General features: G+C 38.8%; 14 protein-coding genes and 1 long non-coding RNA gene across 40 annotated transcripts in view; 10 read left to right on the plus strand and 5 right to left on the minus strand.

Moving 5' to 3' along the window:
• Nucleotides 1–2,430: 2,430 nt before the first annotated feature.
• On the plus strand, nucleotides 2,431–11,617 carry LOC104043238 (retinol dehydrogenase 7). Its single transcript, XM_064453240.1, has 5 exons — nucleotides 2,431–2,553; nucleotides 4,554–4,884; nucleotides 6,556–6,814; nucleotides 8,060–8,223; nucleotides 9,067–11,617. The coding sequence occupies exons 1-5, from the start codon at nucleotides 2,431–2,433 to the stop codon at nucleotides 9,315–9,317; spliced, it is 1,128 nt and encodes a 375-aa protein (XP_064309310.1). The 3' UTR covers nucleotides 9,318–11,617.
• Nucleotides 11,618–11,658: 41 nt separating this feature from the next.
• Nucleotides 11,659–150,289, minus strand: LRP2 (LDL receptor related protein 2). Of its 3 annotated transcripts, XM_064451537.1 has the most exons (80): nucleotides 150,023–150,289; nucleotides 130,601–130,708; nucleotides 128,303–128,425; nucleotides 125,653–125,769; nucleotides 117,896–118,006; nucleotides 117,661–117,774; nucleotides 116,289–116,405; nucleotides 115,347–115,490; nucleotides 113,833–113,952; nucleotides 111,343–111,471; nucleotides 109,470–109,639; nucleotides 107,018–107,241; nucleotides 106,003–106,209; nucleotides 104,085–104,287; nucleotides 103,308–103,448; nucleotides 102,145–102,348; nucleotides 101,097–101,289; nucleotides 99,796–99,921; nucleotides 99,369–99,499; nucleotides 98,501–98,638; nucleotides 97,316–97,597; nucleotides 95,854–96,093; nucleotides 95,114–95,233; nucleotides 94,613–94,729; nucleotides 93,537–93,914; nucleotides 93,004–93,018; nucleotides 92,389–92,637; nucleotides 91,088–91,299; nucleotides 90,439–90,623; nucleotides 89,282–89,510; nucleotides 87,986–88,163; nucleotides 85,825–85,953; nucleotides 80,604–80,770; nucleotides 76,959–77,102; nucleotides 75,903–76,012; nucleotides 74,565–74,742; nucleotides 74,004–74,217; nucleotides 73,280–73,519; nucleotides 72,933–73,121; nucleotides 70,644–71,564; nucleotides 69,932–70,097; nucleotides 68,935–69,093; nucleotides 65,181–65,470; nucleotides 63,695–63,898; nucleotides 63,061–63,303; nucleotides 61,872–61,997; nucleotides 56,769–56,888; nucleotides 55,810–55,941; nucleotides 54,669–54,870; nucleotides 53,909–54,204; nucleotides 52,884–53,400; nucleotides 50,783–50,935; nucleotides 50,125–50,295; nucleotides 48,640–48,863; nucleotides 48,063–48,240; nucleotides 46,981–47,177; nucleotides 45,191–45,436; nucleotides 44,146–44,274; nucleotides 43,317–43,436; nucleotides 41,505–41,621; nucleotides 41,117–41,233; nucleotides 39,575–39,712; nucleotides 38,667–38,789; nucleotides 37,609–37,737; nucleotides 35,698–35,829; nucleotides 34,582–34,713; nucleotides 32,290–32,433; nucleotides 31,337–31,502; nucleotides 28,955–29,083; nucleotides 27,411–27,631; nucleotides 26,793–26,972; nucleotides 25,956–26,075; nucleotides 24,219–24,309; nucleotides 23,562–23,629; nucleotides 23,287–23,407; nucleotides 20,136–20,265; nucleotides 15,751–15,870; nucleotides 15,548–15,655; nucleotides 14,259–14,330; nucleotides 11,659–13,167 (listed from the first exon to the last, which is right to left on the minus strand). In XM_064451537.1, exons 1-80 carry the CDS (start codon nucleotides 150,114–150,116, stop codon nucleotides 13,006–13,008), a joined length of 14,004 nt encoding a protein of 4,667 aa, XP_064307607.1. In that variant the 5' UTR covers nucleotides 150,117–150,289; the 3' UTR covers nucleotides 11,659–13,005. The 3 variants fall into 3 exon arrangements, with proteins under 3 accessions (XP_064307607.1, XP_064307609.1, XP_064307608.1); XM_064451539.1 differs by lacking the exon at nucleotides 93,004–93,018 and having other exon boundaries at nucleotides 26,793–26,969; XM_064451538.1 differs by lacking the exon at nucleotides 93,004–93,018.
• A 25,788-nt stretch (nucleotides 150,290–176,077) lies between these two features.
• LOC104044612 (collagen alpha-1(XXVIII) chain-like) lies at nucleotides 176,078–213,698 on the plus strand. The gene is made up of 36 exons (XM_064453316.1): nucleotides 176,078–176,161; nucleotides 177,103–177,280; nucleotides 178,074–178,642; nucleotides 180,313–180,333; nucleotides 181,782–181,841; nucleotides 183,034–183,087; nucleotides 183,369–183,413; nucleotides 184,239–184,265; nucleotides 184,564–184,608; nucleotides 185,236–185,280; nucleotides 185,960–186,013; nucleotides 187,281–187,349; nucleotides 188,031–188,099; nucleotides 189,984–190,052; nucleotides 192,194–192,262; nucleotides 192,703–192,771; nucleotides 192,858–192,926; nucleotides 194,092–194,160; nucleotides 195,366–195,437; nucleotides 196,031–196,099; nucleotides 197,384–197,455; nucleotides 198,321–198,389; nucleotides 198,797–198,865; nucleotides 200,859–200,927; nucleotides 202,093–202,161; nucleotides 202,847–202,915; nucleotides 205,196–205,264; nucleotides 205,966–206,034; nucleotides 206,870–206,950; nucleotides 207,763–207,798; nucleotides 209,523–209,559; nucleotides 209,668–210,225; nucleotides 210,900–211,093; nucleotides 211,734–211,824; nucleotides 211,906–211,986; nucleotides 213,382–213,698. The coding sequence occupies exons 2-36, from the start codon at nucleotides 177,121–177,123 to the stop codon at nucleotides 213,591–213,593; spliced, it is 3,549 nt and encodes a 1,182-aa protein (XP_064309386.1). The 5' UTR covers nucleotides 176,078–176,161; nucleotides 177,103–177,120; the 3' UTR covers nucleotides 213,594–213,698.
• Nucleotides 213,699–215,633: 1,935 nt separating this feature from the next.
• Nucleotides 215,634–228,063, plus strand: BBS5 (Bardet-Biedl syndrome 5). Of its 4 annotated transcripts, none has more exons than XM_064451549.1 (13): nucleotides 215,657–215,766; nucleotides 217,371–217,453; nucleotides 218,097–218,193; nucleotides 218,297–218,362; nucleotides 220,197–220,246; nucleotides 220,953–221,080; nucleotides 221,979–222,114; nucleotides 223,102–223,197; nucleotides 223,715–223,777; nucleotides 224,612–224,746; nucleotides 224,857–224,940; nucleotides 226,307–226,330; nucleotides 226,441–228,063. In XM_064451549.1, exons 2-13 carry the CDS (start codon nucleotides 217,442–217,444, stop codon nucleotides 226,540–226,542), a joined length of 993 nt encoding a protein of 330 aa, XP_064307619.1. In that variant the 5' UTR covers nucleotides 215,657–215,766; nucleotides 217,371–217,441; the 3' UTR covers nucleotides 226,543–228,063. The 4 variants fall into 4 exon arrangements, with proteins under 4 accessions (XP_064307621.1, XP_064307618.1, XP_064307619.1 ...); XM_064451550.1 differs by lacking the exon at nucleotides 215,657–215,766 and adding an exon at nucleotides 216,013–216,127; XM_064451548.1 differs by lacking the exon at nucleotides 218,097–218,193 and having other exon boundaries at nucleotides 215,636–215,766.
• Nucleotides 228,064–228,193: 130 nt separating this feature from the next.
• On the plus strand, nucleotides 228,194–238,817 carry KLHL41 (kelch like family member 41). Its single transcript, XM_009508395.2, has 6 exons — nucleotides 228,194–230,386; nucleotides 233,635–233,792; nucleotides 233,884–233,991; nucleotides 234,869–235,054; nucleotides 236,846–236,992; nucleotides 237,810–238,817. The coding sequence occupies exons 1-6, from the start codon at nucleotides 229,277–229,279 to the stop codon at nucleotides 237,919–237,921; spliced, it is 1,821 nt and encodes a 606-aa protein (XP_009506690.1). The 5' UTR covers nucleotides 228,194–229,276; the 3' UTR covers nucleotides 237,922–238,817.
• A 2,125-nt stretch (nucleotides 238,818–240,942) lies between these two features.
• FASTKD1 (FAST kinase domains 1) lies at nucleotides 240,943–258,805 on the minus strand. Of its 5 annotated transcripts, XM_064451544.1 has the most exons (17): nucleotides 258,478–258,794; nucleotides 255,894–256,064; nucleotides 255,297–255,452; nucleotides 254,948–255,011; nucleotides 254,507–254,575; nucleotides 253,407–253,532; nucleotides 251,838–252,236; nucleotides 250,554–250,664; nucleotides 249,266–249,397; nucleotides 247,778–248,264; nucleotides 246,889–247,003; nucleotides 246,066–246,194; nucleotides 245,197–245,328; nucleotides 244,034–244,147; nucleotides 243,621–243,762; nucleotides 242,554–242,668; nucleotides 240,943–241,489 (listed from the first exon to the last, which is right to left on the minus strand). In XM_064451544.1, exons 4-17 carry the CDS (start codon nucleotides 254,989–254,991, stop codon nucleotides 241,400–241,402), a joined length of 2,205 nt encoding a protein of 734 aa, XP_064307614.1. In that variant the 5' UTR covers nucleotides 254,992–255,011; nucleotides 255,297–255,452; nucleotides 255,894–256,064; nucleotides 258,478–258,794; the 3' UTR covers nucleotides 240,943–241,399. The 5 variants fall into 5 exon arrangements, with proteins under 5 accessions (XP_064307614.1, XP_064307612.1, XP_064307611.1 ...); XM_064451542.1 differs by having other exon boundaries at nucleotides 243,621–243,714; nucleotides 254,948–255,452; nucleotides 258,478–258,805; XM_064451541.1 differs by having other exon boundaries at nucleotides 254,948–255,452; nucleotides 255,894–256,012; nucleotides 258,478–258,804.
• Nucleotides 258,806–261,332: 2,527 nt separating this feature from the next.
• On the plus strand, nucleotides 261,333–288,573 carry PPIG (peptidylprolyl isomerase G). 2 transcript variants are annotated; one of them, XM_064451546.1, is made up of 13 exons: nucleotides 261,333–261,469; nucleotides 269,873–269,952; nucleotides 270,063–270,137; nucleotides 272,351–272,458; nucleotides 272,967–273,011; nucleotides 274,979–275,066; nucleotides 276,198–276,227; nucleotides 276,317–276,456; nucleotides 283,501–283,705; nucleotides 284,775–284,942; nucleotides 285,885–285,969; nucleotides 286,865–287,001; nucleotides 287,299–288,573. In XM_064451546.1, the coding sequence occupies exons 2-13, from the start codon at nucleotides 269,892–269,894 to the stop codon at nucleotides 288,416–288,418; spliced, it is 2,262 nt and encodes a 753-aa protein (XP_064307616.1). In that variant the 5' UTR covers nucleotides 261,333–261,469; nucleotides 269,873–269,891; the 3' UTR covers nucleotides 288,419–288,573. The 2 variants fall into 2 exon arrangements, with proteins under 2 accessions (XP_064307616.1, XP_064307617.1); XM_064451547.1 differs by lacking the exon at nucleotides 261,333–261,469 and adding an exon at nucleotides 261,744–261,864.
• Nucleotides 288,574–293,520: 4,947 nt separating this feature from the next.
• Nucleotides 293,521–302,116, minus strand: LOC135313373 (uncharacterized). 4 transcript variants are annotated; one of them, XR_010373007.1, is made up of 7 exons: nucleotides 301,986–302,116; nucleotides 300,966–301,122; nucleotides 299,421–299,637; nucleotides 298,682–298,846; nucleotides 298,130–298,204; nucleotides 295,848–296,014; nucleotides 293,521–294,627 (listed from the first exon to the last, which is right to left on the minus strand). It is a non-coding gene; the product is annotated as an uncharacterized LOC135313373 (long non-coding RNA). The 4 variants fall into 4 exon arrangements; XR_010373005.1 differs by having other exon boundaries at nucleotides 293,527–294,627; nucleotides 295,848–296,032; nucleotides 299,421–299,620; XR_010373004.1 differs by having other exon boundaries at nucleotides 293,531–294,627; nucleotides 299,421–299,620.
• A 45-nt stretch (nucleotides 302,117–302,161) lies between these two features.
• Nucleotides 302,162–314,185, plus strand: PHOSPHO2 (phosphatase, orphan 2). The gene is made up of 3 exons (XM_064451564.1): nucleotides 302,162–302,262; nucleotides 311,434–311,631; nucleotides 312,337–314,185. Exon 3 carries the CDS (start codon nucleotides 312,861–312,863, stop codon nucleotides 313,584–313,586), a length of 726 nt encoding a protein of 241 aa, XP_064307634.1. The 5' UTR covers nucleotides 302,162–302,262; nucleotides 311,434–311,631; nucleotides 312,337–312,860; the 3' UTR covers nucleotides 313,587–314,185.
• CFAP210 (cilia and flagella associated protein 210) lies at nucleotides 302,889–312,299 on the minus strand. Its single transcript, XM_064451560.1, has 9 exons — nucleotides 311,827–312,299; nucleotides 310,477–310,703; nucleotides 310,008–310,181; nucleotides 309,719–309,912; nucleotides 307,463–307,619; nucleotides 306,315–306,454; nucleotides 305,275–305,467; nucleotides 304,788–304,952; nucleotides 302,889–304,269 (listed from the first exon to the last, which is right to left on the minus strand). The coding sequence occupies exons 1-9, from the start codon at nucleotides 311,882–311,884 to the stop codon at nucleotides 303,955–303,957; spliced, it is 1,623 nt and encodes a 540-aa protein (XP_064307630.1). The 5' UTR covers nucleotides 311,885–312,299; the 3' UTR covers nucleotides 302,889–303,954.
• A 3,553-nt stretch (nucleotides 314,186–317,738) lies between the features above and the next one.
• On the plus strand, nucleotides 317,739–325,663 carry KLHL23 (kelch like family member 23). The gene is made up of 3 exons (XM_009501701.2): nucleotides 317,739–319,005; nucleotides 320,383–320,535; nucleotides 321,939–325,663. The coding sequence occupies exons 1-3, from the start codon at nucleotides 317,793–317,795 to the stop codon at nucleotides 322,247–322,249; spliced, it is 1,677 nt and encodes a 558-aa protein (XP_009499996.1). The 5' UTR covers nucleotides 317,739–317,792; the 3' UTR covers nucleotides 322,250–325,663.
• Nucleotides 325,664–325,999: 336 nt separating this feature from the next.
• SSB (small RNA binding exonuclease protection factor La) lies at nucleotides 326,000–336,488 on the plus strand. Of its 2 annotated transcripts, none has more exons than XM_064451561.1 (12): nucleotides 326,000–326,102; nucleotides 330,756–330,830; nucleotides 332,290–332,393; nucleotides 332,561–332,735; nucleotides 332,888–332,995; nucleotides 333,087–333,187; nucleotides 333,433–333,504; nucleotides 333,589–333,631; nucleotides 334,357–334,497; nucleotides 334,873–335,056; nucleotides 335,221–335,352; nucleotides 336,042–336,488. In XM_064451561.1, exons 2-12 carry the CDS (start codon nucleotides 330,765–330,767, stop codon nucleotides 336,137–336,139), a joined length of 1,224 nt encoding a protein of 407 aa, XP_064307631.1. In that variant the 5' UTR covers nucleotides 326,000–326,102; nucleotides 330,756–330,764; the 3' UTR covers nucleotides 336,140–336,488. The 2 variants fall into 2 exon arrangements, with proteins under 2 accessions (XP_064307631.1, XP_064307633.1); XM_064451563.1 differs by lacking the exon at nucleotides 326,000–326,102 and adding an exon at nucleotides 327,478–327,499.
• Nucleotides 326,703–341,844, minus strand: METTL5 (methyltransferase 5, N6-adenosine). 6 transcript variants are annotated; one of them, XM_064451566.1, is made up of 10 exons: nucleotides 340,741–340,878; nucleotides 340,241–340,362; nucleotides 339,462–339,576; nucleotides 338,830–339,011; nucleotides 338,347–338,429; nucleotides 337,994–338,045; nucleotides 337,270–337,319; nucleotides 330,117–330,154; nucleotides 326,895–326,968; nucleotides 326,703–326,780 (listed from the first exon to the last, which is right to left on the minus strand). In XM_064451566.1, the coding sequence occupies exons 2-9, from the start codon at nucleotides 340,347–340,349 to the stop codon at nucleotides 326,932–326,934; spliced, it is 666 nt and encodes a 221-aa protein (XP_064307636.1). In that variant the 5' UTR covers nucleotides 340,350–340,362; nucleotides 340,741–340,878; the 3' UTR covers nucleotides 326,703–326,780; nucleotides 326,895–326,931. The 6 variants fall into 6 exon arrangements, with proteins under 6 accessions (XP_064307636.1, XP_064307637.1, XP_064307638.1 ...); XM_064451567.1 differs by lacking the exon at nucleotides 340,741–340,878 and adding an exon at nucleotides 341,504–341,844 and having other exon boundaries at nucleotides 326,740–326,968; XM_064451568.1 differs by lacking the exon at nucleotides 340,741–340,878 and adding an exon at nucleotides 340,968–341,457 and having other exon boundaries at nucleotides 326,740–326,968.
• Nucleotides 341,845–341,848: 4 nt separating this feature from the next.
• UBR3 (ubiquitin protein ligase E3 component n-recognin 3) lies at nucleotides 341,849–459,689 on the plus strand. Of its 7 annotated transcripts, none has more exons than XM_064451553.1 (40): nucleotides 341,849–342,639; nucleotides 356,743–356,882; nucleotides 357,287–357,445; nucleotides 359,139–359,282; nucleotides 359,885–359,934; nucleotides 365,073–365,139; nucleotides 368,994–369,124; nucleotides 374,327–374,555; nucleotides 378,266–378,445; nucleotides 379,210–379,343; nucleotides 381,291–381,377; nucleotides 382,000–382,065; nucleotides 382,154–382,243; nucleotides 383,090–383,218; nucleotides 383,304–383,356; nucleotides 384,035–384,168; nucleotides 384,648–384,732; nucleotides 386,155–386,297; nucleotides 389,591–389,687; nucleotides 390,981–391,122; nucleotides 394,947–395,051; nucleotides 395,969–396,142; nucleotides 396,356–396,385; nucleotides 397,813–398,273; nucleotides 402,192–402,280; nucleotides 409,778–409,927; nucleotides 410,442–410,575; nucleotides 413,988–414,098; nucleotides 416,166–416,378; nucleotides 417,178–417,314; nucleotides 422,969–423,054; nucleotides 433,243–433,348; nucleotides 440,645–440,745; nucleotides 447,429–447,553; nucleotides 451,098–451,205; nucleotides 451,694–451,804; nucleotides 452,596–452,772; nucleotides 454,446–454,655; nucleotides 456,254–456,393; nucleotides 457,002–459,689. In XM_064451553.1, the coding sequence occupies exons 1-40, from the start codon at nucleotides 341,864–341,866 to the stop codon at nucleotides 457,117–457,119; spliced, it is 5,922 nt and encodes a 1,973-aa protein (XP_064307623.1). In that variant the 5' UTR covers nucleotides 341,849–341,863; the 3' UTR covers nucleotides 457,120–459,689. The 7 variants fall into 7 exon arrangements, with proteins under 7 accessions (XP_064307623.1, XP_064307624.1, XP_064307625.1 ...); XM_064451554.1 differs by having other exon boundaries at nucleotides 451,098–451,202; XM_064451555.1 differs by having other exon boundaries at nucleotides 416,166–416,366.
• Nucleotides 459,690–487,939: 28,250 nt separating this feature from the next.
• MYO3B (myosin IIIB) overlaps nucleotides 487,940–535,610 on the plus strand; it is a 201,752-nt gene continuing 154,081 nt past the window's right edge. The window contains exons 1-7 of the mRNA XM_064453241.1: nucleotides 487,940–488,157; nucleotides 501,132–501,315; nucleotides 502,817–502,951; nucleotides 506,378–506,482; nucleotides 506,745–506,844; nucleotides 510,394–510,470; nucleotides 522,143–522,288. Coding sequence (XP_064309311.1) covers nucleotides 487,940–488,157; nucleotides 501,132–501,315; nucleotides 502,817–502,951; nucleotides 506,378–506,482; nucleotides 506,745–506,844; nucleotides 510,394–510,470; nucleotides 522,143–522,288 — 965 coding nt within the window. The remainder of the gene's footprint in view (nucleotides 488,158–501,131; nucleotides 501,316–502,816; nucleotides 502,952–506,377; nucleotides 506,483–506,744; nucleotides 506,845–510,393; nucleotides 510,471–522,142; nucleotides 522,289–535,610) is intronic.

The following is a 535,610-nucleotide window of genomic DNA, read 5'->3' on the forward strand; positions in this document are numbered from 1 at the left end:
CTAAGGTAGAATCATCACAGCACAAGTCATTATCAACAGCAGGGAGAGGGGCTGTGCTTGTCAGCTGATGTACAGCGATCAGAAAGCACCACTAGACACAGAATTTACAGAGATTTTTATGGAAACTATCACTATGTGGGTCTTGGTACACAAGCTTCTGAGTTTGACCTGGGCAGTTTCTATGTTCTGACACTGGAAATACCTGGTGAAGGCAACTTGTGAGCAGCTGGAGGCACAGACTGAGCTTGCAGATGTCTCCCCAGAATGTGAGTACCCGGCACAAAACCAGAACTCATGTCTACTGTTATACTGAGCAGTACCCATTACATGCATTTGCGGAATAGTTAAGAGAACAAATTAAGCACTTGTTTTTGAGTGCGCAGACAGGAGAACATGCGGTCCCTTCCCTTCTAGAATGACTTTAACAATTGTTGCTTACCTAAGCACCTACAGGGTCTGAATAAAACACTAACTCAGAAATGTTCTTCCCAACAGCTGGAATCTTTCTCTACTCCTTTCTTTTCGGCCACCTAGAAGTTTACAGGGTTTTGTTTTCCTTTTTACCTTTTACATTTGTTACCGATGCTGTAGTAAAAATCTGAAGTGCAAGCTGTACAAGGAAAGATGCAATCATGCCAAGAAATCAGCCCCCATTGTACCAGACTACATTCATCTCCCTGCAAAATGCTGAGTAGGAAAGTTTGGAGATGTATTTCTTTTAAGGTGACGTATTAATGAAGGTCTTAAATTATCTGTTGACCACCAAACTGTATAATCACACTGACATTTTTACACAGCATACAAAAAAGCACTCCTTTTCCATGAAAAAAAAGTACAAAGCCCTGCCTGTGCAGGAATAGCTCACCTAAGGGTGGGAGATGTGATGTGTTTGTTCCTGCGTATTTGTTCAACTTGTTAACTGAAGACCGGGGGCTTTGTAGCTCTGGCAGGGTAACCAATTATTAAAGTTTTTACTTCCTAGACTCTGAAGAACTGTTGGGTGATCTGTCAGAGAGCTGTCTGATACATATAAAACTTCTACTGAGTGCTACATGAGTGCTGTTTCTGAAGAACCCCAGTCCATAAATTTCCCCTTGGCAGTTCTTCCTTAGCATGCCTGGCAGGTCACTCTAACCCACTGCAGAGCACTGACTTCCGGAAGTTTGCACTCCCAGCACAGTGGCAGATGAAGAAATCCAAAGCACACCCAGACCCAAACCTCACCCAACCTGAGGTTCTTTGGCACAACTACCAAAGCAAACTTGCTGTGGGAATAAAACAGTAACACCCCCATTCAATACGGTCTATGTGCTTCAGCTTCCTTTAGTGCAGAGAAGCAGAGGGGTGCTGTATTTTGCAGTCATCTGAGGATCTTAAAGGGCTTTTGGTGTAGTCATGCTGCTTTTCTCTAAAATCAATTGCTTTTGTAATGGCGCTTGTCTAGGCGTAAAAGCCAAGCTCTATCCCAAGAGTTCTCAATTTGCCAGGCAAATATCAAGGTTTTAATGGAAAGTAGAATTTGCCTTTAGCTATTTACTGGCTACAGTAGTAATCAGAATTCAATATTTATGAAGATATATCAATACTCCTCAAATATCATGCTGACATTTTCTCTGGAAACACACTCTTTGCCACTCTAGGCAGCTATTTCAAAATCAATATGCCCTGGAAGACAAGCGGGTTTTTTTGGTTCTCCACAATTATCAAACAAGAAATATTTTGCATAACATTGTACTTTCACAGAACTAGCCAATTTTCTTGGAAAAAAGCTTTAACTGAGACTATTTCCTTTGATTCTGACCCTAGACTCCTTCTAGCAGCAATAACATCATCTAGCAGAATAAATACTGGCAGAAGGTTCCAGCAGACCAAAACCAGCCATGGTGCTCAGCACCGAATGTCCATGTGTTATTGGAGAAGGAGCACTGGTACCCCAGGAGAACTAGATGGTTAGGGATTACAGTCTTAGGAACACTGGCTCAGAGCTGATAGGGGAGAGAGGAACAGCAGGGGCTCCACACAGTACTGCCCTCTCAGCTGTTGCCCCGAGAGCCCCTTGTCTTACAGTGCTTCTGTGCCAATTATTGCTACCTAAACACAGGGACTAACACTAACCAGAGAAGTCCCAGGTGTTGCTTTTACAGGAGCCAAGTAGGCATCCTGGCCAGATATTCCAAGACTTCTCCACAGAGCCGAGTTTCAAATTTAACCTCCTTTCCAGTAATGCAAGCTCACTGCCTGCTGCTTCCTCCCTACAGCACAGCCAAAGGAGGAAGGTGTGATTTACAGCTCCTTTTTTCAGTTAGGTTAATCTTTTCCCCAAATCTCTAATTATTTAATTTAATTTTGTGTTGGGGAAAAGGTGAATCGAGTCCAAAATGATATATCACAGCACTAGCTTGCTGAGTAGATTGCTGAGATTTATTGGCAATGGGGTTACAAGAGCCTGCTGGTAGCAGCTCCTCTCTCTCTGTGTCTAGCCCAGCTCCAAATTCTAAACCAGCAGCCAAAGGAAATGTCATTGCCTGGCACGTCATTGCAAATGGACTAGGTGTATCTATGTTTGGCTGCTGCTGCAACATCCTGTTTTTAGACTTTATTTTACAGCACAGAGACTGAATTAGCCTGAGCCCTTTCACACAGTTTTAATGGCACTTTGTCAGACAACACTCTGTGAGTCCTCTTGGAAAATAAATGTCACCAACTCAATGAAACATTACAAAGATTATTCCAAAGTGCACACATTCAGGAATACTGCAATCCTTGTCAGACTTAACAGGGACATTCACAGCAAAAAAAGCCAAATATCTAAGTGAAGTACCTGAAATAAAGGGCCAACTACATCAGCCTCAAAACAACAGTGAGATGGGCTGCTAAAATAGCCGCTGCAGCCCAGGGATCCACCTAACAGCCCAAAAATTCAGTAGGAGCCTCCCTGTAGATTGCAATGGAAGGAGAAGCAAAATCTTATCTGTATATATTTGCTTAACATTTTAAAATCAGAGAGCATTAACCAGTAGCTCAGAAGTCCCTATTGATGGCTACTGAGGCAACCAACTATGTAAAGTAAGATCATTAAGTGGCAATGAATGTTGTCCCTTGTTATCATTTATCAGCTATGTGACTCATTTAATTATTTAGTGAGAGTCCAACATTCATTCACTAATAGATTCCGAGATACCTTCCGTTCCTACTTGGTGAGGTGACACCAAAATTTAGAATCAGAATAAATCCAAATCACTCCACGAACTCAGCAGGAACAAGAACACCAGACAGGATCAAGCAACCAGGCATAATACATTGGGCTTCCTTTAATATTCATGTCTCAAGGCAGCAAGGCTGTTATACAAAAATCAGCCAAATGAATGCTTAACTTCAGATAGCTATGAGTTAGAGAAGACAGACCCCTTCCCTCTTCGAGTACTTTTGGGACATGAAAAGAATCACAAATTCCTTTGTTTTGAAGTATCACTCCATTCTTTGAATTCAATCACATTTTAAAGGCCAGATACCCACACCTCTACACATACATAGGTAACTAGAGCCTACATGACTGCTTAGTACCTGTAAAAAAGCTTTGCTTTAACAGGATGTCTGGAAAATGCTTACTAGCCTCCCCAACAACATTGGTTTTAAGTATTATTTTGGTTTAATTCCTAAACAAGCCAAAAATACAATTAGAAAACCAGTAATCAATCATGAAGATTTTAGATGGCAAGCACTGTATTCTACACTTATTAAAAATATTTGTAATAAGCAAACAGTAACCTCCCCACCAGAATTAGGAAACCTTGTGATCCCTCAGTGCTCTTTTTCTTTTTTTGAGGGTAACATCTCCATGCATTTCCCCATTTCTTTACACAAACACACTTCCTATATAATACATTCTACTGTGCTGTGTATCAGTAATGAACAGGCAATGAGGAAGGGAACAGAAGATTCAGGCACTGCCCCGAAGTCTACCTTGTCTGCAGGACAGAATGCAGACCACTCACCATCACACAACACAAGTCACACAACAAATGAGCCACCAGACCCATCACTACAGCTTATGCTTTTCTGGTTGTTCTTGGGGTGACTCTGCTTCCATGCTACAGATCAGAAGAGCAGCCTGGGTGGCATCATAAAGGTGGCCAAAAAGAATCATCCTTCTTCCCAGAAGAATTCCTCTCTCCAATGTTAGCACAAATAATCACCAGCGTCCACAAAAACCCCCAGATGCTACTGTGAGAACTGACACAGTCATTCCTTTCAGTCTGAAACATCCTGAAAGGACACGGCTTCCTAAAAAGATTGGTCAGCAAAGCTTGAAAACAGTGGAAATCTATTGAAAAAGAGGGTAGGGAAGGTTTTGCCAAGGCACATATTATTCAAGGATCCCAATTACACTGTGCCAAAGCTTCCACCCCTGCTCACCCCTAACTTACAGTGAGCTGGAAGGTCTGCAACCAGAAACAAAGCCCCTTACAAGAATTGTGTCTGAGAAAGTTGGGAGGTTGGCTGAGCATATTTGCTTCATTGTACTTCTAGATCATTAACTTATTTGCTTGTAGCTCTCACTTGCAGATTCACTGCACATAGCAATTTTGGCTTCTGTACTTTCTCTTATCATTTACTGGCTCATCAGAGACAGCCACAGAGTGAGAAACCTGAGTGGAAAGCATGTCTTCATAACAGCCTGTGACACCGGACTTGGAAACTCACTGGCTAAATGGCTTGACAAAAGGGGATTTTGTGTCATTGCCGCATGTGCCACAGAAAAAGGATGTGAAGAGCTACGGTCCTGCTCCTCACTCTCACTGAAGACAGTGAACCTGAACTTAGCTGACTCCAACAGCATTGCCAGGGCTGTGGTACTTGTGACTGAAGAGATGGCTGGCAAGGGTAAGTGGCAAGGTAATTTCCCAGAAAAATTATTCAGTATAAGCAAATATGGTCCAGCTAGAAGTTCTAGTGCCTTTCCACTCTCCACAGAGGCTTGTTTCATCTTACTGATGAAATGCATTCACTCTTCAGTCCTGTCATTTCTCAGTTCAAAGAGATTCTCTCAGCAATGTTTTTGGGCTTCCCCTCACTCTCACCACAGGGTGCCTAAAAATCTGGTTGCTCAGTCTATTAAAATCAGATCACTCCCAGGTGTGTTTTTCAGACTCTTTGGTGCAGTTGAAGAAATTCAGGAGGCGGGGAAGGCACTAACTGGTACCAGAAAGAACTTTCTTGAAAATAAAACTAGCCCACCCAATTAAAAATGGATGGTGCAGGGCTTCTTCCGTCCTCCTCTAGTAAGCAGAACAGTGTATGTTTTTGCAAGGCTGAGTAAGTCCAACTTTTGCAATGCACACAAGAATTGCACTGACTGTAACAGTTAAACACTTGCTGCTTCAGCCAGTTTTCTTAAGGGTTGTTACATAAGCAGCCCTCACTGCTGCTCTCATACACCTCTGAGCACTTGCCTAAAGAGGAAGAGTTTGTCCTGGGATACCTATGACCGGAGTTAAAAAATTAGACTTAAGCATTGGTTTTGGCAAAGGATGATATAAAGATCTGTGTAGTAAATGTATTCAACCATGATTGGTGACCATAACTATGACCAAAAAATACACGTGTCTTTCTCAGCACTGACAGCTCAGACTAGACATTGTTAAGGGCCACCAAAGAGGATCACAACACTGTAACTACAAGCTGTAACACACAGTTATACCAAATATTCAATAGGCTTGTTAATTAATTAACTAGCTAAAACAGCAAAACATGTATCTTGTACCAATGGGACTTTCTCCTCAAAGCTTGTAAAACACTGTTGGCCTCATCGTGACAGTTCCAGACCACTCTTGAATGTAGCGACTGAGGACAAGGACAACATAATTATTAGTGCTTACCTCCTCCGACAGGCCCCTGATTCCAGCTTGTGGAAAGCCGCACGTTCTTGGTTGGGATAATCACTGCTAATGCTGCCACATCAGCCTGAGAAACTCTTTATGAAGGCTGAGTGCTGGACTTTCAGCCCCTCCATTCAGGCACAGGCTGTCCTCAGCAAACTCTTGGAAGTGTCATTATTTATCTAAAGTTCCTGAAGTAATTTATAAGGTAGTAAAGCAGTATTATCAATACACAGGGTTAAGTTAATATTTTTAGAAGCTTTGACTAATTCCACACATCTGGTTCAGACCTTTAGACTGCAACCCAGAAAAATGTGAAAATCCGTCTCTCCACTTTCATGTAGACTATTTCATTTTCACAAGAACATGAGTGTATATTAGGAGTCCACATATTTGAGCGCATCTGGATAATAAAGCCCAGTATGGTCATCTATATCTCCAACCAAAATAGTTATCCTTTAATACTTTACCCATGCTCTTCTAAAGTCATTGCCTAAGGGCTTCAGCAAATTTTGCCAGCTGTACAGAGTAGATCTTAAAAGCAAACCCCAGACAACTCTATTCATCTCACTGAAGTTTTTGCAGACTGTGCTTGGTTCCCAACACTACATATTAAACTCTAAATAGGGTAAAATATTGCCAAATACCGAAATAAATGGTTTTGTAATCCTCTTAGGGCTTTTTGGCTTGGTGATCAATGCTGAAGGAACAGCACCTGTAGCACCCACTGACTGGCTGAGGATTGAAGACTTCCACTCAGTGCTGGATGTTAGTCTGCTGGGATCGATTGAAATCACGCTCAAGCTTCTGCCACTTCTGAAAAAAGCTGAGGGAAGAGTAGTCAATCTAATTAATGCCAAAGGCCTCGCGGCTGTTGTAGGAGGTGGCTACAGCCTGTCCAAATGGGGCATGGAAGCTTTCTCTGACACCTTACGGTGAGTAGCTAGGAATACACGTCTGAATCCAAGAACAGATTCTGGATGTGCTGGGGAAGGGTGACTGTATGTTTGCTCCTCTCATTTTCTCTCTGGAAATCTTGCCTAAAGGGGGAAAGGAAAATAAGAGGATGGTGGTCACTTGTTTGGGATTTCAATGTCCAGTATTATGAACAGACCCACCAGGAAACTGCACTGGGAAAAATTTTCATGTCCTGGACAAATGGCTAGCATGCAGCTTTCAGGCATGTGGATTCCTGTGTACACGAAAGTAAATCAACAGTATAGCCTGGTCAGAAACCCATGGTTTCCTGGGCACGTTGTACTTAGTTGTACTTGCCCACCTACAACCCATTTTATTTTGCTCTAATGCGCCACAGCAATCTGAGCTGGGCAATTCCAGGCAGAAATGACATTACCAAAGGGACTCATAACTTCAGAAAATTAAGCTGAGCACCTTTCACTGAAGTCAGTTGTGTTGTACTGCCTTGAGAAGGCTATGGCCTAGCCCAGCAAGTCAAGTCTTCATAAGGACTAGGAAAGTTGACTGCAAACCATTATGAATGCTTGTGTTAAGAAAGTATATGCCCCAAGGAAATATCATATAAACTAGTGGCTAATGTACACATGGTCCATTCCTTTGCACACTGCCTGGGTCTTTTGAGCCGCCCAGTAAGGCAAAGAGGCCATTTTCATCCCAAAGGAATTGCATTGCAATTCAAAGTAGATGGAACCACACTACCAGAAAACACACTTACCTTTCTTGCACTAACATTTAATCACTTAACCATAGCCATTTAACTATACAATAGAGAATAAAGTTCTGATCTAATTGAAAATATTTACTCACTTATACTTTTTCCCAGGCACTTTAATAATCTGTTCCTGCTGGAAGCTGAAATGATGCAACAGTATTTGAAATAGTCAGAAGTTTAATTTGATTATACATGGCTAGGATGCAGCTGGCAGTTGCAACCTTTGCATCAGCTCAACATAAATCACACAGAAAGCTGTGAATCTACCTGACACTGCTTTTTTTCCTCAGAGATAATTGCCTGCTGCACTTTTACAGGAGAGGTACACTACTATGAAGCTAATTTGAACATCTCAAAGTTTTTCTGACATTTGAAGATAAGAATCAAAGTCTCAAATATTAATTTATGTGTCAGACTTTCAAAATATTTATGTTTAATGGTTATGTCATTACTGGGTGACCCAGGTCGGTTATTGGGTTTTTTCTTCTAGGATAGAGATGCAGCATTTTGGAGTGAAAGTAAGCATTGTTGAGCATGGTTTCTTTAAGGCAGGAGTAGTTAATTCAGATGTCATCGAGAAATACCTCTTAAGACTTTGGAACAGACTGACTCCAGAGATCAGGGACTCCTATGGAGAAAAATACTTTGTTGAATGTAAGTAGAAAAAGGACTATGTGAAAGCTCAGGGGGGGATATTATCAACATATATAAATACCTGAACGGAGGCTGTAAAGACAACAGAGCCGGGCTCTTTTCAGTGGTGCCCAGGGACAGGTCCCAAGGCATTAGACACACACTGAAACACAGGATGTTCCTGCTGAACATCAGGAAACACATTTTCACTGTGAGGGTGACTGAGCACTGGCACAGGTTACCCAGGGAGGTTGTGGAGTCCCCATCCTTGGAGATATTCAAAAGCTGTATGGATATGGTCCCAGGCAACCTGATCTAGGTGACCCAGCTGAGCAGCAGTGGCTTGCACCAGAGGTCCCTTCCAACCCCAACCAATCTGTGATTCTGTGAATGTTTGCTGGACTTCATTAACATTTGTTAAGAACCCATTACTGACTGTTCTGGACTATGTGTACGTTAGACGAGGCCTGTGTCATTAGTTCCCATATGAGTTTGGTGCGATGTGATGTCATCCTTAGTCCCTCCATACTTAGAAGTAGGATGCCCAGGGGGAATGAATTGCTATGACTATATGCTAAGTTTGTGGCTTACTGATATCTGAAAAGTCAAGCTGTGTCATGCTGCACTTACTGTAGTGAACGTCTGGCTCACAATGTAGGCCAGGGAGGTTTCTGTTTACCAGACTCTTGGGTGTCCTGCAGCCTTTCTGGTCCCTGCTCTGCTGTAGCTATACTGCTCTCAGTACTTGAGCCAGTGTTTTAAAGCAAGCCTGAAGTTGTAAGCCAAACCTCTGAATATAAAGAATCCTCTTGCAGGGAATGTTGCATATAAATGCTTTCAGTTTTGTTTTTTTTTTCTTTGCAGATATAAAAGCTCAAAGATCATCAGTGAAAAGACTGTATGACTCTGATATTTCTAAGATCATAAAATGCGTGGAACATGCCCTGATAGCAAAGTACCCCAGGACACGATATGGAGCGGGATGGGATGCAAAGTTCTTTTGGCTGTTTCTCTCCTATGCCCCAAGCTGTTTATCTGACATGCTGTTGTGTATGACGTTTCCAGCTCCAGCAGCTCGTGGGAGATCAGTTCCTGGAGTTCTAATTAACATTTAGTGTTAGACCAGCATCTGCTGTGGGGAAGTAAATATTAATCCTGTCAAAATCAGACATCCTCTTCTTTACCAGTTACTAGACTGCTTAGATTCCTTTCAGAAGACACTTTCTCCAGCCCCCACCCCTCCTTACCTGGAATTTCTGAGTTTGCAGATAGGCTTGTAAATCCAGCACATTTCTGAAGGTCAGTTTTTTTATGGTCAGAAATTATATCTCTAGAGGATCTGCATTCATAAAATATTCAGCTGCAAAGATGGTTAATACTACTCACCCAGTTTAAAAAAATTAAATAAGAAAAAATCACTAAAAGAGTCAGTTTTTCAAGTAGACTTCATCAACATATAGGCTGCTAGTGAACTTGAAATAAAACGATGGCCTTTCAGAACACATATCTTACACATGTACCTTACAGAATGCATTTAGTCAGATTTAGTAATCTATTTCATGCGGGGTTTGCTCATGGTCATATTCAGGAGCTGCTAAACTTCACCATCTTCTGAACACAAGACATGAAATCAAATAATAACAAAGATCAGCTACTGCAACATATTCCAAAAATTACAATTGCAGTATTTGACCACATCTAATCACCTGACTATTCAACTGTGTAGAGTTAAAACACAAGCTATTTTACAGATATGCAGTTACAGGGAAAATTAAAACTACATTGTACTCTGTTACTATGCAAAGAGAGTATCCAAACTTATATTTTAACTTTCTTCCTAATATTAGTATGGTTTATGAGGAAAATATTAAAAACAATATGCACTCATATTTCTTTCATCCTCAGTGTGCTTTGCAAGTTAAAAGGATAGTTATTTCGCTCATTAGGTGAAACACGTCATTAGCATATGCTATGGCAAATTATTTCACCTGTATAAAGAGCGTGTTCAGAATGGCAAAACCTTAGTTCAGGTTACTGTGCCTCTTGTACAGTATTTCTATCTGTTAAGCTGCTGGCCAGAGGCTCACAAACTGGTGTTCCTACAGATATTAAAACTGAAGGGGTAAAGGTTTTATTTGCTGAAGGGCCGTGCTGTTGATTAATCATTAATGTGCAATTCAACTAAGCTTACAAAAACACTATCTGCAGGTCAGAACTCCAAATGTAAGAAAAGGAGTTTCATCATGCCGTGTGTGTAAGAGAGGGCATGTGTGTGGTGTGTTTGTACATGCTCAAGAAAGGGACAGAATGTAAAAAGTGTTTAGTAACCTTTCGGTGTTTCATTGAGGTTCTGTTCTCTGGCAAATGGCTTCAAGAATAAATTAAATTTTACTTCATTTCATGATAAATACCTGCAGATAGTTCTCTCTATCTGGCCTGACAGCTGTAAAGAGAATGTGCATGAAAACACTTAATGGTATAGTTTATCAGCCCTTTAGTGACAGATTACAGAGAGGTGCTGAAGTCTCTAAAAATCAGCTGCCTTTGAAACAGAATGAGTCCAGAATTCAAGAATCCAAGCAGGGATTGTCCTCATAAGGGAAAAAGAATACACATGAAAAAAACAAAGTTAGGACTAGAATCTAAAGCTTCTGTTGAACAAAGTACCAAAAATTAAATTGTACATCATCAGAAGGATACATTGTGGTATCACACTGAGAGGAAGAGGCCCAGTTGAAGCTGAGAAATCCTTCACCGTCAGGTATGTTAAACAATCAAATCTACATACTACCTATCCATACAGCATCCTAGGGATGGTTTTATTCCACATCTGAAAAGTTACAATTCTTATAGGGGAAAAAGAAGTATTACATGGCTGACATATTAGCAGTTTTCTCCAAAACAGGTTCCAAATCTTTCTGTTGAGAAAGACTATTCACAAAACTGATGCTACTTTTTCCTGTAGTATGCAACTGGAGGTGAGTCTTGTGCAAATGTTAGCCCTGCCTTCTCCCTTCAAAAAACATTGTGAACTCTTTCCTTAAGAACAGCAATCTGCCTTTCAAAGAAATCCTTTCTAATAGCCTTCCAGATATGTATATGCTGTGTCCCAGATTCTAAGGGATTTTCTACATTAAAGCACTCAGATATGAAAGTTAATTAAACTAAGGTTTTAATTGCTTGTGTTCATACTACCTTTATAGTCAGTCTCTTAAAATCAAGAGTTTTCTGTTAAAAGGGCCAGTTTATTTAATGTCTGTAATGGGGTAGCTTTCACACTTATGGTGGTACAACGTCAGTGATGTTACATCAAGAACTTTAGAAAGTTGTGTGAAGCAGTAAGCACTATTCTTATTTGACTGTATCTAAAGCACTGTTGTTTTCATCTCAGAGTGCCCTGAAGTCTCCACAATTGAAAAAGTACATAAAGCTTTGACACAAATAATGGAATAAGAATGTGATAGAACAATACATTTATTAGATTTATTCAGCAGCATCATTTTCCAGTTGTCTTTTCTAATCAAAGTACATTACAAAGTAATTATAAGCATTCTAATGAGAAATAGTATATATTTTGAGAACTTGGATATAAAACAATCAAATAGCAGAAGTCTCAATGATTATAACTTTAGGAATCTTCAAATTACATGAGTAGCTAGCCAGGAAAGCTGAATAACATGTTCCTGCAGTGGTACTCAGTTTCCTCAAATGGTTTATGTTGTGGAAACTACCTTGGCTAATTAATAGATAAGCTAGTAAAATGTACAGTATATTCTGATGAAAGGTTATAGAAAGAACCAGATAACTACAAGGACTACATTAGTAGAAATTGTTTCCCTTTCTATTAATGTCCACCTCAGGAAATAAATAGTCAATAAAATTAAATTTTCACATTAAAAAACCTGAATAATTTCTTAAATGAACCGGTATCTTCCACAGTTTGCTGTTTGGAAATAAGCTGTTATAGAAATCTAGCTACTTCATTTAATAGTACAAATTACTTCCAGACATTCCAGCCAAGAACACAGATATTCCATTGACGAGCAGAAGAAAATCTCATTAAATGAAGTACTTGTGGCACTAAAATCTAAATATATCAGATCTTTTTAAGAACACTATTAATGGAATGGTGTTAATTGGAACCTAGAGGAAAAGTATGTGTCTTATGGATTTAGAGGAAATTATTTTTTCTCAAGCAGTTAAAATATTGTACGAACAATATTTTGTACAGGTAACTATTCAGGATCATTGTGCTGCATTGACTCTTCCATCTTTTGTTTAACACTAGATAAACAGAGACACCCATTTTTACATACAGTAGTAACAATGCCCAGAGCACGAGTAGAACTTTTAAAAGGTGCTTTTAGAAATATATAGCCTAAAGATCCTGTAAATCAGTAATGTTCCTATATTCGCCTTGTTTGGTTTGTTTTTTTTTAATTTAAGCGTTTATGTAATGAATTTATCCCTAAAGATATGACCAGTTCCACACAGGCTTCTACTAGCAACATCACCGAACAAGATAATCTTTCAAAAATTTACAAATGTACAATATATTTATAACATTACTTTCAGACAGCTTCAGTGCAAAGATATACATATAGTACATCATGATAATTGTTCATAAAAATAGAAATTGGCATTTATCAAAAAACAAGGCATACTTTCAACATATATCTTCAGCTGTTGGCCGAGAGATGTATATATTTTTATAAAGCATTTGAATGTGAACCATACTCTTCTGTTTATAAAAAATATATGTGCAAATGGATGTGCCTAATTTTCCCTAAATCAGTTACCTAGTTATACCACAGAGTCCTCTTTAACAAGATTGGCGGTGTCTTTAAATGTATCCTCTGTTGCTGTATAACCTAATGGTTGGTCTCTCTTCAGAGTAATCTTGGGAGGCAGTGAAGGAGAAGGAGTAGGGACATTTTCTGTGCCCTGTTGCTGTTCCTTTTCCATCTGAAATAATAATCATAAAATCCAAGTTTACATTCTAATGTACAAAACATCCAACCTCGACTTTCAGAAATGTTAAATAAATATCCAAGTATTTTGCTAAAGTCAAGTGTCATGGTAAAAGTTATTTCTGCAAATTACAGACTGTAAAAAATTAAATGCTAATTTCACTTCAGATGGTACAGTTGAGTAAATACACTACTACAAACTTACTCCACACACTGGGACTTCTATTTTAATGCTTAATGTGAGGAGTAGCTTGAAACATCTATATGCACATACATGAATGGAAATTACATTGGCACTACTACTGTTTGCATTCATTAGTGTTGGGGAAATGAACCCCTGGCTTCCTGAACTCTCTCTCTCTCACCTTGTTCGAGCATTAGAACCTAAATTCTTCACAAAAGGCAGGTAGTTTTAGTCACATGACTGTGGCACTGAGGTTCTTAAGTCACTTAGGCTAACTAGAAATTTTGAACTGTGAGATGAAAAGGGCTGGAATTACTGGCTCAGGTCAGTAGAACTCCAAACCTTCATTTCCAAGCCAGGGGAGAATTCCTCCAGCACAGGTACCACCCCTTGGCACACCATCTTAAAAGAACTGTCTCATCCAACTGTATGGATGAAAAAAATAGGGCTGGTATAGAAACAGGGCTGCAGTATGCAGAGCAATTGAATTTTTGTGCAGTGCTGAAGCCAGGACTGAAAGAGCAGAAATAGACACTTCTAGTGCAGTACAATAGCTTCCCACTTGCACTGGGTCCCTGAGCTGTACCAGAATGTACCAGCAAGCTGAAACCAGCACCTGAGATCTTGGAGCAGGAGAGGGCCACAGTGCTTGGGCTGAGAAAGCAGAGATGTGGGCAATGCAGCTGTGCTGCCTGAGCTGGATGCCTGCTGAACACCTCATTCTCCATGAAACTTTATCACTTTTGACAAAACCACTTCAGTCCTACCTTGACCTGGGCTGGAATTTCTGTGCTGCTTCACTTAGCAGCAGAATCTACACATAATCTTTATCCTACGAAAGCAAGAACAAAGTCCAGCAGTACATTAGGTGAAAAACGGAATTATACAATATTAAGCAATACCTCCGCATATATTGGGTTTTCAAAATTAGTGTTTTGTTTCATTTTTCTCTTGAAGAAACTCCACTTTGATTCCTGAAACACAAAAATTATTAGAACTTTACTCATTTTTCTCACAACCTCTCTGGACACTGACATCACTATTGTTGGACCTCACTTGCACTGACTGCTAACTCAGTGATTTCAGCTGGATATTCTTACATTACCATGTTTTAATTCTAAGCATGGGACCAAACTTTCTCTTCTCCTAGCTAACCAGTTATGGTTATTTTACCTAAAGCAGTCAGTGTTCACGAGGCTAGGCCAGAAGGCAATAAAAGTGATTACATTAATTCAAGGAACCCTATCATTCCAGACAAATAGGTCAAAGAGGAAAAAAAAAAGGTCTTGAAAGCAACACAAGAGAAATTGAGGGACATGAAACTTCAACAACGGGTTGACACAGCTGTCATTTTAAAGCTCATCCAGAGGTGATTTTTAGCTCATTCAGATGGATTTTAAGACACAAAAATGTATCTTCCATAAATCAGAAATAATCTAGATGAGGCAATACTTTAATATTGATTGTTAAAATGTCCTGCAAGAACACAAAGAACAAGTGTCTTAAATGTCCTTGCTAGCATTTTTAAATATGGATAATATGAAAAATAAATATGAAAAAAATGACAGTACACTGACTAAATGTCTTATTTCAATTTTCTGTACCAACAGACCCTGGGTTTTCATTGTTTTAAACCAAAATGTACTTTTTTCTCAGTTTTCTTATCATATTTTAGGGTGGGGGGAAGAGGGAATCCCCACACACACACTCTGCTGCTTCTATCAAGGTATAATTCATTAGGGGTTTACAAATAATTGTTAGAAGTCTGAAGCCTTAGTTATAATAATTTCTGCTGGGGAGCAATGACAGTTTACAGCACTTACATTACAATTTTCAGACCAGTATCTGCCCTCAAAATGAAGCACAAACAGTGAAAGGAAACTTTCTGTTTCAATCTGTTCACTTCAAAATAACCGGGTGGGCCAAGGAAAAGAGGGCGTTTATTCCAAATAGATCCTTACTGTGTGCCCTGGGCAATTCTGTGCTTGCTGCTTTTCTCGTATCAAACTGTTCCTACCAGCTCTTGTAAATCTTGTAAATATGGTCTGGTTAGTTGGATTTGACGCAGACTGTGCCAACTACATGGCATTAAAGAGAACCGAAACTATATTGCAGCTTCCCTAACAATACAATTTCCCTGATTTGGAGCACAAAACAAACAAGCCAGCCTTAGAGCACTTCTATGTCCTACCTGAGGTGCATTTGTGCTCTGAGTGGGTTCCTTCGGACTAGCAGATATCACAGAGGCATAGACAGGATTTTCAACATTTTCATTTTCCTCACTACCAGCTGCTGCTACCTGTAGGAGAAGAAGGAAAATGAATGTTCTTCAAAGAAGTAAAGAAGGTCATAAAGGAAAATGAAAGATGAAAGTAAAATCTAAGTTTCTTTTACTTGTGTTGGCCGAACAACTGTAACTGCACTGGCTGTACTGGCTCCACTATCTCTGGTTGCATACATTGGATTTTCAAATGTGATCGGCTGTTTCCCTGACTCCACTGCGAAGTTTTCATTCTGTGAAGGAAAAAAAACCAAAACAACAACTGCAGTGCAATAAACACATCCATATTTCTAGGAATTAATTTATAGTCCAATTCTTCATCTCAGGGCACAATGCATGTTTGCTTTCACATAAGCTTAGACAAAATCTAGCATCTGTTAAAATGACAATGTTAATTTACCATCCATTATTTCACTGCCTGACTTATCAGCCTGGACCACTGATTGTTCCAATATTATCCCGTTTCCTAGCTGGACAAAAAAAAAAAACAAACCACTTTTCAATAATTGAATCAAACTATTTTATGATGAGGAAAAATTACCCTAACAAATCACACTTTCAACAGGGAAGGGATATCAAAGGAAGCATAATCCCAAAATAAGTATTTCATTTTAGAGACATCAAAATTACATACAAATTAATAAGCACTATCTGAAATATAAAAGAATGGGATTCATTCATTTTGTCCCAGCCCAGCAGGGAGATCGCTGTATTATTTGAAACAAAGCAGTAAGTGCATCCCTTTAGTCATAACACATGAATTATGTCAGAAATAAAATGTTTCACAGTTTTTAGCATATCTCTTATTATAAATTAATACTTTGCCCATGCATAAAGACCACTGTGTGGATAGCAGCTACCTCACACATATTGTGCCAAACCCTGAGCTGCAGCTACAGTGCTCGCAGCAGATGGGCAAAGGTGCCAAGTAAAGTATTTGGAAAAATATATAGTGCCACAGAAGAAGAGCCACCAAGGGCTAGCCAGCTAAACATCAGCAAGTAGAAGGGTAATGAAAGCAAAACCCTACCAGACTCACTTGTCTTGTTCCTTGTCGCAGCACCTTCACAGGAATAGTGAGGAATAACACAGGAACAGTACATCAGCTAATTCTTTAAACCTGCCTCATTCTACAAACCACAAGCCACAAGGATTCATGCTTTGTGCTATCAGACTAGAGCTCTGTGCCACACAGTGAACTCTTGTCAGCTCTCTCAAATTAGCTTAGCTTGGCTAAGAACAGCCACACTGAAAAACATCCATCAAAGAACTACTCATGTGTATGTGATGTTAAAATTTTAGGAGGCACATCCCACAGCTCTTCACTGCTGTAAACCAAACCCTTTGAATTCTTTCCCAGTGAACTATACAATTTTTTGTTTATACTCTGAATACACAGGGAGAATTAACACCAACTAAACAGAAATAGCCTGTATCTAGACCTGTTATTAGCAATGTAAAAACTACATCAGTTTGATTTCAGTATGGATGAGCAAAGAGCTTCTAGAAAAACTCAAATGGAAAAGAGCCGTTCACAGGATGAGGAAAAAGGGACTGGACACCTGGGAGGAATATAGGAATGTTGTCAGGGTACGCAGAGATGGAACAAGAAAAGCTAAAGCTCACTTGGAACTGAATCTGGCAAGGGATGTCAAAGCTAAAAGATGGGCTACTTCAAATACATCAGTAGTAAAAAGAAGACTGGGGAAACTGTGGGGCCGCTGCTGAACGAGATGGGTACACTGGTGATGCAGGATGCAGAGAAGGCAGTTACTGAATGCCTTCTTTGCTTTGCTCTTCACCGCTGAGGCTGGCTCTCAGACATCCCAAGCCTCCAGAGGTGAGAAAGAATATCTGGAAAAAGGAAGACTTCCCCTTGGTTGAGTTAGATTGGGTTAGAGATTGGGTTAGAGATCGTTTCGGCAAAGTGGGTGCTCACAAATCCATGGACCCCAATGGAAAGAACCCACGAGTGCTGAGGGAGTTTGTGGATGCTGTTGCTAAGCCACTCCCCATCATCTTTGAAAGGTCATGGAGGACAGGAGAGATGCTTAATGTAGTAACCAGTTTGTTGAACTGCTAGAGCACCTTTCCCAAAGCAAACATCATTGCTTTAAAAACCTACTGGGATTCTGCTCATTATCTTTTCTGCGCTGTAACCTCCAGTGAGGTTTGTTTCCTGTTGGACAGGAGAGATGCCCAAGGACTGAAGGGTAGCCAATGTCACTCCAATCTTCAAAAAGGACAAGAAGGAAGACCTGGGAAACTATAGGCCAGTCAGCTTTGCCTCCATGCCTGGAAAGGTGATGGAGCAGTTCATCCTGGAGGTCGTTTCCAGACATGTAGAGGAAAAGAAGGTTATCAGAAGTAGTCAACATGGATTCACCAAGGGAAGATCATGCTTGACCAACCTGATAGCCTTCTGTGATGGCGTGACTGGCTGGGTCAATGAAGGGAGAGCAGTGGATGTTGTCTACCTTGACTTCAGCAAGGCCTTTGATACTGTCTTCCATAGCACCCTCATAGGTAAGCTTAGGAAGTGTGAGTTAGGTGAGTGGACAGTGAGGTGGATTGAGAACTGGCTCAAAAACAGAACTGAGAGGGTCGTGATCAACAGAGCAGAGTCTGGATGGAGTCCTGTCACTAGTGGTGTTCCCCAGGGGTCTGTGCTGGGTCCAGTCCTGTTCAACATATTCATCAATGACCTGGACGATGGAAGAGAGTGTACCCTCAGCAAGTTTGCTGACGATACCAAGCTGGGAGGAGTGGCTGATACACCAGAAGGCTGTGCTGCCATCCAACGAGACCTGGATAGGCTGGAGATCTGGACCCAGGGGAACCTCATGAAATTCAACAAGAGCAAGTGCAAGGTCCTGCACCTGGGGAGGAACAACCCCATGCACCAGTACAGGTTGCGGGCTGATCTGCTAGAAAGTGGCTCTGTTGAGAAGGACCTGGGAGTGCTGGTGGACAACAAGTTGACCATGAGCCAGCACTGTGCCCTTGTGGCCAAGAAGGCCAATGGTATCCTGGGCTGCATTAAAAGGAGTGTGGCCAGCAAGTCAAGGGAGGTTCTCCTCCCCCTCTACTCTGCCCTAATGAGGCCACATCTGGAGTGCTGTGTTCAGTTTTGGGCTCCCCAGTTCCAGGAAGACAGGGAACTGCTTGAGTAAGTCCAGCTGAGAGCTACAAACATGATCAGGGGACTGGAGCTGACACACATGCTCAATGACAGGACAAGGGGCAATGTTCACAAACGGGAGCTCAGGAAGTTCCACCTGAATATGAGGAAAATCTTTTTTACTGTGAGGGTGACAGAGTAGTGGAACAGGCTGTCCAGAGAGGCTGTGGAGTCTCCTTCTCTGGAAATATTCAAGACCCACCTGGACATGGTCCTTTGCACCCTGCTTTAGCTGTACCTGCTCAAGCAGAGGGGTTGGACGAGATCATCTCCAGAGGTCCCTTCTAACCCCTACTATTCTGTGACTCTCTGATTATGTCAACATTGGGCCAGAAACTGGAAAGTTCCGTAGAATTTTTCATGCATGAAAAAGATTTGAGTTAATATTCAAGCCTAAAGCTATTTTCCCAGTATTTATGAAATGTTCATACGGTTGTTTCATTACACCAGCTGCCAAGTATGAACTAAAAGTGTGTTTCCTTATCTAGAAAAAGATTATATACATATATTATGAGCTTATCTTCACTAGCCCTTTTCATTGTATATCCATTTATTGTCAGTTAAGTCTGTACTTCAATTTTAAAAGTTTAGGGAGTTTCCTGCATAGATTTTGCAGCAAGCGCTTATTATTCAAACATATCTGTGATCTGTTTCCTATAAGTAAAAGTCTTTTGTACATTGTACTTTTTGTGGTAAACAAGAGAATATATTTTCCATGGAAAAACTATACAGTATAGGAAACACAAAGATGTGCTGTTCCTCAGATGTGCATGGCAAAGCATGAATGAAGTAGAGCTACACTTTATGATGTCCCCAAAACATGACTTGTTTAAACTTGCTAAAATAAGAACTGCCCAGTTTATAATTAGTTGTGCAAAACAGTGTATTGTGTGGTTGGGCCTGAGTTTTACCTCTGAAGTTTCTAACACACAGTCTGGATTTGAAAAGCACACATTTTAACCTGTTCTATGGAACACAACGGCCCCAAGAAAATCCCGTTACAATATTTTCATTTACCTATTAATTCCCTGTATATTCCATGAATATGCTGAAATAGGAAAGGGATTAAATCAAACTTAATTTCTACCATTTAAATCTTTATAAAAGTCATATTTTTTTGAAGAGCATCCTGCATTTACCCTTGCTTTCAATTTACAAAAATCTTTTTCAGGCAATTACCAATCAATGTTCACTTCTTTTTCTAGAACATATTTGTCATCTCACTATCTTTTCTACATAAAAAAATTTCCCTCCATCAGCTATAAATGACATTAAAAGACCACAATTTAAAAATTTTTTTTCAGAACTAAACCTTACCATTTGCATTGCTCTGTCTATAGCAGAGTCTCCTCCAAAGCCAGACACTCCTATCTCCATACTCACATCTGCTCCAGATCGGAAAGTTACCCCACTGCCATTTTCATTAGATTTTACAAGACTGCTTAAACTACAAAAAAAACAAAACAAAATCAAAAATGAACAGATTATACAGAAAGAGAGCTTATAAAACATATTCCTTTAGTTGTTCTAAGCATAATTGAATTTTGCTGGCTCTAAGCAAGCTAGCGAGGGCACCAGAAGTAGTATTCCTGCAGTAGTTCAACAGTTTTTTTAACCGAAGTTAGACCATTCAAAATGATCTCAACCTTCTTTATATGTGCTCATGTAGACGTCAAATGAATTCAATTAACTAGAATTCCCCCAAATTTACCTACATTTTGACTACGCTTAATTCAGTGTTGATTTACAGACAAATGCATTAATCCACTCAGTTATTCAAATTAATTGAAACTGATTTTTTAAAAATGCAGCTAAAATGGCATACAAATTTGTGGATAAAATTCCAACATCACATATACTAAAGATGTTTATGCATGCAAATCATGAAGATACCTACTGTATACCGTCTTCATATAAGCAAATGTTCAATCTGCTTACGGGTTTACGGTAACCAAAAGCGCACATTAGATTTGCAGGAGAAATATTGGAAATGGGCTGAAAGAACACTGTTAGGCTGAAAATATTAGGAGCAGCGAAAGATAGTAGTGAGTAGCCAAATATCGGACCTTCCACACAGAACTCTGAGCATGCAACTCCCCAAAAACATACAACTACAAATCCACTGCAGAGTTAACTTTTTAGTTCATTTTGTCAAATTTGCCTAACTTGAAGGAAGACAGAAGCACTGAAATAATCTTTCCATTTGTGTGTCTTCACTGGAGTTGGCTTGTGCTAAAACTCTTGCCTACAGCTGGTGTGTTGTGCACACACTTTACCAGTTGGCCCCGTAGGCATCAGCTGATTTCAATTTAAGAAAACTTAAATCTTGGCTATGATTCCTGTACATGGACAAGCCCCATGTTAAGGGTAACAGCTAAGTTATAGCTTGAGCTAACTTTGCAGTAAGGGTGCGAGTTAACAGTTTAAACAGGGATTGTGCAATGGCAGTGCTAAGGCATATTCATGGCAGAAATGAAAACTGTGAACCAAGCCTTATGGCAAAAAACTGACATCCCCATTTCACATGGCCTAACAACTTATATGAGAAGTATTGCTGAACAGTGAAAATTTGAGCCAGTGCATTAAAGTTTCTATTTGTTCACTATCTGACAAAACAGAAAATTTCCATTCAAGAAAGTGTGGAAGAGGGAATTTCAGTGGGCAGCTTGGAGATCTCAAACTCCTGTCCTGCAGGATTGATCTACACAAAAATTTTGCCCCAATTTAACTACATCAAGTCATAAATAAATTTAATTAGTTCAGTGTAATCTCTCCAGTGAGGAAGCAGTTATAGCTACATCCACATTACTGATTACAATGATTCAATTACACTGATTTAAGAGCTACTGTGAAATTGGTGGAAAGACTATGAAGATGAAGCTTTATGCCTTTAAATATACATAATTTGCTTAAAACTAAAAAAATTTTGAAGCATTATCTCCTGACATATTTTTTTTAAAAATTAATTTAAAATAATTACAAATATTTTTTTCTTAATCTTCCTTTGATTTAAAACATCAAATATTTTCAAATGATATTTCACAAAGCTGGTCTTCACTGGGTAGTATGACTGTCAAGAGGGCAGGAACCTACAAAAAGTCCAGATTTCTCAGGCACTGGAAAGAGACAGAAGTTCACTACATGTGCCCCATGTTATTTTTAAACAGATATTGGGCCCAATGTTATTCAACATCTTTATAAGTGATCTGGATAACGGCATCAAGTGTAGCCTGATGAAGTTTGCGGATGACACCAAATTGAGTGGGGAAGTAGACACTCCAAAAGGGAGAGCTGCTCTGCAGGGAGATCTGGATAGGCTGGAAGAGTGAGCCAGCAAGAACCTTATGAAGTTCAGCAAGGACAAGTGTAAGGTCTTGCACATGGGAAAACATAATCCGGGAGTGCAGCACAGAATGGGATCCACCTGGCTGGAGAGCAGCTCTGTGGAAAGGGACCTGGGGGTGCTGGTGGACAGGAAGCTCAACATGAGTAAACAGTGTGCTGCTGCAGCCAAAAAGGCCAACAGGATGCTGGGTTGCATCAAAAAGGGCATCGCCAGCAGAGATAAAGAAGTCATTATCCCACTCTACTCAGCACTTGTCAGGCCACATCTGGAGCACTGTGTACAGTTCTAGTCCCCGCTCTACAAAAATGATGTGGACAGGCTGGAAGGGGTCCAGAGAAGGGCCACCAAGATGATCAGAAGACTGGGAAGCCTGCCATATGAGGATAAGCTGGGAGAGCTGGGTTTGTTCAGCCTTGAGAAAAGGAGGCTTAGAGGGGATCTCATCACCATGTACCAGTACTTAAGGGGTAGCTACAAAGAAGATGAAGACTCCCTTTTTACAAGGAGCCACATGGAGAGGACAAGGGGGAATGGACGCAGTTGCTCTTGGGGAGATTCCGATTGGACACTTTTAAGAGTCGTCTGGACAATGTGCTGGGCCATCTTGTTTAGACTGCGCTCTTTCTAGAAAGGTTGGACTAGATGATCCCTGAGGTCCCTTCCAACATGTGATTCTGTGATTCTGTGAATACAGCATTGCAGACGAGCTCAGCCCTTCAATGTTAAAAAGATCTCTTTGCCAGAATCATCTTCTGAAAAAGTTTTACAAAAACCTAAAGCATATGTAACTGTAGTCTTTTGTATCTTTTTGAACTGAATATCCAGTTCCAGATCTGGTAAACAGTCTTCCATATTGCTCATTATTTAAAAGCTAATTTAGAATTATTTAAAAGCTAATTTAGAATGTAGAAGAGTTTTACAATAGTCCTTTGTAACAAAATAATGAACAGCTATGATATTGCTTGGAATCAAAAAACCACGGGAATTGCTGCAACACTGCGCTTCCCATAGTCCAACAGAATGGGCACACAGCAAACAAACCGGATTTTTCAGAAATATTTAGAAACAAACATACATTTTCAGTGCACAGACTTTCCAGATATGAAAGCCTTCAAATCATACCTTGGTAGTTTGGGAAGCGCCGGTAAAAGGGAGCCTGTTCGTCTGTAGTTAAAAAAGCCTCCAACCACTAACACTCCAATTATTATGATTAGTATGACTGTCAGCAACACTGCTACTGCTGCTGTCAAAGACAGAAGAACAAGCAAACATTCAAGCAAGCATAGTTCAGTGTAAAAAACAGCCCAGAGAATTGTAAGCCTGAGCCTGAACATGTATCATAGTATTACACATTCGTCAGCTCAAAATATCAAGTGTAATATATACTTGAAGCTTACTTGTTCCAGGAGGCACTCCCTTTGACAATCCTATTTCACAATAATTCCCAGTGTAGCCATAAGAACACCTGTAAATATAAGGACAACTGACTGAATGACTTCTATTAAGTCTATGATCTCAGCTTTATTAATATATTCTGTAATGTTTATCTACACTGCATAAATTTTAACTCCATGGTCAGTAATTATACTTCACTGACTATAAATATAGTATGCCCACTATCTTCATAGAGCTAACATAGGAAATAAAAAGTGCTGAGTCAGAAAACTAGTCACTGCAGTCAAAAGGTTCGGTCTCAGCGGAGCATCAGCGGCACCTACTGGCTGTTCCAAACTACACTTACTGAGCATTACTTCATTGTGTCAATTTTTTGGTATAGCCTTTTACTAGAATCTTCAGAGGTTTGAATTTCCTTTTTTTTTTTTTTTGTTTGGTGGGTTTCTTCTCCACCCCCACCCCAATGGATGCATTTACATTGCTTATTTGCTGGTATTTTTATGTGCATATGTATTTTTCTGTGATTGTTGAAAAAATGCTACTGCAGAGGTATGACATCTTCTGAAGCATTTCCAACACATTTCAAAGAGTTTAATCGTTTTGTAACACTGAATCAGCACAATCTGACCCAGGACTACCCTAACAACATACTGACTTACTTGCATTTTGGAAGACCACTTTCATCTATATAGCATGTTCCTCCATACATGCACCTGCATGCCGGTGGCATTGTGGGAGGGGATTCAATAGCTGCAAAATTCAAAAGCCACATATGTGTTATCAAGACACCTTCAATAAAAGAAATGCTGCTATAGAGCATTTTATTTATCTCTACAGAACTTGTGCATGCAAACTCACAGACTACTTTTCAGAAGCTTTGCTTTTAATAGCACATGCGTTTGTTGCTCTTGTATTTATTTTTCTGCTGAATCAGCTTATTTTAATTGACGTAAAACCTGTTCTCAGAAAATGATAACTTATTCAGTAAAAGTAGGCACACACAACTCAAAAGCCATATGTCGCATCACTTTCTTTTGCCTGTGCAAAGGGGGAAGGTAAAACTCCCTTCAAGTAAATGGGATACAAAAAGGGGAAATGCAGAAGTCTTACAGGCTGTGTTTCTCTGTAGCTGCAATATGGGGAAAGGACCAAATAAACCAAATGCATATACAAAAGCTATATTTTTTCAGTACATCAATTACGACAGTCACAGTTCACTGGCCAAAAAGTTTGCTTAAATTCAAGATAAAAACTGAAGTTCAAAAATAGAGACAGTACTGTGTACCCTATTTGCTGTCTCCTCCTTTTCCTCAAAATAAGGTTGAGCAGAGTTTTCTTAACTCATGAACATTTTATGTAAATTGGTTTCAGCAAAGGATAACAAATGCAGTGCCCTCAGAGCAATAAACAACAAATAGCAAACACAATCAACAGTGTTACTGATTCCTAATTTGAACATGTATTGCACACTTCCATTCACTATTACATCTTTCTGCTCCTCTTTCTGCAGCTCATACCATGTGCCAATACGAAAGACCATTAACAATTATTAAGAAAATGTAATTTAGAGCTAAGGCAGTGTAAAAAATTGTGACATTTTCTCTTTTAGTGCAAAAAGAAGATAATTCAGAGAAGATTATGTCTGGCGTCTTTTCTATGTTAATGTTATAAAGTATAATTTATTAGAGATATATTGCAAGGACAAGTACAAGGACATCTGTCTACCACCCACACCACTGTAAGCTAAGAATGCAGACTCTCAGCAAGAGAAATAGAAATCCTGCAGTGGTATGCTCTTTCTTCTCAGGAAAGGCTGAGCAATTCTATTTCATTTGCACTCCTGGAAGCACTGTGGGGGCTCTACTGCAATGCAACAACCAAGCCCTAAATTCTAGTGCTTGAAAGGCTTTCCAGCATATGACAGTTATCTAGAAGTTATCTCTGTTCACACTGTGAGTTCTGGAAGCTTTGTTTAAAGTTTCTATTGTATTCTATTATATTTATTAAACAATACATTGTACAGAATTGTAAACATAATTGTAAACCATAATTTGTAAGAAATTCTCTAGTTCTGAAATCAGTGCATTTGAAAAAAAATAAAATATTTTTGAATTTCGTAACAAAAATCAAACCGTGACCAGTTTTACAGCTGGGTCTTGACTGGTTGGAGTGATATATCTATATCCATTTTACAAATGGCATGCAAAAAGATTAAATGAAATGTACCAGGTGACCACAAATCATTGATGGCTGAGAATAAAAGCCACATGTCCTGACTTACCAACATCTATTGTATCAGCTAGCTCATCCCTCCATATTTCTAAGTCAGTAATGCATTTGCGTTCCTATAGAAAAGCTTCCTTTCATTTATTTTCCAGTTTGACAAATTATTCTACCTGCATCACACTCTGTGCTGCTGCCTTCTATGAATCGAGTCCCTTGAGGACAAGTGCAGGTGTACCCTCCTGGTCTCAGCAAGCAGAGGTGGCTGCAGACATCTTTACAAGGATTAGGCACTGAAAAAAAAAGTTATAAGGCAGTGGAAGCAATGCGGCATATTCCTGAGACAAGGCAGGGCAATTCCATAGTCAGAAGTCTCATCAATATTACACATCAAATATCTAACCAAGACTAGATCCATTTTTTTAAAACAACTGATGCCCAAACACCACAATTATAGCAAAACATTATCTCTGCCTTTTCTTACATTCTTAAGGATCAGATTTATGGCTGTTGGGAGCCAGCGTAGCACCAAGAAGAAACGGAACATCTCCAAACAACATGGAGCTTTCTGATTCTGAAAGCTACAACACCTTTAAAGATGGGTTCCACTGGACATCCTCCTCTGTGATTACTGTGGACATGTCATAGCTGAAATATCCCCCTTGGAGGCCTTACTAAATCACCAGCACTTTGTACACTACCGGAATAAATTCATATTGTGACTGTCACTTCTATGACAACTCCATGACAGAGGGGAAGGAGAGAAAAGACAGGGTCATAACTTAGAACTAAGAGAATCTAAAGAGCAGTGTGTGGTATTCCACTGCTGATTTCACGTTGGGTATGCAGAAAATACTTGCCAGAATCTATTCCATTTTTAGGTTTTCACAAATTAATATTATCACATACTGACAAACTCATTAACAGAAGATTACTAAGCTCTTTGAAGGCACCAATACCAACTTCGATCTCATAGCAAGGAATGGCTCAGCAGGATGATGATTACCTACCAGACTGATTGTATCTGTGCTGGTGATAGATGCGTACTTGAGTAAGCCATGGATTTACAGTCAGCACTTTGACCTTTTCTCCACTTCCAAATTTATCTTTCTTCCAGACTTCTCCTCGTTCTTTAGCTATCCAATATAAATGGCCTTCAAAGACATCAAGGCTGTAGGGACTGCCCACTTCTCAAAAGAATCAAACAGAAGACTCAGCAAGCAAATCTCTAGCAGGAGTGATAAAACTGCTTTTCTTCTTCAGCTTAAATATAATATCTATTCCTTTCATTTTAAGACATTTGCAGCTATGCGTATACATCTTTTTGTGCCTGACCACTTCATGCCACTGAACCTGCAGACTGCTTAATAATATACACAAAAAAGCAAGAATCCAGTTTTCCACGTTGTCCCCTATTTGGGTCACGTAAATTACCCTCAGAGAATCTAGTTACCAGGCAACATGAGCTCTGAACCTGGTGTGCCATTTCTCTCTGTATAAAGGAGGAAAAAACACTACCAAGACTTACTCTTCAAAAAGCTCCCGAATATAGCCCCACTTGTGAAGCCCAAGTGCTTGTTAACATACATCTTGGTTACTGCTATTTTAATTGCATAATAAATTCTTACCTCCATGTAATACTATGGTTCTGTCTGTCCCATCAGGTCTCATGGATTCAATAATATTTTCTTTAGAATCACTCCAATAGATCCTATCATTGTTCAAATAATCAATAGAAAGACCTGTTGGCCAGCCAAGGTCTTCAGAGACCAGAGTTTGTCTTTGTTGTCCATCCATCCAGGCACATTCAATCTTCGGCTGCCTTCCCCAGTCAGTCCAATACATGAGCCTGAAAGGACAGAACCAGAATTTAATATGGTTCAGAATTTGGTCACCATTATTATCCTTTGGAGATTCATGGAAAAGGTCAGCTGTGGAACATAAAGCTGTTCAGCAGCCTGTGTTATGCAGATGTGTTCAGGAAAGTCACAGAGAGTTCACTGAATAAGCTTGTTTCAAGTACAGAAGATAAATACCAGAAGAATCACACAGAATCACAGAATCTCAGGTTGGAAGGGACCTCAGGGATCACCTAATCCAACCTTTCTAGGAAGAGCACAGTCTAGACAAGATGGCCCAGCGCCCTGTCCAGACAACTCTTAAAGGTGTCCAATGTGGTTGAGTCAACCACTTCCCTGGGGAGATTATTCCAATAGTTCACTGTCCTCAATGTGAAAAATGTCCCTCTGGTGTCCAATCAGAATCTCCCCAAGAGCAACTGCGTCCATTCCCCCTTGTCCTCTCCATGTGACTCGTGTAAAAAGGGAGTCTCCATCTTCTTCGTAACTACCCCTTAAGTACTGGTACATGGTGATGAGATCCCCTCTAAGCCTCCTTTTCTCAAGGCTGAACAAACCCAGCTCTCCCAGCTTATCCTCATATGGCAGGCTTCCCAGTCTTCTGATCATCTTGGTGGCCCTTCTCTGGACCCCTTCCAGCCTGTCCACATCCTTTTTGTAGAGCGGGGACTAGAACTGTACACAGTGCTCCAGATGTGGCCTGACAAGTGCTGAGTAGAGTGGGATGATGACTTTCTATTCTAATTTAGAGAGACAGTGGTTTGAATGACAGTTTCTCATTCTCAGTGAAAGAAAAATGACTGTGAACACTGAACATCCTTCAGTCATGATAAAGCTGCAGAGCCCAGGTGACTTCAGGGAACTGTGCTGCTTTACTCCCGCTGAGAGAAGCACGTATTGCGATACCTGGTGATCCATCATATAATACAAGATGTAGCAAGCACAGCTGTTGAATGTACCAGTGCATTTACACTGCTTTCTGCTGTGAAGGAGGCTATGTCTGTATTACTTGAAGCTGGTGAAGAGATATTCCCATTAATTTCCCTATTTCAGTAGTAACAGAGAAATTTGGTGGGCACACAATACTGTGGAAAGGAGATTCTTACTTCACCTACCTCATGTTGTCACCAATATGAAGCACCCATATGAAATCTAATCCTAAAATACTTGCCCATGTACACAAATTTCCTAACATTAGTAAAGGGAAACTCCAGAAAGCATTTCCTTAGTCTTTCCTGTAAAGTTTACCATTGTGGGGTCTTTCGGTATTAAATAGCCTTGAAAATAATTCTGGGAAGTCCTGTAGTACTTACCCACGTTTTGGATTGACAGCAATAGCTGCTGGTTGATCCAGTAGAGAAAAGATAAGCCATTTTCTGTACCGTCCATCTAATTTTGCCACCTCTATGCGATTAGTCCCCGCATCAGTCCAGTAAAGATGTCTGAATTATATAAAACACAAAATATTCCAAAAGTAAATAGTTTATTCTTGGGAGAGGAATTAAAAAAAAATTATTAAGAACTATACCAAACCCAAACAAAATTAATATAATGAAGCTGCATTGATTACATCTGAAATTTTTCACTATGGAACATACAGACCCACATTTAGCAAATGTGATCTATCATCTCACTAGTTTTCTCCTCTGACAAAGTTTCCGCAGCTGCCTCTGTTCCCTGTCCAACAATCTTCATTAAAGCGCTGCTGTGAACTTTCATTGTTACTTTTAAGCACCAGAGATGGCCAATAAGCATCTTTAAAGATTCCGTTTTCCAGGAGACAGAGGTTTATTACAAATAAAAATTTATTTACCATGTAATTATATGGCAACTGTGAAGGTATCCAGCTTAGTACTTCACAACTCCTCTCTAGACTTTTGTCTTCTGACAGAGATATTAATGAATAAATTGTCACCACATGAGACACAAATGCTTTTAGTCCTTACAAACAGGGTACTTACTCTACTCTTCCTTGAATTTTGCTTATCTTCATCATCGTGGCTTTATTTTTTTTAAACTTAGATAATAATACTCATTATTATGCACTCACTAATCACACTGTCTTCTGATGGGATAAGTTACCTCATAACTGGCTTAGGAAAGTGAGAAAATACTGTAATTCCTATTCTGCAGATGGGCAGAAGGACTAAGTGTCTCAAACCATGTATACCAATTTTTATATAATGTGCAGACACTTAAATATGTTTTTTTAAAACACGTTTCAATACTGTTCTGGAATTAGTGTAACACTATGCTTGAATTGCTGAAGATGCTAGCCTCACCAGGGTGCTGGCGATACATGTCCTTTATCCTTGCTCTCGTGATCACATAGATTTGTGAATAGAAATTCAGACACTCCCTTCTGCCCTCATAGACATTTGATTTTCCAGGTGGCCTGCAGTTCACAAAGCAAACAGCAAAATAGCCTGAAGGCTACCCCAGACCTTAATATATCTATCTCATATCTAAAAACTGCTGGAAGGAAAGATAAAATTTTCCACTTCCTTTTTTTCCATCATGACTGTCACAATTTTTCAGGCTAGTGAATCACTTCAGCCAGTCATACCGGCTTCATCCTGGTCTAGAAATCAGGGTGACATACTGCGTGAGCAACTCCATAACTGTTTGACAGGACACAACACCTAACATAGCACACATCACCTAATACAGAGTCTAGATAATGAAAGCTACATATCAGGTAAAGTATTCAAGCACTGAGTTTGATAACCATGTGACAGAGGGTAAGCAGACAGCTACATTCCTTCTTCTATTTTTCAGCTTTCCAGAAACGTCGTGCTTTATTATGATCTTATTACCCTTCTTCTTCATCCTATTGACTGCATTGCCAGGAACATCCAAAATTTGTCAACAGCATTCAGAAGACTGACTCAGCTCTATAACCTCTGTCCACTCAGCTTCAAACAGAATCCTGACTACATTTCATAGTGTCTATCTACAGACATCAGAATCCTCTCAACGTTATACCAAATGAACTACAGCTATGCCTGTCCACAACATGCTTTTAACAGTTACATTGCAAATAAGAAATGACGTTATTGATGTCGAACTCCCAAAAGTCATGCCCAACTTTCTCCAAGCTCTTCTCCAAGGAAAGGAAAATAAATAGTGATTAAGTTGAAAAATTGTCACGATTTAGCCTAAAAAAGTCCATAGCCAACAAGAGGGGGAAAAGCCCTCTAAGACACAACTACAAAAATGTAACTATTTTCTGAGAAAACACATATTCTTCAGACTTCAGAGCTGCTTCTGCTTTGGGATTAGCTCACAAAGCACAAGGCTGGTAAGAAAGGAGCAAAGATAAAAGGCAAATTCCGTTATTGACTGGGGAGGTCTCCATCCAACTGCAGAGAAAGCTTGTTCCCTGGAGCTTACCTGAGTCCTTGAAGGCTGACATGAGGCCAGTGTATTATCACTTTGCTGATGCACAACTGATCTGTCAGTTGTGCGGTAACGCAAGTTTCCTCAGAGAATACATGGTGCAGTAAGTAACATGCATTTGACCTATTAACCCGCTGTCTGGGCAAACAGAGCTTACTATGTCCTTCTGAATTGCCTTAAGACTAGGTATCTTCAGAAACAGTACATAAGGGAATAAAAAGTGGATTTTGCACTGCCTGATCAGACCCTTGACACATTCAATGCATAGCATTTTTCTAGCTTTTCAGCGCACTTACCTTCCAACCCAGTCAACAGCTAACCCGTCAGGATTAACTATGTATTTGAGATTCAAGTCAACTTCCTTTGTAGGATTGTTCCTACTGCTGTCGAATGTTGGCAGATAAGCACGTTTGATGGCTCCAAACTCAGAACCATGTCCCAGAATGCTGAAGTACACAATACCTTCAAAAAAGATGACAAAGAACATTTTTAATGTCTAGTTATTTGATATTTTTTGAAAATTCTAATCTTTCTGATGCTTTTACGTGAAGATCCCAGGCCCATTTATTTATTAATAACACGGAGTTGTCTATTCAATTAAATGTGTTAGTATGTAAATTTTTCAGCCATTTGTCATAGGTAAGATGCACATCTAAAATAATCTTGATTTAGATTATAAAGAAATATGTATCACATTTTTCAAGAGTAGAGGATCTTAGCTCTGAAGCCTTTGCACATGATTTTGAGACTAATTTAGATTCTCAGGACTCTAAGGAGCAAGTATGGCCCAAGACAGCGGCCCTGTGAAAAAGGCAAAAGCAGGGAAGCCGATGAAGAGGCAAAGATAAGCTAATATAGGGATCTACTGGCCATTCCTGCTTAGTATAAGGATTAGTTCTTGCAAGACTTGAGCCAGGTTTGAGGTCTGGCAGAGGCAGAAGAAAAGGAAGGGGTTCATTTACAGCAGTCCTCTACTACTGCATAATCCTGAAGAGCCACAACTTCACAGCTGAACTCACACCAAAACAAATGGAAAAACAGAACAAAACCTAGCTAAACTAAACTGAAGCATTAAAATGAACCACACTGTTGCTGAAGACTGAGTAGAGGGGAGGGACACATTCAACCAGACCTGGCCAGTTAATCTAATTTGATTTTGATTTCCAGTGTAAATTAAATACCTATGCTGCAGAAATGCATCTTTTAAAAACAACCTTTGGTTGAGTATTAATGTCCTAGACATACTCACTCAGGCCTATGCCTTCAGGGTCCCAGTCATAATCCAGAGCTTGGATGCGATCCTGGTTATCAATATAGTCAGAGTACTGTTCTGATGAGATATTGTATCTTCGAATCCGCACATTATCTGGCAGCAGTAACAATGGAGGATTACCTGGGAAACAATAATGAATTTTACTTTCATGTATTTCTCATTTTAGAAGAAACAGATGAAAGTTATTTCTAATCAAAACTAAACTGGAGTTTTCACAAGTTCTGTCTGCATAAAAAGCAGAAGGAACACAGGGCCACTTCTAAAGCTTCAGAGCTATTCAATATTCCTGGCTTTGCAAAATTCATTAAAAACTCTGGAAACCCTTACAGCTAACGACAGTATTATCCTTTCACTATAGATTTGGTTCAGTAGTAATCATTAAGGGATAATTCTTAAAAATTCTTAAACATTACAGCATTGGCATATCACCACCCCACATCTCAAAAATAGAATGCCACTACACACTATGAGGTTCAGCTCCCTCCTCAAAGTACAGGAAACAATTTTGAAAGTACAAATAAATTGCTGGTACCTTGAGCCACAACCTGAGTTCTTCTACCTTAAAGTCTTTAAATCCTAATGTCTCCCTATTCAGACAAATGTCCTCCTACCCACAGGTTCATTTTGAGTTAGCCTCGATACTCCAATGATTTGACTATAGGGAGTATCAGTCCCACCTTGCTGATTTTGCTGGTGAGAAAATTTCCCACCTTTTCCTAAAATTTCAGCCCTTTTGCTAAGGACGAAGTCCAGTTGGGAGTCATGGACTTAAATCCTATGCCTTCTTCCAAAGAAGAAACTCTCCTACATTAATCACACCTTCACAAAGCCAATGACAAATGACACAGCATTCAGCTGGGAAAGGAAGATCTCACCTACCAGTGCCTTTTCCAACTAATAATGCTCAATTTCCTATGAAGTGTTTATTTGAACACAATCCCTTTCCCTCTAAGTCACATCCAACTATGGGAGAATAAGGCAAGTGACTATTCTGTAACAAACATACATATCCAGTGTAGAAATTGATAGCATTTCCAATATATATGCTACTACTGGAAAAAGGGGACCTAATATCCTATGTCTGTTCTGAGAATGCCTACTGATCAGGCCTGCAGTAGACACACACAAAGGAAGTCCTAATTTATGAGTGCTGTGAGCTTACACTACAAAGAGTGTTAGAGTTCTGGGCACATACAGAATTAGTACAACAAATATCTTTATGTTATCAGCTACAATTGTGTTATCTTTTACCACTTAGTCTTGAAAATTTTGGGTGTCTAGATGCTTCCTGAACAAAGCCTATGAAGAAAGGTTTCAAAGAACATTTCTGACACAGGCACATAAAGAGGCAGCCAGGCAGAAACTCAGCTGCAAATGCCCTTTTGAATTTCTCATTTCATGCTCGAGAGTAATTATTTGCTCAGTTAGGCCCCTGGGCTGGAAACCTGGAGACCTGGTTTTCTTGTATCATTTTTCATATTGCAAATAATTTTTAGGTTTCAAAACCTCCAGCAGCATCCAGTTTTGGTCACAGGCATTCTGTTCTGAAGATTTTGCTATTTGACTAGGCACACTGCATTTCTATCATGTATCTCTTAAAGCTGTTGACGTGTAAGTACTTTTCTAAATACAATATTGTTTTTGTCTTTTCTATAATACTTCTGCATTGTCACTTTTTTCCTATTTTCTTCAGCTCTTTATTATTACACTTCTACTACTATTTTCTGAACCAACTCTCTACCTATTAAACAGCTGTCACATACTGTAGTAACTGCAGTGAGGTATGATAAAAAGCTAATGATTATCATTAAACACTGGCCAAAGCCCCTCTGTTCATGTGCATCAGTCCATGAACAATGACGGGAAATCTGTCATCAAACTGCCTTTAATTTGTACTACTTTAATGCAACTTTCTTCTGATGTATTATTTTGTTGAGAAAACCTAAACTTCAGGAATAGGCAACATTAATTTCCTTCTGATGACAACCATGGGATAAGTAGGTTTTTGTTTGCAGAAAATTTCAGGAGAAAGGCACGTAGGCACCCAAATCAAGATACTACTTTTAATGTTTACAATTGGAAGCAGAGAAGAGCACTTCTATTCCTGATTATGGAGTGGGTGGAATACACAGGCAATATTATGTTACAGAATTAAGTTTGGTTTCCATTATCGCCTTACTAAAAAAAAGAGGGGATTATATTCATTAAGTTGCTATACTCCACTTCCTCTTTACAGGTAACAACCAATCTTGCTATCAGTTAACGTACCATTAGCTGCGCACTGTTTCCCTTGCTGATCACCCACAGACCTGAAGCCATCTGCACAGAAACATTCATAGCTTCCTTTGGAATTCTTGCAGTCCTGGGTGCATGTTCCAAAGATCTCACACTCATTGATATCTAGACATAGGTAGAGAAAAGATACCTAGAGCTTAATCTCTTTCTTCCTCATGCTGGTCACCTTTAGTCCATTAAGTGGTAGGTTTGTCCCTTCCCCACACACTCTGAAAGACCAGTGAGCTAATAAGTGATCATTAACATCAGCATCTGTTAACTAACAGAACTCTTCACTCATCTACTGTTCAACATCTTAACTACAGATTGCTAATAACTGCATTTTTCAGAGAGACATTTTTGATCATGTATTTTTCTGTTAAATCACCAAGAAAAGACAAAAGATGAAGCATGACTACAATGCAATGCAAGAGCAAAGCCTTCTTGAAACGCTGGAGCAAAGATACCTAGTCCTGAGAAACAACATCAGCAGGAAGGAAAGGGAGGGGTGGCCTTGGGTCATGTTTAATAAAACTACACAAATTGTCCACAAGAGCTGGGAGCAACAAACAGAAATGTTCTTGTCAAAACATACTGAAATGGTAACTATGAAGGTACTATATTGCATGACCTCAAACAATAGCCTGTGGGTAGACTCCTCACCGTATTTTATCTGCATATAATCATGGCAGAAATATGGCACAATATACCTTTACTGTAGGTCAGTTCTGGAGTAGAACAGAAGGAAAGTATAACCTTCAGTAAGTTTTCTTTCAATAAGGACAAAAACCCCAGCAAATTTCTGTCCCTCAGATTGCAAAGATATGACAAAACCTATCTGCAGTAAAGCAAAAGTAAAGCCGTACAGTAAAGCCGTACATCTACAGCTACCAAAAGCTTAAAACAAGTCTGAGCTGTGGAGCCAGTTCTTTACTGAATGAGGCCTGCATGTTAGAAAACATGATTCAGCAGCAAAAAATTTTAGGAAGCATCTGCTAAGTGTATAAAAGTCCTGTTAGAATGCAAAAAATGGGTAGTCACAGTAGAATGATGAAGTGACAGGTCACTGAACATTTATCAGTGAGAAGATATTTAGAAGATTGAAAATACCATCACAGGAGTTTCGGTTAGTTTCACTGGCCTTGTACCCTGGCCTACAGGAACAGATAAAGCCTCCTTCATTCAGGTTGGTACAGTTATGTTCACAGATATTTTCTGCACAAGTTCGCTCTGTTCCAGGGTCTGAGAGGGAAAAAAAAAAAAACAGTAAATTTTACAATTATAACCAAAAATAAAGTGATAATGGGGAGGGGGGTGTCATAATTTTGATCATTATTATAAATGAAAATTGTTTTCAAGTAAACAATGTTAGTTTTCTTTCCTTTTTTCCTAACTGAAAGTCAAATTAATGTGAACAACTATTCTCTAAGGCATAACTACCTACAAGAGGGTGGTAAACACTGGCCAAGACAGCTGTCAGCTAAGAAGCTTAACCTCTAGAAGTAAGTGAACGAGATCAGGATAAGAGCCATAACCATCCAAGCTCACCTTCCTTAAGAGAAATGGCATTCTACATTACCAGCAATCTGCAGCAACTGCAGAAACTATTTAAGAGACTTGACTAACTCCTACCTTTGGCAACCTACCTCTTTCTTATCCAGCCCTTTCTTATCAGCTAACCAAAAAGTGTTCTCAATTGCTATCATGCACAACACAGGCCCTACATTATTTATATCTGGAAATTAGAGAGAAGACAACAGTTTGTTCATGCCGTACCTAATCTAAAGCCTACTGAAGTCAAAGCAGGTCACTGCACAGAATGCACTGCCCTTTAAAACATGCTTATAATGAAAAAGGCAAGTCAGGGATAATAGATACGCTGTACAGATAATAAGAATTATACTCTTCTCAAATTACACAGAGAATTATAGTGATTCTTACATACTCTACATATACACAAAGTACTTTCAAACTCAAATCTGTTATCAAAGTAGAAAAGACAGATAGTATATATTTATTGAGGGAGCATGAGAAAATGATACAGATGTATGGCAAAGACATTACATTAAGCTGATTATCTGCTTTATACATACACATCCCAGTGCTGATCAAATTAAGTTTAAACAGCTCAATTTCATATACATGTAGAAGCATAAATTCATTGTACACACACACGCATAAATATTCTGTTTTCTCTATAACACAGGTATTTGATGTTGGGCAGGCTACAAATGGTACCATCTGATCTGTATTCATATCTATCCCAAAACAGTAGAGCACTGACTGCACTGTTTTGCACTGTTTCGTATCCTTTTTATACTTTTGTATTTTCATCAAGTCTTTGCATCAGGTTATATTACCTAAAGATCATTGGGATGGTATTTGAAACAGAGAAACTGGCTGCTTCTGAATGGATTGCACTATAGGCTTCTGAGTTGTTTGTGTTTTGCAAGCATGCTGGGTTGTAAATCACCAGTGCATCATTTGGCACACTTTTACTTGAAGCCATCGAAGCCTGACAAATCAGAATTACATGTTCATATTATCACTCCACAGCTGCCTATATATTGCTATAAAAAGTTAGGAGTTATATTTTTTCCCAGATTCAGTGAGAAAACTCTCTCTTGGCTCAAAGTTCAAGTCAAAGTTTTTGCATCTAAATGTCCTAAAAAGTCCTAAAAAGTCCTAAAAAGGACTGTTCAGAGAAATGAATTTCATAGAATCATAGAATCATTCAGGTTGGAATAGACCTTTAAGATCAGCGAGTCCTACCGTAAACCTAACACTGCCAAGTCCCACTAAACGTGTCCCTAAGTGCCACACCTACACATCTTTTAAATACCCTAAAAGAAGGAAAACAGAAGATATTGTCATGGTTAACCGTATAATCCCAGCACAGGCTAATTAAAAAACAATACTACTTAGTGTGCTATTCAAGAAGAAACATGTATCCTTATCATTTTCAGAAATTTTTATTTCACTAGCACTGTAATTTTGTATTCTATTGATATTATTACTTACTGCAGCCCATTTCATCAAAATGGTCTCCACAGTCATCATAATTGTCACAGACGTAATGTAGAGGAATGCAATTTCCATTACTGCACTTGAATTCTTCAGTTGTACAAGGTCTTGGGGTTGGTTCTCTACCTACAGTCAAGAAGAGATACTCCTCTGTCACAGTTTCAGCTACACAGTGCCAACAGACAGCACTATTGCACATTTCTAATAAGGAAGCTGATGCAATCTGGTAAAATAACCACGAGAGTGACTTGGAAGTCTGTAGTAAATCTAAAACTACAACTGGGCCTCCTGACTTCTAGTCACATCCCCATGAACTGAAAGAAGTCCCACCATTTTATAAAGACAGAAGGAAAATTATTCTTGTTAATAGTTGATTGAACTTTCTTTTTAATAGCTCAAATCTATTAATACACTTAAACAATATTCATACATCTACTGAAGACTTCAAGAGATTGAGATATTCGTAAACTATTAACTTTAAGAATATTGTCCAATAAAGCCCGCAAACAGTATCATTAAGCAAACAAAAATATGATTAAACTTGATAATATAAAAATCAACATAGTCAATGAGAACTACATAAGATATCTGAGGGGAAAAACTTATTGAATAGCTTCTGCAAGATTTGGGCCTAAATATCAATACAGTTTCTATGTGCGTAACAGTGCCACAAATCCAGAATACCCATTTCTCTATTTTAAAAGTCCCAGCTATCCATCCCACCCTTATTTTACAATACAGCCAAACTTTTTCTTCTTCCTTATTTTAAGAGGAGCTCATAATAAGTTGACACAATTTAGCTGCTGCTCATAATAAAATATGATATGATTTTGGAAATCAGGCTCTGTACTTTTCAGACAAATGTTTGCCGATTTTTGCTACTTGTAGGGAGAGCTGCAAATACGTAGTACCAATAATCGTTCAAATTATTTTGTACTGAGCTCCAGTTTTCATCATTTATGATTAATTTTAACATTTGCATAGTCCTTTGGTATTATAAAACATTAAGCACATCACAATTACAGAATTTGCTACTCAATTTTGTGTAAACATACAGCGTTCCTCTTTCTCATCACTTCCATCTCCACAGTCATCCTCCTGGTTGCACAGCTCATGACTGTATATACAGCGATTGTTTTCACACCGGAAACGGAATGGAGATTCGCAAGCAATATCCACTGAAATCACAGAGATCAAGTCAGCCACACTTTGATACTTCATGCCATTGAGTCACAAATTATCCCAATCAGTTTTATCTGGTAACATTTATATGTTTCCTATATTTTAAAAGGTGCGGAGGCATTAAGAGCCAAAAGAATATTTTGTCCACATGTTGGTGATTGTATGTTAGGACACTACGCATTTTTTGTCAGAAGACAGTACATCATCTTTGGCCAAAGGCATATCTTATGATTATATATAACACTGAGGTTTCTAGATTTGTTTATGAAGTAAACTGAAAATCCAACATGCTATTTAAGTGGCTATATAGTGCATAACTGACAAAAATCGTTCAAGTAGCACTTCCAACACCTCATTTTAAGAGCTAACGTCAGGACTCCTCAACCATATTTACAAAGGTGTTCCAACTATACTGACAGCTTTAAAACCTCAGCACCTTTGGGAAGATACGTTATCTGAATTAACCTTTAATTGCAAACTGATGCTCTTATTTTAGATAACCAACTTGAAAATGTGAAATAGTGTTCTTATTTCTCTGATATGTTTCTCCCTGCTTTTATAACCATATACACAAACATCTGCAAAGCAGTGAGAAACAACCTGTAGGCAAATGAAATGAACTTGCATATGAAGAAAAATTCTTAGCACTCATCCTGAATTAAGTCTGTGAGAATCTTCAGCAAAAAGAAAATATTCAAAATTTATTTCTAATTGTTGTCTCTATTGTAATTAGAAATTTTTTATGCATACTGTTGATTTGAATATCATTTTTATCTCTTACAGCAAAGGTGAAGTTCTTCATCAGAGTCATCTCCACAGTCATTATCACCATCACATTTCCAGTATGGCTGGATACAGACATGGTTTTTACATTCAAACAGCATGGGCGGACAGTAGGTACCATTAGGATACCGTGTTGCTGAAGAAAAGAAAATTATTATGACATTCACATTTACAACGAGAATTTCAGGTTTTCCTGAAAAATATTCAGCCCAACCCTATATTAATTTTTCAATACGCTTCTCTACATTGTAGGAGATATAATACAAAGCACTGTAAAGATCTACAGCAGCAACAGACTGCAAGGATTGAGGACTTCTTGGTAGCTATAACATAATTAATTCAGGTTTGAATTAATAGTGAAACAACATAAGTTATTCCCAGAAGCTTTTAAAAATAAACTGTCTTTAATTTAACAAATGCTACTTGAATTTATTACTGACAAATCTAGTTCAGTAATAAAGGTAAATAAAATCACTGGCACCAAATGTGAATGACTGAAGAAGATGTCTAGACTGAAGACTAAGATATCTCAATCCAAAAGGACTGACGTTGGTATAGTAAAAAAAAAAAAATCCAGATTCTCTAAAAACTGAAAAAAATTGAACTAGAGCAAAGAGAAACCAAAAATTCGACTCTTCCAACCTACATAAATAAATTATGCCATTACCCTTCCAATGGCTTCTCATACACTTTTTCCTCCCTTTAAGAAGGGCCAAATGTTCTGTAACTCAGGTTCTGAAAGATTAATATTGCAATGTACATTCCAGGATGCAGTTACCATCAGAAAAGTAAAGGTCCTACTGCGCAGATGCCCCTTCTTACTTAAAGCACAAGTGTTAAAATTAGGTACACAGAAAGATGTACAGAACTGCCCTTATACCAGCATAAAGAGAAAGGAATTCTCCTGAGTACTGAAGCCGAAAATCATTTGAATGTGTAAGGCAGAACCAACACTTTGATATCACCTAAAAAGCCAATGTCAGTTATCATAGATAGAGCACAGAGGTGATATTTTCATTCTGACCGGGTACAATGCTTTCTGCGTAAACAGCTAGAGCTGTAGCTCCGTACAAGCTACAGCGTACAGACATTTCTTCACAGTAGATCAATATACAGAAGGAAGACAGAGAAGTATTTTACTTCCTTGGCTTCACTAGCACTTTAAGTAAACTACACACAATTTTAAGCACTATAAAAAACCAATCCCATTACACAACCTTGTTAGGATATGGTACAACTGAAACAGTGGATCTTGCAGTGTCCAAGGGGTAGTTAGAAATTTTAATTTGATCAGATGTGTATCTTCTGCTGGACTTTGTAAACATATTAATTTCCTAGCATTAGGAATGTGCTGTCCTAAGACAGCAACCCATCATTATATTAAAAAGCCGATTCAAAGTATTATCCTGAACTTTTACTGACATCACTGAGTGGTGCAGAATTCTATACCTCTAAGGAGTCATCTCACTTAAAGAGAGAAAACAGTAAATCTTTCTGGAAGTGAGCTCAACAAGCACCAATTGCAAAGCTTGAAACTCACGACAAGCTGCTTCATCAGAGAAATCAAGGCAGTCTGCATTTCCATCACATCTGAACCGCTCTGCAACACAGTGTCCACTATCACACTGGAAATAACCTGGGTGGCAGGTCCTCAGCTCTGAAAAGATTCAGAAGTAACTGTTGAAATGTCTTCCTATTCAAATCCAGATAAAGTGTTTACTTTTTGAGAACAACATCCTAAAAAAGACTGCAAAATCCCAGACCATTAAAACTGTGATATCCTTGACTTTTGGTGGAATGACTGAAGTGATCCTGTCAACATTATGCCATTAAAGATGCTTCCCACAAAAGATCATTTTGCAGAATAGTTTATCACATCAGAAACAGAAGTGTGAACATGTAAGAAGTAGCATCCAGACAATACACACCACAGTCACGTTCATCTGAATTGTCTTCACAGTCATCATCATGATCACAAATCCACCGGGAAGGAATGCAGTGCAAATTGTCACAACGGTATTCACTTTCTGTGCATTCACGAGGACCTTTATTTAAAATTAATGTACAAATATGAAAAGTTACCTAGATGTAGACTTAAACATCCACACCTGTCTCATTAAACCAGACAAAAGTAATATGGACAGATCACATGCTTGTATTGGGTTCACGTGGCAAGGTTTTGATAGCCGGGAGCTACAGGGGTGGATTCTGTGAGAATCTGCTAGAAGCTTCCCCCACGTCTGACCGAGCCAGTGCCAGCTGGCTCCAAGATGGACCCGCCGCCAGCCAAGGTTGAGCTCATCAGTGACAGTGGTAGCACCTCTGGGATAACATATTTAAGAAGGGGAAACAAAAAAATAAAACAGGGGAAAAAAAAAACCTGCACAATTGCAGCTGGAGAGAGGAGTGAGAATATGAGAAGAAAAACCCTGTAGACACCCAGGTCAGTGAAGAAGGAAGGGGAGGAGGTGCTCTGGGTGCCAGAGCAGAGATTCCCCTGCAGTCCATGGTGAAGACCATGGTGAGGCAGGCTGTGCCCCTGCAGCCCATGGAGGTTAACGGTAGAGCAGATATCCACCTGCAGCCCATGGAGGACCCCACACCAGAGCAGGTGGATGCCCGAAGGAAGCTGTGACCCCGTGGGAAGCCCATGCTGGAGCAGGCTCCTGGCAGGACCTGTGGACCCGTGGAGGGAGGAGCCCACACTGGAGCAGGTTTGCTGGCAGGACTTCTGACCCTGTGGGGGACCCACGCTGGAGCAGTCTGCTCCTGAAGGACTGCAGCCCTTGGAAGGGACCCACACCGGAGCAGTTTGTGAAGAACTGTAGCCCTTGGGAAGGACCCACGTTGGAGAAGTGCATGGAGGACTGTCTCCCATGGGAGGGACCCCACACTGGAGCAGGGGAAGAGTGTGAGGACTCCTCCTCCTGAGGAGGAAGGAGCAGCAGAAACAACATGTGATGAACTGGCCGCAACCCCCATTCCCCATTCCCCTGCGCTGCTCAGGGAGAGGAGGTAGAGAAATTGGGAGTAATGTTAAGTTCAGGAAGAAGGCGTTTAAAGATTTAGTGTTTTTTTTCTCATTACCTTACTCTGATATGATTGGTAATAAACTAATTTCCCCAAGTCGAGTCTGTTTTGCCTGTGACAATAATTGGTGAGTGATCCCTCCCTGTCCTTATCTCAACCCCCAAGCCTTTTGTTATATTTTCTCTCCCCTGTCCAGCTCAGGAGCGGGAGCGATAAAGCGGCTTTGGTGGGCATCCAGTCAGGGTTAACCCACCTTAAAACTAAATTATATTAAAACTGCATTCCCCTCAATACTCTTTAATTATGTTAAACATTCTATGTCCCTCGTGACATAGAAAAAAGGAAACTCATTGTGGATTTTGTTTCATCACAGAATTATACAGGAAATTTTCTTCCAAATCAGAAAAAGAGATCCATTTTCATTCTTTAAGGAACTATATAGTACTACGTTTGCACACAGGGCAGAATTCAAATGTAATTTCTTAGTGGAAAAAGGGTATTTGTGTTATTGTGGTGACTGGATTTATCAGCGGTTTTATGTATCCAAAATGCTTCCTTGTGACATCACTGTGGTATTTCAAAGAAAAGACAGGCTATAGAGTAAAACAATGGAATGGTTGCAGTTGAGAGCTCTCTGCCCCATTCTCATAAGAAATAGGATAGTTAAGTCAAAAGCTGGACTATATCATGACAGTCAAAGAAGAACTCACTGCAGTTGTGCTCATCAGAGTTGTCTCCACAGTCATTATCTCCATCACACTTCCAGCGCAGTGGGATACATCGATGATTGTCACAACGGAAATCTCCAAAAGGACTGCAAGTCATCTCCTCTGCAGCGTACACAGTTTGCCAATGAAACAGCACACATTAGGATAGTCTTTCGATAAGATGGAATGCACAGAAGATAATGGAAGTAGAGATGTTCGTGCCACAGACTGGGCCAAGTAACAGAGAAGTGATTACAAAACAGCTGAAATAACTATATAGAACTGAGATGGAAACACAAAGAGATAAACTTAGTACTGTCAAAGGAGAGCATCTTGACCTCATGGTGTGTTACAGTTTTAAGTCTTTTCTGATTCTGATATAGTGGTCCGATGTCCTCTAAGCTTTGCATATAAGTGATGAGAGGCTTCAACACAAATGCGAGGGTCTGGGAAAGCATCATCATACGTCCCATACTGGTTGTTTCATCAGCACAGGAGGTAAGTTAAGTAAATGGAGAAAACACTGACAGTTTTAATTGTCTAAAATAGTTCAGCTCAAGTAAAAGTATTTCCTGTTTCATTTGATGACATATTGGGCAAAATAATAAAATCCGGATCTTCACAGCTCGTAGACATGTGAGCTGCACAATGAACGGCTGCATATAGAATTTTTCCTGAAAACAAGTAACTACCAGGGTAATTAATTGATATCAAACAGAATATGCCCAGGTGCGTTTTTACTGAAGACTTTCAGAAAATCAAAGTGTTTGTAAATTGGAGAAACATTTTAGGTACAAAGTTAGGTTGAAACGACCTCCTTCTCCAAACATACCACAGCCTTGCTCATCACTGTTGTCTCTGCAGTCGTCATTCCCATTGCACACTGCCCACAACGGTATGCAACGGTAGTTGGTTCTACAGCTGAATTGTGTGTGATTGTCACACCGATAAGCAGGCCCCACTGAAAGAGACAGTTGTCAAAATCAGTTGTGTTACTTAGGCATTAAACTGTCCTCCTTGCTATTCTGCTTTTCAAAATCTGTTATGATTTATAGTCCATTATTTCTACTAAAAAGAGCTATCTGCTAACTTCAGTGTTGTAAAAGAGAAAGCGTTAAGTGTATCTGATTTTACTCTTCCAATCTATGCTGCTTGTATTCTGCATATGCTACAAACCCACGACAAGTTTAAACGATAATCAGTGTGTTTTTCCCTGAAGTACTTAGGGCTGGTAACAGTGGTAATAGAAGCCCCAAACCCGGAAGCCAGAGGAGGCAGCTTGTCCTCGGATAGCAAAACTTGGTCACAAGTTCTTCCAGATGGCCAGTGACTCAGAAACATGGTGGAGCACCTCGGAAAATCCTGCTGTTATACATAGGCTAGACTGTGCTCTGCGTTTGTTCTCCTTGTAAGCTTTTGTTTCAAATCATGTGCCTATCATAATGAAGAACTTTAGCTTCAAGAAGTGAAACTTTACTTTGTTTTTGTAAAAAAGTATGACGTGTCATGCTCCAAAGTAGAACAAGGTAAAAATTGTTGAACCGGCATTCACTTCTTCCACACAGGCAATGGATCAGCATATCTCCTTTTTACAAAGTGTTGTTAGGATGCTGCTAGCATCAAGCAGTGAGTGAGACACTGCCAGTTCTTGATTACCTGGCTAGCATAAATAAGCTTTCTCCCCTTCAGGAATAAGGAAGTAGTAAATTGTCACACAGCCTCTATGTTTTCTAACACTCTTTACTACATGACTGCAATTAGCTTGCAGAAAATACTCCTTTCTAATCAATTTTCAACCTCAGGAAAGCAAAGTAAAGCAGTTTGCTCTGCTTTTGGTGAGGTATAATATAGACAGCTTACTACAGCTATGTGCTTACTGCATTCATGGAATGGCTCATCAGAGTTATCGCCACAATCATCATCCACATCACACTTCCAGGACTGTGGGATGCAACGGCCATTGTCACATTTAAATTGGCCCGGGGGACAGGTTCTACTGGCGCAGTGAGTACTATCTTCATCCGAGTTGTCACCACAGTCATCCTCTCTATCACACTGCCAGGCTTCTGGGATACATCGTTTATTGGCGCACTGCCACTGATGACTTTCACACTGGTGATTAGCTGAAAGAACACAAATTTGTTGTTAAGATACTGTAACTTACAGGAATGGTCTGCTGCTGTTATGTCAATTAAGCAGTTATCATGTCTACACCAGAAGTTAAAAAGAAAGCCAGTAAAAATTTAAAACATCAAATTTACTTGACCAGTTAAGGTACAGATTTCTAATGTCACATGGCACATTTCCCACAGGCATCTTCAGACAAGCTCACTAAGGCTCTACATTTTTCTAGGAGCAAGACAGATGCTATCTTCTCCTAAAGCAGAGGGGAACAAACCCAGCATTCAAACATGATTGAGGCAGAGGCTCACAGACACTTCGTAGCAGAGCTCTGGCCAGGCTACCAATTTAGATATACATTGCCTGATGAGCCTGTTCCTCTGACTATGAATGAACATGTCAGAAAACTTAGCAGAAGACCATTCTAATAACAGCTTCATAACCTATAAATGTACTGCCTCTGTTTACAAAGGGCAGAGCACTGGAAGCTGATGTCAGAAGTGTTGGCAAACTATGAAAACAGCGGTCAACCTAGGTCTCCCGTTCCAGAGTTTGTATGACTTACTGGACACCACCCTACTACTTTTTCACATATACTGCCAAACTGTTCAAGAGGAAACAGTATATTATGATTTCCATGCATTTTCTAGACTAAAGGATTCCATTCCCATGCACAAGATGATGAGCAGAAAGAATTATATATACCTAAACTGACTTTTATCGTACCTGGTACCTTAAAACTGGTGACAGATTATGCAGCTGCCACATTTATTTAATATTCCCCTGTGCCACACTTAAGAGCTTAGCTATTTGAAACTCAGGTAAAATTGACATTTCATTTACTTCTGTCATTGTTAGAACCACTTTGCTAATGGAAGGCAATGAAACTATCAATTACAACCATGCTCCTTTCCCTCCCTCCATGTCCCCTTTATGCAAATGCCAGGACTACATTATTTACAAAAAGAGAACTAAGGGTGTGCTTTTTTAAATTAGACGTAAGTATGTAGAACAAAACTGTTTTTTAAGGAAATAACAGTATTCCACAAGCCTAATTGGGCTATATTTCTAAAATACTGCCATAACAAACAGCTCTCGAAAACAAATCTTCCCATATGCACTGGATTTTGTACAATGCAGAGGGTGAAATAATTTTGTCCATCACGCAAAGCTCTAGAATACAGGGAAAATTAGCATACCTGGTGGATTGAACTGGGCATTAGGAAGCCTTATATTCCTCATACTCACCACAGAACAAAATGGGTCCTGCTTCTAGTATTTTATACCTCAGATTGTAATTTACACCAACGCAAGTCTGTCTCAAAGGTATAAAAAATGTTTATGCTTTGATATAGTACATTTTTGCTCTCCTTTACCCTGCTTCTGCACTGAGGTGAACTACTCTAGCAGGTGCAAGACTAGAAATGACTGCATCTGTCTATCTCCCATTTTCATCTGTGAAAAATGAGTAATGGTTCTGAAATGTATATAGAGTTTACACATTTTGTTCTGGCAAAACACTTAAATTTATTTAGTTGTAACATACCACAAAGTACAGGATCTTCATCTGATCTGTCATGGCAATCTGGCTGGGTATTGCACAAGAAATGTGGACTTGTGCAGTTCCCATCACTACACTGGAACTGACCAACAGGACAGTATCGGTGTGGACAGGTAGGGGGCTCATCAGAGCCATCTCGACAGTCCCTCTGTCCATCACATTTCCACCAGATAGGAATACACCTACAAAGAGAAAACAATGTTTTCTTTGTTGAAGATATGTCTCTACAGATATACAACCATCCTTTTACAGCACACAAGACAGTCTTGTCTCAGTGTTATTTCTTGAAACTTCCAGGACATCTTGAATTTCACATCTTCTGTTTCATATGTGAAATGTTAACAAAATATGCCAGAATACTGTCACCAGAAACAGATTATATTGGTAGGCTTCTAGAAGGAAGTTCACAGCAAATTAATATGGATTTAATTTTTATGTATATTTGTGGTAACCATCTCTCATGCTTTTTATATCAATCTTCAACAGGATTTTTAATAAGATAACATTTTAATAATTCACCTGAACTTTGGCACAAGAATTTCACTAGGGATTATCATTGTAACACTGCTTCAGAAGGTCACTCAATAAGCACATCTGCCTCACAGGCTCCAGAGTGATACAATATCAGCACAGCAGCACTTATATCACCATTCCTCTCCCTCCACCTCCACTGACTCAGAAAGAGGGTTAGAAATGTGCCACCACATCAGCTAAACGGATTTCCTGGGCCACTGGCAGACCGCAGAGACAGATACATTGTAAAAGATATGCAAAAAGTAAGAGAAGGTTCCAGGTTTGTGAATTCAACTGGACATGGTTTCTGGAGGTACGTGCTTCTAACAACCCAAATTTTGCTACATTAGCAATGTAATATAACAAGAAAAAAAGAAAAAAAATACTATTTAATCTATGAGCCTAGAAGTACTTTTCCAAAATGGAAGCCTGGTCCTGGCTTTGTCTTTGCAAGCACACCACAAACTCACAGTGAGAGCAGAAGGAATTCCTAATTTCACACCCTTTTGGAGGGACTAAATTTTAAAATATATCCTTAAAAAGCAGTGACTTACCTCTCAGTGTCTGCACAGAGAAACTGGGTGCTAGAGCACATTGGAAGGCAATGGGCTGTATTGCCAAACCGTACTATCATGAAGTTATCGGGACATTCACAGGAATAAGCCTGACCACCAGCTTTTATTAGACAAAGATGGGAACAACCACCATTGTTGGTGCCACAAGGATTATTAACTGGTAAAAGAGAATAATAAGTATTACATACTTTGCAAATCCCAGGACACAAAGGTCTCAATCTACAACAGACTCATCTAATACTGTATTGAAAGCTTAAATGTTATAAGTTGAAAAACAAAACCTAGATAAGTTGGCACTTAGTGAGAGAAATATGTATGATTTCATATACAGGAAATGCATGCTATTGAGCCATGACGTTTTAGAAACTAATTCAAAATTATGCATTTCCAATCATTGCTATTCAAAGAAAATGCAATTTATAAATGCAGATAGAGGCCTACATTTACTTGGTGCATTTTATTCCTCTCAGCAAAAGCAAAAGCTGAGTGCACTCAGGATGCTTTAAAATAAGTTTTTGGATAACAGCTGGCTGTAAATCTAATTCTGTTTTCTCACCAAATGGCTGTCTGTATGGATGGTAAACATGGATGTCAAATGGCCTGTGTGTGGTGTTCACAAGAACAGTCCTGTCTGATCCATCATATTTATTTCCCTTTTCAACAGTTCTTGTGTTCCAGTCAGTCCAATATATCGTGTCTTCAAAAATTGTTATTGCAAACGGATGAGGTAAAGTCCCATCATATACTGTGTGACGATGATGTCCATCCAGGTCAGAGTACCTACACAAAAAAAAATATGTGCAAAACATTCAGATAAATGTTAAAACATCTTCACATCTTTATTACATATGCTTATGGTACTTCATTATTGGTGATCATGATCATGCGATGAGGAACTGCAGATTCTTTAGTCCCTAATGATAGAACACCGTCCTCAGTGAATTAATTTTAAGATATGCAGGAAAGTAGAACACGTTATTTTAGGCAAATAAATGGAATAGAGAAACCTCCACTGAAGTGTCATAGATCCTATGATCTACCCACAGAAGCATATCAGCTAGTCCAATGAAAGTTTGCACATGCACTGCCTTACTTAAGCAAGTTATTTTTGTCACATGGGAGATTAGCTTGCCTGGATCATTCAGACTGCTAATAACAGAACACTTAAGACAATAGTAGGCCTCCTATATTCCTAAATTTTACATGTCTCTCTGTTTTACAGCCTCCTCTGATGAGGTAACTTTAATAAGATCTTATATTTTTACTATCACCTTGCTATAGGGAAAATTATGAGATACAAGAGAGAAAAAGAAAAAGAGAAACATACATATAATTAATATATATTTTTAAAAGACATTAAGACTTCAGCATAGAAAAGGCTGCCCGAAGGATGAATGTAAAGAACAGAAGGAAATATAGTACTTGTAAATATGAATACAAATATAAATACTAATATAAATGCAAAGGATTGTTTTTAAAGTATTTCAATGCCTTGACAGGAATCAGAATGCTAGTTATTAATTTTTACTGATATTTAAGTGGAAGTGTCCTAGAAGCAATTAATAGATTGTTTTTAAAAAAAAAAAACACATACTAACAGGAAATTCCATGTTGTATCAATGTACATACATTCAGACATCTTCTAATTATTTGTACACTATTTTATTAGCACATAACTAGTTTAGTTACAGCTCAAATCTTATCTATAGGCAGAAACAAGAGAATCAGAAAAAACAGTGGGTTTAATTCATTTTACTTTGGTTCAGGCTGTACACCTTGAGAAGTTGCATATTTCAGTACAGACTGTGAATCTTTTCACTATATATGTTTGTACCACTTCCAATGGGACCTAGGAAGCAAATATAGGAACCAAGCTACTGTGTAATCTAGCGATTCATATTGCCTACTACTCCAGACTTTCTGACTCTGGGTTCCTAGAGAGTAAGTAGGTAGAAATACTTAAGATGCTTACAGCATCTATAAAAGCTGCAATCTGACATAAGCAACTATTCAGTTGTTTTATTCTCTTCTGTGTACGTACTCAATGTAATTTAGATGGGCATCTGCCCAGTAGAGCTTGTCATTGGTGTAATCTATGGTGAGTCCATTAGGCCACTCTAACTTTGTAGAGATAATCACCGTCTTCTCCTTGCCATCCATGCCTGCTCGTCCAATATAGGCTCGATCTGCCCAGTCTGTCCAGTAAATCTGTCTGTTCAAATAAATAAATATAATTAGGATTGCAGTAAAAATACGCTGAAGTAAATATTAGAACCCATACCTCAAATATAGTATTTCCTGCAACAAAACTAAAGCAGACACTGAGGAAGATAAGAAAAAGGTTAATATGTTTGTTACTTTAACTGCTACAGCAGACAACTGTGTCATCACAATTGTCTTTAAAGAATGCAACGGCAGCCCTAGCACATACTTCTATCAAACCACACACACGTCTATTAACATTTTTAGCCTTGCAATCAAAACTTCCTTGTCCACATGGAACCAAATTCCCCTTTCAGTGATATCTGACAGCCCTGCATATATACCTATGAAAGGCAAGCTACTATTTTTCCTAAGCTGCAACTAAGATCTAATGCCACACAAATCTAAGTGCAGGCAGCCAAAATTTAATTCAGATTTTCAGAGACAGCGCAAGACTATTTGCAAAAGAAAGGAAAAGCACTCTTGAAATGTCATACCCATATTTTGGATGAACAACAATTGCTCTGGGGTACTGAAAGCAGAAAGTGTTGTTGGCATCCACACACCGATCCACCAGTTTTTTCCGGAATCTTCCATCAAGTTCAGAGACATAGAGACAATCTTTGTAGGCATCCACCCAGTACAATTTCCTGAAATGTTTTAGAGTTAATTTATTTAATCTTATTTACTTTTTTTGGTTTCTTTTGCTTCACACCATCTTAAATTTCACAAGCTTTTTCTCCTAGAAGCAATATATCTACTGTAAGGGAATAATACACATACTGTTCTGACATCTCTTCTATACCATGCTCCAGACTGGCTTTTCACTCCGGCTGTTCCTGCACCCAGAGTCATTGGTGCCAAATTCAAACTTGCAGTTGCCCACTTGAGCAATGAAACGACATTTGCCTATAAATTCCTAAACCTCCCTTATTCTCTTCCCTTCCTCTCCTACCAAAAATGGCCAGCGAAGAGAAGCAGGAAAACAGACATGCAGTGTAATGGACTAACTAGGGCTGTAAAGTACTGGAGAGAATCACCATCTGTTCCATGCTGCCACCTCTGCTCTCATCAAACAATTAGAACAGTTGCCAAGTTCTCCCCTGAAAATTCCTAGGCATTTCCATGGCTTAATTTAAACTTCACCTAGAATTTTCTAGCACTTCTATTGCTTTGCCTAGGAATTATACACAGCTGTAATGAAAGAAATCACGGAAGCTGAAACGATGATTTTAAAACAAAGCATATAATTTAATTGGAATTATAGCAGGCTACTTTGAAATTGCCTGCACAGCTGGTCATTGCTGCACAGCTCCAGCATCCACAGGGTCATTCCGGAAATAGCCTGACAGATACAGTCTCTGTCTACACCACCCTGAGTAGTACCACCCCCACCAGGGAGGAGGATTAGGTAGTCACCCCCAACCTGCACTTCATGGCATCCTCCAGTCCTCTCCCCGTACTGAAAGCGAGCAGAACACACCATCTACCACTGTATTGTCCTTCACCCTTTCTGAAACATCTAAACAAAAAATGACTGACGACATAAGCAATGGTAGCTGAAATAATTCAGCAACTGTATTAGTAATGGAGCAGAAGGACCACTTTGGCTGAAATTAGGCTTTTCCTTCCTCTCCTTTCCATGAATCATGGACCAATGGCAACATTAATTATCATTAGGTTTAGAGACAAAGTGGTTTAAAAATAAAAACTATTATATTGACATATTCTTATAAATGGTCTCATATAAGTTTCAAATGTGACTTTTTGAACAATTTTCATTATTTTGCAGAGTCTGATCCACAATATTTAAACTTTCCACACTGATAGTACTGCACTCAGAAAGCAAAACCTGATGAAACACAGCCAAGAACACTGTCAAAGAGGGTATCACATAAGGACAGAGTTTCTGTGGGATTAAATCAGACTACTTTTTGACATACAGCAGGCAATGAAAAAATTACGACAATGCAAAATTCTTTCCAATTACCTCACCCTTATACTGCCCTCATTACAGCAAATGATGTAGATCATGTTGTCTGAGTGTCAAAGATGCAATTTTCAAGAGCAAAAGAAACATGCTCTTTGCATTGATACAGGAGCTAAATTTCATTAATGTTTATTATTACTTACTTCATTGGAATCTAGGTACCTGTTGTAACATACTGTCTATGCATAAAGCAAAGCCTGCATCCCAACCCCAACAACTGCTAGCAATGGAATGAAGAGCCTAAGCTCAGAATCCCTACCCCATAGCCACATGTAACCTCCCACCTGCTTGCTTGCCTAGCCCATTCATTAATGGTTTCCTAACAAGTTTTTCCCAAGGGTCATACACGCTGATTTATTATCGATGAGAGAGCAACTGATATAACCTCAGTATACTAGATAGGAGAGCAATTAAAGAAAAATGTTATTTGATGTATAAGATGCTGATAAACAATTCCAGAGCAGTTGTAAAACACTGCATCCACAATCCAGAACTATTTCAGCACTCATCAGGAATTTCATGCAAAGTAGAAGAAAAACCCCTAAAATACACTCCCTCACACACAATTTCCTTAGTAGCCCAGAAAGACAGAAGATGTATTTTCTTACCTGCCAACCCAGTCAACAGCGATACCTTCCCCGTTGGGCACATCATCACTTATCACTGCCTCCTTATTTGTTCCATTTAGGAACATTCGTTCAATGACCTTTCTCCCCACATCAATCCAGTACAACCTCTTTTCCACCCTGTCAAAGTCCAGTGCCACCACATTTCTTAGTCCTTGCAAAATGAGAGAGTAAGACTGGCCATCTGCTGTGAGATTTCTCAGATAGTAACGGTTGCTAAAAATAAGGTATGGGGAGATATTACTATTTTGCCGGCAACTTTTTCCGTCAGGCTCCCGGATATAGCCTGGGGCACACTTACAGATGTAGGAGCCAGCTGTGTTCTCACAAATCTGGCTACATACTGATGGAGTTTCATTGCACTCATCAATATCATCACAAGTCCGTTTATCAGACATAAGTTTGTATCCAGGATGACAAGAACAGTAGAAACTTGTCAGTGTGTCTGTACAATCATGGTCACATCCGCTGATTGAAGGATCACTGCATTCATTTATACCTGGGGAAGGAAAGGAGTTCTATTCAAGGAACTGGCTAGCAGAGAAAATAGTGCAGTCACTTTCCAATTTACTCACTCTGTCTCTCTCTCCCCCCTACCCCCTGAAAAAACTGAATATTCATCTGGGCTGCTGTAAAAAAGGAGCACGGAATAGAATCTAACCCAATATAAAATTATTCTAGCACCTTTGAGGTCTGTCACCAAACACACTGAGTGCAAAATTATACACTTATGAATGGTGGATTTTGGAAATGTAAGGGCAATACATTACAAAGTATAAACTATATTTAATTTATAAAATTAGCTAATTTTCACAGTTTGTTAAAACAGTATATAGAAAGTATGATTTAATTTAAAAAAAATCAGATATATACATTTCTTATAATCCTTCCAAGAGAAAACCATGGAATAGATATGATGGTAATTAAGCAACTGTCTTAAGAGTTTTTTTTAAAGCTGCCTAAGCATTTTAAATTAAATAAGACAGTACAGATAAATCTACACATACCACATCCTTTTTCATCACTATTATCTAAGCAATCATCCAACCGATTGCAGACTTTAACCATTTCAATGCAGTTTCCATTGTCACATTTAAAATGATGGGGAGAGCACGTCGCTTCTGGTGTACTACAGAGATGTTCCAGCTCATCAGATTCATCACCACAGTCATTATCCCCATCACAGATGTAGGCCTTTGAAATGCAGCGCCCATTCTGACAAGTAAACTGGTGCTGTTGACATGGTTCATAGATGCATCCCCTTTCATCACTGCTGTCACCACAGTCATTCCGCCTGTCACATCTGAAGAAGAATAAACACTTTTTTCAAATATAAGAAGGCAATCACTATCTCTAGGGCAGATGGATAGATTCTCTATCCATCTCCTGATTTCCAAAGAAGGTCAAATGTTATTGGCTCCATTGAAGAGACTTTCAGAAATCAGGGTCATATTATATAGACTCTGATCCTGTGGCACCTTGTATTCCCCATATGCATTACAAACTGAACAGAATCACCCCAGGAGAGGTTACTAGGCACAATAAAAATTATTAAATACTAATGGTGAGCACTCATGAGGATATTAACAGAGAAAATTCCGGAGTATTTTCAAGTTAAAAATAACACATGAATACAGAGCAGATAAATAGTTTCATTACAATACGCAGATCTACTTATCAACTAAGTAGTGTGAAATAAGGTTGACCTAGCTCCTTCACTTGAAGCAATTTTTGAGAATTTCTGTAGCAGCTCAGGTAGTTACAAACCTATATGCATTTCGGATGCACAAGCCATTGCTACAAGTAAACTCATTTTCTGTGCAAGATCTTCGTGTGCAGTTCTGGTGTTCATCAAATGCATCACTGCAGTCAGCATCACCATCACAAATCCATGCCCGAGGAATGCACCTCCTTAGTGGGGGTCGATTGTTGGTGCATGTGAACTCTGCTGCTGTGCAGTTGCGGCTTGCTGAAAGAAAAGCATGTTTGCTGACACACCAAGTTATACTCCGTGTGTGAAACACCCTCCCCCGTTGAACGCACACACACAGAGCCTAGATATCCACCCAAAATCCACAATACAGCCATGCTCTGCTGCACATGCAGAGATAGATACCACTGCACCCTCTCATATACAAATCTCATACACATCCCCACTGATTTTCACTGGGCATTGCTCTTCATGGAGGCTGACTGGGAGCCAATGCACTTTAGGATTCCTTAGGCAATGCTGGCATGTGCAGAACTCTGGATCTTGTTGGATTCTCAGTATAAGCTTTTCACACATCTGGCCAGTTTTTCTGGGAGCTGAACAGGTGATAGGTCTAGGCTCTCTATCCCCTGCTGTCTTCAAGGTATTCTGTGCTCCAGGGAGAGCACCATTGCAGTTAAAAAGGGCAAGGACTGCAAGTGTATCCAGCTGCTGTTAAAAGAATGAAGGAGCAGGGCCAGAGGCTTGGTGAACCTTCTTCCCTTTGTTCACCCTCTAAACAGCCACACTTATTTTGCTCACTAATTTTTGAAGAAATTATGCCAAAACCATACAGTTATAAATATGCACAAGATGTAGTGCGTGACAATCAGGGAGTATCAATCTCCACTGAAGCTGCAAATGCTGCCCAGATCATACAACAACCCAGGTTAACTACATCTCCATTTGAACTCAACAATTCAAAGAATAGTAATTGCAAACTTAAAACAATTTTTTTTTAAACAGTAAAATATTCAATTTTAATTCAATATAATGAAAATGAAAGTACAGGAAGAGTATACCTCAATCTTAGTGTGCACCTTTATGGATAGAAAAATTGGCAGAGTGTGGGAGTTTGAAGGCTGGTTATTTGTTTTCTAAAAAATCCCCAGAGGACAAACAAACAAAGTGCAGTATCTATTTGCATTAAACACCTACCACAATTATGTCTTTGATCCTCATCACTCATATCCCCACAGTCATTATCACCATCACAGATCCATGTTGCTGGGATACATCTGCCATCATCACATCTGAACTGGTCGCTTGAACAAGTCCGCAGCTGGGGCACTTAAAAATAACACAAACACTCTGCTTGTTAAGCTGACGTGCACTCCCATGAAAATCTACTGAGGAGGGTATTTTAGGGAGAATCTTATTATAGTGAAATATAAAACAGAAGCTTAAGTGTAAGATGGTTAAGGTATAAGCTGCAATACATTTTCTTAAGCTAAAGGTGTAACTCCAGCAATGTGCAAAGTGAGGTATCAGCCCTGCTTAAATCATAGAAGAATCTGTTCTGCCTTGTGTTATGGCAACTTTTACAGTGAGAATGATGACTGTGTTGTAATAGTAATTCTCAGTGACTTCAGTTAGCCCCTCCTCCTCCTCCTGGAGATTACTTCTTTTCACCTTCTTCCCCTCTCCGCTGCTTATTACCATCAGTTTCTATTATACATACAGGATTTGCTTATTGTAACACTATGATACTCTACCTCACACTGTGTCAACAGTGTTCCTCTACATCCCACATGCCTTTTTTCCCCAAATGCAATATTGCACACACACTTACTGTACAGCCAAAAATATCAAAATAGTTGCTACTTTTCATCACTTGATTCACCACCATCACAGTCTTATAAAGAGACAGGAGATTATACATTAAGAGTAATCACATTAAGAGCAATCAATTGTGGCAATTAAAAGCCTTCATATTCCATACACTGCTTTAAGTATCTAAGACCTGAATTACTCAGTGACTCGGATTATTTAGAGTTAGTGAATAAACATCAGAAGAACCTTATTTTCCACCTAGTCTGGATTCAAGTTGCTGTCTACAAGGGAAACTACTGATTTTCAATAACTCATCGTGTTGTATCTTCTGAGTGTAAACTTACCACAAGAGGCAGGTTCATCAGAACCATCAGCACAGTCTATTCCTTGATCACAGTACCAATGAGCAGGAATACAACGCCCCGATGTACAGCGAAACTCACTATTTGTGCAGGTCAGTGAGACTGGAAGAAAAAAATACTATATATGACTTCTTTCTTTCTGTTATCTTGTTTTAAGTTGGTTTTGAGTCCATGTTACACAAAAATATTACAGACCCCAAAAAAAGAAAGAGAAAAAATTATGCTAGGAAGGATGTCTTCTCACAGCGTATCTACAAAGAGTTCATTGTACAAAATAGCTTGATCTTTGTATGCAAAAAATGGGCTTAATTCCCTCCTTGGGTATACATATCAGCTAACAAGTAGACAGAATTTGCCCTGGAAATAGGATTGCACGCAGCAACTGTAAATATGTTCTACGTTTATACTTGAGATTTGTTCACAAGAAAATGACCACAGTCCAATATACTCATTTTTCCAGTGCCCAAACCAGGCAGTAGCAAGACTCCATGCTTTACAATGAATCAAAATGTGCAGTAAGGAAGTAATATCTCATAGCAGATAAAGCTCTCCTTGTTCTCCCACCGATTTTTCTTCACTTGCAGGTAGGAATCTTTTCTTAATGGCAGTGAAGAACAAACTGTAATACTGAATAGTTCCAGCTAAGCATGCTGCAAATATTCCTTCTGCACTTTGGCTGAGCCCCTTGATGCTGGCAAGAGAGGGTTTGACAATTCCTTCAGTAGTTACTGATATTTTCCTGTACCCTCTGATGGTTTCAAGATACCAAAAAGAACCTAGTCTGGCCTTTTAACTTGCTTTTCCATGTGCCTATAATGATGAAAATCAAAGGCAATTAACACATTGCTCATTAATGCCTTGGGGCTTCTTTCATCTCCCATTCTCCCTTTCTCTCCTTCCTTCTTGCCCTTCACCACTTCTCAATTTAAGTAACTCAGCAGTACTGCTGGGACATAAACAGTAGAAGGGTCAAAGCACCTTTCATGAGCAGCACAAGACTCACTATGTCTGTATATAGCACCACATATTTTTGACATGTAGGGGTCCATAGATAAAAGTGGCCACTGGCTAGAAAAAATGAACTCACATTTTAGAAAAATTGTGACATAGGTAATTCAAGGCAAGTACCTTTAGAAAAAGTAGTGAAAGTGAAAAATAATCCACTCAGGCAATATTAAAAATCATTCATTACCTGAAAGTATCTATTACATTTATAAACTAATCCAAAACATTTTGTATGTGAAAAGTTCTGTCTAACTACTACCTAACACAATTGTCTGTACTAGCAAAATAAGCTGTTTTGTAATTAAGGCTGACTGAAAACTAGACAATTTTATGCAATAATTGGAAGCTACAATGAACAATGAATCATATGCTAAGGCATACATAACTAGATGAAAGAGCTAAAAGAAATTATATCTGAGACTGTATTCAATTTCATTTGACTAGAAGGAAAAATATTCTACTGTTAAAGTTCCAGAACAAAAACAACTCACTTTAATACTTAAGTGCCGATTACCTTGTAAAACCATAAAGAATACAGAGCAGAATAACCAAAAGGAATGATCCCTCAAATGCTGTATAAAAATGTTGCAGAAATTATTTCACAGAATATTTTCACAGAACGATAGGGGTTGGAAGGGACCCCTGGAGATCATCTTGTCCAAACCCCCTACTTGAGCAGGCACACCTAGAGCACGGGGCACAGGAACGTATCCAGGTGGGTTTTGAACGTCTCCAAGGAAGGAGACTCCACAACCGCTCTGGGCAGCCTGTGCCACTGCTCTGGCACCCTCACAGGAAAGAAGTTTTTCCTCATATTGAGGTGGAACTTCCTGAGTTTCTGTTTGTGCTCATTGCCCCTTGTCTTGTCATTGGGCACTACTGAAAAGAGTCCAGTCCCATCGTCCTGACACCCACCCTTTAGATATTTATAAGCACTGATAAGATCCCCTCTCAGTCTTCTCTTGTCCAGGCTGAACAAACCCAAGCCTCTCAGCCTTTCCTCATGAGAGAGATGCTCCAGTTCCCTGATCATCTTGGTAGCTCTCCACTGGACTTGCTCAAGCAGTTTGCTGTCCTTAAACTGGGGGGCCCAAAACTGGACACAGTACTCCAAATGTGGTCTCACCAGGGCAGAGTAGAGGGGGAGGAGAACCCTGGCCATGCTCCTTTTAATACATCCCAGGATACCATTGGCCTTCTTGGCCACAAGGGCACAGTGCTGGCTCATGGTCAACTTGTTGTCCACCAGTACTCCCAGGTCCTTCTCAACAGAGCTGCTTTCCAGTAGTTCAGCCCGCAACCTGTACTGGTGCATGGGGTTGTTCCTCCCCAGGTGCAGGACCTTGCACTTGCTCTTGTTGAATTTCATGAGGTTCCCCTGGGTCCAGATCTCCAGCCTATCCAGGTCTCGCTGGATGGCAGCACAGCCTTCTGGTGTATCAGCCACTCCTCCCAGCTTGGTATCGTCAGCAAACTTGCTGAGGGTACACTCTCTTCCATCGGCCAGGTCATTGATGAATATGTTGAACAGGACTCGACCCAGCACAGACCCCTGGGGAACACCACTAGTGACAGGCCTCCATCCAGACTCTGCTCTGTTGATCACAACCCTCTCAGTTCTGTTTCTGAGCCAGTTCTCAATCCACCTCACTGTCCACTCATCCAGCCCACACTTCCTTAGCTTGCCTGTGAGGATGCTATGGGAGTCAGTGCCAAAGGCCTCGCTGAAGTCAAGGCAGACAACATCCACTGCTCTCCCTTCATTGACCCAGCCAGTCACGCCATCACAGAAGGCTATCAGGTTGGTCAAGCATGATCTTCCCTTGGTGAATCCATGCTGACTGTTTCTGATAACCTTCTTTTCCTCTACATGTCTGGAAACGACCTCCAGGATGAACTGCTCCACCACATTTCCAGGGATGGAGGGGAGGCTGACTGGCCTATAGTTCCCCAGGTCCTCCTTCTTGCCCTTTTTGAAGATGGGAGTGACATTTGCTTTCCTCCAGTCCTCAGGCACCTCTCCTGTCCTCCACGACCTTTCAACAATGATGGAGAGTGGCTCAGCAAGAACATCTGCCATCTCCCTCAGCACTCGTGGGTGCATCCCATCAGGGCCCATGGATTTGCAAGGATCCAGTTTGCATAGCTGATCTCTGACCCGATCCTTCTCAATTGATGGTAAGTCTTCCTTTCTCCTGATTTGCCCTCTCTTCTCTGGGGGCTGAGATGCCTGAGGGCCAGCCTTAGCAGTAAAGACCGAGGTAAAGAAGGCATTCAGTAACTCTGCCTTCTCTGCATCCTGCATCGCCAGGGCCCCTTCCTTGTTCAGCAGTGGGCCCACTGTATCCACAGTCTTCCTTTTACTGCTGATGTATTTAAAGAAGCCCTTCTTGTTATCTTTGACATCCCTCGCCAGATTTAATTCCAAGTGGGCCTTGGCCTTCCTCGTCGCATCTCTGCATACCCTGACAACATTCCTATATTCCTCCCAAGTGGCCAGTCCCTTTTTCCGCATACTGTGAACCTCCCTCTTCCATTTGAGTTTCTCTAGAAGCTCTTTGCTCATCCATGCGGGTCTCCTGGCTCCTCTGCCTGACTTCTTCCTCCTGGGGATGCACTGATTTTGAGCTCAGATGAAGCAGTCCTTGAATACTGTCCAGCTCTCTTGGACCCCCTTACCTTCCAGAGCCCATGGGATTCTTCCTAGCAGGTCTTTGAAGAGGCCAAAGTTGGCCCTCCTGATGTCCAAGGTTGTAACCTGACTCATAGCCCTGCTTCTACCTCACAGGATCCTAAACTCGACCATCTCGTGGTCACTGCAGCCAAGGCTACCCCCAACTCTCACATCCCCAACCAGCCCTTCCTTGTTTGTAAGGATAAGGTAGAGCAGCACATCTCGCCTTGTTGTCTCCTCCACCACTTGCATCAAAAAGTTGTCCTTGCTGCTCTGCAGGGGCCTTCTGGATCGTGCATGGCTCACCATGTTGCTTTTCCAGCAAATACCAGGGTGGTTGAAGTCCCCCATGAGGACCAGGGGCTGCAATTGCAAGGCTACTTCCAGCTGTCTGTAGAAGGCCTCCTCATCAGCTTCCTCTTCTTGATCAGGTGGCCTGTAGCAAACACCCACAACAGTGTCACCCATATTTGGCTGTCCCTTAATTTTCACCCTCAAGCTCTCAACTTGTTCTCCTTCCACTCTGTCGTGGTTTAGCCGGCAGCTCAGGCCCACACAGTCGCTCGCTCACTCCCCCACCAGTAGATGGGGGAGAGAATCAGAAGGGTAACGCTCATGGGTTGGGATAAGAACAGTTTAATAATTAAAATTAAAAGAAACAACAATAGAAATGCAATGTAAAGGAGAACAACGAGAGGCGCAAAGCCCCGGGGGAGGGGGGAAGGGAGGGGAGAGGGGGAACCAACTGCTGAAACGAACCACACACGCCGCAGCCGCTCGCCGCCCGCCGACCCGACGCCGCGCTGCCTCCGCGCTACCACCGCCCCCCCTCAATATACTGGTCATGGTGTCACATGGTATGGAATGAACCTGCCATTGACCAGTCAGGGTCAGCCGCCACCACCATGGCCCCGCCCCTCCCAGCCCCCCCTCCCCGCCACGCGGCAGAGCGCGGGAAGCTGGAAAGGTAGCCGACCCCCACAGTGAGGAGAATTAACCCCTTCTCAGCCAAAACCAGCACACACTCCAAGGCAGAGCTCGATGCATTCCAGTTGCTCCCTCACATAAAGAGCAACTCCCCCACCTCACCTTGATGGTCTTTTCCGAAAAGCCTGTAGCCATCCATGACCACATTCCAGTCATGCAAGCTATCCCACCATGTCTCCGTGATTGCAATGAGATCACGGCCCTGCGACCGCACACAGACCTCTAGTTCCTATTATGAGCTCTTTAATTAGATAAAAGGATTATTTAGACTACTGAGAGCTAATAATACAATGCATATACCTTATAATTCTTCAGTATTACAAGAGTAGATGTTTTGAGAAGAGTTATGTCAAAAAGTAAAGAGCAGTGGAATAAATTTCTGAAGTACAAGAAAAGTAACCTAGGCCCTATAAACTTACCACAGTGAGTGGGGCTCTCATCACTCATATCTCCACAGTCGTTATCACCATCACACAAATACGTTCGAGGAATGCAGATATTTGTGCTTTGACATTTTGTAAAACCAGACTGGCAAGTGCGCTCCGCTTTAAGGAGGGAGGAGAAAAAAGCAGAAGTTCTTTAGAGCTTTTTAATACTGTTACGCTGTATCTCGTGGAAAGATCCATAATATTGTTAAAGAGTCCCATGTCACTCACTTGCTGAAGTGCACTCATATTGCTCATGCTATATGGAAACAATTAGACAATTGCTTTTATTGACACAAATTCTGACCAAAAAAAGAAGTTCGAAGAAACATATGCCAATACTTGCAGGTGAGGGAATGTAAATTGGCATGTACTCACACCGTAATGTCTGCATTTGCAGCCAGCTGATACCATATGAATCATCAGATCAACTACAAATGACTAACAGACCAGGAATTTTCATATATTCAGACCTCATGGGAATAAAAAAATCATCACAAATAATATGTTTAAAAACCAAAATCAGTGTGCACACAAAAATGCAAAAAAAGAATTCTCTAACTCCAGATAAAATTTTCCACTAAAGAATGTAACCTTAGTGCAAAGGCATGATTAGGTTGATTAACTGCAATAGTAGTCAATAATGAACTAATCACAGCTTACATCTTAAGGAAAACATAGCTGCTAACTTTTTGAGAGCTATAAGGTATATAATTTTAAACAGAATAAATATAAACTGTGTCTGTATAAGAGTCAAAATATATACTAGATTTAATCATCAGGAGTGTAAGTAATATAGCATGACACAAAGTAAAAACCCACTGTCAAATCTCCAGGCTAATCCTGCAAAACTATAAGACCTGCATCCAATTCATCTGGAAGAATCTTTCTGAAGTCCATGGGATTACTCACAAGACACAACATTAAGCACTGCATGAGCATTTCTTGCATCAGGGTAGACTATTTAAAGCAATAGTTTTATGTAATATCTTAGAGTACTCCAGAATATCTTTTAACAATTCTATTTGCTTCAAATAACACTAAGCAGAATCTGTAATGTAAATGAAGAAATCTTTTATCCTCTTTGCTGATTTTATCATAATTCTTCACACCCAAACACATTTAGGTCTTCGGTCTAAAGAATCAGACTCAAACAGGCATTAGGTAATTAGGATAAACTTACGGCAATTTCTCTCATCTGATGTGCCATTATCGTAACAGTTGTTTACTCCATTGCAGACATACTGAAGAGATATGCACCTTCCATTATTGCAAGTAAATTCTGTGTGGGAGTCACAGGTTCGGAACAAGCAGCCAACCTCATCACTGTTATCTCCACAGTCATTGTAGTGATCACAGCGGTAATGATAGGGTACACATCGCCCATTACCACAGGTAAATGCTGTTGGCTGACAAGTATGGAAAGCTGCAGGAAATTTAAAAAAATAATTTAACAATAGAATATACATGGATAAAATGTAATCTAAGTTCTCTGACAAAGTAACAAGTAAAATCACAATATTTTTACCTGCTAGGGCAATCACAGCTGCAAAATGGACTGCATGAAAAGTAAAATGCATATTTGAATTAAACAAAGTAGAAATTGGCTATACATGATAAAAGTCCAATACTACAGTGCTGCTGGATTCTAGAGCAAATCAGCAGCCATTCAGACCTCAAGTCTGAGCAAGCAAGGGATGGTTTCCAAACTACAGACATAAGATCCATGATCATAAAGCCATAAAAGTGACAAAGAACACAGTACAGGCAAGACAGGGTATGTACCACTTTCTCATGCAGTTATTTTAAATGCTTACCACACACACTTTCCAATTCATCACTGCCATCACCACAATCATTGTCATTGTCACATTTCCATCGCTCAGAGATACACTGCCCGTTAAGACATGTGAAGAAACCAGTATCACACCTGGTGCCATTATCCACAATACAGTGCTTGTTATTATTGGCTAAATACCAACGACCTTCAGAGGGGCACTGACATTCTGCACCAGCTGGACCTAAATTTATGTTTGACAGTTAAATAAAAACAAGGAGACAGAAATTGAAACAAATTTAATATTGATGCTTTAGATAGGATTCTATTAAACTCTTCACAGTTGTAAGACTGGAAAAGGCAACAAAATTCTCACAGATCCTGTAAGATCTATCTAGTTAAATAGAACTGTGGTGACTTAGCCAGATTTTTATCTGGCTAAATATATGCAAACCCATTAAAATCCACAAGAGTTATTTCAGAGTTCGCTAGAAGAACTGAGATCAGAACTTGGAGTATCTTTATATTTGCTTGTTGCCCAAATAGTTTTTGGGAGGCGGCAAGATGGCATCTGATGCTTTCAAATATCTGACCTACACCAGCTGAGGCTCTATCCCTCAAAATTAAACCAGGGTTTTTAAAGCTCCTTGCACTAGACTAACTGCTCTTCTCAAAATCAATGAGACGTTTCAGTTGTTTTCAGGCAAGGCAGGTTTTTAAAGACATTTAAGATGCTATAAATGAAAGCAGGCACTGAATGAGGTTTTCAAAGTCAAGGATTGTAACTTCCAGAAATCCACAACACATGGAACAGCTCTGTAACAGGTATGCTCTTTGCGGTATACTGCCATTCTGCCATCTGGACTGGTGACCTGTTGGAGCACTTTGACTGTCTCCTTACACATACATTAAGGAGGTACACAAGGTGGAATACATAGGTCACTAGGGTCTTGCTCCAGTATGCAGCTGATGATACAGAGTATGTTTCTGGAGTCCATGACTCAGAAGGTCACCTGCCCCACAGTGTAGACAGAAATCTATTTGTGCTGTCTTCTTAGTAATTGTCCAACATTTAAAATGAGGTAGAAGAAACATTTATTTTGGAAATTAATCACTAGAGGGAAAGTCTTCATAACATCACATGATAAACAAGCAGTGACCGTAAAGATTTTTTAAAATATGTGGTAGGGAACATCTGTTCAGTGTACAGCGTATCAGTATGAACTCCTAAGGCAACTGAGTACTGCAGAGCTCACTTCATGTCTCATCCCAGAGGAAAAATAGTTAAAACCCCAGAAAACAACATTTTCATTTAAACTGGAGAAGCCCATAATTTTTATTTGTGTGGATTCTCAGACACAGTCCTCAGGTTGGCAAAATACCAGGGCCTTGAATGGCAATCATTTTGATTGCATTTATAAATAAAATAAATATTAAACATTTAGGAACACTAAGAAATATTTCAGCTGTCTCCATGTGACTAAAACTGTTATACTATGAACTCTAATAAAGGCATAACAGCTTACCTGGCGCACAGATGTGACTGCAGCCACCATTGAACTGGTTGCAAGGGTTGGTACACTGCTGCTGCTTACTTTTTGCCCAGACATGAATATCCATTGGTCTTTGTGGAAGATTCATGATCATTACAATCTGATCTGAACCATCATACTTATTAGCTCGGTAAATGCTTTGTGTGTTCCAGTCTGTCCAATATATGTGCTGATCAAACAATGTCATTGCAAAGGGATGCAGAGCAGTGCTAACAATTACTTCACGATTTGTACCAGTGAGAGTGCATCGCTCAATCTTCTGCCTAAAGTAACAAAATGATTACATCTTAAAAGAAAGAAGTCTTTTAACTTATGTATAAAGCCACACCCTAATTAGTCTGCCAGCTAGTATCCACCATTTCAGTAATGTGCACCAATATGTAGGGTGCTGTTATGAGTTAAAAATCTCAAGTTTGCCAGTCTATGGCTTCAATAGTGATGCATTGTGGCAGCTCTGTAATACTGACAAAATAATGTACTGGAAGTAATCAGGCTGAAGATTGAAATGTTTAAACAACTACGCTACCAAGAGCTAAAATGAATGCAAAACTTCATGACATAACACACTTTTGGAATGGGTATGAAATTAAAGACTTCTTGTATCAGGAGAAAACCAACAGTCCCACGAAATGGGACATGTTTTCATTTCAGTTTTATCTTCTGCAGATCCAAATTTACACCATCAGGAAATACAAGCAAATTCATGAGACTATAAATATGCATTTTCTGCTATTTCTCACGTATGAATACAGGAGGGAAAAAACAGTTCTAATATATAATAACCACCACATATATAACATCTAATAGCCACAAATATATAATGTATGATAAACATTTCTTCCTAGTTGATCTTCCAGTTTTGTATCTACCTTAGGAACAGCGCTTGCAATGATAAACAAAATTCCAACAAACAAGACTTCAAGGAGCCCCAAAAAATCCAGTTCAACTCCAAGTTCTGTGATAGACACGTTCTGCTGCATGTGAACCATTCTTTACTCACACAGAGAGCGCTCTGATCCACAATCACTTTGCTTCTCCCCTTCAGCCATTCCCACCCTTAATGACCACTTCAGCAAAGGTCAGTGAGGAAGCAGGGGAAGACACGCTGATGCCAGGAGACTTGATATGCACTATTCATGCAAGGACATTATTTCTAAGCATTGTTTATAAAGTGATGATAAATGTTAAGGCTTCTTTTACCACACAGATTCCTGTCTGATGGGCAGACCATACAAGAATAAAGCATGAAAGAAGAGAAAATTAAGGATGCTCAAAAGTTATTTGCAACGAGGATAACAAAAGAAAGATTAACAAGTAATAGCTGGGGTTATTCAAAGGGCTCTAGAGAAAGAGCTTGACAGAAAAACATCAAGATATAAGTAAATGATGAAAATTGCATGAAGTACTGACAGCAAGCTGAAGATAGCAGAACAAAAATGAGCATGGACAAGGGCTGTTCCTTGCCTCCAGCTCCCAGCATCTTGCTGTGCACTGTAATGTTCACGTAGCAAGGCTGCCAACCTCTTACTGACAGAAAGAACATAATTTGGGTTGTCTCTGCTCCATCAAGTAGGGCATCATTCAGCTGCACTGCTCTTAATATTCATCTCTAAAGAGCAGATAGAGGTAGGACAGTGTGTATACTTATGTATAAAGGCATAATGCTCAGGAAGTGGATTGGTATTTATGCAACGTCAATAGAACAGGAAAAATTTTCTCAGATGCTGTGGCATCTTTCACGCACAAGCTTCTGAAAAGGAGCTAATAAGAATCCCAGAATGGCTCTATGGAGGGTAAGGATAAGGAAGCTGTGGGACTAAAGACATCATATCAGGAGATTTTCTTCCTGCTAGCAGCTTCTTTCCCTGTTCATCATTGCATGGCCAATACTTCTTGCCTTTGAGGTCAGAAGGACCAAATGTTGGAGACTCCAAGCAGAAGCTCCACCATTCAGTTCAAGCCACCAAAAGAGTTCTCACAGAAACACAGAAATGCTCCAATAACTTAGCATTAGCAGCAGGAAAATCACTTGAACTTCTTTTATCTAACCTCAAAGCAACTGTAGGTTTAAGTCTCTGCTAGAGGCAAAATTTAATTATTACCAGTTGTTTTTAAGGCATTTGCTAGACTACCAGTGTGGGTTGAATAAGAATGGAAACAGCCAATGAGAGACAATGAGCAGATAAGAAATTTCTCAAAATGCTGAACAGCTCGTTTCCTTTGTGATCACTCATAGGAAGGAAAAAGCTGCATTTCATATAAGCAGGAGAAGAAAATCCAGAATTTTAGTATTTATTACAGGAAAATAATAATAGGCAGGCAATATAAGGCAAAAGCTTTAATGTGAAAGAACAGTGGTGGGGAAAGTGGAGGAAGGCACTTTTCTGTGAAATTGCGCTTCTACAAAAGAAAAGAAGCTCAAATGCACTCTCCTGCAATACAGGCTCAGGTAGTTTCCCCCTTTCATGCCACAGTACCCAAGTGTCAGCATGTTGTCTGGTGAGGGATTCTTACTTTGTTTCATGCAGCAACTGTGAAGATATGGGAAAGGAACAGTGTACAACTAGCACATATGTTCTATCTACTTGAGATGTATCTCAGGACGTGTGTGTGCCCAATGGTATCACAGTACTTACAAGGCAACAGGAGGGTTTAGAACAAAAGAATAGAAACACTACTTTAGAGGAAGAGGGGTAGCATCTTTGGGAGACTAACATAAATAAGAGGAGAACAGAATAAGCAAGAGTAAAAATCAAGACTAAAGCTCACCCTTGTGTTCCCTTAGTGTATTCAGAGCTGAGGAGCACTATTATTTTTGAGTGTCTGGTCTTCATATCTTACTCTGTGTGCTGGTATCTGTCCCTCTGCAGGAGTAGAAGCCCTCTCCATGAAAGTCAGAATAAAGAAGACTCCATACTGTTTAAGCATATGCTCCCCTACCTCCCATAACTATAGTTTGAAAGAGAAAAGAGGATGCCTCATTTGACATCCTCCATTTCCCTTAAAACAGAACGTCCCATTACACGTGCCCTGTCTTCCTGCACACAGATGAATCCAAATAAGAGTGCCTTCCTCCCAGAAGAGCCAGTAAAGGCACAGACCGTAAGAGTTATTACATTACAGACCTCATTTTTCTGTCACAGAAAAGGAGAAGTCTGCAAAAGAACTGCTATCCTAAAGGAACCAGAGGGAAATGATCTGATTGCTGCAGTGATTTCTCTGAGACCATGGGTGAATTTGAATGGATACAAACTAGATTAGTTTTAAGAACTTTCCTGCTGACAGAAGAAATTCTGGTGGTGTAAATTGAAAGGTCACATTCTGTCTGGTAGGCAACAGCAAGAACATCATGCCAAATTCCACAGGTGACAGGCACTAACCATGAGCAACTAATGATATAAAATGTCCAGTGGGATTGTATTTGTTAGAGAAAATGCTTATAGAAGTCCTGCGTTGCATGTAAGATGAACAAACTGCCAGTGGGTACAAATGCCGTAAAGCAGTGGACTAAATCCACACTGTGGTATAACAAATATTCTTACTGCACAGTAGTTCCACATCAATATCAAGACATTGCATTGCTATTAATTAACTTTTGACATTCTATAATAAAGTACCTAATTCAATTGAAATGCTGAAAAGCAGTTCAAAAATGAGGAAAAATAAATAATAGATCTATTAAAAAATTAACCAAATATAACCCAAAAAGTGTGTTATCAATACATACAGATTTGCATCAGCCCAGTATAGCTGCTGTTCTTCATAGTCCAGGGTAAGCCCATTTGGCCACACCAAATTGGTGCTCACAATAGGTGTTCTGAAGTTTCCTCCAAGTGTAGCTCGCTCTATCTTTGCATTTGAACTCCAGTCAGTCCAGTACATATACCTGTCAATAACATGGTTACAAGATTATATTTTCAGCAAATAAAGCTCACAAAGCTTTTATCTGCTCCAGGGTATTTCCACCCTGGTGTCCCTCACTGAAGTGAACAGTGCAAAACTAGTGGAAAAGTACTTCTTCCTCTATTTTGGCCCACATTGACAAGGGAATCTTCTAGCAGGGAACACTGAGGTCCTCTGGAGTGAACTCCAGAAAAGTTTTTCTAGCTCCTGTAAGAACCCAGTAAAGTCAATTAATCTCTTTCTTATCTTTCTTCATTTGAAATACAGTATCATTAGTAATGAAATTAGAAATACAGTAATGCCCCCAGTCTCTCAGGAAATGTTTTGATATCAAAGCAAGAATTCTTCTGAGGTACTCATGAAAGACAACAGAAAAAGTGAAAGATCATGTAAGACTCTAAATAGAGAGATCTCTTGGCAGCGCCACCTAATTATCATGATATGATATGCTTGAAGAAATCTTGGTTTCAAGAAATACCCTTTGGTTTTTTCTGCTTTACACAGCAGAGGATGATAAGTTGCTTGACAAACACATGCTTTGAACACCATTCTCATTTACCTCCTGTACCTGGCTCCTGCCCTCACTAAGTGGAACCTCAGGCACTACACGTTCATAAATGTTCTATAAATCTTAGAAGAAAATTCAAATCCCTGAGGCTGAGATCTGCTTAGAAAACTTAAACCCAAAGAGTTAGATCTAGGACTGTTATGCACAGCTGGAATTTAGGGCTCAGAGCAGGAAGTATCAGGCAGTCTCTGTCAAACTCTAAATTGTATAGTTTATGTTGATTGCAGGTGAAACTACAAAGTGCAACACATACCCTCTGCAGGGATCTAATACAACAGCTCTTGGTCGTGGAACCCGGGCAATAACTGTGCGGTTAGATCCATCCACAGCCATTGAGCTGATAGTCTGATTGAGGTAGTCACTGTAGTAAACTCTGTTGTTGATCCAGTCAAAGGCTATGCCGTCTGGAGTCCCCAGGTCTTAGACAAATGCAAGCAAACACACACAAGTTCAGTATGGTTTCCTGAGACATTGCAATATTCTTCACCTATTATAATGTGGAAGCACCAAAGATCTCTTTGAAATGCCTATTGTATCAATACAAATTTATTCATTGAAAATTCTGAAGAACTAATAGTTGAGACTGAAAAAGTCCTGTGTATGTAGTAGGGTTACAAAGATCTTTTCCTCACATAGACCTAAATTCTCGTTGCTATTCTCCAAGTAGCAGGAATCATCCTTCACTGGAAAACAATTTACCACATATAAATTTATTACATAGAATTTTATATATGTAATAATATTTAACCAGTTTTATATTTCCATTTCATTGTGATCAAGGTGAAATAAGAATCTCAGAGAAGAAAAAACTGAGGAAAACAGTCAAAAGGAACATTCACCAGATATCTTAACTTAGTAGTCTACCTTGACCATTAGCATAAAAATACCTGCTGAGGTAGTACTAGGTGCTGCAGTCCAGTATTTTCAATATCCAACTACTTTGTATCACATTTCAGTGCACTCACCAGATGCAACTACTGTTGGAGAGCCAACTCCTGAGTAAATACTAACATAACTGATTCTTCCTGTCCCTGAAGGATAACTTTGTGTAAAATATATTCGGTTGTTTATGCTGTCAAAATCCAGGGCCACTGCAGTTCTTAACACATTGACTGTGCGGAAGGGAGGACTGTGATTTTCAGGATCTAGGTGGATACTTCTGAGGGCATTCTCAAGAGCAAAAATCAGGTAATCATCAGTCGAAATGGAACATCTCTTGCCATCACTGCCTAGTGTTCCAAAGGCACAACCACAACTGGGTGTCTGCATGTCAGGCAGGGCAAAACACAGATGAGAACAGCCTCCGTTGTTGTCCAAACAAGGATTGTTGTTGACATCAAGGGGTGAACGTGACTGGAAATGACTGTCGTAAATGGTAACATCCCTTAGCCAATTAATGTTGTCTCGGATCACTGTTGGCTGATCAGTATTGCCTGGCTCCTTGCTGGCTTGGAATACTTTTTTCAGATTCCGATCCACCCAGATCATAGAATTTCCAAAGACAGTGATACCATACGGAGTTGGATAGCGACTACCATAACGCACGATTTCAACGTCACCACCATCAGGCTGAATTCTTGCAATCATATCTAAGGAATCATCCACCCAGTAAACGTAGCCATTGCTGTGATCTATGGCCAACCCACGAGGTGTGACAACACCCTCAGACACAAGAACTGTTCTGTTGGTGCAGTCAAGAAATGCACGTTCAATCTTCGGATTTTGCCCATAATCTGCCCAGAACAGGTATCTGTTCTTTGGGTCGACTACTATGTGCCTTGGCATGTCTATGGTAGTTTTAAGCAGAACACGGCGATAAGTTGTGTTTAAACGCAAAACTTCTATAAAAGTCTCTGTCAGGAATGCATTTGTAAAATAAAGATTTCCTGTATTTTAAGAAAAAAAAAAAAAAAAGATTAAAACCAAAACAGAATGTTAATATATAGCATCAACACCTGAGAACCATGAGCTGATAAAATACTAAACCATAAAATGAATATCCATAAACATCTTAGTGGTTGGGAGCATAAGGTACTTGTCTACACTTTGAGGAATTAGAAGACACCTAAACTGACTATAGTCAATTCATTTCTAAATCCTCATTGGTTGGCATGGGGAAAAAAATCAGTGGTATAAGATCAAAAGTGCATCAACTACAATTGTTGTTTAGGTATACTTTGGTTTGGTTTTTGTTTTTTTTTTTAATTGAAGCCTTTGGCTTGCCCTTCCATACTATTATCCCTTTACCTTCTACAACACGCAACTATGAAATCCATGTTATGGCACAGCACTTTATGCAGTAACTAAATTAAGTGTATAAAGCACATGATTATTCTAAAACTTATCCCAACAAGCCTATCAATCAACAGAAGAACTTTTGCAAAACATATATAGTACATATACATATAAAATAAAGGTATTAATGGCAATGGTCAGCTACTTAGAGGTGATGAACATTTTCTAAAGAGTTAATATTTGAATTAATCTCTAACATGTTATATAGGAACAGGAAGTGCAAGTGGGGAAATTGAAGTTCAAAGACAAAGTATTCCTTCTGCTTTCTTTACTTTTCATTATAATTTATAGGATTTGTACACAGCAATCTGAGGTTAGATGAAGGGTCCTTTCTTATTGACAACGTCATGAAACAACTTTTTCCACTCTTCTCTGGTACACGTTTTTCACTATGTAGTATATATTTCACTAGGTAGTAGAGTATAGTAGTACACTGGATAACAGCTACTTAAGAATCCACAGGGTAGAAGAGAGACCTAAGACAAATAGAATCATAGAATGTCCTGAGTTGGAAGGGACCCACAAGGATCATCAAGTCTAACTCCTGTCCCTGCACAGGACAACCCCGAATTTACACCATATCTCTGAGGGCGTTGTTCAAGTGCTTCTCGAATATCACCAGGCTTGGTGCCATGACTACCTCTGTGGGGACCCTGTTCCAGTGCTCCACCACACACTGGGTGAAGAACCTTTTCCTAATATCCAACCTAAACCTCCCCTGGCACATCTTCCTGCCATTAAACAAGCAAGCATAATGAAGGAAAAGGTTCTATATATGGTTGTATATATCTGCTCTAATAAAACTTTCATTTTTACACATATATGTAAACATGTTTATAGACAAGTTAGAATCATAGGACTTCCATTCAGAATAGTTCCCTTAGAATACATCTATGGATCCATCTAAAAATTTTACAATCTGTAAAGAATAACATTCTCCTAAATTCAGCTATGCTTACCTGCTACCCAGTCAACTGCAATGCCACGGATCCCATTTCGTCCTATTCCATTTGTCACAACATTTCTAAAATAAGAACCATCGGGTTTAATTTTACGTATTGCATTCTGAGAAGATATAGTGCTACTGAAGTCACACCAGTAAATGAAACCAGAAGGCATGTGAACATCCACATGAAGTGCATTTCGTCCTGAAATATTTGGAAAAGTAATAATTAATTATCTTTTATTATTTGTAATAATTATCTTTGATATAAACAAACTCATTTAGAGTATGTGCTATGCCAGCAAGAAATACCAAAATATTAGGCATTATAAGATTCTTTTTCCTACTATAATATTCACATACCTCTTCCTGCCAGTGGTACCATGGCTTCAGAGTGATCAGATGTCTCTAAACTAAATCCTTTAATTGCAGAAAGCATAGAAACAATTACAAAAGAACTGTATGGGGAACAGGTTCTGTTATCAGGATTTAGCTGAAAGCCAGTAGCACAGGCACAGGAGAATAATCCACCAGGTACAGGCAGGCAAAGCTGCTGGCAAACTCCAATATTATTACTGCAGCCATTTGAGGAACCAGCAGAATCTGACAAAGACACACATGGCAAGACATAAAAATCTGAACTGTATCATCACAAACTCCCGCAGATATATAACCAAATTCATATGCATACATAGTATTAACAACCAACTGACAAAAATAAAGATCTTAATCACCGTATGTTTTTGCACATAAGTGTTAGCAATGGATTTGCTGGTTTCTTGTCATCTAAGATCAATGGGGCCAAGAATCAGGTAAAAGGGATATATTAATTTGAAGCCAAAGTAACAAAATGTATTATTTAGTCGATATTATATTTATAATATTTTAGTAAAACCACATGTGCCAATAGATGCCTTAACTGGATGGTGGAACATCTCTTTACCAAAACCAGGTAAAATGCTTCTGACACTTTTCCTGGAAGCCTAATCAAACCATTTCCTTTGAAAGAGCATGCATTCTGTCTTTGAGGGAAGTCTGAGTTCTCACAAGTTGGATATCCTGAAATACCTCTATAGCAAATACTCACTGTCTCTGTAATACACACGAAGGCATTTCAGTCTTGGGACATTATCTCTCAGTACTACTTTGTTTGCTCCAGTGGACTTGTCAACTCGTTCAATAACTTCATAATCGCGATCAGTATAGTATAGAAAGGTATCATACACAGCAATTCCCCATGGATGAGAAAGATGAACCACCAGAGTCACACGATTTGTACCATCCACATTGCCTTTCTCAATCTAAGAAATCAGTTTAAAGCTTCATATTACATTTCTTATAATAAAAGTTCAATGTTACAGTACAGAATTAAAATTCAACATATGCTATTAAAATCTCTTTATGCGCAAGGTCTTTATGTACAAGGAAGGAAAGGGTCAGCAGGATGTCAATAATTATTTCTGTTTTTTCATTCAAATTCATCATATATTTTTAATGGTAACTAGCAATGACAGTTATTCAGATTTTGCTCAATCCTGCAACTCCCAATTACATGAATAAACTAAATAAATTTAACTACTCATGTGAACTACAGACGCAGAGGTACATGAGCAGGTAAAAAAGCAATTATTTGAAAAGTATCTCCTACCACTCCTGTGCTTGTGACAGCCCAGTACAACTTTTGTTCCTTAATGTCAATGGTAATGAACTCCACATGGTCAAGGTTGCCAGTGAAGAGGGTTTGTATGCCTGATCCATCCATGTTTGCACTGGCAATCTTTGCTGGGACTCCACTGTCAGTTCCCTGGTCTGACCAGTACAGTTTCCTGTAACACACATTGCCACATCTGTTAGCAAAGCTGATAACAGAGATCAATGGACCAGAGTCACAAGTATATGCTTAAATCCACCTCCTTTGTCAGACAAATACTTCCACACGTGCTGAACAGAGATCACTTTGAATCACACCACAATGAAAAAGGGATCTTGTTTGAAAAAAAGAGAAAAATGCTTGTTCTCTTTAAAAAGATAAATGCCTTGAAAAAGAGAAATGTGTTTCTTTTGAAAAAGAGAATAATGCCTGTTAAATCATTTTTAGAAATCCATAACCTCCCCTGTCCTCCCACAATACTGTCAGCAGGTAAACTCAGTAGAGTATTAGGACTATAACAAGAAAGCAGGAGAATAATAATTCTGTTTCACAGATGGCTGCAAATTTTCAGCAGTGAGTTTTGTTCCAATTTGGAATTTCAACTCCAAGTTAAAAATAGCTATACAAAACAGAAATCCATTATCTGGTTCTGAGGAATATGTGCACCACTCTGGCCTCAGTTGCTGAAGAAGACTTAGGGCACACGGCAGTCAGACTCCCAGCTAGGGACAAAATGTCAAGCATCAGTTCATCTGAAAGCCTGAAAGTCACCAGCAGAACTGTCTCATTACTAATTACTCATTACTAATATGGTCCCATGGAACACTGATTCTGGGAGGGGAAGCATTGCAATTTTTGGTACTCTGTTGGAAAAAAACAAATTACAACTCTTTTTGGGAGAAAGCAGTAAAATCATATTTAGTGCTATGCTGTTTAACATGTGACATTCTTTCCAGGTAGTGTGTCTTTCTACTATAGATAGAACTCATGGCAGACATCACAAGATATTATAAAGAAAAACTTTAGAGTTCTCTTTACTTTGGGTTCCCTTTTTTCAGAGACTTCTTCCACAGTCAGAAAATTCTGAGATCCTTTTCAATTTAAAAATGTTACCATATAATTATATGGTAAATTAAGGAGAATGAACATTTATGCAACAATTTATGAAGCCATCCAATTATTTTTCAGGTCTTAAAAACAGTAAATAAATTCTGCACAAATACGAAAAAAACAAAACCATGTCAAATCCAAGATGGGAGCTGAAGACCCTAAAAATTAAGAAAAATATGGAGAACATACTCATGTGCAAAGGCAACAGCAATTTTGGAAATTTACCCTCTTGCTGGATCAACTGTCAAACCAATCGGTGTGCCAGCTCCCAGAGAGGTGCCATCATTGGTAATCAGTGTCTTCCTGTACGTGACATCACCATGCAGCTTCAGGACCTGTGCAAACACTGAACTCATCAGAGCACATAATATAGAACTTATGATAGATTTTCAAATTAAAGCAAGGAAGCCTAAATCCACAGGGAGCTGAAAATGCAGAAGACTTTCTAATACCATGGAGAAAAAGCACATTGGTCTGTGCTCTAACCGTCTCCCTTCTCCAGCATCCACCCCCTGAATGAGCTGCTTGCAGCTTAGAACCTGCCTAAGTTAACAAGTAAGCATCCTAGGTATAGAAACAGTTAATCTTTCAGCTTCCATAATATCTTGAAAGTATTACAGGTAGAATGACTTGATGAAATGCTGATTTAGAAAGTATTCAATTTTATTTAAATTAGCTGCCTTTTAATTTAGTAGTATCTATTTATATTTTGGGACAAGGACGTTAATGACTGGGCTTATTCACAGTCATTACCGTGAATATCCATTACTCTGAATATTGCTTATCCTCTATTTCCCCACACTAGATGACAATTTTATCCTTAACATACCATCAGACTGCTACTCTCCAGAAAGCGACATAATATGATATCAAAGCACTTGGGAGTGGATTTTACTGCATTTGATGGCAACGTTTCTTTACTGTCAGAGGCACTGCATTGCGATCCGTGATTTAAAGTGAGAATAGTAATAATAATAGTAACTCTAGTGATCAGAGAGGTTGTGTGTCAAACACCAGAAGCCTAATGACTTGAAGGGGGGAAGAAATCTATGCACAAATAAAGTTCCCATAATATACTGCTTTCAATGTTTTTGGCTACGCTCAGATTTAGGTTTATCTCTTCAAGTTCATAAAGTATTTTTCTACAGACTGTTTGCATTTTACAAAAAAAAATCTAATTTGTCTTTCACTAAAAAAAAAAAAATTACTAATTTCAGCCTGTATTCATAGCAGTGAAGAATCTAGGCTCTTATTTTCCAATTGTCCTTCTTAAATAATTACCTCAATTGACTGTGTCCCTGGGTTACTGTAATACAGGTTTGCAGATATCCAATCCAATGCCAGACCAATAGGAGCACCAATAACAGCTGCTGGGGCAAAAACTGTCCTGTTGGCTCCATCTGACCTCACTCTGTGAATTTCACCCTTGGAGAAAAGACAACAAAAGTGAAAAAATGGCAAGAGCAGAAAACACTGCTCTATTCCAACTACATGAGCACTTGCTTTATATTACAATCTTTTCTTAGCAAAATGAAAATCCAGTAGAGAGAAATGTATTTGTATATGCTCAATGGTTAAACATGGTAAAAATATTACTGTAAATCATAATTATCCAGTGTGAAGAAGCACTACCATTCACCAACCAAAACCTGATCAACAGGAATAATATGACTATATTTTATAAGGTTGAATGGTATATATTTAAGCTATATACAGTCACAATTCTGTAATTTGTATTTCATTATCAAAAGATTTTTACCAGGATACCTCACTTAACCATCTTGAATATACCTGAAATCTAGTAAAAGAAAACAGTGTTCTCTCCATGCATAAATATTTAAGAACCAAATTTTTAATAAGCTGTAATAGCAAGAATCAAGACTAATATTATCCTTGCAGGTTTCTTCATAACGGTAGGTAGCCCTTGAAATAACTTATGACTTGCAGATTCTATGGTATTAGCTACAGTGTGTGACGCTAAAGCATGATATAAACAAGCACTAAACAGAGACAAGCCAGATAAAGGTCTGAAGAGGTTACTATAGCCACCTTCCTAGGCTTTCTTCAGGTTATATCAGTTTTACAGGAGTTCTGCAGAAGTCCTGCACATCATCAGATGAATCTTTCACAACTAGTATTAATGCAGAATTGAAACACCAGTAGCTATCACACATTATTAAGCCTTTTGGAGAAGAGGTCAGTAGGGTTAGGGGATCTGTGAACGGGTGCTGAAATCTGTTTCTCTCTCCTCACTAATTACTGCCTCCTCCACTGATGCAGACATCCGGCATCTGTCCTGGGAAGATCTCGTTCTGTGGTACAGACTCCCAGCCAAGGTAGCACTGGGACCCACCACCCCAGTTCCTCACTGAAGTAACATGTGCAGTAGGTCTGTTCTGCTCCGGCACTTTGCTGGAAGGACAGAGGTGTACTGCTAACTCGAAGGGACAGAACATACAGCACACCATTAGAGCCTGAACAGAAGCTGTGCAGCTAACACTAGCCCAGTTCAGGAAGGGAAGAGGCAGAGGCAGAGCAGGCCTGGGCAACTAAAAAAAAAAAAAAAAAAAAAGAAAAACAGGAGAACAGATTGCAGTTGCCATCTCAGAGCAAAAACAAGGTAGAATCAGCTTTAGGAAAAGCACCCAGTCATCATTTGGTCCATGCATAAGCTTAATTGCTTTGTTACTGTGACATGAGTATACTGTCTAAGTATCTCAGTGCAGAATTGCAAACAGTGCTTCACAAAGGAATCAAGGTATCAGATCACAAAAATATGAACAAGAACTCCAGGACAAATTCACTGCTGACTTAGGTAGAATTTCTTAGACACCTGTTAGAGTGCTTCTTGCTGAATCCTAACAACATAGTGCTATTTGCAGATTAACCTGTCCTTGAATCCCTAGGCCTACAGAAAAAAGTAGGAAAGTAGGATAACTTTTGGTACTGTATAAATCCTACTTTGAGAGCTTGATGGACACTGAATACTTACAACGGTGTCTAGAATGATAGACACTTTAAAGACAGTTAGGAATTCCCCTGCTTATTATTGGCATTTACAATTAATAACCTATGGAACATGACAGCTGAAGATAAAAATACTTCCGAAGTGTCAAGTAGAATAGGGAGGACTGGTATTTCTCTCTGTTTCCTGAGTTTTCTTCAGACAGGGTGAACAAGGTGATGGATGTCCACTTGAGCTCTAACTACAGCTCCAACACTGGCAGTGAAATTACCACTACAAACTACGCAAATCCCAGGAAAACACAAACATGCAATGAATGGAGGCAAAACATGGTGTTAAGAAGAGGCCTTGTGATTATGGACAAGCGCTACAATTAAGAAAGTAGGCAGATACACTTCTGTCATTAGAAACTAGAAAAACACCTTTTCTCAGAGAGCAAGCTATGACTGACACAGGCGTCCTAGCTCTATTTGGGAGCAACAGCAGGCTGAGGCCTGCAGATCAGGGGTACTGATAGGGGGCACAGCCCTTAGTCACACATTTGTCATGCTGGACCTCTAGACCTAACTAAAATACAGCGTTTACCCGCACCCAGCCTGAAGAGGCACCTGACATTTCACTTGCCAGCTCTGTTAATGGATAAATCAGCCCACAACTTCCTACAGAACTGTTCAACCTCTTGTAAATGTCAGCTGTATCTGCTGGCTGAGATCTTGCAAGAACATTTTTTCAGACTGTATGGAGGATCACATAGATTCCTGAGTATTTATCTCGTTCCTTGGGAAAAGGTTTGCTTAAATAGTTCTATTTAAATACTTCATGGGAACTAAACATTTTAATTTTAAAAGAATAAATATTTAAATAAATTATAATTCCTTTATAAGTGACACACAACAGGCTTTAAAATGAATGATTTCTAAACTTATTTTTACTTCAGACCTGTAAAATATAAGGGAACATTGAGGGGGGGAAATATAAATCTTCTGTGGATGAAAGGTAACAAGTTAGTGTAAAATGTTTCTGTAAAACATAACTACGGAAATCTTTTTATCTACCATTATACTTCTCCAGGACCCAAGCAATGCTTTTCTTGAAAAAACAACTGCTTTAAAGTTTCCAAGAGTGAGCACATATTGCTGAATCAGCAGTTTTCTGCCACATCCATCTCCCAGACTGCCACAGATATTTTGGGGTTTTTTTTAATTTTTAAGTATCCATTTTGCAAAAATTAGGATTTTCTTGTGACAAGTTAGCCTTAGGGAACACAGATAATTTCTTAGCTCAGGACAAGCATTAAAAAAATGCCTGGTCAAATAATTATAAACAACTAATAAAAATTAGTTCAAACTATTTTTTAGATTTATAAGCCATATATGTGCTACCTGGTAATTGTTGTGACTTTGCAACCATTTTTATCTATTTAAAGAAAAAGATACCTCTCTACTCTGTTGCTTCATTAAGTGCTCAGACTAGATGCATGTATTTTCAATCTAATGTTTAGTGCCACTGTGGCAAATGTACTGCTCCCATGGGGAAGTGTTCTGGCTGTGTTTGCAGAATTAAGTCCTAAGCCAAGAGAGAGGAGAAAGAGTGGACTATAGCAAAGGTGGGGCTGAAAGTACAGTTCTGTCAATGCTTTCCATTATTTCCTGGTTTTGCCTCTGCCTGAGCCAGAAATAGCATTTATCAAACATTGCCACTGACAAAGCTGAAAACTAATTTACAAAAGAGATGAAGCTTCTTTATCTTATCCTAAGGGGAAAACCAAAACCAACCAAACAACAAAAAAACACACCCAACCTCACAAAACAAAAATAAAACCACACCAAAATCCCCTTTCATTCCTTTCAATTATATTTCTCAAAATTCTTACCTGCAATCCTAAAATATTTCAGTCAAAAACATTATTTTAAAATAAAGCATAGTATTTTAGCCCATTCTGAACACAAATACCAACTTACCGGATTTTCAACCCAGTAAATCATCTGTTCAGAGTCATCGAAGTCAACATCAACACCGTTTTGAACTCCTGCTATTGGAACCATAGCATCATTTGTCTTCTCCTCAGGGTTCAGAGAAATTCCATAAATTATATTATCCCTTACAGCAATAAGGAAAGGGTGTTCAACTGTGAAAATATATAATTCAGAGTTGTTTCTAATCAAGAAAATGGCATTATGATATGGTTCCCCTCTCCCACCCAGAAGTTCCCTAATGCTGAGAACAGTTGAATGTTACATTACAGTCTCCCATAGCATCCTCACAGGCAAGCTAAGGAAGTGTGGGCTGGATGAGTGGACAGTGAGGTGGATTGAGAGCTGGCTCAGAAACAGAACTGAGAGGGTCGTGATCAACAGAGCAGAGTCTGGATGGAGGCCTGTCACTAGTGGTGTTCCCCAGGGGTCTGTGCTGGGTCGAGTCCTGTTCAACATATTCATCAATGACCTGGCCGATGGAAGAGAGTGTACCCTCAGCAAGTTTGCTGACGATACCAAGCTGGGAGGAGTGGCTGATACGCCAGAAGGCTGTGCTGCCATCCAGCGAGACCTGGATAGGCTGGAGATCTGGACCCAGGGGAACCTCATGAAATTCAACAAGAGCAAGTGCAAGGTCCTGCACCTGGGGAGGAACAACCCCATGCACCAGTACAGGTTGCGGGCTGAACTACTGGAAAGCAGCTCTGTTGAGAAGGACCTGGGAGTACTGGTGGACAACAAGTTGACCATGAGCCAGCACTGTGCCCTTGTGGCCAAGAAGGCCAATGGTATCCTGGGATGTATTAAAAGGAGCATGGCCAGGGTTCTCCTCCCCCTCTACTCTGCCCTGGTGAGACCACATTTGGAGTACTGTGTCCAGTTTTGGGCCCCCCAGTTTAAGGACAGCAAACTGCTTGAGCAAGTCCAGTGGAGAGCTACCAAGATGATCAGGGAACTGGAGCATCTCTCTCATGAGGAAAGGCTGAGAGGCTTGGGTTTGTTCAGCCTGGACAAGAGAAGACTGAGAGGGGATCTTATCAGTGCTTATAAATATCTAAAGGGTGGGTGTCAGGACGATGGGACTGGACTCTTTTCAGTAGTGCCCAATGACAAGACAAGGGGCAATGAGCACAAACAGAAACTCAGGAAGTTCCACCTCAATATGAGGAAAAACTTCTTTCCTGTGAGGGTGCCAGAGCAGTGGCACAGGCTGCCCAGAGCGGTTGTGGAGTCTCCTTCCTTGGAGACGTTCAAAACCCACCTGGATGCGTTCCTGTGCCCCCTGCTCTACATGTGCCTGCTCAAGTAGGGGGTTTGGACAAGATGATCTCCAGAGGTCCCTTCCAACCCCTACCATTCTGTGATTCTGTTACCAGTGATGTTTTGCAACCACTTACCTATAAGTTTGTTCCCTGACTAGGAGTAAGGTTCTCAGTTATAATTGTTTTAACATCTAAAGTTTCAGCACTGTTCAATCACAATGCATGTGCAAGCAATTTCTGAGTATCATAGAATCATTATGGTTGGAAAAGACCTCTAGGATCATCAAGTCCAACTGTCAACCCAACACTACCATGTCTCCTAAACCATGCCCTGAAGTGCCACATCTACATGTTTTTTGAACACCTCCAGGGATGGTGACTCTACCACCTGTTCCAATGTCTGACCACTCTTTCAGTAAATAATTTTTTTCTAATATCCTGTCTAAACATCCCCAATGCATCTTGAGGCCATTCTCTCTCGTCCTATCGCTAGCAACTTGAGAGAAGAGACCAACACCCACCACACTACAACCTCCTTCCAGGTAGTTGTTAGAGAGCAAAAAGGTCTCCCCTCAGTCTCCTCTTCTCCAGACTAAATAACCCCAGCTCCCTCAACCACTCCTTTTAAGACTTGTTCTCAAGACTCTTCATCCACTTTGTTGCCTTCTTCCTTGTGCCTTTGCCTTTGAAGAACAAATTCTAGCCTCTTCTCTCCGTAGGCTCATGCTACTACTTGATAGGGGACTGGGCTACTGCTGCACAGAAAGGAGCAGTAATCCATTTCCCCTTTTGTAATAGATCAAAGACATTTTTTGCTTTGGTTTTTTTTTTTTTTGTTTTGATTTTCTCCACCAGCTGCTTAATACATTCATATAAATTTTGCCGTGGAATTTTTGACATGAAAAGCCACAAACCACAGCATCATTGCATGTCTCAAAAATTATTCTCCATGCTTCTCTCTAGCAGCTGGAACCATTTGTCAAATTTGACATAAGCTTAGAAATCATTTGTCTCAGCACAGTTATCACATTTTGGCAAATAACTGCCTGAAGACATACAGGTAGCTCTGCCTGTGAAATTCTTGGACTTCCTCCTTTTTTTTGGCCTCTAAAAATGTGGCACACCAGTGCTTTTTTGTAAGATGCCTGTAAAGAACAGCTAAATTCATGTGAAATTTTTCCAATACATACAAGACCCATACAAGACCCTAGAGTCATCATTTCCTTTGTAACTGTACACAGTACAACACTACTGAATCCTGCTGAAATATAGATATGTAAATTCTCTAGGCTAGACTGTTTGTACTTTAGAATTTTGATAGTCTCATTTAAACCAGTTACATTCTACAGGAAAAATTTTGCTGATCGCTTCCTTTAAGTTTAACACCTACGCAAATTTGTAGAGTCTGATTATTCCTTAGTTGTACAATGGACAATAGAGCAAATTTGCTGAGCTACGCAGATCTAAAATCTGTGTAGCTTCATCAGATAGACATTAATATAACCTGCAATTCTCAAATTTAATACAGGCTTACATGACAAATGATAATCCATATAAAATTCATGTATTGTTACATTAAATATGCAAATTTACTATATTAATACAAGATTTTAACATACACAAAATCCTTGCTTTGTTTCCAAGCCAGATTGCTATATTACCATCATTAATATCAACCTGAAATGCAGTTTAAAGTAAAATAAGTGCAAAGTTAATCTTAAAATACTAGCATTCTTCATCTTATGTAAAATGTTTCAATCCTAGAATCAATGCCTTTCCATCAACATCAACTTAGCAGTATTTATTATGCAAACTAAGTAGGCAGAGACCAGCAATCTCATTTTTTGTAGAGACTAACCAAATGCACACAGCTCAGTTCAACTTTCCTTCTGAAAGTTTGTGCTGGCCTATTAAAGCCAACGACAGCAAGGATATGGATAATAGGAAATATTAGAAAAGAAATGGCAAATGCCTATTCCTTTGTAATAATTAATTTTTTTACCATGAAAGAAATCAGCATATTTTTGAATAACTTTTCCTGATGTGCCCACCCTCAGAAAACAGTATTTTTAAAAATTCCCAAACTGTAGATGTTTTTACATATTGTTTTAAATCTATAAATTCCATCTAAAAAAAAGCCCACATAGATTAAAATAATTGTGTTTCACAGATGAATATTTCTCTCACACACAATTTACACTGAGCAATTATGAAATTTATAAAAGAGCCACAACTGTACCGAAGTAGACACAGGGAACTTTGCAATATGTGGGAAATAAAGCTAAGAACTGTCAACAGCTCGGTTCAGTTGCAGAACTGGGTCAACCTCTACACATGCATGGGCTTCATCATTGCCATGTTCCATTTCTTTCATTGTGATCCCTCTGTAAGCTTGCACATACTAAAACCAGTACAGATTTCTAAAATAAACCCTTTTTCTAATAGATTAACCAAACTTGACATTCGTTTCAGTTTACATAAATTGGTAATTCTCTTACTGCTGCTAAAAAAACCATTAATGTAATACAGCTCTTTAAAGAACGCACTGCTAAGTATCAAGCAGGAAAACAGCATGATACAGCTTTTAAAATTTAGATAGTTTTAAAAGAAAAGGATCTTTTGGCTGACAGAGATTTCTAGTGTCCCTCTCATCCCCAAGACAATTTCTACTTAAATTTCAGTGATTTAAAGCTTCCTTATTAGGCGAGCACCAAAGCACACTTTATAGCTGTACAACTGATGGAAAAATTAATAACAAATGCTTCATCTGTCAAAATTAATCTGGTCAAATTTCTGGTCAAAAACTGCCTGCCAGTAATTTGAATGTTTGTGACTTTTTTTTTTAAATGAATTGACTAAATGTTTTTTACAAATCATTGAGGTCTGTTGGCTGTTCAAAGAAAGTTAAGTGGGACTTTTTGATATGAAGACTTGTTTGCAAAGGTTATCTCTGTTGCAGCTGCATCACCTGTAGCATCTGTACTTTTAGGCTCTGTTTCTAGGCCTCCTGCATTTGGCATACTGATTTTTTACAGTGGGGAGGGAAAAAGCTCAAGCTGTGAAATTTTTATGTGAATTCCAAAATGCATTAGTTCAGACAGGCTGAAGAGAGTGATGAGGAACAGGAAGAGCATCTCTCCCAGTTAGAGAAAACCAAAAGATTGTGACTTATTCTTAGCAAAATACAGGCTGCGAAAGAATATGATAGCCACTTCAAATATGCACAGCAGAACATATACCAGGGATGAAGGAGAACTACTAATGCTATTTATCCTGAAGGACAAAAATGGCATAAGAAATGGGCATAAACTGGGGAAAGACTGTATCTGAACAGAAAATCAGGTTTCCAAATGCCAAAATTGTGAGTTTCAGTGAGTTTTAGGAGCAAGAAACCAAACTGATCTTAAACTGGAGCTTGACTGGTGAAAGGGGACATATAACATGGTAGTCAAGAATAAGAAGGAAACAGACTTGAGTGACCAAGAAAGTCCCTTCCTGTCCTGCATCCCAACATTCTTACAATTACAACTCTTAAAAACAAGTTTCCAGGCTGAATATTTATAATGAAAAGGACAGCATTCTGACAGAGTACATTTTCATTTTTAACTGATACTAAGCTCCCTCCAGATGTATTCCAACAGAAAAAACATTCACCATGTTGAGAAATTTTAAAATGTGGCTTCTGAAAAGTGCTTAAAATAAAGTTGAGTTAATCCATTTTCCCCAAATGAAGCATCTGAATCTCTTAGTTCTTTCCAGAACCTGGCTCCAAACCTTTAGGCCAAGTACATTCCATGGATTCTAAATGAACCATGCCTGGAATGGCCCAAACTTTGATTTCATAAGCAGCAACCCACAGATCTGAAGTATGCTTTTTGCCTGATAGAGGGATGGATTTGACAGTGTCAGATCTCTTTTTTCATACCTCATTATTACTGCCCTACCTCTCATGCAGTTCCTGTTATCAGGAGAAAGCATCCATCCTGAAGGACAAGCACAGGAAAAAAAAAGTGGTCCAGATGAAGAAAGCAAGCAGAGGTGGCTACAGGGAGATGATGCACAAGAATTGATATCTGAAAAGAAAAGATAGTATATTAGCAACTGTAACAATATGAACATGGAAAGAATATTCAATCTCATTGCTACTGGTAATGTCAACCCAGCACTAAATCAGTTTTGCTATTTCATTAAAATTAAAATATTAAGTTATTTCCAAGAATCACAAGCAATACAATACACTTGTAATAGGATATGATTTTTCATGTAAAACCAGTACCATTATCAAAGTAGTCTTCTCAATACTTTTGCATCATAGAAAGTCTTTCAAATTCCTTTTCAAACTTTTCTTAATTGCACCAGGAGGCCTGCAGGATTTTCAGTCTTTGATCATTATAACCCTTCTAGATGAGGGATTTAAATTATTTACTGAAGCTTCTTGGAGAAAACTAAAGAGGAAAAAATAGTTGCCTACATCTTGTTCAACGGTAGTGGGAGTTCAGTGCATAATTTCTTGGATCACTATGAAACTGTCAGTCTAAGCTTGTAAAATGTGAAAAAGACAGTGAAGAAGGCCTCTGCTGACTGCTGTTATTACTATACACTACAATTTAGTCATTTAGATCACTCCACAAGCTGGCTGCTAAAAAGGATTTTTCAGGATGAGACATCTTCGTAAGAAAATAAAAATCAGATTTTGAGTATATCCTTAGCAATTGCAGCGGGCCTTATTCTAAGCAGCTTGGAAGTTCTAGGAAATGACACAATTGTTCTTAATATAAAACTAAAAAGAACTGCAAACAAATTAACAAGATTGCAATAAAACTATGGCATAAACTCAGAAATCAAACCGTAAGAAAATTATCCCTCTCATCAGCATAACAAATCTAAACTCTAGTTGGTCTAAGATCTAATGATTTACAGAAAAGGGGAGTGGATGACAGTTTTAACACTGCATCTGGAATTTAAATGAGCAAATAATTATTTCTTCATTTGTAAACATATTTTGCTATTTTGCAAGTGCTTTATTCCCTTCTTCTCTGTCTGGGCACATAAAGTACAACATAACAATTCCAAATGAAAACTAATTTAATATAATGAAGAAAAATAAACTATTTTCTCCACCAGTGGTAGAAAGTCTTTTAAACCTTGGGTTGTAAAATAAAACCCCTTAAACCAGAACTATGATGTATAAATTAATGGTACCCTCTGGTGACTGAAAAATTTGCAGTGAGAGTGCTAAGTGGCTTTAGCTCTGAAAATGATTGAGGAAGGTTTTGTTCCAAAACAAATACAGCACTGAAATTACTAGTGCCTTATTCAGATGCAAGTCTCTCCCCTCCCTGGTATGAAAGTTTTCAAGAAAAAAAAAAAAGTCAGTCATAGTAATATTTATTAATCAGAAACATTCTGTACACCAGAAATATAACAGAAAATGAAAGACAGTATTCATGGCAATATGTTGTCCACTCTTCAAGTCATGCCAAGAAATGACGAGAATTCTATTAGGTAGAATTATCTTCCAAATCAGAAAGAGAAAAAAAATATTTTTTTTTTCTTTTACAGTCTTTCAGCTACAAAAGATCACCTGCATATCATCTCAGAGGGAATCCTCAATGCAGTGAAGGAGTTTTATTATTATTATTATTATTTCATTAAGTAAAATAATGTAAAAGTGCTTTCAGAGAAGGATGATGACAATAATCTTGTGTAAAAGAATGATATTATTAACATACAAGGAATGGAGTCTGGTATGCCACAGAGACAAATTTTAAAAATTAAAATCCCTTCCAAAAATGCTGCAACTGTCTTATAAAAATATTCAAAACAAAGTGCAAGAAAATGGCACATACTACTTCCCTATTATTCTTTTTGGCTACTCATCCTGCTTACATGCTGCCTAGGTTACTTTCCCTGAACTGCAGGTTGGACAGGCTGCTTCAGCAGGTTGGATGCTTAATTGACCTTCAGTTGCAAGTCAATAGTATGAATTACTTGCTTGTTTTAACCCAGCCCATTTGCTGACAAGACTGATGCCAGGAGTGCCTATGCATGACATTACTGCATGACTTAATTTTGTAATTACCAAAGTTGCTTTGCTGAACTTACCATTAGGTTGCTTTACAGGATGGACTGCCACAAGCCCCAAAGGCTGGTGAATGTTGTAAATCATAACTGTCTGGTTTCCTCCATGCCATTTATTGGCCCGTATTACTCGATTAGTATAGCGGTCACTCCAGTACACAAAATCTTCAAAGACAGTTAGAGCATGTGGATGCTGCAATATCTAAAAGGCAAGGATGTTTACCATTTTAGTTCAGGAGATTCATATATGTAAAGCTTGCAATGAAGTAACAACAGAGTTAAGCATAATTTAAAAAAATAAGGAAAAAACCAGTTGTGTCTCAAAAGATATTTTTCACCAATAGAAAAGAAAATATCATCTACTGCCTGAAAACAAGGCACTAATTATGGAGGAAATATATTTTTAAAAAAAATGGAAATGCTAAATAGACCCTGTGAGATCTACAGCATGAGGCATTAAAGCCGTCTAACTGAAGGACAGAACACAGTGAACCAACAGATAAAGACCCAGTTGCAGATTTTCAAAGGCACAGGAGAAAATGTCTAGTGAGAGTTATGGACCTGTCAAGACCTTGCATCTCTGATAAGCTCCCCTATAATTTACCACAGGGTCAAAGAAGATGGCTTATCTAAATTTCAGAAAACTAGGAGTGGGACAAGAAAGATTGCACCAGCTCGTATTTCTCAAGAATTGCTTCTCTAGCCAAAAATAAAAGCCCCAAGGTTCAATTCTTCAAAACATACATGTGGTTACTTACACCAGTTTATGTGTACCAACTGAACATCTGAACTATTGTGCTGGTACAGGGACAGTGCTACAAGCTGCCAGCAGCACTTCTTTGGGAGATAGCCTATAAGAGGGATGGTCTTCATGAAGTGCCCTGCACACAGCAAGTCCTGGCAGCACAAAACCCTTCTCTGCTATCAAGAATAGCAGCAATCATCACTCACAGAAGGTGACCAGGGAAAGTTCTTCCAGGTTTTTGGTACTGTATTTGCCTACAGCAAATGAACCAGCTAGTAGCAGCAGTGTCAGATATCACCTTTAGACTTCATGCATGCAGACAGAACAAATAAGAATGATCTAAAGCATTAAGTCTACACTCAGCTCCAGGTTCTGTTGAAGATCTCCTGAAAGACTGTGAATAGGAGATGCAATTCTTCTTTTTCCAGCTGTAGCAAGCAGCTAAAATACTTCACATCTGCTTCACCCATGTATTTTGAAGAAAAATACATCTAAGTCTACGACAGTGTAAATACATTTTTAAGTACTATTGGCAAGGACATGGGAACAAAAATGGCTTCTTATTAATGTCTTACCAGATCGCTTGCAACCACTTGTCGTCTGTTGTTCCCATTGTAATCACAAAAATCTATATAATCAAGATAAGCATCAGCAAAATAGAGAAGTTTATTTGGGTAATCAATGGAGAGTCCATTGGGCCAGTAGATTTTATTGTTAATAATCACTGTTCGCATTCTGCCATCCATGCTGGCTTTTTCAATTCGAGGGTTTTGGCCCCAGTCAGTCCAGAACATTACATGAGCACTGAAAAAAGTAACTTGTGGTTACCAATCTGAAAAAAACCTAGCTGCCTACTGAGAAACATGACATGAAGACTCATTAGCCGAAAAACAGAAACAACCTTTTCTTAAAAAGTTCTACACAGTGATGCTGATAATATTCATTTCAGCAATATGCTTACTTAAGATACTAATATAATTCCTGTTGTAAAAATTCTTTTAGTACTTCTACTGCACTTTTCATTTGTCAATAATAGCAGCACATAGAAGTTACTGTTATCGCTGTTTTTCTACATTGATTACAATCTGATTCTCCAGTTGCTAAGTAATAATTTGATATGGGTTTGTACTTTTACAGGCATGCACTGATAAAGTTAATAGTGCTACAAATGAAGAGCCCCGCATGACTGGCAGTAAACAGAGCTGAAGGCATTGAAGAGCCCAGAAAACAGTAGAAGTTTGTACATGAACAGTTCAAATCATAACATTCCATTTACTCTGTGTCACTTGCTGTCTGAAATGGGAAAGTGCCTTTGTGATAATGCTAATAGGGGATAGATAATTATTTTAGACTTGGGGCTAAGAAGGAACATGATCCTTGCCAGGTAGGTATATCATATTATATTATGTGTAAGTTTATGGTATACCACCAACTGATAATGGTATGTCAGAATTTTGCATTTCCAACTCAGAAACAAATGCAGGAAAATCTGTTTTACAGGGAAAAAAAAAAATCTTGTTACAGTGAAACAGAGCAACAGATTACAAATAATTACCATATGACTTCAAATATTAAATCAACTCTGCAAACACACTATTTCAAAAAATTGTCTGAAGTTTTCTGTTCTGCTTGTCATTTACAATTAAAATACAATTTGGGCATATCTCAAATTTTAATATCGTTACAACATAAAATATGCATCTTTTCAAAACAAAACATAAAAAAATCTTACTCAATTCTGGGATCTAACACTAGTCCCCTTGGGTTTGTTATATTTTCACTAATCAGCACAGTCCTGTGGCTCCCATCCATTCTAGAGACTTCAATTGTTTCCAGAACAAAGTCTGTCCAGTAAAGATTGCGACCTACCCAATCTACCGCTATACTTTCAGTCACGGTGACACCACTGTCGAACACCTGTTTAATAACAAAAATTTAAAAAAAAAGGGGAGGGAGAGAGAGAGAACAAACTAGTTGATATTAAATTTTTACCCTTTCCATTTCTGGAGATATGGAAAATGGGGAACCAAGTCTGCAACATTTTCTAGGTCTCTTATGCAGAATATACATATTCAAAGCCCTAAAAAAGCATATACCCAAACACTCTTACTAACTTCAGTGGGACTGTTGAAGAAGTTAACATCTACTAATAGGAAAATCAACTTATAGCCTGATGTTAAAAAAGGGCTTCTTAAAAGCATTCAGTTTTCCTTTTCAAAAGCTATATGAAATTTTGGCTTAGTATCTACAAAGTTGTTTCCCTTTGTCTACGTTATCTCTCTTACTATGTCGGGATTTCCCTCTTCCCCTTTGCTAACTGGAGATACAGTGTCTTCATTTTCTCTCCACAGCGAAGAAAAGAATAACTCCGTGAAACTTACTATTTTTCGGTCAGTCCCATTTTGATAAGCACTCCAAATTTTATCCTGTGTTGTATCAGACCAAAAGATACGATCTGTGATTGAATCAAAATCAATAGCCACAATATTCCTCCCATCCCGAACCAGAGAATAAATACTGTGTGACTGAGAAGTGATATTGTCCACAACAATTTGGTTACGACTTGCCACCAGCAAAAGAAGACTCCCAGACTCTGTCAAAGAAATTAAAATACATCAGTAAGCTATTCAGCAGTAATTCTGTATCTAGGCATTCATATTGAAAGGACAAATTGAAATCAATTCTCAGGCCAAGATATTTTATCATATCCAGTCTGTCCATCCATCATTTACTCTTTCTACCAGACTCCCCTTCTAGTCTTGTATCTGGACCTTGGGTCCTCTTCCCTGTTGTCCAACTAGTTTGCTGCTGACATACAACCCTCATTCCTCCATAAGCCACTCTGAGCTCCCAGTCCTGATTCAAACTCTAAAGTTCTTTGTACCAGGAGTTACTCTACTCAGCCTGTCTCTTCCTCTTTTCTAGCCAGCCTGCTTTTTTTTCCCCTCCTTTAGACTGCAGGGGGGCCAGACAGGAGTATAAACAGATTACAGGAAAGTCATCGGCAGCTGTGGTTAGGTTACTGTGCAAGCTGCTTACACTGATAAGCTACTGAAAAATAACTGAAAAGTAGCAACCATAAAGACAGCAAACTATAAGAAACTCTCTATTAGTAAGGGCCAAACTTACTTGCAGGTAGATTGCAGGAATTTTCTGCAACCTGAGTATATCCCTAAATCAGGAAACCTGTGGTGACAAATTCCACTGGGTATATATGGCTCCTCCATACTGTCAGTGTATTATGTACGAGATACAGAACAACGGACAGCTAGGCTGTGTCAGTGTTGTTTCCTCTTTAGAAACAAGCTAAGGACGGCATAGGCACTGGGAAAGTCTTGTGAAAGGCTGGGATTTAAACATTCTGTAAGCACTGAACTTTATGAAGAGCAAAGTTTAACCAATGGCTTACAGGTACCTGGTATTGCTTTTCTCCAGAATATTATTTTTGACCATTCCAGCATTAAAATTACAGTGTTAATTTAAATATATTATTTCCTTGAAATAATAGTTTCCAATTAAACCCTCAGCTCTCAGTTTTAAGATACTCAAGGTCGTCTGCCATGAACAACTTTAAGTGGCTGTTTACATCAGCTCTTTTAAAAGAGAACAATATGAAAATGGCAAAGCTGGACATTTTCCAGACACTGTTGTCATTCTTTAGGTTGACGTCAATCTTCCTCACCTGCTGCTTTACAAGTCTTCCCATTGGTTTCTAGAATATATCCTTCATCACAGTAACACCTAAAAGACCCTCTCTCATTGTAACAATGCTGACTACAAAAGCCTGGAGGGTCACATTCATTAATATCTTCACAGGTCTTGGAGTCATTTGCAAGCTGGTATCCAATAGGACAGGTACACTGAGCTCCAAAGGGTCCTTGAATACATTCATGAGTGCAGCCAGCATTATTGTCAGAGCAGCTCTCCTGATCTGAAATCGAGTGGGGGAAGGAAATAAGTAAATAGTTAACAGAAGTTTCTTATACTAGATGTAATACTTTGCAATGGCATTACTAGCCTATGACTGCTGCTAAAACATGACTGCACAATCATCAGTTATGCAATGTGAGACTGGCCCAAGGCCCTTATGCAAAATATAACACACACAATGCACATAAAGGCAGGTAACAACATAGTATGTACTGCTAAATCCCATTAAATGAATGCTAAAGAGAAAGCTGTCGAAGCATTTATAAAATTTTTCAAAACTAGCTAGAAATATAAAAAAAATTACTGCACCACTCCAAACTGAAAATAGTATTAACAAACAATAATTTAATATAATTTGTAATCATACCTGGCTGGGGTTCATCTGAGAATGTGCATTGATTAAAGAGAAGGAGAAGGAAAGAAGGAAAGAAAGAAAAAGGTTATGCTTAAATCAATTCATAATCAACATAAACACAAATTCTGGCTACACATGAGCTTTCAGATTTTTTTCATGATTTTTGAAGTTAGAAATGTAAAAGAAAATATTAAGGACTGAATCACATTTCATCTGAACTTAAAGCATACCATGCTTTAGTGAATGTGTTCAGGAACACAAAGCTCATTGCCATATTGCTATATAAAAACCTATATTGAAGTCAGTGGAAGTCACATTTTAATTCAGAGTGCAAGACTGGACATAACTAATGAATTTATCAGTGATCACCACAATCACCTTTCACTGCAAGGAAGTTCCACTTAGTAATTGGAGCTCTAATTTCAGCATGCTTACAACTTTTGCTAGAAATGTTGCTGCACTAAATACAGCATGCTGAATATGCCATTTCCTTCTGAAGCCATAGCACATAGTAGATTATAGTAGATATTTTAACATTAACTTACTGCACAGTGGGGATTCATCAGCTCCATTAGGACAATCAGCAGAATTATCACATACTTTGCTCAGATTCACACAAATACTATGACCTGGACATTGCCACTGCCAGCTGGGACACCGGAAGGGTTGTGTAGGACAATCTCTCTCATCGCTCATATCCCTACAGTCATTATCGCCATCACAGATCCATGCTCGATAGACACAGTTGCCATTATCACAGCGGAAAAGAGATGGAGGACAGGTCCTGGCAGGACATCTATGATGTTCATCTGAGCCGTCTGCACAGTCAAGATGGCCATCACACTCCCAATTAGCAGGAACACAATTGCCATCTGATTGACATTGGAATTCATTCTGGTGGCACATCCCTGGTGGCCTTGTAGCTAAAAAAGTGACATTCAACAAGTTCAGAAGCTGTTTCAATTTCAGACAGAGAAGCAAAATCACTATGTTCAGTTAATCTCTTGCATAAGTAGTTATAATACTATTAAGAACTGTATTGCTTTTAGATCAGGCCATGGAATCACAGTCAGTCAATCCACATGACATTTCCGAATTTGACCAATTTAACTCCTACTTCATAACATGGTGAACAAGGCAATTCAACTACTGTTATATATGGAGCAAGCACATATTGGTATCTATATAAATTGATACCTATGTATGTGCCCAAAGCAATTTGAAATTGCTTGCTGAAATTAGTTTTCACCACCCTGCATTGCAACATTTTAACTAACTTAAAAAAATTACCCAAGGAAAAGTTTCTATCTAACTCTCACAGATACAAGGTTTTCAGTTTTGTAGATGAGTAGACTTAATTTTACTTTTAAACCCTCAGACTGAGGTGCCAAGCTGAACAAAATGGAATGCCAAAAGGAATGCACACTCCACCCTTTGCCAGAAATATCTACTCTTGATCTGGAACCTACTGCATTTGAAATTTGTGCTCAAAAAAACAATTTATAGACACATTTCCCTAATAAGAATCCTGAGGTTTTAAGGACAGTAGTGCCAGGTAAAGAAAATTTTGAGAAGCATCACCTAATAACTGAAGCCTGTCTTTCAGCATCAGTATACTTACGGCAATCAGTCTCATCTGAGTGATCATTACAGTCAAAAACCCCATCACACTGGTAGTAACTGCTGACACACTGGTCTCCACTTAGACATTTAAACTCTGTGGTACTGCAGTTATATACTACAAAATAAAAAAATATTGATGTTATTTATTTATTTTACAGAGCTAGATTGCACCCAATTTTTCTACAGGTGCTCAAGTCAGATATGATATCAGGAGTCCAAGTTCCACTGAAGGCCATGATTTCCCTGGGACACAGAAAATTCAGCAACCTTGGAATCCACAGAAAACAAAGGAAACAGATTTCAGCTCTCTGGAACCATTCTAGAGATCAAAGAGTTTACTAAAATGCTAAAACAAGCATCACAAACAGGGTTAATTATGGATAGGTTTATTATGCATTCTGCTATCTTGGAGCTGATAATATGAGGTCACCAAAGACTCCTCAGGGGGCAAGAGTGAGGAAACAATAAAGAGGCGTTCAACAAACTAAGTTACACTTACTGCAGTCACGCTCATCAGCACCATCTATACAGTCTTTGTCTCCATCACAGACATAGAATGGGTCAATACAGCGATGGTCCGGACACTGAAATTGCCTGGGTTCACAAGTACCTGTGAAAGCTATTAAGAATGACAATAAAAGCAGATGTGTTTCTTTTCTCTTGTCTGAAATCAGCATAATACTGAGACAGTAGAAAGACACTATCACTAACTTGCAGCATGTAATGCAGCAACAAGTAATCATATAAACTACAAGCACTAATACATTAGTACTGGGTGATTGTTTATTCATACATGGGCTTCGACTCAGGCAAAACAAACAGCAGATTCCACTCAGTGGTAAATAATGCTAAAGAAAGTATATGGAAAAACTACTGTCTTCTGGTAAAAACTTCCAGACTATATTAGTTGACTACACCATTAGTCAGTACTGAGATCACTCATGAAATAAGTGCTTAGAAAATCTAAGCTTTAGCTGCATTTTGCTTTAAATTGCACTGCATGACATTATGCAGCACCATGGTTATAAATATCACAGTTGCCCTCCCTTTTTTTTTTTCTGCATTCTACTTGGCTCTGACAGTTCAAATTAGATGATTTTTCCACATCTCATGGACTGCAATATATTAGTCTTAGATATTAGTTCTTTCTTCTTAATTTCATTTATCATCCTTACACCAACAGACATATCTATGTAGACATATACAGTTTAAAAAACAACAAGCAGTTTTGATACTCACTGCAGTTTTTTTCATCTGAACCATCACCACAGTCATTATCAGTATCACATAGCCATATCCTAGGAATACATCTTCTATTATCACAGGTGAACAGGCTTACAGGGCATGAAGTGGGTCCTTGTGTAGGACAACGCAATTCGTCACTGCCATCAAAACAGTCATTATGTTTATCGCAACGCCAGCGGCCTGGAATACACTGTCCACTGGCACAGGTAAAAGCTGATGAAGCACAAGTATTATCTAAAAAAAAAAACAAAACAGGAGGACACTTTTATTAATATCTCCAAAACTTGCCTTCCCTGCCAAAGTATTCAGCATGATTAGTATACTTACAGAGAGCCTAAAATATGCTAATATTTTTATTAGAATAAAATTAGAATAAATAAAAATAAAATTAGAATAAAAATATTCTAAAATGCCCATTACTTAAAATGAAAATGTCTGTCATGCCAACATGCTGAACTGAATACTTACAAACTTTTTTAAACTGCAAGAATCAATAAAAAACTAAATTGTTAAGCACTGCATAACAACCTAAAGAACAAGAAAAATAACTTATTAACTTCTTCAGGTAGCCATTTGCTTTATACTTTCCTTTTCCCCAAAAGGTATTCTAGTTATTCTAAAATAGGCCACTAATACGAAATAGAGTTTATACCTTAGTCATACTAGTTAGTCCTACGCATTGAGCATGTTGTTAATATGACCTATTTTCTTGTTTATGATTTAAAAGAAAGAATTAACTCGGAAGAAAGAAGCACCAAGTATGTCCTAAAACCTCGCTTCAATATCTTATCAACTATGATTATCCCACTGTTCTCTTAATTTACTTGATCAACAAAATATTTTGTGTAAGACACTTTACAGTAAAACCAGGAGATGAATCAATGTGCTTTTAATCCACTTCACTGTAAAAATCCAGATGTAACAAATAGTTCAGTAGTTCCCTAATAAAATAAAATAAAATAATAAAATCTCTATTCAGATGTTAAATGAAATAAAAAGTGCTGCTTTGATCTTAGAGGAAGATTAGACAATACATATGGTTTTGTTATTTTTCTTGTGGTGTTATTTTTTAGATGTCTTCATCTTTAAGATGGTTTGTCCCTCCCCATGCAAGAAAATAAAACAAGCAAGTGATATTCCAAGACTTTTCAAAATTTAAAAGAATAAATACAACTTTTCTTTAGAAGATAAATTTTTGTTACTCTGTAAATTGAATTTTGAGAACTAGTGAAATATGAATATTTTCATGCATTCTTTAGGTGGCCAGTGTTGAACCCCATATTCCCACGAGTTATCTGAATAATTTCCAAAGTAACTAATCTCCTGGGCAAATTTCAGGATTTATCCACAGATGTAACCCTAAAAAATTGGGGTTTGTTCCAAGGAAATCAGACTGACATATCACACTTTTTGAACTGCAAACAAACACTAACTGTAAACTAGAGGGATTACTTACTTAAAGAACCACAGTTTTGTTCATCACTATTATCATGGCAATCATCAACTCCATCACACTGATAGTATCGAGGCACACATCTTCCATTACCACAGGAAAATGAGTAGGAGCCACACTGCAAAGTGGGTGGCTCATTGGATGGATCTTCAACACATGTCAGCTGATTTGAAGCCAACTTCATGCCATAAGGACAACCACAAACCCTCTGAAAATTTGGTACTGGGAAGCAGAAATGGCTGCAGTCTCCATTTGGGTTTGTTCCTCTATTACAGTAGTTAGAGCCTTAAAAAGTGATAGAGAAGATCAATGTATACGCTACTGATAACAGCTTGGGAACTATTAAAAGTGTACAGTAACAGTAAAAGAATGTTTTTTTAAAAAATGCTGTAGCAACCTCTGGTTTTGCATACACTGCAAAACAGGGTCAAGTTCATTGACAGTAATAGTAGTAATAAGCCATAATAAAAGTCCAACATTCCATATACTCTTCATTGACACAGATGTTTACAGAAGCCAACAACATACTATTAAATTTCATCCATTTTTCTGCCCATTTTCAGCAACTGTCTGAAAACAAGTGTACTACCATAGACGAGGACCTTTGAGCAAGGCTGGGAGAACTGATCCAATCTTTGGACACCAAATAGGTGGTGAGCCTTAGCACACGGTTTGATCATATGTTTGATAAGTGCATTGGGTGTTTTACTAAATTAACTACAATACCAAATCCTTGGTTTAGATCATAGAATTGCATAGAATTCAGCAGTGAAAAGAAGAAAAAAAATAGAGACGTATGCCCAGTGATTACTTTAAAAATAGTAGTTTGATTAATAAATGTTCATCCAATTTCTCAAAATAAATAGTTCAGTTTAACTAAAACTTCTACAAGAAAGAGTGAAATACAAGGTTGTAATTGGTGATACAATTACATAAAATACAATGGAATCATAATTTCATTTTACAAGGTTATTAAATAAAGTAACAGAAGTAATGGATGAAAACTGCAGTCACAAAACAGTGAAATATACAAGGTGTGACTTTAAGTTTGTGTGCGGCCTCCTCTGCATGTCAGTTATGGTCCACAGTAAAGCCATTTCTAAAATTGAGAGTGGAAACCATCTGTCCTGATATTTTGTCTCTTACTCCCTGTTTCATGTCTTTCATCTGTCCAACAAAAGAACTCACCTATTTGGGAATGAGCATCATATGCTTTAACATGCATAATGTTATTAATGCCCCTCCTAATAACAGTCATTTCTCCTCCATCAGACTTCCTCACTCGAACTATTCCACCAAGTCTCCAATCAGTGAAATAGGCATAACCTGTTTTGAAAGACATTTAAGATATAACAATTACAGAGCAATATGACCTAAAAGATCAGGCATCACGAGAAAAAACTGCAAGGCTTTCCATGTAAATTTAATAATTTTTCATAACTGTTTCATGAAAAAGACAAAAGGACTTTTCTAATGCAAAGTGAGTCCTTCAGTCATAGGCAGGCATAACTTAGAAAAACATGCCCTCTCAGATTTCACTTAAATTGAGATACATCAGGCTCAACCGACATTCCAAATTCCAAGGCAATTTTAAAAGTCATTCATTAAGACAACTTTCCAGAAAACTTTAGAATATTTTTGAAGACATTTTTACAGAAAATCAAAAGGGATCAGATGCAACATAAATCCAGTGATAAACTCTACACACAATTAATAAAATCCTGAAAGTGCTGATCATCTCTAGGGAGGTGATTTACCTTGTCTGTCCAGCATAAGTAGCCCACCTTCAAAGCTATAATTAGTACAGCATATCTGTGTTGTTGCACTAAAAGAGTAACCTGACCTACCTCAAGTTATTTAAACACAAATATACATAAAACCAGTCCTAAAACCAAGAAGTACTAAATATATATTTATAATAAAAACTTTCAACAGTGCTTTTTATAGGAAAAGCAGTATTGCAAAGGCCATGTTATGTTATCTCACATACTCATAGATCATCAGAGAAAAAAAATCTGTGATAATGATAGCTAATATTTTTCAATGCCAGACTTACCTCCAAAAATAGTAAGGCCAAATGGGTGAGTCATCTGAGTAATACGTTCAAGAGTCCGTCTGTCCAGCCCATCAAAGTTGCTGTGCTCAATTTTATCAAAAAAGGCATCCACCCAGTACAGCCTTAGAGAACTAGAAATAATGAAAATGTCATATCTCTTCAAATGACATTATGTCCATTAGGAAGCACTAACATTTTTTCAGATTATAATCTTAAAACTGACAAGAAGCAATTGGGGTGTGTGGGGAGGGATTCTGAGAAAATCTTAGATTTTACAGGCTTTTCATGAAAATGAAAAATAAGGTTGTAAATACGAAAGTGCCAGTGCACACAATCTGACACAACTCCTTTATTTTTAATCCCTAACAGTTTAAAGGAAGAAACACACTTGCTCAAAAAGCTTCTCTGTCTTCTGTGTTGTCCCTACCTCCAGTCAATGGCTAGGCCATTAGGCCAGCCTAGTGTTGTATTCACAATTGGCAAGGCATGGGATCCATCACTCCACGCCCTCATGATTTTTGCAGGTCTGAACCAGTCTGTCCAGAAAATATACCTGAAAGGACACATGTTGGAAGACACATAAACCCAATGATATAACATAATTAAACAGAGCAAACTTTCAAACACCATTAACATTCTTCTTTGTACCTCATCTTCACATACCTTAAAAAAATACAATTTATGTTGACCCTCTCCCTCTCTTCTATAGGTAGTGGTACCAACAATTAATATTTATCCTGTGTACAACAACTTCCAAAAATCTTCGGAAGTGGTTTGTCCCTTTAGACATAAAATATCCATAACTTTGTTAAAATTGTTAAGGATTTCATTTAAGCGCTGACAGGGAGGAATAATCAAGCAAAAATGCATCTTTAGGTAATACTTACAAGAAAGCATGAATTTTATAAAGACTTTTTTCCTGATCCTTTTGATTTATGCCTACAGTCAAAGTTAAACTAGTGTTAAATAACTTCACAAAGCAGCAAACAAAAAAGGTTAGGATAACCAAGGATCCAAGTTCAACACTATTCTTAGGAGATTATTTCCAAAATAGTATATTAGATTACTATACATGAAAATTCAGTATCCCAGAATTAAGAAATTCAGTAGTATGGCAGTAGAAAATGGAACTATGTCGTGAAAGAAATGCTGTTTTGGCATGGCCAAATAATAGAGTACTGAATTTTAAACGTTTTCATCAAAGAAAAGCAGGGCTTCATTTTATGTACACAGAATCACATATTGTAAGGTCTATATCAAGTACAGCTAGTACTATCTAATATGTTTCAAATAAATAAATTCAGATAGAAAAAATAAAGGAATGAAGGTTAGTGTTCTGCGAACTGAAAGTATATTAAAAAAATTTAGAAAACTATCTTTCGACTATGAGAAATAGCTTTCTAATCTGACTAACACAGAGAAACATAGTTCTTTTGCCTGTTTATCAACACACCGGAGTATAAGAAAAAAAATGGTGCATTTAAAGATAGTTCTTTAATGCTTCTTTCATGTGGAATCTGTATCATCTTGCCTTTTCCTCTGGGTGCTGAATCCTAAACCAGAATAAAACAAACAAAAAAAAAAGATAAAAGAACCGAAAAAAATGGTATTTTGGAAAAGAATACAAATCCAAACAGAAATCCAGAAGGAGATGTAAATCTAACCTCACCGATTCTGCTTGAGCCATAAATTTGTATAGTTTCAAGTGAGAATCAAAGCTAAACTTACCCAATAACAGGATGAACTACTATTGATCGAGGATTATTTAAATTCTGAACAATAGCTCTCCTAGATTTATCTGCCAACCTCATCACACTAATGCTCCTGTATCGAGGGTCTGTCCAGTACAGATTCTTTGAGATCCAGTCAAAGGCCAAATCTTCAACACTTTCCACTCTATTAGCCGTCAGGATTTCTCTTCCTAGAATTTATAACAGTCATAATGATTGTAAATGTTTAGGAACAGAGGAAATAACACGAATGCAGTATTCTGTTCACAGAACTAGTGGTTTCCCTCAGTAAAAGTGCTGCCTCTGCACTACTTAATATTAAGACCAATAACCAAGGGGAAGGGAGGTGCCTTTTGCTCCAAGTTCAGGAGCACAAACCCAGAAGAGGAGAAATAGAAACTAGCCAAAGATGAGAGTCACTGAGTTTACACTGAGTTTTATGAATGAAGGTCAGTAAGGACATTTGCTCAACAGCCAGACCTTACCTACTCTTTCCATAGTAATGGTAGTAATCGTCAGCAGCAGTCTACCATTACTCTGACCCAAAGCAACAAGCAAGCTCAGACTATATGCTGACTTAATATATAATTGATCAGTATTATAAATTGGAAACATTCTTCACACTATCACGAACAGGACTTCCAAAAGTCTCACAACCATAATGTTCTTTTTCTGTATTACAATATCATCATAAACATCCTGCTCTCCAGATAGGGAAATTAAAAAGAGAAACTCAGCTTTATACTACTACTATGCATAACTAGCACTAGTATGCATAAACAGACTGGTGATGACAAATCCTAGTTCTAAGAGGTGCTACAAATAGGTCATTTGCAAACATATTCAGCAAGTTTGTCAATGAACAGGAGACTTCAATAAGCTGAATACGAGTTGAACAAATATTTTTGACAAATATTTTACACATTACTGGGGTGACACTGAGATTCATCTGTATAGTCTACAATGTGACTTTTTATGCTTTTTAGAAATATATATTCTACTCTCCTTAGCACAATTATTCTACAATTCCTAAGAATGATTCTCACCTGAACCATCGGTTTTCTGTTTATAGATCATGTCTTTACTTGTGTCGGAAAAAAAAATTGTGTCGTCCTGAGCACAGAAGTCAATTCCAACAAAGTATGAAGGGCTTCCTGTTACAGGTATGATCACATCTTCCTGGGTGGAAAGATTGAATGGGATCCCCCGCACTGCCAGCTGAGATGAAAACAGCAGGAACTGCTGCACAGCTGCAAAAAAAAGATCAGATACAGTCTTTACTTATTCACAAGGTGAGACAATTGAGCATTAATTAACTGTAAAGCTTAATTTTCCTTTGGCAACACTAACAGCCTGGAAATAGAAAAAAAAATGAAGAATGAGAAAATAGGAATTTAAATATACACAGACCTAAAAACTGAAGAAAAACAACAAAACCCAACTCTGAATATTAGGTGATGTGGCCAGGTATTCCTCTTGCATTGTTACTGTGGTCCTAATATACCTTTACAGAAAATATTATCCCTATTAAAGCAGAAATCATCTTCTGTGCTGACCCCTTTACAATCACCTATTGTAAAAAAAAAAAAAAACCAAAACCTCACAGGCTTTGTGGAGCCACCATATAACCAGACCATATTTGAGCTAGCAAGATAAATGTATGGTCAAACAGTAAAACTATAGACAACATAACTGGCTTAATTTGCCAATAAATACACATGGTAAACCTCCCCTTAGTGACAATTCTGCACTCAAAACAGAAAGCAGCAGATTGCTGATGGAAGCCTACAGCTCCAAAACTGAATCTCTTGTTCTTGCCATATGTGTTCACAGGGAGAAGACCAATCTAATCTGCACATTACTGCACAGGAAAGCAGGCTTACATGTTCCAAATAATGAAAAATCTGCATATTAGCAAGCATCCTTGCTTGATTTCAGGATTAAGAGCTTAATCATACTGTTGTCTACACATATTCCACATCTAACACCCTTAAAATGCTCATAAGATGTGGTAAGTTTAAGTTGTTGTGGCTTGAAATGGACATCAGCAGAAATCATTACATTTAAAGCTGTCAACAAGAGTTGTGATGGAAAAACATTAAGTCCTTGGCATATTGAACCCACAGATCTATTCAGGAGAGAAAGCATGTTCTAGAAAAAACTCTAGAGCCAATCGAATAGTGCTATTTCCGACAAGGCATTTTCTTACCCACACAATGCCGTCCATCTATGTGTAGATCAAAGCCCAGTATACATCTACAGCGATAGCCTAGTCCATCGTTATCTGTTTTGTGGCTGAGAACACAGATCTGTTCACATCCCCCATTATTACTTCCACAAGGATTTCTTACTGGAAAATAATACAGATAGGATTATAACTTCATCTATTAACCTAATGGCATCATTACCGGGATTTTTCAGGATTTTTCTCAACAGCCACAATAAATCATGTGGACTCTGTGGGAACTACATCACATGGAAATCATACACCACCAGTTTTACCCTGGAATGCACCAAAATCACAACAGAGCTAACCCGCATTCAAGGTATTCAGCTCTGTGCAGAGATACTCAGCACGCAGCATTGAGGACATAATCTGGGCTATAGTTTTCTGCATATAGATCTACTTCAGAATTATATCTCATAGCATTCATTCACACTGTTAGCCTTTTCTACCTCCACCCTCATTGCAGTGCTGAGGAAGTAAGTCCCAAACACCAATACTGCTCATAAGCACATTTGACTGTTCCAAATATCAACATATTTAATAAGCGCCCCTCCTCTTAAATGTTGCATTTGACAGTTCATTAGCTACAGCAGCTGGATAAAACCTCTGTGTGATAAAAACCAGTCCAGTTTTACAATACAAATGTTATATACTGTAATTATTAGTTCTTTACAGCAAAATAACAGTCTCTCATAATTTTTACCAACTTTTGGTATGATAGTTCCTAAACTGCCCTGAACAATCTACTTACTGTCTTACCATATGGCTGCCTGGCAGCATGGTAAACTGTCACTCCGTAAGGTCTCAGTGAAGACTCGTAGATCACTTGAGGGTTAGATTCTGAAAACTTGTTAGCTTTCACCACTGCCATTTTGGTCCAATCAGTGAAATAAACATTGTGTTCAAATAAAGTGATTCCATATGGATGAGGAATCAGTGAGCCTCCATGAGCTACTGTTCTCCTGTTATAAAGATGGTTTTACTATTATTTACAAAATATTATCTAGAAAATAACTTTATTAAGAGAGGAAATGATACAGGATTATTAATTCATTCACTGGCTTTTGCTTGTACATAGAAGCTGCCAAAGTACTAATGGAAAAGACCATATGTACTGAAGAGATGAAGCTAAGCATACAGGGTACATAAACACAAAAGATACAGCAGTGAAAGCAGAGCAATCAAAAGTGTTAGCAATTTCCAAGAAAACACAGTGAGTAAAGACAAATCCTCAAAAATACAGGGAACGATTCATGATTACTGAAAGTAAATTAGAGAAAAGAGACCAAACAGAGGAAATCAAAGGCATCTGTAGCAATTTGAAATATTAAAGAAACCTTGAATGTAAAAAATTTATGGCTGCAACAGCCACTGGCCAAAAATAAAATCCTATGTATGCAGGGGGAAAAAAAAAAAAAAAACCACACAAAAAAAAAACCACACCACCACCCCAAAACAACAACAACAACACAACTTTCTTTGGCTTGAACCAAATCACCCATGATTTGGCTTGAACCAAATCACCCATGCAAAACCAAATAAAACCAAATGCTAATAAATGGTATCCATTCTACACAAGATATTGTGACAGTATTTTTCCGGATAAATATTAGGAGATAAAGAGAAACATTTAAGTCCTCACACAATACATAACAATAACACTACAATATTATTTTCATGGAGTCATGAGGGAAGGTCGACAAAATCAGATTAATTCTACAGCTCTACTCTTAACAATTTCCCAGGTGATTTAGGTTCATGCTGTAGGCATGCAAGATGTGACACAAGTGGACAGTAAGCTGTATTTTAACATCCTTTGTAGACTATGCCATTGCCTTTTGCCCACTTGCACAACATCTGCAAGATTCTTGGTGTTGCTGTGAGTGGTAAATTTTTAATCTCCAAAAGCCAGAGATTTTACTAAACAAATTCTTGTCTTATTAAAGCCTGATAAGGGAGCAAAGATACCAGCATTATTTTTATAATTTTGTAAGTCCAAAAAATACCTCAAGCAATAAACCTGTCAAATGAGAAGAGGACTGTTTTTCAAGTCGTAGGCAGTATGCTGTAGGCTGTATACTAAAGGGGACAATTTTTTCTTGTGCTTGAGTAACAGACTATCATAGATGCAGAGATAAGCAGGCTTCTAAACACAGTCCCATAAAAACTCTAGGACTCCTTTCTTGCATGCTGTGATAGTTTCCCCAGCATCACAATAGGGTGAGTGATGACTTAATTTCTGACAGCAAAGATTTACAACATGTAAGAAGAGCACTTAATACCCATTACACAAAGTGGTGCTTTGGAATGGAATATTTCAAATAAATTCATTCATTAAAAAGACGTAAAGAAATGATGATGGAATATAATGTATATCATTCAAAAATAATAAAAAGCAAATGCCATAAAATGTGTACTGTAGTGGTGGACTATTAAAAAGTACATTATAAAAGAAGCGCAACAGGCATTCAAGGTAGAAAAAGGACAAAGAATGATGGAGGAACTAAGGATTGTCTAGGAGTGGCATGACACCATAGATATCAAGGTGCATCACATTCATTATGTTGTAATTTTCATCCTTTGCGTATCTCATTTTGTTAGACAAATCTTTCTTTGAACTAGATACAAAATAACCAGTGTATCTGCTATAATCTCCAAGGAATAATATTTCTCCTACCTTTGAAGTCCATCATAAGTTACACTCTCAATGTAATCATACCGGCTGTCAACCCAGTAAAGTCTCTTTGACACAATATCCAGAGTTATCCCAGCAGGCCAGCCTAATTTTGTTTTTATCAAATCCTGACGGTTTGTGCCATCCATGAAGGCCCTTTCCACTTTAGGATCACCAGACAGACTATCCCAGTCTGAGAAAAACAAATAACTATAAAGGGAAAAAAAAAAAAAAGAAAAAAAACCACAAACTAAAAAAGTTCCATTTTTCCTTCAGATTTTACAAAAACCCAGCATTTTACATGGAATTTAAAACACGTACCCTTTCATCACAGAGCTTGATTGTCAGATGGCATATTACAAAAACATACTTAACACCTCCTGCCCAAGAAGTAATTTGCATGTTCTTTTATAGAATGAATCTAGAAAGAAACATGCTTTCACCCATAAAATCTCAGAAATACAGAGTTTTCTTAGTCAAATACAGGCTTAAGTGTATAGCCAGAAATAAACCAGTGACAAACAGATGCACCATGAAAGCAGCATCCGTCACTACAAGTTGCATGAAATTCCTCTTCCCGTTCTCTAAGGATCCAAGTTTTCATGGCTCATGTAATTTTTGAAGCCTGTCAGACTGGGAGACACTATTTTCCCTGGCTTCACTCCACCACTTTATTTCAAATAGTAGGAGGTCTGTGGATGGTATCACAACAGAAATCCTTCAGGATAACTTCTACACATCTGCAGGGCAATTCCACAGTCCGCCCATTTTCAGAGGTGCTCATGCACATACAACTCTAGCCATACAAAAGATCCTGCACATTGGCAATAAAAGCAGTGCATAGCCCTCTCATAACAATTTAAGGTGTAGAATAGATTAGGACAGAATGTAAGTGTTTAAAACATTCTATATTTAATTCTAAAATGACGACCCTAGCTATTTCTTAGTTCTACTCCTTTCACATGGGAATAAAGGAATTTCTGACATCTTTTACCATTACCTGACATGTATCACTTACCCAACGGTTGGATCAAGTGCTATTCCTCTAGGATTTCCAAGATTTTCAGCAATAAGAGTCACACGGTTTGTTCCATCCAAGTTAACCATATCTATTCTGTTCACACTGGTCTCAACCACATATAGTTTATTGTTAACCCAATCCACTGCTAGATTTTCAGGTGTGTCAACTGAAACATTTAAAACTTCTTGGAGATCAGAGCCATCAATATTAATAGAAAAAACCTGAAAAAAATATAAATATTGTCAGTGCCCACATGATGTTTTGCTAATCACAAAACAAATGGCACTTGTCCTTTAACATCACACTGAGCCCTGATCCACAATTGGCTATTAGCTGCAACGAAGTTACCCACTAAGCTATTCCTTACCTTAGGGAATTTTTGCAAAAATTTGGAAAACAATGCAAAAACTACAGGAAGCTCGCCTTCTAACAGACTAAACAGCCTTGTGCTTTAGCAAACATAACTAATTGCTGGATTAATAAACTCCTCAAACAGATGAGGAAAGTGCATCTTGCTTTCCTGGAATCTAGCAAAACCAGTATTTTCATGAATTGAAAACAAATGAACATGCTTTAGCAAAGCTCTCATCAGTGACCAGGAACAAGAGGGGGAGCTCTTACTGCAACAACCACTAAGGGGAAACTACAAAGTGAAGAGAGGGAAAGCTCTTCCTGACAGAAAGGAGAAGGTTCAGCATTGCTTCTGGTCTCCTTTAGTTAAGGCTAATTTTATCAGCAACATACTCAAGAAGAAATAGTGTTGTTATCTTGCAAGCAAGCAAGCTCAGAAGCAAACGGTATAGAGACAATAATTTTATATATATAGTAATCATTATTATAACACTGAGCTAGGAATCACTACCTTTTTTGGAACAACAGCATGAGGTTTGGAATGTATTTAAATTAAAATAGAAATTACCAAAACTAAATATATGCAAGAAAAATAAGAGCTGAAATAGTTATATCATTTTAAATATCCTTCAGATCCAGGCAACAATAATGAAGCAAACCACTTAACTGTCTATTCTGTTCTTTGGAAACCTTGTTGAAGGAAGAGCTTTGTTCTTTGGAAACCTTGTTGAAGGAAGAGCTTATGGGCATTAGGTTATCAGGCAGTACACTAAGTGAGATAAAGATGATACAGAACACAACCCACAATTTTCTGGTTTAGTTTACATCTGAATCCTAACAACAAAAATAAAAAGAAAAAAAAAAAAAAACAAGAAAAAAAAGGCAACCAAAACAAATCCCCTAATAACACTTTTATTTTAAGACATCAGGTGGAGATATGCATCGTATAAGAAAATTCTTATTATCATTGTTTTTATCTGGGTATTCTAGCTAGGACTTAATTAGATTAATTAATCCTAATTAATTAATTAGGATTTAACTATTTTGGAGCAGATAAAAAGGCAGTCCTGGGCATCTGGGGTGTGCAGTAAAAAACCCCATATTATCTTTTTAGAGGCATAGCATACATCTCCTGCCTCATGAAAGTTCAGATTTGACTCTGACTTAATTCAGCCATTTTCAATGCAATTCCCAGTAACAGGAACCCACTGCAGTGAAAGTAAAAATGGCAGAATTGCGAACAGGTCAAAAATTGTGCCTATAAATCCTGCCCTACTTGACAGCCACACAGTGTGCTTTCCAACAGAACCAACATGGCCCTGTAGCAGACACTATGGTTTACAGTTTATGTGTACATTCAGAATAACGACAGTGCCACCAAATTAATCCACACTTGGTGTCAGCAGGAGGCACACCATGGTTTCTCCTTCACTCTGCATGTCAATCATCATGAGGATGAAGACTGTGGAGTTTTAACATTTGACCTGGGACTTTCTTTGTTTCAGTACGTTATGCACAGAGAAAAAGAACAAGGGTGAAGTCTGACTTTCACAAGGGCCTCTAGACTGTTTTTTAAAATCACTCGGTTTTACTGTATCTTGAAGCTAAAATATTTCCTCCTAAAAAAAAGTAACAAAATATTGGCTCATTACACAAAATACTGTCAATATTTGTTATCCAAGCCCCATTAGAGTGCCATTTGAAGTATATGAAGAAATCTGATTTTTATCATCTTGGAAGGCAGACAGCTTTTACATTTTAAATGATCATGTTTCAAAAATTACCAAGAAAAATTTGTTCAGTTTTGAAAGAATGTCTACTATTTCTCTTAATTAGTTTTTTGGACTCCATCTTGAGTAAAAAAGTTGCTCAAGACATTCCCATATAATAGGATTCTTTGTTTAATATGTCACATGTAATAGTATAGCTTGAAAAACGCAGTCATTAACATAAAAACATTTCAAGGAGCTTTTTTGTTAGAAAATAAAAATACAGCCAGCTTCTGCTCTCAAAAATGAAGGCCTATCAACACATTCTGCCTTTGCAGTTCTCTACTTCCAAAAACAAAAAATAAATTCTTCTTGAAATTTCTACCCACCTTATCTTGCACTGTATCAGTCCAAAAGATTCTGTGCAGGTAAAAGTGAAAGTCCACTCCAACTGCAACCCCACGATTCTGTGACTGCACCAAAGTACGAAAACTTCTCCCATGAAGATCTCCAATCAGTAAATCACGGCCATTGGAAAAAATAATTGATGCAACACCAGCTGAAAGCAGGGGTGACAAATATATGACTACTCTGCAGGCAAGCTACTTTGCAAAGGGGCATTGAAATATATACATACTGGTTCATACACAATGGGCACAAAGGTTTAAATAGATGCTCAGACTACAATCAACATAAACGTTTCTATGTGAGTATTAACTTGCTTTGATTTGCCTTTGGTTTCTAGACTTGGAGAAAACCAGGCAGGAGTATGTATTTAAAGCCCTACCAGGTAAAACCTTTACAAAAGCCCTGTGCATCAAAACTCCCAAAGCCTATTTCTGCTCTTCTATTTCCTTGCTTTAGCTCCCTTAATCAAACTACAAACTTTCTTAAGTTTTTTCTGCCCCATGAGGTTCAGATATTCCTTGATTCTAGCAGGCAGGCCACATTTCTTATCTTTTTATCTACTGATCTATCCTATCCACCTTCTTCATTCTCTCACCTTGTCAGAAAATTTTTGCTGTACCTTACAACAGAAGGGAGATTCCAGCAAGCCTTTGAAGGAAAGCTTACTTTCAAAGTAGATGCCTATTGAAAGGCTTGGCGTAGGTCTGACAAGAATATATTTCAGTCCAAATCCTATTCACCCTACACAAAAACTCCTCCTCAGTTAAAGCAAAAATTTATCCAGGGAAACTGATTGAGAGCTGGTATGAAATTCCCCCATCAATAAGACAGAAAATCAACACTTTGCAAAACTCACTGGCCCAAGTGTCATGCTAATTTGCATGGAAAGGTTCTTGTGAAAGATACAGAATTTTTCTGGAAACAAAACAATCTTTCCCAGTGCTGGCATATGCATGTCTTAATACAGTCAAGCATATTTCATTAACTCAGAAAAAAATCCCTATTTTTTGAGGACATACTTAGAAAAATGCGAGATGATGACTGCTCTGCAGATGTGGCTGAAGAAAGAAGGAAGGGGGAGGGAACTGGGCAGTTCATGCTTTTCTAAGAAGCAAGACTGCTAATCAGTTATGCCAAGCAGGGACTCCCATTCCCACTAAGTTCCTGCAGGCAGGAACACCTGCCTCAGACAAAAGCCTGTTAGGCTGTTAGATCTCCACAAAGAACAGCTTCCAAGGCCTGCTTTCAGAACAGAGCAGGAGGTGAACAACCAGAAACAGCTGCCTACTGTTGATGGGGAACGACACTCTGTGTGAGGCAAGCATTCTTGCAGAGTTCAGACTCCAGGACACTAGAAGCCAGAAGCATGGTTTCTCTTACAGACAAGTGTTTGAGCTCACCATTCAGCAAAACCATCTTCTCGCATGGCACGGTCCTTCTAGAAAAAGTGGGGTTTCCTGATTTCTTGATCCCACTGAGTTCCACTGAGAGCAGGTCAGGAAACTGCCTCCCACAGGAGTGAGATTTTGTTTATTAAGGAGGGATCTGGCAACAGCCTCCCAACTCTGCGGAAGTCAGGAATGCTGAGAAAGTGCTGGAGCCCAGAAGACATTGTTTTGAGGAGAAGCATCCCTGATGAGGCAGTCAGCTCCACCAGCCTACAGGTGCCAGCAGATGCAGAGTCTCTTGATATTTGCTGATGTTCTGAATGCTGTCCTGACCTTAAGTCCTTAAGGCCAGAATTAAGTTCAAATCAAATGCAGTGGTATGGCACAGCCATGGAAACAGCACCATTTTACCTTACTCTATCTATTAGCCCAACAACACAAGAGACTTGCACTGCTGCACACTAACCTGAAGTGTTGGCCCGACAATGCCGATGATGCTCTAGGAAATAACCTTCCACACAGTGGCACCGGTGATGTCCCACACGATCTTCACACAGCTGGTCACAGACACCCCACATTTTGCAGTCATCAAAATCTGCCCAGTGAATAAGGCATATTTATAAACAATGCTTTGTATAAAAGGGATGTCATTATATTTGGGAAGCTGCAGGTTCGTTCCCTCTGCTTGCCTTTTATCTGTTTGCAAAACTGTGGCATGGGGAAAGAAGTTTTGTATGTTTTCCCACAAATGTTTCAATTTTCTGTTTCTGGATAACAAAACAACTGATGTTTGATGCCCAGGGACCTACATACCCTCGCCCTGCCAAGAAAAAACGACCTCACACCTGTCAGGAGAAGAGGAAAAATCACTGGAAGGGATGTCATTGTCTACGTTCCACAATACAGAATATGTCTATGCAGTATCCTTCCTGCAGCAGATCTGTACACTTTGCACACACATTTGGCTGGATTTAAGCCCACTCTGAAAGAAAGTCCTACCTTTATGTTAGTGCAGTGCTCACACTAATATGTCCTGCTAAAATGCAACATTTACTAGTTCAGACTTCGTTCCATGCTAACAGGTGTCTGATTTCCAATTAAAAGCTGACTGTGCACCAGAACCACTCAGCAAAAAGTACGAAGTAGTTCACTTTGGCATGCAAAATACCATATAGGTAAGGTCTACAGCTAGGAAGAGCCAGCAAGTTCTCACAAACGTGCTCTACAAACAATTTCCAAGGATGCTGCAGAATCTTTTCACTCTAAAATTGTGAAATATTTAACTAGCCATCTTTTAAAAACACGGATTTTTTAAATTCTGATTTTCTTTAAAAAAAAAAAAATCATATCTGAACACTGTCTGGTGTTTCATTCTATCTGGGGTTATCTAAAGCCCAGGAGATTTCTGAGACTACTTAACAGATGGTTTTGACATTAAAAGTCTGACCTCCTTCACTTGAAAACCGAGTAGAACCAAGACATTATATCACTGGAAACTGGTAATTCTACTGTTAAGCCAAAAAAAGGAGAAAATGAGATCTCAAATATTCTTCCTACTGGAACTTCAGGTTTTAAAAATTTATTAACAGATAAGTGAAAATGAAATATTTTCTAGATAGTACATTTTGGTACTGAAAAAAAAGTTGTTCTTAGTGGCTTTCCAGCTTCATATGTGTTAAAAACCTTCAGTACATAGTGAGCCAGAAGTAAATATAGAGAAGACCAATCGAAAAGATTATCATGTCAAAAAGTAATAGACTTTGCTAACACTATAGTTTAATTCTTCTGGCCTCTAAACCAATAACACTGACTTAAACTAAGATGTGGAATTATACACTACTAACTGTGAGCCATTCCCCCATGACATGTCTTGCTCCCACTACAAATATATGCCTAGAAATCAGCAAACCAAAATACATTGACTCAGATTTACAAACCAGAAACAGATAGCTAGGTTTAAAGGAAAGTCAAATGACAGAAGACTCACTGAGACTGCATCAGGTCTGTGAATGTGCCCTTCATGTATTTCCCACATAAGAGTGAAAGAACAGAGCAAATTTTGTGCCTGGAGTCAGTGCATTGATTCCTCCTATTAAGAGCAACCATGCTGTCATTGCAGCCCATACAGCCCTAGGCCAACCAGTATTCTTGAAAATACAGAAATCTCATTAGAGACTCAGCACCTGGAATACTTTTAATAGGACAAACACCATAGCTTAGGCTGAAAACCTGTAACAGATATTTAACCAGTTTCTTTTATTAGGCAGTGCTAAACTTCATGGTTCTGAAGTTACTGTATTTCCAGTTACCAAGATAAAACATTTGTACAATGAAGGGTTTGTCCTACCAAGGTACCACAGATACAGAATAGAAATGCAACACCAAAATACCTCAACTCACCTTTACATTCATGCAAATATTCTTCATTTTCATGTAACTAATGTATATACTAAAATTTCATAGGAGATACAGCCTTCCCACAGTGCAAATACAAAGCACCCTTTTCACTTTGAAGTACAATGTTCTACTGGCTTCGTATACAGTCACTTTCAAAAAGTACCAAACACTTCAATATCATTAACTGTTTTTCCAAGCATAAAATAACACATATCCCTGGAGCAGAAACAAGCTTTTCTCATCTAACCACTAAAAAATCTGTACAAAAATTTGATAATAAAATAGCCATCTAAGAATAAATCTTTTTAAACATAATCATGCTCTCACTATGTCTCTAACAGTCTTATTGAAAGAGATCTTTATGATACATTTCTGGGTTTTTATGTGTCATCATGTTGCTATTGTACTGCTTAGATTTTTATTCTTTTGCTGACACCTGAGATTTTCTATTTGCCAGCACATCCACCCATTTGGAACTTACACGCCTTCCTGGAATCCAAACTTTCCCAATGAGCTCTGAGAAGGTACTAGATACTTGCAGTCACTGTACTTCACTTACCAATACAAGTACGACTGTCATTGCTACTTATTGTATATCCTGCAGGGCAATAACACATCCCTCCTGATGGGGAAGAATGACAGCGATACTGGCAACTCAGAGCAGCACAGTGCGATATATCTAAAAAGGAAATAATATAGTTCAGAAATACGATTACACGTATTACCAGTAGAAGAGCTTTTTGCCTTACTACCAGTTACAAAGCTTTCTATAATGAGTCCACAATTTCAGGAACAGCTTCTTAAAACAAATCTGCACAAGAAATTATGACTAAAGTTTCATAAAATCACATATGCTGACATACATGCAGGCAAGGAAATGGAAGCCAGAAGACAAGCTACTGTTCCTAATAGGTTTTCAGAACAAAGTTAAAGGATAAGCATCAGTCTTATATGAACCACCACTGATAAGTGTCATGTAAAAAGCTGCAAAGAGGAAGCCATCTGCAATGCACTATACCCTTCTCTGTTTCCACAAGACCTACTTGTGAACAACTCATCCTCAAGCTCCATCTATTGGCACGTAACCTCATCATTTACTCTTCTATGCAGAAAAAAACCACTACATTATATTAAGAAGAATATCTATATTACTCCAATACATTAGAATATATCACTTGGGTTGTGTCCGTGGAGAAACTCTTCTTCACCCTTTTCTTCTCCTTTTTCCTTCACCACTTCGCCCTTTCCTTGTACTACTATCTAATAAACAATTCAGTGATAGGTGATCAAATTATGATTGTAAAGCACTTGCTGACTTCCACCTCCTTCCTTTCCATCCTCCTTTTCCTCAGTTTCTTCTGTTAAATGGCTTGCTTTGCAGCCCACATCTGATGTTACTACTAAACCGTTCGGCAAAGCAAGCAACACCTTTTTACAATAAGGTTTGATTTCCTATTATTTTTTCTGCCCTCCTATTCCAAAAGTCATTATTTTATTAATAGGAATTTTCCTCTTCCTAGAAATTAAAAATGTAAAATAGCATGGTCCTGATTCTCAGAGGGAATCAAGGTTCATAAGAGTGAAAGTAACAGGAACTACGCATGCACATTGCCTCCAACAGAGAAAACCTGATATACCACTAACTGGAGAATCAGACATCCCAGGTGAAAAGATATTTTTGAAAACTCTAACCTAGGTGAGTTAGCCAAGGCTCAGGATACACTAATTCAGTCCTGTGTTCCAATCAGTACACAGCATTCCTTCTTACTTATCAAACAGGAAAAACAGATAATAAAACAAAAAAGGCATATAGCAGACCTTTCCCTGCCTTCTTGAACATATTTTAGGATACGGAGAGTGAGTTAAAATCCTTATTTGTGAAACTTCATATACAGATGTACAAAAGGAATGGTCTCGCTGCAGCATATATGCCTCTTTCAAGCCAAAACAGTGCCAACAAAAATAGTGACCTTCCAATATATCACTTTTTTTAGGAGACAAAAGGTGAATGTAACAAGATATCAATGCTGATGTTTCTGCTATTCTGTGTATGCTTTTGATCCTAATACATACTGCAATGTCTGCCCGCAGTGACATTAGTTTCATCTTCTCCTGCCGGGCAGTCTGCAGTCCCATCACACACTTTCCCAATTGGAATGCAATGCCCTGACCCAGGGCAGGCCCACTCTCCTGGGTAGCATTCATGACGACCACTTTCTATGGAAAAGAAAAACAAGAATAATTGATGAGTATGTTTCAAATAATATGTAGAATTTATTTTCTGACAGCTTCCCAAAGTATCTCTGTCCTTCACTATTCAGCTTCTGGTTCCTGCATACACTTGGGAAGGACTATAAAAGAAACATCATCTATACTTCCTTGTCATGTTTTCTTTTGCCTTCAAAGTACAATGCAAACAATACTTGTGCAGACATATAAATCTTTTTCGTTTTCTGTGTTGTTAGAAACAGTAAAACCACTTAGCTTTAGGCTAACTGGTGCACCAGAAACAGGACTATACTTTTGTGGGTTTCATAACATGCAAAGGCTGTCTGGATAAAGAGAAAAATGCTCCTCCTAAAAAAGGCCAATGAAAGAAAAAAAGCCCACACTTTCATTCATTAAAATTTCTGTTTCTCACATGATAAATATTGGCAGGAACTGAGATATTTTCGTTTTCAACCAAATGATTTCGATTAGGATCCTCATGTCTCTTATTAGATGACATGAAAAATCTCCCAAAGGAAAAAAATATATATATATATAAAAAAGAAAAAAAGATGTTGCCATATGCTAAATGCAGTTTGCATCATACTCAGTATCACAACAGTAACTCTCACACACACAATAGAAAGTATTGCATAAGTTAAAAAAGAACAGAACAGGTGAAGATTAAATTCTAAGGTTTTCACGGAATTAAAATGGATTCAGAACAACTTGATTGGTCAAGATTTCATAGAAGCAGCTTAGAAAGGTCTTGTGAAGATGTCAGCGTAAGTTAGCATTAGTATATACCGCATCCTCTTTCGTCTTCATTATCTTCACAATCATCATCTCCATCACATATCCAGCTTTGATGAATGCAACGGCCACTTGGGCAAGTGAAGAAGTTGCCTCTGCAAGTTGCATAAGCTAAGGAAAGAAACATGAGAAAAACCTAACTATTCTAAGTGACTAAAAGGTTAGAAATAGTAATATTGTCTCATAGATGAATAGTCATTTACAATCTCTCCTGAAAAACTAAGCCAGTTCCATATCTTGTATATATTGTAGACACTGCTGGTTTGCCCTGGTTTTAGGTATGAACTTTATTTTATAATACTCTGGCTCTTTACAGAAATGAAAGGGAATGCTAAATTTCTCAATTAATTGTGCAACTAGTTGCAGAGCACCTTACTAACAAGGTTCCTGAAGGCGGACATGACAAAGAGATGATACTCAAGACATCAGAAGGTAAAACATTTATATGCTTTGTACTCAGAGAAACAGATTAAAAAAAAAAAAAAAGAACATTTATGTCAAAGACCTCCATGGTTGGGAAGCATTCCCTGTTAAGAGTTCAGAAATATTTGTGGGTCCTCTAAAGAACGAGCATTGCCAAAGACACAAAAGAAATATTCGGGGGGGGAAATCACATTCGTGTGAGGTCCTTGGTAGGAGAGAGCAACTAAATGGTAACACATGGCCTTCCTGCAATACAGAATATGAAACTAACTTAGATCCTATAATCAGTGGGGGACCTTTTTAAATATATAGCTCACACAACTGATAACTCTACAGCCATGAATCTGCCTTGAGATGCAATACTTTGGGATACTCTGATCATTAAGAAAAGAATGAGCAAGAAATTTCCAGAAATGGAACAGTGTAATTAAATACCTTACTTGAATATCTAAAGGACAGTTATCTGTACAGTTATCTGTCTGTAAAGTTGTACATTAGTCACTGGGAATAATTCTAGAAGATCCATTCCACCTACTGGAAAATAAAAATGCGAAAAAGAGCCAAACAAATTTGGACAAAAAACCAACAGAATGCTGCATCTAACTGAGACTTCAGAGTGAAGGTATTACCTTTGGGTTATGCTCAACTGAAGAAAATGACAACATGAAGAAGTGAAACTATATGTGTTAAGCAGCAAACTGTCACTGAATCCAGCAAATCCAAATAGTAATCACACACCCAGGCACTTACCAGCAAAGACAACCTGAAAAAAGTCTATCAAAGCAACACTGCAATTTCCATTTTTCCATACAAAAAAGTCCATGTAGAACTGTGGCTAGCTTTTGATGGCTGTATGGCCAAGCAATCTACTTCCTGCTATCTGCTTGAACCAGTTCTTACTCAAACAGCTAAAGAAAGTGGGGAAAAAAAACCAAAAACATACTGCAAGAGTTTTCATCACTCCTATCTCCACAGTCATCATCATGGTCACAGATAAAGGCTCGTGGGATACATTCTCCATTAGCACACTGAAACTGCATACTGGTACATCCATGTGCTGAAAGAGATTTTAGCACAGAAAGACATATAGAAAAACTGTTAGAAAACTACAGTCATTACCTTTAAAAGAGGGTCTATAAAGCGTATTTGTTTGGGATCACCCTGCATGTGGTACTTACTGCAATTAGCTTCATCAGAGGAATCTCTGCAATCAACTCTGCCATCACATCGCTGGCTTGCATTAAAACATGCTCCATTTGCACAGGATAACTGTTCACATCTTGGGTAATCTACAAGAAGAAAACTTTCAGTATTAGCATGAATGTTAGACTATAGAGTATAATGAGACATATATATCCAGTGTCAACAGAATATCTTGATTTATAGGAAAACAAAAAAGGAATATAAAACTTCCCATACTACTACTGACGAACAGTCGAGTTATCCAGTATACTGTGTCCTCCAACAGATATTTAAGAATTTTCTCTACATAGATGCTACAAAACCTCACAAGAAACAAGGAAAATTTGGATGTCCTCCCACACCCCAAAAAGATTTACAACCCAAATGGTTTACAATATCATAGAAAACAAAGCAACCCAAAAGGAGATCAAGCAGTGAACACTTATTTTATTTACTTGTACCTCAGTTTTACACTTCATTGATCTTAACAAAAGTGTTTAGGTAGAAAAGGAGTTCCTGAAATTTACAATTCCTAGGTCCTCTTAAAATGTTGTGACTTCTCAAACTCAGAGACTTTAGGTATTATGTTTTTTTCTAATTAAGCCAAGTCCATGATCAACTTTAGGACTTCTGTTGTTTATTACTTGTCTTCCTCTTCCCAAAGCAAAAAAGATTCTGCAGAATTAATGATTTTTCAGTTTCTGGCTGTTCTATTTTTGTAGATGGCCTACAAGCCAACACAAGGGATTATTTCAAACAACTTATAAACAATTCTGAAAATACTTATGCATAAAAGCAGTCAATGAGTTCAGTGGAACTATCCAACAAATTAAGCATATGCACATGCTACAGTTGAGCAAGAGAATATGAGTAGACAAAAGTTACTTATTTCAGGCAAACAGCAAGTATGAAAGCAAATAATTGCTATTTTTAGAAGTGAGATTTATTGAACCTTTCCCTGTGTATGGAAATACAGGTAGATAAATGAACTCAAGAAACAGAATAACCAAATTTCATTTTGCACTTTTCGATTTTCAGTTTTTATTCTTATCCCATTTTACTTCTGAACACGAGTTAATAAAGCAGACAGAGCAGGCTCTCACTTAGGCACATTTTAATTCATACTCTTGGAATTCAAAACGTGGATTATAAAATCACTCAAGCAGAAGTCAGAAAAGCTGCAATTTTTCCAGGCAGTGGCAAACTGTTTTGCTTGCTTCTGCTGTTCTAGATATCATCACATTCCCACTAAACTTCAATCACCTATGGAATAGGCTTACATGATTTTGACTGTTAAGTTCTTAATACGAGAGGATAAACAGCTGTGTTGACATCCACTACAAGTCTAGCCAGACTATCTCCCTGATCGAGATCCATTTACATTTCGTTCATTTCACGCAATTAATTTAAGTCCACAACTGTCAGGTAGGAAGAGTATGTGCCTAATCAGAGAACAGTAGCTGCAGATTACCAAGGTTCCAGCTACAGTGTTCCTACCTGTGGCCTCTGGTGCTAGTTTCCAGACCTTCCATTCCAAAAGCTTGCACTGATAATGCCAACACATGCCCCAAACATGATTAGCATCCTTAAGCCCCACTTGTCAATCGGACAAACTCCTAACAGACATCTCATCCTTTTCTTGCTTGGGTTAGGCTTATGAACAACTCAGAAAGCTTTAGAAACAGCATGGATTCTGAAGTCTTAACTCTGTCTACAGAAAGAAAGGCCTGACCTGGGGCATTTTATGCTCACTGTGGAATCAGTGCTTCTCCCTGTCTGGAAGAAGAGAAGCTGTAACAGGGAGGAACCATCAGGAGTTCCACAGCAGAGCAGGAAATAGCTACAGCAGTACAAGAGTACTGTAAATATTATGGGGCACATGTAAGAAAAAGAACAATAAAAGGCATTTGTTTTGTAACTGCATTGAAATGGGAAAACTTTTAAGGAGATCTATAATGGACAGTTTTGTCATTTTCCTTATCTTCCTTCATATCCCACAGAAACACCTCCAGTGATGTTCCAAACTGTTTCTGATGGACTGAATATCAAACAAATAGGAAGTTGAACCCATTGCCTTGCACTGCCTGTTTCTTCACAAATACCCAGGCAAACTAAGGATCTAATCAGGAGTAAGATTTTCTTAAGCTTATATTAAACTCCTTTAGAAGAAGGGAGACCTTGTCAAAGTTTTTTCTCCTGCAGCAAGCCTGGAAAAATCTTTATTATATATATAATCTAGTGTATAAATTTAAATCATTACAAAAATACCAAGCAGGGCAATAAGTAAAGGTGTTTTGAAGACACTTCAAAATGCACATTCTGACTACATTGGTGGTTTACTAGAATGTGAACAATACTTCTTTTGCCATATTGTCTTTTCAGATCTGTTTGCTGTACATATTATTTATTTTAATTGTAGTTGGAGAGCAAGAATATTCTTTGAAAAGCAAAATGGAGATGAATTTAACTTTTAAACTATGCAGAGGTAATCCCATTCCCAATCCCCTGTCTAAAGACCAAACTTAGAAAATTATAGTTCTGATCACAGTCTTCTCACTGATCTGAAAGATATTTTTCAGTGCATTGTGCATTGTACATTGTATACAGCATATTATTTTAATAAAATGGTTTTAATTATTTGGAGCATTAAGAACTAATCCTCATGAATAATGGCAGGGCTGTGAGTTACACCAAAGACTAGCAAATGCACTGCAGGGTTCAGGAGCATCTATGGCATCAGGGCGGTTCCACAGTAACTGGGATAGCCACCCACACTTTTATGGGAGGGGAAGTGACAAAGATAGATTCAAGCAAGACATGCTGGCTTCTGTGAGGGCTGACCACTGTGCTATGCTTTCCACCAGCTTCTAGCTAGGGCACCTGTGGAAATCACACACAAGATGCAGCTACAGCATTGTGTTTGTGGTGGACTCTGTCGATCTTGAGAGAATGAAGGAAACCAAAACTGAACTTCATAACAATATTAGAATATCTGAAAATGAAGGAGAGCCTGTTCCTGCAGTTTAAAAAACAAAACAAAAAAACCCCCAAACCAACAAAAAACCCACAACCTAATAAAATAGGACTTAAACTCCATTTCTTTCTCTCCAAAATTTAGAAAACATTAGTAATGACTGAGCTGAGCTGAGTTCTTCTACTCCCTATGACCAAATGGAAAGTTCTGAATAGGAAAAGAAGAATCTGGACATCGGCAGTGGGGAGGGTAGGAATGGGATGAGCCCCCTAAATTGGAAGACCTATACAATCTAGCTTAATTCAAAGCTCTCCAGCAAAGAGAGTCTGGAAAGTATCATGACACTTTGAATTTAAGTGGGAAGGTCTTACATTAGTCACTGCATTTGGGGCTTGCACAATAAACATTTCCTAGCTTTTATTTGACTTCTTTTTTAACTCAGATTTCTCTGTATGCACCTGATTCCAGAACAATGTATTTGGGTATAAAATTCCACAGCTAGGGGGCTCATGGACAAAGTGTCAGCACCCTGTGAGTGACTTAGAACTACATAGAAAACCAAAGGAAGGGTTCTTTTTCTAGGATTCAGACATGCTGGGGTTTTCTAGGTCAGTGACAGATGGATTAGAAAGCTATGCCACAGGAATTACTAAACCTACATTATTTTGCTCTCTGCCTGACACTTTTGTTCTGCAAGCTAGAAATAAATCCATACAAAAACAGTAACAGGAAAGAGTTACAACTGGTATTTAATTCAGGAGACACTGATTTCTGTCACACGGTCAGGAAGTATAAACTTCTATAACCCTAACCTATGTTACAAGAGAAGAAGAAAGAAAAAAAAAAAAGCCATTTCCTACTTCTAAGTGTCATTCTTTTACTGCAGCAACCTTTCAAAACATTTTACAAAATAAAATTAATCAAAACTCTTTGACTCACTGCCATGAGTCTCCACCTCACAGTGGGCAAATCACTGCCCACATGGCTCATAGCCTGTCAGAGACACCAGAAAGAGGACCTACCCCAAGCCCAAGAGTCCTATGAGCTACACAATATCAGGTAGTGTTCATAGCAGGGATGCTTTGAGAGCTGGCAGACTGACCAGACCCTCGTTCCTGGTCTTAATTCCTGATTTTAATCCCTGCAACTCTAGTCTTCAGATGCCTTCCCTACCTTGCTCCAGTTTTACTACTTCTCTGTCCCAAGCTCTCCCTGGTGGAGAGATTTTCTTCTGTCTTGTCCTGTAGCTGTTACATGTAATTTGTCTAACATTAAGAACATCAGCCTCTGACCATGGCCCTTTTCTTCCTTCCTGGACTACACCTCTTACGATCTTTTCAGTTCTTGATCTTTGTTCACTTTCACCCTGCTCTCCACAAACTCATCCCAGACCTGGCTGCCCACTTCCTGACCACAACAGCTATTTAGCATAGCAAGCAAAAGGCAGGAATTAACAGGTAGCAGGCTAGGCAGTTGACCCATGGCAGCAACTCAATATCAAAATTAGAATCAAAAATCCAGAGTTTCTGGGCCTGCACTCAGCCCATCAGCCTCAAACAACACATCTTTAAAATACTTCCCCTTTCTCCCTTATGGCCTCAGTGCAGTGCTCAGCTGCCAGAGCTGTATCCAGGAAGGTTATTCTGTCAGTCACAGCAAAGGAAAATGGACATGGCTGGGATTTTCATTTTTCAACTATGAAGCTGAGGCAGGAGAGAGAATTCTACATTTAACTGAAAGAAATAAAGTATGTAACACAGAAAAATGACACCAGTATTGGCTGCTTACTCCCAAAAAGTATTTGCTACCCCGAAGAGTCTTCCATTTCATTTTACATTTCTAAAGTTTTAAAAAGAAAGTATTTGCTAGCTGCCGACTATTTAAGCTAGAAAAACAACCTGATATTTATTTATATTATATACATATATATTAAATTTATATTTAATATTTATATTTATATTATATTATATATAAATATAAATATTACATATATTATATTTATATTTTATATTTATATTATATTATATATAAATATAAATATAGTATATATATTTATATATATATAAATATAGTATATTTATATTATATACATACATATTATATACATATATTTAAAGAAAATTTCTAAAACCACAGTTTTATGAAATTAAAACAGCTTCAATGCACTAATTACATGACCTGTAGCTGAAAAATTGTTCTGATGTTTATCTTAGCCTCTGCATGGGTAGTTTTCCCTTGCTGTTAATCCCATTAGCAGTAAAATGGACTAAGGCTTTGAACTCCTTCGTTCTATTTTTTCATATTTAATTGCTGAGTTACTTCATATTGGTGACATTTTGCATTTGACTAGTTTCTTAAAAAACGTAACTTGTTCAGCAACAAAACTTTCTTCTTTACAATCTAAATCTGCTGCCAGACAGATCAGTGAGTGCAAGGCATAAGTAAACAGACATGATAAGTTTGCATTCTGTTATGCTCCATGAAATAACAGAATAAATTCTAAATAGCTTTTTTCTTTCATTGTTCATGGATGTTTCATTTTTATTAATGAAACCTTTTACAGTAAATTAAATAAGGGAAAAGTAATGACAAAGGAAAAGGAAAAATAGTGATATTCCTCTTACACTTGCTTATATCAGATAGTGTGGAAAAGGAAATGGATGAAACAGTGGGAAAAATAAATATCCAAAGGAAGTATCAGAATCTACTTCAAAACAGTAAAATCTAACACACTAATCCCTAATGTGTAGTTAATCATAAAATCACCAAATTATTAATTTTATCTTATAGCTTCTGTTTAAAGTTGCAGGCCTTGCAAAGACAGAGAGGCAATAAAATTATGCAGTCTGTCTGGAAGGGTCTTGTCATTACATTCTTCCTGTTTCTCCTGTCTTCAGCACCAACACATTCCTTTAAACTAGTCCAACACTCCTGCTTTCAATGTTCCAAGTCACAGTCATTCTTCTGTCTTAGAGGGACTGTCAACACATATTCTAATAAACCAGACTAGAGGCTGTTGAATGATATGAGGCAGTCCCTCTCTCCGGGGCTAAACATGCTGCCTTCGCAACAGTCATGGGGCCTGCTGGCTGATGCAGCAGTGACTGGCTTTCCCACACAGCAGTAGAGCGCTACTGTTAAGGTATCTAGAGGCCCCTTTCCAAGCTGCCTTTTAATTTACTTATTTGAGAATGTTAAACATGAAATAAAATGTGCATTTCAATTTTCAAGCATCACAGAGGCTTCTAGTCTAAAGAAAGAATTGTGAATATTGACTTTAGGACTCCACTCCCAGTCTGCCACAGATTTACTGCATTATAATGATCACACCATTTCATCTGGCTGTTCCACACTGTATTCAATCACTACTCACAGATTTCTCAGAGATGCTGAACCTCTTTTTTAATTTACAGATAAAGCATTTTTTAAACAAGCATAATTTCTTCAGGATTTTTTTTAACGTGTCACAGATCTGCTAAATTAAGTTACCAATCTCTTTTCTTCCTCTAAACTTTAAGAGGAAAAAAATGCCAAGCTACAGAAGATATTTTTCCAGCAAAGATATGTGGTACTTTGGATCTTGGCCTTTAGCCATGTGTGTTGGTGACTTCAGAATTGGTTGTGGGTCTATCACATGGAAAAGTTCCAAGGTGGCTGTCCCAGCAACCTTTTATTCCAGAGTACCATATAGTTCTAAATCACCTTTCATTCTGCAGAGCGTATATTTTATCCGCTTGTGAGTCAGGGATAAAACACACTAACAGTTGGCTGACCATGCAATATGCTCGTTTTCCTTTACATGGCATGTGCATATGTCCTTTTTGCCTCAAAGTGCAGCCATTAACAGCATTCTATTTCTTGCTTCTTTATCTGTTCCTTAGCATCCTAGCCTCTTCCCCCACCTCCCATGCCAGGTCTGGTTCTGAGCAAAGTTTGCAGTTATGTCTCTTTCCCAAAGGCACACTAGGTTCTAACTGGTAGAATAGCAGCTCATATGTTACATGTCACTCATGACATGTGTAAAGCTTTTCCTTAATACTAACAATGAACAGACATGCTGTTACACACTGTTGTGTAGATAATAAGCAACGGTATCTCTGAAAAATGTGGCCTTTGTTCTGTGGTCTGCTGTCATTTCCATCAGTATTCAACCTAGGCCAGGATCTCAGGAGACTGTCACCAGAGAGTCAGGCAGCCTCAACTCTGGGGAAGTTAGAATAAAAAATACTTGTCCACCTGCATTTTGTTGGCACAATATAAACAGCTTATCCAAATACAGTATGACCCAATGCCGCTTCACCTCCACAGGAAACTGCAGTCTAGAATACAAATGTTTTTGAAAGGGTCAAAGTCCCTCAAAGAAGTGATTTGGGGTCAAATTCTGCTTTTCTATACACCTTATAGCTACCACTGATTTCATAAGGAACATACAAAAAGAATATGAGAACATTTGGCAAAGTTAGCCCTGAGTCTCCCAATGTTTTAAGCCATTTAAACATGCTTGCTTTTTTTCCAATGCAATATTAATTATCTTTCAGAAAATGACAAACAAGAAGCCCTGATCTTATGGTAGCAATTTGCATTTGAGTTCTGCAATATAATGGATTTGTATCAGAGTATCAGCTCTAGTACACAAAAGAATCTGAAATGAAACTCTCGTAACAAGAAGCATATTGTGGTCATCCTGTCCATCAACAAGCCCTTTAATCTTGCAAATTTATTAAAATGCCACAGAGAGATGACATGAAACCAGATCTAGTGCTAACAGTTAAGACTTACGGCAGATTCTTTCATCTGTTCCATCAGTGCAGTCCTTTACTCGATCACACCAGTATGCACTCGGGATACACTGTCCATTTGAACACGTGAACTGCTGACTTGAGCATGTCCTTCCCGCTGCAAGAAACAGGCAGTCTTTTCCACCAACCAAGATTTTTTATGCAGAAAAATAATTTCCCTCTTCTTCTTTAACTACTCCATCCTACTCACAAATACTAGCATAAGACTTTCTCCCCCTGTACTTTTGCGTACTCAAGAAGATTAAAGAACACTTGACAAGCACGTGGCAGATAACATAGCTCTATGAGGCCTTCTGTAGCCTGCCAGGTCACTGCCTTTCTCCACTGAAGTAGTTGTCTTCTAGGTTAAAAATTACCTCTCTATGATTGCTCTGCCTAAAAGATTAAATTAAGAGTTCTTACCATTTCAAAGTTTTCTCTATTACTGGGTCAAAATCTGTCAGTAACTATGTTTCTTGGTCAACTAGAATGCCAAAATGTAAACACAGCAGAGCTGGAGGTAAGGCACTGCTTTCTAATTAAGCCAGGGCCTCAACAGTCAGGAATATTTTACATTCATAACTAATAGATTATGTCTCTTCTCGTGACAGCTGCATCAGTGAAAAGCAACCACATTAACATGGGATTCCACTTAGATTTCATTACAGCTAAATTATACTCTCTGTTCTTCTTAGGGAAATTAATTGAATCTGTGAAGATATAGCTGAAGGGCAAAATTACTGCTAACTTTTCCTCCCTTCTGCCACTTGCACATTTGTTTCTTTCAAACTCATGCTATATCTCAACACCATCCCAGTCTATACACTGACATCTGGTCTGCTGCTTTACAGGGGCTCTCTATTCCTTCTTCTGTCTGCAGTGTTCCCAAAGCAAGATCAGCTCCTGGGATAACAGTGTCATGAGGGAAAACAAGAGCAAGACAGTGAAGTAAAACAAATTTGTTTTAGTTCTGTATATTTGACTTGAACAGCTGTTGGCTATTTTTCCTCAGGAAAAAAAATTTAACTTTTCAAGAAGGAAGAGCTCCTCCAGGACTCCCAAGCAGAGATAAAACTCCCTTGTAGAAGAATAAGAACAAATACCAGGACTCTGCTGCTCAAAAACAGCATCAGAGTGCCACTGTATAGTTACTAACACTCATGATTAACCAGTACATGGAGAACAATGCTACAGTGACCCAGTTCAAAAGTCAACTCAGAGCTGTTGCTCATTTCGCATTTTTTATCTACAGATTACTTAGTTAAAACATAATCAGCAGTTGTGCTGACACCTTCTCAGAGGAAGAGGGGAGTAAAAGGCTGTTAACCTTATTTCCAATTTTCTCCATCCTCAGCAGGAACAAGTATCAAGATATAAAAGCATAAACCAAGTCTGTGCGCAAAATTCTTCAAAAACTTAAACCTGTGAACCTCCCCTGAATCAAGGAGGTTAGTGAGTAGCTCCAGAGCTGTTCAGTTTAAAGAAGTTATCCAAAAATTATACATAGAATCAAAAGGAAATTAGATTAATCTTATCCTCATCATTTAGAGAAACTTCTAATACCAGAAGCAGCAAGAAATCAGTTCTTCAGAACACTGTAACATTTGTCCATCCTGTCTTACACAATAATGTGGAGAATCTAATTTGATGCAATAATTATCTCAGTTCACTGTTCATCACTTCAGCACATACTTAACTGTATGTAGCCCTTAAACTGCTTAGTCACAAAATTCCAAAAAATTAGAAACATTTTATTATCAGTATTTATCTTGCTATCAATACTGATATTGCAATACTGATATTGCTATACTTGCTATCAATACTGAAAATATACTGCTATGGCAGTCAGGCTGCTAAATGATTTCTTTGCTCTAAAATATACAGAGAACAGTAAACACTTTAGTTTAAAACAGCAATTTGGACATGATTAATACACTGTTTAGCATATTGAAGTGAAATACTAATAGGAACTATGTCCTAAGTTTAAGCTGTCCAAATAATAATGAAAGACTAGACCTTCACCCCATACCAGGACTTTTGGTATTTCTCCTATCTGAATATAAGAATGGCTCTGGTCATTTCAAACAATAATGCCATTAAATAGCATCACTGAAGACAGTACAAGAATTTTCAGCAATGTTTACTTCAACTGACTGATAATTCCTCCTTTTTTATATTCATATAAACTTCAAAATTTTCTAGAAAGGAATGAACTTTTTAATATATATAATTCTGAGATGCTAGTGTGAATTTTGTTATGCAATGAATAAAGCAGCTTTTTTCTGTGACTGAGACAGTGTTTGAATATCAGAGTATTATGTGTATTTTACAATTTTTGGAACTACTAAATTCTGTATTGACTATAAAACTAATATGCACTGTATATTTTTCTCCTTTTTTTCTCCTTCTAATTAACTGAAACATCAGTAATTTTCAGATTTCAAGACCTGGAGATGTCTTTTTGAACATGTTTTCTGTATTTTATCTATTTCAGATTATTTAATTTCTAGAAACTGCTTTAGAGAGTTTACCAGACTCTTCTGGTAAAAGCTGTACTTACAGCAGGCTTGTTTCTGTATGTTCTCAATATGCCGCTACATGAATTACCTTATTTCACAAAGCTGATGTAACATTAGAACTTAAATACTTACGACATTGTTGATGTTCATCTGAGCCATCCTCACAGTCTTCCTCATCATCACAAACCCATGACTGTGGGATACATTCGCCATCAGTCTGACACTGAAACTGATTTCCCTCACAGGTAGGTTGTGCTAGTGTAAGCAATGAAAAAAAATGGTCATTTCAGAGACACCTACAAAAATGCTTTCAAAGAAAACAATTACATAAGGTGAAAGAAGACTTAAGGTTCAAGTGTCAATTGACCATAACTTCCACGAAACACATGAAGCATTTCACAAAACAGGGAAGGGAAAGTGGGCCAGCAGAAGGATGCTCAGAGGTATAATTCATTTTAGTGAACTTCTGCGTATGAATCTTCAGTTTTGTATCCTCTCCTGGAGGCACAGGCTCCTCTAGAAGGCAGGTCACAGTAAAAGCTTAAGGCTCTGAACTGCCCTCTGAACAAACCTCTTTTTTTTCCACTTATATATGGAGTCATGCTAGTGTTCCTAGTCTCACAGGGGTCTGTTCAATTGCTCTCACTCCACCACAGGTACTCTATCCCTGGTAGGAAGAAGGACTTTAAAAACAAGGTCATGACTCTTCTCTGTGAATTCATGAGGCAAAAGATGAGGGTCAGGTCAGAACAATCCGAATGTTGTCCCAGCTCCATTCTGTGCTTTTCAAATAGCCAAACAGGGAGCCAACAGAGAGAAAGATCAAAATAAATGTTTGAAACTGTGTTACAGCTTACTTCACCCCTAGTTAATACTCCTGGGAAGAATCACTAGCACAACACAATCCAGTAGACAGGGCTCTTGTCTTAACTGTCTTTTTTCTCAGGGTCATGTTTTTGCAGTATTGCAAAGTCAACTAGAAACACTTTATGCTCATGGGATGATATGCAAGCACAACTACCAGTGTAAACAAAGCATCAAGGGAGAAAATCAAATCACTCTGTAGATTTAGAGTCAAGACCTACACAATTACATTAGAAGTGAAGTAATTAGAGGATAAAATCTATCACATACTACAGAAAATGCACTTCATGCATACTTTTTTTAATTCCTGTTTTAAGAACTGAAGAACAATCTTGTAATATAATTTTAACCTTAAGCCAGTTTTAAACAGTTTAAAACTATCTTCCTAGATTCTTAAGTGCCCCACTACCTATACCACATTAACATATTGTTTTTTAAAGCACAATTAACTGAAAAAACTGAAGAGTTTCATTTTCATCTTCCTAATTCATCACATGTATGAAAATGAGAACAACTTAACTTCATGCCTATAACTATGACAAATGTAGTAAGTGTCGGGGGTTATTTTTTCTTATCTTTCACAAAGTCAATGTGAATTTTACCCACTCCTTGTTCAAAGCCCAAGCACTTTTTCCAGTTGCAGCTCAGAACTAAGCTGAAATAGCAAGCTCTAGGACACCACCATTTTGTTTTGCCAGTTTAAGTCATTCTTCATCCAGAACTGCACTGGTTTTTTGGAGCTAAAGAGCTAAGTAACAGGTCAGACTGCCAAGCTGTGTGAATTACCTCCAACTATTATATTGGTCAAGCAGCAAAGAAACAATCCAATGTGAAAAGAACCAACATAAATTAGTCTCGGTCCCCAGTAGCTGAGGGGCAAAAACTGGCCTTACCTATAAGTGGGCTGGTAACTGCACCAGCCCACAAGACCTCAAAGAACACTACAGAACTAAGAAGGTAAAAGGCAGGCAAGTCCCTGACAAGACCGTGGAGGGAACTTCTTCATTTTCACAACTGTTTAACATTCAGCTTGAGAGAATCTTTGTGCATGGTTATTACAGCCCACCTAAATGCAATTATTGTCCCTGAGCTGCTGGCACTGAGGATAACATGACCAACTCTAGACAGCTAACCAAGACTCTACATAAGGTGCAGTAGGTACAGCTTGTTGTCTAAGGCCTGAAAGATCCAAAGATTTGGAGCTCAAGTGATGCTGGTGGTAGCTGTATGTACATCCAATATTCAGGATTATTGCAATAATAGAATACAATACATTTTTACATCTACTTAGAACGTTAGTCATCAAATGAAACTGCATTATTGGACACTCAAATTTAAGAGAAGGCTGGGTCATGTTAGAAATGGAGCACTACCTGATTTTCTGACTACCAAGGCCAATGGACTCAAGAAATCAGACCCTTAAGTAGATCTTGCAGTCATCTCAAGACAGCTAGGAGTTTTCTCCCCCTTCAATATCCATTCTTGTACCACAGGTACAGCTGAGCACATTGGGATCTCAGTATCTCTTATATTACAGAAAAGTTGCTCTATAGTTTTTTTACTTACGACAACCAGCTTCATCTGTATCATCTGAGCAGTCTCTAGCCCCATCACACCTCCAATCTGCAGGAATACAGCGACCATTTCCACAGCGAAACTGCCCCCGCTCGCATCCTGAGGTAAAGCAGAGCAACAAGCAGGTTAGTAGTACCAGCACGTAAAAACAGACAGTAGAGTGCATTCCTGTCAAGCAACTGTAATCTATCCATCACCTTACAGCATGGAAAGGAGAGAAAATAATATTATGATAATACAAAAACATAAATAAGTATACATATAAAAAAGATCTCTGCACACCCAGTCAACCAAAAAAAGGAAAAGAACAAGCTCTAAATCTTACAGGACATTTCCCAACTAAATTGCTAGAAAATTCCCATAATTTTAATATTTGGATATTATAAAAAACCCAAAAATTAAAAATAACCCAAACAAGTGTCAAAGGAGCACCTACACTACAGAAACATATTTAGCAGGAATGTATCAATTTTAAATTCACAAGCAGTATAGACTGAAATAAAGGTAGGGCATCATTTTCCACACTATTTATATGGGCTAAACATGCTAAACATCAGCCCTCCCCAGAGTCTCTGAGGATTTAAAATAATAATAATAAACCCCTTAGCTGATGTGGAAATCTTGTTTCAGCAGTGACTGCTTGAAAGTATAGAAAGACCTCAGTTTTGTTTTGTTTTTTAATAATGCCCTAATATTTAAAATCTTTCCTCTGAAGTTCAGGAAAGCATGTCTTCAGTCAACATTTGAATAGCAAACAATTTTAAAAGAAAATAGGCTTTCATTTATGACTGATCAAAAGCTATCCTGCTGTCATTCCCTACTGCCTGACCTCCTGAAAAAGATGCATTCATTCCCAGGTCTGAATGCAGCTGGATCAGGCCTTTATTAGAGTCGACTAATGAAATCTCCAGTCCCGTAGGAAAGAGAAAATGCACTGTTTATGGCCTTCCCTTTCGACTACAGCCTCATAAAAAGGGAGTGAACAGTTTTATAGGTCCTAAAAACAATGAGCTATAACATAATTAGGTTCAAGAGAGCTCTGTTTCATGTTAATCTGTTGTCAACACCTCAGAGAGGGGAACACTGAAAAAACCTGAGGAAGTAGCAATGCCCAAATCCAAAGAAAAAAAATTTAATTACTAGCCATATAATAAAATTACATCTTTCAATTATTCTGAGTGATTTGTCCAGAGAAGATAACTTTAGTATACATAAAACACAACCACCTACTTTTTGAATTCATGATGACATAAATAACAAGCTACCCTAACTTTCATGTAAAACCAGGGATATCAACACTGTCACATAAACACAGTTAAGTGATGTATTCCTAAGGGATATAGAGGCAAGCTACTTTATGCAAGGAATGTTCAAATCTGATTGTCTGGTAGTGACATCCTGATTTATAATGTATCCTGCAAATGGTCAAAAATTTCACTTGGATAAATGGTGGTACGGAGTGGTACAGGAGTACGTTCACCCAAATACCTTCTATAGACTAATGCATGATGGTGGTTGGTGGTGCAGGTCTGGGGTTGGTGGTGCAGGTCTCTTATCAACTACCTTTAAAACACAACAACCTCCCTTGCAAAAATGCCCTGAAGGAATGTACAAGTTCATTCTGGAATCCCAGGCCCTCTCACTGGATTTTGCCCTACAAAGCAACATTTCCATATGAGATTAGCAGTTAAAGCTCTAATAAACACAACACATAAACCACTATTTATTGATTGAAATTACTATGCAAAGCAAATACTAAATCCGCTTGTATATTTAGTATATTATTGCTATTCAAAACCACTGGAATATTCATAGCCACTTACTTAAAAGGAAGTTACAATACAGAATTAAATCTGCATCCACATGATTAGAATTTCTAATGGAACAGATGCTTATAAATGAGCGATATGAGCAATTTGTATATTATTTTAAATGACAAATAGCCAAAAAAAATTCAAGTACTATGTACAACCCTGCTCATTTATTTTGCCTATCTTGTATTAAGTTACTACAGTTAAACATACCTTTATAGTGATAAAAATTAGGAGATAACACTGATAAACATTTTAGAAAGCATTACAAACATAGCAGTCTCTGTACAAGATGAGAAATGGTAACTAATTGTTAACAGAAAACCTGCAAATCACGCAGTTCTACACTTTGTAATACTTTGCAGAATTACAGTTTAAGTTGCTCACACTTACATACAGTAAGCGCTGTATCAACGTCTGTTTATACAATCCTTCAGCAGACCTGTTATAATTCATTTAATTATGGCATTAGGCTTTTCAAAAGTTATCTTCCATGCTTACTTATAACTGAAGGCAGAGAGCTCTGAAACACCTATAAAAATATGAAAGACTGATACTTCACTTATCACTGGTTTATATTATCTTTAGGACAAAGAAAATTACATAGCAGATAATGATGTTAATTCGTTAAAAAGACAATCTTTGAAAATAAGTCATATGGAAGAAGTAAAAGTGATCTGCAATATCAAGGGCACTTCTCACCAAGGTTCTACAAAGCTTGCGTTTCAACTGCAAACAAAACAATTCTAACTTTGAAAAATGTGTGATTATAAAATTACTGCTACAAATGCCCAGGAGAAATATCCAGAATGAAAGAAAAATAACCATGTCAGCAATAACCAGGTTTGTTACTATAGATAGCTACAGAGACCATTTTCTCAAAACTTAACTGTACACAGTCTGCTAAAAACGAGTACTGGAAACTTATGAGATTTGAAGAATTGTTATTTAGTTACTATGTATTTAGGTATACATTTTAAACAGTATTAAGTAAAAATGTTGCAGGCATTACTCACACTGACTAGTAATGATCCACAGAGGAAGCACATACATCCAAACAGTCTATTTCCATTGGCATATGCTATGCAATGTGAGTGAGCCTGCAGTACCTGGGTTTCAGCAAAAGCGGGGACTGTCAGAAGACAAGGGGTAACTGCTTGATTATTGTCATTATTTGAAGCCCCAATTGACTGAAGGAATAGTCATTAGTAATTTTATGGAAGGTTTTGCTTTCAATAAGAGATTTTTAAAATTTTTTTTAAATGGCAAGGCAGCTCATGAATCAGCCAGACATTGACAACAATTAATACTAATGAGCTAATTTCCATAGAAATTCTGATTTACTCTGACAGATGCTGATAAAACCAGACACCTCTTTCTGGCAAACAGAATCCTGTTAGCAGGATTCCTGGAGAAAATAACCACCAAGTTTAAAAACAAGCAGTAAAACAATTAGTCTTCATTTTCATGCTTAAAATTTGCTAACAGAAAATAATCTAGGTGACTTTTGAAAGTTCAAAATTCAGAAATGATTGAATTTTTGGTGTTGCTCTATTTTTACTGTAATTCAGTTTTAGTCTTCCTACTGTGATCAAAGCACCAGTAAAATGCTAAAAAATGCATAGCAGACCTTATGAATCACATCAGAACATATATAAAGAAGAATCTCTGGGCATTAGCAGAAATAATTTTGAAAAATAAGCTCTGTTTCAACTGCTCAAAATTCAGGAAAGCACCAAGGAAAAAATCAAATATATGATATAATCTTTAATATAAAATGCACTGAAAAATGCAAACCAAAGATCAGAAACACCAGTGGAAAATATAGCCAAAAGCACTATTTCTAAGCTTCTTGCTACACTAACTGTCTCTGGGCTTTAGGTTAAATTTGTCACTAGACTTTCCATGGTTCTCTGTCTGGGATTCTCTTACGAGACTCCTGAGTCAATGTTTAAGATTCACAATTTGCTCAGATAAAACCATAAGAAGGCTAATATTACTGGCTCTGGGTAAGCTACTTGCACAAAGATTACACCAGGTAGTCATTTTCCACTGGAATAAAGCAACACAATAGTGATTTTGTCAGTGAAAAGATTGAACAAAACACTAACCAAGTAAAATACTTTTTTTTTGCTTTTAATTTAATTTAAAAAAATTATTTCTTACCAAAGGAAATAATGCACTACCAAGCACTATTCAATACAACTACTTCACATTCTGCAAGACAAGTTTTGCCCAACAACTGTTGCCTGCATAGGAATGAAGTATCCTAAGCTAAACCACTGCCACAGACAAACCTGGCTGCCACTAGAGGATGGTAGTGAACCTTCACACCACTAATGAATGTTACGCAATGTCACATTAAGCCATATGGAACTCCAGAGGAGAGACAGATTGGTAGCTTTGGGTATTTCACAGCACAACAGTTTAACCCATAGGGCTACAGTCTTCAACACGAAGGCAGTCCATTACATCCTCTCAACCTCTGTGCATTTGCTCCATAAGTTTGTGTAAAAATATTTAGATTGAGAATTAAAGCTTAATTCAATCCTCATGTATTTAAATCAGAACGTTATGTTCATCTTATAATGCAAACCAATACTGCCTTACTCTGTCACTCTTTGCATTACTTGAGACTCCTTTCAGTTCCTCTCTGAACAGTTCTAGTCTTTTCTAATTCTTTTCATTCATTTTCTACCTGCCCATTCAACTGTGATGTCTCTCATACATTTAACTTTTACTCCAAATCTTTTTAATTACATTTGTCATCCACAGATTAAGAGCACCATGACTGTCTATTCTGACTATACAGAATAGGCGAAAAACCCTCATTCATTCTTTCTTCCTTGTGCTCACAATACCTTTGAGAATTACTAACACCTCTTCAACAGTTAAGCTTTAATAAAAGAGTTAAAGTAATGAAGAATGTATTAAGCCCAGGGTAGATTGTACCACACTCAAACTGTCCACTCAAAAATGAAACTTACACTCCCGCAATTACTTTACACTTCAGAAATCATCTCTCTCAACAGATTTTTTGTGTTTAAAAGAGTAACGTTCTTCAAAGCAATAGTTTTTCAACTGAACAGTTCCACCCTTAAAAAACCTGCATTTTTTCAACAAATAAGTGCAAATGAACTGTACATTACAAGCATCTTCCACATTAATTTTACAAAAAGAAAAATAAGTGACAAACTCTCTTTTCTCCCTTTCTGCCTTCCAACAAAGGGTATTCTTTGTTCCCATCCAGCCCCCACTCCAATGGCCTTGCAGGTAGAAGAATCCTGGAGAATCACCTTCCATACACTTTGATGTCAGATTTTTGCCTAGCTTAATTACATGTCAAACAGCCCGAGGTTTTGGAATGCTCAGGGCGGGGAAGCTGACCCTCTGGAAATTCCATCTCTGTTTCCCCACACTAATGAAGAAAGAAGTAAAACCCACAATTCAGGAAAAACCTTTGCTTATAATTGTAAAATGCCCTGTGACACTGAAAAGTAGTACTCTGCTAGCAATTATAATAGGCAAATGAACAAAGATTATTTAAAATATAAAGAAATATAGTGTGATAAAATTATGCTAAATCTTACATACCATGACACAATATTTAACTTTCAGTCTTTCTATGTTATGCAAACTCCATTACATTTAATACAAACTATTCAGATTAAAAAAGACACAGACCACATGAGCATTTATAGGTATTACAGAAAGCAGCACAGTTTTATCTTCCATCTTTAAGACCCTGCAATGCAGAAAATCTTTTGTACCTACCTGTCTCTAAATTAGATTATATTACATAAATAATTTTAACTGACAATACCAAATGGGAGTACAAATGGGAGTCTGCACCCACTTCACATAACTGCAAAATCTCTGTATACAGATTGATAGGTGGACAGGGGGCTAGTTAAGGGACAATTTGAAGCAGAAGAGCTGCAGTGCCAGAGAGACAGTTACAATGTTAATACGGAAGCACAGGCTTTCTATTACTGAATTATCATCCAGTTACATATTATAACATCCATTTAGGATGAGAGGAAATGGCCTCAAGCTGTGCCAGGGGAAGTTTAAGTTGGACTTCACCAAAAGGGTTGTCAGGCATTGGAACAGGCTGCCCAGGGAGGTGGTTGAGTCTCCATCCCTGGAGGTATTTAAAAGAAGGGTAGATGTAGTGCTTGAGGACATGGTTTAATGGTGGACTTCGCGGTGATAGGTTAGTGGTTGGACTCGATGATCTTAAGGGTCTTTTCCAACATTAACGATTCTATGATTCTAAGATTATTGTTAGTAAAATAGCATCTACAGACTCAGTAGCTGATCAAGGACTCTCTGTGCTTTGCAAACACTTAACAAAAAGGGTCATACCTTAGATGGTTTGCAGCTTAAGGATGATGGGTACTTGAACTCACCTGTGTGCCCCAGTATCAACAAGCAAAGGCCAAATGGTGCTGTTCTTCCCTCCACCAATGCATATTCATACTCTACTGTTTCTCCAGTGGCATTCCAAGAAGTCACAGTACATGAAGGGCACACTCAGTTTTGCTGGTATATTTCTTAGACATGGCAAGAAACAAGACACATACACCTTGATCCTTCCTACGGAGGTGCCTCCAATCTTCTACCAATCAGCGTCAGAAGGATTCCTAGCCAGAGACTCCATCTCTGGTGTGCTTTACAGTGATCACTACTCTTCATGAAAGTTGTCTATTTCTGAGTCCATTTATTCTTCTGGATGCCAACAACATCATGTAATGCGTGTGCAGAATTACTTAATTTACTTATTGTTTTATTATGCACTGCCTAACCCCCAAGCAAAGATGCAGACATTTCAGGAAACTTTCTGGTACAGAAATCATACAGGTTATTTCAGATTATTTTACAGGGCAGGGAGGGATGTGGAAATTATAAAGGACTGAACTTGAAGCAACAGATGTGGTTCTCCACTGACACTAACTGGACTAAGAAATTTGGCTCCCAAGTCCCAGTTGCACAGCTGCTTCAAAAATTAGCAGAAACCCATTGATGACAATAATAAAATAGCTTTGCTCCACCAAACAGCGGAAGATGATACTTCTAGCCCTTCTCCCTAAAGATCCACTCACATGTAGAATTTAATATATAATTGGATCATAAATAGAACTGATATCAGGAGGGTGAGAGGAATGAAAACAGAAGAGAAACTTAAGTTTAATGTTTGCTCATTTCTTTCTTTCTGTAAGCCTACCTGGACATGCAGAGTCTATTTCCATCTCAGATGAATGAGCTAGATATTCCATAGTCACAGGAGAGGAAGTTTAGAGTAAACCATGTCCTAAGTTCAATGGACTGATGGGTATCAGCAGCTGTAAATGGATCTTGCCTGTCAGAACCCAATACCTACATTTTAAAATTTTACTCACTGATTTTTAATAAAAAGCACCTTAAAATTCCAGAAGAAAAGTGAAAATTTTCTCTTTCAATATGGACTTAGAAATAACATGTTTCACTGCAACAACAGCAGATTTTTATGGTTTCCCTTTCAAAACCACTTACCAAGTAGTTAAAAAAAAATAAAAAGGAAATCTGGAGACAGCAGAATCTTCATTGTTCTCTGTGCTTTGTGCCTGCATGCTCTTGCACATACAGACACTTGCCAACTAAAACCATTGTTAAAACTAAAGCATCAAATCTCATTTTAGTAATGGTCACATGCAAAATCTTTTTAAAGAACACTTAAAATCAGCATATTCTATGTTAAACTATTTGTTTTCAGTTAATACAATTATAAAAGGACTATAGATTCATTTCTGCTAATGCCTCAACATAAATCCAAGAATTAAAGAAATTCAGGATTTTAATCTACTGAAACTAAGCAGGAAAGCTTTCCTGCAAAGAAAAAAGGGTTCAGGTCTCCTGCAGACATCAAGTTCAAAGGAATGACACTGTAAATGCCTCCTAGCAACATTAAAGATATTCATAATCCTCATCCTCTCTACCTTACTTTAGGTTTATTAATTGAAAAAGCAATGAATGCAAACAGCCTCATGAAAAGAGAAACAGTTTATAAATTCATATTTAACAAAACTATTCAATTTTATTTTTTTCAAGTATAAGCCTGAACTAATAATAAAGCGAACAAGCTCCTGTTTTTCTGATAAACCACATATGCACCTCTTAGAAAAAACTCTAGTTTTATTTTTTCTTAAAGCTCTGGTATTCAGAACAAAATAACTATGATTTCTACATTATCACTTTAAAGCCAGCCATTTGGGGAAATAGTAAAAAAATATTAAGATATACAATATTTTAAAACTATTTACACTGATCCTAAATGTAAAAAAAAAATAAACTTCTTAAGGTCATGACAGTTTATATATCATACATGCTCACAAACAGCACATATCCATACTATGTATCTTTACCATCATACAGTACTATAAGCAAATTAATCAAAAGTAAGTTCCTTTATAATCTTGCTTCAACTCACACACTTTTTAAAAAGCAACAAATAAATTCTTACTATCTTCTTAGTCCTATAACAAGGCAGGAACAAGAAATAATCCTTTTAAGCAAGGGTTAATTCTAATAGACAGGAGGTAATACTCCTTTCTACTGATAAAGTAAACATTCCTTATACTGAATGGACCAGGTTCCTTCTTCCATTTAAGTCACTGGCAAATCTCTCGTGCTTTAGTGACTACTGAGAATCAGCCATTAATTTCTGCTGGACACTTTCTTTAACCCCAACCGTGTATAAAGTATTTTCCAACTGTATATAAAGTGTTTTCCAAGGTGAGACTAATAAAAACTATTTGTACTCCTTTCTCAGAGAATTTCGTGAAGTTCTTATCTGTATGGCCAAATTCAAGAGAACCAATATCTGCAGTACTGAAAGATTAGCCTTCACAATATAATAACGTATCTTAGACACATTACACGTAAAGAACATGTTCTGCACTAAATTGGATAACATCAACCAGTTGTCTTGACATTAGGTGTCTTAATCCACATAAATCAATTGTGATTGTATTAGCTGGGTAAGCGAAGCAAGCACTGTGGATCACTAGGGAAATACATACATCTGAGCTCTCCTAAATCCCAGAAGGTTCTTTTTTATGAATGGCACATTAAATATGCAAAAATCTGTTCTAATTGACCAAATGACATAAAGAGGAAGAAGAACAAGCAAACACAGTAGAAATAAAGACATCCCCAGCTACTCACAGAAGGAAGCATCCCAAGCATTTTCATAAGAATGAACCTTGCTAATGGCCTCGAGGCTGCTGTAGAATCACAATTGGGTCACAGAGTGAGGGGGGCAATATGAGCAAATGAGGAAAATCTTTAAGACTAGGAAGTATTCACAACTACGGGGGGGGGGGGGGGGGGGGGGGGAGAGGAAAAAAAAGCTTACACAACTTACAACTTAAGAGAGAACATGCACAGTACATACCACTGAGAAACTCCAATAAATGTGGTAGCAGATGATAACCTTCTCAGGAAGCTATTCTAATTTTGAGAGCTGAACTGTTTTTTTAAACAGATTTTCCAACCAATGTGCTGTTTGTTCTCAAAATTAGACCCCATGCTGAGATGGTGAGCTGCATTCAATTCCATCATGCTCTCCTGAAAGCTGATGAGTCATTGTAGCACTAGAAATCAGCCTCAGTAAGAGCCTTCCAATCCAGTCTGTGACAGTGAAATTGTGTAAAATTTTATATTTCTTTCATGTACTATTGCTAGATCAAAAATTGCTATGCATCATATAACACTTTGCCAAATCATAAACCCTACTGGAATATTATATCACAAGTTATTAAATCAAAATTTAAACTTGTCATGCAAAAAATAAACCACTTCCCACATAGATAATAAACACGGTAAAAGCACGTAAAGTGAAAGCTATTTCTCTCTTCTCACCACAGAACTCACATCTATAACAAAATTTTTCACTACTTGAGTAGCACCATCAAAAATAGTGTGAATTGAGGTAAAAGAGACAATTTAAGCTGTGTCCCAAAGCTTCACAGGGCACTTAGTCATCAATTTGCACTTCCAAAATAACGACTGCTACTTGTTGCAAACTAAACAGGTGAAAACATTTTCAGAAAAGCAGAAAAACTGAAGTGTCAGTACAAAATAGATAGATCATATGCTACAAGCATCTAGTGTGCCTAGACAGACATTCTAATGCTACTTACTACTGCCCATGTCATTCAGAACTATGTATATTTCTCCAGATTCATTGACACTCATCACGCTTCTCCCTTATTCAGTAGTGACTCAGTTTCAGCTAGCAGCTAATAGCTAAGGAAGGAGTGACCAGCCATACCAACCTTCTTGAATAGGAAATTCTATGTGCTAAGGCAGGCCTGAGTAGAGGAAGGATCACCTGAACTGAAACAACGATGTTGTCCAATGTGCTTATACAAAATGCAACTTTATCTTAATAGACCTGAAAGTGAACAATAAGATTAAATCATACTTTGGCTATTTAATTTTTAAATGTGGTATATTTTCTTTATAGTTTTCAGTTTAAAAAATAATTTTTAAACATCCTTTCATCCAAATAGTAATACTAATGAGTTTGTCAAATTAAAAAGACAAAGTCCTTGAATTTGTCAGAAAAGGATAAACACAAGAAATATTATCTCCCACTGAAACATTACCCTTCCTGTCAGCCCCAATGGAAGCATTTTACTTAGATCTCCCCTACACCAGCCAAACTCTACAACTATCAGATTTACTCACCCATTTGGATTTTTTAAGGATGCTTGATTCTGCTGCTACTTCCCTTTATTGGTGGCTGCTAGGCATAGTATTTTAAGTAATTCTTTAAATCACATTTGCTAGCTACTCTAAGCAGCTAGCTAGTCTAAGCAGCATTCCTGGCACAGAAGTGAACAGCAGGGAAGAAGTGTCTCCTACTCCAGCTTGTGTAGCTCGGTAAGCCCTACACTTGCTGTCTCATTGGAAACACAAGAGCATACAAGTACTGCATACTACGTACTTATATCCAGAAGCAAGTGCACAAAACCACAGGAAAGGCATATGTCTCCCAAGTTCCACAGTGGTAGCACACAACATATGAATAACATTGCTCACAGAACGGCAGGCGTTTGCCTACAGACTTGGAACCTTTAAATTGTAATCCCTTTCTCACAGCAATAGTTTCCACCAGTCTTTCAAAATGCCTGTTAGGAAAAAGATTGCAACTACACCAGGTATACTGCTGGCCACAAAGTCAGTGTCTCCATTCAGAATGTTTAATGATCAAGATTTGCCCTTAACAGGGTGATAATCTGGGTCTCTCTCTCTGCTACCTCATGAAATTTGTGGGATTTAAGTCTCTGAGAATTCTTGACCCCTACTAGAAAAAGTTAAATCAGTTAAAAAGTCCTGCTCATCTAAAGAGACAAAATCAAAAACCAAAACAAAAACAAGCAATCCATTGCTAAAGCATCTTTTTTTTTAGGAAACCAAACAAAAACCAGGGAGGAATTGTTCCTGTTAATAGGTGATGAAGTCTTAGTATGGATAAAGTACTTCTTTTCAAGGTTGGAGTTTTTACCTCACTCTTAGTTTAAATTTTGCTACTCATTATTTTATTGAATTTAACTATTTGTCCTTTAGGTTCTTTTTTCCTCAAGCAAATTCAAGAGATACCCAAATTTCTAAAGGATTTAAAGTTCATCTTTCAAGTTTGATTATTTTTTGTATTTTCACTGGAAGATAACCATTTTATAACGCATTCTGTGTCAGGCTTAGTAAAGTTAAAAACTACAAAACTAAAAAAAGCTAGTAATAACAGCATTTTTGCATTTCCACAGTTAAATCATCATTTTTTTTCAATTGCCTACAGTTAGAATACAAATTCCATGACATGATATCACTTCTGCAAGTGCCAAAGGAGACCAATTGTCTTTGTGGCCCTCCTTACTCAGGAAGAGCTCACAGTGAAGCAGATGGCCAGCCTGCCTGAGCAAAAAGACAGGCCACAACTGAGCTATGTGTGAGGCTCTACTCAGATTTCTTATTGGTTCAGCCAACAGAAATTTGTCAAGACTCAGATTAACAACTGAAGTAGATGCAGTTTAATTACTCCACTAAATACCTTTCATGTACTGCAGAGGTAACAAAAGTAATTTTATTACTTGGATACATTTACAGAATACTAGGAACAAAAATTCATTTTCAGTGAGGCTTTAAAGTGCATTCTGTGGCTGACTTCATAAGGAAAAGCAAAAACTGCAAAGCTAATAAAAACAGCTCATATATTCATATGGAAGACACCACAAACTTTCTCACTCATTTCAGACACAAACTGGAGCTCATTTGTTTCACATGAAATGGTTTAAAAACTTATTAGACCTCACAGTAGTAAAAGTTATTTTTATTAACACAGCTAGAAAGCCAACACAAACTGCAGCAGCATTCCATGTGCTTGGTTATCGTCCAACTCATTTATTACATTGCAGGTTGAGAATAGCCCTACAATCCTGCTCAAAAGTGAACACGTGAGCAGTCCCATTCAAGTCAAGCCATCTGTTTACACTAGACAACTTTACAAAGGGGTTTCCCGCAGTGCTAATACTAGTTCACTATAGCCCTAATGGGACCACTCTTGTAACTAGCATGCTAGCCAAGCATTTCCTGTACGTTCTTAGCAGTAGCATTAAGAGTGGTTGCATGGCCGGCTGAGCCAACCCGCTGACTTACCATAGGAAAAAGGGGTCTCTCCCTCTCTCTCCCTTTTCCCAACTCCTCTCCTTCTCTCACTTGATGCCAAGGTTCACTTTCTTTTCCAAACTCCAGTAACTACTGGACCTTTCTGCATGCTGATCCAAATCATTAAGCCACCAGGAAACCACCTAATTCCCTAGGCCAGGTTTGTAAGTGAAAGCAGCTCACAGTGCCATTCGATGAGCAGTGGTGCTAGCACAAAGCAAGCAGCAAGAATGCAAGGCTGGCAGCAGCATAGGAATGGGACAGTGGAGGAGAGAGGGAAGGAGAGTGGGGCCTCCTGTTACCAGCAGCAGTGAACTGTTTGATTGGGTCATCACTTCTCATGAACCCATACCCTTAGATGACAAGGAATGACAAGGGCTGGATCAGATCTAAATGGGGTCTCCCACTGGTATGGAATAATGTGAACTTTACATAGGAAGCTCCCTTCATCTGGGTAAACCTGGGAAGTATTGTTGATATATATATGTACTCCAGCTCTGCAGGCCCTATACTTCCTCAGACTAAACTAAACTGTGGTATATTTATCTGAGTTGACGATGTGCACAATGGTTTCAGAAGATAAAAACCATTACCTAGATTCTAAATATATCAGTTCCTGGGATACCTTGTGGACGATACCTTTTTTTTTCTTCTTTTTTTTTTTACAGATGCCACAGAACACAACTAAAACCTCCATCCTCCTTGCTCCACAAAAGCATGAGCCCTCAATCCCCATCAAAGGGAGTCCCTATTGGAATGGACCCCCATTCTTCAACTCAGCTCAGCAGGGTATAGTATCATGACCTGCTCGTGCAAGAAAATAATCGGGCAGACACACTGCAGCTGTAAACAGTGCCCTTTTGCTGAAGATCTGGCTTCTTGATTGTAAAAGAAAGGCAATTTACTCATGTTAAAAGCATAAAATAGAACCGGTCATAAAAGCAGAACAATTTCAGTCAACTCTTATATGTCATTTCATTAATCCAAAACAAAACTTCTAACAATGATCCTTAGATCTCTAATCCACTTTAAGCATTGCAAAACAAAGAAAACATTAAAAGCCTTGAAACCAACAGTAAAAGCTTATGGAATCCGCTAAAGGCTGTCCATTCCATTAAATTTTCTACTCTTACTCATTAAACTTCATTTTCTTAAACTGTTCTAAAAGCGTGCTGAGTTAAGGAAGCAAAAAGTAGTAAACAAAATGAACGTTATCATAAGAAAGTGGACTTTAAAATAGATCTCAAACAATAATAAGTGATTGAGAGATATGTGTACTCTTCAATGAATCCTATTTCCTATCTCTTAGATCAGTACAACTCAGGGATAATTTCTCTGAAATTAATGGAGTTGCACTGGGTTGACTCAGAAGAAGCCTTGTTATTCCCTCATCTAGAAACAGCTCAAGGTACCTTTAAGAATAAAGTCTAATTATCAAATTATATAAAGAAGCACTTCAGTTTTAAATAATTTGAAAAACAGCTCTGTCCTTTATTTGCCTTTATTGCCTTTGCTATTAAAAAGAAGCTGACAAATTATCTGATCATCATCGCTAATTAGCCACAATAGAATAAAAACATCAACTTCTCTTTAAATAGATGTCAACTTGTATATTATTAATTAGAAGGGACCTTTAATGTTTTTCAACAATGACAACTTCTGGAAAGTGTCATTTCCTTTGAAACATCCAAAGTGCTATATGGTTCCAGTACTTTTTAAGCAGAGCTCTAAAAGAGGAGAAACAATTATAAACTCCTGCTTTAAAAAGTGATAGTACAATGGGATTCAAAGTTACATATTTGTCCATCTGAAGAGTTTTCACAAGCTCTCAGATCTAAAAATAAGTATTGTAGGAAGACCAAATGACTTGTGATCCAATACTCATAACGACAAAATGAACTACACCTCTACAATGTGCCTGTTTCCTGCCTAATTAAAAATAAGGTATTCAGATTTTTTAAAAAATTAAAATCTTGACAGAATCACCTCCAGGTTTAGTGCTAAATAATGAGAAGTTAAAAAAAACACCACTGGGCTTTGATCTGGCAAAAATCTAACAATGCAAGAAGGCCTATGGAGGGGGAAAGGTTCCAAACAGTGTGATTGATTTCAAGTCAATCCAGGAAGCCCAAAAGGAAAAGAATTAAAAGGCTTTAATGAAATTGCATTCTACCTTTCCCCCAAATGATTCTTTGCTCATTTCCTGCAAAACACATGGAAAGTAAATCCGGATTAAAGTAGGATTTCATTGCTCAAATTTCCAATCAGCTCAAAATATGAAAGAAGGTTTTGGGTTGTCTTACAGTGAAATAGAAGCATCGCATACATCATACATTTATCCTAGTTGAAATCTCCTTAGATGTTCTGTCTCTAGTTGTCTTGACTGCTGTAGTTTAATTATTTACTGTAATTCTAGCATTTGGAATTGAACCTAAATCTAACCAGGTGTCATCCAATTACTGCTTTCAATTTTTAACTAAAATTCTGGGATTTGTCCCATTCTTCACTTTAGCTGATGACTTTGCAAATTCCTGATATGCTTTGCTGAACAGAATACAGAAAAAAGTAGATTATTAAGAAAATTAAAGAGATGTACTAAAAGAGGGCTACTCATTAAAAAGAACCATTAAAAAAAAAAAAAAGACTGTCAGTGCACACAAATACCACTCATTAATTAAAATGTGAGAAGACAACAATGTGTTTCACTGATGAGTACTTTTAAATTGTCAGCCCTTAGGAAATGAACTAGTTCAGAGCCAGGTAGATTGACGCTCAGTAGGATTTTTGCTCTTGATTTTGTGCAAGTACATCTCCAAGAGAAACCCAGAAAATTATACTAGTGCAGGATGATGAACATTGCAGCCCATAGGTCATGCACAATACCTATTAAATTGTACGTCAGGATTTCACTGGTATATTCATTTTCTTTGCGATCCTTTCTCCCTTCTCATTACTCCCAAATTCTTAGTCCCCAAGGAAAGTCTCACTCAAGGTCTTCAAACACTAGGTCTTGGCAGGAGCATAATCTTACAGACAGGCTTCTCTGTCATTTAAACGTGCACAGCGCTGTACACTGGGTATGAATACTGACTCGGACCTGTCGCCTCCGGCAACATCACTATACATCATTCTACAGACAGATTAAACAGATTTGAGTGAAGGCAATGTCAAAAATCCACTGAATTATTAATTTGGAGATTGAACTATTACAATACTTGATGGAAAAGCATGCTTCTCCATGCCGTTCTGGAAAGAGCTGTTGTAGCTCTTCTCTACCTGGTCTTATTGTACCTATTCATTACTGGCCTCACTTCATGCAAAGGCTCATTGTGATTTCTGGGATATGATATCTCATCATATAGATTCATTCTTAGAATAGTGTTCATCCTCAGACTAATAGAGGCTTTGTAATGATAACAAATTTTAGTCATATTGGCCTGGGACACACTTAAGCTGATGATTGATCATTGCTGAGATTTAGGATGTAAATCAAATTTGACGCACTAACTTTTGTGTAACAGCAAAGTTTCTGCACAAATCATGTGTTGTCAAGACACAGAATAGATGAACAACTTTTTTTTAAAAAAAAAAAGTCTTCTGATCTTGAGATCAACAACAGAAACCTTAAAATAGTCAGTAAACTATGAGCTATTGAAAAGAGAAACAAAAAAAAAATACTAGAAGTCAACGTAGCTGTGATCTTCTGGCCCCTTAACTCAATATAGAATCCAAAAATTCAGAAAAATAGCATATATGTAGAGAGAAAGACCATTAATAGAGATGTTTGCATTTCCCAAAATTCAGAAGTTTACACAAATATTATGATTATTGGCAAGAAAAATACACAGCCTGGCTAAGCAATCATTGATCTCTTCTAATTCACAGCAATGTGATTCTGTCATCTTTGATTCCATACATGAAGCTTGCTAAAGACATAAAAAGATCCTCAGAAGTATCCACCAGAAAGATGGGGAGGCAAACAGCAATTTCAACATTGTAAACTATCCTGGCCTTTGCGTAGCAATTTGGTACTTTGCAATAAACTGCAGCAAAGCCAGAATTTCAGTGTAAGTACATGCAAGACTGAAAAAAGATGATACTGGCATTGTTTTGTAACTTGCACTAATTTGACAGAATTGGTGAAAAACTGGTGACAAAAATCAATACTAACACCATTTATTTTCTTGAAGATTTACATCATTTCTGCTGAAAGTAGGTCATCAGGACCTGAGGGACACCAAAAAAAAAAAGAAATTTAAGCAATCTAAAATACATAGGTTACAGAAATATTAACTATAGTAGATTTGTGAAGAACATTTTTAATACTTTGTGTCTAGAAAGAAGGGTTCTTTTTTATACAGAAAATCAGGTTTCTGTGAATGATTTTATAAAGAAATCAAACTAACAGTTCTTCTGTTGCTGAACCATTGAGAACAGAAAAAACATCAAACACTCTCAGGTACTAAATCCTCATCAAAAAAAGTACAGCAGGCCTTCCATGTTATATAAGGTGACCCCGATAACACACACAATGTGGAATATTGCATGAGTACGCAGATCTGACATGCTTTGCAATAACATTAAAGAACTCATTGTTCAAACACAAAGTTGCCCCAGTGCTCCCATTTGCCCTCTGCAAAACTGCGGAGAGTACAACATCCACCCAGCCTCTCTAGTTTATGACTATGAGCATGAAGCACTTTGAGTTTCCTCAAAACAAACATTCACATTAGTTCTGTGGGGATCCTTCTTGAAACTACCTTCACTTAGGTAGTTTTTTAGATTCCAGCTGCAATTTTTTCTGATAACAGTTACCCCACAGGCAACAAGGCTTATAGAGGAAAGGTTGCAGAACCAGGCCCTGTACAACTGGCAATTACAAGAGGCAGTATTTTTACTCAGTTTTTAAGTGGTATGTTTCATTCCAGTAAATCCAGAATTGGATAGATCAAGGAAGAATCATGGTACTATCATTTGAGCAAGTGTTCAGGTTCTACTTCTAGAAACATCCAGATTATACTGGGAACACTCAGGTATGGCCAACAAAAACCTTCAAAAACAACACAGAAGCACCTTTGAAAATACTGAGGATTAGGCAAGGTAATATGATTTTCACCATTTTCCTTCTAAGCCTTGGAACTGCTTTCATGATTCTCTTAATGTTTTTTTGTTTGTTTGTTTTTTAATCAGAGTCTGACATGATCTCCACATTCAAGGAGCTGGAACTTAAGGGTATCAAATATTTTGCAATAATAATCACAGTGTGGCCACAATTGCTATCCAGAGATTTTACTAGTATCGGTTACCTGTTACTAAAACTATACTGTTTCATTTGCACAGTTACTCTACTCTGAAGGGGGGAGGGGGACACACACCATCAAAGTAAAAAATTTTGGTACTTCCACTGGCTATGGATGCTACTTCAAAGCTTCCTTCTGCTTATCCTGTCATGTCATTTACCGGGCACATCCTGAACAGTCGAAAAGTGGCTGTAGAGCAAATGAATAAACTTGTAGATCTGCACTGCGGCTTCCATTCTATCCAATGTAAAATAATAGTGCATAGGATTAACTCTGCCCAGTGTGACCTCCTTGACTAGAGCTTTTGCAGGTCTCCTGCTGCACATTAGCTATCTCCTATTTCCCTGATCCTAAGTGGGAGCTGCTAGCAGCAGTTGCTGTATAATTACTTACTTGATTCTGTCTAAGGAGCTTAAACTAAGAGTTGAGCAAAGAAAGCAGATTAACAATTTGAACGCACACGTAATACACAGACACACACAACCAGCAAGACTGCCAGGCAAATACATGGGGCCAAGGAAATGCACTTCAGCCACTCTTGCTCCAACCAGACAGGCTGCATTTTCACTGCAGGGCAATTAAACTGCACGAAGAAAGGGAGACAGGAAGAGATGGGCTTCAGTCACAGGCTGGGGAGAGGACTGCAGGCTCGGCTACTCCATCCCCAGCAGTCAGATTAGTACCAGAGGAGCAGCCCTCGGCCTGCTCTGCCCGTCACATGCTCCCAGATGTCGCCTAGCAACAGCAAAGCCCAGAGAAAAAGTTCTCCTCTCAACTTCAAATCTGCGTCTGAGACCAACTGAGGGGAGCTTATTGTGCTCCAGACTAAGCATCTGTTTCTTTCTTATAGCGTTCTGTAAACGACTGCATATACCACACATACTCAAGCCTGTCCACGAGTAACCCCCTCCACAGGCATAACCTGTCTACATGGAACTGCCACAGCCTGGGCGCTTCTCCCCCAAACCAACGCTGAAGTACAATTTTAGCAGTCACCAAACCTGCTCTTGGAATGCAGGTGAACTCTGCTCTGCAAAACTACCCACACTCCAGCAGCAAGAAGGGCACAAAGATCTCAAGGAAAAAATGCAAAAACTCTGGGGTGATTTTTTTTTTTTAAACCTTATCCACAGCCAGTAAGCAGTACTCGCTACAGGAAATGTTGCCCACTTGCATCTCTGTAAAACTGTGAGTTTAGACCCTGGAGTAGCAAAGTCTGAGCTGTCCCTCCGAATTTAGCAACATTTGTATGTTGCTATACAACCAGAAAAAAGTTTGTACAAACCAGAAAGACAATCAGAAAAAGTATCCTGGGATAATTTAACACCAAGGTGAAGTGAAGCTAAAGAGCCAGTGGTTGTAGTGTTTTTTAAGGCACTACTTCCTTTTCCATAATAGAAATCTATTCCATCAAATGACTCCTGGAAAGAGCCACTCTCTCCCCTAGCTATTAGAAAGAACTCCTTGAATCGGCTCCCATTAACCCTCTACTTCCAGGCACTTTGGTCTTTTTCTCACAGAAGTCCCCAGGGCACGGATGTGCTCCTTGCGGTGCAAGTCCCATTCCGGAGAGGCTGGAGCAGAGCGCTTACCTTGGCAACTGCCCTGCATTATGCATGCAGAGAATAATATGAGCAGTTTGCAAGCAGTTGCTGCTCTTCCATCCATCCGATGGTGAGGTCCCATCTGGGCTGGGATGCTCCAGCTCCCTCAGAAGCTGTCTCCTCTACTCCGGGGTGCTGATCTGCACAGCAGCAGCACAAGGAGCCTGGTGTCTTTTTCTTATCCCGCTAGTTGCAGAAGAAAGGCGTGTTCGCCTGTTGAGACATCGCGTTTTCTATAAACTCCCACCCTCCAGACATTGCATAAAGCTCTTTATACCCGGCAGCCCCGGAACTAGCATGAGGGAATCAGGCACTGCTCCAGGCCCTGCAGCCACAGGCTGCCGCTGCCCCTCCTTCCACACTTTGCAGGACAGGCAACGATGCTTCCAACTCCCTGCACTTTGCAGACTTCATATCAGAGTCCATTGGTACTACACTGTGTATTTTGAATATACCACGGGAATTTCAGATTGCAAGTGAAATATGTCCCAGGTTTTAGTGTTCCAAAGGCATGCTCCAAACAAGAAGTATTTTTGACAACTTTGAAAAATGTCACAACACCTACTTACCCAGGCAAGGTATAAAGCTTAGAACTTTTTATTATTATTATTCCTCACATATATATTGCAAAAGGAAAACTGTGGGGATGAAACTTACTTCTGCACTTTCTTAGTAGATAAAAATCAGTTTGGTAAAGTGCTTTGGCTGTGAATGCTTAAGCTATCAGCTAGAGACACTCTGGGTCTAACTCTCCAACAGTGTGTACAGCACATGTGAAATGTCTGCCTGTAACACTGTAACATTTGCTGATGCCATTTCAGGAATCATATGCCTACTAATAAGAGGATAACATTGCATAGTATCATGGGGGAAAGATAAAGATACCCTAATACTTCAGGCTGAAACGCAGCCTTGGGAACAGGGCAAACATTTTGGAGGCTTTACTTGCAGGATCAGAAGCATCATACATAAACTGTGTGAAGTTAAGTCATCATTTTGTTTTATGTTAGTCAGATCTTCCATGTAGAAAATTTAGTTCTGCCAAGCTGTTCCTTTCTCTGTATGTGTGCACACGTACATATACCTGCATGTGAACAATGACTACTGTGCATACATACCACAGGAGAAAGATGGGTCTATTTGTCTTGCAAGAGGCTTTGTCAGATTAATTTTAATGACACCACCTCTATAAATTCCATACACTGTTTACGTTAGCTTCATGCCACGTTCATTGTATCGCGATGGGTGCTTGCTGATGCTGCAACAGAACTTAAGCAATATTTCAAAGCATTAACTCTTCTTTTTGCCATAGCCTGCCACGTCAATTAAGGGGTAGAGGTGCCTGCATTATTCTTGCATAAATTGCGGAGGAACATATTGCTGCTTATTAGCAGATTGTGACTTCTCCGGGACCTGGAGGACGTCCTAATCCCCCTAAACCTTTCCGTAAAGGTTTTCTATCTATCAAGATGGGGGGGGGGGGAGGAAGAAGGGTAGGAGGAAGACGGGGAAGAAGATGTGGAGCATAGGCTTTTGCAAGGTTGTGATTTATGCAGGTTCAGGGCTGTTTGGTGTAGTGGTACGACACAGCACCGGGGTCAAGCCACAAGAAACACTGGGGGCAGATCAGAATATTCAATTAGCTTCCTGGCACCTCTGAATCACAAAGAGAGGATAAGATCTCTCCATCACAAGATCCAGAGCTGCCGGGGGAGGAGGGGGGGACCTGCTCTCTTCAAATCTCTCTCCTCCCTCCCACCCTCTCTCCTTTCACTGTAGGAGAACAGTGCTTGAAACATTCCTTTCTGCACGGAAGGACTTTTCCTATTGTTGTTTTCTTTGTCTTTCAGTGTTGCCAACTTACTGGAATTCTTGTCGTGGTTTCACAGCAAGGCTCAGGCTGACCAAACGGAACCAGCTGCGTTTGTGTATGGGGCCGCCGCTGCTTTAATCCCCCAACAACGCCGATGGGGAGGGAAGCAAGGGATCCTCAGAGGCGAGCAAGCATATCCGCTCTGTATAGATGGGTGCCTGAAAAGCCAATGCACAGATTGACCGTACTTAATTAGAAGGGGAATTGTTTAAAGCAGTTCACACCCCAGCAACACGCAGATGGGGTAAACGGTGCTTGGGAGTTTTAATCCCAGATTGGGAGCTATGTGCACTCTCTGTCATGGTATGTCTGAGGTGACCTGGATACAAACTTTGGGAGGCACCTAGCTATGTTTCACTCCCACACAGCTGGCAGCCAGAAGGTGTGCTCCTGCCCCATTCACCATTACCATTTCTACACACCTGTACTTCCCACAGGGTGGTGGGTGACAGGGAATCTCAGACAAGAATGGTGGGGACACTGTTGATAGTGAGGGGAAATCCTGTGCTGAGATGGTCGGTCAAGCCCTCCTCATCCATTATTCTTTGCATGCAGAAGACAAAATTTGCATTCAGAGACAAATGAACTGATCAGCTCAGATGCTTCACTGCTGAAGAACAATAGTCACTAAGGAGCCAGCACAGGGCAATCCTGTTCTCCATTTACTTCATCTAAAATTTTCTCCTCTCATTTTACTGTAGCACCTCATCCTCCAACCAAAGGGACCCTGTCCTGCTGGATACCATCAAATGGGACTTCAGTGAGACTCAAGCTGCAAGATCAGACTCGAAACACCTCAAAGCTTTCCCATAACTACATCCAAAATCACCCATGCGGGTGTAACACAACTCTCCCTTTCAGGTCTTAGTCTCTCCTGTTGACTAAAATCTCAGCTAATTGCTTTCTGACTGAACTAGATCTAGGGGTTTTTTAGTTGATTATTTCAAGGTTTAAGAAAATGCAGACTACATCTGTTAGAAGGTTAGAGGGAGAAAACATAGGCAATGCAGTTGTTCACTGAACTCTGCTTTTAATTGAAAATACAGTTTGGGATGTGTTTGCTTGCCTGGTTTTTCCTGTAAGCAAGCAATCAGAAAAACTGTTAAAACTGTAATTTAGAACGAACAACCACCTTGCTTACACATTAAAGATGCATGCTAAGCACAGAAGTTAAAAATTAAAAGGTTTGATCTTTGACCAGGGTTCAGTTCTAATTTAGTGTCCAAACTCATCCAATTCTTAACAGACAGATAGAAACAGGAGGGTTGATGTATTACTAGATAAAGATACAAAGCTGATGGCTAATTTAAAAAAAAAATAGATTCACTAAAAGAAACAGTGGGTCAGATCTACACCTGTAAATTTGTCTCTTCTGAACTTCTCAGGGCTAGAACAGTTTACAGAGGCTGAGGATCTGCCCAGTGCTTTATCCAATAAAGCTGTAATTGCCACTGGCATTCAGTAATCTTGTGGTCAATCTGTCCTTGGATAAACCCAGGTTTTCCACAAAGAAAACATTTTACATTACCAGCTGTATTTCCAATTTCACATTTAAGTTTCATCATTAAATACTACGTCTTTATCATGAAAAGCTTTTTTGCTATTCTGTTTAATCACACTAAAGCAAGGCTAACTGTTGCTATGCTCACTTTTCGAGAGAACGCTGGTAATGACAAGTCATACAAATCTAAACTAAAGACTCTGTGTCTCTGCCTGGCTAATAAAATAAGTACCCAACAGCAGCAGTTAATTCTTCAGTTTTCATTCATCTTTGCTGTTCTACAATTCAAAGTGTCCTATTTCTTTAACAGAATCTCTGTTTTACAGAAAGCAGCAATATTGGTGTCTGTTCTTAACAGGCTAGTAATGGCAGGAGGGTCTCTTGAGAGTTCCTACTCTTGAGGCATTTACTTCACCTAAGGTCTAATTCAGTTTGCATCAAAGCCATCAGACTTTGGGGACAGCAGACTTAGTTGTTTTCATGGTGGCCCAGTGTAGCAATGTGTATTTGGACTTCACCACTTAACCTTTCCAAGTACATGTAATGTGAGCAGAAGTTTCCATAAATAGGAAGGTCACACTTTAGGGAATTGAGCTGCATCTTGCAGAGAACCAGTATTGGTTTCAGCCCTAAAACATATGCAAGAGAAAAGCAGAAAACAGCCCCGAGTTTCTGATATAAGCCACATCACATTTCACAATATCTAAAACAATGGCAGTTATTTGCCAGGGAGGTATTTTTCCAAGGATTTAAAGAACAAACAAAACCCACCTAATCTCAGAATAAGAAAAAAGAGGGCCTTAGTTGATATGGTTTCCAAACATCTAATGCATATTCATAACTACAGCACAGATTTCCAGAAGACTGGATCAAAGGTGGATCCCTGGCCCACAGGAATGTGAGAAACATTAAACTGAGGAGATGTGAATCGGCCCAGAACAGAAATCACAGAGTCGGGATTGCACAATGCAGCTTGCAGCGTGGCAAGAAGTCTCCTCAGGGTCTCCTGGCTGGTGACACATCACAACATCTCTCTTTCAATCTGGAATGATATCATTGTGCCCTGGAACAAGAAGTGCACAGGAACTGTGCGCTTTTTTGGTAACAGCCACTGAAAAAGTGAGACTAGCAGAGACAGCCACTAAATGAGCTTCCAAACACTCCCTGTGTATTTCACCTGCAAAACTAGCCCTGTGACGGAGTTTAACGATAACAGTATAGATGTGAGAGAGTTTATTTACCTGGAAGGCAGAAGAAAGGAGAAAGATTAAACAGTTTCCAGTTGCCCCCTCCCCCCTTTGGTCAGCACTGTTTGGTCCAGCCTGCAAGTCCCTGTGCCCTGTCCTGGAGACCCAGTCACAAAGTAAGGGCAAGTATGCTTTACTTCAGCTATACCTCTAATTAACTAAGTTCTTGGTACTTTCGTTACTGCAAGCAGACTTCTTTGACACTTTCTCTGTCTCTGAGGAACAGAAGCCCTCATTTTTGCTCCAGTTCACTGGCCCTTCAATGCATGCTCTGCCCTGCAAGGAAGCAACAGATGGAATTCGTACTTGAAAAGGAATGGGAAGTAAAGAGACATTTCCAAATGACTTACATTCTAAAAACTTTTTAGGGTACTAACAACGGAAATAGGGTAGGCTGGAATAACTCTGAACACTGAGCAGATAGAGGCATGCTGAGAAAAAGCAAGACTGGAGTCCTTGTCTCCTTGATGTTTTTCCAGTGACACTTCACTCTACCAGACAACCCTGGCCAGCATTGCAAAACCACAAGTGCACACCCCAAGAGTGCTCATAGGGTAGAAAACAATTACTCTGTGAATATCTAGCCTGGGTTTCACTGCAGTCACATATAAAACAAAACCAGTTAGCATTTCCCACATTTGTTTAGGTGTTCTGCATGACAGTATTCACTTCCAAGGTTATGCATCTCAACACAGTATTCCATAAAGGAGAAAAACACATAGCAAGTCTTTCAAAATAAGAGCCAACAGATCTTCACTTCCAAAGCCAGTAACTCAGGAACAGTTCAATTACACAAGGACCTGCTGTCTTTCAGAGGATGCTAACTCATTCAATACACCAGCAGACTGCTCTCAGGTAATCGATGAGGAAAAAGTAATGAAGGAAAGCCCCTGCCCTGTTTATTGCAGAAATGTAACAGCAAATGAAACAAGAAAGAAGGAAAGAAAGTTTACCACACTAGGGAACACCACTCTAGCTCTGCCTAGGCCACAGCCTTTTTTTTTTTAATGTCATAAGAAGTCACTTAAAACTTCTGAAGTATTATTTTCTGATCTAAGACACCTGGACCTGTTTAGCAAAGCCTGAAGTGCTCATTGCTGTAACCAGAGTTGATGAGAGCTGTGCTTTAAAGGTGTAGTACCAAGTACTGTGAAACTCTGAGCCCTTGATATCTTAATTGAGGTACCAAAAAAAACCCGCAAAACCAAAGGGTATTTTAACCATTGATTCTGTACATCAATTCCCTACGCATAAAACTAGATTAATCTCTCAGGCACTTTACAGATAAGAACTAGAAAAAAAATCTGAGAGGAAATTAGTAATAATATATAAAAGTATAGTATAGTATAAATAATAGTATAAAAGACAGCAGGAGAAAAATGTATACATCTATCTCAGCTATGTTACAAGTAAATACAGATGTGGTAAGAGATAACACTGCATGAACCTAGTATGAGGCAAGATTACTATTCTTTTATGTATAGTTCAAGTTGGAATGTCCTAATTTCTTTTCCTCTCACTTCCCGGAGAGTTTAAAAACTTAATTACCAAATAGGCAATAGTATCTACCATGTGTCATATGTTAAAATATGTCATGTCATATGACCATGTGTCATATGTTAAAATATCTATTTTCATTGGTATACATCCCTATTAATAACACATTTGAGGTCTGTTCAGGATAAACACCTTCGTAAATGGGACTCTCACATATTAAGAACAGTTATGTCTCCTTCTTCCAACAGCTGGGATGAGATGCTTGAGATCACAAAAGCAGTCCATCAAAAGCTCATTAGAAAAGATAAATAATAAGCCTTCAGATGAGTAGCACTCATTTTAGAACTTCAGGCCAAACCCAGAGCAATAACAGTAAGCAAATGAGAAGATAGTTTAGCAGCATTGGGATTGCAGGTGACAGATTCTCACCGTTTTGATGTGTATTTCAGAGCATCAGAGGTTTACCACTGCCTACTTAACACAAAATCTGAAAATATGGTCTTACTCCATGAAATCTGTGAACAAGCTTTTGTGCCTATTGAAAAAGAGGCTAGACAGCAATAGGCCTATGAAACACCGTCTTTCTGAGAACAAAGGTACTCAGTATATGACCAACATATAGCTACCCTGCACCACCCTATGCCTGCCAAATATTGATTTGTATGCTGAGATATAGTCTAAATACATTTTGTTATATTAAATTAAATGGAAAAATATGAAGAAAATGATAGCTCAAGAAAGGTCACATTTTAGCAATTCTTAACTGATTGCTAAGGAACAATACCCAAAATACTTGCTTTGAAAATAGTATCTGATTCAGCCAACCTGCAAAACCACTTTGACAAGAAGGGACCAAATTCATGAATGCATGAGGTCAAAAGGATTACAATAATTAAAAAAAAAACCACCTCTCTCCTCCTTGGGGGACTTGTTCACAGGAATGAGATATAGGACAGTTCAGTGAGCACAGACTTTGGTAAGCAGGGTAACTGGCTTGAGAAGTTCACCCTTCCCCCTTTATCCATCTTCCCTCAGAGCTGCAGCATTACAATTCACACATTCACACTCCCTTTTGTCCCCTCAGTTGTGCAGGTCCTCAAGAGAGGCTGGCCACTGTGCCTGCCTTACAGTACAGTCCCACAAACGCCGAACAGAGGAGTTGCAAAATGGCAGGAGGGAGCACAACACCCTTAAATTGACTTTACCACTCATGCCAACATCTCATCGGACTGTACTTTACAACCCAGTAAGAACAGGATAGCGTGCTTGGAGAAGCTGGATCCACCTGAGCTACCAGCAGAAGAGCATACAATGTTAGTTTTATAGCCACTTCCCAGAATAGAGAATTGTGAGGTGGAGCTTGCCATCAAAAAAAAGCTTAAGAGTGTTCTGTATTTTGCAATATAGCTAACTGAATTCCTCCTTCCTCTCAGCACTCATTCTTGCATACAGAGGTTATTATTGCATAATCCAGTTCCAAAATTTAGGACTTTTCCTGATTAGGATACTTCTAAAGACCTCGGCATAGTAAAGGGTACCTCCTGCTATTTTATTGTTTTCAATACAGAGTGATCAACATTATTGAGGATGAGATCTTAAATTAAAACCAACAGGAAAGTTATTTTTCTGGTGCTTATCTTAAGAAATTTCAGATAAGTAACACTTGAGTTTCTAGTGCAGCTGCAGTGCACCACAAGCTGAAGGGCACATTCAAGAAACTGGGACACATTCTTTATTCAGTTTGCCTAAATTTCCACTGGAACAGTAGTTTGAGAGTTTGAAAAAAATGTGTGAGAAAGAGCTATGCAACATACCCATTGAAATTACTGATGTCTCAGAAGGCTTTGGGGGGCTGTTCATTGCTTCTTTTTCCTCTTTAAGATAAACAATTGTGCTTAAGTGTCATTGTAAGTTAGAGTCACAAGCTATTAAAAGTAAATAGGTTAGACACCACATTCCCCATTATATTAAAACTCCTTTTGTTCCTTAAGAATGACTGTCTAAGGTTTAGCCTTTCTAGAAAAACTGGAGCTATGTCACTTTGTGTCAGGCACTTTCTAAGAGATACTAATGAAAATGCCCTAGGTCCCCATAATCCTTTGTGGCTGATTAGGTACAGTAGAAGAAGCTGTTTCATTAATTTGAAGGCCATGAGTCTGAACCCTCATATTGACCTGAAAGTAATGTTTTATTCATATTGTAGTGTTGTAGTCAAAACTCCAGAAATAATTAAAAAGACAAGCCTTAAACCTTAGACCTTTGAATTATGAAGCTAGATACCCAGTTAATTATTGCACAATGGAAAAAGGGTATGGGGAACCCAGTAGTCCTCATATATTACTATTACCCATCTACCTGTGAAAAGCTGATGGGTGATCAAGTGCATACCAATAAGTATGTCTTCAATTCCCAAAACGTTCAGATGATTTCCACAGGTCACAATTTAAAAGCTTTCTTCTGGATTAAAAAAGAAATTGTAGGCATTAGATTAAATTCTGGCTCCATTAGACTAACAAGGGAAAATTCCAAAGTTCAGTCATTTCAGCTAAGATTCATCAGCAGTCAATGACCAGCTCCCCATAGCCATTATTCAGATGAAACACAAGATGCCTGGATCTACTGCAGGAATAAGGTATTTTTCAAGAAAAGATGACCAAAACTCTTACCTGACTTTAGAAACTAGGTATCTAGTTGTCCTAAATACAAGCAGAAACTCATTTTAGTCAACAGTCAGTTTTCCAAATCAACCTTGCAGATAATCAGTCCCCTGAATTTGTATTAGCTGTTGATTCTAAGTGGTCTTCAAGGCTTGTTACATTTCGAGCATAATAAAATGATTCAATCTGAAGAGCAAGGGCACATACATATGAATGGTGAATTTCTCATTTTAAAAGCTGTCATCATCCAATAGGCAGATGATGATATTAAGAAATGCTGAACTAAAGACTAATCAATAGAACTTCTGCTGATCCATGTTTACCTTTTTCCAGCAGAAGTAGATATCTCTCTCTTTATATCCAGCAATCAAAGAAACCTAGTGAAAATTCAAAACATTTACAACCTTAGTAATCATCACAGGCACCCCACACCATCCTTGTAATATGATTAGCCATATCTGTTCCTTTATACACCTCATTACTAAGTATCTCTGTTGATTCCATCTTGCCTGGGCTTTGACAAGTCTCATGAATGTAGTAATACATTAGCTTTAGACAAGCTTTTTCATATTTTAAATCTTCCATATTTTAAATCTTTTTGATGAACGCGAACATTAAAGCCAAATCTTGCTCTTAGAGCTATAGCACCAAGAACCGTTTACTGTTCTCTTAATGGACATCATGCTCTTCCTTTTGTTTATTTCTGTTGCTAAACCCTCACTAATGCCAGTATGGATCACATATTATTCTAAATTGCCATTTTCTTTTCCTTCCTTCCCAATACATTTTTGTCTTCCTAATATCTCCTTGCAGGCATTAATCTGCTTCTTTAAAGATTAAGTTACAAGAGACAGTAAACAGGGCTGCAAACAAAAAGAATTTAATCACTATGTGCAGTAGTTCTTACTACTCTTCTTATAGCACAACACAATTACTTCTTATGTAAACTGGCATATTGATCAAGTTGCAGTACAAGGTCAGATTCACAGCTATGAAGCTGCTGGTTTGAACTAACTTAACAGTGATAAAAACCTCATACAAAGTGAACATGGTTTAGGGTCACTAGAGCAGATCCTACTCCAGACCACCGCTAGAGTGCATACCAGGAAGAGATGAAGGTACAACACTATAGCCTCTATGTTTTCCTAGATCCCAGTGATCCCTGGAAAACTATGTATGAGATAGAGCAGTTTGTTGACTACTTACTGTGCCTGTGATGTTTAAATCCCCATAAACCAGGATTAGGAAAGGACAGAGAGTACTTTAAAGCCACCTGTCATCATCCCACACTCAACCTGAGTGAAACACAGTGAAAGACTAGGGATTTGTGGGGAGTTTTCCATTTTAGTTTGACCTTTAGGTTTTAACAGTATAATAATCAGGTTAAATTAGAAGAAAGCTATCCAAAATATCATTCTCTCCGGGATTCAGTTAAGGGTTAAAATATAAGAATAAGGGATTGCCCATATTATAGAATATCAGGGGGAACCATTATTATCTTTCAGATTAAAAAACCTGTCACCACTGACCAGTTTCCACAGGGACACAATTGCACTCCATGCCCTCAATCATATGCTGCAGGAGATGCCTTTCCCCTCCCCCCCCACCCCCAGCAAAAGGTAGCTGTCCATGGGTCACATTCCCAAAATCAGGCTAAAGAATCTATCACCCCTGCTCAAGTTTCACTGTTTCTAAATACAGAGGAAAGACATTTCAAGTAATGCTCTTCATTAAAACTTAGTACCTAGGAGCCTAATCATATTTTTACACTGTTCCATCCAATTAACTCTGCACCCTAATTGAACCTTTGGGTGCCACTATCAAATAAGCATGTAAAATTATCCTCATAATTGTTTTATTACTAAAGCCTAAATGATAACTGCTCTGGTTACCAGTATTTCCAGCATTTTTAAGTAATCTAGATATTAATATATACTTTGATTTTTATGTATGGACATGTTCAGATTCTAAATACAAAATCTGAATGCTATCTCCTGCTCTGGAAAACACAGTAATATGTTAACTGACGTTTGCAACCTGCTTACACAGATTTATGATAAAACCATTCTCCTTTCATAGCAACTGCTATCTTGCTAAGTTCCATCTATTGCTTTCAAAATTTCAAAAGCCAGTACTACATTTTAAAGAATAATTAGCAGTGTCTAAAAACCAGATAAGCATTTGTTGGATAGTAAAATCCAGTCCACACACTAAGATTTAATTCTGGTATCAAATCACCACTAGAAAAGTAGTCTCCATGATAAAAAATAGTGGGATGATTTACAGGGGCTATGGGAGTCAGAGACCCTTCTCCCTCTTGCTGCCTCTCTTCTCTGGCATTCCCCCACCCAGCTGTTGGGCAGGGCATAATCGTAAGCAGTCCTTACTATGTGCATTATGACTACAGACACCCCAGGAACACAGCTATATTTCATGTACTTTGATTGAAAATATCTTCATTGGGTTTGATTCATTTTGTATTTGTGAAGAACAAGAGTAGACAAATGTGATGTTGACTCAACGTACAAGTTCAATTATACCAGTACATTTTACAGAAAAGAGCATAGAACTAGTCCAGTGGTATTTTAGATTATTTGGGGAGAGGAGTAAGGAAGAAGGAAAAAATGTGGGCGCACCTTCCAGTGTCTCCACCACAGCCCATTCTTCCAGATACGCTCACTCTGAATATGCTGCATTGCACAGAGACGCTCAGGTCAGATTCCCAAGTAGTGCATTTGTTACGTTGCTGGCTCGCTTGCTTGGTGAAGCACAAAATCAGTTGACAGTGGCCTGTATTGAGCCTTCTGTACAAAACTATTCAATGTTTTTAGGGACTACACACACTATTGCTCTTGTAGCACCTGTGTAACTCATTGCTCAGTTTAGAATCCAGTCACAGAAGGGAGAGGCCAAAAATAAATGCAAATCACTACAAACAATTTGAATACTCTAAATATTGGTTTGGTGGGTTTACCCTAGAAGATAATAAAATATTCCCTTTTAGTTTTAATGTTATTTTGATCTTTAAGTCTGCATTCCCCTATCTGCCAAACAAAGCAGAGAATTTTGCTACTGTCACTTGTTTTCTTAAAAAAAAATACATTGGTGAGGAGGATCAGAGGTAAAGTTTTGTGGGCAACAGTAGTATTTATATTTTCAGGCTACTTACGTTTGCAACTGTAATAGTTTGTTGAATTTAGTTTTGGTTTAATTAAACTATCTGGCAGAATCCTCTCAGATTTTGGTTTGCAGTTCTTTTAGTACTTGGTTTACACAATTTTCCACAGAGAATCAATGACAAAAATGAGTCAAGAGAATCTTTTCTATCAACTCAATTGCAACATCAAAAAAATCTCAGTTTCACATGCACATTTGCAGAAATAAGACCTATTTGATTTTAATTTGAATCTCCGTTGTGACAAGCTAGAAGCTGACTCAAAGTCTGCAGCTAGAGTCTGCTCCTTTTCTCAGCAAATTTCTTCAGGTGAAAAAGTGGGAGATGGTTGGAAGGAAGCCTGGTTCTTTTAATCTTATCTAAGCAGTCCTGAAAGGAGTTACAGCCGAAGATAAGGGATGTTGAGTCACATGCCTTTTCTGCCTTAGAATTCTTATCATATATGGAGAACAATTCCATTTCTACAACACCAATTTTAAGCTACTGCAATTCCAGCATCTTTACAAGCTATGTTCCTGATATGCACAACTGTGAAGAGAACCAGGCACAGTCATAATATTTACCTGTGACAGTAAAATTAGGTCTAGCATCTACTGCCACTGCAATGCCAAGGAAAAAAAAATAAGAGCCATGCTTGGCCTTTGAAGTGATCTTTACTTCAGCTGCCCCTGGTTAAAAGGGTTTAAGGGGAGGAGGAGAAATTTTTCCTGATCTCTGAGGTGACATTTAACAGACCTGGGAAACAGACATGGACTGTGAGGGTCTACTCAGGAAGGCCTATGGCATGAATGACTTCTAAAAGCAAATACAATAGTAATGCATTCAGTACACTTAATGTCTCATTCTTTGACACAGGACTTCTTCCTTCTTGACTTTATCTTCCTCTTGATAGTAACCATTACGAACAATGCTGAGATGAACCAAATACCTCATACAGTGAACACTGTAGGAAAGAAACAATACTCAGAATTTTACATCAAAATCCTTGTAAACTCCACAAATTCCTCCTGCTTGTATTTGGCAGAGTAACTGTCTTAACTACACTACAGCGTGCTTTATAATATACAAAGATCAGACCCAGGAGCATCCACTTCTGGTTCAGGCAACTTAACTTTTTATCACTATTATTATTATTTTTAAATCCTTCCACTAGAACTTTAAATATTTAGAGTGGGTTAAGAAGTTCTACTCCAGACCAGAGTTCTCAAGCCAAGAAGGCATGAAGGTTTAAGATTCACTGCTTTGCACCACACTACAAGCAACAGGCACTGCAGGTATAAGTAGCTGCTGCTGTGTCTAGGTCAGGCTTTGTGAGCATGCAGAAAATACAGGTACCACTGTTTCCTTCAGCCTATCCTTACTGCATCATCCGTCTTCTCCCAGTTCCCAGTACAGCTTAGAAGCATTGTCCCAGAACTCAGCAACTTCTACAGGCATGTGGTAGTTGTCATTATATACTTCATGGAAGTGAGTTTTGAACCGTATTTTTGGCAGTTCTGTCCCACAGCACCCCCAGCATCTCTAATCTCTACAAACCACGATGAAGCAGTGAAAGATGCTCCACAAAAAAGCCACTGATATGTAAGATATGTATCTGCAGCTGACATGTCCACATAAAAAAACCCTACCTAGTTAGAACATAAACAACACAAATAAGATGCTTCAGGATCCTGCTCACAGAAAGTACTTCAACATTCTAATATTCACCTAGCATGATTTGAAGTTGTCTCCGTTCAACATACGGTCTCAAGCATATAAAAAATCCAGCACTAAAGTGTCCTAACTGTGAGGAACATTCCTTCCCAGTTATGTCAGCTTTGTCAGTACTACCACCTCACTCTTGAAAAGCAGTTTCATCAGGGAAAAACCTTCCTGGAAACATAGGAAGTAATTTATGTAATTAAAAGAAGTGAGGGAAAGAGCAGACTGTTAGGCTACCTTTGGATCCCCCAAAAGACAGGAAAGATGGGCTTGTAATTTGCTAACTTTTGAAAGCTTCTGAAATTTATTTTGCTTAACTAGTATTATAACTTTACGCATTCCCTTGAATTTGATTACACTTTTCTGAAAGGCTTCATACTCTGAGACTATTCAAAACAGAAATAATTTTAACCATGGAAGCATTACAGAACATTTTGAATCAGCATTTTCATTTCAGCTGAATCACTAACAGTTTGAGCCCCATTCACAAACAGAGTTTGGCAAAAATGATTTACTATTTGATGTTCCCCAAGTAATTTTTTTGTCTCCCATATCTCAGGTGGACATATGGACAACATAAGGAAATGTATTATAGCCTTAGAAAGTTATTGTATATGCAATATACAAAGCTCAATTAAGAATACCTTTGGTAAAAGAGTGTAGAAATGCTATCTTTAAAAAAAGAAGAAAAAATACTTTGTTTTCTGCAGTGCAGAACAACTGAAGCTTTTCAAGTGGTTTTCAGAAGAGAAGGCTGAAGGTCTGTCACATGAGATTAACTTGAAAAAGGACTACGTTCTTATAGAAAGGAAAAGTGCATGCAAAGGGCAGTAATACACTAAGCAGGCCAGGTTAACTAACAAAGCCTCTATCACAGTCATTCCAGCAGGCAATGCTGTTCATGTAAAGGGGGGCCTTTTTCTCTACATCAGGGACACCTCCGGTAGCCCACACGCCATTACAGGCCAGTACTTGCTCAGCAGTTATTTATGATAGCATAGCATTCCACAGGTCAGAGAGGAGGAAAGATCAGCTATTCCCATCTATATATTTCTGATCCATAGGTAAAGCACAATGCCAAAACATGCCATTCAACAAAACTATAGAACAACCACGTTGCATGTTTTGGTCTCTTTTTGAAGCAAAGTGGCTGTTACTCCTACATGACAGATCAATTTCCTTTTAATTTTAAAAAAAAGTTGAAAATAAAGAAGTATGCTAGTCATAGTACTGATATTAATACCCTTGTTCTATCACTCATCTCCAAGCAAATCTCTGCAGTCAGCAATGCCCACCAGACGTTCATACTTGAGTCAAGACTGACACCCAGTGGTCATATATTTTAACTGATTTATTTTTTACGCCAACCTGATTTTTAAGAACCAAGATTCCACAGTGAGTCTACTCTAGACCTTCAGCCTTCTCTTCTGAAAACCACCTGAAAAGCTTCAGTTTTTCTATAGCATACATGATATAAAATCATGTGAGCTGAAAACTCACACTATATATAAACTTAATTGTTTCCTTAAGAGCCCCTACAAAGTAATATTTTTTAGCACTATGCACATGCATTCAACAAGTTTAGAATACCACAGGCTTTAAAAAAAATGTAGAGAATCTAGTCCCACCTCTCTAATCATGACAGTTAATAGATGATAATAGCAGAAGGAGAGGAGAAAGATGTTTTGAAATTAAAGTACTGTGGCAGCTTAACTACTTCAGAAATGGACATTTCTTTTCTGTATTTCCACATAATCCTTTTTACAAGGATTACAAGCTGTAAATATGGTATTAGAGTCAAGTATTAGTGTTAATTAGTGACTGATTTCACTTGATGAAGTATTAATATACAGGTTCTAGCCATTGAACTTCAATCTAACACCCAGGGAAGGAATTATTTTAGTGGAAATAGAATACAGAACACATGTAAAAAGATCATCACTCACAGAAAAAAAATAGTTTACTTTCTGTACCTCTTGCTTCATTTATTTCAAAAGCTTCAATACCATAACAGACAAGTCCATTTTGATTGGGGAAGTATCATTAAATCTAACAGAGATAGGGAAGTCATGTTCTTGTTTGTGAGATCCTTCAAAATAAAAAGGCTTCTTTATTCTCCCTCAAAGACACCACTTGTTACAATTTTGTCCATGCATGGTGCCTTGACAGGCGTAACTACATAGAGTTAAGGCTTCAGCTTGTCTAGAGATGGTATAGCAGAGTTTTGCGATAATAGCAACAAGTGCCTTCTTTACCATACACTGCATCTCTGGTAAATGCTTAGCAACATGACCCTTCAATATGGTCAACAAAATACAGCAGAATGATGCAAATATCACTAGGCTATCATGATAAGTGGTTACTATTTCACTATCAGCAGTTTAGTGAATGCATTCAAGCCCTAAAACAGTGCATACCAGACCAACAGAATGAGGTTCTCCACTAAAAGGTGGAAGAGTAGCAGCAATCCAGCAGTCGTGTTTTAGCTGGTAAAACACAACTTTGCTGGATTGGTGCTACTGTTTTACCAACTAAACCACCCAAGAATCATTTCTTTCAGAAGCACTAGGTTTTCCATCATAACCAGTGAAAACTTCAATACGCTGAAAAGTCTGAGACAAAAGTCTCCGAGTTTTGAGTCTGAGCAACAGTTAGTCTTCCTCAGACAGAATATCCATTTCAAGAATCACAATATCATCTTGAAATTATTTGTAATCCTATTTGGAGGAGATGATGCAAATTAAATCCTCTCTCAAAAACATTTTAGATGGAATATGAATGCTGCACATGTTGCCAATTATGAAGTGTCAGTTGCTTGAGCGGAAGTATTTCAGCTTCCCATTTGAATTGTAATAGGAGAAAGTAGCAAGGGCACAAACAGGCTACCAGGTAAATTTTCTTCATAGCACAAGCCACATCATAGTATTCTGAGTCTATAGGATTACGATACATGATTTGCAGTGCAGAATCCAGAAGAGCTATTAATAAAAAGATACCCAGTTCAGCAACAGCACAGGATAGTACTGTGGTAGCTTTTATGCATTCAAATAAAATCTGCAGGCAGGTCAATCAGATCACCTGCTGAAACACAAATCACTTTGAAACAGGTCGTTTAGAGTACCAGTAGGTTTTGTCAAATATTTTTCCTACTGCTCCTTAAAAGGCATAGAATAATACTTAGCATGCAGATTTATAAAATACTAACAGTCACAGAAGACTGGAGTGTACAATTTAGTGTCCGTACCATCTGTACTGGGTACAAAGTGTTACATTCACTTTTACTCTATGTAAACTGAGTTAGAAGCTTGTTATTAATACCAGTGAAGATCCCTTTTGTCTAGCAGCTCTTCTTTCCTGCATTGGGTCCACATCTGTAGCCAGCAGCGGCTGACAACCTACAAAAGCGCACATACCTGGAAAACTGTAAGGACACATAACTACGAGCTCAGTAAAACAGAAGGTTTTCACAAAGGTATTCTTTTTGTCTTCCCTGTTCTTGGAGTAATGTACACAGCTGAAAATTTACCACTGTCCCACATTCATTCAGTGATTACACGTAAAGATAAGTCAAACAATTTTGAGCCTCTAGACCATTTTTATTCAGTAGTCAAATATCCTCATCTTCTACAAGCACACAAGCCATTGATATTTTCAAGGCACCATGTAACTGCCCTGGTACTAATCTCTGGACAGCTCTGGAGACTGAGAACAGCCTACTGTCCCCTTTTGGTAGCCAACAAGGCCTCCATAGCCTGAATTGAGGGAGGAAACACTCCTTTAAGAGTGATGCTCCAATCATTTGAACAAAGAACATCTGAGAAAGTACTTGAGTACTTGCAAAAATTACTTCCAAGTTGTTTTTCCTACCTCTACAGTTCAAAGGTAAAGCAGCTGAGTTTCACTACAAGGTAAGGTCTTCGAGCGAAGTAAATATTATTCTGGCTACAGTTGACAATAATATAGTTTGTGTGGCAACTAGAGTACCTAAAGTCATGCTAACCTTCAGACTTCTTGGTAACTTGTATTTTTAAAAATGAAAAAGAAGGTGTAGACAAAACTTCAAGTTGTGCCTGCAAACATTATTTAACATTTGACTTAAGTACTTGTGAAGCCATGTCATCCCATTTTAAATTTCATTTGAACTAACATTTATATGTTTTTATGTATTGTTAAAGAAAGATGACACATCAGTTTATTGTAAGAAAGAGCCTTACCAGTTTTTTTTCTTCTCTGGCATATGGAGCTAACAAGTCCGCAACTAGCTTCACGCATTTCTTTGAATTCAGGAGCTTCAGGATGGATAGTTGCAAACCTAACCAACATATATTTAAAAAATTCTTACTGAAACAAAAATAATGTTGCAACAAACCCCATCGCCATTAATAGCTTCGTTTCTATAGCAATCCTCAGAGCCAGAAAAAAAGGTCTACTTAGATTTTTGCTAGGCTAGATACAAAGGATTACAGCAGAATATATTTCAACTGGTAGATGTTTATAGGGAATTATTAATATCCTTCAATAAGCCTATTCTCACCTAAAGGAACCAATAATTTTCTCACTACAAAAATCCTTGTTATACAAGCATTGAATGTGTTACACCGTTTTTGTTAATATTGTAAGCATTTAGAAACACAGTCTCCTTCCCTCAGCATCACACTGCTGACAGGACTCCTTCACTCCTGCAGAAGATTTTATGGCTGTATCAGATGCTTAAGCAATTTAGTAAATCAACTCCGCAGAAGGAACAAAGTCTCTACTGCAGAAAGCCCCTAGCCATTTTGTCCCTCACACTATTTTTTGTCCCCATTCCTAGGAAAAATATTCCTCTCAGGTTAAATGGACTTCTGCCTCCCAAACTCAGGAGGCCTTTCGAGTAGCTGCTGGGAAGAGCCAAGCCGCTTGCCCTCAGAAGGGGAGTTGTGTGCATGCAGCAGTGCTGCAGCACCTTCGGCTCTGCGTACCAGCTCAACGGCAACATGCAAGGAGACTTTGCTTTGAACATACGTTTCCTCTTGGCCAGCGCTGCAGAGGCGGCTCCAGCACCCACTGCGGCTGCGCTTCCCCCGCTGCCTGTCAGGATGGAGGCGGCGGGAAAAGGGCGGGCCCCGCGCGCCCGCCGGGACGGCAGCCGCGCCTCCCGGCATGCACCGCTCCAGCCGCGGCCGCGGTCCGCCCGCTCCTCGCCATGGCCACTCCCGGCCCGCCTCTCGGGGGCGTTCCGCGGGGCAACGCGTGAACTCCGCCACAGCTACTGGCTTTTCTTGCGGGGTCTAACACGATTTAGCTTTTACCAAGCTTCCTTTTTTCCCCATGCATCTTAACCACCTTCTATAATGCCTCTGCTACTTACTAAAGTCCTGTAACAGCCTGATGCAAAATTAAATAGTGAGCTTAAAGACATTTTTACGGCTAAACAGCAAGATTCAGCTGGCCTGGTGCTCGAAATATTTTGACACAATTAAACACTGCCTGCTGCTGTCAGTTGTACCTGTGCAATACCATTCAATAATAATTGTATTTCATTAAATCCTTAACTCCCCAGGCCGTAATAGATCCTCTTGCAGCTAATGTGTACCTACATGTAAAAACATATCTATGGAGTGTGCTACTGGCACACCTAAAGGAAAGGCCTGTTCAAACATCATACAAAATGGATTAATGCATTGGAGTTCCTTCTAACATTGCTCTATAGATGTGACACTATGCTGTTTGTGTGCTGCAAGTTTTCATTTACAAACATATGATTAAACATACCTGCCTTTTTTAAAATCTCGGAATGAAGTAGTGCTTTGCTAGCTTATGTGAGTGAAGACCTACCCTTGGCTCCAGCAGCGTAGCTGTTAGCCACAAGCAGATGCTGTGTAATAGGGCTGATGTTCCACACAGGGCTCACTGAGGGTTTTGTGAAGAGCTACAGACACCCACCGGGGTTCCGATGCTGACCAGTGTTCCTGGCGAGCTGTCCTAACAGCGCCAGCTCTGCCAGGAGCAGCGACAGCCAGCTGCACCCCCAGGGCAGGGGGCACAGGGGCTCCCCGAGGGGACAGCAGGGCCTCTCAGCCAGAGCCCATTCTGCTGCCCCCAGCAAGGGAGCTGGGCAGGCTGGGGCAGGCTGGGGCAGCCCCACCCCAGGGTATCGGGCACCTCTGTGGGACAGAACAAGATGGGACACCAGGCACCATATCCAGGCGGGGCTGTGACAGAGCCAGCAACCCACATCCCACAGCAATCCAGGACTGACAGCCTCAGGCTGAGCTGAAATAGAGCCCCAGACCCACAGGCAGGAGTGGGGGCATCTGGTGAGGTTGGTCAGGACCATTAAGGCTTACTAGTGCATTAAGAGCTCTGAGAGCTAGTTTACTAGCAATGTCACTATACTCTAACGATACTGTTGTAACTATGTTATGTTACTAGCTAGTTTGCTATGGCCGTGAGCTCGGAGTCTAATGCAGACTTTTATAAACACTTTAAAAAATCTGTAGGTCAGAAGATGCAAATTCTGACATTTATGCAAGCTTAGAGTTATACTGACAATGATGGTTATAAGATAAATGCTCATCTTTTTATAAGACTGTAAATAATCACCTCTCTGAAAGACAAAATCTATCGCCAATATTAAAACAATTACAACTTTAGAACTGTATGGAACTTGACTTTTTCTAACAAATCTCTATCGTTTTCATTTGCAAAATACTGTGTACATACAGCAACATGCTTAAACTTCCTAAATATATTTCCAGCAGAGTAATTCCTTTTCCAGTTATCAGACTATATCTTCTCTAAATGTGCCTGGTGAGATTAAAGCATCTGCCTTTTACTTCAACTCCATCAAAATATATGAGCTTCCACTCCTGAAAAACATAACTACTGTATTTAAAAGGAATAGTGTAAAAGAGTTTTGTATTGCTAATTACAGTTATCATGCTGTTGAAAAGTAGGCAGGTGGGAGAAAACAGTTGTGCAAAGTATACTTTACAATAAGAAGTAACAGAGATGCAAGAGCAAATTCAGAATAATTACTTGTCTAAGTACATTTTCATTGGCACCAATGTAGCAAACCAAATCTTTAAGATTTTTTTTCTTACTAACGTTTAGTTTTCATTTTAGGAGTATTTGTGATCTAGTTAAGTGTTCAATGTCATCAAATGTTCAGTCAAATATTTAGAATGTTAAAAATGTATCTGTACTCTTTTATTTATATGTTTTCATTCCCTTGTTAGGCTCAATGCTACAAATACTTTTGAAAATAACTGTTACTCACACACAGATGTGACTTAGGCTGTAAGGTGGAAAGTATCTCAGTGAGTGAAACTAAAAATGAAAAGAAATAAGCAAATATCTTCAGAACAAAACAAAAGCTAATATATTGATATTACACACAGATTATGAGTATTTACTTACCACCAAAATGCTCAGAGTAAGCTTCTGCCTGTATTGTATAGAGTTAAAATGGGAAAGTACTGAACACAGCCTCCTCCCGTCTATGCCTCATTAGAATTTAAGTTTTGCTGCACCTCCTGACAAATGGTGCAGAAGAACAATATTAAAAAGGGGGGAAATGGAGAGCCAGGTTCATAGCAGCTGCAAAAGAAAAGGCCATATTTACCACTCCAGTCCCAAAGAACCATTGAAATCTGTTGAGAGCTACACAAAGAGTAACTCTTTGCCATCAAAGACCTTGCTTACAGCATTTTCCATGACAGTGAGTTTAGGTGAAAACGCAATAAAGCTGATTTGCTTTGATCAGCTCTTTCAGACTACATGCTCAGGATTTGTACCAAAAAGCAAAGATAAAATCCTGGCCTCACTGGAATCAATAGTTCTACCACTACCTTCGTGTATGCCAAGATTTTATTACAGTTTTTTATATGGCTGTGCCATTAAGAGGTCATTTTTTCATATAGAACAATTAGGTTTTGTCACAGAACATAGGTCCACATTAAAAAAATCTTAAAACTGCAGCCACAACAGTTGGCAAGTAGAAGTCAATTTGTCAAGACTTACCATACTCAGCTGACTATTCAGCCCAAATCTTGAGCTGTCAAATTCACTAAAAGACATTCTGTAGTCAAAAGGTAAAATAGAGGTTTCTGTTTTAGCCTTTTTCAGTTATAATCTTCAGTGAAGTTTTGATTTTTCAAATTTTTCTTGTTTGATTACTTTGAGTATTTGACCTTTTGACCTGTTTTTCCTAAAATTCACACATGTGATAGAACTTACAGGACTGTGAACCACATTCTTTATAACATTATGACATTGCTCTTTAATATCATGATTCAAAATATTGTACATATTGTGATTTCATTATTTTACAAGTTCAAGTCAGGGAGGTTTTTGTTTCTTCTGGGCATTTTGGTCATGTACTGACATGTATAGTAAAATGAAGTAAATGCTCTTGAAATACCATTATGGCATGATGCAGTCAGGTTAAATGGTCAAGACTATCTTGAGGCCATGAAACACTAGAAGAAGATTGTGTGAAATGTGTGTATTTTTAACAGCTCACAGCACACAAGATATTTGCATTATTCACATTGAGGTGGCAAAAAAATAGAAACACATTTCAGAAGCGTTATGTCAAGCTCTTTGGGACAAAAAAATTACCATCAGAGCAGAGGAAAATTGGAAGCATCTTCCATCTGCTTCATGCTGCTCCCAAAAACTGGTCTCCCTGGTGGCTGAGGATTCCTTTAGCATATAGAAATGTTCAGATGGTATTTTGCCAGCTATGCTGGTTCATGATTACTCCATCTCCAGTCCTGTCACAGGCTTGTTGGACAGCTGAAGAAGGACTAGTCAGGGCTCTGTCACATTATAGTGCCATGATATCATGCTAGAAGACGTTAATCCAGCTTAACAGAAATTACCAACACTTCTTGATAATGTACTGAATTTTCATAGAATCATAGAGTCATAGAATCGTTATGGTTGGAAAAGACCTCTAGGGTCATCAAGTCCAACTGTCAACCCAACACTACCATGTCTCCTAAACCATGCCCTGAAGTGCCACATCTACATGTTTTTTGAACACCTCCAGGGATGATGACTCTGCCACCTCTCTGGGCAGCCTGTTCTAATGCCTGACCACTCTTTCAGTAAATAAATTTTTCCTAATATCCGATCTAAACCTCCCCTGACACAGCTTGAAGCCGGTTCCTCTTGTTCTATTGCCAGTAACTTCGGAGAAGAGACCAACACCCAGCACTACAACCTCCTTTCAGGTAGTTGTAGAGAGCGATAAGGTCTCCCCTCAGCCTCCTCTTCTCCAGACTAAACATCCCCAGTTCCCTCAGCTGCTCCTCATAAGACTTGCTCTCTAGACCCTTCACCAGCTTTGCTGCCCTTTGGACATGCTCCAGCAACTCCATGTCCTTCTTGTACTGAGGTGCCCTAAACTGAATACAGTTTTGCTAAACAATGGATGAGGTGGTCACAGCTGAGCCAGACTAGGCTGTAAGAGAGCTACCCACAGACAGAGGGGAGGGTCAGACGAAGAAGAGAGCACCAGGAAAGAAGTTTGGAACAGTCAGGCTTGCTGCTACTTCTGCCCATTGGGAAGTGATAGTGAGGGCTATTGCTAACACAAAAGGTTATGCCACACCACAGCAACTGGCATCTCTAAGTGCTAGTTCTTCATTTAGTGTCCCTTCAAAATGGCCTTGCAACCTCATGTAGCTCTGAAGCCGTCACCAATGGTAATGGCAGCAACAAAGGGGTGTAATATCACCTTGGTTTCCCTTCTTAATAGTGCTTAAACACACTTGCAGAAAGAGTGTATCTTTCTTCATGATATCTCTCCTTATGGTTCTAAAGTGATAAGGAATTTCCTTTGATTGAGTATAGCCTATTTAGCTGTGGTTTTAAATAGCTCTCATATACCCCCTTATTCTTTGAAAAAAATGTTAGGCCTCATTTCTCAGATTGAAATACTGAGATCAGACAGCTGAGAACTCTTGGATTTCAAACAGTGATGGAAAAAATCCAAAGATCTGGATATGCAGCAATATTTGTAACCTCAGGTTCAGTTGGTATAATTGTAACATAGCCTTTATATTAATTTCAGTTTGACTCCTGCAAAGGTTACTGATCTTAGTGCCAGCTAGTGTCATGATGGAAGCCTATGTGTCTGTAGCGTCATCTCCCAGAGATGTCAAAGATCCTTAAGTATGTTTAAATAGTAGGTGAACAGAAATGTAATTAATTGTGTGCTGAAGCATCCAATGTCTAGATTGCTTAAGATAGAATATGAAACTTTTTATTCCTTTAAAAAAAAAAATTGAATTCTAGCAATAAATTCATAACATTTACGTGACAGCATGAATGTTCCTAATCATAGCTTTTAAGACATTTGCCCTATTTAAAAAATATGTGCAGTGTAATGCCATTAAAATGTTAAATAAGCACTTGGTAAAGTTGTAGTAAATGAGGCAAGAAACATTGCTGTTAATTTTTATTTTTAAGAGTTATCTCAGATGCATCAATGCATACATATTTTCCATTGGTATAATTTAGGTTTTGATAAACTGGCACCATAAGAATAGTGCAGATATTGAGAAAATCACAGCTTCAGAAGACTGCAAGTTGAGAAGTGTACTATATGGTATGTCACATACCTGGAATTCTGGACAGAATAATACCATGCATCCCACGCAAACAGGTAGAAAGATGTGGAGGCCCCACTAAGCATTTAAAGTTGCACCTGGCCAAAAAAAAAAAAAAGAAAAAGAAAAATTTATCCTGAGGGTAAACATCATTCATTAATAAAAGGAAATATCATGAAACCAAGAACTTGCTACTAAACATACAAGCAGAATAGTTACTTAATTAAGAAATTATTTGCCAGCTATGTTTTAGGGTAGGAATTAGCAGTGAAAATGAAAGAATGACAATGTTTTGCTTATGCAAGGCACACAATCCCAACCATAGTTAACATGGTTTTTCTTGCTAGAATTAAATTTTTTTCTCAATAAGATTTAGGGGCTATGTGAGATTTATTATATCTATTGCAGCTGAACACCGTATTATTTGTATTCCCTACTGGGCAAAAAATCACCTTTTCGTTCCTTGCCTTCATCAAGATCTAAATATGTTAATGTAAGCACATAAAAATAAAAGTGGCTGAAGAGAAATAAGAATCAACTCTTTCCAACCTTGAAAGAAGATTCTTTCTTAGCTGTAACTGTAGCACAAATGGCTGTATCTGAGCTAGTTTCAGCTTAGGAAAGGATGAGCAGCCATACAATACATAGAGTTGCACTTCAGACATCCTAGTTCACCAGTTTAGCACTAATTACTGGCAAAGATGGAAAATAGAAAACATGGCTAGAACCATAGCAAATGGCTTCAGCATCCAGCTGCATTGTCCTACCAGTCCCTCCTGCCTATTTGGAGCCAAAGCTGCATCCTTTCCCCACAACCCCCTCAGCCTCCTTGGCTGTGACTCTCATAAGTGGGCTGAGCTGATGGACACTTAGGGTAGAAAGGAGGAGAGCAGTTAGCATTGGATCCCCATTGTGCGCATGCGGGTGGAAAATGACGGGTCCACCAAAAAAAACCAAAACCACCACAATATATTTCTGTGGAAAAGAGCTATTTGTTTAATATGTTCATTTGTAATGCAAAAGCTTTCTGAGGATATTTGAAGAATTGTGTGACAAGCTGCAGTCGCTGGTAAGAGATATCCTTCAGGATCCATACCCGCCTAGCTTAGGTTTCAAAGGCATCATACTATGTGTCAGTCCTTGTTCTTGGTTAGTCTTTGAAAGGATAGGTGTGACAAACAAGGCTGGAGAAACTCTACAGCTTTCAGACTGGCCTGCCTTTTTTGACCTCCTCGTGCTGGGCAATCTCATCAGCAACTGAAATTTCACTTGGCCCAGTCCATGGGACAGTAAATATCTTTCTACAACAGTGGCAACAGGAATCCCTCATTATAAGGAGATTCACTTAGGTCTGAAAGAGATCCTACAGACATGGACTGCTATGATGATGTTGAAAACATGATGCCCAGTACCAAAAGCTGCCTTGCCAAAGCATGACAGGTGTGCAGAAGTATGGGGGTGAAAGGTGTGTGGTAGTGATGGGAGAAGAGAGTGAACAAAACTGGGCTGGTGTGTAGGAAAGTGTGTCGGGGTGAGAAGAGTCGTCTTCCATACATGTGCAAGTACAGATGAGGATTTATGTGTGGAAATGGCTGTCGGGGCTAAACCTAGGATGCATGTGCATAGCCTGGGGAGGAGGAGAGGAGTGGGTGGGTGCCAAGAAGGGGGAGCCAGTATTGCCATTCTTCCCCTTTCTGCTTGCCTCTGCCTGCTGGCCCCTCCTGACACATGACACCGATTCTCACAGGAGCTTGCAGCCCCACTTCTCCCTCCTTTCCTCACAGATCATCCAGCAGAGAGAGGACAACGCAGCTGCCTGCAAGCCCAGGACAGCATCCTGCATCTCTGCAGAGCTTTTTGCTTAGGAATCTCAAGGTAAGGACCCCCTGCCCTCTCTGTGTCTGTGGGCACCAGAATTCCTGCCCTAAACTAGCAGGAACTGAGAAACCCTGCAAATATGGCTGTGTTAGGGACTTCTGTGAGATGCTTAGTCCTGGCAGGTTCATTCTTGCCACTGAGCTGCCTTTTTGCTACATGTTGTGCCTTCCTGGGGAGAGCTTGCAGGGACATGGCGATGAAACCCAAGTGGGGCAGGACTGACTTGCCCAGTCCCTGAGCACCCTGTGAGCTCCAGGTGTGTCTGTGAGCTCCAGTCCCTGCAGAAGGAAAAAGTCCTATCAATAAGTAGCTGTCGAGCCTGGGCTCAGTACTCTGGGCTCATGTCCCCAGGGTTGCACAGCAGATATGTTCATGCCTGGACAGCACCCTCAGGCCATGACTGTTCCTCTGTAGGACTGCCGAGGACAGGGGGACTGTGATAGCAAGATGAAGTACGCATGATTCTCAGTTCTTAAGTAAAGAGAACAGGGGAATACTCAGGTCTCCCTCTGTACCTCCTTGTCTCCATGCCAGCTCTGGGAAAAGCAGGTTTAAAAAAAACACCCCTGTGAATTACACTTGGGATTCGCACTGCATCCACATGGGTACAGACAAGGTTAAGGTTTCTGAGAAGTGCTGGTTGTACAAACACTACCAGGCAGTGAGAGAGAACTCAATATGTTTGTAAAATGTCTGTCTCCAGTTTGTCATGTGCTAGAACTACATGCACTATGCTTGAAAACCACTCCAGTATGTCTCTGTTTTGTTACTGATTACATATTTTGGAGAAGATATTACCAAAAGAAAATAAAATCAGCTTGATTTTGGGGACTATATTTTAAAACACAGCCTGCTACGCAACCTGTCAAAGCAATATTGAGTAATGTTTTATTGTCCTCGTACTGCTGTACATCTGTATTATTATTTGTGTTGTTTAGGAAACAGAAACCAAACAAATGATGTTCTTCAGATTCTGGTGGATTTTGTGGATACTTGAACACCATGAGTTTTTAGCAGAAAATCTCAGGGAAGAAAAAAGATATGGATTAAGAAGACCAAAACCTAAACACATTCTGTCAAATACTGTAGAAAAATATCCCAGTCCAAGTGATCAAGGTGAATATTGTCATTTTAAAACAGGTGTGGGTTTTTTCCCTGATTCATTTATTTGGATTCTGGACTACATGATTAACTTGTCCTCTAAGATGTTGCTTATAATCAGCTGGGCTTGCCTCAGTCTACATTTTCACGTGCCTTATTTTTGCACTTTTATCTTTTTACTCCCACCTTTTCCCTCCCTTTTTATGTATTTCAGAAAAGGAGATTGCTTCCAAGCTTTTTATGATATGGCTAATAGCCTGTTATTGCCACAACAAGAATAATAGCCAATATAACTGTATTTCTATAGAATTAATATAATTAGTAGTTCAGAAAATTAATACTCTGCAGATCCTGATTTTGGAAACTTTTATGTCACTGGATATGAGTGTCAGTACCAAAGACAAAATGTAGCTCTGTGAAATCACATTCCAGTGTCTTATCCAGTAAGACTCATTTTACTGCAGATGACTTCCACCTTCCCAGTCCTCATTCTGGTAGGCTATTCAGTGAAATACCAGCCAAGAGGATGGAATGAATGTGTAAAACCACTACAACATTCCTCATTTCATACTACCTGACATCACCTCACCTTCAGTTTCTTATTCCTTAGGGCATCTGTTCTAGAGCAAATTCCTCAGCCTTTATATGCTCTATCTTCATGAGGGTCTTACACTTGTGATCACAGATGTTCTAAGAAATTTTCATAATTGCACTCTCACTTTTGAAGCCTAAAATACATGTAAGGGTAAGTGTAGAACAAGATTTAGTAAGAACTCGCTCCACTTACCTACCTACCTATTTATTCTAGATGAAGACTGCATTCTGGAAATTGCTTTTTTACTGGACAGCTCCGAAAGTGCTAAGTACTATAATCATGAACAGCAGAAAAAATTTGTACTGGAGACAGTAGACAGAATGAAAAGTCTGCAGCTTAATTCTGGACGAACCCTTAGCTGGAGGATGGCCTTACTTCAATACAGCAGCACTGTTTTTATGGAGCAAACTTTCCATGACTGGAAAGGTCCTGAAGCATTCAAATCTCACGTTGCTCCCATCACCTACATAGGTCATGGCACCTACACAACTTACGCTATAACTAACCTCACACAACTCTACATGACTGAAGGGACTCTGGGTAGTGTGAAAGTAGCTGTGCTCTTCACTGATGGAGTGGATCATCCAAGAAACCCAGATATTTTTGCAGCTACAGCTGATGCTAAACACCAAGGAATTGTATTTTTCACAATGGGAATGACCAGAGTGGCTGAGGAGGCTAGCAATGCTGCCAAGCTCCGGCTCCTGGCCAGCATCCCAGCATCTAGGTTTGTTTTCAGCCTCCAGGAGAAAGAAGCTGTGGAGAAGTTTCTCAAAGAAATGGTATGTATGAGAAAGAATTTGAAATAGATACAGGAACATATGTAAAAAAATGGCCTTATTTCCAGTATTTTGAAACACACATGCTATTGAAGAAACCTGTACCTTTTACATGTTGAAGTAGCCCACTTATTAATAAGACCACTGTGCCAAAGTACAGATTTCCTTTCTCTTCACACCATTCAGATCTTGCCAGCCGAAATATTTGAAGTTGGAAACTGAATTAGACTTTAAAAGACCTGTCGTGAAGTTATTTTTATCTCTATTTTTCCTCCTAAGAAAGGTGTTTTAAACTTCCTTTCTTAAAAAAAACCAACCAATTTTTGACATCCTACTGCTTTCTTCTGTAGCAAGTAGGAATGTGGCATTGCTTTTTGTACCAAAAGGGATGCAGCTCTTGCAGAGGTGAAAATAAATTTGTAGACCTTAGTGGAGATATGTCAATTTAGATAAAATCTGAATTTGACCATAGACATCTTTAAATTTCCATGGAAAACTTACCACATAATCAAGAAGAAATGTGTAAATTGAGCTTGGCTGCCTTTTTTCTGCACATGAACTTAATTTATAAAAAACATTCCCTGCCAAGAGTGGAGAATAGAGCCATCTTCTAGCCTATAAATCTGGTGACACAAGCTGTGGATGAAGTCCTGATCTGAGCATGCACAGAGATATAAAATAGAAATATAAATAACAACCAGGAGACTTCTGCAGTGAAACTGACACTTAAGTGATCTCAAACAGGCCTAGAGCATGTACACAAGCTGACCTTCCAGTCTGTCTGCCCTTCACTTTGACAGCCTGCCACTCTGCATTGGTTTCCCTGCATATCACCCTTCCCATCTTCTCTGGTATTAGCATTGCTTTCTGCATCACAACAACCACCTGTCAAGTGAATAAACACACTTTATTTCACCTGCTCCAAACAGGCAGCCATCCTCAGGTGCCTTCTTTTGAGAACATGGCTGCTGGTTTAATTAATGGCTTTGGCATAATTATGTGCATACATGTGAATTTTAGAGATGTGTATTGCATTGCTGCTCATCAACACATTTTGTCCTCTCAGGAGACTACATCAGTTGTGAAATGTGGAAGGAATGCATTGTATGTGGGTGTTTCAGCTGTAGAGATCTTCTAAAAAGTAACAGAACTAATTCGGTGGTGATAACTTTATGTGATCGCTGTCAAAGTCAAATCTTCTCTAAGGTGTTCTTAATGTTCTCATTTAGTCTGTGCCTAACAGTATGCATAAAAGAGCTTCTGATTTTCTCAAGTGTAAAGTATGTATCATTCACTCCTACTAGAGAGCTGTTGGTATCTGGCACTTTGGAAACTGTAGTTTCTGGGTGCATTGTTCCTATATACCTAGATAACTATATTGGTTTAGTCTGTTTACCATTGTAATTTTAGCAAATTATAGCTGGACAAGGAGAGTCAGAGATTTGTGCAGTCAACAATCTATAATAGGAATTTAAATTATTTTTCAGAATAGAGAGATTGCTATAATGTTTCTCAGAAATTAAAGCTTAATTAATTCTAGTTAATATGTTAATTACATAATTTAATTAACTAGCTGCTGAAGCAATTTATTTTAACAGCCTTCAGTGTCTTTCCAGTAGAGCTGGGTTATGGCTTCAAGTTTCTGATGTTGTTTTGAATATCTGTCTTTACAGAAAGATCTGTCTGAAGAAGAGGTAAGTAATTTTTTTTCCTGTACAGAACAACTGCTTAATAGAAACACTTCCAATTATATGGAAACATAATTCAAGAAAACTGATAGCTCAGGAAGTTGGTTAAATATTGATTCTAATGGGATTGCCTTCAAGTAAAACATGCTTTCATATTTGCAGGACAGAGCTTTAGGTTAGCAAATTAATGTCATTTACTTTCCCTCCTTATTTTCAAAATTGAAAAAGAACAATGTGTCCAGGTTAGCAAGAATTTGCTGATATGTCTCGGCACATTATCCAACAGACTCAGTGGATAAGAAAACATGACACAGAGCTGAATGTGGTGCAGTTCTAGCCCTTAATGCTCTTCCTATGTAATAGAGTTTTAAAAAGGGAAGGAACTCAAACAAAGCTCCATTATTGCACTTTTCCAGTTTGTCCACACTGTGTCATCCTGACTGCGGGCATTGGTAGGTCCGGCTGCCATTTTGTGGGGAATAAAGTTAGCTTTCCTTTAAAGATGTTACTGCAACTTAAGGTACAGTTAGCTCAGGCAAAGACTGTTCTGATGTGTAGCTCAAGGAAACTGCTAAACATTATGAGTGTTTGCAAAACTTGAAGCATTTTCTTTTTCACTCATTTCCACTGGCATGTTGATTTTTCTCTGTCAAAATAAATCCTGAAGTAGTAAGACATTCAATGTTATCCTTGGAAAACATTATTGTTACTAATTGGGATATTCAGATAAGAATGATATTTAAACCCTTCACTTCTAGACATCTCCAAGCTGAGTGGAGGTTTAATAAATAACAAATGAAAAAATAAAAACAACATTCCTTACACCTCCTCCAAAAATACCCCTGTATCTGTAATAATTCTGTATTATATAATTGTTTTAAAGTTTCAAAAAGATCTTAAAAATCACGTACCTACATACTGTAATGATATCTGACTGGGATGCATGACGGTAGAGGTGACAGAAGAAAAAGAAAGATTATAAACTATTATAATGAATTGCATTAACTAGATAAAAGTATACTTCCATAACATCTTTTGTTTATACGTCAAGCTAAAGTATGATCTATCCTACATATAGTGGAGTAAAGTGGAAAAAGGATATAAAAAGTTTTCTTATCACATTGTCTTGGCTATCTCTACAGTGACTAGTAATCAAAAGAAATCCACAGTCATAGACACAGCATACCAATAATCCGACCTTGTGAAGAGCTCGGAGGTAAAGCCATTATCAAGGTTATTAAAATTTCAGGATTAGGAATGATACAGATTTTTGGATCATTCCTAAGGAGTGGTAAACTGACAGTGAAAAGATTTCTGTAAAACATGTAAATATAACTGGCTTTTGGTCATTACTGGTGTACTCAGACTAGCCATACAGTAACTTAAAGGCAATGTTTGTGTGTTTACTATCTCTTCTGTTAAAATGTGCTGATTTGAACTATTTTCATTCAAAGTGTCCCCAGGATGCCACATGTAACTGTGAGAAGGGGGAAAGAGGTCTTCCTGGCCCTGCTGTAAGTAGCTGTCATTTCTCAAAAACCTGATACACAGTATAAATTAAGATTCATTTAATTGTTGGAATTCTTTTTAGGAAATTATTTTAACCCAAGTCCTGAGCAACAAAAGTTCAAGGTTCACTACATACTCCTCCATAGTTACATTGCATGGAAGTGTCACACCAGTATGAAATGCACAGAGAGACCTGAGAATGCCATGAGATTCTCCCTCTGACAAAAGAACTGTGATGTGGTGAGGCTCTCCTTTTAGCCACAGCAGTTTAAAAGGCAGGAAGGAGCAACTTTCCTGGGTGGAACAATAATTCATCTGTTACAGTAAGACAACCAGGCCAGGTTGATCTAACTAGCCCCAAATCAAACACTAATATCTAAAAAGCTCTCTGAAAGCAAGAGAGAGAGTAAGAGGCTGAAGCATTAGGAACAATTGAGACAAGAGTCTTGTAAAGAGGATAAAATAGACTAGACTTCTTTCAGAATAGTCTTACAATTCAAATCCCTAAGCAAATCTAGGAGTTTGCTTCATACAAGGTTCGGTGATCTAAACTGCAGGGTTTATGTGTCAAAAAGAACTCTCGGAATTGAACAGTCTGACATTATATCCCTAACATTGAACTAAAGCATCACAGTACCTTATAGCCCTTGCTCAAGTTGTCACAGTTTGAACCAGGACCCTAGAGATCTGCCCATCTGCATCCTTTTGACCTGAACATCCTATACATACATAAATAGAAATACACACTGGTTTTATCCTGCACAGTACAGCACACTTTAATTGAAAATGTAGCCTCTTGTGTGCAAACAGTAGTTTTGTTTGGGTTATTATTCAATGTCTTTACTTTGAGAGTGCAAGTACCTCTTAAACAAAAGCATATACCTCAAAGAGTTCAAAAGAAAACAAAGCACCCACTTAGCCAGCTGGGTAGCTACGAAAACATATGATCACTTCTTTTCTTCAGATAAGACCTGAACAATTTTTGTTTACAACAAAGACAAAAGAGGAAAATGGCTGTCTGTTGAGTTGGTCCTGCTGCTCCCAGAAATTAAATTTCAAGGTTATGGTAAATGCAGAGATCTTTAAAAATAGATCTATAGGAAGCATATACCCTAAACATAAAAAAAAGTGTATATAGTGTAAAATAAAACTACTTGAATAACATATATTATAAGAATTTTATTGTGTTGTTTTCAGGGTAAAAAGGGTCGCACTGGAGATGATGGAGCTCCAGGCCTGAAAGGAACAAAGGTGATGTGATTTTTCAGATTTAGAAGAAAGATTTGGAACTTCATTAATATGCACAGATTATCCTAATATGCCCATATACTTTCCACCTGTGAATTTCTTAAATTTCATCTAGTGCCTTTTGGTGTAAAGACTGAGATTATTTACAAATTAACATAAAATCTTCAGAGTGTAAAAGAGGGAGCTGGTATGCTTCCTGTATTACACTGAGATATCTACTCAGACAATGAGGACAATACTGCCTTATCCTGATTTCACTGATCTTGATGTTGGATTATTCATAGGGGGAGCCAGGTATTAATGGAATCCCAGGACGAGATGGAGTAGAGGTAAAAAAAAGATTTTTCTCCCTTCTCCGATGAGCAGTGTTCCTTCAAGGCAAAGCGCCACCTTTTTTTCTTCTTTTCTTTTCTTTTTTTCAAATTAGAATAGCAAATTTTCGTTCTGGTTTACCACCTAATGATTCATTAATACCAGAAGAACTGAAAACATTATCATTGCTTAAAGAAAGGGAATCATTCCTTCTGATAAGAGTGATCTAGAAAATACTCTCTAATAATACACAGTCCCTCCTAAAAAGTGTGAAAATCTCTGATATAATAATCTAAGAACATTACTGAAATTAACGCTCTGCTTGCATCTTTATGGGTCAGTTTAACTTTTCATGTGGCAAATAAAGGATCCAGTCTGTAACAGCAATGAAAAAGTTGAATGAAGTACATATAGGAAGTAACTGTCGGACCAGCCTCCTAGTGCTTAACTGTGAATTCATTCACATATGAATCACTCTATATTTTCTTATTTTACAGTACAGCCTTTTTAACTAGTGACTATTTTCTTGCTTTCTTATTTTAGCATGTTTCTCACTAAGATGGAAATATGAACTCTAGTTGATCTTTTACACCATCAAAACCCTGGTCTGAAATGACACTTCCATATGATTTGTTCACACATACAACAGCGTCTATCATCACCAGTAGATGCAGTATGTAGAACCATATTGCCATGTTTATCAGAGATTTCTACCTAATTGTTCATTATAACCTGAAATGCTGTTTTTCTAGAGAGACTAGAATGTTAATAGTGCCAATACTCACATTCTTATATTTGGGTTATATACCCTCACAACCTGCTTTGCTTTTTTATTTTCCCAGGGGAAATCTGGATATAAAGGAGAGAAGGTACTTCTTTTAGTCAGAACTTCTGCTTACATATAGATATTTGATGTTATCGTTATTTATTATGTATAGTGCCATATTTCTTACAAATACTTGCTCATTACTATGAACAATAACATCATCTTACCAGCTGCTGCACAAGCTCTAATAGAAGATGTATCCCTTCCCCAGTGAAATTACAGCACAATTGCTATAATATGTCATGAATAGAATAACATTTAGGTTTTCAACTAAAGCACCCAAACAATAAGGATGATATGCTCAATATACCTCATAAATACTTATTGCTGTTCCTTTCCAGGGTGAAAGAGGTGAATGTGGAATCCCAGGGATAAAAGGAGACAGAGTAAGTAGCCACAAAGTTGTTATGCTTTCAAGAAACACAGTTAAAATACAGAAAAACTATAGTTCCCTGAATAACTACCATGGTGATAGATTTAAGGCAAGTATTAATTCTAATGCTGAGGGATATTAACAATTGACAGTTTTAAAAAATGATGTGAGCAAGGATACCATTTTTAGGAACTTTCTCAGCTCCTTCTGTATTTTCATGTGACTCCTCTTAAGGCCCAAGCCTAAGCCTGTTTATAACAATGGTAAAACTCTAGTGGACTTAACAGAGGCAGAAGGTCTGAAGTAGTAAGCAAAGGGAATGAGAGATGAAAATGAAGTCAAGGTTTCTAACACCAATCTTCAGGATTTGCCGTGTAGTTGCTGTGAATATTTTATATGAAACAGAGTTTAATCCTGTATTACTGGTCCTTGATAATTCTTACTCTGTATTCTGATTACCACAGTCCATTTTAAAAATATTTATTAAATACTTGCTGACTGCTGAGCTTCTCTCAATTTTATTTTTTATTTTAATGTAAAGATATCTAAGTATGGTACCTTAGTAAAAAGTTATCTAAAAGTGGTTTTGATTAAATCTAACTACACATAAATATATTCCTTTTTTTCACTTGCCTTCCAGGGTCCTGAAGGTCCAGTAGGCCCCAGAGGAACAAGAGGGCTACAGGTAAAAAAAAAAACAAAACACACACACAAAAAACCACAAAAACAAAAAAACCCCCACAAACTATAAATGCAACAGTACTTGGTCCCCTGGGATTCAAAGCTCTGAAATAATATCATACCACGACCAACATGGAATTTGAGCCACTGAGATTTTAGATGTCTTGAACTATCTTCTTAATTAGCAAAATTAACAAGAATTTGAAGGAGCAGTCTAGACAGATAAATCATCTGATTAATTCATTCAGTTTCAAAGACCACAGCAAATAGATTTCCATATAAAAAAAAAAATCACTCTTTTCCCATTCAGTGTCTTAACTATTTCGTTATCTCACAGAAGTACATGGAAATGGAAATGGAAACACTTTAATCTCTTTTCAACCCATAACTCTTGGACTGAAGGCCAAGAAGCTTAGCCCATCATAGATGTTTCAGTAAATCTTGACTATAGATTACCTTTAATTGTATTCAAATAGAGAGCCAAATTATTTTCCCGGATTACCAGACCCAGCTCCAACTCAGCTGAGTAGCTGAATCTATATACACATCAGAAAGCAAAGCTTCAGTTCTGAAATGTTTATGACCCATATCTTCATGCAGACTGCAGCAAATTAGATTGCTTTCCAGCTGCCATTGTTATGAAAGCTTGAAAAGTCACATTAAAACCATTCCTGTTTTAACAGGGTCCACAAGGACAATCTGGAGATCAAGGGCCTGAAGGCCTGCAAGGATCAAAGGCAAGAACTGCATTATTTCTTCTCTTTCTTTATGTTAAAAGGTATTGATACAGCCTCACAACAATAATGCTTTTATCCTCATACCCCATACCCTTCTTGTAGGGGATGCAGTTTAATGTGACATTGCTAGCAAGTAATATACCCTTTGTATTCTACAAGGTTCCTAAGAAAGGTCTTCATTTGCTCTTTGTATTGGATTCAGGTCCAAATCGCACTCTAATCATTTCTCAGAAACAGTTAAAATACGGTAGCATCACAGAATATTACTTAGCAGCAGTGTAGCATTGCATTTCTTCAATTTTCAATTTAAAACTATTTTTTCCCTAAGTGCCAAGCAGGAATTCTGTTTGGGATCTCAAACAAACTCTTCTCTTGAAACTGTACATTCTCAACAGGAATTCTGTAGCTCAGAATTAGTAGTCCCACTGTTTACTGGAGCTCAGCAGAAGATATCTGAAAGTCATGAGGATGAGTGCAATTCAGGACATAGTCTTGCAATGGGCCTTCTGAAGCTGGGCCACAGAAATCACCCAGTGCTTCACTGCAAGACGCAGTCTTGCATAACTCTGTAAACATAAAATATTTTTTGTTTGCTTGTTTAAAAAATGTATGATTTATATTTATAAAATCCTTAAGTTTTGCTGAGTTTACTTCTCACTTAACTCTCTTGTAAATTCCAGATATACCAATGGAGATTACTTCATTCTGTGGTTCTGTGATGACTTCATATCTTTATCAGAGTAGTTTAATGGAAGATGCAAATATCACTGGGTATTATGGACAATTATGGGAACTATTTTAACTTCATTAAGAGACCACTTTGCTTCTCAGAAAAACTTCAAACAGTAATTCAGCTAAGGCTAATCGGCTCTTCAGCTACTGAAAGTAATACTGTTGTGGAGAAAAACTTGAAAATAAATTTGTAAAGGACACTTTCTCTTTTGACATCTCCTTTGGACCATATCTAGAGCACCTGCTGGCCAACAGTGAGGCACAGAGTAGTCAGGTGACAAAACTCATATCCCACATGAAATGTAACATTTTTCCTTTTGTTTAATCTGGTATCACTTTGTACAGGAAATATCTATGCTCTTAATAAAGGGAATTTTGAAGCATTGAAAGGGTGAACAGATGAACTACTGTGTAAGAAAATTCCAATGGGCTGAAATTCAGGATATACAAAAAATGAACTTACAAACTGTGTTAAACTGATTTCCTTAGTCACCAATTTATAAGCAGAATTGCTTCTTTTTCGTTCTTTGAAAAGGGTGAAAGAGGTCTCCCTGGGCCACCTGGCTTGCCTGGAGAGACTGGAGTAGGACTGCCAGGCCCAAAGGTACAAGCATCTCTCATCTTCTATATTACATGTGTTGTAGGATAAGAATGAAGACTGAGACAGCTGAGATAATATACTTGCTGGTACATGAGAAACTTCAAGCCCCCAGATGCTGTTTTTATGGTACTGGAAAGGTATTTTGTATGTTGATCAAAAGTGTTTAGGAAAAAAAAAAGTACTTTTAAAGTATGTACTTTAAAGGACTTTTTTACAGTAGTTCTTTTGCTTGACATAACTCAGTCCAAGCAGTGTATGGCTGAGTAAAAATGTATACATATCTTTAAAAATTATCCTGTGAAAAACAGGCTTGTTGGTTTGGATGACTGGCACAAAGAAGGCAGAAATACTATGATAGAAATACTGACTTTTTGGAAAAGGACAACAAGTGATACATAATGTACTAGGAATATGACAGGAATAATTAACTGTTTAGATTCAACATTGTCTTTCCTCAAATGCAGAATTGAGGCTGTCCCCTAATGTTGTGAAACTGCACCAATTCAATGTCTGTCAAGCCACTGTGTTACTCTGTGTTACTCTGAGGACACTCAGTTTTTCTCTGCCATTCCTGTATTCTCCGATGTCATGTATTTCAAGTACAGACTGTCTGATGAATTGTTACATGCTGCACACATACAAATACCTACATCAGGCTTTTTCAAAATACATCTTTGTTTGAAGGGTGACACTGGATTGACAGGAAGACCGGGCCCTGTTGGCCCGCCCGGAGTTGGTGAGCCAGGACTTACGGTATGTTTGGTTTTTTTATTTGGTGATAGGGAAGCAGGAGAGAAATGAAAAAGTCTCAGTGCTTCCCTGTAAAAAAGGATATATGTGCGTTAAATGATACCATCTCTTTTCTTTTTTCCACTAGTTCTCACTCTCATACATACTATGTTGTCTGACTTCATTTCCCTCAATAAACTGGAACTGTTTCCAATTCCTTAGCTTTTCTAATTATCTTTGTCTCCAAAACAGCTATGAAAAAGTAAGACCTTATGCAAAGCCACATAAATATTTAAATAATCTGTCTCTGATAGATTCAAATCCACATGTGGTAACTTCAAAGTTGACTGCTTTTCAGTATCATTAGTACGTAAACATCAGCATGGCTTTGAGGGAGAGATTCCATTTCAGCTACTGTAACATTAGAAGCAGTCATACGTACACAACCTCCATAAAGACATTCAGATTTCATAAGTGGCCCCAGGTAAAAATTTCACCAGTATTAACTTTACTGGAGATAACAGAGGGAGAAATTATAAAAAAAAAAAAAAATTGACTTTCAAAATTTATAGTAGGTTTGGCTCTGAAGTCTATTCCTTCTTTTCCTTCCTTTCCTCCTCCTGGTAGTTGTGAACTCAATCTCTTTTTGTTAATTCAGAAAATCAGTACACCAATTTTATGGTCACTTTTTCCAAGTGCCAGGCAGCACCTTTTACTGATCTATTTACAATACAGCAGACTCAAATTCATTTCCCATCACCTGGATGAAAGACCCCAAGGGAAATTTTGTGCAGTTTTTTCACAAGTAGCTTTTCCCCATTGACAAGGAAAGATCTGTAATAATAATTGCAAAACAGTTGCTCCCATAAAAACTGACTGATCTCAAACCTGCTTGAAAATACATTACTGAAGAGGAGTGAGTTCTTGTTGAAAGGCCCAAAGAAAAGAGCATTACTAATAAGGCCAATGGTGAAGGTCAAAGTGGGGCAATAATTCTTCCTGAGTCTCTTCAATAACAACATAGAGAAAAGACTCACTTTGTGGGGGAAGAGGTGCCTATGATGTGTATCTTTGTTAGCCACAACAGCTGTACTGGTAAAATAAGAGAATCTCATTTAAAAATATACACTAAAGGTGTTTTTTAAATTTACTTTAAAGTATATTTGCTCCAGAAGTTTTCTTTTTATGGCTGAATGCAGTGTAATTATCTTTACATAAGAACTAGGCATAATTCTAAAGCTCTGCGCAGAAGAAGCAGAAGCATATTTAGGCTATGCAGAGCCAAATCTACCAGCAATCTGTGATGTGTGTGTAATCTCAAGGAATAAATCAGAGGAAAAAAAACAGTTGTGGGAAAACACTGTGAAGCAGACTCAATATGCACAGCTTTTGGACTTGCATTTAGTGAAAGGTTTTAGTTGGCTTGCCCCTTGTGCTCCTAGCAGCTCTGCTTTCAAAAAGAGAAGGGCATGCCATTATTCTCTTCACCAATTACAGTTAAATCTTTCTACAGCTACATCTTCAGTACTACTCTGCATGGTCTTTAATCTGGTTCTCCCTGTCTCTCATGATTATACTGATACATTAATAAGGATTAGTAACAATTTCTAAACCAAAATGAAGTTTAGGGAGTGAAGATTTCAAAAGTATAAGGAGTAGGAATTTCAGCTACATAACCTGTGATTCATAAGTAACCAGAAAAATAAAACTGTCTGCCTTGTTATTGCTGCAGGCCAGAATGCTCATCATTTATTCACTGTGAATATCATATTACTGTATTATTTTTAACAGGTTATAACTACACAGACATTTAAAGACATGCTTAAAACCGACAATGACATAGAACATGCTGTGGTTGATTTGAGTGATTAATACATATTCTAGGTCATGTAAAACTTATGTTAACAGGGGCCTCAAGGACCACAAGGTGTTCAAGGAGAAAGAGGTTCACCGGGAGAAGGGCTTCCAGGAGCAAAGGTACAACAGTCAAAGGGTTTCAAGACCAGAGCAGCACCATTAAATAAGTGCATGCCAAAACAAGTCCATAGCAGTCACGGGAGTCTGAGAAAGTAGCTTGTAAATTAATATTAAAAATTGGCTTCAATTATCCTGATATATTTTCATAGAATTCAGTTGGTCCAAACATGACTTCTAGGCACAGCTAGCCTTTGGGGCCTGTAAAGCTGATATTTAATTCACCTGACACTTGATTTGTGGGATCTAAGCCTGGAACAAATTCCAGCTATAATTTTAAAACAGCCTTAAGTATCTGACTTTAAATAAAATATTATAAAAGTGATTCACAGATGAAAAATTTAGCTTTTTGTTGCTTTTTTCTAAATGCTTATATAGAGAGATCTTTGCTGTCATCAAAGACAGGCTTCTAAGCTTCTTAAATACCTCAGCCACTGGCTTATGCATTTTAGCAGAAGTCTGAATTCAGTTTGTGTGAAAAGAAAGCTGCTGTTACTAATTTGCTGATCCAGTGGAAGTAATTACAGTAGTAGTTGCACCTGCATGGATGGACTCACTAGACCCACTGCTAGCTCCTTTTGCTGCCTGCTGAAAACCACCTCCCAGGCTGAGTTGTCGCTTTGACCATTGATTACAATAACAAAGTGACACAGATTGTACATGAGCTAAATAAATAACTAAATGCACCAAGGCAATTTTGGTTGGGAAAACAATAAAAAATTGTTTCACAGATGCAGGCCCCAACTCTACCTTTGCTAAAAACCTTAGGGTATTTGCTTAGCACTATACTGTAGTCAGCTAGGTTTAAATTTGACTGCTGCTAGGAACATAATATCTTCAAACATGCAGTATATATTTTATGATTAATTATATAAATTATCTAACCTCATTGTTAATTGCTGGTATTTGCTTAGCAGATCTCATGCATGAAAACAAAAAAATGATTTGAAGAAAATTCATTTAGAAATTACTCCACTGCCAATGAAATACCAATTAATGTGGGAAGAAACACTACAGCTAATAAGTAAAGCACTGCAACAGTGCACAGTGGGAACAAATACAGAAGAATGCATAATCTAACCAAAATTATTGAGCAATTGAGATAGGCAGAATCAAATAATCAAAGTGGAATTCTCACAGCATTATTGGAACTCTTGATTCTATTAAAAAATGTACTACTTTTTACTGCCAAGTCTGACCTGGAGCCAAGCATGTATCAACACTGAGTCTATATGTATCTCTAATCCTATTTATGGCTGCCAAGTATGTCAGTTCTCTGGTTTTAAATACATTTTAAAAAGGTGATTTGTTAATCTAAAGCAAATTTTACAGCTGCTTTCTTCAGAACATTTTTACTACAAGCTCACAGTTCAGTAAAAAGGAAAATGAAGGCAGGTGTTCATCAGGAGTAAAGAATGTTGTTTTAAACAGAAATCTCTATAATGTATTTCAGCCAAAGTTAAAATGATGGAATTGGTTACTAGGGAGAGAAAAGACCTGTCTGGGCCATCACTTGGGTGATTGTCTTGGGTGATTCTGTGACAATTTACACAAACTAAGGATCTGTCTCTACATGTTTTATAAACAGAATTACAAGAAATCACATTATTTATGTCCTTATTAGTAACCTGCATTTTCCCCAAGACCACTGTTTTGTAAATAAACATTTAGAAAGGCAATGACATTTACAAATAGACTTCTACAACAGTACAGTTTGGCCTGGTCTTTACTCTGGCAAAATTCGCAGTGACAGCCAGATCCTCATTTGCCACACTTAATGACATTAACCCATTGGACAAATAAGCAGAATTCAGCTTTCAGTTAGTCTCATTACTCAGCCCTGCTGACATTTAAATCAGTTGTGGTTTTGCCATTGATTTGAACAGGACAGGACCTTAAGCAATTGAGTTGGGCAGAAAAATAAGAACAAGCTTGTTCAGTTCTTTCATCAGCAATTTCAAACTGCAGAGCAAGCTCATTTGAAAAGATGACCTCTTTGGTATCCTGGAAAACAGATCCAGGAGTTGCTTTCTGCTTCTTCTCATTTTGTTTTTCATGATGACAGAGCAAAGAGTGTCTCTAGTTACTTCAGAGAGAACAGCTGTGTGCTTCTACAGTTAACAACATATTCTTTTTTCATATAGGGAGACCGTGGTTTTGATGGACCAAAAGGCCCTCGTGGACTTCCAGGCACCAGCATAAAAGGTGAAAAGGTGAGCAGTAAATACGTGAGGGGATTAACAAAGTGCCAATAAATCTACATAAGATAGGGAATACAGGGTTGATATTCACTACAAAAGGTGTAATGAGGCAAGGAATCCACAATAGGCCCTGGTTGATAAGGTATTTTGTAGAGACATTTATGCCTAATAAATTCTCCCAACCTATTTTAACATCTCTTCATAGTAAAATAGGAAATGTTACAAAAAGCATCTGATTCTGTGGGAAAGTTAAGGTTTAGAAAGGGAAAAAGAGTCTAGCTGTTGTTTGCAACTGAACCAGCAGGGAATAAACGCATATATGAAAGATAAAAAGTCAGATCCCCAGCTTCACTGACTTCAAGAGAGGTTAAGGCAACATGTACTAGCATGGGAGCTGTCCCAGATTATTTCTGTATCTTTACACAGCTAAGAAATTGTACTTTGTTTGCCAGGGTGAGTTTGGTCCTCCTGGTTTACCTGGGCCAATTGGATTACCTGGAATTGGAATTCAAGGAGATAAGGTGCAGTTGTCACTTCCCCCTCACACCACATTTAAATGTGTAGTAACAGAGAATATTTTTAATAATTACTTCACTAATATTTTCAGGGAGCGGAGGGCCCAAAAGGACCACCTGGCTCTAGAGGGCTACCGGGACAGGGACTACCTGGACCAAAGGTTAGGGAATTTTCTGAAGTAAAAGCTACTGTGCTGTTTTTACTGTTATGTTTCCTGATTAAGACATGGTCTTTCTCTATCCTTATGCTTTTTAAAGTGCTGAACACCAATCTAAGGATTGACATAAGTGCAGAAAATTATTTTCTTTATTAATATCATTAAACTCTACAGCAGATCCTACTCCACTGAAAAGCCTTGATAAACCAATGCCATAGCTATCTATTTAGGTTTTGGCTTGGCTCACCACAGAACCTTTGAGGTACTACATACCAGAGAGTGAACTGCACTTCGTCTGATACATTTCCACAGAAAGGCTTGTCTGCCTTGAACTTGCAGTTTCATCATATCAGGTGCAGGTGCAGTGAATCAATTCCAAAAAGTGGTTGCACTTAACACAGGAGAACACCAAAATTTCAGTATCATCTTTTATCCTCATTGTACTGTTTCCATTCCAGAAAAACACATACATACCTTACAGATTGGCTGCCTTCCTTGTTACTTCTGCTGCCTGTTGTCTCACCTGACTTTGTGTATTTACTGTATCTAGCAGTTAAGAATGGTCCAAGATATAGTGAAGATTACCATTGCTGAAGGAAAACTCAGAATAATATAGCCTTGACTGAGTCACAAAATACAGAACTGTTAATGAAAGACATCACCCTTGAAGTGTTTGGAATGGAGATTTAAAGGGATTTTCTGAAAGAGGTTACAGATAAAGTTCTGAATGACTGAAGGCTATTGAAGCATAGCATAAAGGAACTAGAGGTGTAACTGGGTCAAGGGTCCACGCCAGGTAAAGTGTTTTGCAGCGTCAGAGATCACCTCTTACATGTTAAGTGATTGTGCAGGGATATGCTTTACCACTGGTAAAAGAAAGAGAACGGTGAATTGTCTCCAGATGTCAGAAATGCTCCTGAAATCAGCTGCTTTGGTGGGAAACATTCACAGGGACATACAATTATAGATTTACAGCATTAATCATTTCCACCAACAACTTTTTGGTGACAGCTCAAAACATGCTGCAGTTTCCCAATCTTTGTGACCAAGGGTTTAACACATCATACTAAAGACAATATCACACTAATCTTCCTTTAAATACAAACAACCAAGAATATGCTTTTATATTTTTTTATGATAACGCTGTTAAAAATTAATTCTACTTAAGGGTGATCAAGGCTTGCCAGGAGAGACTGGAGTGCCAGGAGAAAGAGGTATTGGAGAACCTGGTTCTAAGGTAACATTGTTAATAGAGGAATTTATTCGTTTGTTTGTTTGTATTCAAAATTTGTGTTTCCTGAGTATCCCTTCTGTAGGCACCTAAAATAGGTTTAGAAATAAAATTTAGGTTCTTGGCCTTTAAAATTTTTAACACAGACTTTCAATATCCTCCAGAAATGCGAACATTTTAAATGCACCATTTCTGTACAAAAATAGTAAGATTTATTGTGACTGAAAATTTCTGCATGCCTGGTCCATGCTCAGGTCAGTGTTGTATACAGCTCACCTGCAGCTCTGTCCAGAAAACCAATCAGAATATTAAACAGTTCTCAGAAATCACAGCCCCCAGTGTCAGCTAAGTTATAGCCAGAGCTGGTGAAAAAAAAAGCACTGAACAGTGGTTATTGTCCTGCTCCTTCCCTTTTCACACAGGTTAGGATGTAAACAGAGCAGCAGCTACGTCCTCACACCTTCTTATGGGAAACAAGCTGTGCTACTAGACAGAAAGCACACTTGCTTAGAGGAGAGGAAGCCATAACCTCTCTGAGCTCAAGTGACCAAGATATTAACCAGTCCCTATGCCATTTACAGCCAGATTAACATAAAACATGGGAATGGATGAAAAAGTACTTTTGTGATAGTGGAAAGGCAGCGGGCAGTCCTGGTTTTGCTCTTGTTTGTTAGGGATTTGGGACAGGGTTTGGAAAGGAAATAATTATTCAATTTCTTTCTTTAATTTCATAAACTATGGTAATACTGAGTGAACTCATTTGACCCCAAATGATCCCATTTCATCTAAAACCAGGTCAGGCTCTTGAACCTTACATAAATAAGCTTGATAACAATTCCACTGCTATTAATAGATTTGCACCGCTATTCTCCAGCAAGTTGTCAATCATCATGTCACAGTCAGCTCTATCTGATATTTACTTCAAATGCTGCCACGTAATGACACGAAGGCATTTTTTAATAAGAATGAGCTGGAACATTAATAGCTAATAATATTAATTGCATAGATAAAATGCACAGATGGTAGGATATTTTCAGATACATGACAGTTGTCTTTATAAAAAAACAGAAAGATTTGGGTTCATATGCATAAATGTTTGCTATGAATATATATACAGTTTAGTAAATTTTTAAAATAGATTTACTTGATTCAGAGAAAGAGTAGTACCAAGTCTGCATTTAATAGAAGGACTTACTTTTTATTGATGTCAGGGTGAGCCAGGCCCTTCAGGACTGGCAGGTCTGCCTGGTCTTCCAGGAGAAGATGGAGCCCCTGGACAAAAGGTTGGTTCATCTCTGTCTGCACTCTACCTGCTTCCCTCCCAGCACTCCTACTGTTCTCCCTGTGCTGATACCCAAGCCTAGAAGAGTGTTCATGGACAAGGGGAAAAGCACATTTTTCAGTGAAAAAAACCTCTCTTTCAAGCATAGTTTTTTAGGGAAAACTCTTCTTTTTCTTTTTTTTGGGGGGTAGGGAATTGTCTAATCTTGTTTACAGGTGTTGGCTTTTTTTAATCCACCAAATGCCCTGCAACTCAGAAGGGAAACCTCTAAAATGGCTACAGGCAACCTTTTGTAGCCTTCCAATCATACTGTTTTCCTAGAATCAGAAACCCCATATATTTAAAGATTATATACTCAGAGTATTCAGCCATCACTAAGGAAACATGCTGCTTCATGCATTCCACCCAGAGTTTTACAATGGTTGCTTCTGAATATGGGAAGAAAATCCTGGGCCCACTGACATCAGTGGGAGTTTTGCCATTGAATCCTGAGACTTCTATAATTTTCATGAGCTTATTCAAGTGAATATAGAGTTGATCTTGCACCATGTCTACACAGTACTCTGAAATGCTGCTTTGATTTTTCTGTTCCAGGGTGAACCAGGGTTACCTGGTCTTAGAGGTCCTGAAGGTGCTCCAGGAATTGGAATACAGGGGGAAAAGGTGATAATTTCTTACTAAAGGTGACATTCAAAATTTAATGTTCCATGAATAGGTTTGTCAAAGCCTTCTCTTTTTTGGTCTATCATAAGTAATGAAAAAATATACCTCAAGGAATAGGTTAATGAGTGCTTCCAGAAGTGGTTAACTGCAGAGTTTACTTCAGTCTCAGCCTAAAACAATGACATTTATATATTGAAGTTAATAAAAGACCACCCAGGACATCTTTTTCAAAAAATCTTTTTGGAAATGAGAGCACAACAGTTTAGTGGCTCACAGTTTCCAGCACATGTGGTAGTATCTAGTCCAAGAAGTTCACAAAGAGCTAACTGGGAATACTACTTCTCTTAGTAGGAATAACTGGGTCGATCTTTAAGGCTATGGCTCTTGTACTGATCTTCTGTACTGATTTACAGATGGAGACATAATTCTGGTTTCTCATAGCAGCACCTGTATCCTGTGAAATAAAGACACTGGAAATTGCTGGAATAGTTGGACAAGACATTGGACAAGACATACAGAGATTAAATGTCACACAGAAGAGAAATAAAGATATTAAGTATCAGGACTGAAAGAAGCTGGAAGAGCTAAAAAACAGTTTAGGGAGGAAAATCAAGGCACCCACCTGTTTTTGGACTACTTTGGTAGGGAATACAGCAGATGACATAATGCAGTAATAAAACTGATTACTGTATTGGAACTTTTTCAGAACGATTCTGGACTCATAGCTGTTCCATTTTTGTCATAATTATTACAGCCTAATAATATGCTTAAATAGTAGTTATCCCTTTACAAACTTTACACTATCTATTCTTAGCTTTTTCTGCCTGGAAGTATAAGCTGATTAATCAGAGAGGGCATCATGGCCAATTGATTAGCCATATTTCCCTTTGAATAAAAAACCAAAAGAACCTTTGAGTGAATTGTTTTCCTGGTTTGATTATTTCTCTTAGACATTATCTTCGTATAATTACTTAGTCTGATTTTTCAGCTGCAAGGCTGCAATCTTTAAGACTCCTTTTGGTTCTTATTTTTTGACAGTATTCACTGGTAAGTTGGTTAATTTAATTTCAGATTAAATCTATGTAGTTTTAACTGTACAAACCCAAAACTGGACAATTACTGAGCAGAATTAACTGACTTGCCAGTGAAGGCAATAGGAGTAGTTCATGCGCACCAGCTATGAGATAGAACTTCACTATCTTTCACTGGTATTTACAATTAATTTCAGTTAACACATTCTTAATATTATTTGGTATGTGTGACATGTCTTCTCCATTTTTGTAGGGAGATCAAGGTCAGAGAGGAATACGTGGATTAACAGGACCAACAGGAGTGCCTGGACCTGCTGGAGCTAAAGTAGGCTTTTTACTACATTATGTGTGTAAGATAGCCCCCCAAAGCTGTGCTTTGCTCTAGATCTCAGAAAAAAACTGTCCCAGAATGAACTTGCTTCTTAAAAATAATAATAAAAAAAAGTTCAGCTAAGGCTTCTCTTAGCAAGACACACCATGATCCCTACAAACATCTAGAGGCATTTTAAAAAATCTTTGCATTTACCATATTGTTTCCCTGTTGGTTTGGAAAGTGAAGGGACATTAATACCAGTATTTTTATGCTGAAATATTTGGGAAGATAGTATAGCATATGGCATATACATATGTGACATGACTTTATTTTCCCTTATGCTGACTCATGGCTGATATTCTTTTATGGATTTGGAGTTTCTATTCAAATACTCAGTACTCACTGAAAGTGAGAGAAGGGCTACTCCAGGTTTCTCCTCCAGTCTCTCTTCTGCTATTTATACAGACAAGAGTGTGTATTTCCACATAAGAAGAAAAATTAAAAGGGGTAAAAAAGTACACTGAAAGGACTATTTTAAAAAATCTACTCTTAACAGAAAAAGATACTTTTTTAGTATACCTACACAGGTGGGTAGAAAGGCCTGAGTGCTGGATGTGCTGGACCAAGTCTCAAATACACTGGGAAAGGGATTTCTAATAGCATATATTTGTTCAGTGACAGCAAAGAATCTCATTTCAATTGAGAAATCAGAACTGTGCTTGTTACCAGTTCTTCAAATATTTAGATTTCACTTCATATAGAATATTAGAAATTCTAATAGAATTTTAATGGAATATTATAAAATGTTTTCTCTGTGAGATGCTCATGCTCACTTTCAGAAAAATGCATTGATTTTGCTCCCCTTCCTTCATTGCAGGGAGAGCCTGGTGCCCCCGGACGTGTCGGAATGCCAGGCCCTCCTGGAAGAACTGTGCCTGGACCAAAGGTAACATCCACACTCCAGCTCCTAGTGCTTATAAACACAGGGTGAAAACTGTGTAGTAGGCCATGAGATTATTCATGTAAATAATTTCAGCCTTAAGAGGTCAACTAAAACATCTTCTTTCCTATGAACAGAGTTATGGATTGTATCCAGTCTAGTTACCACCATGCCCTGGTATAACTGTATGCCAGCTTGAGGCATGGCCTACCTATGTTCATTTCTTTGTTTTGAATAACCTTGGATATCAAAATACTTATTATTTAGGTGTTTAATGCTTGCAATACCAATAAATAAAATTAGCTATTACATTTGATAGATATGAATTTGTATAACAGAAATCCAAAAACACAGTCTGTGATTGGTGTTTAATAAAACATAGATAACTAGAGTATATATTTTCTTCATTGCAGGGTGACATTGGGTTACCTGGTCTTGCTGGACCAATGGGAGAACCAGGTTTTGGGCGTCCTGGGGAAAAGGTAGCTCCTAAATTTGTAAATTAATTTCTGATAGAATGGTAAAATAATGCAGGATTTCAGTTTAGCAACAGCAAGTTCCCTAGGATGGCCAAGAATTCCACAGTTTTTAATGTATATGTTGTACAACACTGGCAGAGTATAAGGATTTGCAGAGCCAGAAAAGCATGGATGGTCAGTCTTCCAGACTGCAGTAACCATAAGCTTTCACATGGCAGAGAACAAGGAGAAAAATGACTGGTTTTAATTCATGAGGAGTGAATACAGAGAGGACACCTGATTTATGTGCTTACAACAGCCTACCTGTCAAGCACAGTCAGTTTTTCTCAGCAGGTTCCTTCTCTTCATTCCTAATTTTGACAGGATAATTCACAGACACCAAGAAGATCTCAGGACATGGGCCAAACTGGCAACATGAGAAGAGGTGCCTTAAGTAGTAGAACAACATGAGAAAGTAGCTAATCTCTATGAACTTCTCTCTAGTGCTTCTGAAGTGTTGCCTCAGTGTTACCTAGATTCAACTTTTGTGAGCTGCTCTTTATTCCAGGGCTCTTTTTGTCTGAACACCAAGAAACTTGGGACTTATAAACCTGTGTTTCTCAAAATAAACTGGATCATGCCCCTCCCTTTTTTTTAACTTAGTGAATTTGACAGTACTTTTGAGTATAGCCCTTATCCATTGTTCTTTGACTGAATTGAACACAATAACAGAAACATGAGAAACATGTAATGATCTTTATCCCTTTTTGATTAGTTAGTGGTTTTCAAGATCCTTACATTTATTTTCATCAGGAGGAGATTATGATGATGGAATCATGTCCTTTTCTGGTACAGTCCAGTTAATTCAGAGAACTGCATGTTGTCCTATTTCTCGGAATCCAACAGGAATCAACCAACGGAAGCAGGTCCTTTGCTTAGAATTGCACGTCTCTGTCCCTCAGCCTTGAGCCCCCAGAGCTCTTTCAATTGGTTGGCACTGCACATTGCTGTGAATATGTTTGTCACTTTTTGCTGCCTTTGTCAGTATCAGGGTTTTGCTGTTGCTTCACTCTCAGATACAGATCTGCACCAAGCTGTACAGCATAAAACCTTTTACAGTCTCCTTTTTTTAAAATTATATTTTGCATGGGACTTTGCTTGCCACTGTTATGCATGCCCATATTTTGGGTAGCTGCAGGGACAAACACAATCTTGATCATCCACCCAGTTGTAACTCTGAGCAACTCACTGCACCATCCAGTATGGCTGGGAAGGTTAAAGTCCTTCTAGTTTCCCTGGTAAATCTGTTCCTCAGATACTCCAGCTATCTGGATCCATGAAAGGAGCTTAATTGTACATCTCCGATAGGAAGCTCCTGTTATACTCAATAGCTTTAATGAGATTCCACAGCATTATAGAAAAATACAATTCCAGAACAACAAAAACAGACAGGAACCTTGTGATAGAAAACATTATTTTTAAGTTGGCCACACAAACCCCTGTTGTCCCCTGCCCTACATCCTTTGTCTCACCACATAAACAAACAGCATGTGCAGAAGATATACAGAGCTTTCCCAATGATCTGCAGCAGGTTATCTATTTTCAGTTATAAGAATTACATAAAGTAGCTACTGAGTAATTCAGTTCCCATGCTAGACTTTTGGCTATCTGTCAATTTGGGCTCAAATAATAATAATCATGACAAAAATATGGGGAATGTGACTGAAGTAATTCCTTCTTACATGTAGACCACAAATGACAACAGACAGAGCTCTTGAAAAAGATTCAAATTAGTGGCTTAGAAGTGAAAGGTCCTGTAAATCCTCAGCACTGTTAAATATTCCAGTTTTAGTCCAGAATTAATAACCTACAATAATCATTCACATAGTAAAATATATTAGCGGACAGATAGAATCAACTTACAGTGTATTTGCCAAAAAAATTTCACTTCCATGGAAAATTTCCTGCTAGCATTTGTATTGACATTCACATCAGCTGTTTTTCCTGCCTTCATCAGGGTGACCGAGGTCTTCCAGGACCACCTGGGCCCTTTGGGCCAAAAGGAGATGGCTATCCCGGCCCACCTGTAAGTTTATAGACAATTTTTTTAATGCGAATTGGGAACAAATAGGTGCTACACCAAAGTGCTTAGCCTCCGTGGCTGACACGCTAGGAAAGATTTGCTGGTCTAAAAGCCTGAAAAGGGTTCTCAACTGTGGAAATGCATTCCAGCATGGAACAAAATAGAAATCTCCCTCTGAAATAGTCCAAAACCTTCCATGTCCTCCACTCCTCCTGATTACACAGTGTAACATATTCTAAGTGGGGCTTCTTTTTGCTATAGTGTCATTGATGTTTCAATCAGTTCCCTCAATATCTTAATGTAGGATACTGTCTTCTGCCCAACCGTACAAAATTTCTTCCCAAACAGGAGAATATAGTCCAGCTAAGCAGATTTGTCCATATACATGGATGTCAACTCAGGGCAACACTATCTTCCAGAATCACTAAAAAAGCAACTACTGCCCAAAGAGCCAGAAGAGCATACTATCCTCAGCTCTGTCCATCACGTTGTTGAAGGTGTGGCAAAGAATTGGTGATCTACTTTACAACCTTTACAGAGGTCTTCACAGCCCTTTACAGAGGTCTTTACTGGTAAATATGACCAATCCCTGCAAAAAGGATACAAAAAGAAAAGGCTCCTTCCTCTACCTTCCTTGCACATACATGTATACAGCACTGGCCTCATGTATCTAGTCTCCTCAACAGTGTGCTCCACCAGCCCTGGCAGTTACATGACATGAAGTTCCAGGAAGATTGCTGGCTAGAGTCAGGGAGTTTGTTGGTATACTAGCATTTATCTGTGCTAGAGACAACAGTAAAAGTGCGTGCAAGTGCCACACTGAGCAATAAAAATTAATGAATGTCAAAATGGAAACTGGAAATTGGAATGCAATTTATAATACTTCGTGATATTTTTGTGCAATCTGATGCAGAACTGCACCTGCCACTCCAGATCAGAATCCGCCGTCTTCAAACACACACAAGCTACCTGCATGACATGCAACACACATGCAAATGCCACTGACACCACTTCTGGCTTATCAGAGTAGAATTTAACCACTTGTAGACCACAGTAATCCCACTAAGAGACAATATCTTCAAGATACTACCATATTAATATTAACAAAAGCATGTAGTCAATATAGCCATAAATTAAATTAACATTCTGTCTGTGTATATCATTTCAGGGCTTGCCAGGCCTTCCTGGGATTCCTGGTGAACAAGGCCCAGATGGATTTGGACTACCAGGACCTAAGGTACGGACCCCAACTTCGAGAAAAGTAAATGCATGTGTGTACTCTACTTCTTGCAGATATAATTTCTACCCATAGGTCACACTCAGAATAACTTTTAACCAGGTTTAACCTACTTGTCAGTATATAAATGGTAGATCTCAAAAAAGATCTTCAAGCTTCACTTCAGAACTCATCCTAAGGGTGACTGCAGAGTTACTGGAATTATACAGGCAACTGAAGGATTGACTACAGCTACTTAAATATGCTTAATGTCTCTTAAAAGGACATATATCTTTTTTCCACTCACCTCAAACCCCTAGCTGTCTGAAGACACTGATAGGAAAAAAGTTAGAACAGTGTGAAGATAGAGCCCGATTCAACTGACAGACAGCAAGCAAAACCTTTTTTTTGTTCGTTTGGGGAACCTAGACTTCATTTTATGATATGGGAATTGTAATTCCTGTGTAACTATTGCATAATTGACTGTACATATCTTGAATATGTTTAGACTACTAGTCACTGTTTACCCTCAATAACTTTCTTGTCCTGCCTGCAGTATTCATGGGTTAGCATTCTTCAGACTTGCACTGTGCTGTTCAGTAATTCTGCTCTCTTTGTCCCATTTGAATACATCAAATGCTGGGAATTCTAGAGATAAATTAAGCTTTGGTATTCACTACTTATTTTTCAAAGTATCAACTTTCAGGGTGATCCCGGCAGTAGAGGACCAATTGGTCTCCCTGGTCCCCCAGGAGAAGGCCTGCCAGGACCAAAAGTAAGCCATTTAAACAATTATGTCTCCCACTGTCTATTTTCTAAAAAAGAAAAAAAAAGTATAGTGTAAAAAGATGTGATCGTGCATACACATCTACATGTTTTCTGTCTTCACTCTTCACTAGAAACAACTAATCTGACAAATAATATAACTAAGGAATACAGTGTCTTTATTTTGTATAAAGTCAAAAATGTTTCTGGTGACCAGACATAAAACATGACCTTCTTCCTCTTGCACATGATAAATTATAAAGTGATAATCTTGCAGTGAAGTTCAGTGACAAAAAATATAGCTCCTGCAGACATTAGCTGCAATTGAGTAGCAAAAATTTCTTCAGACCTAGTACTGGTCAGAATTAATGGCTTGGCAAGCACTTACCATCTCTTGCCTATACTACTGTTACAGCTACAGGCATACTGTTGAGTTCTTCTAGAATTGATTTCTCTTTTTTACTGCATAAAGTAAATCAATAATCATCTAATGACCAATATGATGACCAATCCCTGCAAAAAGGATTATTTGTATAATTATAATATACACCATAACAAAGGCCTGGAAATAATTATAACTATAAAAAGCAATTTTCACTATGAAACCTCCCAAACTGGAAACTCTTATGCTCCTACAGCTCAGCTTTAGAAGTCTATGACTACAGAAGAACTGTTTTAGAACATAAATGTAAACAAACTGAACAAGGTCAAATGCAAAAATTTTGCCACATAATAATGTATTACCTGCACAATGTGGCTTACTGGTCCCAGAGATTCAGTTCATGTTGGCGTGAAGGCTAGGTCCAGAGCTAAGCAGTGGTGAAGCACTTCCCCAGCCAGTGCTAGTCCCAAGGACTGGCACATGCACAGGATGCTTACAAATGAGGAAACTGAGAATTTCATGCAGGGATACTGGAATAGCAATATAGGTATAAAATTAATATTATACTATGTGGGTTTTGATTGCTTCCTATGAGTAACATATGGAACTGAAATATTTTCTCTAAAGTTCTTTAAAAACTCGTTTATAAATTAGCAACAAGTGTTTATATGCAATGCCACATTAGTATGTATGTCTATAGGTCTTACACTGTAAGCTTAATTGTGATGAAAGATAACACAACAATAATAATCCTCTCTGAAATATTAATTCAGTCCCCAATGTCCCACCAATACAATCCATCCTTCAATGCAAAGTGTATCTCTATCAGAAAGGTGATTCATGTTCAATGAGCATTAAGCCTGGAATGACTCCTTTGAAGTATAAACTGGATTTTAATAATCTGATAAAGAATCACAGAATGGTAGGGGATGGAAGGGACCTCTGGAGATCATCTTGTCCAACCCCCCTGCTTGAGCAGGCACACCTAGAGCAGGGGACACAGGAACGCATCCAGGCCGGTTTTTAATGTCTCCAGGGAAGGAGACTCCACAGCCTCCCTGGGCAGCCTGTGCCACTGCTCTGGCACCCTCACAGGAAAGAAGTTTTTCCTCATATTCAGGTGGAACTTCCTGAGTTTCTGTTTGTGCTCATTGCCCCTTGTCCTGGCATTGGGTACTACTGAAAAGAGCCTAGTCCCATTGTCCTGACACCCACCCTTTAGATATTTGTAGACACTGATGAAATTCCCCCTCAGTCTTCTCCAGGCTGAACAAACACAGGTCTCTCAGCCCTTCCTCATAAGGGAAGTCCCCTGATCACCTTGGTAGCTCTCTGCTGGGCTTGCTCAAGGAGTTCCACCTCCTTCTTAAACTGGGAGGCCCAAAACTGGACACAGTACTCCAAATGTGGTCTCACTAGGGCAGAGTAGAGGGGGAGGATAACCTCCCTCAATCTGCTGCCCACACTCCTTTTAATGCACCCCAGGATACCATTGGCCTTCTTGGCCACAAGGGCCCAGTGCTGGCTCGTGGTCAGCTTGCTGTCCACCAGCACTCCAAGGTCCTTCTCAACAGAGCTGCTTTCCAGCAGATCAGCCCCCAGCCTGTACTGGTGCATGGGGTTGTTCCTCCCCAGGTGCAGGACCTTGCACTTGCTCTTGTTGAATTTCATCAGGTTCCCCTGGGTCCAGATCTCCAGCCTATCCAGGTGTTATTGAATAGCAGCACAGCCTTCTGGTGTTATCAGTCACTCCTTTGTCTTTGTCAGCTAAAGCAATCTGATCCTCACTGCTTGTAAAAAGATATCAATTTGGTAGAGGCTGGACAGGAAATTACATGGTGGTATAACAATTTGTCGCGTATTTTTATTATGAATATTGTGTTTAACGTATGCAGGGTTTCTCTCTAGGGAACCATAGGACGCCCAGGGCCACCTGGCTCCCTGGGACCTCCTGGTGAAGGTATTCAAGGAATTAAGGTAAAAAGACTCAGTGTCTTGAATATTTAACATGTGTTGAGAGGTCAATCTGACCGTCACAGTGTTAAGGAGATTTCACATTGTTTCTTGTATGAGGAGAGCCTCAGGCTAAAAAATGAGAAGGATAACATGAGCACCTACAAAATATGTTCTGTCTCTACTGCTGTAAACAAGAAGCCCAAGGGTGCGTGTATTGAGGGAGGAGGAAGCAGGGTCATCTTTTATCAGTGAAAGGTAGCCTTTCAAAATCAAAACCACCATTCCCTCTTCCCCACCTCATGCCCACAGAGACAGTCTGAAATAGTTATATCAACTATCACCTATTGTAGAGAGTCTCAATCCTGAATATATGTGTAATATTAATTTTTCCCTGTAATATGCACTTTTACCCAAAGCATAGATCAGGTGAGACAGACTCAAAAGATGGAAATAAGAAAGTGGCAATGACAAGGAATAAAATAGGATGAGAAGAGGGAACAGGAGAATTAGAACCAATAATGATCATGCAGTTTTTCAATATTATATATCCTTAGAGTAGACATACTGATGAAGTACTTGAGAAATATAAGCTAGCTAACACAATATCTCAAGTGCCTCAAGACATTTGCTAAAATGCAGTTTGAAACACTTTCTCCTTGAACATTTAAAATGAATACATGATGATTACAAAGGGTTAATATCACTACCTGGATTATCATTAGGGGGAGCAAGGAATTCAAGGAATGCCAGGACCACGAGGCCCCCCTGGAGAAGGGCTTTTGGGACAGAAGGTATGATATCTAAATCAGAGATAATGTCCTAGACTGAAGCCAACATACTGAAAATGCTCACTGCAGTCAGCTCTCATTGAAAGCTGGTGAATTCTGTGAAAAGAGAATGGGGATTTGGGAAAGCCCCAGTCATTCACATGATTGTTTTAATATTTTATAGCAGCATCTCTTTCAGTGTTGCTTATTTTATTATCATATGAGGCTTATCTTCTACTGCGATTAGAATACCAGATTTAAATAACTGCCTTTCTTTTTTACCCACACACTATGCAAAATTGGGGACTACATCAATGTTAAGAAAAAGAGAAATGTGGGTTGGAATCGGTTTTCAACATGATCACATCAGCTCAGAAAGGCTATACAAAGGCCCACAGCCTACGAAAAATCAAACCACAAGGCACTAATTCAACTGATTGCTATTCCAAACACGTTTTCTGGGCCTAAAGGTTTCTCAGAGTGACATTCCCGTTATTCATTCCAACTATGTCCTTGCCTTTCTTCTCAAATTCCATACTGTTGTCTTATTTTTCTCAGACACAGGTAATAATTTCCATCATGCAATATCCTATGAAACCCCTCTGTCTGCATGTACTTGTTTGAGATGGTTCACTGTTCAAACTGCTTCAACTACTTTTTCCCATAAAAATGCTTAGACAATACTACAAGTTATTAACGAAATTCACAAATACCAATTGATTTAAATGATCTCTAACAGAGATTTCTAACTTATGTCAGAAGCTGAAGGTGAATTCGACACAGGCAGCTGGAGAGAAATGTGAAAAGTGTAATAAAACTGACTTACACTTTCTGTCTGCTTACCAACACGCTTTTAAAGGGAGATCGAGGAGCTACAGGTGAGAAGGGGAAAAAAGGAGAAAAAGGTGAAGTGGGTGACCCTGGTTTATCTGGAGAACCTGTGAGTAACTCAGGTTTAACATGCCTGTTTTCTTAAACTGCTTAAAAATAAAGTTGGGTTGTGTTGTTGCTATTTAACTACATATAATCTGAAATACTTAAGAAACTGAAACTATGAAAACCTTTAGAAGCATAAAGAAGACATTTTCATGCTGAATACCCCACTTCCCACAGACATGGTTTCTTTCATAAGGCAGTGAAAAATAATTGCCATGTTATAAGACAAAACTATGCAATTCTATTCTATGGCTACCAAGTAACTGTAGCTCAGACTTCCCCTCAAAGCTGATGAACAGATGTAGGGAGGCAAAATGGTAACTTCTGCTGATGGGCAGGTCCCCAAAAGCTGGAAAGCAAAATGTGGTGCCCTTCTACTCTGACATTTGCATACGATTAAGAAGGAATGTATAAACACCACTGACATTCTTGCCCTGACACTGGCCCTATTAGGCTCACATATGATGAAGCAGAATTCTGATCATTCCAGGGTGTCAGGCAGGTATACAGTCCCTTGAGAAAGGAAACAAACACAACATGGTAGATGTGAAAGCTTTGCACAGATTCTCCCTCTCTAATGTAAGCTGACAATCAGTGATACTGTGGGAGACTTGAGGTCATCCAATTCCCATACAAACCTCACCACCTTAGGGGTTGTAGATATTGCATGCACAAGGTAATGTCACAAGAACACTACTTTTGCTAGCCAAAGTACTTATTGGCCAAATATTATTCTAACTGTATTGATGAAGTCATATTCTGAATTACAATGTTACTAACTAATTGCAGTAGCTTAATTAACAATCACTGTTACAGGGCAAAACTGGACCAAAAGGAGAGCAAGGCCTAACAGTAAGCAAATTCTATTTAAATACCATTATGACAAGATATAAACAGTACAACATACCATTGGATTAAATGTATCTTGTGTTAATTATTTTGGGAAGAGCTTTCTGACTAGAAGTGGGCTCAGCAATAATATAGAAAGCAACGATGCAAAGGTTTCTGACTTCTTCTCATCTACTTTATGCTGTAATGGAATTTAAAGTTCACTATGATATTAGGTATTTTCCTGCTATGTGTTCTTTTACAGCTAGTGTTAGATGACCCAGGTGTGTACCTGCTGCAGGAAAGTTTTTTTTAGAAGTATTAAAAAAGCTAAAGGGCAAAGATCTTCAAACCTGTCATGGTCTATCATGCTATAAACTTAATTATATTTCTGCTAAGCCTGAACTGCACTAGACCCAAATTCAGTAAAGCATGTCAGTGAGTATACAAATACTACTGAGATTTACGATGGAAGCAGAGCAGCAGTAGCAAGCAGTTGTATTTGAAATACTGACTCAATGCCAAATGAGTCCTGTCATGCACTCCAAAAAATACAGCAAATGATTGCTCTAATAATGATAAACACTTTGTTTGCATGTCAAAGAAGCTATCACTTCTCTGAAGAGACAGCTCTGAAGGCAGCAGCTTTTTTTTTTTTTTCTGCTGAAAGCTGAGTAATACAGTGGGCCAGGTACACTAGGGTTGACAAATCCCAATCCCATTCTGTGTTGGCGCTCTCTGTCATGCCACTCACATTACAAGCAATACGCTTCCTGAAGTTGGGTCTATTTCTCCACTCCCAACGCATTTAAAAGGGGTATCCATATTATTCAGATGCTAAAATATGAATGGGTTTTGACTTTAAGTTTTCATGAGAACCAAATAATAAAAAAAAACATTGTTTACAATAACAGTAGTTAATTGTTTTAGATAGGGATGTGTTGTCAAGTTAGTGATTCTTATATGCCATTGTCGTGGTTTAGCCCCAGTCAGCAACCAAGCACCATGCAGCCGCTCGCTCACTCCCCCCTCGTGGGACGGGGGAGAGAATCAGAAGAGTAAAAGTGAGGTAATTCATGGTTTGAGATAAAGACAGTTTAATAGGTAAAGCAGAAACTGCGCGCGGAAGCAAAGCAAAACAAGGAATTCATTCACTACTTCCCATGGGCAGGCAGGTGTTCAGCCGTCTCCAGGAAAGCAGGGCTCCATCACGTGTAACGGTTACTTGAGAAGACAAACGCCATCACTCCAAATGTCCCCCCTTCCTTCTTCTTCCCCAGCTTTATCTACTGAGCATGACGTCACATGGTATGGAATATCCCATTGGTCAGTTTGGGTCAGCTGTCCCGCTGTGTCCCCTCCCAGCTTCTCGTGCACCCGGCAGAGCACGGGGAGCTGAAAAAGTCCTTGACCAGTGTAAGCGCTACTTAGCAACAACTAAAACGTCTCCACATTATCACCGCTGTTTCCAGCAAAAATCCAAAACATAGTCCCATACTAGCTACTACGAGGAAATTTAACTCTATCCCAGCTGAAACCAGGACAGTCATATAACATAGTTCATTGTAAAATGTGGGACTCATTCTAAGCTTGGAAGGTCAGGTTTGAAAGTTAAACAGTAAGATTTTTTGTAAGTCCCTGTAGGACACATATTAATTATAAACAAATTCTTTGGTAGCGTCAATATTATACCTCATTTGAAAGAGGCAGCGTGTAAAATATTTTATATTTAATTTTTTTATATCCAGAGAGAAGATATAATTAAATTAATTAAAGAGATATGTGGTAAGTACTCAGATTCTATTTTTTCTTCATGACATTTACATTCTTCTCCTTTCCAAGAGGATGCCAAGTCAAGTCCTCATGATCTGTTTTTTTATTTTTCCTTGGCAGGTTGCGGTATTAAATGTAAGGAAATTCCTATGGAGCTTGTATTTGTGATTGACAGCTCTGAGAGTGTGGGACCAGAAAATTTTGAAATTATCAAAGACTTTGTAACTGCTTTAGTAGACAGAGTAACCGTAGGCAGAAATGCTACCAGAATTGGCCTTGTGTTATACAGTTTAGAAGTTCGGCTAGAATTTGGTCTCAACAAGTACACAACTCAACAGGATGTTAAGCAAGCAATTAGAAAAATGCAGTACATGGGAGAAGGCACTTACACGGGAACTGCTATCCGTAAAGCAACCCAGGAAGGATTTTTTGGTGCTCGAACAGGAGTACGAAAAGTAGCTATTGTGCTAACAGACGGCCAAGCAGACAAGAGAGAAGCTGCAAAACTAGATATTGTCGTTCGAGAGGCTCATGCAGCAAACATCGAAATGTATGCAATAGGAATTGTAAATACTTCAGATCCAACACAGGTTGAGTTTGTGCGTGAACTAAATCTGATTGCTTCAGATCCAGACAGAGAACACATGTATCTCATTGATGACTTTAATACCCTTCCAGGTGCGTTCATTGCAGTTTTATTACGCATTGTATCTGATGCTTCTCAGAACTGGGGAGGGGGGAAATCATTACCTTTGTGGACATGTTATGTTTTGATGCTGATCAGGATTAATTACAAGGTGCAAAGTAATAGGAACCTAGAGATACAGATTCCATTCTTTTAAGGAGTCACGTTTTGGGGCAATGATTCATCATGCCAACAGGGGATGTCACCTACAGCGTACGAAAACAGCTGCTTGAACTAGGTTTCTAAACCAACTAAGTGGTTATGTACTGTAAATCTGCTGGACTGGAAACCAGAATCAAACCCACTGGTGTAAATTCTACTTATTCACTTTCACCGGGAAATAACCCATCTTCACTGGGTTATTCACATGAGCAAGGCAAGCAGTTATTTTCCCACTACAAACTAGTAGTTGTTACTAAGCTCAGATGAACACCTTCAGGTGAGTTCATTGTATTTTGCACCATGTAGAGGACTTATGGGCTGGTGAATTTGTGACAAGTAAAAGCCATAGTCCAGAGAGCCTGGAATGATCTTCTCAGATGCATATGCATAATCCAAAGAAGTACTGGATTATGTGTGTATTATTTACATATATAAATAATCCAAATATTAAAAATACATTGAATTTCTCAGTATGATGAGGTTTTTTTACTTGTTTTTAAAACAGCTCTGGAGTCCAAATTAGTCAACCAATTTTGCGAAGATGAACATGGTACCTTAATATACAACCGTAATGGAAATGGTGCAAGCATAAGTGGAACATCTTTCCATTCAGTATCTTCAAGTTCTTTACATTACATACTTCAGAACAACAATGTTAACAGACAGTCACTTTCAGCACAGACACCTGGAGTATCTACAGTAGAAAGTCCTCTGAGGCTTGACGATCTTCCTCAACCATTGGCTCCGGTAGGAAAATTCAGCAGACTTTAATGAGCAAAAGGGTTTTTTTATATCTATATATCTATCTCCTTCTCTGTTGCCTGATGTAATATGTAACTTACCCCTACTTTGCTCAGGACACATACTGTAACAGCCACTTTGACTTGGTATGCTCAGAGCTGGTTGTTCCAAGACTTATGTTGTACGCAGGCAGTTACCTAATGGCTGTAATTTATTCCCAATACTGTTACAAGGATTATTATTCCTGTGTTTAATACAGTAACATTTGTGCCAGTGTTAAACATAACATTATTAAAATGCAATTACACTGTAATGATTAAGTCTAGGAATAGTAATTAGACTTAACTGTAGTCTATATTTTTAAGTTTATAAATAAAATCCTGTAAAGGTCAACTAAAAAGAAATATGTATCCCAGGTTTAGGATGACAACCCTTCTGGTAAACCAAGCAGGTGAGGTTGAAATCCTGATTCTTAACACTGAAGTCAGGAGAAATGGGAAGGAAAAACATTAGAAAACCTCTAAGTGATGAAGGGCTTGTTCATTTTGAGACACTTCTCAATATCTGAAAAGCAAAGAAAATCAAATGGTTATTTCAGACCAATGTACCTCCTGTGGTAGTATTTGAAGACTATGAAGAGGAAGAAGAGGAGGAACAACAGTCTTCCTTGCTAACAGTAGACACTAGAGGTATTTTTATCATCATTCATTTAATCTTCATTTTTGGCTGATCAAAAATCAATGTCTCATTCTGTTTCTTTTCACCTGCAGCTGTGGCACCATTACTGCCGTCTAAACCATCATCATCAGATAGAGTGATGACATCATCTCTTTCAACTGCACCAAGACCAGGTTATAGATCATAATTAGTTTTTCATTTTGTTCCTTCTTATCCCAATACTAACTTTTCATAAGGCTTTAAATCAGAGTAAGTTAGTTCCACTCTGAAGATTTCGTGGGTCCATGCTGTAGAAGAGTATCCATTTCAGGACACTAGTTTAGATCTAGTTGCAGTTCTTGTCCAGCCTGTTCACCAGTTCATGTCTTCCCAAATTCCAAATCCCACCACTCCACTTACAGCAGAAGCAAGGTCAGCTATAACCTGATACAGAGCTCATAAATGGCATCAAAAAGAGAACATAGTGCTAGCTGAAGTGGGCAAGCAAGCAGGTATTTCATCAGCCAAGAAGGGGCAGTCTGTCGAGATGGGAGGCTTCATTAAAGACAGAGAAGATAATAATTTCAGATTTGGATAGAAAAAATAGATTTCTGCTTCAGAGAAGTAAGAAAAAACCAATGTTTAGTCATCTGAAGGAAAGTATAGTTATTAGGTGACTGCTCAAAGGATTGATTCTTTTCATATGAAATGTCCAAAGGTATTCTGTTGATCATGTGGGGGATTCACACTTCTGAGTTCCAGCAGTAGTGTATTATGATGGGAGCAACATAAGAGAGCAATAGAAACATGTTCCCATGCTTCCTGGGAACATGGGCATGACTATTATTCTGTCTCTGGCAATAACATTGTTTTTTTTAAAGTGACAAGACACCTGTTGCCAAAGACAGAATATTGATGTCACAACATTAAACTTGAAGGAAGAGTTCTTTCTATCTCATGGTATTATTAAAGTGAGTGCGACTAGATTAGTGTGTCACAGTCCTCTGATGCATATCTGTAGGAATCATTCGACCAACAAGCTTTACATTCAACTAGTATGTACATAATTACTACCATTGTATTAGATAAGCAGCACAAACATCTTACAAAAGAAAGACTGAAGTTTTATATTCTCACTATTCTAATGCCTCTTCCCCCACATCACAAAGAGAACTAATGTACTGAAGCAATGTACTGCAGAAGGATGATGGTCGTACTTGTGGTTCAGAAATAGCAGGTGCAACTAGCTTACAGCTCTTTGGCTGACATTTTGGGTTGCTCACAAGACTGGCTGGTTCAAAATTATCAGATTCATATTGTTTGCTCTTCTTGTATGTAGAGCCATAATACTATTATTTCTGGAGTTACTAGAACCATGCCAGTAAAAGAACACTTTATTTGACCTACTAAGTTGCATTTTTAACCTGCCTTCAGTGCTAACATCTTTAGAAGTAAAAGTGAATCTCAAATTGCTGTATAACATTAGCATAAAAATTAAAATAAAATTAGAGTTTAGAAGTTAAAATCTATGCAATACAATTGACTTTTATAAATGGAATTGTTTCTATTCCTTTTTTTCTTTATTTTAGAAAATACCCTAGACCTCAGATGCAAATTAAGGCTGGATCAAGGGCCATGCCGTATTTATATCATAAAATGGTATTATGATAAACAAGCAAATGCTTGTGCTCAGTTTTGGTATGGTGGCTGCAACGGAAATGCAAACCGCTTTGAGAGTGAGGAGGAATGTAGGGAGGCTTGTGTATTTTTTCCTGGAGGTAGGAATTTATCTCTACATTAATAACGAGCAAATTGAAGCTATTGATTGTTTGGGTTTATTAAATATCCAGTATCATATGTAAAATAAACTCCACTAATTTAAAGAATGTTAACATTATGAAGTAATATGCTAATTAAAAACTGTCTACCTATGCAAGCACGCTTTAATTCTTTTTGTATATATTGTATGATGTAGTCCTTATGTAACAAAATAGAAATTTTTCAGCTGTATCAAGAGTACAAAATTTCTTTTTTACTAAGGTATAGTAAGACCAGTATAGCATTTGCCAGAGTAATTGCCCTTCCTTCACCTACATCTTTAAACACTACCATTGTATAATCACGAACTATACCTCATTTTAAATTATATATATGGCTTTGGAAAGCAATCTTTGGTCATTAAATTATGTAAATTGTTTTCTCTCTGTTACAGAAATCTGATCTTTGGCATGGATTCTGCAATGAAGATTTCGCTTCTTTTAAGCGAAAGTGCTCCCGCAAATCCTGTTTTAATATTTCAAGCATAAAATATCAATTTCCAAATTACATGTGGAGTACTACTCAGTACAGATTAATACGTACTCTCTGGGTCACAAGATGGAGGTGGCTCAGCTACCCACCTTTCCCAACCACATCGCAGTTACAATTAGTCCTTTTTTCTGTAAACTTTCCTCAGTTTCCATTAGATAGATGACAAATTAAGTTAAAATACAGCCACAGATTTATGAGTGACTATACCAGTAGCTGGCATCACTAAATTAGGCTAGTTAATGTCTGAAGTGGTCCTTGACATGTTTCTCTTCTGAAAGCCAAGTCTAATTTTTAAATGCATTTTAGTATTTTATTCTCTTTCTTAAAAAAAACTTTTTAAACTTATGTTCAAAACATCAAAAGCAGCATGGAGTTTATTATTTATTGCCCATCACTGCCATATGACTTTTTACATTTTCATCTATCTGTATATGACATATTTCCTATTACTTGACTTACATACTTAAAAGCTTGTTTCCAATAAAACATTTTTGGTTTTACTGCCAGGACAGAGAATGGATAATGGTACCATTTACAGGACTAAAAAGTTACCTCACAGCTAAGTAATGTGCTCCTCATGATGTAACTGGATTTCTGCCACAGCCCTTAACAGGACTGAACATCTCAAATTAGGCACTCCTGCATATGAAACCTGATGATCATTTTTGATTGGGTTTGTGGGAGTTTTTCAGTACAAGAAAAAAATGGAATTTGGCCTCAAGCCAAACACTCACTGGCCTTGCTATTTCAGGAGCCCCAGCTGCAGTCCTGCCCGGGGTCGCAGTAGAGCCCTGCCTGGATGCATCGGCACACTGTTCTTCCTGCCAGTGCGGGAGGAGGCGGGAATGACGTGGGGATGACGTTTTTTGCTTCATCCCATTACATGTCGACTTCGAGGTGGGTCGGAATGGGTTCCTCACCAATTCAGGGACCCACTCCAGGGAAAGAACTGTCAAAGGACAAGTTTCTTCCTTTGAGTCACAATTTAGAGTATTTTTTTTTATTTGAAAGTGGTAGGATACCGCAATTAAAATTTGGCTAGAGACAATTTTCAAGTTGTCCCAAATAAAAAATATTATGATAGTTAAAAAAAAAAACCAGCCAAAAACCCACAACAGAAACAAAAACCACAGGACTGAAAGCTATAATTTACCAAGTGCTTCACAGGTTTCAGGTTTACAGACTGTACAGGGGTTTGGTTTAACAATCAACCATGGCGACACAGATGTTGCCTTGTACTAGACAAAACTAAGACATGAGGAAAAGCCACAAGTCCTACATGTTCCAACGACTCAGAGCACCCTGCAGTCCTTCACAAAACCTTCACAAGCGCCAGGCCGTTGGCGTTGCCGAGGCTGTACGCGCACGCCAGCGGGCCAGCTGCAACGCACGACGGCCAGAGCGCGAAAAGCGGCAGCACCACCCGCCGCGGCCGCCTCAGTCCAGCCGGGGGCGGGGCCAGGGCAGGCGGGAGAGCGGGCGGTCCCCTCACGCGCAGCGCCGCAGCCAATCCGATCGCTGTGGCAGCGCGAGACAACCAGCCCCGTCGCCGCGGCGGCGCCCGGGCTGGCTGGAGGGGGCGGTGTGCGGGGGCTGGCAGCCATGAGTGCGGTGCTGGACGTGCTGTGGGAGGACAGAGATGTCCGCTTCGACATCTCCCCGCAGTGAGTGTTGTTGCTCTGCCCGCCCTTTACAGCAGGGCTTTTCGGACCCTTCCTGCCTCTGTCAGTAGGCTGAGCGCTGTCTGTCAGTAGGATGAGTGCGACCGCCATTAGTAGGCCGCGTTCCCGCTGTGGCGGGGGGCGGGCGTGTTTTCCTGGCAGGGCGGGAAAAAGCTTGAGTGGTCCTTGAGGCTCGGGCGGGCTGGCTGGGGAGGTTTTGGTAGGTGGGGTCTAGTCACCGTTGCCAGTCTATGAAAGAAAAGGGAAAAAAAAAAAGTTGCACGCTGGAGGAGGGAGGGAAGGCTGTTATTTTCCCGGCCGCCTGTAGCGTTACCTGGCGCTGAGAAGTAAAAACAAACTTAAGGTGTGTTTCTGAGGAGGCAGTACCGGCGACCGGTAACAAGGACTTGGTGTGCCTGCCGTGGTGATGGCCGCCGGAGCTCACGGCCACGGGTAGCCGCTGAGCAGCCTCTGAGGGGCCAGAGCTGAAGGATTGTCCCATACCTCATGGCAGAGGCAGTGCTTCCGCGCTCCTGCGGGCCTCGGCCTCTGGCGAGCTGTCAGCCTTATCTGAGACATGAAACTTCTGGTTTCTTTGGCAAAACCCTGCATAGCTTTTGTGATGTGGAGCTACAAATTAGCAGCTTGTTGGTGATGATTTGGGGGGCGGAGGCTGAAAGTGTGCTGTCGGGCTTCATCTCCCTGCTACTCAGTTGAAACACCCCTTGTCCCTCAGACATACTGCCTGCGGTAGTTTTAGAAACATGAAATTGTATCTTGAACGCTTAAGCAGTTCTCTCTTATTTTCTTGTAGAATTGTCATGTAGACAGAGCCTGCTTCCGTATTTTCTTTAATGCTAATGTTACTGTTCTTGCTACCTCCTGTCTAATATCTTTTGCGCTGTTCTGGTGATGTATTGTTGAGTCCATACCTAGTGTCTCGATCCTGATCTCCAGTAGTATCTCATGGGATTCCCCTCCTGAAGAGTTTTGGCTGTTTTACACAATACAATTAAAATACAGCAAAATTTCACACTACATCGACTCTTATGTAATTAAGTGGTCAGACCTGTTAAATCAAGCAAAATAAAATAAAAAAAAAACAAACGAGACCCTCTGTGGAAAATTTAGCAGAGCATTTCACATGTCAGTATACAGCTGATATTTCCTTTGCTGACATCTATTCTGTCCTGAGCCTAGGTCCACTCCTTATGACCTAAAAGTCCAGCAAGAAGCAACAAACTATATCTATTAAAAATTATGTGACTGCAATTTTTTTGCCTTTTCCTCCTGTTCTCACATGCTTTCTCCCTATTTTGGGGAACAGTTTGCTTGGTCACACTTGCTACATAATTATTTATTTACTGCTATAATTTAATAACAAAGGTATGAATATTTTTCATATGCCAGAAATAGAGATAAAAATTTCAGGTATATAATGTTGATTTGTGTGTGCGTGTGCATCTCTGGATTTTTCATCATATGATGCGCTAAGCAAAAAAAAGGAGAAAGGAAAGTGAAGTAGGGAAATAGAAATGGCCTTCTTTGGGGGGATAAATCTAATCTATTTTTCACTAGGTAATTTTTTTCTTCTTTTTTTCTTTTAGACAAATGAAAATGAGACCTGGAGAGGTCCTTATAGACTGCTTAGAGTCTGTTGAAGATACCAAAGGGAACAATGGAGACAGAGGTAACTGCATACTCAGGGAAATCATAAACTTTCTATTATTTAACCTGTGTACATTCATGAAAGCCTTGTCTGGTTTCCATTCTGTCTGTTGCAGAAAATAGATCCTGCCAGTTTCACAGGTCTGTCTCCCCTTGGAGGATTTTCAAGCAGGATCTCTTGTTAAAAGTTATAGGAAAGTGATAATCTTGTCTCAGAATTTGTTTAGAATTGAAAGCGTTGTAAGAATAATCCACTTACAAACATTGTGGTATTCTTTTGCTGTAATCCTGTTTAATGTTTAGTTTTTCTTAAACTGGTTTAAACTGAATCAGTAAGGAATATATATATAGTGTGCAAGGGCATGAAGCTGCCAGCATGCTGAGGTGACCCTTTTAGGGTTGGATGTACTGCTGTACACAGTACAGAATTGAAGAAATTTGCATGTGACATAAAGGGGTGAGGTTATTCATGAAGACAGCTGCGATAGTTAACTCGCTGCCTTCCCCTTCTCCTCCCCAGAGCAGTTCTGCACTGATTGTGTCTCCACATTTTTACCATAGGCAGGTGGATGTGAAATCACTAACTGTTCTTGGTTTGGTTTTGAGGAATGCTTGTATATATTAGAGGTTGTTTCATTTGTTCCTTGCTGGATTTTCTCTCCTAGCATTCAAAAAAAAATTGTTTAGTGATTTGTCTGCTGGGGTGTCCTGTGCTTTTTTCATATCAAGGGGAAGGAATATTCTGGTGTTTCAAAACTAGAGGTAAATATGTATATTTTGTATGTTCTGTGTATTCTCACAGAATGGAACAGTTAATTTAATCGAAGTTACTGAGATAAAAAATATCTACGCTCGTTATTTCCAGGTAGACTGCTTGTGACAAATTTGCGGATTATCTGGCGCTCATTGTCATTGCCCAGAGTCAATCTCTGTAAGTATCATCATCTCCTGTTAAAAAACTGCAAATTTTGTGTTTCCTTTGTGGTGGCATGCTATTCTTTCACAATAGTAATGATTACAGAATATTAAAGTGTAGTTCTGTTGCTCTGTAAAGTCTGAAATAAGCTGTAACTAATTGATCTATTGGTAATATAGGAACTGTTATAATAATTCATAGCAAAATACTAATATTCAGTGTTAATTTCTCAGAACAAAAGCTGAAGAGTACTTCAGGCATATTTTTCATTTGGCCTAAAATGGTGGGTTTAAGTAATTTTTATAGAAAGAAACAAAAGTCTTGCTTCACTTGTACCTCTTATTGCTACCTGTTTATTCACAGTCTGTCTTGCCCTACAGATTTTATTCCCCACAAATACCTGCCTTTCCAAATTTATTATTGTAAGCGCTGAATAAGCTTCTCATTTAAACTGTGTGAGTAGCTAGCAGGTCTACTTGTATTTAATTTGCTGAAACGGGTATGATGCACTTACTTTGTACCCAGATTATTTCCAGTGCTCAGTTCCCAAAAGCCAGTCAATACTGAAAATCTATATTCTCTTCATAAAGTATATAAAGTTATGCCCTCTGCCTCCTTGCTTTTCGTGCTCTCATACATGTACACACATACAAGTCCACGCACACACACTGCTACTTTTATATGTACTTACAAAATTTTTTTAAAAAATTGTTTGCTTGTGTATTTAAGTTTTAGAATAGACCTTTTTAGAGGAGATCAAAAAGAAATATATGGAGTAGTTCAGCCCTATAGAAGCTCAAGGAAGTCTAACTTTAGGGTTAGGCTTTTAGGGTTTAAAATACTCTCTAGCTTTCAAGATAATGCATTATTTCTTACCTTAAGAGAATATGTAGACAAAAAAAATTGTATTGGATGCCATTTTTGACCATTGCTTTTTCTTTTAGTTTTAGAAAATTTCTCATACGCAACTGAGGAAATAGTCTTTTCATGGTATTTTCATAAGTATTAATTCTGTAAAGAGTGAATATTTTTATCTATATAACTGCTGCCACATCTGAGCTTTTGGGGAAGCAGAATATTCCCAAAGCAAATTCTAATTCTCCATTGTGTTTTTTTTTTGACCCTGGCTGTGCTACTGTTGGTATCCGTAGCAGGATTGTCATCAATGTTCAGTTTTAGCCCAGCACCATTTTAGCACATCCCTTTGTTTTAGGAAGAACAGCTGGGACTGTTTCTGTTTTTATTTTGTATCAGTGTGTTACTGCAGAACAGGCAAAATGAAATTTGTAACTGTTTTTTCCTCTTCTTGTTGTTTCTTCTCCACTTGCACTTTCCATTTTGCTACTTTTTTCTTTGTCATCTCCTTAGCTTTTCTTCTACGAAGTATTAGATTGATGTAGAAAGTTTTATTTATAAGGGTAAAGTTTACAGGCAACATCATGATGAAACAGACCTTCCAGAGGCAACAGCCAAATGTTGAAACAAGGGAAATTCTGATCAGATATTAGGAGAAAACCATTCACAGTGGTGGCAGTCAAACAGTGGAACTGGCTCCCAGGGCGGTTTTGGAATCTCCTCCTTTAGAAATATTCAAAACTCAATTGAACAGTACCCTGAGCAGCCAGGTGGGGTTGGTCCTCCTTTGAGAAGAGCATTGGACCATACAACCTCCCAGGGTCTTTTCCAGCTTAAATTAGTCTTTGATTTTATAATGAGGGCCCAGACCATTAACCACAATGTGTAATTCTCACAAATAGCATCCAAAGCTGTGCTACAAAATTGCATTTTGTAATTTTGACTATTATTTTTTCATGTTCTCAAAACTGTTTTTTTCCCCCCTAACTTTTAGCTGTTGGTTACAACTGCATTATAAATATAACTACAAGAACTGCTAACTCAGTAAGTTTCAAAAAATACTTCTTAAAATAAGAAAAGTAGCTGTAATTCATTGTTTATACTTATTGCACTGTATAAACAATAATCTGAAAGTTTACTTGAAATTTGCTTGCAAGAACAGTAATAGAATAGTAATGGAAGTTTAGTTCTAAAAGTTGAGTGTTATATTTCTGTAGCAGTGTAGTTTTAGTCAGTTTCCTAAGGCAGTAAAAATTATGTAATGACACTGTTTGGTTATTTTTCTCCCCTCAAGGTAAGGTAAGCACATGTTGGCTCATTGTGTTTAAATTTAACAAAGGTCTAAAGAGAGGTACTAATTTTGTGCAAGAAGGTTTTCAAATACGTAGCCTGAATTATATGCAACTGTGAAGCCGTTTCTTTGGTTAGCAACAAAGAACTAGCGGGGAGATTATGCAGGTTTCCCAGGCAGCCACGTAGTAACCAAGCCAAAAATACTGTTTCAGTCATTATATTGCAAATGTACAGCAGGCAGGCTTCATTAGTTCTACTGTTGACGGAACTGCTAGTTTCCCCAAAAAAGAAAAACTTGAGTCCAGTTAAGACAGCAGTAGATCAGTAGTAGAATCAGGGTGATACCTTTAGATATACTATTTAGAAACTAATTTAGAAAATATGTCAAGATTACTTATTGCCTTTACAGTCAAGCTACTATATAGTCAAAATGTTAAATTTCATTTTTTCCTTACAGAAATTACGAGGGCAGACAGAAGCTCTGTATATATTGACTAAATGTAACAATACACGGTTTGAGTTCATATTTACCAATGTTGTCCCCGGGAGTCCCAGACTCTTCACTTCGGTTATTGCTGTACACAGGTAGCATACTTAAAATAGTTTTTGTTCATCTACAAAATTCAGTGAATCATATACATGGGATTACTACTGCTGGTGGACTGAGTATATGACTGCCCGTATTTAACATTCAGAAAACCTTCCCAAAAGAGGAGAACACAGTCTCTGGAAGGAAGGGAGAGAATGATAACAAATTCTACTAGATAACTGTGCATAATGAAAAGTAACATGTATTAATACCAATCATCGATCACAGTTTATATACCTCATGTGTATAAACTGTCTACACAAATAAAAGTACAAAAGAGCTCATTTCAGTGTGCATTTTCTATCTATAATTTCTGTCTGTAATAATTTCCTATAATTTTGGACCATGTAATGGAGATGAAGAGTTAAATCCTGGTCAAAACTCTAATGGAGTCCAAAGCAGTGGATGTTTCCCACCTAAAGATAAGTCACCTGAACGAATGAATGTGTGCATAATACATTACCATAGGTTTCTGTTAAAGAGCTATGGAATACCGATGTACGTATATTGGATATTTGTGACCCTACTGGCACTGAAAAATAAAGCATTCTTGATATTCACACTATGTATAACATGGGACCCAGAAGACTTATGCTTTGCAACAGAGGCTGGGAGACGACTATCTTAAGGAAAAGAAAAAACTAGTATACACATGAATAATACAGGAGATCAAAACATATGTCAAAAAAATCCTTTTAAGTTTAAAGATAACTTCGTTAAGGAAAGCTGAAATATAATGGTTTACATTGATGAAGTTTTAACAGTACACTCATTTTTGTGCAGCATGGTGATAAGAAAAGTTGAAAATATACAACATTCATATTTGTGCCAAAACAAACAGTAAAGATAATAGAAGCACTGAAATGGTAACACATATTTTTTTATTTTTTGCAGAGCTTATGAAACTTCTAAAATGTATCGTGATCTGAAGCTGAGAAGTGCACTGATTCAAAACAAGCAACTGAGATTATTACCACAAGAACAAATATATGACAAAATCAATGGAGTTTGGAATTTATCAAGTGACCAGGTATAGTGAGAAATGAGACTATGTTGGCTACAGCAAAGTTAAAATGTTTTGGCTTTCATCTAGCACTTTTACTACTATAGTTTTTTAACCTCAAAGGAATTACCCTTAATTCAGTTCATCAGCTGATGCATGCAGAGAAGCTGATCCCATATATTTGCTACTCAGGACAAACAAGTCTCCTTTTGGCAACCTGAAGTCTAAATGACTCAGCTAATATGCATGGAACTAGATATACTATTCCTGTTAAAACGATACATTTATGAGTCTAAAGCTCTGCCCCATCCTGAACGAATTGTGTTGTTTCCAGAGTGCTCTGCTGAATATTTGTATGTTTACATGCAGCTTTGACTACAGTTTAAGACTATATCTTTTGATTACTGGAAATGGAAAATATTGGAATAGGAGTGTATGTCTTAAAACAGAAAAATAAAGACTTAAGAAGAGAAAACATTTATTTTATAGGGCATTAGTTGCAAGTATTTCGCAGAGCCATGAAACAAAATGGGAGCTGTTATTTCTGTCTGTGCAATTTTAGTCCAGAATGGAAATAGGATCCATCCTGACAAGCTAAAATGTTCTTTCCTCTCCACTCCTTGGCACACATCTCCACAATTGCCTAAGTTTAACCCACATGCCATTATACTTACATTATATGCCAGTTCCAGATCTGTACAGTTAAGAACACTCTCAGATGCTTCATGTACTCCCATGAGGTCTGCTGTGCTGTGATTTGATCCTGCTTTGTGGCAGTAATAGGTAGTCCTGCTATTTTAACCATTTGAGTGCTGTATCCTTTAAAGACTGGATCTTGATTCCTTGCAATCAATGGAAGCATTTTGACTGGTTTTGGTGGGAGAGAGTCAGGCTTTTATTGAATTAAATATGAAGCTGTATCCTGCTTGTGTTTAAATGGATAGCAGTAATCATTGTGTTTGGAAAAAAGGCTCTACACCTCAAAGCAGTTCTAACATACCTTTTCTTTAACAGGGAAATTTGGGAACGTTTTTTATTACTAATGTGAGAATAGTTTGGCATGCAAATATGAATGACAGCTTTAATGTCAGCATACCATATCTACAAATTGTAAGTATATTAAAACACCATTTTCAAAATTAAATGGCAGAAGTTCAAGTCTTCAGTTAAAACTCTCAGCTCACCAAAATTGGTATTTCATGTCCGACAGTCAGGGAGGAATTTAGTCTTACCAGCATCAGTCACAGGGTAGATTTATTTTTTTTTTCTGTCCAGATTAATTGGGGGCTTTCATGGGAAGATGGTGAAAATGGCTTGTATTTCCAATTTTCAAACTATTTACAATGATGCTTCGTGCCACCTACATACACTGGGGTTAATGATCTGTGCACCTGATGTTCAGAAATGAACTGTTACAGGTGTTACTTCTTCTGATAAAAACACTTTTCCCTGAGGTCCACAGGTTCAGGTTTGTAATGGTAAATGGGAGGGAGTGCTGGTAGCCAGGCTTCCAGAACCAGTAACTGTAATTAGAACAGTGTAAAAAATAAAAATTTAAAAATAGAGCAGATTTTAATCAAGTAATTCCAAAATTTTTAACAAACAATTTTTACCTCTTTATCATTAGCGTTCAATAAAAATAAGAGACTCAAAGTTTGGCCTGGCACTTGTGATTGAGAGTTCTCAGCAGGTAAGAAGCTTTAATAACTTTTTTCATTGGTTGCATTTTTACATATAATAGTTCTCTAACTCTAAAATGTTACAGGGCTACTTTGAAGGTTCTGAGAGTGTTCCTTCTGTGTGGCCTTTTGAGCACAACTGAAAAATGCGTCTTTGCACTGATTCAGATGTCTTTATGTTAAGGTCAATATGGCTGTTGTGAGTTATGGTTTCTCTAAGCAAAGCAACGATAAGCCAGCATGACTAGTTAAAATAAAATAGCTGTTAAAAACAGTGATTCTGACAGATTATCTTTGGGATCTAATTACTTCTATACTCACGACCACTATTTTTAATCTTTTTCACTTGTGTACCTGTTTTGCTGTAAGAGACAAAATTTTTTTCTTCAATTTAACCTTAATCAGAAATACTTCTAATGGTGATTTTTTTTTTTTTTTAAGTTCAGCTAACTTTATTTACTGTATCTGAAAGATTCTTTAATAACAACATCAAGATCTAACAGACTAAACATTTGCTGAGTAGCTAGGAATAAATCATTAGTATCACTTCTGAATTTCTCCCACCCTTGTTTGCTTTTGTTTTTCTGTATAAGAAGTTTGTTCCCCATTTATATAATGGGCTACCAGCTAAAGGCTTATTTACCTCATAGAGAAACATTGTCATTGTTTTTTCTTTCACCCATGGTTTAAGTGTCAGAATGAGAATAAGATAATACAGATAAATGTTTTATCAGCAAACTGAAATTTGCTATCATTAAACTGCAAATCCCTATCAAAGGGAGAAAGTTGTTTAAATAACAAGCAACACTAGTAAGTATATGTCTTCTTTTTCCTTTGTTCTATAGAGTGGAGGATATGTGCTTGGTTTTAAAATAGACCCTGTGGAGAAACTACAGGAGGCAGTGAAAGAAATTAATTCACTTCACAGAGTTTATTCAGCTAACCCTATATTTGGAGTGGATTATGAAATGGAAGAGAAGGTACTCCACTCATTTATTTTAAATTAGGTACAATAATGTGTTAACAGCAGTAATACAAATATATGAAACATCTTAGATATGTGGATTTACTTTAGTGTTTGAATTTGCAGCCTCAACCTCTTGAAGACCTAACAGTGGAGCAGGTTCAAGATGATGTGGAAATAGAATCTGATGAACATACAGATGCTTTTGTGGTAAGCTGCTCCACAGAAAACTGAAAAATAAAATAATTCGTGTTTGGTTATTAGAAAACTGTGTTAGTATCTGTCTCCCAGTATTTCAGGAAAATTTACTTCTAAATGCGTTAGGTTGCTTGATGAGCTTCCTTCTAGAAATTTCCAAATTTGCTGTGCAACCCAGTAACACCTGACTGCATGATTGACTGCACAGGTAGGCTGCACATGTTTTCAAGTGCTAGCCTTGACACATTGGCAATTGACATGTTTTTTCAATTAATCTCTGAAATTTGGTGAATTAGCAGAGCTAGCACCGATCTTATTTCCACCTTCTTTTCTTTTAGTAACATTTACCTATGCAGATAAGCTCCTATCTCTTCCTTCCCCACCCTTTTTCTCACTTTTTGCCTTTTTTTCTTTTCATTTTTGCACATTTTCCCTAAAGGTTTGCTCTATTGGTGCCTTTGTCACCTGAAATAAATAACTGTGCTTTGCGTATTCTAAGCCAAAAGCTGGAAGCTCTAAATGATGTCTCTGATACAGGAGACATAGATCGTCCAGGACCCAGGGAGTGGCTCCACACCGATATTCCATGCCACTTGAGAGCTGTGATGCTGTTCTGTAGAGTCTTGGATAGCTTGAGATCCAGCTGAGCAGGAAAACGCTTTCTTTGCTGCCCCTTGCCAGGCCGTAGGGGCAGCTGACACAAGATCAGGCTCTTTTTGGTAAATGTGAAGATCTAGAGCCTGCTCATCCAGAGACTTCTAAAGCTGGATATTTTCAGAGATCTGATTTTCTGAAGAGTTTGAGCCTTAATTTCCACACACACAGAATGGGAAAGATGGTATCTCTTTCCCAGATATCAGTCTGAGGGTGGAAAAATTTTTTTAATTGTTTAGTTACTCTGTGTTTCTTTCTTAGACTGAGTAGGATGTTAACTGAATTTGGATATTACTTACACATTCCAAGTTAGTTTTTGAAATTGAGTAATAAATGCTGCTGCACGTGAGGCAGAAAATGCTAGGATGCTGTCAGTTTGCTTCATATTAACATTTTATTCCCTATATAAAGTATTTGTCAGTGTAACAAATGTAATATGAAAATTTTACCATTTAAAAACAATTCTTTATTATGATGGAAAATCCAAAGGTTGGTATTTAATGAAAAATAGCATCATCACCAACTCCTGTTAGAACCCTTTTGTAAATTATTTCAACATAGAAAAAACTCTGATCTTGTCTACAAAAGAAAAAAAAAAACATACAGACTGTTTTTTTGAAGAAAACTTATCAAATACAGTTTTGACCCCAAGGAATTATTAGCAGATTGGATTTTAGACTACTTTGTTTTCAAGGTTGCAAGTTCTTTTTTCTTTCTTTTGCAGGCTTACTTTGCTGATGAAAACAAGGTAAGAACATCTTTTTTCATACTGTCAAATTCATGCTGTTAAAGTGCGATAATGAAATTAAAAAGTACCTTCTACTTTATTTTCTCTTATATCTTGTGCATTCAAAAAAGCAACATGATCGGGAGCCCGTTTTTTCAGAAGAACTAGGACTTGCAATAGAGAAGCTAAAGGATGGATTCACACTCCAGGGACTCTGGGAAGTAATGACCTGATTTAGATCGGCACGTGTTTGTTTCCTCAGCAAGGAAAGACTCTCAGTTCTTACTGGGCTTGGGAGATCTTTAGGAGGGAACTTAGAAATACCAGCATAGCAGAGAAGGAACATGCCAAAGCTGACGAGCAGGCAAATATTAGATAATATGCCCTCAGGATGTGTCATAAAGGAAAAATTATTCAAAACTCTCCTATGTATAAAAGCTTTGTATTTATTACACGGTTTCTGTAAGCAGTGGGAGGAGAGCCAACAGTGAATATAAGAAGGGGCGGGGCCCCAACTGCTGGAAGCTCCACCCCCTGCAGGTAGTCACGTGCTCCGGAAGCCCTACCCTTCCCCTGGTCACATGAGTGAGGACTCAAAGTCCCTTCCCACTCCATGTGTGGCCACTGCCATTGTATTTCATCTGCCATTATGTAAAATGTCGTACCCTGCAGTTTTACACTGCTTTGTGATTGGCCAACTGTGGGTTTTGACACACTCGTACACCAGGTGTTTTCAGGCCTGTGATTGGCAGGAGCAGCCACCCCATCTTGCTTCCCACAGAAGGTCATCAGAGCCAGAAGCCCCCTCCCCTAACACCACAGGGTCTGCCATGGTGTTTCAGCCACCATTTTGGGGCAGGTAGCCACCTTTTTTTTTTTTTTTTTTTTTTTAAACAACTTAATGACCCTTGTGCCTACATACTGCCCTGTGATTGGCTGCCAGGACCATCCATGGCCTGCCGTTTTCCCTGGAAATATGTCAGAAAAGGAAGGGTCCTCTTCCTACGTACAGGAGACCACCATTTGAGTTAGGACAGTCTGTGGTATATAGTTTGATTTGAAGTATTCATGTATTTCTACACAGTGTTATACTTTCCCATAATGATTATGTCTAAATCAAATTTCCATAACTTGTTTAATGTTGTGCAATGTAGAAGTATCATCGTATGCAGAATGTTTCGTATCTGGGCATATTGGCTGTGTCATTGCAGCAGTGCTGTGTTACTGATAACTGTGACAAAAAGCAATACCGTTCCAAATATTAGTTTTCATGTCTCACAATTTTGTTAAATGTTCAGCACATACCATTCCAGGTAGTTAATTGTAATGGAGATAACCTCATACAGTTTTTTCTCTTTTTCCTCTTGTTTCTTTTCTTTATTTTGGCTAGAGCACCCTTTTTTAAGGAATGATCTAGAAAAAGTTACACACACAGCTTCTGTGTCTGAGTCATTAGACCTTTATGCTGTTATGTGTTAGAAATGAGTCATTTATTGTTTAAAGGAAGATGCAGCTGTTACGTTTTCTAGTGAGATAAGACCTCTGTGCTATTTTCTATAAGTGGAAAAAGTCAAATGAGCTCTCCTCTCAGCTGTTGTTTTAGCAGCTGACTGTTACAGTAACGTAACTGTGGCGTGAATATAATTGTGATGTTTGCAGAAAATCTTTCAAGGTATATATGTTAATGAAATACTACCTATATTGAAAAACAATCATGATTTCAATAAACTTTGATAACGTCGTACCTCGTTAAAGATCTTGCATTCAAATAGTTGTGTTTTGATCCTGTTTCCATTACATTCAAAGAACATTTTACCATACAGGTAAAAAGCATTCTTTATATGGGCAAAATACAGTCCTTCATCAAGGTACATCAAACAACTTAAAATTTCACATTTGTTTTGGATCAGTATTACCACCTTTAACAAAAATCTAAATGTTCCAACATATGCAGAATTGTTCTAAATTCACATTCACTTTTCAAACTACTTGTCTGACTTGGAACTTTTTTTAGTTTAAATTGAGATTTTTAGGGTTTTTTAGTTTTTTTTAATTAGACATCCTTTAAATAATGTTAATATGGTGGACTACTTCTTTTTCATTCTGTGTTCTACCTTTCCAATGTACTGTTTTCGGTTTAGTTTAACAGCAGTTAATACCATTTCTGGTACAGTCAAATTTAAAAGGATTTATTATGTCTACAGATCATCTGAATTGAGGAATGGTTATTATTGGGGGGGTGGAGATTTAATTTCAAATTATTTTTGAAAGCAGAACTTCACCTGAATGATGTTTGTTTTTATGTCTACACAGTAGGATTTTGCTTACAAATACAACCAAATGAGTTTTAAGAAGAAACTCAAAATGAATTTCAAAGTCTTATTATCAATACCTGAAGAAATTGCAGATATTATATGGGTATGTAAAAAAATAATCTGACAGCATGGATAATGGATGCAAAGTTCTGGAGTTTTTTAATATCTTTATGCCTGCAGCAATGTGATGTATTAAGCAAGTCTGAAAAAGTTGTCAGCTTCAAGTACTGCTCACTGGACTAATAATATTTCTACTTCAGAATATTTGGTACATGTATATTTACAATCTTGCTCATAGCTGTCTCACTGAGGGTCAGATTCTCCTGTCCTTACTCATGTCAAATAATTTCTTACATTGCACGTAATCTCATTGATCCAATGTGGAGAATGATGGCAAAACCTGACCGTAGTGGCTAAAAGCAACAGTTGCTTCTTTCAGTCTTCAACAGCTGTGAGAGCAACTCTTTTTTTCCAAACCATCCGACCTACATTCCGACCCATAAGAGTACGTACCTATATTTAGCTAGCAAGATTAAGTTGCAGAGGCTTCAGGCAGAGCAAAGCACATTGGTCTGCCTTTTTTACAGACAGACCTTTGGGCAGACAACAGCTAAAGCTTTCTGCTCCCTCCCCTTTCCCAAGTATTTGCAAAATGGATTCCCAAAGGGAACTCACTGAAGAGCTCAGACTTTACCAATCCACCCTTCTTCAGGATGGCCTCAAGGAACTCCTTGAAGAGAAAAAGTTTATAGATTGCTCTCTAAAAGCTGGTGACAGAAGCCTGCCTTGCCACAGATTGATTCTGTCAGCATGTAGCCCTTATTTTCGTGAGTATTTCTTATCTGAGCAAAATGAAGAGAAAAAGAAGGAGGTAGTTCTAGATAATGTTGACCCCAACATCCTGGATATGATTGTCAAATACCTTTATTCAGCAAGTATTGATCTTAACGATTCTAACGTGCAAGATATTTTTGCTTTGGCCAGTCGCTTTCAGATCCCTTCTGTATTCACTGTGTGCGTTTCCTATCTTCAGAAGAGGCTTGCTGTTGGTAACTGTCTGGCCATCCTTCGATTAGGTGTTCTGCTTGATTGCCCAAGACTTGCATTTTCTGCCCGTGATTTTGTTTCAGATCATTTTGTGCAGATCTGCAAAGAAGAGGACTTCATGCAGCTTGCCCCGCATGAACTTATCTCAGTTATTTCACCTGACAGCTTAAATGTAGAGAAGGAAGAACTGGTATTTGAAGCAGTAATGAGATGGGTCCGAACAGACAAGGAGAACAGAGTAAAGAGCCTGGGGGAAATTTTTGACTGCATACGTTTTCGTCTTATGCCAGAAAAATACTTCAAAGAACATGTTGAGAAGGATGATATAATTAAAAGCAACTCAGACCTTCAGAAAAAAATAAAGATTATTAAGGATGCTTTCGCTGGAAAACTGCCTGACTCTAGCAAAAGTACAGAAAAGTCAACCAAAGGGGAGGTGAATGGCGATGTAGGAGATGAAGATTTACTGCCTGGCTACCTAAATGACCTTCCCAGGCACGGCATGTTTGTCAAAGACCTAATTCTTCTGGTTAATGACACTGCTGCTGTAGCTTATGATCCTCTTGAAAATGAATGCTACCTAGCAGCCCTGGCAGAACAGATTCCCAGAAATCATTCCAGTATAGTCACCAAACAGAATCAGGTCTACGTTGTTGGAGGACTGTATGTGGAAGAGGAGAACAAGGATCAGCCTTTCCAGTCATACTTCTTCCAGGTATAAGCTTTATAATTGTTGGTGCAATAGCAGATGCTTATAGGAGTTACTGAAAAGTACTCTGAGGCTATGCAAGCGAGTTGTCTAGTCTCTCTCTATGGTCGATGAAGTATCTATAGAGAACTATCCCTGTCTCAGACATTAAACCAAGGGACCTGCATCTTCTCTTTCAAGATCAAGCCCCTGGTGAGATCTCAGGAAAGATTAAAAGGATTAGTATATTACATCTAGGCACCGGCTTTCATTGTTAAAGGCCCAGATCTTTCATGGTACAAATGCCTAAATTTAAGCCTAATCATATTTTTGTAAAATACCTTTTGTGAATTTCTCTTCTGTGAAAGTTGAGTACTTAGCTGCTTTAGAGCTAATGAGACATCTTTTTTTTTGCATCTGAAATACTTTTATGACAGCAGGAATGTGCATATTTTAGGTGCCAGTTTTGTCACTAGAATTCCAGAAGTCTTTTTGTCACATCTACATTTGAAAATCTAAGGGCATTCTAAAATAGGTAATTTAGGGTAGACAGTTGTTTTCTTCACAAGCTGTCAATGTCGATACACTAAATCCCAATGTTTCAAACAAGAGTGTAATTTTTTATCTTTGTAGATCTGTATAAATATAAGGCTGATCAATACAAACTGTAACTTCCAGAACATATTTCAGAAAAAACGGCAGAAGTACAGTTTGGCATTCTTACACCATCAACTAATGGTTGGTTTTAGCTACCTGGCTTTGGGGGATATTTAAACTATGTCATGATGAATTATGCAATATGGGGCTGGCCATGTCCTGTCTTCAGGCACATTGGCCTAAAAGAAATAGGAAATAAAGCAGAGTGATGAGCAGTGATAGAATTTTAAAGTGTTCAGATATTAAAAATTGCAAATATTAAGTGTTTATAAGTGTTTATAGGAGTACGGCTCACTGATTTCACACACATTGAAAGAGTCTGTTTCAGGCATTTGTTATAAGAGGGAAGCCAGTGTGCTAGAGAGGGATTAGCACTGCTTCATTTCCTTATGTAGGTGTGAACTACTGATCACTAAAGTGCAAAACTTGTTACAGAAGTATTCTTCTAATAGAAATACTGTGTTGATGTCATAATGTATACAGTCCAGAACTGAATAGTCTAAGTCTCAGGCTACTAGGAGGCCTCTGAAAAACTAGGCTTCAAGGCTGATACTAAAAATTGATGAAGCTTTCAGAATCCTACTTTACACATCTACATCCATTTCCTGAAATCCTGCTCTCTCGCTTGTCATCTTTAGGCTTGCTGCTGCTACTGCCTACAGTTAAAATACTTGTCTGCATTACCTATGTGGCTGTTGTTCCCTCCAAAATGTTAAGGTAGTGCCAAACCGATTTTTCGCTTACTGATCTCCCTTTCCCCACCAGTGAAGCACCTGTTACCATTTTATTTGGTATTTAGCAACCCAGGAGAAACAAGGCTGCCACTGGCTCAAAAATGCACGAGCAATTGATGCCCTATCATCAGCGGATCTGTCATCTTCAAGACTGGTTCACTAAGCATGCTGTGATCTGTGATGAGTACATCACCCCCTCATTATGTCACCCAGATCCAGCTACTGGGGCAATCCATGTCCATGAACTAGATTTCACTCTTGCAATAAAACTTCCTGTTCCGTAGGGATGGTCTATCAAATGTGGGAGATGAGTTTTAGCATGGGGACCTTGACTGTGGAACATACTTCTGGAAAAGAGTGGCACTGTACTAAACCCAGATCTGATTTGAGACCACATTTGGAGTACTGTGTCCAGTTTTGGGCCTCCCAGTTTAAGAAGGAGGTGGAACTCCTTGAGCAAGCCCAGCAGAGAGCTACCAAGGTGATCAGGGAACTGGAGCATCTCCCTTATGAGGAAGGGCTGAGAGACCTGAGTTTGTTCAGCCTGGAGAAGAGAAGACTGAGGGGGAATTTCATCAGTGCCTACAAATATCTAAAGGGTGGGTGTCAGGACAATGGGACTAGGCTCTTTTCAGTAGTGCCCAATGCCAGGACAAGGGGCAATGAGCACAAACAGAAACTCAGGAAGTTCCACCTCAATATGAGGAAAAACTTATTTCCTGTGAGGGTGCCAGAGCAGTGGCACAGGCTGCCCAGGTAGGCTGTGGAGTCTCCTTCCCTGGAGACATTCAAAACCTGCCTGGATGCGTTCCTGTGTCCCCTGCTCTAGGTGTGCCTGCTCAAGCAGGGGGGTTGGACAAGATGATCTCCAGAGGTCCCTTCCAACCCCTACCATTCTGTGATTCTGTGATTACTTTAACTGAACTTTCTCTTGCTTTCTAGCAGAGGCCTCTATAACTCATGGAAACTCAAATTTTAGCTTCCCTTCCTGTACATTGTGAAGCAAATCTATAGGCAACAGAAGAGAGAAAATACTCGTTTTAAACGTTAGAGAGCATTCTGGTTCAGTTTTAAGTTCTCAGATCAAAACAAAAATTAAGCACCACAATTCTGGGCAAATATTGTTTTGGTTTGTTTGTTTTTCCTTCTGTCCTTTCTACTGCTTCTCTTTAGGTGTTTTTAGCATACTGGATGTGAGCTGAGACAGTTGTGGGAGTACTCCAGTCGGGGTGACATCAATGTTGCCGATGGAGCTGCACTGCCTGCCTTTTTTTGCTTAGGAGTGAAATTCTTATTCATTGAGCCTTCAGAAATCTCAGGAGCTTTTGGGGTCATTTGTGATGAAACACCACCTCTTTTGCTTTAGGGATTGCAGAAGAGACATCTATGCCATTTGCCATGTAACATTTCCCAATCATTAAGAGGAATGGTGTGGGGATATCTGGCATCTCTCATGGTAGCAATGCGCACAACCGGCTAAATGAGTAGGTATGGAGTGGCAGGAGCGTCTGCTCCCTTCAGGCAGGAAGAAGAACTTGTTCTTTTCCAACATCCAATGGGGAACCCAGAGAGTGAGACACCTTTAAACAAGGAAGAAGAGTTTAATGAAGAGGCAAAGAAACTGTGCAGATGAGTGAGGGTGAGCAGACAGATGCAAAGAGGGCTGTGTGGCATTGACTCTGCGAGGTCTCAGCACCACGAAACATGAGTGGGTAGGAGTCATCATTTATTAGCTGCACTGAGGGAAGAGTAGGTTGTTCAGGAAAGTGGATAAGCTGTTGAGAGATACTGAGTACAGTTAGATTAATTTTGTGGAACAGTGTTCGTTGTGTGGATTTTTACTATTTGCCTTTCCTAACACTTCCTGTTCTGATGCTTTTTCAGCTGGATAGCATTGCTGGTGAGTGGGTGGCCCTTCCTCCACTGCCGTCAGCCCGGTGTCTCTTCGGGCTGGGAGAATCAGACAACAAGATCTATGTAATCGCAGGCAAGGACCTTCGCACTGAGGAGTCTCTAGATACAGTATTGTGCTATGATCCTGTGTATGTTTAAAATTTAATTATGCCCACTGAGGACATGTAAATAGCCCATTGTTAGTTGAAAGAGCCTAACAGTGATATTTTCTTCTTCCAGGGCAATGAAATGGGGTGAGATCAAAAAATTACCCATCAAAGTATATGGCCATGCTACTATCTCAAACAATGGATTGATATATTGTCTTGGTGGAAAAACTGATGATAAGTGAGTCTCGAAGACTTTTCGTGACAATTTATAAAATTATTTGGTTGGTCCTTTATATGTCCTCACTCTCAGAAATCAGGGTTTCCCTTTATTACATCTTCAGGTTAGGGTTGTTAATGATCAGGCAGAGGGGAACACGTGGTATACAGGATATCTGATATATATACAGATATACAGGATACATGATAAGGTAAAATTGCATATAAATTGTAATCCCAACTAGTTATTTTAATGATTGTACTTATTTGCAAGGCAATTTTTACTTATGTTGCAGACACATGAGCAATACATAGCTATGAGGACCCTCACCGAAAGTAGTATTTCCTTCCAGATAGAGATACATAGGTGCCATGGAATTACTGTGTCAGTTTTTCAAATTTTCTGACCTGTGATGCCTGTTATACCTTAATGGACCCTTTAATGGGTGTAACATCAGGAAAATCAGTGTTTTCGCTCACACTGAATGTGTGGTGGTAATTTTTCAGTGTTTGTATAGGGGACAATTAAGATACAAGCTTGTCAAATCAGCCAAAACAGCAGCATAATCTTTCTTTTATAACCTTTGTCATACATTCCTCCACAAATCCATCTGAATGGAAATGCTGGGAAAGGACGTTGTCTTTCTCCTGTAAGGTACATCAAAATTGCTGCCCTGTGTAAGCAGCATTTAACATTTTATTTAGTTCTATGGATGTGATTAGTGCTTTGTATGCAAATGCAAAAATGCAAAGATTCCCAGATTAGATACAATAAAGGATCTCATGGAGAGAAAAGAGGTGTTATGCATAAACCCACACAATCCATCTCAGCTAGGTCTCACTTGGAACAAACCCAAAGTTCCTTAGAAACAATCACAAGTTTTCTTTTCCCTCCCCAGGAAATGCACTAACAGACTATTTGTATACAATCCTAAGAAAGGAGACTGGAGAGACTTGGCTCCAATGAAAGTGGCTCGCTCAATGTTTGGAACAGCTATCCATAAGGGCAAGATCGTCATTGCAGGTGGCGTCACTGAGGAGGGCCTCACTGCATCTGTTGAAGCTTTTGATCTGACCACCAATAAGTGAGTGCAATATCCAAGCTATTTTAAGCAAGTGTTTTATCATCGAGGCTTTTAGGAGCTCTGAGATAAGAGTCACAAGGATGTTCAGGTGCCTGTACTCCTACTGAGACACGCTTGGTCTACATTCACATCTTTAGCACCACCAGCAGCAGCAGCCTGAAGAGCCCGTATCTGTGGTATTTTTCCTGCCCCCACATGCATTTTCTGTGCTAGCATACCTACATTGCAAACATCATCAAAGAGCTCATGTAGCGAAAATAACTCGCCCTCTAATCTTTTTTAAGTCTGATTACTTTCCTTATTTGGTTGACCACAGCCACCTAAAAAGGTGTGCTGGCATATAATAGGAGAGAAGTGGGAGAGATGGGGAAGGGTCACGCAACCCAGCTGAAACAGCATTGGCTCTGAACATGAAACCCCAGCAGGAGAAATTAGGTGCCTGAACAGGACAAGCTGAATGTCTGTCGGGTACATGGCCTGGTGATGCCTTGCTGTTCACTTACCTTGTCACAGCAAATACCATTTACCACCAGTTAGTGACAGGCAGATAATTCTGCTTATTTATTTAGTATGAAAACTCCAGCAAGACTTTCAATTTTAAGCACATACTCTGCAATACTATAAAGTAATGACAAAACAGAGTAAGTCATACCTGGAATTAGCTCACTTATTTTGTCCAGATACTTTCCAACATTCTTCCTCACAGCCAGAATCTTTTGCAGCCAGCATCCCTCAAATGTTCGTGTTTTCCCAGGAGTTTATACCCTCTGTATCTGACTTTCTACTCTTAATTTTCCTTTTTGTTACTTTTCTTCCCTAGCATCTTATTTACTAACTTTCATTTAAAATAATACCAGTAAAACTTTATTATGATAGCTTAAGCTCGTCAGTCATCCCGGATGCACCTTTATTTTATTAATAAGCACTTCTATTGTATATAAACACATTTGGCTTTGCTGGCTTCACTGACAGGTGGCACTGCAGCCATCAACCTCACAACAAAAGCTTTAACTTCAATGTATGCTATCCCCAAGAGACTTGCTTATAAAATTTAACAAAACAAAATGTGAATTACGCAAGTAATTCTACGAGGGAACTTTGGACTTGACACCTTCTACAGAAAGCAGAGGAAAGTAAAGGTCATTTTGTTACCATGAAGTTTGGCACATTCTCCTCTTCCATTGTTCTGAAACAGGTACAGCTTGTGGTCTGGAAAATCTGTCGGTTCTTGTCTTGGTTTACTCTAGTTTGTTATAGTCAAGTTACACAAGCAAGAGACACTAATTAGCCATTAGTTTTGATGTTGACATTATCCAGAAGTGGGATGTCTGTGTATTTTCTATGTTCATAGGTGTGAATTGGCAGAAAATTTGAAAATATGCTAATGAGCTCCAGTGACTTTTTTAAAACCTCAAATTATTATGTCAATGCCACCTGAAATCAATACGCATTTTGGAAACTACAGGTAAAAAATGAGAGTAGCTGGGGAACAATACATCTGTATAAAGCATGTTATTGATGATGGGACCAGGCGACCTGTAAGAAGTGGTCTCTGGGAAGAGATGTCGTGATAGTGTCATTCCATCACATAAGACTTGCAGGAAGTCCCTGTGGGGGTGGAAACACTGAAACTCGCTGCTGATACATCTCAGAATTTTTTCCTTTTACTAAACCATTCACTCAGGTGGTCCTTGGTACCTGAATTTGTCACTCAGAGATGTATTTTAGTGCATTCAGTTTACAATATTTCTCATGTGTTCATTTAACTTAAGTTTTTCTTTTCATCTTTAGGTGGGAGATTATGCCAGAATTTCCCCAAGAGAGAAGTTCTATTAGTTTAGTCACCTTAAGTGGAGCTTTGTACGCTATCGGAGGCTTTGCAATGATTCAGCTTGAATCTAAAGAATTTGCACCCAGTGAAGTCACTGACATATGGAAGTAAGTGTAATTTTAATCACACTTTCTTGGTGGAAAGCCAGTCTAAAATTGAGGTTGGAGATACTGGAGGGTAAAATTAGTTTTCTGTTTCACTCTGGAAATGAGCTATAGCACAGGTTTTAAAGCACTTGTTGACAGAAATGTTTGTCAAACTAACAAATGAGACTTGGATCTAATAACTACTTCCACCTACTAATAATTTTAACAGTCTGAGGAACGATTTTCAGATTCTTTTACTCTTTTATAAAGAGTAAGTTGCCATATCTCCTGGCAGGTTTAGCCTTGTAAGTGTACTATAAAAACATTCCCTGTTTTGTGACATTTTTATGCAGAAAAGCCTGTATACACAGAGGTTTGCACATACTCATGTGTTAATAGTCAAATAAGTAATTGTTCCAAGAGAATCAGAAACCCCTATCTCCTAGATTATTATTTTTTTAATCTAAATCACAGTAACAGTGATGAAACATCAGATCTCTGCTATGACTCATCAGTTGCTAAGGTAAATTCAAGAGTTTGAACTGGCAGAGGGACAGGAGGAATTCCCAGAAGAAAAACACCTTTATATGTAAGAATCTGAAGGGATACTTAAGACAAGGTGGAAGCTTTTATAGGAGTAATTAAAGTATGACACAGGCCAGAAACAAGCTTTAGGGACCAGGAAAAGGAACACTCGCACAAGACCATCTTTCTGTTCTGTTCTGAGGACAAAAGCAGCCTTTTGTGGCATCCTTCAGCTCATGGTTGCTACAAGCCTTAGCAACATGTGGATTATCTTCCTTTTCATGTCTGTGTGACCTTATTTTGTTAAATGCAGGTATGATGATGAAAAGAAGGAATGGATTGGCATACTGAAAGAGATCCGATATGCTACTGGAGCCTCCTGCCTGGCTACACGTTTAAACCTCTTCAAGTTATCAAAACTGTAAACAAAACACTGGAAAATGTGATACGATGAGGGAGTTTCAATAGGCTCTTCTGGTTTTGTTGCATGAAAATGTCCCCAAATTGTACAGAGTTTTGCAGCAGCATACTAGTTATACTGTTAACTGTTTAAACAGTTCATCTGTCTGTCCAAGTCTTAAGATATGTACTAACTAATCAACAGCAACTGAATTTTTGCCAACGTTTAAAATCCTGAAGAATCCTAATCAACGTTGATTAGAATAAATGAAGATTTCAGAGAGAACTCCAGTTTCCACTCTGAAATTGCCAATAAAACTAGTTAGACTTCCTTATACTCAGACAATCCAGGATACTGGTGGCTTATCCTCCAAACAATGCCTGTGAGTTAATTGTTAGGTTAAATACAACTAGTAGATAGCTAATTTTATTCTAACTGGCTGTTTGTACAGCCTGATTTCTCCCTTTAGTAATGTATGCAAATCCTGCATTCTCCAGTCATATCATGAAAATATTTTCATTAGAGCCTTCTGAAAATAATTTAGCCTGGAACTGAAGTGCATACTGAAATCAAAAGTGGCCTAAGAAATGCCAATCTCTACCAAAGCTCCACAAGTAGCCAGAGGTGACGAAAGATAGAAGTTCACAAGGTTAATAGCTCTGCTGTTTCACCTACTATGTTTACGCTTCTGGTAACAGAGATTTTCCACTTTTTTATGCTTTTATATTTATTTCCAAAGCAAATATTTTGTGGAAGTTTTTCTCAGAAATCTGAGGCCATTAAGCATTCATGAAAATGTCCTGGAAGAATTGATCATCAGCCAATACCTATGGCAGAGAGGACGTTTCCATCTAATAAAGAGTTGATGCATTTTGATGTTGAAACTTTTAACAATTAAACTTTGTTTTTAAAACTATAAAAGTATCACTTGATGGTGTCTCTTTTAGTTGTCAGCTCATCATCACTACCATATCCCCAGGACACAGATTTCTTAGTACAGCTTTTGCCTAAGACAGAGCACTCAGTTTTCTTAAGGTAGAGCATGCCCACCATTTTTATTGAGTATCTCTTCAAAGAATTTCTCCATTGAATAAAGAGGGTGTAATGGATCTAAATCTAATCAATACTGATGTAGCAGGAAAACTGGAAAAGAAACCCACCATACCTGACTGAATAGCAATTCCAACTGTCAGCTCAGCCCCTGCACTGCCTTCCTTGGAGACAGAGGTAAATATATGGCAATGGCACAACCACTGTAGCTCATTTCAGTATGTTACTGTACACAGGTACTTAATCTGTGGGACATCTTTTCTGTTTTCCCCTTTAGTACCCAAATCTTCAGCTGTTCATAGCATCTTTTAATTGGCTCCAGTTAAATCACTGGTTCACACCAGCCCATCTGCTGTAACACTTGCTGATTTAATTTAGAAAGAATGACTGCAAAGGATCAAAAGAAGCACATTTTACTGAAATACTCATGATAAATTTGCTTTTCTTAATAAATTTTCTTAGATGCCCTTTCTGAATCTACTTATAGCAAGTTTTAATCCTCTTTCCATTGTGAATACTCAAAGATACCTGGCTTGGCCTAGAGTGACTGCCAGATTCCTGAAAAGCAGGATTCAGCTCAAACACGTGACCACCCATGACCGATCACTTCAGCTACAGCCACTGCCACCTTTCTTACGCTCCAGGGTTGCTACTTGAAGGCCATCTCTACAGAGGCAAGGTCATGGAAGAGCCCTCTGACTTGGAGCCTACCTTCTGAGATCCTAACCTGTATTTACAATTGTCTTCTCCATTTTATACAAAATATATAATATTCATATGGTCTTTCTGTGTGCTGCACCTTCAGTGACAATTTCTCAAAGCACTCGTCTTCTAGGTCTTGGAGCCCTTGTCCATTTGATACTATAAGCAGACAACTGTCTATTCGCAAACATGAGGGCTGCCTCAGGAGGAAAGTACCTTACAGCATAGATCAGTTACGTCAGTTTTTCCTGGCTTTTCATTAGTGTCCCGATTTGTATTCAGTCAATAAAAACATTTTCTTCTACTACTGCGTAGTAAAAAAAAAGTGACAGCCAGGTGCATAATGGTCAACTGCAGAAATGCAGCTGCTTGCCTCTGCCAGGTTTCAAAGGAAGTAGTAAAAAGACTATCTATTGCTTCTACTAAAAAGGCAAGAAACAAGAAAACATACACATTGTGTGTGTGTGACAGAGATGGGCACAGCTAGCAGTTGTCATGAGGTAATGGCAGCTGTAGTCACAACATGGCTGCCTCTGAAAATGGGCCAATTCACAGAAGTATGAACACTCTACAGTTACTGCTCTACAATGAACATTCTCCTGGCTATATTCCACCTTTTCCTTCTACATCTCAGTATCTTGTGCGTCCTGACACAAACCCTGGCTGAACACAATCACAGGAAACCTGGTAACTGGCAGATGGTTTTGAAACATGATACGCTAGCAATGTTTTTCACCACCAGAAACCAAGGTAGTTGTCACTCTCTGAAGACTTCTTGGTCTTGATTCTTGGTTTCAATTTTCAGACTAATTTTGCTCTTTTGTACGTGTCTTATTTACAGGACAGGCAGGTTAGATGGTTTGTCTAATTTTGTTTTCTTTCTGTTAGCAAGGGCTAGTCCAATGCATAATGCCATAATAATAAATTTCATTAATTATCCAGTTGCTAGTAAGTGCCGATGTCTGACATAAGCATTATTTACTCCTTATCTTGTATAAATCTTTCAGGTATCACTTCCAAGTTGCATTTAACTGGACTACAGGTGTCTCAAGGGTCTGGGTGGCTGCCAGACCTCTAGAACTAGTCTGTCTTTTAAGTATGTGAAGGTGTTCCCAAAGGCTGGAGCCATGCTTCTTCTGCACATGCCACTTCACAGGGTAGAAGCAGCTGGAGTTTCCTCACTGCACAGCACCCTCCCCCAACAGTCACCCACAGTACCTCTGTTCTGGAAGACAGAAACAGAATGGCTTTAATAGCAGTCCTATTCTTAGTAAATCTACATTTCGTTTTCTTGGTTTCACAGTACAGATCCTGTTTGATTGCTGTTGCTCATTCTGTCACATGCTGGAGGACAGACATAGTTTCCAGTAGATCCGCTGCCTCTTCTCTCACAGTCAAGAGTATTTCCAACTTTTTCTTGGGACAGTTTTATGTCTGGCTAAGGCTCTGTACAATTTTTTAGGATATAATAATGTAATTTTATGGCAAAACTGTCACAGATTCATGTACTTGAAGAATATCTTCCAGATAAAGGCAGAATTTAAGCATCCTTATCACATCATGGCCCACTGTGAGCTGCCTTTTGCAATCCCTAACAAATTGAGGATTAAATCTCTTGACACCTGATGCTCCATGGCAAGCCTTGGTCCAGCTGACTCACAAAGAGATTTTTGAAACTGAGATTCCAGGATTACAACAAGTTTAATGGTACATAAAGTGTAAAAAAATGTACTTTTGACTGCAGGTCCGACTCACTGTATTCCATAGAGATGCCTTCTCAGATATTCTAGCCTTTCACCTTTCGTTGACAGAACCATAGAATTCCATTCGAAGTGAGGAATCTGTAGAACAGAATCACACAAACCGAGCGTTAACATTGGTATAAGTCACACACCATCTTACAGCAAAGAAAAGGCTCTCTGATAATATTGTTCTCCACTTGAAGGTATTTTGTCACCTGTGTCCTGCTAAAAGCTAGGCTTATTCTAATACTGAACAGATTAATTTCTCAATGTAAGATTCTTCTTCATCTAAGTACAGTCAGTCTGTTTCCAAAACGCAGCACAGTTGCAGAGATGCAAAGCAGATGCCCACGCAATACAGGCTATGACAACTCCATTACACCACCTCCCACCTTTTGAAACCCAAATAGAGAATAAAATCTGTAATGTTAATGTATCAAATGGGAGTGGTGTATCAGTAGTAGTTATCATTTACTGTCAGGGCAATATGAGAAAGGACAACTTTCCTTTTAAAAACAAACAAACAAACCAAACAACAACAATGCAAACTTAAGCTTAAAAAAGGATTTTAGCTAAAATTAGAGTAGGTGAGTAATTATATATACAGGAGAATCTGCATTCATTAGCCTCCATTACCCAAATGTTTCTATGCTGGTGGCTGTAAATTATCTCTGGCTACTGGTCTTCCCTGTCACAGCACTATCACTGCAGCAGACAGCATCCACATCCCATCTTGGAGCTGCCAAAACTCTATCACTCAAGGAGGGTATGTTCAATCTTTTCCTCGTGTAGAAATCCTTGGTGAATTGAAGTGAAACTCTTGTTTCACTTTTTCTCCTTTATTCAGGCTACAACGAGATTGCTAGTTTGCCTGCAGTAAGGTAAGACTGAGACCTTTTGACTTCAGTTTTGCTGCAGCCGCTTTCAGAGAAGGTGCCAATTCTATGAAGTCCTTACACCATTCTTATGGTTTAGCCCCAGTTAGCAACTAAGCACCACACAGCTGTTCGCTCCAGCCAAACCATGACAACCATCTTGAGAACAGCTTGGAATTTCCCCCCCTCCAAATACCAAAATTGCCCTCACATTATTGCAAGGAAAATGTATCAATGTGCACTATCAATACAACTCAGAAAGGACATAAAGTATTGCTGACTGCTCACCTGAACTACCCGGTACCCCAGCATTTCCAGGTGTCGTTTTTTCACTGCAGGTTCTCCTTTCAGGTGATGTGAATCTTTGCTAAAAGCTTTTGAATCAAGAAATTCCAAAGCAATTCTGCAAACATCAAAAATGTGCATTTACTTTCAGGTCCTACCTGAATAGCGAGAAGTGGTATTTCTAGTTCAGCATTGACAGCTGCAGCGAGACTATTCCTAGATAAACCTGATAATTCACAGAAAAAGAAAATTAAACAATTCCCTGAAACTAGACAGAACATTTGCCTCATATTTATCTAGACAGATATTTGAACTTCACATGATTTAGAAAAAGCACCTCCTCCCTGCATCTGTTTTCATTCAAATGGCAAAACCAGCTAATCAGCATTTTCAAGGCTTACATGTGAAGAGGTGGGAGGAAAACAGTATTCCAATCTCATGAAACACGTTTCAGGAACGTCCCGTCTGCCCTAGTGTACTGGATTTGGCTGTTGCCAGAGAGTGCTTGCACAGCATCAAGGCCTTCTCTGGTTCTCACTCTGCACCCACAGTGTATAGGCTGGTGTCAGCAAGAGACTGGGAGGGGACACAGCTGGAACCTCAGCTGACTGAAGTGATACTCCACTCCATATAACATCATGCTCAGCAATAAAACGGGAGTTTTTCTGAAGTAGCCACTGCTCCAGCATTTGTCTGTTGGTGGTGAGTGACTGCATTTGCATAAATTGCTTTCTTTTCCTCGCCCGCCCCTTCTTTCTTCTCTTCACTTACTAAACTGTCTTAATTGCAACCCAAGAGGTTTTTTCCTCACTTTTGCCCTCCCGATTCTCTCTCCCATCACACTGCAGGGGAGTGAGCGAGCAACTGGGTGGGAGATAGTTGCCAGCTGAAGTTAACCCACCACACCTAGCAAGGCTAAACCTCATAAGGCTTTGGAAAAAGGAGCAGAAAAATAAATAGCCTAGGGGTTGCAACAACTGTTTAGGACACACGCATCAAAAACCTGGTCTAAGCTTGATCTAAACTGGGAAGCTTGGAAGAGCTAATGTCCAAGAATTCCAGGTACTCACCTCTGAGCTCCTGGTGGCAGAGCCTTTCTCCCTTCATCCTTGATATCATATCTCAAGTGTATTCCCTCCACATCATCCCAAGGTATATTCTGAGCTATATAGGAAAGAGGCTTTTTATTTTTGTCCAGAATACACTCAAAATCTGTGAAAAAAGACAAGCCTGTTTACTGACAAAAACATAGGTGAAAGAATTTGATCTGTACAGTGTTTACTTCTAGAAAAACTTTGTGCTAACCATAATTAGAGAGACCCAACATTATTTATATTATGCAGAACTTTTTAGAGACTGTATTTTATACACCAGTTTCTTCTTTCCAGTATCTTGTGGGCACATGCCCAGGGGCTTCCTAATCTTTGTGATAAGAGTGATATCAGAGGTCTCCTTAACGATCCTTAGAGGATTAACTTCTCACCTATTTCATAGTAGTATGGTGTGAGAACAGATATTCTTGCATAATGGCTCCCTCCTAAGATCTCTGTCAGCATTCTGTGAACATGCTGTCGCAGTGGATTTATTCGGCTACTGCCTACAAAGACAAAATAAAGAATTCATACATCAAAACTTCCACAGCCAAAGTTGTGAAAATAGCACTTTGTGACACTGCATTTTTGACAGCCAGCCTACTGAATTAGACCTTTTCCACAGATCCCTGGTATTATTCCATCACAATTCAGAGACCATGTGATCACCTTTTGGGTGGAAAGTGGCAGGTGCCTATTAAGCGTGAATTGCAAATTCAGACTTCCTATCCCAGGATTTTCTCCATTCACATACTACAAACACTTCAGTTTCAGGTTTCACCTGTTGCATTTTGTTTGCTTTTAATCATATGTAGACACTTGAATAAGTATTTACTTATTTTGTATGTATTACAGGCACACCACACTATCTGCCACTTCTCTGTTGCAGATTGTTCAATCCCTTGCTCCATTAAACATTTTCAGTCTGAGATAAAGCAGCTGAGTTTGATGAATAGTAAAGCAGATCTTCCCCATGAGAATTAGTGGAGGAGATACTGAGTTTGGATTAGCTGGATTTTCTGAACTGATCACTATTGTGAAAGATCTGAGCTGCTACACTTGATCATTAGCCTACTTCTCCACCTCTCATCCTTGATGGATCTTGATTTTTCTGAGGAAGGTGACAGCAGTGAGTTCAAAAGGAGGCAACAAAAATGTTCACCTTGAAAATTTTAAGTCAAATGTTCAGCCTTGTAAGTGAAGCAGGGATCAAAGCAACCCAACTCCTCCAGTAGACAATGCTACTGGTCCTCTTTCTGCCTATCTTCTGTGCCATATACAATGTTTCTGTGTATTTAAATTTTATTTCTTATGAAGAAATATCCCATCTCTATGACATTAATTTTCACAGGGAAAACCACTTTGCTATTTGTTGCACTACTAAGTAGTTGCAGTTTTCAAGAACACATCCTCAGCAGATAGAGGGGGGCGCCCTTCTGAGGTTCTATTGTGTGCTAGTGTCAACATGGCAGTTTTAGAAGAAGCGTCTAGCAGACTGTTGAAAATAGACTATTACTAGTAACGAGGGCAGCTTTTCCTCTCCTAAATTACTTACTGTTATGAAAGACACGTTGGCAGTAGCGCTCATGAAACCAAGGAATGTTAAACTCCGGGCATTCCAGACAGACTGCTCTGTTTAATTTCATGAGGCGTGAGCGGACCCTCTGCTTTAGGGTCTCAGGCAGGACTGAGTTAAACAAAATAAAAAGGTGTGAACTGAAATGTGAAAAATCCAACACATTGAACTAAATGGCTACTTCTGAATTCTTTGCTAGAGACACAAATATCTGTATGCTATAGCATTTATAAAATTCATGCTGCAGAATCTTAGAAAGGGTCTCAAAATCCCTGAGGTAAAAATGAAAAATAACAGTTTTGCTCAATATTAAAAACAGCAAGATAGAAGCAATTTAAACTCTCTTCTATCATTTAACTTCTCATGAAGTAGTTGAAGGCAAAATGGCAACAGTACATTGACAGCAAACAACTTACAGGTAGACAGGAAGGAAACGGTCAGTCTCTTATTTAGAGAGATGAGACTGGTAAGACTCATTTCTTGCAGACAAGAATCCCACATTATTTCTTAAGCTTTGTGACTATTTGTAGTAATAAATACCACAGTCAGGTAATCTTATGTCCAATAAATTGGAAGAATAATTAAATACTGAGTGCAATAAATTGACTATAAAATTTGTTTTAAATGAGCTTCTCTCATCTGCAATACAAGTCTGTACTTTAAAATAAAGCACAAATTTTTGCTCATTCCTTCCCTTTTAGCACTCAAATAATGACTAGGTTATATACGGGGGTCTCTCTAGAAAACTGAATTTTTTAAAGATTAATTCTCAATTCATACATAGGTCCACAATTCCATTTTATGCCAAATGCTACATAATCAAATTCGTCAGAGAGCTAGATATCTACCTTCAAGTTGAGCATCCAATTTGCTTAGGAAAGAAACATTAAATATCCTCGTTATCAGAGCTGGAGGAAAATACCCAGCCACTGCCAAAACATGACCAAGCAGCACCAAGTGGTGAGTTTCAAAACAACCTTTAAAAACCAGACAGAAAACCATATTAGTATTAACACATGACATAAAGTTTAAAGGATTTGCAATGCCCTCCCCCTGGCCTCCCATATCATCCAAGTTTCTCTCTTAACATACTAATTGAACACACAGGCAGATAAAGGACTACCTCTGCTAACTGCACCAAGGCATAAGGTAACTCTTGCCAGGTCTTTGCAGGAGGAAACTAGTTAGTCTTAAAAAAAGGTAATTCCACAATATTTCAGTAGACAGCAAATTTTCACAGTTCTGTGAGGCTGTATCATTAATTTTAAAAAGAAGTCTCTACACATTTCCTTTACAACTTGTTATGAATCACAAAGTGTTTCCTGTACCCAAATGATGACTCCTTGGGGAATGCCACAACAATTCTATCCAGTAACAGCATAGTGAATTAATCAGAATTTTCACTTGCTTTTTACTATGCTCAAGACACCTTTGCTAGTCCCTACCAACAGTAATTTTTGAAGAGTGAAATGAAGCTAGAAAACCCAACAAAACCCCACTGAATCTTTGTTGTGGTTTAACCCCAGTAAGCAGAGTATTAGTAGTAACATGACACTTTTTTCTTTGCTTAAAAAAAAAAAGCCATTCTGTTCCCATTTCTTCAGTACAAATAATACCTTCCAATGATACTCATTTACTTGGTGCCAGAATATCTTTGTCTAATGCACTTACTCAAGTCAGAAGTAAGATGTTGGATACAACTCTGAAAGAACTCTTCACTGGCAGGAGGGTCATAATTCAGAGCAGAGAAAAGGAAGAGAATAAAATAGGTTTCAAAAGGGTGGATCTGGAAGAAAAGATCCTAAATTAAGTCACTGCAAAATCTGCTAATATTGCTTTACAATTAAAAAAGGGTTTATAATTCATTGAGAACTGGGAGATTCAAGACTAGATGAGCTATTTTCTAAAATTTTTTGCCAACTTTTTCTGGAGAAAAATATTTTTAAAATGCAGAAATCATTAAAATTGCAGCTATGACTAAAACTTAAAATCTGTTTCATTTAGATGATCCAAGTGTTTCTATATACTTAGAATTTAAGAAGCTTTCAAAAAGGTTTCCCATTAAATGCTCTTAAAGAAACTAATGTGTCATAGAATGAAATCAAAGTTCTATATGAATACCAGGTTGAGACGGAGGGGAAAAAAAAGATAGCAAGGAAACACAGTAATTTTGACCAACAGCACAGGCTACCAGGGGAAATCCCCACAAGAATGAGTGATGTAAAAATATGCATTGTGTGATGTGACTATTTGTAAAGAAGTTAAATAATTTTTTTAAAGATGGTCAGATATAAAGCTGAATGCAAAGGATTACAGTTGATCTAACACTGACTGACTGAATAATAAAATACAAAAGGAAAATTAAAGGGAAGTAAGTGCAAAATAATATAAATGGAAGCAAAACAGCTTTGAGTGAACGTGGAAAAAGATGAGCTCCAAATCAGGTACAATGAAGGAAACTCTTAGAAACACAGTGTGGATTGTGCTCTGAAGCACATTAACCACTAGCCTGTCCTTTCTTCATAACTTACACAGCAGACAGAAAGAAAAACTGTAATACCTTGTCTATGTTTTCAACAGTCACAGAAGCTATTCTGTCAAGTAATGAAGGACAACGGTGGTTTGTTTTTATGAGAAAAAAAGACAACTGAAATACATTTGCCCATGTTATCTGCTCTATCAAGTGTTGAAACATGGCCATAGTTTCCTCGACGAGGACTTCTTGAAACCACTCTCTATTCACATGTGTAAGTTCTTCCAACAGAAGATTTAAGTTGTTGGCTTTCTGAAGCCTCTGAAATCCACAGTCATTTAGTTTTTGCAGAAGCTTTACACATAGCTCGGAACTGTTTTGCGAGTGCAACTGGTCATAATGATTCCATTTGACAAGAGCTGTAGCAATGCAATTCAAATGATGGAACCTGCACTGAGCCAGAACTGCTGCTGCTCTGTTTAGAACAATTTCCTCCACTGGAAAGGAAGGAATCATGGCCAGAACACGAATTATTGCAGCAATATCAGCAGGTATGACACTAGATTTTAAAAAACTGGAAGAGAGACAAATAAAAACAGATCATCAGTACTGACAAAGTGTGAATCTTAAAAAAAAACCAAACTAATAAATTACATGCATGAAAATTGTATTTTATAAGTCAAAAGCTGCACATCAAACACAAAATTAGTAGAATATTAATCACATGGTAGAAATTCAGTTAGTGACTACCATCTTTCTTCATTGAGATTAATGTCTTCCTTCCTTTTTATTGAAAATTGAAAAAGGGAAGAAGATAGGGAGCATCTGTCAGCTGGTGAGGCTTCAAGTGTTACTGATAAACACTGAAGTCCTTAGTAAAGGGAGAAGGTCCATCTTTGTTAACAGAGTCTGTGGGTTTCTGGGCCTGGATAATTTCTGTGATTTCTGTCCTGGGGAGCACCAGGTTCTGAGGTGCCTGAAGAACAAGAAGGTATCATCCACAAAAACCATGTACAGCCAGGGCACTGCATTCCTATAGAGGCTGAGCAATGGAAGCAACAGTGTCAGATCATTTCTTCCGTGACTCCAGAAATCATTTCCCTTTCTACGTTGCAAGTGTACAAGCCTGATAACTAACTAGACACTTCTACAATCAAAAGAAGAGTATTTCTGCTTCACACTTTCATTTGTCCCAACCATGGCATTCTTACTGTGTATTTTCTGTTACTCGTTGCTTCAAACATCAAAGACGACATTAATAGCTATCCCTCCTATAAAGTAACAATCAAAACTTCCTGTTCGATGTCATTATATTGCAGCAGCTAAGGGGCAAAAAAATCTATTTTTAAAATACATCATATCTACTAGCAGATACTATTGGGTCTACAGTCAAGACAATAGCCACTTCCTACCCTCTGATTTACGTGTTCAATAGAATCAAATACTTTTACTGTTTGTAACTTCTTCATAATTTATGGAAGCAAAACAATTTAACATCTTAGCTTGTTATTTAAAATGTTAAGTAGACAAATGTTTAATACTTAAATAGTTTCATTTCCAAGAATACACACTTACCCACATAGTAACATTTTTAGTTTAGCAAACAGCTCCAGATTATGGCAACGCAACACCACCAAGTACTGCGTTAACTTTACCAAGTGTAATACATGATAATTATCCAAGTGTTTGTGCAGAACAAAAGCCATTCTGAATACAAAGACAAAAAGATGACATAGTATTATGCTAATACAGAAGATATTGCAAAATCCAGCATCCCACATGAAGAAGGGGTGTCCCGTGATGCACAGTACCTAGGTTGAGGGTTGTACATGATGCACTCCTCTCCACCCCAGTTTTGACAGTGTTCCAGTAAGACACAGCAACCTCTCTTCACTTAGTAAGTTGCAAAATTAAAGCCCTCATCACAGCAAGACAGCTACTTCACTCTAATAATTTCTGTTGCAGATTTTACAATCAGTTAAATTTAGAGTGGACCTAGAATGGGATAAACTAGAACAGCATCACCAGCTTCAGCACCCACTCACGTAATAGTGGTTTCTTCAGCTATGTTGGTCTAAAGCTGCAAGAGGGGGCTAGATTTGTAGGGAAGGATGATACCTTAAGACCTTCTTTAGACTGTGAGATTCAAGGAGAAAAAGCATTCATTCACTTGGTCTTCTTTTTAATACCACTCTACTCCACAACACTACTCGTCCTTTTTCTTCCAAGGATCTATTTCGTCCATACAACCACATTCAATCCAGTTATTGCTCACAACCTGCATTAAACTCTTCTGCATCTGTGACACATTTGATGTGCCCAAAAACTCAACTGCTTTTCCCTTCATTGCATGAACGTTATTACTTCTCCCTGTAAACAACATTTAGTTTACAACTATAGGAAACCTGGCCCAGGTTCTTGAAGACGCAGGACTTAATAGTTCAAAGTAGGGCACAATGACTTCTGAAGAAGCAATTCACATCAGTAAAAGCATCTCCTAGATAGGACATCTTCTCTGGAATCTACTGTATTCTCATTTGTTGCACCAGTTTACAGTAATTGTTATAGGCCAAGTTTACTCAAATAGGATCAGGTATTTGTAAATAAGCCAAAAGCTATATCGCATTAACTTGGTAGAGTTGAAATGGCCTTCTATGAAACCTCTACATTCCCTCAATTTCTTCTGGGTCAAGCTGTGATATTCTAAAATCTGTAATAGCTAATTATATAGAGTGTATATGCATTGGTGTACAAGTGACATGCTCTCCACTCCCAACTTACTGGATATTATATAGTTGTCTGTACTAAATGGAAGTAGTTTACCTAGAGAACACATCTTCTTATAGTATCAAAAAAAAATTACTTTTTGAGTAGGTGAGAATTTCTGCATTTCATTTTCTGCATCGTCTTCAGTATTACCAATACTTGGTGACTGCTAAATTCTTCTGCCATGTGTGCTGCAGTTGCTATCAACCTAAAGAGTAAAAGATATATTTACCAAAGAAAAACAGTTTAAAACCTCCGGCAGAGACTGCAGCCAATTTTCTTTGTCTAGGAGGGAAAGAACCAATAGACTACTTCAGGAAATACAGGAAAACAAATTCCCCCAAACTACAGCCCTTCTTCTGTGGACCCTTCTTCTAAACAGTTGACCTGTACGGCACAGATAAAGAGATGTGAGTGTGTTAGATCAGTATATATTGCTCTGACACTAGAAACCAGCGAGTCCAACAATTCTGAAAGCAGACAAGAAGCAGAGAAGGTACTCTAAGACACTAAACAATTCATGTTCAATCAGCAAGCTACAGATAACAGGATCAAATGTGAATTGAATTCATTCTGGTGTAAATGCAGCCAGTGATTTTTTTCTACCTCACACTGATTTTTACCAAAAATAAAATCATTTTTTGTTTTTAAAATCTAGGAAAAGCTTTTGGAACTAAGTCAGCTATGGCAAAACCAGCACAGGTTTGCAGTATATCCAGATAGCTGAAGAGAGGCAAATGTTCCTGAAGAAAAGTCTGAAAATATGACTAATTGTAAATAACACAGCAAATTCTGCCTAAAACTGCAGACTTTGAGAGACTCATGACTAATACCACCCCCAAATAGGGCTTTGTAGCACAAGAAAAACAGGCAGAGAAAAATCTGCCACACAATACTATGCTCTAATTGCTAAATAAATGCTGAGGTGTTCCCTGCTGAGACCTTTCCTATAGAATAGGATGTACAGCAAACTGGCATAGGACAAAACTCTGGCTGTTGCAGCTACTGCCAGTCTTAAGAGGAAAACGCAACACATACTACTGCATATATTTCTCAGGGGAAAGACAGAAAGTTTTTTACTACCATCCACTGTGAAATGAAGGCTGTAGTCTAAGAGACAGAGCTACAAGATGGCCTTGATAAACAGCATTCACCTACCCCTTGATTACTGGATCCAGCTTTCTATGCAACCCTTATAAGGCAAACTGCTACGGCAGTGTTTCCATAATTAAATAATACATTGCTACAAAGTTACAGCTAGGAAACCTAGTTCTCAGCTCACACATAGGGTCAGAAATTCCTCCAAACACTGATACATTTTTAATTTCTGTGCAAGACTAGGTGTATATCATAAGTAAGACAAAACTGTTACTAAACTTACCTTTCTCTTACCTTGGATCCTGCCATAGGCCCAAGAATAAAAAATAATTTTGCAAAGGATTCAGGATCATAATAACCATCTATATTTTCAGACAGCAGCTGTTTAGCAACCAAGCAGAATTCAGCATTGTCAAAACCCAGCTGCTCATACAGTCCAAAAATAAGGCTAATACTGTGTATGTCAAGATGGGAGGCACTTTTAAGGAAAATCTTGTTGCATTTTTCTAGCAATGGATGATATCTCAGTTTAACATTTTGAAGAAACTGTAGTATTCTTTTGGCATTGTTGAAGTGGACTTCATCTTTTTCTTCCAAGAGCTGTCCAGCCTTGTGTAGTAATCGATCTCGAAAACTCTGTGAGATAACATCAGATATGCTGATCATCAAAACTGACAAGATCCTAAAAAATTCAAAAGATTTATACTTACACATTGAACATGATAAGTAATAAATGTTAGGTTTCTTAAATAAACTACACAAAGAAAGGAACGTTAGTTGGGTTGTTGCTGGCTGCTGTGTAAAACGGAATTTTAAATCTAAAGCAAAAAAAAAAAGAGATGAGCAAAAACCATTTCTCCTAATGAAGTCAAAATTCTGTTTTCAGTGAATTTCTGAAAAGACTGGGATTTTTCAACCATCCCTTAACAAAGCCATGGGCGATGAAAGCGTTTGCCTAAGGCAAGACTCTGACTTGCCTGATTCAAATACACAGAAAGATCTTTTAATGCTCAGTGGAAACTAAAGAAACCCAAACAATTCTTAAGTGACAGAAGAGTCACTATTACTCCTAAAGAAAGAATCCCTTTCTCGGGGAATAAAACCTACGACCACAGGAAGAGTCAATTCTGTAAAGAAATGCAGTCCTATTCAACGAGCTTCATAAGCATCCTCCTCACATCTGCAAAAATAAGTGTTGGGACTGCTGGTGCTGTATAAAGCAGAAAAAAGGAAGAGCAGCCTTTGTGATAATGGCCCAGGGGAACAGAGGCAAGAAAAAGCTTGGACAACTTTGACAGGAGCCAGATTTTAAGTAATTTTAATATTAGGGTAATGCACTAGACATGCTAACAAGAAAATTTATTAATTCAACTTGATAAAAAAAAAAAAAGCTTGGAAGATAAATAAAAATAACACTGCTGTAAGGCTCCTCATTGCTACTCACAACAGTAAACTAAATCCATGTCATAGTAGAGAAAATATCAACGTCAAGCAAGAAAAACATCTTCTAGTGAGTCAATAGCCTCTAAATTCTCAAAGAAGTCCATGTAAAATTTAGAATCAGGATAAAACAATATCTGGTGTTTTTCCACTGTAAGTAGAACATTAGTTTTAATTAAGTGTTTAAATTGGTTATAAAGAAATTCTTCACAAAATCATTGAGAAAATGCTTTCACCTAAGCAGACCTGTTCATGAAAATCAATGCACGAATACAAATCACCTCGTTCTCACAAACCCCAAACTGAACAAAAGCAACCTCCAGTTGAGAAAAAGGGAAAGTGTTCAACAAAGGCAGCCCAGTAATTGTGACATATTGCTTCTACTGCTACTCAATTTCATTCTGGTACTTACCTTATATCCTGTATAGAATCCAGTTTCATGTCCACAATATGAGCTACTTTGCCAATTACGGGACTGAAATACCTGTGTTGCTTGTATAAACACAGTGCGAATTTAGACAGCGCTGGCAAACTAAGCCTGTCAAGACATCAAAGACAGACAGACAGAACATTTACCTTTTACTTCTAATGAATAAGTAAAGAAAAAAATCTGCTTCAACAATTACATGAAAGACAAGGTTATATTCAAATTACAAAACAAGGAAACAAAATATCTAAGCCTTTTCTGTTCAGTCACCTATAGCGACACCTTGGACATCACCAAAACATCCAGGTATTTCATATTAAAGCATATAGTTCATATGGAGCTCTATAAAAATCAGAAGTTCTTCATTTAACCAAACCAGCGTAAGAAATCTATAACGATTGAATTCTCAAGCAATGATGTGAAATAGTTAAAATGAATGTGAGCAATTTTCTTACCTGAATGTCATTTTGTGTTCAAGCTACACTGAATTTATTTACTTGTAAGATGCCCCAGGTGTTAAGCTGGGAGAGACAATTCTGTATGCTGGTGCCAAAACTGACACTACTTTCTACCATTAACCTGAGATTAAAGAATGAAAATTACAGTACAAAAAAAAATCAAAACAACCCAACAAAAAAACCCACAACACCAAAACCTGCACAAAGGGGAAATGTTGATGTTTCAATACAAAAGGTTTTTACTAAAATTGAGATGAGCAGGGTTCTAACAACCATTTAAGAGAGTTGGACAGCAAGCACTAAGATAAAATTGTTAAAACCTCCAATTTACTTCAAATACATAAATCTACACAGATAATATATTTCAAAATCTTAAGTCTCAGTCCCCTTTATTGGAGTATCTGAATATCTCAAGCATTTGTGTACCAAAGTCCATCAGTAGTCAAAGCCTCCATATGTATAAAAACTAATTTCCAAAACCTTCAAAAATACAACTGACACTTAAAATACTCACATAATGTTTAAAACATCTCATAAATACTCTTTGAGAACTCTGTGTACCCTCATGTGAAGCAAACCATGCTTGCAACTTAAGCCTTTCACAAAGCATAGTACTACAGTACTTGCCTTTCTAATCTTTTCCATGCTTCTGTAACAAGCAGTCCTCCTAGAGAATTGTGGTCTTCAATATTGAGCCTTCAGAGGAAAGACATAATAATTTGAAGGTTGTTTCAAAAGTTATAAAGAAATAAGACATATGTCCTTTCATTATTTATCATGTTTTACTTTTCCATTACTCCCTCCATTCAAACAGATTATAAATATTTGTGCATTCATAATCATAATTCCACTTACTGGGATCAGATCAGTTCTGCCTGCATCAAAAACTGAGGCACAGGACGTTAAGCTGTTTGTGTCACACAGTTGGAGTACAGAAGCTGTGCCAGGGCAGTCTCCCAATCTCCTTATAGCATGGCTTTGTAGTAAAATTTCCATCTCTTTTTACTACCAAATACAAAACGTGTGGAATTCCACAACAGATATGCAATTCAACATAATGCTGCTTACCTCAGAATACTATACAGGGTGTCCACTATGGCCTCATCTTCCATGTGTTCCACCTTGTTTTCTGCTAAAATGCAAAGGGTAAGAAACTGGGAGTGATTTCTTATATAGTCACTAGACCTTAAGAGAAGCGGCCTCTTCTTTTGCAATTGCCACAGCATGTTCAATGCAAGCCCTACATGTTTTTCAGAAAGCCTGGCCTTGTTACTCCCAACAAGGCTGAACACTTCATCTTCATGGGTGCAGCTATTTATTTGGCTCAAAAGCAGATCACTACTCAGAGTCCGAGCTTGGTAATGTCTCAGCGTAAACAAGCAAATCTTCCTCAAAGCAAGCATTTTGCTATGCCTACCAGCTATCTTTAAAGTATGCAGAAAGATTCTTCTTTCACTTTTCACAGTAAACCATGTTGTCACAAAGAACAAACTCAAGTATTTGAAAAACAGAAGATCGGTTTTCCTTCATCCTGTATGGTCACTGTATAGAGAAGCATTCAGTTCTGAGGTACCTGTAATGAGATAGAATTAAAACAGTTAAGTGCACAACGTCTCTACCTTTTCATGTTCTGAGTAAGGTAAGCTTGAGAAGAACGTACAGCCTGAATTCTCCTCAGAGAGGCTCCCTACAATGAACACTGTCATGCTCACAAGTGCTAACTACTTGGTAAGTTTTCAAATTTAGAAACCTGCCTTTAAAAGGCACATGTGCTATCATGCCACTACTGAGAAGGCAAAGCTGAGTTTTTTAACATGCAGGTGCTGCATGACTAAGTCAAGTGAGGCTTGCTTTCACTAGGCCACTCCATAATCCCAAACTGGGGTCCGGAAACTACCAGAAAATACAACTATTTGTGGTAAAAGGAAGTGAGACTGAAAGAGCTCTTGAGCTGGCATCACAGGATTCCTCTGGTTCTATATATGCATCCATCCCACAGCGTTACCTACTGTACCTGGTCTATGAGCCTCTCCCACAGTTTCCTTTCTGCTCTGCTCTCTCTGGTACGTGGTCTGTATCTTGTAAACACATGAAGATTTTGGTATATGGCTTCTAGTCAGGAAGGTTGACCGCCTTTGTAATAGAGGAAACTGATCAGTCACAGTGCATCAGCTGAAATCACCCACTGCACAGAAGAAAAACAACATAATTCCCCGAATTATAGTGGAAGCTACAAACTTATCTATTGAAATCTGGTAAGTATTAATTTGTTTTCTTAATATATCCCCCAGTTTGTACACAGTGCTAACAGCTATGTATTCTACAACCTACAAAATTAGTTCCAAGCTGCAGAACAAAAACCACTGGTGGTAAATGTTGTGATACACCACAAAAGATCCATCAAATTCCCTTAACTCAGAAATCATGGAAAAGCCTAGAAGTCTTGCTTTAGGAGATATAATCGTTAACAATAAAAGTTATCAACATGCCATACTTTCAGCACACTTGAATGCTCTTCAACTGTAGGTGTGATTCCAGCAGTGCAACATTATCAAGGCAATGGCAGCAGCACCCACTAGGTCTACTGAGAAGGAAAAAACACTTTTCTGATTCTCTCCCCTGTCAGGGCAGAGGGGGGAAGGGGGCAGTGAGCAAGCAGCTGCGTGGTGCTTAGTTGCTGGCTGGGGTTAAACCATGACACCTTCTTATTTGAGCAGTCTAGGTAGGGTACTGAAATCATTCCACAAAATTGAATACAGGTGAATTTCTTTTGATGCCTGCACAATCAGCTTCAGAGATTAAAAAGCCATATGACATACTGTACTACACTGCTGTTGCTGACACTGGGGCAGATACAAGGAAAACTAAAATGAAGTTGTTTTAATTTATGATCTGTTATAATACAAAATGTTTTCTTCCCTATTCAAAATGAAAACATACAAAAAGGTACGAATTTTCCAGATATTATGTATTAAGTACCTTTTATAATAACGATTTGCTTTATAGTCTCTTTTCAGAGATTGTTTTTATTGCTTCTACTTGTTCCATATGATAGTTGTCTTTACAAAGAATTTATTCTACTTTACCACTGAAAAAAGTGGTGTGACATTATGTATTCCATGTAATCTCCATAAAAAGTATTTTTGGCTTTTCCTTCTTAGTATGGAGCCACATGCTTTTTGAAGTAGCTGGGACTTTTTATTATGATATGTATTAAATACACTAAAATACAGATCAAAGGTTGGTCAAGCCACTGTTAAATCACAATCTAGTAATCTTCCACAAAGTCTCAAGTAATTAACCACATTTACCAGACCATTTGACAGGTTTTTTTACCCCACAGATTTTCAGTTAATTAAAAATATTTTTTCTGTTCCCTTTTGTCATGTAGATGGAGCAAATCAGATACAGTGAAAATAATCAACTTTATGTCATGTGTTAATACAGTTTTCTGTCTGGTTTTTAAAGGCTGACTGTTTGCACTGACAGCTTCTAAGCAGAAGCCGAAATACAGAGTTATCAGAATTATTGAACTATACAAACTACCTAGTTTAAAGAGAGGAAAAAAGCATTTCCCCCCTGATGGCATGACAGTAAAGTACACCTTTTTGTATGACCATGTCTGGAGTCCTAGCTGCAAACGAACAGGTGTTTTTTTTTCTTAATCCTGTTTTAGAGAACTAAGATAGCATCAGACAAATACCTTTAATACAATACTGATATATTTACACTTGATTTTAAGATTTCATGTACTGTATTATAGAACATTAAGCAAAGGCTTTTGATTAGTGTATTTTTATCTTGCTACTGTTCCTCTTATTTTCATATGTCTATCCAATGGAAAAAATAGTTACAATATCACTTCACTTTTATTCCCCACAGTTCTGGCAAGCTAAGCTGCCAGAAAACAGGATGAAGTAGATACCTGAAGAGACCATAAAAACTTCAGGCTCAAATAACTTTCTTCTAAGCCTGGGTAACACCACCTTTCCCCTTCTCATGCTGCAGTGGACCTTGCATTCCCTATCCTAACGACTCACAGCCAGGATCTCTATCCAAGGCAGTCTGCAGGAAGTTTCCAAATATTTCTTTTTCCGGAAGGTATTCTGCAGACACAAGTGATTTACCACAACCTTGTACGCAATTTTAAATTGTAGTTAATTCCAGTATCTTATAAAAAGGAAATCAATAGGAAACATTGGATGTTTTGTAACTTACATAGATTAAAAATAGGAAATTTGTATCTGCTTAAAGAACTAGTTCTAAGATGTTCTAGTTGCCATGCAAAATATACACTAAAAGGACAATAAATTATTCAAAATCATTTCATATAATTTCCTCTTGAAAAACAATAAGCATTTTCAAGGCTGTATTACAAACTACAGTGAGCCAGGAAGTTTTCCGCAAAGGAGAAAACGTGGACACTCGCCACTCCCCAAGTCAAAAAAATATTAAACATTTAAGTAACCAAGTGTTGAGAGCTGCTTGTGCGGTATACACATGTGTTCTTCACCGGTCTGCCAGAGTCACCTCCGCTCCCGTGAGCCATGCCGCGGGCAGCGCGACACCCACGCCTGACGGGGCCAGCAGCGGCCTACCTCCGGTCCTCCTCTGCTCTGCTCTGCTCCGCGCCGCGCCGCGCCGCCGGGGCTGCCTCCCTGCGGCCGGGCCGCCCGCGGAAGGCCCGCCAGCTCTCCCCTGCCGGCCGCCTCCTCCACCCCGCGGGGAGAGGCCCACCCAGAAGCGCTTCAGAAGGAGCGCGGGAAGGGGCTGAGCCGCCACGCGGGCCTCAAGGCGGCGGCGGGCGGGGATCCAGGGTCCTGCTGCCCCCTCCGGCAGGCAGGGGCTGTCCGCAGCGTTGGGCTCACTTCCCGCTGCCGCCCAACGACGGCTGCCTCCAGCGCGTACGCTCTGGGAAGCAGCGGGCACTTGCCCCGCTCGGCGGGAGGAGCCTCCGCACCTGGCGTCCGGGAACCGCCTGGCTCCGCCGCCGCCGCAGTACAGCGCGGGGGCGGCGCTGCCCGGGCCGTGCCCCAGCCCGCCCTCTCCTCACGCCGGCCGAGAGGCGGCTGCGGCGGCTGCCGCGGCGGGGCGGCCCGCGGGGCTCCCTGCTCGCCTGGCGAGGGGCGGCGGCGGCAGAGCGGGCGGCGCTGCGGGGCGGCCCAGCTGCCGGCAGGCCGAAGCCGCGGCCACGCGTGGTCGCCGTCGGGGCACGGGCGGAGAGGTGCCTGCTAGCGCCGGCTTAAGCAAGGGCTATGGAAATGGCCGAGTCCGGCACCCAGCTAGGCTAGATCAGAAAACAAAGGAATCGGCGTCGTCCTCACAACTTTTGAGGCCTCCCTGCGCCTGCAGAACGCAATCTGAGAAGTCCTTAGCTTGCTTTTTCATGGGACCGTTCCTTCATTCAAGCCACAGATGGATACCGCTCACTCAAAACAAGCACGCGGTTCAGCCCCAGTACTCCGTGTGCCTCTGCAGCCGCTGTGCGTGTGCCCCAGGACAGAGCGACTCTCATGAGCTGAGATGTCAGGAGATGTAGGGAGAAAGGGGAAAGTCCCGCCAGTTAGACCTTCCAAAGGAAATAAAAACGATAATAAAAATGTTTCAAGGTCATCTTGGCTATTGCGGTCATATTAATAAAACCAATATTTATATAACACATTCTGAGGGGAAAAAAGTCTTCCCTGCCTAGAAAAATCACAAAGGGACAGAAGTTCAGGAAGGGTAAAGTTCAAGAGTTTGGCTTTGCTGTACTGGAATTAACGTCACTTTGACTTTATGCTTTGCAAAAAATGTTGAAAATGCATGAGTCCTGGAACACAAATCATGTTGCTTATGTTGTATGCATATAGCTCCAGGTCATCTTTCTGGACCTCTTTTCACCACCATTGATAATAACAAAGACATTTAGATAAAATGGTAAGAATCTCGGATTGTTCTGAAATTCTATCTAAAATCACAACCAGTGCTATTACCTTGACCAGTTTTGACTAGCTGTTTCGCAGCTGTCTGTCAAAGGTCTGCTTTTTTAATTTTTTGTCTGTTGTTGATTGTATGTGTACCTCATGTATTGGATGCTTAGGAATATGGAACTCAAACTAATCAAATAGCCCCTAATTTATTTATTATAGGTCTGTAGTGTTTTAGAAAACAGTCCATGAAACTTTTAACTGGGTTTGTAACAATTTTTCTAACTGTGACATCTGTAACTGGAACAGCTCCTGTATCCTGCTAGCAAATTCAGATTGCCTTAGTTATGGTCTACACAGGCATGCAAGTAATGGAGTGAGACCCAAACCCTGTCAAGTATCTGAGGCCTCATGCAATCTCACATAGGAACTCCAAGGCAACTGATCTCCCACTTTAAACTATTCCATGTTCATATGGAGGAGACTTCTGCAAATCATATGGATTTTTCATTTACAAGATGCTGAACTTCTTACTTTTGACTTGTCAAGTACATTTGGGTGAAATCAATTAATAATGCCTAAAACAAATTAAAAATGCTAGATAAAATTACCTTAAATTTATTTGGACACATAGGGGAAGAAAACAAGCTTCGTCAAAGCATGCTGGGCTGAAGTCAGTGTTGTTATACTGAACACAAGTCCAGTCACCAGGTTCTTCAGGACTTCAGAACTCACAGGGTTCAATTTCTCAATTTTAATTTTTTTTCCAGAAATTAAGATTTGTTTTCCTGCTTTCAATAGACTTCTCAATAGGTCACAGGACTTGCATTACCTCCTGTTAGGTATGATTACTAACCTAATACCCACTGGTCTGAATTAAAACCCTTCAAAGGAGGCATGTACTTCTGTGCAAGTCTCAGGTAATTCTGAAGGTGCTCATAGCCTTGTGCATTGTCATCAACTTTCAGGTCCTTGTTTTTAAGATAAATTCAGTTTGAATGGCAATACAGACATATAGAATGTAATTATCAGGAGCTTTTTTTGCATACAGTTGGTCTAAATCCCCATTTTAGTTGTTTACAACCCCTAACGACCTGTGCCAGGTAGTGCTGGAGTGACCCTAAGCCCTTCCAGTTCTGTGCACCAGTCCTTCGGCCATTTTCCGGCCTCTTCGCTGAGCCGCCCACCGGCGTCCCGCCAACAGGGAAGCCCAGCGCTGGCCCCGCACACGTTTAGTCGGAAGGCACTCACGTACCTGCGGAAGCAAGGCAGAGACCGTCCGCCCTCCCTCCGTGCCCTCCGGCAGCGGCTGGGCCAGGCGGCCGGGGCAGGCGGCCGGGGCGGCCCCAGCGGAGGCCGGGCGGCGGGAGGGGGCGGAGCGCCTCTGACGAGCTCGGGGAGGCGGGCGCCCCCTCCCCCAACGGCTTTGGCTCCGTCCGAGCGGTCCCCGCCGCCTCCACGCCGCCGGGCAGGGCTGTGCCGCGGCCAGCGACCCCTCCGTCACCCTCTCCGGGCCGGGGTGTTGCTTCCCTGGTCTCCGCGCCTGCCCCGCACCGCGCCGCACCGCCCCCGGGGTCGCCCCCTCCCGCCCTTTCCTTCCACTGACGCAGTCTGTGCCGCACCAGCTCTAACATGGCGGCGAGGCGCTGAGGAGCGCGGGGCGACGCGGGCCGCCAGCGGGGTGAGTGCCGGCGCCGCAGCCGGGCGCCGCCGGGGTCCACCACCCTCGCCATGCGGCCGGGCCCGGGCCGCGGCCCGTGCCGTGAGCGCCGGGGACTCGGGGGGGCGGAGGTCGCGGCGCTGCGGGGCCTGAGCCTCGATCACGGATAGGGGTGGGAGTCCCGGCCCCTCCCCGATCCATAGGATAGAGGGGACTGCCCCGGCCCGGCCGCCGTTGCGGGGCAGACGTGGGGCTGTCGCGGCCGCCCGCGCCGGCTCCCCACGCACACACGCCCCCTCGCAAGGCCTGGCGGCCCCTGTGCGTTGGGGCGGGTGGGCCGCGGCCGGGGTGTCCAGCGCTCACCGGAGGGTCGCCCGGGGTATCCCGGGCGCGGGTGGTCCCTGAGAGGAAAAGGGGTGAGTGGGGAGCGGCGAGCGGGGCCCGAAGGCAGGCAGGCGGGAGGAGGAAGGGGGGTGGGTAGGCAGGCGAAGTGGCGGACGGGGCCTGGCGAAAACTGCGCCAGGTGGTGGGGTCCGCGGGGGCGGGTACGGCCGCACGCCGAGCCGCGGGCCGGGCACGCCGCCGGTCTGCCCGGCCGGCTGGTGCGAGAGCCCCGGTCGGCCCTTCGGGTGCCGCTGGGTGCCTGCTAGGGAGTTTGAATGAGTCCTCCCTCCTCCCCTAGAAGGCGAAGTAACTGGGTTGTCTGCCTGCCACATGTTCTCCTCCCCTCTGCAGGCCTCTCCTGGGGAAGCGGAGCCTACGGGACCTACCGTGGCTGGCAGGAGGGTCCTCTCCCTCTCTCTTCTTAGGATTTCCCAAGCCATTTGAGAGATTTTTATGAGTAATGAGTTTCAGGCTCTTTTTGTTTGCAGCCACGACCGAACCATAAGTACTGTGTGTATATGATTGTACTTGGAGTCATTGAGGAGGCTTTGAAGAAGAGAGCCTTAGGAGAAAAAGTAGTTTATTGAAACTGTAGACAAAATATCTATTGTAGTGTTAAACGTTGCCTTACAATTTAGTCATAATTAGGAAAGTATCTTCTGTAATGACGATAAAGAAGTCACTTTTTCTTTAATACATTTGACTAGTTTATTTTAGTAATCATCTGAGACCTGTTTTAAGAGGAACGTGAGACCATTTCTTTTGCATAAAGTCTGTTTTCTATGGTATATCTTTTCTTTGAGACAATATTTTGATTTTCATGTTTTAGTTCTGTATTCCCTGCAGAAGAGGCTGTTCTTTGGACAGGAATAAATGGTTTTAGTTTTTGGCTTTTGGTTGTTGTTTTCCCCACCTCCACCCCCATTTATCTTTTTGCCCCCATTTTGGTTCACTACTCCTATTCATTAATGCATTTTTAATTTTCAGGTGCTACCATGATAAAAATATGGAAATTACATATGATTTATGAAGCATTAGTTTATGGAAAATCAAGCTCTGTGAGTTATCGGGTTTTTTTAAAAATTATAAAGATTTCAGAAAAAGTCTAGTTTCCTGTATATGAAGTAGATCTGAAGGGGAACATATAAAGGATACCAATATCACTAATCCTCTGAGTGCACCCTTTGGGACTTAATTTTGTATTAAGACTTCCCATTTTTCCAGTCCTCCTCTCTGAAACAAACTTTTTTTTTAAGTTAGGTAAGCAGTCATCAAGCTGTTATCAAAAGCAGATTTATTTTTTTTTCCACTTAGGATCACAGAAAATCTGTGGATTATGAGGGAATTTGGAGTGAAGAATATCTACTGCAATGGAGGATTCTACTCCGCTGCAGCATGATGTCTCTCTCCACTACCAGTTCACTCCCCCATGCTATGTGCATTTAGTAGCCAATGTGCATTTGCATTTTAGATCTTCAGTAACAGGGGTAGGAAGGGATTCCACATCTGAAGTTTACTTTGGGGATCCTAATGGATAAATGGCTTGGAGATTATACTAGACCCTTTGAAGGCTTTTTTCCATTTGATACAGTGATAAAACTTGCATTTTCTTAGCATTTTCAAAGTTTTAAAATAGAAATTCATGGTTTCAGACCTAGGCTAGTCCACTTCGTGGTTACAAATAGTAGAATTGAAATGGACGCTTTGCTGCTTTGGGGGGAGCAGTGAACACCAACAAAGGCATTCATTTGTGCACAGACCTGGGAGAAAACACCTGTATTTTTTCCCAAATCTTAACAGAAAAAAAGTACTTTCTGCATAAATTAGATAGTAGAAAATCGTGATTAACTCTTGGCAACAAGGCTTTTTACTTTCTATTGACAAGAGTGTGGTTAGATGTTTAACCATCTTTTTCATTGTAGGGGTGTCTTTCCTAGGAAAAGAAAACAAAGGGCATGGTCTAGTAGGAGCCTGTATTTCTGTTTAAATAGTTTAAGAGAATGTTACTACCTTCTCAGCTGAACGCTTATGTTCTCCCAGTTGAGATGGTATAACTGGGTATGTATTCTTTATACGCTTTAGTACAAGAGGACTAAATTAATCTTAATAATTACAAAAAAAACCCCAAAAACCCCACCATACTGAAAGTGATATAAATGAACTATGCAGTGCAGTAGTGTTAGGAGTATATACTGTATATTTAGTCAGGACCTGTCTGAGGATGGTATTTTTGTAAATCTCCTGAAGGTGATAGCAGGTTCTTGCCTAATGTCCATGGAAGACAATGGCTGATATTGCCAGCTATCTCTTGATTTCTTCTTTTTTTGGGGGGGGGAAATACTATGTCAATAGTCCAAAAAAAAAAAAAAAAAGACTTGTAGCGTTGTTCTAGGGAAGGAGGCCTGATGGTAAGTGGTATCAATCACTTTTTGCCTGCAAAAACATTGGAAGTCTTTTTTTGTGGTTGGCTTTTCCCCTCTAAATACCATTAGGAGGGACAGTCAGGTTGAAAACTTATAATATGTGATTTCTGATGATGCACAGAAAGTCTTCCTGCATAAATTTCATAGGCCTCTGTAGAACACAGTTGTTTTCTCCTTTTCGTATAGATGTGTTAAGTTCATGTGATTGTAAAGACAGCATCCTAAACGTGAAATGTGTTTAAGTGTAGTGCCTTATTTCTAAATCTGCTGACAACAAAAATACTGTGCCGCCAACAAGTAAAATGGAAAAAAAGTTAATTTCCTTAGTTGCCATTGCTGCTAATTCAGAGTTTATTGATGGTGAAACACAGGAAGAAATGATGGTGTTTGGGGAAAACACTGAGGAAATGGAGAATGAAGGTTGGACTTACTGGATTTTTGTTGTTCACACCTTCAGTATCATCCTAACACAGCTGCAAGCTCTGACACAGGAATGGAACTAGGAACAAAATTTCATGTCTCCCATTTTACAACCATAAATTCACTTCCATTTCAGTCCATACCAGAATGACCATATAACATTTTTAGTCTATGGTTCCACTGTCACTTTAAGCTGATAATGTGCTGCTGCCAAATCCTTTCCTGGAGCAGGGAGGAAACGGCAGTTTTCATGCAGCTAGGTGGCCGCCTGTATGAAAGCTAAACACGTGGATGTGTGAGTCCTCTGTTCTGGTATCAGCCCACATTTATATTAACTTCAAGTGACTGGAACCACAGCCTTAGTGAATGTGATATATGTTCAGTATTCACTTTGTGCATTTACATTTTCTGGACTCAAAGTTTTGCTTAAAAAATACATTCCTGATGATGCCAAGTGGTTACCTTTGCAATATAAATCAACATAGTTTTGTCTTCCTGCATTTGTAGATGGCCTGAAACAAAATGCTAGGAATGTGAATTGATTTATAAATAAAAATATTAAATATTTTAAATTATTATAAAAATAATATCTAGAGATTCATATATATACATGAACTTACAAGTGAACTTTATTTTTCACTTCATTTGGACATTGAATGAAGAGCAGTGTAGAAGATAATTGTGAATTGACACAAGGAAACAAATACAAAGGCAAGGTCAAGGAGAACTTAAAAATAGGGAGCGCTGATGACGACAGAAAGATGTGAAAGAATAGGATACAATATATATTTTTCCCACTGAATACATCTTTGTTCCAAATGTGTTCTGTCCTGTGGAGAGACTGAAACAAATAGGTAGTCCCATGATCTTTTCAGCATAGTTACAAATAAAGGGGCATTTTTACCCTCATAAAACTAGGAAAACTGCTATATTGTTGCTTGCCATTGGCTCTTGTGATATGTGTGACATGTTGATACTTCAGTTGCTGTGCATCTGTGAATGCTTCCTAGCCCGTTTCAAGCAAAAGGAACCAGATCCTTGCTATCACAGGTGATTTTGGAAAAAAATTCCGCAGGATGTATTTTTTAAGCATATCAACACATATGATTGATAATCTCTGGCAGAGAGATGCTTGTGAACGGTTTGGGATAGTTATATTTTTCACTTGGCACAGATAATTTTGAAGGAGAACAGCTGTTTGCAGCCTGGCTGTGAATTGGCCAGCTTTATCCTGCAAATATTTGAACAAATTAATGAGGCTGATGGAGGTGTGAAGGGATGTGAACCCTGATGGATGCAGCTGGTGGTGCATTGGTTATGGATGCAGCTGTGCCGACAAGACTAAATATTTTTGGTGTATTTGTCAATAAACTCTTAAATATAAATTATATATGTATAATGTATATAAATATGAGCATATAAAATATGATCTCAACTGAACTGTAATTGCGCCTTCGGAAATAAAACAAACAGGGCTCTCTTGTTAGATACACTGAAGTGCGTTTTTTTTTTATTCGGTTGTTTGGGTTTTTCTCTTTTTTTTTTTTTTTTTTGGTATAGTTTCTACTTAGACTTAGTAAGAGGCTCCTCAAAGAGGAGGTGGTTGGGAACGATAAATAGTTTGAACGTTTCAGGATACTACTTGGGTTGTTACATTGTCCTGCCTTACAGAGTTTTGGAAGGAAGAAGTGAGCTGATGTCTCAAGATTACCCGCCTGTATAGCGCATTTTTGTGTGTATATATAGAGAGCATCTTTTAGATTGACTTTAAAATAATATTCCCTTCACTAGTAAAATTCCATCAAGCTCACAATTTAAAAATTCAAAGTATTGTGAGTTGAGTATCCACATTCTAACTGAAATTAAATTTATCTCTTTAAATACACAAGTCATGCAAGCCCTGTTGTTACCAGACGTATAGTACTGTTGAGCTTTACTTGTCATTTTCTGACTTTATTCTTGGTATTTTCAAATTGTTTTTATTTGTTGCTTCTGTATTTAACATTGATAGCCTTGCTTTTAATACAGGCAAGTTTTAAATGATTAGTATGTGCAAGATTGTGTTTGGTATCAAATACTATGTGAATAGAAATTAATGGTTAAACGATCATTTGTAACAGTAGTTTTCCTTGTAATGCTTTGGGAGAAGGTCTGTCTGAAGTAATAACTGTGCAAAGGATACTTAAATATATTGGAGAGGAAATGCTTGCTTGACTTGTAGGTATGTAGGATAAATGTCGCTGATATTTTAGCCTGGTTTACTACGTAATATCAGCCCGAGAGTTAGGTATATTTACTTGGCCTGGTATTTGCTCAGTCAGAGTGTTCATACTGACCAGTTCACGTAACTGTCATTTAGAACCAAGTGCAGGCAGTATTTAGGGGATGTTATTGGAGGATTTAGGGATAGTGCAGGGGACATTGGAGGTACCATTTAGAACATGGACTAAACTTCATTGGTTCCACTGTTCATGAGACAATGTAGAGGTAGAGAGACATCAAATAGAGCAAAAGTTGGGGAGAACAGGGATTCGGGTAGAATTCTTAATGTCTTCCTTCTCTCTCCCACCCTGTTCTCTACAACACCGAGTTAAAAATTGACTGACATAGGTGTATTGACATTTATTTTACAATTTAGCTTTAGTCATTATCAATGTTTGAAATAAAAATGGTGTCACATATGAAGATAGCTTGCATTTATTTGGGCTAAAATACTGTATATAAATGTTAAGGCATACCTCTGCATTTCTCAAGCAGGTTGCCGGTAAAGCAGGAGTTAAGTCCTGCCTCACTCAAGCACTACAGCTAAATGTTTAAAGTTTGGATACAATTGGTTGATCAGTTGTGGTACTGCCAGTCCTCAGATGTCTCACTTCAGTTAAAACTGTCAGTTCTACCACCAAACAATATTTATTGTAGCATTTATTCTGAGAGGTTTCCTAGGAAAAAAAAATCTTCCTGCCCCTCTGTCCAGCTAGCTGTGTAGTCTGTTCTGCTGCTGACAGTGTGAGTTGATGGCTGTCCTTTGGGCTGGTCTCAGTATCGATGGCAGTCTCTCTCCTCCCACCTGTCTCTCCCCCTTCCCTTGTCCATGCTGCCACCTTCCTTGTGCTGCCCCAGAGTTTGTGCAGTGGCGTGGTGAGCTGGTCAGCCGTCTGCTAACCTGACAATATCAAAATTCTCAGTTACAGGTGTTCTCTCTATTTGTTTCTCTGCTTGGCTACAAAATTTTTTGTACTAACAGAAGAGAAAGCCTGATTCAGGGAGAGGAGCAAGCAGACTGAGGCAAGTGTGCTGCTTTTGATGAGTCTCTGGCTTGTGTGAATTAATGTATTTGTTACACAGCTAAGAGGATATCTATTGAGATTCTGCATGTTTGCAAAGTCTTCTCATGCTAAAAATCCCGTGAATGATAAACTAGTGAGTGGTGTTTAATTTAAATTAGTCCTGCCTTGTTTCTTGTGATTTTCACTGTGTAATCTTGGCAAAATGTTAGGAGTGACTCTGAGCACAAGTTGAAAGAATATAGACTAACATGATTACACTGCTGTCTTTTGATTTCTTGTGGCCTCTTGTTCGTAAGCTGAGAGTGACAGATGGCGACAATTGAATTTTTCAAGGCTGTTCTGTGGCACAGCTATGAGTGAAGCTCTAGGAGAGATGTATGCAGTACATCAGCTAGATTTGGGTAGTGTTTTCTGGCATAAAAAATAATTAGAACTGAAAATTTAAGGATTATATTCCAAATTCTAGAAAAGGTAGTCCAGTCTTACAGATCTTTTTGCCGTCATTTTTCTTTCCCTCTCTGAAGTAATTCAGAGACGATGGGGCTTCAGAGAAGGAAAAGAATAAAATGATTGTGTATAATGTTGGAAGGCTGGAGATGCAAGTGGGATGAAGACATTGTTTGTTACACAAAAATAAAGGGAATTATATACCTGAAGATAAGGGAGGAGTTGCATTAAAATTCTCGATAAAGAATCATAGAATCATTTAGGTTGGAAAAGACCCTTAAGATCATTGAGTCAAACTGTAAAGCTGACGCTACTGAGTCCACCATTAACTGTGTCCCTAAGCACCATATCTACACATCTTTTAAATACCTCCAAGGATGGATGATGACTCAAAAGAGATAAGCAATAACATAAAAGGAAAAGAATTAAAAGCCAAAGTAAGTTTATTTAGCAGTGATTGTGGAAGAGCTACATCTTTGGGTGGGGTTTTTTTCATGTAGAATGGTTTTGATCCTCATTAGAGCAGCTCCTAATAACTGCAGTGACAGGAATCCAGGAAATATATTCCTAAGAAATTGAAAGCTTAAGTTCTAACATCCAGTATGTTGGTGATTTGTCAAGTCATAACCATCATAAGTTATTTTCCACTATTTGACCATTCTCTTTATTCATGGCAAAAGTTCTGGTATTTCTGAAAGTATGCCTGCATGACTTGCACAATTATTACTCACCTAGAGCATTTGAAGAAGTTCACCATCCTGGGCTGCTCACCTTTCTGTGCTTGCAGACAAGCAGTAGGTTCTCTCTTGAGCAGCTGTAGTTCATTGGCCAGGTAATTAATAGTAACTGAGATGAACTGAACTGGGTTGTGGACTGCAGCAGCTGGTGTATTCCTGAGGAGAAAAGGCCCAGTCTGAAGCTGGTAACCCTGACCAGAGGTGTGAGTGGGCAGGTGGAGATGGCAGCCACCAACACTGAGCCTAACAGAGACTGAAACAGTTAAAAGGCAATTGTAAAAGATTGTTTGAGAGCACTATACCAAGTTGTTTAATCTCAAAACTGATTTTTTTCTTTCTTTTTATTTTTTTCTTTCTGATGCTTATTTTGTCAAGGATATAGAATTCTAGGAGCAGATGGTATAGGTAGACTTCAAGCTTTATTATCCCCATATCTTACAGTATCTTTTCCTTGTTTTTTTTTATTTCCTTATCTGAAGTATGGCACTAAAGTTTAATACCGTCACAGAAAACATTAATAAAATCACTCATCTGAGTCTACAAAACGTGAAAATGACCTAAAATACTTTGCATTTTCTGAACCTTTAAAAATACTTAAGTTTGTTCTCTGTTTTTTTTTTGTTTGATTTTCTGCAGTTTTTGTTGTCTTTATAAATCTTCTATGTTGACTTACATGTAGTTTCACTACACAAAAGGAAAAACTAAATTTATTTTTATTACTTTCAGTATTTGAACTTTTGAAGCCATGGGAGTTAAGGTCCAGAGACCTCGTTGCTTTTTTGACATAGCCATCAACAATGTACCTGGTAAGAAAATTAAAATATCCATTCAGTAGTATGATACTCATATAAGATATATAAGAATAATACAAATACCAGTTAGCTTCATAATAATTATGGGGTTTTTTTCTTGCTAGCTGGAAGAGTGGTCTTTGAACTATTTTCAGACGTGTGTCCAAAGACATGTGAGAATTTTCGCTGCCTTTGCACAGGTTCGTATATTTTAAATTTTATTTATAATTTTTAATGTAATGCCATGTTAGCTAGTTTGATGTCTGTTATTTTTCCTGAAATTTTCTTACATATTAAAATAAGTATGTAAAAGATTGGTTCTTGGTGTCTCTAGAGATTTAGCTGATTTCTCTTACACATCTCATGTAAAATCAAAGCAGTTGTAGCTTTGGCTTAGTATGTTGCAGGGAGTATATACTAATGAACTTTAAATATGGACACAGTAAGCTGATCTTCTGCTACTAGCGTAGATATTACTGTTCACATTATATAACATCATCCAGTCTTGAAAGGTAGCCAGGAAGAGGTCAACCATGCAGACTTACTTTTCAGTCTTATGATACTTTGAGGTACTTGAAAGGTATTGCTGGTATTCATTAGGTTTTTTTTTTTTTTTTCATTTTAATCTTTGTTGATGGAGACTGGTGATTCCCACTCCTACTGAAATTGAGATCATTTCTTGAACAAAATACTGAGAATATTCTCTCCTGGAAGCATTTCCAAACAAAATTATTGTCCTGTGGACTGCATGCCTTTGTTAAAAATGCTGACAGTTTAGCAAAAGTTAAATTTATTATCAGAACAGTAATTCTTTGAATACATAAATAGCATACATGCTTTCTATCTTCAGCATTTTCTGCTTCCTTTCCTTCCAGCTCTGTTGTTTTTCAGGTCAAGGCTCTGTAGCTGTTAATACTGAATCACTCAGCAGTGCTAATATGATCTGAATCAGGTGTAGGTACATAATTACATTCATGTCAAGTTAGCTAGAACACTTAGTGCACCATTCATGATGTCTGCAGGAATGTAGGAATCGCCTGATCTGACACTAGGTGTACTGGCACAAAATCAGATTATCAAAATGCATTAGCAAATTTGAACCTTAAAGTGATTCTTTTTAATGGCTGTATGTTATCGTGTGACCATGGCATTCTTAATCTGCTACCAACTGCCCAATAGGCAGATTTATTGCATAAAGGTGTTATTCCCTGCTACTGCTTTAAATTTTTGAGTTGAAGTCTTTCAGCAGCATTTCAGGTCAGGAACAAGTACTACTAAGTTCATACTTAGTTGCCGTCGTTCAAATACAAATTCAGATGCTGAACTACTTCGCTGCTTTAACGTATTTAAGAATAATGAGGAAAATATATGGGCAGAGTGTTTATATATTGATCATCAGCAAATTAATTCAATTTTTTATTTTATTTTATCTCCTTATGCATTTTTTTCAGGCAGTTTTGAAAAGTTTATGCTGTCTTCTTAAAGCAGGGATCAACAGCTTCATGTTTTCCTGGCATGCCTATGTTAGGCATGTGCCAAGTTAGTTGAACAGATGCAGCTTCACATTTATCAAAAGTTATTATCAGAAGTGTTTTTTCTAGCTAGTCAGATGCATATGGAGGCACCAGCCTGTAACAGGTAAGTTCAGAGGCAATGCCCTTGACAAAAACTGCCAGTTTAAAAGCTCAGAATAAGATTATAGGAAGATACAGTCTAATGGTTTGCCAGCACTGAGAGGAAGAGAACCTTTTCCTTCCGACATACTACCACTGATTACCTTACTGTTACCTTGAGGTTGGCTCTGCCATTCACAGGACCCATCATGAGCCATTTATCTTGCCAACTCAGCAGAGGCCTTATCTATTTGAGGGTAGCAGGGAAAGTAGATAGTGTTGTAGCTGAAGCAGAGAGTCTGCTTATGGGTCTAGAGCACCAGAGCTGGTGTAAGGGAGGAAGATGGCGGATGTAATCACGAGCAGGGGAGGGAACAAAATTCCTTGTCCTTCCCCCTGCCTCTTTGTTTTTATTATGAGCTTTTGTGGTACCTTAACCTTGCCATGTTTTAACTGAAGATCTGAGTGTTTCTTTTATGCTTCTGAGTAATGCCAGTTATCTTAAACCTAACCTGGCTTTTTAATTTCAGTTAATCTGCATGGAAGACACCGGAGTTATATACTAATGTCAGTAAGGAGTTCCTTCTAGTATAACTGTAGAGACAGAAGATAGTTTCTGTTTTGCTTTCTTAAATGCATTTTTCTTATTGGTATTACAGGTATGTGTCTGCCTCACAAGCTAATTTTTCAGAGTTCAGCAGATTATTTTGATTAAGCACTTAAATAGCACTTTTTTTGTAGTGGAGATTCTACAGGTACAGAGAGTAATTCTGGTTTTTATTCCTTCTCTTCTCCTTTAGGTGAAAAGGGTACAGGAAAATCCACCCAAAAGCCATTGCATTACAAAAGTTGTCTGTTTCACAGGGTTGTGAAAGATTTTATGATCCAGGGAGGTGACTTCAGTGAAGGTATGATATGAATCTTTGAAGAAAGCTTCAATGCCTATGTAATAGAACAGTTCAGGAGTTGTGTAGCATCATTTACTTAATTATTCTGTGATTCAGCTGCTTTTTTCCCTTTTTTCTGCATAAGAACCTTTTCATGAAAACTTATATAATAAATCTATATAAACTTATACCTGTGCATGCACAAACATGCACTTTTGCTCCGTTATCTCAGTATTCGGAGTACTAAGTACTTTCTATTGAAAGGTTTAAATGTGAGGGTAAAATATCTGCTGCCAGGAAATAAAGAAACAAGGCAGACTATAGCAGAGTACATGGGAAATACTTTTTTGTTTTCCAAGTTTGCTCTGGGACTATGAAGATGCATCTTGATCATCTTTGCATATCTTGAAGAATAATGTTAATGACTTGGATGCAGTTGGATCAGTATTTTGTATTATGAAGCACCTTCCACATAATGTGACTCTTAATCACTACTTTCAGTTGTAACTGTCACTTTTCCTCTTCCAAGGAAATGGCAGGGGAGGAGAATCCATTTATGGTGGCTTTTTTGAAGGTAAGAGTTTTTATCAGTCTGCTCTATTTTGGTGTTACTACAAGCAATTACCTTTACATTCTGTAGTCTCTGTTCTGTAAACCTGAACTCCATTGTTTTTATTTAGATTTTGTCTGGAATTAGAGGCCTTTGACTCTTCAGTTTCGGTTATTTTATTTTACTTTTAAGATATGAACCTTTTTAATTAATGAACAACTAAAACCAAACTCCTTTGTATTTGTTCATTTTACCAGTTTTACATTTTTATAATTGTTTTTAAACACATGCTTTTTGGCTTGAGCAGCTGGCTAAAAGTTGAGGACTGTCTTCTAGGGAAAAGGAGAAAGGCATGATGGAGTCAGGTTTCCTTGCAGATGTTTATTTAAAAGAAAGCGTAAAGTCCTGCTTTCCTGGGCCTAAGAGGAATTAATGATAAAGAGCCCATCAGTTTTCTCAGAGTCCTGGTTCTTTTTCAGTCAGTGTTGCAGAAGCACCACCTCTTCTGCACTGAAATGTGTTTCTTAGCCTGCTTTTGTCCAGAATGTAGTGGAGCATCTCTGTGTTTCTTGGAGCAGTTTTTGTATTACACCTTAACCCATGTCACAGCTAGCTGCCACCAGCAGGAGTGGTTATGCTCCTCCCTCCTCCCTGCCACTTTTCTTTTAACATTGGTTCTTGTCTGAGCTTGCAGCAAACAATCAAAAGAATTACTCACTATTTCAGTAAGGCCAGGCTGCAATTTCATATCAGACTCTAAGTTGAACTGACAGTTTGTAACTGCCAAAAGAGGGAGGAGGTATTGCCTTGCACTGACTCTCATTCAGATCAAACTTTCAGCTGATTCAGCTTGCTAAAATGCCTAGAGGCTGTTGTGGACAAAAAAGGTATGTATTTTCATATTAGTGGGTGGACCCAATTCAATAATTTGGCAAGCATCAGAACCAACACAAATGAGTAGCTGGGTTTGAGGAAATGTATGGCTGGGGGAGATGGAAGGAGGAGTAAAACATCTGCCTACCTGCTGGCAGTTGCAAGCTGGCTGTTCAACTTAGCCACAGTAGGAAACTGAATTTGTGGGAGTTCTTGCTTTTGTGGATCCCCTAACCAACTCACCATAGGATTAGACTGGCACTTGATGTTAACCCAGATAGCGATGGTACAGGTGACTGGTGAATGAGTGGGTCTGTCCCTTTAACTGCCAGTGACACAGTATGATGTGAAACCATAGCCTTACGGTGTACTTTTCTCCCTTGTTAGTGCTTGTTCCTGCCATCTGTATCTAAGCAATATTGAGCAAACTTAATATGTTTGAAGAGTTTGGATCCCCCAACAGCCTTAATGCTGTTTTGGGAAAGGAGGGAGATATGATAATGTCTTGTAGATGTCTTAAATGAAGAATAGTGCTTATCTTTCACAGTTTAATTGGGATTTAATTTGAACCGTCACAATGACATGCTCATCAGAAGTAGGATTCATTCAAGTTGAACTTACTTTCTTAATGGCCAGCTTGACAAGTTCATCTGTATGTTTGACAGACAAACAGAAGTTGTTTGGGATTGCTATCAAATGGATATCCATGTGTATTAAAAAATAATAAAACAACAAAACTGCCTGAGAATGAGGAACTTCTTAATGCACAGCTAAAAAACTTCTGCTGCTGCAAAGAGGCAATGATCAAATTGTGCAGAATAGAAAGAGCAACAACTTAAAATGATTGAGGTCTCTGCTAATGTTGGTAGGAAACAAATCTCTTGAACAAGAATACTCAATTTTTAGATTTTTTCCTCTGGCTATAAAACATTAATATTTCTCCTTATTAAATTGCATTATTTAGAATGGAATGAATAATGTATTAAAAAGCTATTAATTTGAATCTATTTTTAATACAACCTTTGAGTGAAGTGACTAGCAGATTTATTTAATAAGGATGAGTTTACTTATTAATCTAAGCATACGTGGTATAAAGTAACTGCAAACACTTTCTTTAGATGAAAGCTTTGCTGTAAAACACAACAAAGAATTCCTCCTTTCAATGGCCAACCGAGGGAAAGATACAAATGGTTCACAGTTCTTTATGTAAGTATTGTACTGTCCTGAAATGTGTGTGTGGTTTGCCATTTGTAAGCTGTAAAGGCAGTCCTTCTGAATGTTGAAGACTAGCTCCTGTGCAAACCCAAAGGTGATGTTTTTTTACAAAGTTGCATTCAGGTAGCCATTTTCGTCATGAGCTTTTTAGGGAACCTGACTAATGTAATCACTTTCATGTTTAGTGCTTATTGTCTGTGCAAAAGAGCTTTTGGTAGTTTTCAGGAGCTGTGTTCTAACTTGAGCAATAAAGCAAACCTCTTAGGTCCTTGTAGAGCTCTCATCGCTTTCTTCTGAGTGTTGTCTGGAAGGAATCAAAACAGCTCTGGGGTCCTCAAAAGTAGAAGAGGTTTGGTGGGGTGTTTGTTTTTTTTTTTGGTCACAAAATAACTTTCCAATGCAGTCTCATTTAAGTTAAAACTTAAATTCTTAAAATACATTGCAATAGACTTTTCTTAATTATCTAAAGAAAAGATTCTTGAAATACATCACTTTTACCCATATTTCACGACCATAATTGTGAGTTGTGGATATCACTTAGCATTACACACTTACTTTGGGATTTCTGACTGATCACTACTGTAATTATATCCCAGTTTTTTACTTCTGACATGGCTGACATCTGCATGCCTTAGTAATGCTAGTATAGGGGAAAGCTGAGAGAAAGTCAGTCCTACTTCTGTGCAAATGATCTGTACATACAGATATTTTTTTCTTCCTTTGATTTCTGATTATTTTCTAATATATAGAAGGTTATTTGCAGTTTTCCTGCTCTGAGACAGTTGCCTTAATTTTTATATCGGTTCCTGGTAGTATTTATTTAAGTTAACAGATAGAATACTTATTATATCCTAAATGAGGATGCTGCCTAGAAATCTGTGTGTTTTTGTTCAGTAAAATGTGATCATCAAAGTAATGAATTGAATAAGCTGTTTAATTTATAAAACATTGAATACTTTCAACTGCACGCAAACCTAATATATATTAGTTTTGTTCAATTTTATTAGTTTATTCAAAATAACTTTCACTTTCATACATGTATATAACATGCTTCAAATGCTGACTGCTTTCCACTAATACGGATTTTGTTTTTCTCTTGAAATTAAAATCTGGGAACAACAGAACAACTAAACCTACACCTCACTTAGATGGGTAAATATCTCTTATCTTCTTCTTATGTTTGTTTGGGAACTCCCTTGAGAAATCTAAGTACTAAGAATTCTTTTGTTTAAATTCTTCAGACATCATGTTGTTTTTGGACAAGTCATCTCAGGTCAGGAAGTTGTGAGAGAAATAGAAAACCAGAAAACAGATGCATCTAGTAAACCATATGCTGAAGTACGCATACTGAGTTGTGGAGAGTTAATTCCAAAATCCAAAGGTAAAGTTGAATTGTACCTTTACGTAGATGCAAACCATCAGGTAATTTTGCTCATTTTGTTCCTTGTTGGTTGCTTAGAAAATTGTTTAGAAATGTATTTGTGATGGATGGAGGGGCAGTTGGTGAAAAGGTGAATAACATTGCAGTACAGCTCTGTCTTCTAAAAAACTTAAAAGATGTTGATGCAGAAGATGTTAAAGAAACATAATATATGCTTGCTTCAAAGCTTCTCCTGTCCCGGATTTCCTTGTACTAGCTAAATTTTGGTACAAAGCTGGCAAGCACTGTCCCATAGAAAGTAGAGTGCTATGTTAAGAAGAATGATGGCAGTCTGACTTCATTTGATAACTGTTGCTTTTTTTGCAGGTATTTGAACTTATTTCAAGTTTCTTTCAGGTAAACCTTCAGAACAGGCACTTAGAGTAGAAAAGCCTGGAATTGCCCTTTAGCAGATATCCTTTTTAAGTTACTATGGACTGTATTCTTAAACAGGAGTATGATAGAACTTGCCTTTCTTTCTGGAAGGGATGCCCTGCTGAACAGGGTATTGGAGATTGGATTCTGCTTCTCTTACAAAATAAGGCTAAATCTAAGATGTTGCTGTCACTCTGGAGAATCTCATTAGAGGAAACCTAGGATGCATGTTTGGTAGGAACTATGATAGGGATCATCATGCTTTTTCATTTGTAGCACCTTCTGCCGGTACATACTGTGAAGGGTGGCACCAAGGATATTGAAGCACAAGACAAGAAAAATTATTCTTTGGCCTAAGAAAAATACGGGCATTCAAGCTTGAGCTTCTTAGTTTTCCTTCCTCCTTTTTGATGCAGTTCTGTGTTTACCTGTTGTGCTGTCTAGCAGAATGACTTTGGAGTCTGAAGTGATCTCTTCAGTACCTCAAAATTCAAGCAGAATTATCTTACGGCTCCTGACTTCTCTAAGGTTCTAGAACTTCTTAGATTAACTCATAAGTCACCGTGTGTGTTAGGACATAATTTTATTTTTCTGGACAGTACTCAGGAGCATGGTATCTGTTAGAAAATATATGGGTGGTGAAGATTAGAAAATAAAATAATGCAGATGTAGAGTGGGTGAAGCTAGCGGGTGAGGTACCTGGTCTGTATATATGTTGTCCTTGGTTTGCCACACTTCATTTTAAGACCACCCTTGAACACCTGAAATTGAATTAAAGTTTTGGCACTGAGCAGTCTGATATCTTAAAGCCATTAGGCAGGGCTTTAAAGTACGTGTCATCAAAAGAGTGAATAAAATAAATATAAAATTTTTTTTCCTTTAACTTTTCCTAAAAGAGAACAGGCTTCTGGAAAGATCTGGCTGTCTGGTCTTACCCATTTGTCTTGTGTCCTTGCACCTCTTTGCCTCAGTACTGCTGGGATCCAGGAGACACTGCTTCCTGAGCTGGTCTGGTGCGCCATGGAGGAAAATTTGTGCCAGGGCGATGGGATAGCCCACTCAGCTGACTATAAGGCACAGTACTAGATAATGGTGGGCACCAGGAGTGTTTGGAGAATGAAAGGCCTTATGCACCAGGATCAGGCAGGTGAAGGGCAGAGCTGAGTGTGGGGAGAAGTGGGCCCTACTGCAGAGCCATCTTCATGATGGTGCTCCCTGACAGACCATGATGGAGATCCTGGTGGAGTGGAGAATCCTGCTATTGAAAGGGAATGGCTGTACATAGGACCTGCAAAGGGAAATCTGCTGCTACAGTGAGAGATGGTAGTATGGCTGGAACTGTTTGCTAAATGTACAACATGGAGCCACTGATAAGCTGTGCTGACCTGAGGCAGTGGAGATAGGAGGAAGTTTGTCATCACATCAGCAGAAGGAAATTTTCCAAGCTGCAGTCCAAAGCTGACAAATGGAGCAAGAGAGGCCCCTGGACCTGGCAGTATATGGAAGAGGCCAGGGAATCCAGATAGGAGGAGCAGTTTCTGGGAGGTGAGCAGTGTCATGGAAGATCATCAACAGAGAGTCATCTAACAGTGGAACTGTTTGTAGCACGTTACTGTGGGAGGCAAAAGGGCACTGATACTGTGATGTGAGGCAGTTACCAGAGGAGACTGCTGCTAAGAATTTGCTGTTATGGCAAAGGAATAAGCAGGTTGCTAGTGAGGGAAGTATAATGGCAAATTTCTGTGGGAGGTTACATTATGATAGCAAGGGAGGCTTAAACAATATTCATTGTATGAGCTTGTCTGGTATGTGGCATGAAGGAAGGAATTAGACAAATCTTTATGGAATGAAAATAGAACTGATACTTCTTGGGTTTAGCAGGGAAGCCAAGAGGGTAGTAGCAGAAGGAATCACAGTAGAAGGTAGGTGCTTGGTATGAATGTTTTTCTCTTAGGTTAAAGTTGAGGAAAGGCAATTGGTTTTTTGGGTATCATGATGAGTATCCAGATGAAGTACTTTATGAAGGAAGCAAATCTATCTCTTTGTATAGAAGAACTGGATTTATTTAGGGATGAGTGGATGACGACTTGACTGAGCTAACTTACTGGATGCTATGTGAATTGAATGATACAGCGAACACAATTACAGTATTACAGGGGCCTAAATCAGAAGCTTTCACCTTGGATTTGAGAGGATGATCACCTAGAAAAGTGGAATGTTTGTCATCTTTTCCTTTTCTTTTCTTTTTATTCCTTAAAGTCGGAGGAGTTAGTGAAAATGAATGAGAGAAGCTACATTATAAAAGAATAATCTTGGTTAATATTATTTTCAGGAAATCTTGAAGTTCCAGGGAAAATCCTGAAAGCTGGGGGAGGGGAGAAGAAAGCTAAGCGTTAAGCCAGTATTTAGAAAGGTCATTATGGGCTAGCTAAACTAATAAAATTCTCAAGAACAACTGTAGAACAAGTAACATAATATTAATTTTCTTAAAGGCAAATGGGAGTTTGATACCAATTGACAAAGTTTTGCAGAAGGGGGTCTTAGTCAAGCAAGCCTAGCTGCATTGTTTGAGATCATGACTTTGATTAATCAAAGCTATATCTGAGATGTTTTCTGTAAGACACTGACATTCTGACTCAAAAACAATTAAAAAATTAAATGGCTTTGTGCATTGGGCAGTTTTTAACGGGAGCCTCTGATGAAGCTATCTCATGAAAAATTTATTTCTAGGGGACTCTGCACAGACCAGTGCTAGGCTTGATTCATGGTTTTTGTTGATGTTATACATGTCCCTGTAGAATCACTGCTTGTAAAGTGTGCTTTCTGCAGTTAAGGCAGATTATGGCTGCCTTCAAAATTCATCAAAGAACAATATTGTAATTAGGTCTTTCTGTCAGTACAATTTCTTTTAAAAAAAAAAAAGTATCAGTATGAATGATCAAGCACTGATACAAATTTACACACTGAAGAATCATGAAATACGTATGGCATAAGAGGAGTCTTAGCAAATGGTGATTCTGGTAAGTCACATCTTACCTGGACTTCTGATTCATGTATCCTCGCTTTCCTCTTGTCCTACCCATTCAACCCCTAGAGTACTCATTTCTTCTGCAGCCTTGTTACACATTGTTGTTAGCCCACTTTCCACAAGCTCGTTGCTATGAACAGTTGTTTCAGACTTCTGTTCCAGATTATTTTGTTTATTCCCCCCTTGTGAACTGGCCACTCAGCATAAACTGTTTTGGCTTTATCAGAAACTGTTCAAAGTGAAGCTGGAGATGGCTTTTTTCTTTTTTTTTTCTTTCCCCTTTCCTCAGCTGTTGTGTGGTAGGTTCCTTGTCTACAAAAACATATGTCCAGAGGCATTTGTGATACAGAAGTCCTCACAGTAACAGTCTCATCTGATCAACAAAAACCGAGTATGATACTCGGTTCCTAATACATATCTCTGATGTTCCCTAATACATATCTCTGAGGACTTGATTACTATGTATAATTTCTGTTGTAAGAAACAGTGGGTCCTTAATCAAGCAATGAAAGTCATAAGAGGAACACATGCAAATAATTGAAGCAAGATGCATGCAAAATAGAAAAAAAGACCTGATACTCTGGACAGCAGGGTTATTACACACTGGAAAAAATTACTGGGGAGAATGTGTCCAGAGAAGGGCGACAAAGCTGGTGAAGGGTCTGGAGAGCAGGTCTTATGAGGAGAGGTTGAGGGAACTGGGGTGGTTTAGTCTGGAGGAGGCTTGAGGGGAGACCTTATCGCTCTCTACAACTACCTGAAAGGAGGTTGTAGTGCTGGGTGTTGGTCTCTTCTCCGAAGTTACTGGCAATAGAACAAGAGGAACCGGCTTCAAGCTGTGTCAGGGGAGGTTTAGATCGGATATTAGGAAAAATTTATTTACTGAAAGAGTGGTCAGGCATTAGAACAGGCTTCCCAGAGAGGTGGCAGAGTCATCATCCCTGGAGGTGTTCAAAAAACATGTAGACGTGGCACTTCAGGGCATGGTTTAGGAGACATGGTAGTGTTGGGTTGACAGTTGGACTTGATGACCCTAGAGGTCTTTTCCAACCTTAATGATTCTATGATTCTAAATGTCCTGAAGTAAAGGCAAGCTCTCTTTGGAGACTGCTGTAGTCCAGCACAGGTTATTGGACTTGATATGAGGTAACTATTTGAGTGTCACTGCTGTGAATTACAAGCTGAGGTCATCTGTTTTGTGCCTGAGCCTGACTACTTTCTCGCCAGGTCATTTCTTCATTTGAAGTCCAGAAGTCTGGTAATGTAAGACTTGCTACAGTCCATACAAGCTGAGATGCAGAGTGCTTGGCTGTGCCATGCAGCGTGATAATGTAATTCATGAAATCTGGCAAATACTATAGGTCACAGTGAATGGAGTAGGAAATGCTGTATCTGTTTCAGATGTGGTCGTAAGTTGAAATCTGATCCTGAAGTTAATGAGCTGGAACAGTTGGATTGTAAATAGAAGTCTTGTTTCTTTCTGGCTGACCTTCATGCTGCAGGATTGGTTTCATTTGTTGTTGTGAGCTGTAATTGGCCAGCACCAGGTTGTGTCATTATTCAAAATAGCACTTGCTGCTGGACAGAGATAGTTAGATGTCATCAGAAATTACATCCAAAACCTCTTGACAGATATTCTGTCTTTGCAGCATAAACAGTTCTGGGCTTTTTGGTTGGACTTTTTTGGTTGTTTTTTATGGGGGTGGGGTGGGGTGCGTTGGTTTTGTTTATTCCTCTTTATTTCACTCCCTACCTGCCACATCTGGTAATTCCAAAAATTGATAATGTTCCCTTAAATAGCCAATTGTGTTTTCAGAAGAGCAATTACCAGATCTACTCTTCATAGAAGGGTTTCCTCTGCCTCAAGTTCTCTACATCAGCATCACCTTTTTTTTCTGCCTTCATATCTCTAATCCGTTTAGATAGAATTAAAAGAATTAATTTTCCAAATAACTGCACACTAGAAGTTGAATTACTCTTAATAGATACTTCTTAGTATTTGGTACTGCTGCCACACTAACTTTTTTTCTGGGCACTGTAAGTGTGCTATATGATCAGAGATTGCTAGCAGGGAATTCTGAAGTGGAATTTTTCTTCCCATGCATACGTACAAAATCAAGGCTGTTCATAAGTAAAAACCTGGTTAATAACCTGTAATTCTTGAAGTTCTTGAAATCTTTTCTCTTCTGACACTTGAGTAGTTGTAATACCCAAGAGGACTTTCTTTCTGTAGAGCAAGGACAAAGATCATCTAATAGGAAAGTTGTTATAACAGATTTTTAGCTTTTCTTTTTGTTTTACAAGAGTTTCTCTAATTACTTGCTTTTATTATTTTATAACAATGACTGATACACAGTAGCTAAGTACAGATTGCATCATCTTGTTGGGCACAAGTGGAAGCCAATAGAAGAAATGCTTGGCTAGACTAAACAGTTGAATTTCTGTCTTTAATAGAAAAGAAAAATTCAGCCTATCTAGGGAGACATCTTTGTTTTCTGCTATGTGAAAACATTGTGTTCTCTGCATGAAATACTTTTGATATGCAGACAGGCTGTATGGTCATAATCCTGTCTTTGGTGCCTAATGTTTTCCCTTACCTGTTTTGGGCAGAAGAAGAGCAGGGGGTGGAAGGTTGCATTTAAACTGCTTATATGTTGATGTAGGTCAGATAATATCTCTGTAAACCGTTAATTCTTTGGATAGAGAAAGCTATTAAAAGCTTTGCAAAATAGGCTAATACTTTCAGCTGGGATTCATATGCAATTTTAAAATTCATTTCTGTCTCTCATCTGAAGCCTGTTCTAAGGTCTTAACGGGTGTTCTCCTAAAATATGGATTGTTTGCTGTGATGAGGAAACAGGCTGTTAGGACATCAGTATTTGTTTTTGGTATTTTTTTTCTTCTGTTTAATGGTGAAGGTTCAGTTTCTTCTGTCTGTGGCTGTAGTATGTTGTATAGTGAGTGATGGGCTATCTTTGCAATTTGCAATGGCGAAGTAAAATATTTGATGCTAATTAGAAAAGTCAACTACAGCAGTCCAAAGATAACCAATGTGCTCTTCTGGATTTTCTTAATAGAGCTTTTAATTTTCTGGACAATAGCCTGATACATATTTCAAACACATTTGAAGAGTATCCATACTATGTAACTGGTGGACCTGAAGTGTCATAACTCAGAGGGCTAGACTTCCTTTAGTGACCTTTTGTGTTTGGTTTTTTTTTTCAAATTAGCGTGATTCTTAGATAATACTTATATAATTTTTAATAGTCTAAGTAGGTCTCAGATGAGTTAAAGGGCATAAAAAGGTGTGTGTGTTCTTGGATTATTTGCTGTCAGACTAATATCAGATTGCCAGTAAATTGCTGATCTGCAGCTCCAGCAGCCACATGAGAAATGGTTATTTCTAGACATATCCCTTATTGTACTTGGGAGAAAGTGTTTTCTCCAAAATGTCAATTTGTTCTTAAGTATTTTTATGAAGTAGTCTCATGACACAATTATAAGTAGTTCAGGCAGATACTAGATAAGTCAATTTTCTTTTTTCTGAGATTCATTTAGAAGTGTTTGATATTAAAATGTGTCTTTGCTATTCTGACTTAAAGCCAAGAAAGAAGAAAAGAAAAGACACAAGTCGTCTTCCTCATCCAGTGACTCGGAAAGTTCAAGTGATTCAGAATCATCTTCTGATTCATCATCGGATTCTGAGAGTGCTTCAGAAGAGAAATCTAAAAAACGAAAAAAGAAACACAAGAAAAATTCTAAGAAACATAAGAAAGAAAAGAAAAAGAGAAAGAAAAGCAAGAAAAGGTCAATTTTGATATTTTTGTTTTGTGTTGATACATGTGCACCATAAAGTACCATTTTCCTGTCCTATAACCACAGAATAATATTCTGTAGCTAGTGAAGTAGGTATTTTGACATTTCGGAGACAACTGGTTTCCATATGCAAGCTTAAATTCTTCTGATATGATGGCAAAGGACAGTGTCCACGTGCATATGTGTTGCAGCTTGTAAAGGAGCAAAGGAATGGGCTCAGACTTAGGTATATTTGGCTTGAAAATATACTGCTTGGTTTGAAATGAGTGGTGATAGCTTGTTTCCTTAAATTCACTTCTGTACAATTCAATTTAAATTATATGTAGTGGGACTTATGAAAATGTAGTGTAAGGAATAAAAGCAAAACTAAACAAAAACTAAACTAAACAAAAAAATCAATAAATGAACATAATTAACAATGTTATTTCTGTCTGATATGCCAAAAGTCTTGCAGTTTCGCTGGACGGTAATGAAACTCAGAAGGCACTCTTGCTTCTGAAACTCTTACTTTTAATCTAATTGTTTTGCTTATAGTTCAATGTAAGATACAAATTGCATCAGCGCAAGTCACGTTTTTCTAAGCTAGCAGTAAAATATAAGTAATGTTCACTTAGGGCAATGTTGCCTACATGTTGCTTCTGTGGGACTAAGCCCATTTCACATGAGTTTGCTTATACCAACTGCTTGGAATTACAATAGTTTGTAGCCAGTTATATATGGTAGTGTAAAATCTGAACTTGACTCTCCTGATAGTGTTTTTAAAAGAAAATTAATTTTTTAAAAAAGCTGTATCTAAATAGAGAGTAAATGTATGTTCGGTGTTGTCCCATTAGAATTCATAGATAAAAAATGTTGGTCAGAAATCTGCAGTCTTACATGTTGGAGCAAAGATACCACAGCGGGGGAAGGGTTGCTTCTGAAATAGCTGTTTCCTGAGCCTTGTGGTATCATTGTGTATTGAATTAGAAGAATTTCTGAATTATTTAAATAGATTGAAAGGTCTTCCCTCATTCAGATAACTCACTTTAAGTATAAATATTTTTTTAATACAAAAATAAAGCTCATCCAGTGAAAGTGAAGATGAAAACCCTGAAGCACAGCCATTATCTACTGTCCGTCCTGAAGAAATTCCTCCTGTACCTGAAAACCGGTTCCTGATGAGGAAAAGTCCTCCTAAAGTAGATGAGAAAGAAAAAGAGAGGAAAAGCAGAGAGAAGGAAAGAGAAAGGTAGTACACCTGTTTTGGGTCAGTCTATGTGCTGACAGTGGTATGGTCAAATTACTGTTTTAGGACTCTTAATGTTAATAGAGTCCTTTCCATATTAAACAGTTCCATGTTGTGAGCACTGCTGGATATAAAAATGGATTTTTCAGTTTATTGGCAGCTGTTGACTTTGTTCTAGAACAAAAGCTTAGTCTTTGAAAATTGTTTTAGTGAATGAAACATTTAAAATGACCGATTCAAGAGAAAGTAAAATGCATTGCAATTTCATTTAGAATTTATTGGAATTTATTGAAAGGCTGAAAGACTTGGGTTTGTTCAGCCTAGAGAAGAGGAGACTGAGGGGGGATTTCATCAATACCTACAAATATCTAAAGGGTGGGTGTCAGGACAATGGGACTAGGCTCTTTTCATTAGTGCCCAGTGACAGGACAAGGGGCAACGGGCATATGTTGGAACACAGGAAGTTCCAGCTAAACATGAGGAAAAAAATTATTTCCTGTGAGGGTGCCAGAGCAGTGGCACAGGCTGCCCAGGGAGGTTGTGGAGTCCCTTCCCTGGAGACATTCAAAACCTGCCTGGACGCGTTCCTTTGTCCCCATGCTCTAGGTGTGCCTGCTCAGGCAGAGGGGTTGGACAAGATGATCTCCAGAGGTCCCTTCCAACCCCTACCATTCTGTGATTCTGTGAACTGACCAATCTGAATCTATAATTTACTCTTCTTTCAAAAACAGGAAAACGTGGAAATCTTGTAAAATATTTTGTGGTCACAAAATCTGAAGTTTTTACTGTGTGGTTGTTACTGTCTCACTGATAATAAAAAGTAAGATTAAATGTGTGTTTTCATTTAGTTTAACTTCTGAACAGGTTTTAAAAATGGTTTTATTTTCTTTTTCCTTCTTTCTTTGATGTTATAAACAATATCACTTTTTAAAAAATTCTTTTTAGTAATCTATCGAATTCACAGTCAACATACCAGAGGAGGCTGTTAGTGACCAGATCTGGAAGGAAAATAAAAGGAAGAGGACCAAGGGTAAATGTTTACAATTTGTTCCCCAAAATAACCAAGGTGGTAGGACAGTCTTACTGCTGTTGTTAATAACCATTTTCATTAGGATGGTTGATTAAAAAAAAAAAACACAACACAAAACCACACAAACAAACCACTCAAAAACCATCCACCAAACAGGACTTATGGTGCATCATAGTTGATTTGGGAACTGAGGCTTGAAGGAAGACAACAAGGAAAATGAAATTAATTTCCTGTTTTCATACTGAGTTCATTTGAAGGAGGGGGGAGAGAAAACAAAAAAAAGCCTTCTTTGCATTACTGTAGTAACTGTGAAGTAGTGAATGGAATTAGCTCAAAAAGGGTTCTAGTGAACACCAGAACCAGTACGACATAAGAGCCAGGAATGTGGGGAAGACTTCTCCCCTTTTTGGCAGGGGGATCTGACAGACTGGTTCTTTTTTGTGAAGCCATATGCTATGTACTCCTTGTAGCAAATGTTTTTAGTGACGTATGTCCCTATCCTTCAAATTTTTAGTAAAAAATCTTAAGTGTGAAGTATTGTTTCCGTGCTGCTTGTCAAAGCTAAGAAGAATCTTAATCATCAGAAAAATGAGTCACATTTGTGCTAAATAAAAGCAATAGGAGAAGACCTGTCAGCAGAATATAAAAATCCTGAAATAGAAATTACCTTAAAAAGTTATTTGATCAGGCATTTTGTATTCCTGCTTTAGCTGAACAGCAAATATTTTTCAGTACATTAATAACTTGTAAGGTAATGTATACTTGGTATATACATGTGAAGTGTCATGTTAGGTCCTATGTAGAATAAAAACCTTGCCAGGGATAAAAATCTTGCTTAGCTATCACAGCATGTGAAATTCAAACTTACACTTGGTTATCTCTTTTTCCCTTCAAGCGTTATCGGACACCTTCCAGATCCAGGTCAAGAGATCGATTCCGACGCAGTGAAACTCCTCCACATTGGAGGCAAGAAATGCAAAGAGCTCAAAGAATGCGAGTGTCTAGTGGAGAACGATGGATAAAAGGAGACAAGTAAGGTTATTTCTTTCCAGAGTATATGTGTTGAAATTTTTTATATATTAAAAATAACACTTGTCACCCTAGATTTTCAGTTACAGTTACTTCCAAAAAAACCCAGGCACTGACTTGGTTATTCCATTACATAACTGTGTCTGATTTTAATCACACTACTGTAAATACATAGTTATTAATATAGATGACCTAATGTGCTTTAAGTTTCAGTTGTGAAGCTGTCTCACTTCTGACTTAATTTTTCAGAGTGGAGGGGATTAAAAATATTTTTTAAAATCCTATCTTTCTCTCTCCAAGGAGTGAAATAAATGAAAACAAGAAAGATAATCAAAAAAGCCCAGGAAGAGGAAAAGAGAGAAAAATATCAGACCACAGACAAGTTTCTGAAAGTCCAAACAGAAGAGGGGAAAAAGAGAAGAAAAAAGATCATAAATCCAGCAGTAAAGACAGGGAGACAAGAAGGAATTCAGAAAAAGATGACAAACATAACAAAAGCAAGGCCAAGAAAAGAGCTAAATCTAGAAGCCATAGTAAAAGCCGAGAGAAATCAAAAAGTAAAGAAAGAGACTCGAAGCACAGTAGACATGATGAAAAGAGAATAAGATCAAAAAGCAAAGAGAGAGATCATGAGAAAGGCAGAGAAAAAGAGAAGCGCTATGATTCTAGAGGGAGAGATAAAGAGAGAAGTAGGAGCAAGGAGAGAAGTAAAAGGGCAGGGTCAAGAAGTAATGAACAAGACCATAGGAAGAGTAAGGACAGGGAGAGGCATAAGTCAAGAAGCAAAGAGCGTGAGCATGCTAGAGGAAAACATAGTTCCAGCAGTAGAACGAGGGATCGAAGCAAAAGCCGAGAAAGGAGTAGGAGAGGAAGATCAAGAAGCAGAGACAGAGATCGCAGTAGGAGTAAAGACTATTCAAGGAATAGAGATAGAGAAACAAGAAGAAGAGGAAGATCAAGAAGCAGAGAAAGGAGAGGTACACCAGATAAATATAGAGGAAGAGAAAATAGGAGGAGGAGAGAATCAAGGAGCTCAGAGAGAGAGGAGAGTCAAAGCAGAAACAGAGAGAGGTATTCAAACAGAGAAAGTAGAAGCTCATATAAGAGGAACGATACTGAAAGCCAAAGGAAGAGGCGTTCAAAAAGCCGTGAAAGTAGCAGTCCTGAATCCAGTAAAGATAAGAAGTCTAGTAGAGATCAGGATAGAAGTCCAGACTCAAAAAAGAGACCAAGTAGCAAAGAGAGAGAATCAAAAAAATCCTATTCACGCAGCAGTAAAGAAAAAGAAAAGACCAGATCCTCAGCAGAAAAAGAAATAAACCAGAAAGCAAAGAGTCAGGAAAGAGATCATGCCCCTAGTAAGGATAAAAAATCTGATCATGAAACAAGCCCTGGAACAGATGACGACAGGCACGGATGAGTTTGTGGACTTAATGTTTCCATTGTCTCAAAGTTTTAGAGACATTTTGGGGAACGCCTTTTTTAAGATGTGGATTTCAGTTTGGTCTTTTGATAATCTAAAACCTGGATCATTTGTACTGCTAAAGTTTTAATAAACTTGAAATGAAAAACAAATATGTGTAATACAGTGTGCTGTGTTTTAAATATTTCATTGGTTTGTGTCCTTCTTGTGTGTTGGCAGCTAGAAGGGTAACTTCTATGCCGCATTTATTTTTCACCTGATGAACTTAGTTTAGTGCAAACAGTGGCTGCCTGAGAAGAAGCTTGTTTTGTGTGTGAAGAAGAAAGCTGCAAGTAGACTACACGTCATCTTAAAGCTAGGAGAGTGTTGGCAAGGTGTCCCTCACTCCAGTGTTGCTACATCTGTATTTCAGTAGGTATAAATCCTTAGGAAATTAGTTTACAGAGGAAAACTACATTGGTGTATTTTGTAATCACAAAGTGAATTAATTTAGGTCAATCTTCACTGTTCGTACTGTTATTCTGCCGACAGTAGAGTTCACTCATGCTATAAGGCAGTCATTTGTGTTTGGGAGTTATTTCTTTGTGCTAAAAAACCCACTTTTTTAAAGTGCTCATCAGTGTAATTTTTTCCCTGTAACCCCCTTTCTCTGGTCCATGCTTTCCTGTTTGTCTGCTGCAGAAAATTCAGCTTGGACGCTTCAGACTGCCTTGCCTCAGTTGCTAATTAATGGAGACACAGAGATGAAACAGATTACCAGAATTCACAGTGGGTATCAGGATAAGGAACCAGGAAATCCTTTCTACTCTTGCTGCTTCTTAGCAGTCTGAGAAAACTACTGCAGTTCTCCAGTACTGTTTTTTGTGGTAATTGAAGTGGAATTTCAAGTAATGTTTTAAGAAAGGCTCTTAATTTTTTTAAAACAAAAATTTGCTGTCCTTCCTGCATCACATCATTCTAAAGACCATACTGTGAATTCCTCCTCATTCTCTACTACGTGCGTGTCTTCCTCAAACAAATCCCCTCTCTTTTCTGCTTTCCTCTCCTGCCTCTAGGACCCACCTGTTTCTTTCTTGCCACCACACTTTCATAGGAAAGAGAAGGAGGTTGGCTTGTGTTGCTGCAGGACTGCCCACCTATGTGCGATCGCCAAAGAGCAGCCGGTATGTGGTAACGTAGTGGGCTGGGTGGAGGATAGATCTTCTTTCAGTTCTTTGTACTAGTCACACCAAAGGCTGGCAAATCTTGGTATTCCTGAAGAGAATTGACAAGCATTAATGTAAAGCTGTGTTGAAGTGAAAGAATGTTTTAATAGTTGATTTTTTTGGCAGATCTTTGAGTGTTTGACATAACTTGTTCTTGCTGTCTTTGTTACAAGTTTGTCAATGTTTTTGCTATATAACCTGCATTCTGCTCAGTGTATGTGTACAGCGGATTAGCAGAATTGCTGAAACTTGGCTTGACGCTGTGATCTAGACAGTTTTTATTCTAAAGGAAAACAAATAGTTATGTCTTGAAGGCAAAAGAAAATACAGGATTGTGAACAATGCAAGCAACCTTTTTAAGAGAAGAAAACTAGAAGTGTGTAGTGTTACTTTTTAGCAGAATAGTTAGTGGAGCTGCTGTGGCTATCAACTTCTTTTTTCCCCATGTTTTAGTACAAATCTTGCATTGCAGTGGTTATTTTATGCAGAATGTGTAAAAACGTTTCCCAAGTGCACATGTGGGTGGATGATAGAGCTGCTACTTAAGAGAGCTTACAGGAGTGAACTGAAGACCCCTGTAGTGGACCTGTTCTGTGCGAAGCTACTCTGAACTCTGTATGACTTCGGAGAAGTTGTAGTCCTATTTTGGGGGACTGTAGTAAGAAAAAGCTGGCAAGCTAGGCTTAGGAGGATTGTCTGGCAGCTTGGACAAAGGCTTCCTCGGCACATTTATACTGTGCTATGTGTGCCATGTGCTTCCGAGTCTCATTTAAAAACTTCTTGCAGTGTTCTTCCGCTATTTTTCATGGAGCTGACGCAAGCAAACTTGCTGAAGAAGTATGTTTGCACTACTGAGAATATTCTTGCCAATACCACTGAAGGTCATAGAAGCATGCGAACAAACAAAAAAACCCTCCACTATATTGACTCTGCTGTAGAAGAGGGGGGAAAAATGCAAGCAGTCAGCAATAAGGCAATCTATATAATTGTTGAAAAATGTTACACAGTCTTTAATTTAAAATCTCAAAATGGAGATTATATCCAATTGTAGTTTGTTAGTCATGTAACTAGTTGTTTCAAAAGATGCACTTGTATACCCTTTCATAGGAATTTTTTTTGTTCCCGTTCAGAAAATTATTTGTACAAATTAAACAAGCTCTAATTCTTCCGTAGCATGTTAAAATTCATCTGAGTTGGTGGCAAAAAGCTCATTTTCTTGTTTTTAATGTACTTCGTAAGAAGTTGGTTACTTTTAATTGCACATGGTGGGATATGCTTCGTCTCTTAATGAGTGCATGCCTTGCCTGTATGGTATTTGATGGTAATTTGTTTTAGTGCCAGTCACTTTGTTTAAACTGAAACACAACAGTTGCAGTCTTGTAAGAGGGAAGATTTGCCAGATCTGTGCTTTTCTTTATTGAACTGGCAATTGAGAATGCTGATGAAAATTCAGTGGGACTGAAGCGCAGTCCCATGGACAGCAAGCTCTCGCTGCTTCGTGAGGCACTGCTGCTCTTGCTGTCCTGGAAAGGTTTCTTGCCTCAATGGCAGAGCTTTCCTGTTCCCAGCCCTGCATTAACTGTGCAGCGCTGTACTCACAGTGTAGCTCAGTGCCACCTTTGGCAGCTGTGTCACAGGTTGTCAGCTTTTGGCTTAGAGAAGTGAACTGGAAGCATATTTGAAAGCTATATTTAACATGTACCAGGGGTAATCAAAACAATGCTCATAGTCTTCCCTTGTGAATGAGGGGAAAATATAGTGCATTTAGAGGACAGCTTTTTCTGCCAGTACCCCAGAACTGACCTTACTCAAGAGAATTTGTGAACACCAAGACTCAAGGTAAAATGGGGGCAGGGGGTACTGGACTAACTTTGTAAGCATACGTTTAAGTGTATGTACAGGCTTGAAATAATTTCCAGAGGTTAGACACGTGTTCTCTGTTGTATTGACAATAAAAACTGATACTTTACTAATACCATACGGCCTATGTGTACACGGAATGCTGAATTTAGTACTGGCAGTAGCTTTCCAACTTTTATCAGGAGACTGCTGTTTGACGTTGGATTTTCTGAGGACTGCTGTCAACTCGGAAGCACAAATTCTTACTGAGGGTGCGTGGATGTAACATAAGGTTGTGTAGACACAGTTGCCTGTAAAAGATGTGTTGCTGTCTGCTAATCCTTTGGCACAGCTATAGTGTTTCAGTTGTTGCTTTGGTTTTGTTTTTTAAGGAAGAAAAAAAAAAAGGGGCTATGGTTACATTTTACCCCTTTGTTCTATCCAGTTGTCAACATCTTAACCTGAAGCTTCTCACTTGCTACTTGAAATCCCACACTACGGACTTCTCTTGCAGTAGTCTCTGTCAGATGCCCCAGACAATTTGCAGTGGTCCCCTAACACTATCTAATTTGTAATAGTGTCAGTCTGGCAAGTGGATTTTAGATTAATGTAAACATAAAAGAAGTAGTCCTCTAGCTGACTTTCCTGGAACTTTATTGAAGCAAATAAAGTATTTTTGGACACACTTTTTAGGGGCATAGTAGACTCATTGCTTGCCTGATTGACAAAAATGTATATCTTGGCTTTTAGGACTTTCCTTATAATAGAAAATGTAGAGATATACCTACTAAGCTTTATCAAAGACCTCTCTTAAATCATCTATATATTCTGTCTCCAATACTTGAAGAACAACTTTGTGAGAAAAGGCAGTAGTATTTTAGCAGCAGCCATGAGTTAAATTTTTGGGGGTGGGGGTGGAGGTGTCAACTTAGCCTGGAGGAGACCAGTGACAAAATTAATCTTCACACTTATAGAGTCAGTGTGATTAAAATGTAAAGAACTGTTACTTACCCTTTCCTCGTTTTGCTGAAAATAGTAATTTTCCTAATGCAGTATTTAAATTATTCAAGAAAATGCATATCTGAAAGTCTGTGAACTCTGCATTTTGCAAAATTTGAATTTGTTACAATTCTGCAGTTGCCTAGCATAAAACTTCAGCTTTCCATTTTGTTGCATATATACTTTTAGTACAAGTCTATTTCTTACCCTTGAACAATTTATGTTGCTAGGAACACCGTTCTAATAAACTTGTGATGCATAAAACCAAAAAGTATTATTCACCTGAAACTAATATGGCAGTTAACATGAGTATGTTTGGAGGACAGATCTTAAACTGCTAAATATACATAAGATTGGTTTTAAATCTATATGTGTATACATAAAAGTTCTAACACTAACATTTAAAGGACTAAATAAACTGACCTAATGCAGAAACCTGACTTTGAAATTTTGCAACATGCAAAGCACTTAAGGAAACTTGCTAATTGTGGAAGTTAGACATTTCTACATATTCTGTACATATCCCTGTAACTGTATATACGAAGTAGTGTGTGGCTTTAGCCGTAACTGCTAATGAAAAGAGTGGTTGGAACGATTGGAAAGAAGTTAGGCCTATCAAGTTACGATCAGTGGTAAAAAGAACAAGCTGATAACTGGTTTCCTTCACCAGCTTAAAAGAATTGTGGTTAATTATACAGGCAGTATTGTGCATGTAGCATTTAGCCAGAGTATTTGGCAACCTCAGTCTTTTGGACAATTGGTAATTTATAGTTCCAGGGAACTGGAACAGGGATGATGATCTAGTTGTCAGCTGGGAGAATGAGTTCTTGATATATGTACAACTTCTGTATTAAAGTACTTCTCAGAAATAAATGTTTTTTTGCATATTTGTTAGCGTATTCCATATGTCTGCCGCATGTGCTTCTTGCAGTATTAGTGTCTTTTGTATTTGGAGTAATACTTACTTCAAAGCCATACGGTGCAACGTGTGAGTGTCAAATCTCCAGCCTTTTAAAGTGGTGGTAGTGTCTGTAGAGATTTACATGGTATGGTGATTTGATGTCCAGTACTACCTCTTCAGTTAAACCAAAATCTACGCATTTTCACTCAATGTGCACAGTCAGATTTTTATTCCGTGGATGACAGTCTTGCATTATAGATGGAATTAAGAGTTTCTACTGTAGAATGACAAATGACAGTCTATTCACTATCTATATGTTATAACATAGATAAAAATGCAGCCATGTAATGAAGCCAATCTAGTATCTTATCACTGATTTTTTTGTTTTGCTAGTTGCAAACTTTGATCTTCTACTTGCACAAATATAACGGGGCTTTTTTTGTGTTAGGTGAAGCAGAATAGTTTTTTCTCGTTACAGAAGAGCTACCTGTTTGATGACATGAATTTAAATGTAGCGGTAGGACGGCTTACAGTCTAGAACAGAGTGAAAGAACAAGTTTTGATCAAAAAGTCACCTACACCAGTATCCCAGCCTGGCTGTACTGGCAGCAGAGTGAGTAGGAGAACGCAAGAAAGTGCTTTTCCATTCCCTACAGTCAGTCTGGAGATGAGTACTAGATAGAGAGTCTTGCTGCAGGCACTTCTTTCCCATAATGGATTAAAGACTTGGCCAGTGCCACAACTTTCCCAAGATAGTATTCCTATCTTCCATTGCATTCTCCAAAGTAAAAGGAAGTAGAAAACTGCCACAAATAAAAGGTACACTCAATATTGATCTTACTGTTGCAGGCAGATGTTTTTAAACAGCTTACTCAGTTTTATTATTTGCTTAATAAATATTTTTAAGCCAAAACATACGGTTTGAATTGAGCCTGGGAGGCCCAGCAATACTTGAGGAGTACAGTACAGATTGATAGTGTACCTTTGCTTGTAACCTCTTCACTTCTTAGAAAGTGAATCTACTGCTTTGTTCCATAATAAAATTAGAGTAGTTACAGGTACAGTTGCAAACTGTGGCACTTGTTTCTTGAGCTGAGGTTGCGTATAGGTAGGTTCTGGCAAATAGCATGCCTTGTAACTTCCTCCAGAGTTAGCTTCATCTGTTGGGCACTGACAGGTTTTGCAGGCAAATATAACTTGTAAGGAGACATTGGCTAGCTTTTTATTCCTTAGTAGCTATTCTGTAGTTGTCAGATGTATTTCTGAAGAAAGAAACAAACAGAGGTTAAGTTGTACTGTGTAATTAGTGACTACGGTTTTAACTGAAACTAATGCAGAAATACTGGTCCTGTATAGCAGTAATGTAATACTAAGCTTTACTGAAGATAGTCCCATTTCTCCCTTGACCACTGTGCCACTGTACCAGTTACTGGATTTGTATTTTCCAGACCTTGGTAGTCTCATACCTCTGATCCTGTCTCTGGTCTGCTCACTATTGATTGCTTCGTCCAGTATGTGTTGCTGCTTTCTAACCTTTGCCTGTTTTTCCGTTATGTAGAAAAGAAGTCAGACTAGGTGTTACTCATTTGAAGTGGGCAATTACTATTATGTTAACAGAGAGGTAATGCTGAATTTTATTGGACCTGCAGTTCTGATGTTCAAGCCCTTCAGCACCGAACAGAATTGTACATTTCTCTGGATAATGTATTAGAGATGAGGGAAACCCACAGAAAAAAAGTGCTATGCTAGTTTATGCAAGACAGTATCAGCCAGCTACAAACAACTGTGCTTTAAGACTGCTTCTAGAGATTGGTTTAAACAGATTAGAGGGCAGATTTGAATCATTTATGTATCCGCTTATGTATCTAGTTCTTAATGCCAAAGGCCATAATACACCAAAACAAAAGGCAGCTTAGATTGTAGTGGTGGCAGTGCAGAGTGTAAAGGGAATGACTACACCTGTGCTGTAGGCTTTATTAAACATGTAACAACGTCATTTATTTTAAATAGCAAGAAATTAGTTTAAGATAATTCCAAAGACTACTTCTCATATGATCTTGTCATACCTCTGGCCTTCACTTCAACTCCCTCTGAAATCTTAGCCTTCAGAGAGGAGGGGGCGGTTTGTGTTGGGGTTGTTTTAGGGTTTTTTGGAGAGCTGTTTAAGTAGTGAATTTTCCTTCTCTCAAAGATTCACTGCTAGAACAAGAAGGAATATTACAGGCTATTTATAGCACTCTCCCATTCAAGAGATACCAGAAACGCATAGGTTAAAAACAGGCATCTGAAAGAATTTAGCTATTGAACTGTAGATGTTCAAAGTAAAAAGGGTATAAGCCCCAAGGAAGCAGGCTGTAGACTTCAAATGTAGACATCCATAATCTGCAAAACAGGGCATTTATTGAAGCTGAGTAGGAAATGAGGCTGCAATCCACCTTGAATCTTGCTGCTGTGGAGGTAGGCTAAAACCCATTTAACTCACCAGTTGCATGGTAGTGAGCATGTGCAAACATGCACTTAGGGGCGCATCTGGAGCGTTATCAAGCTCTGCAGATTTCAGCACCACTTCTGTAGTCAGTACTTCCCAGGGCTCCAGCTTCTGCAGTCAAAAGGCTTCATTAAAAGTTTCTTTCTGCTTGCTGAAAAAAGCTTGAAGTAAAGGGAATACTGGTTCAGAGAGAAGGGAAATAAATTTTCAATTAGTGAACTAAGAAAAGACATACATAGAGATAATTTCACCATTACTTGCCATGTCTCTGTTTTTTTTTTTAAATTTCTGTTTTTCAAATCAATTACTCCAAGATAATAGGAGAGAACGCTTGTGTGACTTTTAGTTGAAAGTGCAGCAATGTTAGCATTTCAGTTTAAGTCAGAAGTGATTTTTTGAAACAAGTCTCATGACGAAACTTAGCAGGAAGATGTGCTCCAACCAGTGATGGGCATTCAGCCCTGACACCAGGCTAGAGCTATTCAGGGCAAAACCTCTGAAACACATGCATCACGGGTGTCAAGTGCTCAGCAGCAACTTCCTCACTCCACAAACAAGCCCTTTATGGATGACGCTAACTGACATGGGTACAGAGTCAGTCAGCTCCAGCCACCCATGTCCTGCTGTCCAAAGACAGTGCAGCAGCCCAGACTGCAGTAGGACTGACCAACCAAGACAATACCCAAGTCTGTGCTGGCTCTGAGGAGAGTTCTTGGTCCTGCCTGAAGGCAGGTCTTTGAGGGGCATGCAAGCTGTTAACGCTTCTACACAATGCCAAGTGTTTTCTCAGTCCCTGAGCAGCTGCAGACTTGTGTACATTTGGCAGGAGGAACATGGATGCTGTTATAACAACCATCCCTCCCCACCTCCCCCTAATTTTTTTTAAGTACTGCAAATGTATACACTCCGCCACTTCTGCAGTTGTCCTAATTAGGAAGCCCACATCTTGTTCCCTCCTTGGATGGTTAGAGAGGAGAATAAAAGTTATATCCAGTATCACAGAATCATAGAATCGTTAAGGTTGGAGAAGACCCTTAAGATCGTCGAGTGCAACCACTAACCTCTCACTGCCAAGTCCACCACTAAACCATATCCTCAAGCACCACATCTACGCATCTTTTAAATACCTCCAGGGATGGTGACTCCACCACCTCCCTGGGCAGCCTGTTCCAATGCCTGACAACCCTTTCAGTGAAGTTTTTCCTAATATCCAACCCAAACTTCCCCGGCGCAGCTTGAGGCCTTTTCCTCTCATCCTATCACTTGTTACTAGGGAGAAGAGACTGACCCCTGCCTCGCTACAGCCTACTTTCAGGTAGTTGTAGAGAGCAATAAGGTCTTCCCTCAGCCTCCTCTTCTGCAGACTAAACAACCCCAGGTCCCTCAACCTCTCCTCATTAGACTTGTTCTCTAGACCCTTCACCAACTTCGTTGCTCTTCTCTGGACACGCTCCAGCACCTCAATGTCCTTCTTGTAGCGAGGGGCCCAAAACTGAACACAGTATTCAAGGTGCAGCCTCACCAGTGCCGAGTACAGGGGCACAATCACCTCCCTGCTCCTGCTGGCCACACTATTGCTGATACAAGCCAGGATGGCTTGTTGGCCTTCTTGGCCACCTGGGCACACTGCTGGCTCATGTTCATCCAGCTGTCAACCAACACCCCCAGGTCTTTTTCCTCCAGGCAGCTCTCCAGCCACTCCTCCCCAAGCCTGTAGCTTTGCATGGGGTTGTTGTGACCCAAGTGCAGGACCCGGCACTTGGCCTTGTTGAATCTCGTACCGTTGGCCCCAGCCCATTGATCCAGCCTGTCCGGGTCCCTCTGTAGGGCCTTCCTCCCTCCAGCAGATCGACACTTCCACTCAGCTTGGTGTCATCTGCAAATTTACTGAGGGTGCACTCAATCCCCTCATCTAGATCATCAGTGAAGATATGGAACAGGACCAGCCTCAACACTGAGCCCTGGGGAACACCACTCGTGACTGGCTGCCTACTGGATTTGACTCCATTCACCACCACTCTCTGGGCTCAGCCGTCCAGCCAGTTTTTAACCCAGCACAGAGTGCACTTGTCCAAGCAGTGAGCAGCCAGCTTCTCCAGGAGAATGCTGTGGGAGACAGTGTCAAAGGCCTTACTAAAGTCCAAGTAGACAACGTCCACAGCCTCCCCCTCATCCACTAAGCGGGTCACCTTATCATAGAAGGAGGCAGGACCTCCCTTTCATGGCACTGATTCAGTTATTCACCATCCTTTATCACTGAAATGCTTGATCCTTACAAAAAGCAGCTTCTCTCTGAGCATCATAGTCCAAATCTGCTTGCTTTTCCTGCTGTTTTTTTCCTGCTTTTCAGCCTGATGAAGAAAAGGGATGTTAGTTGACACTGTTCTCTCCCCTACAGTACCCACCACAAAATGGGTACGTTAAACAGCTGAGTGAACATCAGCATCAGCTGCTGCTCTTTGGTGACCTACCCAGAAGATATAAGAGAACAGCAGTGGCATGCTTGAAAAAATGGCATAACGGCACAGGACAGGATGTGATGTATCACTGTTCATCTCTTTCTTATTACCAGCCCTCCCAGGGAATCCTCCCCAGCCAGCATGGGCAAAGTCAGCCTGGAAGAGGCTTCTGTTCCACTGCTCTGAGAGGAGGCTGGTCCCCTCTCAGAGCAACACCAGCACCTGCTGTGCACACAGGTAAAAACTAAACAAAACACACACATCACACCTACAGCAAGCTTCCTCTTTCTCTCACACACAGGACATCTATTACTATGGTTTTAGATGCGTGCTTCCCTCTGAGGGGGCTGACAGGGTACACCTATTTACCATTTGCTGGATCTGAATTTTCTGTATTTCCATGTTTGTGTCACGTTGTCGTTGTTTCTTGGCTTTTTCCATTTCCAGGTAGATGCGGTTCTGTTCCATTAGCGCATGAAGTTCTTTTTTACCCTCTGCTTTTTCCTCTCTCTCCTTTTCCACTTTCATCTTCATCTGTATTTTACAAAATACACAAGAAAAAGTTAACCAAGGGGATAGCCTGCTAGTTTGGAGGTCCTATCTTTCAGCAGAAGCAGCCCTGTATCAGCACTCTGATAAGCACGGTCATTGTGGCTGGCCAGTGCCCAGGCCCAGGGTTTTCAGCAGCCCTGGCAGATGTGCGCCCAACATGGAAGCGGCAGAGGGAGAGAGGACCTCAGGAAAGATGTCAGTGGACCTGGTGAAGCGTGCTGACGGGTGGCACCAGAGCCACCAGCTGCGATCTGGGCCAGGCTCCTTGGTTGGAGTAAGCAGTGCAGAATCTGGAAAACGTTTGCACAAATTACCAAAAACTATCAAGTGTTCCTACTCTAATTTTTTTGAGGGACAATCATCACATGTACCCACTTGTACTTTTCTTAATGAGTTAGTTCTGAAACTATAGATGGCAAATATGAGAGACAGCTGCTAAGTGAGAACTTGCCTGTGCATCTCACTCAAGACAACTGTGCTAGAATCTATGGTGTTTCTAAAAGGAATTAAGAAGCACATGACCGAAAGAAGAATAAGAACAGGCTAGGTTTCTTACCACAGTGGCTCTGTGCTCAGCAACAGATTCAGTGGCAGCCTTTTTTTGTTTGTTTGTTTGTTTGCCTCTTTCTCTTTGTTTTTTATTTGGTATTCATCTTCTATCTCTGCAGCTCCTCTAGCAAGATGATCATCTTCAGTCTTACACGCCTCATTCATCCGTGCAGGTAGTTGTTAAAAAGCTTATGCTCCCACATTAGCCTGCAGGAGAACACGAGCTACCATGACATATCAGGACATCCGCTCAGATCAGATGAGGCGCTGCTCTTCACAAAGCCAGCAGTCCCACATCCACCCCCAACAGCACCAAATACTACTGAAACTGGTAGGCAGTACTACTTCTGAAAACAGTAGCCTTAGACCTGCCTATTAGTCTCTGCATCTTTTTCTCTTGTCAGATCAGCCATCACTTCTTTTCCTTTTAATATAAGCCTTAATCTGATAATCATCTTTGTCTTTTTGTTTCTCTTCAGCTTTAACTGTTTTCTGTTCAGCTACACACTCCTGTTTAAATGGAAAAGTACTTTTATTTTTATGTAGAATGAGATTTTGGAAACATGAACTGAAGAAAAAAATCTAGCAAAGACTTCAGGCCTACCCTATAATAAGAGTTCTTTGGTTTTGTCAATGGAGAAGCTTGTAGATAGAAACCTGGAGATAGAAGAGAATTCTCATGACCTACTTAACCACAAACTACCACAAAAGTAAAACTAGTATGTGGTTATATTCCCTACTGGCTCCAGCTGTACTGCTCCCATCCTGTCCATCATTCATGCAGCACAGACTCCGAAGGGCTCAAACAGTAAGAGTCCACAGAACCATAAAAATGTAAGGCACAAGGCATTTTGTAATCATGCAGAAATGGCAGTAATGAGTATATATAGCTTTTATTCCATAGACAAGGTTGGTGGTAAATGGGATAAAGTTTGTATAACTGAGGTGAGGAGGAGTATGGGGGAAAAAAGCAAGTAGGGTTTCAGCGGGAATTCTCTCCTCTTACTCTCTCACATGCCAATGAACCATCACAGTACCTCCACTTCAGTCCTCCAGCTCAATCAGGCATGGGGAGGGAAACAGTAAGTGTGGTAAGTAGGTCTTGACTAAATTTCTAAACCTCTCCACTCAAAAAGAGAAAGACAAGTTAAACAGATGCTGCTACGTTCAGACTCAGGCTCTTCCCTCTTCCGAACAAAGAACAATGGGCTTAAGCCAGCAGGTGTGTGAAACTTAAATCCAGTTCTCAAGCCAAGAGGAATATTCCTTGATGTCTACAGCAGACTTTTTAACCATAGACCAGTGGAAGCATCAGGTGCCAGTGTCCCTTCAGACAAGAGAAGGGACCTGCCTCCAGGAGGCCTTTCTCAAAAGCACAAAGGAAAGACATGGCCTGCAGCTGGCAGGGTAGGCATGTGAGCCAGTGCTACTGAAGCTGTCAGCAAACCTCCTGTTGCCAGTGGGCCCGTTTGGATACACAAATGCTATTGTTTCACTCCAGGCAGCCAAGGTGAAACAAGCATTCTGAGCTCTCCGCTTTCCTGTTGCTTACATGATACAGCCTTTGGCGTTCAGCTTTTTCCTCCTGTTCCTTTTCCATTCTTCTCTGAATTTCCAGTTGGTATAATCGGTTCAATCTCTGTATTTGTTCTCCTTCTCTTTTGTCTTCTAGCTTGGCCAGATCTGCCTGATGCTTGTGCTCCTTTATTCTGAATTAGGAAAAGAAGGTCAATAAGTGGGCTAGGGACTGCTTGAAGTGAAGAACAGATAGGGATTCTCCATATCTACAGGTACTTTAACAGTAAAAAATCTGATACTTTGAAGTGAAAGTAGAATATCAGAGATCAAAAATAGAATCATGTTTTTTAAAAGGTAGCTGCAAATCTTTTGGCCAAAGCTCCGTCCTAGTGCAAGGGTGCTGGTTAAATCTATGCTAGCAAAACCAAACATGACCAGCATAGGGACTCGAATATTAGACTGAATTTGATTAGCTTGTGTAATTGTTAGCCCACTCCCTGTACAAGCTGGACCACTGCCAGCTAGCCGTCTTCCAAGCAGTGCCACGGCACCGTGCAAGACGCAGCCACGGTCGCCAGCCCGTGCTAGCTGGTGTGTGAATGATCCTGGGCTGGGGGAAGTGGCAATAATGGAGAATTCTGCCTTTGGGAGACAAGCCGCTTGCTCTTGGTGCCAGAACACGGACCACCTTGTTTGATTTATTGGGACAGATACAGCCACTGGCAACACGAGAGGTTTCTGAAGCTGGAGGCCAGAGTCACGGAGGGAACGAAGGGCGAGGCGAGGCGACGGCTTTCGGCCTGGCCCCAGGGCGAGGGGGATCAGAAGGAACGGTTTGTTAGACGCGAGTCGCGCAACCCCGGGCACGGCGCCGCGGGGAGGCCCGCTCCGCCACACCGGCTCGCCTCCGCCGGCCCGGCCCCGACAACCGCCCCTCCTCGGAGCCCGGGGCCGGCGGGGCCCGGCAGCACGGAGAGGCTACGGGAAGGTTTTTAACCCAAACGCCGCTCCAGGGAGCGGCGAGGTCTGCCGAGAGACAGGGACGGATCCTTACCGATGGTGACGGCGCAGAGGTGCCGGGAAGCCGGGGCTGGGTCTTCCGCCCCCAGGGAGAGAACAAGGGCGGCCGCGGCGAGCGATGCCTGCGGGAGCGACCCGGCCCCGGCGGCGCCGACATCAGCCGCGAGCGAGGGAGGAGCGATGGGCGGGCACGGCACAGCACGGCGCCCCGCCCCGCCTCGCCTCGCCTCGGGGAGCTGCCGGCGGGCGCCGCCCGCTCTCTCAGGCAGGGAGGCCCGGCCCGGCGGCTGAGGCGCCCCCTCCCGTACCCGGTAAGAGGCCATAACACCCCCTCCCCCTTTCCCTCCGCCTTTCTGGTCTTTCTGCTCCGACCTCGGCGGCTTCTCTTCCCGCTGCTTTGCCTCTGCCCGGCGCGGGCTCTGCTGTGGCGCGGCCTGGCTCCGTGGGCTGCCGCGTCTCGCAGGCAGGTAACCATCCTGCCAGGCCTGCCTGTTGGACACTCGCTACCTTTATCCCTTACCTGACCTGAAAAGATGGCCCCTGGGCGCTCGTTTCCCCGAGGAAGGCCCTTAGTGGCCCTGGGAGCTGGGTGAGGAGGAGGTCTATCCTCCTGCTCCTTCCAGTTCTCCCCTTGCCCTGCCGGGAAGAGGCTCCTGGGGGCGTTGACCGCTGCCCTGGCCAAGGGGGACACCCAGCTGTGTTACACCGCAGGGGAGGTGAAACCAGCTCTACTTGGCCCTCAACTTGCAGTGGGTACCTCGCCTCCAGGGTAGCCTCCCATCTTGCTCAAAGTCCTGTGCTTTCTTCAAAGCCTGTTGCTATCTGAAGACAGGCTTAGAAACTTGAAGGCACACAAAAGACCGTTTTCCGAACTAAAAAACTAAAATATTGTCAAGCATTCTTCATATAAAACCCTCTTCTTTTTTTTCTTTTTTGTTTTTCTTTAGAGCTCACATCATTATCATTTTCTTGTCTGGCCAACAGAGCTTGGCAGCTGGAGGAGGGGGCTGGAATAGAAGGTTGTGTGCAGCAAAGCAAAGCTTCAAGCTTTTTGGACTTTGTTTTCAGTGGGCCCCAAAATAGGCAGAATATCCTGTTTAGACCCTAGGGTACTTGTGAAGGAAGTCATCATACAAAACCTGAAGTCTGTCCAAGGAAGGAACATGATGGTAAAAATTCAGCAAAGAAACTAAGCATAAGGAATGAGATGTGTGTGTGGCTTTGGTGTTGGTAAATCAGCTGAGGAATCCGAGAAACAATTTTAGATCCAGATCTATTTACTACAGATTGAATCACTGTTTGTCTTCTTGAAAGAACAGTCCAACTATGTTGTTCTTGTTGCCATGCTCTTTGTAGTAGCTATTTACAGCTATTTTGGGACCTATTTGCCTCCTAGGTGACCTTTTAAGGGCTGCAATCAAATCCCATTTGTTTTTTCATATAACTAATTTATAGCATGACATTTGTTTTACAGAGGTAGTTACAAAGCGCTATAAAAACTCCAGTACCATAACTATTCTAACTTTCATATGTATTAAGCTGGTTTTTTTCTTCCCCGTATATTCTGTAAAGTTGTTTTTGTTTTTTCTGTTATGGGGAATACCTAACTGGAAGTGGGCTAGTGAATAACATGACCTTTTGCACTGGGAATTCGTATCCTAGGCCTGAAAAACCTGGGACAGTGAATTTTTAGAATAATGAATAATAAAAATATAACAGTAATAGTGAGTATTGGCTGGAATGGGTTACACTGATGGTCAATTGTATATCATGCATTTTTGTCTCAAGTTTAGTAAACTAACTTTAATGAAATACAAGCTGGGGATTACTGAGAATATAATCAATTCTCTGGCAATTTTTTTTTTTCAAATGGACTTCGAGATTCATACTATATGTTCAATGTAGATCATTTTATGGTTTAACTCTGCCCATAAGGTTCAAAAAGACCTTTTTTTGACCACATGAAAACTGCTTCTGCCTTTTGTTGCTGGACAGTCTCAATATTATTTCATGTTTTTAACTTCTTGAGCAGTGGTACAGCTACAACAAGGTAGCTGGGCTGTTGTACCATCCTGTGCCTGAAAACTAGTATTTATTCCTTCTCTTCCTCTGGAAAATGGGCTGTATCCACGTCCTTTTCCACCTTTGGATGCTTTGAGAAGAGGATAAAGATGATGTGTAGTCTTGGACTCTGTTTCAATTACTTGCTTTGCATAGCTCTGAAATTCACGCTCCTTACAAAGGGCAATAACCTCTCTCTGAGCATTGTAGTCCAAATCTGCTTGCTTTTCCTGCTGTTTTTTTGCCTGCTTTTCAGCCTGATGAAGAAAAGGAAATAACAAAACTTAGTATTTCTTTCATAAGATAGCTATCCCTTCAAACTTAGAGAGGCCAAAAGCTTATAGGAAATCTGCGATGATGTTGGTTGATACTTGCAAATATCGTCCCTCTCTGCTTCTCTCCCCTGCCATACCACCCACAAAAAGGGTACGTTAAACAGCTGAGTGAACATCAGCATCAGCTGCTGCTCTTTGGTGACCTGCCCAGAAGATACAAGAGGGCAGCAGTAGTACATAATGGCACAGGACAGGATGTGCTGTCATTGCAAACCAGCCTTGACTTGTACCACTGCTCTGAGAGGAGGCTGGTCCCTAACACCAGCACATGTGGTATGTGCATGATATAAAAGAAAACCCCAAAACCAACAAACAAAAATCCCCGAACAAAACACAGCATGCTTCCTCTCTCTCTCTCTCTTCCTCTCAGGCAGGAGTTAGTGCTGTTGGTTTAGATGCGTGCTTCCCTCTGAGGGGGCTGACAGGGTACACCTATTTACCATTTGCTGGATCTGAATTTTCTGTATTTCCATGTTTGTGTCACGTTGTCGTTGTTTCTTGGCTTTTTCCATTTCCAGGTAGATGCGGTTCTGTTCCATTAGCGCATGAAGTTCTTTTTTACCCTCTGCTTTTTCCTCTCTCTCCTTTTCCACTTTCATCTTCATCTGTATTTTACAAAATACACAAGAAAAAGTTAACCAAGGGGATAGCCTGCTAGTTTGGAGGTCCTATCTTTCAGCAGAAGCAGCCCTGTATCAGCACTCTGATAAGCACGGTCATTGTGGCTGGCCAGTGCCCAGGCCCAGGGTTTTCAGCAGCCCTGGCAGATGTGCGCCCAACATGGAAGCGGCAGAGGGAGAGAGGACCTCAGGAAAGATGTCAGTGGACCTGGTGAAGCGTGCTGACGGGTGGCACCAGAGCCACCAGCTGCGATCTGGGCCAGGCTCCTCGGAGTAAGCAGGAATAAGAACAGGCTAGGTTTCTTACCACAGTGGCTCTATGTTCTGCAATAGATTCAATTGCAGCCTTTTCTTCTGCTTCTTTCTCTTTGCGTTTTTTCTCTTGTTCAGCTTCTTTTTTTGCAATGTCTCTAGCAAGACGATCATCTTCCCTCTTTAATGCCTCATTCATTTGTACAGCTAATTGGCTAACAATTTTGTCCTGATGCTCCTGTGTCAGCCTGCAGAAGAACATGAGCTACCATAACATACCAGGGTACACACCTAGGTCTAACTGGAGCATTACTGCTTCTCAGTAGTCCTGCTTCTAGTCTCCTCTTGCCACACAGGCCAGCCCACCCACCCAACTCCTTGATCTCCTTGTGTTCCTCCTGTTTTGTGTTTTATAAATTATCTGTTGTAGCAAATAAATGTTCCCTGTATTCTTGAAACACCAGCTTTCTGTTGCAGTAATGAGCTGGATCACTGGGGGAGGAGTCTGCCTAGCATCTTGCCATCAGGAGACAAATGTTGGGAGTATTGGCCAGAAGCAGGACAAGAAGGGAGCTCTTAGGTTGGCTCAATGGTATCTTAATGTTGTACCCTCACTGTTAAATTGGTAAACCATCTTCCCTTAACAGTAATCCAATGTAATTAATTAATATAGGTGCCTAGTTAAGAAGTAGAAATATTTTTTTTTATCTGACTCCAGCAAATACAGGTTATGCCCCAAAATACTTTTGTCAAGGATTTTAACTGTCTTTAATTGTTGAGGAGGTGGAGGCTTGGCAGGCCATATGGAAAATCACTGTTCCTAACATGCTGGTGTAGAGCTTTGCACTTCCATAAGTTTTTGTACTTTGAAGGGCGGAGAGATTGCTCCCACACACACCTATTACTAAGGAACCTGTGAAAGAATTTCCTTTTTCTCCTGAATTCCCTACTTTCCCTACTAGTATAATTTAATTTTTAGAATTTAATTTTTAGAATAACTGTGTTTTGTGTTACATCATCAGTCTGAGAGATCTGAATATGACTACACTATATTTTTTAGTTTATTTACAATTTATACTCTAGCTTTGTACCTACCTACGCATTTCAGCTTCTTTCTCTTTTATCAGCTTGGCAATAGTTTCCTTTGCTTTAAAATGAGCTTTAATCTGATCATCTTCTTCCTTTTGTTTTTGTTCTTCTACTGCTTTGATCATTTTCTGGTCAGTTACATGCTCCTGCAAAGGCAAAATGGTCCTGATATAACTGATGAAGGTTAGAAAATCTGGCCCTGGGGTAGCAACTTAAAAGAATCACTCCCTATTCTCTCTCTTTGTGTTTCTTTCAAAGAGAGAAAAGGGATTCTCAGTACTGCCACTTACTTCTGCCTCCCTGTTCAAACATGCATGAAGAAGAGATAGTAGATAGGAGGAAGGAGAAGGGGAATTGAGCATCAAACAGCTGCTTTTCCAGCCTATTACACAAACAAATTGCTATGCAATGCATTTACAATTATCCCTTGCTCCCACTCACACTTGTGGGAGAGGGGGACTTTGAGAGGAATGGGACTGTGCAACCCCCATGAATAGATACATGGACTGTGCTGCTCCTGGCCTACCTCATCCAAAACTATACCAGTCTGAGAGCTTAATCCAAATCCTGGCCGAAGAAGTGTTTTCTATAATTTTATGTAAAAAAAGAACTGTCTTTTGTGTGCTGGCCAGAACTGTTCTGAGGCATTTCTAGTTTGCACTTAGCAAGATGCCTTTAAAGGTGAAGAGGGAATGCAGCATGTCTTGACTAAATTTCTAAACCTCTCCACTCAAAAAGAGAAAGACAAGTTAAACAGATGCTGCTACGTTCAGACTCAGGCTCTTCCCTCTTCCGAACAAAGAACAATGGGCTTAAGCCAGCAGGTGTGTGAAACTTAAATCCAGTTCTCAAGCCAAGAGGAATATTCCTTGATGTCTACAGCAGACTTTTTAACCATAGACCAGTGGAAGCATCAGGTGCCAGTGTCCCTTCAGACAAGAGAAGGGACCTGCCTCCAGGAGGCCTTTCTCAAAAGCACAAAGGAAAGACATGGCCTGCAGCTGGCAGGGTAGGCATGTGAGCCAGTGCTACTGAAGCTGTCAGCAAACCTCCTGTTGCCAGTGGGCCCGTTTGGATATACGAATGCTATTGTTTCACTCCAGGCAGCCAAGGTGAAACAAGCATTCTGAGCTCTCCGCTTTCCTGTTGCTTACATGATACAGCCTTTGGCGTTCAGCTTTTTCCTCCTGTTCCTTTTCCATTCTTCTCTGAATTTCCAGTTGGTATAATCGGTTCAATCTCTGTATTTGTTCTCCTTCTCTTTTGTCTTCTAGCTTGGCCAGATCTGCCTGATGCTTGTGCTCCTTTATTCTGAATTAGGAAAAGAAGGTCAATAAGTGGGCTAGGGACTGCTTGAAGTGAAGAACAGATAGGGATTCTGCATAACCATATGCACCTGTGGAATAACTGCTGGAGGTGACTTAGAAATTAAACTTATGTTTTTAGAAAAGGTACAGCATTGAAGAAGCCGTCAGGGGGAAGTGCAGCTGATATGTCAGGAATCCATTCCATGGAATTTCCCTAGTAACCTTAGATGTCGGCAATGCCAGGAGAACTTGGCGTACTGACTCTTACGAGTTGTCTGGAGGGTGGAGCAGTGTGGAGGCATCGCGGCCAGGCTCTGTGATAAATGGGAACTTGAGGTACCATGGAGCTGGTATGTTGCATATTTGTTACCCTTGGCCAACAGTCCGTCATACTTTGACAAAATGCTGTCCTTTTGGTGAACTTTGCTCATTTTAATATCATTATAATACCAAAACACACCTCCATCCCAAAAGTTACCTGCCTCTAAGGTGTGACCACCCCTCACTGGACTTGCACTTTGAATTTCTTCTAGTCTACACGTTTAAAAGTAAAGCGAGGAAATTTTACACCAATCATAATAAAGGTATGTATGACTAGAGTCACTCAAGCTCCACCTGAAAGATAAAAAATAGTATAAAATGTGTGAGGAGAAAGAGGGTGTTAGGGAAGATACCATTGCGTACCACCCTGACTTGTGGGACCAGTCAACAGACTGAGCCTCTCCTCCCCTCCATTGGGATGCCTTTGGGTAAGATTGGAAACCTCTATAGAGTCACTTTAAATCCGTAACGTATTAGAGTTGCTTTGCTTCGTATTATCAAGTCGCTTCATATTTGTTTAGCATACATGTAGCCTAGCAGTGTACTCATATCTTTGGTATTTATGTGTGTCTTGTAACCAGCAATCTTATCACTGGTAATCCAAAGAACCTGTGTATCTGTTGCTTTAATAAATTGCACTATTAATTAATCTAGCCGTGATCGTTCTTATGGAACGTGACGGGCCTGGGCATCTGCCACATTAGTTACTAATAACAAATATCTGAGTGGTTACTTCTACAACCCTTAGAAAATAAACTGTTGACCAAGTCTGAGACTAAGACTGGACTTTACCGCACCTAGAATACTCTCAGAGAAGGACTTTAGAAAGCAAGAGGGTCCCTTCTGAACCTAGTGACTCAATGGTAGGGTCTCTCCCTAGCCACTCCTCAGACTCCTACCATTAACACAACAGCACCTTGCACGGAAAGGTGTGATACTTCAAACTGAAGGTGGGTAGAATATCAGAGGTGAAAATAGTGTCCTTGTTTGTAATGGTAGCCCTCAGTCCTCTGACCAGAAATTAGATATGGTATGCTTACAGATTGCAGTCTAGTGGTAACAAGTTTTGTCTGGATGACCCGTTAGCATCACTGCATTCATAGTTTTCTGGCCTATCTCTGCAGCAACCTCAGTGAACAAGATTTCTCCAGTAAGTCCCACTGTATCTATGCTTCTCCTTCTGGGCATGCAGGCAACAGCTTGAACTAGTAGTGTTCTATACTAAGTTCCGCAAGGATTTATGTGTTGCGCCGGGAATATGTGAGACCAGACTTTGAACCCTTCCTCTGCCTCAGGGAATTTGATTCCTTCTATCAGACCACCAGTGCCAGTCCTATAAATACCACTGGGACCCATCCATAAGGTTTCTGTAAGAGCTGAGAGAAAGAATAGAGGTGGCAGTGATGCATTCTCTTGATGCGTTCTCTGGAATCCAGTTATGGGCAAATAAAAAATCTGGTTTAACCTTTTCTGGGACCAAAACTGAGTTAAAATACACTTCCAGTAACAACTTCTGAATAGCAATTTGACTAAAACCTATTGATGCCGACCAGAGGCGATTTTACATGCAGACTGTTGGCAAATGAAAGACACTGCATATCACAGATTTTCCCTTTTGTGCAAGGTCTTTTGTGGCACTCTGGATATTTTTTTTTTTTTAAGTGTTTCATTTGAGAATCAAATTATTAGTAAGTTGCTGTGAAAACCTTAAACTCTCTTCTCACAGATACATTCTATAAGTAAATAATAAAGTAGGGTTACTTTTGATTAATTTTTACTTACTGTTCCAGCTGATCTCTGCGTAATGCCTGTTGATTCATATAATGCTGATATGCCTTTTCTTGCTCTCTGAGAATAGCTTGTTTATGTTCATGATCCTTTTCTTCATCCTTCTTTTTATTAGCATCTGACTTTAACTTTCTAAATTCAACTTGAGCATCTCTTTCTTTTAGGACCTCAGCAAGTAGAAGTGCACTCTGCAAGAGAATGTTTGCATGTAATTTGCATGTTCGGAAGTGCTTAAAGAAATTCAGTACAATTTTAATTTAAAAATTAGAAGTTGTCAACAAACATGCAACCCTTTCACTCTCTCATTCTGATAGTATAGGTAGGTTTTTGCACGATCAATAGCTTCCTTCCGTTTTGCTGCTTGGAACTGTTCTTCTTCCAAATCAAGTAACTTTCTTTCTTCCTCTTCCCTTTCTTCACGTAATTGTTTGGCTTTAAGTTTCCGTTGTGCCAGGCCCTATAATGTAGATAAAATTAGAAATTGCATTTAAAGCACAGGGATTAAAAACATATAAACCATTCTGAAGGTGATGTACTCAATGTTTGGGGTTTTTTAAATTTTTCCATTTTAGCGTTAATTAAAAAATTTAAATGTTGATGTTAGATGTTAAGTGTATGTAAATGGAATTTAGTTAAAATACATATTTAAAGGCAAATGTTAAACAAAAGGAGTACAGCTAGAAACGTTACCATGAGTGGTTTTGCATGTAGGAAAATTAATCCCTTTGTTTACAAATGTATCTTGTACTTACCGTAATGGTATTGGGCCAGTCTTTTACAGCCGCTTTAGAGCGTAAGTGCATTTCTTCCTGTTCTTTCTTCTCAGCGAGGATGCGTGCTGCCTCTCTAGTTGTGCTTCCAAGACTGTTCTGAATCCTTTCCCATTCTGCTTTTGGCAATACAATTACCTGATGAAGATCTACTTCCTTTGGAAGAAAATATCCATCTAGAACATTATTTTCTTGCAAATGATGTGACACTGTGCAGAGGGAAGAAAGGATACTGAGGTTACTTGACATCAGAAAATCCTATATTCAAACCCATATCAGGATTTGAGTTCCTGCATAGTAACAACACTAGATGATCCCAACGGGTACTCTCCCCATCCCAGTACCACAGAGCTAAGATAGCGTGTCTGTATCTGTAGTCTAACTGTGGCCAGTGTCTGTACTTGGGCTGCGGCAGAATGACTTTGACTGTTTGCATGTCCCCTTCCCCATTTGTATGTGTGTGCAGGTTTGGCTTGTGGTGACTAACGCTTTCCAGGCAGTACTCGGGCATCATTCTGGGAACAGCAGGGACCAGGGAGCATTCCCAAAAGGAAAGGGGGTAATAATGGTGAACCCATTTTTCTGGCTGGATGAGGCAGCAGTCTGGGCACAGGCCACCCTTGTCCTGCACACTCATCATATTTACTAAAATCAATCTGGCCTGTAGAACAGTTTCTTGATTTGGTGGAAAGGTTAACCTTGTATTAGGCTTGCATACACACGTGCATGCATAAATGCAGCTTTTCTAGGTGGTCACTAGGTTTTGTGAAATGCCCTTCAAACTGTCGCCAGTATTTTTGAAGGAAATCACACGCTGTACAGAGGGGCATCCTCTTAGAAATTCTGGTTCATCGGATTTGGAGCAGACAGATGTGTCATACTTAAAATGTAAGTAGGCTTTCTCTTACAGTGATACTTATGTCAAGGTCTGTTTCTCAGATGCAGTTGAAGATCTGTTCATCTTATGGTGGGGACAAGACCTGATCCTCCCCTGCATCCGTCCAAGGTGAAGGGAGCCTTGCCAGAACGTGCGAGTGTGTGCTGACACACTGCTCCTGGCCGATGGGCAGCTGCCAGGCAGCCAGCGCTTCTCTGACTCCCGGCTGTTGGATGATACGGAACCTCCACTGGTTTCAGGTTAGTTCTTTCTAGGTAATTCTAGAAACAGCGTGTCTTGTTGCCTACAGCTGGGCGAGCGGGGGTGGTGACCGGGAGAGCCTCCCAGGTCAGGGGGACAAGGGACAACCCGACAGCCTCCCGGCCGCTGCAGCCGCGAACTCGGCACTGCCCTCCCCCCCGGGTCCCGGTGCCCGCGGGGGCAGCCCCACTCACGGGCCAGCTGCCGCCGCCGCCGCCATCGGGGTAGCCCGGGCCCCGCCGCCGCCGCCATGGCCCCGAGCCGCGCCGCCGCTGCCAGGCAACCCGGCGCCGGGGAGTCACATGACGGCGTGGCCTGGAGGCACGCGGAGGGAGGCGGGCGGTAACGGCCCGGGCGGCTCTGACCCCTTCCCTCACGGGTCCCCACCAGCTCCTCGGGCGTCCCCGGTGCCCCGCCGGGGCGGCTGCTCTGCCCTCCCCCGCAGCCCGCTCGGTGCGCGGTTGGGCGGGGGCTGCTCGTGTGGCGGCGAGGCCCGCTGGCCTGCGGGGCGCTTGGGGCGGGGGGAGCGGCGCGGCTCCCGTGACGGGCGTGAGAGGACTCGCCTGTGAGGGAACGGCTCCAAGCGCCACATGAGGCGTCTCCTGCGCCTGGGGATCCGTAGCCCAGAGGTGCGCTGCAGGTACTGAAATTGCAAGACTACAGCAAGCAGACCGAGTTCTTTTTTTTTTTTTTTTTTTTTCCAGCTCCACAAATGGCAGTATTTCTTTCCGTTGGCTGCTTTGATTTGATGTGTCCTTGTGAAAAAGACTGGGTCCATCTGTTCACTAGTAGTTTCCTTTTGAAATATCTCTTAAGGTGCTTTGCCAGGAGAATTCCAGCTTGGTTGCACTGGCAAGTGATGATTATAAATGATAATTTATAACCGTTGTTCAGACTGATGGTGCATGAGTACTGGAACATGGACTCTGTTAGCAAGTATTAGTAACTATGCAGCACGAGTTGAGAGACTTTCACATTGTCTGTTTTAAGCAAAGGTTTGACGCTGAACTAGAACTGACCTTTACAGACTGGTTTTTTTTAGCTTGAGCATAACTTCCCATAGCTGTAGTGGCCATAAATAGTTTACTTTGTTTAGACATTTCTCCTAATCCTTCATTTTCATGCAGAATTTTTCTCTTCTGAGCACAAGATCAGTGTAGGAATTCAGTACTTTTGTTTATATAAATAATTCTCTTTTGTTTGTTTTGGAAACTGTTTTGTGACAACTATGAAATTTCTCTTGGTTTTTGATTTTGACCATACAATCATAGATGAAAATAGTGATACCTGGATTGTGAAATGTGCTCCTAAGAATAAACTTCCTAATGGATTAAGAAACTCCTACCGACCAGGACACTGGACAGAATACATGGGCAGAGTCTTTGTCTACTTGGGAGACAATGGCATCAAAGAAGATGAGATGAAAAGAACTATGACAACAATTCCTTTCACTGCAGGAATGGTAGATCTTCTGCATTTCATTGGTGGGAACAAAGAGCTGTTTGACTGCATAATTGTTTCAGATTCTAATACAGTATTTATTGACTGGATTTTGAAAGCTGCTGACTTCCATAAGGTATTTGATGAAGTGTTTACAAACCCTGCAGCATTCAGTAGTACTGGCTATCTTACTGTACAGAACTTCCATGCTCACCATTGTGCCAAGTGCCCTAAAAACCTTTGCAAAAGGAAAGTTTTGAAAGAATTTCTAGATAAACAGCTGGAGCGAGGAGTAAGCTATACACAGGTTGTATATATAGGTGATGGTGGGAATGACCTATGTCCAGTAATGTTTTTGAAGAAGGATGACATTGCTATGCCCAGGCAGGGCTATACCTTGGAGAAAAAGATTTCTCAGCTGGCCCAAGATCTCAGTCCTGTAGAGTGTTCTGTTCTGGTTTGGTCATCTGCTACTGAAATTATGTCTTATCTGAAAGTGCTTATAAAGGAATAATTCAAACGATAAAAGGAAACTAATATAGTGGTATTTTATCATCCTGGAAGAGAAAAACTGTACGTGTATAAAAGCACAGAATTGTAAAATTGGGATGTTATCTGAACTTATGTTTTTTAAACACAATATAAATCTGTTTATTTTTCAATCTTGGCAATAGTGGGAAAGTGAAGTTAAAATGGCTTTCTAACATAGTACACATTCCAACATAAGTGGAGACTCGGAGTTGCAAGAGCAATTGCCATTCTTCTTAGTCTTCCCCCTCCCCCCAGGCCTTTACCGACTACATAACTGACCTTTTCTGTCTGCGCTTAGGGGAAGGAGTAGGATTAGTGCACAAAAGAATGAAGTTCTTTGTTTTCAAAATATTAGGTGCCAGGAGCATGGTTCTGGAACTGTTGGCTTTTATACTACTTTGATCAGGATAAATGTTTAATTTTGTAAATTATTTGCTATGTTTGTAATCTTGTTTGCTTTGAAAATGCATTTATATTCTCAATATACTAAATATTTTACCAGACCAAATTACTTTTTAATAGTTTGTATTATGTTGTGCTGTAAAAACAATAAAAGTTACTGTCACTGACAAAAGTAACACACCTGATTTGTGTAACATATTCTGCTGGCCTGTGTGTCATCAGGTACCTCTTCTTGTAAGGGCCTAGAGAGAGTGAGCAAAGTGTCAGCCTTTGGGTAACACCATTTATTTTGTTAGTCAGAACCCTTCTGGAGAGCAGCAAGGACGTTGCTGTTCTGTTTAAAGAAAAGTCACTCTCCTGTTCTCCTTACTACTGCCCTGGCAGTATGCTGCTGCCACTCCATATCGAGCTGATGCTGGTTGGATCTTCCATGGCGACAGCTCTGAGTCAGCCAGGTGCTTTTTTCTTGCTGGGTTTCTGCTGCAAGGCTCACGGAATGCTGCATATGTATACATGTTTACACTAATCTTACCCATTTATTCTCATCCATATCTATAGTATAATCCTCTTACAGGCTGCAAGGGAACATCTGTCTCCGTTTTAACTTTTTAATAAAATTTTTCTGTCTTTCGTTTAAGGAATTGTTTGTGAACATGCAGTCTTTCTCTTTGCCACACACAGGGGAGATGATCCCCAAGGACTAAGCTGTGCATATAGAGATATTAAAAATAAGTCTCATTAAATTTAATTAATGTATTTTCATGCCAAATGATTTCCTTCTTATAGTCCCACAAAAGGTCCAAAATAATGATGTAGTCTGCTGTTGAACTGATGTCTGCTTTGGCTTAAGGGCCTTAAAAACTGAGAAATTAGTCGAACTTCTGCAGCACTTTGGTCGCAGATGTCTGAGATGCAGCTCAGCAGCCTGTGATTGCTGTAGCTGTCTTCCTCTGTTTTCTGAGCAGCAGTGTTTTCATTTTCTTACTAGCCTGTGATGTTGTCACTACTTTCTTTTTCTGAGTTGAAGATTTTTAGGAGTGGTCTTGCCTGTTTTCAGGCTGACAGTGTATATAAATTAAGATTTCCTTTGATTGCTTCCTTGTAAATACTCCTGCTTTTAGCCCTTCACCTATTTAAGTGAATTGTAGAAGGCTGCTTTGAACAGTCTGTTGTCTAAGATGTCCAGAATAATATACTTGAGTTCTTGGGAGCATTGCTTTAATGATGGATATTTGATAGGCCTTGAGATGTTTGCATTGGAGATCTTACCCAATTGGCTGGTGCAAGGGCACAAAGACAACATCTGAAGAATTGGTGGGTCTCAGGTTGTAATAGGTTTGTCTGATTTACAGGTCATACAGAAGAATGGTAATGGCTGTTGCATAGTCTAATTTTGTATGGTTACTTTTTTTAAGTTGTGTGTCTCCGTCTTTCTTATATGTGCTACTTAATGTTCCAGAGATTCTGTGCCGACCTCTTCTGTGCTTTTCAGAACTTAGCTGTGAGACAGCTTACTGTCAGTTTTTCCACAGATATCAGTTACTGCTTACTTAAAACAAAAAACTAGTATATGAATAATTATTCAGCTTTTTCTTCCACTTATATTAACTATTGTTCTTTTAGCCTTAAGGAACCTACCTTGTAGTTTGTTGAGAGAATGAGACACTGAGAAATTCATCTTCATGCTCAAAAAGGGGTGTTTTTTGTGGCTTTGATGAAAGTATTGAAGCAGGAGTTTAGAGTAGATTAAGCAGACTACTTGAAATATTAGTAATTATGATCCAATCACTTCAAGTAGAGGGTAGAGCTGATGCTATTTGCTAGACAAAGTGCATATGGAGACAGAAGAAATTTTTCAATTCCAGTAGGTAGGCCATTAAGCTATTAATATGAGGTCTTGGCAGGGTTTTTCCCTCTTAATAAAAGAGAGAACTTTTCTGAAGCACCACAATTACCAATTTTTTCCACATATGGGTATAAGGGGAGATGAGTGTTTCCAAAGGGTGAAGCTGGTTTAAGCTGGTAACCCAGCCTCAGGAGAAAGGGAGAAGCTCCTTGAAGGGATGCATGTTCAGTACTTGGTGCTGCTGACCTCCAGACTTGCTGATGGTTTAAGCCAATGTGTTCTCTGGGAGGGAGGTGACTTAGGTAAAGACGTTATGAAAAAAAAACCGCATGATAGAAGGCACACGTGTGCATGGGAAATTTTCTGTATAGTAACAGATTTGCCATCGTACACCGGCTACTATGAAGAGTACTTGGCCTTAGTATTATGTGCTAGTAGGAGGGCCAAGACGTTGGAGAAGTTCTTGCTTGTCCATAGGAAGCTGATGGAATGGAAAGTACAAAAGCACAGCAAAACAAAGCTGTTGGCATAGGGATGTATAAACAGACTTGGGGCCGTACAAGGGAATGCTCCAGAGAAAGTAACAGTGTGAGTAATGTAGCTGAAGGATGGGCCTGGATCAGAGAGGCAGGGCTACTGCTAGTTCCTGGGTTATACCACAAAACTCCAGTTTCCTGGGCTAACAGTGCATCAAGAGTGGTTGAAAAACTGAAGGGAAGATGGGAGAGGGGTTTGTTGGTTTTTGTTTCCATCAGTTTATTTATGTCTTGTTACTATGTAAAGGCCAAGGGCAGGTTCGAGTCCTGCTGCACAGTTAGTGTGGAAGGACAGCAGAGGAGTATGTCCATATACACTCTCCAGATTCCTTCTTTTTAGTTCGTGCTATAGAATCTGTGTAAAGCAGGAACTCTCCTTTTGGGTATTGCTGGCACTTCGCTAATAATAACAAATATCCACCTCCTTTTGGCCGGATAAGCTGCTGCCAGCCCATTCAATGCAGGGGGAGCTCCAGCAGGGCAAGGGGAGCCTGGCTGCTGGATCCAAAGGATCCAAACCCTGCTGCAGGTGAAGGAGAGAGCACAGGTGCTTAAACCCAGAGGCTGCTGTGCTTCAAATACTTTCAAAGGTCTCCACTGCAGAAAATGTTTTGCTAGCAGAGAAGAAAAAGACTTCTTAAATTGTGATCCACACTTCCATAAGTGGTAAAAGCCAATATAACCACCTTCATGAATAATTTGCTTATAGTTGGAGTCTGTTGGCATAGTTTGTGTCTGTCCTTTGCACCCTGCCGGGTTCATGTGTTTGAGGAGAGCCCCGGCCGCGCCCTCGCGAATCTCGCCCTTCTGTACCTGGAGAGCCCCTCGAGCTGGCCGCCCTTCCCGGCATTGCTCCTCCGAGCGCCGGGGAGACCGGGGCGGCTTCGGGTCGCTGGCGGCGTTCAGGGGCCCCCTCGCCTTGCGGTGTGGCTGAGTGCCACAGAGCTGGTGACGCCCCCCGGGCATCAGCTTCCCTCCCTTATACGGCCGGGTCACCATCCCCGTCGCCCCGTTGGCCCCCGGCGCGGCGGCGGCGGTTCCGGCCGGAGTTCCCCCGCGGCGGGGGCCGGGCTGGGCTCGCCGGGCCCCGCTGACCTCCCGGCGGGGGCGGGCAGGAAGCAGGGGCAGGGCGGGGGAGCTGCCGCTCCGGCCCCACCGCCTCCCGCGGGCAGCAGCGCTTCCACAGCCCGTCACGGGGCGGTGACGGCCCGGGAGCACCCCTCGCCCGGCCCTCAGCGCCGCGCCGGGGCGGCTGCGCGGGGCGGGGCCGCGGCCGGGGGCGGCGGGGCACCGCTCCGCTCACCGCTCCGCTCCGCCGCCGGGCGCGGACAAAGCCGCGGGGAGGCCGGTCGGCGGCCCCGCCGGCCGCGTCCCGGCCGCCCGCCTCTGTGGGCGGGGGCCGGCGATGGCAGCGGCCGGGCAGGAGGAGTACGCCTACCTCTACCGGGACTCCGCTCACCCCGCCGGCTTCCTGGAGGCGTTCCGGGCGTTCTACCTGGATGGGCTGTTCACCGACATCACCCTGCAGTGCGCTTCGGGGGTCGTCTTCCGCTGCCACCGAGCCGCCTTAGCGGCTTGCAGCAGTTATTTTAAAGCCATGTTCACGGCCGATATGAAAGAGAAATCTAAAAACCAGATCAGGCTTCCCGGGCTCAGCCATGCCGTACTGGAAGCCCTCGTGAATTATGCATACACATCACAGATCCAGATAACAAAGAGGAATGTCCAGAGCCTACTCGAGGCTGCAGACCTCCTCCAGTTCGTGTCGGTAAAGAAAGCCTGCGAGCAGTTTCTGGTGAGGCATTTAGACACTGACAACTGCATAGGGATGCACTCCTTTGCTGAATATCATGATTGCTCGGAGCTAGAAAAAGAGTCCAGGAGGATATTGTTATGGCAGTTTGAAGAAGTGTGGAAGCAGGAAGAGTTTCTGGACATTGGCAAGGAGAAGATCTCTTATATTCTCTCCAGAGAGAATCTCAACGTTTGGAAAGAAGAGGCAGCCATTGAAGCTATAGTTAAGTGGGTTGCACACAATGTGGAAGAAAGAATTGAAGATGTCTGTGAACTGCTGAGCTGCATCAAGGTAGACGTAGACAACATGTATCTGAGGTCAGCTTTAAGCCTACAAAAAAAATGCCGGCTTAATGACAATAAGATAAGGTCACTCATATACAATGCCCTCAACCTTAGTCCCAAAGGTCTTTCCAGAAGACCCACAGCAGCCATGTATGTGATCGGAGGATATTATTGGCATCCCTTATCAGAAGTGCATGTCTGGGATCCTTTAACCAACGCATGGGTCCAGGGAACCGAGATGCCGGATCACACCAGAGAGAGCTATGGGGTCACTAACTTGGGACCAAACATATATGTGACAGGAGGTTATAGAACAGAGAGCATTGAAGCACTTGACACCGTGTGGGTATATAACTGTGAGCGAGATGAATGGACAGAAGGCTGCCCCATGCTTGACGCAAGGTATTACCACTGCGCGGTTTCCTTAAGTGGCTGCATCTATGCGTTGGGTGGTTACCGGAAGGGAGCTCCAGTGCAAGAAGCTGAGCTCTATGATCCTTTAAAAAAGAAATGGCTTCCAATTGCAAACATGATCAAAGGTAGGTGTAGGTAAGCTTTTGTATGGTGTCTGCCTCAACTGTCGATCCTTTTGTGTTTGTCACTTTTAAGTGCCATGCACACATTTAGGATTTGATCCAAGTTCTAGTGAAGTGCATGGGAATCTCCTGTTAATGTTGCTGGGCTTTGGTTCAGGTCTTTACTAGCCAAATGACTGCAAATGTCCAAATGCTATGCTGGGCTGTGCCACAGAACACTAGGACCAAAAAGCAAGTAGTAGTCTCAATTTAAATTTGCCTTCTTTCAGGAAGAAAATTTCAAATTAGAAAGAAGTCAGAAAACTACCTGGGATTAGGGTCCATTCAGTAGGTGGTCAGAGAGCAAGCTCCAGTAAAGGGATTGTATTATTTTAATGTAAAAACAGGTTACTAAGATGTTCTGTGCAATCATTTATAAAGCTGTCATACATTAAAAACCATATAAATTTGGATCACAGCCTAAGGGGTATTACTTTGTTATAAAATTTATAAAGAATTATACATTTTATAATGTATTTTTAATAAATTAAGGCAATTATTTACAATTAATTATAAAACTTTAAGTTGACGCAACATAGCACTTTGCTACATTCATGAGAGTTTTGGGAGGCATCTGTAACAGGAAAAAACACCATCCTCCTACAACTTTCTTCACTGTTTGTGTATTTTCCACAAACATTGCCATTAGTCTGTTTTTATTTCCTGTAAAAATAGAAATGCTATGCTAATACTGTGAGCAGTTACACATTGTGTGCAGTTGTTTTGTCCTGTTTTCTGTGTGAAACTTCTTAGGTGCTTAAAAAAACCACACTGATTTCCTAATTTTGGTCCATTTTATCTTGCCAGATCCCTTGTTTTATTCTGTTTTGTTCTCCTAGAGGCAGAGTTAACATGGCTCCATTCTGTTTATGTCCTTGTTTATACAATAACATAGTTAATAATACCATGAGAAAGACTGAAAGGATCAGAAGAGATACCCTGAGACACTGAATGATCTCAACTCCCATTGTCTTTGTCCTTGCCATATGAGTGACTTAAAAATCTCTGTAATTTAGTGAAATATTTAAAATAATTCCCTATTCCCAAACTAATGTGACAGTGTGTCGTGTCTTTAATTACTGCATAAAAATTCTGTGAAATATTATGTGGCTGTTAATGTATATGTATTGGTTACTGCAATTTTATTGAATTGCTCTTGACTTATGCTGATAAAATAAGGTGTCTTAACAAGTTTATTTAATTTCACATTCAGTTAAATACTTGCAAGCATAATTTCACCAAAAATATTAATAAGTCATTTGAAATGGGATTATGGATGGAAGTGACCATGGTTATTGTGTGCAGTCTGAAGGTGTGTTGTGACTTTCACACTGTGTACAGGTGTTGGAAATGCCACCGCCTGTGCCCTGCACGAAGTCATCTACGTAACTGGAGGTCACTATGGGTACAGGGGAAGCTGCACCTATGATAAAATCCAGAGATACCATTCAGGTAGCAATGAGTGGAGTATAGTCACCACAAGTCCGCATCCAGGTAAATAATAATTTCTGTAATAACTCTAGAGCTTGATTTGATTACTTCTGTTTGGGAGTCTTTAAGCCCACTTAAGAGTTTCTAGCATGTTCCTAATAAAAGGAGGAATGCCTTTAGGGCAGCAAGGCCCAGGGTGGGATCATCTCATATTTCCACACTCGGAGAGAGGAAGGGAAGACCCTCTTCAAGTATCTGTTCTATAGAAATCACTGTATAAATATTGAACTAAGGAATGGCATCATTCTATTAAATAACATAGTAAACTAACTTTCTATAAAATCATAGATTCATAGAATCATTTAGGTTAGAAAAGACCTTTAAGATCATCAAGTCCTACTGCACACCTAATGCTGCCAAGTCCACCACTAAACCACGTCCCTAAGCACCACATCTACGCATATTTTAAATACCTCCAGGGATGGTGACTCAACCACTTCCCTGGGCTGCCTGTTCCAATGCTTGACAACCCTTTCAGTGTAGAAATATTTGCTAGTATCCAGTCTAAATCTCCGCTGGTGCAACCTGAGGCCATTTCCTCTCATCCTATTGCTTGTTACTAGGGAGAAGAGGCCAACACCCACCTCACTACAACCTACTTTCAGGTAGTTGTAGAGAGCAATAAGGTCTCTCCTCAGCCTCCTTTTCTGCAGACTAAACAACCCCAGTTCCCTCAGCCGCTCCTCATAAGACTTGTTCTCCAGACCCTTCACCAGCTTCATTGCCCTTCTTTGGACACGCTCCAGCACCTCCATGTCCTTCTTGTACTGAGGGGCCCAAAACTGAACACAGTATTCAAGGTGCGGCCTCACCAGTGCTGAGTACAGAGACACAATCACCTCCCTGCTCCTGCTGGCCACACTATTCCTGATACAAGCCAGGATGGCTTGTTGGCCTTCTTGGCCACCTGGGCACACTGCTGGCTCATGTTCATCCAGCTGTTGACCAACACCCCCAGCTCCTTGGGGTGCATGGGGTTGTTGTGACCAAAGTGCAGGACTGGCACTTCGTCTTGTTGAACCTCATACAACTGGCCTTGGCCCATCGATCCAGCCTGCCCAGATCCCTCTAGAGCTTTCCTACCCTCAAGCAGATCAACACTCCCACCCAGTCCTATCTATTCATAGGTATTTGGCAAAAATAATTTATATGAATTTTAAAAGGGTTTCCTCTGTATTCTATATTTGGTAACAGTAAGTTTTTAAAGCAATTCTCACAAAGTACTGGTGTTCATGTCTGTAACACCTTGAGATTGCTTTTACAAGCATAGCAGAAAATCCTGAGGTATCTCCTAAGCTCAGTGAAGAAACTCAGCTGCCCTCAGTGGTGCCCAATGTTTGTCATATAGCTGCAGTTTAAGTTAACAATGTCACGCTGAGTTGAACTGTATTCCTTTCTTCCTGAAGAATATGGATTGTGTTCAATTACATTACAAAACAAGATCTATTTTGTGGGTGGACAAACCACGATCACGGACTGCTATGACCCAGAGCAAAACAAGTGGAAGCAGATGGCTCACATGATGGAGAGAAGGATGGAGTGTGGTGCGGTGGTTATGAATGGATGCATCTATGTAACAGGAGGATATTCCTATTCAAAAGGAACGTATCTGCAGAGTATTGAGAAATACAACCCTGAACTGAACAAATGGGAAGCAGTAGGTAATCTTCCCAGCGCTATGCGGTCACATGGCTGTGTCTGTGTGTATAACGTGTAAACATGTAATTTTCATATTGCTGCTACACAAAACAGCAGATGCAGTATTCATAATAGTGCTGATTACCTCATGAATGAGATGTCTAATACAGGCTCTTAGTGCACATCATTAAAAATTAGGTATAATTTGTCTTTATTCTAAGCAATTTGGCAATATAAATGTGGTAACAAGATGATATATTTTTCAGTCCAATCATTCTTTATCATAAAAGTTTTCAAATTACTCTCTTGCAATACTTTGTGCAGCTATTTCACAGGAACTACTGTGAAAAAGAGGTTTGTTTTTATTAATCACTGGGTAGAACTATAATCTGGTGCTAAGGTGAGTAAAGCCAAACAAAATACTCTGGATTTCTATGAACTACTGGGCTTAAGATGAAATCTTTGATACTCTGAAGGTAGCTATAGAAATGGTTCATTGCCACAAGCTACGCGTGTGGTACATATAGAGCAATATCACTTCGATAACTAGGTTATCGCATCCAGAAATCATGGGCAGTTAGTTATAGGAAGCCTCTCATTCTACCTTCAAATGCCAGAGTGGAGAAAAGCACAGGCTGGGAATGAGGGGATAAACGTCCTGCAGTGGCCCCAGAGCACAAGCCGAAAGCGTGTACTGGTTTTGCAGAACAGTGCTTTGCAGTACAGGGCAGTTTCAGAAGAGTGCTCACTTCGCTGTTCTCACACGGTCAGGGCCCTTGAGAAATAAAAGGCTCTGCATGGCTTTGTAGTGGGCTCCTTGGCAGATGCACAGGTATCGGTGATTTATTTTTTTCAGGGAAAAGCCATGGTAACTATTATTTTAAATAAAATTTAAGATGTGTGTCTTGATGGAATGGAAGGAGGAAATGAGAGAGACTGGAAAGTTGCTAACATTCCCCCACAATACAAGCTTCTCTATTTCGTTTAATACCATTCGGTCATTTTGGAGTGCTGAACTGTGACATGAGCAAAGGTGACAACTGAGGAAACTTGTCAAAATATGTTATGCATGGAGAAATTGAATGCTGAGTGGTCCACTGGATTTATTTATTATCTGACTCAAAATGTAATATGAGATCTTCAAATTCTGCCTGGAAAGCAACTTGACATGGGCTGAAAGGTCATAATTGTGTCCCATCTTCACTGGGAGACTCCCGTGACAGGCTGCCATCGCCAGCAGAATCCATAGGTAGTATTCAAATAGCTGGTGTTTTGACCCTGCCATCTCCAGCCTTCCCCCCAGTCCTTGTTTCGCATCCTGCCATGTAGGTAGTAATACAAATGCATTTGACCGAGTTGTTATTGCAGTGACTTCTTAGGACTTGTTTTCACCCCCTAGCTTGTACAGATACTGTAACGTGGGGCTTTTTATTAGCCTGGTTCCCTGAGGGAGCAAGGTGCAACTGTGTTGTCTTTCTGTGTGTGTGGCTCATACCCAGGTGGCTGCCAACCAGCACCTCCTCTAACGCTGGACTTACTTGTCTGGGTTCAGCCATGTTCTACAGGGAGGTATTGGCCTTAAAAAGACACCTTTTTCTTTTTTCAGGTTTTATGAAAATTAGGAACAGGATAGAGGGGGGAGGCAGACTGAAAGGAAGCACACGAGTTGCATGGAACATACAAGATGGCAAAGCCTTCCCAGTGCCGAGGAGGTGGCTGTGGGGAGTGTTCCTGCTCCTTCCAGCCTTTACTGCCCCTCACCCAGTCCTGCTTCAGCTGCTGTGGGGCTGCGCAGTCTGATAGCAGTGATCCAAATATATAAATGCCCCGGGGAGCAGAGAGGCTCTTTTAGCCCAGATCAGTTCCCCAATCCAGCTTATAAAATGGCAGCAGAAACAGCTGTTAAACATTGGCGTGAGAGGGAGGGACAACGCAGGGCTGCCTTAGGGTGTGGCGGGAACTTCCTACACCAGCACTGCCACCAAAAATTAAATTTTGTTTTTATTGGATTTATCAGATATGATGGAAGCAGCTTTCCAAGCAGGTAAGCTCTGAGTTTATAGTATTTCTTTTTCTTGATCATAAGCATTTTCAACCTTTTTTTGTTCTTTCACATTTTTGTACTATTTCTCCATTGCATTTCACTGCTGGTAGGAGGTGGCGCTCAACTCTGAGCTTTGATGGGAAGTTCTGTGGTGTATATATAGTTCTTGTTTTGATGTCTTTGTGTGTCACTTTACTATGTCAGAAGCTCACGCGCGCGTGTGTGTGTGTGTGTGTTCAGCATTTTGCTTCGTTAGCCATCCCACTGAGAGCTATTTAAGGATCTGGTGTTAAATGCTTAAAGACTCTGATCTGCAAAGAGGTGTGGGAAATTGAGCTCTGATGCTGTTTGAAATGCGTGGGCCAGCAGGTGAGCAAGAGAAATGAAGTGCTTCTGTTTCTCCTGGAAATCTCCACAGCCAAGAATTGTTCAAAGGCAGGTGGGGATTTAAAGGACAACATCACAAAAGCATGAAGGTGATCTTTGTATTGAAGGAAAGTGCAGTGAACTCAACGTGTGTAATTTTTCAGTGAAAAATATGTACCTGTGAAGCTTCGTGTTTGTTGAAAAACATCAGCATAGACCAGCTGCCTGTGACTGGCCTGAAGGTTTGTTCTGGCCTGTATCCTGTTACTGGCAGTTGTGAGTTGGTGAAAGGATGTAAGAACAAGGCAAGGGCTAACAAAGCTGCCCAGCATCCACCTGCCTGCCCCTTCCCGACCGGGTGCTTAGCACTGGTGGAAGAAAGCGCTGTTCCAGGGTTGGAGGCACTGGAAGCCAGAGTCCACTTTCTCCCCCCGGGTGATGTGCTGATTCTCAGCATAATTCCGAAATGAAAAAAGGTCTGTAGGTCTGACATGCTGGGAGAGCACGTGCTGATCTGGCATATTGAGACTTCTGCCTAGGGCTTCAGATAACTCCTGAGTTTTTTGAATGCGTTAGAATAAACAGAGTGTAAAAGTTCAGACTTGCTGTTGAAGTGGTGCTATTTTTTAAAATAATCTACAACGCCCTTCTAAATTAGCTCATGTCCGTAGCATATTCCAAGAAAGCGTGTAGCAGCAATTGGGGCTGGAGCACAGCAGTAGTATGAATTCCCTGAGAGGAGGAGGGATTCTGGCTCCTGGTCAGCAACTGGTGCATCCTACAGGCAGTGGAAAGCTTGGAGCAGGGGATCTTTAGCCATCTGTGTGATACGTTTTTAATAATAGTTGAATGTGAACACTGAATTGTTGTGCTGTCAGACCTGTATTATGTTGAAGTGTTCTGCTGTTTCATTTGTAAACTAGAAAATGAAGTCGTACAGAGGTCGAATCAATCAAATCAGTACTATTTATTAAAATTTTTACTGGTGTGGTCCCCATGTCTGTAGTGCTACAGATGTTCACAGCACACCTGTAGCACTTTAGCGAACATTTGTAATATTTAATAAACGTAAATACAGCGTCAGTGTACAAATACAATCTTTTAAGTTACTTTTTCGGTTAACTGTGCAAAAGCAGGTGAACAACCCGCCCCTGCACAGCCGGAGAGGGGCCGGCGGCGAGTGTAGGGCACGTCGCCGTCACCGCGCCCGCCCTTATGCGAAAAGCCCGCACGTACGCGGTCCCCCCGCTTCCTGCTGTCAGCACCCGAACGGACCCCGGCGCAGGGGCTGTGGCTATAGCTGTACCTGTACCCGACCCGGGCGCAGGGGCGCCCCGAGCCGCCCGTGGGGACCGGGCCGGGGGCAGGGACCGGAGGCAGAGCCTGCCCCGCCCCGGAAGCGACGCCCACGCGAGGGGCGGGCGGGCGGTGGCCGCGGAGGCTGCTGGGCCGCGCGGCGCCGATTGCGGCCTTTAAAGCGGCGGAGCGGGACCGCGTGCGGCCGGTTCTGGAGCTGCCGCAGGTTTGTGCTGCTGACGGCTGATCTCCTCCGCGCCGGGCGGGCGGCTCGACCTCGGGACCGGGCCCCCTCTGAGGAGCGCCGGGGCAGGGCGGGCTCCAGGGTGGGTGGGCTCTACGGGGGGTGGTGGGCCCCGCGGGCACGGCTCCTGGCGGCGCTCCCCGCCGCGGGCCGGGAGGGAGGATCCCCGCGGCAGGTGAGGGCGTACAGCCCCGCTTCCCCCGGGCCGGGCAGCAGTGCGGCGCGGGGCCCGGCGGGGAAGCTGCCGCCGTTCCCCCCTGGCAGCGGTGCTGGCAGCTGGCCCCGCGGCGGCCGTTCACCGGAAGCGCCTCCCGCGGCGCCGGGACGTCTCTGCCGCCGGCGGTTCCGTAGCCCGGCCCGGCGGGGAGGGAGCGGCGCCGGCGCGGCTGCTGCCCCCCCTGCCCCCGCTGCCTGCCGGGCCCGGCGGCTGCCCCCGGGCGCAGCGCCGCCGGAGCCTGCCGGGCTGAGGGGAGCGGGCAGCGCTGCGGCCAGGCGGAGGTGTCGGTGTCGGTGCCGGTGCCCGCTGGGGCTGGGCGGGAGGCTCGGCCGCGGGGCTCGAGGCGGCCTGAAGGGGGTGTGCTGTCCCTGCAGCAGCGTGCGAGTGTCGTGGGGCAAACCGACGTCTCCTAGCGTAGACTTAAGGGTCAGGAGCTGACGTTTCTATCAGTTAAATACTTTTTGTAAGAAATTCCTTCGTATACTGTACTGGTTCTGCTCAAAAAACCAATGTGCAAATAACATCTGTGATAATGAGTGGCGGCAGTAAATCCTCACCTTAAGTAAGAAGCTGTGTTTTGATAGAAGAATCTCGTCAGAAGGCCCAGACCTCTTGTCTGACATGTGGGTTCCTGAACAGTGCAATGCATCATTAACAGTTTCCTCTTACTTTATTGGGGGAACTTTTTTTTAAATAAACCCTTACAATCTATCACAGTAATGGTAAAAGCAGTTAGCCTGCAACGAAGCTTTGTCCAGCCCTTGAACTTGTGAACTAAGTGACTGATAAAATGAAAATCCCCATGAGAGTTCTTTTGGGGTCATCTAGCTAATACAACGTTTTTTCTAGTTAAAGGGTTTAACTGTCATTTCCCATGTGTAATTTAAATTTCGTGCCTACTTGCATTATTTTAACTTGTTTTCATTTTGAGTAGTACTGAGATGGACTGTTGGCACACAGAAGGAACAACTCAGTGTGGTCTACTGAGAAAGCACAATAAAATCGTATGTAGGATTTTCCATGCTGTTCCAACTGTGGTGGTTCTTCAGTGGAGCCAGCTTTTTATCAGCCTTCATTGCTGCAGAGCAACTGAAAACTACTGATGTGGAAGCTAGATCCAGAAGACTAGCTGGTGCCAAATGACGGAGCTAAAGAGCCTGAAGTGAGCATGTGCAGCAGGACTAGCATTTCTCTTAAATTAGAAGGCTGCTTCTGCTTTTATTCTAAATAGGTTAGAGCTCAATCAGTGTCTGAACTGAATTTCACATATGGCAAGCTTGAGTCTTTCTTAGTCTTGCCTTAATTTTGTTGTTACTTGGCAGCTGAATGGGTCCTTTCTAGAAAAACTCTTCCGGGTGTAAGACTTAATCTGAAGGACTTGTCCCAGGCCTTGTGTTGTTTTACACTTCTGCACGGTGTGGTTTTTACCTTGAAAATACTGCTAATGAAGTAGACTTTGTTTTTCATCCCTTAGCAGTAGGGCTGAGCATTATTATGTGGAAAGTAAGTTGCTGGTTCCAGGTATTTTGGTACCTGGAGTGAGGCAGACTGGAGAGTGGTGCACTGGGAGAGCTGCGAAAGAGCAAGAAGGATGGGGTATTCAAGGATAGAACAAGGCTGAAGGAGTTTAGGTGGCAGAAGCTAGGTGAAGACAAAAGCGTATATTCTTCCATACTGCTTCACAGCACTACCATCTTGGCACTTGTTGGGTATCCTGTGGTAAAAAGAAGGCTGTCCTGCATATTTCAGTCCAGTGTGGTTTTTGGTCAGGGTAGAAGAGGTGGGGTGATTTGGCAGCACGCAGTCAAAAGGCCCCAACTTTTATTTAACAACGACTTGTGTTAAGGGAAAACTTGCTCCAATAAATCTATGTGCTATTCAGTGTGACAGGTAAAACAGCAAAGACCACTGAAGGAGCAAGCAGATGCAGCCTGCTTGGAGGCTGCTCTGTATTTCATGCTATAGAGGAGGGCAAAGCCACTGCGTCCACTCAGCTCTTTCTTAACAGTGTACTTGAGACTGGCTGACCAAATGGAAGGTGGTGAGGGAAGATTCCTGTCTAGCTCAATCTGTATTTCAGTGTAGAGCAGCAGACTGTCTTGTTCTAGCATTCCAGAACATCTTGTTAATGCTTTTTTCTTAAAACAAGATACAAGACTGAAGTCCAAATTATTTTTTTTTCTCAGAATATGCAAGAGAGCAAAGTTTTTAAAATCTCATGGTAAATTAGTATGTCGTCTTAAACGTTGAGCTGTACTGTGAAAAGCACCCATAAGAACATGGTTCACTTAAATACGTTGCCTGGTGCTTAAAAAAAGCCACACCTGGAGAAGAGACTTTGTAATGCGAGTTAAATCACCAAACTGATTTACAGTGATTTTACACCAAGGTTCAAGAATAGCAAGATTCATATAGCTGCCATTCAATACTTTTTTTTTTTTTTGACTCTGAGGGTGCGGTAATGTCCAATCTAACCCACTACAACTGCTTTCTGCCATGGAAAGGTGTTTTTGGCTTTTTTTTTTCTTGTTCTTCCTGCCCTAACAGCTCCATCAGAAGTGTTTGCAAGCTGAATTAAGTCAGTGATAAATTTATCTAATGAAACTATTCTTCTCTTTCTTCGGTGGGTTGACTGTCTGTTGGACTAGAAGTTACAGTAGCACACAAAGATCTGGTCAGTTAGTTGGGAAAAGCTGAGTCTATTCTGTAGAATGCCACTCGATTACACCAAATTAGGTATAATGTAAAATAGAACAATGGTTTCTCAAGTTGGGTGTTGGGAACAACATTGCAGGGGATGTTAAGATAGTGCCAGCACCTGAATCTGGTAGTGACCCACAGTTCCCTGTAGTCAGGGTGGCTAATGGGAAATAACTGCAACTACCAGCTTGTGAACTACAGTCTGCATTTTACTGAAGTGCTTTATGGACAAATGGACCATGATCTGAGCAGAGCTGCCAACTAACACCCACTGAAATCATGCTTTAAAGAGCATGTTAGGTACAGGTGGAAGTCCAGTAGTGGAGACTGGGATGCAAATTTTAAGGCTGTTAAGTGCCTAGATAAAAAAGAACTGCAAGCACAGCAAAGGATGCAACATAGCCTTGAGATCAGGAAGAGGAGGAAATGGGAATACTGCAGACTGCAGTAGGCTGAACAATGGTTGGTGCATTAAACTACTAAAACAAGACGGGGCTGCCAGGCGGGTGTTCTGATGAAGAACGTAATTTCCTGTGACAAGGGAATCTTGGGGGAGTTTTCCATGCTTCTACATTGTCAATCATCTTGATGCTCTGAAAGATGTTACTGTCCTGCAAGTGGCAGAAGAGCAGAATGTGTACAATGAAATCTCCCAATAAACCATGCAAGACATGAGTTCAAACCCACCTTCACCAGGAGTCTTAACGATCACTGCTCTGTGAACTGGGGTAACTGAGGGCCATGAAACTGATTCATCTTCTGTAGCTGGATTTAACAAGTGTGATAGTGCCAAGAGGGAGGAAGAAGAAATTTGTGCTTCCTCATTTGAAACTGAATTTAAATAGATCTCTGGCAGCTTTACAAAGCTGCATTTTTCTTCAAGGATTACTCCTCACACTCTGTCCTCACTCTTAAGAAGAGTGACTAGATAGACATTCTCTGATCCCAATGAACTTTCTAGACAGTAGCTGCTTTCTCACCAACCTTCCAGTGCCTGCAGTGACTGCATCCAATGTACTAGGATTATACACTTAATGCCAGTTCAGGGAAGAAGTTAGTTGCGAGTTAAAACTTCTTACCTCTTACCAAAGATGCTGGATTCAGTATTCAGGTGGAACTGCAGTGAAGACAAGTTTGTGAAGGACAGAACTAGACATCTTTAGGGTGTATTAGTAGACACAGATATTTTCATTCCTTCCTCCAGTAAGTTCCTTGAACTTTCAAAGATTAATTAGGAGGCAGAAACTTCAGAAAGTTTCTAATTATACCTACTGAGGAACATAAACAATTTTTTGTTATTGATGTTTTGCCTAGTGATGAGAGATTGGATTTGACTTCAAGAGTAAATATTGTTGGCTCTCAGGTTTGTTGCTGTTAGGTACCAACTGAGGATCTGTGCCTAGAGAAAGGTAAATAACAAATAATGCTGTAAAGTGCCAGCATTTTTTTTACTTATCTTGAATGTAGAACGGCAAATGCTGCCATAATAACCGAAGTATTTATTTTACTTCAGTTTTTTCTAGTTGTTTCATAGTTTCCCCTTGGAGTTCTGCAGTCATGTTTAAAGTTGGCTCACAAGCATAAATGCATGGCTAAAGAACTTGTCTGTGATCCCGTTTAGATGAGGCAGCGGTGAAATGCAACACTATACAAACAGAAGCCTGTAGAAAGTACTATCCAATACTTAGTGCCTTTGCTCTATGTTCTCTTCAACACAGCTGGTGAAAATGGCTGAAAATGGAGACGGTGAAAACATGTCTATTTTGGAAAGCAAAATCTGTCAGCAAATTGAGGTAAGTCCAATTTATAGTTTGGGATCTGGACCAAGATGTAGTTTTGGAGACATCAATTGGTAGAGGCCTGGCTAATGGGAAGCTGACTTCAGAGGGAGTTATACTTGAATCTTCAGCCTTTTAAAAAAATGTCTCTCACAGGTCTATAACAGGTATTTTAATACTTTAAGGTAATTCGTAATTGTGGTCTAAGTTGGAAGTTACACTTGTCTAGAGTTGCCTGTAAGACAACCATTTAAAAACACAAAAGATTAGCTTGCTAGCGTTTTAGGTGCTACAGCAAGTGAACGTATCATCAAACTATTTATTACTATGTTCACTGGAGTTACTCTATCTATGCAAATAGGAAGATGCATTTTAATTGTATATGACTTAATTTTGGGGGGCAAAAAAAGTCCTCCTACTTGGGAATCTGTGCTGGTCAAAATATTAGCACATTGTGTAACTTGCTGTTACGATTTACTACTTTGTAATTTATTGCTACAAACTACAAGTAAACTTATGTGCCTACTTTATATTAACTGTTTCTCACTCTAGAGGCTTGGAGGGTTACCCTACAACGGAAAAGCAAGCACATCACTTAAAATGACATCTAGAACAAAACTGTTTTCTTCAAGGACAAAAATACAGCTGCACGTGAACCCCCATTAGCATGCACAGCTGTAGTCATTATTTAGGGGGGATAACCCAAAACAAACCCAGAGATTGAGGAGAAATAGTTGACAAAGCTAGACTTGTGGTAATGTGAGGTTGAGGTATACTAGAGGGAGAGGTATTGTTGTAAAACTTGCACTGACTTTTTAAAGCACAGTGATATTGGTGGAAACACTGGAACTTATCCTATGGCTACAAGTATTAGACCCTAGCTAGATGAGACTGCAAGTAAGCAAAAGAATCTGATTAACTTGTCTATCTTGTACTGAATTGTGTTCCCATGCTGGGCATGATCAAAATGAGAACATAGTAAATGAAAATAAACCCAATTTTTTTATCTTACAGTATTTTTTTGAATAAGACCTAGAAACTATGTGTATGATTTCTCAGTGTGGGAAGTATTATATTCTTGCTCATACATTTCTTAAATAAGGACTAAAACCTGAATCTGTTGGTGACAAATTTGACTTCTGACTCTGCAGAGCTTGATCAGGCTGATGAATAATTGCGTTAACAGAATAAGCTTGGTACCTTTCCTAAATGAAACTGCAGTCTACCTTTGCCTCATTAGTCCCACCGGATGAAGCACTGTTTTATTTACAGCTTATGTGTTGCAGCTAATTTTTGGAAAAGTATCACATTAATGCAGGAAGTAATAATTTCAGAATTTCTAATTGTTCAGATTAATTCCTTTGGGTATGTCTCAATCCACTGTAGTAAATTGCCAGATGAAAATGGGCTTTTTAAGACTGAATGTTCAAAGACAAATCTCTCTCCCCACCTCTCTCCCCCTTCTTTTTTGCAGTACTATTTTGGCAATCACAATCTACCAAGAGACAAGTTCTTAAAGGAACAGATCAAACTAGATGATGGCTGGGTGCCTTTAGAAGTAATGATCAAATTCAACAGGTAAAACAAAGTGCAGCTAATCTGGATGGAAGGGTAACTTTCAGCTACTTATCCCTATTTGGGGCCAAATGTCCCTGGTCTGCATGTACAACTCCTGTTGCTGTTCTAACATTTGGCTTCAGCTTTGCCTGTGTATTTGTAATAACCTGGGTCTGCTTACTCAATAGGTTAAGTCGCCTTTCAAAAGATTTTAGTGTTATTGTAGAAGCACTAAGAAAATCCAAGACTGGTTTAATGGAAATAAATGAAGACAAAACTAAAATCAGAAGATCTCCAAACAAACCCCTTCCTGAATTAAATGACCAGTATAAGGCTGCAATTAAAAACAGATCTGTATATGTTGTAAGTAAACTTCCTTTGCTCTGTGCTGTTCTGCATGACTTTGACCAAAAACCATCTATGTAAAGCTTGAATTAACTCGTACTAGGCAGGTTATAATTTCTGACTAAGTGTCAGTTTGTTGCATGTAATTGAAGTTTGTTGCTGTCTTGCAGAAAGGCTTTCCACTAGATGCAACTCTTGATGATATCAAAGAATGGCTTGAGGATAAAGGTCCAGTTGAAAACATTCAAATGAGGAGAACATTGCAGAGAACATTTAAGGTAGCTCTTGCGATGAACAGCTAGACCTGGGGCAGGGAATACCCCCTGGATAACATTACTCTAACACTGAATGTCTCTTGCCATTTAACAGGGCTCAATATTTGCAGTTTTTGATAGTGTTGAATCTGCTAAGAAGTTCACAGAGATCCCAAACCAAAAGTACAAAGACACAGAGCTGATAGTACTTTTCAAGTAAGTCTGCTTAACTGATGTATAGACTAATAATAGTCAAGGGTGGATTTAGACAAGAACCTGGCTTGATCTGAGAAGCGTAAGCTTCTACGCTGTTGTACAGATATTGGTAGCTCTGTCTTTTGGAGACTAGCATCTCAACTCTGAAAGATTATCTCAGCTGTTTCTTGGTTACTGCTGTCTTACAAAGTAATTATAATGGAATACTCTTAAGTCGTATTAACTTAGCTTATATTCTGTTGAAGGGAGGAGTATTGTACAAAGAAGAATGAAGAAAGGAAACAAAACAAAGTAGAAGCTAAAGCAAGAGCTAAGCAGTAAGTCATTATTAATTGAAGTGCCTGGCTTTCCTCACCTGACCACACTTGAACTTACTCTTAACTAATTTAACTTTTCTACAGGGAAAAAGAAGAAAAGCAGAAACAAGCAGCAGATGCTGAAATGGTATGGGTTTCTTAAATCTCTATACCTGAAAACTATGCAATGCTTGCTTTTGTATGGATTTTCAACCCATACATAACAAACATGCTCCTCCAGCTACATTTTGAATATCCCAAGTGTTAGCTTGACAGAGTTGGAAATTCTATAATATAGAGTGCTTTCTAGAAAGTCACTTCAGCTTTTCCAACTAACCTATACTAAGACTTTGTTTTGTCATAGTATTTCACCTTATTTTCAAGAGACTATTTTTGTTTAAATGATCATATCCTGAACTTAAATTATTAAGCATGTTTACCTGTTCAGAAGTGATCCTAAATGCACCATTGAGATAATAATTCCTCTGTGGTATTTAAAGGATCCAGTAAGGACTTAATCAGTATTATATAGATTTTTCAAACAAAGTGTCAGCCTTCAGAAAACTGTTTTGTAGAATTTGAAGAATGTAACTCTCTTATGGGAACGGAGTCCTAAGTTTAACATAAATGTATCGTAGTAAGCAAGAAAATTTAAAAAAGGGAGAGGACACACACCATGCAAGACTTGGATCAGCATAAATAAGCTATGTAGCGAGAATGCTTGGGCTACTGATAGCACTAAGTGGGGGGTGACTTCAACTGCTTAATTTATGGCTATTATGTTTTAATAGTCTTAGGATTGAGGGGGAAGAAAAAATGAATATTAAAGCTTGACTCTTCAACAAAAATGTTGGGGTTTCTTATTTCATTTAGAAGTCTCTGGAAGAAAAAACAGGATGTCTTTTGAAGTTTTCTGGTGATCTAGATGATCAAACATGCAGAGAAGATCTCCATGATGTATTTTCTGATCACGGAGAAATCAAATGGATACACTTTGTCAGAGGTGCAAAGCAGGTCAGTAGAACCTTAGACAAGGAGTTAAGATCTCTGTATTAGTCTGAAACTGAATGGTTAAATGATTGTTCTCTTATGTAATCAAATAAGAAATTATTTACTTGATCTGTTGAATTGTAGAATATTTAGGGAATTAAATTATTCCCCTAAATTCTTTCACAAGAACAGATAAAGTTTCCAGCCTTCTCAGCTCATAAGGTCAAAACTGAGACTGTTTGTTAGGACAACCTGAGGGTTTTGCTTCAGTCTAGACGTATTTTTCATCATTCAAGAGTAATGAACTTGCTGAGGTACCTAACAGGATATGTTGTTCATCATTCTACCTGAATGTTTTCACAGTAAGGTTCAAATGCAAATGCCACTCTTCTTTTTAAGGGAATTATCCTATTTAAGGATATTGCAAAAGAAGCTCTGGAAAAAGCCAAAGCAGCACATAATGGAAACTTACAGCTTCGGAACAAGGACGTTACATGGGAAGTGCTAGAAGGAGATGCAGAGAAAGAAGCTCTGAAAAAAATACTGGAAGATCAGCAAGAATTGCTGAAACAGAAAACAAAAGGTCCTCCTTTTATTGGTTTAAGCATTTATAATATCCTAGCAGTGGCATTGTGTGGAAGTAACTAGTGAATACATAGTAAACACTGAGTAACTGTAATGCATTCTTTTTAACTGGCAAGCTCAAAGACAAATGATACAAAGTTCGGACATCTTTTATCCCCACAGGGCGCAGAATTAAAGGAAAAGGAAGAGGGGGGAAGATACCTCAAGGTGCACACAAAGGAAAAGTACAGTTTCAGGGCAAGAAAATTAAGTTTGAGAATGAAGAGGAAGGTGGCGAAGATGATGCTAAAACAGGTATGTCATTCTGTGCACTAGATGCAGCTTCTTTAGTAGATGGAGCTACTTTCTGAAGTACTCATGTTTCTTACAAACATATTTGGCCCTACACTGTAGTATTTCTGTCCTCTTGTCAGTATCAGTAAAGTAACTTTAAGGGTCTTGTGCTTGGTTCCTTCCAGAACTGTCAAAAAAGCATATTAATCACTAGATAGTGGAGGCTGTACAGTAGGGCTGTTCAAAGCATTCTGCATTGAAAGATGGTGGTTGTCAGCAACATCATACAACTGTACAGACCCAGTCTCTTCAGTGGTGATTTTTTCCCCTGGGGATATGAGAAGACTAATAGTTCTGCATATATTAGCTTGGAGAAGACAAAGAGCTAAGCTTCTGTCCATTAGATATGGCACCTGCTTAAACAAAACCCAGTGAAACCTACTCCAGTTTGACTGTATTCCTTTGTCTTCTTACCTGCCCTCCTGCTGTGAAGTTACACAGGGAAGAAGCTCTTCAAAGTTGGTATTTTAGAATATCTAAAAGCTTTAAGTCACAGTAATAAGTAAACCCTTTAGCATAGCAGTGGCTGTGGATAACTAGGATTCATCCTTGAACTTGCATGGTAGGAAGGATTTGGGTTTTTTAGAAGATTTCAGATAATATGGAAATGCTTTCCTTTACCATAAATGACTACATATTCAATCTTGCAGAACAAGCAAGTCCCAAGAAGAGACCACTAGAGGAAATGGAAAAAGAAGAACCTGCACCAAAACAACTGAAAACAGAAAACGGAGATGGAGATCAGTAATACCAAAATTTAAAAAAAATCTTTTTTCTTTTATTGTTCCATTTCAATAGGTTTTAAAAACATGCTTCAGTTCAGGAGTTTCTTAGCAGAAAATCTAATGAAATCCACTTCAATGTCAACCTACAAAGAGAGGAAAGCTTCATTTTGTTGGGTTACAGCTTTTTTTATTTAAGAAGCATGCTTACTCTTAACATACTACCCTGGAAAACTTTTATATTTATGGTTTTGTTTATACTGTCAGATCCTCTCAACTTCTCTGGCACCTCATTCAAATGTAAAAGGTTATGGACTTTGTAATCTTGTGGTTATGTTAAATAGCAGCTGCCAATAAATTCAGAACTTAAAACTGCTTACTACTGAAGCCTGGATGTTAATCTAGTATAAAGCTGTAACTGAAATAGCAAAGCCAAAGGACAGACTTCCATCATTTAAGTTCCAAGTTACTAAGGGAATAGGTATAACTGAATAGAACTTCTAGTCTTTGCTACTCAACATACCTAACAATGTTCAAATCTTGCTCAATCTACACCAGGATTGTCTCTACTTCCCCAGTGGTAATGGGATACATGTCTTCTAGGCCAGCATTCAGCACCCAGGAACCTGCCTGCGGGCTTAAGCTTCCATACCCTAGCATCCTGACTAGATCTTCTATTGTGGGATGAAGTGCAGAACTTCCTCCTGCCCTCTAAGGTGGTTCTATGAGGGATTTCACTGGCTGTAGCTATTTGTAGTACAGAACTTAAAACACCGAAATAATGCTACAGCTGTAAAATCCTAGTTATTCTGGCCTTAATTGAATTAAGCAATCTAAGTTCTAGTTGCAGATAGGATCAAGCAACTAGCTATTAGAAGTTGAGTCAAGGAGGCTACTCTTAACTTTTTCATGTCTAGTTGCAGTGCTGGATTTGTGTATAGCTTTGACTTGCATTAGTGATTCTTTTCCCTGTTCAACTACAGAATGTAGTAACAGCAATGGAATTTGATGCCATCATAGTGAACTTCTCTCAAGTGCTGTGCACATTCCTCATCTTGTAGATATGCACCTAAAACTTAAATTTTCTTAAGTAGAATTTATTTACCTGCCAAGTACAAGACAGCATTTTCTCAGTTATGTTAGGTTCTATACTTACTGATTTCTTCTTATGGAACTTGTATGATGCTGGTAGGTCATATCTAAGTTCTGTGAACAGTACAAAGAATACTTGTTACACTAGAATGATTATTAGTTGATTGTCTTACACCCTACACCCATGTTCTTCTGTTTCTTCTATTGTTTACCTCTGTTGCCCCCTGACCAGGTAATGTTTTGACCTCCAGACTACATTATGACAAAATTTACACCGACCACATCAAACAGTGAGTGAAACGGCCAAAGTGCAAACACGTAGTTGTGTTTCAAGCACTTCTGCAACTTCCATGTCTGAAGTTGTATAACTGCATAAAGCATCCAGATGGTGATATTTAAGAATCAGGAAAATACTATAAGGTTACTATAAGGACAGGATACTTTTTTTGTACAGCAGCTGACCTGCACTTTGCCTTTGTTATCCATCAACAATCTGCTTTTGAAGCAGGCAGGTAGGTAACTTGCTTGAAAGCAAAATGTAGTCCAGGAAGAAATCCAATTACAATTCTGCACAGAGCACGTATTCCTCAGAGTTTTATTAAGTGCCTAGTTGTATTCTAGCCAGGTAGCAAGGTATATTAAAAAAAAAGCACTGCTGAAAAAAGTAATTTTCAGTGTTAAATCACACTTAAATTTACCTCAGGCTGTTAAGACTGGATGGTAGCATTCTAGATACTAGCCCCCAACAAAATATGTTGGATTTTTTCTTTAACACAAATTAGTCTTACCTGCTATGACTTCCATCTTCACTTCCCATTCATCTGCTTTCTTTTGAATGTGCTACAATATTAAATAGATACAGGTAAATTTAAAAGCTTGTTTCTACACTGTCTTATAAACATCCACACCCCTGTATTTATTTAAAAGTTCTCCTATGCTTTTGTTTTTCAAGCTGGAACATACATCACTTATCTTGATGTATGTGAGATCATAATTAATTTGACCTGGTTAGGATTTACCCCAAACAAGTTTCATTCCCCATAGAGGTGTGAACAAATCAGTGAAGCTATAGACAACATCATTAAATGCCAGCAATTTCATTGTCTGATTGATGCTCGTCCTAATAAAACAAAGAACTTACCTGCCGTGTTGAAGTTTTGTGAAGGGAATATACAGCTGTTCTTGCCATTTGTAAAGCAGTTTTCAGAAAAATCGTATCTGTTCCTAGAAGAATGATGAAATTATTAAAATTGTTAAATGCAAGCTCAAACTAGAGGACTTACAGATCTACTTCATGCTTCAATTTTTCTGGAGTAATGGCTATTTGAGAAAGAGCATTGAATACATTAAGGTACAGAAAGTATTTCTAAAACTTACCCAATTGCTTTTAGTAAAAGAGAAAAACAATAGGGATATGAAATAGCTAGTATTGTATATTTCAAACCCAGAGATTGTTAGTTACAGGGATGAAGTTGTTAATTTGTACTTAGGAAAGTGATTCCAGATCAACAAAACTCTAGGTAATTACAATAGGTAATTGTAATAAAGGAGGGAGACATTTCATTAAAAGTGTTCTTGCTATTTCATTCCTAATAATTTCTAACTGATTTTCAGAATTACCAACCTTTATTATGCTTGGTACCGAAAGGAGGGTTCATAATAACTGTGTCAAAAGTCTCTGACATGCTGTCAGATAAAGAACAGACATCACACTGAACCATGTTGATGTTCATGAGCTCAAAGTCTTCAATATTGCTATTAAATATTTCCAGTGCATCTGCATCTATATCAAACCCCACACACAATCTATTAAAAAACAAACAACAGTGCCACATATTAACCTCCTGCAAACTAAAACGATGATTAAATTCTATAGCAAAGTTTTGAAAGTGATCCATGTACACAACTTGTTTTATCTCAGAAATGTAACAAGCGTACACTATAAATTCAGTGCTGATAAAAATGCAAGTAGCTCTGTTGCCCCTTCTCAAATATCCTTTTAAAGTTAGGGAAGGAAGTTTCATGTGTTCATTTAGTGCTTCAGGGGAAAGCAAATATGACTGCCAAGTTCATGGCAAGTGTCCATCTCTTCCACTATTTGAATGCTTATTGACTGCCTAAACAAATAGCCTCATTATGCACCAGATTAAATACCTAAGATTAATTTAGTTCAGCATTGCTACATTCTAATTTTATTTTCTACTCTTCTATGCCAGAAAAACCCACAACCAGAACTTAGTATTATTAAGTACTTACCCTGCTCCCAACATTGCACTTCCAATACTGAGCATGCCACAACCACATCCTAAATCTGCGACTGTTTTGTTTTCAATATCATCAAAAGTATTGTGAATTGTATAAAGCATACATGCTGGGGGGAGGAAAAAGCACAGGTCAATAATACTAAATACGCATCTGGTTAATCAAAAAAAGCTGCTTCTGCCTTCAGCAAACCCTGGATTAAAGGTTTCTTATCATGCAAAATTGTGCTGATGTTCTCACTGCCTGTAATTCTCTTTTTCATTATACGTGTAAACAAGTCAAAAACATTGTGACGAATTATAGAACTCTAGATCTTTGGTGGAGAGATTACACACAGAGCCATCAGTATTGTTTGTGGAAAAAGTATGCCTCTAAATCTGTCTGGTGAAAAACAATAGAAGGATGTAAAATACTGGAAAAAATAATTAAGGTTTGGATGAGTGTCTGTATATATACTTTTACTGTTTTGTGTGTGTCATGAAATAAGTCCTTTTAAGCTTCCTCATTTATAAATTAATATGTTGCTGTCACAACATTATCTTTTAAATCAATTAACTTGATTTTTGGGTTGTATTAACAGTATACTTACAATGAAAAGAAGTTAACAGGTCATTAAAAATAATTAATTACATTCCTCCTGGATACAATTTCTCGGCTACTTTTAGTGTAAAGGCTTCGAAGGAGATAATGCAGTAGAAACACTTTTCTAAAGAATTATTTTAAAGTGCTGATGAAGAAGTAGAAGAGACAGAAGAGCCGTAGGTAACCTCTACCTGCAATATGAGGCCTTGTCGGGTACTGCTCAAGGAGCAGTTTTGGACTTTCGAAAGTATCAACTTGTTGAAGACAGCTTTCCAGTTCTTTAAGCTTTAATTTCTTCATGCTTATAGTTTAACTAAGGAAAATAATGTGCAATCAGTTACAGTAGCATAAACTACACATTATCTTAAACTCTTTTATACTTATAACCCCACGGTGCTCCTTGTCATCTCCCAGGTGCTTTCCGCGATGCAGCCGTCCTCGGGTCCGCAGCTGCCGGCGCACCGACGGCGGGGGAGAAGCGCGGTGCCGGCCGACGTGAGGCCGTTCCTGCACGGCAGCGGCACCGCCCGCAGCCGGCTCCCGCCCCGCCTCAGGCGCTCCGCGCCCTGCCCGGGGCGCCGCCGCCGAGAGGCCTCCAGCCCCAAGCGGAGCGGGAACCCGGCCCCCGGCATTTCCACCAACCGCACCGCCAGCCCAACGGGGCCCCTCGCGGCCGCGGATCCGCACCCACCTCCGCCGCCCCTCGGCGCCGCCCCCACTCACGGCAGCCCCGGCAGGGCGGGGCGGGCCATGGGAGCGCTACTGCGCACTTCCGCCGCGCCGCCCGGCCTCGGCCCCAGCCGCCTCCCGCCCCTCTCCGCCCGCGGGAGCCGATAGCAGCTCGAGTCGCCCCTTTTAATAATTAACAAACGTGAGCTTCGACTGTCACGTCTTATATCTATGACACGTTAGTACCACCTTTTGTGCTGCCACCGGTACCTCTCTGTGGAGGTCCGGCCTGCCGGCTCTGTCGCCCGGCACGTCTCGGCGGTCAGGCTCTGGAGCGCCATGAGGCACAGAGAGCGAGCGCACGGACTTGGACCTGTCCGGTGCCAGGGGCGGTCTGAGAGAAAAGTAACAGATGTACTCGCTTTCCTAGTGTTCCCTCCCTGCAACGCTGGAGGGAGGCTTCCGCACCGCCAGCCCCACGCTCCCCGCCCTTACGGGCCGCAGCGAAGGCCAACAGGTGGGGAGGCCGGCAGGGGGGCCTCCGCCCCGGGCACTTGGGGCGTTGCTGTTGTCAGGCGCAAGGTTCGTTTCTTTTAGGGACAGATTCTTTCTCCTTTTAAGGTTTTCGATTACACAGTTGAACATTATTTTTCGAACTTTAAAACTGCCGATGGGTATGTAAGCTGGGGTAACTCACATCCAACACAACCTCTCCCAGTGGGAGCGTGCGGTACTCCCGGGGCGCGGGGCTATATACCTATACCTATAGGTATACCTATATATACCTATACACCGCCGGGCCCGCCGCCGCCCGGGCGTCCGAGCCGCTGGCGAGGTGCGGCGCTGCCGCCGAAGCCCAGTCGTGTTTGCCTGCCTCCAGCTGGGCCACTGAGGAGAGCGAAGGCACAACCGCGGGTCCGGCGCCTCAGCGGTGCTTCCCGCGTCCCCAGCAGGGTCCCCGCCCTGAGCTGCCGCCGCCTCGGCCCGGCCGGAGCCCCGCGGCCACCGACGGCGGGGCGGCGTCTTCACAGCAGCCGCTTCGTTGGCGGAGCGGCTTGGTAACAAAGAGGACTCCGCTGCCGTCGGGGGGTGTCACCGCCTCCCCCGGTTGTCCCTCCAGGTGAAGGGCCTCTCCGAGGTCCGCGATGACAGGCGGCGCACCTCCTGCGCCCCCTGCCCTGACGAGGAACTTCCGGCCGGTGGGCGGCGACATTTTGTGGGGCGGTGGCGGGGCGGGCGGTCCGCGGACCTGCGCGCTGACAGGGCGGCGCGGAGGGCAGAGGAAGAGGAGGGGTAATGTCAGAGGAGGGGAGAGGCGGTGTCAGGAGGAGGGAGCAGGCGGGCGGCGGGCAGGGCGCCGGTTCTGTGGCTATCGCGAGAGGGAGGCGCCGCTGGGAGGGGAGGGAGGGCGGCGGGGGGAGCCCAAGAGCCGGGAGCCCGGCGCAGCTGTAACGGCTCCTCAGTTTCCTATCATGGCGGGGGCCGGCCCCAGCGGCCGGGATAAGCGGGCGACGGCGGCGCAGCTGAAGGCGGCGCTGGGCGGCGAGAGCGGTGCGGCGGCGGCGGGCGAGCTGCGGGCGCTGCTGGAGCGGGTGCTGTCCCCGGCGGCGGGCCCGGGCGGCGGCGGCGAGGCGGCGGCCGAGGCGCTGGAGTGGTGCCGCTGCCTGCTGTCGGGTGGGGAGCCGTGGGACAGCTTCGTACAAGCCGTGCGGGCCTACGACCCGGCCACACTGTGCGGCCTGGTGTGGACGGCCAACTTCGTGGCCTACCGGTGCCGGACGTGCGGGATCTCGCCCTGCATGAGCCTGTGTGCCGAGTGCTTCCACCAGGGCGAGCACGCCGGGCACGACTACAACATGTTCCGGAGCCAGGCGGGGGGCGCCTGCGACTGCGGCGACAGCAACGTCATGCGGGAGGCCGGGTGAGCGCTGGGCGGCCTCGGCGGGGCGGGCGGGCACCTGCCGCGGGGGCGGCCCCCGCGGGCCGAGTGGCCTCCCCGCCGGGCGGCGGAGCAGCGGCCGGGGCCCGGCCTCTGCCCGGTGCCTCCCTGCGTGCCTGCTTCCGCCCCGGCCGCCTCCCTCCCTCCGGGTCGGACCGGTCTCTGTGGAAACGGCGCCCGGGCTGGGGTGGGGGGCCGCCAGCCCCGCCTTCCCGGCCGCCAGCCCCGGCGGGGTCCGGCGAGGTGGCTTCCTTCTTTGTTGTGCGTGTGCCTGTTTTGTGGGACGCTTATGCTAATCTCGGTGCCCTTGCACAGAGTGACTGCCTTCAAGGGAGTTGATAAGGCGGAGTGCATGGGAGGCAGTACCTGTCAGCTCCCAGCCAGCTGCCTTGGCCTAGCACGGCTAGCCGCGAAGTGTGTCCAAATACTTTTGGACTTCACGTGCGCAAATACGCCGAAATAAACAGATTGAGTAAGAGGGAGCCATTTCTGTGAGCTTTCCCAGTCTGCGGTTCATGTTGCCTTCTGTTTTTCCGATTCTCAGCTCTAGAGCAAGGAATTTGTCAACTCTTGGATGGGTGCAACAGGCCAGGGTTTTGGGGAAAGTCAGGTGTCCTTTGTATTTTGTAAGCATGCAGACCTACTGGAGGCAAGGCTTAAGTACCTGGTCGGGAGAGGAGGAATGTGGTACCTCATTATACCTTCCTTTGTTCCCTTTGTATTCGATGGTAAAAGGGGAGATCAGTCAACCAGTTATTGGGTGGAGGTGACACCTAGGCAGTAAACTTCAAATTTCACAACCGAGTGTCTTTTTGGAGCTCCCTGTGTTCTGCTCATTCACCAGAGTGCTAGAGACTTCACCAGAAGACAGTCTGAAGTGCTTGAGTGAGGCTTCTCTTCTGACTAGCTTTCTAGAATAGTCTCTGTCTTGATTGTCTTGGCCTTGGTGAAGCGGCATGCTCTCAGAAGAGCCATCTCACCTCTTCCTAATAAATCCTGAGTTGTGGCAGACCCAGTAGAAAACACTAGGAACATACAGAAACACTAAAACATTTTCTTTGGTTCTTTTCATGTTTGTAACATTTACGATATATAATTCTGTATCACTTACTCTGCATCTTAAGATTCCTTCTATTTTTCCTTTTCTGCTTAGAGATTTCAGTAATTCTGCTTTTTTTTCTGTTGCTTTAAGGTTGTCCTCTTGGCTCTAATTCTTTGTGTGTGTAGTCACCATTCTCCTGCTCTAGACCTTGTGGCTTCATTCTTTGTTTCTTGTTATGCTTTTCCCCCTTTTTGTTTCTCGTACTGTCTGCCTTTGTCATTTCTTCATTCTTCCTTTTTGGTGGAATCTTTTCTTCTTGGTAGACTCCCTCCAATGAGAGAATTAAGAAATTTTTTTCTTCCTTTTGTTTTCATCTGTCTTCAGTGGTTTCAGGGGGCTGCTCCTGAAGTGATTCTTTATCAGTTCTTGTTCAACTTCTGGTGATTCTGCTTTCCTCAGTATCACTGAAGTAACAGTTCCCCTTGATCTTGAGCAGTAAGAAAAAAAATTTAATGTCGCTTCTTCCATGCTCAGTGTGGGATAGATTTAGGGCTCCTCTTAGTGGTAGCATTTTAATAGGGCACAGACAAATTGATCTGCTTTAGGTAAATATTAAAATTACTTCTGATACTGTTCCCACCTCAAAGTTTGTAGCTTTCACAATTGTCTTTTCCTATTATAAACAGTGGTGTTCTTGAATAAAGGTGGTTTAATAAAGAATAAATAAAAAAAGCTGTTAAATTTGCAGTGTAAACAGATGCAACCCTGAAGGACTAAGAATATTCTCATTTCACTGTTATATTTACGCTACTTATAACTTTTAATAGAAGAATTCGAGAGTAAATGGTCTTCGGTGTTTGAAAGTAGGTCCCTTCTAGAGGTTTGATCATTCTAGATAAAGAATTCCATAGTATCTGTTCAGAAACAACACTCTTGAGCAGTAGATTTCGTCGTCCTGCTAGACGTACAGGAGGACGCTACATGGCAGTATGTGGGGTGCCTGCACTTGACATAAGGTTGCTCTGCTTATCTAAAGAATTGATGCTATGCCAGTGAAATTAAGTGAACTAGAAACTTTGTCTGCTATGCAAAACCAAGTTAAGCTTAAACCAATGTAAAAATATTAATGTGTGCAAACACACACAGTTTTGCCTGCTGACTTGAATTGTTTCGGTGCAGCATTTTTTGATAAACTGATTTAATTTTGTGTATTCAAATCAGTTGCACAAATACAAAGGTAATGCTTTACATGTTAAAGTTAGGAGGCCTTCATGGTAGATTCAGGAAACTGGAGTGTGTCTAGCCCGATATAACCTTGGACACCACAGCCTAGGCTTCTATTAATAGCAAGGGAATCAAATGTGGAGCCTGCTTACGAACTTTATCTACCATCTGCCTGCTCAGATAAAATTTTGTGTAAATACTGTATATGAATATTTTAGTAACAGTAGTTTGTTTCTGTTGGTTCTTGTTATCTGGTCTCCATTGTCAGAGTTTTTTGATTTGATGCATCTTAAAAAATATTTCTGATGAAGTCTTAGTTAACTGATCTGCTGTAAAGGAAACTCTCCAGTTTACCATCTGGAATATGGTTTCATTTTCTTTAGGGTGGCTAATATAAATCTAGAGATGGTTTGGTCTGGGGTGTAAGGATGTATGCATTAATCTTTTATTACTAATTAAATCTATAATTAACTTTTTAGAGATAAGCGAGTGTTATTTTTTATTTCGGATGCCTTTATATAAGGAAGCTGGAATACAGCATAATAGACAGATGGTGATTTGCTTGAGGTACCTTGTGTAAGTCTCATTTGTTTTAGGAAAATCAGATTGTCACACTCTTGAACGTTTTGAGTCCCATGCAAGTTTCAGTGGTTTTGATAATTAGGTTAATTGCAGTAGGTCTGATCTACTAGAATGTAACTTAAACTTTAGAATAAATGTCCAAGTTTGTAATAGCTGCTTGTCAAAGTAATAAAAACTAGCTGTGGCAAGGCTTAATAGATTTTAAGATCCAGTAATATGTCGGTAGGTGAAAATAGTTTGTAGTCCTCTCCCATATGATATCTAGTCTTGGCCAAATTAAATTAAATTAATAAAGTTTTGAAGAAGGCAAAACCTTCAGTTGTAAAGCATTTATGGTAGATACCTGCTCATAGTTCAGCAGGTGAGTTCATCTGTTGGCGAGGGAAAACATACCTATTCAGTTGGACAGAGGGAAGTTCAGACTGGAGTATCTTTTGATTGGTACATGATCTTGTGATACAATGAAACTTGATTGTTTATAAAATAAGCTTGAAGAAAGCCGTATGCCTTGTGGTTATAGTATACCACAGAGTATAACTAGTCAGTAATCTGTTACTGATGAGTACCATCTTCTTTGTGTCCCTGTCTTGTTCTGATTCCCCTTTAAGTCTGTAGACAATAACCTGATCTACTAGAGAGCCTCTGCACTTCGGCCGTTTCATTCTCCCATGTCCTGTTTCTGAGTATGCCTCACTGTGTGTTGACTTATTTGTTAAATTAATCATGTGGGAAGCAGGTGTTTTAGTGCTGCATTACAGTACAAAGAGAATAATGTCTCCATCAAGTGTTGCATATCCTGAAAGGCAAAAAAGCCAGGTTAGAAATTTCATTAATCAGGTTTTTACATTAATGTTTGCTTTTATTTGATGGTAGTTACAGCAGCCAGTGGCTCCACTGACATAGAGCATTGCCTTCTCTTATGACTTGTATCAAAGGGTCTAAGAAATTCTCGATTTCTGCTTGCCAGTGGGCCATTGCTTTATCAGTAGGCATGTATGAAGTAAAAAAATCCCCAACAGTTATAAGAAAGGGAACTGCTATGGATTGATGTTATATGCTTGTGTGTTCAAAAGCACCTTCAGGTACCTACCTCTAAGCTTTCTGCAGTCCTTCCTCTAATGATCCATACTTACCTTTCCATTTAGTTCTGCGTCTTAGGGTGTACATCAATGTGGGTTTCATGGAGATCCTGTCTGAGCTACACACTAGATCAGACTTCTCTTCCCCCCACCTCCCCTCCCCATGTCTCTCTTGAGGACTGATGTATCTGTTAGGTCTACCTTAATTGCTTATGAAAAGGCTGGAAAATTCTCTTTGCCTCCTCTAGCTGCCAACAAGGATGAGAAATATATTCTTAGATTAGAAAATCGGCCTGCTAATTTTCTCCTGCTTTAATTTATTTAGAATTGCCTGTGTTTTTTCAGTGCATTAAAATGTTTGCACTCAGTACGTATTATTGAGTTGTTAGTTTTAGTTAAATTTAAATTTTGGGCAATAGATACCTAGTATTGATGACCTTTGCTACTATGTCCCCATATCCTTCTTTCCCTCCTTCTGACTCAACTCCTAATTTTATCCCTTTTCAGAGACACATCCTTGCAGAAATGGCCTTGCTGTGCTGTTTGGGAGCTATGAAAGAATATATTCTATTCCTTTTACTTTCTGTTGCTAAGTAAGAGTAAAGGACCTTTTCCTATTCTGGACTTGAGAAAACTGTAACAAATAAAGTGACAATAAAAAAGCAGGCTTGCTGTTGAGATAGCTATTATTAATAGTTACCTTTGCATGTTTTCTGTGCGTGTTCATCAGGCAAAGTCTCTTGTATCACCTTGGGTTGTAGTAGCTGTGCTCCGTTTAAGATCAGAAAAGTCAGATCTGCCTGCAGCTGGATTCTGGGACACACAGGTAATAATTATTTTACTGGAATTAAATAGATGATGTGGTTATTTCATGGAGTGTCTTGCAACAGCAGATCACCTGTTTAGCATACATACAGCATGTTGTTGCTTCAAGGTTGTCTCTTCCAGTGTGACTCTATGAATTGTATTCTTTAACAGTAGACAAGAAGGTTTCAGTCCTCCGGGACCTGGGCTAGGTTTGGTAATGCAACCTTGAAGAAGGAAGAGTGCTCTTTTGGACCTTACTTCAAGAAGCTGCTGAAACAGATGCTTTATCAACGGGCTGAGACCCTACCCATTGTCAAGGAGTTTAGCCTCTGAGCATTATGTAGCTACATAAAAAGGTCCTCGTGTTCAGGATTGTTGGGCTGGTACAAGTGACGTTCTGTAGAATCTCTATCAACTCCATGCGTCTTCTCGGCTTTTGAAGTCCTGTGGTCTACCAAGGACTTCTGGCTGAAGGGACTGAGGGGAAGTCTGAGCTGTACTGCCTGTTAGCTTGGCATGAGAGTCTGAGTAAACCCATGGTCATGTACTTCTGGTGGGTGCGACTCTTCAGAAGAAAAACTCCATTATCTGATCTTCCACATACAAGGTACAGGGATTAATGCTGGGATTCATACTGACCACAGCATTTCAAAGAACTACAGTTACTATGCAGTAAATAATTGATTCCCTCTGCCCTCTTCCCCCAGAAGTAAAGCTCAGTATTTTATGGAAGCTTGTGGAAGCTTAAGATTCTACAGTTTTTGCAGAATTTCATGTTAGGTCTTATCCTTGGAAAGCAAAAAAGATTTCAGATCAGTGTGTTGATTAAGTCCATCATGACATACAGTCAGCTCACAAACCTGCCTCCCTTGATTTCTCTTAAGAATGTCTCTAATTAAGACTACATCAGCCTCTCAATGAGTTGCTGCAATGTTTTCCAAATGGTTAACAGCCAAGTGATAATTTTGTATTACTGCTTTTAGAGCTGTGACATGACTAGATACTATGTACTTAATATATGCCTCAGGAATAACGTGCAGTTGTTTCAAAGGCGCCAGTAAGATACTTAAATTTATCAATATACATAACTTAAAAAATTTAGAAGCCTGAACTCTTGCTGTGTTAGTCATTGAACAAACTTAAAATAAATGATGGTTCTACCCCAAGGCTTTCGCTGATAGGGCCAGTGTGGTTTGAAGAACTGAACAGTACTCTGAAGATAGAGCTCACAAGATAAGGCTGCACTTTATCTTGCCTTGTGTGAAATTGGCTTATTTATTGTATGACTTGTCTATTGCTTTGTAATATACCTTGGTATATATTAAATTTAAGAAGAACTGGTGTTCTGGAGGTCTGTGGAGACAGTCTTGTTTAGATTTGAGCTAACCGGTGTTGATTTTCAGGTTTTTTTGCTTTGATCCCACCAACTTCTAAAGCTCCTTTTATCCCTTTTGTGAAACTTATCAGCTGTCCAGGATTCTAAGTTCGCTATGTCAGGGTGTAGTGGTATTTGTCTGGTACATATCTGATCTACATGGAGCTGTTGATAGATCTGTAGGCAATGGAATAAACGTGATTTTGGGTGTATGTTTGGGGAACACATTCCTAAAGAACTTTTCTCTCTTAGATCTTTCTTAATAATTAATATAGGTTGATTCAGCATTCAGGCCGTTCTTCATCGCTTGCAGAATATCAGGAATTTTACATTTTAAATAAATCCTGGAATGGTGTCTGACAACTATAGGTGATTTTAAATAATAGTATCCTAGGTGATGTCCTCTGTGGAGGGTTCTGGTGGTAAGCTTTGAAAATAAAGTGATCAGTTTTCTTTACATTGAAGTACTAGAGATAGCCGTTTGGGTATTACAATAACAAGGACTATATAATGAACTCTGCCTTCATTGAGGTGCATATCTCTGTTTCTTCACAGTGCCTGCTGTGATAATAGCTCTGGTATGAAACTCATGGATGCTTACCTTTCCAAGAAAACTGCAAATTACATATACACGCACCTTGTTTGTTGGAGGCCTGACTAAAGCGGTATCTTCAGCTTAAGTTGATAGTTTTTATTAAAATTCACACATCTTATTTAAATCCTGAAGAAATTAAGGCTGTTTTTACATTTGTCCCTTAGAACTTTGTCAAATTAAGTATTTGGGCCAAAATATTACATGCCATGTATTTGACCTGTTTAAATTTTCTTGGGAAAATTTTCTTAGCCAGAAAAATATTTTTGTTAACTCTATTTTGGAAACTTGATTTTTGTTCTTAAAATAGAAGATGCACTGCCTGTGTGCTTTGAGGTAGATAATTGATGGGACTCTGAAAGCAACTGGGCAGGGAGACCGTATGTGAACTAATGGTTTGGGAAGAGTGAGGGCCAAGCAAAGATGCCTCTGATGAGGGCTCAGGACCAGATATTCTATTTGCTCACCTGCTTGTCTCTCAGACCTACTTTTGAAGTCAGCTAGGAATTCGGCTTTGTGAATGCTATGTAAGGTTAAGGACTCTGAAAAAACAGATCCTAAAAATTATGAAATTAATCATCCAGAACTAGAATATGCATTGTACCTTAACTTCTCTATGTCCATAGTTTTTTTTAAAAAGATACTTTTAGACTCCATGCTGTGAAAGAATTTTGAACATCAGTATTTTTCTTGTGGGTTTTTAAATTTTAACCTTCATGAAGATTTTGTTTTAGAGTTTAAAGAGAATTCTCATCAATGCAGTGAAATACTAAATTGACTTCTCATTTATGAAGTACTGTTCCTTTTCTCATCTGAAAAGGCTGCAGTTCCTGTTGGACAAAATGGTCAGAGACCATATTTATACATGCAAATGGATGAATTAAGATAATTTAAATAACCTTAATATTGCCATTAACAGCGTGACTGAGGCCCTTTTAACTTGTAAGGGCTTTACTTTGCAATCAATGTGTTGTTTGAAAAAGCTGCACCAAAGAGAATGAGCATTATATTTGTAAGTTAGCTAGCTCCGTGTCTGTTATTGTACAACTGTATTTTAAATTGTGTATAGGTTGAGGCTTTTCCATCTAACTAGGTAAACGTAAGCTGTACTTGGATGCAATTACAGTGCCGTAATTATATTCCAGAGCATCCACCCTTCTAATAAAGACAATATTTTTGCAGCAGAAGATTGCATTACTCTTTTGTGTTGCTCTGTTTTCTATCAAAATGCTCAAATTCAACAACTTTGTGTGTCCATTCAAGCACAGGTTCAGCTTCAGCTCTACTCACTCATCCATTCCTTCTCTTTCTCACTGTATTTCTAAGGTCTTACAATTGAAACTGCCAAATCTGCTCTTTCTGATTGATAGTGGGTACTTGTATACTAATGAAACTCATTGTAGTTTTGTCTACTGTACAAGATGTTTATGTCTGAGGACTAACAGAGAATAATAGAAATGTTCTTCTGCAGAGCGTCTTTGTTTTTTTCTTTGAACTGGAGATATCGCTTCAGTGAAGGGCACTCTGTAGCACTGAGTGCCAAGGGAGTTTCTGGTGACTCACTGCCTCTCTTCCTGCTGTCCTACAAGGACTGGAATAACTTCTGAGGGTCAAATCTGTGATTTCTAGCCTCCTCATCTGGCCCGACAGCTTTGTCATGAAGGCTTAGAGCCTGGAAAGATGTCCTTTAGAGGTGTTCTGGGGTTTTTCTTCTTGAGAAGCCATTATTCTGCCATGTTTCATTGTCCTCTGTTATTGACTCTAGTGTCTCTACTTTGGAGCTTTCCTAGTTAGAAGGGTTAGACTGACATCTTCCCAGTTGGCTTTGCTTATCGTTGCAGTCCCTAATAGAAAAAATGCAAGTATTCAGTCTTGTTTCTGAACATCTCTGTAGCTTGCAGTTTTCTTGAAGGTCCGATGAACAACAGCTCTTCTGCTCTTTAAGTCAGTACCACACTGATTCACCTGCCTGTTCTGCAGGTGAAAGGAATTCAACTATTGAAATGTAATTACTAGGGTGTGGGGAAAAAACATGCAAAACCTAATTTTTAAAGCAACAGTTAGTTTATTTTTCTGCATTTCTTCAGAGTTACTATTGTGTTTGTTGGTTAGGGACAGTGGATTTACATAAAGCAAGGCTACAATTTATCAAAGTCCTTTTTCATCAGGATAATTTTCTAATCATGATTATGCAAGTTATATTTTGTTCTGAATTAAGATTTGTTTAATGTGAACTGCAAAAGCAGGAAAAAAAAGCATTTAAATACTCTTTACCAGAATCTAAAGAATGAAAAATCAGCTCACAAGAACTCTGAGAGGCTGTTGTAGCACTTAAAAAATATTTTGTATCTTGCACCTATTTTGTAGATTCAGTGTGTGTAAGAAAGACTAGTGTTTGCATGTCAGTTTTACAGTAGGGACAAAATGCATACTCTTTTTAAAGGGTATGTTGAATTCTTTCTTACAAAACTTACTCATTTTGTTTGACTACTTTATGAAACATGTGACATTGTCAATCATGTCAATCATTGTCAATCATGTGGTATACAGTATGAAATGTATGTAGTGTCTTAAATAAAAGCTCAGGTTAGATATTACATTGTTACTGAATTAAAGAATCAAGTAGAGGTTTACTTAGGGATTGATTTCCAGGAGTTTTCACTTGGGTCCTCTCACTTGGGTCCCAGATTCTTGTCCCTAAAAGCTTCTGTTGGAGTCAGGTGCTCGCAGTGCTGTAGGTACTGTAAGACTTGCGGAAATGGGATGTCTTCTCTTGACAGCTTTATGATTCAGTTTAAAATATGATTTTTAAACATGGAGAGGCACAGGACAAAATAGCAAGAGACAAGTGAGGGTAAAAATAGTCCCTCTCTGTATGCATGAACTTAGGTAAAGTTTCTGGAATGCAACTGAAACTTGAGATGCTGTGGGATGTAGTGGAAGGAGATGCTGAGCAAAGGTTCAAAAGCTGTAAAGGTGTGGTCTGGCTGGTACTGAAGACGTTTATCGGTTGCTATAATAAAGGGAATTTAAAAAATTCTCCTTTGAAGTGAAGGCTTCGCAGTGAGCTTTATCTACCTGATCTGCTGGTTGGTCAGACAGCATCCTCCTGCACTCTTGGCTTTTTGTTTTGATGTTCTCTGTGCTTTGCTCTCTGTCAGGTGAATGAGGAAAGAGATGATGGCAGGATGATTCGGGGATTTGTGTGATTTCCAAGGAGGCAGGTCTGTGAGTGCTGGTCCAGTGAAATTCTTTGGGTTTTGGTTTTTGTTTTGCTTTTGGTTTTTGGTTTGGTGACTTCTGGTGTTGGGTTTTTTATTGTGTGTTGTTTTGTTTTTTTAAGTAAATAACCTGGTACCTTAGCTTCTCAGCTGTTTAACACTGGATCAGTCAAGTGCCAGTGCTGGAACAAATAAGAAGGCTGAAGACAGAATTGTGGCAGGGTTGACCTAGCTCAACTTAAACAATTGTGAATCTGTAGCCTAAAGAAAACTAGTTATTTTACATGAAGCCACTTGTAAAATACATTTTGGGAATTCATGGCAGAATTACTAAAGATGGAAATAGTAGGAGAGAACAGAATGAATCTGGAAAGTCTAAAGTGAAGGTTGCTCAGAAGACGTTAATGCTGCTTATGTTAATAATACATGATATTCCTTACCCATGTAGATGTCGACAAGTGTTCTTCTACATCTTACAAGTAAGATATCAATACAGCATAAGAAATTTTAGGAATTATATTTCCAGTCCTGTGAACAACATTGCTCGTTAAAGCTCTGGTTTTGTTTAATTGCAAGTTAGTGTGTTATTCTCTCCTTTAGCTGAAATTAGCCTTGTCTTTTTGTGAAAAAGCAATTTCAAAGGTAGGAAACTGCACAGAAAACAAAAACCAGAATATACTTTTGAATTGGAGACAAGAATGAGGGAAAAAAGATGATGATTTTGTCTCCTTGTAGACCTGTATTTTAGGACTTCCACGTTAGACCTTCACCTTCAGTGAGATAGGGCTTGAATATCTCTGGCTAATGAATTGGCACTCTCACTGAAATACTAATATTCTTAAAACTCATTATAGTATAATAGTAAAAATATTTACAAGGAAGACTGCAGCATAAGAAATATGGAGTACTAAAGATTAAATAGGAACTACAGGATAGTTGGAAAAAGTATTTTGCAGTACTGAAATAATGAAATAAAGCTTAGATCAAGGTGATGTGTCAGTTATCTAGTCAGTCTTCCTCTCCATAGTTATTTTTATTTTTGAGCTTCCTTAGAAAAAATGTATTTCATATCTAGTTTATATCCATCTTTCATTACCCACTGTTAGAGACTCCTGCCTTCTCCAAGTGGTGGGTTTCCAAGGCTTGGTGTTACCAGGAGAGATCTGGAAAATGCTCATTTTTGTTGCCTATTAAACCCCTATTTTGATGGTCTCAGGAGCATTTTGAAATGTACATTTATGCAGACAGATGATTCTTTAACTGATGCTGTGGTGAGGAAGCTCTTTTAGCAGTATAAGGAACTGATTATGGAATAGCTTTGTCTGCTGTTTGTCCAGTGACTGACCCATTGAGGTGTTTGTCACAGGTGTCTTTTTCTGCCTGTATGAGAAGTTTCAACTTGTTTCTTCCTTGGCACAGCTTGGGGTTCTAGCTCTTCTTTAGTGCAAACAGCCGTTGCTTTAACTCTGAAGATCTTCCAAGTCATTGCCTGGCATTTTGGTCAATTTTTGTAGAAAAACCATGTAGCACTCTGTAAAGGCAATAGAGCTTTGAGTAGAACAGAGTATCAGTATTTCAGGATTGTGGACGCAGCAGCAGGAGATTGGTTCTCCATAATTCAGCATAAATAGAGTCTCATGGGTGAATATTATAAACTTGGGCTCAGGAAGATTTCTTCAGCCTGATTTGTAAATAATAAAATCTGAGCATTGGCCTTCTGGATCATTGTGGCTTAGATTAATTCTTGCCGTTGAAATTCAGTATGGCCAATAGCTCGTCCAATGGCCAGTCATATCAGTAAGGACATGTTCTGGGGTCCTTTCCATGTACACGTTTCTAGCTGTTAGTTAAGAAAAGCTACAATAATAAATGGATTTTGGACAATACTTTAATACTGCAGCCTTTGAACCATAAATATAGAATATGGTTCATCTTGTAAAATGATATTGGTGTCCTTACTTTAAGGTTTAGGACTTGGTATCTAGAAATCATTTCCTGTTTGGAACTCCTGTAATTTGTGCATGTGACAATGAAGGGACATTTCCTTACAGAATTTGGGTTCTTCCTCTTGATTTTCCAGAACGTGTATGTATATAGTAATAATAGCACAGTTCAAGTCAATAGTGCTTTCTGGGAATCTCAAGAGAAGACATGATTCATAACCTTCAGCTACAGGGTATGTTAAATTTGGGATAATTAATCCATAGGCTGATTCACAAATGGTGTGCTGGCACAGGCTTCCTGGGGAGCAGAGCTTTTCATTTTCTGTGGAAGGAAGCCTTGTGCTTGGCAGAAGCTGGGGTTCAAAATGACTTTATGTGTGAGTTTTGTTACCACGGCTCCCTTAGCTTGTGATCATAACCAGTGAAAAAATTTTTTGGCTGAATGCAGATTATATAGGGTAGGGACCAGTAAAAGGTTTTAAAACATACTGCATAGTAATTCTTTTCTTGTGTGTCTTTTAAGTCTTTATTTACTTTTGATCTCTTCTTATAAGGATAGTGGTGAAAGGGAAACAAAATACCTTTAAGATAATAAATGAGGTACCATATTGCAGCATAGATCAAGCCAGGTTTGTGATTTATGGCAGTTCAGGTTTCTGTATGTGGATGAGACAAAAATGAATGAAAGAAGTGAAAAAGTGAATGACTTTTCGTAACTTCTGTGAATGTAATTTGCAGAAGTGAATGACAAAAGTGAAAACCATCCATTTGTGCATTTATTAACAAAAAGTTGTCAGTCATCACTGAGCTCTTTGTCTGGCACTTTTTACCCCCCCCAGGGATGGATAGGCTGCATACACAAACTGCAAGTCATCTGGTTAGTAATGTCCTTGTTTATCTTTTCTTAATAAAAATCATAATTTCTAATGTGTAAGAGCAAAGGAAAAGCTCTTTACCTTTTGCCTGGTGAAGATGATAGCCGTTCTTGTGAAGATGCCATCCTAATTGTATCCTCCTTTTTGGGGTGGTGTGCTTTTCTGGGTTTTGGGTTTGGTTTTGTTTTTTTGTTTTGTTTTGTTTTAGGTAGTTGGGGTTTTTTTTGCGTGTGTGTCCTAAATGTGGATATTTGCTTTGTGGCTTTCTTCTATTTCCTTTTTCTCTTGAAGGTGATACTTCAATGGTCCTCAAAGAAGAAAGGCTTATGTTATAGAAAGTAGGAGGTTTCTTCTGGAAAATATGGCATAGCAAATATAGTGAAGACATGAATAAATTTAGAAAACAATTTTAATATTCAAAAAAAGCTGAATCCATTTCTGAGTCTTTATGTTGAGAAATTACTGGTAAAATACAGTGAATCTTTCCAGTAAGGTTTACTCTTGCATGATGTGTTTTTAGAGTCTTCATTCCTTGTTAGCTTCTTTTCTGACATGGGTAAATAACTCTTCAATGTTGGCAATTGTCCTTTCTAAAAATAGATTGGAAGCAGAAAAGTATTCGGTGGCTCTTGAGTCAGGCTCATGTTAAGTCAGTGGGAAATCATTCTGTCTGCTCTGATGGGGTTTGGCTCAACCTCATGTCATTGTGCATTAGCCAAGCCTCAACTACTACCATACAGGAATTCTCCAAAGAAATGTTTTATCTTCTTAAATGCAACAATTTGCACAATTTTTGTAGGGTGTTTCTATCATCCTTTGATAATTAAATCTTAGTTGCTATACGTTTGAAATAAATACTGATCCTGCAAACTCTTATGCTTTTGGAAGTTGTTTTTATTAATGTCAGAAGACATTTTAAAAGTCATTATCTGAATGAGGACTTGAAGAATTGGGCCAGCCTCTGACTATTTCACAGGAAGGAGAGGAACTGCTTGATATTTTCAGTTAGGCTGCTTAGAAACTGGGAGGTATGTCCTGATAAAGAAAAAGTTAGTGTTCTACTGCTTGTTCCATGGAAGAAGCTTCTAATATGTATGGGAGCAGTCTGGGATGTTAGAGATGTGAACTTTGAGAAGGGAAGAAAAATTGTCACTTTTATAATTTGCTGGACTCAGAAGCAAAATGTGTTTGAACATAGTAGTTGGCATTTCAGAATACTATTTCTGCACCACCTTTAATGTAGAAGTACCTACTCTCTGAAAAATGGGAAAAGTAATGGTTTTCTTAGCATATGTTAACTCTAGTGAGCTGTACTTGGCTAACATTTTTCTCATCTGTTTTATAGGTTTTGTAAAAGACACCGGATTAAGTCAAAATCAAATGTTCCATGTGTCCCGAAAGACTTGTTGATGATGTCAGAATTAGTTCTTCCACAGTTCATCTTTAGTCTTATTCAGCACTTAAGAGAGGGGTATAATGAGCCTGGTATGTTTTGTATTTCCATGTATCTAGTATATCTTACTGTGCTGCTCTCTCTTGCTTTGCAGTCTGTGAAGACACAGCACATGAATACATAAATGTTGTCTGTAGTTTATAGAATTGATTTTTTGTGCCTCTTTTCATAACAAAGTTACTGCCTGGCTAGGGGATTTGATTTTGTTCTCTGCTGAAGAGCTGCTTAAATATGTTTTAAGGGTTACTTAGCATTGTGTTCAGCTCATCCAGAAAATGAAATCAGGATTAATTTGAAGCTTGTACATGTGAATCTTAAAGCATTATGAATATATAAATTAATTTCTTTTGTGGTGGTCATAGCTGTTCTGCCTTGTGAAGGTCTTGGCCAAGTTACATTATGTTTACACCAAAAGTTCTTGTTATGTGGTTTTCAGCTCTTGATCTGCCATCAGAGAAGGACCTTCATAAAATCCTCCAGGTCTTGGAGCCTCATGTTTCCTTTCTAGAAGACTTGACCAAAATGGGAGGAGCAATGCGATCAGTTCTTACCCAGGTTTTGACTAGCCAACAGTTCTACAAAGATCTTAGCTCTGGTATGTTTGTTATTTCTAATAGTAAAATTTTCAAATTGTGAAGAATTTAAGGGCATAAATTTTGTTTATCACTTCAGTTTCTGCATGTTTTATTTGACTTCTCAAAACCCAGAAAAATGCATGGTTTTAAGGAATTTTTTTGTTGTCAATAGAAGGGGATGCACTTCATGAGTGACTAGAAACATTTGTTATTAAGACCTGTAAGAGCAAAGCTCTTATATTCTGTCTCCCAGACAACTGTATAAAGATACATCATTTCAAAACAGTTTTTATAATAAATCCATTCTCTTTAAAGTGAAGTGAATATGGCAGCTTCGTACTTTCAAATAAGGCATATCAAGCTATTTGAAGTGGAATAAGTCTAATTTACTCTGGGATCTGCTCTCACAGTTACTGGAGGAGACCTGAATGGCAAAAGGCCATTGTCTGTCCTGCACTTCTGTGCAAAGCCTTTTTTTTTTTTAAACAACCCCCCACCCCTAATTATTTATTCCATCCTGTACCAAATCTCAATGAATCTGAAAATGTTGGGCAGTCACTATTAACCCCAAACCACCTAGTATAAATCAACTCCACCTTATTTTCTTGTGATTAGGTGGTGTCTTTTCTGAGTACTTTGCATACTTCCCTTGCATAGATTTGGAACAAATAGTAATTACTGTAGATTTAAGTTGCCATAACTGGCTTGGGCAACAGCTAGTTGAAGAACAGGCAATCTCCAAGTCTTTATTTGAAAGGAGAAATGCTTAGGAAAGCTGCCTCAAGGACAGTTGTCTCTATTCTGTTTCCTTCCTCTTTTTATTTCCTGTTTAATAATATTTGGGAGAAATTGAATGACTTCTCTTTTCCTATATGTGATGGGTTTCCTGGAGAGAAGAGTGGAGAGGAAATGGGAAGTAAGGCATTCTTATCTGGACTCTTGGAATGGAGAATATGTGTGCCTGAGTAGGTACGGTTTCTGGGTAGGGAAAGACAGACAGACAGGGATTTTAGAGCAAAACCTGCCCTCTGACTTTGAATGCAAAAGGTGCACAGCTAAAAGGATGCTGTAATCTTTTTCATGTCTTCTTTTCCATAAACACTTGACACAATTTGCTCCTCTCAAGTTTTGAATTTTCCTTATATAACAAAAGTATTGGGTTTTTTAATTCCATTTCTTTGTGGAAAATTTTATATCCTGGGCATGTATTGTGAATTTGCTTCATCAAACAGTTGAAATGATGAAATCTTTATGAATACTTTCCATTAATTGCAGCTGACAAAACTTAAACTTTGAAAGAAAAATTCTGACGATTAGAAATTATATATGGCTTATTATCATTATTGGTTTTTGTTGGTTTACTTTTTTCCCCACTGCAAACTGTAAGTCCCTGTCCTTTCTGTCCAAAACCAACTGTTTGAAATATTGAAACAAATCCTTTTTTTGCTGTAGTGTGAATGGTGGCAGTGCTGATAAAATAGAAATTAAGTACATCATTCAGATGAAAAGACTGTGGTGGGGCAGAAAAACTGAGCAGATTGCTGTTCTTTTGGATTTCAGTTCATCAGTTGGAAAAACTTTAGCTTCTACATCTCATAATTGTACAGCATACTAAAACATTGTGGACTATTTTTTAGATTGCTTGTTCATGTACTTCGTATTCTATACCAAGTAGCTGTTGTACTTTAATGCTGTTTTACGTATGTATTCAAGGTGTTGGGGAGAATGCGTGTGCAAAGAAAAGTCATGAGAAGTACCTCATTGCTTTGAAAGGCTCTGGACTGGCATTTCCTGAGGATAAAATTGCATGTGGTATACAGGAACAAGGAGCTGGAACTAGCACGTTAGCAGTTCAAGGTTTGTGTAGAAAAATATTTTAAGAAAATATTTGATTATTGCTGGGTTTTATATAAACTGTTCTTTTAGTTATTTTTCTAAAAAAACCCAAATACTATGAAACTTAAGGAATTACCTGTTATTTAGTGCACCACCAAATTACAGGACTTATTTTAAGTCTATCAAAAAAGGTAAACATATTACCTTTTGTTGCTAATATACTAAGCATCATTTCCCAGTCATAGCACTCGTGGAATTTGAGTAGGCAAGATGAAATTGCTCGTAGTGGAATTTGTCACTGCAACTAAGTTAAGCCACCTATTCTTACAAAAGTGCTGTGGATTTTTTTTTTTGACCACTGAAGGCCATCAGCGTTTTTTTGCAATTGTTGAAAGAACATGTCTCCCTTAACTCAGTACGTTGAAGTTTTACAATGGAACGAACTTGCAAATCCCTAGTTTTGTATTGCTTGGAAATCTTATTCCAACTTTTCAGTCCACTGCTGTGCATCTTTTAAAGGAAGTTAGTGTTTCACTTCTTACTGGCTCATTAAATATCATAAAATACTCTCTTTTCAGTATAAGACTTATGAAAGGAATCTCTGAATTTTTTTATTTCAAAAGGTTTAGCAGGTGCTACGGCAACATCAGGACAAGGGGATTCTTCAGATGAGGTGAGACTGTTTTTAAAGACTCTAATGAACTGCAACGGAGTATTAAATGGAGAGAATGCTTGCAGCCAAATCCTACAAACATTAACTCTTCTATCTACAACATATTCTCTCTATTTTAATAATCAGAAATAATGGAGATGTAAAGATCTCATGCCTATGATTTACCAAGGACGTCTTGAAAAATCCTTACTTTTGCTAATACTATTTCAGTTTAATTTATGTATGTAATGTAGAAGAAACTTGTGTGGGTAGGTCAGAAGTCACTATCAAGCAAATTGGGCTTGATTAAAGTAAACTTAAAGCATGTGATGCTGTGAATGGTGTTAGCAGTTTTTGGTACTTGAGAACTCAGCTGAACTGGTGATAGCAGCAGTGAGAATTTCTCTGTAGATAAATTCCCGTATGTGGACTTGACCTTACTTTCCACATACACTGAGTAGGAGTAAAAAGGAGGGAATCTCCTAGACTGAGCTGTAATAAACAAGAAGAATTCAATGAGGAAAGTTAAATTTTGGTAGAGTTACTTTATCAATTTATTCTCATTCTTTTGCCCTACTGTTTAAAACCTAATTTCAACTAGTAAGCCTTAGCAGTCATTCTGGTAGGGTAGCATAACAAACTTTAAATAATACGAAGTGTAGTTTTTCCTAGGATTTTTGCTTACATTTAATTCTATGTGAACAAATATTGAAGTAAAAACAATTGTTCTATATGTCTAAAACAGGTGTATGACATGTTTGCCTCTGTCACAAGCACAGCAGCATCTGTTACACTTTCAGCAGTGCTATTTATAATTTGGCATTTTTCAAAGTATTCCTTGTTGTTTTTTCACCATCACTTGACAAACAAACAGACAACTGTGATAGATTGCTGACAGTATCACTTTTAAGGCACATGAAAGAAGGTGGCAATTCAAGTTAATGTTAATAACCTCAAGTAGTATTTTCAAATAAACTTAAGATGGCTCAGCATGCTTCTTTCTGTTTTACCCCTATAAGTGATGAGGAGAGGGGAGGGAATAAATTGAGGTGGTTAAGAGTCTGAAGAGATTTTGGATATAGCAAATATTTCTTTTGGGAATGAAGTCCCAAGAGGGAGGTAGAGACAGATGTATTTTACGCAGAGGAATTTTTTATCAGGAAAAGATATTTTTTTTTTCAAGAAAAAGATACTTTTTTGAGTAAAAAGGGGAGGAATAATACGTCAACTGCATTATAGCTTGCTAGTTAAAAATACCTGTTTTTTAGAGACCTTTTCCTTTCTCATCTCCAGGGTATAAAGATTCATGTAGGGTTTTTATTATGTTACTGCAGGTGTGATTTTTCTAAATTGAAATTCTGCATATACTTACATACCTATAATCAATTTTAATATGGTAATTACATTTAGATAGATTGTAAAAAAGCACAAGACCTGATTTTGAAATCTGTATTTAGAAAATATTTAAAAAGAACAAGGAAGTAACATGCAGATAAAACAATAAGCACTCAAAATATAAATGTTTTAGTATATACTTTCACTTCTGAATTTTCCTTTCATAGCTTAATAGAACCACATTGATACAGTATGGGATGCAACCAATAATAATGCCAAAAGTTCCTTGATATTTTTTTTGCTTAAAACAAAAAAACCCTCATTTAGTGGCATTTCTGAAGAAAGTTAATTTCTTATTTTATAATATTTTTTAAAATTATGATCTGCTTGACAAATATCAATCACTGAAAAGAAAGTCCATTGCTTTCATCCAAAAGCCAAAACAGAACAAGGCAGGAAGATGGCTGAAGTGCTTATTAGAAAAATGATGTTACTGGAGAAATGAGGAAAAAGTTACCTTGTTTTATGACTTCTCCTCTCCTCTGCCCTCCCCCATAAGTTACAAAGGGCATTTACAGCTTTTTTTAATGCCACATTATACTCCTAGAGCAGAGTAAAACTGTGTTCTAATTAAGAAATGTCGCAAGAGTACACTTTTAACTGGATTTTCTTCCTCTGGTACTTAAGATGAATCTAGAAAGGTTAATGTGCTTTCCTACAAGTAAGTTTTAAAGGTAGCATTGTTTTACAGATGAAAGGCTAGACTATAAAATTTACATAGGCTACAAATTAGATTCTGCAGGGAACTAAATAGCTTGATAAGTTTTGCATAGTTCAGTATTTAGTTTCACTTCTATGACGGTAGATGTTTCTAAGCTAAAAATTAATCTGAAGGATGGATGTATCCTGAGATATGTGTCATTGTTGGTTTTGTTCCCCTCCAGCCCTGAAACAGTACAGGCTCACTTGTGCTTTATTTCTCAAATGGTTTGTGTTCCATCCTGTGGTATTGTGGAGAGAGCTCACCATTAGTTTACTTTTTAGCTTTTCTTCCTCATGTTTTCCGTTGTGCAAAGGTGGAAAACAGGCCTTCTCTAAACCTGTCCTCCTATTTAAGAAGTTTTTATGTTCTGAGGAATCAGATAAAACCCAGTCCGTGAATACTTTTACCACACTGAATGAAAAAACCTTTTTGTATTGGATATCTCTATTTGGCTGCCCTTGTAGTTTATTGAGCACTGAATGCCTTATTACTCAGTTATATAGTTATTGACTCCAATTGCTGTTTAATGTTATAATAGAAAAATCTATGTATGCTGTCTAACACTCAATAAAGTTTATTAGCTGAATTTACAACACGTGTCACACCTTAGGCATACTGCTAAATATTCTATTACGTAAAGCTACATAGATCTCTGCTCTTAGCCAGGTATATTTACACAGCATTATCCAATAGGTAAAAATAAGGTCTTCTATATTTGCTTACTCATTCTCTTAGTCTTTATTCCTGGGCTTGGCAGACACCATGTGACCTAGCGCTCACTGTCTCAAGGCTGTTAAAAGTCCTTGTCGTGGTTTAACCCCAGCCAGCAACTGAGCACCACACAGCCGCTTGTTCATCTGCCCCCACCCCTGGTGCGAAGTGGGAGAGAATCAGAAGGGTAAAAGTGAGAAAACTCGTGGGTTGAGGTAAAGCAAAAGCCACGCACGGAAGCAAAGCAAAACAAGGAATTAATTCACTGCTTCCCATTGGCAGGCAGGTGTTCAGCCATCTCCGGGAAAGCAGGGCTCCATGATGTGTAACGGTTACTTGGGAAGAAAAATGCCATCACTCTGAACATGACCTGCTCCCTTCCTCCTTCTTCCCCCAGCTGTATATGCTGAGCATGATGTCATATGGTATGGAATATCCCCTGAGTCAGTTTGGGTCAACTGTCCCGGCTGTGTCCCTTTTCAGCTTCTTGTGCACCCCCAGCCTACTCGGTGGTGGGAGAATCAGAAAAGTCCTTGACTCTATGTAAGCACTGCTCAGCAGTAATGAAAACATCCCTGTGTTATCAACAGTGTTTCCAGCACAAATCCAAAACATAGCCCCATAGTAGCTACTGTGAAGAAAATTAACTCTAAAATCAAAAGCAGCATATTCCTGCACTTGACATTACAATGTAATCCTACCTTATTGAAGCAGTGGAAACCAGCTGTCTAACATTATTGAGGAAGAGAAAGTTCTCAAGAAAGCATTTCTTACAAGTCACTCAATTTTTCTTCTTTTTATTGAAATAACTTCAAAAGTTGCCATGAAGACCGCTACATGTTTAAATTTTCCTCATGCTTTAGAGGGGGAAATCTATTTAGTTTGCCTGAGCAGTGGTGTTGGAGACTAGAATCGAACACATTAATCACAATTTGCATATCCAAATACATTGTTTTCTGGTTAAGGCCCCTCTAGCAACTCTCTGGATTAACTGAGACTGCTGAAGAGGTCTTGAGACCTCCAGCTATCAACTTCCTAGCTACAGGAATTTAGATTCCTTTTCTTGAGAGCAGGAGACATAAATTGCAGAGTCCTGCAGTTCATAGTAATATCTCAGCAGGTCTGATTTGTGCTTTAGAGTACTTGATCCTTCTGATGGGAGGATGGGCAGTGGCAACATCCTGAGAACTGACTGGCTCCCAATTGAAGTACAGAAGTAGCATGTGTTCACAAAGACCACAGGAAACTAAGAGTTCAAATGTGTGCCCATCTTAAAATGAATTTTCAGATGGAGGTACTGGAAGGGTAGGAAAATTCAAGACCTTTCATTAATACAATTCTTTCGATCAGTCCTTGGATATAGAATGTGAATAAACTTTCTACCCAAGAAAGGACAGTAACTTCTTGAGTATTGGGTTCTTCATCATTCCAGTGATGTTTGGAAGTAAAATACAGCATTTACTTAGGAAAGAAGGACATGATTACTTATTTTTAACAGTAGATATCTGCATTAATTAACTCTCATTTTATTAGATCCAGTAGAAGTCTGTCTTTATTTCCACAGTTTCATTAGGACTACCATTGTTAGAAAAGATCCATGTAGCGTTTAATATAGTCCTGTAATGTCACATTCTTTTTTAACACCCAGTGTTAGGTTTTGTAAAGTGATGGTGATGATGTTTTTAACTTGCATTGCATTTTGGAACCTTTGCTGTTTTGTTTGCAGAGTGCCTTGAAAGCTTCAGATGACAAGTGCTTGTGTAAAGTGTTTCCATTATTCTGCAGGGAGCAAGCAATTGGAATTCAGCAATTAGAATTGGTCTCTTAAAGGTGTCAAGAATACTTTATCCTCGCATCAAAACTTTATATTGATTAGAAAATGTCTAGCTGATTGTCTGTGTTGCCAACTTTAATAGCCAATATGTTGGCTGATATTTTTTTTAAGAAACATAAAAACCCAAACCCTACAGATGAATAAGGTGAAACCTTGGATATGCAACAGTTAGAAATTTTGTAGTGTTAAATATTTTTGTAGCAATCAGTTTCAGAAATCAAAGCAAGTAACTTTACAAAATTAATTAAATAGATGAAGATGTCTGAACTTGCAGTTGATAATGTTGCCTGCAGGGCAAAAAAGGCAATTTAAAACATTGTGGTTTTTTCTAATGAGTTGCACGGAGTCCATGGTTCCTGTAAACAGTAAAAGTATTTTTCTGGTAAAAGAGTATATTCAGGGCTTTTCTGTTTTAGCTTGATAGTTAAACCAGAATTTTGAGAGCATACCATCTCTTGGCAATAAAATTCTAAATATACAATTATCAATTTTTTGATAATTCTTCCCCTCCCCCAGGAGGACCAGGATGGTAGCCAAGGTGTGGGCAAGCGCAAGAGGGTGAAACTAAGCAGCACCACCAAAGGTATTTATGAAGTACTGATCTCAGTTTATCATATTTGCTTTATGTCTATCTTAAAAATTATCTAAGGGTATTAATTCACTTCCCAAGCACTGTAGTGCTGTATGTGACAGGTATTAAACATGGCAAAGTCTAAGAAACAATAGCAAGTGAAATTGTAGTAATTGGCAACTTCGATTTCCCTTCTGTGAGTACCACTGTCTGGGACTCTGTTTAACCAGTCATTTTGTCATCTTCATGTCATAAGCTGACCTCTAAAAATTCATTCCATTTTCACTGTAGGGCTGGCAAGGTTGCAATACAGCTTAGAAAGCATGTTTTTGATGTATTTGTTCTTAACAATTCTTTTCATTATGCCACTGTGCAACAGGATTGTGTTCTGAGCCAGGCAAGAATGGTTCTCTCTGGTTCTGATTCGTCTTTCTGTACTGTTCTAGTAATGTTTAAGAAAAAATACTTGAATTAAGTCTCATTCGAAACTACTCCATTACTTTCCTAGATTTAAGTTAGTCCTCTGTGCAATTTCTAGTCCAACATGAGCAGCACTCACATTGAGATCAGTGCAAATTTTAATTCAAGAATGAACATAGGCTAGAGACAAAGTAGCCCCATCCTGTACTTGTCCTTGACATGTTTTTGTGCTAAAGAGTGTTTAAATAATAGTATTTAAACTTTTTATTAAGTAAAGAACACCTTTTTTTTTGTGGTCTTTTTTTGTGTTGTTTTTTTTTTTTTTAATATGAGTACAAGGAAACTTACATAGGAAGCACAAAGAAATTGCAAGCCCTGAGAAAACATTTGGGTGAAAAACTGTGATGAAAGTTGGAATAAAATTTCTGGAAAGGCTTTGGAGTGAAGACTTGGAACTTGAATTTGAAATGCAGGGGTTCGTGAAGTCAGTTATGAGGTATGAAGGTGTGAGGAGTATTGGGAAAGTAAGATTGCTTGTTTCTAGTGGTTTCAGATTAAAGGAAAAAGATGAGAAAGCTGGAAAAGCAGAGAACTGAATGTTTTGGTAACAGCGGTGTGAAGAGTTGATCTTAGAAATGGTGCGTGAAAGATATTGGTAGAGAATAATAGTGTGGAAGAGGTGGTAGTTTTGGAGAAATGCAGGAAACTTACAGACATCCAAGGAAGACTCTCTTACTTGAATTTTAGAGGCTGCTAGCTTGTCTAAAAGGTAAGTTGAGTCTCAAGAAAATTCTGCTTTTCTGATGCATAATAACTGATTATGGGAAATAGGCAGGGAGGAAGCTCAGGTTGAGAAGCTGCCAGATCTGAAAACCAGTATCAGTAGTGGCATTTCAGGAAAAGTGATGCTTTAATTCAACATTTCATCTCCCCCCAGGGTTGTAGTCTTCCCCCTCTGAGGCATCCCAACATGGACTGTGCTCATGATGTTGATAGCTCCTAATATCAGCCCCAGAGGAGGGAGTCTGCCAATGGGGGAAGGGTAAGTATCTGTTTTTATTAAATATTGAATAGTTTTCTGAAGTTTTCAGTATTCATATTTTATGTCCAATAGGGTATAAAATAAGAGTATGAAAAGAAAATTTTAGAAAACTGAGTATTGAATAAAAACAGATTTACCTTTTCCGTATAAGCAGACTCCCTGCCCCATCCTAGGTCTTTAGTGAGTGGTACTGTCTTCATAGATAGTTATTTATATACTGGGGATATCTTGGAATGCTAAGACTTATATTCCAGAGAGATGTTTACAGCAGTTTATGGGGTCTTTTGTGGCAGTAGGAAAGAATAAAAGGTTTCTTTGAAGAAAACACAGGTTTTATGCTGAGGTTCACTGATACAGGTATGGGACTGAATATTGAAAGAATTTTTATTTTTACTGTTTTAAGACCTACATCCTGCATCCATCTGAAATATCTGATGTTTAAGACAATTTTAAACCCACAGGCACTATGTATTTTTTTTTTATTCTTTGTTGAAAGAAATTTAAAATTACATCGTACTTTTCACAAGAGTGGGAACATTAGTTCCAGTGTTCTTGACAAATTTTCCAAGTTGGGTAAGAGCATTCTGCCTACTTAAATTCTGTAGCAGGTATAACTGGATATATATTCTTCTGTGCCTGCCTGAAACTGCTGTATAAGGAATTTGATATGTACTGTGACACATGTCAGAGAAAGCTGCACATCAGTGACAGATAAGATGTTGTGTCAATTGTCTTCAAGCCTGGTGTTCTCACTTGGGCATTTGGCGTGTACCTAAACCTGTGCTGTCTGTTCTGTGGACAGAGGGCTTCAGTCTGCATGGCTACCAAGCTTTCATGGGCAGTAAAATCACATACGCAATTTTTTAACAAGAGACGAGGAAGAAAACATAAATGATCATCGTATGTTTGCTGCAGTAGGTGATGTGTAATGCTTTAAAAATATTTTAATATTAAAATATCTTTCATGACTCTGTGAAGGTAATTTTTTGTTTCAGCACTCGTAGAATGTATTGAATAAAACATATTCTTGTCTTTGTGTGGCTTGCTAAAGTCTTGAGGAGATCCCTAAAATTTATTTGTTATTTCTAATGATCTTTTGCAATTCCTAAGATGTTTTGGGCTTATTTGTCACTTGGCTAGGGAACTCTGACCCTTAGTAATGGTGGAAGATGGAGGTAATTCCTGCTTAGGAAAAGCACAAATGGCTATCTTGCATAGGAATAGGCATAAAGCTATCCAGTGTAGACCCTAAAGCTGTAATACTTCAGTGAAGAGGCAAGTCTTCAAGGCCAAAAGATGTTCAGCTTAAGTGTTTTTGAATCTGTGCTGATGGGAGTACCTCATACAGTCCCACTAGAATATGGGGTTGGGGAATTATACCTCAGGTCCAGCTGATTTCTAGGTATAATGCAGCATTATTATTATTTTCTTTAGTCCTTATATGTTACAGGAGTAAATAATGCCTGTTGTAGTTTTAAATCCTAAATAATCAACCTCCTGAAGAATGATGATAAAGAGTCTTTATATTTTAGTGATTTTTTAAAATGGCCTTAATATGATTTATGTTCTGTCAAGCCATAGCTTCATAAACAGTTTATTCTAGCAGAGGTCAATCTGTGCAGCTTTGCAATCATGAAACTGATCTGCTTGAAAATGCAGCTGACAGAATGGAAAGAGGGCTTGATTCCTATCTAGGTATCCCACAGCGGTGTACTGTCAGTATGAGTAAGGGAGCAGAGTGAATGGCCAGGAGAGACTGACTCTTCTGGTATCAGCAGAAGCCAGTGCCTGATTATCTGATTATGATTATTTTTATATTTAAAAAAAACAAAAAGAGCCGACCAAACAAAAACTTCATTCTTGGTGAATCAGTACATATATTGCTTTAAAAATAATTGATACATTATTGCTTCTATTTAGCTTGTTTAGAGCTTTGTAAACAGAATGTGAGTATTCTTAGGTGATAGAACTCATCACTTAATCATAAATTGTGTGTTGTTGTTTTAACATCAGCTAAGTGTAGTAGTCTACATTAACAGTTTCCATCGATTAAGTAAATATTGTGCAAATTGCTGTGATTCATTACAATCAGTGGAGCTATTACAGTAAGGTGATATGATTTGATGCACTCAATGAAGACTGGACTCTGTGGTGGAATTGTACTGAAAACTTTCATTGACTTCTCTGGAAGGTCCTTTTCATTGTTACAGACTCTGATGCTGTGCGATGTTGGCCATGTTCATTTTCCCAGTGTTTTTGAAAAAAAAAATATTTACAGAGTGCACTACAATGTTCTTAAATTTTTGTTACTGAATTTTATATAAGACAGTGCAACTGCACTATCATTATTTTTAGTTTTAATAATTATTACATTACACATCCCCTCCTCCAACCTTTTATGCAGATCAATCTATCATGGATGTATTGAAGCATAAATGTTTTCTAGAAGAATTATTATTTTGGACAATAAAATATGAGTTTCCACAGAAGATGGTGACTTTCTTACTCAACATGCTGCCAGATCAAGATTATAAGGTACTTGCCTTACTTCGTTCAGGCTTACATGTCTTTTGTTATTCACATACTTAGTGTGTAGTATGCCATGCATGAGAACACATGTTTATATTTGAAGAATAAGCAGTAAAATAATGCAGATTTTCTACCTTGTTTTGAGTTTTTGGTTAGAAGGTCTGAAGTCTACAGTATTTGAAGAGACGTGGACAAAACAAGATAAATAATTCTGGAGCAGGAGTATTAATTTTGTTCTCATTATTTGCTTTTTTCCTTTTTTGGCTGTTAGTGCATATTTGCATGTGTTGAATTTTGGTTTGTTTTATTTTACTTTGTAAGTTGAGTTTTTTATCGGTTAAAAGATGTGGATAAGCACTAAATGATTCTATAGTATGGTATGACTGGTAAGTAATTTCAGTGACTTAATTCCTCTTGAAACTGCTGTAGTAGGCAGTGGCTTCTCTATATAGGCCATTACAGTGTGAGTGTTCTTGTTGCAGCTATGCCCTAGGTGATTTTGGCAGCCTTCCAGGTGCTTCCTTACAGAGTTTTGCAGTTGTCCATACCAAGTGTCTCCTGGCCTGGAGTCATGGAGACTGGATGTCATCTTCCTGTTTTAAATCTTGGTGTGCAGCCAGGTTTAGTTGTTTGTTGTATGTGTTCCAAGACCAAGTATACATAGCAGTCAGGCTTAACATTTTGCTCTGATCGTGTCATACCTTTAAGCCATGCAAATATTTTGACCTTCTCAATCCCCGCTGGGAGGCAAAGATCAAGAAATCCTGAAGTTCAGGTGTGCAGATTTCTTCAAAAATGTCTGTTTGTAATGGGACAGTACTGTATTTGTTCCCCTTAAAACCTTGCTGGATCAAAGCAAAGGATATGAAGATAACTTGCAAGGAACTGAAATATAAGATACGGGCTTTCAGCAGTACTTTGTCCATGTCAAGACAGCATTTTGATCTGGGATACCGGCATAGATTCATCTTGGTTTTGGATTCGGCTAATAAATGAGGACTTTTGATGATCCCTTGCCATGAAGCTTGAATTCTTCTTGATATTTGGAGACCTACAGACATCTGGACATCCAGTTCTCCTGATCCATTGCCACCTAAACTCCTGCCTTTAAAAACACCCAGCTGCTAACAGCACATGGAAGAATCTGGTAAGCGTTACTATGTTTACTATTTTACTGTATCATGTAATAACAACAACTTTTAATGATCATGGGATCTCTTTTCCGTTGTCAACAAGCTGCAGTCCTCAGTGGCTTTCTTTGCTGTGTTAATAATCTTTCTTCACTATGTACTCACAATGGAGACCATGGTATATTTGGTTTCTCTACTGGCTGCCTCCACCTTTTTCTGGAAATAGTCCATCTTCCACCTGCCAATATTGTACATTCATGCAAAAGGATTATTTAAACATTACTTTTTTTTTTCTGTTACCAATTTCATGTTGTGTTTGATTAAACAGTTAATTCCTATGTACAAACTTTATTACTAGCACAAATCCTAAGTATTTGAAATCTTATAGAATCTGTTTAATTGCTGTAATTGTAAAAAAGGTATTTTTCAGTGGTAAGGAAACTCAGAGCAGGAAGTGTGTCACACAGCAATACTAGAGAGGCACTATTTTTTTGCAAGGTACCTGTACTTTGTTGGAAGACTATATCAATGATGCATGAATTTTAAACACGTCTGTGAGGATTGTGGCTAGTTTACAAGGAGTGGCTCTGCCTTTTACATGTGCACAGAAAGAACATACCATTTTGGGATGAATTAGAAGAATGTTATACCTTTCAAGCTTCCATTTAGCTTTTTCGAAGGAGAAGCTTGTTTGTTGTTTAATTATGTTGCATTCTCAAACAGTAGGAACACCTGTAGGGATATAAACTGTTCCAAGTGATCTCTCAGCTTTCTGCTACTTTTCCCAACCCATCTACACCACATATACTGTCTTAATTTTTTCTGTCTCTGCTGTTGTGCAATTTGTCTGATTTTTCATAGGCTGATTTAGCTCATTAAATGAGCAGAATTCTGCTAGGTTGATTTTTTGATAAACTGAGCGAGCTAGCCAGACACAGAGCTGGCTATCTGTGCATACTCTGAAATTGTTGAAATCTCTGACCTCCAGTGTAAACATAGGAGAGCTGACTGAATCTAAAGTGCCCTATGCAGCAGTCAGTGAGCTGCCAGCAATCTCTGTTGCACAGATTTATTTTCAAATAGGAAAGCAAACTTCTCTTTTAGGATTCCCAGTATCAAAAAGAGGTGTTGAAAGGGGTGGGCTAAAATCCTCGATTAACTAGCTCTTCTCCCCCTCCCCCCTTTTGCATATGAGAGAGGCAGCACAACAAACAGTGTGGTCTTTTCCTTACAGGATTTGTGCCTGAGGCATCCCTTCCAGCATGCTCTGACATTTGAAGCTTGGAGGATTTACAAGTGAAGAAAAAGGAGGAGAAATTTACCCAAGCTTCCAAGAAATTAGAGGTGGTGTGGTGTGGACAAGGTAGTCTGCAAGAGGAGAAACAAAAGGCCAGAGAAATAGGACTGATCATCACGTGACCGATGAGAAGGCAAAGAAGGGGTTGGCAATCAAGAGGAAGCTGATGAAAGAGTGTAAATCATCCAAGAGCAGAACCTTGCTGAAATCTGGAATACTGGAAGTAGAGAAATGAAAAAGCATCTGGTAGACATAATGAATCAACAAACACAGTTATCAGAAATACTGTGCCTCATCAGGCACTTCCCATAGTGAACGTTGAGGCAGTTATTGCAACAATAGGACTTCACTAACCCTGGCTGTGCTGTTCTGCAAATTCTGTAGAACAGTTTTTCTATTGGAAACTTAATTTTAGCACAGTTTTCCCTTGGCAGAACTATCTTTTTCTTTGCATTGAAAACATAAGCATGGGAGATGCAAGTTCTAACTGAAACATGGGGTTGATGTCAGGCTCTTAAAAGTTCTGGAATTATTGAGTAGCCACCGAGAGGAAAGGCCAGATGAAAAAATTAACTTTGGTTTTGCATAGGCTAGAAATTTAGAAGCTGCACAAGATCATAGAAGTCAGTCAGTGAAGGTAATTAAATATTAAGAAAACATGTCTGTCTTAGGAAACCACTTAGCAAATGTCTGGAAACTGTGTATTTGGAAAGATGTGTTATGTCAATATCTGCATGCTTGTACTGAGGTGGATGGACTGATTTGGCCTGCTATAGCTGTTTTTATATACAGACTGCAGTTTACTAGAGTATTTCAGCATTTTAACTTCTGGAAATGAGTTTCTTCCTTTCAAAATTGGAAAGTGTTGAATTTGTTTAACTTCCAAGTGAATGTAGGAGTAAAGCTGATTCTTTAAGTGTATTACAGAACATCTAACATTGCACTATATTGATAGTGAATCTACAGTACTTTCAGAAATTCATTCTCAGAGTGGGTGAAGCACAAAAAGTGTCGATGTGTGCTGATTTAAAATAAATAAATTAAAAATCCAAGATTTGTCATTAGAGGACCATGTTTTTGCAATCAACTTGAATTGAGAATGCTGTGTAAAACAAGGAAAATGTAGTTCCTACATCACAGAACCTAAAGAATCCTATTTAAAGATAATACAATGTGAAGAAGTAGTGTATAAAAGGTGTACTTTTTTTACTAGCAGCATTAATATACTACTTAAAATATCAGGTGTCATTTGTGTCTGAGGCCTAACATTAGTAGTGTAAGCATCTTGGTGTTTGTTTTAAGTGTCATTGACAGTGATTAAAATTGTATCAAGCTTTAATTTAAAGGAAATTATATGATGGGTTGTTCTGCCTTGGAATACCAGAATGACATTTTATTTACTTCAAGTATTGTGAATATATTGTTCTGAAAATGCTTTAGCTGAAAACAGTTACCATTGTGCTGGGTGCTGTATATAGAAGACACTTTCAATCATTATACAGGTTTCCATCACTGTGAACCAGTTAAAGGAAGGCAAGTTAAGCGGTGTTGTAGCATTTCCTGCAGTGACATCCCTGTCTCCACCCTGGTCCATTTTTTTGCATGAGCAACTTTATTTTGAGGATATTTGCTGGAAGTCTTTGTTCCCAACAGCAGTGTTATGGAATTATGATATTCTTTGAAATATTTTCTAAATGAGAATAACATGGTAGCGATATAATAAAAATATGGGGGCACTGAGTCTGAGGCAGGTAAAATGGAGTAGTGATTTGTATACAGTCTGGTGAAAATACAGCTCCCTGAGGGTGGTTTTAAAATTTCTAATTTTATGCTTATGAAAGATTAATACTTCTAGAAGGAATAGACAGGGGATTTTAGCCTTTGAGCTGAAAATTTTCATCACTACACAGCTTGTATTATCTCTTCCTATTAAGCCAAAGAAGTCCAGATGGTGTTCATTCAGAACTTGAAGTACTAAGTGAGAAGTGATTTCAAAGCTGGCAGATATGCATACATGTATATGCAGTGCAGAAGTTTCGTTTGCAATGCAATTTGAGGCTAATGGAGTGGGACAAGAAATTGTACTAAGATTTACATGTATATGTATCAATATATTTAAATACTGATATGGCTTTAAAAACCCTAGACAGTTGTGTGAAGAATAGCAAAGCTTGCTATATAACTTTAATTATTTAGGTGGAAGTGCTAAAGATTTATTAAAAATACATAGGATGTTATCATAACAGATGAAATTCAGTGTTGAAATGCCATCCTCGGTGAATGAAAACCTTACTCCATGGGTAGATAAGTGCAAATGACAAGGCAAGGCAGCTTTATTAGATGCCACTAATGTCATTGTTCATAATGTATGATTTTGAGATGCTATCCCCTGTTTTAGGATGTAAAAAATAAAGGATAAATTCAATATTCAAACTTTACTGCTTTCACAGGTGTGCTGAGACCTTATATACCTTGTTTAAATATTTCTGTTGTTTTTTTTTTTTCTAGTGTGGAAAATATAGAATGAGAAGACTAGATTTTGGTATTAGGTAATAAAATTGGAGGCGTGAGTTACCCCTCTCTATAGATAGGTCTTTTCATGTGGACTGTTTCTAGAAACTAGACGTGGGATAGTTAGACCATCAGTTTTGGTTTGTCATGGCAACTGGGGTTTCCTAGGATATGTTGATTGTACTTTTGTAAAAGAATATATTATAATGAAAGAAAGCTATAATTTTTGTATGGTGCTTGTTAACGTAAAAATTTCTTTATAATTTGCAGATTGCTTTTACCAAAACTTTTGTTCAGCATTATGCTTTTATTATGAAAACACTGAAGAAAAGCCATGAATCAGACACAATGTCTAATAGAATTGTGCATATCAGTGTTCAGTTGTTCAGCAATGAAGAACTAGCACGCCAAGTAACAGAAGAATGTCAGCTGCTGGATATTATGGTCACTGTTCTGTTATATATGATGGAAAGTTGCCTTATTAAAAGTGAATTGCAAGGTAGGTTGATTTGTTTGTTTGCCTGTTTCCATGGATAGTAAACTGATTATAGAGGAAATTTAATCTTTCTTTGGTAGTCAACCCACCCCCCAACCCCTTCCCAAGAATGCAAAGGATCTAGCAATATATGGTAAAGACAGTTATCAAGGGTGATACTGATGTGTTATCCTTTGGTTTGTAGGGTTTTCTTTTGTAGGAACATTATATAGTTTATAATACAGAGTATTGCAGGTGCTTCATTTGTGGTGTAAAGTGCATAAACACTATTCGTGAAGCTCATTTGAATGAGAAATTATATATGCAGATTGAGACCTTTATTAATTTCAAAAATATTTTCAAAGTATTTCACAAGCTATTTGAAGTATTTAAAATTATTTTAATTTTTCTCACCTCTGATTGCCTTAATAAAACTTGATATAATTAGAGGAGGATGATTTAATACTTTGTAAATATAATCATTTGATCAAGCTTTTGGTTGACAGAGTGGCAATTTGAATTTGAACTAGTGTACACTGTGTAGCTTTTCCAGTGACAACAGCTTCTACCCTGCTTGTTTTACCTGTCCTTATCTGAAAATGGTGGCACAATGAATCTTGCTGACTTCTGTTTTTCATGCTTTCATGTACCTAACAGGCCACAGGCCTTTCAGCCCTCTTTATCCTAGTTTGAATTCAAAAATACTCTCTGGATAGGCTGACTTCTGCTGCTGAAGTATCTTTTGTCTCTGAATCCACTCTACATATAACCTAATATAGAATGATTGTACTGAAATGGGAAATCCTCAGTCATCTAGCTATAAAGAGTGCCCTCATTCAGCTGCACTTCAACATGAGAAATTTTACTGTTGCCCTACATAGATTGCTTTACAGTATTAAAAAAAATGTTGAATCTTGATATACAAACTGTTAAAGAGATAAGGTGACTTTAGCTAAACTAATGTCATATTGGTGGAATGTAATTTAAAACTCCTTGTTTTTACTTGTTGGTCATTATGGGAAGTTGCTAGCATGGTGGTAAGGTTCTGTAATGGATCAGAATTTGCACCCAAACAGAAAAAGGCTGTGATTGTGATTAGGCATTCTCTGAAGAAACTTCCTGGTAATTAACTATGTAAGCTGGAGCTGGTAAGTTAAATAACATCAGATATATTTGTTACAGATTTGTGAGACAAGACTTACCCCTGGAGCACCTATCCTAAGCCATGAAGTCACCTGTTTCCTCCCCAGCACCAGTGATTTGTCTTAGCTAAGACTCCATCATGGAATCTGTCTGGTGCTTTTCAGTGTTTTCACGTTTCCTTGGCACTGATTTATATATGAGGGGTTGGGCATACTGTAAATGGACAGAAAAATTTTAATGATATACTCTCTTGGGTTTTTTCCCCTCTCATATTCTCATTGGCCTTCTTTTGCAGTTCTGTGGGCTTGTATCTTGTGTTTAGTTCAACGTATCTCTTATGCTGGAAATAGTGAAAAGTCCGTTAGAAGTCTCTGCCGGTGAAATAAATTGAGAAGAATTCTGTTTGTGCAGCTAGTGCAAACAAGTAGGTGGTTTATTATCTGAATGAGACAAAGTTTACAAATCCAGCCAACGGATAGATGGAGAAAACATGTTGGAGAGGAGCAAGGAGAACAGGGAGCAGGAATTGTATCTGTTAAGGCACATTTAGATTGCGTTGCTTGCAGATTCTAATTGTCTTTTGGACAGATGACACCTGTTAAAAGTATACAGTTCATTAAGGGTATTTGTGGATGCCAAGTGACAAACTGTGTTCCTGAAACAGTTGACCTAGGAGCTGTGTTGATACCAAATTCGAAAGTGTTACTAGTTCAGCTTACCTCTCTCACGTGGTGTGAAAGACTGAGGAGGTGAAATATGGGTGCAAATGATAAAACTGGCTCCCTAGGAAGATTTATGTCCCTATGCCCTTAGAGACTTTTTTCCTCTCGATTAGCAGTTCCCTTCTACTCACCTTTTCATGGAAGAAGAATTTATACCCCAAGGAAAATTTTTGGTGATGGTTCATCCTTGGAAAAAACCCCTCTTTTCATTTGATTGACCTCACGTTAACCCTGGCTTGTAGAGCACTCTGAGTAAGAGGCAATGCCACTGCCAATTTGAAGTAACTCTGGATTTGCCTAATCTACACCAGGGCAGAGAATCCACAACATGTATTGGTTGGTCCTTTGCAAAGTCCTTTAGTGGGTTCAGGCAGAGCCAACGGAGATGTTATCTTTTTCTTGGATAAGCTCTGTGAGCACGTGGGAGCCAAGCAGCTGAGCAACAAGACCTAGTTTCCTTTCTTTGCAGATGTACCAGATAACAAGAGGGAGATTAAACAGTATTTGATCAACTGTGGCAGAGAAGTCTGAGAAGCTGCACAGAGTGCTTCTGGCTTACTGTTCCTTCCAGTGTTTCAGTGTAATAGATAAGAGTCAATCTTAAGAAATGGAGCTCTATATTACCTTTTGGTAACAAGAAGGTATCTGTTTATAGTAGTGTGCAACTCAAGCAGCATATTTTTACTGACTGTGCTGTGTCCTTGAGAAGTAAAACTTGTCAAGATCAAAATATTGTATGACTTCAAGTTAGAAAACCTAGAAAACAGGCAGGAGAGTAAATTTTTTTTTTGTGGTACCAATAAACCAACAAAATAACAACCTTACAGTAAAAAGAAAGAATTTTCTTCAGTAGTTACAGCAAAGGGGAGGAAAAAAGCTTACATATATACTAAAGGGAACCTCTCCAGATACAGAAGTGCTTCATCAGCTGGAGGCAGGAGTCTCTTATTAACAGTCTTTCTAGCTGTGGCTGTTCCATACTGCTTATGACCCTTTCATTGTCTAAAAGAGTAACTACAAGGGTCCTTCAGTGCATTTGAACTGAAGAGCCATCCCCAAAGCTGATCATCAGGTGCAAGATTTTTTCTTCTGTTTGCTTGAAATAGCAACTGACAGACAGGTGCTGGAAGTTATTCCCCTGGATCGTGAATCCAGGGCCAATACTGTTTCCCTTCTGGTGTTCCCTGGGGTCCCTCACATGAAAATCTATAAACAGATTTGACAGCTGTAGAGGATGTACTTCTGTGATTCAGGGAGGAGAATTCTACGTACCCTTCAACCCCACCTTCTGCCCCCAATTTCTTCTCTCTTTTTCTTTGCCCCTTCTTTTGGGAACCTTCTCTGCCCCTAGTCTCTGGAAGGCTGCATAAGCCCTCTCTCTGTCCCAGATTCAGAGTGGAAATGCTTTTCTCTGCTGTCCTCCTCAGACTCAACATGCCACTGTAGGTGTTGATCACCAGCTTCCTGTTTGCATACTGTAAGGTAGCTTGCTCGCTGAAAGTGTGTAAAATTCAAAATAGATTTCAGATGTTCATGATAGGAATTGTATTATTTGATCGTCTTCTTGAGAGTATTCAAATAAGGCATAGCTGTGATGGTTTCACTAATCAACTGCTTTCAAAGGTTGTGATATTGTTCAAAGTATGCGTGTCTCCTACTAGAGTGGGATCTATGTTGATGAGTCCGTGATGAGAAAACAGCCTCAGGTACCGCAAAACAACCATTCTTTTTTCTGCAGTTTTTTGTCTGTGTGTGATAGCATCATTACAGTAAATCCTAACTGGTATTTCGCATTATCTTGTAACTTTATTTAAAAGTTACAAAAAGAATGAAAAAAAAAAAAGTATTACTTTTTTTTTTTTAATTTAGATGAAGAAAACAGTTTACATGTTGTGGTGAATTGTGGGGAAGCACTACTGAAGAATAATACTTACTGGCCCCTGGTTAGTGATTTTATAAACATACTTTCACACCAAAGTGTGGCAAAGAAATTTTTGGAAGATCATGGTCTTCTGGTAACATGGATGAATTTTGTATCATTCTTTCAAGGTATGTGACTTTTATAAACAGTACTGATACAAGGATGTTAAGACAGCTAAATGTTTGCAGTAGCAAAATCCTTACGCTGCTGAATGTAAATATTCATTAGTATTCTCATAAGTTTGTATTGCTGGAAGGGAACAGTATATTCTAGAAAACAGGTAGATTTAAAAGTGATCTAATGGATCTTGTGTGGACTAGTTAAAGAGCAATTGCATCACACTTGACTGAGATTCATGGTGCCAGAATTGTCAGGTTGAAATTTTAGCACAAGTTACGATTTGTACTTTAAATGTTTTACTGGTGAAGGTCTAAATTTAAATATCAGATAAACTAATCTGATAAATCTGGATCTTTTTGTAAGTGTTGCTGTGAAGAAACTTTTTTATTATTTAAAAATATATTTTTAAACTGTTAATTTCGCAATACTGAAAATGTTCTGCCTGGAAAGAGGATCAGATATTTTCCATCCAAATGTTCCCATTGACTAAATGAGCTTCCAAGTAGAAGGGTTGCTGTCCATGTTAACATCACCTGAACAGCAAGAACTCCAGTTACTAGCCAATCTAGAGCTATTGTTTTTTGGTCTGTTCCTGTTCAAACCTTGATATTGTTCTCATATTTCACCCATTATTTTGCTAATAGATAAGATTGTTACACTTTGTGGGTTTTTTTGTCTTAATAGGTGTGTCAATGCATAACACTAAAAATATTGCATTCCACTTAGCCCTAGTTAAATATTTGGTTGTATAACTCTGCTTAAATCTTTGAAGGTATGAATTTAAATAAACGAGAATTAAATGAGCATGTGGAGTTTGAATCACAGACTTACTATGCTGCCTTTGCTGCTGAGCTGGAAGCCTGTGCCCAGCCAATGTGGGGTCTTCTGTCACACTGCAAAGTTAGGGTAAGACTAACATTTCTCTGTTCTTATTCTTTGTTTTATTTATTCATGATTTATTATAGAGTTCTCAAATATGAAAGGTCTGCCTTTTTCTGTTTTTGAAAAGTCTTGGGTTTTGCTGTCTTTGTCTACCAAATACATAAAACTGTGATCAGCTCAGATTCTGTGTATAGTCAGTATAGAATTCATGCTTGTACCTAATTCATTGTCTACAGAATGACGACTACAAGTTCAGGATGTGTACAGTCATTCCGTATGACTGTACATACGGAATAATTTCTAAACTGATGAAGAACTTGATAAATGTCTCTGAGTCATTCTGCCTTCGTTCAGTGGGAAAGGAGATACATAAATCGTCCCTAATGTGATTATAATGTTGATTGTGTCTGCAAATAGGCATTTAATTATGATTTGGGATGGAGTAATTTATGGGTTTGTGTTGTTTTACTAACAACCTGAGGTGAAACCCTCTTGGATTCTGACATGTCATGGTCTCCTAACTAGAGCAAAGAGTTGTTACTATTTGCTAGACTGTAAAATACATTGTTATAGTGAAAATGGTATCCATCAGCTTATAGGAATACTTAACATGTGAAAAAAACTTTTTATTGGTTATTTTTATGAAATAAATACTTATCTCTGAAATTAGCTTCTTAAGAGTCATGAGTGTCCATGAGGCATTAATACCTGAATTGAACTATGCACTGAAAAAAGTGAGTATACCAAGCAGTTTTAAAACAGTTTAAATGAGGCAGTTGCAAAAGCCCTTCCATGATATAAGTTATAGTGATACATTATGAATACATCAATTTATGACTCTAAATTATTATTTGAAAACTGAATTACAGCTTCTGGCTTTTTGAAGTATCCCTTTCTTTTTAGCTTAGGCACGGGAAGGTCTGCCTTTTGTTTAAGGCCTGTATGCTTCCTTGCTCCGCCTGTTGGCACGTTAGTCATGTCTTCACCTTGTCATGTTTGAGCCCTTTGGTTGTTCTCAAAAAATCAGAAAGTTTTAGAAGTCTCATAGCTTAGTTGTTGTAGTTGCTTAGTGAAACCTAACGGGTGGGAAGAGATTCCAGCTCATGCCCTGTAGGACAGGGAAAGCCTGACCACCATAGAGGGTGGAGTAGCAGGATGGGAGTGTGGCTGTTGTGTTTCCTGATGAGAAAAGGTGTCTGACTGAGCCGGTTGGCACTTGCACAGGTTCTGGCTGGCCAAAGCACTACTGGCTTTTGCATGAGTAGTGTTTCAGAGATATCCTGAAAGTCTGAGGCAGGTCTGGAGTCTGTGTTTATGGGGGAGGGAAGATTAAAGGAAATGTCTGTAGGAAATGAGGCTTTGTAAGTTCTGCTGATCACAGAGCAATTTGGTTTAGCTCCCCTCCCACCTTCCCGTCTTGCATATCACTGTTTCATTCCTGCATGGTAACGTACAGCTCTAGTCTTGAAATACGTGATTTAATCTGAAATATGTTATAGTTTTAGGGCATTGTTAGCGAGTTATATCATCCAATCATTACAAGGTTTGCTTATTGTTAAAATCTATGCGGTATTGTGTTATCATTTGCATTTCAGGTGCATTGTGTTAGCAAACTGTAAGGACCATTCAGTAGATAAAACTTACAGGACGTTAGCCATTCCATTTGACTGCATGGGAAGAATTTTTTGTGTGCTTACATCTTTTAACTTTTTGGTAAAAATAAATGGATAAATTAAACAACAGTCGGCACTAGGACCAGCTGACCGTTCTGAAGGTGCTTAATTCTCACCATTGAAATTATAATCTTTCAGGGTAACAAGCCATCTTAATACTAATTTCCGTATGATAAGGGTATAAATTATGTACTGTCAAATTGTTCTTGAAATAATCACATTTATTTGTAGTAGGAAAACAGTGATGCTTACTTCAAACTGATTTGGCTCGTGTCGTATACTGGTTCTCTTACTACAGGAAACACAGGAATACACACGAAATGTTGTCAGATACTGCCTTGAAGCGCTTCAGGACTGGTTCGATGCTATCAACTTTGTAGATGAGGTAAACAACCTTAGTGAATTTAAGCAAAGTACTGTGAAAATCTGATTAGACTTCAAAGGTAGTACACTCCCCACACCCACCCCCCAACCTCCCCGCCATTAGATTAAATCATCATTGTATGTACTGATTCAAAAAGGATTGCCTTGCTGAAATTGGAGTTCGTAGTTAATAGTTGTAATGTGATGTGCTAGGATCCTTTATTTGTAGAGTCTTGATGGTTTAGATTTTCTGGTGTAAGCTTAAGCTGTGTGAGTCTTAAAAGTAGTGCTGTTGATGTACTACTGTTCTGCTGAATGAAGAGCTGAAGCAGTGGCAAAACAGAAGTCCTCTTCTGATAAGGTGGGGGCGGGAGCAGTGTTGCCACCTTAGCAAGCAATACTCTCATCAATTCAGAGTATCATTAGCTACTGGGGGCTTAGTAAGAGATAAACTACAACAGTCTGAACAAAGGAGATTTTTGAATCATCTGAAAGTGCAGGGGAATGAAGTAATACTAGCTTAGTGGAAAGTAAGTCCATCAAATAAAGACGTGCAAGATGCTGTTCTCAGTGGTTATGACAAAGACATTTGTAGGTTTGGTTTTTTATTATATGATACTAAAATGTCTTCATTTTACTTGCAGCCAGCTCCTAACCAAGTTACTTTTCATTTGCCACTGCACCGTTACTTTGCCATGTTTTTAAGTAAGGTAAGCGCATGTTTCAGTCGCGCAGGAGATGGAGATTCCCTGTTAAGTGCAATTCTTCAGTACAGCATGTGCTTGCTTTTGTTTCTAGGCTGTCAAATGCCAAGAACTAGATCTGGATACTATCTTGCCAGATCAGGAGATGCTGATGAAGCTCATGATTCACCCACTTCAGATTCAGGTATGGGCAGGCTTCTGACTTTGATGCAGATGTAGAGATATACAGCAAAAAAAAGTTTGTCTGATTCTTTTAACCTCAGTCATTTAAATATATTTAGAAGTATTTAACAAGGGGGGGTATGTCTTAATTGTGGAGTATCAAAATAAGCAATATATGACAATAAAAAGTAGAATATACTGGGCAGTTAGGGTGAACCCTTTTTATTTTTTTTCCAGTTGCCAAAATTAAATGTGTGGAATTAGTTACCATACTTTGAGTAGTATGGTAATAATATTCACTATAGCACTTTCAAAAGGGTAGGAGGAACCAGCCCTTTGAAAACATGGAATTGCGTGTTCATAGAGTTCACCAATGGAGTGCAAGTTGAGAAGAAACCTGAATCTGAAAATTTCATGTTTTAAATTGAAAATGAGTTCAAGAGTGGATGCACCCTGCAACATTTTTTTAATTTACAAATTTGTATTTATTTGTATGTAAGTGGTAGTTGGCAGTATTTGTAATCACTGCTTTTATATCTAACTTCATTTTAACCATGATGCCTTCATCTTTGGAGTACTTTTCAAGATTTTAATAAGTACATAAATGAATCACTTCATTGGCTTTGATCACTTTTGTTGTCTGAAATATGCTTTCTCATGAAAGTATGATATCTGTTTCATAAACTTGCAGTGGTTCCTTTTCATCCCTCACTTCCCAGGAGAATTAGATTAATATAAAAAAAGTATACTTTTATATAAAGATATAGTGTGTATGTATACATATGTGTGATAATATATTGATGATCTGCTAACATTGAACTGAATAGCTGAAATGTTTGTAAATTCTTCTTTTATTTTATCTGAACAGGCAAGTCTTTCTGAAATTCACAGCAACATGTGGGTTAGAAATGGTCTACAAATTAAAGGACAGGCCATGACTTATGTGCAGTCTCATTTCTGCAATTCAATGATTGATCCTGACATTTATCTGCTGCAAGTAAGTTATGTTTTGTGAGAAACCAAGCCAATGCTTGTTGGCAAAACTAACTACTGAATAAAATGAATTTATTCTCCTTCCACAGGTCTGTGCCTCTAGGCTGGACCCAGATTATTTTATTTCATCTGTTTTTGAAAGGTAGGGTTAAAAGATGAATGCTCTTGTTTACTGTTGTGCTAGCTGTTGACTAATTTATGACACGTGTGAGAAATGGTGCATATCTGATAACCATCTTCAGTGGTACAAGTCTGCCTAGCCAAAACTAACACTTACCTAAGGACTCTTCTGAAAGAGGTATCTCAAGGTATAGCCTTGACTTTATACAGGATTGGCTTTTGATTTACAGTGCAGTAGTGAACCTTCAGGAATTTGTTTTCTGAGCATCTTCACTTTTTCTTTGTTTTGCACATGTTCATATGCAAGCTTTCAGATTATGCTAGCCTGAAGAAGTAGATAAATAGAGATAAGTAGAACTGCAATAGTAAGAGGCACAGAAAGGATGTCTGCTTTTCTGGATAGAATAAAATTAGGGTTGAAAACAGATTAATTGGCATTAGCTTTTATATCTTCATAAATGTAAGGTGTTTTCATGGGGAGTAAATACCACTATAGCACATTCCATAGGTAGTTAAATAAAAATACAAATTTAAAAATAAGGGGTTTTCAATGTATATTTGCATATTACTGCATTAAATGCATTTTACTTTGTATTTATTTTGGGTTGTTGTGAATGGTATGCTGAGTTTATCAGTACATTTCACATTGGTGTTTTAGTGTTGGAGAATCATGTTTCTGACTTTACCCTTTGCTGTGTAGATTTAAGGTGGTAGATCTGTTGACGATGGCATCACAGCATCAGAATACAGTTCTTGATTCAGAGCATGAAAGGTCCATGTTGGAAGGAGCCTTAACATTTTTGGTCCTTCTGTTAAGTCTTCGTTTACATTTAGGTAAGAATCACTGCTTTATGAATACTTCTATGTAACATGCTTGTTCATTTATATTCAACATGTAGTAGCTACCATGAAGCTGATTAGCTATATAGTAACTTAAAGCATTCAACGCTTGGTTTCATTTTTGCTGGTTACTGAATTTTATTCCCTTATGAATTAGAAACAGACAAAATGCATAGAAATGGAGAAAAATGCCATTAATGGAAGTGGCAGATTTGTGTATATGATCACATGAAGATTCTGTATCTTTTTCAGAAAGACAGCAGTTTTAGTTTGTACCTGTTTTTTTCTGACTGAGGTTGTGTGTCTCATAACGTTTGCACCCCACCTGCCTTTTCTTTTGCTGTATTTTTATAGCACGGTATCATTACTTAATGTTTGTATCAAGGTTAACTTGTGTTTAATGACAAATGTATGCTGAATGTGTGTCTTTAAATCATGCTATTTCAATGGCTTTTTAAATTTTATTATTCTAGGAATGACAGATGATGAGATCCTCAGAGCAGAGATGGTAGCCCAGCTCTGTATGAATGACAGAACACACAGTTCATTACTGGATCTCATATCCTTGGAATATTTTAACTAATGTGCATGAATGAGAATGACAGGTACCTGGATAGTAGTAGGATTTTGGAGCTTGAACAACATGTTTTCAGGTTACGTAATTATAACAAATGGCATAAAGGTGTGTTTGCATATACTATCATCAGCAAAGGCATTTGCTCCAGCTTTGTTTTTTCTTATAAAATATGCAATACTTTTTAATAGTTTTAAATTAGTTTTGATACAAAATGCTTAACTGCTCTTCTTATTATTTTTTTAACACTACAGAAGTCTTTTAGGTGTGAGGTGAGAAGTCTGTTTTCCAGTGACATTGTAGAAAGTTTAGCCAAGCATCACCTATATCTGGATTTGAGCCTTTGATTACTGTCGATTTTATGCCAGTATAAAAAGAAGCCACTCTGTGCTATATTGGCTTTTGCTATCAAGAGCTAAAAATGCAAATAATAGCAATTCTGAATGCTGCTTTAAAACTGGAATGAAATGCATGTGTTACAGGGGGAAGTGTCTCACTTGAAGAATAGGAAGCTCTAGGAAGTCCTTCTGCGCAGTGGTATGGTTCACATCCCCAAACAGCTGAATATATATATGCAGGTTTTACTGCTATCAGTGTATTAAACTTTGTAGGCAAATTAAGCAGCTTGTGATGAGCTTGCATACCACAGTTGCGCACCACAAATGAGAGCTTGCAATCCAAGGGTAGACATTTAGCAAAAATATTAGAAATTCATAAAGATAGGAAAGGAGGAGATTACAAATATGTAATGAGAATTTCGAAGTATTACAGTACAACCTGGTAACTCAATCACTTAAGTGTGTGGAATAAGTGAATTACTTAAAGCGATTCACTTAGGTGCATCACTTAACTATGTAAAACAATTGAATCATTTATAAGCAATCACTTACCATTAAGCAGAAGTTTCCTTGTTTGTAATTATTGTGATTTGGGGTAATGTCAGTAGGTCAGTTAAGTATCTCTTCCAAAAATGAGAAATAGCCACAATAGAGAATTACTTATTGTGTTTGTGGATCCCAAGCTATTTACTTGCTTTTTCTGCACTTAGCTGTAAATGCAAAATATTCTTGCTATGAAGAGAACCAAAGTATTAGTAAATAAAAGCAAGTACAAAAACTATATACACTATAGATAGTAGTTTTTATTCGTCATTTAATACTGGCCTTTTGAGCCAAGTATGAAGTAATTGGCTTGCTTTAAAAAGTTAATATCCTAGCTAGGAGGCTTTAATTAATTTCAATAATAGTTATAGTTCCGTAGCAGCTGGAGCATACAGACCTCTTGTGGTAAACACAGAGCACTGCCGAAGCGTGGCCTCCAAAATGGGTGACTGAAAACGTCAAGAGGGAAGTAAAATACTGTGTCCTGCAACTAAGTTAACTTTGCTTTCCTTAACACAAACATTACATTCCAGAAAACCCCAACCCTAAAAGTGGTATTATTCCAGGAAGCTTAAGCTTTGAATCAGTCTTGTCAGCAGTTGCTGATTTTAAAGCTCCTGTTTTTGAACCTGGAGGTTCCATGCAACAAGGAATGTATACACCTAAAGGTATGGTAATCGCGGTGTCCTCTTATAACATACTCAGTGGTAAGATGCTTAACCAGAGGGTTTTTTTCTTAAAAAACAACCAACTAACAAAAAAAGAGAACCCTACCAAACACCAACCCACCAAACAACCCCCCCAAAAAAAACCCCAACACAAAGAACCCAAACCCACCACCACAAAAAATGACAAAACTTGCTTGGCTTCTTCATTACTTATTGCTTATACTTAAGAGTATTGCTAAAGACTGTTAATAGTTTTTAATAAATTCATTTTGATCTAGAGTGAAAATGAGCTTCTTGTATGTATCAGGTATTCTTAGAAAGCAAGGGAAAAATGGAGAACTGAAAAATTATGGTATTTGTATTTCACTGGTCTGCATACTTAATCATTCATGTGATTTTAAAAAAATCTGAGGTATGTTCCATAGAGTTTAGAAATGTTTGCGCTAGTGAAGTGTCAGTTGCAAAGTTCTTTGAACTTCTCTCCATTTTGATTATTGAAAATATCATGGTACATAATTCTTTCTCTTTTATTGGTTAACTATCTTAGTAGACTGTAACATTTTTCCCAGTCGATAGTGAGGCTTTAGAACAAAGTTCAGACTAGACTGGTTATAGAATATTGACCTATAATACTACAATGCATACAGTGCAAAAATGACAAGTTTTTTCCTCTGACCAGCTTGTCATCTAAATTGGACTCAAGGTAATGTTGGTATATCAAAGGAGAGGAAGAATTTAAGAGCTCAGTGTTCCATTCCTGTTTCCTTTCACTGAGCAGATAAGCCTGTAGGAATCTGAAATGCTCCACGTGCTCTGGTTGTGCTTCAGCTCATGGCAAAGCTGAAGAGGGATTAACTCCTTCCTCCCACTGGGTACCTCATTTGAGAACTGCCAGGGTCAGGGTCCAACAATTTTGAAACCATTTGGTTTGTAGGCTGTGTTCTTTTGTGGATTTTTGTTGTTGTTAATGTAGGAACTAACACTGTACTAACTTGTTTACCAGTTTTTGTACTGGGAGATCCCTGAGTTAGTGAAGCCCTTATTTTTGTACGAATTAACAACTGTGAAGTAATTTTGGGAAATTAGAGTTTTGGAAATTGATTCATTCTGGTTCTTTGATGTGTAATTATTAGGCAGCTTAACACCTATGTATTTAAAATATCTTTATTTTACTATTCAGTTAACTGCATTTCCTTACATCATGTCTGGTTTCTGGAGCTCATGGAATGCTGATCTTTTTCATAACACTGTGAAGGAAAAAAAGTATTATGGTATTTTTAATTGTAACACTTTAACACTTCAGGGAATCTGGTGCTAGATTATAGTGTTCTGGGGGGTTTTGTGTTTGTATTTTTTTTTTTTTTTGTAATGACAGTTTACCTCTGGAATACATTGTTTATTTTAAAAATTTTAGTGTCTCATCTAAAGCAGGGAATACTGAAGTAATTTGTAACACTATGCAGAGTCCCTTTTTCTTAAAGGAATAAAAAACTGAAAGAGCTTCTGCAGGAATTAAAGCCAGCATGGTTTTTTTGTGTGTTATAGCCTTTTAAGTGTTCATAATCTTTATAAGACTATAGAGGTTCTCAAAAAGAATAGTGATAATCCAGTTGCTTTTAAGAATTGTAGTTTGTGGCACACGTCACAGTTTAAACAAGTCATGCTGAGATCCATTACCCCTAATCCCGTGTTTCTCTAAACTGGGTGGGAAGGGGGAGAGGAATCTATTTTATGATTGCAGAAGCCCCAGATTTTTTGCTTACATTAACCATTGGTTAAAAAAAAAAAAAAGTCCAGAAAAAAAAAAAAAGGGACATAGTTCTTCCTGTTCTCTGTGGAATTGTGTGCATTTCTAGTATTGCCCATATGGTTCCATCACTTAGTCCTTTTTTCTCATTGTGCATTAGCAACCCAAACAAGCTTGGTCTGTGTTTCAGACTGCATTAGTAAACTCTGTCCAGAAAAAAAAAAAGGTTTTTTGCAAGCTAAGTTTGACCATCTTTCATACATAGTAGAAACTGTGCTAAGTGTTCTCTCTCAGCAGCGTATCAGGGTATCTGTAGAACTGTTAACATTAGCAGGGGTTTAACAGCAATATAGACCACTTCTCTTCCCGCTTGGGGGAAATTAATCTCAAAAGCATGATAAAGCTGCTTACTTTTGCCTGTGAAAACTTTAAAGAATGTTGGAAGTGCTTGTGTTGTTTTATGCCTGCTGGTGGAGCTAAAATTCTGTATCCATTGGTTTTCTTCTTCCTTTGGGATCATTGAATCTTGCCTTCATACGGCTGTGTTATGGGAACTAAACACTTCCAAACAATTAATAGAATGAACAGCTTCATTTGGCTTTACGTTTGAAACTTAGTTTTGTTTTATAATAACTTGTAAATAGAAGAAAAATAGCAGTTAAATGGGATTATATGGGATATCTTGATTTATAGTCTGTTTAGACTTTTCTGTTTGATTGCTCTGAAAAGCCATTCTGGATGTTACTTTAGAGCTACTAAATTAGACAGATAACTAAGATTTTAATGACAAAATAATGCATAGATATTAGTTATAAAACAAAGGCATCATAGACTTCTTCACAAATGTTATTTCATAAGAAACTTGGCCATTTTAGAGACTGAACAAAAACTTGTGTTGTAGTCATTTGGCTCACTGCACTTAATAGTTAAATATCATCTACCTGCTAACTATTCTGTAGGCTTTGCTTCCTCTCTTTGTGCTTATCAAGTACCAAGTGAAAAATAATTAAAGCCTTTTCTTACATGTACTCGGAAATAAAGAGCAAAATGAGATGCATATAGAAAAGACATTTTTGGGGCTGCCTTCATATACTTATAATTGGATAAATACATTTACTTAGGGTTTTAATTATTTCATAATTTAAAAAAAACCTGTCTTCTGCATGTGTTTCAACTGTTATTTTATCAGAAATACATGTTTTTTCTTTTTATCTTTTATCCCACTTTGTAAGTTATTGCATAAAAGGAAAGAAAGCTAGGAGGCAGAAAAATAAAGCTTGTTAATAGAAAGACCTATTGTCTTAATTGCTAATTTTTTTGTTTTGGAACTAAGAAAAATATTTTTGGTGAAATTTTGGTATCTTGTTAAGTACTAGTGATAGTATAGTAAGCATTATTAGTAAGAATTAGTAAAAAAGTACTACTCTGCTGCAAAAGTATTTTATAATAGAAAATGATGTAACTAAAGCTAGTTAAGAAGATATTCTAGAATAACTTGTAAGGTCTGTAAAGAGAATTTTAACATGTGACTTCTTTTAAACAACAGCTGAAGTGTGGGATAAGGAATTTGACCCTGTCATGGTAATACTTAGAACGGTTTACCGTAGAGATGTGCAGTCTGCAATGGACAGATATACAGCATTGTAAGTTGCATAATTTTTAGAAATGTAACATATTGTTGCTCATTGCATAAAATTTCTTTTGTTTTCGCTGTGTGGTAATGCTAGTCACGTTATCAGTGTTTTCAGGCCCCAGATTTGTCCTTGAGTAAATGGTTTATAAATTTACAGGCAGTATCAGGGTTTTGGTTAGCCTAGTCTGTTACTCTTCCATAAACGTTTAAAAATACATCTGAAGTGCCACAGACAAAGTAGTGAATGTCATCATAGTTAGAATAACTTAACCAAAAGTTAAAGTTTAAAAATCAGTTACAAATTACTTAAAGAAAGCAGCCTTATCTATTTTTATTTATTTTACATTTAGGTACATGAAGCACAGTACTAGTGTGTTCTGTGTTATGAAATTATGTTGAAGACAATGTGGGTTTTTTCTGTGTATTCATCCTTGGTGGAAACCATGGACAAATTGAATTCTGATTTAAATACAGGAAAAAAAACATTTGTTGGCACCCTTTTAAGTTCTAAGAAACAAGGTGTTTTGGTCTCAATTCTGTCAGTTAACGTTATGTCCATTACAGCTTCTTACCCTTACAGATCCTTGTTTCAGCTAATGTAATTTGGTTCTCTTTTATTTCACACCTTGGGAGTAAAAATCAAGTTTAAAAAACGCTTATAATAAACTTAGTGACACAATCCTCTGCCCCTGTGCTCATTCCATTAAGTCAAAGGGTCATAATAAACTTATGCTGTAAGTGATTTTGAGCAAGGTAGTACTCTGTTAAATAATTGCATTGTCTACTGCACTGGATTCCAGCTTTTTATTAGAAATGTGGGCCCACATTGAACTTAACACTTAATTTTTAAGTTCATAGATACTATAGTACTGCTACTGTCAACTATAGCTAATTTAGTCTAGCGTTTCCTAGCGTTGCCTGTAATCCATTCTGACAGATATGAGATTCCTGTGTTGGATGTCTGACTAACCTGTGGATTTGGGTGAAATGAAAAGTTTTCCATCTCTTCTATGTGCCTCTCAGAATGAAAATGGAATCTTAAATTCATAGCAGTAACTACAATTTCATTTAACTTTATAAATAAAGGTTGTTTACATCAGTGATAATCCACAGAAAAATAAGACTGGATTCAGTTTGTGTATACATTCCAATTTTTGGAATGCTGCTGAAATAAATTAAATGGCTTAGAAATGCTCATCAATTCTAAAGTCAGTCTAAACTAAAAGAATTTGGGGTAGTTTGTAACAGTGGCAGCTGTCTACATTATTACAGTGTTTAACCTAAGTCTCATTTGTTTCAACAGTTTAAAGCAAAGTGGCAAATTCCCTGGGAACCCATGGCCTCCTTACAAGAAAAGAACACCACTACATCCAAGTTACAAAGGTCTCATAAAGCTTTTGCACTGTAAAACCCTGCACATTGTGCTGTTCACGCTGCTTTACAAGGTACAGTCATAATTCTCATTAAGTCCGGTATTTTAATTCCACTTTTTCAGAACAGGAGGTCTTAGAATTATGATTTTTTTAAATAGATCATTTACAGTAGTCAGATTCAAGTTTATATAACTTAAATTTTGTTTTATTTTATGAATCTAGTATGATGATGATTTCTACCATTTTCATTATTTACGAATGGTATTTCACATACACATACACTAAGTCAGGTACTCAAGTGGATGAGCTGTCCTACTCTTCTACTCTGAGGAACACTATCTTAACCATCAGGGTTGCCATTTGAATTTTTGTTCCATGATGATTTCTGGGAGCATGGTGGTGTGAGTGATGTTCCTTTGGCTCCCACTGTAGAGTTTTAAGGCATCAGCAGCCTTTTCAAATAAATATAATCTTGATGGCTTTAGATCCTAAACGGAAAATACATCTCATAGCTGCAGTTTGTTCTAACGTCAGTTCCTGGATATGTTCTGGCTTTTGATAATGTTATAGCACTTGTTTTTCAGGACTCATTGATGCCTTTAAAGTGTGTTTGGTTTTGTCTTTGGTAGTTGGCTAACCTCTTTAAGAGAAGTGCATCCTTTTTGAAGAGTATGTTACTCTGAATCTGTTTTTCTACTTGGAAAGTACTTTCAAAGCAGTGTGCTGCAGAGGCAGATGTGGGACTATAAAAAGTGGATTGAGTGAGCCACAGTAGTGCTTTTCCTGGGCAGACTTTCCTTTTGTGTTCTTTTAAGTGCTCCCAGCTCCCCTAAAGCTCTTGTTTTGTTTCATTGTTAAACTTCTGTTGAATAGAAAATACCTGTTGCTAAGTGTAGCAGTAACTGTGTGATATTCACAAAGACCTATGCCTATTCGCACAGAGTTGTTTCAGCTGATCTCTTTCTCTGATGAAGTGTCCTATAAGTTGTCAGTATATCATTAAGATGAATGAAGACTTAAGATTGTGCCTGAATTCATTCAATACATTTCACCTTTATGACAGAAAGGGCTTTTTTCTCAGAAGCTTCATATTTCTTATAAATTAATGACTTTGGTAAACCATAGGTTTTGCTATGTAATTAGTGCAATTTCAAAAATCTACTTTAAAAATATAAAATATAAAAACTTTGTCTGTGTTACTACTGATTCTTCCTCACCCATAATAGAATGAGACATGTTATGGTGAAGACTGAATTTCATGTACAGAGACTATACCTTTTGAAAGCTCAGTAGTACAGCATCTAATGGTTGGTCAAGGTTTTCCATTGTCAGATATCTAGTTCCTTATCTTGCTGAAACTTAACAAACAGATGACATTTTTCATTCTGAATGCCTCTTCTGGCATGAGTTTCCAAGAATGAAGTGAGGACAAAATACTTTGCCTTTACCCATGTTTTAAACATTCTTTTATCAAGATTCTGGATCTGAATTTAGCCAAACTGTTACATTATGCACATGCCCCGTGGCTGTTTATTTGATTCTGTTAACTGCTCAAGTCTTAAGGAAGTCAGCCCCAGACCAGGTATGCCCCACACCAGAGCTGGGCAGGGGCCGGGCTGCCTTATTACTCCAGGGTGAAGGATGAGGCTGAGATATAGTAGTATGTAGCAGAGGCTGGGGAAGGAGCATACCTGGGAAAAGTACTAGACAGGAGACTTACAGGGAAGCTGCTGAAGAAAAGGACAGTTTGGGATTATGTAGAAGATTAAATAATATTTTGACATGGAACAAAAATGGAGAATGCAGGGAAAGAATGCATCATCTTTTACTGTCTTGCTTGGGGATTTTTTGGCCATTTTTTTCTCTTATATCAGTAAGAAGCTTCAAGGACTTAAATTTTAAGAATCTTAACATTTCTATGTTGCTATTTTAGCTGGAAGGCCAAATGCTTTTCTACCAGATTTATGGATGGTAGAAATTACATAGTGATTGATTCCATAGATTGACTTAAATGATGTTTTATCTATTTGTGAAATTTTGCCAATTTATGACAGCCTTTATATTTCTTGGCTTTTGGGAGTGGCTACAGAAGAACAGTAAACTATATTTGATGATTTGACTTTTCAGAAGTGTTAGTCAATGTGACTTCATTCTGACTGGTACAACTCCACATGGTTTTCATATTCATGTGATACCAAGTGCTTTTATAAAGTAATTAATCTCTGTAATCTCAGACTTGATTGGGTTTGACTAAATCAGATGTTCAAACATAATTTAGAAAAGCTATTGTAAAACTGTATTTGTTCTAAGAACTTTATCTCTCTGATGTTTTTAATGGGTGTGTCCGCTTATGAAATTTGGCCCCTTCAAAACCAAGTTGTATTTAAAAGTTTACTAGGCTACACTCTGAAAATATTAGTTTCTATATTAGCCTGTCTACAATGAAATTTTAAACATCTTTTCTCATCCACTTTTTTGGTATCTTGCAGACTTTTGCCATTTTCTTCTCTTTGAATCAGAATATTCTCAAGAGGAGAGTTGTCCTGGTTTTTAATTTCAGGAGCACTGATTCTTCCTCTCAATGCAGTGGAAGCTATCTTAGAAAAAAGATGGGCGTTTATTAAATTAAAGATAAGGTTATCTATTATTTGTAATTTAAAAAGATTATGTGAAGATGTTTGTGAACTAAATTCATATGAACTCTTCTGGTGTTCCCAGTTATCCAGGCATCTTTTATAGAACTAGGACCTCATTGGGCCATATGGTGACTGATCACATGAATTAGGGAGGGAAGGCTAAGAGTAGCTCTTTGCTTGTGGCTGACAGTAGTGGTATCTGTGCAGCTTTAGCTGGCACTTTGCTGTTAAAGTAAATCACAGCTTGAACTAGTAATAATTTAAGGTACAAGTTTGTTTGACTGGAAGGAGATGTATGATTTAATTTTGCTTTTGTGGTGATGCTCAAAGGTTAGTTTTTTTCTAAACCTTAAAATAATTTTTAATAACCCTGAAAAAAAATAAATAAAAACTGAAGAGTTCAAAGTGTATTATCCAGAACACTGGGATTTTTTTTCATTTAGATGTACTGAAGTCTTAATAGGGTGAGTGGAATAACGATTTCCTGTCTTTTAAATATAACACTCCTATTGATCCATCACATCCAAAACTACATGTCTTCTTTTGTAGTAGTGACCCAGTACTGTTATTGGAGAGCTATATTAATGTTGTTATTCTTACTTTTCTTGGCCTACTTGGAACTTTTTTTTTGGATCCTATAGCATAATCACTAATCAGGTATCTTGTTGGAGCATTCAGTCATAACAAGAGTGAAGTTCAAAATATCTTGCTGATGTTCTAGTGTAGATATTCCAGGAACTTGAATAGGCAATTCACTGCTCTTGAAAATAATTTTTTCCTCACTGAACTTTTATGCATATGTTAGGACTTTAAAAGTGTTACTGTGCAAAAAAAGAAAACTCTTTTAAATGCTAAAATCAGTACTCAGCATCTACCAAAAATATACTAGGGTCACAAGTGTTGTTACGGTGCTCTGCCTGTCTAGTCTTTTCTTTTTAACTGATACTCCTATCTCATGATACAGCTCTTGCAAGCACAGGGATTAATTAAGAAAAATACCCCCCAAACCAGACAAAAATCGCATTGGGGCTTAAGACCTTCTCCCTTTCCTAGCGTGGCTAAACCTGGAAGGTTGTGCTCGGAGCTAAAATTTGTAGGTGGTATCCTGAGCTTCTTCATAGAAGATGCATGGCTACTTCATTTACCTTCCAGTTTAGGTTAGATGATGTCCATCAGGTTTTTGGCAGTTTTTTTTTTTGTAATAGGGATTGTGAGAGTATCAAAACCTTCTAAGATGTGGATGTCTGTTTTTCTGCCTAGATATTAATGGATCATCAGAATTTATCAGAACATGTGCTTTGCATGGTTTTGTACTTGATTGAGCTGGGGTTGGAAAATTCTCCAGAACAAGAGGCAGATGAAGAGGTAAGAATGAATACCATCATTTTCATTAAAATATAAAATATTGTCTAATGATACAATAATCTTTAAAAATAGATGTTTATTAAAATTATAATTTTACCATATGAAATAAAATATCTGTCTTTACTTAAGCAGGGATCAACTAAGCAAACAAAAATAAGAAAATTGCATGCTGTTGTGGAGTATGGTATCCTGTTAGGTTTTTCAACAGTTTCTGTATGTATAACCTGACAACACAGATTGATTAGATCTTTACTACTCTGTAAATTAGTGATTGAAAATAGGTGCAAAAGAAATGTAGAATGGTTGAATCTAAAACTTGCTTAAATTTCTAGATTTTCAACTGAAACCTTTATCACTGAGCATTTTATTGCTAAAGCTCTGTATATTCTAAAGTATGTGAATTTAGCCAAAATTTTAACTCTGCTTTTGATAAGAACTTGAACATAAAGAGCCATTATTTTAATGATTCCAGATTCCCTTATGGTATACGACTTTCATAATTTTTCCTACTGTTTAACATTGCTTATATGACTAAGGATCTGCTGCTTTTTTTTTTTTTTTTCCCTCCAGAGATTGACTTCTGTGTAGTTTGGATTTTTTGTATTAATCCTTGATTGTGCAGCTTTGGATGACTCTGAGTAGTTCCTTTTACTAGTGCTAGATAGCACTGATGGCATGTATTTGATTATATTCTAATGAAATGTGTAGATTGATGTATTTATCAGACCTGTAGTCCTCATGGCTGACATCAGACATATAATTTTTAAGAGATATGTCAATTTTAGTGAGGTACATACTGTTCAACATATTTTTCCTATCTCATGGGGAGATCATGGCCTCTGTAATACAGTTAGAAAAACAACATGAATTATTGTAAAACATAAGAGAAAGTATACTATGTGTTTTTGTTATTTTAGGAATCTGCAGGTGGACAAGAGCGTTGCCATGATAGTTGGTTTCCAGGTAGCAATTTGGTTTCTAACATGCGTCACTTCATTAACTATGTCCGAGTTAGAGTACCAGAAACTGCTCCAGAAGTGAAGAGGGAGCCACCTGCAAGTACGAGTTCTGAAGGTTTAGCTTCATCACAAGTAAGTATATACGAATACCAGTCCTTTTCCTAGATTATTTTGTTATTGCCTGTGTGAGGATTATTTTTTTTACTGTTTTTATTAATTTATTAGAATTTTTTTCCCTCCAGTAATCTTTCCTAAGTGTACTGATAACAGAAATATAATTTACTACAAATGATACCTCCTTCCAGCTGATGTATTTAATGACTTTTTTTGTCCTCAATCTACCAGAGTTCAAGGCGGAAGAACCTCCAGAGAGAGGTAGATTTGTGTGCGGTTTGTTCTCCTAAGCAATTAACTAGCAACATGGCTTTAATTGCGCTCACCTTAACATTCAGTGAAATCTTTTAATTTTCCTCAGTTTCCTTTTAATTCATATTGCAAGGACTCATGCTTTTTTCATGTTCTTGTTTGTAATCTTAGGTAGTAGAATTTAAGCAAAGAAATGCCCGTACATTTTTAATAACATATTTTGAAATAAAAGCTTTCTATCAAATATAAAACGACATTCATAGCTTACTGCTTGAGCTTTGTGTTTAGGCCTGCTTTGTCTTGCCAAGATATTACTAACATTTAATAATGTAGAGTAGTCTTAGCTTTCTCAAATCTAGGTAGGTTATCTTATAGTTAAAGTGCATTTGAAATTATTAATCGCAGGTTTATTTGGTTTTTTTTTGTAAAAACAAAATGAGTATGTAAATGGTGGGATCCTGAAAGATTTATAGCCGGTAGATAATATAATCTCTATGTCAGGATTGCTTTTTGTATCTTTTGTATACAGCACTTCAGATTAGTGTATGCGAGATGTAGTGAAATACAACGGGTATTTCTTTTGCATGTTAATATTAGAAAAATAGATCAAAATTTAAAGTAGGTGGGTGAGATGAAATATATTAAAACATACAGAAGGTAGGTGAGATAATTGTCAGAATCCCATTTTTATATTTGATCTCTGAAGTATTTGGTATCTCTTGGCTGCCCAGCCTTCTGAGAAGGGTAAGATGTTAAAACATTCTGAATTTCATTGTTCAAAATAGTCAGGAAACACCTCTCAGTATATGCGAGTTGCTTCCAAGTATTCTTAATTCGGAACTGACAGTAGGGACAGCATAGAATAGAAACATCTGAACGGGCTCTGCCATTAATGTAACTGCACTCGTGCTCTGAATAGCAAGCTCTGCTTGCAAATGTGGGTATGTGGCTTCTGGATCTCAGCTAATAGATCTACACAAAATGGACAATGCCCTTGGAACAGTGTTGGCTCACCTGTGTTTACCTGTGTGGGATTGAGTTACATTGTGCAGCAGCTCTCAGTAGACTTCAATAACACATTTAAATGACATAAAGATACTGAAATCATGAATATTCCAGAAAAAGTAAGGAAATATTACTTACAGAATTCTAAGTTTGACTAGAGCAAAGCCGGTTGTTAGTTGTCTTGGTATGGATGATATTTTCATTTTATACTTGGCTTTTTATGTAGCTGTGTATAACAAATTTGTATAAAAATATGACATGCAGGGTTAGTATTTTGCTATACCAAATTTCAATATGTTTTGGAAGGGGAGAGGAAACTTAAAATGTTTTGTTCTTATCCTCCCAGTTTAAAATATTATCAATAGTTTTATAAATATGTGTTGTTTATACTTGTATTTTTGAAGATTAAATGTTGTAATTTTTTTCCCAAGAACTCGGGGACAGCTCAAGTGTTCAGTTTGGTCGCAGAACGTAGAAAGAAATTTCAGGAGATCATCAATCGGAACACCAGTGAGGCAAATCAGGTGGTTCGGCCCAAAACATCCATGAAATGGTCAGCACCTGGTGCAACTCCACAGCTAACCACAGCCATTCTAGAAGTCAAGGAAAGCATACTGTCCTTGCTGATTAAGCTGCATCACAAACTCTCAGGAAAACAAAACTCTTACTATCCTCCGTGGTTGGATGATGTGGATGTTTTAATCCACCCAGAAATTCCAAGATACTCTCACGGTGATGGAATGACGGCAGTAGAAAGAATTTTATTGAAAGCTGCTATACAAAGCAGATTGAATAAACGTATAATTGAAGAGATATGCAGAAAGGTGACACCTCCTGTACCACCGAAAAAGATTAGTTCTGCAGAGAAGAAAACTTTGGATAAAGAAGAAAGGTAACAATAAGAACAAAGTAGAGGGGTGGTAGAAGGGCATCTGTTGATTGATCAGTCTCTAGGTCTTTGCATTAATTAGTTATTGAAAGAATAAGTCTTAATTCTACAGTTCTCTATTCATTTTGTATATACATGATTTACATGGGTACTGAGGAAGAACCTGCACCTTGCTAATTTATATCTTTAAATTAGAAAACTTTCATGATGATTTTATGATATACACGCTCACCTTTCCTGTTGCCATGTATGCCATTTATATATACAGAGGTGCAGAATTAAGATTGTGTTAACATTTGAGGCTTAACTGTGCAATCTCAAGATGAGGTAGAAATTTTTTTTATTTGTATTCCCTGTTCATTCACATGCACACATCACATCATGATTATTTTTGTTTCTTGGCTTATTCTATGTGGGGTTTGGTAATGCTGCCTTCTTTGCTTGTCCAACACATTCAATTTTTAACTTCTGTTTTTAATTTTTTAAGAATCACATTCATATTTTCTTATAATGTGGCCTGAAACACCTGCATGCCAGATGTCTGTCTTGGGCTGAAGTTTTTTGGGGAAAAAGCTCAGACAGTTTTGAGATTGAGGTTGGGGCATAATGAGTTCTGAGAGCACCCAGAATACCAGCACTCCTGAAACTTGAATGCAGAAAGCCTGCTTCTCTTCTGCATTTAGCAACTGCTGTGTTGGCATGTGAGTCCTATGGAAGAGGAATCATCCAGTTCAAATGCCTGGAGGACAGCAAGTAGATCGGAGAAGCAGAGGTGAAAACTAGGACTGGGATTGGAAGGAGAAACTTTCTGGTTGATGTATTAGTGAGTAAAGGGAAGATGCCAGGTCAAGTGAATAGTTGATGTGGGAAGGCTCAAGCTGGCAAGTTTGGGATGTTAGGGAAGGATGGGGTTGTCAGGACAGAAATATTCAGAGTAGCAAGTGAAAGAACCAATTTTTAGTGAAAATCTCAGTGGGGGAGAATGGGATATTGAGAGCTGATAAGAGAGGGAAGATGTGGAATAGGAATGAAATGCCTGTGGGGCATGAGTAAGGCAGAGGCTGGTGTTTGGGAGATGTAATAGAACCAGCCAGAAAGGCACATTGGCTGGTGTGGGACAGTGGGAAGAGATTGGTAACTGGTTAGTGCAAAAGATTGAAACATGGCATTTGAAGCAAGGGGATGGTAGATAGGGTTAGAAGGCTGGGGTGTAGAGACTGGGGTGGTCAGGTCAGAGAATTTAACACATTCACTGAAGTAGCAACAGGCCACGGGCTGGAATGGGCAAGAATATTCTTCAGTGCTTGTCTGTTGCAGTATTTTGATGTATTAATGGTTTATGTAACCAGACTATATGATTATGGTTCTAGAAGTTTGGGTAGAAACATGCAGCTGTCTGACTCAGTTGGTTTCTGGATTACCTTTATCCTGCTATTTTTATTTGTTTGAAAATAAGTTTTTCACTAAACTCTCTTTGATATGTCCAAGACCTGCAATGTACTTGAAAATTAAACATAAAAAAATTTAAAATAGATTTAATATTTTTTATAAGTTACATACTTCACAGTAAAATTAATTTTTTTCTTACAAGTGGTCAGTTAATGCTCTAATTTTCAACATCCTTTGTAATAGTTCACTAAATGAGAGAAACAGTCAAGGGTTAGCATGTGAAATTGTCTTTCTGAAAATGCCAGACTGAATGGCCGCTTTAGATAAAACACAGCTATATCGTGGGGTACTTACTTGTTATTGTGGTACTCAGTAGCGCTACATTTATGTACAGGAGAAGCATGGGAATCAATAAATCAAGTAACTTTTCATATAGAAAAGGGTAAGGTCATTCCTTTCCCCCTGTAAGGATGTGGTATTTTCAAGGAGCTCTTGTGGGCACTTTAAGTTTTCAGTTAAGTTCTGCGGCTAACATAATGATGAAAATAAATGTTTCCTGTTCTTTGTTGTTCTAGGTGACTGTTTTCTTCTCCTCAAATCCATAATGGCATTGGGGATCTATAAAGTTTATTAATGGACAGTGCGATAACTGAAATGACTAATCTTGTAGACTGACAGTGCTCATATAGTCAGGCTGCAATTTTTACTTTCTTTTTTGGTTTTGTTTTGTATTAGTCTGATTTTGTATTAGTGAAGATCAAGCAGACTGTGAGTGTTCACCCTTTGTGGTTACTTCAATACACAATGACAAACTTGGCATCACTCAGGCAATGGGTTGTTGCCATAGAAACTGAAATACACAGCTAGAAGAGAGCTTGAGCTGCTTGCAATATTTTTTTCAATTGCAGTGTCATACTCCCATGGGCCATCGTGGAAAATTACTGAGCTGTACTGAATCTGTCAGAGTTTGTTTATGTCTTCTTACTAAAGGCCTCTATTTACAGTCACTCTGCTTTTAGTCAAGGTGTATATTGAGAAATTCCCAGGGAGAAATAAATAAAACCAGGTTTAATGAATGCTCTGGTATGATCCTCAGAATAATGAATCTTAGGACTGTTGTAAATAGAAGCTATTTTGAGAAATTGTGGCTGTACAATGTGACAGATAAATGGGCAGAGATATTTGGGGTTTTAAGGTACCTTTAAGAAAACAAGTTAGAAGCTTTGACTTATAAACAGGCCACCTCAGGTTAACAGGTTACAGTATATTAGTTCCTTTGGGCCTGTGCATGCCTGTTCCTTTGCCAGTACAGTGATAATCAGACAGTGGTGGAGACTAAAGAGCAACCCATCAGCATATCAGATGCCAGGTGATGTTTTTAAATCCCTTTTTAGTTATGTGAATCACCTCTGAGCAGGGGGAAGTGCATTGTAAACACTGATGCACAGAGTTTGTAGCTCTGATAGTGCTTTCCTAGATGCTCTGGGGAGGTGCTGCATAAAGCCTTCATCCATGGGATGTGTAGGTCTTTGCATGTTCCATGTGATGAGCAGCTGTGGTGTGAGTTTTGTTTGGTTTTCCCACTTGAACTCTCCCATCTCCTTTATGTGTAAACTCTTGTCAAAGTAAAGATCCTTTCTTGGTATCTCATAAAGAAGAAATTCATCGTCTATTTTCTTTATCTTTTTGCATCTGTCAATATTCCCCTACCTGCTACAGTATGTATATATAGGGAGTTATAGAATAGCCTTGTACAGATCACTAATACAGTTTAAATAGACAATAGACAAGAATAAGTCTCCAGTATCTTCTGTTTGTAAATCCGGAGCTGTGTAAAGCGATAAGGAAAAAGTTAGTGAAGTCAGCTTGGCTCCAAGGGGATAAGGGCCTTCAGCCTGGAAGCAATCTCAAACTTCTTTAAGTTCAGGTATAAAAGCTGTTGGTGACCAGTATCTAGGGCGGGGGATAAGGAACCAGCATGAGGAGCCTTAGCTGGAAAATAAATTATTCATAATTGCTTTGCTTGGCAACAAGCCTGATACCAAAAGTGAGTGAGGTATGCAGTGGCTGCTGCTGCTATTATTATTGTTATTGTTGTTATTATTAACTTGAAAATGCTGGTTGCTCACTAGAGTACTTGTTTTTGTACAACGGTTGACATTTCAGCCTGTTGTTATTCCCTTATATAATAGAAAAATAACTTTAAAGAATAAGATCTTGGGTTCTTCTTCTTATGACGCCATGCCCTAATCTGTTCAAGGATCCTTTGGTCTTCTGCAGGGCTTTATAGGACAGGATTTTATTCTTTCAACCTCAAAAGAAAATAACTCTTATTTCTTTAAAATGTCTACTTTTAAAGCAAGAGATTCCTTTTATTAGGCTCGAAAATGAATCCTTTATTTAGGGAGGACTTGAATTTTGAATTCTATTTTTGAAGGTGGCAACTATAATAAGCCTGACACTACAGACTATTTTTTTCCTCCATTACATACTTTGTTTTTTCTTTCCCTTCCCCCTTTTTCTTTTGCTCAGGCGACAGAAGGCTAGAGAAAGGCAACAGAAATTGTTGGCTGAATTTGCCTCAAGGCAGAAAAGCTTCATGGAAACTGCCATGGATGTTGGTAAGTTTCTGAGTGGTTGACTGCTTGCTTTTTTTTTTTATTTCCATGTTACTGTTAAGGTTTTTACTCAAACAGTTAAAAAACAAACAGACAAACCCAAAAACAACCGAACCCCCAAATAAAAACCCTTCCCCTCAAATTCCACTACTGTATCTGCTTGTTCACTAAATACTTCTTAAGAGACTTAAAATTGTGTTTTCTAGGACAGATAATACTGAATACATAATTGCTAAAGAATATATTAAATGATGTTGAAAATATTTGAGAGAACACATTATATGTAGGACATCCTTTTATTCTTATTTTTTCTTAATATACAGTGGATTAAATTATTACATATATGTGATGTGTTTTAAAGTATCTACCTTTTAATATAAAATGTCCCCAAATTTGTCTTTTAAAGATTGCATTTTCTTTAATCAGGAATAATAAAATTTAAGATTATTTCTTCAGAGAGCCTCAATTTTTGATAAGGTAAAAGTTTTGCATTTTAATTTGTGTATAGAATTAGGGAAAGCATAATTTTTAGATCATCGCTATTGCTATAAGTAATAACAGTGTATTCTATTTCAAGTACAAGCTTTACAGCAGAATCAGCTGTTGTTTTTCTTGAGGGTAAATTCTTTCAGGTTCGGTGTAGAAGCATATAATCTTGATTAGTTTGCTTGTGTTTAACTGAGAAGTGGAAATATTTTATCATCTGGATTACTTCAGTGAAAATCAGCACTTTTGAAAGAAGAAAAAGCAGGAATCTTTCCCCACCCACCTTCAATCAAATATCACTTGCTATGTAGTATTGATTTGAGTTTAAGCACTGGTTAGAAATATTTTGACAACTGTTTTTGCTGAAATCTGGTTTCTGTAACAGGCAGACCTTGGCCTTTGGGCTTATGATTGTGCATTAAAAAGTTCTTGGGCATACAATACTTAAATTGTTAGTTTCTTTGTATTTAAACAATTAATAACTTCAGGTATCATGAAATGTAGTGTTTGTTGTCAGTTATACCAGGTCATGCACAGCAGTAGATAGAATCAATCTAACGGGCTACATTTTCATAAAGCTGTTTTGCATGAAGACATTTCTTGGTTACAACTTAATAGAGTTCCAGGCATTGTGTTAGCTGAATAATTGCTTTGCTTTTTCACTTACTTCATCCAATGTCTTCTAGGCTGCCATACTGTTTTCTGAGTTTGTGATGAAAATTCACTGAATTTGTACTATAGTCCAGTATTAACTAGCTTTTATGTTCTGGCTGGCATAAAAATAGCTCACAGAAAGGAACTACATATTCCATTCTAGTGTGTCGGATTTATTTAAAAACCTAGGAATATTTTCTTCAGTTTGCTCTAATTTTTTTTTTAACTGAAGTAACCTGTTCAGCTCAGCTCTGAACAAATTGCAGTCCCTATATGTTACAGCAAATTATTGAAAAAGTTGCAGAAACTATTGTTACTCTAATTTTAAAACACAAGACATCATAAGAATTCTGAAACTAGTCTTTCTGGAGTGGTTCAATTTAAAACTAATACAGGTATTTAATAGTCTTACCCTGAACTGTGTCACAGCTCTGCTGAAGTAGTACATTTGGGGGGGGGGGAAAAAAACCTTTCATACTAAAATCAGTCAGTTAAAATGCATTCCCTTCTCACACATTCAAACTCTGTTACTTGTTGCTTTTATTATAGGTTGAAATTCAGCAGTAGGTTTATTTCTTAATTTTGATTGTTTTAACAGTAATAACACTGTTAATAACAGAATGCAGGGATGGTGAGTCCTCACCTCCCTGGCTTTGTACTGATTCTGCTGGTGTTATTTGAGCAAATGATTATCATCATCCTCATCATCAAGTTTTAAAACTTCTCTTTCTATGAAATGTGGATGTGATTCAGTGGTAAAATATGAGAACTGGTACAATTGGTTTTGGGTATAGCACTTCAAAACTTCCATAATAGTTTTCTCTTGAGAAGGTAAAAGACTGAAAATACTCTGAAAATAAATGTCTAGAAGATTATAAGAATAATAGAGAATAGTCAAAGCTTAAAGACTGTTGTATTAAACCCCCATAAATGTAATAGTTTCCAAAGTGTTTATTAAAGTGCACAGAGCCACTGTTAATCCCCTGAGGCATTCCTCTTGTTTGTTGGGATGCTGCAATGAAACATGGCTTTAAAGCAAGTTAGCCAATTACATGTTTGTTTTTCAATATTAAATGTGTCTCATTTTACCAGCAAAAAATCTTTATTTGAACTGGAATTCACAAATTAGTCCAAAATTCTGAAAGTAAAGGATGGCATTTTCTTACACATAACCGCTGTAGAAAAAATCCCTATTATTTAGCCCTTCCCATTTGTGCCCCGTTACTTTCTATTTATATTCTGTGACATCTGCAGAACTGTATTGCCATTCAAGCTTGCCTGGAAGTAATTAAGTGAAATTTAGAAACAGTTATGTTAATGAACTAGGATGGAACAGAATTCACTGTGCTGTCTTTAGCTGTTTGACTGCAGGACGAACGTAAAAAGCAGAAAAATAAATCAAGAAGTATCATTCAAAGAACCACAGATAGAGCTCTTGAAATATCTGAGGAGAATGTCTAGTGAGTCAAAAATCTGCTGTCACGTAGTCACGTACAGTGTCAACTCCATAGGCCTTCTAGTCTCCTTGTAATAGCTACTTTTATGTCTTTGTTTTGAGAGCACTTATCGCAGTGTGAGGCTATGGTTTATCTGTTGTGATGTGGGACTCGATGCAAGAGGTTTTTGAAACTCCACTGCCTTTCAGGAAGGACTTGATAAGAATGAAAATAAATCCCTCTCCTCCAGGTTAATAGCAGCCTTTAAAAAATCACAGTGATATTTGTAATGATCTATCTAAATTTTATAAACATGAAATGTGAGCCATTCCAGGCAAGCTGCGGAACTACTTAATCAAACATGTCTTAGTGAAAATTTGTAAATTGGTTAATTTGTGAATTACAAACAGTAAGATACCTTACACTCCTTCAATAGTTTTAGTGTCCCTGAAGCGCTCAATGTGATTTTGGTTGGTGGGTTTTGGTTTTTTGTTTGTTTGGGGTTTTTTTGTGATTTTTTTTTTGTTTGTTTGTTTGTTTTTTAAGGCTTGTGATAAGTATGCAGTATGATCTTTGTGTTTCTTTCCAATGACGTGAGTCTTGGCAGGATGTCATTTTGTCCTTCAAGTGAACATTCCTTAGCTAGAGTTAAAAAGAAATGCAGAGTTTTAATGCAAGGTGACATAGATTTCCTAATGCTCAATCTTCTGAGCCCAGATAGAAAAATAAATTAGGTACTGATCTCTTGAGAATATATATGCTGGGTCAGGGCAAATATATATATATAAAAAAAAAAGAATATTAGCATGCTAATGGTTGCTTTGATGCCAAGGGGCTGCTTTGACACACAATGCATACAGCAGTAAAATGTTGACTACAGTCAACAGAGATTGTAACCTATTTACTGGGTTGACAGAGCCCTTTTGTTTCTGGGGTTTTGCTGGGTAGGGAAAAGAAGGGGAGTGAATCTTTAACTCTGGATAGTACAAATGAAATAAAATTCAGGCAGCAATGCATTCTGCAATAAAACGGTGTGCTAGATTTTAGCAGACTGATCAGTATTTGCGAGGAAGTAGAAAATGCTAGGATGTTGTAACTTTGGGTCCCTTACTCCTATTGGTACAAAACCAAACACAGAGCTAAGCATTTCTTTTTTAAAACCCCGTGGGAGTGGTAGTGTTTGGCACTGCCCTGAATTTCTGTCACAGTTTAAATGTTTTCATCCTCCTTCAGTGTTTTTGTTTTTAATGAGGTTCATATAATCCAGATTACTGAAACAATTCATGAGGACAAAGAAAAGTCCCAGAACCCATTGTAAGGGGGTGGGGTGTGTTGCAACATTAGACAAACCTCATGAGAGAAACTTGGTGAACTGATACCAATACCAATCTGGTATTTCTCATTTACTCCTTCACACACACTGACATGATCAGAACAAGTATTTGTGAAATCAGTTAGGTTAAATCCTTAGAGAGTCAGAGCTTTAAACTATAAGCATCTTTGGTTATATTCCAGAGAATACACTTCTTGTCTGGTATGACTGCTGCCTGGTTAGTACAGCCATGCTTCAGCCTAGCAACTAAAGCCACATTGGTCTTCCTTGCTCTCCTGTTGCCACTACCTACTTCCTGAATCTCAGGTAGAGCGATGAGATGTCTTGTTTTGGGTGCCAGTGGTTTTCATGCAAAGCAAAACTGCAGGCTCCTATAAAACCTGTTTGAAAAGTGGAGGAATAATATGCCACAAGATCAGTATCTTGGCAAATGACAGGCAAAGATTTCTTTGGCACTCAGTAAGGCAACATTGTTCTGGGACATAACACACAAGTGCTATTTTCATGGAAATATCTTCCTAATGTGGGCAAAATATGTTGGGATTTTGTGCACCAGTGGAAGCAAAATAAAGAGATTTAGATTATTCTTCACCTTTTAGTTGCAACTAAGTGATGTAACTTTGTTAACATGACTGTTCTCGGTGTGGTGATTTGGGTGTGATCTTTAGCCAGAATAGAAGAAATTTAGTGTTATATTACAATCAATGTTTAACTACAAAGACTTTTCATCAATATAAAAGGACATTTAATAAAATAATTTCTGTTCAGCAGTCTTTTTATAATTGCATTCTGGGAGCTAGGAAATCTTATCTCGTGCTTTAAAAATAGGTAAGAAACTATATTTTCTAAATCAAATTAATAAAATAGCATTACAACTCCAGTAATTTTAAATAAATACTTTACAAGTTGCCATGGAAAACACAGAGAAATTCTGTACTTTCATTTATATGAAATGGAGGGAAAAAAAAAAAAGAAAAAGCTGTGGAGCTACAAGTTCTGGGCATTTTAAGCTTCCTTATAAGTACTATTGCAGAAAAATTCAGCTTAGTTTCATTTTTCCCTATGTGAAATAGGAAATACCTAACTGAAAGTGAACTAGAATGGAGACATACCAATTACTTTATATTCACAGTTATCAATGCATTAATGAAATATTTTAGAACAAAGTTTGCAGGAAAGAGTCTGTCTCATTTTCAACAGTATTTTGAGTTAAAATGTGTTTGTCCTCGTCCTTGATAGTGTAGGTAGATCATGTAGCTGCTGAGGCAGGGTCTGTGACTTCAACAGGAGGTCCACAGAGGCAAAACTCAGGAAGGAAAGACAGACAAGCCTGAGATTATTGCTATCTGCATAGTTTGCTTGCTTTTTTCCCAGACTGCCACTGATATCTTTTCACCCCAGGAATTACGGTGCCGAAATATACCCTCTCAAACAAACTATAGCCAAAGTCTGATCTTCCAAATAAGCTAACAACTAGTTTAAACCAGTAATCAAGGTTTATCATAGCCCATTGAAAAAGAATTGGGGTGTTCTGTTTGGTCAGGTTTGTTTGGTCTGCTTTATTATTTGACATTTTAAATTCTTGTCAATTTCGCTTACCCATGGATTCTGTATAACTTGACTTTGTTTTGTTTCACTGGCTCAGGGGGAAACTATTTTATTAGAAAGCCTTCCTTGATGCTAGAAGTTTAGTTCCTTTGAAATTTTATTGTTTGCCAAAGTAGTGTAGCACTAGATCTAAGTAGTTGTGAAAGAAACATGCATTTGATCATTGAGTTCTAAAATTAAATATCTAAATTAAATGCGTGTTGCACATAAGCAGTAGAGGTAGAGATTGCAAATACTAAGACCTGTATTTTTCCCTTAAGGTTTAAAATAAGCAATTTATGATGAATGAAGGGTATTTTGTAAATTAAATGTTGACTGATTTTGAAGCCTTCCATTGAGTTGTTCAAAATCAGATTGATACACTGTATTCTCTTACTACACTTCTTAAAAATATTTAATGGATGCATATTTTTGTTGTATTGACAGTGTTTTAGAAAAAGATAAGAAGGCTGAAACTCTCTAGTCATTCTCATGTCATGTGCTTCTGATACACAGGTATACATGAGTGTGTATTGTACAATGATGAGGTGATGTTACATAGGAAAAATAGCTTTAGTGTTTACTTCTCCCTCTGTGCTAAAGTTGCTCCCAGGTTTTCTGGATGTTTGGATTTAAAAATAAAAACCATTTGCAGTTGATACATTCTGCTTTTTCTTCCATGGTACATCTGACTGCCACTAGATGGTGATAGATGTGTGTACAATATTAACTGTGTGTCAGTGAAGATCGGAGTTAATTTTCATGTGACCCTCAATAACTGACTGGGAAGTCAATAGTAACTAAAACAGTATAATTTTGATTCTGCCCTGTGAGTGAGAGCATTGCATGGAGCTTTTCATAGCAAAGAAGGATGCTGCCTGGCATCCAACATGCTTCTTATAGCAGCAGGCCTCCTGTGCTGAACTTGTAATGGAATTTCAGGAAAGAGCAGCTCTCTTAAAAGCAGTTCTGCATGAGGACTGTTGCTGCACTCAAAGTTTTTGGGTTCTCTATCCAGCACTGTGGCCTACTCAAGCAAGGAGATAAAGGCATGGTTGAAGGTAGGGAGGAAGTGTGTTCTTTTGGAAAAATTATCTTTGAGGAAAGAAAGCACCCTTATATTCTAGGTCAAGAAGCTGACTGTATGGGTTCCTAAGCAGTCAGGAGAGGATCATCTTAATCTTAAGGTGCTTTTCTTTCAAGCTAATAAAGAATTCTTACCTTGGATTGTAACATAACATAAAATTGCTTCTATTTTGGTTAGTCCCCTGCCCCAAAACCACGACCACTGTCAGGTGAATAAAGCTACATCAAGTACAATTGCTTCAGTGCTTTGAAGCTGGTCCTTAGCCTTGAACATTTCGGTCTGTGCACCTAGGAAATAATGATGTGGACCATCAGAAAACAAGATCTGTGATACATCTTGTATAGAGTAAATGTTAAACTAAACATCTGCTGCACAGCAGCAGTTTACTTTCTTGATGCGCCCTAAATTTTTAAAGATTGTCCAAGTTTCGTATTAAAAAAAATCTTTCATTTTTAGTTGCACCTTTCATTTGCCTTGTCTAAGCATCTTTAAATCATTTCTCCAAAGGTCTCCAGAACTTTTTCCTTCTAATTGTTTTTAGAGTCAGTTATGAGGAAATTTGGTTTTAGTAGAGATTCATATTTATTGCCCTTCATATGTCTCTGTTCAGAGTTTTCAGTATAGTATTTAATGAAATAGAAGTTAGATCCGTTTTATAGAAGTTTTAAGGAGATCAAGTTTTAATACAGAACTTGAACTGAACATTTAATTCCACTGGAATACATAGGAAAATTTGTACTTAATTTTGTAGGTGTCTTTCTGTTTGAAGCAGCAAGGTAAGTTTCAAGTAATGGTCGATGTTTTAGTTGTAAATAAATTAGTGTGATTATTTTGGAGTATTTTCATCACTACCTCAATGCAGATGCAACTGAATTTCTTTCCCTCTGCTTAATATCAATTTTCTTACCCTTTTTTAGAATCACCAGATGCTGATATTGCCATGGAGGTAGCTACGTCAGAACAGCACGTTTCTGAGGCAATATATGATTGTGTTATTTGTGGACAAAGTGGTCCTTCTACTGAAGACAGACCTACAGGGCTAGTTGTACTATTACAAGCATCCTCAGGTATGAATGTGTGACTTGTTGGATAAGCAGTGTTTCTGTAGGTTTTGGTATGTGTGTGTAAATACTGTTGGGGCTCATGGGGCCTGGAAAGACAGAGTCTTCCCTTTTTCCGTGGACAATTCTCCACGAGGTACATGTGTAGGTCTAAGGGTACAGGGAAAACTTTTAGATGTTTGGGAAAAGAGCAAACAGTTTCATTCCCTTCTATTTCCTCTTAGCTTTTGCAAACCCAGCAGTATATAACAGACCTGCAGGAAAATAGGTATTGAAAGAAAGAAAATAAAATAGCCATTGGTGTGTCTATATGTATGTATGTATGTGTGTTTGTGTATGTATATATACTTTATGTACAAGTGCAAAAGCAGAACTTTCAGTATTTAGTTTCTTTAATAATTTTTTTTTACTGTTCAACTAAGCACATTGTACTTATAAACCAGAATTTCCTGATTGTTTTCTTAATTGTTTAGCATGTTGTTATCCATTGCATTCTTTATTGCTTCTTTTCTTCATACAGTGTTGGGACAATGCCGCAATAGCACTGAGCCAAAGAAACTACCAACTACTGAAGAGGAGCAAATATACCCTTGGGATACCTGTGCAGCACTGCATGACGTGAGGCTTACAACTTTACAGCGATACTTTAAAGATGTAAGTATTTCATATGAACAATACTACCACTTACGAAAAATTTATGTAAAAAGGTAAAAGAAAGTACAACTTAAGAGTCCTCCTAGTTTCATTTCTACGGTTAGTGAACACTTTGTCATGTTGCAATAGTTATGCAGTGTTTACATTTGATAGGGTCCTTACTTTTAAATATTGTCTGGCTTTTCCCTAGTTATATTTTTTGCACAGGCATCTAGTATATCTGTAGGCTATATAGTCATGAAATATCCATGCAGATGTCTCTAGAAGAAGATACTTCACAATTCAGTGTGACCACACAAGTGAGATGTGGTTTTGCTGTCTTAGGTATTACTTTCAAAATGCCAGTTTTCTTGTGGCCATTCAGAAAACCTGATCAAGGAATAACTCTTAATCAGTTAAAAGTATTTTTGGTATCCAGAGTAAGTGGAAAGAGTTGTTTTAACCTGTAACAGTTTTCTGAGCCACTACAGAGAAGGGGTGGATGTGTGTGGATGGGGGGGAGGGACCAGCAGAAGACTTCACCCTCTTCTGCTGAATCCTCAACCCTGCACAACATTGCTGAAGTTCTGTTTTACATTAATTGTTACATTGTTTTCTGTTTTGCAGTTCTGTTAGCTGTTCCAAGCAGAGTTTTGCATTGGTTCACAAAGCCACATTACAACTTTATATATTTAATTTTGAGAGCTAATTCTTGTTGCTTAACAGGACTTGTTCAGTTGTAGATCTTTGTGGAAGTGCTGTCTGTGCCTTTCCTTGCTAGTGTATAAAATAGCTGTGTAAGATAATACATAGCTGTCCTGAGAAACTGGGGGAGAAAAATATGGGTAACCTATGACCCTAAATTAGCTCCTATAGTCTAGTCCCAGGTGACAAACCAGCTCTTAGGCAGATCTAACTAAATAATGAGTCTTTAGAAGCTTTAAAGAGGTAAAACTGGCAACTTTTACTCTGACATGATTGCTAGCTTTCTCATAAACTGTCATTCAGGTAAATTTCAAGTAATTGAAATTTGCCAAGTGCAACCAAGCAGAGTAGATTAATTTAGACTAAATTTCATAATTAATATAGTTTCAAAAATTGGGCAAGGTTTTCAGAAAAGCACCTGCTCCTGAGACAAATATTATACATTTCCTTGCTACAAAGTAAAACTTTTAAAGATGTAAGCAGGAAATTATTTCTGAACAAAAGATATTTTAGTTCTGAAAGAATCTGTGGACAAGCTTTTCTTCTTTGGACATTGATGATGTTCGTTTATTGTTTCACATAGCTAATGAATATTTTTTTCGTACTGAAGTGATTAAAAGCATTGAAGCAATACTGTAGCTTTATTTTTACATGTTTGCATACTACAAATGGAAGGAGTTCCAAGCAAAATGTTACTCAAAAACTTGATCTCACTGAAGTGTGTATTTCCCTTTCTGTGCAGTAACACTACCAACAGATTAGTATAAAATACACTGTAATTCAATGAGCAAATGCATCCTGCTTTCAGAAATTCCAGTCCTTATTCAAACATTAGTTGAATTAGCTATTTTTGCTTTCAAGTTTCCAGGTCCCTATTGTGCCAAAAAATGTCTCTGCATGAAAGAACTAATCCTTAAATTTCTTTTGGCATAAAAATGAAAACATCTGTTAGTGTCTTGAGCATCTTGTTCAGCTGAGCTGAGAAGTCCTTTTGTTTATCAACCATGTCCTTCCCAGTAAGTGTCCTTACTCTAACAACAGATTTCAGGAGGCAAGAGAATAATTTCACACAGATGTGAAAATCTTCAGTTATGAAACATGAACCAGCTTATTCTACTAGAAGAAAAAAAGAAAGAAAAGCTACATGCTGTATACAGGTTGGAGAAAACAGGCCAATTTTCTCCATAGAGACTCCTTTTGCTCTTTCTTAGCTCAAGTTTGATGCTTGCTGTCAGTCAGGGAGTAGAGTTCTTGCCCATTAAAGGAAAAATCACTGAAAGTGATTATTTTTAATGTGGAGAGGTATGGCTAAGGATTAGAAGGTAAAACTTCATGTACTAGATTGATAGGACTATTTTCAGAATCACATAGTACTCTGTAAGCAATAACTTGATATAGGTGTGCTCCATCCCAAGCCTATGGCTTGTTTTGGTATCTCCTTTATTTCTGAACTCAAGAATAATAAGAGCAAAGCCTTTCTGCAGAGTCTTTGGGGTTGTGGTTTTTTTTTTCCTTACGCAATGCTACTAAGTAGCATTGTTAAATACACTCAATAAATAATGCTTTTGCTGAATGAAACATTTGTCCTGTGGGGCTTATCCAGGTATATCATATGACCTTAGTAATAGTGCAGTCTACTTAAATTATGCAGAAACCAGCAGGAGAAAATATTTTTTGTTGCTCTATGGCCTGAGAGGGTCATAGCACATTATGAATGCCAGATTGAGGCATGGTAAATAGGAGCATGTCTTGTAGCTAGAATTTGTAATTTTGTTTTGATCTCCTGCTCAGATGCAGGAAGAAAAATGAGGTGCTAGCACATCCTTAGAAAATGCAGCTAGAGTTGGTTATTCACAATACCCTGGTTTTGCATCATACATTAAGACCATTTTAGGATGAGTCTACACTAGAAATCGTTTCCCTGTTCTGGTAGCCATGAATATTTTTCTGTATTTTAAATGTATAACCAGAATGTACATTTCAATCTGTGTAGGAAATTATTTTTTTGAGAAATGGAGATCTAATTATTAGACTGACTCTAGCTAGGTATTCTGCAAGAGAATTTTCTATAATTCATTATCATAAGTTTCTGAGAACTAGCAAGGAGGTAACTTTATTTTTGACATGTGGGGTCTACGTGCAGTCTTTGGATATGTTTTCAAATCAGTCAAGTATAAAACTCAATTTGCTAAACAAGTATTTGTTCTTTTTTCCCTTTTATGAGTTATATGCAATATTGTTCAACAACTCATTAAAAACCCTAAGTGTTTACACTGAATTTTAATAACAGTTTGGGGTTTAAATCTATAACTGTGATCATGTTATTTTGGTTACATACAAAACTGAATGAAATGTATTGGAGCAGTATATTGCTGTTGGACATGGGATAACTTGTACCATTGGAACATATGGTAGAGTTAGAGCCATCTTCATGCTGTAATACAAGAGGTTCTTTAAAGAAGTCATTATCTTAAGTCACAAGAACTGCAGAAGTTTACGTATTTGGCTCTTTATTGGAAAGAGTAGCATAATGGCATCTGTGTAAGTAGCACAGGTAAATACTTAATAAAAAAAATTTTCTTCATTTTCACAGCATGTCTTTTAATTAGATGGCATGCAAATAAAAACCTACGTATTTTTTAAATCTTAGAATAAGTTGTGGTAAATACTTCTATAACTTTATATATAATTTTTGTTCTTTTTTCTTGCTGTTTTTGGTTTGGTTTAGAGTTCCTGCCTGCAAGCAGTGTCAATAGGCTGGGAAGGAGGTGTTTATGTACAAACTTGTGGTCACACCTTACACATAGATTGTCACAAATCCTACATGGAATCCTTACGGGTAAGTAAAACTAAAGATTATCTTTTTTATTTGGACCTGAACTGTTCTTAGTGAAGGTAATTGGATTTATGCTGTTTAATTCAGAGAAAGAAAGACTGGGTTTACATGAATAGACAAGATGTTTTTACCATGTTTCAGGAATTGTAGACACTAAATTTCTTATTACATCTTGACATTAACAAAAGTACTTTGTTATCAGTTACTCTGATTTATCAGAAAAAATACTTGACTAAATTAATACTGTTCTTAACAAATCCCTGGGGTTTGGTGGGGGTTTTTTTTGTGTGTGTGTGCATATTCAGGTAAAGCATTTCTTACACTTTCCATTTTTGTTTCATAGATTCCTATTTTGATGTTTAATATGTGTTAGAAATTACAGAGGAGCTAAAGAAAATGAGGGGGGAATTTTGCAAATATAAACATTCAGTTACAAAAAGTTAGATTTTTATGTCCAGTTATGTATGGTATATGTTATGTATATACATGCTATTCAGAGAAATGAGTTAAAATAGTTTCACTCTTGTGAATTATGCAATTTTTTTTCTCCTTGGAAAATACTGTTGGCAAATTACTGCTATATATGGCTTTCAAATACAGTTTGTTAGTCAAGTCTCAGGAATTGGTGGCTAGAAGAGACATCCTTATTTTCACATCGTCTGAGTAAACAGTGCACTGTTGTGTTGATGTTGCTGGCCTCCTTCACCCCACTCAACCTCTTGTAGTCCAATTGCATATCCTCTGAATAGCACCGTAGAATGTTAACATGAGTTCAGCAGTGGTAGGAGTCATCAGATTTTAAGCAATCATTTCTTTCTTTATTACTCAGTATAATAAAATAAAGACCAGATATGATTACTTCCTATTGAATATGAAACTGCTGTTTTATTCAAGATTACTTTATGTGATATTTCTTTAGTTTTATTTTTTCTGAAGTTTTATTGATTTGTTTCCGTTTTGGGAAAATGAGCGATGCTTTGCTTTTTATTTTTAGAATCAGCATTGGTCATACTGTGAAATTTACCTTTAGAGAAATTGGAAGCTGTGCCGCCTTTATTGAATCCCATGATGAATTGTTCTTTTCCATAATTTTGGAAAAGTAATCTTGTGTATCATATAGATTCTGAAGTCCCTTTTCTGGTGGATTCTCACTTAAACTTGAAATAAATTGTTACTTCCATCTCATTGTATTATTGAGTATTTCTGTATTATTAAATGAACTTTTGATCTTAGCACGTATTACTACTACGTAGATGAGCGCATAATAGCATACTTCATACTGAAATAATTTATATAGACTTGTGTTCATCTGAATAAAACATTTATTTTTACGTAATACAATCAGAGATGAACATCCAAAAAGGTATGTAAAAGCAGGCTTGCTGGAATGCCTCAGCATTCGGGCTCATTGCTTGAAGTTTAAATTATAGTCACTATTACCTGAGCGGTTCTCTTCTCCCAGGAGGGGGAAACCATTGAGGCAATTCATGAAGCTGAAGCAAGGTTGCTGGCCAGTAATGGGGGTACTTAGGAAATGTCCCCACTTCCCAAACACATACTTCTGTGTCCATTTTTTGATCCTTCATGATAAGGAAGAAATAATCAGGGTTTTTGTCATGCTGACCTCCAATAGAAACTTGATTTAGTTTTTCAGCCTGTACTACTATTTCTGAGAAATATCTTCAAATATTTCTCATGACTGAAAATCAAATTGCCTTTTGATAAATTAAAAGATGTTATCATGAGAGTCTCAAGCTTTCTTGGGAATTGCTAGAAAGAGACAACACGTGAAATGTTCAAAATTACCTTGCTAAAGTATTTCTAGTTTATTATGGGGATATTGTTGACAATGAAGAGTACTTAAAAATTAGGAAAATCAGTTGAGTTGGAGGATTGTAAGATAGTCTCTAGTAGTTAAAAGCTTTTGCACTAAAATGAGGATTATTGCAATTATTCTTTCTCTACATTTTTAGGTTTTAGGCTTAGTTCGTTAGCTATACACCTGAAATATCAATCTGAAAATTACAATCTGTTGTAAATTTCAGCTACATCTTCTTTATTTTCTTTTAGAATGACCAGGTCCTCCAGGGTTTTTCAGTGGACAAAGGAGAATTCACCTGTCCCCTCTGTAGGCAGTTTGCTAACAGTGTTCTTCCCTGTTACCCTGGAAACAACACAGAAAGAAGCCTTTGGCAAAGTCATAGTAACAAATGTATGCAAGATCTTGTACAAGAGGTGGAAGATCTTCAAGAACAGCTGGGAACTTTCCCAGTAAGCATCAGTGTAAGGCAGAAAGATCCTTGTTAATTTGCCTCTACCTTTCAGTTTTTACATTATGTTGTATTTGTGTCCTCTTAGAAACTCAACAGCCTGGGAAACTTCATTTTCTTCTGATATGGAAGATAGTATACTGTTTTTTTTTAATATCAAGAAATTTAAAATATATACAGCCCGTATTGCATTACCTACAAAAAATAAACAATTAAAAAGCTGTGACAAATGTGATTAATATACTTCTTAATGGAGTACATTTTCACTTCTCTCCACAGTAATTTACATAGAATTGAGTCATATAATATAAAATTTATCATTTCTTTACAATGTAAAAACAGCGATATCCTTGTAACGGGAAGCTATTTAAAGAATGTCTGTTAAGAACATTTTAAGGTATGGATTATTGGCTTTACAGAAAGAGCAGTTTGCAAATGCTATTTTTTTGTATTACAAAAGTATTACAAAGCTTCATGAGGTCTTTCTGAACAATAGAATTCTATTAAATTTTGCTAGCCTTTCAGTCTTGATGGGAGATACTTTGTGTTATTTTTGTGTACCTGTGCAATGCAAATATACTTTAAAATAATGCAAGCAGTAAGATTCCTGAACTTAGGAGATGGACAAAACAGTGATGTTTTCACATTCAGAACAAATCAGAAGTTTCAGAATATTATAACACTTCTGTCAGACAGAATATTGGCTTTTAATGCACATTTTTTCATAAGTTGCAAATGTGATAGCTTTTTGATCAGCTATTGCATTTCTTCATGTAAAATTAACTAATCTTCTTTTGTGTCTTTGTTCATAGTCTGAAACCAATCTCAGTAAAGAAATGGAATCTGTAATGAAAGATATAAAAAGTACCACACAGAAGAAGTATACAGATTATAGTAAGAGTCCTGGATCACCAGATAATGATTTTCTGTTTATGTATTCAGTAGCCAGGTAGGTATGGTTTTTATTTTTATATTTTTTCTTTTGTGTTTCTCACTAAAGGTATTACTCACCAGATAGTTTCCTTCTTCAAAAAAAATACTCCATCCTCTCCAAAAAGTACTTTTTGAGTACTTAATACATCAAGGTTACATTTTCTCATTTTCATATGTAGACATATGCAAGATAGAAAGATGTGCCTTTCAGTTCATTTTTAGTATCTGCAGCAGTGGCATGAAACCTGGAGAACATTTTGCCTTCTGCTTATATTGTTCTCTTTATCCAAGGTTCTGCTTTCCATATATCAAAATTTTATGTTGAATTTCTTTCTACCTTCCTTTCCCAAATCTTCTCTATACTGTGTAGCAGGATGAGATTATTTCTATATCACTGCCATATTACTGTTCTTTAAATCGCAGGGTGTGTTTTAATCTCTCTGCAAGATACTAGTTTTATTTACTTAAGCAGGGATCACAGAAGGAGCCTTTCCTAAATCAGCAAACATGAATCTCTCTTCTGGTGAATAAGACTTCCAAAAAAAGTGTCAAAACTACCAGCATTTTCTCTGTGATGTTTGATTCCAGTTTTATAGCTGTCAGTGTCACAGACACTGTCTCCAAGAAAATGACACCGTCCCTCATTCCATCTACACCATTATTGTTAAGATGCTCTGAATGGTTAATCTGTGCAGATTAGTTTAATGCAGGGGTTTCCCATGTAAGAAGTTGTTGAAATACTTACTAAGCAAATAATTTTCTACACTCTGACATCCTGAGGCCTGCAGGGAAGGTGCTGACCACAGAGAAAGTGCAACTGTACAAGTGATATCATCCAGCAGCATTTTTTACTGCAGTTTCATAAACTCTGGTTGCTGAGTGTCTGTAGTATATAGGCAGTGGAAATATTCAAGACTCAGCTCGGCAGGACTCTGGCTAATCAAATCTGAGGCTCAGCTTTTGACAGAAGGTTGGACCATCTGACGTCCAGAATTCTCTTCCAACCTAGATTATTGCAGAAGTCTATTAAAAAAAATATTCTGTATTCTTCAAGAGTATCTTAAGTGTGCTTTGATTAAGAACAACAATTAAATTTTATACAAAGCAAGTTAAAAGATTATTCTGTATTACTTTAAGTGGTATATGCTATACAAGGATAAACAACGTTGGTATTTCTAGCAATGCTGTGTTTGGTCAAGACCATTTGATATCCTTCCAAAAATACAAAGGACTCAAAATTAATGTTTCACATATAAAAGTATGATTACTTGTAGCAGTAACTTGACATGCCATTTAAGGTACAAAAATGAATTTATAATATATTTCTGGATGTAATGTTATGTGATTTTAAAAATGCTAGCTAAACATATTTTAAATATATCTATATTTTATAATTATTAATTTAACACTATAAACCCAGGATTTTTGTTTTCATTCCAAGAGTTAAAAATACCTCAAACCAGAACAGCATTTCATTGCTGCTTGCACTGCTGGAGAGAGAAATCATGGTCGACCACCAAGATTAGGATATGCCACCTGTACTCATTGTGACCTCTTCTTGTTAGATTAGACTAGTGTCAGCAATTTTCTGTTTATCCATGGCTGACGGAGTTCAGATGTTGGATCCAGCCTTCCATATTGTTACCAGAAGTCGTAACTTATCACTTATTGAGGGTGCCTGGCAGATCAGCTACAAAATGGTTTATTTCTCTTGCCTTTCAATTCAGCCACCTAGATTTATAGGCTTCTACTATTTGATAATTGCATAAGAACTACGGGTTAAAAAAACTTTCAAAAAGACGTTTTAATACAACCTAGCAGTTTGTTTTTATGGAAATAAATATGTAAGTGAGCTGGTCATCGCCCAGACTGAAAGAGTTTTCTTTGTATGATTTTGGTATGTTCTGTTTAATTTTAAGTATCCAAACAATGGACTATCTGGAATTTAAATTACAGACTGAACTAACTTGCTTTCTGGAAGTTATTCCTGTCATTCAGCCTATTTCTTCCTTACTTCCATCTAATTATTGTTGGGATAATGATATCCTTGTGTTCCTTGCCAATATGTTACCTTTGAGCATTTCTAGCTTCAGGTATTCTGAAACATTTCAATTTTTTTTGGTCAGACCATCTACAGCTGTTACTAATTTCTTCCTGGTATTTAATCTAACATACAGATAGAGAGGTCGAGATGATAAGTAGCCCCTATTTATTTAAACATTTGAATGCAATGATATCTTTATTGACTCCATGTATTTGCAAGAGAATTAGACACTTTTAATCTTCTTAGAAGTCACGTTCTATTTTTACTCAGAAAATGACATCATCTGCAGTCTTCTTAAAAGATGCTAGTGTACGGCTGGAGGCCAGCTTTGAAGTGGATTTCTGTATGCTGGAATAGTTAAATGACATGTAGCCACTTGCCCCAGCTTATCCTTTCTGCTTCAGGAAGATGGGAACTTAGTTTTCTTACTTCGCTTTTACTTACCTAGACAGATGTCACTGGTAGCAGAGAAAAGAAATTACAAGCACATTCTCTACCACCTAGTGGGAGAGCTAGCCCCTCTCTATTTTACTAGCAAAAGAGGCACTTGGAGTCTTGGCATCCTAATTTACATGTGTAGGTAGAAGAGCAGCTCTTCCCCCTTTCCCTACAATCTCACCTTGTTAAATTCATATGCTTTTCATATGCATTCATCCTTGTCTTTGCTGACACTTATGAGATTAGTATAGCATGTCATTCACAAATCACGTTGTGCCTAGCTTTAATTTTAATAGCTCCACATTCATAGCATTGATGGCTGCCATTTGTGGCAGTATCCTGGAGGACTGTTTCTGCATTGCATAGCAATAGGTCTCATGCTTTCGTTAGCCATGTAAATAACGCTTTTGGTTTTGCTGTCAGCTATGTATGGACTAATATACGAACCATGTCTTCTTTCCTTCAGTCTGTGCCTCAGTATCTGAGTTTCTTCTTATACATGTTGTCTTTGTAAAGGGATGTGGAAAAAATGCATAACTTGATTCATCTGTCCCGATAGAAGGAGGAGGTCCATCCAAATATGTTCTCTTTCTGGAAAGGGTATTGCATTTTTACTTCCCCCTACACTGTCCTGATAGGAATTCTGAGAAATATGCAATCACCCACCCCACGGCCCATATGTTCCTTTAATGAAAGCCCACAGGGAGGGATAGAGTAGGGCTGTTTTTCAATCAGGAGTCTGTACAGCTGAGCAAAATCCATCGTCTCAGTTTTCTTCTGTGAGTGAGGAAGATAAAGGCAGTGTTCTGCAAAACTTGTTGCTCCAGTGAATGATGCAAAGATTTCTAGATGGAGGAAACAGTCACTCATATAGATTTTCTTTCTCCTTCATTCATGTTGAGGGTGCTGAGATACCAAAGGATGCTTTCATGCTCTGTGTTCCACTGTTCTTCTGGACAGGGTGCTGGGCCAACTTGTCTAGACTGCGCTCTTCCTAGAAGGGTTGGACTAGATGATTCCTGAGGTCACTTCCAACCTGTGATTCTGTGGTTCTATCAGATGGCCCAAGTTTTTCTTCATTGATGAGAGAATAGGTTCCAAGAGCTCTGCTTTTCTTCAGCAGATGGTACTCAGATTCTCGAGGTAGAAGGGAGCTTGACTTAGGGAGGAGATACACTAGTCTCTTTCAAAAACAGTTAAGGGCTGTACCTGATGTAGAGCATTTTATAAAGGAGAAGTGTTCAGTTTCACAGAAGATGGTTTCTCTACTGTGTGCTTTTATGCCAAAGTTTAGGTACGTTTTGAAAGAGATGTAGATGTCTTAGAGGAAAAGGCTAATATTTGTTTCCAAGAAAGCTGCTGTGTTTGAGGAGCTGGGGGCAATGAAAAAGAGTGGGAGGTGAGAGTGAGTATGATATGTATGCTGGAGTATATGTTTCCAGAAATATCTCTCCTTACATTCCTTATAGCAAAAAGTACTATGTAGCACCTCATACGTATCAAGAGGTTTTTTCAGAATTGTCCCTGAGGTTTGTTTTGTAAAATTGTACGTATTTCTTGGTGAAAGGGAAATGTAAAATTCTAGATCTAGAAAGTTGCTCTTAGACATTCAGGTAGTGTTTTTAATTTAAATCTTAATTATTTTGGTTTTAATGGAAGGCTGCCATTACTTTTGTTCTACAAATTAGTTATCAGAAGGTTTGTAGAAATAAAACATACTGGTTTCCTTTATATTCCCATGATGAACTAGCACATACTGATCTACAGTTGCTATTTTGTCCACTAATATGAAATCCCTGTCCCTGCTTCCTTGCTGGTAGATTTTTAGAAGTTCAGTGAGCACTGCAAATCGCCTGAAGAGTGGAAAATTCCCCTGTCACACAGATGCCCTTATCAGCAGCAACCAGATGGAGCTCTGAGCAGGCACATTATCAATGTTAAATTGCCTTTTCTGAGTAGAGAGGATTAAAGCGTTCCTTCAGAAATGGGTGGCATAAGCTGAAAACTTAGGGAGAGTAATATTCTGAAATGTTACTATTTTAAAAACATATGAAAGTATCTTAACAAACACTGCATATCAAAAATGTAATATTCTTTCAAGCTGATGGAGCTGAAATTCTTAAAAAATAATTTGTTTTGAATAAAATAGTCATCCTGTAGTTTCTTTTAAAATATATGTTTGTGTGAGTGCGTGTTCTTAGCTTGGGTATATTATGAGCCTAAAACTCTAGAATAGATTTTAGTATGTATTCAGATGCATTATATGGAATCTAAAATTGTCTGATTTAAAGGACAAAATTTGTTTAGGCTTGAGCTTTGCAGTTTGGATTAAATTAGAAAAATAACATTTCAGAATAATAGAATTATATTCCTTTATTTTAATGAAAGGAATGTATGGTGACTTACTAAAACAAACTCTCAGAGAACATAATGTAAATTGTTTACTCCAAGTCTTGGGGGTAAAAAATAATTCAGTACTGCAGCATCCAGTTCCAAAAGTAAAGCTATTGAATTTGGCCTAAACAATTGGTGCCTAAGTATCAGATTACAATAATACTAAGAAAAAGAGCATCAATGTGACATGCAGAGATTTAGTGACACAACTCCTGTTTAATACTAATGAGCTGCAGTGAATACCACTGATTCGTTCAGAATTAGCCTCCAAGGCTTTTATTAACTAACTTATCTATAAAGGTCAGTGCTTCCATTATAATTTAGACTGTTTTCATACTTAGTTACTTGATGGCATATCCATTGTGCTGTCTGTTTGTTTAAAGGAAAACAGAAGCCCTGCCAATAAAGAAAACACATTTTAGACCTATCTGATTGATTGGAATTTAGCCAATCTGTATATTGTCTTTTCAGATTTGCACATAAATTCCCTTATTATTAAGGAGTGTGTATATACAGAAAAAAGCCTCAAAATCAATTTGTTTTCATTCTTCAGTCACAACTGTAGCAGCTCTCTTAATATAGTACTTGCTAATCAAAGCACTTAAAATCACATATGGCAATATCTCAATAAAGTTTGTCTTATTCTGAGTCATATTTTAGCAGTATATCACGCCAAAGGTTAGTTCACAGCATTCTTTTATTTAGTGTATGCTGGGAGTTTGTGATGACTCTTTCATGTCCATAGAAGCTTGAATAATGCTGTTCCATTCAACACTGTTATGTTTTTCTTGCAGAACAAACTTGGAACTTGAGTTGGTCCATCGAGGAGGCAATTTATGTTCAGGAGGTGCAAGCACAGCTGGGAAAAGATCATGTTTAAGTAAGTTTTGTGTTATAAAGTGCAATATAAATTATTGGAGTACTGAATAAAAATGTCTGCTTTCTAACATTTTCTAGATTATGTCATCTTTTTTCTCTTAAGAACCTTTTTTTCCCCTGCCATTATGAGTCTTTGGGTTTTGTTGCAATTTGAGAAATCTGAAAAATAATTTGCACAAGTTATTCATTAGAGCTGTTCGTATGTTGTGAGTATATTCTATTTAGAAAGCAATTGTCATGGTATCCATGTAATATTTTTTAATAATTTCACATTTTTATGCATAAAACTAGAAGTATTTTAAGGGTAAAGTAGGAAGGCTTTGTTTCACCCTGTCTGTTGCTAGTCGTAGTAAAGAAATTTGTTACTCTGAGTGCTAATGTAGCTCATGACTAGGTCTTATAGTTAGAAATCTGCAGCTGCCATGTCCCATGCCTTTAATTTCCCTAGTTCTTTCTCTGATGGGACAGTTATGCAAATTTTCTTTGTCAAATCTTCAGTGTTCTGAAGCCTTTCATGTTTGGCAAATAAAGCACTTCTAGTGGCCAGAAGTGCTGTTTTCCTTAACATAAAATTTTTAATCTTTTACTGGAATATAAACTGTTAGGAATGGGCATTTTCTTTGTCAGGAGAAATTGAAAAGCCTGCCAGAATACTACTACTACTACTGCTTGTTTAAATCAAGCTTATGCAGTAGTAGCAGCAGATTCAGTAGTAAAAATGATAGAAAGCTTGGGCCCACCTCTGCCTTTTGGTACGTGATCTGTGGGTGATGCTTTCCTCATCATTTGAGGTGATGAGCCACCAACAGAATCCCATCACGTGCTATGCTGTCCACATCCTCTCTAGGATACGAGCCTTCTGTTACTGCTAGGAAATGTAGTTCAATTGATTTCATTTGTGTGTTGTGATTTACAAAAAGTAGTTTTAAACCCTACTGCATGTTGTCTCCCCCACCATCATTACCTCCCTTTCCCAGCAAAGCAAAATAACTGAAAAATGCATGTGTTAAAAGAATGTCACTAGGTCCCTGTTTGCAAATTTGAAGCATTTAATTATCTGTAGAGTCTTGATTTTATTACTACTTAGGTTATGATGATTGTACACTCGCCTAGTAAGTTGGACACTCACTCTCTGAATTTTAGCAACTTACTGGATGCATTACCTATTTCACAGGCATGTTATTTGGGAGACTGTGATGAGTAGCTTAGGGCGGAGATTTCAGCTTAAAATACTAAAATATTTAAACTGAAAAAATTTATAATTACTTTACACATAATGAGTGTAGCGCTGTTTTCACATGGCTTTAGTAGCCATACAAGATCTTTATAAATCTTGACATTTTAGAATTTAGCAGAATGTGTCTGGGGAAGTGGCCTATATTCTGTACGGTCATATTTTTATCTTACTGATAGTTTTTCAAGGTCGGGAGACATCAGCTTCTCTATATGTTTTGTTTTATTTTTAAGATAAAAGTGGATTAAATACATTCCTTACACCTTAAAACACTGAAATATTTAATGTCACACCAGTATTAAATTTGTATTGTATGTACCTATTTAAAAGGTTTTATATATAAATACATATGTATATAAAATTTTTAAAATAATAATGTTTTTTATCGTGCTTTATCACAAACTACTGTCAGTAAGTGCTGGAAGATTATAATTTGTAAATGAATGTATTATATAATAATTACTGTTATTATATAGTAATTATTATTATAATAATAAACATTTATTAACAATATAGATGTAAATATTTACAGAGAACGATTGAAACCACCAGAGTGTTGGGCAGCTTCCTTAGTGTGCATCTGTGTAGCTCCATTGTTTCTCTTTGAACTGTATCAGTTGACACCAAGGGAGGAACTACCTCAAAGCTGGGTTTGTTTGTCTGGGTTTTTTTTGTAAGAAAGAAAACAAATTCCACCAAGCTGAGGCCTGGTAGCTGACACTAAGTAGTTTGTATAACATATTATTTAAATTTTTTGCATACTTACCACACCATCCCTTCAACCTCATCTTTCATAAAGAAGGGCTCTTACATAGTTAGAACCTGATTTTAAAAGGAAGCATGCCTTTTGCTAACAGCCGGTGAAAAGATCAGTCAGGATTTTTAATACATATTCCTCAAGTCTTCAAATGTATGGAGAATACTGTAATCATTGGAGAAATTACTTTTTAGAGAATTACAACACTAGAAATGATACATGGAGAATGTACCTCTCTTGTCTTAGGCTGGATTGTTAATTCAACAGGACAAACTTTAAATCCTGTTTACATGCATATATCATACTTAACTGTTTTTCCAGCACTTTTACTATTTTGCCATTAACTCTGTATGTCTCAGAAAATGAACCATTGTTGTCTGTTCATCAAAATAGATTACTGGAACAAACTAAACTTACAGAAAGTTGAAGTTACTTCCCAAACTTGAAGTCTGGAAATTGTCGTCTTCGTGAGACACTGTAATTTTACATCAGCTATTGCTTTTACAAATATGTGTAGGTTTATAAAATATAAAATATTTATGAAGTAACTTTTTGGTAGCAGGAAATGCGCTGTTAAACTGTACATTATTAGCCCTGTAAGGAAGACTTTGTTTTAAATCCTTGTCTTCAGAATTGTATATATATTTAGAGAAAAGGGTTCTTTCCAAAATGTAACCTGTTTTTGGTTTTCTTGTGTGAGATAATGAGGTGTCTCTCTTGTGATTAAGCATGCTGCTCTGTAACTTGGAATAATTGTAAAGTTTGGTGATTAGATATTGCGGAAAACAGAATATGTTGTCCCAGGTGAGCTGTTAGAGCAGCAAGCGTCAGGGAAGATGGTGGGAACAAAGCAGTCAAGAGCTGCTTTAGTAGACCGCACCATGAGGTCAGCTGGTCTCGGGAATTAAAATTAAGAATGATTAATGTAGCTGTTAGTGTCAGTGATGGAGTCTGTGCAAGAAGGATGGTGAAGAAAATTTGGCTGTAAAATTGCCATTTTAAGGTTTAAAGTTTTGTATGTGTGTTTCCATGAGTGTGTATTACTAAATAGTATGCAACCAAAAAATGCAAATAGTCCTATTTACTTATTATTTAAAAATCAAGTCCTATTTTAAGGACCACATTACAGTTTTAGAGTCTATGGTCTTGAAAATTCTCTTGGGTTTAGGGGTTAATTATGATATATAGCAATTGTACAGGTCTTATTTCTCTGTTTTATAAAGTTTGAGATCTAATGTTTTGCTTTTTGTTTTCATTGTTTTGTATTTATCAAACAGCTTCAGAATACAATATTATGGCTGAATAGTTAGAACTTTTCCATACAACTTCTCTCTCTAACCCGTGTATAGGGGTGTTACTCTGGTAATCTTGCAATAGTGAGTGAACAATTCCACAAAATTTAAGTTATCTATAAATGAATTTCTAATCTAGTCCTTTCTTCCTTTAGCTTTTAAATAGTTTGTTCGTTCTTTCTGTCTGCTTTCTTTTTTCCTTTTTCCCTTTGTCATAAGACTAGGATTAGGGTTTTTTGAGGAAGGATTGAATATTCTATCACCTTGTCCTCTGGCTTCAATTTCTTTGCATAGGAGCTTAGGAGCTCTTATGCCTTCCACAGATAGCAGAGTCTGGCATTTCAGCATCAACTGCATTAATTGGAAAGGACATTACTTTACAGGTGGACATCAAAAAAGTATTTAAGGCTTGTGTAAACTTGCTTTAAATAGAATGTCCAGCACCTTCGTAACTTCTGTGATGGTCCTAATCATTGAGAAACCATATTGTTCCACCTAGGTTTTTTATTTGTTTTTATTCCTCTTTTTTCATTGAAGCCTGTGTTTTGCATTTGTAGATGGCTCAGCAGTGTCATCTGTCTTGATAATGATGTTAGCATCAATTTAATCAGTGCTTTTAGTGTTTTTATGAGCACAGAAAGTAATCTTAGAATCATAGAGTCATTAAGGTTGGAAAAGACCTCTAGGATCACTAATTCCAACCATCAACCCAACACTACCATGTCTCCTAAACTATGCCCTGAAATGCCACGTCTACACGTCTTTTAAATACCTCCAGGGACGGCAATTCCACCACCTCCCTGGGCAGCCTGTTCCAATGCCTGACCACTCTCTCAGTAAAGAAATTCTTCCTAATATCCAATCTAAACTTCCCTGACACACCTTGAAGTCGTTTCCTCTCATTCTATCGCTTGTAACTTGGCAGAAGAGACCAACACCCACCTCACTACAACCTCCCTTCATGTGGTTGTGGAGAGCAATAAGGTCTTCCCTCAGCCTCCTCTTCTGCAGACTAAACATCCCCAGTTCCCTCAGTCGCTCCTCGTTAAGACTTATACTGTACACCCTTCACCAGCTTTGTTGCCCTTCTCTGGACACGCTCCAGCAACTCGACGTCCTTCTTGTAGTGAGGGGCCCAAAACTGGACGCAGTATTCAAGGTGTGGCCTCACCAGTGCTGAGTACAGGGGCACAATCACTGCCCTACTCCTGCTGGCCACACTAATCCTAATACAAGCCAGGATGCTGTTGGCCTTCTTGGCCACCTGGGCACACTGCTAGCTCATGTTCAGCTGGCTGTCAGCCAACACCCCCAGGTCCTTTTCCTTCAGGCAGCTTTCCAGCCACTCTTTCCCAAGCCTGTAGCATTGCATGGGGTTGTTGTGACCCAAGTGCAGGACTCAGGACTTGACCTTGTTAAACCTCATAGAGTTGGCCTCAGCCCATCGATCCAGCCTGTCCAGGAAGGCTTTATCTTGACACAAAGCATTTTCTAAGCTCTTCATGCTCCTCCTGTATCAAATTTTTCAACCACGTTGATAGTAATGTCTGTGTCCATTTTATCAATATGCCCAGTGATACTTGGAACCACAAAGTATGTTTCATTCCTGTAGGAAGAAAAACATGATTCCTTTATGGATTGCTCAGTTGCAACTGTCTCCTTCCTGTAATCTATTAATGTGAATGTGGTTGCAAAGATTCTTACCCAGCCCTCTGCAACCACTGAAAATAAAAAGAATAAGAGTTGTTTTCAGGAATGCTTTTTGCCTTGGTACAGTGGGTTTCTGTGGTTGGCTTGCTTTGGGCTTTTGGGTTGGTTTTGTGGTTTGTTTTGGTTTTTAGTTAGGAGCTGGAAATCTGCACATCCAGTTTTTCTCACCAACAAATGATCCAAACTGTTTCCTAAAAAACTTGATACACCATTCATACCTAGCATGGTAGAGGCAAGGATGGATACTGTTAGAATTCTATTGCTGAAGTTGGTTTCATACTTTGGCAAGTTTGGTGTCAAGGATAATTAGCTGCTTCATCAGCAATTAAGGCTTAAGATTTTGTAAAGACTATTCATGTCTTAATGCCTTAATAAGCTTTTCCTGACCTTCACATTTTTTTTCTTCACTGATTCCAATCTACTGGATCAGTGATGAATGGGAAGATGCTGTCAGCAGGTCTTGCAGCTGCTGTTGCTAAGTGGACTATATAAATCTCTACAAGGAGAAAAAAATTCCTCAATCTTGTTATTAACAATCAAGTCCCATCTGGTCATATCAAGTGTGTTTTTGTTACATTCTTCTTGACAGTCCCAGCAAACTTTGGGAGAAGAAGGGCGTAATGTGTCTAGTCTGGTAAGATCTTCACAGAGCAGTTAAGTATCTTTTCCATTCCACTTGCAGTGAACTACTGTGTAACTGCGTTTTGTGATCTTTTGAGACTTTAAATATGGATACTAATTTATAGAATGAAAAAAGAGAAGACTGGATCAAAATAGCAAAGTAGAGATTTTCATGACAACAGTATGTGTTATTTACGTCCTTCTGAAACATAAATATGAGAAAGACTGGGGAATAAACACATCATCTAGACTTTTGCAAGCAAAACAAAGCCGGTTAATTCCTTAATTTTCATTGTCATTACTACAGCACATTGCTATATATTGCAGAACTGGAATTAATAACAGAAAAAGTCCTCTGATTTCAGCTTTGGTAATTTGAGAGTTTACTTTACAGTCAAGAGGCTGGAAAAAAGAAAGAAATAAAAAAGGCTGCAAAACTCATGTAGAAATTTGGGATCACTGTGGCAAAGACCAAACCACAATTACTAGTGAGACGAAAACTTACACCTCCATATAACTTCCTGAATCACTCATTTTTTGTCAGTTCAGCACAGTATTTTTATATGTTCTGTCGTTCATGTATCAAATCTGTGTCCATCTCTCTGAATTTAGTCTTCTTTTGTGCTGTGCATACTACACTAGGCATGAAAAGAGCCATGAAACCACCTTTATAGACTCCTGCTTTCTGCACTTTGGCATAGCAGAATATTTTGAAAAGCTTTGTCAACATAAGTAAAATCAGGTGCTTTAATACTAAAAATAGTAAAGAATGCAACTGCAGGTGCTAGTGCAGGCAGTGTGGATATGTAGACAAAATGCCCATTATCTTTGTTTTTCATGAGGGGAGCAGCATTAGAACACTTCCTCTAACAGCTTCAGTCCCAGTGCAAAGACAGGGTCTTATCCTTTGAGCTGCTCTTTTGAAAGTACAGATTCCAACTGAATTTATTGCTCCTCTCTCACAACAGGGTAACCCTGAGAAGTAGAGCTGGTATAGGAAGAGTTGAAAAGAATGTACCCAGAGCAGCAGTTTATGGAACAATAGATTTATTTTTGTAATTTTTAGAAATGGAATTAGGAAGGCTAATATGAATCAGAGTTAAAACTAATGTCTAACTGCTAATCTAGATGATTCTATTAAGTGTCTTTTATAAGCTTTACATGTGTTTTGTGAAAACAAAGGCAATCTAAGTTGAGAGAATTGAGACAGTACTGCTTCAACGTAGATAATATTTGAGTCATATTAATATGTTTTAAAGCCAGTAATAATCTTGCCCACTTAAATGTCTAAATCTTGGAGTCCTGCCAAGCTTCTGATGACTTGCAGCATAAAGTTATCTTGTGCATTCAAATTCTGTGATTTATATATTTATTCAGTTTAACTGGATGCAGCCTGTCTCAGATGTTACCAGGAGAGGAGGACTATATTCAAATTATTTTCACTGTTTACTCCTCATGATTTATCATCAATGGATCTGTAATTCTCATTTCGTTGTGACTTCATAATTATTATTCTTTAATTTTGTTGCTGTTGTGCTTTCTAAAATTGATGATGTTCTACCAAATTTTGTTAAGAATGTTATTTTGGAGGCTCTGAGCTACACCCAGAGCCTGTCTTTCCCACATAGAAACATGGGCTGTCCTGGAGACAGTTGGCCATAATGTACACTGAGAGGTCGAGGGGTTTGGGACACCTGGTGGGTTATGGCCTCCCTTTCCATTCTTTGCAAGATTAGGCAAGGTTGGTTTTGTTGGCCATTGTCATGTTAATGTTTTGCTGCTACTTGTTTTTAAAAAAGTGTATTTTAAACCTTCTAAGTAAGGTATAAGAACGTGGGAGGATAGCCTGTATTTTTGTGTTTATGTTTCGGAATGATGCATTCACATGAATACAGAGGGGAAAAAAATCTCTGGTATTCATTTGGCCCAAGGCAGATTTCTGTCAGTCCCTCAGGCATAAGAATATGGTGAAACACCAAGCACTTTGTGCACTGAGAAGCTGGCAGTTCTAGATTTTGCTGCTCTGGTGTTTTCCTTGGCTTTTTCCAATAGTCCATAATAATAGTAAATTTGAGGTAAAACAATTGGAGTCTCTGTGGTGTAAAACAGAAAAAAGTTGATAAAGAAATAAACTTTTATATTGTCCTCCTAAAGCTAGTCCTTAGTTTTTGCCAGTTGTTAGAAATCTTCTCAGAAATGCAAATATGGAAGCAATAGACAAACCAGAACTCAATTTTACTAACTTGGAAGGTGGCAGCCACCAGGCCGTTTTGTTGCAGTGCTCCCATTAGGGGGCAATGTTATTCCTTGGTTACCCTAGGTCAAGAAACAAGCGTGTCTGTGCTGCATTGACTTAGAGAGTATCTTAATCTTTTTAAGTCAATTAATAAAAAATATTTCATAAAAGGTCATTGTAACCATATCTTATTGCCTACTTCCTAGCTTTATGTTTACGTGCTAAACATGTTTTCTTGCAAAGGAGCGACAGCTGCCTTAATCACAAACAAAAAATATTGTCTTACAAGACTGCTAAACTGAATTTTTCTGTTCAGATTCAGTCAGTGTTAGATTGTATCTTGATTCCATAAATGTTTTATAGTTGGAGATTACAAATAAATTCTCCAGTGCTAGAATTTGGTGCTTGTCTGCTTCATTTCATATCAGTAAAGGCTCAGGAAAATAGCTATTTAAAAAACAAAGGGTTAATTAATTACACTAAACATTTTTTGCATAGTTGCCTGTTTCTGTTTGAGGCAAGGAGCAGTTCACAAAAAAAAATCACATTGCTTTTAGTAGCAGAGAAACAAAAGGGAAGGAACGGATACCTTAATGGGTTTCATTCCAAATAAAACTATACTGGGGTGGGGTGTTACTATTTTGATGAAATATCAGTGAATTTTCAGGGTTTCAAAGTTTGTCAGAAAAGCCATGTTTTCCTAGAACCTCTTGCCGGGAGAAAAGATTACTTATTTTGTCCTCATTGACTGTTTTTATTCAGAAAGCAGGTGACAGCAATCAATTCCAATGCCATCTACATTTCCAATTATTTTACAAACCCCAGGAGCTAATTACAGCCCTCAGGCTCTGGCAGTCAGCTGACTTCATCATGCGACTTTTTTGGCCATTGCGTACCTCTGAGTAATTGTCTATTTATGGAAAATAAATTAATAGCTGCTATTTCTACTTTAAAAAAAGAGGACCTGTGAATGAGTGTATAGGTTGAGCAAGCGGGATGTAGAGGGAAGGGAGAGAGATTAAGAGAGTAGGAGGCAAAGGCATCAGTTGAAAAGAGTAAAAGAGGGGTGGGGAGGAAAGAAGATGGCAAGATACTAAGGGAAAAAGTTAAAATGAAAAGGAGGAAGGAAGCAGGATCCCAGAAAATTGAACAGGAGAAGCAAACGTGGCAGCAAATAGCATGATATAGTGTAACAGGAGGAAACATGTGGCCAAAATAATGGGAAATAGTATTTTAAAATATGATTTTAATCTAGAACTGTGAAAATAAAAAAAGATGCCGTTTTCCCAAACTGTAATTGTATTACAAACACTGAAGTGAAGTCTAAGATTCTTATTGTACATAACTCTCTGAAAATGCTGTCAACATAGATGGTGCCTGCCTTCTTGGCTTGCTTAAGGGGAGACAGGATTAGATGTTGTCTTTATTTGAGTTGATCATATGATTCATAGAGAAATGAAAACTGCATTTTAAAATACGATACTGCAGTAATGTGCGTGAATAATAAACTAAGCATTCTTTGTTCAGAAGGTTCTAGAAGTGTTTTGCAAATTATATTTTTGACACAGTGGATGTACAGAAGGTTTTGAATTCATGAATATCAGCAAACTTTGCCTGCAGGTTGTAGAGACAAATCTATGCTGTTATAAAGATCGTTGCTACTTGAGTGTCATTGTGGTGTGGTCAGAAGTTTGGGGGCTTTTCTCTTCCAAATATTACTTACAAAATAATGTTATGAAGGCAGAAGGATTAATAACAACCTTTTAAGGTAAAGAGCCAAAGTGATCCTGCTGTAGACCAGAACTTCTAGCAACTTGGGGTTAACTTCAAATATGTTGTGCACAGAAATTAACTGTGAGAGAAAGGAATGAAAGCTGTGTGTTAAAAGTATGTAAGTCTGTGTTTAGAAGAGATGTTAAGGAAATCACGGCTTCTGGCATAAATTGGAGAGGGAAGTGAAGGGAGCGTGGAACCTTAGCAACATAAAAATATAAGGAACAGGGTTTTTAAAAAGACCTAGAATTAAGTATGTGGAGCTGGTGTTTTATGAGCACTAAACCAACTGAGATCTGGTTGAAGCTTTCTAAAAAGCCTTTCTGCATTTCAGAATTTCAGGAGAGAAAAAAAATTTCTTTTTCGTATACCTGCGTATGCTCCCTGCCTTCTATTGGAATCTTGCTTCTCTTCAAAATCTTTTTTGAAAAATAAATTTTTTTTTTTTAAAAAAAGATGCTTGTGAGGGTACCAGCTTATTTGGAATGAGATGACAGACTTTTCAGAACCTTGCAAAATAAATGATGGCAACTTATAATCAGCAAACTATCTTCTTCACCTTTCAGATCAGCTGTTCCATGTGTTGGCCATGCACATGCGCCTCTACAGTATAGACTCTGCGTACAATCCATGGAGAAAACTAACCCAGCCGATGCAGGATAAAAATTCAGAGCAAGTATTTTAATTTACCAAATATCAGTTTTACCTTGTGAAAGAAACATCCTTCTGTGGGTAACTTTCATCTGAAGTTCAATTCTCTGTGGGGTAGGCTGTTGAACATAACATCAAAAAATTTTATGTATATATTTGTAAAAATAAAATTTCAAATTTCTTTTACATAAAATCTGACATTCGAGTTTTGAGTTGAAGCTTAAATACACCACTTGCAAACTTAAGCACATGCAAATTTAATAGTATTGGGTAAGTGGATAGGTGCACTGCCATTCTTGGTATGGATGCTAGACAAAATTTACATTAAGTTTATGAATAGTTTATTCAAAGTTGGGCAATGACTAACAGCTGTAACGGAAATAACATAAGTAGACCTAATATATATATGTGAGAACTAATTCTATGAAGCTAAAAATTTTCATCATGCTTGTTATTTTAAACAAGTTATTTACCTGAGTTTGATTTTAAAACATTAACCTTACATATACAGCTGTACAAGGATTAACAGTATAGTAAATGGAGACATGTATCTGTGTTTCGCAAGGAGTCATCTCCATACTTGACTTAAGACCCTTCACTTTTCAGATTCTGCCTTGACGGTGAGAAGAAAGGTTTCTTGCCTAAAACCATATTTTTTTTTCTCATAAGAGGAAAACAGTAAATTTTTTTTTCACTTGCTAGCTTCAGCATCATCTTCAATAGCTAAGGTCTCCTCTTTGTACCTTGCAGTAATGTTGAAAAGATTGTCTTTTTAGTGTCTATCCAGCTATGTATTTGTCAGTGTGTTTCTAGGAGCCTGAGGTGGAAAGCATCATGGGATTTAAAAAATTCATCTAGGATAGTGATGCCACAATCCTAAGCTGCAAATTAGGAAAAATTATTAAAACATTTGTGTTTGCTTCTAGATTGAGATTTTACTGTTTGTTCTCTTGGACCCAGGTCTTTTTGGAATCAACACTAGGTCATTGCAGTAATTAGACTAGGTTAACAGATCAGTTTATAAACCATTAGCAGAAAAAAGCAGCAAGAATTGTATAACCTGAAAACCTATGTTATTCAGCATACTTTCAGATTGCTCTGAGAGTGTTTCTGAGTGATTCTGCCCTGACCTAGATTGAGCAGTGGAACATGGTTACTAAATTTAGTGTATGGTTGACTGAGTTATACCAGAGAAAATTAAGATCACGTTGATAGGCTGTTGACAGTCAGAATGCACTTCTCATTTTGGTATTTGAAGAGGTTGCTGGGTTTGGAAGGAGCTGTTAACAGAGGGGCTGCTTTTTCAGCACGTGTAACGGTTTTTTGCCCTTACAGACTTGATGGAATTCACCATTCATTGGTCATATCAAGGCTAGATTGCTGCAAGTTAGATTTCATTAGGCAATATTTTGAATCACTTTGAAATGAATGGTACTGTAGGCCAAAACAACTTGCTTTGTAGGAGGTATTGCATGTTGGGAATGCATTTGAGCAGGTCTCTTCTTTTTCTGCGCTGGTTTTCAAGATTTATTGTTAGGCTTGCTGATGTTGGTTTGACACGAAGTCCTAAATTGTTTAGGAAGCTATAACTGAGAGAGCATCCATTTTGCCGTGAAATAGTTTTGAGGTGCACAGATGCAATCCAGCTGGAATTTTTTGCACACTCCTTGGAATGTTTTTCATACCTTAGTCTGCAGGCCCCAGAAAGCTGCAAAGGAAGGAACTTGGGAACATACTTTTAATGTATAAATTAGAGCATAAAATGGGTATCTGTAATTATATTTTAGAAATTTGAAGTAGTATTTTCACTTGATGGCATTATTATGATTGGTGTGTATGATCTAATCACACACTTTGTAGTTACACAGCCTTTTGAGAAATCCAGAATAGTGAATTTTTTCACGTACAGGAAAGAGTGCTCAGAGCAATTAGAAGGTGATAGCCTGCTGTAAACTGAAGATTAAGAGGGTGGTGGAGAAATACCACTGCAGATTTAAGATGTGGATAGCACTCTGCCATTTTGAAGGTAATCTTCAGCCTGACCAGTACCTGAGATTTTAAGTAATGACTTGTAGAAACAAAATGTCAGTGAGAGGAAAAGATCTGTATTGTCTGACTATATTACTGTCATTCCAAGCAATTTAACATCAAGAAAGACACAGGATAAAAATAACTTTAAACCAACATGCTATATTTTTTCTAATTTTTATTTTAAATTATTATTTCAGTTGAGATCAGTTTTACAGAGAAGTTAGTTGCATCTTTAGTTATTTTTAAATATACTTTTTAAACCTAAAAAAGAAAATAATAAGTGCCATTGCATTATCTTTTCAATTGTCGTTACTTTATTTAAATATACATAAATATTTACAATTAAAAGTACCCAGGTATAGAGCTCACAACTTTTAGATTCGTTTTCCACAACCCAGCTATCATTATTCACAAACCATGCCTTAGTTTTGTGTGTCCGGGAGAACTGATTAAAGTAATTTGTAAAGACTCTTACAGAATTGTTCTACTGTACTTCCCAAATACCCTGGTTTTGCCTGGTGTCATCTTCCACAACTGTGGATGAACTGTGAATGATATAGTGGATTCTTTCTCCTATGCAGTTCATGTTGTCAAATTTAATATACACTTGGTCCCACAGGCTGTGCTCAAGTAAATTGTTCTACCAGGGGCAGATCTGGTTTCAAGGCTGATCAAATAAACAATTATTGTGGTGTAAGTGAGGAGTAATAGCTTCTGGCAGGGGGCAGAGAAGGAGCAGCTGGAGGCAATAATTACTAAACCCAGATGTGAACCTAATGGACTAGTCCAAATAGCCCGAGTTTCAGGAACAGCAAACCTGATATAAAAAGATACACATCTTTTTAAAATTTACATCTCCTCGAAGGCTGAAATTTTTGTGGCTGTTTTGACTGACAAAATCTGTCAGCAAAGAATGGTTCAGTAAAACATTAAGGATCGTTGTAGTAGAAGTACTTGCAGGGGGTAAACTGTGTAGCAAACTGAAATGCTGAAATACACTGGGTTGTTTTTACTGAATTGTTTTGCTGATGTTTTTTCTAAGCTAGATCACTTTGGTGATTGTTTATAGTGTCATACAGGGGCAAAAAACTGCAGCACAGGGATGGGAACACGCAACTGTGCGTGGGAACCTCTGAAGTCATATCTCCATCACAGAAGCTGTTGTGAAATGGGAAAAATAAAACTGTGTTTATGAAGATGGTCCAAGGCAGACAGAGAGTGGGATGGTAGGACAATGGGGTGTAGTTAAGGTTTGTGCAAGAGGTCACATGTACATACACATGCTGCAACAGAACTTTATGTGATCTTTTCAATAAACACACACAAATCCTGCCTGAAACACCAATGTCTCAGGACATGTTATGATACAGAGTTTTGACAGTAATGCCAGCTTCAGGAGTACTTGCTCTTGGCTGTTTCTTCCTTCCCTTATACAGTAGTTCAGCATCATCTTTAGCTGGGATGATGTAACTTGAGCAGGCTGCATCATGAACAAGGTCAAGGAACTAATCCATGTTTTTAAAAAGATTAATTTGAAGAAGTTTGGGAACAGGTGACAAGGGAGTGCTGGGGGCACAGGGGTGAAAGAGAGAATGTGAGATGCCTAATGCTAGTATTGTCAGTGAAATCCTGGACTGTATGATGAGAAAACCTGACCTCCTGTAAAATCTGTTGTGACACAATGAAGAGCAAACATGAAATTGTGTTTATATCCTAGAGTGTAGCCAGAATAAATAGTAAAATTGTACCTTCTTATCATGAACATCAGAAGCTGTGCATTACTCTGACCTTTCTGCAGGCTGGGATTGTGAGCTGTATTTCTCATCCTGCCAATACTGAAGAGAATATGCATTTGTCCTAGTTGATTAAGCCTTTGTTTAGCTGTGTCTCTATATCCCTGTGTCTCAGGTTTTCTGTATCTGACAGTTCGAAGAGCTGTGAGGTTCAAATCTTCCACTTTTCTTATTGACTTTAGAACTTTATAATCAGTTGGAGTTAGCATCAAACAATTTTAAGTGTCTCTAGCTGAGAGAAAAGGGAGCATATATGTAAGGAAAGGTCATAAGCAAATGCTGCTTGTTTCAAAGTAGAACAGAATTTTCCATTCCTCTGTATCCATTCCCAAAGAAGTGATTCGTGTATAACCTCTAGCAGGAGGAGAATGCAGAATACAGAGGCAGAGTTGCTCAGCTGTCAGCTGATAGACAGCTCTTGTATTGGCACAGAGAGAGGTGCAGCCCAGTTACCTTGGACTAGAGGAGAGGTCAGTTCCATAGAGAAAGTGGAGCAATGCATTTTTCATTTTTCATTTTGGTATATGTTTATATTTCACTGTGCAGTTTATTTGCACTCCCCCCCCCTTTTTTTTTCTAATGGATACAGCGTACATCTATGATACATTTGAGTCTTTTTATATTACTTTGGTCCCGTCCGAAATTGTACTTGCTTTCATTTTATTCAGTGCTTCTGTGGCACAATTTTTTTTTAAAGTCAGATTTATTGAGCTTTCACATATGCATTGGGGATTAACAGGACGGGCAATTTCCATAAAACACATTTCTAAACACATTTTATAAATTCAGTTTCAGTGTCATAATGAAGAAGTTGCTTAGGCTATTAACAAATGACAGAGCAGTTTTTAAGTGCTTCATACGCTGCAGCACTTGACGTAAACAGAAGCAGCTTATCTAAAACCCTGACATTTAATGTAGCTTTACTTCTTCAATTCATATGAAATGAATAAGTTAGACAAAGAATTCAGCTGGTCCTGCATGTGAAATAAGTTCACTTATTTATGTCAATAACGGTGTTTGGTATATGTAAGAATATTTCCTGATTTTGTCAGAACTGTTATTTGACCTAATTGTTACATGACACTTAAAAGATGTTGATGCTGATACCCCCTGTGGGAAACTAAATGTGACCAGAGGGAGTTGATTTTTTTTTTTGCTCTTAATGTTATTCCAAATTTATTTTTTTTCCCAAATTTTTATATAAATCAAAAATTAAAGGTGAGAAGTAATTTAAGATATGTCATTGGCTTTAAGATCATTATATAATGAGGGTTATTTTAAAACTCAGTGTCATAGATCATAAAATAGAACTAGCCATAGGTAAAAGTAGAGTTAGAAAGACTTAGTGAGATTAGCAACTTCATTGCCTGTATAATTTTGAAAGTGAGATTTGGTAGTGTGATAGAAGTTTTTGCCCCCTTCATCTTCTTTAGAATACAATATACTGATTTTTAGAATTGTTTTTGTTTGTTAAGGATGCTCGCATGTATAAATATTCATATTTATGTATTTTAAAACAATCAGTTTATTAAATAATTGATTATAGCAAAAGGGGTTACAGATAGTGTTTATTGTGTAGCTGTCTGGGTTCTTTAATCCAAAAGGACCAGATAGACAGTGTTTTCCGTGACTTCATTTTATATGACCAATCATTTGGTTCTCAATCGTTCTCACAATTGAGTGTGTTACATAAAATGACTGGAAACTTTAGCCATTTAATAAAATTATTGCTTCAGAACATGCCTTGCTGACCTGGGAGAGAGGAGAAGGAGAGTAGTTTATTAGTTAGAAAATGTAGTTGGATAACACACTTAATATGACCAAAAGTGTTCTTTTAATCCTCCTCTTACATGACTGTTTTTGCATGTTAAAATTCATATCACAGATGACTTCTAGCACGGCCTTTTTTAGTGAGAAGTTGTGAGTTTTCATGAGATCAGTAACTATGTAAGGGTCTCCTTCCAAAAGCAGCAACATGTTTATGTGCCTGGATGATAAACTTGGTTGGATCCCCAAAGCTGTTAGAAGGTACTAAGGATCTTATGCATGTATCAACATCCCACCGCACATGGACAACCTTTTCCAGTACGTGGTCTGCAAGAGCTCAGTTTGTCTGCTGTGTGTGATAGATGGCACCAAAGGGAGTTGGTGCCTTCATAGAGGCATCAGCTAAGCTAATGGGGTAGCCAGTGCCAGCTGAGTTGGATCAGAGGAAAAGTTTGGTGCTATGGCAAGAGAGGCAATAGTTGGATCCAACAATAGTTCACCAGTTCTGCTCTGAAAGGGCAGAGCTGAGAGAGAAGAGGGCTTAAATGTCTTTTCTGCATGCTTCTTTCTTTAGTCTGATTCTGTCTGTACAGAAACTTGGGCACTTGCTGCAGGGCTTAAGAAAGACTCATTGGGAAACTCTGCAGTCCATAACGTCTTGCAGAACAACCAAAAGGAAGAGAATGAGGCTATGCTTTGGGGGATTGATCCTAATAAGGATATACGTGTATTTTCAGTACAGCTATCTAGCACTTCATCAGTTGTGGCTTACCTGCAGGACAGTTAAGATTGCTGGAACAAAGCATTAAGCTAACCTTGAAACTGTAGGAGGTGGATGTATTTTGATTTCCTCACATTCTTGGGTGTTTTTTATGGAGCGCCCAGTGAAGTGCTACATGGCGTAGAGGCCTGTAGCTGCCCGAAGTAAGGGAAGTTCCTACCAGGAGAGGGAAGATTGTTTTTCCTGCAGTTTCCAACCAGAAAGAAGGACAAGGAGGAAGAAAAGGTAGAAAAGCCTAAGGAGCAATAGAAAGAATATGTGCCCTTCCAGAGGGCAGCATTTCAATTACATGGCAATTGAAAAGAACTTGGTAGCATGCAGTGCTTTCCTTCGCAAAATTTGCATCCCTTTGTAAGAAGCTGTTGAGGACTTTGTCTTCCATGGGAGATTCAGGGTCAGTTGTACTAGGTCCTCACAATATAGCTCCTGTAGTAGCAGTAAGATAAATATCTCCAACAAACATATCTTCCACAGTTGCTCCATTGGCATTCAGCAGGCAGCTGGCTAGCACCACCACTGTTTGGGATTAGGAATAAGAACTTAAACAGCATTATTTGGGAAATGCCATGCTTTGAAAACCAATTAAATTATTATTTTACTATGCAGTGTATTTTCTTATTTTAGAACATAAGTTGTAAAAGTTAAATACTGAATGTGCTTTGAGTCTATAATATAAATAACTAGTTTGGAAAGTTTTAAAATACGTTAACAAGAATCAGGTACCCAAATGGTAACTTCCTCATGAGTCATTACAGTCCATTAGTAACATTAGGTAACATGACAATCCATTAGGTTTTGAAATCAAGATCAGTTAGCGAATTGGTCAGGTATTTGGCTTCTGTAAGCCAATGTAATACTATATGAAATAAAATGCAAAATAAGATATGAAAATGAAAAATGGGTTTATAGTATCAGAAGTGATTTTTCTTTGTATTCTCTTTCCAGGCCAATAAGTGAAGAGCTGCCAGAAGTTCCCATGCTTTACAGAGATGTCTCATCCCTTTTGCTTATCCAGATTTTAACCATGCCTCAACCATTGCACAAAGGTATGTTACAAAAATATGTATTTTTAGATTATTATGTCCAGGATGGTAAATCATAGCTGGTATACTGTGTATTCTAAAATAGTGTTTCTGCCTTATCTACAGAAGGTGGCATTGAACAGAAGTTTTTGTTGTGGGTTGACAGGCTTATCTGTGTCCCCTGTCTTCTCACCTTATCAGTCAGCCTATTCAGTAAAGACACAAGACATGAGCAAAAACTATTAAGTACTTTTACTGAAGGGAAAGTATCCTTTGCTTGACCTTCATCTCTTTGCTTAGAGGGGCAGCTTGATACTTCAGGTTGATCTGAGTGCCTAAGGGTGAAAGACTGTAATTTAGTTTGAATTTCAGAGTTTAAATTGCAGCAGTCTTACATAATAAGACGTCATATATGAAGATGAGAATTGCTGTAATGCAGCAACTTCAATAGAGAGTTTGGAATTTGGAATAAATATTAAATAAATATTTAGATACTTGTTTGTTCTCAAATATTCTTATTTACTGCTTCACTGACAATGAACAGAGTATCTGCTTTGGGGTCTGTGTGCCAATTTTGATATCTACTGAGTTTTGGTACTTTGTGAATGGGTAAATATAGGGACTGTTCTGCTCTTTATGCATATACCTAACTTACAAAGTATAGTAGAAACTCTGTTTCCCCTTAAAAGGTGTTCAGTCCTCACTACTGAATGTTCAAATTCAGCTCAAGTGACCCTGTTTATCTGTTATCATTGTGGGTTGTGTTTTTTCGATTCAATGTACATGTTCTTGGATTAAGTATGTGCAATAAGTTAATAGAATATGAAAATACCAGGAAAATAAAATGTTTTTTAATAGGAAGCCTATTATCAAAAATATACTTCTTTTTAACTACAGTTTAACTTAAATTAACTTTTATTGGAAGGACTTAATAAAGCAGTGAACAAAAGTTTAACAAGACTAACGTCTTATGAAATACAGGGAAGGGAATGGTGAAGCCAAAGTACAAACAGTGGTCATCTTGTAGTTTATATTCAAGCATTGAAAATCACCATTTATGAAAGTATACCTTACCCTAGGAAAGGCAACATTCAATTAATAGCAAGGCATCTTCTGAAGAATTCTGTAAAATACCACATACAGCAGCATGTGCTCTTAGGTTTAGTGTATGTTGCAGTTGAAAGGGAAAGGGAAATGGCAGTGGCAGGAAGAAGATTAATGTAACCACTTCAAATCTATGAAGCATTAAATTGGAAATAAATTGCCATTTATCTTTCTAATTCTTGTTTCATCAAAATAGTTAGGCAGATGAAAAAGAAAGTATTTCATGATTTATTTGTCCTGAGGTGTAGAATGCAGTTCAGAAAAACACGTAATAACAAATTTGTTTAGAACTTTTGTAATGGGTATGTAGGTCACAAAGTTGAATTCGATATCATTAATTCTTGGCAGGGAGCTGAGGCATGAAAAGGTGAAGTGGCTTGTGCAGGGTCACATGGCAGGTCTGTGGTAGGGGTGAACAAAATCTGCATTTGACCCTACTGCATCCTGACCTTCCTGTGCTGCTTTGGCGTGGTTATGGGGTACGGGAGCTGTAGACCTGGATGGACACCAGTTTGCAGGCAGAAGGTTGATGCCTGTGTGCACTGACAGATATTTCCAGTATATTCCTTTAACAATAGACTTACCTACATTGCAGAAGAAGTGGTGTTGCAGTCTGGTGCAGAATGCTGTGGTAAGGGTGTTAAAACACTAATAATGAAGGAAGAATCTGTAGGGTTTAGAATATGTGAAAGATTTTCTTCCTCTTTTAGCATGGACACTCTCCTGTAATGGTACTGGTCTTGCAGTATCATTTATTGGGTAAGTTGATGTAATCAGAGAAATCGTATCCTTACAGGAAACTGAAACTGTTCATCAAGTATTAAATCTTCTTCATGTTCATGCTCAAAATCCTTTTTGTTTACAGTGGTTTTTAAGAACAGTGCTCTGTAAGGAGGACCAAAACTTCATCTCTTGCCCTTCAGATACAGCACTAGGAATCACATTAACTACCCTATTAACTGCTGGATGGGTGTTGGTATCTTTTTCAGTCCGACATCGATTAAAGCAATAAAAATGTCATTACTGTTCAAGCCTCTTCATTCAGAGAGGAAAATTGATCTGAACACAACACAAAGAAAGAACACTACAAATGAAATTTTTTTTTTTTTTGGTGATGGAAGAAGCTATGTGGTGGAGGTCAGAGCATTTACACGTACTTACCAATTTACAAAGAAGGGAATGAGAAAAACAGTGTGTACCTCCTGTGGACTGGACTGTAACCAGCAGCATAAACACTGTGTTCAAGATACTAAAACCATTTGTAATTATTTTTTTGTTTGTTTGTTTGACACTAGAACGTGGGCAGAGCTTTTACAGGCTTCATATGCTCAGCATTTTGAAATTGTGCAAGACTAAATACTTAATAATCCACATAGCTGTTGCTGGTTTAATTCTGTGGCAGCTGTGCAGAGGATGGACAGTGTTTGTGGTGTTGTGAATTGGGACTCTGAAGAAAATGAGGATTCTGTTTCTAGAACCTCTAGCTCCTTTCATACAGAAATAAAAAATGGTGTTGCATATGAAGAAAGGTAGTACAGAAATGAAGACAGTGGCTTGGTGGTTAACGAATCTGTCCTTGTAAATTGAATTCAACACCCTCACCACCCCTTTCTGCAACAGAATTTCTATATGCTGAACAAGTAATTTAATTCAAATTGGACATTCTTCTTTGTTACCATCAATTGTAAAAATATTTTATTTTCCCGGTACCTGACTTGGCACCCCTGTGGCCAGATTTCTAGAAGCACAGAGTGCTTGTAGCTTGCAGTGATTTCAGTTTCTGCTTTGCTTTGGGTGTAAAAAATACCATACTGTTGCCAAATATTTAACAACTCTGGTCTGGGTGAGCCTGAGGCTAGTAGGTGCACAGAACTGGTGGTCAACCGGTCAGCAGTGGCCTGGCACTGTACTTGGTGCCACACATGAGAGGAGGATCACACAGCAGCATGGGTGTTTGTCAGCATGCTGTTCCACAGCCTGGCGTTGCTCTAACAGAGGCCACAGTGCTTCTCTTATGTGCATCTGTGCTTTGGGGAGTGGTGGACGTGCTCCAACTGGAAAGCTGGTTTTGATAGTTTAGCCCAACCTCTATGGACTGCAGGAGAGGTTTTCTTCTCTGGTGTGTAACACGTAAACTTAGCCACTTTTTTTTGCTATTCTGGTAAGGCCCAGATGCTGAAGAATCTGACCTGGATGTTCTGACACATTCTTTTTCTATAAAGTTTCAATGACACACAAAATTGCAGCAAACAGCACTCAGGTGAACACTAGCACTTTTCTTTAATGATTGGGTAAGGATCTTGAATAAATATAGAATGAATATAATCGTCTTGAATAGTATCCAGTTTCAGTGTGGAAGTTGAAATCTTGTCTGTATCCTGGAACTTTCAATATACCTTTCAGGGACTATCTGAAGTTCAGTGCTGTCTCCCTTTGTTCTGAAGTTATTTTTTCAAATAACTGTTCCAGCTTTAGATCAAGAAGAATATTTTCAGTGGTTATTTATATAAAGACACCCTTCTGAATCTACTGAAGAAGGTCCTAGGTCCTTAATTTTGCATTTCGTTTGCTTTGTGGGTTCTTTCTGCAGTCGTTGCCAATGTATATCATCTAATTTGATGTCGAAATTGAAAGGTGCATATTGTTTGTGACATACTTATTCATCTGCGTGTTTCTTGCACTAATGTTAAAATTAGAGTTCTAGAAGTGTTCCCTGTATAACTATTTTAAGGCGGTTTGTTTAATGCATATAATGGGACAGGATGCTGTGAAGTAATTTGGTTCCAAAAAGTTTTGTTTAAAAAAGTTTTAAAAATAGAAATATAAAAGCATTTCTCAATAGTATTAAAAATAAGTAGAAAAATTCTGCATTAACCTCTTTATGTTAATAAGGCCCTAGACATAATAATATAACTTTGACTGTCAGGATATCAGATTAGGGTTTTTTATGTACAAACACAGAAGTCCTAACGGCTTTTTAGTGCAGAATGGTGCACAGTATATCATCTGCAACAGAAGAGACAGACAGCATTTACATAGTTACTCCACAGCGTACAAATATACTAGCAATCTTTAGCATTATTAAATCGAAAAGATGATGTAGCAAAACCATGGCCTCCACCAGGGGGGCAGCAGGTAAACACCACACAGCCCCACCGTGTGCGTTGCAGAAAGGCAATTAAAATCGCTCTTTGCAGTAGACGAGAACGTAACAGCTCTAGCGTTATGGGTACCTACAGCTGTCAAATATTTCGCATTATACAAGTGAGAGATAACACATAGTAATGAAACGATAATTGATCCTCTGACTGGTGTTTTTAATATGTATCCCATGGGGTGTTTTTGTGACTATGAAATACTTGTTTTCAAAGCCTTGGCACTCATTACACAGCATGCTGCCTCTGAGCTGCTCCTGTGATATTTTCCTTAAAGAAAAATTAATTAAGTTTGTGCAGAAGTCAGTACTTCTTAAGGGTGACCCAGATGTGGGAGTATGCATTTTTTGTCCAATTCTAGGTTCTCCAAAAATGTAATTCATAGTCATTTATGAGTCACATACATGTAAGTAAATAAAAGAACATTAATTTTAAAAACATAATATACGCTAGATATAATATTTCTGGTGAATTGAACAACTAGTATTAAGGTGAGGATAAGGACAAGGAATAATTATATTTAACAAAAACCATATTTTAAAAAATGTAATAGTTCTAGAGGGTGCTGACACCCAGTGTCGAGCACTGTGTAATCACCCTAGCAGAACACAAAGGCAACTAGAAGATTAAGTGGGTTATGGCAGATTGGTGAGTGTTGACCACCGGTCTAGTTTTGCTGCTGTTACTGCAGTGGTTTTCATTCATGCTTTCACAGTGTGAAATTGATCTCTATTGCTTGTACCTGCTATTGACAGAGACAGAGCTCAGTACTTCAGTTCTAGCTACAGTTACAGACTGTAGCTCAGGCCAAAGAGGCAATTTTTACAATTATGAGAGGATGTGTGGTTTAATCTTACAGATATAAGTCCCAGAACGTTTATTGAAAGCTTGCCTGCTCTTATTCCTCAGGAGGAGGGCTGCTAAGAAAATGGAGGTTTCAGCAGAGTTAAAAAGTAGGTCCTAGAGGGATCTGATAAATTCTCTTTCTGGGTAAATGTGAGATGAAAAAGCCTTGTAATGCTACCTGCTGTAGAATGGGGTAGATGAAGTACATCAGTGTTCATTGTCATGTTTAATATAGGCTCCATAGGAAGATAATACAGAAAAAAAGGACACTTTTATTTACATAGTTTCAAACGATCATTTAGGTGCTTAAATTGTGCTCATTGCATACAGTGACATTAAAACGTTTCAAAATCCATGTCTGCGTTGATTTGTAAACATTTGTTACATAAAAAAGCAATTGTTATTTCACAAATTTAATTATGTACTTAAGTCCTGGCTGTGTTTGTTTTGATATTAGATACAAGAAAGAAGAAGCCAGGAGTTTCATCTCCCTTACCTCCTTTTCATTTTTGCATACAAAGCTTGTCTAAATCCTTTGGGAAGAAAGAATTAATTTAACCCAATTTTTGTGAGGTGCTTATGTAAATAAAATTGTTTTGCTTGACTTCAAAGCCTGAGAGGACTTTTTAAATCCCTCATTTTTTGTATACCTTGTTTCAGATATATATTATAGTTATGTTTGTGCTAAGGAATGATTTAAGTGATGATAGAAGCTTCTTTGATCTGCCTAGATTTTAAAAAACCCTCAGATTATTTGGGATGGAAATGCAACCTAAAGTAAAAAGAATAAAAAGGACTGCTACCATATCTTCATTCTGTGAATGATCACATTCACCTTTTCTCCTGTTCCAATTTTAGGAAGTCTTATTTAGCCTCTGCTGCTAGCTTCCCCAGAAAGATTTCAAAGTCTTTCTCCTGCAGCCTATATGTAGGAGATAATAGTCCTTTAAATATTTCCAAAAAATTGTAAACAAAGGTCTTTAAAACAAAGGTAATTTCTAAAATGACAGTCTTTTGTCCTCCTCCTGTATTCACGTGAGGTCCAATAAAGAGGTACTCACTGAAGAGTGATTTGCAGCGAGTCTTGTATGGCTGGATCCATATCTGGAAGTGGAGGAGTAGAAACTGATGTAGGCTGAACGTCCTTGCAGCGATTTCTTTGGGAACTTAACTTTTCCAGTATTTGTATGAATATAACTTACCCAAGATGGTTTAATCATTGCCAGAAGAGGTGGCAGTATATGCATTTGCTTATATCTGCATCACCCAATTAGTTGAGCTGTCAGTAATCAGTAGCTTAACTTGATGTAACATTTGGACAAAACAGAATCTTGTAATATCCCTAGGGATGGACCAGGATTAAGAGGAACATATAGAGCAGTGGAAAATTACTTGCCCTGTACTTTTTCCCTTCACTACGTCAAGTCATCTTTGAAAGCCAGTAAATATATTTATGATGTTTTGTATGTTTTGGGGATTTGTACTTTCTATATGGTGCTTGCTTTCCATTTGAAGCAATTCATTTCCATAACTAGAGACTCTGTAATCAGTGTATTTGCTAAAAATATCAAGTGTTTAAAAATTATTTTCTTTGTTTCACAGAACACTTCACCTGCATTATAAAAGTGCTGTTCACTTTATTGTATACTCAAGCCTTGGCAGCACTGTCTGTTAAATGCAGTGCTGAAGATAGGATGGCATGGAAAGAGTCAGGAGCTCTCAAAAAGGTTGGTTGATTTACTAAAACATTTATGAAATTTTGCTTATGTATTTCTGGTAGGAAGGTAACACATACTTCTGGTTTGAATACAATAATTTGCTTCTGCTTCACAAAAACCCAGTATTTTGTTTCTGCGTGTGTGATTTCTGCAGGTTCTGGTATGTGATGAGACTTAAAAGCCTCAGAATGAACACCTCATTCCAGAAGAGAGTTTCAGACTTGAGGCTGTATCTCTCTAGGTTCAGTCTTGAGTTTGTTGCAATGGTATCAAGTACATGCAGCTTTCCTTCTTGTGAAATTGAAGCCTTCCTAGGTAAACCATGGGCTGATCTGATGCACTCCTTTACAGGAAAAGAAGGCAAGATTGTTGGTGGGGAAAAAAACTCTGTCTTTTTCTTACTTGTTCATGCTATTTGTGGCTAGCCATATAAATTTCTCACAATGCGTGGTCTTGAGTGCTCATGTGATGAAGAGACAGAAGGAAATTTGAGGACTAGGCAGGTACATATTTCAATATTGTTTCGTTGCCTTTTGATCGTATTTACACGTAAAGTGAAGGTGCATATTTCAGTTCAGCTGATTGAATGTCAGTTCCCACCAAAAGACACAGTTCCCTGCGCTGGCACTGGCATTTGTTTAATCCTTCAGTAAGTTCTGTGCTCCTTGGGTTGATTCCCCAGGTGGTCAGAAGACTGCCAGTGCAGACCAAGGGAAAGGGTGGAAGTGCTGGGGCCTGGAGGAGGAATGGGAGCAGGAATATGTCCTTATACAGCAGCTGGGCCTTAGATTATGTTGGCTGTGAAATGAAATGCATAGAGAAGCATGACCTGCTTTTCACATGTAAGTTAGATTTGTCATACTGCTCAGCCACAGCTCCAAGGTAGTAAAAGCAAATTATCTGCTGATCAATCTGCCACTCTGCAGGATTTTTTTTTTCTGGATGTGCATTAAGCATTTGAGATCACTGGGCAGTACTACATTTTGTTAGCTCCCTTTCCACCCCCTTCTTGCAATATATTGTCATTTTCTAAGAATTTCAAGAACAGTTTCTTGAGATTTGTTGCTGGTGAGGGTGGGTTTTTTTCCATTTTTCTGTTTAAGTGATTCAAAGTTTGTGGTAGAAAGCATATAAACAGATTACAGTGTTATATTCTTTCATAATCCATATGATAAACATGGACTGCCTTATTGTTAGTAGCAGAAGTTGGAGTTTATCTGAACATATATTTACAGCGCTTAATTTTCTGTCTACAGTGGGAGATATTATTGTATGAAAATAAACTTAGGGCATGTGGTAGGTGGGCTTGCTACCTATTAATACGAAGATGATTTCTTATAGCGGTCGCTTTGCACAAAGCACTTTGTACTTGAGGCTTGCAAATTATTATAATGGCTCCGATAATGGATTTATGAAGTAGCTGTCTCTCTTGATATTAAAGACAGTCCATATTAGTGGAATTTTCACTAGTGTGCTTGTCTTTGACAGATGATAAGGCCGAATGGGGAATAGTAGCACATTAAACAGTACGTTGCTGTCAACGGATGTGATTTAGTGTAATTCAGATAACAACAACAGATTAACTTCTGTCAGGTGGAGAATTTTTACTTTTCTCCTGTGAGAAGGCCGTTGAAGGCTGACACTTTTCCAAGTGGGAGAGCAAAAGAGTTAGGAGGTAGATATGACCACTGCTCCCTGCTGCATATGTGCTGTACTGACAGCATCTCTCACTCTCCCTTGAAAACTTCCCCCTGCTTCCTCTTGTCTGTCTCGTGTAGATCATCTGTGTACAAAGATCCGACTTCTGACAGCAGCGTGGCAGTGTGTGCTTAGGGTCATCTCTGCATGATCCTTGGGCCTTCGGGGATCTCCTGTACTTACTTCCTTCTTGGCTTCCATCCCACACCAGTGATAATTCACCCCACATGCAGAGGCTTTGCAGAAGTCCCACATGGAAGTTCCCCCTTCCCCAGATGTCCTTCCAGTTCCCTGCTCCTCCTCCTGCAAAACCTTGCTGCTTGGATCCTGCGTGTGTGCAGGAAACCTCTGAGCATGGAGGACAAGCCAGCAGTAATTGCACAGCACTCTCTCCCAGCCCTTTGGCAGCCCTTCTTTTCTTGAGCCTAGCCGTACTGCTCAGATGAATTCTTTCTCTTTGCATGTCACGGGGGAAGCTGGTTTTTAGTTTAGTAATCCAAGTTCTTTCTGTAAAGTTTCTTGAGGCCTAAATTATTTTAAATGTATGGTTCAGGGTGGCTTTTTCCTATGTGCTGATAATACTGATGTTTTGATCCCCGGATGACTACACAGATCACAGCTTACTTAACTTTCATTTGTTGATAATGCCAAGTGAATCTATTTCAGTTTGGTATTCCAGATATTAAACACAAGCTGAAGTCTTTCCTCTCTATTCATGCCAAATGATCAAACGACATGAAGAGTTTCATTTCTCAGCAGAGCTGAGAGGTGGATATTCTACTTTTGATTCCCAGCTTCACTCTCATTATCTTTGCAAAGTGCCTTATGGTGTCATAAGCAGCACACTGTAAATACCTGTGGAGTAAACTACTAGGAATAATGTAGACAAAAGGTTTGTCCTAACTGTCTGTTTAAATATGTATCGCCCTCTGGTTCTCAGACTGTGAGCATAAAGAGCAAGTCTGCCTTCCTGATGCTGAAAGGTGAAGACCTCATCTAAAGCTAACAATTAAAGCACTAAAGAAACCAAACTGGTGAATTATATAAATTGTTACTTGCTGAAGTCTTTGTATGTTTAATCTCACCTAGTTGCTTTGGATTTTTTTTTTTAAAGAATCCCAGTAACGTTCCACTCCCTCATTGTTTGTTATGTTGATGATTGGATGTGATTTTGAGTTCTCTTAGTATATGTTTTTTCTGGGTAGAATTTATTATGACTTAGAAGAAAAATATTTATGGGAATGCTGCTTTCTGTTTCTGATGGCATTCTAGAATCGTTGCCTTTAAACAGAGACGCTATGGCACAAAGCTAAGTGGGTATTTATTCTTTCCACTAAATATTTTTCCTACCTGTAGTAGATATTGTTCATTTGAAACACAGCTTTCCATTTTCTGATACTCATTTCAACTTAAAATACATAGCAGGTGTTTTGTAGCTCATGCTGTTTGTTACATTTTAGAATTCTTTTAATTAGTTGTATTAGAGTTCAAATTCTGTCAAAACACAATGTATCTATGAAATGATTCTTCCTAATTTTAAAGTAAGCATTTTTATACTCAGAGAAGAAACATGGGAAATGCAACACTGTAGAAGTGTTTTCATACAACACTCAGTTTAGAACATATGTGCTTAAATAGCAACTCACATTTCACTCTGTGAGCTAAACACATTCCCTTTCTGTAGAGTTCTATTTTCTTTTTTGTTTTTTTTTTTTTTTTAACAATGTGTATCTTTGTAGGTCAGAATTCATGTGTTGATCAAAACTAAATGTACTTCACTGCTGTTACTTTTACAGAAACTTTTTCTCCTTTTTATGACCAGTGCATTTTGGATTTCTTTCCTTCTTATTTGCAGAATACATCCAGTGGAGAAAAATCTTGGGAAGTATTGCTGGGTCATGTGATTAGTGAGCTCTCTAAGGGGAAGATATATAAAGAAGGAGAGACTGAAGAATTAACAGTGGTATTGGCAAATCTCTTGAGAATTTATCCAGCATGTCCCCTTTCTGTCTCTTATTTAAGTTTTTCAGCCTTGTTGTTGTAATGATGTTTCTCTGATCTTGCTAAAGACTGCAGTACAACTCTATTTTCTAGATCAAAGCACATCCCTTTGGGACAGTTTGCCTCTGCAAATCTTTTTTACTAATATCATATATGGCCAGTGCTGTGTTGAGAAAGTTATTGACAAATACCTTTAAAATTGTGAGTTTTAATCACATGTATGAAGGACCTTTCAGCAGCTTGGAAAACTGAATATTTAAGCAGAAATAACATTTGTCAAGGGGGAAAGAAAACCCAGAGTTCTTTCAGATTATTAGTGAAATGCTGGCCTATGTTTGATGCAGTGGTTTATATCATATGCTTAAAAAACATTTGGTTCATCTTGGAGTTTCTTACATAGCAGACAGCTTATCTGGGGCAGAATCTAGTAATTGCTTCCTTCCCCCCTAGGTAAATCCTGATTCTATAGAGTGCTATCTGCAGCAGTTCTGCCTGCCTTTCCTCAGGATCACAAGCCTTCTTCAACACCATCTTTTTGGAGGGGATTTACCTAGTTGCCAGGTACAGATTGAGAGGGTCACACTCAAATGTTTCCATTTAAATGTTAGAGATCAAAAATTAGACTTCAAAGGTGTCTTTTTCATGGTGTGTATTTTCTATCCTAAGAGGTTTCTTTTTTTATTTTAGTTTATGGCACTGCTCTGCAGCATTGTTTGTCTTCTATAAATTTGTTTTCAAGGCAGTTTCCTTGAAAAATGGTACTATATCCTTAAAATTCAGCAAATACATGCTTATTTTATCAGGTCATAGATGCCTGTCTCACAAAATACCAACATACTTTTAAAACTTGTCCGGCATTTGCAGAGATGGCATAATTTCCACAGAGACTGGAATTCAGTCCTGATTTTGCTTAATGCCAGTTAGTACTTGGACTTTATTCTCACAGACATTGCCTCAGCGGCCAATTATGTTTAAGTTCCGTGACTGATTTAAGTGGAGTTTGCTGCAGGTCAGCTCCCTCGTTCCCTTGCCTCAAAATCATCCCATCTCTAAAACAGCTACAAGCCAGTTTGGGGTGCTAAACAGGAAGAAAATTATTGGGTAGTTTGGGGGTTTCTTTTTTTGTTCATGTTTTTTGGATTTGTGGGTTTGGGGAGGTTTTCTCCTGACCAGTTTTGAAGTAATCTGGGAAAAATGGAAGCTTTTTCTTGGTCTCTGAACATGACCATTAGTATCATAGTTATTATAACATCTTTACTTTTTTTTATTGCAACAAATACATTTTTAATAAACTGTTTAAAAATTCAGAATGTAGGTACTAATCAAAACCTCTCTGGTTTCATACCTAAAAGGAAGATGAAGAATTCACAGTTCTTGCAAGCTGCCTGGGTCTATTACCATCTTTTCAGTCAGCTCATCAGTTCACCAGTGCCTCTTGTCTCGATTGGCCAGTGCCAGCGTTTGACATGGTATCACAGTGGTGCTCAGAATTGGCTTCATTTGCAGATAGACATCCGGATCAAGTAAAGGTATGTAGCAAAATCAGTTCTTCCAAAGTAGTGCTGATGTGGAAGCAGCTATGTATTGCTTGTTTCTCTATGCATATGCAGGATTGTTTTGGATAAGGATCTCAGATCCTGGCTTGTAAATGAGAGAGAAATTGTCATCAGAAATGTTAGTAGATGTGGGTTGGATTGGTTAAAATGGGAATAAGAAAGCCTGTCTAGTTTTTGTATGATTCCTGGAGACAAAAAATAGAAACGCTATCATTATGGGTACACATCTATCACCTATCTTTTACCCCTGAAGCCTATCAAGGGCATGTAACGGACACTTTGTCTTTTAAGAAAATACTTATTGGAAGTTTTTCTTGCCTGTTAGACATTATTGATGTTGTTGAGCTTCTTCAGTTGTAACACCAACAAAGATCAAAAGGATAAAAGCTGCTTAATAGTTGACTAATAAAAGATGGTACATCTTCTCTGAAGGTTAAAGAAACAATACCAAGACTTGAATCAGTGCAATTGGAATATCAATTGTGAAATGGAAATGTTCCAACATTATTGCATTGTTTTTATGAAGAAGCTGCATTTCAAGAATTCAAGTCCCCCTGTCCTAAGTTTGTGGTGTCAAACAGGCAAGCCAGATGCATTCTTCACTCTGCAACATGATCCGCACCTGCCTTTGCATGTTTGCAGGCATAAATTAGGCTATTGTGAGTGAAAATTTGAGTGCTCAGAATAATCTCAAAATCCAGTTGCTGCCGATCTGATAGGCATTTGAGAGAGATTACAGTGAAACTGCTAGCGTTCTTTCCGTGATTGAAAAGGAACTGGGTATAGAAAAAGCAATTTTCCTTTTTTATTTTTCTCTTTGCTTTCCTGTTTTTTTTCACATTAGGTTTTGAGGTTATACTCTTCAAAAAATTTTACGACTTGCATGAGAGATCCCGTATGACCCCTATGCCCATCAATTATAAACGCAGTAGGAATGAGTAGGTTGAAGGAAAATGCATTACTATCTTAAACAATCAAACAAAAAAAAAAAACCACAATGAAAAAAAGAAAATTGGAAAGTGTTTTTAAGAGCAAAAGAAAAGAGTTTGGTCTGAAAACAGTATTTAGGTAGTGCCTAACTTATCAAAAATTTGTGAGTACTGCTAAGTTCCTAATGGCCTCAAAATTTGTGTGCACAGCACAGTTTGGGAAATCAGGCAGATGTCTTCAAATATCATTTACAGAGCCGAACTTCAGTTCTGATTTTGAAAGTTTTAGTCTAAATTTTAGCTAGGAGACAGCTTTTGTAGTTAGGGCCAGGGTTTGGCAGCAGTGTGTTGATGTTTCCAGAATAACTTAGGGTAGTGAGTGGGAGTCTTCCCTTTAGATCAGTCTTAATCCTCTTGTTTCAGCTATAAAGACTTTTGTGCTTAAAAGTGTCACGTTTAGAAAACGTCCTTGGAAAAGGCTAGTGCCCATTTTGCACCCATTACAAAAGATGAAATGTGCCACAGCTGGGGAGGGTGTTCAGCCAGAGGCAAGTGAATATTGCAAGGTGACTTCTGACTTCTAAATTTGTGAAATGCAGTAGTAGTGAGAGATTTTCAAACTGCATGCTTCCTTTCCTCGGTATTCTCTTCTCTTGGAAAATATAAATGCATAAATGAATGTGCAGAACTGATGCATTGTTCTTATCTTATTTGTAGGCTTTGCTTATCCAGGAGCCTAAGTGGGACTTGCCACGCCTCCTTCAGTTGCCTGAGAATTATAATACCATTTTTCAGTATTATCACAGAAAGACTTGTACTGTTTGTACCAAGGTTCCTAAAGATCCTGCTGTTTGTCTAGTTTGTGGTACTTTTGTATGCTTGAAAGGACTATGCTGCAAACAACAGAGTTACTGTGAATGTGTACTGGTAAGAGAGAGTTAATTCAAATTCTGTAATGGATTCTCACACTCATGGATAGTTTGTAATTCCATTGCTCAGTTTTGATTGTTTTCTTTCCAAAACATGCTTATATATTCACAGAATCATAGAATAGTTTGGGTTGGAAGGGAACTTTAAAGGTCATCTAGTCCAGCCCCCACTAATAGTGTTTCGTGCTTATTTCTGATAGGTGGACCTAGACGGGATTCTAGAGAGCCATTTTATTCACCTTTTTAAGCCCAGAGCCTATTTCACCTGTTTGAAAAATACTTACAAAGCCATTGTGTGTAATGTTGACACATGGCTTTGATTAATAAATAATTAAAATTTGTCTTCATTCTGATTGTATATTGTTTTAATTTTCCACTGTTTTGTTTCCTTGCTTTCTGCGTACATAAGAATAGCAATGTATGTGGTTTTTTTGTTTTCCTTTTATAGAGTACTTTCTGATATACCTGACCATTTACTAGTGATCTGCAGGCTATAGCTAGATAAGCGTTACTCTAAGGCCTTCAACTTGAATTCAGCAGCTACGTTTTCTAGTCAGCATATATATAAGTTCTTTCACAAACCTGAGTTGGACAGTGTCTGCTGCTGTTTTCCTCTCTGTGATAAAGGTTTGCTCTGCCAGCTGTCCTGTTTCCTACCATAGAACAGTTAGCAGAAGGCTGGAACTACATGGGCTTTACAAAACTATGAGGGGAATTTGTTGGGGGGATATTTACAAATGGGGCATAAAATGAAGCCCAAAGACATTTCAGAGTGATCTTGGGCCTTTCTGAAATTGTTTGAACTCACTTTTCTCTATCATACTGCTAATATGGGAGAAGGAGGACTGGGCAAAATTTAAAATAGAATTGACATTTGTATTTAAGGTGTCAAGGTTCATGAAAATACAAAGTTATTTTTAAAAAGAATTAAAAATCTATGTAATTAATTACACTTTATTATAGTTGATGGTGTTATAGCCTCTAATTGTAATGAAACTATATATGAAGAGCATGTTTTTAAATTGCTAAAACAAGTTGATTAACACATCTTGCCATTCATAGAGATGAATGACACATTGAAGCAAGCAAGAATTAATAAAAAAAAATTTTACTGGATTTGTAGAGCCATAGACTAGATCTGTGAGCATGGATAGAAAAAGCAAATGTTTAGCAATAGGGACTATTTTAAAAGAGGTAATATTAAGTTTTTCTGAATACTTTTTCTCATTCTTGCCATCCGTGAAAAATATTTGGTCATGCTATACAGTTTGCTGTACCACAGCGAGTTCAAAATATTGTGGAGAATATTTTTGTTAGGTAGTTCTGTTCCTACATGATAACGAATATCCCCGCTTTTTGAGTAGGGAACCATTTTTGTGTGCAAGTGTTGTTATGGCAGCACAAGACATAGAGTTCTAGTTTGCTTGCAGAATTTTGGGGCAGGCTATCCCTTGTCGAAGTGTTTCTTACTGAATAATGTGTGTACCTTATTTCAAGCAAAACTAATTACTATTTTTTAAATCCTTTTTGTCACAAAGTTGACAGACATTAACAGAATCTTTGCACTCTTCCCTTTCTACACCCGTATTATTACAGCATTCTCAAAACTGTGGAGCCGGGACAGGAATATTTCTTTTGATTAATGCATCCGTAATCATCATCATACGAGGCCATCGTTTCTGCCTGTGGGGTTCTGTTTATCTAGATGCACACGGTGAAGAAGACAGAGATCTTAGGTAACGTTTTCATTACAAGTGTGTTTCATTGTTGCTTTTCTGTGTGCATCAACTTTATGTTATGCAGTACATGCAATAACAGATACTAATAGATCTTTATCTTCCTTGAGTGGAAAATCCCTGTTTACTGCAGGTTGCACTGACTTTCTTCTTCTTTTTTTGGCCCAAAGGTAGTGTAATCACGATCACTGAGTTATACACACCAGGCACCCAAAAGAGAGACTCCTGTATTGCCATTCCCAATGACGGTCAATTCTGAGTGTTGCGTTGGGAAACACTTCTCTCCCAACGTTGTTGTTTGGCCCTTAATCAAATGATGCAGTTGGATTCCCGTGCAGGGAAGGAGTGTAGCTTCGAAGCTACACATGCCTGAGAGAACAAGAGATGGTTTCTGGATTCTGCTATCCAAGAGGGAGAAAGGGAAGTCCCAGTAGTTCTCTTATTAGAAGCAAAACCAAAAGGCCCTCACCAATAAAAATGCACACTTCCCCGGGAAAAAAAGTTTAATGAGTATCATGTGTTGATTATATAGTGAAGCAGTTTTCCATTTACTTGGCATATTAACCATTTGTTTTTCTTTTTTTTCTTCTATCCCCCCCCCCCCACAGGCGTGGTAAACCTCTCTACATATGCAAGGAAAGATACAAAGTGCTTGAGCAGCAGTGGGTGTCTCACACTTTTGATCATATCAATAAAAGATGGGGGCCACATTATAATGGCTTGTAAATCACCATCATCATCTACACACCACATCATTGCTGTTACCACGAATGAATGCATCTTGACTGACAATAGCTTTAATTGTACGGGAGTTTAGCTCTTTGGCTTGGGGTGGAGTGGGGTACAGGCATAAAAGGGAAATAGAACTCTGTCAACATGTGACATTTTCACAGAATTGGCTGCTGTTGCTACTAAATAATGATACAATAATTTTCAATTAAATTCTCAAAATGGTGTGAGCAATCTGATTGCACTCAGTAGTCCATTTTTCTTTTGTTTATTTTTAAAGTCCATTATTGGTAAGAAGCACAAATTTTACTTACAGTTGTTTAGGCACCCCAGGGATAGCTGTCAGGCTTTTATTTTCTCTGCGTGGAATGGAGTTTTTAGCAATTTTTGCTCAAATGGTGTATATGTCTAGTACATCTACTAAATATGTTGGATAAAATTTCTTTGCCTTTTTTGTGTTGGTTTGGGGTTTTTGCTTGATATGCATTTGTAATTAAACAGGATTTGTAAAATGATTGTGAGACTATGGTAACAATTGGTCTGAAAGTTGAGCTTTAAAGAGTGTTTCACTAATTGTGAGAAGTCTATTGAAATATTTCAGGCATTACTGAAAACTTACGCATTCTCAGGAATTTCGTATTTTTTTCTCCATAAATAAGTGAAATAGCTGTAAATTAGGTGTCTTATTGCTCTTAATGTAATCCAGAAAACAATATTATTTCTTCTTTTTTTTTTTTCTTTTCCAGAAAGGAGATTTTTTTTTTTCTGTATCAGTTGAATAAACTGTTAGTGATAACACATACAGAAATTGCTGTTTAGAGTAATCACTGTCCTTTCTGCTTGGTTTCCTAAAAATCAAAAAAAAAAAAAAATCACCAGAGATAGCCCGGGTGAACCACCAGTGCATGTGCGGCCTCATCGGATGAATGCCAAAACAGTTTATGCTTAGAGGGCTAAAAAAACTTGTGACAACAAGCATGACTGGGCTAAACCCCCACCGTGTAAGTAGGTGGGAAAGATTATAGTTAACATACTGGTATGTAATATATTGCTACTCACGTTTTTCACAGGTGTTGGACATTTGCTGGCTATTTCATACAGTACTACCAAGCAGCTCCTGGTAGTACTGTATGTTCCTGGACTTTCATAGCTTGCGTGTAAAATAAAATTTATATGTGTAAAATAAAACCATCTTATGATAAAACCACATATACAATGAAAACAGTTCCCCAGTGGAAGTCATTATCTAGTGAAAAGTGTACAGGGGAAATAAAATGACTGTATAGCAATCGAGGGGAATGGCCAGAAGGAAAAAGTAAGTAAATATGATGAGTTTTTTTCTGGATACCTGCAATTCAAAAACCCCCACAATAAAGGATGCTGTATTTTATACATACATATAAATATATATATATTTCAAAAGTATTACAATACTTCCTGTAAGATTAAAATTACTGTTTCACCAACTAAATGGCTATGTCTTTTCCAAAATATTACTTTTTTGATACTGTATTATAAGTTCTGCCTGTAATATTTTTGCATTGCTCATTATGAATATCAGGCCATTTTGTAAGTGTGGTTAAAGAGCAAAAAGATTCTTTACATCTCCAGCATAACATTATTACAGGGCTCATGAACTTGAGTAATCTGTAGTTTGAAGCTCCAATGCTATATTTACAAGAGATAATGTATTCAGAATTTGATTACTGTGTTTTATTTAAAATGGAATGTTCTCTGGTTGTGCATATGGATGTGAAGTAAAACTATTAGCCTTAACTTTAACATTTGGGTATTTTGTAGTGTTTAAAACTGGTGAATTAGTCACCAGTCAATTTAAAAACAACAAAAAAAAATCACTTGGTTGAAAAATTGTACTTGAATATCCTTGCATGCTGCTAAACAAGAACTTTGATTTCCCCCGTAACTTTTTTAATCCTACTTTACTAAGCTAACCTTAAAAAATAACAGGTCCAAACTAGAGTGGTGTGTGCGTGTATTACTCAAATGTTCTGGTGTGGCATCCTGTATGAATGATCATTTAAGTACAGTACATTACTGTAGAATCTAAATCAACCTTTATAACACATCAGAAGAGTATAAAACTAGGAATACAGTAATCGACATTGTAAGATATGTTAATAAAAGTCTACTGTCAATCTGTGCGTTCGTAAAATTTTTTCTCGATGGCAGTCATCCACACGTAACCATTACTGAATTCCACCCGATAGCCAGGCAGTTACTTCAATGTCAAAAGCTTACGCATGCGAAGTACTTTGCATAGAGAGGACATCTGGTATGTTTTTTTCTTTTTGCTACTTGCACACAGTCATGTATTTTGGATTATTTTATTTTACTCATAACTATACCGCTTGAAGTTGTGCTTGATTTTATGCCAGCTACTACAGCGTTGCTGCTGCAAACTGCTAAAATTAAAATGCCAAGCTGAGAAAATTGTACTTCTGGGAAAACTGTGCTTGATCTTCTCTTCTGTCAATTCTCTTCCTTCAATTTGATGAATGTATCTATTTATGTATTAAATTTTTCCTTTTCTTTTGACCTTTGAGAAATTTGGTGAAACGGTCTTGTTTTGACCTCGACCTTTGAAGAATAGTGTCTTTTTTTTTAGTGGTGGCCTGAAATTTTCAGTGAATATTTTAATCACTTCTGCAATAGAAATCTTGCATAACTCTTGGTATTTCACAAGCAAATGAGATTTTCCTTTAAAAAGAGGGTCTTTTGCTACGGTACCCAAAAAATGTTATTCTTTACGTCAGAAACCCATGAGATCAGTTTGTGCTGCGTGTGTAGCTGCCAGAGGAGACAGTGAGTTTTGTGCCAATCCTGATGCGATTTAGATCTAATTTTCATCTCACCCAGATTCTGCAGTCCTGCTTTTCACTTTCTTTTCTCAGAGGTGGGGGTAAGGATGAATGGAGTCTGTCTGAGCATTATGCTACATAGGAATGAAATGCTGTTTGCAAAGTTAGAAAACCACAGGAATGAACTGAAGCTGACCCCGTGCGTGGAGGTTCACAGCTCTCGGTTATCACTGCGGGGTATGAGGGAGCACGTGTGATCTGCGGAAGCTGGCTCTGTGTGACAATTTGCGTTGTGTGGATTGCTTACTGCAGCTGGTGAGGTCCGTGCTGCTGCTCAGAAGGCCATGCTACATGAATGCCTCCTTTTGGTGGGGCACAGTGCCCCGAGCCCCTACTCTCGTGTTTTCTTAGACAGGCAGTTGTTTGCCTGCAAGTGCTCACGCACTGTGAAGAGCCCCAGCCCCTGCCTCGTCACTCAGCTTGCCTCTTCTGCCCCTATAATGTCCTGTTGCTGCAGCTGTAATCTTGCTAAGCTGTACTAGCTATTAATTGCTGGAAATGGATGTCCTTAAGGAGGAAAGCATATTCTCAGTGAAGTCAAACACTTTGTGAAGTCTTAGCTGTATAAATGGCCAACGTGTTCTAATAAATTTTAAAAACCCTTTTAATTGATAGGTTTTTCATTTTTTTTATTCACTGTGTCATTTGTACTTTCTTACCACTAACACTATTCAGCAGATGTAATGCCACATGCTTCAAATGTTGTGTTTCTTTGAAATTCTACCGAGAAAGCAAAATGGAATCTTGATAAATAAAATATAGTTTTAAAAAGCTAATCTTACTACCCTAAAATATTATTTTTGCAAAGTATGGGTTTGCATGGTACCAGGATAATGTGAAAAAAGCCCACTTTTGAAAAGTGTTTTAAATTTAGCTCTGAGTCCCAGTTAAAATGCCTTAAAATGAGCTTTCATGAAAGTACCATTATTTGAAAAGCCATTTCTTGTAATTCTGTCACTTGATGTAGAGCAGGCTGGTCTCTTAATTTGTGAAAACAGGAGCTGGTTCCATGGAAACCCCTCACATCATTGAACCATTTACTACCCAATAAACAACTTACTGTTCCTTTTGTCTTTATCCCTTTTATGTACCTCATGGATGTTAAACCTTTCCATTTCCACTGAGTATGGAAACAAATGTTTTAAGGACTGGAGCTAAAGCTGCTTTTTTTTTTTTTCTTCCATTATATTCTGTCATGGAGCAGGAATTTTCTGGGAGAAACGTGTTTTCCTGTAAAATCGAACTCCCTCAGTCAATTCCTTATGTTGCCCATAATGTCTGTGATATTTTAGCTACCGGGATCGCTTACACCTCCTGTTGCCCAATACATTTCCCATCATAGGAGTGCTTTCAACTTGTGACTACTAAACTTTTTAATGATTTTGACTGAAAACAGTTATGGGGGTCTTATTCCTCATGGTTGGATTTTTAATTTTTTTATTGTTTCAACAATAACAAAAAATACCTTTCAGAGATTAAAACTGGGAAAACACCGAAGTGTATTTCTTCCTTCATTTTAACAATTTTTCTAAGTGTTGGGCATTCTACTGCCTCTGAGCTTTGGCCTTAAATGTGGTGACCAAATGTGTATGGGTCCCATATTAAAGTAGAATGGAACTGTGTGCTGAGGCACTTAACAAATCAGAACAACATGTTCTTGGGGATTAATGTAAGTACTGCCAAATACCTAAAGCAGATAATGAGCCTTTGTTTTTCAGGTGTCAAGGAATATCCTTTGCACCTGGCTCTTGAAGCCACTAATACAGATTGCTTTGAGAAGCCTTTTCCTTCTGTTTCTTTAAAAAGCTGGGGCTCTCTCCACCTAATGCAGCCACTTTTTTCATGTCTTTGTTGTCTCCATCTTGTATATGCACCTACCCTTTTTGTGCAGTATTCTGCAACAAAAGAACCCTAAAACAGCTGGAGAGTCCGCTGCCACTGTAACAATACTTTGCAAATGAGATTGCATTCTCTCAGAGCACTTTATGCAGGGATAGCTGGGGCTACAGCTTGAGCTTGAAAACTAGTTCATAGAGGCTGTGGCTGCTTTCTTGCTCTATAGCGCTAGTCATTTTAGATTTCTTATACATCAGCTTTGAAAACTTAAAATTAACTTTGTGGTTTTTTAGGGTAACTCCCCAGGCCCTAAAAGATACTGCCCATGTTCTAGGACAGCTTCCCATTGCTCTTGAAAGAGTTTAGTATAGAGCTGCTGTTTTAATCTCGGAGAGCTCTGTAACAAGGTACTTGGAACCGCTGGTATAAAGTTATGCATCTTATAAGCTATAGACTTGCAGGTTTTGTTAAACTAAGGTTTTCAGGGCAGCTGAAGGGACTGTTAAGTATTGTTTCATGTCGGTTCTCTTTCTCTCTGCTTTAGCCTGTTGCTTTTGTCTCACACCTAGCTTGTAAGCTCATTTAAGACAGGGAACACCTCCGGTTTGATTCACGAGGTAAATCAGAGAAGTGCTGCTCTATAATGGTAGATCAGCTGGGGTGACAGCAATCCAGGTAGTAGGATCATCAAAAAAATATAAATGTGCACCCGGGACTTAAGTGAGATATGGTCCCTTCATGCTTCACTTTCATGCTTTCTGCAGGTTTTTATGATTTGCTGCCTCCAACCTCAAATGTCACTCCTTTCCACACAGATACTTTAGCAGTAATCAAAATCACCAGGAAATCAAAATTGGTTTGTTTCCCATAGTCAGCTGTTACTCTGGACATAATTATACCTCTTCAATATCTCTACATCATCTTTTTTCTTTTTTTCCCCTGCCAGAAGCTGCTATCTCAAGAAACAAATATATTCTGAGAGTCAAAGATGCTTATTGCCTTTCATGAGTCTAGTGCTGTATTTGTACAATTGGTACTTTCCAGCAGGTGACTGAAGTCATTCAAATAACCTTCAGATAGCTGGCTATTCAGAAACAGCTCATACTTCTGCTTTATCCCTACTTGGATTAGGTTTTTTTTAGTCACAAAACTGATAATAGCAAGATTTTGTAAGGAAAATTTTCCTTATGCAAGGAAAAGAATATTTAAAATAAAATTAGTGTTGCTAAATAGCACCTATCTTACTTCACAGACCGGAATTCTTTGTGTTTAAATTGTGGGCAGAATTAGGGAATATTACTCAGATTATTACGTATAATTTTATAATTCTTATCTGTCTAAAGAAACAAGTAAGAAATCCAAAACAATCTCAAGCTAAGGTACTACAGTAACGGTGCTTTTCTGTGTAAGTGTATTTCCAAGGATGCCGCAAGGATGATGCATTTTTTCACTGAAGGCTGCACAGCTGTGTTGCATCTGGTCCTCAGAAACACATGTCAAAAGACATGTTACGTTGGTGAATACCAACAAGGTGGTTCCCCTAGCAACAATAAATAGAACGCTCAGCCTATTCAAGTGATTTACCTTTGTAAGTGTGTGGCAGCCAAGATGGATTTTGAACACTAAGGGAGCTCATTAGCTGTAAGAAAAAAAGCAGCAAATAAATAAAGAACTGTAGATTTCTCTTACTCAGCACTGCTATTTATTAGAAGCATATACAGCATAATTATTGGGAATTTGCATAGGATATTCTTCACGTGAAGTACCATCTTATTTTACTTTTTCATTCTGCAGCTTTTAATTTTTTGTACTATGGGGGAAAAAATATGCTGTATGTGGGAAGAGGGAAGAAGGAACTTTGAGAAAAGGAAACAATTATTTGGATCAGTTCACCTTCCAAACTTCTTAATAATGTCCTGCATACTTACTCAGACCTAGCATTTGAGTGACATAGGCCACTCAGTGCTTCAGATGTTGATCCACTAAAGGTAAATTCAGAGACTAAAACATAATAATCCTGCCAAGTCTGCCCAGCAATAATTCCTGTTGTAGCCATGAGAGGTTGCAATGGCACTCCCAGTCATTCTACTGCTGCCTCTGTGAAGACAGCTGTACAAAGCAAGGCTAAGGATTGCTCCGGGGAGCATCACACTCCAGCTCTGCAGAATAAAGGGTAAGTTTATGGTATTTGGGTAACCTGACTCACGTTGTAGAAGAGCTACGCATTAGGTACCGTAACAGTGGTACACATAGCTTGCTAGAATCTCTGTGGATCCTTCTCTTGTAAATTGATATGTAGAATATAGAGCATGTAGGCTCTTCTATGTGTATCGCTTGTTGTTGGCTTTTAAGTCCTCTGAGTCACCTTTCTTCTGGAGTTTAGAGCTGGGAATGAATCCAATATAATTCTAACTCACTGTAGTTCAGCAATGCTATTTACATTGCAGTGCTATCTCTGCATCAGGCATTCCATCTCCCCCCTTCTGTTTCCAGGCGTCTGCCTGAGGTCTGCAGTTTGTGCTTATGATTTGTAAGGGCTGGACTATGGTTATGTACCTTGCACTTTAGTCTTGGCTAGAACTGTTATATTGTTGTACTGCTTCTCCTGCTCTTTCCTGATGCAAGTGTAATTAGCCTTTAATGCTGTGCTGCCTAAAGAGTTTTGCTGCACTTCTATAGTCCTTATTTGACCACTCTGCAGCTGCTGACTTCTAGTTTAAATCATCTTTGAATATATGCATAAAGCTCCAATATTATTCTCAATTACTTCCATTGATTTCAGAGGCAGTGGAATCCACTCTTACATTAACATTGATGGTTTTTCGTTTCCTTCATAGCTGAATAATTTTTTTAATGGAGGTTTGCTCTCCTTTTCAGTCCCCTTTGCTGTTTTTTGCTTCGAATCCGTGCTGTAAAATTACTCAGTTGCTTTGCCCTTGCTGTCCTCTGTATTCAGGTAATGTAGTTTTGTATTCGGGATTTTTCTTCTACCAGTGCAAATGAGAACAAAACTACATGTCTCAGCTCGAGCAACCATCCTTCTATGCAAGTATGCACAGAGGTGTTAAAGCTAGGTGCTGTCATTTCAGACATCTGTCTAAATGAAAGCCTAACTGCAATAAGACCTTGGCTACTAGACCCCCTGGTCACAGCTTACTGTATCTTTACCTGCACATACCCTGCTTTTCCTCTCAGGTGGTGAATGGGATGGGGAGCACTCAGGATGAAATTATGATTCAGAGATGAGACCTCTGAACTGAAGCATTTTGCTTCAGTTGCTCCAGGACAGAGCAGAGACTCTGGTCTTCAGCTCAGCAAGCTGAGAACTGGCAGCTTTGTTTCCTTGAGGGGCCCTGACCTACTCTCCTGCAGCCTGAGCCCAGATTTGGGACTGGAAATGGGCTCTGGGACTCTCATGGGGAGCTATTAGTAATGACAGTACACCAGGGTCTCTGCGCACCTTATCCTTCCCTTTACCTTATTCTTTTTACAGCAACCCTACTCTTATGCAGAGATGCAGATGAGGAAAGTAGCAAGTAGGACTGGGGATGTTTCTGTGTGAACAAAATACGACAAGATTTGGAAGAGGAGGCAAGCACTGATGGAGGGAAGTCTTACTGTGAGTTCTCCTTAATAACGAAGCAGAAGGCTGATGAACTGCTGAGGTAAGAAAGGGACATGTGAAGAACTGGTTGAACCAAAGAGTTTTTAATGTTTCTCCAAGATGGTGGCAACCCTTGAACAAGGTACATTTGCATTTATTTAAAAGCCAAGAAAGGAAAACTGAAGTAGCACCTATGTGACCTGGTAGGACGAGATGATATGACACAATACGCAGTAACTCAGATACGTACAGATCAGAGTGCTGTATCCATATTTGCATAGGCGGAATTTAAAACCACCTCAAGATTTTCAAAGAAGTAGTACATGTTTCATCAGTGCCCTTAAAGTCTTCAGCAACTGTTTTTTTCCCCTTCTAGCAAACCTGTTTGGTATTACTACATTAACTTCTGATTCACCAGTGTTTATGATGTGTATAGGTTAATGCAATCATGCATTCTGTTTGTAATCACAAGTCCATCTCTGGGCAAAGAAAAACGCACACAGAGATGAAACGGTATTTAAAATGCATTAAGTCCTCCTGACTTTTAAAGGGATTTACTGTAGAGAATAATGTTTGTGTATATCCATTTAAATAAGGTTTTAAGATTATAAATCAGGATAAGACAGTGCATCTCAACTTTTTAACTACAGAAAGAGTAGGTTCCATTATGAGATGTTTTATGATTAATTTATAATTTGTTGGTTACATGTTTCACTACTACTGTATGTCAGTTTAAACACCAACATGTTCACAAAAAAAACCCCAAACCTACTTTAACGTTCAGCAATTGAATGCTTCCATAAGAATACACTTTAGAAAGTCTCATCAGTTAAATACTGTAGACTATTTACTGCCTAAGAAGTGCTCCATTCCCATTCGATTCTTGAGGCCATAGCATTTTATAACATCTCATTTAATAATAGCTTTTCACCTTTTGGCATCTAGCCATGGCCATACAAATGACAAATTATATAATTTCCAAATACAGACTAAAGAAAGGCTAGGAATGGCTTGATTTCCCACTGAGCTTGCATTAGTGGAGCCACTGTCAATCATCACTGCACGTGTAATCAGAAATATTACAACTAAGAGTTGTTCTTTTCTACCTGAGATTTGCAAGCGACAACAAAAAAATAACGGCTGCAGTTAAATATGGCTTGTTTAGGTTTGACTTCAAGATAAGCAATGTTCATGTATATCGTAGTTTAGGACTGACAACTCTTCCTATTACTGCAAACAGTAACATTAACAGCCTGACTGCTAACAAAGGCAAACCTCTGAAGTTCAGGTGCAAGTAAAGGATGTCACTAAAAATAAATCTATTCTTTTAACCTGTATAACATTACAAAAACGGAAGGGTTGTGTGATCTGAAATTTACTCCTGCTGAAATCGGCAAATTAGAATTAAGATAAGGGGGGTTTGGGGTTCTCTCTTTTTTTTTTTTCCTTCATAATTTTAAATCCTTAGCTGCCTTTTTGAATTCCATATTATGGTATTTCTGTGATTCATGGATGACTATTGGCAAGTTGTGAATTCCAGGTGTACTTACAAAGCCACTGCAATGAAAATTGCTGCATCACAGAAGACCCCACTGTCTGTTTGGAAATCTACCCTGGGATATGAAATCTGTAAGCGTACCACTTGTGTAGCTCCCATGCAGTGTAGTAACCCGTTGTGACTATACCCTGACTGGAAACAGGTATGTTCAACAGGCTGCAGTGTTTGAACAAGTGATTCCAGCTGGCCTGCAAGGACCTAGTGAAAAGGAAGTGAAAAACCATCAACATCAGAACAAAGCAAGCAGGTACAGGGAAATACAAACTCAAGAGATTGAAATAAAGAAGGTTAAGATATAAATGAGCTTTTGTAACAGAGCTCACAAAGGTCTAGATTCTATGAGCTGAAGTTATTTAGTGATAATCAAGGAAATTTCTATGGGTCAAAAAACAACATATGAATCTGGGAGATATCTGGGAATGCCCAGAGCTTCTAGATTCTGATTATCAAAGAATTCTTGAGAATACTGAGGTAAAATGTGCAGAATAATGCACATAGGTATTATTTTTGCTTGAATCTAGGTGCTTCTTGCACAACTTAATAGAGAACAATGACATTTTAGAACCCTATGCACAACAGAAAGGCATGTTTTAAAGTATAACTCCTGTAAGCTGAGGGCTTGTAGGATTAAGCATTTAGATCCCCCTTGGACAAGCCTGTTGATTGTCCAATAGGGTCAGCTTGACCAGATGTGTGTCTATATTACTATTTGCTGTTAAAGCATTTATATAATCTTGTATACAACAGCATTTTGCAATTGCAGGCAACCAGAGAAAATAATGGCTTGTGATAAAGATTTTGTATACTCCAGTGTACAAAAATTCAACAAAACAACAAGAGTATGAAATGGAGCACTGCTCAGCAAAACTTCTGGAGACTCTTGTATCACCTCAGTTTCTAATGTTGTCATAGGCTAAATTCAGAGAAAATGCTTAGGATTTACATTTCCTACTGGCCATCTTGAATCAAGGTTTGGCTTCAGCTACTTTCAGTTTTGATAAAGGATTATCTTGACGTAATTTACTAGAATGTGGATGCTAGAAAAAAATGTCTTTAGGATTACAAAGCACAGAGTTCACTAATCAAGAGAAAGGTAAAAAAAAGACCGTATTTTGGTCAGAATGATGACAACTCACTGTTAGAAACTACTGCCTTGTTAAAACAAAACTGGTGCAGCAATGGATAAAGGTGGTGCTGGAAGAGTCTGGTAGAGAAATGCCATTGCTCCTCCAAGTTTGCACCTTAAATAATGAAGATATATGGATATAAAGCCTTTCTCATAATTTTTTTTAACTATGCAGATTACAGGCAACTTGTTAAATATAGACGAGAACTGATCTAGCACTTTCATATTTGAAGTGGTACTGGATGCTGCGGAGTGAGTCAGAGCTCAATGAAGCTGATGAATACAGCAGTTCCTCTTTATTTGTAACAGATTAAATTAGAATGATAGGAATTGTCACCCAAAACACAGCCCTCGGGCAAGGCTGATCAGAGCCCAATAGTGTGTTTCTGACTACCAAAATAGAGATCTGTTATCTTATGGATGAGCATGTCTCATTAGATGAGACAGATACAATTAAAACCTCCGTGGAAGAAGCTGAGGGTGGTCACGATGAGTTGGCAAAACACTTATAAAGACGGCTACAAAAAGCCGAGTGAGACGGAGCCCCAAGTGAAGTGCTGACTTGAAAAAAGCATCAGCATATCGAGCAAAGGAACGGCCTCCCATTTGTTTCTCCAAGGTTTTTTGTAAACAAAGAAAAACGTATCAGAGAAATACCTGCCTGAATTTCGTCTCATCAGGCAACCAGAGACAACCTGAAAAATGGTTATGCCTGAGCTCAAATAAAGGCTAATAGGTAAAGAGGGAGAAGCCCAAAGGGGCGGGGAGACTCCTCCACACGTGCTGCCAAAGTGGGAGAAGTGCTTTACAAAATAATTTCCTTCATCAGGACCCATTTCTCGCAGCGTAGATGGAGCTGCACTCGCAATTCATTGTTCTGGGCAATTAACTCAATGCACAGAGACAAGCGAGGCGTTTAGTAAGTCTCAGCGAACGCTATTTAATAATAACTACGCCTATATACGCATTCATTTTATTCCTTCCTCCTAGCTATTCCTTTAAAAGCCCACTAACCATTACGCTTCCCTCAGGGTGTTTAAGCCACCTTTTTTGCGAGACGCGGGCCCTTCCCCTCCGGCCCGCCCTGAGGTAACAGCGCGCACCACCCGGCCGCCTGCAGCGGAGCGCGGGGCCGCTCGCGCCGCCTGGGCGGGGCCAGAGGGCGCCTCCTCAGCCCTGCCCCGGGCTCACCGTCTCGCCCTGCCTCGCTCGGCTGAGGCTTCGCTCCCGCCAGGTCTCCGGCGCTGCCCCGCCCGCAGTGTGGGGTGGGTGTCGCGCCTCAGCGGAGAGGGGCTTTGAAATGGCGGTCGTCATTTGCCTTACAGCCCGCTGGCGCTCAGGGTGGGGCAGGGGCCGTCACCTCTTTGAGGGAGTCGGCGCTGGCGCGGCCCGTCGCTACCGCCGGGAACTTGTCTTTACCCTGAGACCCAGAGAAGTCTGGCCTCAGCCCCAGGGGTTGCGGGAGGGAGGGACGGAGGGAGGGGAGGCGGCCCCTGCCCCGCTGGCGGGCCGCGGCACCGGCTGCGCGGCGGAGGGGGTCTTGAGCTGCTTGGGGCCCGCTTGTGGAGCGCCACGCAGGTACTGCCGCTGGGGCTGTGTGGGTATCCTACCTCTGCAGGTGACGACCAGCTGTGCCTATTTTTCCAAAATCTATTGGTAAGCAATACTCAAAGAGAAAAAAAAAATCTCCATGGTTTAAATTATTAAAAATGGCAGAAGATACTCCAAGGCAAGAAGTAAGTAGGCGTGACACAGGATTCAGGCACATCAGGACAAAGCCATGAATAACTGAAGAAAAGACTTTGTAAGTTCCCTAAATACCAAAATAGACCTGGCTTTAGTATATAGTATTCCTTTAAGCGACCCACTAGTAACTAGTGAACCGGGCTATACACTGCAAATACTATAACATTTGATTATTTGATGCCTTCAAGCAAATGTATGTGTCCTATTCTCCCTCTCTGGTATGTGCAGGTATGCAATTATTAACAAAAGAAAGGAGAAGGTACCATTATCCATAGACAATACTGTGCACAAATTGAGAAGAGGATAACTTGGAACATCTTTCTAGTTATTTCACTGAAGCAGTGCATTCAGTTCTGTGTGAATACAAAATGTTTTTTGATTTTTCATATTTAAAAGCTAGCTTTTTTTCACTTCATTCTCACCTTCAAAATCTGTGTGCTGGAATTCCAGTTTCATTGCACTGTGAAAACCAAGGATCAGTGGTTTGTTCTGAGGTATTTTGAAATTAAATGGGAAACTATTTTCTTATACAGAAATATCTGTTAGTATGAAGATGTATAATAATATTGGTTTAGCGTCAGCAAATCAGATGTAGTTACTGACGTTTTTCTGGCAGAAGCAGCGAATCTTAACCTGTGGAGACTTGTGGAATGTGTTCTGGAAGTATGCAGAATCCCTTTTTCAGAGCCTTTTTTTACTCCCAAATTGAAGTCCAGCTCAGTTCTTAGTGTGAAATTTCAAACTGTAATGCCTTTATTTTTCTAACATTATATCCTTTAATTGTCCAAGTTGGTGTCAATTATTGACATTGTAGAATACAAAGTAAAAATAGAAAAGTTCACTGAAGTCTTATTCCAGAAATAAAAATGTGACTTGAACCAAGCAGAGCTATTTTTCTCCTGGGCTAAGATTTTCACATGGTAGCCTGGCTAGAAGGCAAGGTGGATATAAATTTCTAAAATCCATTTCAGACCCTTTTAAATGGAAGGTTAGTTTAAGTGCAGATGGATTGGTTTGGAAACATGGATGAACTTGTTCACACTCCTGTGCTGGTACTTGCTGCTCCACCATGTTCCACGCTTAAGAACCTGTAGGAAGATTATCTGCAGCAATAAATTTGTGCACCTTGGAAAGTGAGGGCTACTATGTGTTTCCTTCCTCAGAATTGTGCTACCCCGTTGATATATGTTCAGAGTAAGTGATCACCCAGTACGATCCAAAATCCTTGATTAGAAAAAATATTGTACCTCTATTATTGACTTTCTAAATACAGGGAAGAGAGATTTAGTGAGCAGTGCAGTGGCTGTTTGGTTGCTTTAAGAGATGCCAGGACCAGTTTTGCAGTGTTTTTGCCAAATGCATTCAGAGTAAAAAGTTCATTGGACAAAGACAATGATTCTTGCTGTGCTAATGCCTGGAGAGGCTCACTAACAAGGCGCTCCTGAGTGCAGGCTTGTCTGAGGAAGAGAAACATTTTGTGTCACAGAAACAGAAGTTACTGTCTTTACCAGCCTTCTACCACTGAGGAAGTGGAGAAGGGAATAACGAACAAAGTGCTGCTACACTGTGCAGTGCTGCGATGGTAATCAAAGAACATTCGTATTCAGGAAGGGGTTCTGAAGTACTGAGAATTATGGTATTGGTTTGCTTTTGTTCTGCCTAAAAAATTGGTTGGTGGTCCCCCCAGCCCTAGTTTTAAGCTGTCATCTGAACGCACTCAGCGTGATACATTGTGTGTCTGTAGCTTCTGTTGTATTACAAACTTCCCTTCCCTAGAGGTGAAGTCTAGTGATCTAACCGAAGGAAACACAGGAGAGGAGAAAGTCATATGAGAGACAGAGTCTATGGATCAGCAACAGAAAAGGAGAAAGGGCAAAAAAGCCTTGTACAAACCCTGAGTATAACTGGCTAGGTGAACACTAAACTTTTACCAATCTATTCTACAGCTGAACTTCAGTAATGTGGAGCCAGAGGACAGAAAGGCACCTTTGGCCTGATTGTTTCAGGGAAGTTGGGAGTGCTTTGCACCTGCAGGAACAGTCAGCACTTCATTCAGTAGGACTTTTTTTCTTGTTACTGCTTAATTCTTTTTCATGAGATTGAACTGAGCTGTACTGCAGCAGAATAAGCAAGCTGCATTGTATCCTGCAATCATCCGGGACACATGTTCAGAGTGGGCATTTTTAGTAAAGACTCTGCATTACAGACTAGAATATGAAGCCATGTTCCTCATAGTTCTACCAGTAGAAACGGAGAAGGAGCAACTGTCTAATGCATGAATCAGTCTCCTGCTAGTTCCCTTCTAGCTTGTCCTGCCTTTCGTGCATCTTTCACATCTGTGCACAGCTCTCGTTTTGGGAATTGAACGAGTGACATAAATAGCGGGGAAAGGATGGTTTGTCTGAAGTAATGAGATGTGACTGCTTTGTGTGGTATTTCAGCAAGAGGAAACCCCGCAATGAACCAAGGCCTTGGGATTGATGCGCCACACTGGAAACCTGAAAAATAACTTGAGAAACTGCTATTGTTTAATTGTGCAAAAATTCTGCAAGGAATTTTCCCTTCTCTGGGGAAGAGAAGTTCCCTGAATAATCCATTGTGTGAGGCCATACATGCTTTCCTTGTGTCAAAGCCAGAGAGCTGGATGGCTGTAGCTAGAATGCTACTACCGTGGGATAAATGTCTGACAGTGTAAGGCTGAGCTTTCCCATCTGAATGCTGCACAGCAGGCAAGAAGCTCTGCTGAACACAGCTGAAAATTGGCCTGTAGTAATGGCACATGAGGAAGGGGAAGAAAGTATGAGATTTTCATTGTTTGCTGCTGCTTTGTAAGGAACAAGGCATGTCAGTAGCCTCTTGCTGGCTGGTCCTCCTTTTCTCCACCTCTCATCCAGTTCCTTCCTTCCTCAGGCACTGACTGTACCCTGCTGTGTGGAGAGGGCATACTGATGTTGTATGTGGACAAAGGAGACATTTGCAGAACTACACATTTGAAAACACTGGAGAGAGTGAATTTTACAATGTTTCTTATGAAATACATGAAAATTCAGGAAAACAAATGCATCTCCTGACATAGCATGATATGAAATAATAAAAGGAGTAGCTTTTAGTAGTAGAGCATGTGTGAGGTACAAATAGCTCAGAATAAGGGAGGACATAAAGCTAGCACATATCCTTTTGCATCTGTCACTGTTCCTCTGCCCTTGTAGCCACTACCTTTTTTTGTCAGAACAGCAAGAGAAAGTGTAAGGCTGTGGAAAGTGATCTTTGTTTGCTTGTTTATCCTGATGGCATTATGGTAGATGACAAAGTAGCTGGAGTCAATTTTCTTATCCTTCTTCCTGTGCTGATGGTAGCATATTGACCGTGGAGAGGGAGAGAGGTGTGTTTGATACACTGGTGTATGTGTTCAGCTCACCTGAGGTAATGGCATGATTACGGCTGTCACACTATTCAGGCAGCTGTTTGTCTAACACTCTGCACAGACACTTGTCATGGTTTAACCCCAGCCAACTGAGGATCACACAGCTGCTTGCTCACCTCCCCCCCACCAGTGGGATAGGGGAGAGAAGCGGAAGAGCAAAAGTAGGAAAACTCATGGGGTGAGATAAGAACAGTTTAATAATTGAGATAATGATGATGATGATGAATAGGAAAACCACTAAAAAGAAAAAAGAGAAACAAAAGCCAGGAAAAAGTAAGTGATGCAACCACTCACAACTCACTGATGGACACCCAGCCAGTCCCCAAGCAGTGATCACTGTCCCCCAGCCAATTCCCCCCAGCTTATATACTAAGCATGATGTCATATGGTATGGAATATGCCTTTGGCCAGTTTGGGTCAGCTGTCCTGGCTGTGCTCCCTCCCAGTTTCTTGTGCACCTGGCAGAGCATGGGAAGCTGAAAAGTCCTTGATTTAGTACAAGCACTACTTAGCAACAACTAAAACGCATCAACATTATCTGTGTTATCAACATTATTTTCATACTAAATCCAAAACACAGCACTGTACCAGCTGCTAGGAAGAAAATTAACTTTATCCCAGCCAAAACCAGGAAAATTTTTTGGCTCTGCATGGACCTTTCTCTCACACAGTTTCAACGACTCACAAGAAAATTCCTTCTTCTTCAGTCTCCTGGTCACACCACTACTGCCACAGAAACAGTAGGAGATCATTTACCCCTCCTATTCATGGAGCAATGCTTGCACTAACCCCCAGAGACTTCTGTGGTAAGCAACCTGAAACACTTGAAAGGGATATAGTTTCCAGGGGGTTGGTGTTCATGACTGAAAGCTGCAACAATATGTAAGCTGGGCATTTTGGTGAAAAAAAAATCTGTTTGTATTTAATCTGCATTGAATTATTATTCCCACGTTGTGTGTAATGACTGAAATAGCAAGGTCAACTCTGTAAAGCAGATAGCACCTCTGTTAATAAATATATACATCCTGCCTTGTATTTAGCTGGGTTTTATTCATAGAAGACAAGAACTAATTGTCTATCTTCCTTTGTGTCTAAATGTGAGCGCCAGCCATTTGGCTTTTGGCTGCCTGAAATTCAAACCTGGAGGGAGTTCAGAGCAAGGTGTAAGAAAGAAAGGTGAATTCCAAATGGGGGGAGGTACTTAAGTGGAGAAGGCAAGTTAAGCGCTCGGTCCCAGTTTCACAGAGGCACCATGCAGACAAAATGAGTTTCAGATATGTCCGTTTCCTGAGTGATGCCCCCCTCCTGGCTTCGTGTGCTTGTTCTACTTTCTCACTGTTGTGACTCTCAGTTTAAATGTCTTAACTTCCATGTGGATATTCACATTTGAATACTAAACAGGAGTCATGTGTCTCCCACCCCTAGAATTAAGAATGTAGCATTTAGGTGGAGCAGTGTGAAGCGTCCGCATAGGCAATGTCGTTTTCTGAATGCTTCCCTAATCATTAGTGTCTGCTGCATGGCATTGCAAGTAATAATAAGAGTTCTGCAGAACAGAATACAGAGGAACTAGAAAGTTCTCTCTTGAGAGGAGAAATTCATGTCAATTTTTCCTTTCATCCTGGCAAGGTTTCTTCAGTTGGTTGGTACTTTCTAATTGCTACCAGCAGTATCAAAAGACACAAAGTTATGTAAAAGAAGTTCCAGCCTTTGCCCAGAAATCCATAGATTTTGTTCCTGCTGTGCTGTGTCATATTCAAAGTTAATTGGATGACCCAATTTTAAACCTGAAATACTGTATGAGCTTAGTGACTGTATCAGTGCAATTATAAGTTCCTTGAAGAGCATATCTACAGTTCTGGGTACAAAAAGCTGGAAGCCAAAACACAGTGTTGGAAGCACATTAGCAGTTAATGACTGAAAAGAGAGGTGACCAGTGGAATGGGAATGTATGCAACTGCCATATGATAAAAGCCAGATACTGCCATTTTTGTCAAATTCTACTCTGTAACAGACTGGTCTGAAGGCAGTTTAAGGGACTGTGTTCATCAGTCCCTGCATTGCAATAAAGCATCATCCTGCTTCTTCCCATATGCCATTCAGCATTTGAAATAGATCGATTGAGCAAGAGTTCAGGAAACTAATTTCTATTTACAAACTAAATCAGATTGTAAGTTTTGAATTTCTGTTTCATTCATCATGTGCTTTTGAGACCTTCTCATGTTCTTGTTAATAATTCAGCTTCTACCTATTCTAGGTTTATTGCTCAGAGAGACAGTACTTTGGCTGAGTCCAACATATGGCCAACAGGAGCTATGTCAGGTAAGGAATGCAACCTTTAATTTTTCACATTATTCTTTTTTGTTGTTAATCAGCTTTTGGAGTAGAACTATAATGCATGCAGTCAGGTTTGTGTTTGTCAACAACCGTTAGCTTGGGTAGCCTGTTACTTTGAAACAGCTGGAGGAATGCCAGAGATCTCAAGTGTCTTGAAGGCTGTCAAGCTTTTGCTTTTTATGTTTGTTGTTGCAGCAGCTGAGGACACAGCAAGTCCTGAAGCAAACTGGATTAGGTAAGAAAGAATTTTTAAATGTCATCTTCTATGGCACCCTGGAGAAAAAAAAACTATTGTGTTGTTCTGACTCCCTTCCCACAAGATAGATAAGTCCTTGTCTCATGCTGCTAACATGTCATAATTATATTGCAGATGAGCATATAGTAGCTATAGCTAGTTGTTCTGCTTGCAACTGTATTTCTCAACCTTTTTCTTTTTTTCTTTCTCAAGTAATGAAATCAAAGCTATCAAGATAGGCAAAATGGCTCACTCCTGATTTCATCATAACACCAAGAACATTGTGAAAGATACTGAGAACATGTAGTTAAAATTAATGGTTACTGACTGTTATTGCTTCTCAATGTGGCCTTCATACATTCATAGCAGCACAGCTTTATTTGACTCAGGTTGCACTATAAGTGTTAATCCCATTCACGAACATTCCCTAAGGGTAGAACTGCCCTTGTGATTGTGGACTTGTTAAGCCACTTCTTTTTCTACTGCTGTTCAGAAACTACTTGCTAGAAAGAGACTTTTGAACTGAGTGGTGCATGGCATAATGAAATATAGATCTCTGTGACTGGTAAAATTCTTAGTTATATTTATTAGGGAACTCTTCAGCCTAATCTTGGAAAGAAAGTACAGTGCTTAGTTTCTACAGACCTTACCTGTTAGCTTCCTTCAAAAGAGTGAGTGTTATAAATCGTCCCTCAAAACCTGCTAGTCTTGAGTTATGAGTTTGTAGTGTTGATGGTTTTGATGATGGGCAGTGCCTACAGTATTGGAAGAGGAATAAGCTTTTACGACCTTGATACTGTAAGAAAGAATGGATTGTGAAGAGTACAGCCTGTACTGCTTTCATTATAACTCCTGTCTGAAGAATTGACTCATGGTATACTTTTTCCTGCTTGGGTCCTTTGCCAAAAAGATAAAGTGGTAGCTCTCTTTCTCATCCGGATTCACGGTCCCTTTGGTGCCATCCTATTGTGAAATGAAACCCAGGGATTTAATTATAAAAAATTTTGAGAAGAAAAATCAGTTCACTGAGAATACTAATGCTATAGGTAACACAGTTTCCAACTGAGGACTTACATATCTAGGTGTTGGCTCTTTTAAAAAAAAAAGTTCTTGCATGGGGTTCTTATGTATATGTGTAGTAACAAGAGTAGCTCTTTTTAAGGCATTGTGGTAATGGAGCTAATGACAAGACAGTTGGCACTGTCGCGCTAAGGTGATCTTCACTCTTGCAAGACAAAATATAGTTAGATTAGCACATTTTTGCAGAGATACGCAGTTATCCATGTAGGTAAAAGATTTGACTCCTATTACCCAGCAGATGCCTGTGTCCTTGACAGAGCAATCTTTGCAAGATAGATATATCTATAGAACACACAGTGATCTGTACTATATGCCATGGTTTCCTCTCCGAAATGCTTTGTGACTTGCAAATGTATAAACATTTTAGAGGCTAGGTGGAGGATCTTGGAGTGTTGCAGTGATAACTGCTCTGGTAAGGCTGCTCCAAGGCCCAAGTGTATCAGATTATTGTAGTACCAAGAGTAGAAGTTTTACCTCTAGTCTGCCCTTGACACAGTTCCAGCTCTACCATGGAGGCTGTACCGAACTGAGCCTTATCTCTGCTGCCTTCCCAGCCTTTCCTCTTTCTTGCATTTGGACCCAGGTATGCAAGTCTCAAATAGAGCTTGCTAACTGCAGTCCTGCATCTCCTTGTTCCAGGTGTGCTGTTTTCTACTTATGGCGTTAAGGAGATAAAAGTTTTTTGCAGAACAATTCTTTAGGAGGACTCTATGTCACTAGTAAGCAGCATACTGTAAATGCTTTGCTAAAGGCTTTATAATATCCTGCGGTGAGGGAGGTATCCTGCAGAGGGGGAGGGCGCTTGTTCTACTGTGGCTGCTTGAGTCCAGCTGCAAGGCTGGCGCTAAATACAGATTTGTGATTCATATGGAAATGGTATGCAAAAATAGACTGAGCTGTTATTTAGGTATAAGAAGGTAGAGGGGTCTCTGGCTTTTTTTGTGGATAATAAGAGAAAAGATAGGAATATTGGGGGGAAAATTTTCTTCTTGGCATTGGAATCTGAAACAACAGAAAGTGCTGCTTAAAGCTGTTTGAAAGAGTGCTGTCTTTACTCTTTTAAATTTCATGGGTGGGCATAGAACTAGAAGAATGATGCTGATCCCAAGGGGGATCTTGTCTTTACGTTTGCCTACTACTTGGAAAAAGAAATATCCCATCCATTGTTTCACAAATATTTCCCTGCATAAGCAGAATTTTACTAAACTCTGCCAGGTGGAGAATTTCCCAGTTCAGTGTTCTCTGCTACTTCTATCCTCAGCTTAAGCATTGAGCAAATGTCAGGGAAAGAGAGAAATGGTTTATGATAGTTCAGCTATAAGAATAATCTGTTCTCCTATTCTTTGGTGACCAATACTGTTGCCAGTTCTCCTCTCTTCCATGGTCTCCCTACTTCTACTCTTCTCTGTTATCCACCCTAGCATGAACTGAAGGGTAGAAGGGAACTGTAGTTAATTTGCAACTGAAAGACAGGCAGGGCTAGAGGTTTCAGAAACAATTATTTGTTCAGGAGCTCTTTTTTTTTTCTCTGAGTAAATGTATCCAAAATTATCTAATTGGCAGTAAATTTTAACACAAAGTAAAAATTACCATAATCAGAGAGAAAATGGAAATGGAGAAACAGCTTAGTGTGGTGCAATGATTTCCAGAGAAAAGGTTGCCCTGTAGGGTTAAGAAGGCCTGAGGGTCAGTCCACTGAACACACCAAAACTCTGGCTGGTAGAAAGCAGTTGCTTTCAAATGCTCAGCAGCTCACCCCAAATTGTGCAGGATCTGTCATCTTATCAAGGCATTTGTTTCAAAAACCGTTTTTAACAGTTGTTCTCCAGTATGATTGCCCTTTGATTTAGAAAAAGGAGAAATTATTGGAAAGTTTCCTGTGCCAGTTAGCCAGCAACCTGGTGGTATAGGGAGAGCAGAAGCTGTTCTCCTTCAGGTTCCTCATCTCTAAATATGCCAGCTAGGCAGTCTAGGTACCATCTATGTACCAGTATCCAGCTACCATGGGTTCACCTCTGCTATGGGACAAATCTGTCATGTTTGTAGCATGTCCAAACAGTCCATCACTGAGCTATTTGTTACATGGTTGCATTTGCTCTACAGAATTGATATAAAACCTGAAAGGAAAAAAAATTAAAAGCCCCATTTCTGATATTGAAAGTACATAATACCGCTGTTGCTAGAAGTTTTCCTGGATGTGCGGGGGATAAACTCAGACTGAGTGCATCAAGCAGGACAAGTAGTAAAAAGTATAGGGTGGGATGGCAGTTTTCATGTCTCCTTGTATGTTTTACACACTATATTTTAAACTTACTGGAGGGCTGAATGATAGATATGATTAATTCCATCTTACTTGTAAGAAGTGGGCATGTTTGGTGCACATCTTCTTGTCTTCACTTGTTCTCTCACTGTTTCCGTCAATAGTTAAGTGAATGATCTTTACACTTTGTGTGTAGCCTGTGAAGTGTATATAAAGACCTGTCAGACTACCTTTTCTAATACATTTTCTTCTGAGGAAACAAACCTAACATAAATGTCACCTGCAGTATGAGCAACGGTAGCAGATGGAGCATTGAATTAATGGCTCTGAGAGGCAAGCCAGGAAAGATCAGGAAATGAGATAAATATGGTAGATAGGGTACATGATTCAAAAAATTTTCCTGTGATTAAAAATGAGTTCAGGAAAGAAGGATATATCTTCAGAAAGTAACAGAGTATTTAAAAATCAACAGTCTTTTGTACTTCTGTAAAAGTGTTAAAAACAATTTGCATTTATGTTCATAGGGAAAATCCCCATTAATTTAATTAAAATAATATTTTTCAGCTGTGGGTCAAATTCTTTTGTAACAAATATCTTGAATATGCTGAAAAAGGTAGGGAATTTGCTTATAAAATGCATCTGATGATGCTTCATGTTTTGTGGCAAGATCACTGTCTCAGTGAAAAACTATTATAAAAATGAACTGATTGCTGTATTGAAAATCATATATATTGTCATCAAATGTGGAGGGAGGATAGGTGTTAGTCAGTGAAAGTGACGTGAGTTTAACAACTGATAATAAATAGGAAGGTGATGTTAGTGCAGCTCCCATGCTGGTGTGCCTTTCATAGGTCCAGGGAACAGAAGCAATTTATACACTGGCAGAAGGTTTGGAGGGTCTGCTGAAGTCAGCTAACAATAAACTAAAGGAGTATGTCAGTGACTCATGTAATTAGGGTAAGTTCCTTCTCACTAGTGGTAGTTTGGCCTCTTACCAGTTTCAAGAGTGAAGGACTATGAGGTCTGACTGTAATAATGTATGTGTTGTAATACAGAGAAACTAGCTGGCTTGATAGCTGGACAAAAGGTGGTGGCATGGTGATTTGTGATAGCATAAGGTTGCTCAGCTCAGAGCTGCACAGAGTTCAGCAGCACTGCTGAGAAAATGTGCTTGGTTTCACACTCCCTCATAGCAGGGAACTGGCTGCTGTGAAATTAACACCTTCTTTTGATCAACCTGTGAAAAGGCATTTGGAACAGAAAATTCAGCCACTCTCTAAGCTAGAAGGCGAGTGCTCTTTGTGACAGGCTGAAACACTGGGGATGCAACAAGGAACAGCTAGGAATGCAATTTAGAGTGCTTGTTCAATCAGATAATGGTCTTTCAGCTGTAAACAGTTGTGGTGAAGAGTCCATACACCATTTCCCCCTTCATAAATTAGGGTGATCTTTCCAGATGTAAAAGTCTGTGTGTCCAGGGGCCCTTGTTTTGTGAACTGCTTAGCTCTGTGAGAATCAAAATGGGAAAAACAGAGTTTTAGCCTTCAGGGCTATGCTGTGGAAAAGGAGGCTGCAATGCTGCCAGTTCCACAGGGTACGGTTCTTGGTACAGCTATCTTAAGGTTTTTTCATATTTGCCTCCACGTGCTGCAGTCATTCCTCCTGATTCCTGGCAAGGTATTCCTGAAGTGGGAAGTAATGGGGTGGCTGAGGCTGCCAAATACTAATAGGTTCCAGTTTTCAGGAGGTTCTCTGGAGATAGTTAATCTGAGTTTTTCTTTTGATTGGCTGTATCAGCTCGCTGTGATTAACCTGTACTTACTACTGATAACACATGCATGCGCAAACATAGGTACTGCATGAACTGTGGTATTGCAGCAGAGTGTCTGTTCAACTCTCACTTGCCCTTTACCCTGAGTTAACTGAAAGAGAATAAAGGGAATATTAACCATTTGGGAAGGAAGGACTACAAACATCTCCTCAGGGAGCAATGACAGAAGCTCTGATAACAAGCACATGAGGCAGGAAACTGGTAGTATAATCTTAAACCAAAGTGAAATTGGAAACCCCCTGGGACTGAGAGCCAGCAATCAGCACTGCACAATAAAGCAACATCAGGGCTGCAGATGAGGTGTTTGAAAGTCAGGAAGCTGGCAGTAGGGTGGGAGTAACCGAAGCAGCTGGAGATGGACCCAGCAGTCAGCTCCACGGTGCTGCCAGGGCTCAATAAATTGTATTTTTACTTGGTGGGGCTCTGAAGGAGGTGTTTGCTTTAATTACTGAAGTCTCTCAGAGGCACAAAGGGAAAGAATTCACTCTACACAACTGTATTTCTAGATCTGTAAAAAGTCATGCTATATTTTTCTTCTGAAACAGATTTGTCGCTGTCTCCTCCCCACAATTGCACCCTGGCTCCCCACCCCCGCAGTAGCAAGGTCTCACAGTAGTACCATTCCTGTGGCTTTCACCTTTCTCTTTCTTTTCATCATCCAGTTGGGTAATGTCTCCATGCTTATGAACTTTCATAAGAGGGACCATGTTCACTGGTGTGTTGTCATGTGTCCCCCCATTACCCATGTGCTCATTGTACTTTTGAAGTGGGTTGGAAGTGTTTTGTCTTTTCCTCCAAGAACTCAGCTTTTTTGTCATGCTTTCCTATCAGTTCTGAATGCAATCAGTTACAGATGCATGCTCTGTTTGTCCTAAACCAAATAATTAAATAAGGATGGAAAACTACATACAGTTATGCCTCTGTCTGTATATCAGTAAAAAGTGCATGGAGTACTGCCACTTCATAAAAAGAAGTTGCAAGAATTGCTTGCCGCTGCTGGGACTATTTCTTGTAAGGAAACACTACCACTATGATAAATGTATTGTAATTGTAAGGTGAATTATGGTGTACCTTTCTATCTTTATTTAATCTAACTTTTCTGAGTCTTAACAATGGTACATATGGAGAGATGCAGAAAACACAGTAGTAGTGTGAAGTTTTAATGATGAAAACTGTAAACTTTGGATGGTGCAAATATGTAAACCTTATTTGTCTTACCTGAAATATGGAGTCATCTTTCTAATATCTCCTGTACTGTGCTGTAGAGGACAGAGAAGTTATTAGGAGTGTTTCGGGAGGAATCTTACTCTAACATTCAAAATTAAATGGAGGAAAGATCTTTGCCAGTTCTTTACTGACCGAAAGTGAAAAGGCTATATTCTTCCTTATTAAAGTCTTGATGACAAATGACTGTGAATATTTCATCAGCTGGAAGAATACTTTGTTACTGTTCAAACTAAGTCTTAGGCTTTCATGAACTCCAGAGACTTACAAATCAGAATAATTTTATAATCTGTGGCAAAGACTAATTTTGGTAAATAATATATACTAAATTGCCAGAATTTTGCAAGAGCTGTTTGTTTATTAGAAGGAAGAAAATAATTACATTTGAAAACAGGTTTTGAGAGATCAGGGTTTTTTTAAAGCAGGTCCTGAAGTAGCGTGCCTTACAGTGTGGCGTTTTGTGTAATTAAATATTGGTTGTCTTAATAATTACTCAGTTAGTTAAGAAAAGTATGTCTTTATGGCCTCAACTTTTTGCTTACTCTGTGTGAAGGAAGAAAAGAGAATGAAAAAAAAGACAAGAGTTTGTTTACCTTAAAACATTTGCCTTACAAGTTCCACACCACACTTCTTTTTATTTCAATTAACATTTTCTATGTAAGTAGAATCTAGTGTAAGTTGCAGACATTAAAGTTTAGTCTAAGAATTTATTAATCCTAACAGTTATCACCAGGCAATACTGTTGCATGTATATCTTCACCTGTCTTCCTTTAAGCAGGTGAAAATAGTGACCATGAGAAAAATGTATCTGGCTCCTCTGTTAATCGGGCTGTTGGATCTCACTGGTTTTGCCTCTTGATATGCACTCAAGGAAGGATCTGTAGATCTGTAAGTTTTGCTACTTTTTGGTTTGGAAAACATGCAAGCTTTTCCATGTTCTGAGGGAGGCTAGCCTGAAAAAAGACTTGCATAAAGTGCCATTCTGCAGTGAGGGCTGGTGAGCCAGGAGCCATGGGTTCCAGTGAGGCAGCAGGGGCAGCAGCCTCACTGAGCATGGGGGCATCCTGGCAGGACCCAAGCCAGGTGAGGGGGGCAGGCCCAGGGACGGCAGACAGGGTCAGGCTGACAGTCCAATACTGCCAGGTGAGTCTGTAGCAACAAGGCAGACTCAAGGTCTGGCCAGGAGATCAAGCCCACAGGTTAGGGTTTGGGTCTGGATGAATGGCATACATACTCAGGCAGAGGCATGGCTGTTGGGTAGCTTGGGCAGGGACCAAAGGTGATGGCCTCAGGTTAAATGCAGCTCCCAAGAGAAGCAGATGCCCTGACATTGCAAACGTTTGCAAAAATATGTAATCCGTTGTGCTGCTTATGTCTCTTTGCATGTGCTGGGCGTTATTTGGTGCTGGTTGTTGCAGTTGATACATACTGATCTTGCTTGAGTCAGAGCTCACATTGCTGTCTACTGCAGGTCTGTTTTCCCACGAGTCATTCTGGCATGGATTACTTCAGTTGCTGACACAATCTAATTCATAGAATCATAGAATGGTTTAGGTTGGAAGGGACCTTTAGAGGTCATCTAGTACAACCCCCCTGCAGTGAGCAGGGACGTCAACTAGATCAGGCTGCTCAGAGCCCCATTCAACCTGACATTGAATATTTCTAGGGATGGGGCATCTACCACCTCTCTGAGCAACCTGTTCCAGTGTTTCATCACCCTCATAGTAAAAAATTTTCTCATTAATATCCAGTCTAAATCTACCCTCCTTTAGTTGCCTTCTCAAGGATTAATTCTAGATTTCGCGGTAGTTTCCTTTTGAGTGATCGTGATAAGATCTTTTATCAGAGACTTATTAACTCATAAACTTGCATGATTGTTTCCTCATCTTTTGACAGCCACATTTTTGAAGTGTCTTCTTTGTACACATAGTGAAAACCAAACCTCTAATGGATTTCATTTTTACATGGAGTAGCATATTCCTTCTAGTTCTGTGACATTGCACTGTACTTCCTTTTTATATCTGAATTAGTACATACATGAACTGCTTCAGAATCTGACTATCATCTGAAAGTTTTTATTCTTTTTCCACTAGCATCCAGTAGTTGAAGGTACAGAATTAACTGTGGTTTACCACTTCTCATTTTTCCTCCTCCTTTTTTGTTCCTGGAGCTCAGGAAGCCAGTGAATCATTTCTGAAATCACTATAGGTCTGAGGTCCTTGAAAGAGAGAGTTATTGTTCAAAGAACAAGTCCAGCAGGACATGGCTTTCTCTAACCTGTCCCTGTCAGAGGGGTTTTTATTGGTTTTTTTTTTTCTTCCCTTAAAGCTAAGATATATGAATTTGCAGTTTCGAAATCACCAGACTTTGTATTTTGTGGCCTTTCTCTGGCTGACCTATCTGACCAGGGGTGAGAGGAAAGCAGTGTTCATTGTCTGTAATGGTATTTCCTAGTGTTTGCAGTAGTACCTCTGCTGCCAAACTCATGAGAGCAGTGTTTCCCCTGTGTTCTGGTCTGAAGTAGGGAAGGGATCTCTAGTCTTACCTTGGAAATGCTTTGTTACAGCACCCCTCAAAAATAGGATTGCGTGCTAAACCAGTATCTGACTCCGGCAACATCCATTATTATCACATGCAGCCCCTATTAAAACACTCAGTTAAATGAGACACATGAATTGATCTGATGTATGTGTCTGCTTAAAGTATGGTTGTTAATTTACAACATAACAAATATATAAAAATCTAAATATTAACATACAGAAAGGCTTTTTCACTGAGGTTTGACTGTTTTCCAGCTAATGTTGTGCTTCACAATGGACTAACAGATTGTGAAAAGTTGAGCCAAATGTGAATAATCACTAAAGAGTGTTACAGGGTAGGTGAGACTCTTCACATCAGTTTGATGGAGGAGCAGATTATTCCCTTCTTAGATAAATGAATAGTTGTTTGTGTTTTAGGGGAGCATACAAAGGCAAATTGCCCCAGAGGTGAGGATGGATTATAAAGCAAAAATGGTTGTCAAAGTAGGATTCCCTTCTGTGAGGGGTATATGAGCTGAAAAAGAGCAGTGAGTTTATTAGATAAGAATGTCCAAGGCTGATCTGAGTCTAGATGGATATAGACTTGCTTCTTTTAATTTCTGTTCTCTTGTGACTTTATAAACCTTGGTAAACTGCATTGCCTATTGTGGATGTAGTAAACAAATCCTTTTATTAGCCATTGACGTTGACGTAGTTTGAGTGAGGGATGATATCAGTACAGCTAGCTGACTTAGAGGAATTTGTGCCCATAGGCTCTTGCAATCCATAGATGGTACTGAACTACTACCAGACAGCCAGCAGCCCAAAACATTTCTTAGAGGCTGTGAAGTCTAGTGAAGTCACACAGGCCAACGCACAAGCCAATAACTCAGTGCCTAAGAAGAAGAGAGATTTCCATTGCTGAAGAGGAAATCTCTCTGGAATGCTAGTGAGAAGCTCAAGGATTGTGAAGGAGTATCAGGGTAGAGGATGTGTGATCACAAATTTTACAAATTGGGAAATTAGAGATAAAGTGATATAATATTTCTAGGGTACGCACAAAATTCTTCTGTCCTGATACCTTAGCCCATTCCTAGACCATGCTTTCGAGATCAGGTTTCTTCCAGCTCCTTAGTTGCTTCCCATATGGTGGTTACCTTCACTAATATAAGAGTTGAGCATACTATTAGGCCAGCATGCCTCTGAGATAACATCCCATTTTTAGAATTAGTTCATTAATTAGTGATTTAACTGGACATATAAATATTTATGACTATCTCAGAGGTCTGATTACAACAGGAAATAAATAATTCATTATAGAAAATTACCTTTGTACAATTGATACCACAAGGATATAAATCAGATATGGCAATTTCCGAAAAAGCAGCACAATATATTTGTTTTGCTGAAACATCCTCAGGTGAGTTTCTTTTTGGGGCAACACTTGCTGTTCTAAGCTGGGTAAGAAGCCTTCCATTGTGTGAATAGTAGTGATGTGAAAAAATCTATTTACAGAAATATGCATATAATATACTGACAGTTGGGACAATTTAGGGAATCTGTACACAATACATGATTTCTTGTTAGATATTGGGAAGTTTCTGTGCATAAGTCTATCAGACTACAAGCATAATTTTCAATGGGGTTGTATTTGCCTTTTCTGTTGTACTTCTGCTTCTGTAGGTTGGTTGAAATAACCTTTGCACTGGCCAAATGAGGAAAACAAAAAGGAAAAATTAAATTCTGATGAGTGAATGGCATCAAATAAAGGATTGAATACTCTGTGTGACAGGCCAGTTATCAAGCTTTGAACTTAAACTGGGAGGCTGGACTTCAGTGGGAGGTTTGGTCACATAGTGGGCTCATTACATAGAGGAACCACCTAACAAGGAATGCTGGAAGATTAAAGGAAAGGGATTCTTATCAGCCATTTCAAAGGAAAATCAGCCTCTCTTTCCACAAAAAGGGTGCTTGCTGCAGAGATCAGGATGAAATACTTAGAAAAGAAGAGCAACTGTGTTTCAGAGTAATTGGCACAAGCTTGAAATAAGAGATTAAGGACTCTTGGTTATAGTGAGTTAGAAGCTGAACAGTTTGAGATTCAGGAAGCTGAGACAGTGAAGTCTTAAAACAAGATGATTATTGTTTTGAGTGTTTTTCTTCCTTGTAATAGCTAAAGTAAGGGGTTTTCAGAAACCCTGTTAAGTCTGTGCATATATCTATTTCACCTCACAAAAAGCTTTAAAATTACCCTTGTTGTGGAGCTCTGAGAGAGGGTTTCAAGGCACTAGAGAATGAGCTGCCAGCATACCACTGTGGCTAGCTGTGCTGGTTCACCAAGTCACGTGGCCAACAAAAGAAGCCAAAGTGCATGTGCTCTGATCCTCAAGGGACAGGTATAAACATAGCAATCCGCAGGGTTGCCTCTGCACTGTTACCTGGGGACAGCTGATGAGACTTCTGTGAGGGCGATTGCAACAGAATATTGCTCTAATGTTTAGAGAGATGTAGCTGGGGGTACCTATGTAGGAGACACCTTTCAATTAGGCAAGCAAAGGTCCAGCTAGAACCTGGCCACTGCTGTAAGGGATAACAAAAAAATGTTTTTACAAATACATTAGCAACAAAAAGAGAACCAAAGAGAATCTCCATCCTCTATTGGATGCGGAGGGGAATATTGCCACTGAGGATGAGGAGAAGGCTGAGCTACTAAATGCCTTCTTTGCCTCAGTCTTTAACTGCCAGACCAGTTATCCCCAGGATATTCAGCCTGAGCTGGAAGGCAGGGACAAGGAGCGGAATAAACCCCCCATAATCCAGGAGGAACCAGTTTATGACCTGCTGCTCTACCTGGACATTCACAAGTCTATGGGGCTGGATGGGATCCACCCAAGAGTACTGAGGGAGCTGGTGGAGGAGCTTGCCAACCCACTCTCCATCATTTACCAACAGTCCTGGTTAACAGGGGAGGTCCCAGACAACTGGAGACTTGCCGATATGATGCCCATTTACAAAAATGGCTAGAAGGAAGACCGTGGAACTACAGGCCAGTCAGCCTGACCTCGGTACCGGTGAAGGATATGGAGTGATACATCTTGAGTGTGCTCACCAAACACATGCAGGACAACCAGGGGATCAGGCCCAGTCAGCACGGCTTCATGAAAGGCAGGTCCTGCCTAACCAACCTGATCTCCTATGAAAAGGTGACCCGCCTGGTGGATGAGGGAAAGGCTGTGGATGTTGTCTACTTGGATATTAGCAAAGCCTTTCACACTGTCTCCCACAGTATCCTCCTAGAGAAGCTGGTGGTTGATGGCTTGCACAGGTGCACTCTTCACTGGGTAAAAAACTGGCTGGCTGAGCCCAGAGAGTTGTGGTAAATGGAGCTAAATCCGGTTGGTGGCGGTCACAAGCAGGGTTCCTCAGGTCTCAGTGTTGGGGCCAGTCCTGTTTAATGTCTACCAATGATCTGGATGAGGGGATCGAGTGCACCCTCAGTAAGTCTGCAGATTACACAAAGTTGGACAGGAGTGTTGAGCTGCTTGAGGGTAGGAAGGCTCTTCAGAGGGACCTGGACAGGCTGGATTGATGGTACAAGGCCAATTGTATGAGGTTTAGTAAGGTCAAGTGCCAGGTCCTGCATTTGGGTCACAACAACCCCATGCAACGCTACAGGCTTGGGAAAGAGTGGCTGGAAAGCTGCCTGGTAAAGGGCCTGGGGGTGTTGGTCAACAGCCAGCTGAATATGAGCCAGCAGTGTGCCCAGGTGGCCAAGAAGGCCAACAGCATCCTGGCTTTTATCAAGAATAGTGTGGCCAGCAGGAGTAGGGCAGTGATCGTGCCCCTGTACTTGGCACTGGTGAGGCCACACCTTGAATATTGCGTCCAGTTTTGGGCCCCTCACTACAAGAAGGACGTCGAGTTGCTGGAGCGTGTCCAGAGAAGGGCAACAAAGCTGGTGAAGGGTCTTAATGAGGAGCGACTGAGGGAACTGGGGTTGTTTAGTCTGGAGAACAGGAGACTGAGGGGAGACCTTATTGCTCTCTACAACTACCTGAAAGAAGGTTGTAGTGAGGTGGGTGTTGGTCTCTTCTCCCAGGTCACTAGCGATAGAACTAGAGGAAATGGCTTCAGGCTGGGTCAGGGAAGGTTTAGACTGGATATTATTTTAAAATGTCTTTACTGAGAGAGTGGTCAGGCATTGGAACAGGCTGCCCAGAGAGCTGGTGGAGTCACCACCCCTGGAGGTATTTAAAAGACATGTAGACGTGGCATTTCAGGGCATAGTTTAGGAGAGATGGTAGTGTTGGGTTGACGGTTAGAATTAATAATCCTAGAGACATATAATAATCCTAATAATCCTTAATGATTCTATGATTCTAATACAAAGTATTACTACTTAAAAGTACTAGTTTGTCCAATTTGTAAACAGAGAACCTGAAGCATGTATAAAATATTATTTCTGTGATACAGGAAGTGAGTTACAGTCAAGAGTATCTCTTGAGTTCTCCTAACTCCTAGGACTGTATTTGAAATCTAAACTCTCTTTATAACACTATCTAGTAAAAGGAACATCCTAAAATAAGATGGTGAAATCCTTACACCACCTCACTCATACCATATCAAGATATCTTTCTTGAATGGATTATGTCAGTTGCTGTTTGGTTATCATGCACTTATTCTACTTCAAGCTTTGCTCTTTTAGTAGATACTCTCTGCTTAAGTGGAGACAGCAGCTGGGGTTATTTGCTGAGGGTACCCTCGCTGAGGAAAAATGACTCATTGCTGTATGACATGATAGAACATAATGTCTGTAGGTTAAAGCATTATTAAAAATTTGATGCAACCATAGTGCTGTAGATCCTGCTTCATATTGTGTGTACAATATAATTTACTTACTTTTATGGTGAAAGCCTTAACTGATTTCTCAGTTCAGTGTGCTTGTCATGACATGCAAGTATATTATCTATTCTCTCTCCTTTTTTGGTTTGTTGAATGGTATCACAAAATGTTTTCCTCTTTCAAGTTCTGAAAGCCCACAGTATTGAACACAGAGCTGTTCCATAAACTGAACAATATGTGAAAGAAAACTGAATAGCTGCTGTCGTGGTTTAGCCGGCAGCTCAGCCCCACAGTCGCTCGCTCACTCCCCCACCGGTAGATGGGGGAGAGAATCAGAAGGGTAACGCTCGTGGGTTGGGATAAGAACAGTTTAATAATTAAAAGAAACACCAACAGAAATGCAATGTAAAGGAGAACAGCGAGAGGCGCAAAACCGCGGGGAAGGGAGGGAGGAACAAACCGCTCACGACCCAACGCCGCGCCGCAACCTGCCCCCCCTGAATATACTGGTCACGGTGTCACATGGTATGGAATGAACCTGCCATTGGCCAGTCGGGGTCAGCCGCCCCCGCCCCTCCCAGCCCCCCCCCCCCCCCCCCCCCCCCCGCCACGCGGCAGAGCGCGGGAAGCTGGAAAGGTAGCTGACCCCCACAGTGAGGAGAATTAACCCCTTCTCAGCCAAAACCAGCACAGCTGCTAATGAACTGCTAGACGCTAGTTATTCCACGTCATGGTTTTCGACCTAGTGCATGGTACAGCACCCTTACCTGTCATGTCCTCTCTTTGTAAATTAAGTTCAGGCATTCTCTTAAATTTCTTCAGGAACATCTGCAGCAGCCCAAGAGTTAATCTGGGAAAAGAGGCCAGTTTGTTATTTTATTCTGTGTTTAAATTCTATTCTGAAAGTTCATGGACAGTATTTTTGTTGTTGCTATTAAATTGTTCTCTCTTCAAGATCACAGCTCTGGAGGTGTTAATCTCCCTCAAATCCCCTGAATCAGTAGGATTTGAAATTGATTAATGCTTCTCATTGTGAAATACCTTGCAGGAGCAAGCTCTGAGTATTTTTGCTTGTGTCCATATTGGCATCTGTTGTTTCTCCTGGGATGCTTGTACTTTTTCCCTCAGTGGGACAGCCGAGTACTTTGGTAATGTGGTTTTGTATTAGTGGACATTAGGCATATATGTAAATTGTGTAGACTTTCAGGACCTTCCCTTGTGCAATAAAGACAAATCAGATCTTTCTTATTCATGACCATATATCAGAATGTATAGTAAAGTGTACCAAGGTCTAAATTACGCTTTGAAGTTACAAAGCCAGACTTTTTACTGGATGAATATCTAAGAGAATCGGAGTACTGAAGCAGTGTTGTTTGCTATGCAAGTCAGAATATACAAATGCAGAAGTCATGACGATAAGAAAATGTCCATCAGTTATTACATTATACTGTGGAAAGAAATTTTCTTTTTTTTTTTCCTGAAACTAGCTTCCCATCAGGTTTGTGAACACATTAATCTTTCTGCTTGCCTTAAATATTAAGAAATGGTAAGGTATTTTTTGGATTCAGATCAGCACAAAACAAAGGTGTTTTTGTTCCTCTCTATAGATCAAGGCATTATTAAATAATGTATACAACGGTTCTGAGCAGTTTCTATGTATATCACTATCTGTCCTTTTCTTTTACCTATCTGCACCCCAAAATTCCTAACTGACTTTCAAGTTCAATAATTAACTGTGAGCAGCGGTGGACATTGGCATTGTCCTGCCACTTTTTGTTGGTCTTTTTGGCGGGGAAGATGTCAAGCCAATTGCTTATGGATTTGCCTTGGTCTTTGTTGCTGAAATCAACTTAGGTGGTTATAGGCCCAGATAGCACAACCCGAATAATACATTTATAATTTATTAAACTTAATTCTTTAAAGGTTCTTTTGATAACTGCTCCATGAAGATAGCTGCTGAAGGAAGTTTAAAATTAATGGATTCTATCTCGTATGCCTATTATTATTTTTGAAGCCTGTTAAGAGAGGAGAAATTATGCAAATTGGTGTCACGCTAGGCTACTGCACACATGCTGGTAATGCATAACAACTAGCTCACTGATGAAAATACTTCATCTTAAGCAAGAGTCATTGTCAGCACTAAGATATTCTTTGTATCATGGTTAATGGTTTATTATTATTTTTCTTCTGGATAAAGGAGGGTGTCTGTTCTTATTAAAAACCCTCATTAGAATAAAACTGCTGTAAAAGTAATACTGGAAGTTATAGTGATGAATTATGATTGATTACATTATACAATTAAGGTATATTGCAAAACAATAGGAAGATCCCTTCAAAAAATTAAGCAGTTGTTGCTCACTCTCTATGAATGACTAAGTGGCCTTAATTCTTCAACTCCTGCACATAAAAGACGTGATAAATAGTTCAGGCTCAGGATCAATTAGTGTCACAATGATCTTCAGTATTAACGAAATGAAGCTGCTAGGACTGAACCAGTTTATCTGTACCCTTCATGACAGCATCTTAAGCTAACATGCACTGCATTGTCTATCTAGTACTGGGCAGAGGAACGAGTACACAGCGCACACAGCTCTGTGCAGCACTGGCCAATACCAGCACTCCCTGTGGGGAAGCTCTCTCAGTCCTGAAGGATTCCAGTATCCTTAGCAGGACAAAAATCCAATATAAGATAAGCTGGTTTCAGAAAATAGGTTACTAATATAAGTTTGCAATTATTTTCTTCCTAGGTTTATCCTATAGCTGTCTTGGATTTCTTTTTCCTCATCTGTACATAAAGCATATCAAGCTTTTCTGATTAGGCTACAGTGAAGAGCCTGGTTTTGGTCTAAGGGTCATCATTCTGTTATAGCCCTTCATCCTTCCATTTTAACACTAACACATGCATTTTGTTTGCCCTGTTAAATTGCTGCCAAAGGAGGCAGAGAAAACCTTCTCGGGTATTGATTTTTCACACATGGGAACTGTAGCTCATGGTCATTTGATTTGCCACCCGCAGTTTATAACTGAATGGGCTCATGGGATTATAAACTTCATTTTAGTGCTGAGTTCCCAGCCTGAGGTGAAACCGATGTGTTAGCTGTTAGTCATTTGTAACTGCTTTAATGCATTTTGCTTGTTGGAATTCTATTTAGGTGACTAATATATATAGCATTTTTTGCAATAGAAGTGCCACTGATCAGAACTTCCTGTTTGAGTTGCTGACCTTAACTGGCTTTCAGATATGTGGATCTGGTCTTGGATAATAATTTCTGCTTAACATGTTTTGGGCCTTTCTGGTTTTCATTGTTACATTTATAATGTAATAATTATGAACTATATAATGGTAACTGACTAGGTACATAATTTTAGTCAACATTTGGTCTTCAGAGTTGTGGGTATGGAACTGATTAATTAGTGGTCAAACAAATGAAGTGTATTATAGTTCCTCATGAATGATCAGGGGCTTTATTTTCAGTGGTACTCAAAACATCACTAGAAGTTTCTGTTGGTTTCTATGTTAGTAGCAAGGTACCCTTTACCTCACAGGGTAAGAGAGCTCAAAAATACTTGGTTTACCACATGCAGGAAGTGACTTTGTGCAACAATTTGAGTTTCAGCAAATCATTCAGTCTTTCATCACTGAATACAATTTTATCTGTTGGCCCCAGCTTCTGTTATAGGTTTTTCTTAAATACACAGTACCTGCCAGAAACCTTCGAAGTGTCATTTTTCAGTTTATAATAAATTTTGCTAATTTTGTGAAAACAAAAGAAAAATGTATTTCCTGCATGTTAGTGAGAAGTGCAGATTTGCTTTACTGGTTATCTCTGAGAATTGCGCAATCTTTACATGCCTTGGCTTGGCCATTTTTTTTCTTAAGTTCCAATTCAACAGTGATCTTAGGATATTTATGTTGAACCTTAGTGAAACAGTCTTTTGAAATTTTGTGAGAAAATAATTACTCACAGAAGATTGCATCCAGATTTGACAGAGAAGTAGAAATCCCCCAAATCAGTAAGTTCCTACATTTTTCATAAAAATCTGTGTCAGGCTACAGGAATGAACCATAAGCAGTGTCCCCTCTGAGGGTGATACAGGTGAATTTTGTCCTGATACATTCTGCTTTAGTTGTGCCATCCGTGTACTAACAATTCAGGCTCAGCTACAGCAGATGCTGTCTTTTTGGGGTATCAGAAAAGAATGAATGATAATTATTATGATGGTAGGAAATTAAAAAGGTGCAGATTTATCAAATTCATTAGTTTCACTGTTCATGAAAGAAGTTGTTTTGTGGCTTTCTTAGTTTTCTGAATTACTGTTTACAAATCTTTTCACTCTAGCTACATTTCATCTTTTGTATCTAATCAGTTAGAGAAGTTCAGCTGTGATAGACCAGAATAATGCATGCTGTATCTATGAAATCCTATGAAAATTAGTGGGACTGAATGATTCTAAAAGCAAGAAATTTGATTACTAATATAGTACCACTGGCATCAATGAAGATTAGATAGAACCACCAAAGCACCAAGAAACTTTCTGAATTAGTAGTGATCATATTAAAAAAGATGGAGTGGCTTGAGTTCACCCTCATCTTTAAGACCTTCCTACTCTAGCAAACCCCAGTGGTTGCTTGTTCTATTCCTGATTATGCAGTAGATTGAGGCAGTGTTTAATTTAAAGTGTATGGCCCTATTCTGTGCATGCTAAGCAGATTTCTTTAAGGCTAATATTAATTACACTGTTTGCAAGTCTCATTCAACTAGAAAATGGCTCGAGGTGAAGCAAATTGGGATGACACTGTTGTAGACAGCAGATGATGCAAAGCCATGGGTCTGTGGCAAGAGAGAAGCGACTTCAGAATGAATTCCTGGGAAGCGGAAGAAGCCTGATTTTTTGAGGGAGATGCAGTTATGAAGTACCCAAGATACCAGTAGTGTTACCTGGACCCCAAAGAAGATGGGAAGTTCTGGTACTTGCTTGGGAGTTGCAGAATGAGGTGCTGAATAGTTCTGGAGTAAAATAACTTCTTTGTGACCCAGCAACAGTCAGCAGTGCCTCCTGATCTGACACAGGCCTTCAGGAAAGACTGAAAATGCATAGCCAGTAAGAAGAGCGTTAGATTTTCAGGGAAACTGGTTGGGGGCAAGCTATACTTTATCTTTGCCTACATGCATCCTAGATCTGTTTGTTTATGAAACTGCCTGATCACAAGGATGTATTTACCCACCTAGAATAGTCTTTTCTGAACAAGTCAGAAATGATCAATCATTATTGGACAAAGGTTAATGCTTTACTCATAAATATGAGGGTGTGATAAATGCTTACTTTTAAAAATTGGTAATGCAACAGATTATGATGCAATGAATCTAAATGAAAACATGCAACTGGATTGTCTGGACTAGGCACATACATCTTTCCTACCATACTTTTTCCAGGATATTAATGGAGAGTTTTCTGGTTTAGACTCAAACATGTGATCCAAGAATTTGAATGAAGATTATAACAATGCTTGTGGTTCAGAATGGGTTTAGGAGTGGTGGTGTGAAATTTTCACCATTTGACTAAAGTGTTCAAAAATCAAGGTGTTTTTTCTCTTTATTTATAGAGAAGGAGGTGACATTTAACTTTCTCTGCTTTGATGTCAGTAGCTGTTTTGTGAGCAGTTTATTATGGCTGATCGTAGGAATGGGGTTGTGTTTCATGCTGTGATGAACTGGAAGCATGCATAAGACGAGAGGAAACATTTACAGCAGTTTCCTCAGAACTAGCATCTAAACACAATACATTGCCGCTGGTTATCACTTTATTCTGGCCCTGTGGCTGATATTATGAGTCTAAAAGCTTAGATTGTCTAGTCCATCCATATAAAGGAAACAAAAGGAAAGAAAGTAACAAAGATATTATTGAATTTAAAGCATTTATGTAGAGAAAGAGATTGTATGTAAGGACAATTAGTAAAAAGTTAAAAAGGTTTAAGCTGGAGTATATAGAAAGGGAGAACATGTTTCCCTGTTACATCCTCTCCATCTCAATTTTGAACACCCACAGAGTCAGTTTCATGGTTTGTATATTCAGCAAAGACTTGTTCTGTGAACTGAATTTAGCAGCAGTGTTTCCAGGGATCTACCTTTCTTCTATAAATAATAGCAGTTCTATTCCTGATTGTCCTATTTTTCTCTTACGTTGGCCTAGTGAAATGATGTAATCAGTTAAAGTATGGTCTTTTTGTTTGTAAGTTGTATAGCATCAATAACAGCTTTTGAATATACTTTTATCCTTCTCCTTTGTCTCCTTCCATCACTGACCTTTATCCCGGAAAGAACTATGCACATCATATTTGGCAGCCTGTCTTTCTGAGACCAGCTGAGAACAGTTGTAGGATGGTGTGTTGATAGATTCTTTTGTACGCTTCATTTCAAGATATTGACATCCTCTTTGTTTTAACCTAGCCAGTGAGAAACAGCAGGAGGAGGCTAGCAGAGGAAGCTGTTCTGACTATTGATTTTCTTGTGTCATTTGGTGGTTCATTAATTCCTCTAACAATTGCTTCTTAGGTAGCTGTCTGGGTGTGAGCATTACTAGCCTGCAGAATAGGAGCTGTCATGGCTGGGTGAAGCCGTAGCTGATAATGTCAACTTTACCTTCTGGATTCTTCTATCTATAAGTTATTCATTTAGGAAGGAGGCAATATTGAACTCCCTACAAATAGCGAAATACCTTCATTTTGAATACGTGTAGATGCCAGAAGAGTATAAGGCAGCTGTTTCACAAGAGAGACAAGAGGGGTTAGACAAAGAGAACATTGCACATATGAGTCCTGTGCATGAATTGTTCATATGGAAACAGTATGTTCAATTTTATTTCACTAGTATTGACTGGTATTGCTGTTATGTCCCTACCAGCTGTATTAGAATTCAAAACTGTCTAGTACTGTATACCATGAGTGTTAGAAAGCACCAAGGTGGTGTGATGCTCTTAATAATTTCAAAACCTCTACAGATGTCTCATTTTACTGTGAGCTAGAAGAGGGTGCGTGCTGGAAGGCAGTAGGCAAATCACATGTATAGAGGTTGAGTAAGGCAGTGCTGAAAACAGAACTGTTATTGTAAAGCTATTTATGGCACTGTTTTTCTTGCTTATGAGTCCCTCTTGCCCCCGTAATTTCTGAGAAAGCTGTTATAATAAATTTGTAAGAAAAGTTGCTGATGTTATTCCAGGAGTAATTATATAATTTTAAAAAAATCTGCATTTAGTTGTTATTTATAGGGTTTGGGTTTTTTTTTGTTTTCCCAACATAGGTGAAGATCACAGTAGAAATTCTAGGACACATAATTTTCCAGATGTCTATTTTGAGGCTGTTTAGACCCATGGAATACAATTGGAAGGCTGTAGTTCACAGAGGGAAAAATTATTTGTGCGTTGTCCATAACCCATATTTTTTTTGTGTTATCTTTTATATCACGATGCCTGTAGTCTTTTTGTCTTAGGGATACTGTTAAGGGCTGATAATATATAATCATTGATTCTAATGTTGATCTTACAGGGAAATATTTTCTTTAAATATAGATAAATCTTATTTGCACGTTTGCCCAACTGCCATCTAAGTTAGTCTGTCATGCCTGGTCTGACTTAATTTGTTTTGACTTGTAAAAGGTTTTCAAAATAGAAAAATCCAGGTGTTACAAAGGAACCCATGAAATTTACTTCATTGATGGAGAATATCTCTTTTCATGGATAAATGAAACAAACCCTGTCAATGGCTGAAGCCTGTTAATAATTTTTTGTCTTACCCTATTGTTTGTCTTGGTTGGTCAGCTTTGACAAGATCTGTTTTAAGTTAGTGTATTATCTCTGCTTTTAAAAAAAATCATGCTGTTTGCCCCTATTTCAGAGCAGCTTGACTTAGACTCCATCAAGTTGTCCTTACTTTTGCTTTGCTTTCTGTCTCTTCCCAAGTATGCAAAACAGGGTTTGGTGGGGTGCTGTGGGCTTGATGATAATATGTAGTCATTCCTCAAACAGCTGAAGTGTGTGTAGTCCCAAATAGCTTTGTGTAAGATGTTCCCCCTCCCGTAGTCTTAATTGTCCAAGTGTAATTTTTCAGCATCTGCTGTGGGCTATTTATCTTGCCTGCATGGAACAGATTTTACTGCTGAGATGTTTTCTCCAGTTGGTGGCAGAAATCATGACATGCTTGTAATCAGTAGGTTTCTAATAGGTTGAGGCTTGCTCTGGGGAGGGCGCTGCTAAGTTTTTTCACAGCTAGAAGCCACTCTCTGTACCTCATTTAAAAGCCCACAGAGGTGAGAGGTCTGATGGGGGAGTGAAAGGAGAAATTTCTTCCTAAAGAAATTTAAGCTTCAGCATTTTAGTGTTAAGGTCTTCTGAATATGGGGTTGTTGTAAAAGTGGTTGCATTCATACATAACTTTTCACTGTATAAATTAAAAGGAAATGGCAGCCCTTGTTAAAACAAGGGCATTTTATTTTCTGAAGCTCAGAAAATGAGGAAATAGAAAAAGAAAAGCACAAATTCACGTCACAACTTCAGCTTTTTCCTTTGATGTTTACATTTTGTGTTTTAAAAAAATCCAGATTTTACTATATTGAAGGTAATAGCAGATACTGTTCTTTTGCTTTTTTGTACTGTAAGGTATTTACATATTTCATAGGAATGTCATAAGGGTTGCTATGTTGTGTGCAATGGGCGCTTTCACTGATGGCAGATATAGAACCCCACTTAGATATGTATTGCTTGAGTTCAAGAAGAGGCTGTGTTAGTTCAAGTAGGAGAGGTTTATGGTACATATTTGACAAATCTGATTCCATGTAATGCATAAACACGCTACCTGTAAATGCTACCTTATCACCACAATGCGTAGACGTGCTTACCACTAAAATTTTTCCTCAGTCCTCCACCAGGACTCCATCTTTAACTATTTTGTTTTAGATTTTATTTTGTTTCCTTCTGGTATAAAGAAATGTTAAAGTATTTCAAAAATTTGGAGATACCATCCTAAGGGTTACTTATTAATCAGAACAAAAGCAGGCAATGACACAAGATTGTTTTGTTTTTGTTATAAGGAAAAACATATTTATCCACAACAGCTGCTTGGAGGGAGACATCATAATAAGTAGTACATCGGTACACAGAGTGCCATACATCATTTTCCAGACAATCGGTGTGATAGGGTAGTTGTTATAGTGACTGTGAAATAAATATCAGTCTTTTTTTTTTTTTTTTTTAAGGCTGTGTCAAAGCTGTTTGCAGTCTATTCTTCTCTGTTTCTTTGCACATGAAAGTCTGTAGGAGCTTTAGGAGAAATGCTAAAAAAGCTCTCCTAAAATCACACATGTTCAATATATTATTTTGTAACCTGGGATGCCACTGTTCCAATTTATGTTTGTATTCACCACCTCCCCCACCGTGCAAGCAAACCTTGCTCTTAAGGTTGGCTTATCAGGAGCTATGTGTCTGTGGCTGCTGTCTTCGGTGCATGTAGTACAGTCTGTTCACCGATTTCAGAGAAGTCTTTCACTTGACCTGCTTCTCTGTGAGGTGCTAACTGTATGTGTTCAGAATACTGTTCTTTGCGGCATGCTGTATTGGATCCAAGTAGTGAGAAACTGTCCTAATAACTTATATTATTGACCCACAACAGATAAATTACATTGACTCTAGCTTCCCCCCACCCCCCTTCCTTTCCTTCGCCTTTTTTTGATCAAGAGACCAAAGTAATTTGATATTATTTGGCACCATCTTCAGTGCAAATACAGTGTTAACCAAGGAGGGAAATAGAGGTTTTAGCTAAGTGTTTCTGCCATAGTTTAAAGGAAGATTACACTTCTTCTAACCTGACTTTGCTAACAGCCATGTTTTGTGCGTGCTATATGTTAAATTACTTGAACAACATGTAAACATTTTGTCTTAGGAATTTAAAAATTTCTTCTGGAAAGGAACAAAGCATGCAAATGAGTTTATACACATGCTTCCAATTTGAATATTGCTATACAGACCTGCACTGCATGTGAATTTACACACAGGTTATTTTCTCTATATGAACAGAAAACACAATTATTTCTTTAATTAGATTGAAGAGCTGCTATGCCATTCTTTATTAAATTATCAATTTCCCCAGCCAGACCTCATTTTTTTCTGACTAAATCTCTCATGCCAGATAGTTGTCACTGATGCTGGAAGTGGTGAAAAGGTAAATAAGACAGCAGGTTTTAAAAATTATTTCAAGCAGGTTTGCAGATATCAGACATGCTTAGAAAGAAAAGGCTCAAACCTTAAAATTCAAGTGTATGTTTGAAGTGCTAGTTGATCCATCTCCAAAAAAGCAAGATCTTTTGCAGTCAGCAATGGTGTTGTCTTCAATTGCTTTTGTCAAGATCACTTTCTTATTCTTCTTCTTCGTTTTGTTCATGGATCGCAGACTTTACATCTCCTAGTAAAGTGTACAGATAGCTGAAGTGGTCTACCTACTGACAGCCACCAGATGGGCAAATAATATTCTTCCTTAGAGAAACCGTATACCAGTCAGCTTCCCCAGTGGTGAGTTATATAAGAAGGTTAAGTTAATCTCATCTTGAACTTCATCTTTCCTTTCTCTAATTCCAGTGCAGGGGCAAGATCTACATTCTCACTACTTGAAATGAAATCCTAAAATGGTATTGTCATTTTTCTAAGGACTAGGACTTGCCATCTATCTAATTTCAAGTGTGGGAAGGAGCCCTTTGCATAGGCTGCTGAGATCCATACATCACTCAGGAGAATTTGGAGAAATGACTCCCCTGACCAGGAGATCACCTGAAGGTAGAGGTGCAGTCAGCCAGTGTAGCTGACCATAACACACTCTGAAATATGGAGATACAGACAAGTGCAAACATCTCCAGTGATGAATGTCACCCCAGTGGTGTACCTGTTGCCTATTACCGAGTTGGTTTGTATTTTATGATACCAGCCATCCCAGTCTTAACTTTTCTTAAACTAGTTATATGTAGCCCTGTTGTAAATATATCAGATATGATGAAGTGTTATACCTACTGAATGCCTGTCTCGCAATTATCCAGGGATAGCATTAGACAGCATTAGACAAAAAGACGTTAAAAGCATCACACGGCTTTTTAATGTGCAAGAAACGGGGCCTCATTTCATGAGCTGTGTTAAAGCAATTGTGTAAGATGTCCATTAAAAGAGCATGCAGTAGAGGAAGGGATCAGATTTTGTCAGAACTTGTTAAAATGTGTTCAGAATGATGCGGTGTGTAGGGCAATGTTTGAAGCAAATAATAGATACAGCAAAGTAAGTAAGGAGAAGTGGTCCCCAGAGTTTCTTTCTATTCCTTCATTTAGTGATATTATCTTTGTCTGGTTTTAATTTGTGATTGTATCTGTATTTCTTCACAAATTAGGACAATATTTGTTTTCGTTACCAGAAGATGGCTTCTTTAGTACAGAGTTACTTAGCACTTCCCACTGTACATGTGTCTGCTTTATTTTCCAGGAAGCCATTGTATGGATTGTTTCAATATAATTCCAGTATGATTGGACTAGAATCATTAGCTGATCCCTCAGATACCTGGGAAATTATAGAGACTATTGGGAAAGGCACTTATGGTAAAGTCTATAAGGTTGCCAATAAGAAAGATGGGAGTCTGGCAGCGGTAAAGATTCTGGATCCTATCAGCGTAAGTAAAAAATATTAAACTGTAACTTCATTGTTAATTTAAAAGAATTCTCAAACAGAGTTGAAATATAAATCAAATGTGTAAGATATTGAAAATGTCGTGAAGGGAACAATTTTGCAGGATGCATTGACAGAAGGAGTTTGATACCAGCACCTGAAAGCTGCAACTTACAATTTCATCATCTTGTATGTTATTTGAAGACATCGTTTGCCTAGTTTCTTTTTTAGGTCTATGTAATCTTCTGGTACAAATTTGGATATCTGTGCTTGGAGCGTGCAAATGATAAGAAGGCACAGAGGCATTCATCTTAGGAGCCTACTGTAGCAGGGAAAATACAAGATGCTGTCAATGTTCTTATTTTATTCTGTGTACTTCCTAAAAGAACTACTTTTCCCATCACAGAAGCACTATGAACTTTATGATATTTTATAGTCATCTTTAATACGTGGCTAATACTGCGAGGCAACATTTCAGTTAAAACCAGAAGATCACAGCCCAGATTCTCAGAAGTAGTTCTGTGCCATCTCCAGTTTTACTGGGTATTAAATGCCTAGCTTCCCTTAAGAACCAAGGCCCTAGTTTTCAGTGGAAGATTTAATTGGCAGCTGCTCGGGTTGGATCAAGCTGGAGTTTGATCATGACAGCTGGGCTAAATATTTACTAAAAAAAGTTACATTTCTGTCATCTGCCACTACTGGAATTCATCTTGGTTTTCTCTTGTATAAATTTGAAGAAGGTAATAGATAAGGTGATATCCTTTTTAGCAAAATGCAAAAAAGAAAAAAGGACAATGCATGCAAGAGCTTAAATTTTCTAATAGTCACAGTCTGCAGAAACAAGGACAGATTCAGTGCTTAAGTACTGTTCTGAGTTGTGGCCTGTGTGCTGATATTAAACAGTATTTTGTAATTGTCACAGAATTATTTCATCAACAAATATTTAGTAAAATTTACTTATTTCATGGGGTTTGTTTTGTCTCTCTTTAATGGTTTCTGCTGTATGTCTTTTCCTCATAAGAATGCCTTTGTTTTTATTGATATCTTCTGAGGTTTTGTGAAATTGTTGTCTGTTTGGTCCCATCTGATGACCATAGAAAAAAGAATGAATCAAGGGTTCACGTATTTACATTTAGCTTAAACATTAAAAATATGTGTGTTTTAAAAGAGGTTAGAAAATAATACATGTGTAAATTCCTTATTTACACAACTGAGCAAAGTTAAGTAGAATTTTTACTTTTTCTGGTTAAGTGTATTATGCACTGAAAGGATCCCTGAAGAACAACTGCTTGCTTTACACAGACTTCACATTTCTGTATGTAAAAAAAGCAAAAGTGGCATGATGCGGTGTGGATTATATTTACAGTATTTCAGCTGCATTAAAGTAAAACCATTTAAAAGTACAAACTAAATAAAAATGGTTCTTTTTATCCATGAGAGTTTGTCCTTGCTTCGTAAGGACTTGCTGTGTTCATATGTTCTCTATGTTTGTGTGTTTTATTTAGGATGTAGATGAAGAAATTGAAGCAGAATATAATATTTTGCAGTTTCTTCCCAATCACCCTAATGTTGTTAGATTTTATGGGATGTTTTACAAAGCAGATCAATATGTGGGAGGACAGCTCTGGCTAGTACTTGAGGTAAAAATAATTTGATAACATTACACCTTAACTAGGAAATGTTGTTGAGTTTCTGGGTTTTTTTATTGCTAGAGGAGTCACAGGCTTTCATGATTCTCTGATTGGGGCCATTAATCAAAGGACTGATAGTGGTAGCCTACTGTTGAAAATCGCATCCAAACTTCAAGTTTGTTTAATAGGGAATGTCCTTGCATTTTATTTCTGTTCAAGTTGCTACATTCTGCCTCCAAAACAAGCAAATCCTTTTGATAAAAATGGTCTGCCTAAAAACAGCTTGATTTTTTTCATGTTGGAGGAAATATTAGATAAGACATTTCTCTAAACTTATAGAGAGCTCAAGCACTTGAGTGGAATGCAAAAGATGATGTAGTAGTAACATGGAGGACAGTTAACAAACATGCTGCCTGTTGCAAAAGTGAACAGAGAAAATGCAATGGGAAAATCTGTTTTATGGTAATTTAAAACTAGAGGCTGGTTTTTGTTGAAAACCTAGTAACAGAAGTGCCTTATATTAACTCTTCTTGTTCAGTGGCAATCAGTATTCTTGCTATGAAAAATGTATTTTGGTGGTCTTATTGCTAGTTAAGTGACTGCCAAAGATGGTTGCAAGATGAGGTTTTCTTCTAGACGTTTTCTAGGCTTAATTGATACAGAGCTTTGCACGGACTGATGAGCAGTAACAGACCATTCAAATATTTCTCTCAGTTATAACTACACCAGTAAAAGTTGGCATTAACTTTTTAATTACTGATGATTTAGAAATTCTACTCCCTGTTCTTGAATGGTGACTGCAGTCAGAATAGGGAATATTTATTTCCACTTTACGATGTGGAATCCCAACAATACATCTAACTTCTATGTATGCAGAATTATGTAGCTTGAATTAAAACTTCTGATGTGTTTCATCTTAAATTTCACTAACTGTTAAAAAAGGAGCTTTAGTATTTTTGTTTTGGTGTGGATTTTTGCTGTCTGCCTGCTGGCTTTGTGTTGAGTTTGGGCTTGGTTTCCCAGGTGTTTTCTTTTTTAATACAAGTGCAGTATATCCAACAGATGCATCACATGTGGTATTCCCTATATCACATTTTGCTTTGCAGAATTTTTTTATATTCTGTGTAACAAAATTGAATGTAGAATTTGAAAGAGTTAGGTGTTTGTACAGACCTTATCAGTTAAGTATCTTCATTTCAGATGTTTTTTGGTGCATGTTGTCCAAAGTTTGAAAGAAATTATAAATTTAAAAAGTAATGTTTTCCTTATACAGATAAATTTACCAGACAAGGCAAATTATTTCTTGCCTTGGAATTTACATGCAAATTTATGTATGCATAGCAGTTACTTTTTATATTATAAATTAATGACACTTTTTCAGTAAAAGGGAATATACAAAGTACTCAGACTTTGATCCCTGAGTCTTTGATGAAATATATTAATTTTTTGTGTGACTTCCACAATTTGTAATAAAAAGGTGGATTTCACCCCCCCTTAGGCACAATTTTGCCATGTTTACTCACTAGCAGGACCTTACCTGCCTAGGATGAGGAAGGGTAGCAAAAGTGGACACCTTAAATATTTTTTGACAATGCAATTCTCAGATAGGGGTAGCACAGACAAGTGTAAAGCAAGCTTCCCTACATTTCCATTTAAATATGCATCAGTCTGATTTTTAAAGTATCACCATTAGGTATAAAGTGGTAATGAAGTTTACAAGTTCATTTTGTCCCAGATCTTTGCTGACTGTCAGGAACAGTGCCACTGACAACTGCAGTTGTGAGTGGGATGTTTGTGGGATAAATTTATTACCAGAGTCAGTCATTCATTCAACATATGCTACCAAACAGCTGTCAGTTTGTATCATTTTTTCAGTCAGAATCAGCTTGGGGGTTTTTTGAAGTGAGGGTATGCTTTTCTATATTTTATTTGCAGGCTAGAAATAAGTTTAATACAGCCTGCCTCAATAGAACATTTAGTGCAATGAAAGCAATAAACAAAAATCTTTGACTTAATGGCTCGTCAGCAAATGGTTATCATGGAAAGAAAAACATGCAGTTTCTCTCGTGAGATGAAGAAGTTCTCCTGTAAATACATTTGATGATTGATATTGAGCTGAATGCTCCCACCTAATGGATCAAAAAAAAAGATATAAAATTCCCTACTAACAGATTAAAAAGTAAAGTCAAATTTCTGCAGAACTCATCAATGTTTTCAGTGATGAAATTTTGTTTCATGATCTTATTTACAAAAAGGATGTCTTGTTTATCATGTGATCTGGTCCTTTCCGTGAACTAAAACTTTTAGTCCAGTGAATTTTTTGATGCAAGGGGAAGCTAGTAATAAATGAAGGAAAATATTGACATACCACAGAAATTAGTGATTGAACTGATATACAGTTTATAAAAGCTATTTGAGTGATGCAAAACTTGAGAGATTGTAGATCTGTTTTCACACCATTCTTCTGATTTAAGCTGTAGTATTTTGAACTTAATACTGATAATGTAAAACGAACTTGTGTTGAAATGCATGTCATTTCTGTATGGCAGAAATGTTGGTAGGGGTGCTGGCTACAAAAACAGGTCTAGAGGAGAAAATTCAATGAAAGAAAGGCAATCGATTCTCCTATCTTTTTTTTTTTTTCCCCCCAAACAATTGTGAATACTAAGGTAAGGAAAGGACAGAGGAAGAGGAGAAAGGAAAAAGGCGAGTAACTGCTTAGAAGAGCATGGACAGTAAACTAATGGTGTGGGTGAAAACATATTTATAAAGATTCTGATTTTACTTTTTCTCCTCTTCTTTTGATGTATGGCAGCCCATTAGTGGGAAATGCTTGCACGAAGCTGCTTTTCTGGATCAGAATGTTTCATCTCAGTTGTTGGCAGCACATGCCAACAAATCTGAGTATAGAGATATGGCTTCTGTCTGCTTTATATTGCCTGCCAGCAGGAGCATTGATGGAGTGAAAGTTTAAAATTACTGTAATTTGTTGCCTCCCAGTTATCATGAGCATCAATCTTTTCTGTCTGGCCTTTTCTTTGCACAAAAGCAGTTTTTCAAAAAGACAATGCACATATTATTGTGAAAATACTCAAATAATCTAAACGGGACTTAGAAATCCTCTTTTAACAACAAAATACAGTCCTGTTTATAACATTTTGATTTTTAGTTATATTTTATAAGTTACACTATATAATCTTTGGTTTTCACTTCCCTCCACCCACCCAGGGTGCTGTGATTTATTATGAACATTGCTAATAAAATATGTTCTAAGGTGGGGTGACAACATAAATAATTGCAAGGTAAAAATCTAGTTGTCCCCAGACTTGTGGTGTAGTGTAGTTTTGCATGGTAGGTGTTTACAGCCTAAACAAATGTACTGAGTAACAGAGGACTTGTCTTGCTTTTTCTCCCATCGCACTTCCCCCTTCGCAGCTGTGCAATGGAGGTTCTGTCACAGAACTTGTCAAAGGCCTGCTGAAGTTTGGCCAACGGTTGGATGAAGCTATAATCTCATACATCTTATATGGTGCTCTCTTGGTAAGGATGTTCACTGGGCTTGTAATGACAGCAGAGGGTGCAATTTACTCATCTCATACATCCATTGTCCATTTATAAAGTATGGTAATGTTGACAATATTATGCGGGCTATTGTAGCAGCAGGGGTTGTATCAAGCATGTAATCCAGTGGACAGATGTTTCTATAGACTATGTGCAGATTGTCTTCATTACATGCCTTAATAGAAGGGTAATTGTTTTTAAATAAGGGAGTAAACTTATTTTTGTTACTGCTGGTATATAGGGTCTTCAGCATTTACACAATAACCGGATCATTCATCGTGATGTGAAAGGGAACAACATTCTCCTGACAACAGAAGGTGGAGTCAAGCTCGTTGACTTCGGTAATGACCACTTCCCATTTGTTTTCCTGATACATGCAGTTTAGCCAAAGGCATCTGTTTACTTTCCCCTGGGAATGCAGAATGCCATAGTGAGAGACTTTTTCAGGATACTCAGATTATTTTAAGAAAGAAACTGGAGAAGAAACCTGATACAGCAAGAATAAAAATTCTAACCAAAAATCAGTAATAGACTTTGAACTTAAAAGCTTAAACATAATAATTAAAACAAGTTCTGAAGGTACCATTTTATTTACAAAGCTCTTTTGCATTTCACAAGGAATGTCAGTTTCAGGGCAGTTGTCCTCCTAATTTGAATATTATATCTTTTGCATATGAAAAGGAAACATTCTTCTCTCCGAAATAGCTTTTGCTAGCCTTAAGCATATTTGTTCCCTCTGAGCAGAAGGTAAAATGGGCCCTTGGGGCCAAAATGCAACATCCATTTAATTTGTGATTATTGCTGTTAGATTTGAGCATTGCCTAAGAAATGGGGGGAGGGAGGGAGGCAGGCAGAGAGAGAGGGACTTGGCAATAGAATTTAACTCAGTTCAGCAATATTTTTTTCCCCTTTAAACACGCACGTACTAAAATAAGGAAATGCTGTAGCCATCAGATATGTATGCAATGGAATGGGCAATTTTATTAAAGGTAACAAACAGATTATTAGTAATAAGATTTATTAATGAAACCTTATAATGCATAAGGGTGTAACCAGGGTGGTAATCATAATTGAGAATAGTGTTGTGTGAATAACAGATGTTTGTTTAGCAGTGCATGAGGGTAAAAAAAAAGTTCACAAAATGAGAGTAGTGTAAAATGGTGTTTCAAAAAAATCTGCAAATAGTAATGTATTTTTAAAAATAAAAAAATATTAAATTTATGCCTTGGAAAGAAACTTTAATACTGATGTTGTCATGGTATTATAAATTTAACATAAAAATCTATTGAAGATGCTAAAGTAAGTTGGGAAACAGGAGAGTCTTTAGTATCTTCTAGGGACAGAAATTCATTATTTTGAATGGTAAAGGCAACAATTAAAATAGTGCTGGGAGTAACATATGGCCTGAAGCAAAACTGGGAGTGAGTCCCTGACCTAGTACAAGGGAGGAAGATCCCGTCTCATTTGGGGGAGTTTTGGCAGTATGGTCTTCATTTATAACTACTCCATTCTGGGAAAAGTTGGCTTTTCTCCCCAAAGCAAAATATTTTTATCAGATGTATCAAAGGCCTTAGCTGCAGCAAAAGCTCAGCTTGGAGCTCTGCCTTCCAAAGGCAGGTTAGTGTGCTGCAACTCCAAGTGCCAAATCCAAGGAAACTGAGAACGCCAACCTCTCTGGTGCCCCATGGGTGTCTCTGATTCCACATTTAGGATTTCAGGGCTTTTTCCTACTTTTTAAGTTACAACAGTAATGCTAGAAAATTGCAACAAATACAACTATCTCAGAAAAAGAAATGAGTTAAATCTCAAGTGTTTTCTAACATGTAATGGCTAGGAAATGCCAAGATATGCCCACAAATCTGTGGGCTTCCTGACTAAAGAAGTGTCAGGCACCAAGCTTTCATTAAGTTGCTATTTTACCCCTCTAGCCCACTGCCGTAGTCACAGAAGGGACTCTGGGAATAAATTAGGACTGAGTCAGAGGTGATATTGTTTGAGGAACCATTTGTCTCATTTATTGCAGAAAGTGGAAGTTATAAGTTATATATTGAAAAATGCAAGGAGTTCAGGAAGAAAAGGGGCTCATAGTTCAAACAGTTGAATGGCATCAAATTGGAGACTATTCTTGCTTCTGCCAGTGTTTCTCTGTAATGTTGGCAGGTTACTTTCATCAAACTTTCTAGAAGTGTCCGCTCTATTCCTCATTTTCCTGATAGCCAGTTTAAAACAACTTGTCCTCCTTTGCAGAAAAGCTAAGCGTTCTTGAACTGCAGCTGAGATCTATTACAGCTCTACTTGAGCCAGTGGAGTGCCTGAAAAGTGAAAGATCTCGGATTAGGTACCCAAAAACAGTGGATGCTTTGGATATTTTTAGGTTAATCCCTGGAACTAATAATCCTCTCCCATTTTGCAGCAATGTTAAGGAGATTTATTGTTTGATGAGGAGGGAAGGAAACATGTCAAAAGCAAAAAAAACCATTATAATTTTAGTTTTAGTAAAGGATTGGATATACAAAACAAGTAACTAGAACTCAAATCAATGGGAAAAAAAAATTAAATGACTACCTATTCAGTGAATGCTATCCGTTTCGTTCACATGCATTTAGGTCACAGAGAGGACTACACAGATATCCTTAATTGAGGCTTTTTTTTTTCTTTATTGCATGACTTTACATTGACAAAGCAAGTTGTAACACACATTTCTTCCCTCAACTGCTCTCGACAGCATGATATATTTGAGTAAATGTTGGTCACAGCATAAGTTGACCCAAAATGTCTGCAATTTATCATTCATTTATGCTTATGCTCACTCACTCTGTCCTGCTGTCTCCCTCTCTCAGCTCTTTGGTATGCAGCGCTGTTTTGGAGTGTCCATAGATCGCAGCTACAAATTAAGCTAGCTGAAGAGAGATCAGAGTTAAATGCACAGAGGCTTGCCGTAGGTCCTAGCCATTAACTGTTTCACTGTGGTACCCAGATCACAGAAGGCTTGCAATCACACTGAAAAATGAAAACTAAATACAAAATTGAATCTTGGAGCTGGCAATCAAATTTTTTAACTTATGAATTAGGAATTCCAATTTCTTACTTATTGGTTTTTATTTATTTATTTATTTATTGCTTGTTTTTAAACAATGTTAAGGTGAAATAAGTTTTTAAGTCAATATTGGTTTTGTATCAACTTACTAGAATGCTCCTGAGCTCTAGAGTTTAATTATATGATTACAAGAGCACAGAACAAGATTTGCTGTAACAGTCCATTCTGATTTGTTAACCTTTTTTGATTTTACCCTAGTTCGTTCTTCCTTTTTTAAGCTGTGCTTCAGTAGTCCAGCCCCAGTCAGCAAAGCACTGAAGCACAGGCTTTGTTTTAAGTATGTGCTTAACTCCCTAAGTACAAGCTGCAGTGTGAGTTTGAGCTTCCGTGCTTTTCTCAGTAGGGAAAGATTTAGGCAAGTGCGTAAGTGTTTGTTGAACAGGAGCCTCTGCAAATACTCTAGTGAACAAGTTTCCTGCCAGTGGTGTTCAGGGAGTAATTTCTGAAAAAGCAGTTTTAAAGGTAAGTTGTAATTTGAATGGTTCCTGTTTATACTCACGAAAACAGCAGAAAGAAGTCTGTGATATTTAGGTGCCAATTTAATTTTTGAGTTTGAATGAAAGTGCTTCAAATGGAGAGTCATTCACAAAAAATCTTTCAGCAATTCTGAACAAATACAGCAAGCTGTAATCAATCAAATGAAGAATTCAGTCCAAATGCTGCACCTACTTTGGCCAGGCGTTCTGCATCTGTACTCCCAGGCTTGGGGTTGGTTTTCCAGATACTTGAAATAAACTGACTGAAATGACAGAATGAATTTGAAGCCAAGTGTTTTGGATCTGCTTTATTGCAGGTGTTTCAGCCCAGCTCAACAGCACACGGCTGCGTAGAAACACCTCGGTGGGAACACCCTTTTGGATGGCACCTGAGGTAGGCAGATGTTCCTATCTGGGTTGTCTCCATTCATTGCAATGCAGACTTTGTTGCCACTTCCACACAGCAGGAGAAAAGGGTATCTTTTTTCCCTCCCCTGTGGCTGTGTTTCTACTTTACATCTAGGCCTCTGTTCAGTAAAATGAATGTACTATTAGGATATCCAAAATAGATTTATAATAATTTTCATTATTTCTTCTCTGTAATGTTTCCATAGAAGTACAGATAATTTGCAAATAACTGAGGGTCTCCTTGAATATTTTATGACTTTCCAATCAAATACTGTATGTATATTTTGGTGTGCTTGTCTGTGCCACTCAATACAGACTGGGAGGAGAAGGAGGGATTTCCACATTCCTGTCTTTCTATAGGACTCTGCAGAATCCTGACTCAGCTATGTGTTCTTTAACCTTAATCATTGACTGGGGACATACACGCTTAGACACATGGACTAGCATAGATTAAAAATGGAGAAAAATAATCTACAGGTGGCCTAGACAAGTATCTGAGACCAGATTTTTACATACTGCTTCCCAGGCATAGCCCTTTTCCTTCTATTTCATGAAGCTCTATAAAGTTTTAACACTGTCGAACAAAAGCTCCTTATGTACTTTCCCTACATTTGGCATGAAAGACGTTAATTTTTGCCCTCTGTGCTTTAAGAAACGAAAATTACATTTGAAAGATACAGATTATGGAAACAAAAAACAGGGCATGAAAAGGGAGTGGTTTGTTTACGTGTAAGTTGTTAAACCTTCATCACAGTAGCAGCCTCATTTTTGTTGAAGGCCATTCGAATTATTTGAATTTTGGGGAATCTGGGATGGAATTTGCATCTGTTACAAATGCAGACAGTTCTATTTCTGTATGTCAAACAGTTAAAAGTATTGTGCAAACATTTGTTTTAAAACATTTTATACTTTTTATACATCTGTTTCTGTTGCTAAGGAAGGCTAATTATAGCTGTGCAGAGAAAAGAAGCTGCTGTAACGGATCCAGAATTGATGTTGCACGGTCTCACAAAGAATGGTTGATATTTTACCATCTCCATAACAACCAGTTTGCGTCACAAAGGAGACACACGATACCTTAGAAACCACTGTGCAAGCATTATTTATGGAATCACCTTGGTTGGAGACATCCTGAAACCTTTATAAAATACTCCTCTAGATAATAATGGACATATTATGAAATATTTTAGTGAACTCAGATTATTAGAAGTTATTTTTACAGTACTGTTTTGCTTGAATAATTGTCATCAAAGACAGTAATCATACCAAATTTATTTTTCCATCCTGCTTGAAAATATTAATTCTCGAGGTAAAAAGCCAAAGAAATAAGCAGAGATTTTGTGGTGTATTTTTGGTTTTGTTTTTTAGAAAAAACCCCAAACTTTTACTATCTGTGTGAGAAACGTAGGAGCCTCAGTCAATGCATAATGCAATCGTGGGACCTCATCTTCTCTAAGGGTGAAAAAGATGGATTTAATCTGAAGGGGGAGTGGAGAGGGGAGATGAAAAAGTTTGCATTGGAGGAAGAGACTATAGGAGTGTTGCAGAGAAATGAACCTTTTGAAAAGAAGCTGACAGAGAATATATTCCAGGGTAAACCCCAGGAAGATAAAACCCGGAGAAGAATGATGCAAAGTTATTAAAGCTGGCAGATAGGAATAACTGGATATAAGCAGGAGACAAATATGCTGGAAACTAGAATCACTAAATCAGCCTGGATCAGGAACAGTCTGTATTATGAGAACCACGATATTTTAAGATGAAGTTTGCAAAATGTGTCAAAGGGATTAGATGGCATGGTGTTTGGAACAGCAAAAGTTCATAGGAAAATAGCAGTGACTGGGGGGTGGCGTAAGATGTTCTGTTCAGCTCGGTGTTCTTACTGGAAGCATGAAAACCGGCAGCTTCACACTTTTCAGTGACTCAAACATCTTGGAGGGCTCTTTTTTTTTCTGAAGACTGTGAGGCTCGTTTAGCAGCAACAGGACAAGTAAAAAAGATTTGTCCTTGAGCATTTGTTTTAAGCAGAGCATGTGATTAACAAAAATTTTGCTGAAAAATGAAAATACAGGGAAAAAACTAGGCTGTGTGGAAGCAACAGAGGAACTTGGCAAGGATGAGTCAGTTTGAGAGCAGCTTTAAAGTAGACTCCCTGAAAATCAGTTATTGCTATTTGACCCAATTAGTATCATCTTACACTTAAAAACATAGGCATGTAGAAAACGGAACACTGAATCCAGGCATGCCAAAAAAATATAAATAGGCAGGATAGTTTAAGTATGGTAGATGTTTAAAGCTGCCTGTTGCCAAACACTTAAGTTACCTAAAATCTACTTTTATTATAGTGAAATAAATTTTGTTGAATGCTAGCTGGAGGAATCAGATTTTAAACTTTTGAACTGAACTGCCATTACATCTCTAGTTCTAAACCTTAACATGTCTTGATTTCAACCTCCAGTGCAGAACTGAAGAAAACACAGTTCAAATAGAATTGCAGTTTTCCTTTTTCTCAAATATAATTATACTATCATGATCTAGTTGGAAACTTGACTCTTGAGACAAGCTCAGTTAGAATCTGTACATGTTTTCTTTGGCCCAAATCTAGTTTTAAGAGCAGAAGTAGAAAAAGATACTTAAAGTCAGAAAGAACCGGAGAGATGCTGAAGGTAATTTAAAACCACAGTCTGTATGCTGTTCTATTTTACTGACAACTGCTAAAAATTACAATGGTGCATGCATACTTATGCTTTAAAAGGAGCATAATTAAAACATAGTTCATCCTTTGAAGAATTATGTGTTGAAATATGACACATGACAATAGGAAAGGCTGAGACATTGATAAAGGTATCATATGAGTTCTGTAATAATGAGTTAACCAGAGGTAAAATCTTGGCTCTGATTTGCTATTGATTTTAGGGGATTTCAGATGTCACAGTATTATTTAAAGCTGTGTCAACTCTGTATTTTGGATATTTTGTTACAATCATGCCAAGATGAAGTAACGATCAGTAAGACTGCCCCAAAGACAACAGATTGTTTTCCTTCCCCTGCTGAATTAAGGCATACTTCCTGGGATAAAATTCAGTACATCTGAGCATCAGAATAGATTTCTGAAGTGTTAGAACAGTAAGTGACTAGTTTAAATTGTCTTTCTTTTTCCAGTGCTCCTTTGTATTTTTAAAATTTTCAATCTGATCATATGTGTGTACAATAAGTCTAATCCTGAAACAATGAATAGTATTTGCATTGCTTCAGTGCAAAGCAGTGTCTCTGCATATTCTAAAGAAAAATCAACCAAACTGGTAAAAAAAGCACCCCAAAAAGTAATTTGCATTAATGTAGTTGAAAAATATATAAAGGGAAAAATCTAATTTTGCAAAGACTCACAGCAGCTTTTCCGCTGAAGTCAATAATTCATTACAGTAAGGGCTGTATTCAGGCCTTAGAATTTGGTCAAAAACCATCTTCCTTTTGGTAGATTAGGGCTGATTTCTCTTATTTACCTCTCCATTGTAGGAGACATGAAAAATTTGCAAAAAACTCCATTTAATAGTAAATACAATTCATGCGTAGTTAAATACTGTGTTGGAAAGACAGTGTAGAAAAGATAACTCCATCACTAACCTGGGCTTATGTTTTTAATTAACTCTAAACAAGGACAGTGATACATTCCCCTGAAACTGTTAAACATATTCTCATTTTGTCACACTTCAACCTAGGTTATTTTCCAGCCCTTAGCTTACATCATGGGACTCAAGGTCAGCATCCTGTTAATAGCTCTAGGTCTATTCACTTTAATTCCTTATTAGCTAAAATTAGCTCTTCTGATACGCACATTTTCACTACATTTTTAAATGCCAACTGAGCATGGAATTTTGTAAATGTTGATTTATAATGAACTGTAGGAATCCACCACTTAGTATATATAGGATATAGGGTTCAAGGATGGATATACACTTATTTTTCTGCCTGAAAGCCATTTAAAAATAGTTGTACAGTAAGCAGTATGCATATTTTGTGATAAAGAAACATAAGGAACTATGTACCTTGTCTAATAAGGAAAATTTTGAAAACATTTCCTTTTAACATCTACCATGAAGGTATAATAACTATTCTTTTACAGTTAATGATAATTCAGTAATCTATCTTAACTCTTAATACAGTTTTTTTTACCTCGTGAATTATAGTAAATGAGATAAGATTGAAAACATAATTTACAAAAAATAACTGATTGTCCTTAGGAAGAAACTTCACAGATGGGAATAGAAAAAACTTGGGCTGCTTTTACAGAATTTGTGTTTATCTGGCATCACGATTAATTAATAGTGAAATACTTTAAAATCCCACACATTTAGTGGGTAAATGTAATAAATGTGATAGATACCTAAATGGTAAATATAAAGAATAGTGGCGTTGAATCACAGAATCACAGGTTGGAAGGGACCTCAGGGATCATTCTAGGAAGAGCGCAGCCTAGACTAGATGGCTCAGCACCCTGTCCAGCCAACTCTTGAAAGTGTCCAATGTGGCCGAGTCAACCACTTCCCTGGGGAGATTATTCCAATGGTGGACTGTCCTCACTGTGAAAAATTTTCCTCTCATGTCATTAATAACATAGATTCTTGGTACATTGTGATTTGAACAAGTGCTTGTTGTTTAACGTTTCTATATTTATGATTATATATTAAGCCTAGGGTGTAAAGGAATTGCCTGCTTGGCATACATTTTAGAATCATAGAATTGAATCATAGAATCACTAAGGTTGGAAAAGACCTCTAGCATCATTAATTCCAACCATCAACCCAACACTACCATGTCTCCTAAACCATGCCCTGAAGTGCCGCGTCTACACATTTTTTGAACACCTCCAGGGATGGCAACTCCACCACTTCTCTGGGCAGCCTGTTCCAATGCCTGACCACTCTTTCAGTAAAGAAATTACTCCTAATATCCAATCTAAACCTCCCCTGATGCAGCTTGAGGCCATTTCCTCTCGTCCTATCACAAGTTACTTGGGAGTAAAGACCAACACCCACCTTGCTACAACCTCCTTTCAGGTAGTTGTAGAGAGCGATAAGGTCTATGATTCAAATGGCTGCATATGACTAAAATGCTTGTGACTCTGAGATGCCACCTTCTGAAAGTTGACTGGCATGATTTAAACAGAGTTGTCTTTTTGGGAACGCAAATCTTTAGGAATTGAATAAAGAAATAGAATAAAGAAATAAAAGAAATGGCAGTTTCTGCTTTTTTTTTTTTTTCTTCTCCCCACTTTCCTAATTTTCTGTGGCTCTCAAACCCAAGCTTTAACAAGCTGCAGTAGTAAGGAGTTATGCTAAAGTTTCTTAAAGTCCAGAAGGAAAGCAGTGGATTTCAGAAAGCTGAATTGGAATACAGAGGTTTCTTTAAAGGAGATGACATGCACGAGAGGGAGAGAGGTTGAGAGCGGAACAGGCAGCACCAGAGAGCTCTCCCTACAGAGCGGGGTCTGGCAGAATGCATCACCTCCTGTTTTGTCTCCAGAAGAGCTGACTTCCTACTCCATGGCAGAAGGGGGTTGAAAAGGAGGTGGCATCTGGAGGGAACCTCAGGGAACCTTCCCAGTAACCTTGATAACATGGCCATAATCTTGTGAAGGGATGTGGAGGGGTTGCAGATGCTTCTGTTTTGTTCTAACCCAAACAGCAGCTATGAAGGGGTTGTAAAACTTTCATGCAGGGTGTTTAAAGATTTTAAAAAACAAAACAAAACAAAAACCCCAAACCAGTAGGGAATCACTTCAGTACCACACTACATTGCACTGAGATCCCTTCATAAAATGGGTTTACTTATGAGGCTAGAGGTGCCTCTGAGTTTTCAGTTTCTTTGTGAAACACCATTTACAAATCTGTGTGAGGTGTGTAGTGTATATGCTTGCTGCTCAGGAGTAAATCTTTGGCTCAGAAACAAAATGCGTCGATGACATTAGTATTAGTAGTGTTGAAGCCATGATGGTCTCATGGTATAAAGCAAAATAGATTAGTGTGCTCGAAAGCTTATCCATTTTTCCTCATTGTATCATTTGGTCTAATAAAAGGTATTATGTTTCCCTACAAATGTAGCCTGCTGCCAGTGCAGTCTAATGGGCTGAGGAATATGTCACTTTGGTGAGTTAAAAATAAAAATTGATTAATTGCAGCTGTTAAAACACAATTGACTACTGACATATAATTACTTTTCAATGTATCAACATTAATTGTGATAGTTACTCATAAGAATTATTTAAAATATTACTTTTTATTTTGGTAACATTTCTAACAATATAATTTTGTGATACACCATGGGAAAAATGTGTATGATAATAATAAATAAGGGACTGAAATCCAAGTAAGAAAGTGGGGGAATATGGAACCAATTTCAATCACAAATTTGTTCTTTTTTTAATTGGGTGAATGTGCTTGAGGGGAGGGTGGGAGGGATAGAGATAGATAGGTATTACTTTGGTCTGGATAATTCAGTATCCCCAGTGCTGCTAAATGCTGTCATGGAAGACTTTTTTTCAGTGAATAGGAATTAGAAGAATATTTAATATTGTATTTCCTATGTAGATATATGTAGTTGGGTTACATAGTGTCAGGTGGAGCACAGAGGTTCAGTTAGTTTACTTCATTTGGCTTGCATAGCTAGCATTTTTGTTCTCCTTGCAGCAAGGGTAACAATTTTGTGCCACATTCATTTCACATGCACAGTTCTTTTCAGCATTGTGCTCACACACCTCATAAGCTGCTTAGTTAGCTACGTCAGCTGAGTACAGCACCGCCTTTCTTCAGGAGCATCAACCTTTTTAACTCCAGACTCCTTTCTGCGGGTGGGTCACCAGCGCTAATTGTGTAGCTATCGTCTCCAGGTAGCACATCTGTACTGCTATTATCGGTATTCTGTATGCTTGCAGCTATACTTTGTCCGCGCATATATACTGAAACAAAATGAAAGTAAGTTCACATCTAATAGTTCTGGGTAAACTTAAAAGGGTTTGATATATTTTGCTTCAGCTAAACGTGTATAGCTTCCTCTCTGCCCAAAAGTCAGTATGACTACTGTACAAATAACAGCTAGCTCTCCGTATTACATGTTTTCCTTCTTTTAAAGTCACCTGTGATCTACTATGGGCTTGCTGAAGTTCAGAGAAATCTTTGCATTGATTTCAGAACAAGTAGAATTATATCCTTGAATATAAAGTCTTCTTGTTAGGGTGTGAATCACCCTGACACAAGAGTGTATCTCTGTGAAGTTGTGTTTTTGTAGAAGTGATAAATCACACAGAATGCCTAATCACTGGCTACTCTAAATTCCCTCCAGTTAGTGTGACTGATTTGTTTATATGCTGTCTTTGCCAGACCAGTGAATTCCCCCACACCTCACTGTGTCCCAGTGTGACCCTCAGCACAATTAGTGTTGACAACTACCATCACATTGTCTGTTTCTCTGTGTGGTGTTCAGGTGCTTTCCATCCTATGGCAGTATGGCTGGGCATGAAATCATGATGAAATTACAACTTATACAAAAGGTGACAGCCTGTCTCCTTAGCAACCTGGGCCACTGTGTGCACGTAACCAGCCCATGCCAAAGTGAAAGGCTTGATGCATATTCCCATGATGTTTGCTGGCAAATCTCAAGATTAACAACATCACCCCCTGAAGCTTTGGCATGAAGATAGTGTTTGCAGCAAAGCAAAATACTTCTTCCTTTTTTGCTTGTACAAGCAGGGGAGGATTTTGCTGGTTGTAAAATAGGTACAGATGTGATCATGTCTTTGCACAAGGTAGAGAAATGAAGTAGCATTTTCTTCAGTTTCAGATAATTTCTTCTGGGCTCTCTGTCTTCATGCCCTGCTGGGCAGAGCAGGCATCAGCAGTGCTGAGAGGCACTCTTGGCTCCAGGACTCTGACCGAAAAGGACAGAGGTTTCCAAAAAAATAATTATCTCTGAGTTCCCAATAGAGACAGGAACATAATAAAAGATAAGTCAATGGCATTTTTCCTTTTTCTGTTTGGCCTTTAGAGATTTTTGCTCTGCAGGGAGCTGCAATAGTTTTCAAGGCAAAACAGGACTGGGGCATTCCCAAGGACTTAGCTTGTAAACTATGACTGAGAGAACTTTCTTCAGATTTCAAGGTAGAGTGTTGTCTGCTAGCCAACACATAGAGCAAACTTGCCGATGTGCACCTTTTAACAAGGAAAAAGCTGCAAATTTTAATTCTTGCTTTAAAAATTAAAATCAGTGGCATTTGTCTTTCTCTAAGTAGTGCATAAGTTGGTAAGATTCTAATATATCCCACAGAAATTGAAAACTTGTTTCAAACCAAAGTGATCATTAAATTAATATACACGCTGTATACACAGTGTCAGAAGAGCAGTTCATTTTGCATGTTTTCTGTGATGCTGATCTCACTATAGTCAAGCTATCTGTCTAAAACATACTGGGTTGCATGGTCCACTGGTTGAATTTTTGTAAACAAAGAGAATGCAGGTTAAGGGGAATATTTTTCTAAAAGAATCACTGCAGGCTCTGATGTTGGAATGGAGGAGAATCTGATAGTGTTTAATTCCCCTTGGTTAGAGTGCTGGTATTTTGCCATAGTGCCATTTTACTGCCATGTACCATGTTTACTGGAGGTGTAGCCGTTAGCTGTGGAGCAGAAAGCAGAAGACATACAAAGATGTGTTATACATTCCTTTCTCTTTGTTTGGTAGGTAATACATTGTGAAGCTGAGAAAAGCTCAAAGACTTTTTTTTCTTTTTTAAAACAGTTGCAGTATACTTTGTTTTCCTCATCCATTATGAGCGAAAAGCCCTCTGATGCTCATGTTATTTTAGTGTAGTTTGTTAAACTTTCTAAGACTGAGATACATAGCAAGTCTTGCCATTGGCCTGTAGTTAGAAGCAATTGTGGTATCATTATAAAGGAAAAAGTGTGTCTTTGAATGTGGGAGACCAGCCATGTTTGTGGCACTGCTGATGAACTCCAGTGTGACCTTGAGCAGGTCCTTCTTTTCCTTCCCTTGAAAATGAAAATATATTCCTCTGCATCATAAAGTTTGAGAACAAATAGACAAGTGTGTGCAAAAGACTCGGTGCACTAATGAGAACCAGACAACATCTGAGGTAGTCACTTTCAGGAGATGGGCTCTAGCAGCTTTTTAAGGAACCAGATAAAAACATTTCATGTGTTAAAAAAGGAAGGAAGGCACAGTGATTTTAGTTAGTCACATATGGGTAAGCTACTTGCAACTTCTGAGTCATGGCCTTTGAAGCTGACTTGCATGATTTTTATTTTTTTTTTGAGGAAGTGTCCTTGAGTATACAGATGATTTGGGGGACTGTATAAAGAAACAAAAATAATCAAGAAATACAAGCTTCCCTTTCAATCTCTGAGCAAAACTATAATGAAGGGAACTCCAGCCAACTCCAAGTATGGCCTCTTTAGAATATATTATTTAACTATCTCTGATAGATCTTTACACTGACTTTCTTGCAAGTTTTTACAATTTTATTTCTTTCCTTCTTTTTAAGGCATGGTATAAGGAAGCGAAATTATCATATAGGCCTCTGAAACAAGGGTGGTGGCTTGAAGCACTGTGCTTGAGTTGCATAGAATCTATCTACTGCTGGTAAAAGTAATCTTTTTCAAGAGATAGAGGGATCTCTGGGATGAGATCAAGGCTATAATGAACTCTTTGAAGAACGAAGAAATATTTCAGAGCTTTCACTTAAGACGCTCCATTAAAGAGAAGGGAGATGGGAAAATGATCTTCATGTGACAACTTTGAAAAACACAGCATTAGCTAACAAAACTCTGCCTCTTGAAGTTGATGAAAAAAATCCCTTAATCCCCTTTTGCAGTGCTTACTTCCCCTGCCCCCCCCCCCTTCTGTTTATTTGATAAACAAATAAAATGTGTAGGGGGAATGTGTATGTGTGTTTTTCTTGGATGGTTTGCAGACATTTTGCTGATCATTTTATCATGTCTTACAGATCACCAGTGTTCCCCAGGCAATAGTTGAGAAACACTGGTCTAATACTCTATCAGAAGATTCTTTGACATTACAGCAATAAAGGGGAAATACTACTGTCAGTAGGGTATGAAAAGAAATTTCTTTGGCATTCTAGCCTGGAAAAATTGAAGAGGAAGAGAGAGATCTCAACACTTGTCAAAACGTTGGTAGAAAATTAAGGAAAGGTCTTAATTTTTCTGGACTAAGTTGCTCTAGAAAACTAACTGAACTATTTGTATATAGAAAAGGAATTAACTAATGTCTAACTTTGCTGCCAAAAAAAACCCCCAAACATTTCAGTATTACTTTAACTAGTATGTTCGACACCCCTGATTTCTGGTAAAGTAAATGACGAATGATGTATGATGGGGTCATGAGTCCCAGAGTAAGAGATGGACAGGTCCTGTGGGCCTGTTGGATAGAATCTCTACCAGAGGCAGGAATGCCTCTGTTAGGCGTAGCTTATGGAGAAAGTAACCAAGAGGTTAAGCTGGAATCAGCAGCTTCTCCAGGAAAGGTTTTGTTACAGCAGGCTGAGTGGCTCTCTGCCAGCAGCTACGTGGGGTGCTGACATGTATGTTGGCATCTCTGCAAAGCATTGTCCCAAACTGAAGCCCTAACACAAGAACTCAGAAGTAATACAGAAGGAAAAAAAAAACCAACCCTCTTCTAGAACATAGATCAGCCACCCTAGGATGTGCTGTCAGAAGGTCTGTTTACCTTAAGTACAAATTAGTAAAAATACTTAAAACTGTAAGAAAAATCATGGAAACTGATACTACCAATATGTGGGGATCTGACAGATTTTCAAAGCAGTTGATCTAATTGATGAGATTTGGGAAGACAAACTTGAGACAGGATTCCAATTCAAGGTAGAATAAAAGGCAGCGAAGCTGCAGTTTTCATCTCATCCCTTTGCAAAGATAAAGGCTAAATTTAAACTTTAGTTTGAATCTCACGTTTAGATGCAGAATTGTTTCCATCTTATATGAATAATTAGCATATGATTAGAATGCAAACACTGCGTTAGCTGGAAATGTGCATCAAGTTTGTGATGTAAGACAATTCTGAAGTCCAAGGAGTTATTCCTGTTAACTTCAGTTTTCCTTAGACAAAGTACATGGTATGTTGACTAAGATTTTTTTGAACTACTCAAATCTAGTAGAGACAAACAAACAAAAGAATTTGGCAGAAATGACTGATGGAGTATTCTTATCTAAAAACCAGCTGTGCAAATCAGTCTATCCTCATGAATAATCATAGAAGTTAATAAGAATAACATCAATAGGGTTTTCTGCTATTGTAATAGGTTTCTGTAAGAAATGCTTTCAAAAACAGAATTTAGTGATGTTCTTTGTATAGATATTTGAAGCATTTCATAGAGCTTAAAAAGTACTTAAAAAAGAGAAAGATTGTTTTTAAAGAAAAAAAACCTAAGAGAAGTTCTAATTTACTGTTATATTTTTGTGGGTTTTTTCCTAACTGGGAAATACAGCCAAAGATAGAGATCTGAAAGCTACATAGGACTTTAGACACAACTCAGAAAAGTACTTTCGTGTCATACTCGTGTGGCGTGAATGGTACATTAGGTTAAAGTGTTGTTTGCTGTGCTCTTTTCTGATAGGTCATTGCTTGTGAACAACAGTATGACTACTCATATGATGCTCGATGTGACGTATGGTCCTTGGGAATAACAGCTATTGAACTGGGGGATGGAGACCCTCCTTTATTTGACATGCATCCGGTGAAAACCCTTTTTAAAATTCCAAGGTATGGCACTAGATGGCTCTCTTCACTCACTTGTTTGTTCAGAGACAATCTAGTCAAAGGAGAAAGAAATACTTGGTGAATGTTTGTGCTTCAAATCCTAAGAATGTCTCATAGGAAAAGACATTAAAAAGCTGTAATGTTAAAGATGGGGTTTTTTCAGCCTGACTTCTACAGTAATTTATATTTAAAATGCATTGAAATTATAAAGACTTATTTATGTTATTCTTATCTTAAAATATAAAATCATATAATAGCAAGGTACCTCCCTTCAAAAGTACTTTTCTTAGCTACTATTGATGAAAACATTTGTTTCAAAAGAGGAAGAAGCCAACATTTGTAACAATTGAATAACATTTTTAAATGTTATTCCCCTAGAGTCTTAGGCTTGTTTTACTGTGGAAGGAAACCACACAGTTTTGACAATGCTATGAAGCAGTCTGGAAGTTTCAGCAAACTGGAGTCATAATTTATTTTTTCATTTACCCAAGGATGTTAAAATGTGAAGATTTGGATTGTCATACATGGATATGAAAAAGGGATAGAAATTCCCTCTATGTATAGTAATGTAAATTAGCTCTATTATTTCATGCTGTTTATTTTTGGTTTCATTTTGTTGAGCTGTCCTGAATAAGTTAAGATGAGATTGACAGTGTAAAACAGAGTTTAACAACAGAACAGTTGTAGTAATAGAAGAAATACAGAAAGAATTTGTCCATCATTGATTAGACTGGTATCTACTTGTCTTTTCTACATTTTGCTCATAAAGGAAGAATCGCCACTGACTGGTAACAGTTTAAAACCTTCAGCAATACAAGTGTTTGACCTTTTGTTATCTGCACAGTTATCATAGGCTTTTAAAATATCTTCTGATTGCAATTTGCATTTCTGATTAAGTCTATTTATATGCAGATGCAGTTGTGCTGGGTTCTGCGTCATATAGTTATCTCCTTCTACCCAGCTCAGACATGAACTGCCACCACTCTTTTCCAAAATTATTCATACTGGAGCAGCAGTTCATCTTGTTGCCTTTGCACAAGTGTAAAACAGGTCCTGGCAATTAAGGCAGCTAGGGAGGCTTCAGATTACTAACACAATATCTATAAATTTTATCGATGCTCAAAACAGTTTATACCAAAAGTAACAGCAAGCAATAGGAAGATACATAGAACAGGGCCTGTAGAGGCATTGGTTTCTAGCTACAATTTACTTCTTTCCCTATTTGCTGTTGTATCTCTGTATGACTTAACAAAACAAAGGTGAAGTATCTATCTGATGAATTAAATAATGGGTACATTTACTAAATAGAATGGTAGCAAATTTTAAGTCAAGAGATTTCTCTCTGCTTTGCATTTTATGAGCTGTAACCCTTCTGTGCTGGTAACTGTGCATTCATATTAGATAAAGTGGACTCTGATGAGTGCTGGATGGCATAAGGGCCTGGGGTATAGGAGATAGAGCTTCTCTCCTGGTACTTGTTTGAAGTCAATTCAGCGAGAGTAAATATGGTCAAAAGGTGTGTTCCCCTCTTATAGTAGTTTGACAGTTTAGAAGTAATCTTAGCGCAGTTCTTGATATCTGTGCTGCAATTCACACATTTTTAACAGCATTTGCACCAAGAGCATTGAGGCTCTTCTCAGGTTGAAGGTGGTTCTTCCAAGCACTGGCTGTTGAGTGCTCAAGCAGCGATGTATAGAAGCATTGCATCTCACCTTCTGAGACTGTTCAATCCAAAATCCTATGAGCTCAGGCAACTTTACACTTTCTGCTTTCACGTTAATATCTGTGTCTGAAGTTATAAATGCAAATGTTAAGACATTTGGTCATTTTTCGGTAGGTAGTATCCTTGAGTGTCATCTCTGAATTTATCCAATACAAATTCTCACCTATGATAACATCTAGTAACAAAAAAGCCTACAGGGTAGCTATATTTTATTGGAAGAACACTCTCCTGTGTGCCACTTGCTAGCTTTATTTGGTAATCCTTAGCTGCCTTATGAGAAGAGGAAAGGTACAGTCAATCCCTATTTCCCCTCTCCACATGACTTAATGTCATTGTAAGTTCCAATCAAAGGAAAATGAACCCTGCTTTTTTTTTTCTTTTCTTTTCTTTTTCATTATTGCTTCTCAGTTTCTTGCCCAAGACTTTCTCTTCATCCATCAGGCATTTGAGCCAAAGCTCTCAGCACTAGTTTTTGACTCAGTGAGACTACAGTTAGACTCTGGACTCAACAAGTTTCTTAACTGAGACTAGCACTTGTCACATCTCCAGAGACACTTGTGCTGTGCACAGGGATCTTCATGTCTTAAAATTGCTCTGCTGATACCTGCAATCAAAGAGCTTACGTTAGGGTGGAGCGAGTGAAAGGAAGCATATTCATGCAGCTTGAATTCTTGTCTCAGCTGAGGGGTTGTAACCACTAGTGCCTGCGGCCTCCTGCTTTCTGTAGGAGGCTGCCTGTCTAAGCTTTCCCTATAGCTGGCTCTGCCCCACGCCTCACTTAAATCAAGACATAATTCTGTACATCTGGTGACATGGACGAAGGGCTCACTCAGCTGACTGCCCTTAGTTCATGAATGGTGACAGCACAGCTCTCAAGTGAAGCCTGGAGCTTACTGCTCCTGAGGGATGGAGAGAGAAAGAACTCATTCAGCTAGGTTTTGCTTTCACCTGGAAAATGGCCACTAGCAGGGGGTTAGCAGTTTCTGAAATTATCTCACAACTGTAATTTGTCATTCAAACCACATTAATATTGGAGTACAATGGAGCTGAGTGCTAAGATACACACTTCTAATTCTGGGATTCTGCCGGTGGTTTCAAGCCCTGGGTCAGGAAGCAATATAACCTTATATAACTCCAGCCTTCTGTATGTACCCATACTCTGATTTCTGACAGACACATACATAATTTGTTGATAACAGCTCCTCTTTTAGCTGTGGTTTTCTGTGGTTTAATGCGAAGCTGGCAAATCAGGTTTCAGCTATTGTTGAATGTACTAAATGCACTAATACCAAATGACACCAAAGCTGTACACAGTTATGGTGTGACTGTGGTACCCTACAGTCAAGTTCCATTTTATCTGGAAGTGTAAAAAGCTACTGCTAATAATGAGCAATAAATGTAATCGGCTATTGATTTACTGCATATATCTGATTTCTGTATGTGTTGTCTCAGGATAATTTTTGTTGTTTGGGCTGATCTGACTTTAGTTTGGAGAAGAAGAGGTGACATTGCTATTCGGAGTAAATGACACTTGGACACCGCTCAGGCAGAGAGTTACCAGGAATTATTTCCTTGATCCCTTACATTCTTGACTACAGTTGATCCGTATCTTTCTACTTATACTGTCTTCTGTGTGCTAGACAGGTCTGTTGTGTGTGATGCTGATTTCTTTACATTAGCAGAAAACTTTGCAATAGTTTTCAAGTTTTGCTATCAAGCAGTGAATAATCTGTTCTCATGAATGTCCTTAAAAATGTTAGTAATGATGAAATTGCCAAAGCTAGATATGGAAATCTGTGTGTGTTTCCACAGAATTCTTCCATTCTCAAGTAGGGAATAACATAGTTAAGGTTCTGCCATGTTAGTCATTGACTTTTTTCTAGAGACGGGCAGTAACTGTGCCATTAGCCTTGGCTTTGAGTTTCAACTTAGTGAGCGGTGGAGCTAGGCCTTAGTCTTAAATGAATATAACTGAAATCAGTGATTCTTTACTTTGACTTTATAGGGTTTGAATCAAACACTGAATAAATGATTTTGTACTAACAAGTCACGGCAGTTACATACCCCCAAGATCTTTGGAGATGTCTTCTTGTGTAGAACTCAAGTCAAGGATTAGGCTTTTACTGTTTTCATTTAATTTAAGCAGGAAAATGGGGAAAGCTAACAGTAGCCAAACATCCTACACTGTTTGTGTTCTCTAAACAAGAAGCAAATAAGCTATTGAATTCAGATGGTACTAGTTACAAGGCCTCAATGTTCTTCCAGTATGTAAGAAACTGCACTTCTCTATACTTTCTCTATAGCAGTTATAAGCATGGAAGGGAAGGTCAAAGTGACACTGCTTTAGAAAATTAAATATTCAGCAAAGCATAGTCAAAATTTCAGTCCCCAGGAAACTTTCTGGAGGAATGAAGATTTTATTCCCAAACTTAAGACTTCTGTTAAATTTACCACCTCTAACTAACACAGACCTATGACTGAATTATGTGACCTGAGCCAGGGATGGACTACGCTTCAGGCTGAATGGCTTAGAGGTCTGTAAAGGAGCATGTCTGTGGATACATCATAGGACACCAAGGTGTTTGGGTCATATGGCATTGCTGGAAGAGGAGGCCCCTTATGCCCATTTAAATCCAGATCTATATTCATAATTTGTATTAGAAATATTTTACATTCCCCTCTTTGGAGGACGTTAATGGAAAGCAACATATTTCACAATAAAACGTTCCAGTTGCCATGAACATTCTCTCTATCCCATCCTAGGTACGTATCTCGTTGGAAGACTGCTGAAATTAGGATTTTCCCAGACATACTTTTCTGTGCAGGCTAGTATTTATATAGAAATGACAGAACTTGTAGTTGTAGCCCTGTGAGCTGTCAAATAAGAATGGAGACTGGTCCATAAGGCAGAAATTCATAATATTAAAAGTTCTGATGGCACTATGTTTGATTTTTTCATTTTCTGTTAGTGCTCTGAGGTTCCTAGCTTTGTATTTTTCTATCTGTTTTTATTTTATAGTTTTCACATCTCTCTCCTTTCAACATTGCTGGAAAAAGATTCAAATACTTTTGTCTCTAATCAAGATCCTGTCTGCTGAAAGCGTTTTGTTTGAAGATAGCTCTTAACAGGACATTGTAGATAACAAGGCCTCAACCATGCCTCTCTGTCTCTCTCCTCTTCCATCTTCTCAACATGAGCAGCAACTGTCTTGTCTGATTGTTGTGCCCTTCTAAATAAAGAAAGGCACATAAATGTGGCCTTCTGTGATGGAGTAACTACATCAGTGGACAAGGGAAGATGTATGGATGTCATTTGTCTGGATTTCTGTAAGGCCTTTGACACAGTCCCCCACAGCATCCTTCTCTCTAAATGGCAGATATGTATTTGACGGGTGGACTGTTCGGTCGATAAGGAATCATTTGGATGGTCGCACCGAGAGGGTAGTGGTCAATGGCTCGATGTCCAGATGGAGCCGGGTGATGAGTTGTGTCCCTCAAGGGAGACAGTACTGGGACCAGTACTGTTTAATATCTTCATCAATGACATAGACAGCAGGATCGAGTGCACCCTCAGCAAGTTTGCAGATGACACCAAGCTGAGTGGTGCAGCTGACACGCCAGAAGGACAGAATGTCATCCAGAGAGACTTGAACAAGCTGGAGAGGTGGGCCGGTGTGAACCTCAGGAGGTTCAACAAGGCCAAGTACAAGGTGCAGCACCTGGGTCTGGGCAAACCCCGATATCAATACAGGCTGGAAAATGAAGGGATTGAGAGCAGCCCCACGGAGAAGGATTTGGGGGTACTGGTGGACAAAAAGCTGGACATGAGCCAACAATGTGCGCTTGCAGCCCAGAAGGCCAACTGTATCCTGGGCTGCATCAAAAGAGGCGTGGCCAGCAGGTCAGGGGGGGGGATTCTGCCCCTCTACTCCGCTCTGATGAGACCCCACCTGGAGTACTGTGTCCTGCTCTGGAGCCCTCAGCACAAGGAGAACATGGAACTGTTGGAGCGGGTCCAGAGGAGGGCCATAAAAATGATCCGAGGGCTGGAGCACCTCTCCTACAAGGACAGGCTGAGAGAGTTGGGGATGTTCAGCCTGGAGAAGAGAAGACTGTGGGGAGACCTTGTTGCAGCCTTTCAGTACTTAAAGGGGGGCTATAGGAAGGTTGGGGGCAATCTCTTTAGCAAAGCCTGTTGTGACAGGGCAAGGAGTAATGGTTTTAAAGTAAAGAAAGGTAGATTTAGACTGGATAGAAGTAGAAATTTTTTTACAGTGAGGATGGTGAAACACTGGAACAGGTTGCTCAGAGAGGTGGTAGATGTCCCAGCCCTAGAAACATTCAAGATCAGGTTGGACAGGGCTCTAAGCAACCTGATCTAGTTGAAGATGTCCCTGCTGACTGCAGGGAGGTTGTACTAGGTGACCTCTTAAGGTCCCTTCCAACCTAAACCATTCTATGATTCTATGAAAGAACATGATTTATCCTTTCTTATTTGCAGTTTCTTCCCCAGTGTTGTCCAGGGTAAGGATTTTATTATGAAATTCTAGTGATAGGCACATAAACGCTTCTGTTAGATAAATAGCACTAGTTGAAAGACTGCAAACAGATGTGTTGCTCCCTGTCCTCCATTTTTAGTGTGTTTTAAACTGTAACTACAAACTGCCTGCAGTGTGAAGTGGGTCACATATGTGCACTGGTGATCTGACATTGTTGATCCTTGTCCTGAATCAGACACACAGTTTCTCATTTCTAGAATTCTGTCTTGCAGCTACCAGAAGTCTCTGTTTGAACAGAACAGGAAAAACGTTTCCTTTCACTGAGTCGAGCAACATAAAATGTGATTAAAGATTGAATTTATTTCAACAAAATAGCTGATTTCCAGAGGGCAGGTGAACCCTCAGAATTCACCGAGTATCTCAAGTTGGGCATGAAAAATAGGTGATCCCACTGTGCTGTACTGTACTCCCTTGAAAACCTAACCAGTGTTTCACAGCAGGAGATGCTGGATGCTGAGCACTTTTGAAAACACTGTGGTTTTTAAGGCGTGTGAGTATTAACTTTGTACTTTTGATACTATGGCCTGAGCTGTGGGCCAGATGCTTAAGCATCTTCCAGTGTTAACCACTTTTCTTGAAGAAGAAAATGCTAGTTAAATTTTAAGTCGGAAGTTTCATTAGACATTAGCCTTCTGGACCTTATTTCTGTATTCATTATGTAGATTTGGAAGAGAAAGGGATACAAGTTCATGGAGTAATGCAAATTTTCAAAATCTCTTTCATTCATGAACATTTTATTATATGAATGTGCAGTGTCTTGGAAACAGTTGTGATACCACATGCATGATACTTATTCTTAAAACTGCTAATGAGAAGGAAGCATTATCTTAGAGCAAATGTTAATGTTCTGTTTTGCAATGATGCACACATTCTCCCTCATGAAAATGAATTCTTGGATCTAACTCATAAATCTCCTAAAAAGGGACCTCCAGTGCCTAGAGATAGAGATAAATCATACTGCGAAGACACTGAACCATGAAATGATTCTGTTAACATGTCATCTGTCTAGAATAAATTTTAAAATCTCCAACAGAAGGGTCTAAATTATGAAGGGAAGGTGGCCTAGCAAAGTTGGTAATTTGGGAGTTGATACTTTAACCTCTTCCATCTGCTGCCACTACTTAGGTGTGTCTGTTTTGGCAAAATATTACTAAGTAAAAGATTCTCAAATACCATTACACCTAAGCTTTTTAAAGTAAAATGGGTCCATAAATTCTTGAAACGATGTTATCTTGTGAGAAATGTTATATCACATCAGTACTATCTCTTAAGGTAGCAGTGATTTGAAATTTTGAAAAGAAAAGTAATGGCTATGAAAAGTAGTGTGGCAAAGAGGAGATAGAGATTGTATTTGTAGTCTGGAAAGGGTGGGTGTATATACCAGTGTAAAGGGAGGATTTCAGATCATGTTGCAAAGACCGCGTGTTTTAGGATCTGTCTCTTTATAATCCTATTTACAGTGAGGTGGTAAATTAAGAGCAATTTTCTAGGTTACACTGACATCTGACACCTACAGAAACTGAACCAAATTCTCCTCTCATTTCTATACCAGACAAGTGTTGCTCTTCTGAAAGCAGTAGAAAGCACCTGTTTCAAAACCGATTGGTGATAAGAAATGGTTATTTAATTTTCTAACCCACGGAAACTGAGAATTAAATTAAATCTCATTACAAATTATTATGCTTCATTAATTCATGTTAAATAGCCAGGAGTGGGATGAAGTTGAGCTTGTGTGTACTCCCTGAATGGTGTAGTTCTTCACCTGTGTTGTGCTGTGTTGAGACATAAAGCTCTTGGGAGTGCTTATTAGTTTGAATTTAGTGATGCTGCTTCAGGAGCTGACCTGGCTCTAGCAGAACCAAACCTGGTGTCTCCACCTCCTACCCCATCACACCTTCAGTTTCCTGGTAGTTTGCAGGTAGGCAGTATAATTACCTTTGCACTTTCTGTGCAAACATACACTTAAACTTTCATGTTGGTAATGATCTCTGAAGAAGTTCTTTAAGATTCCGATTGGACACACGAGGAAAATTTTTCACAGCGAGGACAGTCAAGCATTAGAATAATCTCCCCAGGGAAGTGGTTGACTCGGCCACATTGGACACTTCTAAGATTCAGCTGGACAGGGTGCTGGGCCATCTTGTTTAGACTCTGCTCTTCCCAGAAAGGTTGGACTAGATGATCCCTGAGGTCCCTTCCAACCTGAGATTCTGTGAAGACTACTCAGTTATTGTCATTTTTAAGGTACGATCATGTCAAGAGAGAGAATAGACCTGTTTCACTTCAATAGATAGTGTGAATGTAGGCCAGCTATGTGAGGTAGAGGAGCCAAAATATTTGCACTTTCACTTTGCTTTGTTGTGTACAGCGTGGAGCACCTGGTGTACTGCAGGTAGTTTTGTCCATCTGAACAGATAAAAGCTGTTGTGGGGACATTATTTTTTGGAGGTAATGTTTAAATATTAACATTTTCTAAGGTAGCCTTTCATATTGCAGCTGGCTTTACCAACGTTTTTTTGTAATTTTGCCATCTGCATTGGTACTGACAGTGTATAACATGTAGCATACATTTTTACCACTATTGCTTGGAACAGCAAAGAAATACAAGTATGTGTTGTAGGACAGTAAAGCTTAGAGTTGATTGCTTTTGTGAAAGAAAAGCCAAAAAAATAGAATTGCAGTTATTTAAAATGAAGCGTTTAGTCTTATGATGAATAATTTGACAGCAGGTGTACAAGTTTCAGAGCACAGAATTGTGTGAAATGCAGTTACAGCAATGTGACTAAACCACTTCAAAAGACCACATTCTGCCTGTGGTTATAGGTAGGGCATCATGATATCCATAAAAGCTATCTGTACTTGTCCGAGGACTAATCTGACTTTTACACATTATTTTATTGTCTCATACGTTGGACTTTCATTACTTTGTGATTGTATTTTTATAGAAAATTCCAAATACTGAAAATGCAGGGTGACATGTTGCATCTAAGAATACCATGGAAATATCTAATGATCAGAAATAGAAGGTCCCTGGGATCCTCCTTGATTGGTATATGAATAGCAAAGCAATTCAAGGATAGAGTCCACCTGTAGGTGGAAAAGAATACAGATCTGTGACTGAGGATTGGGAAGACCACTACTGGTTCTTCAGCAGGTTACAGACTCCTCATATGATCTTGAACAAGTCAAATATGACCAGATTTTCAAAATTATTTAGGTCCCTAAATATGTTGTTAGGTAGCTAGTGGAATTTCCGAGAAGCACTTCTGTGTTTCATTTCTGTTAAAATTCTTCTAATCTCCATTCTGTGTTAGATTTTTCGAAAGAGTTCAGGATCACTGATTTCACAGAAAGTGAACCACTGATGCATTTTTGAAAATGTCAGTAAGTGTGTGTGCTTGGCTGTGTCTTCCACAGACTCACAGAATGGCTGAGGTTGGAAGGGACCTCTGGAGGTCATCCTGTCCAACCACCCTGCTCAACCTGGATCACCTGTAGCAGGCTGCCCAGGACCATATCCATACAGCTTTTGAGCATCTCCAAGGATGGAGACTCTACAACCTCTCTGGGCAACCTGTGGCAGTGCTCAGTCACCCTCACAGTGAAAAAGTGTTTCCTGATGTTCAGGCAGAACCTGCTGTGCTCCATTGCCTTTTGCCCTGTCACTGGGCACTACTGAAAAGAGCCTGGTTCAGTATTCTTTTCATTCTCCCTTCATATATTTATATATATTGATAATATCTGTCCTGAGATTTCTCTTCTCTATGCTAAACAGTTCCCACTGTCTTAGCCTTTCCTCACATGAGAGGTCCTTCAGTCCCTTAATCAATTTTAGTGACCTTTTGCTGGACTCTCTCCAGTAGCTTTGTATCTCTCTGGTACTGGAAAGCCCAGAACTGGACATGGTACTCCAGGTGTAGCCTCACCAGTGCTAAGGGGAAGGATCATCTTCCTCAACCCGCTGGCAACACCTCTCCTAATGCACTCCAGGATACCATTAGCCTTCTTTGCCGCCAGGGCACATTGCTGGCTCGTGTTCAACTTCATGCCCACTAGGAGCCCTGGTTCCTTTTATACAAAGCTGCTTTACAGCTGGTCAGCCCCCAGCATATACTGGTGCAGGACTTTGCACTTCCTCTTGCTAAACTTCATGAGGTTCCTGTCATCCCATTTCTCCAGCCTGTTGAGCTTCCTTCCCTCTGGATGGCAGCACAGCCCTCTGGTGTATCAGCTGCTCCTCCCAGGTTGCAACATAAGCAAACTTGCTGAGGCTGCATTCTGCCCTGTCATCCAGATCATTGATAAAGTTGTTGAATGGGACTGGACCATTTTGAACCCTGGGGTACTCTGCTGGTGGTGGATGAATGTCCTGGCATTTTGTTTGTATAATCTGGCAAAACATGTTAATTCCATTGGGAAAGACTTTTGTGCTATGAGGACAAGATATTTTAATATTGTTACTATCACATTGTCTCGTGGTTTCCAACAGTGCCAAAACACACGGGGGCAGGGGCTCTGTCCTTAAATATGTATAGGAGTTATTCACTACTAATTCATTTCTAACGGATATATGAACTGGTAGAAGCCAAATGCATCCCAGGGTTTGAATATCAGACTTAAGTAGATTTGTGCCAGGGTTTAACTGAGTAACAAGTGCCTGCTAGTAGTGTTACCTTCATTACATCATCTGTGTCTAAAATGCAGGGAACTGTTTGTGTCTAAGGACCGTACCAAATATGTATGGATATCTAGTCTGTTAAGTCTAAAATTAAAATGTATGCAGTTAGCAGCCATATTATAGCACAAAACGGGGCCTGTTCCCCATTACCTTATGACATTTTAATATATATTTTTATATACTGCATGAGACAGTAGGGAATCAGCCCTCAAATTATATTGTCTTGGTACAATTTCCCTCCATTTCCTTAGCTATTCACATAGCTTATATCCAACTGCATAACTGTTTTCTCATTGATTCTGTCCTTCTACTCCTTTTCATAAGTTGTGTACAGATAGAACTTGATTTTGCAGATGCATTCTTTGTTCAGATATATTCATAGTCTAATTTCAGCATGTAATTCATGCTCTGTGGCTTGTTGTTAAATAGTCTCTTGTAAGCATTTACTATTTTATATGTTAGGGAAGACTTTGCCTGCATAGTATGTTTCTGGTTTTTGATTCGTTAGGAGTCTCTCCTCCAACCGGCTTTCTCGTGAATACATGCATTTACAAATAGAAATTTATGGGTTTATATGTATATTCTTTGGTTCTTATTTAAAACAGACTGTTTCAGCAAACATTCCCGCCAGTATATCTGTTGCTAGAACATTCATGGGAATTACCACATAAGAGCTAAAATGTATGCAGCTGAAATGAATTCATTGAGAAACTCAAATGAATAATCACGAAAATAAACATGCTCAGCTCTCAGCCATTTTCTGAGCAACAAAAAAAGAATCATCTCTAATATTCTCTTTTATTCTCTGTGCTACATTCTAACCCTTTCTGAACTCTAGGTAGAGGCTGAGATGCCTGACAGATGTTTCTAGTGACTCCATATGCAGTTCATTTCATGCATTAAAAACACATAAACTGTTTTAGTCAACCAGTTTCTAAAGTAAATTATTACTTTTCAAAATCCATTGCATAAGTAATAACAGACCGCTAAGATACAGTAAGTGACATTTTGTTTTGCACTAGTGGAAAATTTCATGCTGACAAGGTCAAGCCCTGCAGTCTGAGAGCAGTCAAGTGATGAAAGGCACATCCAGCAGTACAAGGTGGTAGGTGGACATCTACTAACTGTTGTCTCCTTCAGAAGTGAGGCTTTGGAATGCAGCTTAGTTAGATTAGAGGATAGAGCTGAGCTACAAAGTCTTGCTTTTATTATTGTACACTAACATACATTGAGTTTAGTGTTTTCAAAACTGCTCCCTGTTTCTTGAGAGAGATTACAGTAGTTAACAGCATTGTCTGTAGCTGTCCTGAGGCAGTAATACTGTGAGGGTAGCAGAGTAATCCTTATATATAGTAGTTACTGTTTTTTTAAGGAGATTCATGCTATGGGGCACAGTAAACTGGAGGTTGCAATGGAGAAGATGTAGCATGGCTGAATTTTTTTTTAGTGGCAGAAAAATACTTGTCTCTGCATTTAAAATTAGTTTGAAGACAGTGGGAAAATCAGTCAGCTATAAATAGTTAACAGCCAATTTTCCACCGTTCAGCAAAGAGAACAGCTTCCTTCCAGGTAGATAATTCACATGTAATATTGCTTCACAGTAAGACATTTAGTGTTCAGATTTATGATCGATTATTTTATGATCGATAATATACTTCGTTATGGAAATAGATTCTTAGGATAAAAATAATTGAGATAATCTAGGAGTCAAATTGCTCAGTAAAGAATTAGGTAGCTACATTTTCAACATATAAATCTACATCGTTACCAGAGGTTGCTGAGAGGCTACTGATGCCTTATTAGATAAGGTTTAGATAGATTACCTGCAGCACTAAACAATTTACTGAGAACAGAAAATGGGCTTCCAATACAGTCTAGAAATGAAACATCACAATTATTTGAGGTACTCTGTAACCTTGGAAACAATTGGGAGCAGTGACATCAGCAACAATTATGTGCAATTTTTGTCTTTAGTTTATCACCAAGGTAACCAGAGCAGGTTTCCTTGCTTGAGATTTTAAGAATGTCTCGGTTTGGTATTAAGTGAGCATGTATGAAGCAGACTATTCAGTGTCTGTTAAAAATGAAGCCTTAGTTACTGAGTTAAATTTTCTGAATACTGGAAAGAAGGAAAATTGACTTCCTCATTGAACTCCTTTTGTTGGCTCCAAATACCAAGTATTGCAACTGCACATAGAGGCTGGAAATTGTACTGTGCTGGTTTCGGGGATGGAACTCACCCACAGTTGAGGACACATGATGTTCCCGCATCTAACTTCCTTGAGGGAAGCTTTGTATTAAAGTCTAGGCTCATGAGAGACTTGAAGTCAGTGCTGCCTGAGGAGCACACTGGATGGGTGATTCC

This window comes from Phalacrocorax carbo, chromosome 5 (genome assembly GCF_963921805.1).
Source record: "Phalacrocorax carbo chromosome 5, bPhaCar2.1, whole genome shotgun sequence".
Taxonomy (NCBI): Eukaryota; Metazoa; Chordata; class Aves; order Suliformes; family Phalacrocoracidae; genus Phalacrocorax; species Phalacrocorax carbo.

Excerpts from the sequence above, each read along its gene's own strand:
- LOC104043238 (XM_064453240.1), top strand. The coding sequence starts at position 2,431 with ATGGGGTTACAAGAGCCTGCTGGTAGCAGCTCCTCTCTCTCTGTGTCT. Across the intron at positions 6,815-8,059 it reads GCTTTCTCTGACACCTTACG|GATAGAGATGCAGCATTTTG; the intron begins GTGAGTAGCTAG and ends TTTTTCTTCTAG. Across the intron at positions 8,224-9,066 it reads AGAAAAATACTTTGTTGAAT|ATATAAAAGCTCAAAGATCA; the intron begins GTAAGTAGAAAA and ends TTTTCTTTGCAG.
- LRP2 (XM_064451537.1), bottom strand. The coding sequence starts at position 150,116 with ATGGGACCTCACCATCGGATGGATGGAAGAGCAGCAACTGCTTGCAAA. Across the intron at positions 54,871-55,809 it reads GGATCAAAGACATAATTGTG|CAAGCCGCAACTGCACAGCA; the intron begins GTAGGTGTTTAA and ends CTTTTCTTTCAG. Across the intron at positions 44,275-45,190 it reads TGAGCCATTCCATGAATGCA|TGGGGCCTGCTTATCGGTGT; the intron begins GTAAGCACATAG and ends TGTCTCTTTCAG.
- LOC104044612 (XM_064453316.1), top strand. The coding sequence starts at position 177,121 with ATGATGTTCTTCAGATTCTGGTGGATTTTGTGGATACTTGAACACCAT. Across the intron at positions 205,265-205,965 it reads AAGGTATTCAAGGAATTAAG|GGGGAGCAAGGAATTCAAGG; the intron begins GTAAAAAGACTC and ends GATTATCATTAG. Across the intron at positions 207,799-209,522 it reads AAGGAGAGCAAGGCCTAACA|AGAGAAGATATAATTAAATT; the intron begins GTAAGCAAATTC and ends TTTTATATCCAG.
- BBS5 (XM_064451548.1), top strand. The coding sequence starts at position 215,705 with ATGAGTGCGGTGCTGGACGTGCTGTGGGAGGACAGAGATGTCCGCTTC. Across the intron at positions 217,454-218,296 it reads AGGGAACAATGGAGACAGAG|GTAGACTGCTTGTGACAAAT; the intron begins GTAACTGCATAC and ends CGTTATTTCCAG. Across the intron at positions 223,778-224,611 it reads TGATTGAGAGTTCTCAGCAG|AGTGGAGGATATGTGCTTGG; the intron begins GTAAGAAGCTTT and ends TTTGTTCTATAG.
- KLHL41 (XM_009508395.2), top strand. The coding sequence starts at position 229,277 with ATGGATTCCCAAAGGGAACTCACTGAAGAGCTCAGACTTTACCAATCC. Across the intron at positions 230,387-233,634 it reads TCCAGTCATACTTCTTCCAG|CTGGATAGCATTGCTGGTGA; the intron begins GTATAAGCTTTA and ends ATGCTTTTTCAG. Across the intron at positions 233,992-234,868 it reads GGTGGAAAAACTGATGATAA|GAAATGCACTAACAGACTAT; the intron begins GTGAGTCTCGAA and ends TTCCCTCCCCAG.
- FASTKD1 (XM_064451541.1), bottom strand. The coding sequence starts at position 255,282 with ATGCTTGCTTTGAGGAAGATTTGCTTGTTTACGCTGAGACATTACCAA. Across the intron at positions 253,533-254,506 it reads GCATGGAAAAGATTAGAAAG|GCTTAGTTTGCCAGCGCTGT; the intron begins GCAAGTACTGTA and ends ATGTCTTGACAG. Across the intron at positions 245,329-246,065 it reads ATTGGATGCTCAACTTGAAG|TCCTGCCTGAGACCCTAAAG; the intron begins GTAGATATCTAG and ends TGTTTAACTCAG.
- PPIG (XM_064451546.1), top strand. The coding sequence starts at position 269,892 with ATGGGAGTTAAGGTCCAGAGACCTCGTTGCTTTTTTGACATAGCCATC. Across the intron at positions 275,067-276,197 it reads AATGGTTCACAGTTCTTTAT|AACAACTAAACCTACACCTC; the intron begins GTAAGTATTGTA and ends TGGGAACAACAG. Across the intron at positions 276,228-276,316 it reads CCTACACCTCACTTAGATGG|ACATCATGTTGTTTTTGGAC; the intron begins GTAAATATCTCT and ends TAAATTCTTCAG.
- CFAP210 (XM_064451560.1), bottom strand. The coding sequence starts at position 311,884 with ATGGCGGCGGCGGCGGGGCCCGGGCTACCCCGATGGCGGCGGCGGCGG. Across the intron at positions 310,704-311,826 it reads GCGGCGGCGGCAGCTGGCCC|TGTCACATCATTTGCAAGAA; the intron begins GTGAGTGGGGCT and ends CCCTCTGCACAG. Across the intron at positions 307,620-309,718 it reads CGCAGAGATCAGCTGGAACA|AATAAAGGAGCACAAGCATC; the intron begins GTAAGTAAAAAT and ends TTCCTAATTCAG.
- PHOSPHO2 (XM_064451564.1), top strand. The coding sequence starts at position 312,861 with ATGAAATTTCTCTTGGTTTTTGATTTTGACCATACAATCATAGATGAA.
- KLHL23 (XM_009501701.2), top strand. The coding sequence starts at position 317,793 with ATGGCAGCGGCCGGGCAGGAGGAGTACGCCTACCTCTACCGGGACTCC. Across the intron at positions 319,006-320,382 it reads AATTGCAAACATGATCAAAG|GTGTTGGAAATGCCACCGCC; the intron begins GTAGGTGTAGGT and ends CACTGTGTACAG. Across the intron at positions 320,536-321,938 it reads CACCACAAGTCCGCATCCAG|AATATGGATTGTGTTCAATT; the intron begins GTAAATAATAAT and ends TTCTTCCTGAAG.
- SSB (XM_064451561.1), top strand. The coding sequence starts at position 330,765 with ATGGCTGAAAATGGAGACGGTGAAAACATGTCTATTTTGGAAAGCAAA. Across the intron at positions 332,394-332,560 it reads GTAATGATCAAATTCAACAG|GTTAAGTCGCCTTTCAAAAG; the intron begins GTAAAACAAAGT and ends CTTACTCAATAG. Across the intron at positions 334,498-334,872 it reads TTGTCAGAGGTGCAAAGCAG|GGAATTATCCTATTTAAGGA; the intron begins GTCAGTAGAACC and ends CTTCTTTTTAAG.
- METTL5 (XM_064451566.1), bottom strand. The coding sequence starts at position 340,349 with ATGAAGAAATTAAAGCTTAAAGAACTGGAAAGCTGTCTTCAACAAGTT. Across the intron at positions 339,012-339,461 it reads AGTGCAATGTTGGGAGCAGG|ATTGTGTGTGGGGTTTGATA; the intron begins GTAAGTACTTAA and ends GTTTTTTAATAG. Across the intron at positions 338,046-338,346 it reads ACAAAACTTCAACACGGCAG|CACATTCAAAAGAAAGCAGA; the intron begins GTAAGTTCTTTG and ends TTAATATTGTAG.
- UBR3 (XM_064451553.1), top strand. The coding sequence starts at position 341,864 with ATGACAGGCGGCGCACCTCCTGCGCCCCCTGCCCTGACGAGGAACTTC. Across the intron at positions 356,883-357,286 it reads AGAGGGGTATAATGAGCCTG|CTCTTGATCTGCCATCAGAG; the intron begins GTATGTTTTGTA and ends TGTGGTTTTCAG. Across the intron at positions 386,298-389,590 it reads AGGAATGTATACACCTAAAG|CTGAAGTGTGGGATAAGGAA; the intron begins GTATGGTAATCG and ends TTTAAACAACAG.